General features: G+C 35.8%; 10 protein-coding genes and 1 long non-coding RNA gene across 36 annotated transcripts in view; 7 read left to right on the top strand and 4 right to left on the bottom strand.

Annotated features, from left to right (window-relative positions):
• The window catches only part of poc5 (POC5 centriolar protein homolog (Chlamydomonas)), a 21,395-nt gene extending 11,473 nt beyond the window's left edge, over nucleotides 1-9,922 (bottom strand). Inside the window, exons 1-6 of one of the 2 annotated variants that reach the window (XM_005165248.6) lie at nucleotides 9,821-9,922; nucleotides 6,876-6,959; nucleotides 6,615-6,759; nucleotides 3,171-3,251; nucleotides 2,888-3,069; nucleotides 2,629-2,805 (exon numbers count right to left, since the gene is read on the bottom strand). In XM_005165248.6, coding sequence (XP_005165305.2) covers nucleotides 2,629-2,805; nucleotides 2,888-3,069; nucleotides 3,171-3,251; nucleotides 6,615-6,759; nucleotides 6,876-6,959 — 669 coding nt within the window. In that variant the 5' untranslated portion in view covers nucleotides 9,821-9,922. Of the gene's footprint in view, nucleotides 1-2,628; nucleotides 2,806-2,887; nucleotides 3,073-3,170; nucleotides 3,252-6,614; nucleotides 6,760-6,875; nucleotides 6,960-9,820 lie in introns of both variants that reach the window. The other variant, XM_685988.10, reaches the window with a different exon arrangement.
• Nucleotides 9,923-24,648: 14,726 nt separating this feature from the next.
• Nucleotides 24,649-118,719, top strand: sv2ca (synaptic vesicle glycoprotein 2Ca). Of its 2 annotated transcripts, XM_005165242.6 has the most exons (13): nucleotides 24,649-24,804; nucleotides 38,377-39,042; nucleotides 74,326-74,506; nucleotides 82,809-82,960; nucleotides 104,886-105,019; nucleotides 106,708-106,797; nucleotides 109,878-109,985; nucleotides 110,103-110,191; nucleotides 112,675-112,839; nucleotides 112,922-113,055; nucleotides 113,148-113,351; nucleotides 114,493-114,652; nucleotides 114,791-118,719. In XM_005165242.6, exons 2-13 carry the CDS (start codon nucleotides 38,457-38,459, stop codon nucleotides 114,972-114,974), a joined length of 2,187 nt encoding a protein of 728 aa, XP_005165299.1. In that variant the 5' UTR covers nucleotides 24,649-24,804; nucleotides 38,377-38,456; the 3' UTR covers nucleotides 114,975-118,719. The 2 variants fall into 2 exon arrangements, with proteins under 2 accessions (XP_005165299.1, NP_001121811.1); NM_001128339.1 differs by lacking the exon at nucleotides 24,649-24,804 and having other exon boundaries at nucleotides 38,457-39,042; nucleotides 82,809-83,011; nucleotides 114,791-114,974.
• A 7,433-nt stretch (nucleotides 118,720-126,152) lies between these two features.
• iqgap2 (IQ motif containing GTPase activating protein 2) lies at nucleotides 126,153-242,449 on the top strand. 2 transcript variants are annotated; one of them, XM_005165243.6, is made up of 38 exons: nucleotides 126,153-126,436; nucleotides 140,644-140,743; nucleotides 159,775-159,931; nucleotides 163,503-163,580; nucleotides 169,714-169,790; nucleotides 176,578-176,645; nucleotides 181,322-181,435; nucleotides 181,531-181,709; nucleotides 183,147-183,234; nucleotides 183,565-183,722; nucleotides 183,808-183,895; nucleotides 187,193-187,353; nucleotides 187,440-187,606; nucleotides 192,683-192,807; nucleotides 195,770-195,933; nucleotides 202,886-202,976; nucleotides 205,603-205,770; nucleotides 210,682-210,824; nucleotides 210,914-211,084; nucleotides 214,131-214,214; nucleotides 214,307-214,378; nucleotides 214,470-214,539; nucleotides 214,627-214,835; nucleotides 217,017-217,169; nucleotides 218,635-218,798; nucleotides 219,143-219,367; nucleotides 221,518-221,658; nucleotides 221,896-221,980; nucleotides 223,517-223,749; nucleotides 227,049-227,181; nucleotides 230,284-230,386; nucleotides 231,778-231,919; nucleotides 233,060-233,147; nucleotides 233,229-233,441; nucleotides 234,460-234,620; nucleotides 240,825-240,968; nucleotides 241,362-241,470; nucleotides 241,622-242,449. In XM_005165243.6, exons 1-38 carry the CDS (start codon nucleotides 126,355-126,357, stop codon nucleotides 241,733-241,735), a joined length of 5,022 nt encoding a protein of 1,673 aa, XP_005165300.1. In that variant the 5' UTR covers nucleotides 126,153-126,354; the 3' UTR covers nucleotides 241,736-242,449. The 2 variants fall into 2 exon arrangements, with proteins under 2 accessions (XP_005165300.1, NP_001121812.1); NM_001128340.1 differs by having other exon boundaries at nucleotides 126,355-126,436; nucleotides 240,804-240,968; nucleotides 241,622-241,735.
• Nucleotides 195,500-201,281, bottom strand: f2rl2 (coagulation factor II (thrombin) receptor-like 2). Its single transcript, XM_005165249.6, has 2 exons — nucleotides 200,875-201,281; nucleotides 195,500-197,193 (listed from the first exon to the last, which is right to left on the bottom strand). Exons 1-2 carry the CDS (start codon nucleotides 200,936-200,938, stop codon nucleotides 196,154-196,156), a joined length of 1,104 nt encoding a protein of 367 aa, XP_005165306.1. The 5' UTR covers nucleotides 200,939-201,281; the 3' UTR covers nucleotides 195,500-196,153.
• Nucleotides 242,450-245,175: 2,726 nt separating the features above from the next.
• f2r (coagulation factor II (thrombin) receptor) lies at nucleotides 245,176-246,996 on the top strand. The gene is made up of 2 exons (NM_001114846.1): nucleotides 245,176-245,245; nucleotides 245,825-246,996. The coding sequence occupies exons 1-2, from the start codon at nucleotides 245,176-245,178 to the stop codon at nucleotides 246,994-246,996; spliced, it is 1,242 nt and encodes a 413-aa protein (NP_001108318.1).
• A 5,491-nt stretch (nucleotides 246,997-252,487) lies between these two features.
• Nucleotides 252,488-323,256, bottom strand: ssbp2a (single stranded DNA binding protein 2a). 20 transcript variants are annotated; one of them, XR_012405961.1, is made up of 19 exons: nucleotides 323,087-323,256; nucleotides 300,759-300,831; nucleotides 291,296-291,357; nucleotides 288,932-289,016; nucleotides 267,792-267,869; nucleotides 263,677-263,733; nucleotides 263,508-263,568; nucleotides 261,009-261,076; nucleotides 260,850-260,917; nucleotides 259,756-259,804; nucleotides 259,630-259,665; nucleotides 259,473-259,527; nucleotides 257,996-258,063; nucleotides 256,465-256,543; nucleotides 256,309-256,337; nucleotides 256,101-256,199; nucleotides 255,239-256,013; nucleotides 253,555-255,154; nucleotides 252,488-253,368 (listed from the first exon to the last, which is right to left on the bottom strand). XR_012405961.1 is itself a non-coding variant. In XM_073950483.1 (17 exons), exons 1-17 carry the CDS (start codon nucleotides 323,137-323,139, stop codon nucleotides 255,984-255,986), a joined length of 1,050 nt encoding a protein of 349 aa, XP_073806584.1. In that variant the 5' UTR covers nucleotides 323,140-323,256; the 3' UTR covers nucleotides 252,488-255,983. The 20 variants fall into 20 exon arrangements, 4 of the variants coding, with proteins under 4 accessions (XP_073806584.1, XP_017211592.1, XP_009300013.1 ...); XR_012405969.1 differs by having other exon boundaries at nucleotides 259,473-259,538; XR_012405959.1 differs by having other exon boundaries at nucleotides 259,630-259,668.
• Nucleotides 323,257-327,002: 3,746 nt separating this feature from the next.
• zgc:110626 lies at nucleotides 327,003-334,741 on the top strand. Its single transcript, NM_001017889.1, has 7 exons — nucleotides 327,003-327,290; nucleotides 327,387-327,428; nucleotides 327,549-327,609; nucleotides 327,930-328,077; nucleotides 328,199-328,295; nucleotides 329,924-330,180; nucleotides 334,036-334,741. The coding sequence occupies exons 1-7, from the start codon at nucleotides 327,029-327,031 to the stop codon at nucleotides 334,531-334,533; spliced, it is 1,365 nt and encodes a 454-aa protein (NP_001017889.1). The 5' UTR covers nucleotides 327,003-327,028; the 3' UTR covers nucleotides 334,534-334,741.
• An 8,573-nt stretch (nucleotides 334,742-343,314) lies between these two features.
• si:ch211-130m23.2 lies at nucleotides 343,315-357,440 on the top strand. The gene is made up of 7 exons (NM_001114689.1): nucleotides 343,315-343,648; nucleotides 343,739-343,780; nucleotides 343,865-343,925; nucleotides 347,067-347,214; nucleotides 347,328-347,424; nucleotides 351,672-351,928; nucleotides 356,752-357,440. The coding sequence occupies exons 1-7, from the start codon at nucleotides 343,387-343,389 to the stop codon at nucleotides 357,208-357,210; spliced, it is 1,326 nt and encodes a 441-aa protein (NP_001108161.1). The 5' UTR covers nucleotides 343,315-343,386; the 3' UTR covers nucleotides 357,211-357,440.
• Nucleotides 357,441-365,202: 7,762 nt separating this feature from the next.
• LOC141385599 (uncharacterized) lies at nucleotides 365,203-423,822 on the top strand. Of its 2 annotated transcripts, XR_012406332.1 has the most exons (4): nucleotides 365,203-365,530; nucleotides 376,527-376,559; nucleotides 422,367-422,414; nucleotides 422,758-423,821. It is a non-coding gene; the product is annotated as an uncharacterized lncRNA (long non-coding RNA). The 2 variants fall into 2 exon arrangements; XR_012406331.1 differs by lacking the exon at nucleotides 376,527-376,559 and having other exon boundaries at nucleotides 422,758-423,822.
• A 48,370-nt stretch (nucleotides 423,823-472,192) lies between these two features.
• Nucleotides 472,193-537,164, top strand: vcana (versican a). Of its 2 annotated transcripts, XM_021475988.2 has the most exons (15): nucleotides 472,193-472,402; nucleotides 473,605-473,676; nucleotides 474,274-474,645; nucleotides 478,250-478,424; nucleotides 478,600-478,727; nucleotides 479,732-480,025; nucleotides 485,568-486,752; nucleotides 494,668-518,301; nucleotides 518,390-518,503; nucleotides 519,824-519,937; nucleotides 523,136-523,294; nucleotides 524,681-524,763; nucleotides 531,493-531,637; nucleotides 531,944-532,126; nucleotides 535,694-537,164. In XM_021475988.2, the coding sequence occupies exons 2-15, from the start codon at nucleotides 473,613-473,615 to the stop codon at nucleotides 535,852-535,854; spliced, it is 26,811 nt and encodes an 8,936-aa protein (XP_021331663.1). In that variant the 5' UTR covers nucleotides 472,193-472,402; nucleotides 473,605-473,612; the 3' UTR covers nucleotides 535,855-537,164. The 2 variants fall into 2 exon arrangements, with proteins under 2 accessions (XP_021331663.1, NP_001313486.1); NM_001326557.1 differs by lacking the exons at nucleotides 472,193-472,402; nucleotides 473,605-473,676; nucleotides 485,568-486,752; nucleotides 494,668-518,301 and having other exon boundaries at nucleotides 535,694-535,950.
• Nucleotides 537,165-540,530: 3,366 nt separating this feature from the next.
• Nucleotides 540,531-555,612, bottom strand: hapln1a (hyaluronan and proteoglycan link protein 1a). 2 transcript variants are annotated; one of them, NM_001313730.1, is made up of 4 exons: nucleotides 555,385-555,612; nucleotides 546,409-546,738; nucleotides 544,657-544,959; nucleotides 540,531-544,574 (listed from the first exon to the last, which is right to left on the bottom strand). In NM_001313730.1, exons 1-4 carry the CDS (start codon nucleotides 555,446-555,448, stop codon nucleotides 544,285-544,287), a joined length of 987 nt encoding a protein of 328 aa, NP_001300659.1. In that variant the 5' UTR covers nucleotides 555,449-555,612; the 3' UTR covers nucleotides 540,531-544,284. The 2 variants fall into 2 exon arrangements, with proteins under 2 accessions (NP_001300659.1, NP_001007791.2); NM_001007790.2 differs by having other exon boundaries at nucleotides 544,657-544,983.
• Nucleotides 555,613-576,716: the final 21,104 nt, after the last annotated feature.

Raw genomic sequence — 576,716 nt, forward strand, 5'->3', positions numbered from 1 at the left:
ATGAGATATTAAAGCTATTATGTTTAGAAATGTGTTAAAAACAATCTTCCTTTTAAACAGAAATTCATGCATACTGATGAATGAAAAATAAGATAAATGTTTTTAAATGTTGTTTTTTCCACATGCTTTCCCATGTAGCAGCAACAAAGATTATTATTAAATTATTAATATCGGTTCAGTAATAGATCATAACTGGTTATTAACGTACAGAACTCATTTATCTCCTATGCGCGATGTCGCAATACTATGGCGAAGGAGGCGAGGGCGAGTAAATAAAGCTCTTACTACAATTAAGGTGGCACAGCACACAAGCCGCTATTTCACTACTACGGAGAAATGCTGTAAAACTCTTTCACTTTGGACATTTGATCTGCTGGCGTATTTGTGATGTAACTTTTCCTCTCCTCTTGGCTGTTAAAGCAGTAATTGTGGATCCAGACACGAGCGTGCCTTTAGGCTGATTTATACTTCTGCGTCAAACACACGCGTATGCTACGGCGTTGACGCATAGCCCTACACCGTGGCCATCGGCGTCGCTGACGTGCACCTCTCAAAAAATGTAACTACACGTCGCAACGATGCGTAGCGCAAGCTCTGTGATTGGTCAGCTTGGTAGCGCTGACGAGTCTGGGCGGGACCGAGAGTCGGGCGAGCCCGATGCAGCGATTGTTTACAAGTGTGGAGTCCCGTGAAGGAGCTCCGAATGGAAAGTTTTGTTTTGTGTTTACCTCATAGTTAAAGTTGTTGCACGTCCGCCGTTTCCTGCCTCAAAGTGAGCGAGTTTGAGCCACTTGTACATTCAGGAAGTGTTCAGGAAAAGCAAAACATCAGCGAAGAAACTTGACTCAGAGGAGCATTAACACCTCACTGCCAACTAGCATTTTGGAAGTGTTAATGCAGACCAAAAGAGACAGCGCGCAGAAGTATAAATGTACGGCTACACGCGTTGTATGCGCCGTGGGTTACGCCGGTCACTTGACGCAGAAGTATAAACCAGGCTTTAGGTGCAAGTTTTCTCCACTGTGTGTATTACAGATTACCTGTAATAACGCGTTTTATGCGCATACAGACTGTAACCGCAGCTGTTCTTCCCGCCATTGGTGAACAGCTCTCCTATTTCTAAAGCCGATCGCAGCCCTTTCTGTTGAGCAGGTGAAGGCAATGACCAGTCATAGGGGTGTAAGACCTTGCCTGTCAGCGCTCAAAAAGCAAGCGGGATAATATTAACATTAGTTTAGTTTATTTGCTATAAATGTTCATGCTGTCTTCTGTGCATGTGTTGGAGTTTTGTTTAATACATTCAGAAAGAATGTTTTCTTTGAGCAGGTCAAATTAAGGGTACACCTCATATATCTTACTGCTTTGTTGAATGACAATATTGTATTACAAATACTACAGAAACATATTTATAGATTTTAATAAAAAAAATATTGTGTTGTAAAGAAAAAATCTAATTATGTAAGGAAAGAATCGTCAATGCACCAATATATCGAATTGAACCGAATCGATGGCATGATAATTGTAACCGAACCAAACCGTGGGACTAGTGTAGATTTACATTTCTACTCGTTACAATTATAGACCTTTTTCTTGGCTACTGCATGGAGGGCGCCATAGCGACCAACGTCTTCTGGTAGATTATTTAGAACTTCCGTTTACAGCATTTACAACCTGTAATTTGCGATCTGAAAATGGGTTTCAATAGCGTTTTGAGTGGATTACAGAATGTTTTTGAAACACAACTTTGAAAGGTGTGTGTGTGTTAAAGCTGTTATAATCTGTCAGATCTGTGGTTCAAGCGGGAGAGAAAAACTGTAACGTAAGCCATGTTTCTTTTCGTTCTGCTTAATCACGTGCCCCAAAAACAGATATTTAAAATAAACAAAACAATATGATGTCTTCTGACTGCTTTCTTTAATAACTACATTACACAACACTTGTACTTTTACTTTCGCTACTTTAGTAAATTTTAAAATAAACTACTTGCAATACTTAAGTACAAAAAATGTTGAATACTTAAGTATGATGCTTAAAGAGCACTTCAACTTCTACTCAAGTCCCTTTTTTGATAGAGTACTTGTACTTTTACCCAAGTCTGGGTTTCTAGTACTTTATACATCTCTGGAAGTTACACAAACATCTTTCATGATCTCAGAAAGCTGTCTTCCCTTTCACTAGCAGGCAATTAAATTGTCAGCGATAAAGATCACGATATTGCATAGCTCATTTGTTAACTATGACTTTAACTTGTAACTATGTAATAAACGCTGATGAAATGAATATTTACTACTGATTTATGAACCTTCTTTACAGACAATTTTCATATTAAAAGTTGCCTCCAATTTTTCGCACAGCCCTAACAGTACATGCAACAGATTTGCTGTTCTAATAATTCAACTCTTTAAAGCAAAATGTATTCTGATTGGTTAGTATTTTGTTCATCAGATGAAAAAACAATCAGAAATAGATTTTAGCAATATTATCACTGTGTCATTACCGTTGCAAGTTGGGGCATGCACTTATGCACATATTCTCATTAAATTATAATGACTATTAATACTGTATTGTTAAAATTACAGCTACTGCCCTTGCTGCAAGTGTCCGTTTAGTCTAAATTTGTGCACACACCTCATCTTTCCTCTGGTTAGAGATCTGGTAAGTGTTGAGCAGGTCTTTGAGACTGTCCATCTCAGCATTCACAGCAGTCATCTGAGCTGCATGCTTTTCTCTCTCCTTCTTCAGCTCCAGTCTGTGCTGCTCCACAAAGGCCAGTTTCCACTTCCTCAGCTCCATCATCACATTACTCTACACAGAAACAATTTTTTATTTCAATATGGTGCATAGATGAAGAATTCTACACGCAGAAAACCGCAAGTGCAATACAAACCTTAAGAGTTGTGCTCCAGGTGTCCAGAATGTTCTCCATCCTGTTGAGATTGTCCTCTGAGATGAAGATTTCAGTGGTGGTGGTGATCAGAGCATCAGGGCTGCTTTGTTGTGATCTGTCTGAGCCAGTCTGTACCCTCGCTGATCTCTCCTCAGACAACACAGACCTGGCTGACATGATCTCTGCTGTAGTGGGACCAATATTATAATGAGAGAGGTCATTGAGACCTGAGAAATCTCTCCATCTAAATAGCTTTTTAACTGAAATGGCTTTGTGTTGTTACCCTCAGACATGCGACTTGGTGGTCTGGATTCCTCTAATAGAGGAGTTGGTGTAGCCCTGATGTTTAATTGTCCTTCATTATCTGAAATGAGAAAGAAAACAACACTTACTAGTTGTGCCATTAATGTTAATCATCAGACTACAAAAATTAACAATAGAGTTAACTAAATGATTTGTTTTCATTAGAGTATTTGGTGTCTGTATTATTTCCAACTTGTAAAATTATAATCGTTATATATATATTTTTTTATATATTGTATTTGTTTTAATTTAAAAAATTATTTTTATTCAATACACTTTTAACACCAGCAATTTACAGGATCAATCAAATATACTAGAACATTTGTATTTATATTTGAATAACAAACATAAAAAACAATATTAAAAGCAATTATTTGTGGTGTAACGATTTGTCACAAATCTTACAATTCTGATCACATAATAATTTTTTTTTGTCACAGATTGGACCATTTTTCAGATCAGCCAATAAGGAGAGGAGACAAATGTAATTTGCTTTCCATTTATTACAAAAACAGTACTGCAAGCCACTTTTGGTTTTAACAAACAGAAAATCAAACCTGAAATTTTATTAAAGACATAATCAAGAAATAATCAGCTGAATAAAAATAAATTGTAAAATATTATGTGAAAAATTCACAATTACTACTTCTGTTGCTGGAATGCTGAAAGTATAAATCAAACATTATAATTTGTATAACCCATATTTATTTTTAGTCTCATTTTCAATAAATGATTGGGTTATTCACTCATGCAACTTTGTATTTTGCTAGCTGTGTCATTTTGATGAATTATTCAGTGGCATATTTTGATGGTTAATCAAATTGGTTAAATAATTGTAATTAAATAATGTAATTGCTGCCTACAATTAAAAAAATGTTTTATTTCATTTTGTCAAGTTAAATGCAAATGATGATGATTTTATTCTTTGCCATTAACATTAGTGGTTTTATCTTAATTATAATCTGTTATCCCAGTACTTCTGTGCTATTTGACTGTTTGTAACTTCCTAACTAACTCAAAAGATTAAAGACTGAATCTCTTTCTTTATTTTTGGGTTTTTCAAACATAGATTTGGATGCAGCGATTTGAATTGAAGGATTATTAAACATTTGCAAATCACCATCATTTATCATTTTGTGTTGTGTGGTGGGTGTGGAGATCCCAAACTTTTAATGATTAATCATACAGCTTAATGCATTGAAGCAGGATAAACAAGTAGTGACAGAAAACACCTTTAATGAAACCCAGCACATCCTGAATAACCCACCACAACTTCCTCCATCATCATTCATTTTACAGGAAAGCCTAAATGATTTCATATATGTGATTTGAATGACACGAGAAGCTATCTCCCTGTGAGTGTTACAAATTTAGGATTATCTACAAGTAAAAAAAAAATGTATTAATCCGCAGGTCACATGTGTTTCGAACCGTGGGTTGTTATCCGTACGAATAACAGATCAACCGTGTTCCGCTACACCCCTAACTATTAATGGTAAATAAATACATTAAAAACGTTACCCTGTTATATGAACAATACCAGTCAAAATCTAAATGATTCAATGCCCTCATGCAATAAATTGCCCCGACTACTTTTTAAACATTAAACTTTTTTTTCTGTTTTTTTTTCTTTTAAATCAATAGGAAAGTGAAAATGGGTTGAAACGCAGGTATAAGTTGATCTCTTTTTTAGGAATTGACTGTAATATAATGTACAATAAACATTAACTAACCAGTCTATTTTAAAATAAGCAAAATTAGCATAATTTTTTCTAGTAAGAAGAATTATCATTTACTTGTATTATTACTTGTATTATTAACTTGTATTTTTTTATTTAGTGTAGCAGCATAAATAATACAATATTTCATCTTAAAAGGGCATACACTTTTCACTGCCAATCATTTCACTGTTTTATACAATATAGATAGGAACAAAACTTAAAAAATTAAATAAACAAAGTACATAATAAAAATAACAATAAAAAAATAATAATAAAAACAATAATAATAACAAAAATTACACAATTGGCCATCTGCACAGCTAGTGTTTTTCAGCCAATGATGAACTTCCAGTGAAAGCTTTATGTGATTGTTTTCAATTTCTTAAGGTTCCTTTTACAGCAACGATTTTAAAATGTAATTCAAATATAACCAGTTAAATAGACTTAAGCATCATTAGCAGCTGGCTAGGGCAGAAATTCCATTGAAAATACTGGGGTAAAATTAAATTACACATTTTAAAGATATGGTAAGGGAAAATCTAGTTTAATGCAGTGATCTTTGTTTTGTCTGATACCCACTTTGTATCATATATCAGCAAGGCAGTGAAGACCGCTGTTTTTTTAAAAGAAATCAGATCTTAAAAGCTGTGATTTTGTATGGGATGACAATTAACCAGAAGCCCTGAGGATGGCTGACTGAAATTAAAAGTCTGTGTGCATATAACCCATTCAGGGAGGGTAAAATATACACCTAATAGTCAAACTCTGTATTAAATAATATTAAATCTTTGTTCTTAGTCTGAAGAGGAATCTGAGAAAAAGCTTACTGGTTATTAAATGTCTTTTTTTAAATGTCATTTTATTATGAATATTGTTTTATTTCATCTTTGTTCGTATTTTTATTAAACAAGAGTATACAAAAACTACAATGTGGTTATTAATTTAGTAGTTAGTAATAATTATGTATATTATAATGGGATGAAAACATGCCTTGTGATGCATGGGGAATCATTTTATTATTTAATTGTTACTCTCTAAACTGTAATCAAATTGTGCATCAAGTTTATTTCCACACCCCTAGTTTTAGCCTGTCTGATTACTTTATATTTTAAGGCTCCTTTGAATGTGTGCTTTGGTTCCATGTGGGTTTACCTGCAATTTGGAACAATACAGCTCTATTGTCTCCTAAACGCACTCACTGGCCACTTTATTAGGTACACCCAACTAGTACCGGGTTGGACCCACTTTTGCCTTCAGAACTCCTTCAATCCGTCGTGGCATAGATTTAACAAGGCACTGGAAATATTCCTTAGAGATTTTGCTCTATATTGACAGCATCAAGCAGTTGTTGCAGATTTGTAGGCTGCACATCCATGATGCAAATGTCCCTTTCCCCCACATCCCAAATGTATTCTACTGGATTGAGATCTGGTGAGTGTGGAGGCCATTTGAGTACAGTGAACTTATTGTCATGTTCAAGAAACCAGTCTGAGATGATTCACACTTCATGACACAGTGCATTATCCTGCTGTAAGTAGCTATCAGAAGATGGGTACACTGTGGTCATAAAAGGGATGTACATGGTCAGAAACAATACTCAGGTAGGCTGTGGTGTTGACACGATGCTCAATTGGTACTAATAGGCCCAAAGTGTGCCTAACAAAGTGGCCGGTGAGTGTATGTGCTGCACATTGTACATGTACCTGCTAGAAGCTGAGCTGCTGTGTCTCTTTTAGGAGTATGTTGTGGATTCTTGGTGAGTTGAGTTGTATTCAACAGCTGTGATGGGAGACTTGGGTCATTTTTAGGAGTCACAACAGCATACCGTAGAAGTTCTTCATACTCATCCTGAAAAATTGAGAAAGAAGGAAGATTACCAGGATGTCCTTTAAACTGGCCAAAATGACAGAAAATCACAGTCAATTATCTTAGTGATTTTTGTGATGGTGGGCATGATAACTTACCTGAAGTGCAGAAGAAACTGAGCTGCCCCTGTCTGAATCTCTAGGCAAATCTGGACTATTTCTCTCCCCTTCATCTGATGACATCTAAAATACAGAATCAAGGAAAACTATCATGTTATAACATTTAAATGACTCATTTAAGTGAGACACTGCAGGCAAAAACTTTCAGGCACACTTTTTACTCTTATTAAAAGAAAATACCCAAAAAACACATTTAAGCGTTTATTTTTTTGCACTTCATCAGTGTGTGTCTATAGATTCCAACAATAATACATTTCAGGCTGTTTTCTTAAAAAGATTTTTCTCTTCTGCACCTCACTAAAAATATCCACCTCATTAGCACTTACATACTGTACAGTTGAAGACAAAATTATTAGCCCATCAGTGAAATTTGTATATATATATATTTTTTTTTTACGAATTTCCTCAATGATGTTTAAAAGAGCAAAGACATTTTTCACAGCATTTCTTATTTACCATCTGCAGAATGTCTTATTTCTTTTAGTTTGGCTGATATTAAATAATAATAAATGAGCAATTGGATGTGACATTTGCAATAAAAACTCAAAACATAAGTTAACAATATGAAATATCTGGTTATATTTTCCAAAACAACTAACCACAGAGTTATGGGATCAAAAATATCAATCTGTAAACATTTGTTTTAGTTTGAATAAGAAAAATAAACATGCGTTATGGATGTGAATGAAAAGTCAGCGAGTTTACAGTATACAACTTTGTAGAAATTCTGTGAATTAAACTGCACAACCCCCCAACCACCTCCGCAAATTGGTCAAAAATAAAAAAATAAATAAAAACTGCTAAAGTAAATTTTAATAGCACCTTTAGAAAATTGGCTACGTATTAAGTACCAGGTGAAATATTAAATATTTCATCATGGCAAAGACAAAAAAAAATTGTTTTTAGAAATATAATAATTTTTAAGCTAATGTGCTTTTTAAAAAATGTAAAAAAAAATGTAAACAGGATTTATTCCTTGAAAAAAAAAAAGACAAATTTCCTAAGATGGCTAAAAATTTTGCACTTCACGCTGAAAAATATACACCAGACTTTACAGTTTTATTCTATATTCAGGACAGGAGGTTTATATGGTAGGACACGTTTATACATAATTTGCTTGATTATATACTATTTGTTTTACAAAAAAAGTTTGCTCAAGGTTTTGTAGTATTAATGTTTTCTGAACTATGAAGTGATTAAAATATATATATCCAGAATCCCCTTTGTTAAAGCTTTTAAGACAAGTAGATTAAAAAATAAACAAATAAAGAATCATTCGGAGCATGAATTCATTCATTCATTGTCCAGATTTTTATTTATTTATTTTGTGCTAGAACTGAAAGCACATGGCTAATCATACAATGGCTGGTTAACATATTTAAACAATTGAGGTAAAGTTGGTTTTACATGATCACTGGGGCTGCACAAAACATCGTTTCAGCATCTTAATGTACGCATTTGCAATAGTCACATTGCAAGATATGCAATGTTGAGTCTGAACTACAGTTGACTCGGAGCTAGGAGATGTATTTAATTACTGTGTTTACACAGAATCTATATCAGGGTGTCTGCATGGTCTTAAAATGTCTGAAATTTCAAAAACTAAATTTTAGGCCTTAAAAAAAGTCTTAAATTTACTGAAATTTAGTCTTGTAGGTCCTAAATCATTTTAAACAGGTCTCAATTTTCCTTTGTGTATGTATAGCTATTCAATTGATCCAACACATCTCAATAAAACTTTTCACAAAACTCTATTTATAACTAATATTATCGTATGTAATGTTTATTTGACATGGGCATAACAATTACACTGGACAAACCAAATGCATTTGTAAATGTTTTTGTAAACTTGCGAACTCTCAACACCTGTCCAAGGGCTTGATATAAAATGAAAGTCAAATAAATATACACAACATTATAATTCTTTACATCAAATTGCTATAAGGCAAAAGCGAAAAAGACTGAATAATTAAAGTAGCTTGGTAAACAATATAGAGACTGTGTCACTGTTCAAACAAATGTGGCTGGCAACATAAAACCAACTTTGCTTCATAACTTAAACACAACATTTAGGAAAACACACGAAACAGCTTTGGGGTGCACTGTGGCACAGTGGGGAACACGATCGCCTCACAGCAAGAAGGTTACTGGTTTGAGCCCCTGTTGGATCAGTTGGCATTTCTGTGTGGAGTTTGCATGTTCATAAACATGTAGTTTATGTGTGTGCATGCAAGAGTGTATGGGTGTTTCCCAGTGTTGGGTTGCGGCTGGACGGGCATAAGCATATAATGTTTAAAACATATGCTGGATAAGTTGGCGGTTCATTCCGCAGTGGTGATCCCTGATTAATAAAGGTTCCAGTCATCGGGGGAGGTATGGGAATAACTAAGTTAAGTTAGTTAGCCATTATCTTTTTTACCCAATGTCTTGCCTTAAGATGAGGAATTCATAGCTAACGTTACTTCCAGTCTAACCTAACATTACTTCAAAACAGTTCCCTATCTAACTCAACCATGTAATCATAATTAAAACACTGACCAGACTAATTAGATAACATTTCCTCATGCAGAGTAACGTTACTAATGTTACTAATAATTATATATTTACAGAACTATAAAATCTAACGAACTCTAACGAAGTTAACTTCAGTTTATTTGAGCAGCAGTGATTTCTCATCGAACTTAACGTTATGGAAGGCAAAGGTTCACTGATGTTTTGTTTTGCTAATGTTCATTACTTATATGGACCATATGGTATATTATACAGTCAAAGAACGACCCAGTGGTCACGCATAAAGCCGATATAAGCAGCGAGCTCCAGAGGCAAAAGTGCAACCCAAGTTCCTGCTGAAGCGTCTTAGCAGGCAGTGTGAGTTAGCCTAAACCCACTGCGTGGTAACAGAGATAAAAGTGTAAGTTCATTACCTTTCCAGAGACAGTTCAAATGTATTTGTTATTCTATTAACTCAGCGAATAGTTCCAGTCTGCAAGAACACACACTACTGTTAAAAGCAGTTTCAAAATGCTAGCCGCTGTAGTAAAAGTCGATTTGATTGGTTGAGAATATTCCACGTCTATTTTGTTCATTGTGATTGGGTAGAACGTTTCCGTGGTAACAGAGACGCGGAAGCGAAGCGACTGTTCACTGTTTGTTGACATGTGTTCCCAATGGTCACAACGGCAAAAAAATATAATATATAATTTTCGCTAAATGCAGTCAGATAAAGATTGATGAAAATCTGAATTAGTATTTTAAAAATGTGTTCCAATGAACATTTACATTTTTTTCTTAGTGAAACTGAAAGCATTTTTGATGCCAAAGTCTGCTAATATTAATACAAAAAGTAGAATTTTACAATAAATACAATTAAACATAAAATATAATCTAAAGATATATGTAAAATGTAGTCTAAAAATATACATAAAGAATAAAAATTTGCAACAATACAATTACATTAACTAGAAAAGTTTCTGGACTTGTTTATTTGGGATAATGTTTAGTTTTATTTTTTTATTTATTTGGTTATTATTTTATTTGAGACATTTTATGTGCATTACTATGTTTCATTTACATTTTTTGCAAATGTATGTTTCATTTACAACCTTTGCAAAACCTGCAAAGGTTTTAGACATATCAAATAAATAGATAAATAGAAAACCTAATTTTTATTTTTAAGTCTCCATTATTACAAATGTGTTATCAGTCACAAATGTGTTCACTTGATTAGTTTTTCTTAGTCGCTTTGGTGCATTTCTCACAAAACTAAGCTATTTACATTTGCACAACAGTTAATGCATTTCTCAAAGCAATCAGTCATTTGTGCACATCATAGTAACAGTTTCTCATTCCTTCCAACAAATGCAAATGCCAAACAGGGTTTGTTTGCAAATGCTGTTGGACATGCATAAACTTTCAGACAACTCTCTGCTGTTTTATATAACATTATCATTTGCTTATGTCATATAGTCAAAATTAACTAAACTTGTGAATGCTGAATAGTAATTCCATATAGCCTAATAATTGTCCTAATTTCATTAGTCTAAAATAAGGGTGTATTGATTCTTTTGCACAATTCTGTGAATACATTTAAATAGCAAAGAGCAAATGCAGTAAAAAAAAAAAAAGTGAAACATACATATTCAGTGTCTTGTAGATACCTCACTAAATGCAGAGCTGTCTAACTTTACTGTAGTTTTCAAATAGCTGTGCAAATAGTATACAGTGCTGTCTTGAGCATTTTCAGGAGATGTCACCAAAATCTGAATTTTTTTTTTTTTTTTTTTTTTTGCATTGGAAAAAATTAACAGAATAAACTGTCATAATAAAAACATGACAAAGCCATTTGACTATCTTGTTCATCAACAATGGTGTCAGGACTTTTCATCTTGATGACATTGACACTTTTATTGACATGAATACTTGCTTTTAAGGAATGAGCTATCCATTTGGAGCAAGTGACACACTTTTGCAGGTTACCAGCTATAGTTTTGCAGTTTGTATACTTATTGTTTTGAGAAATGCATTACTGTTGTGCAAATGTAAATAGTGTTTTGAGAAATGCACCAAAGTGACTGAAAAAAGAAACTATAATTGAATTAGAGATAGATAGATAGATAGATAGATAGATAGATAGATAGATAGATAGATAGATGATAGATAGATAGATAGATAGATAGATAGATAGATAGATAGATAGATAGATAGATAGATAGATATACATATCTATCAATACAAACATATATCTATACAAACATATAGCTGTGCCTGAATGAAAGAGCAGCAGTGAATTGAATGAATGAATCAGACTTCACACACACTGAGCTTCATGAATAAAAGCATTGCTCCGTTTCATCCTATACATAAACCCTCCAGGTATGTTTTTTTGTATTTGAGTGCTTCATAATTCAGCCATCAAATAGTCTTCTGAGTGCATACTTACTTTGAGGAAAAGTACAATATCTTCAAGGCTTTTTTTGATTTCAGAAGGTACATTCATTCATTTTCTTTTCAGCTTAGTCCCTTTATTATTCCGGGGTCATCACAGTGGAATGAACCCCCAACTTATCCAGCACTTCTTTTCACAGTGGATGCCCTTCCAGCCGCAACCCATCTCTGGGAAACATCCACACACACTCATACACTATGGCCAATTTAGCTTATTCAATTCATCTATACCACATGTCTTTGGACTGTGGGGGAAACCGGAGCACCTGGAGGAAACCCATGCGAACGCATGGAGAACATGCAAACTCCACACAGAAACATCAACTGACCCAGCCGAGGCTCGAACCAGCGACCTCCTTGCTGTGAGGCAACAACACTACCTACTGCACCACTGCGTCACCCACAAGGTACATTTAGGCATAAAGTATACAGTACATTAGAAAAAGTTAAAGAATACTGCATTTGTCCTGAAACAATCTCTCAGTCCGTGCATTTGACACTACAGGCAGTTTTGAAATTTGAATTATTATTATTATTATTTTTCTTTTCAAACTCTACAGTTTAAAGGAAAAATCAACAGTACACTTTCAAGTGTTTAACTAAGTGTTGTACTTTATCAAGTTGTAGAATTGAATTGATTTAATTGAATTTATTTGGCAGATTTTAGCAAAAGTGTACAAAAATACAAGTATTCCACACATTTTGAAACAAAACAGCTGAGGATAAAAACACAATAAAACCATGGGATTGTTTCCATTGTGGTCCTCACAAAAATAAAACAAAAACAAAATGTAGCTGCAAAATACAGTTAATGCATAAAACAAACAGTTCTTCCACATTTTAAATAAGGAACAAAATTATTCTTAATACAATAACATATAAACCATCATCATCCACCATGCCAACTAACTATACTCATCAAACAACCAACTTTTGATTGCTTTTTGAACCTTCTTAAGTCCTTTATTTCCTGATCGATTTTGGTAATTTGTTCCAATTTGTTTTATTTAAGGCCTTACTGAATACTGAACATATCCTTAAAACAATCCGAAGCTGTATATCCACTTCCTTAGATCCCCGTTTACACTACTTGTTAATGGTGAATCCATTTACAATACATGTTAATGGTGTTTTCTCAACATGAATAAATCATAAATCTCCTCTTCAGCAACATTTACTTGAAACCAAACTAGACAGTTTTAATAATATATTCTGAAGGCATCATTGGCCTGATCAAAACAAAGAATTCTACAGAAAATGCCTTTTTCAAAGTACTTACAGCTGGAAACACAAGTACTGAACACATCATGTTTTTTTTTCTTGGGAATAATATTTCTAAAGGAGCTGTTGATCTGGAACTGAACCAGTTTTTTGTAAAAACTCATACAACACAAACAGAAATCAAACAAAACCAAAACAAATCTGAAAAAACTGTTATGTGTAATAACAATGAAATAACACAAGGAGAAAGTACTGAACTACTGAAATGTGTTTAATACTTAAAAGGCTTTTGTGGTGATGGCAGCTTTAAGACGCCTCTCATATGGAGAATGAAGGAGTGATTTTTCACAGACTTCAACAGAGTGTACAAATTTTGATGGTTCTGTGGGTCTCATCTACCTAAACTGATCTTTATTTTGTATTTTCTATTGGGTTCAAGTCAGGTAATTGGCTGGGCCATTCTACAGCTTGGTTTTCTTTCTCTGAAATCATTTGAGAGCTTCCTTGGCTCTGTTTTGGATCATTGTCAATGTCTTGCTGAAATGTCTACTTTGGATTCATCTTTATCATCCTAATACTGTAGATGTTGGACTGAAGCAGCAGATACAGTATTTATTTACAATGAGGAAGAGCAGAGGGTTGCTGAAGAACTACTGAGAGATTTCAGCTGCTGTCTGGGTTTTCACTGCCTTTCTACACTTACCTTTCTTTATGTGTTTAATTTTTTTTTTGCGTTTTCTTATTTTATTACACATAACCTATATATATATATATATATATATATATATATATATATATATATATATATATATATATATATATATATATATATATATATATATATTTAACTTTTATAACTTTGTTTTCTTTGCATATATGGATTTCTTTGGTTGTTACCAACATCTGGGGAAAACTGCAAGTCAACAGCACCTTTAGAAATATGTTTTCTGAGGAAAATGATGATGTCTTCAATACTTATTTTCACCGCTTTAATTAATAATAATAATAATGATAACATTAATAAGAAGGAGAATTTTGAACCTGACTGATTTTTTGTCAGAAATATATTCTATTTCATATATATATATAATGAAAGAATGCATAATTTTAGAAAATTTACATTACAAAAATTATAGTAATTCTTAATGTAATAATTAAAATCAATCCTTTTTACTGTATTCATCTGTAGTGTCTTGGCTAAAGCACTTCTTTTTTTGGAGGGGTTTATTATAACACAGACAACATATGCAATTATTTTTATCAGTGTCAACAGTGTTTTATGAAAATTCAAAGGATTTTCTTTAAAATGATACTAAACATTTGCATTTTCAAATGTTGGATTTGGAAAGCTTTTCAATTAGGGAAGGCAAAATCCTGACATAAAATCCGAAATAGCACTTCACTTTAAGAGAACTAAATAAACTGAAATATAATTTACAAAATTGATTTTCCAGGACTCAGAATTACAATATAGACTGTCAAGTATAGAGGAAACACGATAGAATTAAAAAAATAATTGCTGTTGTTGCAGTATTTTGATAAAAACGTTAAGCTCAACGCAATTTCAAACACCAGATCTCAGCCTAAAAAAAAGCACAAGCATGTTTGCGTTTGCCCTCACTTGAAAGTCAGCCCACATTCTTTACCCACAACCTGGTTCAATTTGTTCCAGGACAATAGTCTCAAGCCATTAAATGAACTTTCTCCCTGTGGTGTTTCTGTTGAGGTATTTGCAGGCTTCAGGATCCAGGAACTGTAGACAGAGGGCAGAAATAATAAAAGGAGTTGAGTTAGAAGGTTAATCGGGAAGTAAAAAAAAAGTTTCTATTGGTTCTCAGGATCATGTAATTGTGTTGTAAAAAAGAAACCTATTATCTTTCTCCGCCGAGTGTGCTCTTGATGGACAGATTATATTCCTTGCATGAATGAGCATGAAATGAATCAAACTTATAGGTGATATTAATACGAGCCGTGGCAGTTTCCTCTTTATTTTTTGACACATTTTCCTTGTTACAGACACTTAAACGTATCGAATCCTTATACTTCACATCCACCCACATAAAGAAATACTATAGTAATTTATAGTAAATAGCATTTTTAATCATTTATTAAATTGTGTTGTGCTGTATATTTTTGTAGCAATTACAACACTTTAATTTAAGGTCACTGAGGTTACCCCTTTTTCCAGATTTAATATAAGTCTTTTGTGTCTCCAGAATGTGTCTGTAAAGTTTCAGCTCAAAACACCCATCAGATTATTTATTATACCTTTCAAAAGTTTCTGTTTTGTAGCGCTGAGCATCAGGTAGCAGTTTTTGTGAAACTTGCCATTAAGGCTAGTACTTCGCGCCCACCGCTTCCACGTAGACAGGTATGAAGGAAGCAGACGTCACGTAACGTTTGTGAGAAATACTACAGTAACTTTACCAATGAGTATTAGATGCATTTGTTGTGGAGTTGCAATGATGAGTCACACACAATGTCGTTACAAAGTTCACACACAGATACACACATACACCGCGGACACACAATCACACAGAGAGTGCACAGATTTTTGCACGCAAATGTGACAGCATACACATTAATATCCACTACTGTATGGGTATCCGTAGTGTTAATGTACGAAATAAACCTGATTTAACGTCCACAAACCGGGATTAAAGTGTCTTCTTTTATAATTGTTCTGACACTCGGCTGCGTTGATGAAGTAAATCTGAAGTAAATCGCTGTAATTCATTACAAACATGCACTGTTTTAAAAAACATTTTAAACTTGTAAAACTCACTCTTGATCACATTTGATGATGATTAATGATCTTTTATTCTCGGTTGTTTTGCGTACATCCTGTCTTGTTGATATGATTATACGCATTACTACAGAGACATGTTAATAAGGTTAATACGCAGCCGTCAATCAATTCGGTGGGCGGGGAAACCGCACTCCTACATCAAGATGCGGTCGTTCTGAAAACCACTCCTATTGGTCCACTGTTTTCATATTGTTAAATAAAAAAATAAAACGAAAAAAAAGAACTGGGTGTGTTTATATCACTTCAATATGACCGTCTATCCACTATACCAACACATATGTCTTTCCAAACAGCTTGAAATGTAGATATTTCAACATAGGTGCCCTTTTTGGATATTTAAATACTAACGATTAATTAATAAATGCTACAGCCTAATATTAGTGAATTAATAAACTGTAATAAATACAGTAGTTTTAGCTTTTACTACAGTAAACTGTGGTGTACTATGGAATAATAATTGATGATTGATGAACTATGGAATTAATAATGAATGATACATTATTTTTTCATTTTGACAATCCATTTAATATTAAAATTTCTGAGGTTTAGTCAGTAAAAACAGTACCCTAATTTAGCTATTTATGGCATTGCATTTTGTTGAATATCCACACCTTTGTCTATTTGTAATCAAAGGTTTTGTTGATATAATATTGTTCGATTTGTGGAGTAAAAGTCACAGTTTTTATTTTGAAAATAAACAATCAAAGTAGACCCCTGGTATATTATGTAAGTGTATTATGTATTAATTTTTTATTGAAATATATGGTTCAAACTTTACAATAAGGTTTTATTAGTTAATGTTAGTTAATGTCTTTACTAACATGCACTAAGAATGAACAATACTTTATTAATCAAAGCTCAACATTTATTTATGTACAACTTTTTTTCTTTACGATTATTTTATTTTTGTTAACTAATGTCATAAAAAAATGTATAAATAATGAATGTATTGTATTGTTCAGTAGTCTTCATGTTAATAAATACATTACTTTTAGTGGAACTTTATTGTAAAGTGTTACACTGTAAAAATATTGACCTTAAATTCACAGTAAATTATTGACTAATAATTGCATTGCTTTCACAGTAAGGTAATGTATGTAATTTCACAGATAATTGCTGTGAGGAAATTTTCACAGTAGATTTTGTCATGAAATTAAGTTTTGACAGTTTTTCATGGGAGAATAGTTGCTTGAAACTCAAATCTGTAGTTTATTTATAAAGATGGAGCGTATTTTAGAATGTTTTTTGATAATTCAGAGATGTGACCTCCAGGAGATGATTGAATATTTCAGGAGGACTTAATATTCTTGAATCTGTCTAAAGCAGGCTTTTTGCTGCTACTCATTCTGAAATAATTTTGGCAGCGTTTTTGGTTTCATTAATCAATTAATTTTATTTTATTACATTTTGGCTAAGCACAAAGTTTATGTTTCTGTGTTAACCTTATACAATTACATAAAGGTGCAGTGCACCCAAAATTTTCCCAGTAATGTGTTGCAGCTTGAAGGGCATCCGCTGTGTAAAACATATGCTGGATAAGTTGGCCATTCATTCCACTGTGGCAACCCCTGATTAATAAAGTGACTACGCCGAAAAGAAAATGAATGCATTAAAATTTACTATATTATTCATGTCGTTTCAAACCTGGATGATTTTCTTTCAAGTTTTTTTTTTTTTTTTTTTTGTAGATGTTGGTAATCGAAGTGTAAATATTTCTAAATATAAAATGAAAGAAAAAAGTTCCTGTACTAGCATAAAAGTTGATGTGTATTAAAATCTATGTTGAATAAAATAAGAAGAGATTGAATTTCTATAACTAACATGCAAAAGACACTATTATAATAACTTTAGGCATTACTGTGAATAAATATTAAACTTGGTTATAGGCGAATACTTGATTAAGCAGGTATTAGTCATGTCAGTTCTTGAATGTTGTTGCTCTTTTGTTGGTTTATTAATTTTATTTTCCTCATTTGGCCACTTCAGAGACAAACATCTTCTAAATGAATAAATGCTGAATATACATACATTTTTTATATACAACTCCAAATAAGAAAAAGTTGGGACACTATAGTAGTCACAGTTACAAATAGTGATTTGTAAGTTTACTTTGACTTGTATTTCATTGCAGACAATACAACAAACTTTATTTAATGTGTTCCTAATTACTTTATTTTTATTATAATTTTTTATCTTCTTCTTCTTCAAAAAAAAAAAAAAATGTTTATATATATATTCCAATTTTGGTTCTTTTAACACATTTAGGGCCCTATCATACACCCGGCGCAGTGTGGTGCAAGGCGCGGCGCAATAGTCTTTTGGTAGTTTCAGCTTGGCTCAAGAGTCGTTTTGAGGCGTTGCGCCACGCTGTTTAAATAGCAAATGCATTAGCGCTCATTTGTGCGCCCATAGGTGTTCTGGTCTAAAAAGGAAGGCGTTCTGAGGCGGACCGCTGGCGCGTCGCTATTTTGAGAAACTAAAATAGATTTTTCATTAGACCAAAACTAACCCGGTCAAAACTCCGGCGCAGAGTTGCTCTGTAGATGCTCTGTTTAACAGTGTTCTGTTAAAAAAAACTGTTAACTATTAACTGTTTGCTTGTGAAATGCTCATTTTTTCCACTTAGACTTACTTTGCGTCCTGTAAATAGCGAATGCACTCTTGGCGCGACGCAGCTGACTCTTAAAGGTAATGGGAGATGAGACTCTAATTGGTTTATTCTCAAAACACACCTATAATTCATTAAGAAAATAAACTCAACCCTTTTAGACCATAAGCCACGGCGCAAAGCAGGTTTTCCCGTCCTTAAATTAGCAAAAGTTCTGACACGCCCTGAAAGCGTTTGCGCCCTGCGTTTTGCGCTCTGCGCATGGACCATCAAAATAGAGCCCTTAAAGTTGCTTTATCATAATTACAATCGATTAACCTGTTGACATCACCTGTTTCAAATCACATAATTATTAAGTTTATCTGATTACTAGTTTATCTGATTACTAGCCCTAAAATGCTCCCGTCTCAACTTTTTTTGGAATGTGTTGCAGGTCTGAATGAGAGGAAAGGATGTGTTTACAAATGAAATGAAGTTTACAAGACAAAACATAAAATATTTTATGTTCATCATAGTGTATGCAATGAAATACAGTACAATGTAAATTTGAAAATCATTTGCGTTTTCCATACTGTCCCAACTTTTTCTGATTTGGGGTTGTAGCACTTTTAATAAAAACAAAATGAGTTGCATTTCCCCAGTGCTGCTCTTCTGACTGTTATTCTTAATTAAAATGCAAATACAGTTGTTCATTGCCTCTAGAAATATTTATAACCATATAAACTCACCATTAGCAATCAATATAGTGTCCTTATAGCACACACTTACATGCAAAACAGTGCATGTAGTTTTTACATTATTCATGTTATAAGAGTTATACAAATTTCGTATATTTGAAAGATGTGAACAGAAAGCATATGCAGAGCTCCCGCATTATTATGCAGGGAATCCTTCATAGCAGCAACAGCTGTCATAAAGCTGTTCTTCTCTGAAGCACCGCAGCAGCAGAAAATGTAAAATGCCTTTGAGGTATTTATCATTGCCTGAAACTAAGACAGGCAGCTTGTCGGATTTATGTCAAACTTCTTCATTCCTGTTTTCAATGCCAGGGTGGTTTCTTACGTGAAGCAAAGCATTCGGTTGACAAAGTGGATTCACATAATGCATGGAGATCTTCTGTCATTTGTATTCATTAGCCATAAGAGGAGGCCTATAGGACTCTAGATGTCTTTGCAAGCTGATCTATTTTAGGTTTTAGCTAAGATGGTTACTGTTCAATTTGTAAGATGGAAAGGCCACAAAACCAATAGCTTCATTTAGTATTATTGTCATGATGAGTCTCCCTGTGATTAAGCTCCTTCATATATTCTTAGGAATGCAGTGAGACATAATTGATAATTGAATTGATTTTGCTATTGCGGTTTAAAAAAAACAGAAATGTTAACATTATCTGAAAGCATGTACAGTCTGAGATGATTAGTTACCGGAACTGTACATGCCGACTCATCATGCATAGAAAAAGTCTATTAAATAATAACGTGCTGTGTATAAATGACAACAAAATATATGTGATTGTCCCAAAATACTTGTATATTTCTATTTTTGTTACTCTTAAAGATTTAACAAGTTAAAATGCCACTGATAGTCACAGCTGAGGCCACAGTGATTAAATGCAGGACCTTCATATTGCAGAGTGCCTCATTAAGTTAAGTGCTTCTTGGCTTTCAATCATTCATGCTATAAACGGGTGAATCATCCTCTTTGACTCAGTCATAAATGAGAAACAGAAGCATAAGGTCACACAACAAAAAGAAAGCAGAGGGCATAGGTATTATGCTGTAAATGCAGTCAAATGTTTGTCAGAATAGTCATTTTCTGTAACACAACACAAAGAATACTTCACATAGTCTTGTTTTTGAAAGACGTTCTTAAAATCAGAAGTTTCAAACTGAGCTCTGATTCCCAACAATGGCTTAATTTGACTAATTGATTCATTCAGGTCATGTTGCCAGATTGATTTACATTGACATGAGCCATATACAGAATCTCAAATATTTTAATATAGAATCGATATGTGTTTGTGGTTCTTTATGGATCAATTGATGCCAGTGAAGAGCCTTTATTTTATGTATGCATACAGTCTTAAAAATAAAAGAGTTCAGATGCAAAAATCATTTTAGTGTCATCTTAAATTTGCTTCTAAAATTAGTTTTTTTCTTAGGATCCTATATTTGTGTTCAGTTATTTCAACGCAATCTCATAGCAATTCATAACTTTTTGATTTAGTGGCTAATTCATATTAATTTGTATGATCTCAAGCTGCGATCACACTGGGCTTTTCCTCCCATAGACTTCCATTCATACGCACGCGAATGCGTCAGACCGGAAACACAGGGTCATGTTCAAGCTTGGTGAACTATGACCTGCGAAATTGCATCACTTGACTGCGTGAGACCAATCGAGGATCAAAACATGACCTCTCTGGACAGAAATTTAAAACATGGAGCACTCGCTTGCTTTTAATGCCTAATAATCTTGTTTATTCCCACCCCTTTTCGCAGTGCCGTATGACAGAATTTCGCATTATCAAACTTTTTTTTTTGTTTGTGTGTGTCATCATACAATTTAGTATGATTTGCTCATCACCCAATGACGGTTGGGGTTAGGGTTGGGGTTGGGTGCCACGTCTCCTTTTTAAAATTATACATTTTTGTATGACTGAATTAGCCACTAAACTGACAAAACGTAAAATATGTTTCCTCGTGAGATCAGGCTGGTTATTTCACTTTAAAGGCAATAACATATTATTTGACAAAAGTGGATTTACTAATCATACACACAGGAGCTTGAGAAAAATGTCCAATTAAGGAGAAATTTTCAAACAGCTTTTAGAGGTTTTTGCATCTGAACTCTTCATAAAATATATATATATATATATATATATATATATATATATATATATATATATATATATATATATATATATATATATATATATATACATTTCCATCAATACATTTGTCAATTAAAACATATTAACTGGCAAGCCAACTTAACTTTCAAAATTTTAAACTCAAATGTTTTCTGGCAAATGAAATTCTGCAAATAACATGCATAACTTAACCTCTGTTAAATCGAACACATTGATGCCTTGTGTCGGAATAAGAGAAGACAGTTGGTGCTGGGGCCTGGCAGGGTACCCACATAGCAAAATTTCTCTGGCCCTGCTCTGACCCACACAATCAGGTTTTGCTTGGCCCACGTGCCGCAGTGAATTACGGTACATAACTGGACCAAGTCTTGCTTTCAGGCAAGACCCAAACATGAACAATATCTGGGCCAAGTCTCAGCCAAGTTATTAGCCCACAACTGAGCCTGAACTGGGCCAGATAAGTTGGTGTGTCACGACTGCAATGAAATTGAGAAACCCATGAATCATTGCACTTTAGGCTTGCTATATGGGCATTTGAAGGGACCTGATTGGTAAAATTATTTCTTTATTTGAAAATAATAAAAATACGTTTTAAATGTTGGTCAAGATAGGCCAAACTTACATGGCCCACATATCAATTATTACCATCTGGGCCAAATACTACATTTTACATCTGGGCCAAATACTACAATTTACTTCTGGCCCAAGGATTGTGTGCCACCTTGAAGACGATGCCATCTCTGCCAAACCAGGGCCATTTTTGGCCCACATGCTGTATGCCAGTGGATGAATGCCTGCTGTGCTGGATTTATGCCAAACCTAGGCCAGAATTCTTTGCTACCTGCGTAGAGTTGGTGCACAGCAAAATCCTCAGAGTAAAATTTACTCAGTTCAGAGAATATTTGGTCCGTCTCCAGTGGCGTAGCGCAAAATGCAGAGGCCCCCCTGCAGGGATCGCTGACGGGGCCCCCTGATGAAGGGGGGGGGGGGGATGGGGGGATACGTCACACGTCAATTTGCATATCACTGGCGTCATCACGTTCTACCGTTTCTGTTTGTTTAACAGCCTATGGTTAATAAAGGGGCATTTATAATTGCACTACACTTTTTATAAGCATGTTTATTTAACTAAATGTATTGCTGTTTGAATACAGTATGTCATTATAGATGTGTAGTGAATGTGCAGTAATCTCTCATATGTAATAAACTCAGACAAGTTCAGAAACTGTCACTAATATCTGTGATTGTGAACAAGAAAAGAATAAACGCTCCAATTAAATTGTTAAAATAAAGTAGAAGTAGATCGGTTTGACTGTACAAGGGAAATACCTTCACACTGCCTGTGCTAAATCATTTGTCGTCGGTACGCAGAGGGGTGATCTGCTCTCGGGCTGCAGGTGGGAGAGGCTGCTGTACGAGGACTGACTGGGCCGCCTGTCAGTGCTGTGAGGCGGGGGAGGGGCCGGCGGCATAACACGCAGCTCGTTGAGAAGAGTAGGGACGGTACAGTATGGACAAATGACAGTCTAAAAAAAATCTCCAATAACACAAAAAAAGTCGCTAGATTTGTCGCTAAGGGGGTCTGAAAAGTCGCTAAATCTAGTGACAAAGTCGCTAAGTTGGCAACATTGGCGGCAAGCAATCAGAATGAAGTAGTCCACCGCTTGAGAGGTGTTCAGAGAACACAGACCTGTGAACTTTGGTTCCGACCACAGTTGTTCCCAAGAGTTTGATTATTGCGTTCGCCGGTGGATTTTTAATTATTCAAAATCACGACGACGCGGGGCCCCCTAATCACGCGGGGCCCCCCCGCGGTGCGTGCCCTGCGGGCCCGTCCGCTACGCCACGGACCGTCTCTAAATTGAGTAAAATTTACTCAGTAGCAGAGTTAATGAGACAACGATGGGGTTAATTAAGTGTTGATTAAGCACTGATGATGAACACCTGCTGTTAATAAGCAAAAAAGAGAAGAGAAACACTAAATTACAACTGACTTCAGTCACAGCCATAGATGAAATAAACTGAAATAAAACACATCAAATTTATCAAAATCTCAGCAGAGGATCATGAAGCAACTCCACAAACAACAGCTTTACTTATTAACAACCTGTTTGGTCTTACTTCTGCCACACTCTACAAAATTCCATATAGTGATTTAACTAAGTATTTTTTTACAACAACAATAAAAAAAAAAAAAAAAACACTTTTTGTGTTTTAAGCTGTCGCCATTGAGGAGAACAGTTGCTTTACTTGGACACTGACACAATTTCAAATGATTTGTTAGCCAAAAGGTGTATTGAGGCAATTATTGAATAAAGAGACCATGTGCTCTGGATAGTGGATATTTGATTCTGTTCAAATCAGATTATTCAATTGCCACAATCCTAGGAATACCTTCCTTCCTTTCTTAGTTCCTGCCTTTCTTAATTCACTAGTGACAACTTGCTCCAAAGTCAATGAGACAACCTGCTCCAAACTGACAATTGTGCTAAAGTTGGCTAAATGTCAGGGTTAGCCCAAGTCAGCAAATGTATCAAAAGACACGTTACCGTCTCATCTATTTTGTGCACAATAGTATTTTCTCACATCTATACCTACCTAACAATGTTGTAATGAATAAAATTTGAAAAGTGATTTGTTTTTACTTTTTAGGCCAAAAAATAAGTGTGCTAACCTTATCTTGAACAGAACACATGTGAACTGACTAAAGAAAAGTCACACAAAATATCTATTTAATTTTTTTAGATAGCACCTAGAGTTATGAACAGTATGACAACTTACCCCACTCTCCCTACATAACCTTTATCTGAATCTGGCCAAAAAAGCTGATCAAAAGTCTCTAAAAAGTTGATCAAAAAGGTTCCACATGGGATTTTCGCAATAGCATTATAGCTGGCTCTCCATGTTATTAGAAGAAACTTGTTTTTAGAGTGAAGAACCTTTCTTTTGTCCCCTCAGACTATTTATTTTAATGACATTTTTTAATATATCTCCATTAAAACTTTAGCAAAATGCTGATGCACCTTTAAATCACGCCAGTTTCCCAAATTTGGCAAAGAGATCCCTATTTTGACTTTCAGTAGGACATGCACCGTCACGTCATAAATCCAGCAGCACGGAGTCTTGGAGGGGGTTTCTTAACGTCACGACGCGGTGTTTCCGTCAGGTCTCTGCGCAAAGCCGAAGCATTAATACAACTCTCTCTCTCTCTCTCTCTCTCTCTCTCTCTCTCTCTCTCTCTCTCTCTCTCTCTCTCGCTCGCTCGCTCGCTCTCTCTCTCTCTCTCTCGAAGTACTGCAGATACAGAGCAGCAGCAGCGCTGAAACACTGTCAGCTTTTGCTTTAGTTACCGCGGTTTTAACAGGACACACATACATGATTATTGATTAGCATCGGCGGCCGGCTCATAATGGAGAACCAGCATCGACATCTCATCTTCTCAGCTCCGTAAAAGGTGAGTCAAAGCTTTCGGACTTTCGCCTCGTAATTTTGCTGCATTAGCCTGTACTCTAATAAAACAAATTTTAATATTAGTTTGTCAGAAGACAAAAGACGAGGATGCACAAATCAGCATTATGTTGTCGGACAGCTCAGTTGTCCAAGAAGCAAAAGTTATTTTCTTCCAGACTTGTAGAATTTAAAGACTCTAGCGTAACTAACAGTGATTTAGATCGATCAGGCTAACGTTAAGTCTTAAGCATTAGTTTATAATAAATTACGTTCAGTGGTTTACTGTATGATTACCGGAGGGTGTCCGGTGATGAGAGGAAGAGACTGAGCGCTGTTCTGGAGTCAGTTTTGACATGAGCGAAAGCGACTGATCGGTGGCTGGAAGAGAGCAGAGCGCGCGCATCTCCCGCCGCGGGCAACACGGCCACTGCAGAGACACTCACACAGACACTAAATTACTTTTTTTAATGCTTACATTTTTAATGCTCATTCTTGGGTATGATACCCATGAGGTAACATAATTAGTGTAACATGGCGAGAAGACTTGAAAAACGAGCCATGGCGTGCTCATAAGAGTTTTTAAATCTTCACAGATTAAGAATAGTGTTTACTGCAATCAACAAGCTTTATATTTATGGGGCAATGTTAATGCTGCTTACTATAATAGCTTCCTTTTAATTAATTAATTAAATAAATAAATAATTAATTCATTCATTTTCCTTTAGCTTAGTCCCTTTATTTATCAGGGGTCACCACAACGGAATGAACCACTAACTTATGCAGCATATGTTTTACACAGCGGATGCCCTTCCAGCTGCAACCCAGTACTGAACACACACTCATTCACACACATACACTACAGCCAATTCAGTTTATTCAATTTATCCTATACCGGGAATACATGCAAACTCCTCACTGAAATGACAACTGACCCAGTCGAGTCTTGAACCAGCGACCTTCTTGCTTTAAGGTGACAGTGCTAACAATTGTGCCACCATCACTCCATCTAATCTATAGGCCAATTCTATTGGGGGTACATTTTCCTTCTCCATACAAACCTCTCTCACTCATTCACTTAATCATTTGCTAACTCACTTACACAGTCCCTGATTTATTGCCACAGCGGAATGAACCATCAATTTCTCTGGCATATGTTTTACACAGCGTATGATCTTCCAGCACTTCCAATTTACTTATTTAATTTACTTAAAAGCTACTGCATGTCTATGCATGGGGAAAACTGGAGCACCCTGAGAAGAACATGCAAACTCCACACAGAAAGACCTCCTGGTCCAGTCGGAACCATACTAATCATTTAGTACACACTGCGCTGCCCCGCTGTCTAAAAAATACTAACTTCACAAAAAGAACACCTTCGTGCTTTAAAACAAATTTCTCATTTTTTATTTTTTAGTGTTTTTGCCTCCTGAATTATACGTTCAGCTTCATCCATTCATACATTCATTCATTCATTCATTCATTCATTCATTCATTCATTTATTCATGATGCCCTTATAGCTGCAACCCAGCACTGTGGTGGAAACGCATTCCGCTTCAATTATCATTAAATAATGCTATTGTATTATATATATATATATATATATATATATATATATATATATATATATATATATATATATATATATATATATATATATACACACACACAGTTGAAGTCAGAATTATTAGCCCCCTTCGATTTTTTTTCTTCTTTTTTAAATATTTTCCAAATGATGTTTAACAGAGCAAGCACATTTTCACAGTATGTCTAATAATATTTTTTCTTCTCAACAAAATCTTATTTGTTTTATTTCGGCTAGAATAGAAGCAGTTTTGAATTTTTTATGAACCATTTTAGGGACAAAATTATTAGCCCCTTTAAGCTATATATTTTCTCTATAATCTACAGAACAAACCACTGTTATACAATAACTTGCCTAATTTCCCTTACCTAACTAGTTAACTTAATTAACCTATTTAAGCCTTTAAATGTCACTTAAGCTGTATAGAAGTGTCTTGAAAAATATCTAGTCAAATATTATTTACAGTCATCATGTTAAGATAAAATAAATCAGTTATTAGAAATGAGTTATTAAAATTATTATGTTTAGAAATGTGTTGAAAAAAATATTTTCTCTGTTAATTCATAAATTGGGGAAAAAATAAACAAGCGGTCTAATAATTTAGGGGGGGGGGGGAGGAGGGCTAATAATTCTGACTTCAACTGTATATATATATATATATATATATATAATACTATTGGGACTATTATATTTATTTGCACATTCTACTTTTTTATAGACTAGTAGTTCCCTAATGTATGGATGTATGTTTTACATGTATTTATTTGACATTATATCCACATAAATTTTGAAAATGTAAATTCTCAAAAAAAAAAAAAAAAAAAAGGTTGCCAGTACACTGTAAAATTAAAAAAAAGCAAAAGAAAATAAATTCAGTCAGTTGTTGCCAGTGTTTGCCCATAAATCGAAGCTTTTAATTTCAGTCACTTTAATCTCATTCAGCTACAGTGCAGCTCTGAGTTTGTATATCCTTGAAGACTGTGATGCTGCATTAACCAGGCTTTAATCTTTGCCTTCAGAAATTTCATTTTCTCCACTCTGCCTCATTAGACAGCATTTTAAGCACTGATCAATTCATTTACATTTATAACTAAGCTATAGCATTGTGTAAAAATGCAGTTTAATTTGTTCTTTAAGATTGACGTCCCACGGGATGATGAAGCTTTTGTGTTTCTCTTGCATTTAGTTTGCATGAACCATGTCTGATGTTCAGACTTGATTGTGCTCCTGTAACAGCATTCATGCTGGTGGGAAGGCTCTGTTTCCGATTGAGAAAAGGCTTTATTGAATTACCTGCTGAATGAAGCAGCCGGCCATGTCGTGATCGAGAGCGACAAGCCTCATATAATCCAAGCCTACATTTTTTTTCTCTTTAGTGTGCATGGCAATACTTCATATATATTAGGAAACCTTGATGTATCATTGATTTTGGAGATGTGGGAAATGCACTCTCAAGATGAACTTTTAGGTACAGACTACAGAATTACGTGGGATTAATCTGTTAAACATGTTCAGAGGGATCTGCCCATACAGTATCTGAATGTGTAAACATTATCAACACTGTCAGTTGGAATTATATACACTCATTCAGATTTTTTTTTATCATTCCAAATGTGGCCTTCAGATGAATTGAGACTGTCAAACTGGTTTTCAGCCTCATCATTCAGACAGAACATCTTGTGCTAACAGTGTTTAGTGTTAGAACATTCATATTTGATATTATGAGTTACATATTCTTAGCAGTTGTTATATATATTTTTTTCTGTGTGCTTCAATACAATTTAGAAAAGTAGCAAATCATATAAAATGTAATCTTAAAATTTATTAAATCTCGGAAAATAGCAATCAATATTTTAGGAATTTATTTATTCATTTATTATTATTATTTATTCATTAATTCCACACAGAAAAAAGGCATTCATTTTCACAGCTTAAAATATAAAAGATTTTTAAAATTTGTGGCATTTTCCCTATAATATATTTATTTTAAATAAATTTGTCATAAATTAATAAATAAATTAATAACAATATTCATGCTAGTATGATCATTAAATAAAACAATATATATAACTGAAATATAATCATAAAATTGAACGTTTATTGCCAAATTTATTTCTAAGTCTAAAAGTAAATCAGAAAATGCTGGTATTATTATTTTCTTTGTTTCCAGACAGCTTATTCACACTCCAACAGGACATTTTGTTTTTCCTCTTGCTCCATAATATCATCAGTTCCTAAAGCAATCTCTCAGCACAAGATGCCCTAGCCAGTGTCCTTCTTGAAGGGTTCTTTTTTTAATGTGATTATGTCCTCTCCAAACCATTAGGAGATTGAACCTGGCTTATTCACAGCGCTTGACTTTCCTCTTGTCTGCATTTCAGTTTATGCATTTCAAAGTCAAAACTGCTACAAAAAACATTGAAAACGTTTTGATCTTGTATACATTTTGGTATGGCAATTTGGTATTCTAGGATTTTTTGTGTGTTGTTTGCATATATACTGTACATTAACCAAGTACTCCTGCAAGTATTGTGCTCAAATTAAATTGAATTAAAAATTAAAACTGATTTTTTTTTCTTTTTTTAAATATTTCCCAAATGATGTTTAACAAAGCAAGGACATTTTGACAGTATGTCTAAAAATATTTTTTCTTCTGGAGAAAGTCTTATTTGTTTTATTTTGGCTAGAATACAAAAAAATACAGATTTATTTTTTTAAAAACTTATTTAGCTTATTTTAAATAACAAAATTATTAGCTCCTTTAAGCTAACTTTGTTTAGTCTACAGAACAAACCGTCGTTATACAATAACTTGCCTAATTACCCTAACCTGCCTAGTTAACCTAATTAACCTAGTTAAGCCTTTAAATGTCACTTTAAGCTGTATGGAAGTTTATTATATTTATTATATATACACTTATATATGTTTGTGTGTGTGTGTGTGTGTCCAGTTCTCAAATCTGATTAACAACAGTCCCAAAATAACAGCACTCATACAGCCTCATTACCCTTGTGTATTACTTCTGCAACATAGAGTGCCAGGAAATTAATAAACTCACTACAGTTTGACAAATATTGCAGCTGTTGGACAACATAATGTACCTTCAAGGCTTTTTAGGCGAGAATGTAGTTGTTTAGATTGCAACTATTAAGACGGCTGCTGTACTAAGGTGTAACATATTTCAGATAATTTAGTATTAAAATTAGTTCAAAACAACATCACTGCATAGTCTGATTTTTAAAGTCCTTTCAAATCCTGCTCACACACACAAAAAAAAAAAAAGTAATAAGGGCACAATTGCTGGCACAATTATAGCTAGCTAGGGACTGTTTTCAAGTGCTGCATAATATTATTGCACCTGATGCAGCCATGGTACAGCAACAAAGTTCCTTGATTTTTAAGCCAAAATGAGAGTGTAAAGCCATGTTCAATTGAGAAAATAGTAACTTTTAATTTTCCATCACTCTTACTGTAGTACATAATGCAACTACACATTAGTCTAGCAGAGTGGAGTGTTCTTTTGATACATTATTACAGTTCAGATCAATGTGATGTGTCTAACTGTTTAGTTTTATGACAATTATCTGTGTAATAGGCGGGATAAGGGATATCTAGGCATTTTTTTATAAAGCCCTACAATCCTATGCAACAACCAATAAGCCTAGATAAGATTTCATTCTGCAAAATGACCACCTAGATGTACTTTATTCCTTACTTGTGAAAATCAATATTATATTCAATACTACAAAAATCCTTACTGCAGCAGCATTAAATACAGAATGCAATTTAGCATTCTCTGGTTTTTCATTCACTTTGTCATTTGTCTCTTGAGGATTTTGGGTAATGTGGAGCACTAATTAAAGCCTTCAAAAGCTTCCAGTGACTGACATCTGTGTCCACCCCCCAAAGATTAATTTTCAACTTATCTGTAGGGCTTGATTAGCTCATAGAGGTCATATAAATCCTTTGGGAGCAGGTGTGAGTAGAGTGAATACCCCAGAAAGATCTTATTTAATTTGCGCCAAACATGATGATTTATGTTATTCCAGGTTTAAAATGTTTCTGAGAGCATCTTTAGCATCAATCGAAGCAAATCTGACCGTTTGATTGGGCGTACAGTAGAAATTAAAAGAATAGTTCCATGAACGAAAAGTTCCATGGAAATTAAAATGTATTCACCATTTATTCACCCGCAATTGTCTCCAAACCTTTATGACTTTCCTGTGTTTCAATTAAGATATTTTAAAAAGAAATCTGGAAACCAGTTAATGACATCTATAGTAAGAAAACTAAATTAGACAGGCTACCAACTTTCAGCATTCTTCAAAATATCTTCTTTTGTGTTTATCAAAAAAACAATAAGCTCAAACATATTTGGGACAAGGGTGGGTAAATGATGACAGAATTTTAATTTTTGGGTAACTCTTCACTTTAAACATTTATAGGACAATAAACAATCAAATAAACAAACAAACAAATACATGAACAAATAAATAAATACATTTTGGACAAAATTCCTTAACAGCCTGCAATATTGTTCAATTTTGTAAACAAACTGACTTATGAGACGCCATGTAATCGTAACTCCTCCATCCTCTGATCTTAAGAATGGGTCTATGAGACTTTACAACAGCTAATGGATAAAAAGGGAGGCTTGTTTCACTTCCATTGTGTTCACATGCCGTTGGGAAGCTGAGTGCTCAGGCTGCGGAGTAATCCATTATTGGCCGACTCAATGGATGTGGACTGTGTGTCTGTCTGAGAGCTCTGACGGCCCCAGTGAACTGCATGATTGGCCCCTCGGTCAAGACGCAGCACTTCCCCCAAACTACCTGCGTAATGTGGACAGATGCTAACAAACGATAGACGGCAGAAGATCATGGAGATCATCAGCTCTTATAGAAATGGAAAATGTGATTTCTGTAAAAGTACAACTACACTGTATAATGTGATTAGGGTACTTTACTTAAAAAAAGTAACTCACTGCTTTATAAATATTAAGTAAACAAACTACAGTCTGTAAAAAATATTAGCCCTCTTGTCATTTTTTCTTTTTTAAATAATTCCCAAATGATGTTTAACAGAGCAAGGAGTTTTTTTTTTTTTGTAATTTTATTTATGTATTTAGATTTATTTAAAAAAATGAAAATATAAAAGTTTTACAATCAGACAGAAAAATACTAACAGCTATTGCAAGGGCATAGATTTGCTTTTGATTTTCATGGGGGCCTAATTTGACACCAACCTCCTCCCTCCAATTGTAAAATTTAAATGTAACTTTACATTTAAAATGTAAAGTTAAAGGAATGTCTGTCTAAAAATTAGTTTAAAAAAGACTTACGTTTACAGAATTTTTTTCAAGTATAATATTGCCATTCATGCACTTTAAGCTGAAAGATGACTTTAAGCTTTTCCTTCTCTGACTATGCAAACAGAACAGCACATGTTCTATTTCACACTTAAAAAAACTTTAATGAATAAATCAAATACAATTAGTAATAAAAACAAGATTCAATCTAACCTGTATCATGGTGCAAAGGTAAATTTACATGATTTTGCTATCATGTAAATTTTCATGCCTTCATTCCTTTGACAAGGAATGAAGGCAGACTTCTGGAAAGGGTGAGGGATATGACACAATAACCATTTTATCTCGTTTGTCATGAAGGCCAAAATCTAAACAATTTTAATTAATTCCATGTTTACTATTACGTGGACTTGTAGCGAACTTAACTTCAAGTGACTGACACTTTTCTTTGAAATGTAGCTGCTTTTGCCTCACCTGAGTCTTGCACAGTAAGCCTGACTGAAAAATTTTAGCTAAACGTTATTTTGTTTTAGAGGTCATTAAATTATTGGTGGGACATTTCAGTATTCTGTGGATATTTGTGGGAATACGTCCCCTCCGCCCATGCTTATTCTTCACCCTTGAACTATTATCCCATATATATCCCCCATCCCCCCACCCCGTTAAATGCACATCAGGAAACACAGAATAACTGTAGTTTAGACCAAGTTTTTAGACCAAAATTTGACATTCTTTGACGTCGCATATATAGATTTTTTTCAATCGTCAGAATATCCAGTTTAGCATGATTGATCCGTGCTGATGACAATAGTGAATGTAACCAATGCTTAACTGAGAGATCGTGAGGGGGTTTCCACCTCTGTACCAACGTTTTCTTTGTAGCAGTTGAGGCAGCTAACCAAAATGTATGGACTTTTGCATTTAAGAGAAATTGAGAGTTATCAGTTATCATTCAATAATAACAATACAGGATGTTTGGGGAAACTAATTTTTGTGACTTTAAATAAAATGTCCAGCAGTGTTTCCCAAAGTTTTTGCACCTCCGGACATTCCCACATCATATGTAAAAAGAGTAAAGAATTTCTCACAGTATTTCCTTTAAAAGCTTTTCTTCTGGAGAAAGTCTTATTAGTTTTAATTCCGCTAGAATAAAAAAAAAAAAACTTTTTTGAGGTTCAATATTACCAGCCCCCTTAAGCTATTTTTTTTTAGATTGTCTACAGTACAAACCATCATTATGCAATGACTTGCCTAGTTAACCCTTTAAATGTCACTTTAAAGGTTCAGGACACACTGGAGAACTTTTTTTTTTTTAAATATTAACATATGTGTGTGTGTTGAGCATCAGTTAAGACAATGTTAGCACCTGTCAGCTTTAATTGTGGGGAAAACTGGATCATTTTGAGCTTTTGTCTGCTAATTTCAGCTTCCGGGTTTAAAATGATTTTTGGGGCGGGATCAAAGTCGGCGACATAGCGCAGAACTGCAAGTGCAATGATGAGGCGTCGGTTTCTCATTATTATTCAAAGCAGAGTTTCCTTATCCTATGAGAAGAGCCATCTGCTTAATTATTCATGAGACCTGCCAGACCTGCCAGAGTCAAGCTCGAGCTGTGAGACACGCCACAGTATTTAGCCGTTCATGAAGGCTCATATGCTTTTGTTTCCATGATCTACGGGGTTTGTTGCATGTTTTTCCCCGCGATCCTGTCAGGGTCGATCATACAGCAAAGATGTGTGTGTGCTGCTAGCATTTTTGTCGGGAGAGCAGCACGAGAATTAGAGAATAGCGGACGCTGTCTTTTATCAGGAGTTCGTTCACATTCAGACACATCACTGTGCTGCTGTGTTTGCCTAAATCCTCCAGATTACCAGCAGGGCTAATGGTTAAAATAGACAGGTCAGGAGACCTGCTGCACTGAGTCTGCTGGATACGGGGATTGACGGAGAAGTCCTCATTTATAGTCTTTACATGAACGCACTTATCTTTATAATGATATAAATTGTGGTTATGTGTATATGAAATTACGAATAACAAATGTAGCAGGGCATTAAATCACTGTTCATTTCTTTGCATTTTAACTTTGTAAACTATAAACTCATGCATCTCCTCACGGTTTGTCTCATTTTGTGGGCTAACTGACAACAACAGTTTTTCGCTCACGTTCTCCCCTGCTGGCCACGCCCACTCCTGCCCGATGCTCGCGGAGCTCCACGCCCATTAATCATGCATCTTTTGAAAAAATTCTGAAGTTAACCGAAAGTGGGGGGTGTCATGGCCCTTTAAGCTGAGTATCTTGAAAACTATCTAGTAAATATTATGTAATGTCATCATGGCGGAGATAAAAGAATAGCTGACTTCAACTATGTGCATAATTATAAAAGTAATTTAATGTGTTTACTGATCTTTAAAAGTAAAATCTTGTTGCTTTTTGGACAATTGGTTTACTCAGTTTTTTAAAGTAAAGTAACTAATCGCTTTTAGTATGCTCACAACAACAAAAGAAAAATTCCTAATTGAAAAGCTGCATTCTCAGTGCTCTACTGGTCTAGGAACAGCTTAACCTCAGAGCGGTTTAAGTACAATCAGTCGCAAGTGGACGGAAAGTAGGCCTTGCACTCTTGATAGCCTCTGTCGAGATGATATATGGTGTTTCTGTTCCCTCCGCATTCTCCGGCGCATTGGGAATCAGCAGGTCGACTTCTATATGCAAGAATATTATAGCATATTTGGCAAGCTGACATGAATAACAATGATTTTAAAAGATGGATTTTTTTAAATCGCATGTTATATCTGTTAAGATAAGAGGGACGCAAGCAGGGGAAAAATAACATGACAGCTCAAGAACAAAACTGATTTCAATATTTTGCATGTAGTGATGCTTCTGTTTTAAGGTGTGGTTATAAATATAGTTCACACTTTATTTTATGAACAACTAGTGCTACAACACAATAACTAAGATTATAAGCTCAATAAAACTATTAATTAGCTGCTTTATTAATAGTTAGCTGTATGGTTTGGGTATTGGATTAGGGATGTAGAAAAAGATCATACTTTATGAGTACTAATAAACAGATAATATCTTAATAATAGGCAAGTAATAAGGCAGTAGTTAATAGTGTGAATATTGTTACTTAAACTAAAGTGTTACCTAAATATCTAATATATAGTTGAAGTCAGAATTATTAGCCCCCCTTTGAATATCTTTTTCTTATTTAAATATTTCTTCAAAATATGTTTAACAGAGCAAGAAAATTTGTGCAGCATGTCTGATAATATATATATTTTTTTTTTCTGTGGAAAGTCTTATTTGTTTTATTTTGGCTAGAATAAAAGCAGGTATTAATTTTTTGAACACCATTTTAAAGACAAAATTATTAGTCCCTTTAAGCTATATTTTTTCAATAGTCTACAGAACAAACCATCCTCACAATAACTTGCTTAATTACACTAGCCTGCCTAGTTAACCTAATTAATCTAGTTAAGCCTTTAAATATCACTTTAAGCTGTATAGAAGTGTCTTGAAAAATATCTAGTCAAATATTTTTTACTGTCATCATGGCAAAGATAAAATAAATCAATTATTTATCATTAAATTATTATTAAATTATTAAAAATCATTAAATTTATGTTTAGAAATGTGTTGAAAAAGTCTTCGTTAAACAGAAATTAGGGCAAAAAATAAACGGGGGGCTAACAATTCAGGGAGGCTAATAATTCTGACTTAAATTGTGTATGTAAGCAATATGCCACAAGTAGCAGTGCGATATGGCTGTATATCGGCACTGGTGGGAGGCGTGCATTGCCTTAGTGTCCCACCAGTAAAGATAAACTGCTACTCATGTGATATTGCATTTATTCAACTGTTGGACAGCATAATTGTGTGTATAGAAATAAAATCAAACAAAATTCTAAAAATCCTAAAAATTCTTTTTGTAGGAGGAACTACTTTCACCATTCACATCTGCAGCTGACGTCATAACAGCAAATCCATTACTAATTCACCAATGTCACTTTAGAGCTAGTGTTTGAATGATTCTCTAGTTTATTGTCTATGTGATAACAAAACAGCTTTTTTTTTTTTTTTTACATTAATACCATTAATACCATCAGTCTGCAGGCATTTCCCAGTATTTCTCTGCTGCAATCAGGAGATCACAATAATTAACCCAGAAAAAGCCAAAGCAATGCAAACACTACCAGATTACTGTTGTGTTTGCGAAAAAGAAAAATGCTAAACACATGTGGGCATTTCTTCTTTCTTTCTTATTACTGAACTAGTCTGCAATAATATCTAATATAATACTATCTATATAGATCAATGATGCTGATGCGCTATTTCTAAGAGATGATAAATATATAAAGTAGGAACTATCTGAATAAATAAACTGCATACCACACAGCAAGGCGTCATGGTGGCGTAGTGGGTGGCACAATCGCCTCACAGTAAGAAGAACACTGGTTTGAGCCTTGGTTGGGTCAGTTGGCATTTCTGTCTGGAGTTAGCATGTTCTCTCCATGTTCACGTGGGTTTCCTCCAGGTGCTCTGGTTTCCCTCACAGTCCAAAGACATGTGCTATAGGTAAATTAAATAAGCTAAATTGTCTGTAGTGTGAATGACCTGAATGGGTGTTTCCTAGTGTTACAACCGGCTCAAAATTGTAAAATTAGAGAGACAATACGGACCCGACACTTTGAAAAGAGAAACGATTTAATAACAAAAAGCATAATTAACAAAAGTATTTAAAGCAATCAAAGTCAGTGTAAATGGAAGTCAGTAGTGAAAAGCATGTATATGGTAGTGAACTGAGCTCATGATCTAAAACAAACTAAAATAAATAAAAAAACTAAAATAAATAAAAAACGCTAGGTAGGGAGGTCTGGCTCATTGAGCTTTCTTTATAGGCACCACATAATGGGTCTCACAACTCTCCCTCCCACCAATCGGCAATCATGCAGGCTCTGCAAATCACAAAACACAACAAACCGGTCCCACATGGGGCCTAACATACAGTGTTGGGTTGTGGCTGGAAAGGCATCTGCTGTGTAAAACATATGCTTTATAAGTTGCCAGTTCATTCTGCTATGGCGACCCCCGATTAATAAAGGGACTACGTCGAAAAGAAAATGAATGGACAAATGAATAAATAACACACAACAACTGAAAGAACTCATATGCAGTTTCATTTACATTAAATGATCTAGAGTAATTTGACTAATGAACTTTCACCAACAGTAGTAAACAGAATATGGGAAACATTTTGTAAATGGTCAAATATGTGTCACCTCTTTTATGTAATTTACATTTTTTTATTGACAATTTGTCATTGGTATTATAGACTAAAACATAAATGTACTTTTAATAAAACACATGACCATAATTTAGTAGTCCAGTGAATTTTTTTGAATTAAAGATAAAATAAACTTTACTAAACTATTTTCATAACCTTCCTTTCTCATGTTTGCTGAGGGTTCCAATAACTAAAAGGGCACCTATGATAAAAATCATCTTTGTAAGCTGTTTGGACAGAAATGTGTGTATAGTGTGTCCACAGTCATACTGGGGTGATATAAAGACAATTAGTCTCTTTTTTTAAAATTCTTGATGTTAAAATAGGATCCAAATCCCCCCCCCTTTTTGAGGCCCACCGCAACTTCACGTAGGAGTGCGGTTTCCCCACCCTCCAAATTGATTGACAAACGTATATTAACATGTGTCCATAGTAACGCAGATAATCATATCAATAAGATAGGACGTACGCAAAGCAACCGGGATTTAAAGATCTGTTCAGCTCACTGTGATCATCAATCATCATCAAATGTGATAAAGAATCAGTTTTACAAGTTTAAAATGTTTTAAAACAGTGTATGTTTGTAATGAATTACAGCGATTACTTTATCAGCAGAGCCGCATGTCAGTACAATTATAAACGATTATACAGTACAATTATAGAAGACAATTCAATCCTGGTGTGTGGACATTAAATCAGGTTTATTTAGTAAATTAGCATAACGATATCCATATAGCAGTAGACTTTAACGTGTATCCTGTCGCATTTACTGTGCTAAAACAGTGCAAAGGTAAATGCGTGTGCTTTGTGTGCCTGTGTGTGACTGAACTTTGTAACGACATGGTGTGTGACTCATCGTTGCAGAAAGTCTTTAATCAACTTCACAACAAATGCATCAAATAATGATTGGCAAAGTTCCTACTGTAGTGTTTCCCAAAAAATGTTGCGTCAGATCTGCTTCCTTTATGTCTGTCGCTGTGCTGTTTATCTGACGCAGCTGGAGATTAAGGCACACTCTGACAGGCACGTGGGAATGATGGGCAGGGAGAACTAGCATTAAAGGCAACAAAAACAGCTACATTGTGTTCAGAGCAGATAGTTCTAATATTATGAAAGGTTTAATAAATAATCTGATGGGTCTTTTGAGCTGAAACTTTACAGACACATTCTGGAGACACAAAATACTTTATTAAATCTTATCAAAATAGGGATACATTTTGTGCGCTTTAACAATGACCATAAATAGCTATGGAAAATTAGACGATTTTCATCCATAAACATTAACCAGGCACCAGATAGATCCTGGAGCAAGTTATTGTACTTTATAGTTATATTTTTATGTGATGATTTATGTGTGTTTAATAACCTCTTCGTATAACTTCTTTTTTTTCCAGCCTCTTGAGCGCCATAAAGGCAAAAGCTCTTCTACAGTGGTGACGGCAGACCTCTTCCCTTTTTTTCCCTTTTCAAAATCATGGATGAAACAGCTCCACAGGACACGTCTTCCCTCATGAAGGGGGCCAGAGACATTGCTAAGGTGGCCAAAAAACAAGCCGTCAAGAAAGTCAACAAAGTTGTGGATCGAGCCTCAGACGAATACTCCCAAAATCGAGCCTACCAGCGCTTCCAGGATGAAGACGACGACTACTACAGCCAGCCAGATGGCAACTACACCAGCCACCAGGCTAATGATGAAGAGGGATCCAGCGATGCTACCGAAGGCCACGACGATGAGGATGAGATATACGAAGGGGAGTACCAGGGGATCCCGTCTGATGCAAAAGCCAGAGACGGGCAGGTGGCTCTGGGACAGCCACTGTCGGATGGCCTAAAGGACCGGAGAGAGCTGGAGAACGAGAGACAGGCGGATGAGGAGGAGCTGGCGCAGCAGTACGAGCTCATCATTCAGGAGTGTGGACATGGCAGGTTTCAGTGGCAGCTCTTCTTCACGCTGGGGCTGGCGCTCATGTCAGATGGCGTGGAGGTCTTCGTTGTGGGCTTCGTTCTTCCCAGTGCCGAGACGGATATGTGTGTGCCTGATTCAAGCTCTGGATGGCTGGGTAAGCATTGATTTGTTAATATGGATTTCATGGATTTGATATAGATGCTTTTATCCAATCTACAACCTCAAGTCCAAAAAAAGTTTGTATAATGCAAGAAAATAAGATGCAATTTATGATCACATGGTTCGTTTGTTGAATTTAAGTTACATTGCAATCTACATTGCAACTAATTACAATTAGATTATAAGTAGACTGTTAGTTTGGGGTTAAGGTTGGTGTAAGTTGACATGTACTTGCAAAGTTTCTTATAGTCAGTTAAATGTCTTATGTGGGAGCAGTATCAGCAGAAATTATTCAGACAGTCTACTAGTACTCAAGTGGACCATCAAAATAAAGTGTTACCCAATTTATTAATTCTCTTTAACCTGTTTTAAAAAGCATGCAGCAAATATTGCCTATGTTTTTAGTGACCAAATAAACAGTATTTTGAAAATATAAACAATTTTTAATTGGTCCCACTTTATATTAAGTGGCCTTAACTAATATGTACTCACACAGGAATTAGTAGTTTGTTACAATATACTTATTGTGTAAATACTTGTATTTACTGTGAACGTGCTTGATTAAATACATGTATGTAATTACATCTGTAATTAACTTTTGTAATTACATTTGTAAATACACTGTTGACCATCCCTTACACCTTAACCCACCCTTAAACCTACCCATGCCACCAAACCTGTCCATAACCCAACCTCTATCCCAACTCAAAAGCACCACAAGTGTTCTCAAATACATCAATAACACAGTAAGTACATTGTATTTATTTTTTGATGTAAGTACATAGTAGTTAAGGACACTTAATATAAAGTGGGACTTTTTAATTTTAATGGCTGCAAAACTGCAAAAAAGCTGCAACAGACATTTGCACCCCAGGCTCATTCTGAAAACGCAGTACCATGGACGTTTCTGGAGACCGTGAAATGCGTCCCGGAAGGTACATCTTTTTGCAGTTTTTGTTTTCACAAATCCACGAGAGGCTGCTGTGTACACTTTTTCACATCTCAAATGTCACATCTCACAAGTGTCTTTCGCGCCCGCACTGTTCTCACATGAACCCACCAGAGGCCGCTGTCAACCGACTGAATGACTGAATGATTGACTGGGCGACCGGAAAATCGATCGACCCAGCCTCCTCCTTTTCTAAACCCAACCAATTTTACAGATTGACCCGCCTGCCTGCTTACTTCCCTAAAGCCAACCGACGGTTTACAAAAGCCATCCAGATAAAGAAAAGCCCTCGTCTGACTTTTACCACGTTTCCGGATTTTACCACATTCTCACCCTGTTATTTACTCGTTCATTTTATTTTTTAGATTCTGTTTTTGTCTTACCTGATTTCTGGAACTGCTCTTCCCTGGACTTGAACCTGTTCATCGTGGTCACTTCCTCTCTGCATCTCAAGCCCGCCGACGTACAGACAGGCTAACTGGACAAACAGGTTGCGGCGGGAAAGCCCTCCACATGGAGGAAAGCCGTAGGCCAGTAATCACCAAAACAACGTCGTCATACCACCCCGTAGCGTTCTCAAAAAAAAAATGAAATGCAGCCATACGTACATCTGGCTACATAATTTGCGATCTCCAGAAACGTCCATGGGACTACGTTTTCAGAATGAGCCTTTGTTGGATACATGCTTAACAGTCCTGATACACTTCAAATGAAAATCTTGTTCATTCTTCGTTTAAGGGCAAAAAGTTTAGTTCTTTTAGAAGTTTAGTTCAGAAAAATGTGAGTGACACAATTTTTTACACAATGAGGGGACTACAATCCCCTCATTGCAGTAGGTGGGGTTGTAAATGTTTCATTCAGGCTGCTTGTATTTACCCTCTAAACATAACAATGAAATAAGAACAGTTTCGTAAAACATCTGGCATGCGATCGTCTCTAGGCTTACCAGACGAGAAGCAATTGTTTTTATTGCACTGTTTTCTATTCGCTACAGACTCCAAAAAGTGCTGCCAATGTGAAAAGAAAACTTTAAAAGAAGCTTTCTGTCCAGAGTCTGACTCCCTCTGAGTCTTGAATTTTTTCCAGAGCAATCATACAGGTGCAGATACATTGATTATAATATAGATTTTTCACAAGTAAGGAATAAAGTACATCTAGGTGGTTATTCTTGCAGAATAAAATCTTATCTGACAGGCTTATTGGTTATAAAAATATTCTAAATATGCATTATCCTGCCTATTACTCAGATAGTTTTCATAAAACTAAACAATTAGACACATCACATTGATTGAGCTGTAATAATTTATCAAAGGAACACTCCACTCCACTTGTCTAATTTGTAGTTGCATTATGTACTACAGTAAGAGCGATGGAAAATGAACAGTTACTATTTTCTAAATAGGACATGCCTAAGAACTACACTTAGCCTACTGTTGTGATGAGTCAGAAGGCATTGAATCCATTTGCAAGCTTTATTAAGAGCACACATACAAACAAACACAAAGGGGCAATCCAGGAAACAGAACGTGGGACAGGCAAAAGTTCAAGGGCAGGCAGATATCTTACTGGACAGAATAACAGGCTGGAGATCAGGGGCAGGCAGATGTCTTTCGTAATCGTAGAACAAGCACAGGGTCAGAAACACAGATCAGTCCGAAGCAGGGAGTATGGAACGCTCAGAAATGACAGCCAGGCAAATCAAGACTTCGCAAAGAACCGGAGCGTGAGTGTGGTATATATACACGAGAGCTGATGAGTTGCACCTGGACCGTAATCAGTGCCAGGTAGCAGGGCTTATGGGATTTTGAGTCCGTGAGTCGAATCAGAATTCTGGCGATGGTTCCCTCTGGTGGTGCACAAGAGGGTTGGCATCGCCCTCATTTACAACAGAACCCCCCTCCTGCGAGCGGCTCCTGAAGCGAGAAGGCACCTGACGCCGGGGTCTACCGCGCTGTCGGGGGGCTGGTTTCTCTGGGAACCTTTGATGAAACTCTTCCGTGAGAGTTGGGTCTAGAATATCTCTAGCATTCACCCAGGACCGTTCCTCTGGACCGTACCCTTCCCAGTCCACCAGATATTGGAGGGCGCCACCCCGACGTCGAGAGTCCAGCACTTCTCGAACGAGGTAAGCTTCCTCGCCCTCGATCATGACAGGTGGAGGGGTCCTGGTTTCCGATTCCTCCTCAACCGCCTCCTCTCGTGGACCACCAGCGGGTTTGAGTAATGACATGTGGAAAGTAGGAGAAATACGATAATGATTAGGCAAGGCTAAGCGAAAAGACACTGGAGTAATCTGGCGTACAATTTTGAATGGCCCTACATACCTGGGACTGAGTTTGCGGCAGGGCAATCTCAGACGAAGGTCTCGTGTCAACAACCACACCCACTGCCCCGGTTGATACGTGGGTCCCTGGCGTCGGTGACGGTTCGCCTGAATCTCTCTCCTCCTGACTGCCCTCATGAGATGTCTGTGAGCCTGGTTCCAGACATCCTCACTCCGCTGCAGCCAATCCGTGACAGCAGGTAACTCAGTGGGTTCTCCGGACCATGGAAACAGGGGTGGTTGGTAGCCAAGAATACATTTGAATGGCGTAATACCCGTGGCTGGCTTTATTAATGAATTTTGTGCATATTCTGCCCACATCAGATAGCGACTCCAGTCGTGCTGTTGCTGATGACAGTAGGAACGTAGAAATCGAATGACTTCTTGATTCATACGTTCAGTTTGGCCGTTGGATTGAGGATGGTACCCTGAGGTGAGACTAACATTAATATTTAGATTTTTACAGAGAGCGGACCATACCCGGGAAGTGAATTGGGATCCCCTGTCTGAGACGATATCATCAGGTAAGCCAAACATTCGAAATACATGATTGCACAGGGCTTCTGCGGTTTCAAAGGCAGAGGGCAATTTGGGCAACGGTATTAGGCGACAAGCCTTGGAGAAACGATCAACCACCGTGAGAATGACTGTGTTGTTCTGGGAAACAGGGAGATCCGTAATGAAGTCCACCGCTATATGGGACCAGGGCCGTTGCGGAACCGGTAGCGGTTGTAACAGGCCAGCAGGGGTTTGGTGAGATGCCTTCGTGCTTTGGCAAATTTTACATTTCTGAACATAATTAATTACATCCTTCGTGAGGGACGGCCACCGGAAACGGGCTTTGACTAACTCCAAAGTTGCAGTGATGCCTGGATGCCCCGAACTGGGAGTGTCATGAATATGGGTCAGTAATCTGGTACGTATGTTATTGGGTACAAAAATCAGGTGATTCGGACAGTCTACTGGAGGGTTGTTTTCTCGGTTGGCCTCTTGGATCTCGGTAAGTATGTCCCACTGTACTGGAGCCACTAGTAAGTTCGTAGGAATAATGGTTTCATCACTAATTGGGGTTTTATCCTCTGATAGCCTGGATAGTGCATCTGCCTTACTATTTTTACTCCCTGGTCTATAGGTGACAATGAAGTCGAATCTGGTGAAGAACAAAGCCCAACGAGCTTGTCTGGGATTTAGACGTTTGGCTGAGCGAAGATATTCCAGATTCTTGTGGTCAGTTAATATGGTGACTTGCTGACTAGCCCCCTCCAGCCAGTGTCTCCATTCTTCCAGGGCTAATTTCATTGCCAGTAATTCGCGATTTCCCACATCATAGTTTCGTTCTGCGCTGGTCAATTTACGGGAGAAGAAGGCACATGGATACATTTTGGATGGTTGACCCTGACGTTGAGATAACACAGCACCGACTCCTGTGTTGGATGCATCCACTTCCACAATGAAAGGTAGGTCTGGGTTGGGATGACGGAGAATAGGAGCTGTGGTGAATTGAGTCTTCAGATCGCTAAATGCTTGGCGTGCTTCAGAGGACCAGGATAGTTTGTGGGAATTTCGTTTGGTCATGGCTGTTAATGGTGCGGCTATTGAACTAAAGCCTCTGATAAACCGTCTATAGAAGTTGGCAAAACCTAGAAATCGCTGCAACTCCTTGAGATTCTGGGGTAACGGCCATCGTTGAACTGCCTGTACCTTCGTATCATCCATGGTAATCCCTTCTGCACTGATGACGTATCCCAAAAAGGCGATCTGTGTCTGGTGAAATTCACACTTCTCTAATTTGGCGTACAGACGATGTTGAATCATGCGTTGCAACACCATACGTACATGTTCAACATGTTCCTTCATCGTGTTTGAATATATGAGGATGTCGTCGATGTAAATGATGACCCAGCGATCCAGCATATCCCGAAAGACATCGTTCATAAAAGATTGGAACACGGATGGACAGTTTGACAGGCCGAAGGGCATTACCGTGTACTCATAGTGCCCCCTAGTGGTGGAAAACGCGGTCTTCCACTCGTCACCAGCACGGATTCTGACAAGGTTATATGCACTGCGAAGATCAAGCTTGGTATAATATCTAGCCTTTCTTAATTGTTCCAGGGCAGGAGGTACGAGGGGTAATGGATAGCGGAATTTTACGGTGATTTCATTGAGCCCTCGGTAATCAATACAGGGACGTAAACTGCCATCTTTCTTCTTTACAAAGAAGAATCCAGCTGAAGCAGGAGATGTAGAAGGTCGGATGAAACCCTTGGCCAATTCCTCGTCGATATATTCAGACATTGCCTTGTGCTCAGGTTGTGACAGAGGGAATATTCGACCCGTTGGAGGACTTGAACCTGGAATTAACTCAATAGCACAATCACTTGGTCGATGTGGGGGAAGTTGAGTAGCTTTTTGTTTGCTAAAAGCTTCATGTAAGTCATGGTACTCAATGGGGATTAGTTCATCAACGAGTTCAGGTAACACATTGGTGGTTCGTAATGGAATTTTGTGAATGGGCTGGATGCACTGTTTCATGCATGACTCACTCCACTGCAATATCTGTCCGTCCCTCCAGGAGATATGAGGATCATGTCGCCTTAACCAGGGCAGTCCCAACACCAGTGGATGATTAACTGAATCAATAATGTAAAATTGCATTTCTTCAATGTGTAGAACACCAACTTGTAACTGTAGCTTATTCGTAATCATACGGATGCGTCCTTCACCCACAGGACGACCGTCTAGTGCTTCCACTGCAAGACAGGAATCATATGAGCTGAGAGATAGTTCGTGACATAAAGCAAATTTCTTAGATATAAAGTTTCCGGCAGATCCAGAGTCGACAAGAGCCGTAGTATTAATCATTCTTTTATCAAATTTAATAATTACAGGAATCAGTACACTGAAAAGTGCAGGAACATGGGAAGGACTCACCGATTGAACTGGTGTCTGAGGTCGTACGCTGCAGGTGGATTTCCTGTGCCCTGATTGACCGCAGTACAGGCATAGATGATTTTGCAATCGATGCATTCTTTCTTCATGGGTGAGACGGGTGAAACCCAGTTGCATGGGTTCATCAGGGGGCGTGTCACTTGAAACATGGAGCTGTGAGTGAGGATTTCTACGGCTGCGAATCAGATGATCAAGACGGATGGTAAGTTCAATGAGTTCGTTCAATTTCTTTCCTTCGTCACGGCAAGCCAATTCAGATTGTAGATTGGTATTCAGACCCCGTCTGAATAGTGTCTTCAGTGTATCCTCAACCCAGTTAGTTTGAGCGGCGAGAGTGCGAAATGACAGGGCATATTCTGCAGCTGTGTTACGCCCCTGTGTAAGAGAAAGTAACTGCTCACCGGGGCTTCTCCCATCTGCTGGGTGCTCGAACACTTCCCGAAATTGCTTGAGAAAAGTTTCAAATGTGGGATAGTTACATTCCTCCTCCTTCCATATCGCTGTAGCCCATTCCAGCGCTTTCCCCGTTAATAGGTTGCATACAAAAGCCACCCGACTAGAATCAGTGGGATATAATGCAGGTTGTTGGTTAACAAATAGTTTGCATTGCAATAAGAAGCCTTTGCAGCGAGAAGGTGACCCATCAAACTTTTCAGGAAAAGCTAATCGGGGACTTACGGTAGCCGGAGCATTGGAGACATGCGTTGGTTGAGAAGCTGTCATGGTAGCAGGCGGGGTAACTGCAGGATTCGGATGACGGAGTTGCTGCATAGCTCTCACCAGTTCCTCCGTGAGAGAAGTTAGATGGGTGAGTTGTTGATGATGGGTGGCTAGCTGAGTGGCTTGAGCGGAAAGTTCAGTCGAGACTTGTGCTAAAGCTGCTGGATTCTGTAGTGGCGAAGTCTTCTGTTGTGATGAGTCAGAAGGCATTGAATCCATTTGCAAGCTTTATTAAGAGCACACATACAAACAAACACAAAGGGGCAATCCAGGAAACAGAACGTGGGACAGGCAAAAGTTCAAGGGCAGGCAGATATCTTACTGGACAGAATAACAGGCTGGAGATCAGGGGCAGGCAGATGTCTTTCGTAATCGTAGAACAAGCACAGGGTCAGAAACACAGATCAGTCCGAAGCAGGGAGTATGGAACGCTCAGAAATGACAGCCAGGCAAATCAAGACTTCGCAAAGAACCGGAGCGTGAGTGTGGTATATATACACGAGAGCTGATGAGTTGCACCTGGACCGTAATCAGTGCCAGGTAGCAGGGCTTATGGGATTTTGAGTCCGTGAGTCGAATCAGAATTCTGGCGATGGTTCCCTCTGGTGGTGCACAAGAGGGTTGGCATCGCCCTCATTTACAACACCTACAGTATACTTAGCTCTGCTTCTCATCCAAGTTTATTCATGTGGCAAACTTGGTGTTGTTTGGTTGGATGTTGTTCTCCTGTCTGACCACGTCAAAGAAATTGGAATTCCCTACCATGCGTAGCGGCTGTGTAATCGACACAAACCAATGGTAGCTCAAATGTGGTTTGGAGCCAAAACAAACTCTCCCCAAATGTTTGATTTGGTGAGCTGTTTCTGCTGCAACTTTTGTTCGAAATTATATCCTTTCAGTTTGTTTTTTAATTTCAGTTGAAGTATATTTGTTACGGTGGGTGGGAGGTAAAGGATCAAGGACTCAAATGCTGGACAAAAGCAAAAAAATAAAACAAAAGAAAACAAAAACAACAGACAAACAGAAAACAAACTTGGCTGGCAAGGATCAGGGCTAAGCAGGTCAGGACAGACTAGACTGGATACGATAACCTACTGGCACAGGACAGCAGACAAGAGGGGGCTGTAAGGAGAACAAATTAACAAACAAACAAGTGAACAGAATAAACTAATAATTGGATGACAAGGAGGGGGAGACTAGACAACAGACAGGAGCACATGGTACAAACACATAAAACAAGCCATGTGCTCACGTAAAACAGGACTAAAACATGCAGCAAGTGAGAGAACCCATTAACCGTGTGTTCACATGAGACACAACAGCACGTGGCCAAGTGTAGACAAACAACGGCAACACAGACAGAACACAAGACACGAGTACACAATAAATAAAACATCTACTAAGTGCTCAGCGCCAACCAAAACTGAAACCAACAAGACTGGAGCACTGAGAACGAAACACCATACTGTTAGCAAAACAAAAAGCACAACGACAGGAGAACACGCTCAAACTAAGCCTCCTAAGGAGCACGTGTGCTAGCTACAAAAACAAGAACGCATGACTCACTCGAGACAACGTGTTTCAAACAATGACAATAGACAAATCTGACAAGACATGACCAGTGCCTGGACTCTGCCACAAAAACAAGAATTAACAAGACCGAAGGGGCAGAGTCCTGACAATATTGGGACCTTAAAGTGGTGCTGCATCAACTTTCTTTTTAATCCCCTTTTTTGTTTAGAAATTCAGGATAGACTTACTCATTATTACAGCTTTCCAGTCAAAATCTGAAACAATAAGACTTCAGCTTCTCAACAGTTTTTGCTTGTAGATGTTTGATTCTCTTTTTTTTTTTAAACTACATAATTTTGCCTTGAGAAATGTGATTTTTTTAAATTGTTTGACAATTCTCCCATGATTTTTGGCATAATACTTATCAGGATCCAGTTTTGTTTGCAAAGAGCTGCTTCTTTTTAAACCGTCATGTAACCATTTCAGATCGGTTTCACTTGGATAATTTTATTTTTTACTTTTGTTTTGCATTTATCCAATTTTTTTGAAGTGTTAGAGATGTCAAAATCTGTTAATAATTTGCAAAGTGCAAGGAAATCTTTACATCTTTTGGACTCTGTGCAAAATTTCAACATATTTTACAAAAATTATCAACTTTTTTGAATTTTTTGAAATTGAGAATGTATGTTGACAGATATTGCATATATATATATATATATATATATATATATATATATATATATAATCAGTTTTTACAATTCTCTGTTGTTATTACAATTGGAAATAGCAAGTAATTGCTATTTAAACAATCAACCAGTGCTCTTTGACCTAGTTTAAGGTCACTAATAGTCATATCAATTGACATTCTTATATGTTTTATCAGTTTAATCAAGTCTGAGCATCTCTCTGTCTTCTTTTTTTTTATCCTGCGTTTCCTTCACTTACGCACTCATCTAGAGAGCCCGGAGGGCATTGCGTGGCATGCTCTGCTTCCCTCTCTTTCATGCTCTCTCTTTCTCTTTGTCCTTACTCTGTCAATGGCTTTTAAGACATAATCGCACATGGCCGGCCGTGACTGCCAGGGCAGCTACTGGCCTCTGAGATCAGATACGGCCATCAGCTGAAGCATTTGCTGCTAGATTGAAACACTGCAGGGATCAAAAGAAATATAGAAATGTTTTAAAATAGGTGCTTTTATATAGGAGAATTTATCAAAGATGAAAAGTTTTAGGTTTGATCATATGTTTTAAGGTTGGAAAGAGTTGCTTGCAATGTACCTAATGTCTTAATTTAATGTCTCTTACATGGCTTCATCTATTTGATCAAATAGCAGTATTATTATAAAATATGACTTTAAAATTTGTAAGTTTCTTTTAGAATAACTGATTTATAGAGTTGCTCCGATCACCGATCACCTAAAGCCATATCAGCCGATACCGATCACCGATTACATGTTTGGGTTTTTGTCCTTCTAAGAGGAACATCTGCCGTTTACACAATGTAAAGTGTAAAAACGCAATTTTAAATGTTATATGAGTGTTTCCTACACCATAGCCCCTTTCACACATACAGACCTTTCCGGAAAATTACCAACAATGTGTGAACGGGCCCTTTTTAAAAATACAGGTAAATTCCGGAAAGAGAAGTTGTAACATTACTGGTAATTTGCTGCTCTGTGTGAACAGAAGGAAGATTGCCGGAAAAAGCGAGTCATGACTAAAACATGCTGATGTGAGACGTGCACTTCAGCCAATTAGAACATTCAGACACATTCTTATCCATTCGGTTTATAAAATAAAAGCCTTTGAATATTTTTCTAGATGTGTTTTTCTTATGTTCCTTCTTAATGCCAACTGTGTAAAAAAGTAACGATAAAATGCTTATCATAAACCGCTGTTTGTTTTCCTTTCAAGCTCTGCTTTAGTTGCTTGACGCATGTGCACATGAAGCAGCCGTTGAGCGCCAGCACACACACATATTATTATTACTTCTCGACATGCTAAAGTGTTCCTCTATATGTTTTCATCGAAGTTGTTCACTATACTTATTCATCCACAGAGTTTGTAATGTAGTCAAATGTTTACAATTACAAGCACAACCGTTTAGAGTTAATTTCTGGTTAATGATGTCAGAATTTATTGGTATTTTGCAAGGGATGTGTGAACGGTCTTTTGCGGAAAAATTCTGTAACGCCCTTGCCTATGTAAACAAAACTTTTTTTGAATCTACTGGTTAAGTGATTCCAGCAATTTTCTGGATATTTATGGGTATCACTGTGTGAAAGTGGCTTATGCCTTAAGCCTGAGGCCCACGTGCACTGTCGCTTAGTTACAGTTCGTACTCAGAAGAACGAACTTGGGGGACCACGAGAAAAGAGAACGCATCCTCTGAGAAATGAGATGCTGTGTTCTTCCCTGGTTGTTCCTGATGGTCACATAACCTTCGGGAATTTTTAATGGAAAATGATTTAAACATTACTACATTTATACAACGATTTATTTTTATTTGTAATTTTATTGCCCATTTTTATTAAATGTATATATATATATATATATATATATATATATATATATATATATATATATATATATATATATATATATATATATATACTATGCATAAAAACCTTACAAATAAATGTTGTACAAAACAAACTAATTTTAATTGGAATTTCAGCAAATAAACAAGCTTAATGTGTTTATGCCTTAAATAATGCCTTATTAAGATTTTCATGGTAATGCTTACTTTTAAGGTCTCATTTAGGGAAAGTAAGGATAAATAAGTTATATCTCTGAACTTTAATAGTAAATATAAAATGCTGCGCTTCCCACCTCCTTTATTCAGCCGCAATGACTTCTGGGACTGAGTTTTTCGATCAAGTCTGCATCGATGCGTCCTCGATATCAAGAACAGATCCGGGAACTTTCACACATCCTCCGTTTTTGCGGTCTTAAGTTTTGGGACTGACCTTTGGCAGCTGATGATGAAGCTGCATGAGAACACGAGGACGCAAGATTACTAAATCATGCATATTGAGAAACAGCCCCTGTTCTTGCATCATGTAAATAAAATGTCTTGCGAGTTTTGCATTATCTGATCAGCCCTTCTGAATTGGCCTTTGTGGAGACCGTCAATCAAACTCCACCAATAGATTATCGGCTAATTGTGATCAGTCACCGATCGATTGGAGCACCCTTACTGATATGGTGACTAAGTTAATGTTTTCTGTTATTAGCAATTTAGTAAACTGCTGTCCTGCTAAATATTTTGGTGGAAACCATTTTTTATAATTATTTGATAAATATAAATTTAAAGGACAGCTTGAATGTGATACATTTTAACAGATGTACTGTAACTTTTGATCAACAATGCATCTGTGTTATACATAAAAAGGTCTTATTCAGAGATCAATGCTTAATACAGGCAGATATTTTGAGCCTGCTGTCTAAAACTAGACCAATTGTGTCATGTTAAACACTGAACATCTCTCGGTGAATAAGGTAATGGCTGCTCTCCAGCAGACACAGTGGTGCAGTGGTAATTTAGTACAGAGATGCTGCAGTGTCACCCGTCTGAATGAGAACTTTCTGCAGCTTCTGTTGATGTTGAAACACTGAGTCTTTTTTCTATTTGCTATCGTAGTGTAAACTTCCATATTTTGGAACTCATTTTTAAATCTGTTTAGAGTTTACTGTCGTTTGGTTCTCTTGGTACTTTTTTCCGGAGAAAAAAAATGAATGGTGTTTTTAGTCCTGGATCACCGAACCAAAAGTTTAAACATATTTGCGATGAACTGAAATGAGCCTTGTGACTCCAATGTCCTAAACATTTTGTTCCCTTTTTAGGATTGCGTTTTGTGATATCATATCCTGCTTTAGAGTCTTTAAGATGTCTTTGTTGTGTTAATAATTCAATATAACCTCAGCAGACTGAGGTCAGTCTTTTCAGAGGTCTTGGTTAACTTTTTTGTGTGTTTCAGAGTTTATATACCGTAGCAGTGTTTACACCTATGCACATGAAGCTCACTAATAGAAAAGTTGCACCAGAATTGTTTTAATCAAACCAAACCTGCCCTCTGTAAACATATTCTTATGGACCATGTTGGTGATGTTATAATTTACTAATCCTCAAGTCATTCAAAATCCACATAATTGTTGTCATGGAACTACGAGTGTGTGTATATGGCAAAAATATTGCAATTGAAAAAAAAAGACACAGCAATTCTTTGTAAGGGGCAGCATGGTGGCTCAGTGGTTAGCACTGTCACCTCACAGTAAGAAGGTCACTGGTTCGTGTCCTGGTTGGGCCAGTTGGCATTTCTGTGTTGAGTTTGCATGTTCCCCTGTGTTCCAGAGTGCTCCAGTTTCCGGTAGTGTGAGGTGGACACTGACAACGGAATGCGGATCCAAATGCAGGATTTATGATCAGAATGTTCAGGCAAGCAATGGTAAAAACAGGAACAAACAGATGTATACGGTCAATCCAGAGTTGTGGGCAATAAACAGGCAGAAGGTCAAAAGGCAGGCAGCGTACAACGCAAATAAACAATGCAAGGGTCTGGCAGGGCAAGTCAAATCAAGTCAAGTCAAGGCAAGAAAAGACAAGACAAAGACAAAGACAAAGACAAGGCAAGGCAAGGCAAGGCAAGGCAAGGCAAGGCAAACACGTCATAATGTTCACAATTACTGATAAAAAAGACAGCCCTTTAGTGTGTGCGTGTGCTGTTGAAATAGTCCTTGAAAATCCTCCAGCTGTTTGTGTGTGCAATCTGCAGAATCCGGAACAGGTGCATGTGAGCGGTGCACGACTGGATCTGTAGTCCATATAATGGCGGATTTGTAGTTCTATATTGATCTGCGTATTTACCAGTGATCTACAAGGATTAGATTGCTGATGATTGTGACAATAAAAAATCCCTTGGAATAGAATTTAAGTGAAGTTTATTTATAAACTAATTTCGAGAGGAGCAAGTGCTTATGATTGATAGCACCTGGTCCACATTAGCTAACACTGATTTACCAATCAGACGACTCCTTAACCACTATAAACAACCAGAGTATCTTACTCCAGCCATCTTCGTCTTGAAGAATCCCCCCTTCCACCCCTACTCCTCACATTTCCTTGTCAGGGGTAGCACAGAGGCCTAGTTGTTAGCACCACGGCCGCACAGCAAGAATGTCACCGGCTCGGACACTTCCTGGCCAGGTCAGCATTTCTGTGTGGAGTTTGCATGTTCTCCTCATGTTTGCATGGGTTTTCACCGGGCTCTCCGGTTTCCTCCCACAGACCAAAAACATGTAACATAAGTAAATTGACAAATCTAAATTGACAGCATAGACACTTCATAACATTAATCTACTTCCAACATTATCAAGCAGGGGAGTTCTCGAGACCTTCCTGAACTCGGACTCCCCTCTCGCCCTGCAACGGGAGGGAGCCCCGGGCTCGAGGATCTCACGATTCAGGGCTCTCTCCCGGGATAGCATGCCAAACAAGCTCCATAATCAATCATCAGCTAAGGGCGAACTCTTGCATTGAATTTTGTGTGATATTTAGTGAAATGTTCAGATATGTTTTTTTGAACTGAATTCTGATGTATACTTTCAAGCTCCAGTGAAGACAAATCGCTACAAATATTTGAAAGAATGTCTGTGTATCTGTAAATCTGATGAATGTGTTGAAATTGTACTGCTGTGTGTTTGTAACTGTTTAAAGAAAGCCTGAATATAGGCGGCTTTTTTGAGCTTTTGACAAATCAGAATATTTGGCTTTATGGATTATTAAGTAAATCTTTAAGATTTAAAGAAAAAAAATTAGAGAAAACTTTTTTTTTGCTCTGTGAGATTTATCACACAATATATACTGATATTTATTCAACAGTATTGAAATATTTGTTTAAAAAAATGTGACATCTAGAATGTTACACCCATTTTGCTAAAAATAAACAAATTGAGTACAAAAATGAGTATAGCACAAAGAAGCCTATTAGAATATAATATAAAATAATATCACAAATGCATTAGTGGCATTTCCCCTAATAGCACAAAGCCATTAAGGCAATTCTTTAGCCATTGAGTGTATAATAATTTTTCATTAACTCTGAAAACTGGACTGACACAGTTTCCATTTGCTAAAACTTCTGTTAAGCTGCTTTGACACAATCTACATCTTAAAAGTGCTTTAGAAATAAAGATTAATTGACATAAATTTAATTTATTATTGCAGTGCATTGTGGGATTAAATGAGTGCATTACGATTTCGGACACCACTATAAAAGGCTGTGCCCTCAAGCACTGAATATGGGGGTCAATGTCATACAGTCAGTTAGGGCTGCACAATTAATTGTATTATTATCACGATAGTGATATTTGATATTAAAAATCATCGCGATTTTACAGTATAAAGACCAAGCCTTTATTTTAATGGGTGGAGTTTATGGATTGTACCACATCACAAGCATGAGATGACTGCGTCTAGATTGCAAGTGTTTTTTTCGAGGAATACAATGTTGATCAGATAGCCTTTGCTTCTGTTCAGTCCAAACTTTCCACGGTAACACAAAGAACCTAATTAACCACCTTAAAGACACCACATTGTGGCTGTCATCAGTGGGTTATTGAGCTCAGGAGAATTCTACTTTGCGTTTTTCTATTCAATACTAACATCACTAAACCTGACAACATTTGTTTTATAAGTTACCAAATATTAGCGGAGATTCAGCAGTTTTTCTGACGCTTTTGCCAGTTATGTAGACAGAAGACACTGTATCCAATTGTTTAAAAAAAGTCATTGTGGCCCTGTTCACACGGATGTTCAGGTTATTTTCATACATCTGATGCGACTTTTATTATTTACAAGAAATTAAAATGTAATTAAAAGTTTCAGATCTATTATACTCAATTTAGGGCCGTCAAAATTAGTGCGTTAACACATGCGATTAATTTGAAATATATAACGCGTTAAAAAAATTTACGAAATTAACGCAGTTGCACCTTTTTTTATTGTTGTGGCCGATGTGTGTTCAACATGCAATGAAATATGGATAAGACCAAGGAAGCACTTTTAGAAGAAAAATTTCAGTATAAAACAAATAAATTTGTTTTGAAATACATACATTTCTTGTGAAATACAGCCATACTGTAGAACGCTTAGTTTTTTTTAATAGTTTTATTAAATTTAATGAACGCAATTATGCATGTTGAATCTGAAGGAAGTCGCTCTGGCTGTGGTGTCCCGCACATGTGTTGTGTGTGTGTGCGCACGTTTCCTAGCATTTTGAATTTAAATAGTTTTTGATCTTGCTTTTACATTAATTTTACATTTGAATATCCAAAATTACAAGTTTAGTCTTTTAAATGTGATTAATCACGAATAATTACAAAAAAGTGCAAGTAATTAGTTAAATTTATTTAATCTATTGACAGCACTACTCAATTTATAAAAAGACTAGCCTTTTTTATGCATTAAATAATTAAATAGATAACTAATTTCTGATTAGACCATCCATTTTATTCTGTTTTACAGTTTAGTAGGTATATATTACCTGTCTTTTGATTAAAAACTTTATGCAAAGGATCAGGAATTGATCACGTGCACACAAAAAAAAAATCTATTATTTAACACATGCATCGCTCTCACGACACGCTTTTGAGGATAAATTCGCATCTAAGTGCGGCTTTGAAAAGAATAAAATTATTAAAAAACACATTAAAGACTAGATAAATAAAATAAAACATTCACAAAGGTGTATCTTGTGGAAAAACACCAATTTGTTTGGTGTTGTTTGTCTTGTGGAATAACACCAATTTGCTTTCAGTTTTAAAAGAATCAAGCAGATTTTAAAAAAATCAAATTTGAAGAAGATAAATGACAGGAATTTTGCAAAAGAAAAAGATTAAACATATCGGGACTGTTAAAACTTTATATATTTTTTATATATACTTTATATATTCTTTCGACTTCAATACAAAAGCTAAGATTTTGAATGACGGAGTGTAAAGCCATCTCTCCTACGTGCTTCCACAGTGCGTCCCGCTATTTATGACTGATGAGGCGGAGAGAATGCCCTGTTTAGTTTTACCTCAAGGTATTTAAATAAAAACTAACACCGAACTGCTCATCACGCTCAAAAAGTTAAACTTAAAGTATAATGCACAACTCTTGTTGGTTTCAGACGCAGGATGCACAATAATCACGCCATTCTTTTAATTCGATGTTTGTGAAGTATGCGTGCCAAACGCAGAGGCTTTGTCATGTTGGTTGCGACGCTCTGCTTTTTAACTTATTCGTTTATTACAATAATTACACTTTGCCATCGTTCTTCATCACATGTAGCCACTCTTTTCGAGCACATCTTGAGGTCCATCTCTAAGCAAATGTTAAAATCATTATTCTAGGTGCTCTCCAGCGGCAAAGTTCTTGGCAGAGTAGCGAGTGAAAAAATGTCATGCAGAAATTGGACAAGAGGAGTCAGATTCTTAGTATCTAATCCCTGCCCAGTTTTGCAATTATATATATTCAAGGGAATAATTATCGTTATCGTTCAGCCCTACAGTCAGTACTTCTGTCCTGAATGAATCAGGTATTTTGAACAAATCCTTTGAACAAATAACTTGATAAATAGTTCAAGTTCCCTCCATGTATTAGCGGACAGATATATCTATGACAAGACTAAAGCTGTCAAACAATTAAAAAATCACTCAGCAAAATATCGTTTAATTTGAACGATATTAATCAGTTAGTTACAATAGAATATACCAGAAAAAATTGCACCAGACTTTAATGAAGTTGTTTAAATAAACCAAACCTGCCCAATTTAAACACAATACTTATGGTCAATGAAAAGCCTGTCATCATTCACTAATGTTTGGGTCGTTTGCTTATTTATTAAAAATCTCATTCAATATTCAAGATGTCCTCCCTACAGTTTGTAGCATGGTGGTGTACTGTACTAGATCAGGTCCAGTATGTAGTGGAAATCGGGTTTAAGGTTAGGATTGGTGGGGTGTAGACATTAATGACTGTGAGGGTTGGGTTTAGGTTTGAAGTAGGTGTAATTGTTAATAACACACAATGTAATAGGTAATTTAATAATTAATAGTAAGTAATTCTCGTTTCTAGCAACAAACACCCATGCATACACATCCACTACGTGTTGGATCTGATCCAATACGTCATTGTGCTACAGGCTGCAGCTAGGATACACTCAGAATATCGCTTTAGATTTAGTATGCGCAGAACCATGTGTTGGACTAAATTTGTCTGTAATATTACTAACACTTGTGTCTCAGTCGTTTCATACATTATTCATAGCTGTCATTGAGTTCATGCATACAGACATTATGCGATCAGTTTCTTTCTGCTGCTGTATGTAAAGGACAATTGAGTTCAGTGTAGTTTCACAGTCTACTGGCTTTCTTTATTACACCACTACTATCAAACTATTCATCCTGATTACAGTCTTTGAATCATACCCCAAAGGCATTTAGTATTCTGTATAAAGAAGGCAATGGCAAAATTGCTGCATTGCACAATTACAGTAATGGATGATGTTTGGAAGTCGCCGTGTGACGCTTCTTCCATTCATTTTGGCTTGGTTCCAGGAGCCCATCTTCATAATCTGTGGCTGTTGAATCTGCTACATCTGATCATTTGTGTTTCTCTCCATCTCTTATTATAACAGTATCTGTTTCTTTTTGTGCGTTGGCGACTAGAAGACGCTGAGCTTGACTAAACTGCAGTGAAATCTCCCCACTGCAGAGATTACAAGACCTGCACAGCCTCTCAATGTGTGTGTGTGTGTGTGTGTGAGAGAGATAGTATATCCTCGGTTTTACAGAGAACATTTGCTCAGAATAATTCTGGCTTCCTACCTCTGATATTTTCTTTTATTCCCTTTCATTTCTACGTTTTAAGACTCTCTTTTCAGTTCGATGGCCCAGATATTCTTCAACAGAATATGAACCATACTACTGTAATCATCTCGGCTTTGTCGCTTTATCCACACAGATGGTTTTTAAAGCACATATCATAAAGACTGGCTGACAATGAAAAAATAACAAAAGAACAGGTAGTAAAAAGACACTATAATGTGTTTCATTTCTGAGTGATCGCCCGCATGGTGGTGATTCATCTTTTGAAAGCCTACAATAAATAAACGAGCACTTGAGCTTTCTTTAGTGCTTGACTGGGTATCTCTCTTCTCTGTAAGGTTGTATAGATAGAGTTTATTGGTTTAACATTATTTTAACGTTTAGTTAAATGTAACTCTGCCCTCTGAAAAAAAAGACTTGGCTTCTGGTTATTGTAAATGATTGTTACAGTTATTAACTTGGCCCTGTAAGAGAAAACAGTGATAGAAAAAATATGAAGTGGGATGAAATATTGTAGTGCTTTTGTGTTTGCTTGCAGAATAACCACAGCAATACAATTCTCCTCATATTATTTCCATCACCAGATTTGTAAGCAAAGAATGCTTTTGTAATTTTCTGACACCCCTGACATTAGACGAAATAAAATACACTGAAAATGTATCTTCTGAGGTGATGTTAGTGGTGTAATAATAGCTGTAGTTAGTATGTTATTTGTAAATACGGATTGTTTGTTTTTGTATCACTGTACTAGCATGTGGTTTCACTTGCATATGGTCTGTAAAAAAAGTGAAAGATATTAATTGAAGGTAGCATAGGTGGCAGTATATGAGACATTGTTGAATCATTAGATTATTTGTTCAACCAGTTTGTTTAAAACAGTGACTGGTTTGGAAAGTGCAGACTGAATGAGTGAGTCATTGAATTATTGTCATGTGATTCATTCAAATCGTCATTCAAACATTCGAATCATACTTGTTTGAATATGTCCACTTTCATACTATATGCAGTGTAAGTCAAAGACTTAAGTTTTTATCCTGTGTTAGCTTATTTTGGTTACTTATTTCAGGTTTCTACAAAACATTTAAGACTTAAAGGGTTACCTATGATGAAAAAGATCTTTTGTAAGCTGTTTGGACAGAACTGTGTAGGTACAGTATAGTGTGTCCACAGTCATATTGGAGTGATATAAAGACAATAAGTCTCTTTTTAAAAATATGCTGACGTTAAATAGCATCCAAATCCCTCCCATTTTGACATAGGAGTGCGGTTTCCCCGCCCACCAAATTGATTGACAGTTGCGTATTAATTCGTGATAACGCATATAATCATGTCAACAAGACAGCACGTGTGCAAAGTAATCAGGATTGAAAGATCTGTTCAGCTCTCTCTAATAATCAGTCATCATCAAATTTAATCAAGAATGAGTTTTACAAGTTTAAAATGTTTTTAAAACAGTGCATGATAGTAATGAATTACAGCGATTTACTTCAGCTTTACTTTATTACCACAGCCGCGTGTCAGTACAATTATGAAAGAAGATGCTTCAATCCCAGTTTGTGGATGTTAAATCTGGTTTATTTTGTACATTAACATGATAGATATCCATACAGCAGTGGATATTAATGTGTATCCTGTCACATTTGCAGAAACAGTCTGTGTGTGTCCGCTGTGTGTGTGTGTGTGTGTGTGTGTGTGTGTGTGTGTGTGTGTGTGTGTGTGTGTGTGTGTGTGTGTGTGTGTGTGTGTGTGTGTGCGTGTGCATGAACTTTGCAACGACATTGTGTGCGACTCATCGTTGTAAAAAGACTTAAATTAACTCCACAACAAATACATCAAATAATCATTGGGAAAGTTCATACAGTAGTATTTCTCAAACATTACATGAGATCTGCTTCCTTCATGTCTGTCTGTTGTCCGCCCAAGCGGAGATTAAGGCATGCTGACAGGCCCGTAGGAACGGTGGGCGGGGAAGACAAGCATTAAAGACACAGTCCACAAAAACAGCAACAAGATGCTCAGATCTAAAAATTACAAATTTCTAAAAGGCATAATTAATAATCTAATGGGTGATTTGAGTTGAAACTTTACAGATGCATTTTGGAGACACAAAAGACATATTAAAAGTGGAAAAAGGGGTAAACTAAGTGCCTTTTAATAAAAAAAAAGTACATTTAATATTTCTAGTCAGTTAAAATCTCCAAAAATGCTTTCACATGAAGCAGTGTGTACTGGATGGAGCCAATTTACTAGCAAGCCATGCAAAAATTCTTTATGTAATGTGATGTGTATTTATACAGCGCATTTATTGTGTATAGCCATACACTGAAAGTGCTTCACAATCATGTGGGGGGTCTCTCCACTCCACCACCAGTGTGCAGCATTCACTTTAATGATGTGACGGCAGCCACAAGACCACGGAGCCATTGCACTCCCCACACACCAGCTATGTGTTGCGCGCTGAGACAGTGATAGAGCCAATTCAGTGGATGGAGATGATTGGGAGGCCATGATGGGTAGGAGCTGATAGTGGGAACTCGACCAAGAAGTGCCATGGGATTTTTAATGACCACAGAGAGTCAGGGCCTTGGTTTAACATCTTATCTTAAAGACGGCACTCACTGACAGTATAGTGTCCTCTTTACTGGCACGTTAGCCTCCTGCTGGCCTCACTAACTCCACTTCCAACAGCAACCTAGTTTTTCCCATGAGGTCTCCCATCAAGGTACTGACCAGGCTCAGCTTTGCTTAGCTTCAGTAAGTATCCTGTCTTGGGCTGCAGGTTGATATGGCTGTGCGTTTTAAGTTATTGCGTATTATATTTAATAAACCGTTTATTACGAAGTTGATGTAATTATGCCCAGATTAAAAAAAAATAAATATTAAACAAATGATGTCATCAAAATGCTGTGCTGTCGGCCAATCATTGCATTGCTGATCATGTTTTCGAGGATCGATCGATCTGTCCTTCACAACACATGCAGCGATCTCAGATTAGTTCATTTAGACATTTCAATCTGATCTGGCTGAAGAACCAAATTAGTCAGAGACCAGTTATCAATATTAAAAGGATCCAGGATCTGTCAAATCATCTTAAATTGTTTAAACAAGGTATGAAGAACTGACCCCAGGTTACCCCTATTAATTTCCAATAGAGAGAGAGGAGTTGTTTTCCCCCACCCCCATGCCCCAGTACTGTTGTGCTAGTTACCCTTACAAATTGTTGCCAAAAAAGCAATACAATGCAGTTTACTATTTTGGTACTTCTGGCATGAAATGGAATTAATGCAAGCCATACATTACTTTAAACATCTTAAATGACATCTTAAATCTAAAATGACATCTTAAACACCATGCTACTCAGTAGAAAAGAGCCATTACAGGATGTTTTTTTTATAATTCAATGACATCTTAAATGACTAAAGATCATGTACACTTTGATTTCTCTTAACCCCTTTAAGGGTTGCAAAGTATGTTTCAAACCAAATGTAGTATTAATTATGCAATACACTATTTCAGATGCTGTTATGATTCTGCATTAGGTTTGTCTGGAACTGTTTTCAGAGCAAAGATCAGACAAAGTCATTTGCAATATTGCCTCTAAAGTGTGATTTTTGATATTACTTTTTTGTTAGTTGAACTGCTGCAGCCTATTAGAACTACACCATCTGCATCACCTGTGACACATTGTCATGGGTAATCACTGCACTTTAAAGTAATTATAATACTTATGCATAATATATTTCTGTGCGTGCAGTTGTGCACAAGAAAACAGATTAATCTCCGCCATTTTGTTGCTGTGTATTGCTTTTCTCAGCATCTGTTGTTCTTGATGTTAAAGCTGTATGCTTTTCTCAGCGTTTCTAAGTTGACAATCAACCCCATTTGACCCTGCTGAGAAAATATAACCAGCCTGTAAGCTTGTGTCCCCTACAGGCCTCCATACACCAACATTTCCTGCTGCTGCAAAAAACCCAGTCATCACTAAACTGCTTACATTCTGTACAGCACCTTTTGATTTACTCAGTTTTGCTTGTTTTGATGGCATTATAGACTGCAGTTTCAATATGTTGAACAGAGACAGACAGTTTTCAAGGTTGGGCCAAAGATAAGATGTGCCAATTTTGTGCCAAAGTTTCTTCCGTATATACACTGTAGAGCAATGGCTTTGACACCTTTGAGTTGTTACTGTGTACAGTACTTACTCCATTAGACATGAAATATTAAATAAAATTGCCACTTGAGATTGAGTTTCATTGCATTAAACCAGTTAAATTGCACTTGCAGTATAATTCATACTTTCATTGTTAAATAAGTTAGTAAAGTTGACTGAGGCACAAATGAGCAATTTCAACATTATGGATGTGATATTTGCAGTAAAATCTCAAACCATAAAATCACCTAGAAAGTATGTTAACATTATATTGAAACATCTGTTTATATTTTCCAAAATAATTAACCACAGAGTTATGGGATCAGAAAAATATCAATCTGTAAACTTTTTTTTTTTTTTAAAACAGCCCCTATTATGTTTTTTTTTTTTTTTTTTTTTGAAAATGAGCTTCCATGCAGTGTGCAACACAACTCTAAGTTAATGAAAACTTCCAGCTGAGGTTTAAGGCCCAATCCCAATTCTATTTTTGTACCACTTCCCCTTCCCCTTGGCCCTTAAAATCGAGTGTGAAGGGGAAGGGCTTCAAAATGTACCCCTAAGAATTGGGACAGCACTACAACACCTCCACATGTCATCAAATGTCATCGTGAGCTCTTGTTTCACATGAGATCAGAAGATCACGACTGCTGTAGTTATTCAAGTTGTGTTATTTTTTGGTATTTACCTTCAGTACATCACTGAAGGCATATATCATGTTATCATAACCATATAATGTGGCAATAAGATCTGTACTGCGCATTTACACCGTGGCCATATTCATGTATGAAAACACACCACAACAACATTAACATTTTGCCAGACACTGTAAAAAGCTAATTTCCAGCCACTTGACTCTTTTGACAGGGTATTCCAGTGTCATTGAGTGTCAGAATGTTGTGGGACTGCTGTACAGGAGTTATTATTGAGGATTAGAGATCGCGAAATTTAGCGTTTTGTTTTTTTAAGCATGACGGTAAAACATGAACAAGGTTATGAATATATTAAAACATATGTTTGTTTGTTTTAAAAATACGTAATAATGATAAAAAATACTAATTTGTGCATTTCCTTACTTCCGGGTGCAGTCTTTCTGGCGTTGTGGCTGGTGTATTCTGGAAAATTTTCCTACCCCTTGGTTTCGAGTGTGGTCCTGAAAAATCTCCTTTCGAATGGGTGTATACCCCTTTTCCTTAGGCCTACTCCTTCAAGCTAAAGAGAGTTGGGACACCTCTACCCCTTCACAGAAATGTGCAAAACGAGGGTTAGGGGTAGAATTGGGATTGGCACCTTGTTTAAAACTATTGATTCTTTAACAAAATAGTCGACTCAGAGTCGAATAAATGAATCATGTTGGGTTTGGATCTTTTGCCTCAATGCATCAACGTCGAGACGGTACATCACCAAATATGTAGTGTCCAGGGCTGGACTGGGACAAAAAATCTGCCCTGGCATTTTGGCCCAGAGCAGCCCACTACATCGATCAAAATGCTCCCTGTTTGTGCACGCCCTTGAATATGCTTACCAACTGCTATAAAAGCACAAAAGCCATATATATGAAATAAGGAGAGTTGACAAATTAAAAACTTAAAAAATGTCATTTATTATCATAATAAAATTAAATTCCACACTGGAAGTCCATCTTGTGTGTGCCTGTATGTTTTGAGGGAATCTATATTAAATAATCAACTTAACAAAAACTGACTGCTGATGCACACAGTTAATGTTGATTAATAAAATAAAGATAAATAATAAAAACAATGTGTCAGAGACCCTTAAAAATGTTTTAACTCAACTATGAAACTTCAAACATAGATTAAAGATTGTACATAGTCAAACCAAGTGAATTTAATAAAAAAATGCAACAAATATTTGTTTGGGCAGAACTACAAAAGTAAATGTAAAAAAATAGTAATAGTTTAGCTTAAGTTACACACTAGTTTGGTCATGTATAATTATCATTATAACCATATTGCATACATATTAATTTAACTATAAGCCTACATCATGCTGACGATCAAAAACAAAATGTCATGTAATCTCATGCGCTTGTCTTCTGACCGAGTGCATACTAAAATACATGAATGACTCTCCTCATAGAGCTTGAGACGCATATAACTTGTAAAATAAAGATTTGCAGTTTAAGGAAACAGCATAGGAGGAAGTTGTCGCGGGCCGTGGTGCAGATGAAAAGTAAAAAAAAAAAAAAGTATATTTATATAGACATTTAGGTAACTAGATAGAATATATTGTATATACATCGATATAATATATTGATCTGTGCTCCGCTGCACGCTGCAGACGCAAAAGGCAAATGTCTGCTCGCCGCTTCTGCCCTCCCATACGCGTGTCACGTGGGGTGTGAAACAGGCGAGATGCTCGACTATTTTGACAAATACACAACAACGTTGCACGCTTACACAGAGCCCAAAATGGAAGTTTGTGATTGGGTCAGCCCAATGTCAATAAAGAAAAGAACCAATGGGCTGCAGGTTATGTCACATGGGCCAGTCTGTCCGGAAAAGAAACATCTTACTTTTAAAGCGTAACAGATCACAGCATCGTCAATTAATTAGGCATAAAAACACGGCAGTCTGCTAAGTGTTTTATGGGTCAATCAGATCATAAGAAGATGATCAGCCCGGCCCAAAAAGTACGTCTGCCCAGCGGGAAACTGCCCGGTCTGCCAGATGGCCAGTCTGCCCAGGAAGTGTCAGATCCAGTAAAACGTGAACGCGCCATTCCCTTTAGACACTAGCAGAGCACAGGGTATCATGACACGAAGATGACGATCACTTTCAGATGGGGATTCAGCTGCGGGGAATAAAGGGTTAAAGTTTTTTCACAATATCACCACAGTATATCAAAACTAGTGCTGTGTTTGTTCCTGTCATTTTTCAGATTTTTGATACAATAACCTACACTGCAACATGGGATTCGTCGGCTATCTGCTATTAAAGAAAGTAGCAGCAGAGACTATGTATGGGACTTTGTCAGACTTTGACTGGGACTTTGTCAATAACTGTTAAAAAAACTATTTTTTTCATCGCAAGGTTGACATTTTCATGGAATTGCTTAAATACATTTGCATGATGTAATTAGCAGAGAGAATATTATTGTTTCATGTCTTTTGATATAAAGCAGACTTGTAGATCCGAGGAACAATTATCATGCTCAAATTTCCAACACAACAGTGACTCCAAAAACTTAGACATAGCACATTTTAAAGTAACAGAACTTTAAACAACAAACGTTCCTCCCAATCTTAACATTTACCCTTCTTTAACAGTTAAACAGCAAATGCAGCATGATGAGAACTAGACATTTTCTGAAACTCATTCCGTTTAGTTCCACTTAATTTAATGAGGTAATAAGTCATCTAACTTTTTTAAGAAACATAATAAACTTTAAGGGCCCTATCATACACCCGGCGCAGTGTGGTGCAAGGCGTGGCGCAGTAGTCTTTTGGTAGTTTCAGCTTGGCGCAAGAGTAGTTTTGAGGCGTTGCGCTACGCTCTTTAAAAAGCAAATGCATTCTAAATGGTCTAAAAAGGAAGGCGTTCTGAGGCGGACCGCTGGCGCGTTGCTATTTTGAGAATCTATATTAGATTTTTCATTAGACCAAAACTAACCCGGTCTAAACTCCGGCGCAAAGTTGCGCCTCGCTTACACACTGCTTAATATGCACAAGAGAGCAATAGGCAAATATCTTTACATATGAAAAAATGTAAATATTAAGGATATATATAGTATATAATAAGAATAGATATAGAATATAAATATAAAGGATTAAAATATTACAAAATATATTATTTTCTAGCCTACATAAATATGAAAAAACACTGCTTTTATGTCTTCTTCATCTCGGGAGGCTTTTTTAGTTCATTCATAACAATTTGCTTTTGTATAATGTTATTATTATTAGTACTAGTATTTATTATATCCATATTTATATTTGTTTTATTAAAAACAAGCTTAGATTTGCCCACCTGTCAGGTTTTAGACCATATGGGGCACAGCATGTGTTTTAGGATATAACTCAGGTTTTTGAGCACATTTTGCTATTATTATTCATTTATTCGTTTGCTGGAAATTAGAACTGAATTTAGAAATAGTTTTGAAACGAATATTTGCGCTTAACAAACAAAAGTATTTATTTATAGGCTAATTGATGTCTGTGCGTAAAGGTTTCCCAATCCAAGAGCGAAAGTGAAAGTAGTTCCATTATCTCTCATTCTCACGCAGTAGATGCTCTGTTTAACAGTTTTCTGTTAAAAAACTGTTAACTGTGAACTGTTTTCTAGTGAAATGCTCAGTTTTTCCACTTAGACTTACTTTGCGTCCTGTAAATGGCGAATGCGCTCTTGGCGCGACGCAGCTGGGCCTTAAAGGTAATGGGAGATAAGATTCTAATTGGTTTATTCTCAAAACACACCTATAACTCATTAAGAAAATAAACTCAACCCTTTTAGAACATGCGCCGCGGCGCAAGGCAGATTTCCTGTCCTTAAATTAGCAAAAACGCGTCCTGACATGCCCTGAAAACGTTTGCGCCCTGCGTTTTGCGCTCTGTGCATGGACCGTCAAAATAGAGCCCTAAGTCAGATTCAAGTAAAATCTTGTTTTACTGTGTACAAAGCATTTTAGAAAGCAATGCTTAAACCTATTTTGAAACTAAAATTATCTGTAGCTACATTACCATCCTATTTTATTGCGCATTTTGGAGATGCACATAAAAAATCGGTTGATGGAAACGCCAAGATGCGCATAAGTTTTGAAAATGTGTATAAAAAACATCCACAACTATTTTATTCAATAAGAAAAAATGCACATAAACTATAATGGAAGCACTTTTACTGAACAAATTCCAGCATGCGCATTAAAAAAAGGTTGTGATTTTATCAAAAGAGATCATGTGATGATAAAAATATGTGTTCATGGACAAACCAGCAGTCTGAGCACACTGTAAAACATCTGAAATGCGGTTTTGGTCATTCTAAATACCTTAACCGTTCCAATATTATTATGTTATTAATTACCTCCAGAATTGTCAAGAGTTTCTGTGCTCCGCGTCTCATGCCTTTAAACACCACCATGCGTAAATTGCTCATTTGCATTTGTCTTCTGAGATAGAATTAATTTGACAACTTCAATGAAAACGCTGCTTTATTTGCATGCCTTATTAGCGACATTCCAGTTTTGCGCATAAATTTTATTAACATCTTTGGATGGAAACAGCTTGTGAAAAATGCTGGGTTGTTTTAACTTAATGTTGAGTCAAACGCAGACAAACTCAATGCTCAATGCTTAAACAAACTCAAATAAAATTTAAATTACACTTTTTAACCCAAAGGTTGGTTTGTTCATATTTGACCCCAAGTTGGGTTGTAAAAACACGTTTTAGAGTGTGCATACTCTGACCGATATTATTTAAAAGTGATTATACAAATTTATTTATATTTAATAGTGTTTTAAGTAAATCAAACCTTTAAAAAAAACTGCTTTCAATGGGTAAAGCTTTTAACCAAAGTAAAAAGATTTATAACAGTTAATTAGAGTTTTATGGCTGCAGTGTGATCCTTAAAGGTGCAGTAGGTGATAACCGGTTAGCATAATATCTTTGAAACACAATCCCTCCCCTGCCGTCCAAAGCCAGGCATCCTGAAATCAAGAATGTGCACCTTGAAGATGACAGAGACCCACAAGATCATGTCAATTGCGTGTTATAAAACTTTATAGTAATTTATAATGCTACAATTCTGATTTAAAAACTATTATATCTAGCACGTTTTCAGTTTAGTAGCAAGCAAAACTTGTCATAATGTGCAATATTTCATGCATGTAAGGATCACTGGTCTCACTCTCTCACACGCTTTTTCCTAAAGCGACTCCTATATGCTTAGTGGTTGCCGGTGGCATGCAGAATCACAGTTATTACTAAGCCATACTTACATGCTATTTCAGATGAAATATTCAGAATTAACAGTATAGGGAATGCGTCACAGGTTGTCATTGTTCAAAAATGAACCATTGTGAATATAAAGCCAACTTCAGCTCAGGCAAGCAGACTAGGCAGAATAGCACTATTTACTGATGTTTTGTTGTAACTAAATAAAAATCTACATTATTGATGCTGTAAAAGGACCCTTATGAAACTGAAAATAGTCACATCAATCTTTCAACAGAAGATTTCAGTGTCTGAACAACACTTCTGTGTATATAACCCATTCGAAAAACAACACAATCCTCATAAGTTTTGCATGACTAACATAGTTTTAAAACATAACATAACCTGCCTAAAAGAAATACTTCAGCCATGGTGTCATCCTTCCTCCAATCCCTTATTCCTTTTATTCATTTTAATAAAATTATTTAATTCCTTTCTGGAATGAAAACCACCTTTTTTTCTTGATCCACATAAAAGTCCTTTTGATTTTACCAGCAATAATGTCCTTCTACATTCTTGTTAAATGTTTTGTACACAAAGACAATAATATTTTTAATAAAAGATTCATAAATATTGCCGCATAATTTAAATGATCAGTGTGGCATTTCTAAATGAGCACCTTGCTGAAATGTGCAGCGTCTTACATGATCTCTGGAGTCTTCATTACAATAATGAACATCTGGAGACAAGTGTCTTTCATGCCTCTGTGAGTCCAGCTTTACCAGAAATGCATCTGTCATTCACACTTAATGCTCCATTTAATAGAAGCAAGTGTATAATCTCAGCTAAAAAAAAGGAATCTCTTTGGAGTGAATCTATGAACTAGTTTGTTACCGTACCAGCAGAGCAGTATGCAGTTGTTGGTAATTGCTGTGCTGTTTCTGCAGCAGCAGATTGTTAGTGCTTGGTCACATAGAAAGCTGCTGGATCAGGCAAGAATTTACACTGTGAGAAATCAGCAAATCTGCTAAACGTTTTGTGCATTGCAACACATGTTCTGTGTAAAAGGTGTCACTGCATCGCTCTCTACATGTCTACTGTTTCTGTGTTCAAATACATTGTTCACTCTTTCTTCCTTCCTTCCTTTTGATGTCTAATAATAGTCTGATATTAGTTTGATAACTGATAATCTCTTATAAAATCTTAAAATTGTTTAGCTGTTTATTTTCCTGTTAATTATTGTGCCTGTATATCAAATATAATTATAATTTAGGTATGATTTTTAAAGACTTTTATTTATTCGTTCATTCGTTCATCCATTTCCAGCAAGTTTCAGCCTTGTGTAACATTTTATCTCTTCACCTTTTACATAAACTATGTTTTGAATGTCTATGTATTTTATACAAATTTTTTTGTATTTGAATTAAAACAATTAATTAACAAGTTTAGAAAATATAAGACTTGTATATTTCACAGAATTCACTTTTCAGAGTTTTTTTTTTTATTTAAGTTCCATCTGCAGTTTTACAGTGGGTACAACAAGTATTCAGACTCCCTTTTTATTGTTATGATCACCAGTGATCTAAACTCCATATATCGCTGAAATATAATATAAAATCACCAAGGGACTACAAAACCACCATTTCATGGACTACAACTCCACACATGCACTCCGCTCACACACACATGTTCCTCATTCTGACTGATTGCACACACACCACCGGGGGATTGTCAAGGACTGATTACACACACTATTTAAGCAGCACACACTCACTCCATTCGCTGAGTCTCGTTTACATTTAGTTTACATTTTCCTTGTTTTGTTTTTCCGTGTTTTGACGCTCGCCTAGTTTGTCTTTTTGTCCCTGTCTGCCGCCTGCCTTCCAACTTCTCGCCTGTTACTTCGACCACGTTTCTGGATTGCCTTCGAACATCTGTTTGCACCTGTGTTGACCATTGCTTGCCTCACTTCCACAATAAACCTGGATCAGAACTCAGTTGTCAGTGTCACTTCCCTGGTTGCAGGTATATTTCAGCCATTTGCTAAAATCGTTCAAGTTCATATTTTCCTCATTATTCTACACAGAACATCCCCTATTGAAAGAAAAACACAGAATTGTTGACATTTTTGCAGAGTTATTAAAAAAGAAAAACTGAAATATTGTGTGGTCCAAATCATTCAGAACCTTTGCTCAGTATTTGGTAGAAGCACCCTTTTGGTCTAATACAGTCTTTTTGGGAAAGATGCAACAAGTATTTCACAACTGGATTTGGGGATCCTCTGCCATTTCTCCTTGCAGATTATCTCCAGTTCTGTCAGGTCAGCCATTTTTAGGTCTCTTTAAAGATGCTCAATTGGGTTTTAGTCAGGGCTCTGTCTGGGCCATTCAAGAACAATCATGCAGCTGTTGTGAAGCCACTCCCATTATTTTAGCTGTGTGCTTAGGGTCATTGTATTGTTGGAAGGTAATCCTTCGGCCCAGTCTGAGGTCCTGAGCACTCTGGAGAAGGTTTTTGTCCAGGATATACCTGTATTTGGCCACATTCATCTTCCCCTCGATTGCAACCAATCGTCCTGCAGGAAGCTGAAAGACCCACCTGCTGCCACCACCATGCTTCACTGTTGCAACTGTATTGGACAGGTGATGAGAAGTGCCTGTTTTTTTTTTCTTGGCTTAGAATTAAGGCCAAAAAGTTTCATCAGAGCAGAGAATCTTATTTCTCACCATCTATGAATACTTCAGGTGTTTTTTAGCAAACTCCAGTCGGGCTTTCATGTGTCGGGCCACTCTGCCATAAAGCCCTGCCTGGTGGAGGGCTGCAGTGATGGTTGACTTTCTACAACTTACTCCCATCTCCGGACTGCGTCTCTGAAGCTCAGCCACAGTGATCTTTGGGTTTATCTTAAGTCTCTTACCAAGGTACTTTTCCCCCGATAGCTTTGTTTGGCCAGACAGCCAGCTGTAGGAAGGGTTCTGGTCAGCCCAAATGTCTTCTATTTAAGGATTATGGAGGCCTCTGTGCTCTTAAAAACATTAAGTTGCGCTAAAATGTTATTGTAACCATGGCCATATATGTGCCTTGCCACAGTTCTGTCTTTGAGCTCTTCAGACAGTTCCTTTGACCTAATGATTCTCATGTGCTCTGACGTGCATTGTGAGCTGCAAGGCGTGTGGCTTTCCTAATCAAGTCCAATCAGTATTATCAAACACCGCTGGACTCTAATGAAGGTGTAGAAACATCTCAAGGATGATCAATAGAAATCGGGTCTGAATACTTTCTGTACCCACCGTATGCTCTGCTCTAGTAAATGCTCTAGCAAATAAATACAATCTGAAATCATTGACATGTTAACATTTTCATACAGATGAAGTATATGTTGTAAGTAAAGCATGTCTCATTGTGTTTTCTGAAGACTTTTGCAGACAATTCTGAGATCACTAAAATACATTTTTAATGGGAATTTTTGTGTCATTTGGGCTGCTTGTGTTTCAACAGTTTTATCATACAGAAAGTCCCTTGTGGTGTTGCTAACATCATCACAGTAAGTCTTCTGCTTTTTGCCCTGAAAACAGCAAACACAGTCCTCAGGTGAAATCATCAGTCAGCTGAAAGTTTAATGCGAGACACGGCAGGAGAAGAGAAAACATTTTTCATGCACCAGTCAGTTTTGAGATTTTTCATAAAGTTATTTTTTTGTCTCATGTAATGAAAACTTGTAAAAAAATCTGTTGCTTTTGTTGCAGTTTTTTTCTGTAGACATATTTTTAAATCTCTATATATCAGTTTTTTTCTCCTATATTGAGCTGTACTGTATAATTCAACTTCAACTGCATTTACACACACCAAATTTTTCTGATTTATTGACCCCTGTATTCTGAGGTTATCAAAAGAGCGAGACAAAACATGCGGTGTAGAAAAAATCTGCGTATTTATGCGGAATGATTTTGGGAGTATCGTAACTAAAAACCTGAAGTAATGAAATTTAAAAAAAAAAAAATTACCTTTTTTTTACTGTTTACAATGCAAATCCATCTAGATCCACTTATTTGGTAAACAAAGCAAGTGTCTCATATAATATCTTTACTAAAAGACTATTATTTAATATAGAGAATATTACTACAACCGTTATTACTACAAACTGTAATTTAAATAAATCGGATGAACACTTTCATATAATTTAATATCATTACTGAAATTAATTTAAAAACTGAATAAATATAAATTAATACACATTTGCACATTTAAATAAATAAACTCAATGATGGGCCAAAAGTCTGTGGAAATCTGTAGATTTTTGCAAGCGCAGATTCTGTTCTTGTTTCCAGTACAAATATCTCAACAATCTGAAATCTTTAACAATCTTTCTTTAAAACACGCAAAATAATCTGCCATTGGGGGAAGCAAAATTTACTTGTTTATAGATTGTTTTGGATGTTTTAAGAAAAAACTAACTTAATTTTTAATGAACTTCTGAAGATTGTTAACAATTTTCTGAAAACAAGACAAAATTCTTGTCTTGAAATGCTTCTTGATTTAATTATTAGACTAGAAACAAGACAGAGCTGTAAGATTTGTTTTTTTTTTTTCTAACGAGAGGACTTTTTTCGTACTTATTGGCAAAATTGATTATATAACTTTCAATTCAGTAGTTCAATTCAATGTAGATTGTGTCAAAGCAGCTTCACATGGAAGATTATGGTAAATTAAAAGTGTCAGTTTTCAGAGTTGGAGTTCAGTTCAGTGTGGTTTAATTTTCACTGCTGAAAGTCCAAACACTGAAGAGCAAATCCATCAATGCGCAGCTCCACAAGTCCCGAACCATGCAAGCCAGTGGCGACAGCGGTGAGGAAAAAGCTTCACCAACTGGCGAAGATAAAACTGAACATACTTTTCTGGCTGTTTTTAATTTCTGATTTAGGAGTGATAAAAAGAGATACCCAAAATCCTCTTTGTACAAATTTTTGCCCTTACTATATCCCAAAAAAATGCAACAAGAATTGGAAACAATTTATTTTGATGGTCCATTTGAGTATCAGTAGACTGTCTGCTTAATATCCATTGACACAAACATTCAACAGACATAAGAAACTTTGCAAGTGCATGTCAACTGACACTAACCATGACCCTAACCCTCACCTAACAGTCTACTTATAATCTAATGAGAATTAATTGGCATGTAGATGCAATATGTAACCGGGGATGTGACACTGACAATAAAGGTGAGGATCCAAATGCAGGGTTTATTGACAGGATGGTCAGGCAAGCAATGATCAACACAGGAGCAAACCGATGTATGAGGGCATTCCAGAGTCGTAGTTTAAATAGAAGGCAAATGGTAAGAAGGCAGGCAGCATACAGGAATAATCAAACAAAACAAAGCAAAGGTTCAAAACACGAAAGGCAAGGCAAATGCATTGGAAAATGTCACTTAAATGATAACAAGCTTCAGCAACAGTGTTTGTGTTTGTGCTCCCTATGTAGTGCATTAATCAGTCCTTCTGCAGCTTCAGTTGTGAGAGTGTAATCAGTCTTGATCTGGAAGCGGTTGTGTGTGTGTTGTATGACTGGGACTTGTAGTCCAGAAATGGCGGATTTGTAGTCCTTAAGCGATCTGCAGCTACTAGATCGCTGGTTATAATGACACAATAAAACTTACATTCAACAAACGGACCATCAAAATAAAATGTGGCCCAAGAATTTTGTGCTTGACTTTTTTAGATTTATATTCTAGGAGTGTATGCAATTTAATGCATATTTAATGAAACAGTGATAGTGTCTCTTTTGCATATTTAAATATAGCATTTTCTAAAATGTGTAATGCCAAAATTGTTTGCAAGTCTTATTTATTTGGGGATGTATGGCAGTGGTGTGAAGTAACACATCGCAAATCTACAAAATACATATTTTCCTCAGGAATTTTAATTTACTAAGTGGTTTTAAAAATGTGCACTTTTACTTCACTTGAGTACATTTTTTAGTGCTGTATCAGTACTTTTACTCCACTACTTTTCCTCAACCTGCAGTCGCTACTTTATGTTTTGTGATTCCTATACAATCAAATCACACATAAAAAGTAAATCACATCATACTGAACAACCTCAAACAAGGGTGCTTTATAATTGCATCAAACCATTTGGAAGCATTAAAAATGTCTAAAAAGATGTCCAAAATCTTTACACGCATTGACCCAGAGTCTGTTTAGATGCATGTCACTGCTGAGAAGATGGCGGATGTTTACTGTATGATAAGTGAAATCGCCAAACGGCCTTAAACAATAACTAAATGCACTACAGAATGTAACGTTTACACACACATGTACAAATTGCATGTAAATGCATCAGCTTTTCACAATTTAATACTCAATACTCTTGAGTACTTTTAAAATGGCTACTTTTTACTCATGCTTTGAGTAATATTTACAACAGATACTTTTACTCGACTTGTGCTACATTTTTGGCCAAGTAATGGTACTTTTACATGAGTATGATTTTTCAGTACTTTTTCCACCACTGATGTATGGTGATAACTAGTTAATGTTTTACCCTGTTCACATGTATTGTATTGAGCCATAGGTCTTAAACTGGATTCCTGGAGGGCTGCAGCTCTGCAGTTTGACTCCTACCCCAATCAAACACAGCTGATCCAAATAATCAATGTGTTCAAGACTACTAAAGACAATTAAACAGGAGTTGGAGGTGTTTGGAGCTAAACTATGCAGAGCTGCGTACATCCAGGAATTGAGTTTGAGACCGTTGATTTAAAAGTTCTTGTTTTGAAATGTAGCTGCACGGATCCAAATAGTTCACATATATTAAACCAGCTACCAAACAAATATAAATAAAAAGCAGATCTGAATCGGAGTGCTTGTGTTTATGTGTGTGTGTTTACTTTGTTCTTCTCCTCTGGTTCACAGGAAGCATTGTGTATCTGGGCATGATGGTTGGCGCCTTCTTCTGGGGCGGCATGGCTGATAAGGTGGGCAGACGGCAATGTCTGCTCATCTGCATGTCCTTAAATGGCTTCTTCGCCTTCCTGTCATCTTTTGTGCAGGGCTATGGGCTCTTCCTTCTCTGCCGTATGATTGCTGGCTTTGGGTGAGTTTGAGACATTTGTCAAGTACAAAATGTGGATCTTGATTGAGACTTGATTTTGTACATCACTTCAATACCATGAAATATACATCATAACAATATACACCAGTGTGTAATGTAATCATTTAATTTTACAACGATGCATTGATTTGTTAAAAGTTGTTGGTGTAAAAAACATGGAAAATTAAAAACATAGTAAAAGTAATATAACAAGAAAATGATTACAACCAGCGATGGGGGAAGTTACATTTGAAAGTAATGCATTACAATATTGACCAAAAAAGTAACTAGTTGTGTTACTCAGTTGCTGTTTATGAAAAGTAATGCTTCCCACACATAGACTACTTGGGTGGGCCAGCCAAGTATATTAACGGCCACCCAAGTATATATGTTGGTGACACATGAATAATACTTTTATTTTCATCCTTTTACAATTTTTTTGGTATTTTTCCAAGAAAGCCAAACATTCGCGATCGATTAACTAGTGGAAAATCTTCCCTCGCTCTACACGTTTTCTACTGCTGGTTCCGTGTGTGCAGATCTGTTAACAAAAACCTCACTGACAGGTCATTCAGGGTGTCTTGGAGGGGAGAGGTGTCCAACCTACAGCATCTAAACACTGGGGTACCTCAAGGCTCTGTTCTTGGGCCACTTCTCTTCTCCATCTACACATCATCTCTAGGACCAGTCATCCAGAGACATGGATTCTCCTACCACTGCTATGCTGATGATTCCCAGCTATACCTCTCTTTTCATCCTGATGATCCCTCGGTTCCAGCTCGCATCTCAGCCTGCCTGTTATATATTTCACACTGGATGAAAGATCATCATCTTCAGCTGAACCTCGCAAAAACGGAAATGCTTGTAGTTTCTGCCAACCCGACTCTACACCATAACTTTTCAATCCAGATGGATGGGGCAACCATTACTGCATCCAAAATGGTGAAAAGCCTTGGAGTAACGATTGATGACCAACTAAACTTCTCTGACCACATTTCTAGAACTGCTCGATCGTGCAGATTCGCACTCTTTAACATCAGAAAGATCCGACCCTTCCTATCTGAACATGCAGCTCAACTCCTTGTTCAAGCTCTTGTTCTCTCCAAACTGGATTACTGCAACTCTCTACTAGCTGGGCTTCCAGCTAACTCTATCAAACCTCTTCAACTGCTCCAGAATGCAGCAGCACGAGTGGTCTTCAATGAACCTAAACGAGCACATGTCACTCCGCTGCTGGTCCGTTTGCACTATCTGCCAGTTGCTGTTCGCATCAAATTCAAAGCTCTGATGTTTGCCTACAAAGTGACTTCTGGCCTTGCTCCTTCTCATCTGCTCTCACTTCTGCAGATCTATGTGCCCTCCAGAATCTTGCGTTCTGTTAATGAACATCGCCTCGTGGTTCCATCCCAAAGAGGGAAGAAATCACTTTCGCGAACGCTCACGCTCAATCTGCCCAGTTGGTGGAATGAACTCCCTAACTGCATCAGAACAGCAGAGTCACTCGCTACTTTCAAGAAACGACTAAAAACCCAACTATTTAGTCTCCACTACACTTCCTAATCTGCAATTGCCTCTCAGAATATCACACTAACTGTACCAAAAAAAAAAAAAAAAACTACTAATACTTCCCTTCTTAGACTTTACAGACCTGAAACTTGCCTATAGCACTTATTCATTGTTGCTCTTGGTTGTGTAAATTGCTTCCTTGTCCTCATTTGTAAGTCTCTTTGGATAAAAGCGTCTGCTAAATGACTAAATGTAAATGTAAATGTAAAATGTATCCAGCGATAGTTTCTGAATCGTCTGTAATGTCCGGGATTCAGGTTTTACTTTCGCTTTCTAAAGTTGCCGTTATTAGTATGCGTTTTTGCATTACAATTTCGCAGCTGACTGCAGGCGCACAGCCACGAGAGAAACATTAAATGATTTACTATTTAATAAACGACTCAGAAAAAAATTTACTATATACACGGAGAGAACAAAATGACACCTATACTGGCTGCAAAATATTTGTACACCATTAGAAATGGTTAATCAACTATTTTGCCTTATTTAAATAATCTGCACTTTTTATTCTTGTAATTATTAGAATATTTTAGTAATCTTGTCTACTTTTATTTTTTTGTCTGTTATTTATTTCTTCCGTTTTATTTTATTAATTTAATGATGATAATATATTACATTTATACACATCTAAAATGCTTTGGCAATACTGTACAAAACATCATGCCTATAAAGCAACTTTAGAGAGAGAGAGAGAGAGAGAGAGAGAGAGAGAGAGAGAAAGCAGCCTTTAACTGTCAGTAGGTGCACATGGCTCCTAAACAGCATAAAAGTAAGAGAAATAGTGGATTTCTTTTATTTCAACAACCTTTGAGAATAACTTTAACCCATTGAAAAGAAAAGATGAGTAACAGTGTCATAATAAATAAAAAAAATAGTTAACATCTACCAACATTTTAACATATAGGTAAAAGATATGTTTCAATCCGGCTACCACTGCAAGTTTATTTCAAACCTGTGGGAAGCACTAAATGCATTACGCTACTTTTGAGTTACTTTTCATACCTGTCTAAGGCTTGATTTCTTTCAGAACTTGCAGGTTATTTTTCTTTTTTTAAAAAGAGTAGCTCTGCATTTAACGACACGATGTAAAATCTACACCAAGGGTCACTAATCTCGGTCCTGGAGGGCCGGTGTCCCTGCAGGGTTTAGCTCCAACTTGCCTCAACACAACTGCCTGGATGTTTCAAGTATACCTAGTAAGACCTTGATTAGCTTGTTCAGGTGTGTTTGATTAGGGTTGGAGCTAAAATCTGCGGGACACCGGCCCTCCAGTAACAAGTTTGGTGACCCCTGATCTACACCTTCATTTACCTTTAAAAAAAAACTCATTAGAAAAATTAGAAAAATGTTATAATGTACCTTCTGAGAACTTCCTGACACTATACATGCTATATATGATTAATGAAAGTAGAAAGCAAAGTGTTTGCTACTATAGTATTACAGTATTATAGAAGTATAGTATTTTTGTCTTATTAATTTAGTAAAACCACTGTCCATTGAGACTATTGTCTCCATGTGTTTAAAATAATAATACTTCCATCACTAAAATGTAAGGCTCTGCCATCTTGGTTTCTGTCTATTCCTGCAGGGAGCTCATTCTCTTATGGAGTGTCATTCAACGTGATTGTGCACAATATAATTCAGCAAATTTGTTTCAAAAAGCAAATTAATTTATCTAAAAAGTTACTCGGATTACATTTTTTTAAAACCAAATTAATCTAAAAAGTAACTCAAGTTGCATTTTTAAAAAGTAACTGAAACATTATTACTGATTTTTTTAAGCAATGCGTTACTTTACTTGTTTCTTAGAAAAGTAATATCATTACGGATCTCGTGTTACTTGTAATGCGTTACCCCTGTCATTGATTACAACTACCTAAAATCAAAGCAGAAAATACTGAAGTAAAAAGTAATTCAATAACTACAATAGTGATTCAGTGATGCTGCGATAACACTGAGCTGAACATTCTTATCTTAAAGGTCCCTTGAAATTTAAACAATGTTTTTTAGACATTACTACCAGTGTGTTATAGGACATCTATAAGATAGAGTGCTACGAAACATTGACAGAGTTCGCTATTTAGAAGTTATGAAACTAATAAAAACATCTAAAGCTTGTAGTTTGTCACTTCCCCCTAATTGGATCAAAGATTTTTTTCCACATCACCTCATACTTCAGTTTCTCATCAAATCTTGACCAATCAAATGCTCTCTAGAATCAGACATGCCCCGCACCTTTAAGACGCTTCACATTTGCTTTTCATTTGATACGCTTTTTCCTCAACCACTCCCGCTGGCAAAGCTCCGATGAAGACTAAATGCTATTGGCTGTTTTAAAAAGGGGAGGAGCTACTCTATGCCCCACCCTCTCTTTGTGGTTCAGTTAAGATAACTTCAAAGTTTACAGTAATAATGCACATTTCAAAGGACTTCACAGGACCTTTAAGAAATATGTAAAAATATATACTTGTTTTATTTCAGCTGGTTAATTTTAATTTAATTTAAAACAATAAAAGTAATATGTTAAAATAAAATAAGAACAATTAGCTTGTTAAAACTCAATACTGCTAAAATCCTAAACATTCTGCTTTGCCATCACATGAGTAAATTATATTTAAAAATAATACATATAATATTTGAATATATTAATTTTTTTATAATATTTAAAATTAATACTCTTTTTACTGTGTATATAATTTAAGATCAAATTCAAACAAAGAATATCTCTCAGTTATGTAAGAAAGTAACACACTATAGATAAAGTCTCCATATGCTCTCTGACACGAAGCGCATTCTTAACTGCTTCATGAGAAACACTGTTTTTTTTTATTTTTATCAAGCCTTCCCTAAAACGAGAACGTCTCCCCATCCTTCAGATAATAGTCTTTTTTAGACACACAATACATTACATCTGACTGGATCAATAGTCTCTGCAGTGCTGTTTTCTTGACTCTCTGGGGGCTTCACGGACACAGATGATGGAGTTACTGTGGAGCTTTAAACACTTTCAGCCTGTAATGACTTGCTCTGATTTTGTGTCTCCTAATGAACATTTCACTGAATGCCATTGCAAAATAAAATGTCCATATGGGCTCAGTGATAAGTGGCATCTTTCTGTTTTAAAATTATGCAATGTTTCGGAAATAATTAACACATGTGCCATAATTGCAGATTTAACCCAAACCTCAGCATAGAAATAGATTTTGTATTAATACTGTACATTTTTGTAATGTATTGGATGATGTAATTTTGTTTTCTAAAAAAAAAGTTTCTTGTATTCTCAGAGGTTTTTTAATTATTGGAATAAAATTCAGCAAAAGAAAAGTATTGTATGTAAAACTGTGAAATATTATTTAAGTTTAAAACAGCTGTTTTCCATTTCAATATATTTTATAAAGTACTTTATTCCTGTGTTGGATAATGGAGTTTCAGTATCTGTACTCTTGTTGTCAGTGTTAATTATTCTTCAGAAAATAGACAGTCAAAAAGAGGTCATCCAAAAGAGAAATTCAATTTTATTTTATTGTATTTTTTAGTTTTTTATTTCATTTTATTTTATTTTATTTTATTTGTTAAAACCATGGTTTATTTTTTAAGATTAAATAGAAAATTCAAAAGTACAATGTGCTTATAAATTGTATTGTTTTTTAAACAATGTATTTAGTCACAGAAACCAATTGATCATTCATTGCATGCAAATTGCACAAACCCTTACTGAATAAAATTGTTGACCTTTAAACACTTTTAAAGGATAGTATCAGATACATTCAGTAAAGTAATGAGGTAAGTAATGAGGTAACCTTGATTTTATAAAAACTAAAATTGTAATGCTTAGCAATTAATTTACATTGCATTTGCCTGTGTTTTTCCTTCAAATATTGATCTTGAAGAAGACACTAATTAACTCAGTAGTAGCAATTAAATCTAATCTCAGAGACAACACTTATTGCTTTTCTGTGTGCTTTACTGTAGTGTTTTAATTAAATCTAGACACTATTTTTACACCAGTGGACCTTTTCTGTTTGATTTTACAACAAAAAATATCTCTCAAGACTTAAAATTAATTATAAAATATCTACAAAAGTATGTAATGATTTACATTTGTCTTAAGAAAGCGATAATTTTAAAAGGACCGTTCACCCAAAATGAAAATGCACTTGCTGTTTACTTACAGGGCGCAGTGGGTAGCACAATTGCCTCACAGCAAGAAGGTTACTGGTTAGAGGCTCGGCTGGATCAGTTGGAATTTCTGTGTGGTGTTTGCTTATTCTCCCCGTGTTTGCGTGGGTTTCCTTCGGGTGCTCTGGCATGCGCTATACAGTATGTGAATTGGGTATGCTAAAATTGACCGTTGAGTATGTGTGTGAATGAGTGGGTATGGGTGTTTCCCAGTGATGGGTTGCAGCTGGAAGGGGATCAGCTGCGTAAAACATATGCTGGATAAGTTGGCGGTCCATTCCTCTGTGGTGACTCCAGATTAAAAAAGGGACTAAGCCGAAATAAAAGTGAATGAATGAATATTTACTTACCCTCAAGGTTCCACATCATTATAAATTTCTTTTAGTCTGTAGAACACAAAAGAAGATATTTTGAAGAATGTTAAAAACCACTAACCACTGACTTACATTGTAGGGAAAACAAATACTATAAAAGTCAAAGGTTATAGTTTTGCTGCTTTATTTAGGATATTTTCTTCTTTGTTCAACAGGAGAAAGAAAGTCAAACAGGTTTGGAACAAGTCAGCAAATGATTACAGATATTTCCAGTTTTGGATAACATATACCAATTATAACCCTCAGAAGAAGAACATGCTTTCTTTTTAGTGTTTTAGCCATTAAATACTAATTGTACATACCATTACCAACATAACTTTAAATACACTTAAAAAACTACTCAGATTCACATTTATTTGGTTTGAAAAGTCAATAAAGTAAAAACACTAATTAATTCAGTAGTATCAATTAAATGTAATCTTAGAGACAAAACTGATTGCTTTTCTGCGTAGACAAAGTGTAGAGTTTGAATTAAAAAAATGGAGACACTATATTTTTTGTTGTATTTTTTTTACACCAGTAGTGCTTTTCTGTTCGATTTTTAAACAAAAAACCTCATTCAAAATGTAAAATTCATGAAAAAAAGATTTACAAAAATAATGATTTGCACTTCATTTGTTACAGTTTTTCTTATTTTTCAGTTCAGAATTGAACTCCTCAAAAACTCCCTGTTCAGTAATCATATCATTGTGTCACATGTGCTTATCAAAAAGCTGTTTCTTAAGTTGCAAATGCTTTTGTACATCCATACAAACGATTATGTGCATTTCTCTGATGTTTCCTACATTATCAATTGCTTATGTCATGTTGATCAAAATGTATTATTTTGGTCTCTGTTGAAAAGCCTCACCCCCCACAACATTTAATCGTTTGTGCATAGCTTAAGTCTTTACATGCACAATGGCTGAACAAGTTGTCATAATATTTTATCATAATGCATTTTTCTATAAATTTCCATTAGACTTTTTTTGTAAATCCGTCTACAACTGGTAAATTTCTCCCAGGTGAATCCTGGCCTGAAAGGAGGTTGTCCTATGTGTATGTTTACTTTTGTTTTGCTATTTCTTGTGCTATGCAGTGCTGTTTTTTCTCCTTTCTGTATCTCAATGACATAATATGTCAACAAATTACAGAACAAACAGCAAAAAAACAAAACAAAAACAACAACAACAACAAATTGATATAGTCAGATTACATCACTTACATCAGAACAATCTTCAGAGTACACTGTTATATTGTTAATATGACTAAGTAATTTGACTGTCTTATCCACACACAATGACACAAGGATTTGTCATTCTGACGGCACTGACATGTTCACTGACACAGATATTTAGTTTTGAGAGATGAACTAAGGATTCTGAGCAAGAGACTTGGTTTTGCAGGTAATCCATGGTGTTTTGCTATTTGTACGTGTTGGTTTGAGAAATGCACTTACTGGTTTGCAAATTTCAATTCTGATCTAAGAAATGTACCAAAGAGAATGAGAAAAGCCGTAAGAGAGGAATAAATTTAAGTAGATAAAGGGATAGTTTACCCAAAAATGAAAATGCACTTGCTATTTACTCACCCTCAAGTGTTTACCTTTTTTTTAAAGTTTTATGTAGTCTGTAGAACAGAAAAAAATAGATACTTTAAAGAATGTTAGAAACCACTAACCATTGACTTCCAAAGTAGGAAAAACAAATACAATATAAGTCAATTGTTACCGGTTTCTTGTCTTCTTCAAAATATTTTAACAGAAGAAACGAAGTCAAACTAGTTTCTGACAAGTAAAGGGTGAGTTAATGATTACATTTTATTCAGTTTTGGGTGAACTCTGCCTTTAATAGCCTTCAGGAGAAGGCATTTCTTTTGAGAGTTTTAGCAGTTAAACACTAATTGTACATCATATCATTACCAGCATACCTTTAAATGCATTTTAAAAAGTTTATCAGATCAATGTTTCTTTGGTTTCAAAAAAGTCTATAAAGTACATATAAAAGAAGCCATCTTAAAGAAATGATTCACCTAAAATTTTGTTCAACAAAAGAAAAACTCAAACAGGTTTGAAACAAGTGGATTAAAATAGAGGTGACATTTTTAATTTTTGTATAAACTGTCCCTATAAACTCCTCATATAGGTCCTCTCCATTGGCCTTGAGGATGTGCTTCTCTGCTTAATTCCTCCTTGTCTTGTCCTCTAGGATTGGTGGAGCGGTGCCCATCGTCTTCTCGTACTTTGCTGAGGTGTTGGCAAGAGAGAAGCGTGGCGAGCATCTGAGTTGGCTCTGCATGTTCTGGATGATTGGAGAGATTTATGCCTCCGCCATGGCCTGGGCCATCATACCTCACTACGGTCAGATAACCACAGCATCATCACAGTTTATTAATTATCACCATTATACAAGTTTTAATCATTAGAAAATATTGTTATTAATGCAAACAAACAATACATGCATTAAACTGACAACTAATGTGCAGTAATGATGTTTTTTTTTAGTATGAAAAGCTTTGCTGTGTCATGTGAATTTACTATTGGGATTAATAAAGTCTCACAAACAAACAAACAAAATTGTAACCCTAATAACAACCATAAATCTAAATTAATCTTTAATGTAAAGTCTTACTGATCTCCAAGCAAATCATTAATTAAGATGCTGTTTAATACTTTACCTGTTTCATCTCATTTCAGCAGAAAATATTAACATTTAAGGAAGACGTCCACTAAAATGTCGTTCAGAGTAACAATACTAAAAAAATATAATGGTAAATTTTTAATGCTGCTAATATTTTTTCAAATCTCTAGATTTTGCCCCGTTTTCATGTTTTAGTTCAAATATTGACCAATAAGAGATAAGAATCATTTGATGGTATTAAATTGTGCACAATTTTGGCATGACTTTCCATACAGGTACTTTCTTAAGACTAGAACACACCAAGCCAGCGGTCAGTCATTGGGCAGCAAGCGGTGCCTCTTGTCAGGTTAATGTTAAAACAAGTTGTCCTGATTCGGCATGTAGAATTGACATTAGACATCTGCAAAAGAGAGCACTCTGAGCAGAGCATGAGAACTAAAGCTGAAGTGACAAAACCAAGCAATTGTTCAAGTCAAGAGGGAACACAGAAGCTGATGGTAATTCCGCTTCATTTCTCAAATATTTGCAAAATATATGGATTAATAGAGGGCGACTCGGTGGCTCAGAGGTTAGCACTCTGTCGCTTGTTCGAGGTACAGCTGGGTCAGTTGGCGTTTCTGTGTGGAGTTTGCTTGTTCTCTCCATGTTGGCGTGGGTTTTCTCCGGGTGCTATATGTGAATGTGAGTGTGTATGGGTGTTTCCCAGTACTGGGTTGCAGCTGGAAGAGCATCCGCTGTGTAAAACATGCTGGATACGTTGGGGGTTCATTCAGATGTGGTGACCTCTAATTAATAAAGGTACTAAACCACAGGAAAATGAATAAATGGATTACTAGATTGTCAGACATAATCAAGTGAATTATTTTGTGTTGAGTGACAAGTGCTGTGAAAATGGTACTAAATTCTTCCTTGTTTTACGCTATGTACAGTTTGTATGCATAAAAAGTTCCAGGTTTCTGTTTGTGGAATGACTCACACAGGTGTAGAACTTATGCTTTCTTTTCAATTGGCTGTCGCCCGTTTTTAGTCCAAATAGGACCCGACATGGCCTACGCAATGCAACAGCACAGTTGGTTTTTATCTTCACTAGTTGTTTGGCGTTGGCTTTGGTGTGTACCGGCCCTTACATCATTTGACTTAGCAGGCCGCCAAATTGTATTAGTTTTAAAGTGCAGGTGACACCAGGGTGACCAGAGTTATGGTCGAGAGCAATGAAAACGGAGCAAGTAAGCATTGATGACAGTCACCTATGTGCCATAATGGTCTCAATTCTCATGGAGGACTGATAAAAGAAGGAATGATAACAGAGAGAGATAAGAGATGACCAGGCCTGGGACACTTTATGTTTGGTTTCTATTTTGGCAGCAGTTGTCAATAAGGGGCTGCCGGGGTAGGTTTGTTTTGTGTTTATTTATTAAAGTTATTTAAATGCTTTTTGGTTCTCTGCCTCAATGTTGCTAGAAAGTAATATACTACTTACCAGTGGTGCTAAAACACAGAAAGAGGGACACATTGTTTAGATGCCCTCAGGGAGAATAGCGAGTTCTTGGGAGTTAACCAGAGTGGGAGAGAAAACTGTGATGTTAATAAAGGGCCAACCTAACTGGAGATGTGGATAAGGGTGTGGGATATTGCAATTTTTGATGTGTCAGATTAAAATATCTCAACAATCCACTTTTAATGAAATATAATAGTTCATCAGTTACAATTCTGGTGCCACTGTATACTGTATGTAACATACATTCACATCAAATATTATCTCAGTGGTAGAGCTGTATCTGGTTTCTGGACATGTACAGCTGAAGAGTGAAGACTAGGTTATCTGACTTCTGATCATGCTAGAACTGTCAAACCACACAAGATTTTCATGTAAACAGAGTTACTGTGACTAAAGTGAAAGTAAACAGTTAAGAGAAAATGAATGTGTGACTTAAGTGCTTAAAATGACAACAAACTAATAGACAAACATGCTGCCGCTTGCCATTAAATGATAATAATAATAAAAACTCAGATTTTTTTCCGTAGCATTGTTGAGTGAGACAGGATTTAATGTGAGTGATGTGTTCTTCACAATTAAATGAGATCATGATGTCACCGTTGTAAGTAATGGTGTACTGATTCGGGATGTGGAACACGTCAGGTGCATTGGCATTTTTATGCAGCATCCACCTGATATTATTCACGGATTCTAATGAAATTGTAGGAACTAGTATACATAGCAGTGTTTCCTCCAGGATTTTTTCCGGCTGTGGCGGCAGGCCTTTTTTACACAGATCTACCAACTACCTGTGCCGTTATTTCAATGTCAAATGTTGTGAGCGCATTATTACAAGTTGAGATCGCATTTATGTAATAGCCATGAGCATGCAAATCTCTTTGCTTGCGTGCCGATCTCCTCTGCTTGTGCACAAAACTTCTTGCACGCCCCCTTAAATATATGCTGCTTAAGCGCAGATCTTCTTGTGTGCTCTCAAATAAAAGCTGCTGAAGTGCGTTTATGTAAAAAGTATGTCTCTAAATAGGGTTGTGCCGATAGACGATGCCATCGTCCATCGCTGAAGGCCGACAAACTTCACAATGCTGAGCCAGCATCGCAATCCATTGCTCCACCCCACATTTATATTGATATATAACTTATTATTTGGACGTCATCTTAGTAGCAATAACGGTCTTTTTATGAGCTGTGTTAAATGTTACATATAGCTGCCACTTGCACGGCTGACAGCATCAAGAGGATTAAATAAAGGATTATACAGTACCTCTCGTGTTTTTAATTTGTGTAGATTTAGTTGCAAACACCTTACCTGCATACTCCATCCCACAGACTTTACAGTGAATGGCTTTAGTTATTTTCATAGAGGACTTGAAGCCACTGGGAGTCTTTTATCCACTCTTGGAAAAGTGTAAATGGTGGATTAGCATTCAGCACATAATCACCAATAAGATGTGCCATTATTAGTAACTTTAGGTAAATCTGTCAGTGTTATTTTCATTCTCTCATCTTCAGCGCTTCACATTTTCGCTGTTGTAGCTCCTGTCATCTGAAGGCATTGACTGAGTGATGACAGCTGAGATTAACTAATCATTAGCGTTCAGTTCTATAGCAGTGAGCCAATGAGAAGAGCACAAAAGCGGGGCAAGCATTGCAGGCTTTTTTACTTCAGCAAGTAAACACATAACAACTGTTTTAATCTGTTCCTGAGTGGCGTTTTTAGGTGCAAAGATGCATTCTACATAAATGTCTCCTAAATCCACGCACACAGTGAGGATTTTGCAATGAAAACAATGAAAATATATGCACTACAGTGAACTCCAAATGAATTCTCCTCCACCAGCTGTGGTAAAAGCCATTAGAACGACACAAATCACTGCCTATTCATGCCAGAGTCCTGCAAAAAAAAGTGATTGATAGGTGGTAATTTGTTTGTAACTTTATTTATTTATTTATGGTTTGGTTATGGGTAAAGCAAATACCATGTGGGTCAGGTAGTGAAAAACGGTAGGCTACAATTAATTAAATCGTTATGAATGAATTGATATTTAACAATGTTCCTCACACCCTGCCTAAGACAATGATGGCGATGAATTTCCATCGGGATGTTTCACATTAGACATCGTACGATGCCAAATTAATCAACATTGCCTAACCCTATCTCCAACATTTATTATATTTCCTAGGAATATTTATGAATGTCTCTAATAGACCTACAGAGTGGTATTAATGCGTCCTGAAGTAAAGTGAAACGGCTATAAGTTGTGTTTGCTGGCCTCATGCATCACGCACCTGTCAGTCAGTCAGTCTGTCCTTAAAGGTTCAAACAAATAATGCACAACACTATTACGGTTGCAGAAAAGTTTGCGCTGTTATAATTCACTTACCTTTTAATAAGTTTCGGTGCGATTAGCATCAGCTATTAAGACAAAAACACGACTGAATGTTTTGAATGAAAAGCTGTAATGTAGCGGGATCAATTTTGGTGTGGCGCCCAGCCATGAAAGAATGAATGTAGTGGAAACCAAAAATAGTGGTATATACTTTGGCTTCTGTGAGTTGTTCAATGCCTGCTGGAATGAGAGGCAGTGGGTAGCTAAACTTGATGATTTCATTGTTGAGACCTCTGTAATCGATGCATGGCTGTAAACCTCCATCCTTCTTTTCAACAAAGAAAAAGCCAGCTGTGACGGGTGAGGTATAAAGTCAAATAAATCCATTGATCAGTCCCTTTAATGTACTCCTCCATGGCTTTAGTTTCTTGGTGTTAGAGCTGATATACTTTAGTCCCGGGGAAATGGCCTTAAGGAGAAGGTCAATTGTACAATGCCAAGGATGAGGAGAAGATAATTAGGTGGCTTTGGAATTTTTGGACACCTCTATACATTTTTGGTGATGTACCTTGTTCTTCACACTGCTGTTGGGACTCTCAATGCTGATCATTAGGCAGAGTCTGAAAACTTTGACTCATTTAATGGGTTGAGCAGTAACACCACTGTGTCAGCTCTCCATGTCTCCATGAAATTGAAGGATGATGATCTGCTAGCAAAGTATGCTCCAAAATTGCCTCGTAAAGAGGTGTGTCATTCCATGAAACATGATGCTCTCCTGATAAAACAAACTAATGTTCATCTGCAACAGTTCAGTCTGTCATTCGATGCTTTTACAAATGTAGATGTTGTTAACAGCTCTGATATAGACAGACGGAACAATGGGATGTGTAGACCTCTTAAATAATGAGATTCAAAGCAGTCCCAGAGTCGGTCAGTCAAGTCAAGGTAACAGATGTACTTAAAATATGTTAACTCTCACCTGGGCATAGTCAGTGGTGGGTTTCCAGACTTTTCATTTCTTTTCTTAGGCTGAGTTTTCACTGTGAAGTTTTAGACCAAAATTTAACTTGCGACTGTTTTTTTTGAAGCCACAAACAAATGCCCAAAATTTGGAGGCAAATTAGTGTTTCTGAATTTTCTAAGATGTGATCAGAGTGGATTGTCAACGTGTTGCTAATGCCTGTGAAATATTCGGCATGCTAAATATCTGGATTGGTTGACAGTTAACTGACTGACAAACACATCAGCAATGACCTACAATCAACAAAAGAGAGCAAGATACAGCTATAGACCACAAACACAGGAACACAGATTTAATTTTGCGAAAGGCTCATCCTTTTGTTCCATCTTTTTGGACCAGATAGAGGAAAGTCCAAAGGAAAAACTTTGGCAGGAGCACCTACATCTTGTATTTTGAGTCGTAGCCTAATACAGCAGGGTACCATTTCTATTCTGGCTTGAGATCTCTGATTTCATGTGATCCTGCATCATTTACTTATCAGTTCAGTTATACGAAGCGTACAGTAGTTAGCAAGCCAGGTAGAGTTTTCTATGATTCTTCTTAAGTCATGCATTAAGCACCTTCTTCCAATCCATCATGCAATGCAAACACTGCAGCAACCCAATACTACATCTGAAGGTCATGTAATGTTAAAACAACTGCAATTCGACAACATTGAAAATCATGTATGTAGTGTGAACTCAATGTGAGTATTAGGTGCAGTTTTCATCAGATTATGAATGTGAATAGACAGGGTCCTAAAATGTAAAAAAAAGACAGGTCCTTACCTTTACATGCCAGTTCTTTTTAGAGTTTGGAGTGGTTGGACTCTCAAAAAATGGCCCTGATTGCATTCACATCCACTGTGGGTCTGCAAGAATTCTAAACCCAATGGCAAATCAGAATTAGAGCAGTCTTTTGTGATATATTTAGTAGTTTGGATAAAATATTCCAGCCTTTCACTGAATATTCAAACACTTGATTCAGTTGCTTCAAGAAATAATCAAAGAACGAAACAATCAATGGATCACTTTCCCAAACTGCTGCAGCCAATCAATTTGCTTTGCCAAATAACAGCAACATTAAGAAGGTACATGTCTTTTCTTGCTTTTAGTGTGCACATTGACTTGCAGGATAAAGCCACAACACTGACCAACAAATCCATAAAACTTGTGGCAGTGCTAGGCTTACCATGGTTTGTGATGCAATCGAATGCAGTATATAAGGTGTTTGTTTTATGACTGAATTTTCTTGAGCTGTTCTTCGTAACTCTTCAGCATTTTGCATAGTAGGTAGAGACCGAATATTCAGAGTAGCATGGTAAACAATATTGGGAGTGCGTCACAGGCTGGCATTGTTCAGAAATGATCCAATGTGAATATAAAAGCAACTTCAGTTCAGCTCAGTTATCCAGGCCTGGCGGAATAGCGCTATTTACTGATGTTTTGTTGTCAAACTAAATAAAAATCTACATTATTGATTCTGTAAAAGGTCCTTAATGAAACTGAAAATAATCACATCAATCTTTCACTGGAACTTCTGTGGATATAACCCAACCATAAAACAACTAAATCTACATAAGCATTGCGTGACTAAAATTGTTTTAAAACAAGCATGACAGCGTGCAGAAGTAACTCCAATATAGATCCAATATTTGATTTTTAATAAAAAAAGTTTTGATTCAGCATTTGTTTTTACTGCTGTCATCTCTCTCTTTCTCGTGTGCAAGAGAATGCGCTCGCACGCACAAATGCCAGATCTGTGTGAGCGTGGTGCACAGATGTACAAATCTACATTTTTTGACAGTTTGGGCTCTTATCAGCATTTGAGAATTGTCGGCTCGACAAATTTTAATTGGATAAACATTTTCTAGTTTTATGCCTTACCCAAAATATAAAAATACACATAAATACATTTAGATCATTTACTTTAATCATTACTATTGGAATGTGAAGAGACTTTCAACCAGCACAACAAAAATGTTTCTAAAGACAACCAACTACTGCACCTTTAACTATTTAATGTGCTTTTTATGTGTATAATTCCATACTTGATGACCATACTTGTCAGCTTATTAAGCATAATCTGTTTAGGAAAGTGCATGCAAACAACCTGTAACCTGCAGGAAATGTACTTACTATTATCACGCGTGATTGCAAGAAAATGTAACCAGTTGCAGCAATGAACTATACAAAGGGGTTTGTTGACAGAATAAGGCACAAGTAGACACATAAGGGGATGACAAGGTCCAAACGGTAGGGGCAACACAGGGAAGCCAGTGGTAGTGAAAAGATGGTACTAAAATGAACAGCCAGCCAGGAGTAGGAGCAAAAGTGGTCAAAACCCAAGCTAGATCCTGGAGCAGGCCACATAAACTCCAGACTGACAGAACAGGGAGGTCAGGACACGGGTTAGGACTTGAAAATTATAAGACACAAGACAGGACAGCAACCATGTAGCAATAAAATACAATAAAAAACTAAATCTGAAATCAAATCAAATATAAATACTAGGAGAGAAAGGCTGACTTGAGCAATCTGATAAAACAAAATGAAGCCTTCTAGAATCTTACAGAGAGTAATTAAACTAATCAAACAACAACAACTAATAATCAATTACTAAGAAGACTGGGACTGACAGAAAATGGAACAATGGTTCTAAGATAAAAGTAAAATAAAGATTAGAACACAAAATTAAGTAAACACTAGAAACAAACAAAAGAAAGTAGTAGCTACAAACAAACAATAAGTAGATAAGTGAACTAGAACAGGCAACACCAAAAGCTCAGTAAAGATGCAAGGCAAGATACAATACAAGCTCACATTGGACAAACCAGCAAAGAAATGAGAACACATAGCACAATATATAAAACAAAGCACACGAGAGATGTGAAAACAATCAGGATAACAAGGTCTAAATAAGAGGACGGGGTAACTGAAAGCAAGGAGGAAAGTCAAGAGGAGCACATGGCCAACAAAAAAATGACAAGGCAATGTACAAAAGCACAGGACAAACAGGCAAACATTGAACACTGACAGGAGAGACAAGACTGTCAGGTCAGGACCATGACTACAATATTTACACACTATTCGTCTTCTCAGGTTCCAAATTCAAGCTTCTTTTTTTCTGTTGAAAATACACAGAAGTAGATATTTTAAAGAAGGTTTTAAACTGGTAAAAATTTTAATCCATAGCAGCAAAAACAAATGTTATAGAAGTCAATGGCTACCGATTTACATATTTTTTCTAAATATATATATATTTTTGTATTCAACAATAGATAGAAACTCAAACAGGATTGTGACTAGTGGGCTATGAGTAAATAATGTTTTCATTTAATAGATTTAATAAATAGTTTTTAGTATTAATAATGCCTTTAATAACATTTAAAAATTTTATATGAAAATAACAAATATATTATGTTTCACATTACAGCAGTTTTTGCAGTGGTTTTGATCCAATGAATGTATCCTTGCTGAGCTTAAGAGCCTTCTTTTAAAAACATCTTCATTTCTAAGTACAGCACACAGAAAAGTCCTTTTAAAACAAGCAATTTCTCTCAGCAACCATCTCTAAAACACCTCTCAGACAGCGCATTCAGTTATGCAAGTAAAGCTCATTCCTCTTTGAATGGAGAAACATCAAATTCTCCAAAGCTATTCAGCTTTAATCTGACAATCTGACAGCAACTGTCTCATGAGTGTTCTCTCTTCTGCTCAAACGGCATTAAAAAAAGTTCTTTTTTTCAGACTAGACCAGCCAGTGTGTACATTTACCGTTTCCACATGTACATGCTTCTTCAAAGAATACTAAAATCCATGATAAATACATAGTAAAAACATGGTTTATATTAAAGGAATAGATTTACCACAAAATAATCATTTGCGTAACACAAAATGAGGTATTTTGATGAAAGCTGGAAACCTGTAACCACTGACATCCATAGTATTTGTTTTTTCCTACTCTGAATGTCTATGATTACAGGTTTTCTTCAAAATAGAATCTTTTGTGCTCAACAGAAGACAGAAGGCAAGGCAAGTTCATTTATATAGCACATTTCATACACAGTTGCAATTCAAAGTGCTTTACATAAACAGCAATAGAAGAGACAAGTAAAAAAAATAAAATAAATAAATAAATAACATAAAAGCAGATTAAAGTATGGAAAAGTATGGGTTTTAAAAGAATGAAAAAGAAAAGAAAGACACAATAGTGTGATCTGTCGGCTGTAGCACAGTGCTCATTCAGTAAAGGCACAGCTAAACAGATTTTTAGTCTTGATTTGAATATGACTAATGTTGGTGCGCATCTGATCATTTCTGGAAGTTGATTTCAGCACTGGTGGCACAGTAGTTGAAGGCAGATTCACCCTGCTTTGAAAGAACTCTCGGAATTTCTAATTTATTTGATCCTAAAAATCTGAGTGATCGGTTAGGTTTGTATTCAGTGAGCATATCTGTAATGTATTAAGGTCCTAGGCCATTTAATGATTTATAGACAAATATTAATACTTCAAAATACATTCTGAATGTAACTGGGAGCCAGTGTAAAGACCTGAGGATAGGTGTGATGTGCTCTGATATTCTGGTTCTGGTCAGAGTCCTGGCCGAAGGGTTTTGGATGAACTGCAACTGTCTGACTGTCTTTTTGGGTAGGCCAGTGAGGAGTCCATTACAGTAATCCACGCTGCTGCTGATAAAAGCATGAACAAGTTTCTCTAAGTCTTCACTGGAAACAAAGCATCTAATTCTTGCAATGTTTTTGAGATGGTAGTATGCAGAAAATCATAAAGGTTTGGAACTTTTAAGGGTACAATAGTAAAATAAAATTGTAATTACATTTACGATTACAGTACATTTTCAATTTTGGGTTAACTATTCCATTTGTAAGCAATTTAACTGTGAAAATAGCAAATCTGTTTCATTCATTCATTCATTTTTTTTCCGGCATTGTCCCTTTATTAATCCGGGGTCACTACAGCAGAATAAACCGCCAACTTATCCAACATGTTTTTATGCAGCGGATGCCCTTCCAGCCGCAACCCATCTCTGGGAAACATCCAAACACACTCATTCCCACTCATACACTACGGACAATCTGGCCTACCCAATTCACCTGTACCACATGTCTTTGGACTGTGAACTAGAAGCACCCGGAGGACTGTGAAACTAGAGCACCCGGAGGAAACCCACACAAACGCAGGGAGAACATACAAACTCCACACAGAAACGACAACTGACCCAGCTGAGGCTCGAACCAGCAACCTTCTTGCTGTCAGGCCACAGCACTACCTACTGCACCACTGCATCACCCAAATCTGTTTCATTTCCATTTAAATAAACTATCACAGGACACAAGTAGAGCGGGATTGTAAGCTCAGGTCAAGGTGCCTGTCTTTCCTCCAGCATGTGTGGTCTCTCTTCTCTCTGGCAGTGATGGCTGTGTGCGAGCGGAGAACATCAGAGCTTTAGGTTAAGTGATTAATGTAGAAACAGAGCACAGCAGGGATATTTAAAGGATGAAGTGGCTCCTGCGGGGGGAAGGCACAACCCGATGATTTATGAGGACTTCTACTCTGGAAATAAGCTGCACTCATCAGTAACGAAAAGATGGAATAGAGGAGGAAGGGAGGAGGAGAAGAGTCTCTTGGCCAAAACGACGTCTGGAACAGACCGTTTTCACTCCTGTTTGTGGGGTTCACTCGGTTTTGTTCTCTGCGAACAGATAGTAATGAGGTTTTTCTCCTTGCCTTGTGAGACAAAGCGAAAGGAGCGCTTGATTTATGAATGGCCCTTGGTGAAGCCCAGGCAAGGGACAAGCTGTCAGACATACAGCTGCTAGGAAAGTATTATAGAGTCTAGCCTACAGTATGTTATAGTCTGCATGCCGGGAATCAATAAGAAACAATCATAAGCTGTGTGAATCGAGAGTCTGTGTGTTGTGTGTGAAGCAGGAGCGTCAGTCATAAATGTGTTTGGACATTTAATCTCCTTTATTATAAAGTAGATGTTCATTCAAATATAGTCCAGTCATCATTTACCGTGTCTCAGTACAGATGTGTTTCAATTCTAGATATGTTCCAATGTTTATTCAAACTGAATTCATTTAATTTGGTTACAATATTAATAATATAAAAAAAATTCTAGACACTCAAAGCCCCTTTGAGTACACATTTTTGGAGGGAATCTCCCCATCCACCATCAGTGTGCAGCATCCACCTAGATGAAGCAACGGCAGCCATTTTGTGCCAGACCAAACACCAGCTGATTGGTTGAGAGGAGACGAAATGATGAAGCCAATTATGATAAGGGGATGGTTTGGAGGCCAAGATGGACAGAGGCCAGTTGGCAAATTTGGCCAGGATGCCGGGGTTAAATTCCTACTTTACTGGGATTTTTAACCTCGGTTTAACATTTCATCCGATGACTGAGCAGTACAGAATTCCTATCAATATACTGGGGCATTTGGACCCACACAAACTTCAACATGAACACCCTCTGGTGGTTTTACTGACAACACTTATGACAGCAACCTAGCTTTCCCATGTGGTGTCTTATCCAGGTACTGACCGGACACAGCCTTGCTTAGCTTCAGTAGGTGACCATGTGAGAGTTGCAGAGAGCTAGCTGCCAGCTTTAGATTCAAAATGTTCAGTTTATCTAAAGTATTTGCTCACCCAAAAATGAAAATTCTGTTATTAATCAGTCACCCTCATGTCATTTCAATCTTTTTTCATCTTTGGAACACAAATTAAAATATTTTTGATGAAATCTAAGAGCTTCCTCATCCGCCATAGACAGAAATGATCATGAGACGATCGTAAGAAGTCAAGTAAAGGAGGCAAAAACGTTGTCAAAACAGTCCATGTGACTTTGGTGATGTAATTGTAATTGATACAAATCTCCAAAAAGATTTTTATATTTGAGTTTTTTCAGTTTGTGACTCGGGAGAGAGGCTTATATATGACTTTCTCATACACAGTTGTTGCATTTTGTTATAGAGAAAGCCAAAGTGAATGGAACTACAGTTAAGAAAGCAGTGCTGCTAAAATAACTACTGAAGAGCTGTTTTAGCAAGTTGGTAGAAAGAAAGAGATTTGTGTGTGGCATTATGTGAAAATTAAATTACATTGCTTTTAAACAAACTGCATATCACTTTAAAAGTGACATTAAAAGGATCTAAAATTGTATCTAAAACAGGTTTATATTGATCTTTATGTGGTCTTTTCATGCGGGCTGTTGAACTGTATGTATCATGGCAGTTCACAAATGAGATTTACAGTGAAAGTTAGAGTGAACGTTAATCAACTGCTAGCGTGTTTCTACAAAGCTTTGAGCTATTTTCTTGCGATCAGTTGATAATCTGCTTTGTGATAATTAATGTCAAAAATAATTAAACCTTTCTTTTTTCAAAAGGAATGAGTCCAGCTCAGACAGTAGAGTTTGATGCCAGTGATGCCAAAAAACATAATTTATTCCATAAGATAGCAAGAACCTATTAATTTGGTTTCTAAATGTAATATTACTACTGATAAATGTGCTTGACAAAAGCATTATTAAAAATATATAAATGTGAAACTTCAACATTTTATTGTTCATTTTATCTCTAAAGGCCAGTGAATTGTGGATGTATATATAAATATAGGTGACTTAAAAATAATCCAGTCCAATCCATTTCATTGTTCCAGTTTTTTTTTTTGTTAATCTCAATCGCTTTGGAAATGCATGAATCCACTGACATTTTTGCGAAACGTAAAATACATTGCCCAAGGTTCTTTTGTTGCATGTTTCAGATGAAAAAAAAATCCACTAGATGGCGCTGTCTAATTTTTGGTTAATTTGAAATGAGTAATTTTACTTAAGGTATAATTTTTTTTTAAATGTACTTACCTGTCCTTCTTATACACTTCCACATGAAGGCACTGCTTATTGTACAGATCGCTTAGCAAACCACTGACCTAGACCTGTCCTTAAACACAACATAAATTGTTTTTAAAAGCAACCATAAGAGAAAAGTGCATTGTGACCATGTAGTTTTACCTTGATTTTACATTGCTTTTACATTGCTTTTATTTCTTTTGTTGAACCGTGCTTCACTGGAATCAAGAGCATTCTGCTTCACAAATGCAACGCCATACAAAATGAACAAACTGACCATGCTTGAAAAGTTGTGCTACGTATTAAATTACAAATCATTGGCTCAGTTTTTTTTTTTTTTTTTTTTTCTGGTATTTATTTGACGTTGTGTAAAGAACTGCTGAAAAATAGTTATATATTTGGTTACATAATGTCCCTTTAAATATCAGTTGTGTGTAAACGAAGACATTTTTCTTCATAACACTGCCCTAGTTTTCATTTAACTCTAAAAACTGCAATCAAATGTATGTTGTAGTACATTTTACAAAAAAATGTAGGCTAAAGCAGCAGGTATTCCCAATTAGCCTGTTAATGCATAAACACAGTTCCCTGTGACGGGTACCTCTCCTGAAGAGGCCTTAAAATAATTTGAAATCTGATTTATGTTTGTGGTGCAGACAATCTAAAATACAATATGTAGGGTTTGCTTAAACCTTTGACTCTACCTAGGATTTATGATAATAGTGATGCTTGCCTTAGCAGTACCAGTAATAAATGTGAATGCAAATACTGTGGGTGAGAAATGAAGCTGTAAACTATGCGCAGTTTTCTAGTATATGGGTAATGAATTGGCTGCTTGACATTTTAAAAAGCTCTTTTGCCATTTGTCACCTGGTTTGTCAATCCACACACTGCAACAAAATGCCATCAAAAAAGTTTACATTTACTCTTCAGGCTGTAATCCATGTTGCTAAGCCGGCTACAGGCTAACAAAGACACTTAGCACACACATACTGTACATAGTATTTAATAAACATTTCCCATTAGTTTGTGTATTTATGAACTATATTTCTGTGGTAGACATAGCAGTTTTAAGCCAACATAGGCTTATTCTAAACATACTCATTTCATCTAGCCCTAGGGTTGTCACGATACTAGAATTCGGTGCCAATCGATACTGAAATTTTAAAGACGCTTATTTCCTGCAAGTATTTGAGTGCTTAAGTGCTCAACAGAAATGACTGTGATTGGTCTTGAAGGTCATCAGTTCACCGATCCACCACAGACACAGGGACACTGAAGTGTTTTAAAGCTGCAATTCATCAGCGGATCGCTCGTTTGTCAGCTTCTAGATAAACCAGCTGATCGACGTGACTTTGAAACGCTCCAGTGTAGGCATGGGCTGGTATAAGATTCTGACAGTATGATAACCTTAGATAAAAATATCATGGTTTCACGGTTTGATGGTAATGTGATTACTACTCTAAAATTTATTATTTTAAATGTCTGAATGAAAATAGGGCTTCTGCTGGTTTCATCAAGTCAAATTTAAGACTTTTTAAAACCATTATGAATGAAATTTAAGGCTTTCACGTAGCAAAACACTAATAATTTTCAGTAATAACCAGTGGATTTTTTACTTGCACCATTAAAATTAAAATTTAGTTATATCTTAGCCACATATTTTAAATAATGTGTCAAAACATGCAAACTCTAGTTATATACATATATATTTTTAGAGCATTAACTTTCTTTTAAAAAAAGACAAGTTTTAAAAACAAAATTTATGCACAACATAAATTTATGCATAAAAACATGGAGAACTTTTAAACAAATGTTATTGTAAGGAGGAAAATTAGACCATACAGTTAAATAGTTCATAAATGTTAATTTTGTTAAATATTATTTTAGATAAATTTGTTGGTTTTACTGATTGGCCATAGCTTTACATGGACAATTTGTGAAAATTAAGACCTGCTTAAAAGTATTTAAGACCCACAACAGCATTCATTCATTCATTCATTTTCTTGTCGGCTTAGTCCCTTTTTTAATCCGGGGTTGCCACAGCGGAATGAACTGCCAACTTATCCAGCAAGTTTTTTTACGCAGCCGATGCCCTTCCAGCCGCAACCCATCTCTGGGAAACATACACACACATTCACACACACACACACTCATACACTTCGGACAATTTAGCCTACCCAATTTACCTGTACCACATGTCTTTGGACTGTGAAGGAAATCGGAGCACTCGGAGGAAACCCACGCGAAGGCAGGGAGAACATGCAAACTTCACAACAGCATATTTCAGTGAATTTAATTATTTTAAGGGCTTAAATTTAAACACAATGTGTTTTATTTTGAGAAACATTTATAATATTTTGGAGCAGTAAACATGTCAGGCTGGATAATAATTGACTTTTGCTGTCTTCTGTTTTTTTTACAATTTAAAATGGCATCTTTGGATATGTTTTCTACTGAAGATACTGTTGTCCTAAAAAAAAAACATTTTTTTAAAAAGTAAATAAAAAATCTTACACATACCTTAGAAACAGTATTGCTGAAAATTTTGGCGGTTTAAAACCTTGACTTTTTCAAACTAAGGTATACCTTGAAAACGGTTATCATCCCATGCCTACTCCAATGTCCCTGTATCTGTTTTTACACTCAATAAAAAGCGGTGAGTACGGTGAACTGATGGCCTTCACAGCCAATCACAGTTTAAGAACACTCTCAAATTTACCCGGGAAATGGACATTTTTAAAATTTGGTAGAGAATTTTAGTATCATGACAACTATATCTAGCCCTGTATACATTTCTGGAGATTGCAAGTTATGTAGCCAGAAGTATGTTTGGCTGCATTTCGGGTTTATAACAAATGATAGAGGGTGGTATGACACCGTTCCTTTTTTGCACTTACCAGCTGACCAGCTTACCTCTGTTTTGATGGCTTTCCCGCTGTTACCAGTTTGTATGAGAAGGGTCTGTCTGCAGACTGCAAGACAGGGGCAGAACATGAAGTGGTGTAACTTGTAGTACGCCAGAGGTGTTATAGTTATAACTTGAAGTTATAGTGACCCACATGTCAAAACTGTGTTGTCGGCATGATGGCTCTGTACATCAGTTATCAACATCTACACCTACTCCACACCTAAACCCAACCATCATCGTTATCAACGTCTACACTTTCCCCGACCCTTAACCGAACCATAATAGTTAACGTCTTCACCTCCCTTAACCCAACTATCACAGTTTTTAACATACGGCTGTGAGTTGCGGAGGCTTTCATACTTGATGCACTTGCCTTTGTATTGTTATTTGCAACCACAGGGGGAGACGACGAGTATAGCTGTCATGACAAAATGGATGAATAAGTCAGCAAGTTTTAGGGTGGAGTTGCTAAATGAATGAAAATAATAATAACAAATCAAATGAATAGTTTGTTGATACATTTGGAGAAAACTCTTAAAAACATTTGGTGAAAATGTGCTCTGGTAAGTATTTCCACCATCTTGCCAAAAACATCCCATTGTGACATCTCGCATGATTCAATGGGGTCTCGATAACTGCAAGTTACGCCTCTTCATGTCCACAGAAAGATACACTTGGTTTGTTCAGTTGCTCACCATGTATGTCAGTGGACTTATGCCCCATTCACACGGGGCGTCAGCTTCAACGCTTCCCATTCACTTTGAATGAGTGACGTCAGGCACTGTCAAACTGCATTGTGGATCCGTTGTTGCTGCTTCAGAGACGTTGCTCGCTGCAGAAGTTGAGACTTTCGCAACTTTTCAAGCACCAAACAAAGCGTCAGCCAATCAGATCGCTGGAAGCAAATACACCAGCTCAGACAGTAGCCGATTGCGGACTAATTTCATTGGCTGATGCTGCTATGACAATCGCGTCAGCCCCAACTTCAGACACGCCTTCAGTCAAGCTTTGACGCTGAAGCCCCGTGTGAATGGAGCGTGAATATGCAGAGAAGAGTTAACCACAACGACAAGGTTTGAGTCTGGTGAAGAGCAGTTCCAGAAAGCGAGTAAGACAAAATCAGAAACCAAAAAATAAAATAAACAAGTAAAAAACTGGATGAGAATGTGGTAAAAAAAAAATGCGATAAAAAAAAACGGCGAAGGCTTTTCTTTTTCTGGATTGCTTTTGAAAACACTATTGGTTGGGTTTAGGGAAGGAGGAGGATGAATCAGTCGATTGGTCAGTTAGTCGACAGCGACCTTTGGTGTATTTACGCCAGAACAGCAAATTGTACCTCCTGGGACGTATTTGGTGCTCTCCAGAAATATATATAAGGGTACGTTTTTAGAATGAGCCTGGGTTGGTTTAAGCAGTTAGTCCTGAACTAAAAGGATTTGTCATAATAAAATGTAGATGGATAGAAAACAATTATTTAAGTTCTGCAACATGAAAACGTTTTAAGTAACATTGTTAAAGTCAAAATAAATACATGAATACTTCGTCTAGAAAAAGAGACGTTTTATACTTGCTAAGAACATTCAAAAAATGATATTATATAATGTAAGTCGAACATTAAGGGAACATTTTAGAAGTTAAAATTGGAATTTGGGTATAGCATTTTCAGTCGAGCATGCAGTGTATTCTCCCTAATGGAATTAACCATTATTTGTTTAACCACAGTTTTACTATAAACACCATGGTTAAACTAAAGGTACTTTGCGGTTACCTGGTTTTAAATACAAAATTATCAAAAAAGGTTTATTTGTAGTAAAACCATAGTTTATTTTGTAAGGGCTGTGATTACCTTGTTTGATGTCAAAATTAAGTGTCTCTTATGCTTTTCCTTGAAAGCAGCTCAGTAGCTTTTGTAACAGAGCAGAAATGCAAATGTACACTCGAATGGACATGCTTCATTACAACATTTACTTTAACAGTGTTGTATGTGTCGTTTTATTTGCATTAAAGCTGGCTGTGGTCGTGGAGCTGCTGGCAACATGAGCACAAACGGATAGTACTTTTTTCTGCTGACTCAGTCGCCCGTTTCCTCAGTCAATTATGCACATAATCTACGTAATGAGATTTCCAATGACATGGGCGAAACATTAACCCTCTGGGCTCGCCTGCTGTTGCAATCACAGCTTCATAGCTCTCAATTATGCTGCAGTATAGTGTTACCTGCATTATTTACCACAGAGATACGCAAATGGACACACACAGAGAGTGCTTCATTTCACCCTGCCGCATCCCTAATGTCTCTTTCAATCCCATTCAGACATAAATCACGTCTTCCAGCTGTAAACACAGAACTTAGCATAGCCTGCTCTGTGCACTATAGGATTAAACGTGAACTATATTTATTGCATATAGTTTTTTATTGTTGTGGTTGTTGAGCAGTTATGTTTTTTAAGACGTGGTTTATATTGCATGTAGCTTGTCTATATAATGTTACTTTAAAGATCCATGGATTTTATATAGAGCCAGATTAACTAAACTGTGCACAATTAGACCAACACTTACCCCTGCATCAACTATCAAAGCAGTCTAAAATGGGTTGCAGCCTGAGATGTGTTGCATAAAGCATCTTTGGGTTTTTAACCCAGGCAAGTTCACTTTTGAGCAAACCCTGAGTTTCAGGCTCATAAAGGTGGGTTGGTTTACAGTGGGTTTTGTCAACATGGCAATGGGCTATATGCACACTGACTTTAAATTTTCAGCCAGGCAGCCCAAGGGCTTCTGGTGAACTGTCTTTCCATTACAAAATTGCCACGTTTAAGATCTGATTTCTTTAAAAATCTTATAATGCGGATGGACTGTTTGAAACAATAAGTGTGTTCTGAGACTGAAACATTATGAAAACATTTTGAATAACATTATCATAACCAAAATTAATAGTTCTTTCCCAGAGATGGGTTGTGGCTGGAAGGGCATCCGCTGCGTAAAAACGTGCTGGATAAGTTGGTGGTTCATTCCGCTGTGGCGACCCTGGATTAAAAAAGGGACTAAGCCGACAAGAAAATTAATGAAAAAAATGAAAAATGAATACTTTGTCTAGAAAAAAATAAACAATATTTAAAATTTTCTAAGAACATTCAAAAAAATTTTTAAACAATATAAGTCGAACATTAAGGGAACAGTTTAGAACCTAAAAATGTAAGTTGGGTATGGCTTTTTCAATTGAGCATGCAGTGTATTCTCCCTAATGGAATTAACCACATGTTTTGTTATAATTAAAGTATTTGAAACATGTTTTTGGCAGATGACAATTTGTAAAACCACAGTTTTCTGTAAATATAGCATAAATGTAAAAAGGGGAACTTCTTATGTAATGAGGTACACCTTTTTCCCATTGCATATCTTTAGTTTGTTTTTTTATCCTAGTAGTGTACTTGTTGTCTATTGTGATTGTAAATAACTTATTATTTTTGCAGGTATTATGGTTTATCTGTTATTTGAAGCAATGAAAGACACATTGAATACACACGAATAAAACATTACACTACTGTACATTAGCTATGCTGTAGAAGTAGAAAAGACACTTTGGTTTAAACGAAAAGCTAGCATTTTGGAAGAGTTATTTTCAACACAACACAAACAGAACACTGAAGTATAAATGACTGCATGCAAGGCATGTGCCACGGCTTACGGAGATCACTCGACACAGAAGTATAATTCAGCCTTTACAGAGTGACATAACAAGACCAAAACATTTTCAGCTCAGAATATATTTACTGCACACTGGGAGCCCATGACAGACTTAAAGCTGCTTTATATGATTTCAGACACCAACCTGGCTAACACCACTTAACATTACAAATGTAGAATAGTTGTGGATAGCTTTGAGTTTGCCTGCACTTAAGGATATTATAGCAGAACTGAGCAGTCCTGTAGCTCAGTGGATTCTCAATGGTCTGTGTACGAAATCGTCACCTATACCTTTAAATAGTGCACTATTTGATGGCCCAGCCTTTGGTCAAAAACATGTCAAAAATTATTGTGCATGTCTGTGGGGTAAAGATGGCAAAACGATGGCTCAGCGGTTAGCACTGTTGCCTCACAGCAAGAAGGTTGCTGGGTTGAGTCCAGGCTGGGCCAGTTGGCGTTTCTGTGTTGAAGTGAATTAGCTCAAAGTGAATTGAAAATTAATTTGAGCGGGGCTTCAAAAGAATCGACTCTTTAAATCCGAACAAACAAATCATCCAGCGAACGTTCAAATGGACAGTTGACTTCAATTGCGGCTATTGCTATCAAAATAAAAACCCATTTATGTTTAAGCAGAGTAACAAGATCGAAGTTTAAGACATTAGATTCATGCACAGGCACCTTTTTTTATACAAAATGACACTTTATTGACTAATCTAACTGAAACTTAACACCTAACACAAACACACATTCATACAAGTGTGAGAGTGAGAGAGTGAGAATGTAAGGATGGAAAACCTCTGATTTTGTAAGACCAAACCAAGCGACCCAAAAATAATCAATTTAACCCTTCTATGATCTCTTTAGGGTTACATTTTGTTCACACCAGTTAAGTGGTAGTTTGGAAATGTTACTTGCGTTTTTTTTTTGATGTGAAGAACTTCCTCTGTTGAGCAAGTGGTTAGCTGGTGGTCAGTTATTTGTCCTTGCGAGGCTTAAAGTGGGGTTGAGTCGGTCATTTCAAGTTTGAAGCGACAATAGGGCTAGCCGTGTTGACTACTGGTTTCAAGGCACAGTAAACTTAACTAGACTCTGGACTGAAAAGAAAGAAATATATCAGAGATAGGAATGTATGAGCTGTGCGGTTAACCCATTTTGTCAGGGTCCATTCTAGTTCTATGTTTACTTTGCTCTAGGCGGTGGCCTTAGGTCACAAGCCTTTATAAGGATGTGTTTGTACCCACTTTCCAGTTCATGTTTTATATAACTTCTCCTAGAGCATGGCAGCTCAAACCTGTTCCTTGAGAATTACCTTGCTGCAAAGTTCAGCTCCAACCCTGATCAAACACACCTGAACCAATTCATTTGGACCTGAAGAGCAGTTGATAATTACAGGCAGGTGTGTTTGATATGGGTTGCAACTGAAATCTGCAGAAAGGTAGATCTCCAGGAACAGGGTTGAGCACCCCTGTCCCAGAGAAACAGAATGTTAAATGAGAAAACAATGGGCGTGGCTTGTTTTTTTTCTACTGCGAGCTGATTGTATGTAGTAAAGTAGGCATTTCATTTAGAAAGGTGTGGAAAAGGGCATCTCCTCCTCACCATTTCTGTTTGTTGTCAAAACTGACAGTTGTAGCAGCTTCGGTAAATATGTTAGCCCTGCGTAATTCCTAAGATATACATAATCTGACAATTAAACTGAAAACAAACTTGAAGTGTATTTTCAGATTTCAGCTAAAGATTAGAAGGACAAACAAACTTTTTTTTTCCTAATGGCATGCACAGATGAATTGTTCACCATATAACTGGCAATGTGAGCTAACAAAATGCACATAACGGTTTTGATTTCTTGGGCACTTTAATTTGTAATTGAAGATTTCTGATGAATACAATTTTTCTAATTATATAATACCTTTTGTTATAATTTTGATAGTCAACAGAGTATTACTCTGTAGATGTCAAATAGGAATCAAGGTTTGACATCAAATTGCTTAGTATTTTGGATGTGTTTTGACATCAAGGTGCCATGTTGGGTTCTCTTTTGTGAACTAAAATCATCAACCTCTTTGTTAAAGAAAACCTGTCATACTGTATTACATACATTAAACTTGCCGATCTTCAATTCCAGTGCCTAGAAAAGACAAAAACACTAGGCTTAACTCTTCTGTAATCAATCAATGTTGGACAAATGAAATGGATGCGTTCACTCAGCCTGTAACCACTATGACATGTCAGCAGTTATTGATAAATGTTAGCAGTTCAGATGCTACAGTCTCACAGTGAGTACTATCAGCCGACCCTTTGTCTGTTCAGGATCAATAACATGAGCAATTGTGTGATGTTTTCCTCAGGCTGGAGTTTCAGTATGGGCTCTGCTTATCAGTTCCACAGCTGGAGGGTGTTTGTGGTGGTTTGCGCTCTTCCATGCGTTTGTGCTGTCGTGGCCTTAACCTTCATGCCGGAGAGCCCACGCTTCTACTTGGAGGTGAGGAGCATCTCAAACCAGGTTAAAAGTTCTAATGAAAACTCCATTAGCAGATACGTAGTTTGCAGATACAGTGCATCCGGAAAGTATTCATATCATTCACCTTTTTTGTATGTAACAGCCTTATTCCAAAATAGTTAAAATTAATTTATTTCCTCAAAATTCTACACACACTACCCTATAATGACAGTCACTCCCACTAGCCACTTTGGCTGGTTGAAAATAAATTTTAAATTGTGGTTTGCTTAAAAGCAGGGTTTGACTATAAGGATGACCCAATATGTGTGCAAATGTGATCTTAGAATCGAGAAACAGCACGACTAACAAAAATAATTGCTTTCGCTTGAGCAATAGAAAGCAAGTGAATATTGAATGAGAGGATGATCACTCACGCAAACTGCTGATGTGATGCACACGACTGTTTAAAGCGCGTGCGCGCTCCTGTTTCCTTGCTTGAAGCAACCATCCCTTGAACGCAACTGTGATCGGTTCTCTTTCATATAGAACAGACCGAAAGTGTTGCTAATGCACCAACAGTCTTGCTGCTTTCAAGAGCTCCAATTGTGTCTTTTTGTAAGCAGCACCGGTTGGTTTCGCCTTGGACAGATTATTAATTGGCCTTAACCGTGGGATCATCATTTCATTATCACACAGTATGTTTTTCACCTGCTTTTTTTTTGCTTACGATTATTTTTGTTTATGGTTTAATTATCTTTTTTTTTTTTACAACAACATTTCTTTCATTTGAGATTAACTCTCCATTTATGTGTAGTTAACTAGTGATCTTAGAGACCTTTAATGAGGACAGATTACTGTGCATATTTTTGATATGTCAATGATTATGTTTAAAAGTCAATTGTTTTTCTTTTTTTTTTTTTAATGTTTTGTTAAATAAAAAGTATAGTATACAACTATATTTAGCTTGTTTTGAGACATTTAAGATATGTGACTAAGAAATAATTATTGTTTGGTGTGGTCAGAGATAAATTTGGTAAATCCCTAATTTTAAGTTCTGAAAATCCATGTGAAATAAAAACTAATTGTAATATAACACCGTGAAACCATGATCCATACACGACACACTACATGTGGAATGAACGAGGAGGCATGTTGACAAAACACAAAATCTAAATCAAGTGATTTTAGCATGACAAAATTATATTTATGCATATAAAAAATATTTTCACAACAACAAAATTTTGGCTAGTAAAAATGCAGAGTGGCTAGTAACGTTGGAAATCTACTAGCCATTGTGGCTGGTTATCAAAAAAGTTGTCAAGCCCTGGTAATCAATATGCTAAGAAAAAAAAAGGATTACTACACCTCTAACATAGTAAATCCATGGTTAATTTATGCAAGAAATGTCCAAAAAACTCACAGAACTTTTATTTATTTATCATATATCAAATTGTATGATGTTACATTATTAAAATACATGGTTTATAGCTAACATAGTTTCTAGCTATCATGATTAGAAGAACATCCGTTTAGTTTACTGTAAATGACTAAACTCTGAGGAAACTGAGGAAACAGGCTGACTGCAGTGAACGTGACTGTCTTTGAAGCTAATGACGTGTGTTTGTCGTGACTCTTTCGTGGCAGTCGAGGTGGGCGTCTGTCATCCAGCGCTGCGGTTTCCACTTAATCCACTTAATCTCTCCGAAATGTTTTTGGTTCTCTCCTTTCAGGTGGGGAAGCACGACGAGGCCTGGATGATCCTCAAGCAGATTCATGACACAAACATGCGAGCGCGTGGACAGCCAGAGAAAGTCTTCACCGTGAGTCGATTCCCTAACTTTAAGCTGCTTAGAGCCCAGAGCATGCTTTAAAGTTGCTTCAATTCATGAATGATTGTCTCATCCTGCGCTCTATGTGTGCTTTTCTGATGTTTTTGGTGTCATTTACTGAGCCTCAGAATTAGAGGCAGATTGCAGCCTGCTTTAAGACTTTTCAGCAGCAGTAATGATGAAGATTAAGATGTCACCAAAATTGGTATAATATACAGTGGTCTTCAAAAGTATTTGCATATCCAAAGCGATAGTTCAACCAAAAATGAAAAATTACTCACCTCACACAAAGCTACTTTGTATCTGAAATACTTAAAAGAAACACTCAAACTAGATACATTTGAGGCCTTGAGACGAAGAACTCAAGTCCATATTTTCTAATTTTGAGTAATAAGATTTCATTTGGATTTGGAACATTATATTATACATTTTTATTCTATTTTATGTTATTATATACAATGGACAACAAAAGCTTCTCAATTCTAAGAAGATAACATTTTTTTGTGTCAGTATTAAAAACCTAAAGTGATTTATATTTCTCAAATGTGGAAGAACGCCATATGTCCAGTTAATGTTGAATAATGGTATAACTCTGTTTCATTGTATCACTTAAAACTACTAAAGATCTGATTCCTCTGTCTTAGTTTTAATACAGTAACAGAAACTTTTATATTATATTTATATTATATTATTTTATATCATATTTTTATAAAATATTAGGCATTTCTTTCAAGTTTATTATTATTATTATTATTATTATTAATATTATTATTATTATTATTATTATTATTTAAACACAGAAACTACAGTATGAACAATGTACATTACATAGGCCTTCTTACAGTACAGACAATAACAAACAATTCGTCACCTTGAAATGATAAGTTTCTATTTGCTCTATTATGTGTGCAACATTTGTTTTTTTAAATAAAAAGTCTTCAAATGTAAACAACTTATAAAAAAAACATCCCATAATGTAAATAAGTTATATGTAGAATATGTCAATAACTCAATTTAGACAAAAATGTCAGATAGAACCTTATAATTCTGAGGTGACGAATTATTAACAATAAACCATAAATAAATGTATAAATACAACAATAAATACCTAAATTGCAGACATACATCATAGCTAAATATTGTGGTTTATTTAGAAATATACATGCGCTGGCGCAGTGCACTTGTATATATACTACTTCAAACTGTTCAAGCACTCCACCTGCTTACAATATAAATAAATATACAAACAAATATACTCGTAGTTTACATAGGGCTGGGGGGAAATATACATTGATACAGCTTTATTATATATGGTTTGTGGTTTATTTTGATAGGTTAATTGTTTTTGTGGGTGGCAGGGCGGTGCAGTGGGTAACGTTGTTGCCTCAAGGCAACAAGGTCACTGGTTCAAGCCTCGGCTGGGTCAGCTGGCATTTCTATGCGGAGTTTGCATGTTTACACCTTGTTGGCATGGCTTTCCTGCGGGTTCCCCCTATAAGTCCAAAGACAAGCCCCAGAGGTGTATTGAATAAACGAAATTGTCCTTAATGTATGTGTGTGAATAACAGTGTATGGGTGTTTCCCAGTGATGGGTTGCAGCTGGAAGGGCATCTGCTGTGTAAAACATATGCTAGATAAGTTGGTGGTTCATTCCACTGCGTTGAGCCCTGATTAATAAAGGGACTGAGCTGAAAAGAGAATGAAGAAATGAATTAACTGTTTTTGTACTGTTTAGCACTCCTCTGTGTGTTCAGAGAGAGAGAGAGAGAGAGAGAGAGAGAGAGAGACCTTACATCACATATACGGTTCTTCCACTCAGGTCTTTTGGTGTTTTTTTCCCTGTATTTTGTTCTCTTTTTGATTAAAATATGGTTTTCCAGCATCTCTCAAAGCCTTCCTTACTCTGTCTTTCCATTTGTTCATGTCGGCTCTCCTTTTTTTTCCATGCGACGCCATTTTAATGTTTAAAATGCGAACTTGGTCATGCAACAATATCCTCAAAGTGTTTCTATATAAAAGGTTCACACAAACAGCTAAAGAGTTCAGATGCAAATACCTTGCAAAGAGTTCACAATTAGCTGAGGATTGATAAGAAAGTGTATTTGACATTCTGTCCTGGGAGAGAGCCCTGAGCTCAGAATGTCCTCGAGCTTGGGGCTCCCTCCTGTTAGAAGGGCAAGAGAGGAGTTTGAGCTCAGGTAGGTCTCGAGAACTCCTTTGCTAAGAGTTTGTCTTAAGATGCTATTTTGAAGTTGTTATTTACTTATGGTTTCTGTCTTTGTACGGTGAGAGGAAACCGGGAAACTCGGGGAAAACCCATGCGTGCACAGGGGGAACTTGCAAACTCTGCACAGAAATGCTGACCGGCCTAGTGAAGGGCCGAACCAGCGGCATTTTTGCTGTGAGGCAGCAGTGCTAACCACTGGGTCGCTGTGCCATTCTATCAGGAGAGGGGGAGGAATAGGGGTGGAAAGAGGGATTCTTGATTATAAATAAACCACAGTAAGTGCCATCTGAAATTTTCCTCTAAAATTTGTGTTTTTTCAGCCTGCTATGTTTATGTTCAGTTTTTTAAAAGAATCTATCTATTATTTGAACTCTCTAAACACAACAACCTCAGAAAAATGCTAATTTTATATGAAAATTTCAGTTGGCACTTAGAGGTTTTTGCATCTAAACTCTTTAGTTAATGTCACATCTCATTTTTTATTTTTATAAATATTTGTATAAATGCTTATACGGTTGTTCAACACATGCACTCATTTAGAATTAGAAATTAGAAACAAGCCTAAATTTTGGGTTTTTGATGACTAGTCTATTTTTGAACTATAATTAGATGCCTATTAGATTTTCACTCAGAGGCCAAATTTAGCCTTGATTTAGACCTCTCTGTTTGAATCTCTAATAGATGTCTTTTAAACACAAAACGTACTTGCTGTGCATTTACTCGCCTCAGTTGGTTCTAACTATTTTAGTTTCATGTGTCTTTATAATGTCTTTAAATCAAACTATATATTTTGTTGAACGATGGCTTTTGTACGTGGCTTTGGTAACTTTGTTTCTGCTCATAGGTGAACAGAATTAAAATCCCGAAGCAGATTGATGAGTTTGTCGAGATGCACGAATCGGGCAACTTTTTCTCAAAAGCGATCTTCAGAATAAAGACAGAGCTTCATGGGGTAAGATTTACAATCCCTATCAGTAAAAAAGATCATCGTTGTTATCAATTATATAAATCACAGAATTTTTTTTATGAGACAGTAAAAATGATAGTTCACTGATTTCTGTCCTTTCAGATTTGGTTGAACTTCTTGAAGTGTTTTAATTACCCAGTGAAAGAGAGCACAGTGAAGCTTGCTATTGTGTGGCTTACACTGTCGTTTGGGTAAGACCTTCCTCTGTCTGTCTGTCTGTCTGTCTGTGTATTTCTTGGCACAACAGTAAAAGGTAATACAGTACTGTATGTATCTTGTATATGCATGTTTTGGTATGTTTTCAACAATTAAACATTTTTTTCTTATTTTTTCTTATTAAAAAAGAATTAATAAAAAATAGCTTCTCTGTCATGCGTCTATAAATAAAAGCACATTTATATGGGACCCTCTATTACTTGCTAATTAATATATTAACAATATATTTATTCTGTAAGTTAAGATGACCTAACACAAGCTAACATTATTTGACTTAAATAACGTTAACTAACATTAACAAAGATGATAAAATACAGTAATAAACGTATTACATACATAAAACATATTTACCAACATTAACTAATGGACCATAATTATAAAGTGCTACTAATTTGTTTGTTCTTCAATTGGTTCATTGACATTTATTTATTTATTTATTTGTTTATTTATTTATTTTCATTTTTTTATTTGTTTGTTCGTTCGTTCGTTCGTTCATTCGTTCGTCCGTTCGTTTATTTATTTATTTATTTATTTATTTATTTATTTATTTATTTATTTATTTATATGCCATAAAGTGCATTGATTAAACGTGTTAAATTATTCTCTGATTTGTGCTTAGAAAAGTTCAACCTTACCACTGTAATCTAGTTTGCTCCTATATACTTTAATTTATATAAAACAAAGGCATCAATATTAACTTTATTAACATATCACATTATATTGTGATATGACACAATGCAAAAACATGCATTAAAGACTTAAACTACAATTAAGCAGTCTACAGTAGTCAACATTTGAAGTTAAAACCTTTTATAAAAGATGTCCAAAAACTAATCAGCAACACCCATTCTTGTCTTCATTTTGAAAAACTTGTGACTACCTCAAATGGTGACTAAGGCTGCATTCATACTGCAGATCTTGATGGTCAGTTTTGATTTTGTGATTGTATGAGATTTTTTGGATGATTTTTTCCCTGTTTACATGTACATGGGCCATATCCAATCTGTGCAACATAGGAAACAAACGTTACAAACATCAGTGGCAAATTTTACAATATACACGTTAACTAGCATAGACACAGTACATTATGCCTCTTCTGGCATGCGCTGAATTAGCTTTTAACCTGTACACTCACTGGCCACTTTATTAGGTATACCTATCCAACTGTTTGTTAACACAAATTTCTAATCAGCCAATCACAAGGCAGCAACTTAATGCATTTAGGCATGTAGACATGATCAAGACAATCTGCTGCAGTTCAAATCGAGCATCAGAATGGGGAGAAAAGGTGATTTAAGTGACTTTAAATGTAGCACGGTTGTTGGTGCCAGACTGGCTGGTCTGTGTATTTCAGAAACTGCTGATCTACTGGGATTTTCACGCACAACCATGTCTGGGGTTTACAGAGAATGGTCTGAAAAAGAGAATTTATATAGTGAGCGGCAGTTCTGGGGGTACAAATGTCTTGTTGATGCTAGAGGTCAGAGGAGAATGGCCAGACTGGTTTAAAATGAATAAAAGGCAACAGTAACTCAAATAACCACTCGTTACAACCAAGGTATGCAAAAGAGCATGTCTGAACGCACAACATGTCCAACCTTAAAACTGATGAAAAGACCACATCAGCTAAGAACAAGAAACTGAGACTACAATTCCCACAGGCTCATGGACAATAGAAGATTGGAAAAACATTGCCTGGTCTGATGAGTCTCGATTTCTGCTGTGACATTCGGATGGTAGGGTCAGAATTTGTTGTCAATAACATGAAAGCTTGGATCCATTCTGCCTAGTATCATCGGTTCAGGCTGGTGATGTTGGTGCTATGGTGAGAGGGATATTTTCTTGGCACACTTTGGGCTCATTAGTACTAATTGAGCATTGTGTCAACACCACAGCCTACCTGAGTATTGTTGCTGACCATGTCCATCCCTTTATGACCACAGTGTAAGCGTGAATCATCTCAGACTGGTTTCTTGAACTTGACAATAAGTTCACTGTAGTCAAATGGCCTCCACAGTCAAAAGATCTCAATCTAATAGAGCACCTTTAAGATGTGGTGGAACGGGAGATTTACATCATGGATGTGCAGCCGACAAATTTGCAGCAACTGCGTGATGCTATCATGTCAATATGGACCAAAATCTCTGAGGAATTTTCCAGTACCTTGTTGAATCTATGCCACGATGGATTAAAAAAGTTCTGTTGGCAAAAGGGGGTCTAACCTGGTACTTGTAAGGTGTACCTGATAAAGTGGCCGGTGAGCATTTTAGATTCTGATGCGCTGTGAACCCTACGTGGTCATGAATGGCTGCCTGCTTCGCATGCATACCAAAGCAACGTTATTTGTGAAAATGTCCGATACCTACTGTACAGTATACACATACTGTATCATCACAGTGTCCATCCATTGATTTCTATCATCTCTACTGTGTATTTAAAGAACTTAATATTTCTGCAGGTATTACGGTTTATCTGTGTGGTTTCCTGACGTCATCAAACACCTTCAGAACGATGAATATGCCTCTAAAGGACAGCGGCATAACAACGAGCGCATTGAGGACTTCACCTTCAATTTCACCCTTGAAAACCAGATACACACTAATAGCTTATTCATCAACGACAGGTGACTTATTCCAAAGCTTAATCTTTTTATTAATGTCTGTATAAATTATCACATAAATCATTTCCTTTATTCTGTCCTCCAGGTTCATAAATATGAAATTCAAGTCTGTCACATTCATCAATTCCACCTTTCAAAGCTGCTTTTTTGAGGATGTGACATCCGTTGGATCTTTCTTTCGTAACTGCACATTTATAGAGGCTGTCTTCTACAACACTGGTAAAATCCTCATTTATTTTGGAACCCTTTCCACCACTTTGCTACGTATCTGTGTCTAATTATCACTTTCTGCTGTGCTTTAAACTTGACAGATATTGACGATTCCAAACTTAAGAACACAGATGTTATAAACAGTACATTTTACCACAACAAAACAGGCTGTCAAATGACTTTTGAGGATGATTACAGTGCATACTGGGTCTACTTTGTCAATTTCTTGGGAACACTAGCTGTTCTGCCTGGCAACATTGTTTCTGCACTGCTCATGGACAAAATTGGCCGCTTGTCTATGCTAGGTGAGACAAGTTTAATTCATTTTTTTTTTTTTAGAATTTAACAATGTTATAATTATTTAACATTTGTTCTATTTTTTATTTCTAACCATTCTCTCAAATAGTGTATTTGACATATAAAAAAAATGTCATGAGAGATGTTTTAATTAATTTATTTCATTTAATTTTATGCCTTACCATATTCTTTATAATATTTGTCATTAAAACTTTTTGTTTTTTGACTTACAAGAATGCTTAATTTAATTTATTTTATTTTTATTTATTTATTTATTTTATTTTATTTATTGTATTTTATCTATGCATTTTATTTATTTTATTTTACGTATGCATTTTATTGTCATTTTGATTGTCGTGAGAAAAGTGTTTTTTTATTTTTTGAATGCATTTAATTTATTTTATTTTATTTCATGTATGCATTTTATCATTTTATAAGTGTATTATTTTATTTATTTATTTATTTTATTTTGTTTATTTTATATATGCATTTTATTATTTTTTTTCATTTATTTATTTATTTATTTATTTATGTATTATTTTGTTTATTTTGTTTATTTTATTCCATGTATCCATTTTATTTTATTTTAAAACTTTTTATTTTTTTATTTATTTTATTAAAAAATGTTTATGTATGCATTTTATTTGTTTTATTTTATATATGCATTTATTTATTTTTTTTGTATGCATTTTATTGTCATTCTGTTTGTTGTGAAAGGAGTGTATTATTTAATTTAATCTAATTTATTTCATGTATGTATTTTATTTTATTTAATGTTTTAATTTATTTGTTTTATTTATTTATTTTTTTTATTTATTATTTTATTTTATTGTCATTCTGTTTGTCGTGAGAGAAGTATTTTGTCATTTATTGTACTTATTTGATTTTATTTGATTTTTCACCTATCCATATTCTTAAATATATTTGTCATTTAAACTTTTTGTCATGAGTGAAAAAAAGCTTTTATTTAATTTTAATAAATGTTATTGTTTTTTATTTATTTATTATTTATTGTTTATTTTTTAAATTTTTTAAATCATTTTTAATATTTCATTCCTCGCTTTACTATAACATTTGTTGTTTATAATTTTAGTCATGTGTGGAAAAAATAAAAAAGTCTTTCTATATGTATTTTGTGTGTCTTGTCAGGGTTTTCCATGATCCTGTCAGGTATCAGCTGCTTCTTCCTGTGGTTTGGCACCAGTGAGTCGATGATGATTGGGATGCTGTGCTTGTACAATGGCCTAAGCATTTCCGCTTGGAACTCCCTGGATGTTGTGACAACAGAGCTGTACCCTACAGACAGAAGGTGGGCTTATACTCATACATAATAAAATATGCTAACATGCACGCAACAAAGCTGTTTAATGGTCCCAAATCTCTAAGCCCATTAAAAGTCAATGTAACACCAACCTTTTAAGTTTTTTTTTTCTTTTCCGCCCTTCAGAGGAACCGGATTTGGCTTCTGTAATGCATTGTGCAAGCTGGCAGCGGTCATGGGGAATCTGATTTTTGGATCTTTAGTGGGCATCACCAAAGCCATCCCCATTCTTCTGGCATCCTCGGTGCTCGTCGGTGGAGGTCTGGTGGGACTTCGACTGCCTGACACCCGCTCTAATGTCCTCATGTAACCCTCGTGTAAGAGGTCTGGAGAAACTCAAAAGGCTTGACTTGAATGGTTACTTCACACCAAAATTAAAGTTCTGCCATCATTTATGCACCCTCATGTCATTCTAAAGCCAATAGAAATTTGTTTATCTTCTGAAAATGGATATATTTTGTAAGCATCCCAATTATGCTGTCTTTAAAGTTCCTTATTTGGTTTTGGAAGTCTCCTAGAATAAATTTAAACCCATTCAAGTTCAAAAAACACACTTGCTTTCTTTTATTATACATTTAAAATGACTAAATTTCTCGAATGATTCATTTGAAGATTCATTCTCTCTAAACCCTTTCCTACTAAGAGTTTGCTCTGTAGTGATTAGTCTACCACTTAAACCTTTCAGAAAAAAACTCCATTACAATAAGTGAAGTTTTACAAACTTAAGCTGTGGTCACACTGGATTTTTCTCCCCATAGACGTCCATTCATACGCACGCGAATGTGTCAGAACGGAAACCCAAGTTCGTGTGTCAAGTTCCGCAGTTCACTGCGTTGCAAAGTTCAAGCTTGGTGAACTCTGACCTATGAAATTGCATCACGTGACTGCGTAAGCCAATCAAGGATCTGAACATGACCTCTCTGGACAGACATGTAAAATATAGACCAATCGCTCGCTTTTATAAATGTCTAATTATCATGTTTAATCCCGCCCCTTTTCACAGCACCGTACGACAGAATTTCTCAATCTCAAATTGATCTATTTCTCCCCTTTTTAGATATCTAATCATTTATGTCAGATTTATTAATGTAGTGAATCATCTAAATTTTCATTGAGCAGGTGTTATATATGCGAGAAAATAAATAAAAACAGCGGAGTTGTTATAAATAATGAATAAAATAAATAATGAATAAAAAGAGTGAGGCTGTGGTCAAATAAATATATAAATGAAAAAAGTGCGACTGCTGAGAGTGCAAGCAGCTAGGGACACCGGCCCTCGCGGCCAAAAAATGGACTGACCCATCGGGAATTCTCTCGGTCCTCCCAATCAGCCAATCCGGACCTGGCGCTTTTTCAATGTAGATTGTGTCAAAGCCTCCTAAGCTCAAGAATATACTTGAAACCACATGATGATCTGCGAAAAATGTTTCTGAATGTAAAGACAAGTATTTCTTAGATTTCATTAATAATATCTTAATTTGTATCTCAGAGATGAATGCATTGTGGGTTTAAAATGACACAAGAGTGAATAACTTTCATTTTGGAGTGTAATAACTCTTTCCCTCCTGATTACGGTACACTGTGTTCTTAAGTAAAACCATTTTCTTCATCATCGCTAATTTAGATAGGTAGTTAGGATTGGTAGGATAGGTAGTTCATAACTATATAATTCCAAATTAGGCACTATCAAACAAGACATTTGTTGACAATCTTTAGACTTTTTTTTTGCAATAAAACAAGTGAAGATTTCAGAAGCCTCTAAATGATTTCTGAAATTCTCTTCTAAAATGAGCATTTTTCTGAAGCTCATGTGTAGGATTAGTAATTTCACTTTTATGGTCATGATTAGGCTCTTTTCATAAGTAAAATAACTAAATATAAGCTAAGGAAGATTGGAAAAAATGCTCATTTTAGAAGAACATTTTATACACACATAATTTTTGTATCTGACCTTCTCAAATTTTGCACCTTCATACTGTACTTCACCCTTCTTTGTTGTCGTTTTAAGGGTTTAGCAGCTCTGGAATGAACATGAGCATGCATATTAATGTCCCCTTATTAAGACTTGAGCAAAACAAGCTATTAATAAGCATCCAAACCTGCTGCAGATACGCAGTGAGCACGATCAGATCCAGCGAGATCTCAGCACATCTGCATCACAGCTGGCTGACTGAACCTGGAGAATTACTGACGAGATGAGAGACTGACACCGCTCTACTGTAAACAACTCTTCATTCAGAGCTTAGTTCCAGGAGTACATACTGAAAACACCCACAGAGATATGGTTATTGTATCATCTAAGAAACATCTGAGTAACTTAAATGGTTCTTCCTAAATTTTAAATTACTTATCCTCATGTCATTTCAATTGCCCGAGAACTGTCACAATTAAGATATTTAAAACACAAATTAAGATGTTTTGGATTAAATACAAGAGCTCTTTGATCCTCATTAGACAGCATTCATAGATCAGAAAATTCCAAAAAACATTCTCAAAACAGACCATCTTACTGTAGGGCTTCAGTGGTTCAATCGTAATATTGGAAATCTACGAGAATACTTTTGTGTGAACATGAACTTGAATGTGCCCCCTATACTGACACTGAGTGAAGAACCTGTTGAATAAAGTTGTTATTTTTGTTCTATGTGTATGGAATAAAATCGCTGTCATAAATATTTTGTGCGAAAATAAAATCTTTATCTGTAATTATAAAAACGAAAAGGAAAATGGAAAGTACTCATCATTTTACGAGGGTACAATTACAAAATCTGCGATTAGAACAGACACAGATACAACATTTTCTTTGTCTGTTTGTATTCATTCATTCATTTTCTTTTCGGCTTAGTCCCTTTATTAATCTGGGGCTGCCACAGCGGAATGAACCGCCAACTTATCCAGCATGTTTTTACGCAGCGTATGGCCTTCCAGCTGCAACCCATCTCTGGAAAACAACAATACACACTCACACTCGTACACTACGGACAATTTAGCTAACCCAATTCCCCTGTACCGCATGTCTTTGGACTGTGGGGGAAACCGGAGCACCCGGAGGAAACCCACATGAGCACAGGGAGAACATGCAAACTCCACACAGAAACGGCAACTGACCCAGCCAAGGCCCTAACCAGCGACCTGTCTGTGAAAAAACCAGCGTGGCCTGTCTGTTTGTATATAAATGATAAATTTACAATGGGTGTACTTTACGAACCGAAATACAGTTTCACCACGGAAACGATAACTTGATTACGAGTACGAATCAAAAAGCGCAAAATTACATCACCGCTGTCACAGGCATTTATAAACAAGCGAGAGCCATCGATCACAACGGTGCACTTGCTGGGCATTCGAGCTCCCACACACCGTCTCAGGGAAGATTTTTGTTATTCCCTCTTTGAGAAATGTCATTCATGAGCTGTAATAAAGGTTGAAACTTAATGAGGTCCATTTTGGCTGTGTTTCATAAACATTTTACATAATTGTCAGTAAATATTTACAGAAGTTTCTATTATAATTACACATGCGTGAATTTTATTCACGCACAAAATATTTATGACTGCAAATGTATTCCATATATGTGCACACAAAAGTATTCTCATCACTCAGTAATATTCAGATTGAACTGCTGAAGGCATATAGTCTGTCTTCTGTGTGTTTTTCTGGACTTTGAATCAAGTCATGGATGAGGGAGCTCTCAAATTTCATCCAAAAGATCTGATTTTATATTTCAGAGGAACGAAAGTCTGAGGGGTTTGGAATGGCATGAGGGTGAGTGATATTTAGGAATGATTATCAACAGAATTATCCCTTTAGTTGGGTTTTATATTTTGGGGAGGATGAAATCTATCATTTTCAACACTATTGTCACTATTATATTTTAAATCAAGCCTTTTGCATAAACTCCAACCTCTGATAAAAAGGCCAAAACTGTGCATCATGCTAAAAATACATGTATAATATTCCTGCAGCCGCATTTATGGATATCAGAAAGCCCTTTTTTGTGCTATATTTTTTTTTTTTTTTTATTGTGAGCATAAAGCCGTTTTGCTTTCATACACAACAGTCGTGTGTGTGTGTTATCTGTCTTGTTCTGCCACTTTGTGATTTTGTCAAACAGCGAATGGCCTTTTGAAACTGTGCCTCTCCTACATGAGATCATTATCGCGTTTGGGATACAGTAGCTGCTGTATTTGGTTTCAAAGAGAGTGTGTCTGCTGTGGATCTTGCCGTTTGATGAGGATCAGGCGTCTGGTGACGTCCTGGAAAGCCTCTTTTATGTTCAATGTCAGAGACTCATCTTGGCAGGACAGGTTTTTGCAGGTGCACAGGGAGTCTAAACGGTCCGCCTCAACATATGGGGTTACAATCTGTATAGAAGGGAAGAAAGATGCTTAATAACCACATAGAATATCATTCATTTATGAATTACCTTTCCATGCCTGTTTTGAGTTATTTTCTTGCTTTTAAATAATGACTTGAGTGTATATTTATTTGCAGGGTTACACACAATTCGTTCATGCTGTCCCAATACAAATTGATTAAAGGTGCAGTAGGTGATCTGCTAAATTGCTATCTGTTAGCATAATATCTTTAAAAACAGTTTCTCTCATCGTCCAAAGCTACCCCTCCTTAAATCACCAGCACTCACCTTAAAGGTGACAATAGACAACCCATTAGATCATGTCATTCGCCAGTTATAAAACTTTACAGTACTTTATAATACTACAATGCTGAATAAAAAAGTATTATATCTAGCACGATTTCAGTTGAGTAGCAAGCAAAACTTACCTATCATAATGTGCGATATTTCTTGCATGCAAGGATCACTGTCTCACTCTAACTCTTGCGCTTTGTCCTAAAGCGATTACTATATGTTTAGTGGTTGGCCGGCGGTGTGCAGGATTTACACTTATTACTATGCCATACTTACATGCTATTTTAGACCGAATATTCAGAGTAGCGGTAAACTATATATGGAGCGCATCACAGGCTATCATTGTTCAAAAATGAACCAATATGAATATAAAATCTCAGTAAACTTCAGCTCAGTAAAGCAGGAGGAAGATTTCAGTGGCTGAACAACACTTCTGTGCATATAACCCATTAGTAAAACAACACAATCTACATCAGCTTTGCGTGACTAAATTACCTGTCTAACAGAAATACTTCAGCCATAGTGTCGTCCTTCCTCCATTGTGCAAAAGTAACTCCAATATTAATTCAGGATTTTAAAGTTTTGATTCAGCGTTTGTTTTTACCGGCGCTCTCACTCAATCTCTCTGAACGGATCTGTGTGAATGGCTGTGCAGTTGTACAAATCTACATTTGTTGACAGACAGTTTGGACTACTTATCAGAATTAAGGGATTTATCGGCATGGCTAATTTTAATTGGATGAACTTGTTTTTTATTTTATGCCTTACCCAGAATATTAAAATAAATATAAACACATTTAGACCATTTACTTTTATTAAATCAGTACTATTGGAGTGTGAAGAGACTTTAAACCAGCACAACAAAAAATGTCTATAAAGGCAATCACCTACTGCACCTTCAAGTGGCTATTTTAAGTGGATTGATCATAAAAAAAAATATATATGTTTCCAAATACAATCTCCAGAATTGTGTTGTTTAAGCTCATTTTAAATAAGTAGTTTGAAAAAGAAGCAAAACTATATATATATATATATATATATATATATATTCAGTACATTATATATTATATTATTCAGTAAATATGAATTATACTACACTAAAAAAATATTTCTGCAAAACCATTGGAAACAATTTAAATTAGAATTTGAACAAACAAATAAATTTAGTAATATTTAACTTTTTTTGTTTGTTTGAACTCAGCCCAAACCAATAATGTTTTAATAATTTTTTTATTGATAAATGAATTCTGAAAAAAAATAACTTTTAAAATCTGATTTTACTAAATTACGCCACAGAACTTTTGAGAATTGTTAATAAGAATAATTGCTTATTCAGTACCCAATAAGCATATTTGTTAAAAATTCTGAAGGATGAGACAATAAAAAATAATATATTTTAATATATATATAACAAAAAGTTTGTTTTATTGTAATAATAATTAACATTACTTGTTTTATGATGTAATCAATGCAGTTAATGTAATACATGCTTTGTTAAACATACAAAATCAAATGAATACATAATTGAGAGCCTAAACATTTATGTATATTTACTAAAATTATATCTATATTTAGCAGAGGAAGATTGTTGTTATACAGCAGTCTTTTATAGCCCATAGTTCTTCATAATGAAATAAACATACTTAACCCTGAAAAGTACTTTCAAGCTGTAGTTTATGTTTAGCCATATTTAATATTTAATTTCATTTTATTTATTTATTTATTTATTTATTTATTTATTTATTTATTTATTTATTTATTTATTTATTTGCATGTATTTAGCTTTTACAATCAGTGCCAAACTCAGTCCTCTAAACAACACAGATCAACACTGTTTTGAGTGCTTTGTAGGAAAAATCAATTCAAAAGATTAGATAGATTAGATAGCACTATTGATTTGGCTTCCAGCTAACCAAAGTGGCTTAATGCTGTCTCAGTCTCGGCAAAGCTATGCAGTTTCTTGAAGGCGTTATTTATAAATGAGATTACAAATGTTCATTGCTGTACTGTCCTTCACCTAAGCCTGTCTTCATTTTCAAAGTCTTTTTATTATTATTATTATCACTTTAGTGTTAACACTGTCGAAAACGAAGCGTGTATGCTTTTGAACAAGACATACTGTAAGTGTATATATCTGTGTATGTGTGCTTATCTGTGTATATTTTGATTTGTACAAGAGGTGAACAACTTACAAGTTGAAATCTGTGTGTACACATTTGTTAAAGTCTGCGATGAATGAAGCTTCAGTGTGTGTACATTGCTAAAACTGTTTACTGGTCATCTGTCATTGCAATATTGTTCCTAAAAGCCAGCCGTCCTGAAACATCACTCAACAAAACTGCATGTATTAAACTTTTTTGGGTCTGTGTGCTCAGCTCTCCAGAGAATGTCGCACTGTTGTGTGTTTTATGGCAGAAAAATACAGAAGAATAGCTGTCATCTTTTGTGAAGGTAATAAAGATGTGTTCAAAAGTGTCTGTGTGTCTGATATTCTGTGTCTTTTTTTAAATATGAAAATATACAGTATACTAGCTGGATTAATAGGTTTTGTTGTGTAATATAGTAAATTCACATCAATTAGACTATAAGAAAACTGCGTGCATATATATATATATATATATATATATATATATATATATATATATATATATATATATATATATTTTTTTTTTTTTTTTTTTTGAATTTTTATTTCATTTTATATTTTTTAATATTTCACAAGTGATGTTTAACAAACCAAGAAATTTTTACAGTATGTTAATGTTTTTTCTTCTGGAGAAAGTCTTATTTGTTTAATTTCAGCTAGAATTTTAATAATCATTTTATTGTCAAAATTATTAGCCCCTTTAAGCTAATTTTTTCAATAGTCTATAGAACAAACCGATATACAATAACTTGCCTAATTATCCTAGCCTGCGTAGTTGACCTAATTAACCTAGTTAAGCCTTTAAATGTTTGATGAATTAATACAATTGATTAAAAAAGAACTTTTTTTTCCTAGCGTTCTAGTTGGGGTGTTAACCAACTTTATGCGTTTCTGTCTTTAACACGCTTGCTTCTGTAATTTTGACATTGCGTTCCTCTCCGGCTTTTTAAACGTTGTACAGCACTGACATCTGCTGGAGACCCTTGTAAAATGGAACCGGACACAATTCTTAATGTATTTTTTAGTTGGAGTTACTCGAAACGTTTTTGGTCCCAAGTTTCCTTATTACTTTTTGAACTGTACAATTTATTTATCAGTATAACTGATAAGTTGTATTTATGGATTGCAACTCTGGATTATTGGTAATGGGAAGAATAACAAAAAATCTTTTTTTTTTTTTTTATTAAAAAATAAGACATTTGCCGTAGGGGAGTCAAATGTCTCAGCGGGGTTTGTTGTATGGTGTTGGTGTATTTATTACATCTAAACTTTTATAGCAATAACTTCGGCATTTAAAAAATAAAAAACGGCTAAACTTTAAATATGTCTCCTTTTGGTAAGCGGAATTTAGTTACCGGTCAACGTTTTCACGATGGTCAGTCCAAATGGCACTAAATTTATTTGTTTTGGATGTGAAAGAGTCTTTAATTCTGCCAGTATTTATAAAAATATACAATATTCAAAGAGAAAGTTTACAAAGACTAGTTGTTTTTGGTTTAAAATAGAAAAAAAAAACAATTGCTTGTGTGCGTGCGTGTGATAATTCAGCATTAACAAAAGAAAATTAATTTTAATATTGTATAATACAGAATATAATATTTTTATTAAATTACATCGAACAGTATAGATTAAAGATTAGATAAAAAATACAGAGTACAAATACTGTATAAAGGGTGTTATTATTTAATAACTTGACTAATATCCTTACCATAGGCTACTGATGGTATGATAACTGCCATAACCATTCTGCAACTGTAACCCCGGGGAGTGACACACACAACTGAGGTAAGATCCACAATGCAGGTTTATTCGTCGTCAGGCAAGCAATGGTCGATACAGGTACAAACGGGTCTGAGAAGGCAGTCCAGAATCGTAATCAATAACAGGCAAAAGGTCAAAAAGCAGGCGGCAGACAAAAGATGCTAACAAGGCTAAGGTCGGTACACAGGATAACAAGACTGGGAAGCGAGTTGTAGTGTTACTTATAGTGAACAAGACTCGGCAAACTGAATGGCTGAGTGTGTGGCTTAAATAGTGTGTGCAATCAGTCTCTGACACTCCTCAGGTGGTGTGAATGTAATCAGTTTAGATGAGGAATGTGTGTCTGGGCGAAGTGCATGTATGAATATGTAGTCCATAAATGGCGGATTTGTAGTCCATGGTTATAGTTAGTGCAAACCAGCGATCTTATGGGATATGATCGCTGGTAATCGTGACAGCAAGAATATAAATAGTTGAAGTCAGAATTATTAGCCCCCCATTTTTATCCCCCCCCCCCCCATTTCTGTTTATCGAAGGGAAGATTGTTTCAGCACATTTCTAAGCATAATAGTTTTAAAAACTTATTTCCATTAACTAATTTATTTTATCTTTGCCATGACGACAGTAACTATTTTACTTGATATTTTTTAAGACACTTCTATACAGCTTAAAGTGACATTAAAAGGCTTCACTAGGTTAATAAGGTGAACTAGGCAGGTTAGGGTAATTAGGCAAGTTATTGTATAACGATGGTTTGCTCTGAAGATTATCGGAAAAAAAAACAATTAGCTTAATGGGGCAAATAATTTTGTCCCAAAAATGGGTTTTAAAAAATTAAAAACTGCTTTTATTCTTGTCGAAATAAAACAAATAAGACTTTCTCCTGAAGAAAAAATATTATTAGACATACTGTGAACATTTCATTGCTCTGTTAAAAATCATTTGGGAAATAGAAAAAAAAAATCAAAAGGGGGCTAATAATTCTGACTTCAACTGTATATATATATATATATATATATATATATATATATATATATATATATATATATATATATATATATATATATATATATATTAATTGCAGCACATGATTATTGCATGAGCGTGAGTTGAGATGGCATATTATAACTACCCCATTTTATTATTAAATACTGAACACTGACTTCATTTCTTAATTGACCACTTTTAACCCATTTGTTAACTGTTGTTCTGATCATTCATTGTGGTGTTATTATTTTACACTGTAGGAGTTTGCTAGTTAACTGTCTGAGTGTTATCCCAAAGTGGTAATTCAACAGTTTTATCATGTTTCCCCATATAAGCTCTCAGGGATAGTGTTTATTTTAACACTAGGTAGTTAAATCTTTACTGGTGTAGTATTTCAAAAGGTTCATATTTGTACCTGAAGGGTCCATAAAGACACTTTTTAGGTACATTTTGGTATTAATATGTACCTTTTAGGTACCATGTGGACTCTTTGGGCACAAATATGTATTGTTTAAAAAGGTACTGCCCCAGTGACAGCTCCCCGTACCTTTATTTCTAAGAGTGTGTCTAAAGATGATATTATCAAGAAAGCTAAAAACCTGTAAACATTATCTTCCACAGAAGACAGAACAAATATGGTTTCCAGCTTACTTTAAAAGATCCTCTTTTGTGTTCAACAGAAGAAAGATACTCAGATTTGGAGCAAGTGAATGGGTGAGGGAATTGTGACAAAATTTTTAAACTATTACTTTAACATGTGTAGACAAGAGTCTATTTTACTGGAGGAAAAGGTACAACTGAATAAATATTATTCAAACATTATTGAATAATTATTTCAAAGAGACTTTAAAGTTTAAGAATCGGCATATTCACATTGGTGCTAATCTTTAACATTGCTGCATCTCATCCTATCAGATGAACATTTTATGGTCCTTAGCTTTCAAAAGTAATTTTTTAAGCTATTTTCTAATAAAAACCAGAGATTACCATCTATCAGTATATTAAACTGGGTCCTGAATACTGATATTTATTTAAAACAGAAGCCATTAAAATGTCAACACTGCATTAAAATAGGCTGGATATCAAGCATTTCTTGCATATATAACATTATAGCACAAAAGGTAAAAAACAATTGCAAAATGTATTAAAATAATAATGTTATCATAATTCTAAAACATGATTACAAAGAACAACTTTGTCCAGACTTTATAATATCAATAGATATAATCAATAAATAGATAATATCAATAAAAATAAATGTAAAACATGAATAAATAAAAATATATTCATTAACCAAATATAATATGGCAATGAAAAAACAAAAACAAAATACATTATAATGGTTAAAATAATAATAATAATAATAATAATAATAATAATAATAATAATAATAATAATCATGATCATCATCATCACAATAATAATAATAATAATAATAATAATAATTATTATTATTATTATTATAATAGCAATAGTAACAATAGGCTAATAATAATAATAATAATAATAATAATAATAATAATAATAATAATGATGATGATGATGATGATGATGATGATGATGATGATGATGATGATGATGATGATGATAAAAAAACAATGAAACGCTGACTAGAAAAGTAAGAATAGGCTATAACATGTTTTCAAAATATAAATACAAAAATTGGATATGTTCCATAGTAGGTCTATTAAAAAAACTAAAAACCACTGAACACGAGTTTAAACAAACAACCGACCGAACAACCAAACAAACAAAGAAACAAGCAAACAGTTTTGTTTTGTAACAACACAGTTATTTTGTAAACTGGTGAAAACGAAGCGAAAACAAATCTCCCAGGACTCGTAAATGTCCCTCAGCTGCTCTTCCGCAGGTCAGGTCCCTCATTGGGTTGAATTGAGGAGATTTGTCCCGCGCCAGCAGGTGGAGCCGCGTCCGAGTCATTCAGTGTCAGTTTCAGCTCGAGCTCACAGGGGGTTTCACCAGGTTTGACAGACGAATGAAGACACGCAGTTACCGACAGCGCTTCATTGTAAATGGGTTCGGCGCTTTACTGGGGGGCCAGTGCTATGACAGAAAGATCAACTTCTGATTTACTCTTTTGAGAAAGAATCTTGCAGCGAGAGTCAAAAAGTCCGCGCGCAGTTTATGGTGAAGCCTCAGCAGAGTTTCAGAGGAAGCAGGATGTACCATGAAGACGGAGCAAACTCTCTCAGACCGCGATATGGATGTAAGTACAGCTACTTCGCTTCATGGCAGATATTAAACGCCTATTATACTCACACATTTCGAAGCTGAATGAGGATTGATTCTGAATGAGAAGTAGTGGGATGACAGTCGAACAGAAAGAGAATGGCAAAAGTGTGCTAATCTAACTATGATCAATGAAGTGGGTACCCAAATATTTAATTCATAAACAAAAGGTGCAGTTGTTGTCTTAGGATCTCTTTTTGTCTAATCTGTTGTTTAAACGATGTGTCTAATCTGATGTTTATGTGTGTCTGTGTGTATAGTAACAGTTTTTCAAGGCTCTGGAAATTAAATATTTATTCAAGCTAATCACTGATAGGCAGATACATGATTATCATGTGCTAAGTTGAGTCACTTTTATAAACCAAGTGAGAAATAACTGAGGACATTGAATGATCAGAAAATAATGGACACCCAAAGTGGTGGTAGAGTATGCCTCAGTGTGCATTATTTTGCATTAATTCATTGACTGTAGTCAGTTATTCCACTTAAATAGGCTACCATACAGTTACAAAATGTTGTGTCAAAGACATCAGTTTTTTGCTCAGCTCCTGTGTGTATATATATGTTTTTGACTGTTGGAACTGTCAAATATCTGAAGTCATTCAGTGTATGGAGCTGAAATGTGGTCAAGACCTGCCTTAGAAGGTTCATCAGCCAATCAGAATCAGACATTCTTCTGACCCTGTTAGTAGTGTTACTGAAAGACTGAATTAATAGAGAAGTGTAAAAACTGAGGACAAAAAAAAAATGTGTATATGATTGTCGGTTTATTTTAAACTCAGTTGCTTGTTATATTTCTTTCAAGCCAACTTCCCATTTTGCAAACTTCACATGCAAACTTCTGTGAAATTCTTAAATGACTTACAAACATGCTTAGCTATTTTCTTCTGTCATCAACCTGCTCCCCAGTGTTTCTCTGACGCAGCCTGATATTTTGTTGCCTCAGAAAGGTGTTTGTGTATCCCTGGCATTAGATCTCATGCTATGGCCTGAGCAAAGAGAAGCTCCATGTGAGTTTCTCCAGTTAAACATTACCTCTGGCCTTTGTAAAATCACCTGACAGTACAGTTTAGATATGTGAGGAATTCTGATTCAGGAGTTTATCTTTGTACGTTTTTTTAAACGCACACATTTCGCCACGCTTGTGAGACACCGTGTCTTTTTGTGCACATCTAGAACAATAAAGAATGTTTAGGATGCTGTTTGCATAACACACATTTGATCTGTACTGCTCTGTTGGTTGTGTGTCAGAACCTGCTAGTTTTAGATTAACTCCACCATATCAAATCTAGACTAAGATACCTTTCGGTTGACTCTTTAAACGAAGTTTGCTTAACTCATGTCAACACTCACTGGCACCAAGATCACATTCCTACTGCTGACAAGGCTGCTGGTTTCATTCTGCTGATTTAAATAGGATGTTTAGGGGTGTTGCGATACACCAATGCCTGGTAAAGCCTGATTGATACCGCTGTGTCAAGTCAACGCGGTACCACATTATGCATACTGCACCTTGCAAGTAGCCCACAGCATTGCAAGCATTTATATTTCTGCAATTTGTCTGGGCTGCTCTGGCAATAACACTTCTGAAATGCTAGTAGTCAGTTGGATTTATATGGTCAACTGACTTTAATTTGTTTGCTGTTGTTTTGCGCTTTTTAGAAATATTTGCTCCAGATAATGTGTGGGATGCTAGTGTATAAGTAGCTCTTAAACACACTAATTCATGGAAGAAAGAGACAGGAACCAACAAACGTCTCGTCCAACAACTTTAATCATAAAATAAACACAAACAAAATTATCCATATGGGGGTCCTCTGTGGGACTCAACACCCTCAGCTATTTCTACTATTGGCCTCATTGTTTGAGAAAAATTGTTTGAGAGGTGCTTTTTTTGTGTCAGGCTATGGCAAAGGCTATGCTGGATCATCCACATGCACTCATCGCATAAATATGGATTGGCTTTTATGGTTTGATTTGTTTTCTGAGAAAGCAGGGCTTTTTTGCAACACCAAACATGTTTAAGAACATACACTGGATAATATGCAATCCAGGTTTATTCTGAAAACGTAGTCCTGTGAAAGTTTTTGAAGACTGCGAAATACGTCCAGGGAGTTACGTATTTTTTGCTGTTTTTGTTTTTCGCAAATCTGCGAAAGGCCACTGTGTGTGCTTTTTCGTATCTCAAATGTGTGTTCTCGCATAAACCCACCAGAAATCGCTGTCGACTGACTAAATGATTGACTGGGCGACCGGCCAATCGAATGACCCACCCTCCTTTTTCCCTAAACCCAAACAATTTTACCGATTGACCCGCCTGCCCACTTACTTCCCCTAAACCCAACTGATGGTTTACAAATGCCATCCATAAAAAGAAAAGCCCTCGCCTGATTTTTTCCATATTTTCAGATTTTACCACATTCTCACCCTGTTGTTCACTCGTTCATTTTATTTTTTGGATTCTGTTTTTGTCTTACCTGATTTCTGAAACCGCTCTTCCCCGAACTCGAACTCGATCGTCGTCATTATCTATCTGCATATTAAGTCCACCTACGTATAGGACGAGCTAACTGGACATACTAGTTGGGGCAGGAAAGCCCTCCTAACGTAGGTATGCGGTTAGCTAGTAAGCAGCAAAAGGAACGGCATCATACCGCCCCGTAGCGTTCGTTTAAAAAAATGAAATGCAGCCAGCCATACGTACCTCTGGCTACATAATTTGCAGTCTCCAGAAATGTCCATGGGACTATGTTTTCAGAATGAGCCTGTGTTGGTAATATAAGTGTTGAACGCAAGGGCGTAGAATTGACATGGATGGAAGGGACGTGTCCTCACCAATATCCACCACTTGCTGAAATGTCCCTACCAATAATTTAATCAACTTCAAAATAAAATAATGCTCTATCAACCCTTAGTAATCTATTTGTGCAATAAGGGTTAAAGTCAAGTTTGCTATAGTACTATTAACCAAGTCTGTGCAATTAATGGAAATTCAGTTTCGATTTTGGTCTCCATGATTCTAAAAAACAACAATCAGGATAAAACATTTCAACTGTGTCACACACCTCTCTAAATTTCTCTACATTCATACCTCCTCAAAGCCAGGTTGCAGTAAAATCATGTAAATTGACTTTTGCAGCATAGCACTTGATTCATTAATTATTATTTGTATGTTTAAGTGTTTAATTTATATTAATAAGTACTTTATTCATGTTTTAAAGGCGCAAAACAATTTGTGCAATACATGTCCTATAGGGATTTATGTCTCCACCAATGTCAAGAGCGAATCTATGCTCTTGGTTGAACGTGTCACCATTTTTCTCAGAAAATATGTTTCCAAAAGTGCTGTCGAATTGAAATTCCCCCAGATGTTGGTAACAACTAATCTATAAATACAATTTACAATGTAAACTACGCTAGTTAGAAATTAAGATATGTGTAATAAAATGAACTATTGAACACATGAAGAAAGGGAGTTGTAAAAAGGCATGGAAAGCCCAGACAGCAGCTAAAATCTCTCAGTATGTTAGAAAGCAACCCTGCCTCTCGTCATTGTAAACGAATATGTGACCCTGGATCACAAAACATGTCATATGCGTGTTAAATTGGCTATTGACTATACTCAAAAATTTACGTGTGCAACATAAGATTTTTTTCACGATATAGAGTAATATTACATGACCTGAATTCAATAGTAAATAAAAATGAAAGAGCAGAGATCTTGAATCTGTCATCACCAAATAAAAGCCTTTTGTACAATTTATTAAATACAATTTCAGTAATTCACTTTCTGCTTGTGTCATTCCTTTGTTATTACACATTGCACTCATTATTATTATACATAACAAATTTTTCAAATTTATTTTCATTCATTCATTTTTCTCCAGCTTAATCACTTTATTCATCAGGGGGTTGCCACAGCGAAAAACCCTGTACTGGGAAACACCCGTACACTTTCATTCACATTCACACACAGTGTTGGGAGTAATATGTTACAAAAGTAATCTATTACAGTACATCTTGCTTTTTCCTGTATTGCAGTAGTGTAAGGCATTACTAATACATTTTCAGTAATATTTTAGTCAGTAACGCGTGCGTTAGAACACATTTTTCGCCCACAAGACATTAACAAATAAAAAATACAGAAGTTCTATTTCCTGTTCGTGGTTTGTAAAGATACGCGCGTGTTGTCATTAATCTCCCTCTGGCTATTGGACCTTTTAACTTTGAACGCGGAATGATTTCAGCCTCTGGCCTCGAGGTCCGAGGCTATTGGCTCAGCCCGATTCGCAGTAACGTTAAGCCCTAATACGCAGAGAAAAAAGCAGCAAATAGATGAAATTGGCAGAAGACAGTACATTCGCGAGATGGACGTACGTGCATATGGCGTTATTTCACTGACAAATGCCGTAAACACAGTATTATAAGTTGAGAGCACATTCATGTAATACGAGCGAGCGAACACGCCAATTTCTTCTGTTCATGGACAAAACTCCTCCCGTGCTCTCAAAACACTCCAAGTAAACACATGTGCGAATGATCTGCTCTCGCTTCGTCAGATGATGTAGACTTACAATTTGTGCCTTGTGTTTCCTCCTCTTTTCGTGCTTTTGCTCTATAGAGATCCTTCTTTTCAATTGTTATCCCAGGAATGTTAATATTGTTATATTGCTACACTGTTTACCTACAGGTTAAGGTAAATTCTCTTATAAATTCTAATTGTTTTAAGTGTTAGGTATACTGCCTATTTTTTAGGCTAGTATTATTTACAAGTTGTTAATGAATGCTTCAGCAAACTGTAGTATTAAGAATAGTGAACTGATAAAATGAAATAAAAAGTGTAGTTTTACTTCACTAAAGTGTGGTGAATTGTATGAATAATTAATAACAACCCTATATTGTAAAAAAAAAAAAAAAACTACAGCACTGAGTAATTAGTTTAAATTAAAACTATTGTATTTTCACAACAGATTAATTGAAGTACTTTACTATAGTACTGTTCAAAACACTGTACATGCCAATATAAGTGTTCAGGAGCCCTGTGGAACAGCTTTTCCTCAAAATGAAGAGGATGACAGGGAAAATGTCCTCCAAAATCTCATCAACAATGTGGACGACAACAGACACTAGTTCACTTCATTGTAGTTGCCATGATAAAATGGGATTGATCGTGAGATTTATTTGAAGAGTGGATAGTACAGTAGGCTCTAATACTTTATCAAGTTTTTCTTTGTCTTTAGACTGTGGGGTAAAGCGGAGCACCAGGAGGAAACCCACAACTTTCTTTTTTTTGCTGCTCTGTTGGGTATAAGCAGTCCTATGCTGCATTTAAGTACTGTATTTACAGAATAAAAAATATAGGAAAATCTATTGACTGACATACTCATCTCTTATCCTAATCCGTGGCTCTCCTCTTATGCTCACACACTCGCTCAGCCTGGGAAGACGTGCACCACACCGAAGCTGTGTTTACTTTACTGCTTTTTTGTTTTACAACACATAATTTTGCTACAGTTATTCGTGGCATCCACAATACCCTGGACAATTCAACACTCGAAAACAAAGACTTATGAAAATACAGCAGAGCCCGTTATAGTTTGTAAACTCTGTGTTTATGACTTTAGAAAACGAGGGAATTTCTGCACACGTCCACACCCTGATTGGGTTTTTTGGGTCTGTGTAACCTTGACCAAGCCCCTCTCGTAAGAACATTACCAAATTTTTCTTTCAGTTTTGTCAAAAGACCAGCTACGTCCCACATGCAGATGTTGAGATGGTAAATGAGTAAGGCTGCGCAATGTATCCTGTCAGCATCGATATCACAATGTGCGAATCCGCAAGTTGATATTATAGTTGACCAGACATTAGTTAGAACATTGTGTAGTTATTACCAATTTTAACCTTTGAATGAAAGTTTATTTTGTGCATTTGTTTTGCAAATTTAAGCTATTTGAGCACACTAAATTAAATCTTTGAATTGTGGCTTAAAGATTTTTTATATATGATTATTAGGGATACTCCGATCAATCTTTTGGAGAACAGTATCGGCCGATAATCACATTTAATGATTGGTACTCGCTGATCTGGCAGATCTCATGAACCGATCGCAAATGTTTATGCGTTTACAAGCAAGTTTTGACAACATTCTTCCAAATCCTGGTTGGAATTATTATTATTATTATTTTTATTTTTTATTATTATTATTATTTTTTTGGGGGTTTTCACCTTTATTTTTGATAGGACAGTATAGAGAATTGACAGGAAAGCATGGGGAGCAGAGAGAGGGGAAGGATCAGCATATGACCGTGAGGCGGAATCAAACCCGCAGGTCGCCGCGAGCACCAGAGTGCATGTGTCGACAAACTAACCACTACACCACTGGCGCCGACACCTGGTTGGAATTATTAAATGAATTATTAAAAATTATATTTAACATAATATTTAATATTAAAACTTCTTGTAATTTACTTGTTGTATTAAACAGTAGTTTATAAGCCTATTTTCTTTTAAGAAGTAAGTTAAGGATTTATAGGTGTGCATTTTAACTTCTTATGCATCAAATTTGCACTCCAAACTTTTTCTTCACTGAGACGCTGAATTCTTCTCTCATCATTTGCAATGTTTCCATAATGCATTGTTAGTAATTGTTATTACTATTTACTTTTTATCTGTGTTATCTATTATGTCATAAGCCCTGACCATGACATGTTCATACCTAAATGGTTGAAAGAGATTTATATGCAGCACCCTTTATTCATTCTCTTAGGTAAGGAGAGATGTCCACTTAGGTATCATACTTAGAAGGAAAATGTGCTGTATGCATTATAAAGCTTGAAGGATCCGAACCGGTACTTGGTATTGGCCGATCACCATGACAAGGTATCGGTACTTGGTATCGGCTGCAAAAATCCTGATCGGACCATCCCTAATAATTATTTACAAAATGAAAAGAATGTTAATTTACATTAGATTATTCAATGTATGTACCTTAATATGGTTAAACTCTGCAGAAAACCATAAAGCATTGTGTAATAAGGTTGGATGCCTCCCTAGCAATCGGAAAAAAGGCAGAGCACAGCGAAAAAGTATTTAATTATAAAATAAAACATAAGACACTGAATGCTGTTACTCCTCCTTGTACCTTCACAGAACTCTTATGCCACGGTCACACTAGAGTTTGAGCATGCTAAATTATGTCGTATGGTGCTGCGAAAAGGGGCAGGATTAAACAAGATGTTTAGACATTACAAAAAGCGAGCGATTGCTCCATATTTTAAATTTCTGTACTGAGAGGTCATGTTTTAATCTTCAGTTGGTCTCATGCACATTATCACATGACACATCACATTATGCGATTTCAAAGGTTAGAGTTCACCAAGCTTGAACTTTCCAATGCAGCAAACTGCGTAACTTGTCGCACAAGCTTACGTTTCCAGTCTGTCACATTCAAATGCATATGAATGGAAGTCTATGGGGCGAAAAGTGCAGTGTGAACGCGGCTTCATGCTAAACTAGAGCAGATCTTTAGATATATGACTGTTCTGATGCTTATGAAACTGCATTAAAGTTCAAAAGCTACTACTGTAGACAATGTTGTTGATAAAAAAACAAATTCATTTTTCATATTGTTAACACCAAATTCTGACTCTATCGTCTGAATGTCACAGCAGAAAACAACATGCATTTAATGCAGGCAACTTCTTAATAGTGTTCCGTTGTCCTATTTTAGTGAGTCTGTGTGAACTGTAAATTCATTTTTCTTGTTTTTAGCTGTCAGGAGTCTCTCTGGTGTGCTGTTCTGCTGCTGTAGCTCATCTGCTTCAAGGTTTGACATGTTGTGACTCATAGATGCTGTCCTGCAGACCTCGGTTTTAGCTTATTTGAGTTATTCTTATCTTTTAAAACAGCTCAAAACATTCTGGTCATTCTCCTTTGACCTCTGACACCAACAAGCCGCTTTTATCTTCCCTTTTGTGCATCATTCTCTCTAAAATCTAAAGATGGTTGGGTTCCAGAACCACAGATAATTGGACCAAAACGATTGAGGGTTTCAATGCATTCATTTTATGGAATGAGTTTTAATAGTGATGCATAATATGATGTGCTTAAATTGCCCTCATTATCATATGAAGTAGCTGTGACCCATATTGATGCAAGAGATTGGGTGGCTGCAGTTTACTAACAGACTTCCCCTCACAACCACTATAAGTGTGCTGTGGTTTTTTGGCACAGCTTATACCAGCATTCAAAAGATCGAGTTGTTAAGATTGTTAAAAGTTTTTGGTCTAAATTCAGGTCCAATGAAAATGAAAACGAATAACTAACAGAGTCTGGAGTTTATTTTTATTTTGATATCAATTAAAAACAATTTCTCATGGTTACATAATTTCTTTGGTCTTCAGTGTTACACGATGCTTCAGAAATCACTGTAACATGGGAATTTGCTAGATTTCTTATTGTTATTAATGTTGAAAACCTTTCTATTTTTAAATATGTTTTGGGAAATAATAATGCATTGTTTCCCCAGGGATTATTTGTTGAATTAAAAAAATCAGTTCATAGAAATTATTTGTAGCCTAATGTCCAAATGCTGTCCAAATGCTCGTTAATGCAAATTTGTAATCAGCCAATCACATGGCAGCAACTCAGTTCATTTAGGCATGTAGACATGGTCAAGACGATCTGCTGCAGTTCAACCTGAGCATCAGAATGGAAAATAAAGGTGACTTAAGTGACTTTGAATGTAGTATGGTTGTTGGTGCCAGATGGGCTGGTCTTAGTTTTTAGAAACTGCTGATCTACTGGGATTTTCAAGCACAACCATCTCTAAGGTTTACAGAGAATGGTCTGAAAAAGAGAAAATATCCAGTTCTGTGGGCACAAATTCCTTGTTGATGCCAGAGGTCAGAGGAGAATGGCTAGACTGGTTCAAGCTGATAGAAAGGCAACAGTAACCCAAATAACACAGAGACATGCAGAAGAGCATCTCTGAATGCACAACATGTCTAACCTTGAGGCAGATGGGCTACAGCAGCAGAAGATCAGACTGGGTACCACTCCTATCAGCTAAGTACAGGAAACTGAGGCTACAGTTCGCACAGGATAACGCACATGTCATAAAGCATGTTGAACATGACATTAAGTTCACTCTACTCATATGGCCTCCACAGTCACCGGATCTCAATCCAATAGAGCACCTTTGGGATGTGGTGGAATGGGAGATTTGCATCATGGATGTGCAGCCAACAAATCTGCAGCAACTGTGTGATGCGATCATGTCAAAATGGACCAAAATCAAAGGAATATTTCCAGTACCTTGTTGAATCTATGCCACATAGGATTAAGCCAGTCCTGAAGGCGAAATGGGGTCGTAGTACCTGATACTAGTAAGGTGTGCCTAATAAAGTGGCCAGTGAGTGTATCTGTTACTATAATCTTGCAACATCAGATCTTACCTGTGATGTTTCCTCAAGTGTATTTTCACCTTTTAAATTGTTGTGTATATTGTCTTGTTTAAACATTTTAAACGCACAGCCTCTTTAATGAGAGAAAATATACAGCGTCTATTGTCAGTAGGACAGATTGAGATGATAAGGCTGACCTACGTAATGAAACCCCACAGAGGTTAACTGGCAAGCCCGAGCCTGTGCGTCAGGGTGAGAAATCTGCAGTGCTGTTTGCCATTACAGAATTGAATTGAACAAAGGCCAGCTTGGGATTGTGTGTCAGCAGGCTTAATTATTACTAGATGAGTGAGGGTTGTGAAAACACTTGGATGTTGGACGGTCTTGTGCTCTGTCTGATTTAATCGCATGCGAAAATGGGCTTCTCATTGCATTTCAGTTCATCAAAAGTTTTAGGTTTTTGTCTTCACTTGGTTTCTCTTTGCAGAATCTTACTGGTTAGTTTTAGTTGGATCAAACTTGAATACAGCTTTGCACTTTGCATACAACACTTTGACTTTTGTGATAGTTGTGATAGCTATTCGTAATTGGATTTTTCAAATAATCCTTCTCTTAAGTGCTTTTTGAGGATTTAATTTAATGTCTTCTTAAGTAAGACCAATTAGGTCAAAGAGAACTTTATTGCCAATTGGACCATGAAACAATAGCTAAAAAGAAAACTAAAATTGCATTTTTCCAATCACCGAATGGGAAAATCTAAATTTAACACACAACATGTAACAAATAGTGTGCACGGATCAACAACAAGCAAGTAAAACACAACATACATTTAACAGTAAAATGAAGACTATTTATAATAATCAATGTGTCTTGCCGTGGTGGCGACGCAGTGGCGCAGTAGGTAGTGCTGTCACCTCACACACCTCACCACACACTTTAAATCAGTGATTTATTCAGTGATTTCTTTAGACTGCTTTTGAGGAATGTTCAGATTATTTTGTTAGAGGGTTTCTTTCATCACAGCACCAAATGATTCAAACTTGAACATTTTCACATGTTACTCTGGCCTTCTATCTTCTGAATTACAGAGTGAAAATAAGCATGGGATGATAACCGGTTTCAAAGTTTACCACCCTTTGGAGAAGTCAAGGTTTTAAAACCGCTTAAATTTTCTGTTTTACCAATTCTATAGTATCTGTAATTTTTCTATTATATATTTGTATTTTATTTAGTTTTTTAGGGCAACATTATCTCATAACTATAGCAGAAAAAAAAACCCACATAAAAAGCTACTGATCAGCCCACGACTCAGCAAAAATCTGAAAAACAAACCACTTACTGTATAAACCAACAGTGACTTGTGTTTTTAAAACTGATGAATATTATATATATATATGAATAATTATTCCAAAATATTTTTTAATATAATATAATATAATATAATATAATATAATATAATATAATATAATATAATATAATATAATATAATATAATATAATATAATATAATATAATATAATGCGACACAATGGCACAGTAGGTAGTGCTGTCGCCTCACAGCAAGAAGGTCGCTGGTTCGAGCCTCAGCTGGGTCAATTGGCGTTTCTGTGTGGAGTTTGCTTGTTCTCCCTGCGTTTGCATGGGTTTCCTCCGGGTGCTCCGGTTTCCACCACAAGTCCAAAGACATGTGGCACAGGTGAATTTGGTAGGCTAAATTGTCCGTATTGTATGAGGGTGAATGAGTGTGTGTGGATGTTTCCCAGAGATAGGTTGCGGTTGGAAGGGCATCCGTTGCTTAAAAACGTGCTGGATAAGTTGGCAGTTCATTCCGCTGTGGCGACCCCGGATTAATAAAGAGACTAAGCCGACAAGAAAATGAACGAATATTGTGTTAAATGAGGTACAAAAAGTTGTTACCCAGACATTTAAAGAACACATTTTAGAGCAGCAATCTTATTACCATGAAACCGTGATATTTTTTATCCAAGGTTATCATACCGTCAGAATCTTTTACAAGCAAATGTTAAATGGACAATGTTATATAACATCATATTTTTATAGGCTTGTTGTTCATTATCACTTCACAGTAAGACTCCATCTGTTAAAATCAGTTAATTTAACTAAATATTAAACTGTATTAATCTTGTGATGTTAAATTCTTAGTTAATATCCAATGATGCATTAAAATCAAAAGTCATAATCACTGTTGATTTTATTCCATCAAGTAACATTTACTAAGAAGGCATTATTGTAAAATGTTACATATTGTACTTTATAATTAATTCATAATAATTAAATGAGTTTGAATTATTTATTCACTTTGAACATGTATACACAATAAAGCAAAGTAACCTTTTTTGCAACTCAATATCAATATTGTCAATACCATAACAATACCGTACACTGTGAGAAAAGCTTCAGCAGTTAATCGCAAAACAAAAGTTTAATAAGCCTAATTAAAACAGATATTTTATTCATTTTTTTACAGTGTAGGTGCCTTACAGCAAAAAATGCTGGCTTCCACACAATAAATTTGTGTTGTGAAAACATGATGAAATTAAATTAGATTATTAAACTTTACATATTTAAGTGGATTGAAATTAAAACAATTAAGTTGTCACAAAAACCCTCAAGAATTGTGTTGTTTCAGCTCATTTTATATAAGTAGTTTGAACAAAGAGCAAATGTCATTTTTTGAGTGCATATGCTTGCCTTTCTCTTTTGTTTGTGTCATAGTAAATCATAATAAGTGTCATATTTTACTATTTTATTGATGTTACGACTGGGCTGTGGAGGTACACTTGAGTCAAGGGATGGGCGATTGTATAATCAAATAACTTATTAAACCAAGTGAGGTGAGTGGCACCACATCTGCTAGTGGCCTTTCCTGTGAGTTTTGTGGTAAACACAGCAGATTGTGAAAGAAATTGAGATGTGGTTGACAGTTGATCTGTGTGTTATGTTTATGTGTTAGGTTGAATGAGGGCACCGGCTCTTCTCACACAACAACACCTTTGCACAGTTTTCTTCACACTACATTTTTAGCAGTGTGCGTTGTTTTTAAAATCCGGTCCTGATTTTACTCAGGATTGAACACAAGTGTCGGTTGCACCATGTGACTAGTGAATGAGTGTAAGAGCACTCCAAAAAGGGGAAAGTGCATAAGGCCTAGGCAATTCAGATGCCCTGCGACAGCAAGCAGAGGTGGCCGCACCACTACAACCCCCTCCACCCGCTATTCACTTTTGCCGATCAATATATATACAGTATATATATATATATATATATATATATATATATATATATATATATATATATATATATATATATATATATATATATGTATATATATATATATATATATATATGTATATATATATATATATATATATATATATATATATATATATATATATATATATATATATATATATATATATATATATATATATATATATACATATATATATATATATATATATATATATATATATATACATATATATATATATATACATATATATATATATATATATATATATATATATACATATATATATATATATATATATATATATATATATATATATATATATATATATATATATATATATATATATGTATATATATATATATATATATATATATATATATATATATATATATATATGTATATATATATATATATATATATATATATATGTATATATATATATATATATATATATATATATATATATATATATATATATTACATCACCAGAAATGATTGAGGTCACATGTGTTAAGTCAATAAGCCGATCTATTGATTATTGTGACAGACCTATTGTATGCAACCTTTGACTTTAATAGTAGGAACAATACGGAAGTCAATGGTTGCAGGTTTCCAGCTTCCTTCAAAATTTGTTCTAATGTGTTCAACAGAAGAAAGAAACTCAAAAATGTTTAAAATGACACAGAGGAGAGTAAATAGTGATTTATTTTTGCTTTTTGGATGAACTGTCCCTTTAAACATCCAGTTATGTTTTGGGATCACACGAGTTTGAAAAAAAGGTTCTTAAGATTTTTTGTTTTTGCTGATTACACTGAATAAGGACTGATTAGTCTCTACGTTTACTCTACTGAATCATGTTTACTGTAAATAGAGTGATGTCATCTCCACTTTACTAGAGATAAAGTGATTGCATTAAACTTGTTGTGAAGATGAAAGCGGTGGAGAAGGAATGTAGTAGCAATCATGTAAAGGAAAGCCACGGATGGTTTCATAATATTACAGTATTGACAGCCGGTAGACATGAGGGTGTCACTCCCTGACACTTTTACTCACCGCATGCAGCGATGAAAGAGATGCTGATTATGTCTGCACACATATGGATTGTGAACAATTACTCAAGCATTCATGCTTATTCAGTGTTTTGTCTGGCTGATCTTAAAGGGATTTAAGTGTGGTGTGTTTCTGATTCACTTCATTCCTTCATTTCAAATACTGTAGCTTGAGGACCTTTTCCTGTTTATTCTTCCACTGTGACTTTAAATCAGCAAATTGTCTGAAACACACAAAGCCTGAAATACATGTTGAATGTAGCTTGGCTAAGTGCCACTGTATTCATTCAATTCCTTTTGTCATAGTTTGTGACTGTATAGTAGTTGTTGTGTTGGCTGTGATACAGTTACCCTCAATGTTATTTCACAGTCAGAGGATGGGAAATAAACTCTACTCTGATGCCCGGCTTTGCATTGAGTTCTCCACTAACTGGTACTTTCCTTTGTTTATCCTACAGCCATTGTGGATGATGAGAGGCTATCGGCCGAAGAAATGGATGAGAGGAGGAGGCAGAATATTGCATATGAATACCTTTGTCATCTTGAGGAAGCCAAACAGTGAGTAGAAGTTTGTCTCTTTGCCATTCGCCAAGGAGTTGAAGGGTTTTTAACTAATGGCCCAAAATGCTACAAGGGGTTTGATTATAGTATGAGAGAATATTAGTGCAGCTTTGCAGAAAAAAAGAGAAAATATCTGACAAATAAAAGTAGAGTATTTGAGCAAAACTTTAAGACCACATTTTAAAAAGCTAAGCTAAATATTCCCTTCTAAATTAAAATATAATTCACTTATGTGAGAGGCAAAGCTTGTGGGCAAGAATTGTAACATGGTTAGATTGCACTTCAGGCATTCTGAGTTCAAGTACCAATTTAAAGTTCTTTCCTGGTCAAATTTCTCCCTTTACCCATTACTTTGCCCACGTCTTCCTTCCAATTATCCATAATAGATAGAGAGATGGATGGATGGATGGATGGATGATTAGTTAGTTATTTTTCCAAATGATGTTTAACAGATTCAGGAATTTTTCACAGTACTTCGTATAAAAAAAAAATTCTCGTGGAGAAAGTCTGATTTGTTTTTATTTTGGCTAGAATAAAAGCAGGTCTAAATATTTTGAAACCTATTTTAAGGTCAATATTATTAGCCCCCTTAAGCAACATATTTTTGATTGTCTGCTGAAGAAACTTTCCATTAAACAGAAAAGGGTCGCTAGTAATTCAGGAGGGCTAATAATTCTGACTTCAGCTGCATATATACAGTTATTTTCCTCCCTGCAAAGGAAAATAAATACAATAGAATAAAAATATGAAACAAACTGTGCTTTAAGCATCTTCACAGTAAGAAAAACACTTCAGCTACAAAAGTCCTTCAGTCTAGAGCAGTGAGGCTTTTTGTCCTTTTGTTGTTTGATTAATAATAAAAACAGTCACTGCAGGAATATTGTGCGCTGTCACTTTAATGGTTTCACAAATGAGGGTTAATATCAATAATCACTATGAATAATAATCACAAGCCATACGTACCTCCGGCTACAAAATTCGCAGTCTCCAGAAACGTCCATGGGACTATGTTTTCAGAATGAGCCTGGGTTAAATAGATAACACAACACAGCCACCACAAAACCACTGCCCTTATTTGTTACCACCCTTGTTTCCAGAATTAGTCACTGATTGTTGATTTTGAAAACAACATGAAGTCTGCAAATTGACAAATAAATTACGTAATCTGTCTAGTATCTATTATAAGAGAAATAAATAAGTGTAATCTGAACCCAACAGTATGCTTTTAGCACTCCATATATTTGTTTTAAAACACTAAAGCAGATCTATATAATTACAATTTCTGTAATAACAACTGTTTTTTATTTTGTTATGGGTTATTTTATAATGTCAATTTTCCAACCCAGGTTCATTCTGAAAACCTACTCCTATGTACATTTTTGGAGAGTAAATATGTTCCAGGAGCTAGTTTGTAGTTTTTGTTTTTTGCGAATACACCACAGGCTACTGTGTTTTTCAGATCTCAAATTTTGCCATTTATGTCTGTTGTTTCCAATGTAAATCCACCAGAGGCTGCTGTTAACTGACTGAATGACTGACCGAACGACTGACCCACCCTCCTCCTTCCCTAAACTCAACCAATAGTGTTTTCAGAAGCACCAATTGACCCAACCACCCACTTCCCTAAAAGAAAAAGAAAAAAAAGCAATCCAGAAAATGAAAAGCCCTCGCCTGATTTTTACCACGTTTTCAGTTTTTGCCTAACGTGCTTTCTGGAAATGTTCTTTGCCAGACTTGAACCTCTCTGTGTCTCAAGTCTGCTGATGTACATAGCGAGATAACTGGACAAACTGCTAACAGCGGGAAAGCCGTCCAAACAAGTGGTCAGCTTGTAAGCACGAAAAGGAACAGCATCATACCGCCCCGTAGCATTTGTTTTAAAGACAAAATTCAGTCATACATAGCTCTGGGTACATAATTCACTATCAGAAATGTATATACTGCAAGGCTACGTATTTAGAATGAACCTACGTTGAAATGTTCAGTGTCACATTGTACAAACTGGTTTCATTGACAACCAGAAAGCTAAAAAAAACAAAGAAATAATCTGAAACATTTACTGTCACCTTTGCTACATTTACTGTTTCTTTGTTAAATACAGTGTTTATTTATATCCTATACTGACCCCCCCCAGGCTTTTTGAACGGCAGTGTTTGGTCAGGTTATATTGTGTGTATCTTTATAGACAGTTTTAAGGGCTGGGACTAATTTTGCTTTTAAGACGCAGAGAGCAGTTAAATGCATCAGCAGTCATTTGTATCACTGGGAACTTGACCCACATCTGATGAAAGCATGGAAGAATGTGAGGGAGTATTGCACTGTGCATTGTTCTGAGATGAGGACATTTTTTTCTTCACTTTTCAACACAATAGCTCCAAAATCTGTGCAGTTCTTGTGATGACAGAATCATGAAATTGCAAAATCGAAATAAAGTGCAGAAGTGAATGAATTAATGAATCGGTTTTCCACACATTTTGACTTTCCTGGCAGTGCGGTCTTAGCTCTATGACTTGATTGTAAAGCTTCTGTTCGGAGAATCCTGCCTTGTTGAATCAGGATTATAAGGCTGGTCACTAATCTGCTTGTTAGTGAGGGACTTGCTTGTCATCCCTCTGTTCCACTGAGACGTCAGGAGTGTACTAATTATCTCATGCCTGCTACACATGATCAATCACAAGTCAATTAGTGTTTTTGTAAGATGGGGTTATTTTGCAGGTTATATTAAAATCCGGTAAAAAGTCTTTTTAGCTAAATATCTTTATACACTTAATAAAGTGCAATTAGTGTCAGACTTCATTAAACCAGACAAGCTTTAAGTGTGCTTCTTTTTTTAATAGCCATGTTTTATTTATCCATTTTATTTTCAGCTTAGTCCCTTAATTAATCAGGGGTCGCCACAGCGGTATGAACCGCCAACTTATATCCAGCATATGTTTTACGCAGTTGATGCCCTTCAAGCTGCAACCCATCCCTGGGAAACACATACACAAACATTCACAAACATACACTGCGGACAATTTAGTTTATTCAATCAATCTATACCGCTTGTCTTTGGACTCTGGGGGAAACCGGAGCACCCGGAGGAAACCCACATGAACATGGGAAAGAACATGCAAACTCCACACAGAAATGGTAACTTTTCCAGCCGAGGGGTGAACCAGTGACCTTCTTGATGTGAGGCGACAGTGGTACGCACTTTGCCACCACGCCCCCAACCATGTTTTATTTTGTGCGTTCATTTTGGTGTAATAAACTGTAATAATCACATCTAAGTCATCTCTAATTCATTGGTGCTAAATATTTTATAATTTTTTTTATTTAAATTTAATTCTACTAAAACTGAAAATATTGTTTTGTTAATGTTTTATTATTATTATTGTACATATAAATGTGTTTTATTTAAATATTCTCATTTTAAATATTGTAAAAAAAATAAATACAGATATGCAAAACTAATGTTACGTGATATTTTACATGAAACAAATAAAAAAGTAATATTAAAAATTGTATTTAAAAAAAAATAACCACAATAATAATAATAATAATAATAATAATAATAAAAATAATAAAAAACAATAATAATGTAAAACTTTTTATAAAAAAACAATAATAATATTAAAATAATATAAAAATTATAAGTAATAATAATAATATGAAAAGTTATGTTAAAATTATAAATAACAATAATAATATTATTAAAAATAATTAAAAAATATTTATAATATTTACAAAATATGTAAAAATTCTAAATAACAATAAAAGTAATAATATTAAAAATCATATAAAAATATAAATATCAACAACAATAATAATAAAAATATTATAAAAGTATAATAAATTCAGCCATTCATTTAATTTTCTTTTTGGCATAGGCCTTTTAGTAATCAGAGGTCGCCACAGCAGAATGAACCGCCAACTTATCCAGCATATGTTTTATGCAGCAGATACCCTTCCAGCTGCTACCCAACACTGGGAAACACCCATACACTCTTACATTCTCACACTTACACTATGGCCAATGTTGTTTATTCAATTCACCTATAGCACATGTCTTTGGGTTGTGGTAGAGCACCCCGAGGAAACCCACGGCGACACAGGGAAAACATGCAAACTCCAGAACACAGAAATGCCAACTGACCCAGCCGGGGCTCGACCCAGCGACCTTCTTGCTGTGAGGCATATGTGCTGTCCATACTAAAAGTAATATTTTAAATAATATTAAAAATATAAATAATACAAAAAAAAAAAAGAAACAATAATATATTTTTCATGAGCAGGAAATCAGAAAAATCTAAATAGACACCAGTTCTTTTCCATTTCATTAAATAACTGTGTTAATGTTCAAATAGATTACATGTACATGCGACCACTAAATAAGTGAAACCTAAAAAAAAAACACAGGAGATCTTAAAAACATTAAGAATTATACTGTCCTACAACAATTCAGAGAAAAAAAGTATATTTTTACATCAGATTTTTTGTTGTTGTTTGTTTTGGTCTTGGACCAAACCGAAATCTTCTGCTATATTTTGTATAAATCTGTAAATTGTTATGCATGTTTTTTATTTGATTGTACTGTGTATTAAAATGTGGATCTCTTGGCCTGTTGTTGAAGCTGGCAAACTAACCTTCTTACACAATCCCGCCCCCCTCTTTCTAGTGTGACTGGGAAACTTTGTACCCGCTGACTAAAGCAAACAGAGCATGTGTTACTTTAGATAGGAGGACCTGGTTGTGAAAGCTTTTCCATTTCTAATTTTGTCAGATTGTGTGATGCTCTAAACCTCATTAGTCACAGGAGTTTTGTGTGAGTAACACGTCTGCCATACATATAAGACTATTTGGGTTTAGATGTTAATTAGGCTTCCTGTAGTTTAGGCTTCATATACTGTAGCATTTTTATTCCTTCATATACTGTAGTATTCCCGGAGTCAAGATAAGAGATTTTTAAACTTACTTTTGTAGAAAAAAAAAAAAAAGATTCCATTTACGTCTTTCCAGGTAGCACTGTCGCTACTTGTCTACTTCGTCTGCCAAGTCTGGAAAAAAGGAAACCATACATCTTTATATAAAACAAAGCAGATTAACTGTTATTTTTTTCATTTTATTCACAAGTCATTTTCTATTTGGAGTTGTTTAAATTCACTATATATGAAGTTACTGTACAGGATGTCCGTCCACTTAGCAGTGGTATTTATGCCTCCAGGCAGCTTTTTCCTGTGTTGCTAAAAGGCAAAATAACTAAATATATCTTATTAACATTAATGGAGAGAGAAGGAAAACTGTAAAACTTGTTTATCAAGGTTATAGTTCAATAATATAAACATATGATTCAAATGTTTTAGGTCCGATTTGAAAGCAAAGAACTTCAGCTAAGTCATCTCAATTGATCAAAAGTGCCAGTAAATAACTTTGTATCCTTCAGAGAATAAAAAAAAATGTTGCTTTACCAAATCAGAATATCTGAATTATTTTAAGAAAATGAAATTTCAGCTTTTCTGTGGAATGAATAAATAAATGATTAAAAAATGTATATACTGCTACTCTATAATGATATAAGTGCTTCTTTTATCCTCACTTGTGAGTTGTTTAGGATAAAAGTGCTTGCTAAATTAATGAATGTTAATAATGTAGATGTAAATGTGGCCCTGGACCACAAAAGCAGTTGTTTGCTGCACGGATATATTTTTTGTGAAGTCAAAATGATTGATTTTACTTTTATTCCAAAAGTCATTAGGCTGATAAGTAAAGATCATGCTCTATGAAGACATTTTGAAAATAAAATACATCAAAACTGCATTTGGACAACTTTAAAGCCAACTTTTTGAGTTACGCTTTTTTTTTGAACCCTCAGATTTTCAAGTAGTTGTATCTCAACCTAATGTTGTCCTATCCTACCAAATGAAATAATATTGGGAATCTTGTTTATTCAGATTTAGGTGTTATAAAAATGTAAATAATAAAAAAGTGTAAAATCAAGGCTGTTTTTAGTCCATGGTGACAAATTTCTTCTTTAAAGTATTATAGAAAATTCAGTGTGTACAATACATTACCGGCCACTTTATAAGGTACACTAATAAACTGACTATGAATATAGCATTGTTGTTGGTGCCAGAAAGGCTGGTCTGAGTATTTCAGAAACTGCTGATCTACTGGGATTTTTAAACACATCTCTAGGGTTTACAGAGAATGCTCTGAAAAAAGAAAATATCTAGTGAGCGGCAGTTCTGTGGGCACAAATACCTTGTTGATACCAACCAAAATACCAAATAGACTGGTTCCAGGTGATCGAAAGGCAGCAGTAACTCAAATAACCACTCGTTACAACTGAGGTATGCAGAAGAGCATCTCTGAATGCACAACACAATCAGCCTTGAGGCGGATGGGCTACAGCAGCAGAAGACCACATCGGGTGCCATTCCTGTCAGCTAAGAACAGGAAACTGATACTACAATTTGTACAGGCTCACAAACATTGAGGATGGGAAAAACGTTGCCTGGTTTGATGAGTCTCAATTTCTGCTGTGACATTTGGATGGGAGGGGCAGATTTTGGCATTAACTACATGAAAGCATGGATCTATCTTGCATTGTGTCAACAGTTCAGGCTGCTGGTGATGGTGTTATGGTGAGAGAGATATTTTCTTGGCACACTTTGCACCCATTAGTACCAATCAAGCATTGTGTCAATGCCACAGCCTACCTGAGTATTGTTGCTGACCATGTCCAACCCCCTTATGACCACAGTGTACTCATCTTCTGATGGCTACTTTCAGCAGAAAACACACCATGTCATAAAGCGTGAATTATCTCCGGCTGGTTTCCTAAACATGACAATAAGTTCACGGTACTCAAATGGCCTCCACAGTCAGCAGAGCTCAATCCAATTGAGCACCTTTGGGATGTGGTGGAACGGAACATTTGCATCACGTTCAATAATCTATGCCACAAAGAATTAAGGCTATTCTGAAGACAAAAGGGGGTCCAACCTGGTACTAATAATGTGTACCTAATAAAGTGGCCAGTGAATGTATATACAAACTGTGTCTGTAGAAAATCATCATACCCTGTGCAAATTTACACTTTTACCTAAGCACGCGCTGTAGGTTAGGAAAAGGCTGCAAAAACAATTCAAGGCTGGAAAAGTTATTTGGAATGTGATTTGATTTCAGGCTTTATGACAAATAATGTAATTACTTCAAAGGCGTATTTATATAATTTTATTATTCTTTTTTTTGTTGTTTACTGATGAGTATAGTGAGCAAAGCAGTGGCGCAGTAGGTAGTGCTGTTGCCTCACAGCAAGAAGGTCGCTGGGTCGCTGGTTTGAATCTCGGCTCAGTTGGCGTTTCTGTGTGGAGTTTGCATGTTTTCCCTGCGTTCGCGAGAGTTTCCCCCACAGTCCAAAGACCTGTGGTACAGATGATTTGGGTAGGCTAAATTGTCCGTAGTGTATGAGTGTGTGTGTGTGTGTGGATGTTTGATTGGTTGTGGCTGCAAGGGCATCCGCTGCTTAAAAACTTGCTGGATAAGTTGGCGGTTCATTCCGCTGTGGCGACCTCAGATTATTAAAGGGACTAAGCCGACAAGAAAATGAATGAATGAATGAACTGATGAGACCCTAAACCTTTTATTGGCCTTGTATGTCAAATTTTTTACATAAAAAAAATGAGATGATTTAGCTGCTCAGTTGTTATATCCTGGAGCAGTGAATGCACATGCTGCAACTTGCAAGCATTTCATGGAGTCATAATGAATATATTTTTTAAGTTAACACATACTGTACACACTGGTAATTCTAGGAAGTTATGTACACATTTAAAAATATGTAATTACTCTTCTAAATTATTGTTATGTGTACGGAACATCATTGTTGAAACCACAATAACTGACAGACGCCTTGTGTGTTTGGCCAGTTATTATTTTTTGACCAGTTTTACAATATCAAAACCTCATAAGACAGTGTTTGAAAAGCTGCTTCACAGAGAGCACTGCTTATTTGTTCACATGTCTACGTATAAGCGTCTTTGGGCTGGTGTAGCCTTGGTCTTTTTTTAATTGTCAGATGCATTTTCTATGGATTTTTTTTTTATGGTGTTTTTTTTTGTAGTTCTTGTTCTTTTTCGCTGGTTTTTGTAGTAAGATCTGGCAACAAGAAAGAGTTGAGGCTTGTACTGTGATTCCTTTACTTAGTGCAGTTGGTCATAATTGAACACATGCAAATACGAGACACAACTCGACATTAAACAACTAACTGTGCAGTCAAAATCCATACGCACTGTAGGGTTTGTGGCTATATATTGGTTCCCTATAGGTTTGTGGTTATCACTTGCTCATGTTTCAGAGTTTCTGCAGTATCACACCGCCAAAGATAACAATATTTTTGCAGTTTCTCTTATTCATATTTCAGAGAATGGCCTGATTTAATCACAGTCTCATAGTGGTTTGTAACTTTTTTTTTTTACTTTCCGAAAAACGTATATTTATCTCAATTGCATGCTTTATTTTGAATTTACGCAATTTAATTTGTAGATTTATATACAGCTTACTCCCCACTGAAAGTTTATGAATGGACCCTCATGCTTTCTTAGCTTACTTTGTTTGATTAAATAGTATGTATTCATACAAAGTTGGCGACAAATAGCGTAAAATAGTAGAACGGCGTAAAGTAGTTTTTTATGGTAACAAATTTGTAATTTTGCACTAGGTCTGGGCGATATTGCAAAACAATGATCACAATATCATGTTTCATATCATTGGATATAGATAATTATTGAACATTTTAAATACATTTAGGAATAATAGGATTTTTAAAATGCAACCATTATTTTATTTTATTTTAATTGACCAACATTACTAAAGCAAATAACTTTAATATTCAAAACTGTGCAATGGTAATGCAGATCAACATCTGACGGGTGTGAATCATAATGATACATTAAAACCTCAAACTCTGTCAACAAAACAAATTATTATAATCAAATATGAGCTTCCAAGTAAAGGAATTAAGCATCATTATTCAAATACATATTGCAACATTACAAATTGTGAAATTGAATGACTATATTACCCCCTATGCTAAAACATAGCCCATTACCCAAAAATTACATTACCCCTAGCTAGTGGCTAGGATGCACAAGAAAAGAAGCCAAAAAGCCACTCTGGCGACATTTATACATCCTTTTTTATTTACAATCTACTCACTGCTGCTATACGGCACTCATTTTCACGTGTGTTGTTATTCTAACCTGAAGTGACAAGAGAGAGAGAGCGCATGGTTTCCTTCACCATTTCTCATATCTCTCATAACTAAGTGACCATGAACCATTTTCTTAGAGGATGACAAACAGATAACCCATTGCTGCAGCTCCAGTGCAAGTTCATGGAGAAAAGTAAAAGCACTGCAGTGTTTGTTTGTGCTGTGTTTGTCTGAGGTTATTAGTCTGCTGTTATTACTGAAATGTATGTTCCATACAATGTGTGAAGCAAATTGGTCAGTTCTAGTTACATGAATCACGGTGCGCTCAGGGCCTTTTGAAAAGTTTAGATGATTTTCAACTAGGTATGCCTGAAAAACGCGACAACATGTGCGTTCCCAAGTTGTGAGCCTCCATTGCAAATGACAAGCTTATTGGCATTCCTTCCAAGGCGCATGCTCAGGTGCCATATTTGAGTAAAACTATTGACCTTATTCTTCAATGCGGAACTGTGCCTGTATTTGGGATTGTTTTAGAACTTTCAATTCAGTTGCTTATGGAGGAAATGACTAGAAATGTTAAACGCCAGATTACTTGCTCTACAAATTTTTTTTTTGCATGACTATACAGACAAAGTAGAATAATATAATAAGAAAATATCAGTTTGCAACATCAAGCAGCGTAATGAGCTGTTTTTAAAGCCTAAAAATGAATGGAAGTGAATGAGAACGGAAGTCTCAAGCCAAAAAGATTCAAATGGCTTCACCTGCTCATACGCAAAGAATAAGGTGAATAGCCTTCATATCAAACTTTATACTGAACTTTTTTTATCGTTATTGAAAATCGTGTTCGGTCAATAAATATTGATACTGATTTAATCGCCAGCTCTATATTGTACATTCTAGGGAATTGGAAGTAAATTAATTTGAAGCACGTATATTTGTGCTATCACATTTGTATGTTTTTATACATACAGTGTTTGTGCCAAATCAGATTATACAAATTTCCACAAAATAGACACATTTTAAACTAGTTACTTTTTCTTCATTTTATAACATATCTGCCTTAAAAAAAAACAAAAAACAAACAAAAAAACATATGCCTTTAGGTGCCCTGTCTCCCCCTCAGTAGGCAGCACACAGACCCTGTTTACTACAGGTAATGGTTTCAAATTTTGTATCTCGTCAGACAGATATAGTCCGTTAAATGGGTGAAAAGTCAGAAAAGAGAATATTAACCCCAGTGCCTCAGCCCTATTCATCGGAGAGTAAACGCCAGACCAAATAGATATTTTTGGTCCATTGCTTTGTTCCCTTCCCAGCTGAAGCAATAATATCCCACAGAGTTTTCTCAGTGCTGTTTCACTTGCAGAATCACTCAACTCCAGATCAGTGATGCGTTTTTTATGCACCGTATGAGAAACTGTTCAAGCCACTTATTAGTCAAAGCTGTTTATTCTGAGTCATGGTCAGTCAGGAGCAGAGCCTTCTTTCAGTTTGAGCCCTTGAAGCCTAACAATCACAGGAAAACGTGGCCGTAGGGCTGTAAACAGTCAGCTCCATCACAGACAGTGTAACAGACGGCTGTATTGTTGGAAGAGAGCAGCAGGGGCAGGGTGCACAGGATGCTTCTCTCCTGATCAGGGCTGCCATATATCCTGATAAAGCAGCACTCGCTTTTATTATTAAAGGTGCATGTTTATTTTTTTTTATAAATAGCACAGTCCAATCCAAAAGTGCCTTTCCTTTGTTGGTATCCAAGTAGTTTTGTTTTCCACTGACATCCTTTATATCAGTGTTTCTCAACCATGTTTCTGGAGGACCACCAACACTGCATGTTTTGGATGTCTCTTTTGTGTGTCATGCCAGGTGTTTCAGCCTCTGTATTAAGCTGATGATCTGAATCAGGTGTGTTTGGCGACACGGAAAATGTATCTCTGGGAAACACACTCTTATTTACTACGGACCATTTTAGCTTACCCAATTTCCCTTTACCACATGTCTTTGGACTGTGAAGGAAACCGGAGCACCCGGAGGAAACCCATGTAAACACGGCGAGAACATGCCGAGGCTCGAACCAGCAACCTTCTTGCTGTGAGGAGACCTACTGTGCCACCACGCCGCCCGTCTTTAGTTAAGTTGAACAAAAGTCTTACCAGTTTGGAACCACATGAACCACACCTTATGCACATTTGGAAATAAGACTTTTATATTAGCAAAAACTATTTGCTCGCTTTTGATATGCTGTGTATTAGTCATTAAATTGAATGAATAAATGTTTCTAAGGGTGGCGTGGTGGAAGAGTGGGTAGCAATGTTGCCTCACAGCAGAAAGGTTTATAGTTTGAGTCATGGCTGGGTCAGTTGGCATTTCTGTGAGGACTTTGCATGTTCTCCCTGTGTTTGCGTGGGTTTTCTCCAGGTGTTCTAGTTTCCTGCAGTCATAAGTGGGTTTTATGGATCAGTTTATTCTGAGGCGCAGCACTATCCAGGAGAAAAATCCAGTTAACTCCAGTTCAAAGACATTCTCTATAGGTGAATTGGGTAAGTTAAATTGTCCGTAGTGTATTTGTGTAAATGAGTGTGTATGGGTGGTTCCCAGTGTTGAGATGCAGCTGGAAGGGCATCTGCAGCGTAAAACATATGCTGGATTAGTTGGCGGTTCATTCCGCTGTGGTAACCCCTGATTAATAAAGGGACAATGAATGAATGAATAAATGGTTCTGTTAAATTATAAGACTGTTAATTCTTTTTACATCCCATTAATCTTTTTGTTATAGTAGTAAAATACTTTCCTCTGGTTAAGGAGGAAGAATGCATGAATTTTGAGAGTCATCCTGTCATGCTGGTGACAGTGTACCACAGTTGGGGCTTGCATTATTAACATTAGAGATTACGTGATTTTTAAATAAAATATTAATCATCGATCATGGGAAAAGGGATATCTTCTGTTTCATTTTAGATCTGATACTACTGAGCCAGGGTGTTCAAACTCGGTCCTGGAGGGCCGGTGTCCAGCGTAGTTTAGCTCCAACTTCCTTCAACACACTTCCCTGGAAGTTTCTAGTATACCTAGAAAAAGCTTTATTAGCTGGTTTAGGTGTGTTTATTGGGGTTGGAACTAAAATATGCAGGACATTGGCCCTCCAGGTCTGATTTTTGACACCCCTGTACTAAGCGTTCATGATTTGGCTGGTTAGCATGGCTCAGTTAAACTCTTCATGTAATACAGATGAACACATTCATGTTTCTGAATTTACCTTCATTAATGGTTATTTTGTCAGAAATATCCTCATTGTTGTTATTATTATTCAGTTTATATAGGGTCCCAACTGGAAAAAAAGAATAAAAAAATACCATATGATACATTATTAGTCATTCTGGACATAAATATTGCTTACAGTATTCAGTCTCTTGATGAACTAAACCATTGGAGAAGTGCACTATATGGCTGCTGTGCAGTAGATGTTTTACTTTTACCAGAAGGACTAAAGGTGTTTTAATAGCTTGAAATCCACTAATATTTTTTTCCTTATCAGCTGTCTTTTGCATCATAGCCCAATAATGAGCACATTAATCATGGGAGACAAAGTGAGCCTCATGCAGGGCATTTGTGCAATTATTTTGTTTTTCTTCTTTTCCATGATCCCTCATTAGTGATGATTATATAAAGTTAAAGACCTCTGTCATATCAACAGTGAAATATAAACCTTATTTAGTTTAGTTAGTAATTTGGTTTTTTTTTTGCTTTGAAAGCACAATTTATAACAGCAATTTTCCTTCTTTATAGCAATGTGATCATGATGTTTTAGATGTATTCTTTCTGTTATTCTCTTGAGGGAGTCCTGATATATTGAAACTGAATGTTTTATATCAGTGATTGGATCTAATGTACTAGCTTGATGTAATTTGGAGGCAGATGGGCTGTGTTGAAACAGAGCAGGTTTTGTAGGAGGCTGGGGAATTGCTGACACATGTCTGGGCAGAATGTTTTCTTTGCCATTGTCATTTTATCTATGTTGTCTTTAATTAAATCAACCTAAAGAGCTGGATGGACATGCAAGGAATGCCATCTTTTGACCTATCTGAACAAAACCATCAGTTGACAAAAAGCTTTCTTTGATCAGGGATTTGATTTAATGCAAAATGCTCGAATCAAAACCTCCAGCATTCTGTGATTCAGCAGTTAAAGGACACCTATGGTAAAAATCTACTTTTTAAGCTGTTTGGACAGACGTGTGTAGGTATAGTGTATATACTGTCCTATTAGGGTGATATGAACACACCCAGTCCTATTTTTTCAAGTAACAACATTAAAAAACGGGGGACCAATTGGAACAGTTTTGAGCCCGACCGCAACTTGACCTAGGAGTGTGGTCCCTCCGCCCACCGAATTGATTGACAGCTGCATATTAACATGGCTCCGTAGTAACCCGTATAATCATATCAACAACACAGGACATGCGCAAAGCAACTGAGAATAAAAGATCTGTTCAGTTTGCTAGGATCATCAATCATCATCAAATGTGATCAAGAATGAGTTTTACAAAGTTTTAAATGTTTTAAAACAGCTTATGTTTGTAATAAATTACAGTGATTTACTTTAGATTTACTTGGGTGGGCGGGGAGGACTAGCCTTAAAGGCTCAGTACTCAAAAACAGTAAGCTGTTTGGAGCTATAAAACACAAACTACTGAAAGCTATAATAAATAATCTGATGGGTGTTTTGAGCTGAAACTTTACAGACACATTCTGGGGACACATATTAAATCTGGAAAAAGGGGTAACAATCTTTAAATAATTTCATGCAAAATCAAGGGGATGCTGCAAAATTTAGAGAAGCCTACTTTTTTTTTTTTTAATCGGTGCAGATTTGTTGCCAAAAAAGTTATATTTTGGCATAATTTACTCATCATCCACTTGTTTCAAATCATTTTAAGTTGTCTTTGTCTGTTGAATTTGTTTTTAAGAAAATTAGAAACTGGGAGCCATTGACTTCAGTAGTGTTTTTTCTTACCAGTTTACAGCATTTTCCAGTCTTCATTTTTGGCCAACAGATGAAGGAAATTCAATTTGCAATTTGGTCCACTTATATACTCATTTTATAACGACAAATGTACATACTTTTTAAAAGATTTAATATAAATGTATAAAAATAAACTAAATAAAAAATTTGGCCTTTAACAAAAAAATTAAATTCCCACAAAATCCCAACATAGGCTCATTCTGAAATAGCCCTATATACATTTCTGGAGATAGCAAATTATGTAGGCAGAGGTATGTCTGCATTTCATCTTTAAAATGAACGCTATGGGGTTGTATAACACCGTTCTGCCGTTTTTCGCTTACCTTCATGTGGATGGCTTTTCCGCTGTTACGTTTGTCCAGTAGCTCGATACGTAGGTTGGTGGACTTGAGATGCAGAGAGGAGTTGACTGCGATGATGATGGTGTTTGAGTCCGGTGAAGAATGGCTCCAGAAAGTGGATAAGACAAAAAAAAGCTAAAAAATAAATTCAACAAGTAAATAACAGTGTGAGAATGTGGTAAAACTTGTCAATTGGTGCTTTTTAAAATACTACTGGTTGAGTTTAGGGAAGGCTGGGGGTATTGGTCGGGTGGTCTGTCAGTCAGTCAGTCGACATCGGCTTCTGGTGAATTTACATGAGAACAGCAGATACGGTAGGCAATCGCGAGATAAATTTGATGTACACAGCAGCCTCTGACGAATTCGCGAAAACGAAAGTAAAAAAAAAAAGCATAGCTCCTGGGACATATTTTGCTCTTTCCAGAAATGCATACAGGGGTACGTAGTCAGAATGAGCCGTAATCAGAAAATCCTGGAGGGACTGATAGATCATTTTTTTCCTGGATAGTGCTGCACCTCAGAATAAACTAATCCATAAAACCCACCCATGACCAAACTGATTAACGACTATGCTTTAATTTTTCTAAGAATGAAATAAGTTGAGCCACCCAACTTAGGAGAAGCTTAACAAATGATTAACCAAAGTTTTGCAAGAGCGACATAGTATTGACTGATACACCGAGCAGGTGATCTCGGCATTATGTGATGTTTTTACAGTAAATGGAGCTGTTTGTCAGGTGAAGGCTGGACGTTAAGCTGTCATTTGGTTGGGCAGCTCTGCAGGACCAGCGCCAGTTTCTCTCTCTGGCACATGAAAAGATATGCTGGTGTAGTTGCCGTGAGCATGGCAAAGGTCAGTTTTGTCAGATGGTCAGTGACTAGCAACCACTTAGGAATGTGGTTTGTTTGTCCTGATGATCCAGGTGAATTTCTGTTACTCAGTGATCTGGAAAACTGGGTGGAAGTAACTACATGCCTTTTAAGACTGAAGGCCAGTGACCAAAGCTGACCAATTAAAAGTCAGGGAATTATGTACAGTAAATGTGTATTTTGCCACATTACAACCATTTTTTCATTTTTTGTTACAAAAAATAGTACTTAAAAAAGTTACAGCAAACTGTTAATTGGATATTTTTGTAAAGTGCACACCTTTGCAGTATTTTGATGTGAAAAAGTGTCAAAATTTTTTATAATTTACTATTAATTGAAAAGATCCCAAACATATTGCGATATCTTACTCTGATATTAGTTGTTTATGCAAGACAAATCATTTGATTTAAATCCTCTGATGTCTATTATAATCAAAGATCATTTTTATTTCACCTGACTGTATGAAGAAAGCACAAAAGATTTGCCTTTAGGTCAGAATTAGACTAGTTTGTATTGTCTAGTTCAGAGGTGGCCAAAGTAGGGCATGCGGGCAAAAGTTGGCCCATGGAAACTTTTGCTTTGGCCCACCATCACATCTGAAAAGAGAGGGTGAACGATGGGCAGTTGTTCGGCGTGAATGCCTTTCACAGAGATTGTCATTTCAAATTTAACGTTGCCTTTAGTTTTTTGTTTAATTGAGGAGCTACAAAAATCAATTTCGATTAAATGTTGTAAATGAATCAGACTTTTAAATGTAAATACCGTCACTTGACAGATAGAGGACAATGCACAAGACATTGGTGAGCAAATCAAGGCAAAGGCAGGAGCAGCTCGACTAGCGTATTCAGTATCCATCTCCATTGTGTTATAAATAGGATTGTTTATATTTTTATTATAATAAGCTCATTATTAAACTTAAAAAATGATACTGCATCATTAATTAATATGTTTTAAAGCAACTTTTAATGTTCTTTAGTTATTTTGAAATATTAGAAAATAAATTTACCCATGGCAAATTGAATGTAATATGTTTTGGCATATTTAACATCAATTCACAGCCCTCAATTAAGTTTGCTTTTTGGGCCTTTATAAGAAAACGTTTGGACACCGCGGGTCTAGTTAGTGCCTGCTGGTAGTCACAGGGAATTTGGAGCTCAGTTTATTGGCCAAAAAGTTCTTTGCAAACCTAAAATGGACTCCAGCACATTTGACATTGAGATTGAGGGCAGATCTTTGTTGGGTTTTGCAAATTATTCACACAAACAAGATTGTCGTCTGAAGTGATTATTTGTAAGAAAAGAAATTGCATTGTCAGAATCTGAAAAGCAGGGATAGTTTAAACTGTTAGAGAGGAAGATTTATTCGATCTCAATCAGTCAAATCTGCATGAACTGGTAAACTGCAGTATGGTATTCATTTTTCATAAGCATGTCCCGGATATTTGCCTCATTGACGAGTTTAAAAAAATAACTTTAAGTTTTATGATGCTGAGCGAGACAGAATTTTTGATAATGGTGCTTTTAAACTATTTCGTACATGCTGAAAATAGTTTATTAATTGATTCTATGCCCAACTTTCATTTTATTAAGCTCTTCCTTGTCTATAATTCATTTAAAGGATAGGTAATATTACCCAAGCAACTGTTTCACTGACAAATACGCAAATCCAGAGTAGAACATTTGTACAGTGTCATGCTTTTTTCATAAGCATGTCCTGCTTTTTTACTTCATTAATAAGTTTAAAATACTATTAACTAAAGTTTTATGATAACATTTATAAGCCTATAGGCAAAATGGTATTATACAGCTGAAAAGAGTACATTAATTAAAAGCTAAATGTTCATTTTAACTTGCTCTTCTGTCTGTAATTGAAAGGTTTTAAATGCCATATGAGCTCACAAGCTTATAGTCACTTACAAAATAGATGTATGTTATCTCACAGAATACACCGCTTCAGACCTGCACTAAAGAAATCAAAGTTTAGATATTACTTTCACAGTATTTTACATCACACATTGAACTAGGGTAAGTCCAATCAAAGCTACAGCATATGCACTGAAAGAAGATGAGCCTTTTAGTAAGCTGTAGTGTTGTGTCACCATGATGTGGAAATGCTGTGTGTTGAGAGGTACAAAATAAAGCTTACCACTGTGAACTATGAAGTTGTACATGCAAATTTGGTTCCTTTCAGTCTGCTTGATGAGCGCTGTCAGAAACTGATTTGGGCTTTTGAGTATATTTTATTATTATTAACATTTATTGTTTACAATTGCTTAAAAACCTTGGAAACTGAAAGTCTTGATTATGTAATGGAATGTAATATCATGGAGGGGGTATTACACTTTTAAGTTTTCAGGCGGTCACATTGTACTTCATCAGCTGACCAATCTGGAAAATTCAGTTAGACTGGAAGTGCTAAAGGTTTTTAGAGTTTTGTTCCAATCCCCTGAGACGTTCATTCATCTTTGGAACACAAATTAAGATATTTTACATGAAACTCGAGAGTTGAGATATACTACCATGGAAAACACTGTCAAAACTATAATCATATTTTTTTGTAATCATTCAAGATCACTTTTGTTCAACCAAAAATAATGTAAAGACTCGGTTTGCCTATATCTTTATTCCCCCATCATTTCGACCCCAGCAGGCACATGACGTCAACATGATATCAGATTGACGTTGTAACCCAATGTCGTGAGAGGTTGCATTTTGTTTGGAAGTGAAAATCGAGTTGACGTCAAAACCCAACGTCAATGTCCAATGTTGGACAGATGTTGGGTTTAGGTCACTTTCCAACACAACCTAAAAACAACAAAATATCAACGTCTAATGATGTTGCAGCTGGATGTTGTATGAACGTTAACCAATATGACGTCTATCAGACGTTGGATTTTAGTTGCCATACATGATGAATTAACATTATTGAAGGTCAATATGACGTTGGTTTAAGAAATTGGCTTAATGTTGGGTTTTGGACACTTTCCAACACAACTTAAAATCAGCAAAATATCAACATCATTTGACGTCATTATTGAAATTCACAATAACATTGTCCTTAGACGCTGGCAACCTAAATCTAACCTAATATTAATGCCATATGACGTTGTGTGCCTGCTGGGAAATGGTGAGCATGAGCATTTACTACAAGCAGTACAACATATTGGCATTAGTTAGCGTCATATTGGCCATAGCAAATGCACAGCCTGATCACATATGGGAGACATTGTTGACATAAGTTGTGTTTAGAGTATTTTGGTGCTCAAAAGGTGTTCTTGGAGCTTTGTAGGATTACAGTTAAAGCACTGAAGTTACACTGAATATTTTACAATATTTTTGGGGGTTTTTTTGGAACCTTTCCGATTTAATCTAAAATATATACTTTTTGTTCTGAAGGTCTTAGGAGATTGAAACAACTAAGAGTGAGTTTTATTAACAGAATTATGTATTTTTTGAGTGAACTAACCCTTTAAAGCATGTTTCTATCAAGTTTTGATGTTATAAACTTGTGAAAAGTTGTAAAACCCAGAGTTTACTGTCAGAGTTTTACTGTAAGTTGTGCTTATGGTATTCGCTGAGAAATTACCTCTTTTATTTCAGATGGATGGAGGCCTGTCTGGAGGAGCAGCTGCCTCCTACCACTGAACTGGAGAATGGCTTGAGGAATGGCGTCTACCTTGGCAAACTGGCCAAGTTCTTTGCCCCCCAGCTGGTGTCAGAGAAGAAGATATATGACAGGGACCAATCTTGGTATAAGGTACTGATTTACTGATGTTTTACTCTATATTTTTGGGCTGTCAAATGATTAACTGTGATTAATCACATCCAAATATATGCTGTTTTGTGTGTAAGTACTGTATATACATTTGAAGCCAGAATTATTAGCCCCCCCCCCCCCCCCCCCCTTTAATTTATTTTTTTCTGTTTTAAATATTTACTAAATGATGTTTAATAGAGCAAGGAAATTTTCATAGTATGTCTGATAATATTTTTTCTTCTGGAGAAAGTCTTTATTTGTTTTATTTTGGCTAGAATAAAAGCAGTTATTCATTTTTTAAAAAAACATTTTAAGCTCAATATTATTAGCCCCTTTAAGCTATATATTTTTTGTCTACAGAACAAACCATCGTTATACAATAAGTTGCCTAATTACCCTAACCTGCCTAGTTGTTGCTAGTTACTAATTAACCTAGTTAAGCCTTAAAATGTCACTTTAAGCTGTATAGAAGTGTCTTAAAAATATCTGGTAAAATATTATCTACTGTTATCATGGCAAAGATAAAATAAATCAGTTATTAGAAATGAGTTATTAAAACTATTATGTTTAGAAATGTGTTGAAAAAAATCTCTCTGTTAAACAGAAAAGGGAAAAATAAACAGAGAGGCTAACAATTCAGGGGGGGCTAATAATTCTGACTTCAACTATATATATATATATATATATATATATATATATATATATATATATATATATATATATATATATATATATATATATATATATACATACAATCAGAATAAAATCATCTTTTTCCTATCAGAAATTAAGAAAAATGATTTGATCTTGGCAGGTTTTAAAATAAAAAAATAAATAAATAAATAAAATCTTCAGATAAACAACAAGATATAAAATTAAAAACAATGAGTCAGTTCTGCCAATCATATACCTTAATTAAACATCAACAATAGTTTTAGCATTTGCTTTTTTTTTGTTTGTTAACACAACACCTATTCGACAGCTTATGTTCAGCCAAAATTGTGTCATGCAACACGACAATGAGCCCAAGCACTCCAGCAAATCTACAACACAATTGAATCTAAACATGAAAAAATAAAAATAAATAAAGATGTTGCAATAGTTCAGTCAAAGTCTAGAGCTCATCCTGAGAAAAAAATCCCTCCAGAACTGCTTTAAAATGATCTAAAGGTTGATAAAGTCATATAGAATTATAATTACTTTAAATAATCACTGCTAAAAATAGATTTACAGGCATCTGAATCATTTTGAGTTTGTCAAATTGCCTTTATTTTTGTTAAATAAATATTGTGAGAAAACTATGTGAGATGTCAAGTAATGTTGATCATTTGAGGTTTTTAATATTGTAAATGTAAAACTTAAGACCTGCCAAGGACTATATAGTTTTTATTGTGTCGCACGGAAAACCATGAAATTAAATCGGATGTCCTAACTTTTTTAACATGACTGTATATTTAAATACAGTACATACTTACTTCCAGGGCTGTTTATATGGAAGTTGATATTTTAGCCAATTCACCTGTAGCGCATGTATTTGGACTGTGGGGGAAACCGGAGCACCCGGAGGAAAGCCACTCTAACACGGGGTGAACGTGCAAACTCTACACAGAAAATGCCGAACTAGCGACCTTCTTGCTTAGAGGCGACAGTGCTACCCACTGCACCACCATGCCACCCTTGGATACATACACACCTGTATATATTTGAGAATATATTAATGTATATTTATATGCAAAATACTGGTAGATAATACAAATTCCACATCAATGTACTACACATATATGTAAATATTTTGAAAATATGTAGTTGTATGTGTGTGTATTTACTGTATACATAATAGTCCACAGTCATGCAGTTTATATTATGTAAATACCACCTTTTATTTTGGATGGGATTAATTGTGATCAATCATTTGTCAGAGCTAATTTTTAGTGGGTTTAAGCAACTCTTCAGCTCAGCAAACATCTTACCTTTATTCCTAAAAAGTACACACCTGTTTAGTAAATAACAGAAGTCAGTCTGAAAACACTGACTGTGAGTGCGCTAATGTTGTCACTGTGTCACAGCTCTCTGTGAGGATGTGTCTTTTCCTTAATGCAACGCAGACATCCTCACATCCTGAGTGTCTCATTCCCATAGGAGGAAAGCAAGGGTTAAGACTGAATTGTGCCACACTGATAGTGCTGTTTATTTACACATGCTATCTGCATTGTTTCAGTGCCCGATTCATTAAATGCTTTTGCAAATCAGGCAACTATGCAAACATTTTGTGCTAAGCAATTTGCACAGCACAGCATAATAAAAAGTTTTTGTTGTTGTTATTGTTCAGAAGTACTGCTTAGTCAATTTGTGCTTGAATAACTATTTTACATTTCTGAAGTTTGGTGCAGGTTAGATTTTGTACACATCTCTTATGATCATCACTGTTGCATTTTTTTAAATTCAGAAATGCAGTAAAACATTGAAAGATTGAAAAAGATTGTGCAATAATATAAAAGAAAATAAAGTAAAATAACAGTTTTCTATTGTAATATATTTTTCAAAAGTAATTTATTTATATGATGGCTAAGCTGGATTTACTTCAGTATCATGTGATCCTTCTGAAATCTTTTTAAAATGAAACATGCTCAAGAAAACATTTCTTATTAATATCATCAATGCTGAAAACAGTAATGCTTCTTAATATTTAATTCAAATACAAATGTTTTATAACAGTTTTGATATACTTCTATTTTACATAGCAACTTTTTTCTAACATTGATAATATTAATAAAAAAGTTTTAATTCTTTACTAATAACAAACTCCTTGCAAACAAAATCGGCATATTTTTGGGTTGTTCAGGCCAATGCGCATGCGCACTCAAAAAACAGATCACGACACCAATCTCATTTATGGCCATTCTACACATTATAATCCTTTGTATAATGATTGTCTGATCGAGTATTCAAGTATTCGCTGAGATTCCAGTGTGTTTGTAAACCACATAAACTGTCCTAAAAAACACACGTCTGGTTTGAGTTTCTCCTCTGGAGAATCATCAGTCAATAGAAATTGATGATTGGCTCCTGTACTAGAAGGCGGGGCTTTATTCGCCATATTGACCATTACAATTTTCCCCATTCAACACTATACGAGTGTCATGTCTTGTGTGTTCTATAGTTATTCGTTCATTCGTTTTCTTGTCGGCTTAATCCCTTTATTAATCCAGGGTTGCCACAGCTGAATGAAGCACCAACATATCCAGCACGTTTTTACGCCTCGAATGCCCTTCCAGCCGCAACCCATCTCCGGGAAAGTGTTCTATAGTGTTTGCTAATAATAAAAATAAAAAAAATTTTAAATACTGAAATACCTCAAAATAAATAGTAAAAATAATACTTTAAATAGTATTGTGCTTTTCTAATTCCTTCCAATTGCTTATTTACCTCGCATATTTCTGTTGCATACATAACAGACTAAACACAGAGCATTTTCAAAGCAGCTTTATATATAATTCTGTTTTAATTAAAATTGTGCCGTCATGTTTTATTTATTCGTATTTATTCGTGTTTTGTTTTGCACTTTCTCCAGCTCTCAGGACTTCATTTCAGACACACTGATAACACCGTGCAGTGGCTCAGAGCCATGGAGTCCATTGGTTTGCCCAAGGTGAGGCCCACACATACACACACAGACACACACACCTCTTTGAAGATAATACTATGTTTATTGCACTTACACTCAAAGAAATCAAGCCGTGGTTCAGAATTATGTCCTGTTTGCTTTATGTGCCCATTTGTTGGTTTGGAAAGGAGTGTGAATAATTAATTTACAACTGTCATAAGAAGAATGCATAAGCCTATTACTGAACATTTACTCTTGGTATAAGTTATCAATCATTTGGTTTATGTTTCTTACCCTTTCGCTCAAGAGCAGAAAAAACGAAGAAAGGCATCCTCCAGGTATACAGCGGAAACCTGGTGCAGTGCACAGCGCATTACACAAAGCCACAGAATCAAAATGTCGCTATGTTTACATATATGGTAAAATTTGGCAAAACCTAATATGACACCAAATTATACACTGCCTGACAAAAGTCTTGTTGTCAATCTCAGTTTTAAGAGTAGAAAATAATAACTTCTAGTTAATCATTTGGAAAAGTGTCAGAAGATAGATTTTTCAGATGAATCATCTGTCAAACTGCATTCCAGTCATCATGAAGACTACAGAAGACCTATTGGAACCCGCATGGACCCAAAATTCTCAAAGAAATCAGTCAAGTTTGGTCAAGGAAAAATCATAGTTTGAGGTTACATTCAGTATGGGGATGCACAAGAGTTCTGCAGAGGGGAAGGCAACATCAACAGCCTAAGGCACAGGTGTCAATCTCAGTTCCAAAAGGGCCGCAGCTCTGCACAGTTTAGTTCCAACCCTAATTAAACACACCTGATCAAACTAATTGAGTCCTTCAGGCTTGTTTGAAACCTACAGGTAAGTGTGTTGGAGCAGGGTTGGAACTAAACTGTGCAGGGCTTCGGCCCTCCAGGAATTGAGTTCGACACCCCTGGCCTAAGGGAACAAGACATTTGTGCTGCCCATTACATTACAAACTACAGAAGAGGGCAAATTCTTCAGCAGGATAGCGCTCCTTATACTTAAGCCTACACATCATTGTTCCTGAAAGCAAAGAAGGTCAAGGTGCTTCAGGATTGGCCAGCCCAGTCACCAGATATGATCATTATTAAACATGTCAGGGGTAAGATTAGGGAGGAGGCACTGAAGCTAAAGAATCTTGATGAACTCTGGGAGTCCTGCAGAAATGCTTTTTTTGCCATTCCAGATGACTTCTATAATAAGAGATTTGAGTCATTGCAGAGATGTACGGATGCAGTCCTCCACGCTCACGGGAGTCATACACAATATTAACTCTATTTTTTTCACTGCACTATGACAATATATTCTATACTGTACGTTATTTCTGTCAAGTGACAAGACTTTTGACTAAGCAAAGTCATGATCATATTTTATTCTGGTCAAATAAGCATAATCTAGAGGCCTTTGCATTTCATATAAGCCACTTCTGATAATGATCAACTAGAAGTTAAGTTATTATTTGTTGTTCCTAATACTTGGATAGGCAACAAGACTTTTGACAGATAGTGTATGCTTGTTGAATGTAATTTTTTTTTTTTTTTTATTAGAATATGCAAAAATTATACAAATACAAGAAAAAGTCAACAAATAACAAATACAAAGCAACGAAACAAAAACAAAACAAAAACAACAACAATATAGTCATGTACTGGTATGTGCGTGAGTGTGTGCGTGTGAGTGTGTGTATGCATGTAAAGGTAACTTGGTGGACAGATCAGAGTACATACATAAGGAACAATAACAGTCAATAAATGAAGCAAGTGTCACAGATATAGATAAAACATATAGAAAGAAACCAGTCAGAGGTAGGGAGTAACAACAATGCTTATTAATGTATGAAAGCAAAAATGAGAGTAAAAAGAAAGAATGGACAACAGTAATAAATGACAACAATAATAATAAATCACAAGTGCTACACCAACTACTACTACAGAAAGTTACTCATATAACAACTACTACTGCTTCTACTACAGCCACAACCACGACTACTACTACTACAATGTCTACTAATACTGATACTACTACAACGACTACCACTACTGATACTACTATAGCGTTTGCTACAACTAATACAACAACGTCTACTGCTACTACTACTACTACTGCTACTACCACCACCACAATCACTTCTACTACATCTACATCAACAACATCTACTACTGATATTACTACACCAACAACGACTACTACTACTACTGTAACTACTACACCATTACTACTTCTGCTACTACTTACATGAACTACTACTTCAATAATCTCAGTAACAATTACTCAATAACAATCGATACTATTACACTGTCTACTACTTCAACTACAACTACTACAACTACTACCGCTACAACTACAACAACTGCAACCTTGATAATGATAATGGTATAAATACTTGTAATAATGATAATGGAAAGATAACAGGACAAGTAAGAACAGTAATAATAATAATAATGATAACAAAAAATAAAAGTAATACCATTTATGACAAAGGTGTCGAGGAGAGGGGAGGATGGGAAATCAGGGAGAGGACAAGTAATAATAATAATAAATAATAATAATAATAACAAATAATAATAGTAGTAAGTAGTAAGTAGAAGGGGAGAGAGAGGAAAAGAGAAAATAAACTAATGATAATAAACAAAAATTAATAAAATAATAATAATAAAAATAAAAAAATAAAATAAAAAAATAAAAAAAACAGAAAAGGAAGGGGAGGAGTAGAAGAAAAAGAAAAGAAACAATAAGAGAGAAGAAAAATAAAGTTCAGCAAACAAAGCAATGAGAATAAGCGAAAAAAAGAATAATAATAATAATAAAGACTAAATAAATAAAAAAGAAAACACTATTTCAATGCTAATTATGAATTATACAAACCCACATGGAAGAATAATATTAAAGAAATGTTTGATAGATTATTACTGTAACTTGATAACTATAATATACTCATGCTGGTAATAATAATAATACCAATAATAATGATAATAATAAAAATAACAACAGCTGTAACAATAAATTGAGGAGGTTATAGTTGTGTGATGGGCATTGAGGTATATAGTGTTTGTCAGTTGCTTTGTGATGCATTAAAAAAAGTGTAACGTGTGGCATGGATCAGTCCATTGGAGTGCCCAGACTGCCATGCCTACGTTACACTTTACCCTGTGAATTTAGTACATGTAAGTAGATTTTTTTTTCTTTCCTTTTTTCCCTCTCTCTTTTTTGTCCCTCCTCTTCTCTTTCTTTCTTTCTTTTTTCTTTTTTTTCCCCTTCATACTTATTCTTTTTTTTTTTTTTTTTTTTTATCTGTTGTTGGACTGGTCAGGAGAAGTACTGGTATATAAAAAAAAATAATAATAATTTATGTATAATAATAATAATAAATAGAAAACAAATATTATAAATAATAATAATAATAAAATGAATAAATAACATTGATAGAGATATATATAAAGTATATAAAGACCGAATTATGATTCTTTTATTTTAATTGTTTACATTATACTTTTTTTCCAATTGATTTATTTATTTAAAATTAGATTTAATATAATGAATGTAAAATCTTAAAATAATAAGAGGCTGCAATAAAACCAATCTTGCAAAGTACTGAACATGCTATTATGATATGACTATCAGTGACAGCGAGGTCATTAACATCCCAAAGGTGTTCTGTGGATTCAGGTCTAGATATTCCACAGGTCACACTCTGATGTATGTTTGCTGTTTTGCATAGAAGCACTGACATGTTGAGACAAAAAAGGCCCTTCCCAAACTGTTGCTGTAAAGTTGGCATTTTTTTATCATGTCATTGTTTTTGTGTGCTGTAGCATTACAGTTTGTCTTCATTGGAAGAAAGGAACAGTTAACCAAAAAGAGCTAACATTCTGTCATCATTTACTCTCCCTCATGGTGATCCAAACCTGCATGACTTCAAACATGTCCCACAGAAGAAAGTCAAAAATACAGGTTTGGAATAACATGAGGGTGAGTGAAGGATGATAGAATTTTCATTTTAATATATCACAGAGTCGCGTCTGAAGAAATGCATTTTACTCAAATCATGGAATTATATGGTTTACAATGCTTGTATCACAATACCATTTTCTCGATTTTTTTTTTTTAGAAAAAATGCTGGATATTACTTAGTGACACAAAGAACTTCTTACATGTAAACTGTATTTCTTAAACTCTGGTTTGCTGGAGTTTTCTCCAAACCTAACCAAATCCAACTAATCAAGGAGTTCAAAACTACTATAGACTATTAAGCAGGTGTGAGTTGATGGTGTTTGGAGCTAAACTATGCAGAGCTGTGGCCCTCCATGAATTGAGTTTGGGGCCATTGATGTAAAATAACTTTAAAAACAAATCTCAATTAAAATAAACAAGTAAAAGTCTTCACATTTCCAAAATAAGGCATTGTCTGTGCTCTTTCAGACCGATTTTTAAGAAATATCAACCTTTCCACATTTTCCAGCAGAAGCAGGAGTCCCTCTGCCATAGATGTTCAGCAGTGAGACTGGAAATATGCTTAAATTTTAATTCTGCTTTGCTTTATACAGAACAAGTTTGATTTTACTGATAGTGTGAAGAAGAAATGAATGACAAAACCATGATCTGATTGGCTTCATTGGCTTCAGATAGACATTGGCTTCAGATAGACTATTACTAAATGCAGTAAAGAGATCATGTGTGAACAGGCCCTTTAAAAAAAAAAACGGAAAAATTAGTTCCTGAAAATTTAAAGGTTTAGAATGTGATGATGTAATGTCTACTTTGAGCCAATCATGACATTCTGATGCAGATGATGTATTTACTATGTGCTGTTCACAGAAATAAAAGCCTTTGAGTCCACCATTTACAGTAGTTGATGCTTGTTATTCAGGCAATGCTTTTACATTCTTTAGTGCCAACTGTGGAAAAACCCTCCATTAAATGTTTACGATAAACTGCTGTGAGTGCGATTCACCAAGCAGGGAGTTCGATTTCGGTAAATCACTGAAATATCGGTAAATCTCTGCAGTACTACAGACCTTCTCAAACTTCCTCATTCTGTTCTTTCATCCTTTCATAAAAAGTTTTTTCTAGGTAATGGTCAAATAATTTACTGGTATTCTTATGATTTTAATAGCAATTTTACAATATTACTGTGTGAAAGGGGCTGTTGACATATATAATTGCATAAAAAGTGCACTCAGAACAGCCTATACACAGAGTGTACATGACTGTGACATATATAAACAATAGCACAAGTAAAATATGAGGAAACAGGAAAACATACTGCAGTAGGACAAACTGAGCATGGTGTACATATTATTTGCTATGTGCTATGGTGTATATGAGCCTAAGCAGGTAATCTGAATTATCATCATAATCATAGATCTGTATTGCTGGAAATAAGATGCTGAAAGTTTATCTTTGCATATATATTTTTAAAAATATTATAATCGAAAATATTTAAGATTCAGCTGAAAAAGTTTTTAACAACTTGAGTAAATATTTAGTAAATTTTCTTTTTAGGGTGAACTATCCCTTTAAGGTTAACATATTTACAATAACAGATAAAAAGAGGTACATGATTTCATGTAGACTTTTTTGATTATACCAGCCTGATCTCACGAGAAAACGTAAATATTTTACATTTTGCCACTTTTTGATTTAGTGGCTAATTTGTACGAATTCGTATTGAGTTCAGTCGTACAAAATTGTATGATTTTAGAAAAGAGGCGTGGCACCTAACTCCACCCCTAAATCCAACCGTCACGGGGGGATGAGCAAATCGTAGTAAATTATATGAATTAGATTGGACGAATTCATACAATTTACCCACTAAATCAAAAAGTTATGAATTGCTGTGAGATTTTGTTGGATTATACAGTGGTCAGAGAATACATTTCAGCACCTTCTGCTGTTTAAAATGTGTATGGTGATTAGTTTAGCATCTTTAACTATTGCATATTTTCATTGATTTAAATGAATACAAGTATATCTAATGAGGACACATTGAAGTAATGTAAAATGACAACAGGCTTATTTACTATCTCGACAGATTTATTTATCAAATAAACACTTTTATGTTGAGGTGAAATTTGATTTACGGTTTTTACAGTTGTCAACAATGGTAATAAATTCCAAATGTTGCAAATAAATTCTATTGCTCTTACAGATATTCTACCCTGAGACCACCGATGTGTATGATCGCAAGAATATGCCCAAGGTGATCTACTGCATTCATGCACTGAGGTATTGCTTAAATCTTCTTAATCTTCTCCAGTCTTCATCCTGTTCTTTCAACCTTTCACATTCAACACTTTTTTAAAAATAGGCTTATTTAACATGTTACCTAGAGTTAAACAGTTGAATTTTACCATTGGCAGCATGGTGGCTCAGTGGTTAGCATTGTCGCCTTACAGCAACAAGGTCGCTGGGTCGAGTCCTGTCTGGGCCAGTTGGCATTGGTTTCCCCCATAGTCCAAAGACATGCACTGTAAGTGAATTGGGTGAACTAAATTAGCCGTAGTGTATGAGTGTGTGTGTAAATTCTAGAGTTTGTGGGTGTTTCCCTGTACTTGGTTGCAGCTGGAAAGGCATCCACTACATAAAACATTTGCAGGAAATGAATGAATACATTTTAGCAGTTTTGCATTTATTTAGATTTTGGTCTGGCAGTTCTGATCTATCTTAGCTTAGCATAAATCATTGAATCGAATTAGACTATTAGCATCTTGCTTAAAAATGAGTTTTTAAATTAATTTAAAGCTTGACTCTTCTGCAATGCAATGATATTATGCTGCGCTGTTACTTAGTTACTTAGGTGGGGTCTATTTTTAGTGGCTGTGTAATATCATTATGCCAGGGCAACCATAGCACAGCAGTAACTACAGTGTACTTCCTAGCCAGAACCTTGAAAATAGCAGATTTACATGTTCCGTCAGTCTTAGTACATGATGTAGATGCAGAAGAGTCAAGCTGTAAATAGGAATATTATCAAAACTGCATAACTGCAAAACTTTATTTTTTTGAGCGAGATGCGAATGGTCTAATCTGATCCAATGATTTGTGCTAAGCTTAGCTAAACATGCTCTCGCCAGATTTGAAAAATTGGCTGAATGGATTCACAAGTGGTAAAACTCAACTGTATTACTCTATAGGTGACCTGTAACATTTTTTTTAAAGCTACGTGTTCCTTTAATAGTGTCTGTGAACTGCAGACTGACACAGTTTGCTGCTTCATCAGGTTTCATTACCTGTAATGATAAAAATGGCGGTTTCTTTGTGGTCATGGTTTGGTGATTTCTCAGTTATGACAGCAGGTTTGTAGAGCGTGAACATTCGTGACTACTGCTTCCTCCTGGCTGCCATTTTTATGGCAGTCTCACCACCGAGAAAAGCAGACGTTTTTTGGGGGTTGATCATGTGACTGTGGGGAGCACATGGCAGATTTAACCATCAGTCCTGCTGGTCGACTTCCTGCCTGTCTTAGGTCATTTCCTGTCACTGTTTCCTGACAATCCTGTCACTATTCTCCTAAGACAAAACACCTGCAGAGCATATTGGACTTCCTGAATAAACACGTGCGTCTGGTTGATGTTTGATGTTTTTATTTGCTTCATGGATGATCTCCATTCAGCTATTATGATCGAACGATGCTCTGAATGATGAACTCTGAGGTGTGAACCTGAACTGCTCTAATATCAGACTGCAGGAAGTGACTATTCAGAGATTAGCAGAGGTTTCTGTTTCCTGTCGTAGTTTGATGCCAGTGGAAACCTGCTGCGTACAGTCTGAAAAAAGCATTGTGTCTGCCCTGCTGTTAATGTGTGCCTTTGTAATGTTGCAATACTGATCGTTAATTCACACTTCAGGGCATGTTATGGGGATTTTATAAAACAAACACAAAAAACCTTGTCAGGCCATTTGTTCCACACTGTTTGTGCTGTATGTGTTATTGTTGAGGAGAAGTGTGCTTTCACTTTCACCTTTTCAACGTTTGTGGTCTGTGTGTGTGTGTGTGTGTGTGAGTTTGAATAAGTTAATTGTTTATTTTATTCATCAGGAAATTACTGTCAATAACTGTAATAATAGGGCAATATAATGGCTCAGTGGTTAGCACTGTCACCTCACAGCAAGAAGGTCGCTGGTTCGAGTCCCAGCTGGGTCAGATGGCATTTCTGTGTAGAGTTTGCATGTTCTCCCTGTGTTCGTGTGGGTTTCCTCCAGGTGCTCCGGTTTCCCCCACCGTTCAAAGATATGCGGTACAGGTGAATTGAATAGGCTAAATTAGCCATAGTGTATGTGTGTGAATGAGCGTGTATGGGTGTTTCCCAGTGATGGGTTGCAGCTGGAAGGGCGTTTGCTGTTTTAAACATATGCTTTATAAATTGGCGGTTTATTCTGCTGTGGTGATCCCTGATTAATAAAGGGACTAAGCCAAAAAGACAATGAATGAATGAACGAATTAACCATAATAATTAATAGTATAATTATAATATAATATTTCAAATAACAATAATGTATTTTGTTAATATAAATAAAAAAAACATTATACACCATAATTTAAACGTTTAGCTTTTCTAGTAATGAACATATATATTGAAAATAATATTTTATTCATCAAGAGTGTATTTAACTGATCATAAATAACAGTAAAGATTTTATTTCACATTGTTACAAAGGTTTTAGTTTTAAATAACTGCTGTTTCTGAACTTTTTTAAATCAAATTTTCATTTAAAAAATTGTATTTTGTTTTAATAAGATTTTGAAAAATATTATGTACCTGTTTTCAGCTTTGAAAAGACTAGAAAATGTTTTTGATCGACAAACAACATCACTTTAGAATGATGTGTGAACTTTGTAACAACATTGTGTGTGACCCATTGTCGCAGAAAGGCTTGAATTAACTCCACAACAAATACATCAAATAATCATTTGGAAAGTTCTTACTATATTATTTCTCACAAACGTTACGTGAGATCTGCTTCGTTTATGTCTGTCACTGTGCTGTTTATCTGACTTAGCTGGAGATTGAGGCACTCTGACAGTAGGCATGGGCTGGTATAAGATTCTGATGGTATGATTACCTTGGGCGAATATATCACGGTTTTACGGTATTGTTATTACTGGTCTAAAATGTGTTCTTTTTTAATGTTTGCGAAAAAAAACATTTTTTCTCTGTGAATTTTTTGTTTTGTTTTACACCCTAAAAAATAGTTCACAAAGTTAATTTTTCCACATTGAACTCTATATATATATTTAAAGAAACATTTAAAATGTCTCTAACATGTGACGCTGAATAGTTAAATAAATCATTGTTGACTACATCTTTCTTCATTAGATTCTGCTGTCTTCATTCGTTTTCTTCTGGAGATAATTTTTCCCTAATAAACTAAATTATATAGTCTTAACACGCATAAAAATCAAATTTACATATATCGTAGGAACAATTTAACAGAACATTTTTGCAGTTTTAAAACCTTTACTTTTCTAAACCACTATAAAACTTGAAACCGGTTATCGCCCCATCTTACAGGCACGTGGGAACGGTGGGCGGAAAGAACTAGCTCATTTGCATTAAAGGCACAGGCAACAAAAACAGCTACATTGTGTTCAAAGCAGTAGATTTCAATGTTCTGAAAGGTCTAATAAATAATCTAATAGGTGTCTGGAACTGAAAATTTACAGACACATTCTGGAGACACAAAATACTTATCTTAAATCTTGAAAAAGGGGTCAAATAGGTGCCCTTTAAATAATATATATGACATTTGAAATTATTATTATATTTTGAACTGTACTATACTAATATCATCAAAGTATTTTGATCAATAAATATACTAATTATAAAAAAAATATATATCATACTTGCTCAAACTGTGACAACTAATTGCACATTGACATTCAAGCTGTACATTATATTAACAATATATCACAGAGATTTAAGGATGAGCTCTTCTGACAAACCACAACTCAGCGCCTGGTAACCACAAAGCAATACCCTGATGAACCAGTGAGACGCTGAGCACAGATAAGTGTTCATGAGTCAGTTTTAAATAGAAAACCAGGTAATCATTGGTACCTTAATGTATGCAAATTGTAACATTTAGTCACTGGCAGTAGGTCTGCAGCAGAGAATGTGTCTAATGAATGACCATGTGAAGGCTTCTTTTACGGTAAATCATTTATAGTGCTTTCCTGCTTTCTCTCTCTTGTCGAGCGTGTGTGTGTGTGTGTGTGTGTGTGTGTGTGTGTGTGTGTGTGTGTGTGTGTGTGTGTGGGTTGCTTGGCTTCCTCCCTCTGCCTTGCACATGCTCTTCCTTCCTGACCCTGCAGTTCACCCACTCAATAAGACTAGACAACACCAACACTGTGCTCAGAGAAAATCCTGTATCACTCAAACACCATTAAATCACCAACAGCATATGCTCTGTGTTAGCTTTTACCTGTATATGATGCAATAGATTTTCAAATATGATTATATTAAGTAATATTTATGTTTCAAACCAATAAGATTTTTACTCATTTAGATTTTTATTAAAAAAAAAAAAATTGCCAATGAGATTTTATTAAATTTTTTATAATTCATGTATTAATTTAGTCATTTATTTATTTACTCATTTATATATTTATTTGTTTTTTAGTCATTCATTCATTCATTTATATATTTTCATTAAGTAAGTAACTAATTCATTCATTAATTTATTTGTATGTATTATATATTCATATATACATTTTATTCATTCATTTATTAATTTATTTACTCATTTATTTATTTATTTACTCATTCATTTATTATCATTTATTTATTTATTTATTTATTAATTTATTCGTTCACTCATGTTGTATTTACTTTGTATAAACATCTCACTCTTGTATCTTTATTTATTTATTTATTTATTTATTTTGTTTTGTTACTTTTTTGTGATGGATTTGGCTGTGCTCATGAATACTCATAAATTTGCAGTGTATTTCTATTGAAAAGGTACAATTTTGCCTTCATTTCTTTTCATAAATTTTTTTTTTCCACTGGGTGCAAAAAAAGTTATACTCAGGACAAAAAATCCCATATTTCATCCCCGTGTCAATGGGGTAAAAGTAATACACTATTTGTTATAAGGTTTCAATATTGTTGGGAAGGCTTTCAAATTTTAATTATTAAAATAAAGAGTAAAATGTGTCATATTTTGGATTTATTTTTCAGGTTTGACCTTTATAACAAATAAACTATTTCTACTTTTGAGCCGAGCACCACAAGCTAAATGAATTAAAATTATGTTTTATAATTATGGGGTTTGGCTGGTTTGAATATCTGCGTTTGTTTTGTATGAAACTGAACAATTAAATATAAGATGGTTGTATGTTTTTCTGTGGGCTTTTTTTTTTTCAATAGATCCATAAGGGAAGGGTTAAAGAAATGTTTATCAGTTTGGCTCTGAACAATGTAATCGAGCCTGTAGCTGATGAGGAATAGTGACCCACATCTCTTACAACAGTTAATCCACTTAACCCTTGGCCCTACAGGCACTACAAAGGATACGTTCACAACAGACTGTGTCTTTTTCTCCAGCTAGTGATGTTAAGGTCAAAGGTAAAAGAAGCCTTGTTTAGTTTAGCTGTCGTGTATAAACATTCACACTAAACTCTTCAATAATTAATTACTCCTTCATTTGTCCTCAATCAGTGGACAAATAAAAGTTTAATGCAGTTTCCAGCATGTGTCACACAGTGACTGCAGGCTATTTTCCTGTTTTACAACTACAATAAGGCTAATCCTAAATTGCATACTGCCATCTAGTGGAAGCGCATTATAACTACATGAAATATTTACTGTGTTCAGTATTGTTAAGAAACCGAGAAAAACAGAATGCTTATCAGCTGGTTCTTTGGCTTCACAGTATCAAACTGAAAATACATTTTAAAAATAAGATTTCATCCAGGATAGAAGAGCTTCTGATGATCTTTACAATATTAAGAAGGAGATGGTGTGTTTGTGTTTGCAAGATCTTAAATGGCTTCACAAAAATGTACACCAAGGGGCTGTAAAAAGGTTTTATCTCATTATCCTATAACCAAATAGTTGAATGGAAACATACATTTATGCATATGATTTGATTAACCCTACATTGTTTGAGTCAATTAGCTTAAATGTATAATCTAGATGTCACCAATGTCAAATATTACATATGCAGAGTTTGTTATGCATGTCATCTACTGTAGGTATGTTGAAAATTGAAATGGCCAGGTGATTAAAAATACCCATGGACATTATTTCAACAATATTTTTTGGTATTGAGCTGAACAGGACATTCAATCCTATATAGAGGTTTGGTATGGTATCAGGAAAACAGCCCAAAATACAGCTAGCTTAATTAGTAAAGACTTTCAACGTTCAGTTTGTTTAACAATTTTTTTGAATTAAATGTTATGGCTGAAACAGTGCAGTCCTCAATTTCCCTGAAATTGTGTTGTATTTTATATTTCATATTAGTAACTACTCATTATTTTATTTTACCATAATTGTTTTTATAATTATTACTTTGTAAGAATTGTATTTTTGGGTTTTATATTACATTTATTTTAGTTAATAGATTTTAGATATTAATAGATGTTATATTAGATTTCTTATATTAAAACTATTAATGAAAAAAACAAATATAGGTTTGCTTTGCATATATGTGTTTATTTATTAAAATTAATTAATACTTTTTCTTTTTTAGGTGCATGTATATTTATTGATTGTGTGGGATTTAGTTACATGCCCTTGCATTCTCTTGAATTAAACATTGAAATGTGCTAAACAGTTTTGCTTGAAGAAATTGTATTTTCATTATGCTAAATATTTTTTTAATTCACTTATAAAAAACTTTTTTAATTCTTTCATTCATTTTCCTTTAGCATAGTCCCTGATTTATCAGGGGTTAACCGATCATTACTTTTTGTCATTAACTTTTTTATTAGCAAAATAAATCTGATGATCTCTCATTTACTATGATATTGTGCATTGATTTATATTGTTTATGTTTCTGTGTGCAGCTTATACCTCTACAAATTGGGAATTGCCCCTCAGATCCAGGACCTGTTGGGGAAAGTAGATTTCACAGGTATGTCATGTTCGTTCTCAAAATCAATGCTGTTTTACAGTATGCCAGAAAATATCAATGAAGCTTTGTTTACATTTGGAATTCTGTTTCAAAATACCATATATTTAAACATATTTTGACAGGATTGTGCACCCTCAAAAAAAATATTGAATTACCATTTTTTTCACACTCAAGTGATTATAACACACATTTTTGAATTTATTTCAACACAAAACCAGATTTTGTGAAGAATATTTGAAAAAAAGCCATTGACATCTATAGTACACTACCTGACAAAAGTCTTGCTGTCTTGTCCCAGTTGTATAAGCAACAAATAATAACTTGACTTCTGATTGATCGTTTGTCAGAAGGTAGATTTGTCTGATGATGTTCTGTTGAACTGCATTACAAATACTGCAGTAGACCTATTGAAACCCGCACGGACCCTTTTCTCATAGAAATCAGTCAAGTTTGGTGAAGGAAAAATCATTGTTTGAGGTTACATTCAGTATGGGGATGCACAAGAGATCTGCAGAGTGGATCGCAACACCAACAGCCTGAGGTATCAAGACCTTTGTGCTACCCGTTGCATTGCAAACCACAGTTGAGGGCAAATCATTTTGCATCCCTCATACTTCAGCCTCCACATCTAAGTTCCTGAAAGCAAAAAAGGTCAAGGTGCTCTAGAATTGGCCTGACCAGCCACCAGACATGAACATTATTGAGCATGTCAGAGGTAATATGAAGGAGGAAGCATTGAAGATGAATCCACAGAATCTTGATGAACTCTGGGAGTCCTGCAAAAACGCTTTCTTTGCCATTCCAGATGACTTTATTAATAAGTTATTTGAGTCATTGCAAAGGTAAATGGATGCAGTCCTCCAAGCTCATGGGAGTCATACACAATATTCACTCTTTTTCTCTGCACCATAACTTCATATTCTAGACTGTAAATTATTTATTTGACAAAAATTTAGTCTAAGCAAAGTCAAAGTTTTCTTACCTATTTAAAAAAAATAAAAATCAAGGCATGATCATGTTTTATTTTGGTCAAATAAGCGTAAGAGGCCTTTGCCTTTCATATAAATCACTTCTGATACCAGACGATCAACTACAAGTCAAGTTATTATTTGTTGTTCCTAATACTTGGAGAGGTGACAAGACTATTGTCAGGCAAGTGTTGAACAATTAGTTTTAATTTTGAGGTAAATAATCTTTTCAAGCAGATATAGCTTTTCAGGGGCTAATCCGTAATGTATTTCCTTAATAGCAAATATCTGCAATCTTTCATTTGAGATGTGAAACAAATATAGTGCAAATTTAAAAGCCCAGCAGCATTATTATTCCTCTAACTGAAGTGTAGATCCAGCTCTGTCACCTCAATTTATAAGAGAAAGCAGAAAAAGAGGCTCAGGTTTGAATGGTATTGAAAGCTGTGGAGAAAGCTGGCTGCGTTGATTAATGACGGCAGTGTAATGACTGGTAATTACTGCTTTAACTCATTCTCATCAGGGAAATTGAATTCAAGTCATGACGATGCAGTTCATAATGAATAAATGATAGAGGTGAAAATATTTAAGATTATAGCAAACTGATTATGCAGGAATGAATTGCTGTACTGGTTTGATGTTGACATATTGTAAAGGAGTGCTGTGGGATAATTTGAAGCAATATGGTGTTTGATTTGTTTGACATGATTTTCTGAATATTATTTTGCTCACTGGCTATTACAGCATTGAAGGATTGAATTTGTTGTTGTTGAATGAGCAACTGGTCTTTTGATCAGCATTTACATTGTTACCATATATCAGTTATTCATAGTAAACACTAAAAGATATATGCAAAATGGATTTTGTGATTTTGCTATCATAGTATTGAACGCAAAATTAAGTGAATTCCGCAAAATTTGTTAAATTTAGAGAAAGAATGCAGTGATACAATATGTTAAATTGTTCTCTGATATCTAAATAGAAAGTACACTCACCGGCCACTTTATTAGGTACACCCCACCTCACCAGTATTAGGTTGAACCCCCCTTTTCCTTCAGAACTGCTTTAATCCTTCATGCCATAGATTCAATAAGGGACTTAAAATATTCCTCAGAGATTTTGGTCGAGGTTGACATGATAGCATCACACAGTTGCTGCAGATTTGTCGGCTGCACATCCATGATGTGAATCTCCCGTTCCACCACACCCCAAAGGTGCTCTATTGGATTGAGATCTGGTAACTGTGGAGGCCATTTGAGTACAATGAACTCATTGTCATGTTCAAGAAACCAGTCTGAGATGATTCATACTTTATGACATGTTATCCTGCTGGAAGTAGCCTTCAGAAGATGGGTACACCGTGGTCATGAAGGGAAGGACATGATTAGCAACAGTACTCAGGTAGGCTGTGGCATGACACGATGCTCAATTGGCACTAATGGGCCAAGAAAATATGCCCCACACCAATACACCACCACTACCAGCCTGAACTGTTGCTTTCATGTTGTTGATCCCAAATTCTGACCCTACCATCCAAATGTCGCAGCAAAATGGAGACTCATCAGACCAGGCAACTTTTTTCCAGTTGTCTATTGTCCAATTTTGCTGAGCCTGTGCGAATTGTAGCTTCAGTTTCCTGTCTTTAGTTGACAGGACTGGCACCCGGTGTGGTCTTCTGCTGCTGTGTAGCCCATCCGCCTCAAGGTTGGACATGTTGTGCATGCTAAGATGCTCTTCTGCATACCTCAGTTGTAACAAATGATTATTTGAGTTTGTTGCCTTTCTATCAGCTCAAACCAGTCTGGCCATTCTCTTCTGACCTCTGGCATCAACAAGGCATTTGTACCCACAGAACTGCTGCTTACTGGATATTTTCTCTTTTTTGGACAATTCTCTTTAAACCCTGGAGATGGTTGTGCATGAAACTCCCAGTAGATCAGCAGTTTCTAAAATACTCAGACCAGACTGCTGGCATCAACAACCATGCCACGTTTAAAGTCACTTAATTCACCTTTCTTACTCATTCTGATGCTCGGTTTGAACTGCAGCAGATCGTCTTGACCATGTCTATATGCCTAAAGCATTGAGTTGCTGCCATTTGATTGGCTGATTAGAAATTTGCGTTAACAAGCAGTTGGACACTTGTACCTGATAAAGTGGCCGCTGAGTGTATGTGGTATAGATTATCAAACAAATTATTCAGGAATGGTTTTACAGTTCGATTTTTAAGCACATGAATTGGCCCTAATACATGGTTGGTTTTGAACAAATTTGGATAAGTTGTGAATATTAATGAGCTCTACTCACAAACTCTAATGCACATGTTCAGAATAATCATAAATCAGTTGTCAAAAACTTACTTTTACAAATTAGGAAGATTCCTTGTTAAATTAAGACGGAGGTGGTAGAAGATTATTTTCGCTACAAGGAGTAAGTGAGATATTTTTATGCCACCAGAGGAGGCTCCTGTTTTGTGTTATAGTTGAAATATTAGCTAAATTATAATTATAATCAACAAAAGGGAATGACAGAAATGTATTTAGAGTTGTGTTTTGTGTTTTAATGTATATGAAAACACATGTAGGAATTCATATGAACAACTGCACACACAGATGAGTTTTATAAAGTGCATTGGCAACATTCCACTCTAGATAAAACACATAAGAGCTGAGTGAAATGACACGATGCATAAATGTGTATCAAACACTTATATTCAGCAGTTTACATGTGTCTCATTACAACATACACATGTCTATAGCTTCATTACAAACATGTGTGCCAAATATTCCAATATGCATGTTAAACTCACAAGATATACTCTTAAACAAGCCTTGTGCTTTTCAGGGTGGCATTTAAAAAATATATAATCTATATATCCTGTATTTTGCATTCTAATACAGTGTGAACTATACGATCATGCATGGCTGCCTGCTTCACCGAACTGCACCTATAATCCTCCTTAAAGCCTGCCCTTTTTTCAAAATAAAAGTCCCACATACATATTAAGTATAATATAAGCCTAGATAAACTTTAAACTATAGAGAAAAATATCATTGTCGTAACCTCACTACAAAATAGTGTGGCCAATTAAACACGCCAGAGGGTGTGCATATTAATAATCCCATGTGCAGTGTAACAGTCTGTGTTTTGCACTGGAATTAATCTAGGGTCGCCACAGCGGAAAGAACCACCAACTTATCCAGCATATGTTTTAGGCAGCGGATGCCCTTCCAGCTGCAACCCATCACTGGGAAACACATACACACTCATTCACACACACACACTCATACACTACGGTCAATTTTAGCATACCCAATTCACCTGTACCACATGTCTTTGGACTTGTGGGGGATACCGGAGCACCCAGGGGAAACCCACACAAACACGGTGAGAACATGCAAACTCCATACAGAAATGCCAACTGACCCAGCCGAGGCTCGAACCAGCAACTTTCTTGCTGTGGTGCAAACATGCTATCCACTGCGCCAGCACATCGCCAATTAGTATTTCCTTTATATAAACTACAGAGTTCAATTCTAGATACAAATAATAATAATAATAATAATAAGTTTGAGAAAAGCTGCCCAAAATCATAGGCTGCAAAAATGTTTTAATTATGTTAGGTTGCAAAAGTGAGTAAAAATCCTGAAAAGACAGAAATGTGATCAAAATGATGATACTTCTTTTTAAATTTCTTGTTTTCCACAGAGGAAGAGATCAGCAACATGAGGAAAGAGCTGGAGAAGTATGGCATCCAGATGCCCGCTTTCAGCAAGATTGGAGGCATCCTGGCCAATGAGCTTTCAGTAGATGAAGCCGCATGTAAGGTTTACATTTACATGTAGGAGTTCAATTGAATTAATTTTACCCTCAATCTCATCATCACATTTGGTGTATTTTTTGGTTCATATTCACAGTACATGCTGCTGTCTTTGCCATTAATGAGGCCATAGACAAAGGTCATGCAGAAAACACAATGACAGCTCTAAGGAACCCTAACGCTTTACTGAGAAACACAGAGAAAGCACTGGCTCAGGTCTACCAGGACACACTGAGCAAAGCCAAGAGGAAGAAGGAGGATCAGGCCTCAGGACGGGTAAGCTTGATCTTTAGTTTAAACTTTTAGTTGAATTACAAATGTTTGTGGTTTATAATATTTGTCCATTTTAGTGGTGGGCCGTTATCGGCGTTAACGTGCTGCTCTTTTCGGGCGATAAAAAAAAAATATTGCCTATAATCTATTCTCAAAGTTGGGTTAGCACTGTCACCTCACAGCAGGATTCAGTTGGCATTTCTGTGTGGAGTTTGCATGTTCTCCCTTGCATGTCTCCAAAGACATGTGGTATAGGTAAATTTAGTAAACTAAATTGGCCTATGATGATTGGTGTGTGTGTCTGTGTGTGTGTGTGTGGATGAGTGTGTATGGGTGTTTTCCAGTTGTGTTGTGTTGTGTTGTTTTAAAAACCTCCTTTCAAACAGGCTCCAGCATTCCTCTACTTGTGAAATCAGCAGGAATTTGATTAAAAACTAACAGGGAATGAGTCTGGCCTGTTAAAGGCTGATGTCCTTTAACACTCCTTTCACAGTCTGCTGACTCCAGTATCACCTGATCCGCTCATGTTGACTCAAGTGGATAGTCATTTAGTTGTGTGTGTACTCATCTAAAGCTGTGTGAACACTGCTCAGGAATTCAGTTGTTAAGTTAAAAAGCAGCCCACTACTTATTTTGGTTAAAAATTATCCAAAATCCATTTTTGAGTACATAATCAGCCAAAATATCACCATACCAAGGCATTTAATAATTATGTTTTCTAACTATAGTGAAATCAGTACATTTTATTTGCAAATAAAAACTTGCTGCCATTCATCTTTGTGTCATTCAGCCAGTTATATCTACCCCAGTGTAATTTAATCTTTTTAAAGATTGCAAAAAAAAAAAAAAAAAATCCATCACAATTTTAGAGAGGCTGAGCTGTAGGATTGGTAACCTAATAACCAACAGCAATGAGTTTACTCTGCAATAGTAATAATAATGGTAGCAAAAAAAAGTAGAATACTCATGTGATACATAAAAAAAAACATGTCTGTGCATCATGAATATTTTGCATTGTGTCTGGATATATACAGAAGGACAACTTGTTGAGGTTGTTGTGCTCAAGGAAACGGGACACAGGAGCTTTTAAGCACTGACTAGTTTAATGTGAGTGAGCGAGGATTGCCTGTGTCTCACCGTGCGCCTGATCATCCTTCTCTCATTTAGTATTCGCCTTCTTTCTTTTGCTGGCACGAACAGTTATCAATCGTGCTGCTTCTTGATTCTAAGATCATATTTACACGCATATTGACAAACGGACTTAAACCAAAATTCTAATCTTTAGTTTAAAAGCAGCACTGGCAATTTAAAAATTATCTTCAACCAGCCAAAGTGGCTTGTGTTATGCCTTGTGCAGGAATTATATCAATCATTAAAAGATTTTTCTTTGTTTGTTTGTGTTTAAATTAACCCTGGTTGTGATATGATAAATGTTTTTAGCGGTCATCTGTTGCAACTGAGGAGAGAGATGTGTATGAAGAACTACTGACCCAGCAGGAGATTCAGAGCAATGTTGACCTCGTCAACAGTAAGTGTGAGACATTCATCTGTGCACTGAGATGGTTGGGCTGAGACCACTTATAAAACTATGTTTTCAACCAACCAACCAATCAATCAATCAATCAATCAATCAATCAATCAATCAATCAATCAATCAATCAATCAATCAATCAATCAAATAATCAATCAATCAATCAATATTTGTTCAAATTTTATTTAATGGAAAAAAGTTTTATGATTTGCCCTGCAATGCGATCTTATAAAATGCCATGCAATTATGGCGTAGTAGGCTGTAGTTATTTCAGATTTTCTTTGAATTTAGAATCGTTTAAATTAATAATCATGTATTTCTCTTTAGCATCATCTGCTGTTCAGCGGCTCCACCAGGCTCTGGAAGCTGAGGATCAGAAGGCTCTGCTGGCCAGTCTTAAGTTGCCTGCTCTCGGTCTTGTGGGAGTCACTGATGAAAACGCCTGCTTCTACCTGGAGCACTTCACATCCTACAGGCAGCACAAAGTAAAGGCTTTCCATTCCAGCTGAAGCATCTGTGCAGTGTTGGTCAAATAAGTGTTATGAGCATGTTTATGTTGTGTGCATGTAGGATGCAGGATTGGGCGCTCAGCTGGGGAAAGACGAGATCCAGAAGGTCATCACCTCCTGTAATGAGTTTGCAGAGGCTGAGAAACGAAGTATGTCAAATCTATGCATTTAACCTCAACCTGGTTCATTATGTGTTCATGTCTTCTGTGGATAATGATGAGAAATGTGTCCCCATGGCCATTTTAGATGTTGATTTATCCAGACTAAGAAATTTAATGAAAAGTATTTTTTTCTTATTAGATGTCTATGTATCTGCATTTCTGTCATTTTGAGTACATATTGTTATGATTATTATAATTATAATTATAATAATAATTATTATTATTTTAATAATAATAATAATTATTATTATTATTATTATTATTATTTATTTATTTATTTTTTGTTCTGTGTGTAACCACTAATAAAATTATTATAATTTTTAAAATTATGTTTAAAAAGCCTGAATGCCCTTAAAATGTAGCCTAGTTGACAGCAAGCATCAGTAATTATTGAGATTAAAATAAGATTTTTTTTTTTTTTTAATTGCAGATCAAACGATTTTCATTATTGGCAACAAAAGTCACTTAGTCAGATTTTGCAATTTTGTCTTGATAAAATCTTGACTTATCTGACTTGTACAAGTTGCTTCTTGATCAGTCTTCCCGTGACGTCTACAACGAGTTTCTGTTGCCAAGAGGCTCCAGCAATTCAACTGCACCAACAGGCTACATTATTTCACCAAAGCAGTCACAAGTGTTGCCATAACAGTATTTCTTATCTCAATTGCAATGAAAATATTATTTTAACCTCAATAAACATGCTTGCTGTCAACTAGGCATTTCAAGAGTTCACACTTAGCTGATGATTTATAAAAGCTTGTTTGGCATGCTGTCCCGGGAGAGAGCCCCGAGCTCAAGGGCTCCTCGAGCCCAGGGCTTCCTCTCGTTGGCAGAGCAAGAGGGGAGCCTGAGCTCGGTGGATCCCAGAACTCCCCTCCTGCGGTAGCTAAGGGAACACAAGGGATTAGACAAAGCTTGGTTGTTTTGTATGTTGAATGTCTTTGGATGATGGGAGGAAACCGGAGAACCCGGGGAAAACCCACGTGGACACGGGGAGAACATACAAACTCCTCACAGAAACACCCACCGGTCCTGTGGAACCAGGGCTGGCAGTGTTCTTGCTGTGGGGCTCACAGTGCTAACCACTGGGCCGCCGTGCCGCCCAATCAGAGGTAAAGGAGGAGAATAGGGGAGGAGGGGGGTATCTTCCAAACGAAGTTAAAGTGAACTGAAAATTGTGGCTATTTATAGTAGCTTAGGGCTCATATGATTGGAAGATAGTTATTAGCAAACGCGAGACCGGCCATGATAAATCATAAGCACGTGATCCTCTCGAAATTAGTTTATGAATAAACTTCACTTGTTACAAGATGGATAGGATCTGTTGTGAAAGTTATGTTTTTTAATTAAGATTATAGGTTGGCATAGATTCATTTTTTGATCTAGATAAATCTCACTGTAATCTTGGAATTAAGATTAATCTAGATTGTTCTAGATTAATATTTTCTGACAAGATCCATATTTCCTGACAAGAACCACACACGTGGTTTACAGTAAAGGACCGCACAGACACAAACACACACAAACGTGTGCACAAAATGCAGACGTTTTTTCTTTCCATTCGGCATCCGTTATTTAATTCCATAACACTCTCACCAGTCCTTACTCCTTATTTGTGGCTAATAACCCCGTTTGTCACGGGAGCATGAATGAAATGTTCATGAGTTAAAGTGAAACTGCCAAACTGCTGTCAAAGTAATCAAAATGACAGAAAACTCTTACATGAAAGCACTTCCCGTAAACACCTTAATTATATTATTGTATATTAAGGCAAATAACTAGATTACAGATGTCCATGTAAGCATAGTCAGTAGTGTCTTCGAAGTTAGGGAAAGATCCAGAATGGCATCCTGCTAATTTGATTTAGAAGGGCACTTTTTTGTCAAGCGGCTAAAATATCAAGATAAAAGTCACCCTAGCTTGCGTAGAATAGACCTAGTTCCCAATGCAACTTTGAGAATAGATTAACGCCGATATTTTTTTATAGTGCGATAAGAGTCTCGCGTTAATGTGTCATGTTAACGCCGATAACACCCCACCACTAATTAAGATATATATATATATATATTTTAAATCTAAACGTATATTGTCCAGCCATGGGTTGCTTATTTAACACTCCCTCGCCTGAACTTGCCGCAATTAAGATGGAGAAAATAAAACACATAAAGACAGAGGATAAATCAGAATCTCAAGACATAATCTTTAATATAATTAATTACATATCAAAAATGTAGCAAATATATGACAGAGGTTTACAGTTAACATTAGTTAAATCTTTATTTCCACAGAGCGAAACAAATCATCCATCCACACAGTTGTTTGGATGGGCACAAACAAAAATACCATTCATATGTTTTTCTTGGAAAATTATGTTTTTGAAACAAATTTCGTTTGGTATAATTTGTATCTCAATTTTAATGTATTTTTGCTGGTCACTTATCTACTAGATAAACAAGAATAACAAATAACATCTGTGGTGAAGTGCTTCGAAACAAGTTCACTATGCTTCAGCGGCAAAACACGAACTGGTTTGTTAAATAAAAGAATAATCTAGCCTAAATAAAATTAAAGTGAAATATTTTCACTTTTAATGACAAAATCATTCATTGCTGGTGAGTTTCAATTTAATTATAAGCAGGACAGGGTTCACAATTTGTTTGCAGCTCTGAACGTGTTCCTAGAACAAATATTTCTCTAATATTTTAGAGAAAGTAGTTGAAGTTGGAATAACCAATGATTTTATCCACCCGTGACCCACTCATAAGTAAATATGAAGCCTGTTTTTTGATAACCTGCCCCACGGGTTAACAGCATCTGGATATAACTGATGAATTATGTGCTCCTATTGCCCAGTGTCACCAACATGACAGAACTCGTTGTGAAAAACAGAAAAAAACTAAACATGCTAGACATTCTGCAAGGGTGTCATGAGACATTGCAGACATGGTATTAGTTGTCATGAACTATGACACATTTCACGAAGAGAAATGATGTAATCTTGTGTCACAACACCCATTAGTTGTTAAGGAAATTATACCAAAATCGTGACAAAATCGTATAATCAGACTGAAGCTTAACATAATCTTACTGATAAAAAAAAAATATGATCATTGAGCATGCACAATTTAATATACCATATCGTTGAATAATTGCAGTGTACGTTGATACTGATTAAATAATACAAAAAAAACAGTTGTAACCAGTATACATTTAGTTTTTTCTTCAACATAAATATCTATGACTTTTTCCTGACACTGATAGCTATTGTGCTCTTGATGTCCACAGAGCAGGAGGCAGTTGTTGCGATCAATTCTGCTATTCGGCGAGGGATCCCAGAAGAGACAGTGGAGGAGCTGCTGAATCCAGAGGCCCAGATGCCTATCGTCTACCACACTGCTGCCAGTCTGTACCAGGCAGAGCTTTTTAGCCTGCAGCTCGGCTCTAAGGTCAGCTGAGGAACCCTCAAATTTCATGTTTCACTTCTTCATATCTTGACTTACAAATTCAAATTTAAATTTTCATCCCGTCTCAGAACAAGGCCGGTCTTTCACATGAGGAGCTGTGTGTGGCTGTGGAGATGCTGTCTGCTGTGTCGGTGTTAAATGAGGTGCTGGACACTAAAGACTCAGTGGCCGTCATCGAGCAGCTCAGTGACTCTCCGCTGGGCTTCAGTGGTATGGATGCCGACAACTTACAGAGGTACTGAGACACTACTGGACACTTGACACAACTTAGGCACTCTTCAGCCCAATGAAAATTCAAACCCCCCTCAAAAGAAATTAAAAGTAGCCCAGTTTTGTTTCCTTGTTCCTTGTCTTTGTTATTTTGTGATACACATACTTGTAGATAGACTATAAGGGCCCTATCATACACCTGGCTCAATAAGGTGCAAGACTTGTTTAGCATATGTTTACATTTATTATAAAATAAACACTACTTCCATGCCTTCTTCATGTCGGGGGGCTTTTTCAGTTTATTTATAACAATTTTCATTTTTATTATAATGCTATTATTATTAGCAGTATTATTTATTCTATGAATATTTATATTTGTTTTAATAAAAATTTAGATTTGTCCACCTGTCGGGTTTTGGAGACTTATGGATCACCATATGGGGCATAAGAATGGGAGTGTGTTTGGATATAACTTTTGAGCACATTTCACTATTATTGTTCATTTATTCATTTGCTGGAAATTAGAACTGAATTTAGAAATAGTTTTGAAACAAATCTTTGCGCTCAACAAACTAAATTAAATCTGTAGGCTAATGGATGTCTTCAGTGGAGTGTGTACAACACTGTTTCCTTGTCCAGGAAAATAAAGGAGTAAAGTAAAGAGTAAAAGTAAAGTAAAGAGAAAGTAAAGAGGCCGAATTGAGTTGGCTCATTCTTTATCCTCGGACTGCAGATGATCTGTTAAACTGTTTTTCTCACTTGTGAAGCGTGCAGTTTTTCCACTTACAAAGTCCGCCATGTAACTAGCAAATGTGCCATGGCAACACACAACTGACTTTTAAGAGGAATGTGAGATGAGACTTTGATTGGTTTAATGCATTTTTTGCACTTTGCACCTAGATCATTAAAATAGAGCCCTGAGTGTTTAGGTACTAACTGACTTTTTACTAGGGGTGTAACGATACACCAAAGGCACGGTTCGGTTCGTTTCACGGTTTTGGAGCCACGGTTCGGTTCAGTTCAGTTTCTGTTTGCTGTGCGGTTAGGGTTAATGTCATCTTAACAGCAATACTAAGAAACAATAGATTCACTTAAAAACAAGAACATCTAAACTTTTTCTTTATTAACTTTGCCATCACATTTTTAGTACAGTCAGAATACCTGAGTAAACAACAACAATTAAATAAATACCTCCAATATAGACTAGTCAGAAAAAAAAAAAACTTCTCTCTTTAGTGCAGCCATTTTAACTAAGTAAACTAAAATTAAATAAATAACTGCAGTGTAGACTAGTGAAAGATCTTCAAAAACACCGTAATGTCCACATTCTCAGGTGAGAGGCTTGATCTCTGCACAGACACAGACATAGGGATGCTAATTTTTGATTATCTAGGTTTCATTTAGATAGTAGGTTTCCGTTTAAATTAATGAAAAAATATACATATAATGTGTTTGTAAAGTGTTTTTACTTGACATATTCACCAGTAAAATACTTTGCAGTTTTGTCTGAAGCTAATGTTATGGTTATAGCCAGCTGTATTTTTGCCTCCCGTTCTCGCTCTCTCCCGCTCCCTCCATGCCGGTAATTTCTGTAGGTCCGCCTTCACGACAGCTGATGCCTGTCATTTCTGTATGTCCGCCTTCACAACAGCTGATTGTTCAGGATACTGATCTATCATCATTTGGCGACGTAGCGTTGGGTTATAAACAGCATGTCAGAAGAGCGGGAAAGAGCGCTTTTTCCTTTGATCTGGTTTTTGGTGTATTTTGCTGACATGATTATGATTTTCGTTGTTTTTGTTTAACTTACGTTTGGGCAAAATTATTTTGCATCACTTTTGCCCACTTTGATAAATTTTTTGAGTTTTGTAAATTTTTATTTCAATTGATTTGTTAGTTATTTTTTGGCTCCGCTCCTTCCCGACAATATTGAGCTTTACCTCCTCAAGTTCACTCTTTTCTCAGAGTATGGTGGAAGATGCCGTACGACTTCCATTTTGCAAACACGTAGTAAATGTATTGTTAAATACATCAGGTAAGAGGTGAACATCATCTTTGTGTATATTTTATTCTACAGTTCAGTATAGGGAAGAATGCGGCGCACTGCGCTGAAGACCTTTTTTCTCTTCATCAGTTTCTAGCGACGTAAGAGGGGTTATTTATGAGATAGAATTGTTTTGTTATATTTCTTTCTTTTGGTTGGCTTCACTATCGTCCCCTTACTCTTAAGTTGAAATAATTTTTGTTTGATACTTTGTTTGAATTTGCTACTTTATTATATTTTTATAATTGTAAATATTTTTGTATATATTTGGGCATTATTCTGGTTTCACTCTTGTACATTAAATCACTTTTTGGTAGTTTTTCAGTTCTGTTGTCAGTGTCTTTTGCTTACACCTTCACATTGTGAAATTACCACACTTTTTGAATGTTATAAGTAAGTTTCGTGAAACAGTTACGACAGATAGGCGTGTACTTTGTCAAGACGCGAATTCCATTCCTGTACTCCACTGGAAAACCAAAACGTTCCCACACAGGCAACTTAAATGTGTCTGGAGACCTGCAATCTCAATTATATGTGTAGCAGCCATCCTGCATACAGTAGTAACGAGTGTAGTAGTAGCGAGTGTGATCGCTTGCTCAAGTCACATGACATGACATGCACTTGGAAAATACTAACTTTAGAATATAATATTTAGAACATATACATCATTACTAATACAATTTAACCAAATGTGATAAAGATGTATAAATTGGTTTAATTAGTTAGAGACAAGTGACGTCAACCTCAACCATGGGCAGCAGGGGGCGTGAGAGTACCGCGGTACGCCACGAGAGTTTCGCGATACGCATCGTGGTTGGTGTATCGTGATATTTCGGTTCGGTTTGTAGTATCGTTACACCCCTACTTTTTACATATCAAACAACACTTCTAAGTACCTTTCTATTTGTTGGTTTTTCTTGCTCACTTTCTGCGGTCTTTGGGTTACCAGCAGGGCTTAACATTAACTTTTTTTACCACCAGCCACTGTAGCTAGTAGTTTTCCATGATTACTAGCCACTCGCCATTTTCTATAGCCACAACTTTATTGTTGGGAAAATATATTTTATACACATACATATGACTTTGACATGCTAAAATGACTTGATTTAGAGTTTGCGTTATCTCAACATGCCTCATTCATTTCATTTTTTGTGTGTCGTGTATGAGCTTGCTCAATAATCATGAGCAAATGGGTCAGGGTTTCATTTATTACAATTAGTTTTCATAATATTCAGAGCCCAAAATGAAGGATTTACCCAATTTATATCTGACCACACCATAAATAAACAGTTAATTATTTCTTAGCCACACATTTTAAATGTGTGAATACATGCTAAATATAGCTGAATACTATACTTTTTTTTTAACAAAACATATGCACAGTCATATGTCCTGGCTAAAGGTCCCAGATCACCAGTTAACTACACATAAATGGGGAGTTATTATCCCATTAAAGTAATGTTATTGTAAAAAAAAGCATAATTAAACCATATCAATGCAAAAGAAAGCAGGTAAAAAACATACTGTGTGATAATGAAAGTATTATCACACACGCATGGTTAATGATAGACCCATAAATTATCTTTTCAAAGTATGGTAAACCGAAAGCAACTGGCACTGCTTACTATAAGTCAACTCTGGAACTCTTGAAGGCAGCAAGACTGTAGGTGCATGTTCCTCCCTTTTTGTTCAGTCTATTTGAAAGAGAATCGATCGCATCAGTTGTGTTTCTAGACACAGTTGCTTCACAAAAGGAAACGGGAGCGCGCACGCGTTATAAACAGTCGCGCGCATCACCTCAGCTCAGCGCGCATCACTATCAGTGATTATCCTCTCATTCGGTATTCACCTGCTTTGCTCGTGCGAAGTTGCGAACGCAATTATTTTTGTCAGTCGTGTTGCTTCTCGATCGCCTGTGCATGCATATTGGACCATCCTTATTGTCGAACCCTGCTTTTAAGAATTATTATCGGGGAAAATTATTTTCAGTCAGCCAAAGTGGCTAGTGGTAGTGTCTGTCTTACCGCCGAAATCTACTCGCATTTGGCGGGTTGGCGGGTGTTAATGTAAAGCCCTGGTTGCCAGGTACATAATTCTGGGAATAATGTCTTAAGAAACAATTAAGTTTTCATTTTGTATTCACAATAAAAGAAACAATTTGGTTAACTAAGGATGTTTTAATAGCTAACAAAAATAAATGTAACCCACACTTCATATTTTTTCACCCAACTGCATTTTCAAAAGTTGTGTTTGGTAGAAAAGTGTGACCCTGGTAACACTGGATGCACTGATGTTGTTTTTTCATGGCCAAACTGCTAACTTACTCTGCCTGAAGGAGGTGCTTATAAAACAGCACAAATAATGGTGTTTTCTTGGTTAGTGCTGCATAATATGTACATCATATGGAGATGATCTATAAAAAACCTAAAAACAACTTTTAAAAAAATTAATTGCTCTTTTAGATTTTTTATTAAACCCTCCATCCCCAATTGAGCATTTTCTTCTAATATTTCTAACTTAAGGAAAAATTAACTTCCACCGGTGAACTTTTCAAATACAACCATAATCTACATACAATAAAATCAACAGATGCGCAAGTTTATTAAATGAAACCCAATAATAAATAAGAGCTTTAGAGGTTCCCATGGATGAAATAAACATATATTAAAAAGTTTTTTTTTTTCCTACTTAAAGATTAAAAACTCTAAAGCGACTTCCAAAACATGAGCTATACTGAAAACTCTCTAAGAGAATATTTATTATGTTTTCCCATGGGTGCCGCTCACCTATTCCTCTGTGGTGCCTGTTTTGCCAGTCAAGCACAGTAAGGCTGTTGATACATTTGATCTCCATCTCTGTTAAAAATTTGTCTACACATGTTATAGTGTAAATTCAATACAGTGCTGTTAGTATGCAGGTCAAGAACAGAAATTAGCCGAATCAAAAACAAACAAAGGAAAGATTTGGATTTCTTGTCGGTTGATTGCTGCATCTCTGCAGGTCACACAGACATTGCTGAAGAACTGACTTTATTATGTGGTTGTTTATCTTTGTTAGATATACAGACACACTGATTCATCTCAGAGAAGAGTCCCTCGCTCGTGGTCAAGAGTTCCTCACATGGAATGATGTTCAGAAGTGCATTGACACTGTCAATGTCCAGGTGCACGAGGAACATGAGAGTAAGCAAACTTTGAAAATATTCTAAAAAAAGAGGTTGTTGTTTATGTTTTGGTCAGTATGATTTTTGGTTTGGAGGTATCATTTGTTAATATTAATGAGCAACATTAGATTACAATACATATACTTCCAAAGTATGTGTGTTTATATATATATATATATATATATATATATATATATATATATATATATATATATATATATATATATATATATATATATATATATATATATATATATATATATTCTTTTTTAAATATTTTCCAAAATATGTTTAACAGAGCAAGGAATTTTTCACACTATTTCCTATAATATTTTTTCTTCTGAACAATGTCTTTTTTGGTTTATTTTTACTAGAATAAAAGCAGTTTTAAATTTTTTAAAATTAATTTTAAGGTCAATATTATTAGCCCCTTTAAGCAATATGTTTTTTTTTTTGATCGTCTACAGAAGAAACCATCATTATACAAAGACTTGCCTAATTACCTTAACTTAAGCTAATTAACCTAGTCAAGCCTTAATGTCTTAATGCATTATATGTGACTAATGGCCCATTTCCAATGAGTGGTACAGTACAGTACAGGTCAGTACGGCTCACCTTTATCATGCTTGCATTTCCACTGCCAAAAGGGTACCAATGGAAAGTTTTAGTCGATGTCATTCTCGCTGGAGGTAATGTCAATGTAAAGCTGCACAGGTCGCTCATATATCATATGAGAAGCACTATCAACAAAACAGAGGCTTTGTACAGACAAATACTTGTGTATAAATGCTCATGACTAACCTTTTTATCATTATAATTTGATTATAACTGTAGATCAATGATAAAAATAGCCAACTGTAACGTCTGAAATTAATCACATCTGTATTTTTAATCTTCACTAGCACATGTAACCTCTTGTTAGAAAGTAATTCCATCATTCCAGGTTCATAATAGTCCAAAAGGCAATGATAATAATTGAACATGGCAGTTTGCTCATGTTTTAGGTTACTGAAAAAATTATTTGCTCCGGCTTCTCATTTGTTTTTTTTCACTCTTCACTCTCGCGTTTATCGGCTTCAGAAAGGATCAGATGTCAGAAGCACTTTAATAATCAAACACACATTATTATCATCAGCTCAAAAAGTTTGTTATTTCAAATATAGACGCATGGCGGCCGCATGTGAGCTCTCTGGAGAAAGTGAATCCGATTGTTCTTCTTGGCTTTGTGGCTGTTCAAGACGACGACTAGGTTTGTTTGAACTCGGGTCGATCATGGCTTGTTATTATATGTATACAGTGATACGATGTAATGTCTCGGCTGTGTTTTTAAAAATGGCAGTTTCTTTGTTTTTATTTTCCTGCTTGTGTGTACTCGTGACGTATTTCTGTAAACCAATAGCATTCAGCTGCACGTCTAGCTCCGCCTTTTATTACCCTTTTGTTGTGCTAGATACCCTTTCAAAAGGGATACCAAAAAGTAGTACGGTACGGTATGGTTCGCTTTTTGGTACCTTTTGACAGTGGAAACGGCCATAAAAGCCTACCCAACCGAACCGTAAAGTACCATATCATACCCCTCAGTGGAAACAGGCCATAATATCTTAAAATATTTATCAGAGTACCCGCGGGGTCTTAAAAGTGTTAAAAAAGTTCTAAATTTGATAATCTCAAATTAAGGCCTTAATGGCCTTGAAATTGGTATACAAAGTCTTGAATTTGGTTACAAAGGTCTTAATTTTATTCATTTATTTTTTGCTTTTCCTAGGATTAAGTTCATACCGTAACAAAATTAACTGTTTCTAATGTAAGTTAATTAAAAATTCATGCAGCGGAACGTTGAGCGCATCACACGCTCCACGCCATAGCAGAAAGTGCGAAAGCGTGCGCACCTGTTACTATGGTTACTTGAGGTTAGGTAAAGAACAAGATAGTCGCTAGCCTAGTTTGTCGGCTAAAATGGGAAAGTGTCACTGTGGCCAAGGAATCCAAATTGCGTTTGGGTCAAGCCTGTGCCAGGAAATGACAGCAACGCATACTGCTATTGATGCCGGAAAGCATTCTTAAAACAATCTCTGAGCACCACTCTTTCACATCGATTGAGAACATTACAGAGGTTTTCAAAACCATGTTTCCTGACTCTGAGGTAGCAGTTACATTCTTGTGTGAAAGCAACAAAACTGCATATATTACTTAATTCAGATCCTTTTATAACTAAAGAACTGACTGACCAGGTCAATAAGACCAACGGGTTTGTGGTCATGTTTAACCTTCAGTTGGACCTTCATATTCACTACTGCGTAGATGACCACACTGTTGCATATGTATTGAATATAACTGAAAATTGAAATAAAATGCTTTATTTAATTTAAGTAGCCCACTTGTACATAATTATTTTCTAGGGTTCAAACTTTATACAGATTTGACATTTTTCCCTCATACTTCTGACGGAATGGGTACGAAGTTGGCATTAAATTTCATTTGAAATAATATTGAAAAGGTCTTTAGAAGCCTTGAACTTTATTTGGAGGATCCTGGGGGTAGCCTGATTTATATATATATATATATATATATATATATATATATATATATATATATATATATATATATATATATATATATATATATATATAGTTTACAGAAACCTAATGTGTGTGTGTGTGTGTGTGTGTGTGTGTGTGTGTATGTATGAATTAAACATCATTGCATTGATCCATTCTGTAGTAAAGTTTTATTGAGCATTTATTAATCTCTCTGCATAATGATTCCAACAGCCCTAATCATTATATGAAATATAAGAATATCAATTATATATAAATATTTACAACATTAAATCAAACTATCTATTGTATAAACAACAACATAAACAGCATTTCCTAACATATTTTTCATACATTTCAATGACAGCATTGCATTATAGCATAAATAAATTGTAGCATAAATTGCTGCATTATAAATGGAGTACATCATATGCCCATGTTTAGGAGTAATTGCTATCGCTGAGATCAACGAAGCCTTACACTCCGGGGACCCAGAAAAGACACTCGCCGCCCTCCTGCTCTCTACGGCTAAACTACAGGGAGTCAAAGCAGCCAATGCCAAACACTATCACGATTTACTGCTGACCACCAAAGACCACATCTGCAAGGTGAGACCCAAAGTCAGAACTTAACCAGTCTTTTGTTTATGAATTACATCTTATTCAGCTCTTTATTCCTCTGCTCCATATTCAGCTTGACTTGAGTGTACACTTCTTCTACTATTTTCAAAGTGGGCCATCCAACCCACAATACATCCTCTTCCTATTCTAGATAAGAAAGCCCCCCTCTTAGAGTTCGCTAGAAAAACATCCTGCTATTTAGAAGGAGTCAAATTGTGGACAAAGCCTTCAAAGGTATAGAGCTGAACGATCTAAACTTGACTTGGGAAGTGGAAGTCTTTGTGAGTAGATAAGAGAGAAAAGGGTCCAGACAGCTGTGGAAAGAACACAGACATACAGCCACTCGATAGTAAGCATACAATTCGTACTGTCGCTGAGTGTACAGCTTTACATAGTGCGCGAAAAGAAGCAAATTGCATGGAGCAAAACACACCAGAAAGATCACAAACACCAGTGTGCTGGCCTTAATGTAGCGTTTCCAGTCTTGGCTGGAGCGATTGAGATGGTAAATGATAGATCCGTAAATAAATGCGATGACCAGGGAGGGAAAAACAAAGCCTATGCAGATCAGACTCAATCTGTATGGAATCAAAGCTTGATATGATGCTTCTTCGTAAGGTTGGATATCATGGCATGTCACTAACTCTTGGCCAGAAACATGGAAGCTTTGCTGAACCACAAATTCAGGTGCCATTGCAATCGAGAAAACGACCCAAATGGTTAAACTCATCCAGATGGCGCAGAATCTCTTCCGCATTGTCCTGTAGAGGAATGGGTGAACCACTGCAAAATAGCGCATCACGCTAATACACATATGGGCATGAATGGAGCAGTAGATGTTTCCATAAAAGCAGGCCGTCACCAGCTTGCAAGCTAGTTCACCAAAAATCCAGTCGCTGTTATTGAGATGATAATGGACTCTGAAGGTGAGGGAAAACAGCAGGAGAAGGTCTGAAAGGGCTAGGCTAAAATATAGGATACCACTTGACAGAACCTTTTTTCCACTGAGGCAAGCCAGTACAAAGACATTTGAGGGGATCCCGATGAGGATGGCTAGGATGTACGCAAAGGGAATGATCCTGGTGCTTATTATTCCAGCGGTGTGATTGATGACATTTGCACTGACGTTTATCACGGGCTGTGTTTGGGATGAGTTGGACAGCTGTGAAGCATTGGACTCTATTGTTCCAGTAAAAGTTTTTGGATTAAGTGGATAGTTTGATGTATTGATTCTGGAATATTTTGATGCTGGAAAAAAAAAAGAGATGTTGGAAAACACAATGTTAAAGTGGGTTCTTACAGAATATTGTTTTGTTTTACACAGCTTAATTTTGAAGTGTATAATAACCTGTATATATACCAGAAATTGAAAAAATACTCAGTTTTGTTTGTTTTACCAGGTTTAGAGTGTTTGAATAAAATTTAAAAAGGTCTGATCTTATTTTTTTTATTATTGCAATTTAGAGCATTTTAGCAATTTAAAGCTTAAATTGAGAGTTGTTCAAAATGCTTTCATTTTTGTTTAGGTAAAAAAAAATGGTTTTTACACATAATATTGCTTTTTAAATTAAAAATTGAATCACATTGAAATATACTTGTGTTGTTTGCTGGATTGAAACACACCATTTACCCAAATCACTTAAATAGTTAACTACGAGTATATGCGACAAATAAAACACATTTTGAATAATATTTGTATTTATTATACACTGTTATACACTGTTTCTTTCCAATAGGTTAAAGTAAAAAAAAAGACATCCACAATTTGGCCCAATCCCAATTCTATTTTTGTACCCTTAGCCCTATCCCCTTCCCCTTGGCCCTTACAAACCGAGGTTTAAGGGGAAGGGCTAAAAAAATATAACCCCTAAGAATTGGGACAGCACTAGAGCATCTGCACACGTCATCTTATGTCATCATGAGCTCTTGCTTCATATGAGATCAGACGATGGCGACTGCTGTAGTTAAACCAGTTATACCTGTTATTTTTTGTTTTTTTATCTTTAGGAAATCACTGAAGGCATATATTATGTTATCATAATGATCTTGTGTGGCGATAAGATTGTAACTGTACTGTGCATTTACAGAGTGGCCTTAATTATCAATGTAAACACACCAAAAACAACATTAACATAATAACAGACACTGTAAAAAGATCATTCCCAGCCACTAAACTCTTCTGGCAGGGTATTCCAGTGTCATCGAATGTCAGAATGTTGTAGGACTGCTGTACAGGAGTTATTATTGAGCATTATAGATCGCGAAATTTAGCACTTTTTATCTTAGTGTTTTTTTTTAAAAGCATGACGGTAAAACACGAACGTGGTTATGAATATATTAAAACATCTGCTTGTTTTTGGTAAAAATTCGTAATAATGACAAAAAAACTAATTTGTGGATCTCCTTACTTTCGGGTGCAGCTGTGGCTGGTGTATTCTGGGATATTTTCTTACTCCTTGGTTTCGAGTGTGGTTCTAAAAAAATTTCGTTTGAAGGGATTTATAACTTTTGACCTTTATTATTAGTTATTTAACATTTATGTCGCTCTCGCTAGCAGTCAGCTGCAAAGCCAAGCAAAAGTATGCTTAAATAAAAATGTAATGCAAAAACGCATACAAGCTTTTTTTAAAGTTTAAACAAAAGTTAATTCCCGGACATTTTCTGTGGGTCTGCAAAGCACGTAAGGCTGCCTGTGGCAGTGTTGAGAGGTCTTGTGCACACACAACAAAACGGTTAAATGATTTTCCACTACTTAATCTCTCGCGCATTTTGTTTATATTGGACCGATACAAAAAAAGTGTAAAAGCATGAAAGTAATAGTTTAAAAAAAGTATCACCAAATATACTTGGGCGATTGATAATATACCTAAAGTCTATGTGTGGGAAGAACTGATACATATATATATATATATATATATATATATATATATATATATATATATATATATATATATATATATATATATATATATATATATAGTTGAGCCGTTATCAGCTTTAACGTGCTGCGCTAATGCGAGACTCTTATCAGGTGATAAAAAAAAATATCACTGTTAATCTACTCTCAAAATTGGGACCTGGATCTATTCTTCGCAAGCTATGATAATGTTCACCTTGATATTTTCGTGCGGTTATAAGCCTCGCCGATATACACTGTAGGTGGCGAATCTGTGTGTATTCCTTCTGTGAAACTACCACATCAAATGTGACATGCTAACATGGTTGCAGCTCACTAGAGTGAATCTGATCAATGTTTGCTCCACATCTAACTATCAGGCACCTGTAGATTTTATGCGTTCGAGTAAAACATACAAATAAAATGCACCTGGTGCTTTTTAAAATGATTGACGGTGAATGAAGGTTAAACCAGTGAGTAGCCTGACAAAAATGTGCCCTTCTGAATCAAATCAGCAGGATGCTCTTCTGGATCTTTCACTTCCTTCGAAGACACTAAAGACTAGGTCTATAGACATGGACATCTGTAGTGTAGTTATTTGCCTCAATAGACAATAAAAAATTAAAGCGTTTTCATAAAGTGCTTTCATGTAAGAGTTATCTGTCATCTTGGGTGACTTAAACTGCAGTTCGGCAGTTTCATCTTCACTCACGAGCATTTTATTCATACCCCCGTGAAAGGACTGGTGAGAGTGTTATGGAATTTAAAAACGCTCGCCAAATGGAAAGAAAAAAAAAAATTCGCATTTCGTCATGTGTGTGTGTGTGTGTGCGTGCAGTCCTTTACTGACAGCCGCGTGTGTGGATCTTGTTGGAAAATATGGTGAAAAGTCCTACATGATAGTAATAGCATTTTTGCAGTGTTTACTTCAATAATGCCACTAATATCTGCATACTCCATGTCTTAGTTTCATTTCTGTTTACTTCAGTTATGACTTTAGTCGGTTTAAGGTAATCAAAAATCGCTGTTTCGAGTTTATTTAGGCCTACGATTAAAAACTCATGTTTAACTGAATAAACAGTCAGTAAACACACATACATCTTACTGAACATGATTTAATTTTTATAACCAATTATCCTAGTAGTACAGATTACAAAAAATAATATATGACCAACTATAACATGTATATCAACAGATATATATCGAGAAATATCAACAGTAGTTTGCTGAACAAAACAAAATGACTTTTTACTCAAAACTAAAATTGAAATCCAAAAAAAAAAAAAAAAAAAATTTTCAAGTAGATATTAGCTGAAAAAATGTAAACTTGTGGAAATCATACATGACTAAGAATTTTTTTTAATGGGTAGATGAATGGAAACTTCTCTAATTCAAAAGACAAATAAAATTAAACATTTTGTAAGCATCTACTCTGACTGAGACTAATGTGGTTTACTTTCAGTTTCAATATTATAGGCACAGATAGTTTAGATAATCACATATGGCAAACATTAACAATAAGATTTTTTTTATAAAATCATAACAAAAAACGTTTAATAATAAAAAAACCTTACTTAAATGGGATTAAACTGGCTCATTATTAAAATATGATATATTGTATTTGTATTTATTTCAGTTTGTTTTAATTTGTTGTGTTTATTGTGCTCTATATCTGACTCTTTTACACGTTCTGTTTGTAGTGTACAACCTAGTTATTATACCAGAATATTATATTATAAAAACATTATATACCATTATTATACACCATTATTGTTATGTATTTGTTTAAATTGTGTTTGGCAAATAATTAGTTTTAGATGATTGAAAAATCACTAGATCTAGTAACCTATTCACTGTCATTAAAGGCAACTACAGTAACTAAAACTAAAAAGTCAAGTCATTCTGACCGTCAAAGTAAACTTTTCCCCCCACAAGATATTCAGTCTATGTCCACATTTGAACTGTATAACAATACACTTTTAATCTTGAACTTATTTTAAGTATTAAAGAGGAAAAGAGAAAAGTGTTCTTACCTGGATCTTGAAGTGAGTCCTCAAAGATTAACATTAATAGCAGCGGCACAAATACTCTCCGCATGTTTGAAAGATTTTGTCCAGCTAATTTTTAGCTGTATCACTCAGTGAATATGAACTTCAAGAGCGTCCTCTGAGGATCAATCATACATCTAGACTAATAACTGTCTAGTAAGGAGTTATCGTTGTAGGGCGTGACGAGTGGCTGGTTTCCTGTCAGGGGCTCAGGGAGTCTGGATTCAGAACTACTCAATGCTCATGTTTCAGGCATGTCAGGAAACGCTACGTGACGTGAAACTTCCTCCCAATGCTTCCAAATTTACAGCGCAAACTATTTACAAACGTGTGTCTGCCAATGGCTCCTAACTACCAAACAGGAATGTTTTGATGGTGTTCAGGAACTGCCCACTTTTTAACTCCTGTCTGACACATTATGTTATTGGAAACAGCTTTCTTTCTTTCTTTCTTTCTTTCTTTCTTTCTTTCTTTCTTCAGACCTTGTCCCTTGATGTTTACAAAAAGGTATTTATTTTTGTCTGTCAGGATATCAGAGTAAATGATGTTGTAGGTTCTAGTTAGAAGTTATTTTTTCATAGGGTTTTGTAGAGCTTGTAATCTGACTGATTTATTGGATTACACTTGGACTCTAATTTCATGTTCATCTTCCAGAATGTTTTTATTTCCGCGGTACAATGGGATTTTTTTTTGAAGCAGTAAAACAAAATAGACTTTATTAATACTTTTTACTTTTACCTTAAGCACTACTGTATTTACAGTATTACAGTGATTCAGTATTTCTTGGGTAATTCTTAAATTGACGATATGCATGCCAGTGGTCATATTTCATGGGTTATTATTCAATGATTTTTTATTTTAATTTTTTTTAAAAACATTTTCTTAACATTCTGAATGGTGTTCAGAAAGCTGTGAAAATAACTGCTGGTGCTGCTTCGTACGGATCACACAGATCTGTGGATTAATACATTTTTATACTGATAGATTAAACCTAAATTTGTAATGATCACAGAGAGATCACCTCTCACGTCATTCAAATCACATATATGAAAGCATTTAGGCTTTCCTGTAAAATATAATGATGACGGACGAAGTTGTGCTGGGTTATTCGGGATGTGATGGGTTTCTTAGGCTATTAAAGATGTTTTCTGTCACTACTTTTTATACTTGGTGTTTTCTGTCACTACATTTTATTTTTGATAAAATTACAGGTTCTATTTTCTGTTTGTTGAAACCAAAAGTTTCTTGCTGTACTGCTTGTGTAATAATTGGAAAGCATATAACATTTATCTCCTCTCCTTTTTGGCTGATCTGAAAAATAAAAAAATCTGATCTCTGACTAAAAAAACAATATTGTTGTAACGACGGGGTGGAGTGAAAGATACAACTGGAGGTAAGATCCAATATTCAGGTTTATTCAGCGTCAAGCAAGCAATGGTCAAATTAGGTGTTAACAGGTTTATGTAGGCAAATCCAGAGTCGTAATCAATATTCAGGCAATAGGTCATAAGGCAGGCGGCTAAACGAGAGAACAGGGAATACAGGGCTAAGGTCTAACACGGAGGAAACAAGACAGGGAAACGCATTGTAATGTCACAATAAAGCAAACAAGACTGCAAACTGGATGGGTGCAAGAGTGGCTTATGAATGGTGTGTATTCAGTTTCTGACAGGGTTCAGCTGGTGAGTGTAATCAGGCTAGATGAATGAACAGGCGTGCGTGTCTGGAAGAAGTGCATGTATGAAAATGTAGTCCTGGGATATGCAGAAGTGTAGTCCTGGTATAGTGGAAACCAGCGATCTCCGGTGAACGATCGCTGGTTCTTGTAACAATTGTAATCCAAATCATGAGATTTGCGATCCGTTACACCACTTCTTACTGCTGTTTAAAATAGGACATCTCCAAAAGTGCTACTTCCTGATTGACTTGTTGGAGTAGATAGTTGTTTTTGCTGTGTAACAGTGTGTTTGTACTGAGTGTGTTTTGACGTTACCAGAGCTCTGGAGATGAATCTGCTGTGCTGTGGCTGGACCAGATCCAGGAAGCCATTTACACTGCTAACCAGAACCAGGAGGATGCGCTCAGATGTAAGTGTCAAACCAAATATAAGCTATATATTTCTTGTACATTTCCCTATAAAAGGGTGTATTAAAGTGTCAATTCACTGATATGTAGAAATTATTATTAAAAAACTTGGTAACAGTTTAGTTAGGTCAAAATTCATGCTATTAACTACAGACTTATTTACCTGCCTATTATTAAGATATTAACTATTCATTAGTAGTTATAAGGTATGATCTTATTCTACATTCCTAATCCTACTCAAAACATAAACCCCACTTCTATCTTACTAACTATTGATAAACAGCTAATTAATAGTTTATTAAGCTAGTAGATAACATCTACAGCATTACATAATGATGTATTGATACTGTAAATAGTAACCTAATGTAAAATGTTACCAAAATATGAATTATATTTAGCATTTGCAGAAAAAAAAATATTTTGAAGAATTATGCCGTTTTTTTTTTTTTTTTTTGGTGAACTATCTCTTTTATACAGATAATCCAACATATGATCTTGAGTTGGACATTTAAACTTATTTACAATACCTACAGACTACAGTAAATCACAGAAAACTGTGTAACTGTATATTATATACTGGGAGTGTGACGAGATCTTGGGCTAAGAGACTAGATCGCCATGAGATTTCTCGTGGATGTGAAAAGTTGTCTCGTGATTTGTAATGTTGTGATGGAGCATGAGGGTGAATTAAGCACTAAGGATTGGAGGCAGGATTGGATTTAAACTGCAAATCAAGTGCTTTGTACACACCTGGCAACCTGAGCTGCCTCTGTGTTGCGCATCACTCGTTTGCTTAGGCGGGTGTGACATAACCATTTTTTTAATATGAAGTTTAAAGGTTGCCTTGTCCAAAAGCAAAAGCTACTACAACTGCCACCATAAAATTAACCATGCGATGGATTATGCTTAAAGTCATAATCGCCGTAAACACAGTTCATATTAAGACGTGAAATATTCCTATTTTAGTCACATTGTTAAAGTGCAGTACAGTAAACTCATCAAACTATTACCGTCATGTAGGACTTTTAGACGCATTTTGTGACAGGATAAGCCATACACAAGACTGACACTATTCTCTGCACCTACCGAGTCAGTAAAAGCACCACAGACACACACATCTCCTCCGAGTGTGCGCACACACAGTAAACTCTTGAAGACACACACACCCGTCATCATCGTCATAAAATTATGCCATCCATAAAAAAAGAAGTTTTCTTTTTATTCGGCGTGAGGTATCTATTTCCATTAAAACAACTCTCTTCTATCAGTTCATACTCGCATCCAGTAGCTCACAGTTTGCCCTATCAGTAAAGTTTATAGCAAAATATTTTGCAGTGTTTGCATGTCCTTTATGGCATTCATTAAAATAGAAGTAAAATAACATGCATTACAAGTTTTTTTTAATTATTCTTTTGCATTTTGTGATTTTTTTTTTTTGTTCAGTTGAATAAAAATCTATTTTACATTTAAATATTAGCAAATCATTTTATGTGTTTGCATGCCCTTTACAGCATAAAATTCAATCATTCATTCGTTCATTCATTCATTTTCTTGTCAGCTTAGTCTGTTTATTAATCCGGGGTCGCCACAGCGGAATGAACCGCCAACTTATCCAGCACATTTTTACTCAGCGGATGCCCTTCCAGCCGAAACCCATCTCTGGGAAACTTCCACACACACATTCACACACACACTCATACAATAAGGACAATTTAGCCTACCCAATTCACCTGTACCGCATGTCTTTGGACTGTGGGGGAAACCAGAGCACCCGGAGGAAACCCACGCAAATGCAGGGAGAACATGCAAACTCCATACAGAAATGCCAACTGAGCTGAGGATCAAACCAGCGACCTTCTTGCTGTGAGGCGACAGCACTACCTACTGCGCCACTGCGTCGCCGAATTCAATCAAATAGAAGTAAAATAACATTTATTGAATTTGATTTTAAAAAAAGCACCTAAAAAGTTTAGAAGTATTTTTTTCAGGTAAGTAAAATACTATTATCCATTCATATATCTCATCGTTGAGGATTCCAATAAATAGTTTAAAAAATCTCATCTCTTTCTCGTGAACCCAATCTGTCTTGAGGAGTCTCGTGGAGTCTTCTCACACCCTATTATATACATGTCAATCCTGATTATATCAAAGTCCGTATAATATTGTGACTAATGAAATATAATTTATACTTTTACTGCATGAAGAACTTGGAAATATGAAAAAATACTCTGGAAAAAGTAACTTTGTAACCGTTGGAACAGTTTATTAAAATTTTTTGACAAAATAACAAAATGTGTACATGTGTATTTCATTGAAATACAATGATACTTAAGTGTTAACCAAACAAACCTTTCTTTATTGTCTGATGTATCATATATGATATGATATGATATATAACAACAATAAAAAAACAACTCAAAAAACAAAGATGAACTATGACCTGAAGCATGTCATATTTCATCTAAAAAACAAGGCGACAACAAAGGTTTGTAGCCAATTGTATACAACAGGCTTTTTAGTAATGTTTTTATAATAATGATTATTTAGCGTATTAAGACATGATGAACATGATTCAATGGGGTTTTCATAGTTAAATGATTGTTCTGTTTGATGTTCATGTTGTTTCAGTGGCAGCGGCAGTGGCAGACATTAACAGGGCAGTATGTGAAGAAGATGCGAAAGCCACAATGTCTGCTCTACAGTGTCCTGATGCTGGCCTTCGAGCAGTAATGCCTGAATGTGCTCAAATCTACCAGAGCCAACTCCACCAGTTACAGAGCACTCAGACACAACAAGGTAACTCTGTCAGCCATCTGCAAGGTCTGGCATTCATCGCTTTACCTTTGTTTTGTTTTTCATTATTCATGAAATAAGTAGTTAAATATAGTTTATTATATAATTAGCAGCATACAAAAAAAGCAGGATTCCACACAATTCATTCATGTTGTCCTAACACAAACTGGTTAAGTTAACTTAACACATAATACAAATTTATGTGGATTAAACATAAAAAAACATTTTTCATTTAGTCCCAATGAAATCTCAAGAATTGTGTTGTTTCAGCTTATTTTAAATAAGTAGTTTGAACAAGCAAAAAAAATATTATATTATTATTGTATTAATATATTATTATATTAAATTATTATTATATATTATATATATATAAATTCTGCATTTACACACATTGAGTATTGAAGAGTACTATTGCAAAGACAAAGATATTTTATAGTCATTTTATAAGGTCAGATTAGTTTTTTAAATAAACAATAGAAAAAATAGATAGGATTGTTAGTGTTAGAAGTAATTTTCAGCATAATTTCAAGCAATTTTTAACAATTATATTTAAGATGAACAAAATTAAAAATATATAAGAGTGTGATAAATGTGACGACAAAAACAAATGTAAAAAATGCTGAAATCTCAGACAATAGAAATCCACTCAAAATCAATAAAAGAGCAACAATATACGGACAGTGAGTGACAGAGATGTGACTAGACCCAATTAGTCATTACAAGGGTTTTACAGTAAGTGTCTGTCAGTTAAGTGTTGATGATTTAAAAGAAAAATAAAGGTTCTTGAAAATGGCTAAAGGCTAAGCCAAAGAGTTTAGAATTACCAAGAGGTGACACTCTATATAGAACATTCCATTGCAACAGCAGAGCCCAGATATTCCGCCATTCTGGAGTGAAAGTGATCAGCCCTCCATTGGATCTCATTGCTGTCGCAATGGCAAGCAGCTCCTTTGTTTTTTATTTAAGCTGAAATACAACCTAAAAGACGATGATAAAACACTTACAATCATGGACTGGTGATTATTAGCACTTTTAATAGTTTATTTTACAGACGTTGGGCTCTATTTTGCCGGCCCATGCGCAGAGCGCAAAACGCAGGGCGTGTCAGAACGCATTTTTGCTAATTTAAGGATGGGAAAATCCGCTTTGCGCCGTGGCGCATGGTCTAAAAGGGTTGAGTTTATTTTCTTAATAAGTTATAGGTGTATTTTGAGAATAAACCAATTAGAGCCTCTACTCCCATTCCCTTTAAGAGCCAGCTGCGTTGCGCCATAAGTGCATTCGCTATTTACAGGACGCAAAGTAAGTCCAAGTGGAAAACTGAGCATTTCACTAGCAAACAGTTAACAGTTTATTTTTACCAGAAAACTGTTAAACAGAGCATCTACTGCGTGAGAATGAGAGATAATGGAACTACTTTCACTTTCTCTCTTGGATAGGGAAACCTTTACGCACAGACATCAGTTAGTCTATAAATAAATAATTTTGTTTGTTAAGCACAAATATTCGTTTCAAAACTATTTCTAAATACAGTTCTAAATTCCAGCAAACGAATAAATGAACAATAATAACAAAATGTGCTCAAAAACCTGAGTTATATCCTAAAACACATGCTGTGCCCCATATGGTCTAAAACCTGACAGGTGGGCAAATCTAAGCTTGTTTTTAATAAAACAAATACACATATGGATATAATAAATAATACTGCTAATAATAGTAACATTATACAAAAGCAAATTGTTATGAATGAACTGAAAAAGCCTCCCGAGATGAAGAAGACATAAAAGCAGTGATTTCTCATATTTATGTAGGCTAGAAAATAATATGTTTTGTAATATTTTAATCCTTTATATTTATATTCTATATCTATTCTTATTATATCCTATATATATCCTTAATATTTACATTTTTTCATATGTAAAGATATTTGCCTATCGCTCTTGTGCGTATTAAGCAGTGTGTAAGCGAGGCGCAACTCTGCGCCGGAGTTTAGACCGGGTTAGTTTTGGTCTAATGAAAAATTCTATTTTAGTTTCTCAAAATAGCAACACGCCAGCGGTCTGCCTCAGAACGCCTTCCTTTTTAGACCAGAACGCCTATGGGCGCACAAATGAGCGCTAATGCATTTGCTATTCAAACAGCGCAGCGCAACGCCTAAAAACGACTCTTGCGCCAAGCTGAAACTAGCAAAAGACTATTGCGCCGCGCCTTGCGCCACATTGCGCCGGGTGTATGATAGGGCGCTTAATGTTTAATATATTAACCATACTTGTTTTTTTTAAACTGTCACTTTTAGCTAAAATTACTTTAATTTAATAGTTTACACACTGGCATAATACATATTAATACTGACATGTTGAATTAAATTAACATGACATTCAAAATGGGATGTTAATTACAGATTAACAGTACTTTTTGTTAAAGTATTATATTATAATAGTACATAGTATTTTTTCCAGTGTTGTCTATTAAAAAAAGACTAATAACGTTTTTATTTTAAAAAAAGCAACTTTCTGCAAATTTATTCATTTTTTCTTTATAGTTTTATTGAGGATTTTGAATGTTGTCTTTAAAAAATCATGGAGGCCATACAAACTACCAGATAATGTAATTTTTGTTGTGTATACTCATTTTTGCTTCCCCCTAATTTGAGTTAAAAAATAAAATAATAATTAAGTTATTTTGTTAACCTTATGTTATATGTGAAAGAGATATTTTAGATATCAGATGTATTAAACTTAGTCTTGTCAACATTTTGGAAATTGTCTGTTTTTATTGGGATATTGTTTTAAAATGTTTTATAATGTAGGATGTACTCATTTTAACTCAAATTTAACTCAATATTTTAATTCATTCTGTTGTTCTATTGGAATTTTCATTCCAAAATGGTCACCGCGTGACACTAGCGGCATCTAGCGGCTGTTTTCCAAATAGCAACAGAGTGTCGCCTCTTGGTGATTCTATGCTCTTTAGCTAAGCTGATCAGGTCATATCAGAAGGCCCATTCATATTAGTCATTATCACAGGAACGTGCACACATAGGGCTCAACCTGTGCAGTGCACATGCCCTTTTTAGTCTTGGATATAAAGTGCCCTTCCAAAATGATCAAAAGTGCCCCCGCAACGCGACACACTCTCCGTCCCGCCCTTCAGTAGGCGCTAGGGTTGGGCATCTAAGCTATAATGCCGATCCGATACGCATCTCGATACAAAGAATACGATCCGATATATTAGCGATACATTTGTGACATATTGCGATGCAACACGATACGATTCACACCCATATCACGATACGATGCGATATTTCAGCACTAACTAATTAGATCAAGTTTATGAGATGATGTGAAAGAGGATGCTGTGCCATTGAATGAGTTTGATTATTTATTAACCAAGCAAAACCAAGACTTTTTTACAAACTGGCTCTTCTCTCAGAGCCAGAGTGTCAGTTTACAGTAGAGGGCCATTTTAGAACATATAACACATATTATTTAAGTATTTTCAAGATAAACAGAATGTATAAGTGCAATATATATTAAAAAATATATATATTTGCACTCTTTCAACATAAATAAATTTAGCATTGCACAACAAGAATTGTGATTTAACTTTTCAACTATGAAAACAAGTTTTACAAAGATATTTTGCCACTGATTATTCAAAACTTAAGGTCTTGAACTAGCAGTGTTATGCTGCGTTGAAACATCACTGTCACTAAACAACAGGCTAATAAAAATATAACAAACCAGCAATCTTCTTGCTGTGAGGTGGTCAAACTACCCACTGTGCCACCCAATTATTTTTATCATTATTATTATTCATATTATTATTATTAAATAAAAATTAACAGGAGGAGGTGTTTAAAACCTTCGTTCTCCGTGACACTAGGCTGAATATCTTTGCAGATGAACAATGCAATAGCATTCGTTATTGGCGTAGAGCGAGCAGAACTGTTGCGCATGGGAAAAAAAACTTGCAATGCTTTTCTCACCACTTTTGGAACTGGTTGAAGCAGTGCGAAAGCCGGGGATGCAGAAACACTGGAAGATGCTTTCACAACAACACCGTGGCGCCGCTTCAAGTGAGATATCAGATTAGTCATACTGCCCGCGTATTTTACAGATGCGCGGCACATTTTGCAAATTGCATCTGTCCTGTCATGTCGTCCATCCTTAAATCCATAATGTTGCTTGCCATACTTTAGATTTAAAACTCAGTGGGGAATAAAATGTTTGTTTTGCTTCTCGCGCTTTCTGAGGGCGCTCCACTAGCTTCATCCGCACACCTGATACACTGAGTTGTAGTGTGTGCACATCCGCAAATCCGTTGCTAAGGCTTACTTTATGTAGATCGATTAAATTATGCGCCAAAAACAGGTTGACAACACTTGTTAATAAATAAAAAATACATTCTATATTAAAAATATAGGCTGTATCTCGGAGAAATCGATGCATCTCGCAAAAACCGATGCATCTCGATTTGCTTCCAAAATTTCATTCATCCTCTGCTGCTCTACCGATGCACTCGCATCGTGCACGCGCATGACCGCGTATCGATACATATCGGTTAATCTTCCCATCCCTAGTAGGCGCGCAACAACACCGCTCTTGAGTACGCGTGCTTAACCTACCCCCCTCCCCCTGCTTTACAGTACGCGCGCGACAATACAGCTGATCAGAACGCGCCCGACAACACCGCTCTTCAGTACGTGCGCGACAACAACAACACCCCCACCCCACTCCTCAAAAAATGTATCCTGCACATGCCCTTTGGACGGTCTCTGCATGGGCCTGCATTATCATATTAGTTGAAAATATTCCTTTCAAACTTCATCTAAAACCTTTACTGATCATTTTATTTTAGACTGAACCAAATGTTTATATTTTCATACTTATATTATGCTTCTGTTTTCCGTAGGCACCAGTGGCAGTTCATGGGTGCAACACAAGATCAAGGATAAATATGATTACTTCTACAACATTGAATGCAAAGAAGGCACGTGGGTTGAGCCTGAACATTTTGTCCATGACAGTTCACAGCTCAGCAGAGAGGATATCCAGGTATGACTTTAGCACAGAAATTGTGTTGAGTTGTGTTGACTTGAATGAAATGAGCTGTATTTCAGTTGATGCTTTTTTTTTATAAATAGAATGTTTTGAGCAGTGTAACAGCGGAGTATAATAGAGAGCAGCTGTGGTTGGCCAATGAGCCGTTTATCATCCAGCTGCAGGCTCTGATTCGTGGATATCTGGTGAGGCGGGCACATCAGGACAGACTGGAGTACCTGCGAAAACAAGAGCCAAGTGTCATCAAACTACAGGTGCTTAAGTGTATTATATTAGAGTTGACTCATAGCCTTTTGATTTACCTTGTGATTTGTTTACATTTTACTGTTCACATTTTTATGTTATTACCAATTACACAAAAAAAGTACAATAATTTGTCACTGTAAATTATTCAGAACGTTTTCATAGAACGCAAAATTACCCTTTATGCTTTGCGTGTATGCATTAGAAAGATGCTTCCAGCTTCCGCTTGATGCATATAAAGATTTACATTTGGACAGATTTGAAAAAAAAAATGTTTTAATGTATTTTACCAGAGGGGTCTGGATGCAGACCTAGTGCAGCAGATGCAATCTGAGCTGCATGCAATGCTTTTGAATGGGCTCACCTAACCCCACCCCTAACCCTACCCATTATAGTGACTTCACTAGCTTCATTGAGTGCATTGTGTCTGACATTGCATCTCTGAGCAATGCAATTTCATGCTTGCATCATAAAGGCTACATCCAGATACTATTGATTTTACTCACGTTTAAGATCTTTGAATTCATACTGCTGTTGATCAGCGCCAACTCCTGGACTGATGATTTAAAAAAATGCGATCTAATGTGAATGGAAAAAAGCGTCACTTTACCCTTATCATCAGATGGCATCTATTTGGCCATTTAAATAGATTCTCGTCTTCACTAAAGTCAACATTTTCTCTTTATTTCAAATATAACCAATCCAAACAAATGTAATTCACCATATTCTTTGACATACATATGGTCCCACTATTACATTGATTGAATGAGTGGCACAAAGTGAAAATAAAACGGCATTTTGAAATGACAGAAAACACATACCATGGTAAAAACTACACAATACAAACTAACTGAATGAAACATAAACTGCTCCCGATTAGACTCAACATGCAAATCAGCCAGCAAAGTATCCAATAATGTACTTTTATTGGTCATTTTTAGAAATTGCACGGCTTACATACCTGTTAAGTGTCATGCCAGTAATATGGTTTGCTCTTTAATGCAGTGATGTATGGCATGTGAAGTGTGTGTGCATTTAAGAGCCCGCTGAGTGCAGTATAACAGCTGACGGATCGCGAACACTTATCTCTATCTATCTATCTATCTATCTATCTATCTATCTATCTATCTATCTATCTATCTATCTATCTATCTATCTATCTATCTATCTATCTATCTATCTATCTATCTATCTATCATCTATCTATCTATCTATCTATCTATCTATCTATCTATCTATCTATCTATCTATCTATCTATCTATTTATCTATCTATCTATCTATAAGGGGTGTCACGATTTCGATTATTAATCGAAATCGATCGAAATTTATGCTCAATTTCGATTATCGAATTAAAAAATAGAATCGTCGATGCTGATTCGCCCCCATGTCAGCTTGGCTAGCCAAGCGGGAAAAAAACAGGCTTGTTGTAGTGCTTGTTAAACTGCAGAAGCAGGAGACCCTTCGAGAGATCTTAAACCCTCTCCTCTTTCAATGAAGTCGCCGGTGTTTAAGCATTTTGGATTTCCAGTGAGTTATGTTGACAACGTTCGTGTTGTCGACAAAAAAAAAAACTGTTTTGCAAGCTCTGCTATGTATGTATTACGTACGGTTCGTCCGATAGACAACACCGGCATCGCGATCCTCCGCCCGCCCCCGTTGCAAATCCGCTCGCGAAAAGTACACACTCAGGCCCTGTTTACACTGTCTTTGTTTTTAAATGGCATTTTAGAACGACAAAGATTTGACATCCACAGTGGCGTGTAGCATTTCTGAGCAGCCCTCCTTCCTCTCTGCCTCTGAAAATGCACATCACGTGACCACACAGACACAGACGCACATACAGCCTTGCGCTTGAGACAGCAGGTCCAGGCAGTCAGAGGACTGCTTCAATATTTCACTCACTTGTACTTAGTCATTTTAGCGAACACCTCAGATACTGTTGGCTGGTTCCTGTTGGTTGTGGGTCTTTTTTACCGACGCTATTATAACGACACAGATCACTGCCTATTCATGAGTCCCGCAGAAAAAGTGATTGACAGGTGGTAATTATGTGTGTATCTTGCCTTTATTCATTTACTGTATGATTTGTTTATGGGTAAAACAAAGACCATGCAGGTCAGGTCGTTTAAACAGTTGGCTACAAATAATTATTTGGTCATTAATTAATTAATTATTCATAATCGAAAATCGAATCGAATCGTGCCTTTAGAATCGAAAATGTAATCGAATCGAGGATTTGGAGGATCGTGACACTCTTACTATCTATCTATCTATCTATCTATCTATCTATCTATCTATCTATCTATCTATCTATCTATCTATCTATCTATCTATCTATCTATCTATCTATCTATCTATCTATCTAATTATAAATGATTATATGAAAATGCTTCGATAATGCTGTGATAATGTCTAGTAATATCGACTACTTGCTGTCAATATTCTGTACTACCAGTGTACTATGAATACTGTAGAATGATACTTCTAACTTTTGCTATTATACTTCTAAAATAAAGTAAACATAGAATATTTTACCATTATACTACTAATACAAAACCAATAAACTTCTAACTCCTGCAAATTGAAATCTGTTTTATATTACTATTATACCAGTACTATACCAGTATTATACTGAGCCTGGTCAGTACCTGGATGGGAGATCATATAAAAACACAATGGAAGTGTTGTTAGTCCTAATGACCCAGTAATGTGAAGGGGACACTATACTTTCAGTGAGACCCATCTTTCGTACATTAAACAGAGGTCTTGACTATATGTGGTGATTAAATATTCCATAAATGTATCCCCAGTATCCGGGCTAAATTACCCTTATTGGCCCTTACCCATTATGGCCTTCCAATCATCCCCATCCACTGAATTAGATGCATCACTGTCTCTCCACTCCCCCTATAGCTGATGTGTGGAGAGCACACTGGTGCTGTTGTCCTATCAACTTATATATACTACCAATAAAGCCTATATTCTAACAAAATACTCTCTAGGATTAAATATCTGATCTGTTGTTTGTCACATTGGGTTTATTTCATAATTATAGGCATCCTGGAAGGGCTACAAACAGAGAAGCGTCTATAAGGAAAGACTAAGGACCTTCCAGGACAGCGCGAGCACTGTGGTTAAGGTATTAGAATACATGTAACATCTTTTTTCTTGCTGTTTTGAGATAATATTTAATTAGACTCAGTATGAGAACATGTTTCCTCTACAACCTAGTTGCAGTCACTGGTGAAGATGTGGAGAGCTAAACGAAGCTACACAAAGAGACTGCAGTACTTTAGAGATCATGTAAGTCAGCACACAATCACAGGTGAACGAGCAATATCTTTATCATTCGCACTCAAAACGTTAAAATTTTGTGTGTTTGTGTGGTGTTCAGGAGAAAGAAATAGTGAAGATTCAAGCTTTCCTCAAGGCTAACAAAGCAAGAGTTGACTACACAACATTAAGTAAGTAAACCACCTCATTGTAATCAATGTATTCATGAATTTGCCTGTACAAAATTTTACTGTTTGTTTGATTTCTTTTCCTAACAGCCGGTTCTCAGCATCCTCCTCTCTCAGTTGTGCGCAAATTTGTACATTTGCTGGAACAAAGTAGCCTCGATTTACAGGAGGAACAGGATGTGACACGGCTCAGAGAGGAAGTGGTCACCAAGATTCGTGCTAATCAGCAAATGGAAAAAGATCTGAATTTGATGGATATTAAGATCGGCCTGTTAGTGAAAAACAGGATCACACTACAGGTAATGTTAAAGCTGAGCTCATACTGTGAGATACAATTTTAGCTTGTCAGACTTTATAAACTTGGGCTTCACCATTCATTCATTCATTCATTTTTTATTAATCTCGGGTCGCCACAGCGGAATGAACTGCCAACTTATTCAGCGTATGTTTTATGCAGCAGATGCCCTTCCAGCTGCAACCCATCACTGGGGAAACATCCTTACACACTCATTCACTATGGACAATTTAGCTTACCCAATTCACATAAACTATACCACATGTCTTTGGTTTTGTGAGGGAAACTGGAGCAACCGGAGGAAACTCACGGGAACTTGCAAACTCCACACCGAAACACCAACTGACCCATCAGGTGCTCAAATCAGTGACCTACTTGTTGTGCGGTGTACTACCCACTGCGCCACCGTGCTTCACTATATATCGCAAAAATATTGTTAGCGCGGTAATAGTATATGCAATATAATTATCAAAGACATGTGTGATAAATTACATTTATTTTACACATTGTTTTTTTTTTGCTAAATTTGACCAATCAGAGGTGGCCTTACTATCCTTATCCCCACTTATCCTGTAGTTGCTGCTCTGCTATTGGCTGGAGCGGCCCAAAAGTGAACCTAGAGCTGAAAATACTAATGGCAAGAGTCAGTACAAGAGAGGAAACTGGTAACAGTCAGTCAGAGTCAATATTTGCTGAGGTTTCACTCCTTATAGTGTTTTAAAGAATAAATGTTTGCTCCTTGACATACTATTAGAATGAATTAGATCTATAAAATATCCTTTACCGGTTTAATTTAATATCATTACATAAATAACTGATTTAAAAACATACATAAAAAACAAGTATTGTTTCTAGGGAAATGGTATAGCGAAAGAAATATTGTTATTACAATATTCAACAACATTGCATATTGCATGCTTTGCCAATATCGTGCACGCTGCAAGATCGCAAGTCACATTGTAAGATCTACAGTAAAGGTTATTGCACACTAAATTAAACATTTTTGTCCATAATTTTCGCACGCCAAAAAATTAATTCGACCTCACGTGAATGTGAATCGTATTTACACACTGAAGCGTTCGTCTGTCATGAAAAAATTTGAACCGGGTTTTTCACATCTGAAAAATCGCTTTGAGAGGTGTTTTGACAGTTCAGAGCCACCGTACAAGCGAACGGCAAAATACATAATGTTGTCACTTGAGCTAAAGATAACTTTCACAAACACATTGCATAATATAAGGCAGAATGTGGCGGACAGTTGATTCAAACCCATGATGGATTCTGTGACTGCCACACCTCTCCCGTTCTGCTGTTTGGAATGTGTGTGTGTGTGTGTGTGTGTGTCCATACATTTGACTGTGAGTTGTCATAATGTCAGACTGAACGACAAGCATTAATGTATTCAAACAATCATCTATTCAGTAATCTGTGTACTGAAATGATACCTCACAGCAAACAAAAAACAATCTGTAACATTACGATTACACATAACATGCCACGATAATAATAATAACATTACATGTCTTAATAATAATAATAATTTCATCACAACAGCTGTCAGAGAACATGTCAAACCAATGATCAAAGACCACATATTTTAGCCTAGGATTATAGGACTCTTTAGAAAATGCCAAAGTTGGTCTCAGACTTTCAAATTGTAAACACAAACACACATCATTGAGAGAATTTATAAAAATAGTGGCAACATCATGCACTTTACAAGTTCAGCATGTTTTGACACATTTCAGCAGTGGAAAGGGAGCGAGAACTAAGCGCAATAGAAGATGGGTTTGGCTAAGCGTGGCTAAGCGTTTACCCGAGCGTGGCTAAGATGGCGCTCATACATTGATGATGACAAACAATAACAAAAATATGAGTGCTCAACCAGAGAAAACTCGAGCCGAGCACAACATACTAGACTAGACAGGACTAATGTCCGGACTTTGCCACCAAGACAAGAATTAACAAGACCCAAGTGGCAGAATCCTGACAATGGTTGTCTAACCATGTCTAGCATTCTGGGCCAAGAATGGTTTGTAAAAGAATGTGCCATTTCAGACTTGCATGGAAACACAGCTAGAACTGTACCTGACTATTTTAGAATGGTTCGGCACAAAAAGTGGCCACTGAATTGCTACCCATCCTGATTTTCTAGTCTGTTTTTCAATGTTGTCTCTTTTGGCAGGATGTGGTGTCACACAGCAAAAAGATGAAGAGCAAAAAGAACAAAATGAGTAAAGAAGATCTGGCCATGGGGGAAAAGCAGGGCATCAAAGGCCTGAGCAAGGAGAAAAGGAAAAAACTGGAAGCCTATCAGCATCTCTTCTATCTTTTACAAGTGAGATTATGACATTTAAATGCTTTCTTAAATATATTTAAAAATACAGCTAAGGAAAATGTTAGGAAGCCACTTGAAAAGTCTGTTTCATTGGAATTATGGAATTTACTAGGTGTGGATCTGAATAAAATGTTAATATTTATTTTAATCTAGGAAGCATTATGATAGCATTTTTGCAAATTTAAATATTGTAATTTAGGGAGACCGATGATTAAACTATCTATTTTTCTTTTGTTGTGATTAAAAAAAGTACTCTTATGGAGTTTGTATCCCAATATTGATTTTGTACCCCAACGCATCCCAACGTCATGGGGACGTTGGATTTTGTTTGGAAATGAAAATCAAGTTGACTTCAGAACTCAGCGTTAGGCTGACGTCAATATCCAACATCCAACCTGAAATCGACCAAATGTCAACGTCTAATTGTTTTACCTTGATGTTGTGAGGATGTTACAGCTATGACATCTATCAGACTTTAGATTTTGGTCACTTTCCAGCTTAACCTGAAATCAACCAAATATCAACGTAATTGGACATCGTTATCAAAATAACAATGTCCTTAGACACTGGCTAGGCATTGAACTTTGATCACCTGACGTCAGACCTAAATCTAACCTAATATTTACATCTTATGATGTTGTGTGCCTGTTGGGATTGGTATTGTTGTCTGAAAACATCGTTTATGCAAAAAAATGACAATTTCCCCACTGAAAAAAACAGCTTAAACCAGCCTAGGCTGGTTGGCTGGTTTTAGCTGGTTGACCAGGCTGGTTTTAGAAGGGTTTTGGCCATTTCCAGGCTGGTTTCCAGCCATTTCCAGCCTGGTCTTAGCTGGTTAGGCTGGGAGCCCAGCCAAAACCAGCTATGTCCAGCTTAAACCAGGCTGGTTAAGCTAGTTTTAGCTGAATTTAGCTGGTCATTTTCCAGCCTAACCAGCTAAGACCAGGCTGGAAATGGCTGGAAACCAGCCTGGAAATGGCTAAAAACCCTCTAAAACCAGCCTAAACGACCAGCTAAAACCAGCCAATCAGCCTAGGCTGGTTTAAACTGGATTTTTCAGCAGGGTTTAATTGAATTTTGGGAGAAAAAAAAAACATAATCAATAGTTTAATATAACTGAACAAAAAATAAACAAGTAAATAAACCATTTAGAGCAGGGATGACCAACCCTGTTCCTGGAGATCTACCTTCCTGCAGATTTCAGCTGAAACCCATATCAAACACACCTGCCTGTAATTATCAAGTGCTCTTCAGATGCTAATTAATTGCTTCAGGTGTGTTTGAACAGGATTGGAGCTGAACTCTACAGAAGGTAGATCTCCAGAAACAGGGTTGAGTACCCCTGATTTAAACTAAAAATTTTCAAGTACTCTCTTATTTTTTTCAGTATAACTGTGGTTTGAAGTTACACATCACTGCTACACATTTTAATTAACATGTTTTTTTTTTTTTTTTCATTTAACAGACCAATCCTTCATACCTGGCTAAGCTAATCTTCCAGATGCCCCAGAACAAATCTACCAAGTTCATGGACACTGTGATCTTCACGTTATATAACTATGCATCTAACCAGAGAGAAGAGTACTTGCTGCTCAAGCTTTTTGAGTCAGCTCTGCGAGAAGAGATCAAGTAAGAGAAAGAAACTATTACAGCAGGGGTCACCAATCTCGGTCCTGGAGGGCCCGTGTCCCTGCTGGGTTTATCTCCAACTTGCCTTAACACACCTGCCTGGATGTTTCAAGTATACCTAGTAAGACCTTGATTAGCTTGTTCAGGTGTGTTTGGTTAGGGTTGGGGGTAAAATCTGCAGGACACCGGCCCTCCAGGAACAAGTTTGGTGATCCCTGTATTACAGAGATATTGAGTATCAAATGTGTCCATATCAGTTTATATGTACAGTACTGAAAAGTAGTTGTGCTTTATAACATGGAGCATGGCAAATAACATGGTAACGCTGCTATCATCTCTGGCAGATCTAAGGTGGATCATATCCAGGAGATAGTGACAGGGAACCCTACTGTCATCAAGATGGTTTTGAGTTTTTATCGTGGTGCTCGAGGACAGAACGCTCTCAGGCAGCTGCTGGGACCAGTGGTTAAAGAGATCATTGAGGACAAAAACCTGGGCATCAACACTAATCCTGTAGACATCTACAAGGCCTGGGTCAATCAGCTAGAGACCGCTACAGGAGAAGCCAGGTGCATAAATATTACTCTTTCACACACACATGTACAGTTGAAATCAGAATTATTAGCCCTGTTAAATTATTAGCCCCCATGTATAATTTTCCCCAATTTCTGTTTAACGGAAAGTTTTTTTTAAGACATTTCTAAATATAATAGTTTTAAAAACGCATCTCTAATAACTGATTTATTTTATCTTTGCCATGATGACAGTAAATAATTTAACTAGATATTTTTTCAGACACTTCTATACAGCTTAAAGTGACATTCAAAGGCTTAACTAGGTTAATTAGGTTAACTAGGTTAACTAGGCAGGTTAGAATAATTAGGCAAGTTATTGTATTATGATGCTTTGTTCTGTAGACTATCGAAAAAAAATGTTTAAGGGGTGAATAATATTGATCTTAATGTAGTAAAAACAACTGATTTATTGTAGCCAAAATAAAACAAATAAGACTTTCTCCAGAAGAAAAAAAATATTAAAGCAAATACTGTGAAAAAAAAATCTTGCTCTGTTAAACATTATTTGGGAAATATTTAAAAAAGGAAAAATAGTACAGTTTACATTTTGCTATATTAATTTCCCTTACATTTTGTTGGCTTATTTAGATCACATAGCCCATAGTAACTGTTTAACAGTTGAAGACAAAATTATTAGCCGTAGTGTAAAATTTTACTGGCATATTTTCCCAAATACTGTTTTACTTGGAGAAGATATTCGACAAAATAGTTTATGAATTATTTTTTTTTAAAACTTTTTTTTTTGTGTTTGCCATAATGTCAGGACACAGTTTGACTATATATTTTGCAAGACACTTGCATTCAGCTTAAAGTGCAATTCATCATTAGTTATTAAACAGTAGTGGTTCGTTCTGTAGCCAATCAGAAAAATAATAATTTCTTAAGGGGTCTAATAATAACAAACTTAGTGGTTTTTACGTTTTTTAAATGTACATTTTTTATTCTAGCCAGGCTAAAAGAAATACTGCTTTCTCCAGGAAAAAAGAACATACTGTTGGAGTCAGAATTATTAAACCTCCTGATTTATTAGCCCCCTTTTATTGTTTTTCCCATTTTCTGTTTAACTGAGAGCAGATTTTTTTCAATACATTTCTGAACATAATAGTTTTAATAATTAATTTCTTAAAACTGATTTATTTTATCTTTGCCATGATGACAACACATAATATTAGACTAGATATTTTTCAAGAAACTGTGACATTTCAAGGCTTAACTACATTAATTAGGTTAATTAGGCTAATTAGGCAGGTTAGGGTAATTAGGCAAGTTATTGTGTAATGGGGGTTTGTTCTGTAGACTATCGAAAAAATATATAGCCTAAAGGGGCTAATAATTTAGTCCTTAAAATGGTGTTTAAAAAAAAAACTGATTTTATTCTAGCTGAAAAAGATCAAATAAAACTTTTTCCAGAAGAAAAAACATTATCAGACATACTGTGAAAATTTCCTTGCTCTGTTAAGCATTATTTGGGGGCTGGGGGGGGATTGCGATAATAATTCTGACTACAACTGTATATATAATATGAAATACTGCAGAAAATGTTCCTGTGCTCTCTTAAAAATTACTCGGGAAAGGAGGGCTATTAGTTTTTCTTCAACTGTGCTATGGAAACACAAATAAAAACCACTTGATATTTCTCATTTTTTCTGTATTTATAGGTTTATAGTTGTGTTTTAGTAAAATGTAATTTTTGTTTTATTTTGCAAACTACCTTTTGTTAATCTGACCATCTGTCATATTCTGAAGGAAAAAAGGCTCTAAATTAAAAATTTTATTTGAGATTTTAATTGTATAGCTAATAACTCATATAAGTCAAATTGTCAAGTGGTCCAAAATTGTGTATATTTTTATGTTTTTATTTCCCCCCAATTTTATTTATTTATGTTTTACTATTTATTCTGATTATCATGTAACACTGAATTCAGCTGTGCCAGTTATTATCACATATATAAAATAGCATTGTAAGATTTTTTTTCCTTTCGTTCAAGATGCAGTATATTTTTAATTTCACAATATTTATGTTTTATATTTGCGTGTGAGCTTGGTAAGCATCAGAGACTTGTGTCATCTTATACAGACCATATTTTTGTGTCATTCATTTTTTACTTACCTTCAGTTTTAACTACTCTGTCTTCATTTCATAGTAAGCTGCCATATGAGGTCACACCTGAGCAGGCTCTTTTGCACGAGGAAGTCAGGGCTAAACTGGAATCCTCCAATCAGGTGCTCCGTTCCGTGACTGACAAAGTGCTCGGCTCTATCATGTCATCACTGGACAACATCCCGTAAGCACCAGCACATACCTCCTCACACAGATGTTCCCCTCTGCTGTGTTATAAAGGATTCCATTATATTGTATAACTAGATAGTGTTATTGTGCACCAGGGGGCAGCACAGAATTGATGGACTCAGTTCAACACAAGATATATTTTCACTACATGGTACTGTGTAGAGTTTTGTTCATCTGATATTACGTCTCATTAACTGTGATTTTCGCACCCCCTGTTTTCTTTTGCATGAAGTTACGGCATGAGATATATTGCTAAAGTTCTAAAGGATGCGCTTCATGAGAAATTCCCCGACGCCACAGAGGATGAACTATTGAAGGTCAGATGCTGAACATTTTAGTGGTACCCATGCATACAAATATTTCTTTTGAAATTAGTATTTTAGTATTATTTCGACCAAAATGGTGTGAGTTATATTAAAGACTTTTGAGAGCTAAAGTGGCAGTGTGCCGATTTTCTTTTGATGTTCGCTATACAATGTTTATTTTTGACCGAGCACCTGCCTTCGAGATTTTTTAGATGTGCGCATATTTCTGTTTTTTGCTAATTTATATCTCCCCATAGAGTCAGACAGTTGATTTTTATCATTTTGTATTCTATTCAGCCCATCACTGAGTCTGACAGAAGCACTTTCAGTTTAGCTTAGCATAGATCATTGACTTGGATTAGCCGATCTTGCTCACAAAATTAAAAGAATGTTAGATAATTTTTCTATTTAAAGGGCACCTATTTTACTCATTTTATAAGATGTAAGATAAGCCTTTGGTGTCTGTTAAGACTAAACTCAAAATAACTATCAGATTAGTTATAGCCTCCAGAATCTGCCCATGTTGCTGTCTTAAGTTCATTGTTGCTGTTTTTGTAGCCGTTCTCCTCGCCCACTGTTCCCACTTGTGTGTTTGCTTCTCCTGCGTTACATCAGATAAACAGCAGTCAGTGATCGAGACAGACAATGATTAAGCTGAAATACAGCTTATTAGTCAAAAATACCAAGTGTGTTTATTTGATGTATTTGTGGGGGAGTTTATTCAAGCCTTCCTGAAATGATGAGTCTCACACAAATGCCACTTGTAGTACACACACACATATAATAGTGTTTACTGGCTCCATGCGGCTGTGGTGTTTATAGCGGTTAAATATTACATAGCGATTTACTGTCTTTATTACAGTGAAAGCTTATTAAAATCAGAGAGTTGTAACAGATATTTTAATCCTTGTTTATTTGCAAAAAAAAAAATATTCTGTGCGCATGTGTAAACATGTTATTATAGAAACATTGTTGGGTTTATATGATTGGGTTTATATCATTCCAGTATGACTGTGGACACACTATATATACAGACAGTTCTGTTGAAACAGCTTACAAAAGTTGATTTTCATCATAGGTGCCCTTTAAAGCTTGACTCTATAGTTTCAATGTTTACTAAGACTGGTGGAAAATGAAAAGTTATTATGCCAGAATGTCATATTAGCCTAGAAAATATCAATTTGTTTTATTTTCTGTCAGACATAATGCAATAGATACTAAATCAAAACTCTTTTTTTAAAATTCTTTTTAAGTGAGATGCTAATGTTAAAATTTGATTCAATGATTTATACTAAGCTAAAAGTGCTCCTGCTAGAAAAAGAGATCAGCTGAATGGACTAAAAACGGTTAAAACTCATCTGTTTAGTTTTAGTTAAGTTGTAAAATAGGCACATTTTTCAAAAAAGTGTTAGTAAAGTTTAAATGTAGATGTCATTTCTTGACACATCAAACCAAGACAGAATAAGGACCAAATCACCTTTTGACTCAACATTTCAAAAACCAAGATATAATAAGCATAATATAATTATTGCTGTCTTCTTCCCTCAGATTGTAGGGACTCTTCTGTATTACCGCTACATGAATCCTGCCATTGTGGCTCCAGACGGCTTTGACATCATTGACATGACAGCGGGAGGGCAGGTTCATTCGGAGCAGAGGAGGAATTTGGCGTCCGTGGCTAAGATGCTTCAGCATGCAGCTGCAAACAAACTATTTGAGGACGAGAGCGACCACCTCACTCCCATGAACAGCTACATCTCCCAGACCTACCAGAAATTCAGGTGAGGAGAACAGAGCTTCTCATCAGTATCCGTCTTTACATCAAATGTAGAGAATTTTCTTTATGTGCAAATAAAGCATCGTTTCTATTCCAAGTGTTTAACAGAATAAAAGGGTCAGGCGGGTAATCCATGTTAGCCCTTTTTTCTTCCACAGGAATTTTTTATAGGTATACAGTTTATTCCTATTTCGAGGCTTTGTTTTTATGCAATAAAACATGGTATAGGAATAGGTTAATGGAAGGTAGGAGGGCATATTCCTGGATCAAGATCTATGTTTATCCTGGAACAACATTACACTCAGCCAATCAGGTTTAATTGAACAGTTTATGCTAATTTTAGGTTTACAATTAGGGTTATGTACTACCATCATTGTTATCTAACTATTATTCCCCTCTGATTTTGAGAATTTTTTTTTTTTTTTTTTTTAATTCAGTAATAAGTTGGACTTGGAAAATGCCAGTGGAAAGAATTTGTATAATTTGTGTGTCAGATGTTTTCATAAGAATGCCTTAGATAGAAAAAAATACACCTTGGAGGAATGTTTTTAAATTGGATTGGACAAACAATGATTGATTAAAAATGTTGGTGACCTATAGTGGAGAATTTTACATGGCATTTATGCTTTATTTCTGTACTGAATCTAGATGTAGATGAGCAATGTCCTTTCTGTTCTAATAGAGATTTTCATGCACTATTTCAGATAGATTTCATTTGATTTGATGTTTTAAAGAATTATATTGGTTAATTTGTTGATTTTTATCCTAAAATTTTTATTCTTGGTGTTAAATACTCAAAGACATCAGGAAGCTTTATTTTTCTGAACTGTATTATTTGGAAGATCAGAAAAAGTTAGGACAGTGTGAAAATAAATAAGAAAGTTCTAAATTTACTTTGACTCTTATTTGATTGCAGACAATCCAACAAACATTATTTAATGTGTCCTCATGATTTTTATAATATTTTTTATTATTTAAAAAAGTTTAAATTCGCAACTTTGTAATGTTGACATTTCTTTTCACAACACTTAAAAGACGCTTAGGGATTGAAGACACTAAGTGATGAAGCGTTTCAGGTGTAGTTTTGTCCCATTCTTCCTACAAAAAGTCTTAAGGTGCACTTCAAAATGTGACGCAGCATATTGTGCTCTTAAATCTCTATGTACTTTTCAGTATTAATGGTGCCATCACAGCAGTGCAAGTTACATTGCCAAAGGCACTGACACAAAACCCCATACCATGACAGACCCTGGTTTTTGGACTTGTTGCTTGTAACAGTCTGGATGATCTTTTTCTTCTTTGTGGCAGAGCACTTGACATCCATTTCTCCCAAAAATACCTGAAATACTGATTCATCTGACCACAGCAGAGGTTTTCACTGTGTGATGGTTCATCCCAGATTCCTCCGAGCCCAGAGAAGTCAACTGTGCTTCTGGACACTGTTAGCATAGGGCTTCCTTTTGGCACAGTACAGTTTTAACTGGCATTTGTGGATGTAACTACGCATTTTGGTAATTGACAAAGGTTTGCCTAAGTTGACCTAAGCCCATGTGGTGATATAGCTTATAGATGAATGAGGATTCTTGATGAAGTGCCGCCTGAAGTATAGGAGATCACAGTTGTTCAACTTCGGCTTGCACCCTTGTCCTTTAAACACTGAAATTCCTCCACATAATTAAAATCTTATAATTATGTTATTCACTGTTGAAGGTGAAATATCCAATGGTCTTCCTATCTTTCTTTGAGGAACATGGTTTTTAAACATTTAAGTAATATTCTCAAGTATTTGTTGGCAAAAGGGTGATCATCTGCCCCTCTTTGCTCCTAAAGGACGAGATCTTTTTTGGATGCTGTTTTTGAACTAAATCATAATTACAATCACCTGTTGACATCACCTGTTTCAAATCACATTGTTATTTAACCAATTTACCTGATTACTAGCCCTAAACTGCTCCTGTCCCAACCTCTTTTGGAATGTGTTGCAGGTCTGAGGAAATAGATGAAAGGATATAAACAAATTAAATAAAGTTGACCAGACAAAACATAAAATAGTTTGTGTTCATATTGTCCACAATGAAATACAAGTCAAAATAAATTTAGACAGCAGTGCTTTCTTTCTTTTTTTTCCAACTGTCCCAGCCTTGTCTGATTTTGTACGTGACTAGAAAAGAGAAAATTGAACAGAATAGAGATTTAATTTTTGTCTCTTTTTTGCTTTAGTTAATTTTTTATAAAGGTTTTTAAAAAGTACATGTTGTTTAGAAATTTTTGAGAATACTTGTACTGAAGTTGTTTTATGTTCTGTCATCAATGACGAAATTCACGCATTTTAATTAGATTTTTTATTGATTTCTTAAGTTTTTTTTTGTTTTTTTTGTAACTAATTTAAGTTATGAAGAGTTTTACAAATAAATAAATAAATCTCTCTTCTGACATGAGGTCAACTTCAGCAAGAACTCAGCATCAATGTTATCATTAGAGTACAATACATTAGTATCTTATGTTTTAAATAGTACTGTTAACCTAAATCAGATTGTAGATTTGAATTATTAATAGTATTTTTGTGCATTTTTATGTTATTTTTCAATATTTAAGTACTAGCCAGGTGTACCTAATGAGGTTTGTTTGTGTTAATAGAAATATTGTGTGTAGAAACTGATGAGTAAAACAAAAGCTTTTAGAGAGTCACGCTGATTTGAGGGTCAGAGCAGGCTATGGATATATGGCAATGGAGGTGAAAGGTAAGGAAATGTTTTTGTATAAAACTAAGGCATCAGCAGTGAAGGGGACGTGTGTCACCACCTCAGACACATTGGTGTGTGTGTGTGTGTGTGTGTGTGTGTGTGTGTGTGTGTGTGTGTGTGTGTGTGTGTGTGAAATGACCTTTTGCCCAAAGCCCCTCATTTTTATGCTAGTGAGTCATGCTTACTGGAAACTCCCTCCTGCTTTCTTTTCCTTTCGGATTCTCAGGAGCTCTGCCTGATAACACATTTGTGATGGACTTGATTCAGTCAAACATACTTTATATTATACCACAGTTATTTTATGCATTTGAGTGCTTAATTTTGCTAATATTTTGCATGGTTTTGATTGCTAAACAGAAAGATCTGCAGAAATGTAATCGTAAATTAAACAGTCATCAAATTCCTCATTTTCATATCACCTCTGCCTATACAGGGTTTTGGCTGATTGAATGGTGTTTTGAGCTACAAGAAAAGAAGAAAAAACACTTTACCATGTTTATGTCAATTCTGAGTAACTAAAAATTCATGAGTCTGGTTGTAATTTCTTTGTGGTTTTCAGGGGTTTCTTCCAGGCCGCGTGTGATGTTCCAGCTCCAGAAGAGAAGTTTAATGTGGACGAATACTCCGACATGGTGACACTCAGCAAACCTGTCATCTACATCTCCATTGAGGAGATCATCAACACACACTCTGTAAGCAGAAGTAGCTCATCTTTTTTCTGCATTTAGGATGTATAGCCTAGTATAATTGATTATCAGGAAATATTGTGATTTTGAGATTTGAGAAAGTGGAGGCTAATGAGCGTGAGCTTGCAGTTGCAGGCTTAAAGGGATAGTTCACCCAAAAAAATCCATTTACTAGCAAATTACTATCCCTCAACTGGTTCTAAATCTCTATAATTTTCTTTATTCTGTTGAACACTGAAGAAGATATATTGAAGAAATCTGAAAACCTGTAACTATTTACTTCCGTAGTATGAAAAAACAAATACTATAGAAGTTAAGGTTTCTAGCATTCTTCAAAATATACTCTTTCTTAAAGGTTTGGAACCATTTGAGGGAATGTAAATGGTTAGCAATTTAAACTTTTTGGTGAACTACTGTATAAGTCATGCATTCATCACCAGAAATAAGTACAGTTGAAGTCAGAAATATTAGCCCCCCTCAATTATATTTTCCCCCCAATTTCTATTCAACAGAGAGATTTTTTTCAACACATTTCTAAACGTAATAATTTTAATAACTAATTTCTAATAACTGATTATATTTATCTTTGCCATGATGACAGTACATAATATTTGACTAGATATGTTTCAAGACACTTCTATACAGCTTAAAGTGACATTTAAAGGCTCAATTAAAATAATTAGTTTAACTAGGCAGGTTAGGGTAATTAGGAAAGTTGTTGTATAACGATGGTTTGTTCTGTAGATTATCGAAAAAATTAGCTCAAAGGAGCTAATAATTTTGACCTTAAAATGGTTTATAAAAAATTAAGTTTAGCCGAAATAAAACAAATAAGACTTTCTCTAGAATAAAAAATATTATCACACATACTGTAAAAATTTCCTTGCTCTTAAAATATTTCCTTAACATTATTTGGGAAATATTAAAAAAATAATAAAACATTTAAGGAGAGGGGGGGGGGGGGGGGGGGGCTAATAATTCTGACTTTAACTGTATGTCATTAAATGCATGCATACATTGTTCACAATGACATGCTTTAAGAAAGTAGATATGTCATATCACTGTCATGATAGCTGGTTTTACATCTCAGATCTATTATTCATTCAAAGAGGTTAAATGTGTTCCTTATTTCTAGAGTGAACAAGAAAACAAGGGTCCAGTTTATACAGGTTTTGTTAGAACATGCACCTTCACCATTCATTGTGTGTGTGTGATCTGGAGTGTGTCAAGTCAAATGCTTTTTTTTAGTTCAGCAACTCATTGGGATTAAGATTCAATATGAGTCAAGCTATGACTCACAAGAGGAGTCGGCTGTGAGGAGCGACTTAACTTGATCCATATGTGTGAGGAAGTGACATCATGACCCGTGCAGACATAATAAATTGAGCTACGACGCTGTTCCCAACTCAGCCCAGGGCAGGCCAGCATTCTTTCTGTTCAAAGACTGACATTTCTGTATGTTTCTCACTGAGCGACAGCTATGATTACCTTTGTAATGTACAACATTACTCAATTGTTTTCTCTGCCAAATTTAAGGAGAAATTTGATACTTACTGGAACGTATACTTCATTGTATTATATCTACAATTTTAAAAGTAACTTAATCGAAGCTAATCTACACATTTCCTACATCAAATAAGGGTTTGCATGAATGAATGACTGGAACACTTTAAACTGTAACTAAACGAAACTGTAAACGATCAGTAAAAGGTTTGCTTATCATTTATAAACAACGTATTATGCACTTTCAAAAACTTGAGTAAGTTCAACTATCTGCAATTTAAAAAGAAATGGAAAAGCATTAAGACAAATTAGTACAACAGACCATGTATAAGTGCAAAATAACGGATGCATTACTTACTTTAAATGTTTTTCTTTCTTTGATTGTCTGGAAATCAATCCCATGAGCTTGGTGTTGCTAGTACCATGCTTTACTGAATGAGCTTCTTTAAAATGTGATATTATGACAGATCAACTTAACATGTCTTCTGGTTCTCAGAGCATGATACTATTTTCGATTTCAAAGATTTCACAATAATATGAGTTTAACCTGATTCCAGACTGAGTAGTTTATAAAGCTTGTATAAGTATATATATATATATATATATATATATATATATATATATATATATATATATATATATATATATATATATATATATATGTGTGTGTGTGTGTGTGTGTGTGTGTGTGTATGTGTATATTGTGTGTGTATATATATATATTGTATAATAACCCTCCTTTGAATTTTTTTCTCTTTTTAATATTCCCCAAATGATGTTTAACAGATCAAGAAATTGTTCACAGTATGTCTGATAATATTTTTGTTGTCTGGAAAAAATCTTATTTGTTTTGTTTCAACTAAAATAAAAGCAGTTTTTAATTTTTTTAAATACCATTTTAAGGACAAAATTATTAGCCCCTTTAAGCTATATATTTTTTAAATAGTCTACAGAACAAACCATCATTATACAATAATTTGCCTAATTACACTAACCTTATTAACCCAGTTAAGCCTTTAATTGTCACTTAAGGCTGTATAGAAGTGTCTGGGAAAATATCTAGTCAAATATTATTTACTGTCATCATGACAAAGATAAAATTAATCAGTTATCAGAAATGAGTTATTAAAACTATTATGTTTAGAAATGTGTTGAATAAATCTTCTCTCCGTTAAACAGAAATTTGGGTAAAATAAACAGGGGGCTAATAATTTTGGGGGGCTAATATATCTGACTTCAACTGTATATTTACTATGCTTAATATACATGTGAACATGGAGATTTTTCAGGCTTGATAGACTTCCAACTGAAACAGAATCATCATTCCCTCATAGCAAACTAAGGGTAAGAGGGGTGTGGTTAAGATTATTGTGATTGTGATTATTGCTGTCATAATGACGTTAATTGAGAAAGACTGCGACTCCAAACGCTGAAACAAATGGTCAGACTTTGATTGCACTGTTCTTTGTTCAGTGCATTAACTTGCACAAATTAGTTGTTCAAAAAATAATAAGGTGCTCTATAAAATGAACATTGTAAATTTAGATTTTACATGAACACACTGATTTCACACTGACTTTAAACTGACTTTGTGTTTTCTTCTAGTTGGTGTTGGAACACAAGGAAGCTATTGCTCCAGATCAGAGTGATCTACTGCACGAACTCTTGAAAGACCTGGGGGTAGTTCCTGACATCGAGTCTCTACTTGGTAAAAGCACAACAAACACAAACACATCATTTCAATCATTCACTGGGAACCATTTTAACATCACCAGAGTAAACCAAACAGATAATTAATCTAACCTGGAAAAAGTGAATAGTGGCTTAAATCGAGTAAACCATTTGCCTTAAAGAGCACCTATGATGAAAATTATCTTTTGGAAGCTGTTTGGACAGAACTGTGTGTAGGTATAGTGTGTCCACAGTCATGTTGGAGTGATAGAAACAAAATAAGTCTCATTTTCTTTAATTTTCTGACGTTAAAATAGGGTCCAAATCCCTCCCATTTTGAGGCCCACCGCAATGTGACGTTGGAGCGTGGTTTCCAACCCACCGAATTGATTGACAGCTGCGTATTAACGTGTCTCTATAGTAACAGTTATAATCATATTCACAAGTTTAAAACATTTCTAAAACAGTGCATGTTTGTTATAAAAACTGTAAAATTGCTTTTCTTCACTACAGCCGCATGTCAGTACAATTATAAAAGAAATCACTTCAATCCCAGCTCATGGACTTAAATCAGGTTTATTTTTACATTAACAAAAGGGATATCCATACAGCTGTGTATATTAACGTGTATCCTGTCATGTGTATCCTGTCAAAAACGGTGCAAAGATAAACGCGTGCTTGCAAACATTATAACGACATGGTGTGACTCATCATTGCAGAAAGGCTTGCATTACCTCCACAACAAATACATCAAATAATCGTTGGGAAAGTTCTTACTGTAGTAAGGGAGATCAGCTTCATTCTTGTCTGTCAGTGTGCTGCTTATGCATGAGACACAGCTGGACAAACTACACCCATTATAGCAAATGTGAGCGATCTCTTTGGCTCTGACACGCACGTGGAAATGGTGGGTAGCAAGAACTAGCTCAATTGCATTTAGGGCACAGGCACCAGAACAGCTACAAAGTTAAAACAGCTCAAATTTCCAATATACACAAACGTATAATAAATAATCTGATGGCTATTTTGAGCTGGAACTTTAAGGACACATTCTGGAGACACAAAAGACGTATCTTAAATCTTAAAAAAAGGGGTAAAATAGGTGCCCTTTAAAAGCAACAAGTTGACTTATTTTTTTATTTAAAAAAATTATAATTTTACTCTTTCCTAGAGATGGGTTGCGGATGGAAGGGCATCCGCTGCGCAAAAACGTGCTGGATAAGTTGGCGGTTCATTCCGCTGTGGCGACCCCAGATTAATAAAGGGACTAAGCCAAAAAGAAAATGAATGAATGGATGAATTATCATTTTACTCCATTTTTTTTTTTTAAATAAAGTCAACTAATTGCTTTTTACAGTGTATTTATTCTTGATTAAGACTGAAAACAATGGTCCAGACAGCACAATAATCAATGTGTAATGTACCCAGGTGAAGGAACTGTGGACACAAATGACCTCGGCAAAGAGAATTCATTGAGTCAGCACGGCAAAACAGAGATCTCCTTAACCCTGACCAACAAGTTTGAGCTGCTAGATGGAGATGACAAAGACACGAAGGGACTGATGACGAAGTAAGTTTGCAAGCTATCATCACTTCTTAAACTGCCTCAATACGTGATGTCCTGGAATATAAATATCTCTCTGCCTACATGCAACTTTTTTTTACTGTCCTACTGTAATTTCCTTTCTTCATATCTCTTCTGACCCATGGCAGGAAGTGGTTTGCTGGACAGTTTTATCTTTGCACTTCTAGACAGCTTTTGACTGGCTTTGTTGAGTAAAAGCCTGTTCTCTCCATGAAAAGACAAATACTGGGTGCAAAATTCAATGTGATAAACATTTTGTTTTAAAGGCTAATGTGCCTTTTCAGAATCAGACTAATATAATCATTACCATACCATCTGTGGAAAACTGAACAGACCTTAATATTCTTAAAATGTTTACTAATTCTCAAAGGAAAGATTTATCAAGTCTAATTTGTTGGACCTTCAGCTTTTGTAAGCGTTCTAGTCTTGTTCTCTTTCTGTACGGTCCAGTATTTCTTTAGGGAGAAGGCAGGAACAGTGATGTCACAGCTCATTGTCTGTATGTTTACACTCGGCTCTATTTCCGCTCGGAGCATCTGGAAGTCCCCTTGAACCAAATGTGAATTATATTTTTTATGCAGGCCATAAAATTATGAATTATTGTTTCCAGACAGCTTGTGTATGTAGTGTGACAAATAACATATGAGTCTGTATATTACCTACCTTTTGGTATACTTGAACTATAAGACAAAACTTTAGACAAAATTAAAAATGAAAATTAATGTTCTTTAAGAAAACAACAACAACACATCACATGTTTCATTCAGTCATCAGCTTAATGTTATCCCAAACTTTTTGTATGTTTGTTGAAGGAACATATTTTGACAAATTTTGCACAGAACTGCATAAAAAAGTCATTCAAAACAACCCAGTTGTCTTCCATTATATAATTGACCCAAAAACAGTATTCCATATGTTAGCAATATGTCACGACTTAGCAGAAAACGGATAGCAGCTGTTAAAAGAGTTCCCTTGTGTGACCAGCAAACTGCAGTCTTTATCACATCTCCATTGTGTGCTTGTTCTGCACTGTCTCATCTGCTAAGATACAGGTTGACATTATCCAGCAGATACTGGAACACATGTTGACAAGCACAACCTCTTTCTTTGCCTGTCACTTTGCAGAACAAAGAAGCTGATAGTGGATGTTGTAAGAATCCAACCTGGCGAGACCCTCACCGATATCCTGGAAACTCCTGCCTCTGCGACACAGGTACCAAAGGCTCCTGACTTTTCCAGAAGAAGCGGATGAAGCTCAGTCAGTTGACCTTATCTCTTGTCTATGGTGCTTCAGGAGGCAGAACACGCTAAGCTGGTGGAGCGTCAGGTGGTACAGGACTCTCAAACTCCAGAGGGCTTGAAGAGCAGCCAGGCCATGCTGGAGGACCGGCAGCTGCCTCTGGAGCAGAAGAAGAGGAAGATTCTCAGGAACCTCCGAACTCTGGAGCAGGCTGGACTAGTCAACTCCAAACACAAATACCAGGAAGTCATCAATGACATCTCCAAGGTCAGGCTACAATTAATTTGATAATTTTCCAGTCAAAAATTAAATGACTAATTCAAAATAAAACAAAACTATCATCTGTGGCCTTCTGTTGCTTGTGCATTTGGGCTTGTATATCAGATGGTTTTATAGCTCATCACATTTGCACTCTAACAAGTATTTATTAACATTTGGGAAAACTATAATTTTACATTTGTGCTTTTAACAACGAGATGCATTTAAACATGTCCAGTTTTGTTTAGAATGTATCCTAGACCAGGGGTTCTCAACTGGTTTGGCCAAGGGACCCACATTTTGACATGGTCATCAAGCTGCGACCCTAATTTTTAGGAACTATAATAGAATTTTAGGAATTATAATTAATTTGTATTTATTTGTTAACATACACTAGTAGTGAAAGATAAATCATAAGAAAATCACCAAGACTTACAAATAAACAATATTTATTGCTGTCATTTAACAAAATGTATCAAATTATAGAAATATTACAAAGTAAAAACAACAAACACTGTAAACAATGGTTAGGGTAAGGATAGGTTCAGTTACCATGAACTAAACTGTTAATAAAACATGTTGTTTGATTTCTAAATGTCGGTCTCTTCTGAGAGCACCTCACTACTTATGACACACTGAGGCTTTAAGTCTTTTTTGCCATCAATATATGTAAATCCATACTTTACATATTCGGGGTTGTACTTGCGCTTTGACATATTTGTAGCTATAGTTAAATGAAATTTCACATGTCAAACGGAAGGGTTGTCATGCACGCATTTCAAAATAAAAGTCAAAATAAGTTTAAAATTAAACTTTTGTTGTTTTTTTGACCACACACTTCACGACCCACTGAAAATATTCCCGCGACCCACCCACCAGATGAAAAAACGCTGTCCTAGACCATCCTAGATCATGGTTAGGACTAATACTTCTTCTTTTAGGACTGCAGGCTACCATACACACATTCAGCCAGGTTACAGCTGTTTGGTCATGTCTTTGTGTGTGTATGTGTGTGTGTGTGTGGTAGGATATTCGATATCAGCGGCGGTACAGGCAGAGGAGGAAAGCAGAGTTGGTGAAGTTGCAGCAGACTTTAACTGCGCTTAACTCCAAGACAGATTTCTATCAGGAACAGATCAACTACTACGACACCTACATCAAAACCTGTCTAGACAACCTCAACAGAAAGTGAGTGGAGACACACATGAATGTTTTTTCACATGTTGTACAACCATTATCATATTTTCTGGGTAAATTTGTGCCTCTCCATAATAATAAATAAAATTGATTAAACAATGCAATGGCTCAGCGGTTAGCACTGTTACCTCACAGCAAGAAGGTCACTGGTTCCAGTCCTGGCTGGGAGCATTCCTGTGCAGAATTTAGAGACATTCTAGTTTCCCCCACAGTCCAAAGATGTAATGTAGGGGAATTGAATAAACCAAATCAGTCATAGTGTATGAGTGTGTGAACGAGAGAGTGTATCGGTGTTTGTGGACTGCATTGCAGCAGAAAGGGCATCTGCCAGTAAAACATATGCCAGAGTAATTGGTGGTTCATTCCACAGTGGAAACCTCTGATAAAGCAAATAATAAACCAAAAGAAAAAGAATGTACACTAGTAGATAAACTAAAAATAGTTAATAGTGATAGCTAATATTATAGACTTCTGTGATTGTTACATTTTTATTCATTTTTTACATTGCTAAATTACATTTATAATACAAAAAAATGTTGCTCCCTCCGAAGTACAGCAATACTCTAAGCTAATTTGTTATGCTCATGACCAAGTTTGTGTTTGTCAATTCAATTCAATTCAGCTTTATTTGTATAGCGCTTTTACAATGTAGATTGTGTCAAAGCAGCTTCACATAAATGGTCATAGTAACTGGAACAGTGTGGTTCAGTAACTGGAACAGTGTGGTTCAGTTTTTAGTGTTTAAGTTCAGTTCAGTTTAGCTCAGTTCAGTGTGATTTAATCATTACTGAGAGTTCAAACACTGAAGAGCCAATTCATCGATGCGTAGCTCTACCAATCCTGAACCATGCGAGGCAGTGGCGACAGCGGAGAGGGAAAAAAAACTTCACCTGATGGGAGTGAAGAAAAAAAACCTTGAGAGAACCAGACTCAGTTGGGCACGACCATTTTAATTTCTCCGCTGGCCAAAAGTCTAGTGCAGAACTTCATTCGTCGTGGTTTAGGCTGGAAGATGGCCTCAGCGAAGACTCGTCTGTCCCTGGAGCGTCGCTGGAATCAGACTCATGTTCTCCACTCCCCATGACCATCAGCGCAGCAGCAGCTCAGGATATGGCCTGGTCCCGGATATGGAATCCTTGGGATCATCACGTCGCTGGTCTTGGATCCAATCAGTGACTCCGCATAATCTGAGGACCTCGGGATGAGTATCCCCAGGTGAAAATAGAGAATAAAGAAAATAATTAGCGTAGCTGCTGTTCATAGTGTATATAAGCAAGATGTAGGAGCCAGTGTGGAACCCGCTAGGTGATGCATTGAGTGTATGCTTTACTAAACAGATAGGTCTTTAATCTAGTTTTGAACTGGGAGAGTGTGTCTGAGCCTCGGACGTTATCAGGAAGGCTATTCAGGGCTCGAAATTAACTTTTTTATTTGGTAGCACCGGTGCTCCCAACTTCAAATATTTAGGAGCACCAAAATAAATTTAGGAGCACCAGAAAAAATTTAGGAGCACCCACCAAAAATGATCGAGCACCGCTGCAAATTGCTTTTTAAGGGATTTATTGTATTTTAAAACAACATTAATAGGACTGACAAAAACCAGAAACAACTATCTAACTAATGCTGCGAAGACATTGATATTTGTGTGCAATAATTCCAAAATGAATGTCTAATAATTAGGCCATAGAATATTAATGATGATAAAAAATGACAATAATAGTAACAATGAATTCCATTTCTCATTATGATGCTGCCTTGAATGTGCATGAATGTAGGTTATCTGCTATAAAAAGTCTGTTACTTTTTGAAAAATAATTGTATAGTTTGCATCAAACAAAAATGAAGCATTGCAGTAAGAAATATTTATTTTGTACTGCTGTTTTTATATGCATGTCAATTTAATACATAATATTTCTGCTACAAAACAAACAAAAGATTATAATAAATCATTCAATTCAATGATGAAAGCTGCAAAGCAGTCATCAGTAAATAAATAAAAAATTAAAATAATATACACCTCAAAAAAAGAATGGACAAAGGAAAGAAAGTAAAGTCTCACTTCTATCACTCTTTAAAAGTTTTGGTTTCAGTTTGTGTCAATTTAAATGTTCAGTCTGAGATGATCTTCGTTTTTCTGTGTTAGTGGAAAAGCAGGCGAGTCAGCCGACCCAATTTATGAGCAGGCAGAGCAGGATTTTTGCGCTAACCATCGGCGCAATTCCGCTGTTTGTTATGAAACGCAGTTTCAGTGTAAAATTAGTAAAGGCGAGCTTCTTTGGCGATGATGTACAGTATTAGATTTGACTTTTAGCGGACATTTGCGCTGAACACGCAGTGAATGCAACGCATGGAGATTCGAGCACCTTAAGCGCGTACTCGATTGATCTCAGCTGGCGGATCATTATTCACCACGTGACGTGTCATGATCGCTTTCATCTGCGCCTCAACTTTAGGTGGGGTTTGCAAACCTGTGTGCTTTTAAGTTTTCACTCTTCTGCCGTTTGCATTTCCCGTGGTCATAAAAGCTCCTTCCCTGTGATCTGACAGCAGAATACCTTGAGTGAATGACAGCTAATATGAACCAATATAGCGGCAGGGAAGAGCGATTCAGCACGTGTTTAGAAAAAAATCAAAACAGGTCGCACTACAACCATTATCTGCAGTCGCACTAATGCTCCCAGATATATTATGAGGTCGCATAGATTAATTTTCGGGCGCATATGCGACCAAAATGGTCGCAATTTCGAGCCCTGCTATTCCAGAGTGTAGGAGCCATGAAAGAGAAGGCTCGACCTCCTTTACTTGATTTTGCTATTCTAGGTACTACCAGAAGCCCTGAATTTTGAGATCTTAAGGAGCGAGTTGGTTTGTAGCGAGACAGAAGGTTGGTTAGATAAACAGGAGCTAGATTATTTAGAGCTTTATAGGTGAGAAGTAATATTTTAAATTCAATACGAAACTTAACAGGCAGCCAGTGTAAGGAGGATAAAATTGGGCTGATATGATCATATTTTCTAGACCTGGTCAGAACTCTGGCTGCTGCATTTTGTACTAATTGAAGTTTGTTAATAGAGGATGCTGGGCAGCCAGCAAATAGAGCATTACAGTAATCCAGTCTCGAAGTCATAAAAGCATGGACTAGCTTTTCTGCATCTGAGATGGATAGCATATTTCGTAATTTAGCGATATTTCTCAGATGAAAGAAGGCAGTTTTAGTGACATGGGATAAATGGTTTTTAAAAGTTAGATTGCTGTCAAATATGACACCCAGATCTTTTATATTAGAGCTAAAGCTAACTTTGTATCCTTCTAATTGTAAATTGAGTTGCGAGATCTGCTGTGTGCAAGATTTAGGCCCAATAAGTAATAATTCTGTTTTGTCTGAGTTTAAGAGAAGAAAATTGTTGGTCATCCAGTCTTTGATGTCTTTGAAACACTCAGTTAGTTTAGAAAGTTCAGACGACTCGTCAGGTTTAGTTGAAATATATAATTGAGTATCATTTGCATAGCAGTGAAAGCTGATCCCATGTCTTCTAATAATGTCTCCCAGAGGTAGCATGTAAATTGTAAACAGTAAAGGGCCTAAAACTGATCCTTGAGGCACCCCATACTTTACTGGGCAGATTTGTGAAGGCTGTCCATTAATATTCACAAACTGGTAGCGGTCAGTTAAGTATGACTTAAACCATTGTAGAGCCTGTCCCTGGACACCTGTAGACTTTAAGCGATTTATGAGGATATTGTGGTCTATGGTATCAAATGCCGCACTAAGATCGAGTAAAACTAATAGCGAGACGCACCCTCGGTCAGCAGCTAAGAGTAAATCGTTGGTTATTTTCACTAAGGCGGTTTCTGTACTGTGGTGAGCCCTGAAACCTGACTGAAACACTTCAAAAATATTGTTCGTCTGCAGAAAAGAGCATAATTGAGTGGAAACAACTTTTTCTAGTATTTTAGACATAAATGGAAGATTTGAAATAGGCCTATAGTTAGCTAAGTTGTTGGTGTCTAGTTGCGGTTTCTTAATAATAGGCTTAATAACAGCTAGCTTGTAAGAGTTTGGAACATGGCCTATAGATAAAGAAGAGTTGATAATGTTAAGAAGAGGTTCTCCTATAGCAGGTAGCAGCTCTTTCAGTAATTTTGTTGGAATTGAGTCCAGCATACACGTAGCTGGTTTAGAGCTATTTATAATTTTATCTAGCTCTTCCTGTTCTATGATTTTGAAGCAGTGTAGGTTATTATTATGATTTAATGAAATATTTACAGGATTTGGAGTATAAGCCGGTGCAGAAAGTTTGGCATCTCCTATTTTTTGTCTAAAGCCTTCTATTTTATTACTGAAAAAATTCATGAAATCATCACTACTAATTTGCGGTGGAGTAGTTTGTTCCAAGGATGACCGATTATTAGCTAATTTAGAGATGGTGTTAAATAAAAATCTAGGATTGTTATGATTATTTTCTATCAGTTTGCGCAGGTGCTCGGTCCTGGCAGATTTTAGAGCCCTCCTATAGCTGGACATACTGTCTTTGTACGCAATTCTAAAGACCTCTAAATTAGTTTTTTTCCATTTACGTTCCAGGGCGCGGGTTGCTGTTTTGAGCGCATGAGTATGACTATTATACCATGGTATAGTTTTAATCTCTCTAGCCTTTTTTAATTTGATGGGTGCCACAGTATTTAGTGTGCTAGTAAAGATGGCATCCATACTGCTGGTTACTACATCAAGATCATTTGAGTTTGCGGGTGCATTACGAAATAGAGAAAGATCAGGTAAGTTATTGATAAATTCATCTTTAGTTGACGGAACAATAGTTCTACTAGGGCGGAGTATTGGAGCGGGTTTGCTGATTTCAGGTAAACACAGCTTATATAGTAAGAGGTAGTGATCTGTAATATCATCACTTTGTGGTATAATGTCTACGTCAATAACCTCGATTCCATAAGACAGAATTAGATCTAATGTATGCTTTAAGCGATGGGTTGGACCCACAACGTTTTGCTTTATCCCAAGTGAGTGTATTAAATCCATAAACGCGAGCCCTAATGTATCATTAGCGTCATCTATGTGGATGTTAAAGTCACCTACAATTAGCATTTTATCAGTTTTGACTAGTAAGTCAGAAATAAAATCAGAAAATTCTTTTAGAAATTTGACATAGGGTCCTGGGGGTCTATATATGGTGATTAAAGCGAGAGATAACATAGGTTTTTGTATAGTATCTGGAAGCTGAACATTAAGCGATAATACTTCAAAGGAGCTAAACATAAGTCCGTTTCTCTGTTTAATATTAAGGAAATCACTAAAGATTGATGCAACTCCACCACCACGACCAGTTTGACGAGCCTCATGTTTATATAAGAATCCTGGAGGAGTTGCTTCATTTAAGCTAATATAGTCATTTTGTTTCAGCCAGGTTTCAGTGAGACAGAGTGCATTAAGATTGTTTTCTGTTATTATTTCATTAATGATAAGTGCTTTAGGTGCAAGTGACCTGATGTTTAGGAGACCAAGTTTTACGAAATTTGGATTTTCACTTTCTACTGGTTTTTCTGGTTTGATTCTTAATAGATTTTTTCTGGAGCACACAGTACGTTTATTTCTTAATCTAATAATACGAGGAACAGACACAGTCTCTATAGGATTCGCCAGATATGCGTTACTGATGTTTAAGTGGGGTGAACAAGAGTCTAGGTGGCTATAGTGTGAATTTTTACCTGCTAGTCAGATGGTGCGAAGTAGTCTGGAGATGTTGTCCGACAGGAGTTCAGCTCCGGCTCGACTGGGGTGCAGGCCGTCAGGACGGAAGAGCCTAGGACGCTCCCAGAAAAGATTCCAGTTATTAGCAAAGAGCAATTTTTGTTCTTTACACCATGTTATTAGCCATTCATTCAGAGCTAAAAGTCTACTGAACCTTTCATTTCCTCGGCGGTAGGTAGGAAGCGGCCCAGAAACGATGATCTGCGTGGCGGGCGAGGTGTTTGTCTTGTCCTTATGTTCATTTGACCATTTTTCTCATTTCATTTCACTTGTTTCATTTTTTTTATATATACAATATATCTCTATTAGGATTATTAAGAGGCACAATTGTGTCTTTGTACATAACATTACACAATAGCTTTAAAACCGGGACATGTATAATGTCTTTTCCTTTATGGCCCATGTTTCAGCAATGGTTATTTCTTCATTAGGAATTCACGGAGGTCAATCAAACTGGACAGAAAAGATGAGGAGAAGGGCAGCAAGAAGTCCAAGGCCTCGTCACTGAAATACACAGCTGCCAAACTACACGAGAAAGGAGTCATTCTGGAGATTGAAGGCGTCCAGATTAATCAGTACATTATTCCGCTTTTTCAATCTATTGCTAACACATTTGTATCTTGAGGAACTTCACACTGTTCCAAAATCAAACGCATGATAACTGAACTGACCCCAGATAAGTGGACATATTGCACAAAATGTCTTTTCAAAGAATGTCAGCAGTTTGTTGTTGTAGTGAGTTCTCAATTTTCTCTTCCTCGTGCAGTCCAAACGGGAGTTTAACAAATGTCAAGCCAACTATTTTTCCTATCTCAGATCCCAGAAGGCAGATCAAAGAGATATTATTTTTGTGTTAAGTGATTTAGTCCTTTAATTTGGTGTCAAAGAACATGTTTTATTTGCAAGGTTATTTGATGTATTAAGCTCCACCTATTCCAGTATTTCAGTCGGTGTTTTGTACATTTCAGGTTTAAAAATGTCATGTTCGACATTTGCCCTTGTGAGGAAGTGGGTGACTTTGAGATAAAGGCCAAGTTTATGGGAGTTGAGATGGAGAAGGTGCAACTGCATTTCCAGGTCAGTTCCCAAGTTCCCAGCAGAGCCTGGCACACTCATTTTCTTCTCCCATACAGGACATTACTTTTATTATCTGGAATTGCATGTATGGATGAATAACAACAGAAACTTTTTTAATATATCTTGTTATTTGTTTTATTATTATTATCAGGACCTGTTGCAGCTTCAGTATGAGGGAGTAGCTGTCATGAAAATGTTTGACAAGGCCAAAGTCAACGTCAACCTCTTGATCTTCCTTTTGAACAAAAAGTTCTATGGAAAATAATCATCTTTCAGAGCTCATTCAGTGCAAATATGTTTGGAAATATTAACTAGCTATCAAACTCCTGTTTTAGATATGTTAGTTTACACGGATTGCACAGAAAATAATGGAATGTGCCTTTGTTTGTTTTAGATGTTTTTATAAATGAAATGACTCTGCCCGTGCAGGGGAATTTGTGCAACTGTTTTTTTTTTTTGTATTTAATTTACTTTAAAAGGAAATCTTACCACTCTAAGAATATGATACATGCCATGCTGTACATATGAAACATACTTCTGACTTGACTTTTAGTGAAATGAAATGTGTTCGAACCATAATCAAAGCACCAAATGTTCACAACATGTTTAATGACTGGAATTCCTTCTCTTTTAGTTTTTTGGAAAATTGTGTATGAATTATATTTTTAAATACGAGCATAATTGACAATTGTTATGACAAGTAATGTGTTGCAAGCTGTAATGTTTTAATATGTTAAAAATGAATAACATGATTTCAGTAATGCACTACTGCCATGTGGCTGATTAATATGATAAACTGGAGGAGCCGTCACAGGCCTGTCATTAACTAGTGCCTTAACTTTCTATGTGCTCAACTGTGCATATATTTTAAATGATATTTTAAAAGTAGTGTTTTTTTATATATATATATAAATGTTCTGTTATGAGATGAAGTAATATTATTGATTTTAATAAATATAATTATCATACATCTAGAAAATGGTGTGTTTATTTTGCTTTATTGGTGATATTTATTAATAATATTTTATTTATTATTTATTTTGTGCCCCAAGGGACCAACTATGTGTTTTTATATTTTTGTAAGTCAAACAATAAACAATTATTCATGCAATTGCCAAATTCATCTTGTTCAAAATTGATGTAGGATCAAGCAAAAAAAACAAACAAAAAAATGACTGACATATGAAATCACCTTAGTTTGGCAATCCCAAGTTGCATTACAATCAATAATAGACTCTACACCTCTTACCTACACTCAGGGAGGGGCAGTATTTATAAAACAAGTATTATAAATCCAAAATAGTGTTTTTTAATTTGTGTTCGATAGGTTTTAACCAATTGGGTTCATATTTTCTGTCAAAATACCAAAGGGTCTTGTATTTTTATATTTTTTAAAAAACTGTAAAATACTTTGCAAGAAGTCTACATGATGACCATAATAATGCAGTGTCAGGCTGATGCTTTCTCAGTTATTTGCCTGAGCTTGAGGTCAGAACAGAAAATTGATCACAGGGGGGTCAATGCTTGTAGTATGGATGGAAATCATGCATCTTTGTTTAAGAAAGGAGATGGAATAAAATGTCAGTCCTTAAGAACAGGATGGGGAGCCTTTAGCTCAAAATCAATCTCAGTCTCTCATTCTCAGGTGGAAATTCAGACAAACTTTAGAATAATAAAACACCTAAAGATGCAGTAGGCAGTTCATTTTGCTGTGGCAACCCCAGAGTAGTAAAGGGACTTGCCCGAAAATAAAATGAATGAATAAAAGATGCTTTACTGGTGTTCACTAAGGGGGTTAACTGAGACTTTTCCAGGTAAATGAGAACTAAAAAAATCTTGGGAGAATGAGTAAACTGCACATATAATAGTAGTTTTGGATGAATTGCTTTTGTAGATGCTAAGAAAATACGACAAACAGCATAAAAATAAGTCCTTCAGTGACTGACTTAAACTTGCTCAGAAAAATGTTATTGTTAACAAACAGTGACCACATTTACATGGACATCAGTAATCTAATTATTTGCATTAATTCAATTGACAATAATTTGATTAAGGTGTTTATAAGAGTTACTTTTTGAATGTTCCTTCCATGATACCGTTTTACATGTTATAGCAAATATTTGATTGTCATTGCTTTACTACATTATCCGCGTTTCCTCAGCTGTTTTAGTGTAATTTCGGACATTTTATTTAAAATTTTTTGACTGGCTACAGTTTCACTTTCGTTCAGGAAGATTTCATTCTTGTCCCCGCTGCCCGGCATGATAAACTGAGGTATTGGATTCACAGACTGGTGGAAGAGTGTTGTTTTAATAGAATTTGATACCGCATGCCGATTGAAAAGGAAAAATCTCTGCATTTCGCGTTGCAGGTGTCAGTGGTCCTTCACTGACTCAGTAGGTGCAGTGTCAAACAGTCTGGAATATCCTGTGGCAAAACGCTGTGAAAAGTCCAACATGATGGTAATAGTTTGATTGCGGTGTTTACATGTCTGTGCTGCACTTCAATAATGCCACTAAAATCGGCATACTTCACATGTCTCAATTCGAGTTCTGTTTAGTTTGATTATGACCTTAATCAGATTAATCAAAAATCTGTTTACATGGTTGACTCTTAATCAGAGTATTGTCTTTATCGTATTAAAATCGGATTATTGTTGTCCATGTAAACATACTCACTGTTTACCTTATTATGTAAGTTTAATGGTCAAAGGATTGATCGCATATGCCTATTGATAGCACGTTTGCAAGGAACTGTTTTACTCCCATGTGAAAGTATTTTGTAGTAGGAAGAATTTCAAAATACAGTATTTTATTTTGATATTTGTTGTAGCTGCTGTATTTTGTAGTTTATTTTGATACATGGGAAATTAAGCTATTTGGTATTTTAATTTAAAATACATTTCAATGTATTTTTGTCCATACACTCACTTTCTTCCGATAATACAATTTGCAAGCATGCAAACTCCATACTGAACAAACGCTTTGGCTTTGAGAGATGAGTGAATTTGATTTGCCTCAGATTTGCATTCAGGGAATTAACAGATGAATGAAAGTCTACACTGTTAAACAATAATAATAAACAAAACAAATCATTGGTGCTCCTAAAGGGCAAATACTAGAAACTCTGTTTCACCAAACATAGTTACTTCATAAGAATAACTTTATGACACCTTTGGGTTTTCTGTTTTTTACAAACAATATCTTAAATAAACATGTTTGTACCCTGTTAAATAGTACTAGTAGTATAACTTCTATTACCCAAACAAAAATTTTATAAATGCTAAAAAGCAAAAAGGCTAATAAATGTGTTAAAATAATAACAATAATAGTAATAGTAGTAAAATATTTCTAAGGTGCAAATAAAAATAAACTTATCATTGTGGAATTCAAATAAAATCTAGTAAGAAAAAAATATTAGACACTTTTTATATTGATTAAAACACAGTATACAGTGAAAAACCCCACCATTAAAACTATAAATGTTCTTCTGATATCAAGCATGAACTAGTCCCTGCTGTGTTGCTGGGTTTCACATGTGTGTTGCTCGAGTAGGCGTCAACATTTGCGCCACAGAAAAACAGAATTCTCCACCTCTAGTAGTTCTTGGTGTCTGCTGTTGAGCGCGGGTTCAAGATCATTCTGGAAAGGAGTTTTCTGTTCTCACCCTCTCTTCATCAATTTGCGCTGCGGTGTTTGAGTCGTGATGTTGCGGGTTCTGTTGGTGACGGGTCTGCTGGCTCTGAACGGCTCTGCGTCTGCGCTGCCGAACAACGGTAAGACGCTTACAGACTTTCTTTTATCAGAATAAAATATGTGAGCTCAGTTCATTAAAATAGGCCTGTAGAACACAGTGGCATGTAGCATACACGATGAATCGCATAAAACGTAATGCAATAATAACGAAATCCCTTAAAGTTTAACTTGAAAAGTGAAGTAGCCTATTTTGGTATGAAATATTGGTATTAGATATAGGCTACGTTTAAAAAGATAAATGAATAGCAATGCTTGTACTACTATATTAACAATATAATAATTACATATATAAAAACAATATAATAAAAACAAAATAATAATTGTTTTAATGAATAGCTAAAACGCTGCTAATTGTAAATTCTAAACATGGAAATAAATAGGCTATGGAATTCAGCAAATTAATTTTTTTTTTCTCTGCAACAGGAATTCTAGCTAACATGACAAAGAGATATAATAAAACATGAACAGAAAGAAAATAGCCTAACAAAAAAGTATAAAATTATTTGATGCATGAATTAAGTTAAAATAACTTTTAATGTTACAATGATTAAATGCTGCAAAAAATGAATGTAAACACGTTTTTTCTTTTTTTTTTTCAGAAACATTTATTCGCTCATTTTCGGGATTTTTCCTCACCGTCACTGATGAGCCGTTTGATTATCTGGACGTGCAGGAGGGGGGAAGCGGCTTTAGTTCGGGTCAAGAACCAACACTCAGGAAAGAGCACCTCCACCCCCCGGCTAAAAAGACTTATCACATCTCTCAAGAGGCCTCGAGCTTCCTCACAGGCCGCGTGGCGACCGCTGTCATCCCGACTATATACATAATAGTGTTCATCATCAGCGCGCCTCTCAACCTGCTGGCGCTGGTCATGTTCGCGCGCAAAGTCAGACCCAAGAAACCGGCGGCGATTTACATGATGAATCTAGCCTGCGCAGACCTTCTGTTTGTTCTGCTGCTTCCTTTTAGGATAGCCTACAACTACAACGGAAACAACTGGATATACGGAGCCGGGATGTGCCGTGTTGTCACTGCTGCTTTTTACTGCAACATGTACTGTTCTGTGCTGCTGATTATGTGCATTAGTGTGGATCGCTTTCTGGCTGTCGTCTACCCGATGGACTCGCTCACTTGGCGAAGTCCCCAAACCGCGACTGTCACCTGCGCCGCCATGTGGCTTCTGTCTGTTGGCGGAGTGACACCTTTGCTCATTTCCAATCAGACCATTCACCTACCTGACCTGGGCATAACCACCTGCCACGACGTCCTTGACATCCAGCTTCTCCGCGAGTATTACCTGTACTTCTTTCCAATCTTCTGTTCGCTTTTCTTCTTCATCCCGCTCATTTTTAGCACCGTCTGCTACCTGCGCATCATCCAAGCCTTGTGCGCGGCAAACGTGGAAAACCGCGCGAAGAAAACGCGGGCTGTTATTATGGCCGTAACAGTTTTTGCAGTTTTTGTCATATGCTTTACACCAACAAACATCATCTTACTGTCACATTATGTGAGGTTTGCTTACAAGCACAATGACGCGTCCTATGCCGCTTACCTGGTCTCCATGTGTATGGGGAGCATCAGCTGCTGTCTGGACCCCCTCATCTATTATTTTGGTTCTTCTCAGTGCCAAAAACAAGTTCTTGCTTTTCTCAGATGTCAGGGGGTCCCTGGTATTGAAAGGAGCGCACAGTTCACCTCCAGCACAAGGTCAAGTAATCTGGAGACTTTGAAAAGCAGTGTGAACAGCCAGTACATAAAGCTGATGGCATGAACAGTCTAAACCTTGACTATATGGCTGGTTGGATATGTCTGGATTTTTGGAAGGGTCTTGAAAACTTTTAAGCTGGCCAGGATGAGAGACCTTGTCAAGCCATGATGCAACAGATTTCCAAGAACATTCTGTCTGTAACAGGGTTTTTCTTTCATTTTATTTAGGATAACTCGATGGGTGGAGTTGCCTGCACTTATTCAAAGGAATCTTATATAGAGGGTTGCATGATAACATCAGAACCTGCAAGAACAATTCAACACGACTTTTCTTTTGATTTTACCAATTAACTGAGAGTAAAACAAAATTTCTGGCAAACACAACTTTACAATCTTTTATGTTTTGTTGTACAAACAGTCTCATGGGAATGGGGTACAGTACATGCACACAGACTTTTCATTTCAGTCAGCCACCCCTAGAGCTTCTGGTTAATTGTCATCCCAAACAAAATTGCAGTGTTTACGTTATCTGATTTCTTAAAAAAAAAAATAACAGCGATCTTAACTGCCTGGCTAAGACACAATATAAAGACAGTGGGTGTCAGATCAAACAAGAAGCACTGCAATAAATTAAAATGAATATTACCTCAGTATTTTCAATGGAATTTCTGCGCTAACCTGCTGCTACCTGTGGCGCCAGCGTTTAAACATTTTTATGCTTTAATAATCAAATGAATGCTTAAGTCGATTTAACTAGTTATATTTGAATTACATTACAATATCAATGCTATAAAAAGAACCGTAAAAACTTTAAAAATAGTCACATTAAGCTTTCCCCTCAAGTTCATCAATGACTGAAAAAACAGCTGTGCATATAGTCCATTTGTAACTTTTAATTTCTAAGATTCCATTCGTTCATTTTAGTATGATTTGCTCATCCCACAATTAGGGTTAGGGGAAATCAGCCGCTCTTCATTTCTTTGTACGATCTTGGTGTCAAGTAAACAGCCATTCTGTAAAAAGAATTAAAGAGGAATAGAAAAAAGAAATAGAAAAAAAAAAGTAATTATTACCATAAGTTCTAATGGTTTTGTCAGTTTTATTATGGAATAAATGATGATTGGCCATTGTTCTGTCAATTATAGTCATATTAAATGCTGGTTACCACACTTAGAGATGTTGTTCAGATCTAATTTTAGATATTTGTCAGGTTTTTTTTCTCTTAAACAAGTCCTGTGTGGGGGGACTAGTTTATTTTACATATTGTCCACAAGCTTTGTCGTGCTTTGATTACATTTTCTGGTTCCACTTTATGTAGACCCTTCTCACATTTCCGGGTTTCTCAGCGCAAGTCGTCATAGTTGGGTAAACTTAGAGCACAGATAGTGAATGTCCAACAAATATATTCATATATATATATATATATATATATATATATATATATATATATATATATATATATATAGTATTTTTTTATTTTATAAATATAATATTAAAAAAATAATTGCGTGAGACTGACGACGGCAGCCAGGGAAGAGCATACCGTCAAATTTACCCTTAGCCCCATAGATGCTGCATTACAAACACCTTGCATAAGCAGTAATTCATTTTTTGTAATTTGTTACAAAGATGATATAATACATTCATAAATGCATATAAATGTTTTAAAAAAAAATCTAAATCTTAAAAACTTTAAAGAATTTAAGACTATGATGATTGTTAAATGCATCCTAACAGTCTTGTGAAAAGGGTTCATTAAATGACTTTAACTACTGTATGTACTTACATGTAAATAAATACAGTGCATTTTTGTTTACTGTGTTCACAATGTATTACAGAACACTTCTGGTGCGCTTGAGGTGGGGTATGAGTACGGTTGGAGACAGGTTTGGTGGTATGGGTAGGTTTAAGAGTGGGTTAAGGTGTAACTGTGCGGCAACACCAAAGGCGGCAAGAGCATCAAAGTTCACTCTGGCCGCCCTGGCAACAACACTGTCTGCCTTTACTGATCCGCTGGTGACAGGGTCAAAATTCTCTACATTGATCTCAAATTTAAAGGGGCCATTGCAGCAAATCTTTTACATTCCCACATAAAAACAAGTTTTCTAGCATGAAAATGTTGTTGATCAAATTCATTTAACTATGGGAGATCAAGTTGTTGTGTGTGGTGTGGCTTTGCTTCACTTATTTATTATGGGTCAATGTCTGAAATATTCTGAAGCAGCAATACTGTTTTGTATTATCGTGATGGTTAGCATGAGATTCCCGCTTTTATAAAAAAAAAAAAAAAAAAACATTAATGCACATCAGTAACTCACCAGTAACTTTTTTTTTTAATGTATGTCCCTGTAACAAAACATTGTAAGATAATTGGAAATCCTGTGACTGCAATAATCAAACTCTTGGAAACAACTGTGGTTGGAACCAAAGTTCACAGGACTATGTTTTCTAGACTCCTCTCAAGTGGTGGACGTCTACATTTTCGACTGGTTGCCGCTGAACCCCGTCATAGCTCATTACCATAAAGTTGATTTGATTTTAACTCTCCTCCACACTCATACCAGCGAACATGCGTCGCACCATGCCACTGCTCGACAGTTATCAACAGCGGCTCCCATTGAAAATGAATAACTCCTGGCTACTTTGATACATTCGCTGCTTTTGGTGTGAACGCACAGTAAAGGATGGTCCACAGTGTAATTACAAATGTAATTATATGCAGACATTTAATCAAGCATAAGTACAATGTATTAACATGTATTAACTCAAACATTGTAACATTATTAATTACAGTGTAAGTACATATTAGTTAAAGCCACAATATAAAGTGGGATAGCTTTTCTGACTGTAAATGAAATCATTTGGCTATTATAGAGCTATAATGTGGTAAAGACACGCCATGAACAATATTAGCTGTGCATTTATCTCGAAATATCAGCACAAATTAGAATGTTCATCAGCTAATCAGAATCATCCATTCATGCAACATCCCCACAGGTTATGGAAATTATATTGGTTTAATAGAAACTATAATGGTCTTCTATTAGTTTCATGTTAAAACAAATAAATCCTAATAGATTATATTCCCAAAACAAACTATACACTATACAAAAACTGATTTTAATGGTTAATGTTATTTTTAGGGGGAATTAATAGAATCATCTGTGATGTTTTTTTTTTTTTTTTTTTCAGCAGGATATGCACAGAATCACACCACACTACAAAATACACATTACAACCTAAGAATTGACATTTTCACGATGAGTCTAATTTAGTCAATGTTAAAGTGATGATTTATTAACTCTACCACTGACTTTATTTCATTTATGAATAGAAATCATCATTATAAAAAGCCCATATAGGATGACCTTGGGAAAGAAATGATCCTTCCAGGTTCTGATGTTTTTTATGCTCTGGTCTATTACTCATAACTTTCTCATTTTTTTTGTGTGTGTTCAAAAGACTTATTTAGTTTGCACAATTTTTATGCTTTTATAGTGTCTTATGTATAGGTTATTCTTTTATTTTTGTATTTGTGACTGAAAAGAACTATATTCTTCTTAATAAAATGTACATATCAATATAATGCTTTAAAACACAATTAAAATGTTACTTAAAATTAATAGTAGTTAGTCCTGCATCCTGGGGGGTGGGGGAGGTGGGTAGGTTCATAATATTGATACCAGTTTACTGTTTATTTTTTTCTGTTTTGTTTTGTTTTCATTTGATATCTAGGTTTGTTTCACTGCTGATTAGCGTGCAGAAAAGCTTTACTTCGCTGGGATGCATTTCATGGATTTTTAATGTTACAAAAGATTTTTTATAATCTATTTCGTGCAAGAACTCTGGAGAAAAAAAAATTATGAAAAAAAAATCTGTATATTTGAGGATATTTTGAGGACCATATCAGAATATTAAAACATACTGCAGTAAACACTGCTGATTGATATCAGCTTTACAGCCTTCATGGGAATACATTATATTTTAAAATCTAAAATAATAATAATAATTGCTTAAAAAATTCTAATATGCAGCCTTGCTAAGCATAAAACACCTTTTCAAACACTTCCAATCTAAAGTCAAGTGTTACAAGTGTAGTGGTAAATACTTTCTTAAATGTTTTGTTGACCTGTACACTGTAAATGACCAGCATATCTTGATGTGTTGGTTTGTCTTCACCAATATGTCACTGACTCTCTAAGCTGTTAAATTTTATGATGCTGTTTTTGTTTTCTAATATATCCAGCAAGAACATAATAGTTACCATCTAGATAAAGGGTCAAAAACTAAATATAATTGAAAGTCGTGGGCCGAAGATAAATATACAAAACTATTTTAAATTAAAGTTTCCATTGGTAATTTCCTAATTTATGTCCTAATATTAAAAAATTTATTTAAAAAAAGACATCAATTTGAATCATATTGACTAATGCAGTATAACTTTTTAAATGATAACTTAATGCAATAAAAACATAAACAATCGCATTAATAACACAATGGAGATCAATGCTGAATACACTGGTCTAGCAGAATCTGCCCTTGCCTTGATTTGCTCACCAAAATTTCTGCATTGTCTTCTATCCCCCCGGGTGACAGGATGTACATTTTAAACTAAAGTATTAGCATTTCAATTGAAACATTTAATTAGCTTTTTTTTTGTAGCTTAACAATTAAAAAAACAAATAACAGGTTACATTAAATTTGCAACGACAATCTCTTAACCAGAGATGACCAAAGTAGGGCCTGCTGGCCCATTTTAGCTTTTGATTTGGCCCTCCATCCCATCTGAAAAGAGGGAGAAGGATGGAGAGGGTTGGGGTGAATGCCTTTAAATGAGATCATCATTTCTAATTTGTCATAAACTTTTTTGTTTGTTTTAATGCTGAACTAAAAAGAAGAAAAGAGCAAACCGAAATGTTTTAATTAAATGTTTTCAAAAATGTAAATACGGTCACTCAATGGATAGAGGACTACACAGAAGACTTCAGCGAGCAAATTTACGGTGTAACAGAGGCCAGGTAGTTAGAGCAACCGACTCCCATGCAGAAGGTCGCCAGTTCGATACCAGCTCGGAGCAGGTTGGGTGGCGTAGGACCGGCGGGGTTACAACGGCAAAATAATGTAATTCCATTTTGTCATAGATGCGATTGTTTTTGTTTTTACTGTAATAAGTTTATTATAAAATATTTAAAAAATATTCTGTATTAGTTAATATAAAGAAATGTTTTCTATTTATTTTTAAATATTATTAAATAAATTAAACATGGCTACTATAGTAACCTTCAGCGCACAACCCTCAATCAAGTTTGGCTTTTGCACTTTCATTAGAAAAAGTTTGGACACCCCTGCTCTTAACCATCTCTGTCATTCTCCCTCTCTTCTCAGATTGGATGGTAGGCCAAATCAAATGTTACCATTGGCCAACTTTGGCCCGCGGCTCCTAGTTTGGGCATCTCTGATTTAGACCAACTAGTCAGCAGGAAAATAATCTACTGTTCTAATAGCCCATCACAGTAAACCAGCATGTTTTAGAAAGCTCACAAACACATACTGTAATTGGTGAAAATGATTTTTATATCAGCATATTCAAATTCTTCACAGATAGCTGTATTTACAAGAACAATTTCAATATGACACGAAATCTTGAAGTGAGTCCTAAAATCGTAAGTTCAGTCTTTTGCGTTTAGAGATAAGCTGTACATTTGCCTAATTCTGCAGCTCAACTAAAACAAAGCCAACCTTTGGTTTGCTAAAACATTATGTTTGATATATAGTGAGATTGGTTGTCTGGTCAAATCCAGTGAATTGGAGGCTAAACACATTTAAATTTAAAGTGAATTCAAATACAATGTATGTAGGGTGTATTCACACTTACAGTTCCATTGCCTTTGGTCCAGACAAAAAAAAAAAAAAAAAAGCAAACAATTAATACATTTTGTCCTGGTAGCATTCATGCTGTCATTTTTAAGATTGAAAATAAACAGGGCAACAATACCACTATGAAAAGAAAAACAGGTATGCTTGAGAAATCTGTCCTTTTATGGTCACAATTTGTGACACCATGTACTGTATTTGGTTCATTTACATGTCTTTGGTCCATGTTGCATTAATATTTCAGTCAAACCATACTAGTTTAGTTGAAAGCGGACCAAGACCATCTTTTCAGGGATCTGTCCACTTGTTAAGTGCGTAACCGAAGGGTTCAGAAAACAACGTTAATTATGCAGTCGCACAAGAATTCATTTTAATTGGACCAACCTAGAAAAAATTAACTTTTTTTTTCTGTTGTTCAACTATAACCATGCAAATGTGGAAATTATGGTATATCCAAGATTAGAGGTTATGTTTGGGATTCTAAGGGCTTGATGGAAATCAGCCATGCTGCATAGTACAACAATGTTACATATAAAAAGACAAACATGAAAAAAAAAATTGACTGAACTCATTAATAAATGTCTATGTACCAGATAATGGACCAAGTCATTGTTTTGCAGATCACTAGGTCTTGAGACTAAACCTTCAAGTCTCGAGTCTTAACCTTCAAGTCTTGTGTTTTAACCTTAAAGTCTTGTACCTTAACCTTCAAGTCTTGAGTCTTAACTTTTAGGTCTTGAGTCTTAACCTTAAGCCTAGCTCACACTACAGGATTTACAACATTGGCAGATCGCTGTGCTGTTCACAGTATGCGACAGTATGTAAATGATCCACAAGAGGGGGGGTCACACACTACATCATCTGACAACAACTTGTTCGCCAACAGCTCAGTCAAGCTACCAAACCACAGCCAATAAAATTTTCCAAGGGAGTTGTCATCAGAAAAAGATGAACACCATTTGCTTCTTGTTTGCTGATTACATCACTGACAGTGTTTCAATCTTTCGAGGGAGCGTTTAAAAACATTGTCAGTCAGCTGATGCATCAGTCACTCTTCTGCAAGGTTCAAGTGAATAGATACAGAGTTTTTAATTTTTGTAATTTATTAACTCTTTGAAATAAAATTAACTTATCTACAACCCTGGCTTTTCCTAAATATCTGTGTACTTCTTTCTAACATTGCTATTTTTAAAAATATAAACATTAAAGAACTGAGCATTTATACCTTTAATTATCATATTGGTCAAAATGACTGCATGCATGTCTGCTACTTTTCGCAGTGACTTTAAATATGCATGCATTTTATTTTATTTTTTGCCTAGCAACTTCCTGCTAACATAAAAAATAACTTTCTAATAGCAAAAACATAAATTTACTTCAGATATATCTTTCAAAACAGCATATTCTGTGCAGTGAAATAGCTCCTGTTTGAAAGTGAAAATGAAAGCCAGGCCCAGACATATGCGTGTTCTAGTATCTTAACTACATATTTACAGACTGGATTACCAAAAAGATCATATTTTTAAGGTAACGTTGTCATAAAATATGATGACAGATATTCAAAGCTTAATTTTAATATCTCAATAAAAGTTTTGAATGTAAATATGATGTGACAATATGACGTTTTATATGAGAATGGTCAGAATGACCAGTATGGTATTCTAATAGCCTAGTAGCCTACTCTCGTGTCCGTGTTAACGCAGAGTAAAGCAAGTGCATCTATGCCCATTCTGGCCAATCAAAGACGTTTCTGTTCAGTTCCTTAGCAAACGGCCATTCAACTTATGCTGATATGCTCTCTCATTGGATGCAGCTTGTCACTACATCTGACCGCACGTGGGGTCAAGTCGGCTCTGGAATATTCAGTATGCTAGATATTGGATTTCTGTCTACGAGGTGTCAGCGACGCATCAGCAAGCCTCTTTGATGCAATGTTTAGTAGTTCACACATAAAGACTGCAGAGCACAGAGCACCCGCAGATTTTTCCCCAATAGCAGCCCGATCTGACGGCAAGCACGTTAACTTCCAAATTGGGCTCAAATCAGGTTTAAAATCCTGTGGTGTGAACTAGGCTTTAATTTTCAGGTCCCAAGTCTTAACCTCCAAGCCTTGTCTTAACCTTCAAGTCTTTTCTTAAGTTCAAGTCTTGATTCTTAACCTTTAAGTCTTAAGTCTTAACCTTCAAGTCACGAGTCTTAACCTTAAAGTCTCTAGTCTTAACCTTCAAGTCTCAAGTCTTAACATTCAAGTCTTGAGTCTTAATCTTCAAGTCTTGAGACCTAACCTTCAAGTCTCAAGTGTTAACCTTCAAGTCTCGTGTCTTAACCTTCAAGTCTCGAGTCTTAACCTTCAAGTCTCAAGTCTTAACATTCAAGTCTTGAGTCTTAATCTTCAAGTCTTGAGACCTAACCTTCAAGTCTCAAGTGTTAACCTTCAAGTCTCGTGTCTTAACCTTAAAGTCTCGTGTCTTAACCTTCAAGTCTCAAGTGTTAACCTTCAAGTCTTGTTTGTTAACCTTCAAGTCTTGAGTCTTATCCTTAAAGTCTCAAGTCTTGTCCTTCAGGTCTTGAGTCTTAACCTTCAGGTCTTGAGTTTAACCTTCAAGCCTCGTGTCTTAATCTTTAGGTCTTGAGTTATAACCTTCAAGTCTTGTCTTAAGCTTCAAGTCTCAAGTCTAAACCTTCAAATATTAAGTTTTAAACTTCAAGTCTTGAGTCTTTACCTTCAAGTCTTGAGTAAGTCAAGTCAATATTTGTGATACTCAAGCAATCCAAGTCAATTCCCTGCTTACTTCAAGCCGAGATGAAACCAAGTCATTGTTTTGCAAGTAAAAGTTAAGACTGAAATCTTTTATTTCTTGTCTCCAGTCAAGTCACGAATTGAGTCATACAAGTCCAAGTTGAGTCCCAAATACTTTACCCCACACCTTTGCTGAGTTTGTTTAAACAGAACACAGGACATTAACCATGAAATGACAAAACACATGTATGAAAAAAATGTGTAGATGTCTTCTGGATCCTTTCAAAGCTTATTTCAGTTTGGTCAGATTTGGTGTAGAAGGACGTCACTCCAATTCACAAAAGTCCACCACAGACAATATGAGTAGAAAAGCAGGTTGAATGTGTGTTTTTGCTGAACACTGTGAAATCTTGAAATTTTGCTCCTGTGCTGTCCTCTCACACACTCATTGTCATGTTAGGAGAATACTGTAAGACAGAAGATGGCATTGAATGATATCTGCAGCTGTATTTAACACAAATGATCCTTCGGAAACAGGCTTTCAGCATACATACACTTTCACTCTGAAACGGGTTGAGGAAGTTGCCGCTCATTTCTCCATCATCTCTTGGTGTGCCAGGCTGATTATTCATGCTGAGATTTCCTGGTGAGCTCTGATGAGTGAAAGAAAGGACTTTTGAGGATGCCGTCCACGAATGAATTTCAGTGAAATGTTGGTCACTGTTTAAATGTCTTTCAAAACTTTACGGAAATATCTCATACCTTTGGGAGGCTTTCAATGTCACCAGATCCTGTTGAATTGATGGAAGGAAAGGGCTTTAAAGTATTCAATGCCAAATAGCAAAAGCAAGAATGTGCAAATGGATGGAAAATACATATATGTTTGGCATTGTGCTTTATTAGTTAAATCTGTCCTACCTAATGAACCATTCATATGATGTGGTTCCATGCCTGCCATGCTCCCTATTGGACCATCAGCACCTGAACCTAATGGAAACTGAAAGGAGATTTCTTATAAAAAAGTTCTATATACAGTTAGGTCCATAAATATTGGGACATCGACACAATTACAACATTATTGGCTCTATACACCAACACAATGGATTTCAAATGAAATGATGACGTGCTTTAACTGTAGATGGTCAGCTTTAATTTGAGATATTTTGCATCCAAATCAGGTGAATGGTGTAGGAATTACAACAGTTTGCAAATATGCCTCCCACTTGTTAAGGGACCAAAACTAATGGGACAGAAGAATAATCATATATTAAAATTTCACTTTTCAATACTTGGTAGCAAATCCTTTGCAGTCAATTACAGCCTGAAGTCTGGAATGCAAAGACATCACCAGACACTGGGTTTCATCCCTGGTGGTACTCTGCCAGGCCTCTACTGCAACTGTCTTCAGTTCTTGCTTGTTCTTTTCAGATTCAGATCAGTTGATTGACTTGGCCATTGCGTAACATTCTACTTCTTTCCCTTTAAAAACTCTTTGGCTGCTTTTGCACTATGCTTTGGTTCATTGTCCATCTGCGCTGTGAAGTGCCGTCCAATGAGTTCTAAAACATGATTTGTCTGAATATGAGCAGAAAATATTGCCTGAAACACTTCAGAATTCATCCCACTGCGTTCATCAGCAATCACATCATCAATAAATACAAGAGAATCAGTTCTATTGACAGCCATACATGTCCATACCATGTCACTACCATCACCATGCTTCACTGCTTAGGATCATGAGCAGTTCCTTTCCTTCTCCATACTCTTCTCTTCCCATCACTCTGGTACAAGTTGAACTTGCTCTCATCTGTCCATAGGATGTTGTTCCAACACTGTGAAGGCTTTTTCAAAACTCTAATCTGGCCTTCCTGTTTTTGAGGCTCACCAATGGTTTACATCTTTTGGTGAACCCTGTTACTTTGCTATCTCTATGATGGGTTGGTTTTGTTTTTTCAGCCTAATGATGACTTGCTTCACTGACAGTGACACCTCTTTGGATCTCATCTTGGGAGTTGACAGGAACATATTCAAAATGCAAATAGCACACTTGAAATGAATCTTTAATGGCCTTTTATCTATTCAATGTAATTGGGATAATGAGGGAATAACACACACCTGGCCATGGAACTGCTTAGAAGCAAATTGTCCAATTACTTTTGGTCCCTTAACAAGTGTGAGGCACATATGCAAGCTGTTGTAATTCCTACAGCGTTCACCTGATTCGGATGTAAATACCCTCAAATTAAAGCGGACAGTCTGCAGTTAAAGCACATCTAGTTTGCATCATTTAAAAAAAAATCATTTAGATGGTTTTGGTGTATAAAGCCAAAAAAAAAAAGCCAAAAAAAAAATTATATATATATAAAAATTTGGGTTGATGTCCCAATATTTATGGACCCAACTGTATATAAAAAAAAATTATATTTAGGCCAAATACTGCAAGACTCACATTTGGTCTGGTCCCATTTGGTGGGACTGAGCTGATCATGTACAGGTTGTCACTCGAGTTGTTTGACTCTAAAAATAAATGCACATCACATATTATATTTTGCAATTGAAGACAAATGACTTTGTATTGGGTAAAGAAATGACTTTGTATTGGGTAAACAATGCAGTGTGATTCATGCTGTCTACATTAGTTGCTAATAACTTCTATGCTAATGCAAACTGCAAACTTTACCTCAAAAATAACTAAAAAATACACATACTGTAACACCATTGTAGCATCTTACAAGAAAGGCACAATTAATGTTCAATTTCAGAATGTTTTCACTAATGTTGGTAAGCAAATTTTAGGCTAAAATACACTAAATCTAAAATCAGTACTAAATTGATGCCAGGTGGAAACATAATGTGTTCCGACTGACCACCATTAAACAGATCACTGACATTTTTATATGTATAGTTCACCCAAAAAAGGAAAATTTATTTATCATTTAGACAAAAAAATTATGTTTTTGAAGAATGTTGATAACAGGTAGCCATTCTAGATCATGGTATGAAAAAACCCATTGAATGCAATATGCAATGACAAAGAGTGTCACCAATTTATTGAAAATACCTTATTTTGTGTTCAACATTTGAAAGATAGGTTTGGAAAAAAGTGAAGGGTGAGTTTTTTTGGGTGAACTATCTCTTTAATACCAAGTGATGTGAAAACATGGCTTGCAGTGTTGGGGGTAGAGCATTACAAGTAACCTGAGTTACGTAATAATATAACTTTTTTAGGTAATTAGTAAAGTAACTAATTACTTCATAAAATTAAGGAATAATATTTGATTTACTTTAAAAAAGATCAACTAAGTAAAAATTTTAAAATTTATATAAATAGTTTGCTGAATTTAAATGAGTGTACTCATGTTGAATCACACTCAATGAGAGAACGAGCTCCCCACGGGAACAGACAGAAAACATGATGGCAGAGCTTTAAATTTCTGTGATGGAAGTATTCTCATTATTTTGAACACATGGAAGACAATATAGTCTCAATGAACAGTGGTTTTACTGAACTAATAAGACAAAAATACAAAAGTAGCAAACACATCCCTTTCAATATTTATTAATCTGTATTTACGGCATGTAAAGCGTCAGGAAGTTCTCAGAAGGTGACTAGTTTACTAGTTTTTTTTAAAGGTAAATGAAGGTGTAGATTATACACTGTTTCAGTAAATACAGAGCTTCTCTGATTAAAAAAAAGAAAAATACCCCGCAGGTTCTGAAAAAGATCAAGTCTCAGGTAGGTATGAAAAAAGTAACTCAAAAGTGACATTAATTTCCATAAAAAAGTTAACGCAACTAGTTACTTTTCTGTGAAGTAACTAAATATTGTAGTAGATCAATTATTTCGAAAGCAACTTTCCCCAACACTGACGGCTTGTCACTATGGTGCATCTGAAGTAGTTGTCGTTTTTGCAGATAATAATTACCTGCAGGACTGGGCATGATTGGTGTGCCCGGAGGGCCGCCTCCTGCTGGGGGACCCTGCAAACACACTAATTCTGCTTATTCAAATGACCAGAGGGTCAGCCAAAGCTACCTTAAAGAAGGTACCAAAGAGACCTTAGACAGCATTTCATTACCTACCGAATAACTGCCTGGAGATGCGGATGAATAAGGGATCTGCTGGGGCAAAGAGAAAGACCGATACTTATATTGTTCAACATACAGCAGTTTTGGTCAGTTTTTACATGTCATGTAGTGAGAACTAACCGAGTTGTTATTTGGAGGATTTGGCCATGGTCTTCCTCCTGCAGGACCCCTTTACATATAGTACACAGATATATTATTTTATACAGAAGTAGCAATAGAGATTCAGACTTTCACCCAAACATGAAAATTTACTGTTAATTTATTCGTCCTCAAAACATGCAAAATGTAGACTTTTTACTTCAGCAGAACATAAAAAAAAACGTTTAAATGAATTAGGTGGTCCTTGCTCCAAATCATACATGCCAATGGCTACCAACAGCACTACCCTCCCAGGCTCAAATTAAGTTTTAGAAACAGGAAAAATCTGATTTTTGGGGAAAATTATCATATAGGGTAGTACAATAGAATCCTGACTTTTTTTTTAGAGAGACCTTCACATGCAAGGCGTTCTGGGATGTTGCAGATTTGCAACATTGGCCCAGTGTGGTAATTAGACACTTACGACTGAATATGATATGAAAAATAACTTTTTATATACAACTTTTCAAACAATGTAACAAATTGCTTTTCTGTGGCAGAACAACAACAAAAACAATATGGGATCTAAATCCAATATCTCAAATCCTCATTGGGTAGGTCATGTTTCCAAGTCACTTTGTCATGTGGTTCTCCAAGAAACAGTTTTTGTCTTTTGTGTCATCTGGGGAAACTGTTTGTTGCTAATGGACAACCAAGTCCTGCAGTGGTACTTCTAAGTAAAAACAAAACTCATAAAATATGTATCTTGCTAAACAGTTTCTCGAGAGGCTGGAGGATCATTTGCTCAAGCTGTGGGTAAAAGACAGTATTTTCGCAAATACTTTCAGATTCTTGCACAGACCAAACATTCACTCCGTAAGACTCAATGTACTGTAAGAAACTGCAGTTTATTTTGTTTAGCCAGTATTTATATGTGACTTCAGACCACATTTTATGCTAAAAATCCTGTTTAATGTTCGACTGAAGATGAAAACGAAATCGCCTGCATTTTTGGATGAACTGAGGATGAGTAAATTTCAATTTTTTGAGAAAATCTTTTTTAATAAATTCAATCTCTAGTCTAGTGAATATTAGAGTATTTACGCAATGATAATGAGTTATATGAAGACAATTACATGTTAATCCCTGGCATTCCTGGTCCCACTAGGGCATTTAAGGGAGGCCTCATTCCACCACCATAGTTCTGGAATATCAATTCAATAATTTAAGACATTACAATACACTTAATTGAATGCAGTATCACAAACTTACCTAATTACCCATTGATAACTCACCTGCGGTCCAATAGGAACCATTCCTCGAGGGGTCATCCGCTGCATGGGCCCACTCAAGCTGGGATGGCCTTACAAAAGGATAAAGGAAGCAAACAGGTTTCATATTCCACAGTGGATTATAACGTAGCTAAAGGAATCTACATAATTTAGTTACATTTTATTTTGATGTTCCCCTTTAGACATACTTATAGTTAGTTAGGGTTTGAAGAATAAGTTGATGTCATTTCAAACAGGGTTTCTGCAGGTTTCAAATTTAAGACTTGTTAAGTCCTTTTTAAGACCATGAAGAATAAAATTTTAGACTCATATAGAGCTAAACTCTTTTTAATGGTCAAGCAGAAAAAAAATTGTACTTGCCCCATCAAAACTAAAAAAAAAATTCTTATTTCTTAGCAACATATTTTAAATAATGTGTCAAAACAAGTAGACTCTAGTTCACACAACAGACTGTTATAATAGATATGTTTAGAGTTTAGCTGAACATTTTATTGAATTGTATTGTTGATGATTAGAAGTGTGTTGATCGATTGGATAGCTTTAGATAAACAAAGGAAAGAAAGGAAGGACCATAATGACCAGACATAATGTCTGTGAATTTAAGACTTTTTAATGCCTAAAGCTTTGTTTTTGAAATTTAAGACATTTTAAGATATTTAAGAATGCGGACACACTGTTCAATGTTTCTTATAGTCTGTAGAATGTCTGCTGGGAGGCCATCAAATCAAGTCTTGCATTAATCAGTTACTAATTCGTCACCTTAGAAGTAAAATGTCTATCTGACATTTTTTTCAAAATTGAGTTATTGACATATTCTTATTAAATGACAACTTATTTACATTATGGGATGTTTTTTATAAGTTGTTTACATTTTAAGACTTTTTATTTAAAAAAAACAAATGTTACACACATATTGTTTGCTATGGAATGTAAAAACTATAAAGCCCAATATCTTAAAATCAATCAAAACACAGCTAGAAGCTTCTCATTTGACGAATTAGTGACGAATTAGTCTACTTATACTCTTGAGACAGCTAGACAGATGACAAATAGCATCAAACGTTACTTACTATAAAGTGTTAAAGGCACACCAAGGTAAACTATTAATTTAAAATCTATTTTATTTTATTTTTTGTTCACACTTTTCTTTTTGCATTACCTCCTGGTAACCAGAAGGTGTCCTCAGTGTGCTATGTGCGTCAGAGCACTGAATCCTGCTAATAAAATCTATTGATTAATACATCGAATTAGCAACCACAGTCAGTGTAGTGGATTAAAAACAACACAAATGATTTTCCCCAACATTTTCAAGGCCACATAAAGACACTAAAACTAGCACTTAATATATGAGGTACTTTTATACTTCAAGTTTGCTGGCCTGGCTTGCATACTTTAACTGTTATGTTATTAAAAAATTAATTAAAATAGTTTTTCCATGGTAATGTTTTACCCAACTATTTTTAATAATGCTTTGTTGTGAAAAGTGGGTTGAAATAGTTAGTTCACCCAAAAATGTAAATTCTACAAATGAATTACTCACCCTTGTGTCATTTTAAACCTCTGAAACCTTTGTTTGTATTCAAAACACAAATTAGGATATTTTATATTAAGTCCAAGATCTCCCTCAAACTCAACAGAAAGGCTTGTCAATAGGGTTCAAACATGGTGGGACAAAATAGAGATGTTGGCATATTAGATAAATATTCAGTGGAGGAAAGAATTGTAGAGTTATTTTGGGCTACTCCAATGACTAAATAAGCAGCTTTGTTAGCCATTGTTTGCTTAAGCTCTTTCCAGAAGACAGTCGCTGATTACATCACACAATGACATCACACAATGTTAAAGATGACAAGTGTTGCCCGGTTGAACACTTGAGAAGAATTTAGCAGTCTAAATAGCAATGAGCAGTAAACTGTATACAAAAAACATTGCACTTTTACAATTTCCAGTTTTGAAAGAAAGTCTACGAATTTTGTGAAATAGATTTAAAAGGTTCAAGATAAAATAGTGGAATTATTTCATATTTGATTAGTTCAGATGGTTAAAGAAGTATATGTGTGGGCTTGATCATAAATATAATGCTATGTTTACAGTTGGGCGAGGCAGTGGCGCAGTAGGTAGTGCTGTCGCCTCACAGCAAGAAGGTCGCTGGGTTGCAGGTTCGAACCACAGCTCAGTTGGCGTTTCTGTGTGGAGTTTGCATGTTCTCCCTGCCTACGCGTGGGTTTCCTCCGGGTGCTCCGGTTTCCCCCACAGTCCAAAGACATGCGGTACAGGTGAATTGGGTAGGCTAAATTGTCCGTAGTGTATGAGTGTGTGAATGTTTCCCAGAGATGGGTTGCGGCTGGAAGGGCATCTGCTGTGTAAAAACTTGCTGGATAAGTTGGCGGTTCATTCCGCTGTGGCGACCCCGGATTAATAAAGGGACTAAGCTGACAAGAAAATGAATAAATGAATGAATGAATGTTTACAGTGCTGTTAGCATTTTTAATGTTTTAATACCTGGCTGTCTTGTAGGGTCCATCCCACTAGGTAGAAGTGGCTGGTTTCCAGGCCCCAAAGCCTGTTCAGATTTAAGCATTAGTCAATGTCAGGTACTTACAAAATAATAATTATAATAATGAATGAAATAAATAAAAAATCCCCAAAGCAGATTATATGAGAGAAAGACCTGATTGGGTATTCGGAGAGAACCTCTGGGTCCACCAGGGTATCGAGGAGACATAAACTGCTGAGAAGATACAAGGACAGAGAACAGCTGATCAGTTCAGTCTACAGTATATCATGTCAATTTTTAGGAACAGAGGACAACCTCTTCTCGATTTATACAGCAGGCAAAACAGAATTTTATACATCACACCACCAGATGGCAACACTGCAAGTCTATTTTAAATCCTATAATCAGTGTTTTTGGTCAAGTTATGGTGTGTTCATATTTATATTTTCCAGTTGGCAAGTCATATTTACACATGCAAATCACATTGAATGAACAACATAAAACAGCAATGCAACCTTTCAACGAATGGACTTTAACCCTTGTATCTTTAAAATGACAAATAAAAAAAATGTGCATCAGTGTGTGTTTTTGTTTGTGTTTATAAAGGTGCTGCTATCATATTTTACAGATGCAACAATGCTGAAGTCAAACGGTCTGAGTTAAGTTTAAGTTCATCAACAACATGGCTTCAACTCATTCCTCAAGGTAAACCAAGAAAATTTTATTTAAAGGAAATTTTTTAGATGTCAATATTAAAGTCTCGGTGAATTCAAAATAAAAGTTTTTCAGATGTTAGTATTTCAGTCTTAAGGATATCTATAAGCTAGAGTTCTCCAAAACAGTGATAAAATTCAGATTTAGAAAATAACATCCAAAGCTTGTAGTTTGTCACATCCACCAAAATGAATCAAAAAATTTTGACCACATGTCCATGAAACATTTTAATAGCAAATAAGCAGGGATTAAATATCTGTTACAATTCTTAATTTTAATTTTAATAAGTTTTAAAAGTTTAAAAGGTTTTAAAACAAAGCATGTTTGTATTAAAGACAGTAAAACCACTGTAATTTTTAACTGCTATAATCACCACAGCCACATGGTGTCAGTAAATGTACACATTCTGTGTGTGTGTGTGTGTTTGTGTGTACTCCAAACGGCATTTGTGTGAGACTCATCATTTCAGAAAGGCTTAAATAAACACCACCACAAATACATCAAATAAATTTACTTGGTATTTTTGACTAATGAGCTGTATTTCAGCTTCATCCGAGTTTGTCTGTCACTGACTGCTGTTTATCTGATGTAACGCATGACGAGAAGCAGACACGCATGTATGAACGGTGGGTGGGGAGAAGCAGCTAATTTGCATTTAAAGCCACAAGCTACAAAAACAGCTACACTGTACTCAGACACCAAAATGGGCAGATTCTGGAGGCTATAATAAATTATCAAATAGGTATTTTGAGCTGAAACTTTACAGACACATTCTGGAGACATCAAATGCTTATCTTACATCTTGTAAAAGGGATAAAATAGGTGCCCTTTAAACAAAATTTTAAAAATCACTTGATTCCTGGTAGATTTTTTTTAACAGTTTTACCCATAAACAGAACTCAAAAGATATCAGTGGCTTGCAGCGGACATGGACTTAATGCAATTACAACAGAAGTATAGTAAAGCATGCTGTATTTGTTAAGTTCAAACAACATATCTCAGCAGACCGGTTAAAGTAAATCTGGATCAAACTAAGTGCATTGGGAAGGAAAACTAGAGAAAGGATTGTTAGAGCTGACGGCTGGATTCTTCTGGAGTCTGAGCTTAAGACTATCAATGAGCGATTGTCAATAGACATCAGGCAGGCCAGCAGCTCTCAGACTTCCTGCTGACAGGAAATCAATGCATGTTCTGGTGCATTATTACTGATGTACAGCCCAGTGTTTATGCACTCCAAATCCTCCTTCAAAAAAAAAACAAAAAAAACAACAACAACAACAACAACAGACAATTAAGCGGATAATTGAAAAAAACATATCTGTTATTTCAATTTGACAAGTGAAAGTATGGAAATCCTTACATAAGCCGCTCTTATAGACTTTCATATATAGCTTTCTTGGCCTGAATAAATATTTAATTTACCATTCATTCATAATTTCTCCTGACTCAGCGCTGTCTCTGCCGGTTCAGCTGTCAATCACAGAGGAAGAAAAGGACTTTACTATTCATAAAGTATTTCAGTCAGTTATTATCTGAATACTTTCTCCAATGCCACTGTTTTGTTGGAGAAGAATATGTCTCGAAATTCCCTTATCAATAGGACAAAAATAAATTAGTTACATGTTTAAAGAGTCGCATGTAAGAAATAGTTCACTTTTTGTTTTCATCGCCAATGTGAGAACTGCTTGTAATAAAACAAGAACTCCTCTGACTTCCTAGTTTTTATGATAAAAGCCTGGAGACTAATTTTTACACAATGTACTGAAAAAAAAATGTCTTGTCTTGTAAGTCCACTCATATCTAAAGATTCTTAAATCAAGCAGAATTTTCTAGGAAAGCAAAACATATTGTATTGTTTTCAGAAATATTATGCCAAATTAAGTGATTTTTTCCTTAAAACAAGCAAAATAATCTGTCAATGGCATAAACTAAATAATCTTATGTCAAAAGGAAAAACAAGATTATTTTGCTTACCCTGTTGGCAGATTATTTTGCTTGTTTTATGGAAAAACTCACTTAATTTTGGCATATTATTTCTGAAAACAAGACAATGTGTTTTGCTTGTCAAGAAAATGCTTCTTGATATAAGAATTTTTATATATTTAGACTAGAAAAATGAAAAATCCAAGTAAGAAAATTATTATTTGCAGTGCATGGAACACATTTGTAGGAAAGCTCCAAAGGATCAGAGGTCAACACATCCGTATTACTATGATCAGATAGTTCACCCTAAAATGAAAATTAGCTAAACATTTATCCACCTTGTAGTGGTTCCAACCTTTCCAATTTTCATTTAATAATTTATTTATTTTATTTTGATCACAAAAAAGATTTTTTTTATTAATTGCTTTTCAACAAAGCTAAAGTACATAGAGCAGGTTTAACAAAAACATAAAAAACAAAACAAAGTACCAAACAAAAACACAAACTGAGATTTAATATATATGTATCGAGTTAATAAGAAGATATTTGATGCATTTTGGAAAGCAGTAGTCACTGACATCCATAATTGTATAGCAAAATAATAATAATAATACAATGGAAGTCAAAGGCTACCAATTTAACTGGTTTACTCCTAGCATGTGTGCAAAAACATTCCGGATTCATTGCTTCCTTAAAATAGTGACTTGTGAAGGTACAATAGCATTAATTATTAAGGTTCAACATAGTACCATTGATGCATGGCAATGTTTTTTCAATTATTTATTCATTTTATACTGCTTTTTGGGGGCCGGGTTGTGGGGGCAGCAGAGAGAACCCCAGATTTCCCTCACCCCAGACACTTCTTCCAGCTCCTCCAGGGGGATCCGAGGCGTTCCCAGGCCAGCCGAGAGACATAGTCCCTTAAGCGTGTCCTGGGTCTTTCCCGAGGCCCCCCCCCCTGGTGGGACATGCCTGGAACACCTCCCTAGGTAGGCGCCCAGGAGGCATCCGAAAGAGATCCCCAAGCCAGCTCAGCTGACTTCTCTCGATGTGGAGGAACAGCTGCTTCACTCTGAGCTCCTCCCGGCTGACAGAGATTGCTTGTATCGAGATCTTGTCCTTTAGGTCATGACCCAAAACTCATGACTCATAGGTAAGAGTAGGAATGACAGGTACGCCTTTCGGCTCAGCTCCTTCTTTACCACAACGGACTGGTACTGTACATTGACCACATACCTGCTGCTGCTGCACAAATCCACCTGTCAATGTCACGTTCCATCTTTCCCTCAACTGTGAACAAACTGCAAGCTTTGGATGTTTATATTAGTTTTATATTTGCTAAACATAAATTTTATCCTTAAAACTAACACAACAAAACAAAAACAAAAATCTAATTTTTAAATTTTTAACTTTACTGGACCATTAACTATTATAGTTTTGATCAACACTGTTTAACTAAGGTTAATATCACATATGGAAAAAAAAAAAAAAAAAACTATATATATATATATATATATATATATATATATATATATATATATATATATATATATATATATATATATATATATATATATATATATGTGTGTGTGTGTGTGTGTGTGTGTGTGAGTGTGTGTTTGTGTTTTATTCATGGAAAATGTGTCATTTACCTGGAAAAATCCAGGAGGTAAAGGCATACCGTCTCCAGGTGGACTCCCAATCACTGGACTTTGTGTTGCTGCTGCACTCTAAAAGACACACACACACACACACACACACACACACACACACACACACACACACACACACACACACACACACACACACACACACACACATACACACACACACACACACACACACACACACACACACACACACACACACACACACACACACACACACACACACACACACACACACACAATAATCAAAGAAAGCAGCATAAAGGACTTCAAATTACATATCACAACTCCATACTGTATATTATAAATTTTCTGAAATTAACAGACCATTTGACAGCCAGAGCAAAACAACAAGCAGCAAAAGGATATATTTAAATTCCCATCCTGTACAATAAATGTCTGATATTTTCTTATAGCCAGACAAGTTACCATACAATGAGCACACTATGACAGCATTAAAGATCACAAATTATTTCTGTATAAGACTTATATTTGTGAAGGTGACTGTACAGAGATGGAGATCATTAAACAGCCATCAGCATTTAGATTCAGCACAGGAACTTCACCCGAAAATTGCAAAATCTGTCCTCATTTAACAGTGTCATCTCAAGCCTGTTTCATTGTATAGAATTTTTTTTTACATGTTAGGCTATATCAAGCAGATTAAGTTCTCATTGACTGTAATTGTACAAGCAAAATTACAACCCAGGCTCATTCTGAAAACGTACCGCTATATACATTTATGGAGAGCGGGAAATATGTCTTGAGAGCTAGATTTTTTTCAGTTTTTGTTTTCGCGATCCCACCAGAGGTGCTGTGTACGATTTCTAAGATCTCAAATTTCTCTCACAAGTGCCATTCACACCTGCTGTTCTCACATAAATCCACCAGAGGCCGCTGTCAACTGACTGAATGACTGACCAATCTACTGACTACAATCTACACCCTCCTCCTTCGCTAAACTCAATCGAGTTCTGAAAGCAATCCAGAAAAAGAAAAGCCCTCACCTGAATTTTTTTTTACCATATTTTCAGATTTTACCACATTCATACCTTGTTATTTACCTGTTTGTTTTATTTTTTGGATTCTGTTTTTGCATTACCTGCTTTCTGAAACTGTTCTTCACCAGACTTGAACCCCATCATCGTGGTCAACTCCTCTCTGCATCTCAAGTCTGCCGACTTACATGTCAAACTACGGGACAAACTAGTAACAGTGGTAAAGCTGTTAACGATGAAATGCAGGCATACATACTTCTAGCTACATAATTCTTGAGCTCCAGAAACGTATATTAGGGCTACGTTTTCAGAATGAGCCTAGGTTGCAAAATTATGAGTAAAGGACAGAGCTTGGATTTTTGTGTGAACTTCCTCATTAAAGGCACAGTATGTCATTTTCTCCTCTAGAGGATGCATATTCACTACAAACAAAAGTGTAGTTTTGATATATCGTGACTGAGTGTGGAATCATGGGAGTTGTCATCTTCATTACATCCTACAGAAGTCCTGAAGAAATCTTGTTCATGGATGAGGTAAAGTATTCAAACTGAAAGAGAAATGAGACTGCTGAAGCAGTTGCTGATGAGAGAAGAGCGTAATGTGACACGAAAGCAGTGGATCGCTGTTTTATTTTACTAAATACCTTTTAGGGATCTGTTATGTTGTCTAATAAAATACAGAAAATTGTGTTACACAATACAGAAAATTGTGATCCTCGAGCCCAGGGCTCCCTCCCGTTCGCAGAGCGAGAGGGGAGCTGGAGCTCAGGTGGATCTCAAAAACTCCCCGGCTGCAGTAGCTAAGTGAATACTTGAGGAGGAAGGGAGCTAGACAAGTGCCTCATTCGCTAAATTTGTTATGCATTATGTATATCTTTGGATGATGGGAGACAACCAGAAAACCAGAGGGAAACCCACGTGGACACAAGGAGAATATACAAATTCCTCAACGAAACACCCACCGGCCTGGCGGTGCCCATGGCCAGCAGTGTTCTTGCTGTGGGGCAAACAGTGCTAACCACTGGGCCACTGGGCCACCCGATCTATGAAAAAGGAGGAGAATGGGGAGGAAGGGGGGGGGGGGGGGGTTCTTCCAGACAAAGATAAATGTGGACTGAAGACTGTGGTTATTCATAGTAACTTAGGAAATATATGATTAGAAGATCATGATTAGCTAATGCAAGACCGGCTGTGGAAAATCATAAGCACGTGATCCTCTCGAAATTAGTTTATAAATAAACCTCACTTAAATGAAAAATGACACATTGTGCCTTTACAATGTAGTTTTAAAACCTTTCTCTCTCACACACACACACACACACACACACACACACACACACACACACGCCTGCACGCACGCACGCACGCACGCACTCACACACGCACACACACACACACACACACACACAAACACACACCTAAAGGCTGAACAATGAGAGGAAATATGAAACAGAAGAAAGACATTGCCACTGAGAAGTTGCACCTCCTGGAAAACACATTTTGTCCACTGAATAATTACCAGCACCAGTGTTGATATACTACAGCTTCACTGCTAGTTTAGGCTTTCTGATCACAGGAAATAGAACAGAAACAGCTGCTTTCCCTTGTTTGCCCCCACAGACACTTGCCTGAAAACAACAGCCCCAGTGCATGACCTCTGGGGCCCTCCATTTTCTTTCTACCTTGCCCTCCAGAAACTAAAGTAAAAAACTTGAATGCGAGTCTGGGCCAATTTTTGCTTAAAAACGGGTGCTTGCAATGAGATGAGCTACACAGCAGACATCAACTCAACAGTCATTATATCACAAAAGAGTGAAAAACAGAGCAATGAGTGATTTTGAACAGACATTATAAAGTTTTGTAGCGATCAGTGGTAAAATCAAGAACTTAAATTTTCAATATAAACAAATGTTGTGTACTTTTGTTGATGTTGTTTTGTTTAGTAAGATAAAAGTGTCAATAAAGACAGTGAAGAACCATCTGTCCTTCATTCTTCTGAAGGACAGAGATGTTAAGAGGCCAAAACTTGCAAAACAGGTTCTTGACCTAATCAATATTTTGAGGTGGTGGACAATAGAACCACCACCTCCAGAAATCCCCAGCCTGCGTGTTTCAGAATCTCCAGTTTTCTTCTTTCCAAAGCTTAAAGTTCAAGAGACCCATGTCTGCTTGTTCCATGCATCATGATCTGCAGGAAGATCCAGTTTTCTAAACCACATCAACAACAGAAGCGTAAATATATCACTTTCCAAACCTTTAACAAAGACCTTGGCATAGTGTGTTTCAGTATAAGATATTCTAATTATGTATATATTTATAACTGATAGTCATTAATAATTAAAAACTTCCTGTTGTTTGATATTTTAGAATAAGGTTTACCTTATCACAATCTAGCCCGCTTTTAGAAAAGATAACAGAGTAATTATCACAAATCCTCAACTTAACCACCTTTATAATTCATGCCTATGCACTTAATTTGTAGTACATTTAGTGATTCTAGTTACTCTTGTTTATTCTTTTGTTAATAAATACTCATTTATAAATTTGCGTTTTCCTTGTGTTGCAGTAAAAGGCTCTACAAGTCAGACGATTTCATTATCCTTCAGATTTGACCAAATTGTAAACACCTTTACATTTGTATCATTCAATGAACAATATTTGATTAATTATTGTGACAGCAGGAGCTGTCGCTGGTGCCCCGTTTAAAATGAGTTATTTATCTGTTATTCACACATACTTTAAGAGTGATATTAATAGTAATAGCATGAGTGTGTGTGAATGTGTGTGTGGATGTTTCCCAGAGATGGGTTGCGGTTGGAAGGGCATCCGCTGCATAAAAACTTGCTAGATAAGTTGGCGGTTCATTCCGCTGTGGCGACCCCGGATTAATAAAGGCACTAAGCCGACAAGAAAATGAATGAATGAATTAATAGTAATATTAATATTAACACTAACATTGATTTTAATATTCGAGTCAAAACAAAGAAATGATAAGTGCATTATTTGGTGTCTGGCGATACGGTGGTGCATTGGGTAGCACAATCACCTCACAGCAAGAAGGTCACTGGTTCAAACCTTGACTGGGTCAGTTGGCATTTCTGTGCGGAGTTTCCTCCGGGTGCTCCGGTTTCCCTCACAAGTTCAAAAACATGCAGTATTCACATTATTCTCCGTGTATGAGTGAGCACAGCCATTTGAATCAGTTTGGTTCGAGACTTCCGGTCTCATTCACTTCCAATTATGTTAAAAACAGCTCGTTACGCTGCTTGATGTTGCAAACTGATATTTTCTCATTATATTATTCTACTTTGTCTGTATAGTCGTGAACACACTTGTTTGTATAGCGAGTAGATTGACTGTTCTCTGCCATTTATTATTCCTAGTCGTTTCTTATAGGCAACTTAAGTTCAATCACAAAAACGAGCTCACTCCTGCATTAAAGAATAAGGTCAATAGGTGAATTGGGTTTGCAAAAAAATTATCGTAGTGTATGAGTGTGTATGTTGTGTACCCAGTGATGGGTTGCAGCTGGAACGGCATCCGCTGTGTAAAACATATGCTGCATAAATTGGTGGTTCATTTTGCTGAGGCAACCCCAGATTAATAAAGGGACTAAGCCGAAAAGAAAATGAATGAATGAATTATTTGGTACTTTATGTGAGGCTTAAAATGTAAACGACTTATAAAAAACATTGCATAATGTAAATAAGTTGTCAATTAATCAGAATATGTCAATAACTCAATTTTGACAAAACCTTATAATTCTAAGGTGACGAAGTTCTTGCTTGGCACTGTTGTGAATATGCTTAAGTTTGCTGAGAATGTGGATTAAAGGTAATAATGTTGTTAATAATGTTCAGTTTTTAGCACAGACTGATTGTTTTGTTTTATAAACCTTTATTGTATCATCAGGAGCCACATGTACACTACCTGACAAAAGTCTTGTCGCCTATCCAAGTTTTAGGAACAACAAATAATAACTTGAAATCTGGTTGATCGTTTGGTATCAGAAGTGGCTTATATGAAAGGCAAAGGCCTCTAGATTACGCTTATTTTACCAGAATAAATATAGCATGCTGCAGTGGAAAGAATGAATATTGTGTATGACTCCCATGAGCTTAGAGGACTGCATCCATTCATCTCTGCAATGACTCAAAAAACTTCTTAATAAAGTCATCTGGAATGGCAAAGAAAGTGTTCTTGCAGGACTCCAATAGTTCATCAAGACTCTTTGGATTCATCTTCAATGCCTCCTCCTTCATCTTACCGCTGACATGCTCAGTAATGTTCATGTCTGATGACTGGGCTGGCCAATCCTGGAGCACCTTGAACTTCTTTGCTTTCAGGAACTTTGATGTGGAGGCTGATTTAAAAGAAGGAGCGCTATCCAGCTGAAGAATTTGCCCTCTCCTGTGCTTTGTAATATAATGGGCAGCACAAATGCCTTGATACAGTACTTCAGTACTGATGTCACCATCCACTCTGCAGATCTCTCGCACGCCCCACTACAGAATGTAACCCCAAACCATGATTTTTCCTTCCCCAAACTTGACTGATTTCAGTGAGAATCTTGGGTCCATGCGGGTCTTCTGGTATTTGTGATGATTGGGATGCAGTTCAACAGATGATTCATCAGAAAAATCTACCTTCTGCCACTTTTACAAATGATCAACTAGAAGTCAAGTTACTATTTGGTGCTCTTACAACTGGGATAAGACTGTTGTAAGGTAGCATTTTACTTTTATATTGCCTAAATATGTTATTTTACCTGTCACAGTTAAGCTAGCCTTTGATATATATTTTAAAAATCTACCAAAAGAAAAAAAGCCACCTACTGTATATCTTGGGTAGTCTGAGCAATAGAACAGAATAGAATAGAAAAGAAGCTACAAATATGACACCAAAATTGCTGTATATTCCACTGGAAATTTTTATTTATCCATATTCGAATTTAAATGTACATGTATTGCACCAGAAAGGTGTATATTTTGTACTTTACCTATATTGCATATAGTGCACAAGATCGGCAGAGCATAATTCTCCCAGAGAATTTCTCCGTGTATTTAATGCTCGTACTGTTTTGGGGGGAAAACTGCTCATCAGTCTGTTTGTTCTGGTTTTGATTGTTCTGTAACTTAGGGTGAACAGAGTGGGACAGATCCGTAATGATGCTACATTGGCTTTATTAAAGCAGTGATAACTGTACAATTAACAGCATTTTTATTCAAACGGATTTCCTTTGAGAAAGTTTAATTGCTATGTAATTGAAATCGAAATGTATATTTTGTTTGCACTGACTTTATTTGAATGTTTCTTTTCTTGCTTCTGACTTCGCAGCTGTACCATATACACGGCCAATGTGTTCCATATTTTTAAGGTTTAAGCCTGCAGCAGCTGTCTCCGTCTCTAGGTTCATACATTTCCATATTTATTAGATTTGCTCCTTCTGTCTGCAATAAGGAGACAGTGTGTGTATGTGTGTGTGAGCATGTGTTTGATTGTGTGTGTCTGTGTGAGAGAGAGTGAGATTCCTCCAGTGGCTGGCTGGGTAGAGAGACTCATTTCTCTACTCATTAGAGAGACGTGGGTAGAATGGCAAGTCCCTTCGTCTAGACTTTCTCATCAGCTGCATCAGGACAACATCCCTGTTTCTCACATTCACTGAGACTGAAATAAATCGACTTTAAAACTGAAACAGAAAACACATGATTCAAGTTGTAAAAACTCTTAGATGGCCAAATGGTTCAGTGAAACACTGTGAAACACAAAACAAAGAGTGCCATACTTTAACCGAATAAAGTTATCTTGATGGATTAATATATTATGAGACTAAAAAACCAAAACATCCAATTCACACACCGAAATTGATCCAAAAATACAAGTAGCCTTTACATTTAGGGAAATTAACTTTGGTTACACAATGCCTGTTCGGTGTTCTCTCTAAAGTCTTTTGCTCTCACTCTTACATGTGACTTTATCATTGGTCTAACAAATTACAAATACTCCCTCAAATGACTGTAGTTAAGTATTTTTTTCCCAGAAATTGTACAATATAATTATATATAGATTGTAGATTCAAAAATGTGTACTTTTACTTTCACGGTAGTACATTTTTAGTGCTGTACCTGTAATTTTACAGCAACAATTTTCCTTCAGTCACTACTTTATTTTTTTTGTCTATGGTAATTGGCAAAGTACAATAACCACTCTTGTGATTTCCATCCATTCAAATCTTTTTAAAAACAAACATGTACTTTGTGGAAGCATTAAAAGTGTACAAAAAGATGCCAGAAAAATGACAGAGAGATTGTTTCGACTGCATGATAGGCGGATGAAAGATGGCAATACTTTATGATGACTGAAATTTACCCCAAATGTGCTTAAGGAACAAATAAAATACACTACAGAATGTTACGTTTTCAAACACATACTCAAACTGTATGTATTCTATCAGTACTCATTATAGCCTGGTTTGTGGTGCCAACTTTTTAACATTCGTAGCTTATTAGTCAGGCTTAACTGTATAACCTAAGCATTTAACCTTAGGTTACACAGATTTCACTAAGCATGTAAACACATAAAACTGCTTTCTATGAGCATATTATACTAATGTAATGTTATCGCATTGAATTCATCTCACTCACTAAATTGATAGTCAATGAAGGTAAACAATTTAACTGTTTAAACTATATTTTTTATTTGTAGGGTATATGGTGGAATAATTCATTCATTCATTTTCCTTCAGCTTAGTCTATTTCAGAGGATACCACAGCGGAATGAACCGCCAACTATTCCAGCATATGTTTTACACAGTGGATGCCCTTCCAGCAGCAACCCAAGTACTGGGCAACACTCTTACACACACATTCACTACAGCCAATTTAGTTTATTCAATTCACTTATAACCGGAGCCCACGCGAACATGGTACACTGAAAAAAAATCATTCAGAAATGATTCCTTGGATTTACTCAATTTTTTTATGTTAAGTGGCTGTAAAAAATTTATTTGGACAGAATTTAAACAAACAAATTAATTAGAATTTTATTAAATTAAATTTATTTGTTTAAATTTAACACATAGATTGTTTGCAACAGTTTTGCAGACACCAGTTTTTTCAGTGTAAGAACAAGCAAACTCCGTACAGAAATGCAACCTTCTTGCTGTTAGGCGACAGTGCTAACCACTAAGCCACCGTGCCACTTGGTGGAATAACTTTCACAGCAAAATTTTTATTCCTCACTACTGGAGTACTTTTTGAAGGGCTACTTTTTACTCATAATTTGAGTAGTATTAAGAACATATACTTTTACTCGGACTTCATTTTTTCCGCAGTTAATGGTACTTTTACTTGACATTGATATTCTCAGCTGGACTTAAGATTATATTATTAATACTACATAAAAAAGTAACTTTTCCCAAAACTGGTGAAAACACAGAGAGAACAATATACTATAACAACAGGAACAGACCAATGGTACAAGAAAGAAAACTCCTCCTCTATTAATCTTTCTATTAATTCCTACAATTTTGGTGAAACCTATAAGAGGGAATGCAAGCATGGTTCACTCCAAAACAAAAAAAGTAAGCGATTTATTGATAAACGATAAAAAATGCTGTCAAATAGAAGGTCTAAATGTATTTATTTTTTTACATCAATGTAATAGAACAACCTTTTTTAATTCCCTAAAATACTGTTTCATATGTGTGGAACATGAATTTTCGATTACTCACAGCTGTGATAACATAAACATACAAAAGTCGCACATGCATTTTTTTTACCAAACTTATATTATAGCAATGAATTAACCAATTAATAAACCATTTTAAACAAAACATTAATTGAGGTGACAGTCAATCTTGCAGTGTTGTCAAGTTATCATATTATAAGCATTTAGGCATGACTTATTAAAGTGGGCAGATGTCACTATTTGGAGATTATTTTCAATCAAGCTTTTTATTTAAATTTATTTTTTGGGATTTTAATTGGTTGTTTTTTTTTTTCCAGAAAAATCTCACAACAGCAAAAAGTCAAGATGCACCTCTTTCCCAATGATATTCCTGCACTGCACATAGCCTACAGGAGAGTTATACATCATTGATACACAGCTAGCTGTTCAGGTTGTAAATGTGGTTTTCACTATACCTGAACATAAATTCAGTTGCAGAATGCAGCTTCACTGAATTGTGCATGCAGACAACAGCATTAAGCAGATAAACTGACAGCCAAATTTAGCTGCTGGGTGGATGTTGGCACTAAGACATTTATTCAGCTATTTAATTCAGAAATGCATACAGTTAATTCATTTTATAACTTAATAGGTTAGTTAGCCAATCATTAAATATTTCCCTCAACACTAGCTTTGTTTCCATTTACTTAAATTTATGCATATTTTGAAATGTTGCATAAAAATATCCAATATGAATTATATATAATTATATTAAATACCTGTTTTATTCTATAAGAAAAAGTACGTAAACTTTGATGGAAACACATTTACCAATTGAATGTCAGCAAGCACATTCGAAAAGTCATGTGATTTTATTACAGATCATGTGAGGGCTTCTCCTACCGCATTGTAAACCATATTTGCTGCCAGTTTGCTGCACATTTTTTCATGCAATATTTTGTTTTGCTCACAAGTCTAATTTAAAAAAAAATAGCTACTGATTAATTTAATCAAAAACATTCTCAAGATGAATGTATCCATTCAGTATAAGAGTCAAAAAATATAAACAAAAATATGTCAGGAATCTTTTGTGATTCACTAGTCAGACCATTCGGGATATTTTTACACTAATAATATTGCAAATAATAAATTGATATATTGTTTCAAGTCAAGATTTAGAGATATTTTTTATGCCTTTATCAGAAGCAGGGTGGACAATGATAATGGTATCCTTCCCAAAAAGAGCATTATACAGTTTATCCAGAACACTGCCAGGATTCTGACCAGAACCAGGAAATCAGATCATATTACACCAGTCAGATTCACACTCCCTTCCGGTAACATTTAGATACATTTTGAAGCACTATTATTTGTTATAAATGACTCTGGAGTCTAGGTCCTTAATAATTCATTGCAGATCACCATGCTAGATGGACATTTTTTACTACTGCACTAGCATTTCATCTTTTTGCCATTCTATAAACAAATAAACAGAACATTTAAGTGAATGCCACAACATTCAAAGGTGATCCAACTACTTGCAGTGATCTTCTGGCCCTGTTGATCACTCTCTGCAGTGCTCTCCTGTCTGCTAAAGTACACCCAGTGTACCACACTGTGATGCCATATGCCAAGATGCTTGGTAGAAGGACACCAACAACATTTGATCCAAGTTGTTTTGCCTGAGCACTTTTAAGAATTGGAGTGGCTGCTGGGCTTTCTCACTTAGTTACATTTGACTGGCTATTTCGAACGACGTGATTGTCAGAAAAAAAATTCAGAATGGTGACAAGTTTGTTTCCCTGCACCAATAAATGAATGACCATAAAAATTGCACTCACTGTTAAAAGTACAACAGAACCATCCTATGGAAGCAGATATTTAGGAAACATGTTAAGCGAACATTCTTGTTTATCTGAAAAACAAGATTTATTTAACTTTGAAAATGTGCATTTCATGCCGGAATGTCTTTCTTAGGGTGTACTCACACTAGGTACAGTTGCCTTGAACCATGCCAAATAGTAATTGTTCCCCCTCCCCTCTCCCACGATGGCCTGCACTCATATTGCATTGTGCCTTCTGAGCCTGAGTACGCTTACGTCATCGATGATGAGACTGTTCAGTTTAACAGAAGAAGAAGAATGAAGAAGTAGAGAAAAACATGATAGTGCAATCTGTCGGACGCAGCACAGTGCTCATTCAGTAAAGGCACAGTTAAACAGATGTGTTTTTAGTCTTGATTTGAATGTGCCTAATGTTGGAGCACATCTGATCATTTCTGGAAGCTGATTCCAGCAGCGAGGGGCATAGTGGCTAAAAGCCAATTCATCCTGCTTTGACTGAACTCTTGGAACTTCTAGTTTATATGATCCTAAAGATCTGAGTGATCTGTTAGGTTTGTATTCAGTGAGCATATCTGTGATGTATTTAGGTCCTAGGCCATTTAGTAGTAATAATAATAATAATGAATCCATTATTAATAAATATAAATCCATATGAAAGAGTCCTTTAAAAGTCACATCGCATCTTCAGTTTCAGGCTCAGACGCGCTTTGCATTCACACTACAAGCCTACTGCACCAAAGGCCAACTGAACCGCGCTCAGGCACACCTCTTCCAACTGGGGCCGAGCTAGCAAATGAACCACATTGGGCCCATTTCGAAGCACTCACACTTGTCAAACGAACCAGGAAATGTGCCGGTTCAGATAGCCTAGTGAGAGTGCACCCTTAGCCTTGGTCTATGTAACTCAGCCCACTGCCAGTTTACCTAATAATATTTTGATATCCAGCATTGCCTTGGTGAAAAACAGCGTATTTCATTTCAGTTATGAAGGCTGCCTCAATATATGTCGCAACTTCTAAAATTAGTTGCAGATTCAAAGTTCCAAGTTCATTCAAAATCCACATGAGGTGGTTTTTAATTAGCAAATAATACACATTTTACCTATGGAAAAACATTAGTTGAGCAGCTTACAATGCAAGCTCGATCACCAGGCAAGCTCGCCGTTTATGTCATCAATCTGGCAACCTTCTTTTGCATACAGTCACTATTTGGGGGGTCAGGTGAAAAATATTTCTCCTCTCCAATATTTTTAATTTAAACTTACAATCTAACATACTGAACCGTTAACTTTCATGTGCAGACATGAGCATCTATTTAAATATACACTTTATCTAATAAAGTCTTATTTGACTATTTTTTGCCTGTATGTAGATACAATCACTTTTTTACATGAAAATAGTATCATTTGAACACTTATCTATCATTTAGTTACTCCTGCCATGCAGTTTTAAACTAGAAGCTGAATAATTTCCCACATCCCTGCTGAGGGCAATGACGAATTGGTAAATAATGAGGGGGTTCGACACAATGCTTTCCTGTTGTCCCAACACAAATTGATTAAGTTGACTTAATTGTTTTAACAAATTTAAGTTGATTAAATATAGAACAATTAAGTTGTCCTTTTTGAGTGATGGTATTAACCATTATAGGGTCAAATACATATTTATATTAACTTATTGTTATTATTAAGGTACAGAACAGAGCAAACTATTTTGCAGTACCTAAGAATTCTTAAATCAAAAAGAATTTTCTAGACAAGCAAAACATATTGTCTTGTTTTCAGAAATAATATGCCAAAATTAAAGGAGTTTTTCCTTAAAACATGCACAATAATCTGCCAATGGGGTGAGCAAAATAATCTTATGTCAAAAAGAAAAACAAGATTATTTTTTATCTTATCCCATTGGCAGATTATTTTGCTTGTTTTAAAGAAAAACTCACTAAAATTTGCCTAGAAAATGCTTCTTGATATAATAATTTGTAGATATTTGGACTAGAAAGTAAGAAGTAAACTTTAGTTAACTTTAGAAGTAAAAAAAGCATTTTGTTTTTGCAGTGTATAATTCACACCCTGCTTCTTTGGTAGATTAAAAATGTTGTGTAAGTCGATGACTACTGTCTTTCTGGTTACCAACATTGTTCAAAATGTCTTATTTTTTCAACAGAAGAAAGCATTTCAGGTTTGGGAACATAATAAATGAGAGTAAATTATGATAAAATGTTGATTTGTGGGTGGACTGCCCCTTTAAACATGGAGTCGTAGGCCACCTAGGCAATGATGCAGTCCTACAAGCAGCAGACAACCTTTCCCATAATATCTGCAGTCTAATCTAATGCAGTGATGAGGTCATCCTCACCACATCTCCTCTCCTGCTGTTTCTCTCCGCTGGAAACATTCTCTGCTTTACAGATGGCTGACTTTAACCAACCAGCATGTGCTTGCTTCTGTGTGTGTGTGTGATGGGGTTACTTCAGGACATTTTTAAAATTTTTTTTTGGTTAGCCCGCAGTGAACAGCCTGCCTAGCTGCTAACTCGTTCCACCCTGAGTCCACCTCTCGGCCCCTGGATCGCTGCCAGCCAGACATTACATGAACCACTGAGGGTATCTATGTGCACACCAATTCAATTGTGTGTAAAAGTACTCTGGCTTAATTTGTGGATCCGACCATATTGAGATTTAACACAGAGACAGGATTCTTCCCATCATGCCAATAAGCTTCATACCAGTGCAGACAAAACAGGCAAACCAGTAATCAACAATACGGCAAAATAGTATACTTTTTATTCCAATAAGCACTAATATAAAAAAATCAATATACAATGCTTTTTTCTTAGCATAATATGATAGTGTTGTGCAATCTTAAAGAAATTTGTGTAAATAAATATTATTTGATTATTTGATTTCATAATTTGAATAATGTATGCAATGTTGTCACAATTTTTTTATTTTATTTTAGCACCCAGAGAAAACCCACATGAACACAGGGAGAACATGCAAATCTTACATAAAAAATGCTAACTGACCCAGCCGAGGCTCGAACCAGCGACCTCGTTGCTGAAAGCAACACCGTATTTTATTTTACTTTATTTTATTTTATTTACCATCATTCTAACAATCAACACATATGGCTGTCACAAATTGTTCATAAAAATGTTACAAACCTTTTAGGTTTTATGGACTAAATTTACAACACAAACATTCAACTGATAACAACGTAAAGCGATACATTTTCTAAACTAATAGAATACAAAAAACCCCATTTCAACACTCAAGCGGTCATGAACTGTATTTTTATATTGTATATCACATTCTTCAAGGCTCACTAATAATGTTAGCAAGAGTATTACGTAAAAAAATCATAATTCAGAAGTAATATTCTATTTTCTACACTGCTTTTGACCTTGTCTTGGAAAAACAGATATGATGCATTAAAGACATAAATAAATGTTATGACTGGGTAAATTTTGCATATTAAAATAATATAAATGATACTAAGATAAATAAGATGTAATAGCAAAGTAGCAGTGACACATGGTCAAAAAAACATTTGTGTGTTTTAACATTAGTGACAGATCACATATATTTGATCATATCACCCTAATTTTATCCTTCTTACACAGGCTGCCTGTTAAGTTTCGCATTGATTATAAAATATTGGTTCTTACCTATGAAGCTTTAAATCAGGGGTCACCAATCTCGGTCCTGAAAGGGCCGGTGTCCCTGCAGGGTTTAGCTCCAACTTGCTTCAACACACCTGCCAGGATGTTTCAATATACCTAGTAAGAGCTTGATTAGCTTGTTCAGGTGTGTTTGATTAGGGTTGGAGCTAAAATCTACAGGACACTGGCCCTCCAGGAACAAGTTTGGTGACCACTGCTTTAAATAATCTAGCTTCTGTTTCTAACCAACCTTCTGTCTCACTACAATCCAACTCGCTCTTTAAGATCTCAAAACCCAGGGCTTCTGGTAGTACCTAGAATAGCAAAGTCTACTAAAGGAGGCCGAGCCTTCTCATTTATGGCTCCTTAACTGTGGAATAGCCTTCCTGATAATGTCCGAGGCTTAGACACACTCTCTCAGTTCAAAAGATTAAAGACCTATCTTTTTTGTAAAGGGTACACACAATGCATCACAAAATGGTGTGATGCACAAGTGTTTTCCATGCATGCGAGTAAGCTTGACAACCACCAGTAGGACACACTCCTCCTGTCTTAATGCACCAAACGTTTTGTTAGAAATACTCGCATGCTTTACATGTTTGTTTTATGTTTGTTTATATAACTACTATTTTCATTTATAAGACTTCATTTTTGCATTGCTTGTTTAAATACACTATGAACAGCAGCTATCCTAAGTATTTTCCTTATTTTCTATTTAAACTCTGGGATACTCATCCCGAGGTCCCTAGAGACTATGCAGCGCCATTGATGCAATCCAAGACCTGTGAAGAGATGATGCCAAGATATCCATAATCCTGGACTAGGCCGTATCCCGAGCTGATGCTGTGGTTGTCATGGAGGAATGAAGTCAATGAGACCTCAGTGACAGACGAGTCTCTGCATTGATCATTTAGGCCAGCCTGGGCCCCCACCGATGACATACTCACAACTGCAGCTTCTCCACAATGGACGCCCAGCTTCTTCAGCCACCGGCACCTAGACTGCATCTCCACACAAGACGTTTGGCCAGAAGAACAACGGTCATGCCCAAGAAACCCTAGTACCTCTCAAGGTTTTTTTTCCCTTCACTTTGTCAATTCGTGAAGTTTTTTTTCCTTGCCATTGTCACCACCGGCTTGCTCAGATCAGGACTTGTGGAGCTGCGCTTCGGTGGATTTGCTCTTCAGTGTTTGAACTTTCAGCAGTAAAACTTAAACCACACTGAACTAAACTAAAGTAAACTTCATCTCTGATGTCTGGACTTTACTAGAACTATGTTAAGCTGCTTTGACACAATCTACATCGTGAAAAGCGCTATATAAATAAACATGAATTGAATTGAATATTTGCTGAATATTGTATTATCAATGTCATTGAACTGTGACATTTAAAAAAATTATATTCAAAATCTGGAGCACCCAGCAAGAGATGAACATTTAAGATAAACAAAGATCATCTTAAAAAAAAAAAAAAAAGCACAAGTACACCACACAATTCAATGCAGCAATAATAATCCAAGATCCGATTGTGGCCCTCTCTCCATTCAGGGGTGAAAATCTTCATTAACATGCTTGAATAGGCTGCATAATATTATAAGCTATTTCATGCTGCCGTGCTTCCTCTCTTCCTCTCATGTTTAATTTGCTGCTGTTTGTGTTCAACTCTTAGCGAACACAAAGAAAATGAAAGCACAGATGAGTCTAGCACTAAGCCAGACATCAATAGGCAACATGATGAATGTGCATGTAAAGACAGCGTGTTAAAGACTTATCAGCACTTGGCACACAATATGATCTGATATATTATCCAGTGCTGATTTATAAACACATGTAGCCAGTTCTCTACATTTTAGCTAAAAAGTACATTATTCCTGTAGTTGAACTAAAAATAAACAAGTCAACATTAATGTATAATTGGTTATATTTTGTTTCCATGTAAAAGCTACACAAAAAGAAAACAAATAAAAACACTGTACTGTATGTTTATTTCAAACAAAAGTAGTACTTATTCATTAAATAATAGGAGAACTATTGCAAATGTTAGTTGAGGATTTCTACTAAAAACTCCTATCTACTAAAATGGTTTAGTTGTTTATGATGACTATTTAAAAGCTATAGAGTGGAACACTTGAGCTAGAATTAAAAATAATAATAATAATAATAATGAAAAAAAAAAAGGTGACGCAGTGGCGCAGAAGGTAGTCCTCGGCTCAGTTGGCGTTTCTGTGTGGAGTTTGCATGTTCTCCCTGCGTTCACGTGGGTTTCCTCCGGGTGCTCCGGTTTCCCCCACAGTCCAAAGACATGCGGTACAGGTGAATTTGGTAAGCCAAATTGTCCGTAGTGTATGAGTGTATGCGTGAATGTGTGTGTGAATGTGTGTGTGGAGGTTTCCCAGAGATGGATTGCGGCTAGAAGAGCATCCACTGCGTAAAAATGTACTGGATAAGTTGGCGGTTCATTCCGCTGTGGCGACCCTGGATTAATAAAGGGACTAAGTCGACAAGAAAATGAATGAATGAATGAAAAAAAAAAAATATATATATATATATATATATATATATATATATATATATATATATATATATATATATATATATATATATAGGTAGCGCTGTCGCCTCACAACAAGAAGGTCGCTGGTTCGGGCCTCAACTGGGTCAGTAACATTCCTATGTGGAGTTTGTATGGTCTTCCCGTGTTTGCTTGGGTTTCCTCCGGGTGCTCCAGTTTCCCCCACAAGTCCAAAGACATGCGGGTATAGGTGAATTGGGTAAGCTAAAATTGTCTGTATAGCCATTGTTGTCTAGATACCCAGAGAAACAGAGGTTTTCTGACAAGATCTGGCGTCTGGAGCTAGGTGTTGTTTATCTGGCATGGAGAGTGTGTTCTGACAGCCCTGACAAAACACTGCAAAACCTTTTTTAAAATGTAAATGCTGGTGCGTTGAACACCCTCTACTGATAACTGTGGCAACTCAGAAGTTCATTCTTTTCATTTTGAAGAATCTTGAGAGCCTTATAGAATCAGTATAAATATGTGTTTAATACTGCAAAATACTCTCAATTTTACAGTCAATTTTACAGCTCTTGCTGTCCAAAATGAATAAATAAATGGTCACACTTTAATTTGATGGTCTGTTTGTTGAGTTTAAGTTGCATTGCATCTTCTTGCCAACTAATTCTCATTAGATTATAAGTAGACTTACTGGGGTTAGGGTTTGTGTAAGTTGACATGTACTTGCAAAGTTTTTTATAGTCAGTTAAATGTCTGTTGAAGAGCAGTATCAACAGATATTAAGCAGACAGTGTACTAATACTCAAATGGACCATCAAAGTAAAGTGTTACTAAATAAAACCTACTTTAACCCATAGTGTGAGCTGGCTCTTCAATACCTCATGGTTTATCTAATGTATGTATACATTTTATATACTTCTGATGCATCCACCATCTTGAGGCCTGTTGCACATCATTTCCAGCCAAAGCCACAATCACACTGCACTTTTTCTCCTATAGACTTTTGTTTATACGCATGTGAATGCAACAGACCTGAAACACAAGCTTATGTGACAAGTTTTGCATATCAATGTATCCGAAAGTTCAGTCTTGGTGAACTCTAAGCAATAAGTGATCAAAATATGACCTCTCTGAACAGAAATTTAAATCATTTTATCATTGTCTAATCACCTTGTTTTATCCTGCCCCATTTCGCATTGCCATGCAACATAATTTTGCATGCTCAAACTGTAGTTTGAATGCAGCTTAACATGTCATTAAACCTGGAAACCGTAGCAAAATGTTGTGCACTAGTTTTAGCTTGAATGATCACCAGGCACCAGTACCACATACCAGTATGTTCATCATCCAGGATGTTGACCTGTGGGCATGACAAAAATAGGTGTAGCTGTCTTGCACTGGAGGTGGTAATATGCAAGTGACTGGTGATAGGTGACATCACCTTGCCCCTTGAGTTCCAGAGCAAGTCTTTTTTATTTTGATTAAATAAAAGCTTTATTAAAAGATGTCTTTAGGTAGGCAACTTGCTGAATGATATAATGATACAAAGACATACCAAAAGATCAAAGTAAATTAGTTTTTTTCATGCCATTACCCATTGAGGACAAAAGAAATATGTACAATAGACTGTAGCTTCAACTTCATATTTCACAATGTGTAATGTATTAACAAACATGAGTGTCATTTATTCCAAATCCTCAGATGGTATAACTACTATATTTACTGGGACTGTTTAAAATATGAACAACTGAAACTAAATGAAAACTGTAGAAAACAACAAATCAAACTGTGACTGAAGCTTCATTCTATTCATTTTAAATGGCAAAACGCAACAGAGTACTAGTCATTGTCTGCTGGCTTTCTCTTTGGGAACACAATGAGGCAGAGTGGGTAAAAATAGAGAGTGTTTACGATCGTCGGAGAAATGGAATGTGCTCATTTAGGCAGGAGAGAATCATTTGAAGAGCACTTACAGCAAAGCAGACAACATTTCCACACTAAAAATGGCTAAAAATGTGAGCTGCTGCATCATTCGTCACAATTTAGTTACTTCACATTGCTGACATGCATCTTAAATGAGGATGTTCTGTATAATCTTTACATGCTGAGTATGTAATAATGTAGAGGGTAATAATCAGTAGAAATTCTATAATAAAATATAATAAAACTCCAACACCACATAATTAAATGGGTTGTAAACATGTAATAGAAGTAAAATCAGTAAGTATCACTCTCATTTTAAAAGTAGGGGGGCATCAAGTATTACTCCTGTTTTATGTCACCAAACACCAAACCTTTTGCTTATGATTATATACCATAGGTCTCAAACTTGATTCCTTGAGGGCAGCAGGTCTACAGTTTTGCTTCAACTCTAATCAAACACAGCTAATCCAAATAATCAAGGTGTTCAAGACTATATAGACTATTCACCTTATTCTCAGCTGTCGAGCGGGCGCTGCCATTTGAATCTTTTTGTCTCGCGACTTCCGGTCACATTCACTTCCATTCATTTTTTGACGTTAACAACTGCTCGTTACGCTGCTTGATGTTGCAATTTGATATTTTCTTATTATATTATGCTTCTTGGTCTGTGTAGTCATGCAAACATTTGTTTGTTGAGCAAGTAGTTTGGCCATTTTCTGCCGTTTATTATTCCTAGTCATTTCTCCCATAGGCGACTGAATCGGAAGTTCTAAGACAATCGCGAAAACAGGCGCACTTCCGCGTTTTAGAATAAGGTCAAAGCAGGTGTGAGTTGGAGGTGGTTGAAGCAAAACTATGCAGAGCTGCGGCTCTCCAGGAATTGAGTTTGAGAACATTGTTATATACAGAAGATTATATACAGAAGATGAAGCTATTATTTCATTCATTCATTTTCTTTTTCGGCTTACTCCCTTTATTAATCTGGGGTCGCCACAGCGGAAATGAACCGCAACCTATGCAGCATAAGTTTTTTACACAGCGGATGCCCTTCCAGCTGCAACCCATCACTGGGAAACACTCATACACTAATTTCACACACATACACCATGGACAATTTTAGCCTACCCAATTCACCTGTACCGCATGTCTTTGAACCCTGAGGAAACCCTTGTGAATGAGGGGAGAACATGCAAACTCTACACAAAAATGCCAACTCATGAGTCATGAGCCCGGTCTGTTCTCTTTATATTCTATCACTCTGTATTGCCTTTTTGCCTCGCAGCTGCAGGTCTTTCCCATTAACTATCATTGCATTAGCACCTGCCGCCACTTGTTGCCTATTAACATCCCTATTTAATCCTCTGTGCTCTCTGTTTCTGTGTCAGATTATTATATCCTTCTAGGAGTATGTAACGCTGTCATTGGATAACTCTCTTACACTCAGCTCTCTGTTGTTCGTCCTGTCTTAGTGAGTCCCGTCTTTCGTGCTATAGTGTTTGTTCTCAGCCCTCACCTGCATTCTACTTTGTCCGGTGGTGACAAGCTCTTCTCCTCAACCTTCTCACCAACCGGCTCTGCGGGCTCCTGTCACCACCAGGACTCTCGTAAGCCATACCAGGTCTGCGCACAGCCTAGGCTCAACGTGCGGCAGCCTGCCTGTGTTCTACTCTGTACCCAATAAACTGTCCTTATTATGCACGCGCCTCTGGTGTATTATCTGATCCGTTACAAACTTACCCAGCCGAGGCTCAAACCATCGCCCTTCTTGCTGTGAGGCGACAGCACTAACTACTGCGCCACTGCGTCAACCAGTCTTTAACATTTCATGCATGAATAAGAATTTACATGGCACTACACATGATTGAAGCATGAACTAACAGCGGAGGCTTTTACTGTAATGAGCTGCGGCTGCTCAGCAGTTAATCTTGGTGGTTCTGGTCAATATCATTTATGGCAGATAAACAGGTGCCTGAATTGTAGGTGGAGTCGCTATGGGTTTTAATCAGTGTATTAGAAGAACAATGAGTCTAGTATGCTATTTTGATCAAATCCAAATGTGTCATTAATTCTTTCAGACAAGCCTTTAATCTAACCACGCTCCATATGCTTCTCTATTGCCATTTCTCTCTTTCAAACTCTGAACAGAGGGCAAGGTGTCCTCTTCCTCTCTAGCCAAGATGACCACAAATGTATGACATCACTGCTTATGCCTTCAGCACGAACCACCGATTTATCATCCTTCCCGCTTTCCAATCCCCTCCTGCTCACCTCAGCTCTCCTTCAATGAGCTTCGCACTCACTCACAATTATCCTGCAAGACCAACTGCAACCCTGCGCTGTTCTCTAGGTCAGTGCTTTCCTACTGATTTTGTTTACAAGACAAAAGCCTGCAATGCATTCACTGGTTTATCAGTGGTCACCTTGGTTTTACAGACGCGCCGAACAGGCTGTAAAACCACAGTTGCAGCACAAAATCATGTTTATCCTCATTGAAAGTGAACATGTATTCATACTCACATAATCATGGAAAGCTTTGGCTTCACTCGAGTGCTCGCATGTTTCTCTCCTCTCTGGAGCAGCACAGTAGAGGTCCCAGAAAACGCTGCCATAAAAGATGTACAACGTAATATAAAAAACGGCTGATTCTGCAGTCTGAGAATGAATGACTGTCCTCGCTTAATTAAAACCCTGTTTGGACGGGAAAGGATTCCCCTGAGGAATTGTTTGTTGCACAGATGTACTTTGAGATTATTATTATTCTGCTAGAATAAGACATTTTTGAGGAGTTTTACATGCAAAACCTTGATGTAAATTAAAAAGCACCTTATGTTCAACCGACTAAGAAAATTAATGTCATCCAAATGCAAATGTCTGTGATTTGCACTGTTATTATATATATTTTATATATATGAGGAATATATTTATATATATATATATATATATATATATATATATATATATATATATATATATATATATATATATATATATATATATACATACATTAGTCAAGTAATTAGTCAAGTTATTGTATAACGATGGTTTGTTCTGTAGAATAACGAAAAAAAATTACTTATAGGGGCTAATAATTTTGATCTTAAAATAGGTTTTAAAAAATTAAAACTGCTTTTATTCTAGCCGAAATAAAACAAATAAGACTTTCTCTAGAAGAAAAAATATTATCAGACATACTGTGAAAATGTCTGTACTCTGTTAAACATCATTAAATATTGTATAATTCTGACAAAAAAAATTTAATCAGTACTTCATCCAACTAAAATGTATCTTTTATTTCAGTTTAATATTATTTGTTTTATTTTTCAAGTAATATATTTTAAGTTCAAAACATAGTTAATAATAAATTATTTTGATTAAGAGCTCAACTAAGAAATATGTGTTTTGAACAATCAAAAATTTTAAGGTTACTCACACAGGCCAGTGCATGTGTATTAAACAAACTCAATATGTGTTGTACTTTCATGGACCTTCATGGACCTAAAAAATATTGTTTAAGGCAAATTATGTATTTTTCATTCGCTCAAATGATTAAAATTAGAATTAAATTGGATGAATGAACTTTTTGTGGCAATTGTTATTTTGATTAAAGCTATATATTCTTATTTGGACCAAAACGATAATTTATACTAATTGACTTTCTTTAACATTAACAAATATGCTTTGTACCAAGTTCATGGTACAAAATGTATGGTGGTTTGTACCAAGAACAATATGACATTGTTCTCATGAAGATAGAAAATATTGTTAAAGACAAATTATTTATTTTTAATTGGCACAAGTGATAAAATTTAGAACCATTACCCTATATATATATATTTTTTAATTGGATGAATTAAAAAAAATAATAATTCAGCGTATATTTCTGCCAAAAAACGTATGGGTCAATGTCAAAATTAATTAGACCATTAAACAAGGATCATTTTCCATTAAGATATTTTGCAAATGTCCTTCCATAAATATATATATATATATATATATATATATATATATATATATATATATATATATATATATATATATATATATATATATATATATATATATATATATATTTAGTAATATGCATTACTGAGGACATAATTTGGACAACTTTACAGGCATTTTTTTTTCTAGAACCCTCAGATTGTCCTAAAAAATGTCCTCTCCTAACAAACCAAACACATCAGTGAAAGCATATGTATTTCATTTTCAATTAATACATTTCAACTGGTTTTATGGTCCAGGGTAATGAATTATATATTTATAACAGGTTTCCAATTCACACAAGTGTTGTTTTTTGTACTTTCTATTAAAAAATTCTATAAATTTTTATGGTTTTATGTGCTGCACACATCCAGACAACTTAACCTGTAGACATTACATCAAGAATACTGTATACTAGGGTTAAATAATATATTGTATGAGCATCAATATTGCAATGTGTGAATCTGCAATAGTCACATCGTGGGATTAGATCATTTATTTAAGATTAAAACATAAATATATTATTATTTATTCATTATTTTATACAAATGATGATCATTTGTTTTTGTATTGCATTTGCTTTTGCTTGTAATTTATTATAATTTATGCAGATGCACTGCATAGAAAAATACTTGATCATCACAGTCGATCTAAATAAATAAAATCTTTATAAATTGAGCTATTCAAATCATCTGGTGAATGATGTTCATATTGCGGGATATATTGCAACAAAACAAGATATCGCAATGTAAGATCGTTCCAATATTATGCAGTCCTATTGTATAAACACTCATGTCTTAAAATTAACTAGAGGTGCCACGCAACTACATATTATAATCGTATCTAAATCAACTCAAATACATTTAAAATATTCATTTTGAAACTTCTGCATACTCTTACCACCACCAGGAGTGCAAGAACCCGGGTGGCTCTCCTAATGTAATGTTTTTCTCCCATCGGATCTGCCAAGCAAAAGAGAGAACAAAGAAAGAGTTATAGAGATTCACTGACAAGTCGACCTGCGCTCCCTTTGTGAGTTAAACATAATTAAGGGCACATTCTGCCATGGAGAGTTGAACTTTGAGTCAAACATGGTGCTCAGAATAAATCTGAGAGATAAAACTGTAACCTGGCATCTGTTTGAAGCACTGTCAGTGTGAACATGTCACAGGAGGAACTGGACAATTTAAAGAAGTGGCTTTACATCAAATAATGCTTTTATATTAACAGATAAATTCTGGAAAAGTGCTGAACACCATCCAAGTACACAGGGCTTCTACTAAGAGCCATTCTGAAAAAGTGGAAAAATGTATTTGCTTTAGTCACGATTGATCAGTAACAGTCATCTGAATATGAAGATCAAAGTATTGGACCTGACGGCACATACAGCTCAGCATATACATAAGTACACCCCTCACAAATCTATCTTTTAAATCATATTTTTAGTAGGAAGCTATACAATATTATATTTGTGCATATACATTAGATTAGTCAGTACTGAAGACAAATCTGGAGCTTATCAAATTAAACAACTTAGTACATCCAAATGTAAATGTTATAGAAAAATATTAAATACAAATTTTTAAAAAAGAATACAAATCAAGAGAATCAAGAAATGGAAACATTTTGTAGAAATTTTGTGGGTTGTAAATGTTTTTTTGAAATATTTAGTTAAATTTAATTGTATTATCCTTCAATTTCTAAATGTTTGGTGACTAAAATATAATTTTAATAAATATAACTGTTTAACGTACTGTACGACATACGTAATTGTAGGCCAAAAATGTCATAATGCTATGTCTGTAAATAAAGGCATATCAGGGTGAATTGATACTTTTTTTCTATGAAATTACATGAGTCAGCTGTATAAAGTAGCTACTGACAGCTTATATGTGGCACACCTCCACAAATCAAAGTCTTCCAGAAAGAAAGACAGAATATATGACCTTTTATGCAATATAATTCCTATTTTCCTACTGTAGGTAGGTAAGGAAGGAAGGAAGGAAGGAAGTAATAGTAATAAATAAATAAAACCAATTTGAAGAAATTAGTTGGAAAAAAAATTAAAATGTATGTGTGTACATTTTCAAATAGAGTATACTTAGTACACCTGTGTATTGAGAAATCAAAGAACAAACTAGGATGAGATCATTTTCAAGAACATCAGGCCAAAGAAAAGTTTGTTTTAGAAGTTTGAAACTAGCTTGCCAACACAAGCTTTTTGTAAATCCTATTTCTGGCCACCTTTGAGCACCTTTGAGCTCTGCCTTTTTGGACTTAGAAATTTCCTCTGTTCAGTCAATTAAATTCCAAAACTGGGAGAAATACAGAAATCTTTATTTATTTATTTTTTTTTGTAGAAATTTAAGTTTGTAATCCTACTTGAAAACACAGTTTTACAGTCTCATGCTACTGTAAAATTATTGGTAATTATTGAGATTCAAACTGTAGGATCACAACCTATTGATACAACCTGCTGTTCAGAAGCTATATACAAAAAAACAAGTTTAAAGCCTCTTGTATACTTTAAACAAAGTCAAAGAATGAACTGAATCATGTCATATCAAATAAAATTTGGCAAAAAGGAAATTTTTTTTCGGCTTAGTCCCTTATTTATCAGGGGTTGCCACAGCGGAATAAACTGCCAACTGATCCAGCATATGTTTTACGCAGCACATACCCTTCCAGCCTCAACCCAGTACTGGGAAACACCCATACACACTCCCATTCACACATGCACTCATACTCTTTGGCCAATTTTGTTTACCCAAATCACCTATACTTCATTGGGCAGCTCAATTATAGGAAAGATCATAATTACAATTATTTTAATAATAATTGTAATCAAGATTATGCAAAACAATTAAAAGTCTAAGTCAAAATTATTCACCCTCCTGTGAATTTTTAAAAATAAATATGTCCTAAATGATGTTAAACAGAGCAGGGAGTTTTACAGTATTCTTCTGGAGAAAGTCTTATTTGTTTTATTTCGGCTAGAATAAAAGATGGTATAATATTTTGAAGCCTATTTTTAGGTCATTATTATTTTTATTATTACAATATATTAGCCCCCTTAAGCAATACTTATTTTTGATTGTCTGCAGAACATTGTCTACTGTTGCAGAATTACCCTAATTAAGTCTTTAAATCGCACTTTAATCTAAATACTTGAAAAGTATGTGGTAAAATATTATGTGCTGTCATCAAAGCAAAGATAAAATAAATGTTATTAGAAATGAGTTATTAAAACTACTATGTTTGGAAATGGGTTGAAAAAAATGTTCTCTCTATAAAACAGAAATTGGGGGGGAAAGGGTCGCTAATAATTCAGCAGGGCTATTATTTCTGACTTCAACAGTATATATACAATTTTTTTTCCCTCCCTGTAAATTCAGAAAGAGAAATGCATACAACAGAATAAAAATAAATAAATACAATCGAATAAAAATATTAAACAAACTGTGCTTTAAGCATCTTCACTGTAAGAAAAAAACTTAATATACAAAATTCCTTCAGTCAAAAGCAGTGAGGGATTTTCTTCTTTTGTTGTTTGATTAATGATAAAACAGTCGGCATCAGGAATATTCTGTGCAGTCATTTTAAGAATAGTGTGGTTCTGGTTTATGGTTTCACTTTCACATGTCTTTTGATTCTCAATTCTTTTGTTTATTACACAAATGCGAGTTAATATGAATAATCACTAAAAACAGCGTTTTGACACAAATTTGCATGTATTTGACCATTAAAGTGCTCACATTAAGATGACTTTAGGTGTGTGTCTCTGAGGCTGAGTGCATTCACACAACAGCATGCGATCTCTTTTAAAAACATGAATAATTTGAATCCACATCAATGAATGATGCGGATCGCATGCTGCAAAAGTTACATTACAGTACATGCTTTTGGTCATTTTCACGTGAAACCGAGCTTTGCAGAGCAACAAATGTGTACATCTGAAAAGGGGGCGGTATATGATGCAATAATCATTTGATCTTGATTAATGTTTTTTCATAATCTTTAGAAGCCAAAATCGAAACCGAATTTTGCACAACCCTAATATCGCATGTGTGTCTTTGGACTGTGGGGAAAATCGGAGTACCTGGAGGAAATTCACACCAACACAGGGGAAGCTCATTTTTGGGGGACATCATTTTGGCTTCTAAACATCTTTGAGCTACCATTGGGTCTATGATGATGATGATGATAATTTGGGTTACAAAGTATTCCTGAGTGATTTAACAAAATAATTACTAATTTTGAAAGTATGTATTTTGTAATCTGCAGTGAAATACATTTTAAAAGTAATATATTTATTTTAATCTAAACACTACACTCAACACAGCAGCCATAACAACATCAGATTGTCCACTAACACTTTTCCCTCTATAAAAGTATGTCTAACTGTTTTTGCTCCTAATCAAAAAACAAACATACAAAAAATACATGAGTATATTGCAGCCTTAAACTGGACTTATTATAACCATTTTTTACATAATGTAAAATAAGTCGCTGGTGTCCCCACAGTGTGTATGTGAAGTTTCAGCTCAAAATACAGCACAAATAATTTTTTTTATATGAATACATCCCACAAGTGTCAACTACTGGCCAACTCAGGCCAAATGTGTCAGAGAAGCTACGTTTTTTTTGCTGTTTTTTTGCAGTTTCACACCCAGCCGACATTTTTTTAAAAATCAATCCAGAAAAAGAAAAGCCCTCACCTGATTTTTACCATGTTTTAAGATTTTACCACATTCTCGCCCCGTAGAGTTTATTTTAAGGATAAAAAGCAGCCATGCATACTTCTGGCTACATAATTTGCGATCTCCAGAAATATATATAGGGCTACATTTTCAGAATGAGCCTATGTTGGTATGGTGAAACATCTGAATGGGTTTAAATGAAGTGGCGCAAACCCCTGAGCAAGGGTATGTTCATGTACACTCTAGTTAACTTGATAAAGTGGAACACACTTTAAAATGGCAGTAGGGATTCTCCTGAGATCCCAAAAGTGAAGAGAGGTTTGCAAGTGGGTGTCTAAAAGTAAACTGGAAAACAGCCATAACTTACACAGTTTAATCTAATGGTGGACAAATGCTTCTCACTCAGGGCTGTTTATGCTAATGAGGGAGAGATCGTCAGTAATGGGTGGGACTTTCCCCCTCTGATGACATGTACAGAGAGAGAACTTTAATCAAAGTGTTTCTGCAGACTGTTTTTATCAGAAGGGAACATAAAATAAATATAATTAATACAATTTTACCATTAGGCCGGCTATATTCACACACTGCTGCCACACAACTGTTTAAATTGTTATTTTTGCACAATAGGTCTCCTTCAAGTGGTGGTGTCTGAACTGAAGTAGCCTGTACTTTGGCCAAAAACCTTCCACACTTTTAACTCTTCCTCAAAAGACTAAACAGGAAAAGAAAAACACCATCCATCTTGATGAGATCATCAGTTTTCGTCAGTGGCCACGTGAGATGAGTTTACAGACATTAAAGTGCTGACGACAGCCGCCATAAACAACACGGGTGTGCCCAACATTATCTCAATCCACTGCTGCGAGAGCCACGGCTATTTTTGGGTTCGAGTCCAGTGTGAACTGGTTACATGAGCAGGGTGGCAAAAGACAGGAGTCACAGAGGAAACTGGCCACAATGGACGGGGCGGGCGGCTTAGTCACAGACGCTGGTCAGAGTCACGACAGCACTGTCTGGATTGTTGTTTTTTTCAGCTGTTGTGTTTTTTCCTCTGTGATTGTGCCAGTCTCTTTCTCCCTCTCTCTGTGTTCTCTTCCAGTATTTATCTGATCTTATTCCTTTGACATTCACAAATATTTACTTGAGTCTAAGCTACAGCACTCATCTGCATCTGCATTTACTTTTACTGTTCAGTTGTATCTTGTCAGCGATCCTGTTTGTCAGTAAGCGAGCTGTCGCGGACACAGATATAAACATCTCTTTCCCAAACACAGCGCGAGAGAACGACAAGCTATTAACAAAGGGTGCTCTGTTACAAGCCCTTCAGAAGAGAGGTAAAACATATTGCTTGCTGATGGATGAATTGTGTTTGCAATGCAAACGGGTCTGGAAATGTCCGATCTTTGTATTAGGTCATCCAAAGGCCTTTCACAACCAGCTATCATCAACAAAGACTTCATGAATGTGGAAAAACACATTGATTTTCAGAGTGAACACGAAGTACTATTATAATCTGTGTAAATGAGCATACTCCCTGCTGCATCTGCATGCTGTTTAACAAATGGTTTGCCTAGTTTTTATGCCAAGATGATTTTGTTTCCATTGTAATTAAATTAAGCTGTGATCAGAGAACAGTCAGGATTTAATTGGAACAGTGTTGAAAGCCTTAAAAATATATATTTTGTTTCACCTTAAAAGAACATTCCACCTTTTTAGAAAATAGGCTCATTTAAATAGGCTCAAAACTTCCTCATTTTGCATGTTCACGTGAAGGAGAATTCCACTGAGTGGTACAGTACGGTTTGGTATGCTTTTATGGTCGTTTCCACTGTCAAAAGGCACCTAACAGCAAACCATACCGTACAACTTTTTGGGTACCCTTTACAAAGGGTACTTAGCACAACAAAAGGCGGAGCTAGACGCGCAGCTGAACAATATTGGTTTACAGAGATATAACACTCACTCTTGCAACAAGCCAAAATGAAAACAAAGGAACCACCATGTTTTAAATACACAGCCGATATATTAGACCAAAATAATATATACATATAATAACGAGGCATGGTCAAACAAATGTTGTCATCTTGATGAACAGCCACAAAGCTAAGAAGAAGAGCAGAATCTGCTCTGTGCCCTGTAGTTGTTTACAAGGTGGTCTGAAGCGCAAGCAGTTTCGCTTCCTGGCTTGTGCTATATTTGAAGTAACAAACTTTTTGTTGGACAATGGACAAACGAGAGACTGATGTGCAAAAAAAACAAAGGGGAAGCCGGAAAAAACAAAGGAGCAAATGATTCTCTCAGCAACCTAAAAGATTAACAAATTGCCATGTTTAACTACTATCATCACCTTTTGCACTATTATGAACTCAGAATAACGGATTTACTCGGTTATGATTGTCTGTTCTTGTATGAGCACTGTCCTGGTTGCGCTCAGACCATGCGCAACCAGGTCCGGACATGGTCTGGATGCGCGTTCTGGTCCTGGTGTCTGTGTTTGTTTTGTCTGCAGCGTGATGTTCATTCTCAGCGTCTCAATCTAATTGGTGTTAGATTGCACTGAGAGGGAACATTTACATTGCATATGTGAGCGCACGGTAAGTATCTTTTTTTTTATCGTGTGCTTGTGTCTTGCGTTCTGTTGTGTTTGTGTTTAGTAGCACATGGTTTCATGTTTACATTCTAACCACATGCTTTAGTGTCCTGTGTCATGTGAGCACGCTGTCAGTGAGCTCTCTCATTGGCTGCGTGTTCTAGTCCTGTTTGTATGTGAGCACATGGTTTGCGTTTGTGTTTTTGTACCATGTGTTCTTTTGTCTAGCATCTTGTCCCACCCACCTTGTTAAGCTGCGGTCACATTAGAGTTTGAGCATGCAATATTAAACAAGTTTATTAGACATTTAAAAGAGCGAGCGACTGCTCCATGTTTTAAATTTCTGTTCAGAGAGGTCATGTTTTGATCCTCGATTGGTCTCACGCAGTCAAGTGAGGTGATTTCGCAGGTCATAGTTCACCAAGCTTGAACTTTGCACTGCAGCAACCTGCGAAACTTAACGCATGACCCTGCGTTTCCGGTCTGACGCATTCGCGAATGGAACTGAAGTCTATGGGAGGAAAAGCCCAGTGTGATGGCAGCTTTATCCTGTTTGTAATTATTATTTTCACCTGTACGACTGTCTGTTCATTGGTTTGTCTTCCCTATTTATTCTCCTTGTGTATTCTGTACTGTGCTGGTCTGTAATTGGTAACATATCGGAGACTGTAAGGCAGGGGTCTCAAACTCGCGGCCCGCGGGCCATTTGCGGCCCTCAGTGCAATATTTTGTGGCCCGCGCCGACCGCTGTACACTGACAGAGTCAGCGGAGCGGGGAGAGAGAGCGCTCCCCGCTCCGCTGATTCTATCCGTACACAGCGCGCTTGTCACTCAATGCACGGTCGTGCGCGTTCTGATCAGCGGTGTTATCGCGCGCCTACTGAAGGGCGGGACCGAGGGTGTGTCGCGTCGCGGGGGCACTTTTGATCATTTTGGAAGGGCACTTTCTATGCAAGACTAAAAAGGGCATGTGCTCTGCACAGGTTGAGCCCTATGTGTGCACGTGCCTGAGATTGTGTTGATATTATAGGTAGATACAGACTGGTACAGACTGATGTGACTGGAGTGGGGTGGGGGTGTTTTATTTATACATATATACGCCTTTTTTTTAGGCGAGGGAATAGAAGTTTTGAGTGAGTTCCCCCACTTTTTTCCCTAGGACTTCAATAAGTCAAAGTACAGGTCTAGACTTAATGATGATCATCTTCAAGCCATAATGAGGGTCTCAACTGCTTCCGCTCTAAAGACAAATGTGGTTCAGATTTGTGAGAAGAAGCGCTGTCAAGTCTCTGGCAGCAAGAAGTAGGCAAAAGATGCCATGTTCAGAAGAACTGTTCATAATCTTCACTCAATGTTCTATTAATGTTCAGGACACTTCATGTTCAGAAGAAATAATTAAAACTGTTAATAATGACATTTGAGGACTTTTTTTGTGAAATCCTTTATGCGGCCCAGCCTCACCCAGACTTTGCCTTCTGCGGCCCCCAGGTAAATTGAGTTTGAGACCCCTGCTGTAAGGGGTTGTATGTGTTCATTTACAATTAAAGTCAGAATTGTTAGTTCTTTTAGCTTAGCATACACCATCAACTTGGATTTGACCATTAGCTTATCACTTAAAAATAACCAGAGTTTTAATAATTTTCTTAAAAAATGCTTGACTCTTTTGTAGTTATAGTAAGTACTTAGTCTGATGAAAAATGAAAGGTTGCTGTAAGGAATATTAGGGCCGTTTACTGCCTGTAGCAGGTGCAATGATATAACGCAGCACCTGAAAATAGTTCTAAATCATCTTTCTCTTCATGGCTGCAATCTTTCTAGTCACTATGTAATATCATTGCTCCTGCTTCAGCCATGGTACAGCCTCAATATTCCCTGTTTAAGATGCTTTTCATTAAGTGTTTTTTAAACACTGCCTGAACTGATTACATCCTAAAGAGGTCCAACAAGTATTTTTCTGTGTGTATATTAGCATACACAAAGTCAAATGCACAATCAGTACAGTTTATAGCATGCGCAAACACACATCTGACACAAGCACTGTCTATGTGTTTTATCTCTAAAAGTTATGAGCAACAACAATGTTTTTGCACTCATTTGAAACAGAGTTAAACTTCTCACTTAATGATCTCATATTTGTCAACAGTTTTTTTTTTTTTTTGTAATAAGGGTAACACTTTAGTTTACTTACCAATTCCTACTATGAACTACTGGCTTATTTCCTGCTTATTAATTTTTTATATTAGTACTTAAATACTATGCTCTTATTCTACATCCCTAATCTTACCTAATCCCTAAACCCAACTACTAATGGTTTTGGGGATAAGGGAATAAGGACTTGTACCTTAAAATAAAGTGTGTCCAGTCTAATTAGCTCCAAAACAAGATTGTTTGCACAGTCAAAGTTGCATACTGTTCTGATGACAAAATACACATCATGGATACTGTACACCAGGACTGCACGATATTGGAAAAATCTGATATTGTAATATTTGGTCTTTCTGCAATACAGTTTCACAAGATAGTTTGAATAGCACTGTTTGATGGTTTTTCTGGGGAGTCTAACAGTATTCTGGTACAGAAATTGAAAAATCACTATGCAAATAGATGCTTTTCCTACTCTGCTTTGTCTTGTTTCTAGTCCAAATATAAAAAAATGACAAAAGTAAAAAAATATTGTTTTGCTTTTTAGCTTCAGAAGAAATACGTTGAAATTAAGAGTTTTTCGTGAAAACAAGTAAAATTATCCAAAATTATAAAAGTAAAATGTCTTGTTTTTTTTCCTTAAAATGTTGATATTTGGACAAAAAGATAAAAGAAAAATATCTAAGTAAAAGCATTTTTTTTTTTGCATAAATTGTATACATTTTATATAAATACAACAATTAAATGCAATTCTGTCGCTCCAGGTCAACTATAAATTAGACTCAACATTGCATACCTTGCAATTTGACTTTTGTAAATGTGCACATTTCAATAATGATGTTGAAATGATATACTGTGCAGCCTTGCTGTACAACCTTGACCATCACATACACATACAAACTTATGCTTATTGAAAATGCAGTTCACCCACCTCTGACAAAAATGTCTGTGCTGATTTTTGAGCTCCCACATGCAGCAGATATTCATAGACATACAGAGCTAACCTGCAGAGACAGAAAGATTAGAAACATGAGGAGAGAGTGAACTTTTTTTTATCATCATTTAATTTACCGTTTTTTTGTTTCTCTTCATTGTGCCTTTCTTTTAATACATCTAAAAAAAGACATGCCAGAGAAAACATGTTCATTGTCTATTCTTCTTTTTATTGTTATTATTATTAATTTTATTATATATATATATATATATATATATATATATATATATATATATATATATATATATATATATATATATATATATATATATATATATTTCAAAATTTATATATAAATATATATATAAATAATGTTTTTAATTATTAGTGTTGCAGACAATCTCATACTTAAAAACAATGTCTGAAATTTTGTTCCATCCTGTTTATAACCTCTTGGCTATATGCATCACTTGACATAATTTTCAAAACCGCTGCAACCAGCGAGAATCACATTGAGCTGAGTTTTAAGGAATATTTATGTATTGCAATGCAAAAATTGTGTGAACATGCAACATACCATAACATACACTACATGACAAAAGTCTTGTTGCCTATTCAAGTTTTAGAAACAACAAATAATAACTTAACCTCTGGTTGATCATTTGGTATCAGAAGTGGCTTATATGAAAGGCAAAGGCCTCTAGATTACACTTTTTTTACTAAAATAAAATCTGATCATGCCTTGATTTGTTATTATTTAATTAGGACAGCAAGGTCTGACTTTGCTTTGACAAAAGTCTTATCACCTAACATAAATAATGTACAGCAAAAAATATAAAGTAATGCAGCAGTGGAAAAAGAATTAATATTGTGTATGAGCTTGGAGGACTGCATCCATACCTCTCTGCAATGACTCAAATAACTTATTAATAAATTCATCTGGAATGTCAAAGAAAGCGCTCTTGCAGGACTCCTGATGTTCATCAATATTCTCTATATTAATCTTTAGCGACTTCTCCATCTTCCCCCAGACATGCTCAATAATGTTCATGTCTGGTGACTGGGCTGGCCAATCCTGGAGCACCTTGACCTTCTTTGCTTTCAGGAACTTTGATGTGGAGCCTAAATCAGAGGAGCAGCATTATCCTGCTGAACAATTAGCCCTATCCTGTGGTTTGTAATGTAATGGGCAACACAAATGTCTTGATACCTCAGGCTATTGATGTTGTGAAGATCTCTCGCACGCCCCCATACTGACTGTAATGCCAAACCATGATTTTTCCTTCACCAAACTTGACTGATTTCAGTGAGAAACCTGGGTCCATGCGGGTTCCAAAAGGTCTTCTGCAGTATTCGTGATGATTGCGATGCATTTCCAGATGATTCATCGAAAAAAATCTAACTTCTGCCATTTTTCCAAATAATCAACAAGAAGTCAAGTTATTATTTGTTGCTCTTACAATTGGCATCGACGACAAGACTTTTGTCAGGTAGTGTATAATTAGTATAATATAATTTATACTATAAGGATACGAAAATAAAATACAAGTCTTGTTCATGTATCAATGAGTGCTTATGGTTTCACTTATTTTGAAGAACACTGTACTAACTAAAAGCGCATGAAATGAAACAGATTTTACAAGTCATTCCCATGGCATCACCAAAATCTGACCTTCAAGTTTAACTGAGCACTATTAAACTCAGATATCCCCACCTCTATCTTGGATGAAACTGGAATAAAATTGCAATATTGTGCATATTGTGATACACTTCACCTTATGAAGACAATTTCACTCTTATCTCATGACTTTGACAGCTTATTTTAAATGCCCAGTTGAAATGTGTGTGTGTGTGTGTGTGTGTGTGTGCACAATGTGAAAAGCATTTTAATAGGTTTCTATTTAAACAAGTTTAACAGCATTGAGCACACTAGCACTGAACACAATGAGCACAGAACACATTCATCAAGTTCAATGGTGAATCAATTTATTACAAAACACTGGATACCTGAACATGATGTAAACTAGATATTTACTATATTAACAGATTCAGCATCATACAGAGTGTTTTTCAAAAGTGATAAGTGAGCCACTCAGTTGGTGAAATCATGCTGACAGCTTTAGATATTATAGAAGAAGCACACTTTATTTGCTTTTGGTTTATAATTCAACCCATTTTTAATGTTGTATTCGTTATGGCACTACACTTTCTGACAGAAGTCTTGTCGCCTGTCCAAGTTTTAGGAACAACAAATTAGAACTTGACTTCTAGTTGATCATTTGGTATCAGAAGTGGCTTAAACAAAAGGCAAAGGCCTCTAGATTATGCTTATTTTAATTAGTTTATAATTTTTCCAAATGATCAACAAGAAGTCATGCTATTATTTGTTGCTCTTACAACTGGGATCGACGACAAGACTTTTGTCAGGTAGTGTAGATCCACAGTGTCTGGATGCTGTCATTATGATGCAATCTCAGAGATGCAATATCGGACACAATGCACTCAATGGAGCTATGATGTCACTGTGAGAGGATAGGGTTAGGGGTGGGGTTAGGTTGGGTGAGCCTATTAAAAAGCATTGCATGCCGCTCAGATTGCACTGCACCAAGTCAGCAACCAGACCCCTCTCCAATAGATACACTCTGCAAAGTATCTGAATTAGAATTCATAATAATTTAACGCATGAAATAATAAAATAAACTTAGTGACTGAAAGAAATAAGCATGACAACAGACAGTACAAAAAAGGTAGTGCAATATACAGTATATCCAGCAGGAAACGTAAATATTTGACGTTTTGTCAGTTTAGTGGCTCAGTGATATGAAAGTCTGTTGTATGAAAATGTAAGGTTTTTAAAAGGAGGCGTGGCATTAAACCTATACCTGTCAACATTAGGATGTGAAAATAAGGGATTTGCCCACCATAATAAGAGACCCCACCAACCCCCCAACCCCTCCTCCTCCTCTAAAAAATCCCCAAATTACTAAATATGTTCATTTGGAGCTGTTTTATTGTGAATAAACAGTTAAATGGTCAGTAATATGTTTTATTATTATTATTTACAAAAGAAAAAAATAAGCATATACATTAGCAAACAGTTCAGCTTATTAAAATTAATAGCTGTTATAATGAAATAGAATCAAGCTATCAAATCTCATTAGCCGTTTCTTCACTCAATAACTTACACATTCTGATTAAAGAGCAACCAATGAATCTCTTATTTATTTAGATTTTTTTCGTTTGATTAGGTGTCACTTTAAAAATGCACACATTTAACCTTATAATGAAGGCATTCGACTGCTTTCCTAACTTTTTATGCTCTTTTAAGACGAAATTGGATGTGTTTGAAAAAAAAAAAAAAACTCAGCAAGATCAACACCTTTAGATATTATTATTCATTATGTGTATATGTCTGTTCAGACACACACCCAGACTTTCGCTCCGCTTCAAATGGCGTGTACAGAATCTGTTTGGGAAACAGCATCTATTTATCACTATGCAGCGCGTCAGCTGACAGTCATGCACCATTATATGACTGTTTTGAGGATTGCATAGGAGGGGTGATGGCACCTGTCATGAAAAGGAAGGAGAATCGCGCCATTTTTGTATTTATTTCAAAGTGTTTTCGTCCCTAAACAAAGCGAAAGCACAGAACAGAATCACAGACCCCTGGTGGTTCGGCGGAATGAGTTGTGTATAGGGAAGCTCGGCTCTTTAATGTTTCTTGCCACTCTTCAGACAAAGACTAAAAATACGGGAGAAATACGGGAAAATACCTTTACGGGATGATAGCGGGATAGAACTATAAAATACGGGAGAATGCCAGGAAAAACGGGTGGGTTGACAGGTATGCCCTAAACCCAACTGTCATTGGGGGATGAGCAAATCCTATTCAATTGTACGAATGAGATGGTACAAATTCATACAAATTATCCACTAAATCAAAAAGTTACGAATTGCAGTGAGATAGATCTGTGAATTAGAGTTTAAATTAAAACGTAAAAATCTGTCACTCTTTTGTTTATCCTAGAACTTGCACAGTTGCACAGTCTCTTGTTATTGGTCTACAGTGCAGTGCAGTGTGTTCCTGAAACGAAATGCCCACCACCATTACTGGAATACAGCTCAAATGTAGAAACAAGCAGCCATTTTATGTATGTGAATCCAGTGCAGGGATAAATAAAGCACTACTATTTGTACACCAGAGTATTCCATCATTCTTTCTCATAAAATAATATTTTTCTTTGAATTAATTACAATAACAAACATTTAGTATTAATCAAAAGATTTTTGTGGCACAAATTTACAAATATTTTGAACTTTGACAGTGGCTTGCGCAAACGATAAGGTGTGCTCTGCTACTGTATCTAAGCTGCTTTTAGTCAGTAAAAACCCCTATTATGCATTATGCAAAGTCATATTTTGGTTTTGGGTGCCTCCAACAACAGGCTGATATGCATGCAAGGTGAAAAAAAAAACTTCTTGCATTGTCTTGTAATCTGCTTTTATTTTAACCTAATTATCCCAACGACTCCCATGATTCCTTCAATTCTTCCTAAACCCCTCCTTTGCATGAGGCTAATCTGCACTGATTGGTCCGATGACCCAGTCTGTTGTGATTGACCGAGTTCAGCACACGACAGAGAGAAACACCCAACACAGCTATGAAGTAGCATAGAGTATGTGAGAGCCAAATGCGAGATGCAATAAAGCAGTGCAGCTACACACCAGCATATTACTCTATTCTTAACCCTAACCCCAAGTAATAACAATAACACATATTCAGTATTAATCCACACAGTGGCAAAAGTTGAACTGTTTTCAAAATTGAGCGCATTGCACATTTGAGAAACAGCTGATGGTGGCCATAGCAAAGACAAACGGCAGAGGATCTCGAGTACAGAAGCCCATTAGAATCGCTAAAGGAAGAAGCACACATCTTGTTTTCAATGTGGTTTGGACACAATATATGAATAGCCTCATGAAGGTTTAACCTGAGAGATGCATTACAAGCACTGATCTATAATAGATAAGTGATTACAAGCCTCGCAAAGCGATTACAAGTTACAACTCACTATTAAACACATATTTTGCAAGTTAGAGAAAACACTTACATGTTCTGATACAGGGGATGAAAAAAACTGGTCCATATGAACTGTAAAAGTTACTGACAAAGTCCCTGTCAAAGTCTGACAAGCTCCCATTCATAATAGTATCTGCTGCTCCATTCTCTAATAGCTATTAATAGCCAATGAATCGCCTGCTGCAGGGTAGGCTATTGTATAAAAAATCAGTAAAATGACAAGAACAAACAGCGCTAGTTTGGCTAGACTGTGGCATTGTTGTGAAAATAAACTTTAACCTTTTATTCCTCCCAGCTGAATCTCCATCTGTTAGTGCTCATCATCTTCGTGTCATGATTAGTCCAGTGATCCCCCGCCACCCTGTTAGTGTCTGAAGCACGTTCATGCTTTACCATATCCGATACTACATATTTGGTGATGTACCGTATTGACTTCAGTGCATTCTGGCAAAAGATCTGCACCCAACACGATTAATTTATTTGTCTTTAAGTCGACTATTTTGGTGAGGAAATCAAAAGCTTTAAACACTGTGCACTTTCAGATTTAAACCTTAGCTGGATTTTTTTCATTCACTTAGAGCTGTGTTACACAGAAGGTCATTTTCAAAAACCCATAACAGGGGCTCTTTAAACAGAAACCTATACACTGTGAAGAGAGAACTTAGGCAACAGGTTGTGATTCGAAGAAGGAATCCAAATGTAAATAAACTGGCTACTGACAAAGTCCTTGCCAAAGTCTGACAAAGTCCAATGTACATCTACGGTCCTTGCTACTTATCCCTGCTTAAACAACAAATGGTCAGCAAATCATAGCAATCATCATTAAAATGACAGGAACACAGCACAAGGTTGGGGCTTTACTGTGGTATTGTTGTGAAAATAAACTTTAACAATTGATTCCTCTTAGCCTCATGTTTTCCCTCACAGTGCAGAGAACAGCATCTTTTGGATGTGATGCAAGTTTTTACAGGTCTGTGTGTGTAAGTGAGTGGGCAATGTTTTATTTATTCATTCATTCATTTATTTTCTTGTCGGCTTAGTCCCTTTATTAATCGTGGGTTGCCACCGCGGAATGAACCGCCAATTTATCCAGCAATTTTTTTACGCAGCGGATGCCCTTCCAGCCGCAACCCATCTCTGGGAAAGGCAATGTTTTACTCAGACGCTAAATTGGTTAAAGATCCATTTGAAGGATGACATGTAAGAATGACTGAGTCAAGTCTTTCTTTTGAGAGTCAATAACTTCATACAAGGTTCACTTGCAGATTTAAAACTCAGCTGGGTGTTTTAAATTCACTGAGATCTGCGTTACAAACTTCCTGAAAGGCAATATTTAAAAATCTATAATATGGGCACTTTAATGTGTATCATGTGTTAAGTGCATGATACACAGTAAAATGCTCATATTATGGATTTTTAAATATGATAAATGACTTTCACTCTCTATCTTTGAGTGTGATTTTGAATATGAATATGTGAAAGAACCCGAGTTAGCACAGTCCAGCAGCATCCTATTAAATTTGATCATTTCAGGCACAGTCAAATCTAATTATATTTCACACGCAGATGAACAATTCACTCTCCAGCTAGTTTCAGCAGACACAACACACGGTGCACTGAATGACCTCCAAATGTTCAGAGAAGGAACAAATACTCACACAAATCAAATTAAATAATAATAAAAATCTATATACATGAAAAACGTTCACAATACAGAAGTGTTTGCAGAAAGAAAGAAGAGCTGAAGTGGAATAATGACAGCAGACACGGGAACATTGGAAAACCAAGATCAAACACTAGTGAGTTTGAGGGAGGAGATTTGGAGGTTGGAGGAATGACGGGGGTCCTGAGCCCCTGAGAATCAATCCTTCTGAGACTGTCAGCAAACTCTCATATTCTAATGACAGTAAAAGAAGAGAGACAGGGAGACAGCAGGGAACTTTCAAGCTGTGTGGGGCTTTTTCTTTCAACAAATAAGCTAAATCCAAAATCTATCAACTGGAATGGAAAAGAAGCCAAGTTTTATAAATCTGACGATACAAGATATTTTGTACAGTCCTAGTTCACTTTTTTTAAGATGAACTAGATGTTACAGTATTTAACCCTAGTGTACGGTGTTTCCGATTAATGTCAGGTATTGAAGTGGCTCACTGATATATCATAGTGGCTGATTTTTTTTTATTTTTTATTTTTATTGGAAGTATTATTTTTATTATGCATTAACCGATATGTCTTTCTGTGGGGCCTAAATGCTGCATTTCTTTTTCCTCTTTAAGATACAGTAAGTCACTGAAACATGAATCCAGTACCGCACAGATAAAATGACCAATCATTATACACTTTATAACATAACACTATGTTGTGTTACAAATGGCACTCTGGTGAAAGTCTTTTTGGAACAGTTCTATTGGACATCAGAGCTGCAGCCCAAACATCATTTGGGAAATATCAAAAAAAAAAAAAAAAAAAAAAATTCAAAGGGGGGCTAATAATTCTGGCATCAACTTTATATGCTTCTAACTAACATGTACTTAAATGCCATCAGGTTTTTAATATTTATTTTCATTGCACTATTCCATATATCTATTGGCCTACCCCATAAAACAACATGTAGCTCTGTAAACTATATATGTATATTACATATAATATATGGATTTACACACTGTTTTTGACATTCAGTTATTTGTTTATTAATTGTGAATGCAGCAGGAATGAATTATGTGACTGAAACATCCAATAATATAACGTAACAGATTTAAATAAAATACAAATAATTTTTATAAATAGTTTTAATACATATCTAAATAGTTTTATTAAACTTAGTATTAAATACGTATTTATGTGTAATGCATGTTTATTTAGCTTCATCACTTTTTGTATGTCTCTCATTTACTGCACATTAATTATATTGGCCTCATATCAGCCAGATTGATTTCTCAATATCAGCATTTACCAAAATCGCATATTGGTCAATCAAGCTGTAAATGTTAGCTCAGGGTATTGCTTGATGTTTGTTATAGTATTCCTGGAAGGGGAAAATGCTTTAAAAAGATAAACAAGCTAATTAAAAAAGTCAGAGGCTCTGTGCAAAAACAACTGACTGGATGTTCCTTGTCCAGTTTATTACATGAATATTTGCAGCGAATCCACAATTAGACACAAAATATTGATCTGGGCTGTTATAATTTACTAACTCTTAAATTAAAGTAAAGCTTGCACAAAGTAAAATTGTTCTTATCAAGCGGCTGATGCATCCTACACTCTTTCTTATTATGTTGGCTTGAGAAAGCAAACGTACTGCTATACTATTGAAACTTTATTATTATTATTATTATTATTATTATTATTATTATTATTTTATATAAGACTTATTAGACTTACAGTTTTATTATAAATCATTTTTAAGCATTATATTTTCAACAAAATATGGCTCCATTTTTCCAGTGCAAGTCTGAGTGCATGTGGATAGTAGGAGCACTAAACTAATTTAACACTTCTAGCAAACTGTATATTAGCGGTAAAGAAAATACGACAGTGTTACAGATAAAAACTGACCTGAAGATAATAGACAAGACATTTTTCTGCTGCTTTTTGAAGTGCTTTCTTTTTACATGCTCTTTCACTTTTCCCTCCACCTGGTTGCTTTCTCTACATCCTCAAATGTTTAATCGCTTTGGCAAAAGGGCATAGAAGACGTAAATAAAATGCAACATCGTCGGTGGCACAGTGACTTCTGCTACTGCTCTGCTTCCTGTCAACTGCATTTGACTCTCAGCACTGTCAAGCTGGTTTTCTCAAGCCAACATCAAAGTTCGTCAACAACCTTTAGCTTCTTGTTATTATTATTTAGTAGTCACAAGATAGTACCAAACAATCAAGATCAGCTGTTTGTTCACCAACAACAATTTGTACTTCTGCTTTTGTACATTGATCACTCAAGTGAAGAATACCTAGTAGACGTGTAACTTGGGCCTAAAGGCCAATTTCTACATCTGCATTGAGCACAGATGGTAGTTCCAACACAGCCTTCGCACAGTCCCTTCACCATACCCTGACGTGGTCCCTGATGTGCACCACTCCAAAAATGCAACTACACATCAGGATGACACAGAGCTCAAGATCTGTGATTGGTCAGCTTGGTAGAGGTGACAAGTGTGGGTGATGATAAGAGCCATGATAGTGGAGAGAGTGTTTACCAAATGTTGAGACCAGAGCTAGAGCTCCAGATGGCTACTTTTTTTGTGTTTACTTTATATTTAAACTCGTTAAAGATTTGGTGGCTCTCGCCTCTTTCTTTTATGAATGAGTGTGAGTTTGAGCTACTTCTTCAGTAGCATTAACCACAATAAATCACGCTTTAAAGTTCAAGATGATTGGTAAGATAAGCCCATGGCTGTAGTTTTGTTATTGGAAATGTAATATAACACTAGCTCTCTTTCCTTCGGCATATTCCCTGCTTTATCAGGAGCCACCACAGCAGAATGAACTGCCAATTACTCTGAAAACACCAACACACTCTGTCATTAAAACACTATGGACAATTTAGTAGATCCAATAACCTTTATCACATGTGGACACCCAGAAACCCAAGTGAACATGAGGAGGACATGCAAACTCAATACAGCCAGGACAGCAAATCGGAGCACCCAGAGGAAACCCACGTGAACATAATGGGAAATTTTATAAATAATATAAATAATTCTCGTGGTTAATCAGCTATACTAATAAAGAAGACTCCAGATCTATTTTTACATTACTGTGATGGTTGGGTTTAGTAAGAGTAGACGTTAATTCATTCATTCATTCATTCATTTTTTTTCGGCTTAGTTCCTTTATTATTCTGGGGTAGCCACAGTGGAATGAACCGCCAACTTATCCAGCATATGTTTTATGTAGCGAATGCCCTTCCAGCTGCAACCCATTTCTGCAAAACACCCATAAACACTTATTCACACTCATACACTACGGACAATTTATGCAAACTCCACACAGAAACGCCAACCGAGCCAGCTGAGGTTCGAACCAGCGACCTTCTTGCTGTGAGATGACAGCACTACCTACTGCGCCACCGCATTGCCTGATTCGATATAATATTAATAATTCTTGTTAACTTCCAGGCGCAGCCGCATGTGATCTATAGCTGATTAAACATGTGGATGGAAGATAACAGCCTTCTAAGTCTACTAGTAGGTGCAGATGTCCCCTACTGGCCCATATCTATCAGCTGATAACCACTGATAATTCTCATTTAATCGAGTGATAACATTCGAATCGGCTGATCCTTCTTGATGTGATTCAACTGTGCTAGCCACTGTGTCACCTTGTGAAACATCAAATCACTGTATTGTCTATGTTTAAGCAACAAACTTTAGAATTGTATCTGAATGCTTTAAACTCACAGGCTTTAAAAACACATGCAAAGAATAAACTTACACTCTATTAGGGTTAAACTTCGCAATGACTCTTCAAAGCACATGTGGTTAACCCTTCATTCCCCCAGCCGAATCTCCATATTTCAGTGATCATCATCTTCATGTCATGATCAGTCCCATGATCCTCCGCGCTTCGCTAGTGTCTGAATGGAAAGGCACGTTCTTGTTTTACCGTATCCGGCACTGCATATTTGGTGATGTACCTCATTGAGGTTGACGCAATCAGGCAAAAGATCCAAACCCAACGCGATTTATTAATGTGACTCTGAGTCGACTATTTCATTAAAGAATCAATAGTTTTACATGCGGTGCACTTTCAGAATTAAACATCAGCTGGATGTTTTCGTTCACTGGAAGCTCATTTTCAAAAACCCATAATAGGGGCTCTTTAAGCCATTTTAAAAGACAATTATGGACTTTTATTCATAAACCATTAAATTAACTTACAAATAACCTGAATAAATAACATCTGCAATGACTAAACATAATAACAATAACATGGTTAACACATCTCAAGAAACGTATGCAGCTAATTTAAAAAGATAATAATAACAGAACAAAACACACAGCCTCAGAGTGTGTTATTACAGTAAAATCATTCTGCGTCCTCATCCCATAAACACATCCTTCTTTCCTGTTCTGCAGTTGAACTGACTATATTCTCAGAGCTCGCCATACACTCGCTAGATGTTGTTTCTCAAGAGACATTAGAGAGCGCAGAGCAATGGAGTTCGAGGGTGATCCTGTCTGTGTATTTGTATTTTTGGTACAAATCTGTCTGGGTGTGTTTGGAAGAGAACAGAAGATGAACAGAGAAAGACAAATATAGAGATGGGTAGAATAGGAGAGACAGGAAAGCAGGAACTCATAAATGATTAATAATGAGAGCTGAACAGGAGGAAAGAGAGTGACATGAGGACAACAGGAATAAATATTGCAACTATGGTTGGAAAATAGCTGACAGATTGAAACAGTTGCTTTTGTTTAACAAAACGGTGCGCATAAACCTAACGTCAGTGTCTGACATTAACAATCAATCCTTTGAAAATGTATACTCTTATGGTTATGAACTTTTTCTTTGTGACTAGTTGAAATTGGAGGAATAGATGAATGCAGTGCATTTTATTTTATTTTATTTTATTTTGGAAATGTAATTTTTATTTAATCATTTTATTTACCTTTATTTTGGAAATATATTTTTTATTTAATTGTTTTATTTTATTTTTTGAAATGTAATTGTTTTATTGATTTATTTTATATTTTTTTGGGAAATGTAATTGTTGTATTTAATTTCTTTTAATTTAGTTTTATTTTATTTCAGAAATGTAATTATTTAATTATTTTTTTATTGTACTTCGTTTTATTTTGGAAAAATCTATTTTTTATTATTTTATTTTACTTTGGAAATAGAATTTTTCTATTTATTTTTTTATTTCTTTTAATTTTTTGCTGTATTTTTATATTTTATTTTATTTTATTTTATTTTGTTTTATTTTTATTTTATTTTATTTTGAAAAATGTAATTTTGTATTCTTTTATTTTCATTTATTTTGCTAATTGAATTTTTAAATGTAATTTAATGTAATTTAATTTAATGTAATTTAATGTTATTTTATTTTATTTTATTTTATATAACCAAGACCAGTTTCCATTCTAATGAATATTCAAATAGTATTTATTGCTTTGATGGCATAGTTGATTTTTTAACATTATTACTCGAGTTTTAAGGGTCACATGATACTTCAGAAACCATTCTGGCATGCTAATTTGCTGGTCAAGAAACCTTTCTGATGACTGAAAACAAGTGTGCTGTAATATTTGTTGAAATGTGCATACATTTTAACCAGGATGATATAAAGCAGGATAATATATCTTACACATATTTTGTCACTTTAATATTGTATCATTCTTTTTTTGATGTGAAAACATTTTGCACTGGAATTTGTGAAGAATGCCTTTGATTTGATTCAGTCAATAATTTTGATAACTACATTTGGATGGGTAAGACAGACCAGTCCAAAACTTTTAAATCTTAATACACAGTGCTAAAAACAACAAAGAGAGCACGGCAACAGAGCAGTGCAAAACATTTCAAGTACTGGTGAAGGGAGAATAAGTCCATTTTTAATTAATAGAGGGAAACATATCTTTGCAGGTGGCACTGAACAGCTATGGAGCTCACATTTCTGAACTCACTTCTGAACACATTTTCAAATAGGCACAATATTTATAAATAAACCATATAGTTGAAGTTTTCTCACCCAAAAAAAATATGTTCTGCTGAGAACAGCCAAACCTTAGCCCCTTGAATTAGCTTGTTTTGGGTATATGACCTAGGGCTGGGCCGATAAACAATATCATATCAAATCGCAATAAAATTTGTCAATAACAATGAAAAGTTCTGGACTTTTTTACTCTATATTGATCTAAAAGCCAATTACACAGAAAAGAAATGTGCAACAATGGTAATCTAAAAGGGTGTTGATATTGATGTACCGAATTTTTTAGCCAACAAAAATCTATCGGCTGAAAATATGTTATGCCATTTAATGGACCCTCTAATTTTGGAGGCTTCAGTCATTGTTGAGGTACTATTTTAAATCTGGAAGCAATAACAAGTTATATCTTTAGTCTCATAAATGCTGTTTACATACCTCATATCTCATACAATCTCATATTTTACGTGCACAAATGCAGTCTGTATGAAAACATTTAATCTGTCTGAATCATTGAATGCACATACAAAAAAGTATACTGAAAGCACTGCTTCTGCTTGAATCAAAACAGGTGAAATAGAGCCATGAAAGTACAACAAAACTATTTCAGAGGGGAAAAGGCCATCTAAGTCTAAAGAATGAAACTCATATCCTGTGTGGACTGGACAATGCTGCATTCCTCAGCCTATACTGGGTTAATTAAGCCATGACCCAGGTTCTTCGGCTCTACCTGGCTATCACGAATGAATGTGGTTTGCTTTCTTATTTATCAGCTAACTACAATCACAGGCCACTTTATTAGGTACATCTATTCGATTGTTAACGCACATTTCTAATCAGCCAATCACATGGCTGAAACTCAATGCATTTAGGCATGTAGACATGGTCAAGACAGCATCAGAATGGGGGAAAAAAGGTGATTTAAGTGAAGTGGCATAATTGTTGGTGCCAGACGAGCTGGTCTGAGAGTTTCAGAAACTGCTGATCTATTGGCATTTTCAAGCACAACGATCACAAGGGTTTACAGAGGATAGTCTGAAAAAGAGAAAATATCCAGTGAGTGGTAGTTCTGTGGGCACAAATGCCTTGTTGATGCCAGAGATCAGAGTAGAATGGCCAGACTGGTTCCAGCTGATAGAAAGGCAACAGTAACTCGTATGTTGAACAGCCTCTCTGAACGCACAAATCAAACCTTGAAGCGGATGAGCTACAGCAGCAGAAGACCACAACGAGTGCCACTCCTTTCAGGTAAAAGCAGGAAACTGAGGTTACAATTTGCACAGGCTCATCAACATTGGACAACAGTAGATTGGAAAAACGTTGCCTGGTCTGATGAGTTGGTGGTGTAATGGTGTGTGAGATATTTTTTGGCACACTCTGGGCCCATTAGAACCAATTGAGCATTGTGTCAACGCTACAGCCTACTTGAGTATTGTTGCTGACCCTGTTCATCCCTTTATGACCACAGTGTACCAATCTACTGAAGGTTACTTCTAGCAGAATAACATGCCATGTCATAAAGCGTGAATCGTCTTAGACTGGTTTCTTGAACATGACAATGAGTTCACTGTACTCAAATGACCTCCACAGTCATCAGAACTCAATCCAATAGAGCACCTCTGGGGATGTGGTGGAACAGGAGATTTGGATGTGCAGCCGACAAATCTGCAGCATCTCTGTGATGCTATCATGTTGATGTGGACTAAACTCCCCTAGGAATATTTCCAGTACCTTGTGGAATCTATACCACGAAGGATTAAGGCAGTTCAGAAGGCAAAAGAGGGTCTAACCAGTTTTAAAGTGTACCTAATAAAGTGGCTGGTGAGTGTAAATAAACTCTCTAAAAATTTAATAATAACAATAATAATAAAACAGGCAAATATACAAAAGCTCATGAGTGCAAAGATTTTAAACATGTCAACAAATAAATTTGGAATAAAGAAAGCACAGTAAAGAAAATGTGAACACTCAGAATGAAAAGCAGAATCATGCCGCACAACACCTCAAGAAACAATGCCTTTCTCCACAGCAACAGGAAATGCCAGATTATATTGCAGATGAAAGCAGAGGGATAAAATGTGCAGCTCTGTAAAAAAACTCACAACACACAAACTCACCAGAAGCTTCTGGTTAGGTTTACAACATTATGAGGCATAGACTGAAGTTACAGTAACAGGGAAACTCCTTAAGTTTGTTGGGTTTCAAACATGTCACATTGGAAAGCTGAAAGACTATGCAGACGCTGAGTGTGATATGTGAACGAAGAAGGAAGGCTGTATAACACACACTAAAAACAGAAAGACTCCTAGCTGGTTTCTAAGCCATGCCGTCACGCTTGCTTAACCTTGCAGTAGGGCCGCTGTGATGCTGCTTGCATATCAATGATGGAGAGAAATATCAGAGGCCAACCACTCTGCAGGAAAACTGTCCCAGCAGCGGGAACCACAACACCAGTCATTCTCTTACATACTGAACACAACTGCAGAACAGAGGAATGACAGCTCTCTACGTTATAGAAAATACAAAGAGAATGTTTATTTGAAAAGCACCAGGAACCTTATAGAAGAAAGTAGTGAAACTAAATATTTATTATGCGTGTTTGAATGCAGAATTGCCTTATGGCCACACCAGCAGTGGTCAGTGAGTTCAGATTACTTTATTGATCATAAATGTTTATTACCAGCTTTAAAAGTGTCATTTGTTTTTCTTGTGCTTTAGCAACATGGCATGTTGCCTGCAATGCTGCAAAAATCTGTTAATTAGCAGTTTTACAAATTTTGTGATTTATGTTTTTTTCCGCCATTTACTTACAGTATGCTTTGAATCGCATTATGGGACCTTGATCTTTTTTCCTGCAACTTTTAACCATGAAAAGTTTAAAAAAAGTGACTTTTACTAACATTTTTAATAATTCACCTGACTGAACGGAGGTTATCAGTGGTTATCAGCTGATAGATATGGGCCAGTAGGACTATACTAGTAGGCTCAGAAGGCTTTTATTATTCATCCACATGGTTAATCAGCTATACTACTAGAGAAGACTCCAGATCCAGATCTGTTTTAACATTACTGTGACGGTTGGGTTTAGGGTTGGGGTAGACGCTAATAAAATACAAATAATGGGAAATTTATCTAATTACATTAACAATTATCATTCATTTCCGGCTGCAACTGGATGTGATTTATAGCTGATTAACCATGTGGATGGATGATAACAGCCTTCTGAGCCTACTAAGCACAGATGCCCCCTTCTAACCCAGCTGATAACCACTGATAACGCCCATTCAATCGAGTGATAACATTTGAATTGGCTGGTATATAGTACAAAAAATAAATAAATAAATAAAGTGCCAGTACGTTTTCTGTTAATTTACAGACTTATTTCTCTATATATTATTTAATATACAGTACATTATCATATAACAAACTATTTAAAATGTCAATAAAGTAGAATTTTCAATATCAAAAGTTGACATGGCAGAGATTATGGTCTTTTAATGCAATACACAACTATAAAAAAACACACACAAAATACAGAAACTGTTCATTAACAGATATACATTCCAAGGCATAAACAATTGACTGCTAGTAAAATCAGAGAGGTGGACATAATTATTGGTCATAATTAAGTTTTACCACATTCCCCTGTTTAGATAAGACACTATTATTGGTCATCTGGTGATCACTGTAAAACCTAATAAGTTAAAGTAACACAAACTATTTGAGGAAACCAATTGCAACAAACCATTTACGTTCAAAAACCAATCCTAAAAAACTGTGAACTTAATCCAATTTTAGTACAGTAAAACCTGATAACTGAAGAGAACTCAAACCAACTGAGTACTCTAAAACCCAATAAATTTGAGTTAAAAAAATTATCTATATGAGTACTTACTTTAAGTTGCAGTAATGAGGTATTTAGTTCAAAACTCTTTTCAAATGAGTAGAATTAACTTTCAGAAAATTTTCAGTAAACCACACTCATTTGATAAAGTTGCCTGTTGGGTTTTGCAGTGTGGTTATGTCACTTTGGAAAGCTAAAGGACTTTGAGTTCTGGTTCTGGGCTTCTGGACTACATGCATTTACCATTGAAAGCAGAAGTTTACTTACATTATATAAAAAGGCACATAATCATTTTTAAAAAGTCAGATGTTGATGAGACTAAATTTGTTCTCTTTTAGGTAAGTTAGGATCATCACATTTTTTTTTGTTATGCTTAACAGCAGAATAATGAGAGATATTTCTTTGAAAAATTGTTACAACTTTGGTCAAGTTTACATACAATAAGAATATTATGCCTCTGAAATAACTCAGATGATGGTGTCAAGGTTTTGGAAGTTTCTGATTGGCAAACCCACAACATTAGAATAGTATTTAAGAAAAATCTCAAACACACCGCTTCCTTGTGTGACAACATGGGAAAATCAACAAGCCAAAAATCAACAAAAAAGCCAGATTACAATTTGTTAAATTACACTGGAAAATTTTTGGAGACATGTCCTGTGGTCTGATGGAATTAAGATTTAACTTTTTGGCCATGATAACTAGTGTTACATTTGGAGGACAAAGGGGAAAGCTTAGAAGCTTAGGAACAACATCCCAACTGTGAAGTATAGGGGCGGCAGCATCATGTTGTGGGGCTGTTTTGCTGCAGGAGGAACTGGTCTATTTCACAGCATAGATAGCATCATAAAGAAAGAACATTATGTATTAATACTGTAGCAACATCTCAAGACATCAGCCAGGAAATTAAAACTTGACCACAAATGGGTCTTCCAAACAGAAAGATCCAAACTTGTGGAAAGATAACCAAAACATTTGACCAAAGTTATACCGTTTAAAAGCAAATCTAAAAAAATACCAAGGAAATGGATGCAAACTTTTGACTGTCTAGAAATTAACAAAAAAATTTTTTTTAAATTCTCTCATTATTCTGGGATTAAGCAAATGTTAATCATTTAGGTATTCCTAACAGACCTAAAATATTAAATATTTAGTATTCCTTTTTTTAGAGTGTACTGTATGCTTTAACAGTCAATTCGGTTCAATTCAATTTAATTAAATTTAAGTCAATTAAAATCAATTCATCTTTATTTCTATAACCCTTTTACAATGTAGATTGCGTCAAAACAGCTTAACATAGAAGATCTGGTAAATTGAAAATACTTCATTCCAGAGTTAAAATTCAGTCTACTACAGTGTAATATAATAATGACTGCTGAAAACCCAAAAAATGAAGAGCAAATCCAACAATGTGCAGCTTCACAAGTCCCAAACCAAGCATGCCAATGGTGAGAAACCAACTTCAACATGCATCTCACACTTTCATTTTCACATGAAAGCATCTCCTACTTTAGTGCTCACTAGGGGTTGCACCGACTAGCTTGCTGATCGACTAATCGATTCTAATGCTCTGCTGTGATGCTTTTTAATTGATGCTTTTTAATCGCAGATCACATGTTTTTTTGACCTGAACTACATGGCAGCTTTCCACACAAAGGTGGTTCATTGAATGAAACTGCCCTCAGATTCATTCATTCATTTTATTTTGTCCTTTATTAATCAGGGGTCGCCACAGCGGAATGAACCTATAACTTGTCCAGCATATCTTTTACGCAGTGGATGCCCTTCCAGCTGCAACCCATCACTGGGAAACACTTACACTCTCATTCACACACATTTGGACAATTTAGCTTATCCAATTCACCTATACCACATGTCTTTGGACTGTGGGGGAAACCGGAGCACCCAAAGGAAACCCTGAACATGCAAACTCCACACAGAAATGCCAACTGACCCAGCCGAGGCTCGAACCAACGACCTTCATGCTGTAAGGTGACAGCGCTACCCATTGCGCCACCACGCCATCTGTCCTCTGATTATTTAAAATAATTTGTAAAATGTTATTTTTCCTATGTCAGCATCAAAGATTCACGTGAACTTTAAGTGAACTTTAAATGGTCAAATAGATGCAATCATGCCAGTCAGATCGCTCCATGCAAACACCCTAGAGGGCATATACTATCCAATCATGTTAACGCAACCCAGGAAAAGTAATGTTATTCCTATAAGCCTTTTTCTTTCTTGCCTCATGTTATGAATAACTTCACATGAATCTGTGTGCTGAGGATTGAGTATTGTTACATTCTTACTAGCAAGTGCAGTGATTAATGTCTTTAAAAACTGCATTTATTTAGCAGATAAATTAGCCCAGACACTAATGTTGAAATATTAATGAAATGAAAGAGTTGACAATGCATTTGTTCTGCAGTAAAATCAGTAATGTTGTAATGTTGCAATAATTTGCAACTTGTTATAAGCTGACAAACAGCATGTGTATATGTTTCCTACAAATAATTTGCAGATTGTGGCATGTTGCAAAACATTTGGATCTTGTGTTTTATTGATAACATCTTCAGCGACTAGTCGACATCGACTCGACATAAAACTCGACTTCCAAAAATCTAAAGTTGTTCAACCCCTAGTGCTCACTGATGGGACATTTACTCATGGGTAGCCATGTTTCTGAGCATGGACATGCAAGATGCACAGAGCCAATTAAAATGTAATTTAATTAATGAGGGAAAAGCAAAATGCTGTAAAATAATGTCTAATGAGCATTACAAAGTCGATAATGACATATAATTATAAATATGATAAAATGATCAAGTAAATGTAGGCTATCTAGTTCAGTGTTTCCCAACCCTGTTCCTGAAGGCAAACTAACAATACACATTTTCAACCTCTTCCTTCTTAAACACGGTCACACTTTTCTTTTATAGTCCGTTTGTTGAATTTAAATTCCATTGCATCCACATGCCAACTATTTCTCATTAGATTATAAATAGACTGTTAGGATGGGGTTAGGGTTGAAATTAGGTTTAGTGTAAGTTGACATGTACTTGCAAAACTTCTTATACTGCTCCTTCAACAGACATTTAACTGACTATAAGCAGATATCAAGCAAACATTCTACTAATACTCAAATGGACCATCAAAATAAAGTGTTATCTTAACTCATCAGAACATTAAAAGAGATTCCAAAACCTTAACTGGTCAGATAAGGGGGATATCTAAAATATGTACTGTTAGTGTGCCTCCAGAAACAGGTTTGGGAAACATTGATCTAGTTGATAAATTTGCCTTAAGATTTTTGACTAAAAGCAAGACGGCTGTATTTCAGAAATGCACTGCTACCTAAATGTATTTAATATAGCGCTATAAATTCAATAAAATAATGTATAGAAGTAAAGGTAAATATATTGACTATTTAAGAAATGAAATGACAAACAGAAGAGAAGAGATAATATGCCAAAAAGAAACAAAATGTAAATGTATTTATAAAATTTAACAAATTAATTTTAGCTGAAGGTCATTCAGATAGCTTTTATAATCAATTTTTAATGCACATATAAAAAAGCATCTGCGTATCTAAAGCATTTCCCGAATCAAATCTGGATTTATTCTGCCACGTAAGCAGCTAAAAAATTAAAAATTTATTTATGTTGAACCTAAACTTTCTTAAACTTCAACACATCACAAAACAATGCAGGTTTCTTGACAGGAAAACAAATGCACTTCTCCTAAGTTAAAGCATTACTGTGAAGCTTTACAAACCCTTTCTGAAGGACTGCTTGCATGCAGGCAAACAAAAGAATGTTCTGCTTACAAGGGAAATTCACCATTTTACCTCCATCAGAATACAGCATTAGCATGTACAAGAGAATTAATCATTAATTAGTCAAGACGGTAAGATGAAGAATGATTTAATGCAGTATTATTATAGTTCTTATTTTTAAAAATCATTCAGTTACATGAACAAGTCATCACCATTGTAATTTGAAGTTAACTTTGCTGATGGCTGTCGATACACTGGAAGTCTTCTAAATTAAAATTATCCAAAAACATTTTCAAATAGGCACTTTTTTTAATTAACTACATATTTGCGATCTAAACAACTACATCCTCATCTAAAAAGTCTCAAAAGTACATTATGTAGTCCTACAACAACAGTATTTGTGAAACTATAATAAGTTTAGTGTTTTGCTCCACACTTGTTGAAAGCAGAGTGATACATATGGGTGAAGAGGATGAAACAGTGCTGATACCAGTAGCATATTGCACAGCTATCAAGCCAATCAGAATCAAGAGTCAGACAGAACTGTTGCATGAATACATATTTACATACTTTCTTTTTCTTATTTTTTTATTGCGTATGTGCATTCGACAGAATAAATAATCATCCTTCTATTTTTCCCATCTTGGTCACTTGGTTGGATACAAATTTCACATGTGTTCACGTATGGAGTTCAGGCCAAGAAAAGAACCCTCAGGCAGGCAACCTAGATAAACATCCCAAGCTACATTTTCCACTGAGTGAAAAGCTGTAAGACACATTGTGACATTTTTTTCTTAAGTAGACAGTTTGTATGCCTTTGATTTTAATGTATCAGATCACTTACATGTATCAGATTTAAACCATGTATTACGTTGCTGTTCCTAACACAGTTACAGGCTATAGCTGGCCTTCTGTTTACTCGCCAGAGCCAATTTTTCTCACTTTTGTCAAATGCTTATTGTTATTTCAGGAGGCTGCAAAATCTTATAATACAAAATTATAAAGAATGGTAAAACTACACAAGTCTAACTTTATTGACTGTATTATTTAAATTGGTATGTTAAGGGTAGTTTTAATCACTTTCATGACACTGATAAAGAAATGTTACACCAAGACACATCAGCAAACTATTGACTCCAGGGTAAGCTTATTGATGTTTTAAAAGCAAGTTTGAGGTTAAGAGGTTGCTTTTTATTGTATAAGACAACCGGGTAACTTTCATTACAATTAATTAATAAATTATTAGCGAAAGAGTCATTGAAAAATGTTAGAAAGATCTGTTTGCTGTGCATCCCACTATAAGACTAAAGTTTAGCAGGAGGAAACTACTGTTAAAACACCTAAACACAATTTCCTATATTCATACTCATTTAAGCATCGAACCATGATGATACAAGTATAAAAGTATGAGATTGTCAACTAGCCTACTGTTAAACAATTTAGCATCTTTGTTACCAAGCTTAACATATCTGCCACAGCACCTTACAAGGACAACAAAACCATGCTTGCGTTCATTTAAAATGTCTAAAACCAGGGGGGAAACAGCCAACAGACATTCAGATGGACAGCTGGAAAGGTCACTCGTAATTTCATTAAACACCGAGTTACAATGGAAAACGCAGTATCTAAGTTAGTCTACGTGTCGTTAAAGATAATCAGCCCTAATAAATAAATAAATAAATAAATAATAATAAAGCAACATAACATACAATTAGCATTTGACTGCTGTAAGATGAAGGGAGCAATATTATTCTCAGTTACCATCCAGGCTACTAATCCACACGATTCCCCGAGTTAAAGCCTAGAACAAAATTGTGATAATGCAGAAATCACCTAACTTGTGTGGCGAAGCATAACGTTAGCTGTTACAGCAGCAGCCCAGTACAGGCAGCTGCTGTGTCTTATGTCTCCTCTTTTCAAATGCGTGTGCGCGGCTGCAGATGCGATCTCCTCCATCTACTGATCAATAACTTACTTTTCTCGGGCTTGACTGTCCGACGGCACGCTGCTCTTGCCTTTGGCGTACATGCTGGCACAGAAGCGACTGTCCCGCACCTGTCAACCCATCACAACCTCCGGCGAAACAATCTCGTCACCATAGCGACTCATATAGCTCCACACCATTGGACGGACCGCGGTGAAAACAGTACACTCTCTCTCTCTCTCTCTCTCTCTCTCTCTCTCTCTCTCTCTCTCTCTCTCTCTCTCCGTTATCTGACTGAGCAAAGAAACATAGGTGGCCACGCCCACTCAACACCTTTCAATACATGTATCTGCAGCCACGCCCTCTACAATTCAGTGGGTTCAAAAGAATGGCCCTGATCAAAAAAAAAAAAAAAAAAAAAAAATTCAACAATTACAAATTTGGTTTTATTCGGTTTTAGTGGAACTGTAATAAACATATGAACCTCTAATTGCTATATGTGGCATGCTAAAACCTTGAAAAAACTGATTAAAGACCCTTAAAATGCACGTGGGTTCTGATGTTAAAAATGGTTTGGTTTGTAATGGTTTCTAATGATGTTTGTAGTGTAAACTGTTACCATTTCTGTTATGTTAAAATATCTATGGTTTAAGCAGGGGTGAAGAAGATATAACGTAACATTTCAGCCTCACAAACACTTAAATATCTTTAATACTTTTAAGTTACTAATGTCAAAATGTCCTTTGCCTTTGTCAACAAAAAGGTAAAAGGTAAAGGAACTTAATGTTTGCTGAAAAAATAAAAAATAAAAATAATAATAAATAAAAAAAATAATGTTTGCAGAGCAGTGGTCCCCCTGCCCGCAGGATTGGATCTGGTTTAAATTAATCGTGCTGCCATCTAGTGGACAATATCAATTCAAAAAAAAAAAAAAAAAATATATATATATATATATATATATATATATATATATATATATATATATATATATATATATATATATATATATATATATATATATATATATATATATATATATATATATAGACTTTATCTTTTGAACAAGGAATAACAAATAAAAGTAAATGGTAAATGGTTATGATAAAAGATTAAAAGTAAAAAAAAATACAATAATAGACACGTTTGCAATATCAAGCATAACAAGCTCTTTTATACAGTTAAAGAAAAATCAAGACGTGAACGAGACTGGATGTTTTGGAAGTTAAACCAAAAACAAAACAGAAAAACAAATCAAAAAACGTTAATAAAAACAGAAAAAAAATTATTTATTACGTAGAAAATATGCCAGAGTGTACAGATAAAGAAGAATAAATAAAAAATATATATCATAAAAAAGTCTTATTTGCTCTTTTTTAAACAATGTTCTCCAAACTGTTTTAGTAACTTTTAAGTAATTGAATTAAATATTTTCTTGGATCTTTTCTTATTAATGTGAAATTTGTCTAAAATAGATCAAATGTACAAACAATGCAAAATGAGTAGCTCATAAGGAAATAATGCATAAAACAATTTCCAGTGTATAAATATAGTCACCTTGGAATTTTAAGGGTCTATCTGCATTCTGAGTGATTTTGAGATAATTAATGAGCTTCAAAGTTGTTGTATTCCACAGCAAACAGTATGTGTGTAACATTTGTTTTTTAAATAAAAGTCTTAAAATGAAAACAACTAAAAAAAAATCCCATAATGTAAATAAGATGTCTTTTAATAAGAATGTCAATAACTCAATTTTGACAAAAAAGTCATATAGAACCTTATAACTGGTGACGATATTTTCTAAATATGATTTTAAGCTTTTACATGTAGCCATATCACCTGTTATAATATTTTTTATATATTTATTTCCTTAATGATTTCCAAGTGTCTTTAAAAAAGCTACCTTTAACATATATTTTCTCTGAAGAATTACTTCTATATGCTCTATAGGTTAGATATGGCAAGAACAAATACAGTATTGGATACAGTTATCATACTCCTTTGGAGTAATTGAAAAAGTAAAAACTAATTTATCTAAAACATTTTAACTGTAAATAGGTTATTTAATTATAGAAGTTTTTCAACTAACACAATATAATTTTCATTCCAACTTTTGAAGAAGAGAGATTTGTTCTTATATACCTATTATTCCAAATAACTACACATTTTATTACAAAGTCTGTGAAGCATCTCTTTTGTAACATTACAGCACATCTGTCCACGCACCTTTGCTGCGCTGAGGGGTTATGACTTCATTAATCCAGACGTATTATTTTTGTAGTCTCCAAACTTCGTTTGCTGTAGGCTTTGCTAAGCTAACTTTGTAAAAGCCAATGTCTCCCTTTGCATTAAACTTTGAGGGTCTTACATTCAGAGATGTTGTTTATGTTATGTTCACACATCTACATTACACATCAACTTAAGTTTTAAATATGATATCGCAGTGGACCACCCCTTTAAACGGAGTGTATTGCTTTGTGTTGCCTACTGCAGGTAGGTAGTGCTGTCGCCTTGCAGCAAGAAAGTTGCTGGTTCGAGCCTCGGCTGGATCAGTTGGAATATTCTGTGTGGAGTTTGCATGTTCTCCCCATGTTTGCGTGGGTTTCCTCCGGGTGCTCCAGTTTCCCCTACAAGTCCAAAGACATGTGGCACAGGTGAATTGGGTAGGCTAAATTGTCCTTAGTGTGTGTGTGTGTGTGTGTGTGTGTGTGTGTGTGTGTGTGAATGAGAGTGTATGGGTGTTTCCCAGTGATGGGTTACAGCTGGAAGTGCATCCGCTGTGTAAAACATGTACTGGATAAATTGGCGGTTCATTCGGCTGTGGTGACCCCAGATTAATAATGGGACTAAGTTGAAAAGTAAATGAATGAATGACTGAATGCTTACTGCAGATGAAGTTGGTGTGTACTTTATTTGTCAAATTATTATTTTTGTTATTTTTGTGTCCTGAAGAATAATTAAATAAAACTGTGGCTGTTTTTTCTGTGGTTGTTTACAGTGGGCAGCTAATTTACTAAGCGATTCATATTATTCACATTTTATTGCTCAGTTCTCTGCCATTTTTTCTAAATAGGTATTTCATTTGTGGACATAAAACATCCGTGTCAATTTATTATTAATTTTAAATTAAATAAAACAACAATGTTTCATGTGAATGATCAAACAAAATTATTATAAAAATGTATAGTTGCACAAATATTACCAATAAGGCAGCATTTAAATTTAGTATTAGATTATGATATTATTTCTAACATTATTAATTAAAAGGTAATTAAATCCACCCAGTAGGTGGCAGTAGGACACGGTCTTAATCAATGACTGGTCTTAATTTATTCAAATGGGGGAATTCAATAAAACAAATAGATCAGTAAATAATAAATGTCGAAACTCATTGCATTTATTGACGACATACTGACCAGGTATATGTAAAGATTTAATAAAGATTTTCACTCATGCTGGAACATGTAACAACTGATAATATCAAGTTATGTTCAAAGCAGCAAAGTAAAAATAAATATATTATTGATTAAATGAAATAAAAGTTAATTAAATAAACCTAAATGATAAGTGAAAAGGTTGTAAACATATACTTTCCTTGATAAACAAACAGCTTATTCCTATTCTTAAAAACTTAAAATATATATTTATATATATATATATATATATATATATATATATATATATATATATATATATATATATATATATATATATTTATTTATTTATTTATTTATTTATTTATTTATTTTTTTTTACTCAGAAAGCACTTCAGTATTGCAAAAGAAACATTTGGACACATGCCCAATACTGTAATGGTCTTAAAGCACAACCTGCAATGTTTTCAGTTGTAAATTTTACAGACTGTCAGTGACAGTGTAGCCTACTACGCCACACCCACAGCTGGAAGTGCTTTACTTGCGGACTGTTTCCTGTGCATCGCTACAAAGCATTCCATTCACTTTAGATAGACGACAGAAACTGGCATAAGGAGGCACGATGTCGCTCACTGTGAAAAACATTTCTGTCATTTACAATCCTATCAATCAGAACAATACTTTCACCAGCGGGGATTATATATCTGGAAAAGTCATTCTGGAAGTGGTAAAAGACACTCAAATGCAGTCGCTGAGTGTGAAAATTAAAGGCAAAGCAAATGTTTGCTGGTCAGAGCGACACGGTAAAACCACTGTTCTTTATTCGGATAAAGAGAAGTTTTATTCGGTGGAGAGGTTTTTCGTTCAGACCGACACAAAACATGGTAGGTGTCTGCTCGACTACTTTAGTTTTTGCAACATGAAGCCGAGTCGATTTATGTAACCAGCTTTACCCTGTGCTTGTAACTTGATCTTTTTAGCAAATGACCATGAAATGCTGAAAGATCCATCCGGGCAGCCTTGTAAGTCTTTTTTCCCTTCTTTTTCAAATGAATATTGCAGATAAATAATAAAAAAAATAAACTTTGAAAAAAATAAATATGCACATTTTAACTTTTTTTACTTTGTTTTTGATTTGTTAGACTCTTCGGTGGTGGCACCAGGGCGTCATGTTTACCCTTTCACCTTTCAGTTGCCCTTACAGTAAGTCTTTTAAGAAGACCAAATACATGATTAAATTTATAGATTAATAAAAAATCTGTGTTTGTATTCATGTTGTGTTCAGATTTGCAGAGATTGAAATGAGTAAAATAAATACATAAATTAATTAATTAATTAAATTATTAATTTAGAAGTGCTGAGTAAGGATTTTTCTTTCACATTGAACTTGGGTAAACCTTCTTAACTAAACCATCTGTCATATTTATTCATACTATTATAGCTAATATTTATTATTTTATATTTCTAAGCTGTATTTTTAAAGAATTCTAACAAGTGAGACTTTCATGCTGTTCAATCTACAGACACTTTCCTTCAACCTACAAGGGTTCAGTTGGAAAAGTTCTCTACACTTTGGAGACAAAACTATCCAGATCAATGCGTGTGTCTAGCAAAGCCAAAGCAGAGTTTAACTATGTTCCCTGTCCTGTTGTTACCAATCCTGAACTAATGGTAAGACTACGACTAAAATGCCATGTGGTGTCTGACTTTCTAATCTACAGTATACCATACATTCCCCTCTGTCTAGCTGAGCATCAGTTGCCTAAGAAGTATTATGTTTATACCTGTTTAGGCTCCTCAGTATGGAACCAAAGATAAACAAATGTCGTTCTTCACCTCTGGGAGTGTCTCCATGAACATAAGCACAGAGAAAATGGCATACCATCTTGGTAAAATTATATTTTAATGTTTGTTTTAGTTTGTGTTTGTTGTCAGTCAGTTCAAAGTAGATATGGACACTTTTCACAAAGCTATTCAAGCGTTTGAATTTTTTTTCTAATTTTACCCATATTTGAAATAAGATAAAACTGATGTTTGAAATGCATGTAAAACTGTAGACATGAAACTTATTCAAGTTTGAGCTACATGCTTTGTCAGCAGTCTTGTGTGGAAAGGATTAAGATGTTGAATGTGATCTTTTCAGGCAGTGTGCTTCTCTTTTAGCTACACATTTCACGTTTGAAGTCAACCAGAAAGCCCCCTCCTACCACCACCCCACTCACAACTTGCACAGCTGGTTTATAGCTCGTTTAAACTTCTCGGTTTAAGTAATCCACCATAGACTTGTGGCAAAATGTATTTACAGAGATTAAATTACATGAATGCATATCAACACCGTTTTATTTCATCAATTAGGACATATTTCTGGTCCTGAAGCAACATTCCAATCAGATCTTAGGCACTAGTTTGTAATTTATGTCAAGTTTAGGCTTAAAGTTAGGGTTATTTTTCTATACATTTTTAATCCATTTATTACCCTGTAGGAAGGGGTTTTAACCAAAGTTATCAGTATGATAGTAAAAATCTGTACATTTCTAGTCTAACCAATATTTTGCAATCTTATACCAAAAACGGAAATAAGGGAAGTATTAATAGCTTAAAATGTGGGAGAGCGTTGATATTATGCGATTGTATTGTATTGCAATATGGAACAATTATATGTTGATGTTAAATCAAAAATAATTCACAAATACTTGAAAATGAGATGATTTTATGACAATAATTCTCTATGGTTACAACTGAATTAATTACAAATAACTGTATGAAATGAAAAACATATGATATAAACTGTACCCAGCTTAAATGTTAAATTTCAAGTTACCAGAGGTCGAAGAAGAGATACAGGGGGAGGGAGGGAGAGAGAGAGAGACAAAGAGAGCAGGCCCAGAAGTTAGCCTGATTACAGTAGAGTCAAAGAAGATAGCCTCCAGAGGAGGAGAGGAGCAAGGCAGGAAATCGCAGAGACAGAAAAAGAGAGGCCAGGAAAAAATACGGAGCAGAGTTGTACACATATTTTGTATCTTTTATATATTTTGAATGGCCCAAATGTTGAGCCATTCAAACTGACTAATCAACATGTGACCACATCGTAAAACCCCCTAAGTCCACATACCAGGCCCTGATCTTATCAGTATCTGCCTTTGGAGTCAGTATGGACCTTCTTGAGTCAGAAAGGCATGTTTTTTCATACAAACAAATGCATATGATAATTAAGCCTCTTACAACCCCCTCTGGTTTTAGAAATAGTTTACAGTTGGGGTTAAGTTTAGGCGGAGGGAATAAGTGTGGATTACATTTTCTCACAGAATTGATGTTCCATTAACACAAGCTAATCAAGGATCGCATCCACCAAAAACAGTTTACAGAACAGTCTTGATTTTTATAGCTTACTGTACGTAATTCTGAATAACTGAATGACAATTTTGTCAAAATGTCAGGCAGAAACAGTTTCCAGTGATATTTTATGTATTTATCATAAGTAATGATCTAATGACCTAATTGTTGTGTCTTTCTCTAGGAGAGGGCTTAAAATTTTTGGCTGAAGTTCAAAACAATTCCTCTCGTGCAGTCAAGCCAAAGTACTGCCTGTATGAAAAACACAGTTTTTTTGCCAGAGGAAAGAGAAAACTTCACACGCACGACATTTTTAAAGAAATGGGGGAACCCATTGAGCCAAGCTCAAAGAAAACCATCACCACGGTGCTGACCATTCCTCCCAGCCTTACAGTCTCAATCCTAAACTGTAGGATCCTCAAGGTTGAGTACAGACTGAGGGTGAGTTACAGCATCTAAAGTAGTGGTGCCCAAACTTGGTCCTGGAGGGCCGGTGTCCTGCAAAGTTTAGTCCCAACTCCAATCAGACACCTTGGCTAGCTAATCAAGCCCTTACTAAGCATTCTAGAAAGATCTGTGCAGGTGTGTTGAGGCAAGTTGGAGCTAAAATCTGCAAGACACCAGCTCTCCAGGAATGAGATTGGACACCCCTGATCTAAAGCAAATGGTGCATTCTACTTTATGCAATGGTACGCAGACCAATTAAAATATTACTTGAAGTGGTTTATGCCAGTTAAAAATTTTGCCCTTTTTGAGAAGGTGCTGACGCCACACTACTGTCATGAGTGGCATCAAAGTACGAAGAGATCAAAGAGATACTTAACGATTGGCTATACTCTCTACATAACAATGATCATGTGTTACAGGTTTATTTGACAACCTCAGTCTCACAGTTTCGTCAAAGAAAAAAAAAGGGGAGGGGGGATATTTGTTGTCAACAAACTTGACGGTATTCAGTCATGTTACTAGCAGAGAGGACCTATGAATTTATGCACTTCTGATTCACTCATTTAATGAATGAACCACATTATTGCTGACAACAAAGATGAGACTATAATGTTGTCAAAAATATAACTAACCAACATTAATATATGTATATATAATCTGCTTAATTGAGCTGGTAATTCATTAAACAAGTGGATCGGAGTGTGCAGATTCATTAACGTTAATGGCACAGCAGACCTGTCGAGTTTCTGTTTATCAAGACTTTTTTTTACATTAATACTCCTACTAATGGGCTAAATGCACACAGACTTTTTTTGAACTGTCTTTCCATAACAAAATTGTCATGTTTAAGATCTGATTTCTTTCAAAATCAGCAATCTTCATTGCATGTTAGATATATGATATAAAGTGAGTCTCAGTTTTTACAAAAAGCAGTGCATTAAATTCTATTTTCCTCGCCATGTCTTTAAAATGACAGTTTATTTTACCCCTGTATTTTCAATGGAATTTCTGCGCTAGACTGTTGCAACTGACGGCACTAGTGGTTACAATGGTCTTTCATCACCTTTTACTCTTGAACAACTAAATGAATGCTTAAGTCTAATTAAATAAATGCTTTGTAATTACATTACAATACAACATGGATGCTGTATAAAAAGCCTTGGGAAATTGAAAATAGTTTTAATTTTAAGCTTTGTAAGTTTATCATTGGCTTTAAAACACCAGCTGTGCATAGAGCCCATTCTCATATACAGTCTTTCAATACAACACAATGAACTTTTTCATGCCATCTCCATCCCGTGAAGCATATTCATCAAGATATTACATATATTTTTTTCTTCATTACTTTAAGTTAAGCTAAATTAGTTGTGTGCATATTGTTTTTTTTTTTTTTTTTTTTTTAAGATGCTTTACTGTGTTCAGCTTCATTACTGTTACAACCCCTGGACAGTCTAGGGGAGTGGGAATTTGGTTAAAACAAACACTCAATGAAAATTATACTCAAAGTAATAAACACAAACAATCAAAACCAGAACTATCTTATTAATATCAAATCCCCTCTAATTTAGTCTGATTAACACAAATGTGAAAAATAAATCCAACGTCCAAAGATGTCTCACCTAAACTATATTAACTATACACTTAACCAAAAATACAAGGATTGGCACTCAGCACCTTCCCTAGTGTATTTCTAAACAGTTGAAACTCCTACGTGTTAGAATGTTAAAAAGTGTGTCACATGACCTACTCGCTTACCAGTCTTTCTACCAAACCTCTGTGGAGAAACAGGAAACGGAATGAATAGTTACACACTGATAAAAACAGATAGTGACTACATCAAAATGACAACACGATGTAAATAGTTTTGAAGACTGACAATATATAGCTTAACAAAATGGAGATATAACCACTAATAGAATAAGCAATTGAAGAGCACAGAAATTATCATACTAAGCCATAAAATGCTGACGACTTTTGGCAGACAAGGCTCATAAAGAAAGCTAGAGTGAGGCGACACTGGAAACTTTTTGCAGCTTAGGAACTAATCAGCGGTGCGTTTCCCAAACAACAACATAACTCACAGCTGAACGAACATAGTACGATGCATCGTTTGGGAATAGATGTAGTGATGAGTGTTTCCCAAAAGCCTTAGATTCTCTGTCGCAGATCCATCATTTGAACCACGTTAGTTATAACATATAACGCCCATGTTGATGCTCTAAAGGGGTGGAGTAACAACTTCTTGAGAGAAGAACCCCATAATTTCTTTGTGGAAATAATATTGTTTTACAAGCACACGCATTTAAGATAAAATCCAATATTAGTTTTGGTAAAAAACTGCACTTAATTTTTATATTAATTGAAATATATTTATAACACATACAGTATAGGGCCTATGTTTCCAAATATTATTGAGAACATTACATATTCTATTCTAAAACATAAAATCACTTACAAAGGCTAGCATGTATTCTAATATCATATATACATAATATAAATTAATAATGAAGCTATTTATTATGAAATGAAGTTTAATATTTATTATTTATTAGGAAATGAAAAAAAAAAATCACACTTTAAAAATAATATTATTAATAATAATGATCATGATTATTATGAATATTATTATTATTTTTAAGTAGGATAGTTTTTTTTTTTCTTAAAGTCTACTTTTACAAATTTACATGCAAACCGCTGCAGAAATTTTCTAACCAACAGATCCATGTCATATACAGTACAGATACTTAATAAAATACTTAATAAATAACCCACTTTAAATTAAAAGCATTAACATATGCTATATATTTTGTTTTCACAAGCTTTGAAGACATAACGTAGATTCCGCTTTTAAATAATAGGTCACCTATAGCTTTCGTCATGAGCCATGGCTGTGTTCAAAAAGACATCAATGTTTTTTAAAGTGCACTACGAAGGGAGCGCAATTGTAAACATGAAGTTCGCTAAAACTGAACTGTAAAAATACTTTGAAAGGAAATGACACCTAAGAGTGATGACTTTAATGCTTTTCTTTAAAAATCGTTCCAAGTTTAAATGTTAGAATGTTTTAAATGAATATGGCATGGAGGGATAATTGGGAATAGAACACAGGCAGGAACTATATTTCTAACCACAGCTCTAGAGGTGTAGTTGCAAGCATAGAAGTTTGAGACGCAGTTTGCGAATGTTCGTTGGAGCGATGGATTTGGAAGACGCCAAATCAACAAACTATGTTTGTAATGACAGAACTTGCAACTTTAGTTGGCTAAGGATGGTTTTGGGAAACGTACCCCAGGATGAGCCGGATGCGCAATTGGTTAAAGCAAGCTTTATTTAACCAACCAATTAGTGACAGAGGTAGACAAAACAAGGAAGTTAACTTGGGTGGTAAAAAGAAAAACACGTAATGAGATGCATAATAAAAACATAAATAAGCAATACCTGCTGGCACTTATCAAATACTTTTTTGGATAATTATTTTCAATGAATAACTTGTATCAGTTTACTAAATATTTAATATATAATGTGATCATTATTGGTTGTTGATCACACAATGTGATCTGTCATGACTGCAGAATATTTCGAGAGCCCAAAGTGTCCGACTTGTCGGCTCTGTTTTTACCTCCGCCCCTTGACTGTACTCAGCTCATATTATTGACAGCAGTCTGCAGCCATGGTTGAAATAGAGCGCACCTAAAAACAGCTGCTTGTTGTAATGATGTGAACTGTGTGATCAATTTGTATTTAAACCTGGATCTTGATGTGTTTACAGTCTTAAAACAAGACTCAAATAGAGATGAGTTTCAGTTGTCATTGTCCAGTCTCAATAATTGGTTTGTCATTTGTGTCTAGGTTTACTTGGATGTGAAATATGCATCAGATCCAGAGATCAAATTCCCAATAGTGATTCTTCCTGTTCAGCCTGTATCAGGTGCAAATGGTGCTAGAAATAATGACTTTGGAATTTGGAATCAGCCACCGCCAGGCATTGCAGGTCCCAACCCACCTCCTACAGCTCCATCAGCCCAACCACACAATATGGCTGGACCACCTGGTCAGTTTAGTGCTCCTGGTAATTACGGACCTCCTGTTGGTCAATTTCCATCTCCTGGTTACCCTGGACCTCCTTTGGGTCAGGGTGGTCCTCCTAGTTACACTGGACCTCCTCTGGGTCAGTTTGGGGCTCCTGCTTTTCCTGGACCTCCAGGTCAGTCCGCTCCCTCTTATTACAGTGGAGCTCCGGGCCAGTTTGGTTCTTCAGTTCCACTTCAGTCAAGCACATCAGCTCCACCTCCATATCAGGAATACAAGTTTTATCCACAACTGCCAGATCAGCCAGAAAAATCTTGACAAAATCATTTTGGAATAACTTTCTAGGTTCCTTTTATTGTTGTGTTGTTTAAAAAGCTGCAGTTTGGGAATCATTTCTCACTTTTAATGAACCATTAACTATGACTGGCGTATTTGCTGAGCATCTGATTTGGTGTTTATTTATAATTTGGTTGTTAATAAATTTAGTCATGGGGTAGAATTACAGGATGTCAAATGTGGTCATGCAGAATAATAAGGCATCAATAAACCGACATTGTGCTAGTAATATGCAATCTAATGAACAACAAAAGTGAGAGTTGGTCCCTGAAAAAAAAAAAAAAAAAAAAAACATTACTGTATCATATCTACAATGACCTATATTATTTTTGTAAGTTAGTAGTTCACTTTTAATATTTAAATAAATGAACATAGATCTATCATAGTATTATTTTTGTATGCTTAACCATCTGTGTGGTGCTAAATTCTGCATCACATACAGTATGATAATACTGCTATATTTGTACTGAAGTGAATGCAGTTCTATTCTTCAGTAGTGTTCTTTGCCATATACATTTTGCAGTGAAAGTAGGCCAACCATTAGTGTGAAGGTTTACCTAAATTGTGCGGTTAAAGGGATAGTTCAACCAAAAATTAAAAAAAAAATAAATAAAAAAAAAATATATATATATTTATATATATATATATATATATATATATATATATATATATATATATATACATATATATATATGTATATATGTATATATGTATGTATATATATATATATATATATATATATATATATATATATATTTTTTTTTTTTTTTTTTTTTTTTTTTTTAATATATACTTTACTCTTCCTTAACTTGTTCCAAACCTGTTTGACATTATTTCTCATGTTGAACACAATAGAAGATATTTTCAAGAAAATTGGAAACTTGTAATCTTGTGTTTGAAACCACTTCAGGGTGAGTAAATGTTTGTTTATGTGTGAACTATCCCTTTAACACACAAACATGTTTTGTATTGAATTCTGTGATGCTATACTGCATGTTGACAGAATAATGTATTCTGTGTTGTCATTTAGAAGTAAAATGAAATCTGTTTTATTTACAAATATTATAAGATAAGCCTTGTGAAAAAAGGAAAATTTAAAGTTTGTGTAGATAAATACACAAACTTGTTGTGTAGACACAGGTGTTGTTTGTATCAAAGTAGCCTTTTAATAGGCTATTTTTTAAAGCTACACATTATAAATGTAACCTCATGTTCTTTAGCAGTTAAAATCTTAAAAATCATAGTCTTGAAGAGGACCATTGCGTTGGTTGCTTTTGATTGTGCTTCGGGTTCCTTGATGTGTGGATGAATTTGCTTTGTGAAACCATTACAATCTATTTAAATATCTTCTATTTTATGTTCTTATAAAATGTAAACAATAAAAACACTAATCCCTTTTCAAATAAATAAATCAAAAGCTTAACCAATATGTTTTATGTGTAAAATAACTTTCAACTTGTATTACTCCCACAGTACACACTTAACAGGGGTGTGTTTCCCAAACAACAACAACATAACTCGCGGCTGAACTATCATAGTACGATGCATCGTTTGGGAAAAGAATGATGTAGTGACGAGTGCTTCCCAAAACCTGTAGTTTCTCTGTCGCGGATCTATCGCTTGAACCATGTTAGCTATAACGTAAAATGCCCATAATGATGCTTTAAAGGGGTGGAGTAACAACTTCTTTAGGGAAGAACCCCATAATGTCTTTGTGCAAACTATATTGTTTTATACACACAATCCAAAATTGTTTTTGGTAAAAACATGCACTCGCTTTCCATATTAACTTAAATATTTGTATGGCACATATAGGGCATTTGTTTGCTTTACTAGTATTATTGCAAAGTTGAACATTACATTCTCTATTCTAAAACATAAAATCACTTATAAAAGCTAACACTATTCTAATATAATTTTATATTTATTATTTATTAGCCTAGGAAATTTTAAAAATCCTACTTTAATAATAATAATAATAATAATAATGATAATAATATTTAACATTATAACATTAATGATGATTATGATTATTAAGTAGAATATTATATATTTATTTATTTTATTATTTTTTTAAAGGTCTACTTTTACAATTAGACAGATGCAAACCACAGCAAACAAGTTCTAACCAACAGACCCATGTCATATACTGTACAGATACTTCATAAATAATCTACTTTAAGTTAAAAGAATGAATGTTTGCTATATATTTTGTTTTCACAAGTATTGAAGACGTAACATAAATTCCGCTTTTAAATAATAGGTCTCCTATAGCTTTCGTAATAAGGATGTGTTCAAAATGACATCAATGTTTTCAAAGTGCACTGCGAAGGGAGTGCAATTGTAAACATGAAGATCGCTAAAACTGAACTGTAAAAATACTTTGAAAGCAAATTACACCTGAGAGTTGACCTTAATACTTTTTTTTAATTTCAATAATTCCAACTTTGAATGTTAGAGTGTTTCATATGAATAGGGCATGGGGGGATAAGTGGGAATAAAACACAGCCAGGAACTATGTTTCTAACTACAGCTCCAGAGGTGTAGTTTCAAGTGCTCAAGTTTGTGACGCAGTTTGCGAATGCTCGTTGTAGCAATGGATTTGGAAAATGCCAAATCATCGAACTATGCTTGTAAGAACGGAACTTGCAACCTTAGTTGGCTAACGATGGTATTGGGAAACGCACCCCAGAATAGTTGTGGCTACGTGTATACGAAATATGTTGATGTATTTAACTTTTTCTTCAGTAGAACAGAAGGATTTTTTTTTTTACTTGAAACTGTGGTTCTTGTCAATTTAGAAAATGCAAGTCAACAAAATGAAAGTGGCACTCGATTATTCATTGTACTCCTGAGAATACAGTCTTTCTGTGCAAGATACTGGACATCATTAATAAATTAAATTTTTTGTAAATTTAAACCTTTTATGACAAGCTACAGCATTCATTGTAAGCACGCAGATATGAACAATACAACATAATCTTCCTCTGTGTAAACAAACAGCATAAGCTAGTGTAAGGTAGTAATACAGCAACAAGACACTCACCTCTCATGTAGTTTCCTTCAGGGGTTTGCTACAGTGGAATAGACTGCCATGTTCAGTTTCTTGCATATGTTGTTTTGCAATAAAAGATGTCAATGTATCATCAGAAGCCACAGGTATACATTTTATATATAAATGGTGTCTCAAAGCATAAAAAAAAGTTTTCTGAGCACAATTAAGTTAATTTGAAACTGCACAACAACAATATCAGACATTTAAGTGCACACAATAAAACTAAAGCATTTGATTCATAGGTAGTTCAATTCTTAGCCAAAGTATAATCACACACTTGGCTAAAGACCGAATACCAAACATATTTCTTATGTTTTGTTTTTTTCTTCTTTTTTCAAAAAGTGTAAAAAAAAAAAACTAGCTCAAGTTTTGTTTGTGTACACAACAACCCTCCAAAATGATCCAACAGAAACAAATCAGTATTTGCTTTGTCATCTGCTTGATCACTACATTCACTTGAAGTCAGAATTATTAACCCCCCTGAATTATTAGCCCTCCTGTTTATTTTTTCCACAATTTTTGTTTAACGGAGAGCAGATTTTTTCAGCACATTTCTAAACATAATAGTTTTAATAACTCATTTCTAATAACTGATTTCTTTTATCTTTGCCATGATGGCAGTAAGTACTATTTGACTTGATATTTTTCAAGACACTTCTATAGTGACATTTAAAGGCTTAACTAGGTTAATTAGGTTAACTAGGCAGATTAGAGTAATTAAGTTATTGTATAATGATGGCTTCTTCTATAGACTATGCAATAAAAATATTGCTCAAAGGGGCTAATAATTTTGTCCTTAAAATGTTTTTTTTAAAAATGTTAAATGATATAGCCAAAATAAAACAAATAAGACTTTCTCTAGAAAAAAAAAGAAAAGTTTCCTTTCTCTGTTATACATAATTTGGGAAATATTTAAAACAGAAAAAAAAAATTAAAGGGGGGCTAATAGTTCTGACAAAAAAAAAAAAAAATCACTACTCCTACACCAATTTTACCTTTTTAAAAAAAACAAATTCAGTCATTTCACTAATAGCCTGGCTTGATTGTCAATACATTAATAAATCTGCATAAAATGATTCCTTCATCATTTTACTCCTAATGTCTTCAGTTGATGATGCTCCACTTCTCTTTATATTCTATATTTTTATTCCTTCCACTGTTCATGCCAAATATTTAATGCCCTTTTTTCTGATCACATTTGTAATCTTCAAAGTTTTGTTTCATGTGCTCCAGTCCCAGAACAGCTGCTCAGCTTGTGCATGACCCACTGCTATACATTTAAGCAGAAACCATTGGATTCAAAGTCATTCAAGCGGTGAGACTATTAATATTGTGTTACTTTAGGTTTTATTGCCTAATTTTGAAACTTTAGAACAGTAAAGTGCGTGGGTGGACAATAAAACGATCATTAACAGAAGTAAAGAGATCATAAAGAATTTAGAAAATGTATGGTTACACCTTGCTAACAAAAGTCATTTCATTTTCATGACTTCCCAGCAACCTTCAACACTTTGAAGGCAAAAGTTTTCTGATCAATTTTTATGTCTTGCAAAGCCAGTGCAGAGTTTTACCATGTTAATAGAAACACTAAAACTAAAATCCATTGTACAGTGCCTGTATTAAATATTTATCTACAATGTTTTGACATTCAGTCATCTCTCTTTTGTCTTGCTTTGGCGCCTCAGTATGGAGCCAAAGATAAAGAGGTGAAATTATTCACCTAATCAAAAACACTGACAAAATGGGAAAAAACCAGCATCATTAACACTGCATGTATTATTATTGTTATAACACATTAGCATTGCTGATGTTCCTTCATCATTCTTGTACTGTTGTGTCAAAAAAGGCAAAGCTTGTCCATTTCAGAAAAACTCATCAGTGAAAAAAGACAACACAGGATCAAATTTCAAGTCACAACAATAAACAAACACAGTAGTGCTGAACTGCGTGCATGTAATTACATAATATTTTATCTTTAGTGAACACACTTTGTTACACCTGATTGGTGGCCTGTTTCTGTTTGTTTTCTCAATGTTTTCTTTTTGTTTTCATGTCCTGTTCTTGTCTCTTCCTGGTTGCCCTGCCTGGACGTGCCACCAGCTTGTGCTGTGATAGATACCGGACGAGCCCCCAATTTTTGTTATGGCCCAGATGCCTGAGGCTGGTTTTGGATCATAACAAAAAGTAAATATATGAATAAACAGCTAAAAATTAGGAGTTAATTGACCTTCAGGTTGACCTTCAGGTTATTGAAAGAAAGAAAAATCAAGATGAACTCTTTTGTGTAAAAGAAAACAAAGAATAAGAGCACATGAATAGCTTCAGGACTTAGCAAGGCCAAAATACTAAACAATATATGGCAAATTCCACTCTAAAATAACAGAATCAGAAACAGAACCAAAGACAAAAAATACAAAAAACTTTACTTTATCTGATTAGACTTCTATCAATTTGAAAACTCTTTATTCTTTTTCTCAAATGCCTGATATAAGTGAAATGTGTGTTTTTGTATTTTTATTATATCTATTTTGTCTGTTAACTTTAAAACCGTTTGATGGTTGATTATTGGTCAAATGTTTAGTCATGTTTAATCTGGTATCAGCAGGCGAGGTCACAGTCGCACAGTCTTCTCTATAAAATCAGTGATTGGTACTTGATAGCTTGTGAGTTATGCAATATTTGACGTTTGAAACATTTTTTCAAACTGCAAAAGCTGAAGTTTAGTTTAAGGTTCAACACATTAAGTCTTGAGATTAGATTTAACTGAAAATGACCTTTGTAGTAGAAATATCTTCTTTTTTTATTGATCTATCTATAAAACCATACAAAAAAAAAAAAAAAAAAAACTCTTAAAATTATAAAACATTTTGTTGTTCCTTTAAGGGTGAGTCCCCATACATAGTTTTGACCAATTCCATGTTAATCTTAAGTACCTATAGAGTACTACTGCATTCTTCATATCACCAAATAGTCTTTAGTTTTATTGGATCTATATAAAAAAAAGATACAGCTTTACGATTATTTCAGGTAATGCAGAGCTAATGAAGGCAAGTACAGGTTATATAAGCTAACTAACATTCTGTGTTGGGTAAAAATATTTTATTTTACTTGGTGTATATTGTATACGCTTATTTAAAAATAAAATAAACTTCCAAAAGTAGCCTACCTAATAACAAATTTGACATGGGGAAGGGATTAGGCATGCGTACAGATGAAATGGTGTCTTTTTGTATTGACAGTATGGTGTGTGAATTATAAAATCAAGTAAAACACAGCAAATTTCTGTCAATGCTGAATCGTAAGCTATGACATCAGCAAGAACTGCCGTCACACAGGAGAAACATCCAGCTGTTATAGTGTGATATTTGTAATGGAGGCCAGTGACTGCTATGCGAGTGCTGTGCTGGAACAGCTGCTCTGTCTGACATGCGCTCATAGCAGGCAGGTGATGTCAAACCCAAGTGGTTTCAACAGATAGTGGCTATTTATTTAAACTCATGAAAAACTAATGCTACTTTAAAGATATTAGAGTACTCGTTTGCTGTTAGTCTCTCAACAACAGATGAACTGAGCTAGTGAGCAGCTACTATGAAAACAGATTACTTGGAAACAGTCATGAATTTTTTTTACCTTATCTATATTTAGGACTAAATTGTAGCATTTGTTTAAAAAGAAGAAAAAATAAATTCTTTCTTTTTACAATGCAATGATAAGTTGTAAAAATATACAATAATTTGGTAGTTGGGCTTAGAAGTTACTAGCAGTGTTATGTTTGATACAGCAGAAAAAAGTCAAATAGCTTCTTTTCGAGATGTATACGTGATGTACTTTTAATTTTGAGTTGGACAGCAGTGGTTTCCATGTTTTTTTTTTTTTTTAAACAATCTTGGTGAGCACCCACATATACCTTTCAGACAGCTTCCTCTTGTGTCCACAGTTACTCCTGTTGAATGTGGTTTATGCTTTGCTGACAGTACCCTGGATAATTTGCCTTTTGATACATCACAAAGACTTGCTGTCCTGGTCACAGGTGCCAGCAAAGAAGTGTAACAACAATTTGTCCCCTTTTGTGCACTTGAATTCAGAAGGACGGTGCTTAACTCTGCATGAAATAAAACAATAGAAACGATCAGATTTTGTTATGATTTTATTGGTTATAAATGGGAATTGCATTGGTTGTAATGGTCATATGGGCCTCTAATTGGCATTAAAGTAATGGTTTTATTGGTTATAAATGGAAATGATTGCATTTTCTTTCTTGAAAACTGTAATGATCATATGAACATCTAATCGTTATTATTTGACATAAACTGTGTATATTGAAGCCACAATTATAAGCCCTCCAGGGATTTTTTTTCCTCTTTCAAATATTTGAAGAAATTATGTTTAACAGAGCAAGGAATTTTTCAAAGTATGTACTAAAATATTTATTCTTCTGAAGTCTTTATTATTATTATTAATATTATTAGTATTATTTAGGCTAGAATAAAAGCCGTTTAAACAAAAATTAAGGTCAACATTAATAGCCTTCTTATGATTTTTTTTAAATTGTCTACAGAACAAACTGCAGTTTCTGTGATGGTTCTTCTTTCAGCAGGGTTTTATTTTTTAGGTTGTGACTTTTTACACTGACAAACATTTAAATGTCTGTAATAATTCAAAGTTAGAAATGACAAATTGTCACTTGCCTATGTCATAAAAAAGGTAAAAGTTCAATTCAGCTCAGGAAGATTGGCAAGACAGTGGTCTTCCTGAGCAAAACTGGATATGGTTTACATGTAGCATGTGCTGCTATCTAGTGGACAATTTCAATTTCTTATTTTTTAACAGTCTAAATTTAATAATTTTTTTCTTTTTCGTTTTTTTTATTAACAACAGAAAAAAAAGATTATACATCAGGATGTATAAAATATGCCAGAGTAACTAATTAAAAATTTTCTTGGATCCTTTTTTTCTTATGAATGTGAAATTTATTTAAAATAAATAAATAAAAATAAACAAATAAAAAACAAGAAATGCAAATTCATTTTATTGAAATTTTCTTTTCATTGAAAATCAGTTTATTTGTTCACCCAATTTTTGTTTAATGGATATATGATTTCTCCAACACGTTTCTAATCATAATAGTTTTAATAACTCATCTCTAATAACTGATTTATTTGATCTTTGCTATGATGAAAGTAAATAATATTTTACTAGATATTTTTCAAGACACTTCTATACAGCTTAAATTGACATTTAAAGGCTTAACTCGTTAATAAGGCAAGTTAGGGTTCTTCAACGTAAAAATATGTTTAATTCTTTAACTTTAAAATATATTTTTCTAACTTACAATATCTCTGAAGAATCAGTTCTGCTCTTATAAAATAGTGTTCTATAGGTATGGCAAATACAAATACGATAGCCAAGTCCTGTGGAGTAATTGGGAAACCAACTTTGTCTTAAAGTCACTGTAAAATAAAGTTCAATAGAGTTTTTTTTAAACAAACACAATATAATTTTATACCAACTTTTGAAAAAAGATATGTCTTTTTTAAGCCTTAAGTCTAAATATATTTATCTGTATATACACCTATTATTTCAAATAACCCCACACCTTTAATTTACAATGGCTGCGTCTGCTCTTACATAAAAAAATATAATAACTACGCCACACCCACATCTGAAAGTGATTTGCATACGGATTGTTTCCTGATGTGTGTGCGCACGTGAGCACTATAAAGTATTCCATTCAGGTCAGGTAGACGCTAGAAACTGATAATCTGGCTTCCGGAGGCACGATGTCGCTCACTGTGAAAAACATTTCTGTCATTTACAATCCTATCAATCAGAACAATACTTTCACCAGCGGGGATTATATATCGGGACAAGTCATTCTGGATGTGGTGAAAGACACTCAAATGCAGTCGCTGAGTGTGAAAATTAAAGGGAAAGCAAATGTTTGCTGGTCAGAGCATTACGGTAAAACCACTGTTTGTTATTCGGATAAAGAAAAGTTTTATTCGGTGGAGAGGTTTTTTGTTCGGACTGACACAAAACAAGGTAGGTGTCTGCTCTACTCTTTTAGTTTTTGACATTGAAGCCTAGTCGATTTAATCAGCATTTTGCATGTGATGTAACTTGATCTGTTAGGCACTGACCATGAGATGCTGAAGGATCCATCTGGACAGCCTTGTAAGTGTTTTGATTGTTATTATTGAAAAAAATGAACAGAAAAAAATATGCTTATTTTCTTTATTTACTTTTTTGACTTGTTAGACTCTTCGGTGGTGGCCCCAGGTCGTCATCTTTACCCTTTCACCTTTCAGTTGCCCTTACAGTAAGTATTTTAAAAGGAAAATTGGCAACACTTTACAATAACAGTACATAGATAATGATATACTAATATGTAAACTAAACGTTTTATTATTATTATTATGAAATAGTGATGAGTTAAGGAATGCACTAATCTTTAACTTACTTAAATACATCATCACATGAGTTACGCGAGTCACATGATTTCATGTGTGAATAATTAGGCTACCTGTTGGAACAAGTTTGGACTATTTGAAGTCACTATTTATAGTATTAACAAACCACTAATAACACTACTAGCTTAATAAACTACTAATTAGCTGTTTATTATTAGTTAGTAAGATAAATTGGGGTTATGTTTGGGTGGGACTGGGGATGCAGAAAAAAGATAATATTTTATAACTATTAATTAATAGTTATTATCTTAGTAATAGGCTGGTAAGCCAGTAGTTAATGGTATGAATTGTGACCTAAAGTGCTACTCATGTTTGTTAATTAATGTGTTAATTATCACTAATCAATTATCACTTATTATCGTTTAATGTAACTTTGTCATTACTTCGGCACGATATCATTTACTCATTCTTAACTCTTCAAACTCCTGTGTTAAAGAGCCCATATTACGGGTTTTTGAAAATTCCCCTCCATGTAGTGTGTAACAGCTCTAAGTGAAGTGAAGTATCCAGCTAAGGCTTAAATCTGTAAGAGTACAGTGTTTAAAACGGTTGATTCATCTATAAAAGAGTCGACTCATAGTGCTTCAAATGAGTCGTCTTGATACCGAGTCATTATGTGTTTCGCCATGACGTACTAACGAAACCAAGTTATTCACGTGCACGCGAAACCCGGGAGATTTGAAACCTGCGGCCCCGCCCTCTGACACAGAAACCCAGACACACACGCACACACACACACACACACACACACACACACACACACACACACACACACACACACACACACACACACACACACACACACACGCCGGTTGGTTGAAGTGAAGATGGATATTATTGAGCATCTACCCAAAGATGAAACCTCAGCATTATAACAAAGCAGTTGGAAACTACTGTAAACTTCTGCAAACTACATGATACAAAGAATACTTCATCGGCGTTTGTTAAAAAAAAGATCAGTAAAGAGTAACTTACTGATGGACGTCAGGATGGGTTTCTTCCTCCATTTCTCAAGTGTAAGTACGTGTGATTAAAGTTGCCTCGTTGACTCTAGCTTGCAAATGTATTTAGTTGTGATTTGTTACTTGTAACCGCGTGTACTGTATCAGGTTAACTGGCTATATTCTCTTATCGCGTGCAAAGTCACGTTAAAAACGCGACATGTGCCGCTTTGTTTACGGAGCTCCGTGGAAGAGGGTAGTGTGTGCGTGCGCGCGTTTGTGTCCGGAGGTATGTGTGTTTGTGTATGTGCACGCGTGTTGTCGTCCGGAGGTGTGTGTGTGTGTGTTTTTGTGTGTGTCTGTGAAAAAAAGCAGAGTGAGACAAGCTAGGAGATCTCCTCGACAGTTGTTGGAGTTTTTGCTCAATAAAATAGTTAGTCTTCTGTATTTTCAAGTCCATAGTCTGTATTTACATTGACCCACTGGCAGCTAAAATCCACGCCTACACTATCGAGCGTGTATGAACTGTGATTACTTTTATATTGCTGATTAGCTGTTGGGCATTTCACTCTCTGACTGAAGGCAGCCGACCAATCGCAACAGACTGTTATCGGTCCAATCAGCGCAGATTAGCTTCGCGCTAAGGAGGGGTTTGGTAACAAATGAATCACTGGACGATTCATACAGGAGTCGCTGGGATAATTAGGTAAAAATAAATGCAGATTATAAGACCATGAAAGTGTTTTTTGACCTTGCATGCATATTAGACTGTTGTTGGAGACCCTCACAACCAAGATATGACCCTATTTCATGTATAATATGGGCTCTTTAAACATTACAGTTCAATAAAACAGTTAAACAATAAAAAAAGTTTTCTGTCTACATCAAAATGAACAGTTTAAACACAGGAGTTCATGAGTAGTTAAGAATGTGTTAATGATAATGTGCCCCTCCAAGTAAAGTGATGACATAAGAATACATTAACATTTCATGTTGGTTACATTTATCTTGCGCTGTGTTAGGCTTAATACATTAATGTAATAATCAATACAATAATTAACAAATATGTTGTAGTTAAGTTAGTTTTTGATTAGCACATGCCTTAACTCATATAATTAACATATGAATAAATCATTATTCATTTACTGTTACTGTAATGTATTGCTGCATAATACTGTATATCATTTCAGCATCAATATCAGAATGTACGAATCTGCAATAGTCACATCGGAGGATCTGCATTATTGAGTTGGGATTGTAATTAACTAGAAAACACAGAATTTTTTAGGCCTGCATTTGATGTGTCTATGCAAGATTTCAAGCGAATTTAAACCATTTGGGCACTTGAAATTATAAAATGTGTAGCTTTAACAAAGACGTGGATCACAGAATCTTTTCAAATTTGTCCTGAGAAGATGTGACTAAGAATGGATGTTGTTGAATAGTTTTATAAGGGTTTTAGAGTTATTTTACAATTGATCTTTTAATTTCTGTGCCTTAATACTGTTAGACTCTCCAGAAAACCGTAAAGCACTGTTTATTTAATTTGTATCTTTGTTTTTTTAATTTATGGTTGTAATATGTTTATTATTTTACGCATGTACAAAATCATCACAATCAATATAAAATGATGAATTCTTTCCAAATAGATTCATTAGTCATATTGTGAAATTCTGTTTATATATATATATATATATATATATATATATATATATATATATATATATATATATATATATATATATATATATATATATATAGCAGAAAAGCTAAATATCGCAATGTCAGTTTTTCCAATATGTAAAAATGTTACTGGCAAAAGAAATAAACAAGTTTAGTAGCTTATAACTTGCTTAGTAGTGAAAAGTGTTAATTCTTTGCACATTGAACACATATAAATGAACACAACTTCATAGTTAATCAGGCTTTTTTATTTATTGTTATTATATTAGCCTGTATTTATTTATATTTATTGTTTTGTAATTATATAGGCCTATTAGATCTTTAAGAATTTCAATCAATGAGACTTTCATGCTGTTCAATTTACAGGCACTTCCCATCATCCCTCAAAGGCTCAGTTGGAAAAGTTCTCTACACTTTGGAGACAAAACTATGCCGATCATTGCGTGTGTCTAGCAAAGCCAAAGCAGAGTTTAACTATGTTCCCAGTGCTGACATTTCCAATCCTGAGCTAATGGTAAGACTAAGACTAAATGCCATGTGGTGTTTTTCTAATCTACAGTATACCCAACGTTCCTCTCTGTCTTTTTGAGCATCAGTTGCCTAAGTATTATGTTTGTACTTGTTTAGGCTCCTCAGTATGGAACCATAGATAAACAAATGAAGTTCTTCAACTCTGGGAATGTCTCCATGAACATAAGCACTGAGAAAATGGCATACTATCTTGGTAAAACTTTTTATTAAAACACCTCTATAATGTTTATGTTCTTTGTCAATAAGTGCAAAGTAGATATGCACACTTTTCACCCAGACATTTCAAGGCAGCCTGTTTCTGTATGTTTTAAACAAGATGAAACTGCATGTGAAACTAGACATAAAACAAATTTGAGCTTCATGCTAACTCTGTCAGTAGTCTTGTATAGAAAAGATTAAGATGTTGAATGTGGTCTTTTCAGATATTGTGCTTCTACCATTTAAATAATTGACAAGGAAGCTACACATTTCAAGCTTGAAATCAGCCAGTAGCCCCCTCTCGCAACCAGCCCACACACCACTTGCACAACTGGTTATACCTGTTTATACTTCTCTGTTTAAATAGTCCAGCATAAACTCATGGATACACATAAACATCATTTAAAGAGATTGAATTACATGTATTCATATCCATGGGGTTAGTTTGATATCACTAAGTAGGACATTTATGTTGATCCTGGACTTGGATGTTGAACATTCCAATTAGATTTAAGGTATAAGTTTGTAATTTATGTCAAGTTTAGGCTTACTGTTAGGGTTATGTACTTGTATTTCATTTTTATCCAACTATTAATACACTCTGGTTTTAGGAATACAGTGCATCTGATTCACAGCTGTATTATTCACAGCAACAAGCAGACACTACAGATCTAAAGTGTCGTTAGAATCTTTAAAAGATGCTTGCTCAGCTGTTTAACTGTCAGCTTATGATTTGAATCCAACGCGGAAGAAAGTAATTCCTCATACAAAAGGGTTTTTGAGACTCCATGTTTGATTTTGTTTTTATATACATAATTATGCCGTCAAACTTTTGTATAAACGCAGTATTACACGCGTAGTAGTGTGATATGGCTGTATATTGGAACTGGTGGGGGCACTAAGGCACTCGGCCAAAACACTTACACGCCTCCCACCAGTGCCCATATACTGCCATATAACACTGCTACTTGTGTGATATTGCTCATATATATATATATATATATATATATATATATATATATATATATATATATATATATATATAATTTATTTTTTTTTTTTGATTATTGCAAATTTATTACAAATAGATAACCGAAAAAAACAAACAAACATATGTACATAAGTGTTCACAGCCTTTGCTTAATCCTTTGTTGATGCACCTTTGACAGCAATTACAGCCTCAAGTCTTTTTGAATTTGATGCCACAAGCTTGGCATACCTGTCTTTGGGAATGTTTGGCCATTGCTCTTTGCAGTACCCCTTTTAAGCTCTATCAGGTTGGATGGGAAGCAATGATGTACAGCCACTTTCAGATCTCTCCAGAGAGGTTCAATAGGATTTAGGTCTGGGCACTGGATGGGCCCCTCATGGACATTCACTGAGTTGATGTGAAGCCAGTCCATTGATATTTTGGCAGTGTGCTTTGTGTCAATAGCCCCTTTCACACATACAGACCTTTCCGGAAAATTACCGGCAATTTTCCGGAAAGGTTGTATGTGTGAACAGGTCCTTTTTGAAAATACCGGTAAATTCGTTCCGGTATTCGGTAAATTCGTTCAGGCTATTTTCCGGAAAGAGAAGTTGTAACATTACCGGTAATTTGCCAGAATGCTGCGCTATGTGAATGCAGAAGGAAGATTGCCGGAAAGAGCGCGTGCACGTCTAGACTTGCTGACGTGAGACGTCTGCTTTAGCCAATCAGAACACTTACCGTACGTTCACACCGAAAGCGGCGAGAGCGTCAAAGTAGCCGGAAGTCATTCATTTTCAATGAGAGCCGGCGGCGAGGAGCAGCGCGGCGCGTCTTCGCCGGCGTGAGCGTCGAGGAGAGTTGAAATGAACTTTATGGTAATGAGCTATGACGCGGTTCGGCGGCAAGCAATCAGAATGAAGACGTCCATCGCTTGATAGCAGTTCAGAGAACACAGACCTGTGAACTTTGGTTCCGACCACAGTTGTTCCCAAGGGTTTGATTATTGCGGTCGCCGGATTTCCAATTATTTAAAAATTTTTCCTACAGGAACATACATTAAATAAGTTACTGGTGAGTTACTGATGTTCATTAATGATATATAAATTTATCTTAAAAAAAGCGTGAATCTCACGCGATGTGACAGTACAAAACAGTACTGCTGCTTCAGGATATTTTAGACATATGGACACATATTGGATAAATAGAGCAAAGCCACACCACACGCAACTTGATCTTCCATTGTTGTATGAATTTGATAAGAAGTGCGCAACATTTTCACGCTAGAAACATGTTTTATGCAGGAATGTAACTGATATGCTGCAACGGCTCCTTTAAATATGAGATCAATGTAGCAAGTTGTGACGCTCTCGCCGCAGGAGCTGAAGGCAGAGAGCGTTGTCGCCAGGGCGGCCAGAGCGACCTTGGACGCTCTCGCCGTTTTCGGTGTGAACGTACGGTTAGACGCATTCACGTCCGCGCAGTTTGTGAGATTAAAAGCCTTTGAATATTTTCCCAGACGCGTTTAGCTGCTAGAAGTTAGTCAGATAACGTTTTTATGTTCTTCTTAATTCCAACTGTGTAAATAATCATCGATAAGATGCTTATGATAAGCCGCTGTTTGTTTACCTTCAAGCTTTGCGTGTGCCTGTGAAACAGCCTGTGAGCGCCAGCACACGCACATATTATGAACATCTCGACATGCGAAAGTGATCATATGTTTTCATCGAAGTTGTTCACAATACTGATCATCCACAGAGTTTGTAATGTAGTCAAATGTTTACAAATAGAAGCTCAGCCGTTTAAAGCTCATTTGTGGTGAATGATGTCAGAATTTACCGGTATTTTGGAATGGATGTGTGAACGGTCTTTTCTGGGAAAATTCCGTAACGTCCTCGCCTGTGTGAACAGCGCTTTTTTGAAAATACCGGTTAAGTCGTTTCGGAAATTTTGCAGATATTTACCGGTATCACTGTGTGAAAGGGGCTATTGTCCTGCTGGAAGATGAACCGCCGCCCTAGTCTGAGGTCAAGAGCACTATGGAGCAGGTTTCATTCAGGATGTCTCATTCTTTCCCTCTATCCTGACTAGTCTTCCAGTCCCTGCTACTGAAAAACATCCCCACAGCATGATTCTGCCACCACCATGCTTTACTGTAGGGATGGTATTAACCTGGTGATGAGCAGTGTCTGGTTTTCTCCAAATTTAACACCTGGCATTCACTTCAAAGAGTTAAATTTTAGTCTCATCAGACCAGAGAATTTAGTTTCTTATGGTCGGAGAGTCCTTCAGATGCCTTTTGGCAAATTCCAGGTGGGGAGTGGCTTCCTTCTGGCCGCTCTACCATACACGCCTGATTGGTGGATTGCGGCACAAATGGTTGTTTTTCTGACTAAGGCCCATCTCCCCCGATCACTCAGCTTAGATAGCTGGCCAGCTCTAGGAAGAACCCTGGTGGTTCCAAACATCTTTCACTTACAGATAATGGAGGCCACTGTGCTCATTGGAACTTTCAGAGCAGCAGAAAGTTTTCTGTAATCTTCCCCAGCCTTGTGCCACGAGACAATCCTGTCTCTGAGGTCTACAGACAATTCCTTTGTCTTCATGCTTGGTTTGTGCTTTGACATGCACTGTCAACCCATAGACAGGTGTATGCTTTTTTTTAAATCACATCCAATCAACTGAGTTTACCACAGGTGAACTCCAATTAAGCTGCTGAAACATCTCATGAATGATCAGAGGAAGAATGTACCTGAGCTTAATTTAGAGCTTCACAGCAAAGGCTGGGAATACTTATGTACATATGATTTTTTAGGTTTTGTATTTTTAATAAATTTGCAACAATGTCAAAAAATCTTTTTTTCCACATTGTCATTATGTGGTATTGTGTGTATAATTTTGAGGAAATAAATGAATTAAATCCATTTTGGATTAAGGCTGTAACAAAAAATGTGGGGGAAAAGTGAAGAGCTATGAATACTTTCCGGATGCACTGTATATTATAGTTGGGGTTAGGTTTAGGTGTAGGGAATAAGTGTGTATTACGTTTTCTCACAGGACTGATGTTCCATTTACAGCTAATCAAGCATCACATCCACCACATACAGTTCACAGAACAGTCTTGAATTGTTTATCACACATTACATAATTCTGAATAACTGAATGACAGTTTTGTAAAAATGTCAGACAGAAACATAGTTTTCCATGTTAACATTTTATGTAATTGTAGATAAGTAATGATCTAATGACCCAATTGTTGTGTCTTTCTGCAGGAGAGGGCTTAAAAGTTTTGGCCGAAATTCACAATGGCTCTTCCCGAATAATCAAGCCAAAGTACTGCCTGTATGAAAAATACAGTTTCTTTGCCAAAGGAAGGAGAAAAATTCACACACATGACCTTCTTAAAGAGGTGGGGGAATCTGTTGAGCCAAACTCAAAGAAAACCATCACCACGGTGCTGACCATTCCTCCCAGCCTTACAGCCTCAATCCTAAACTGTAGGATCCTCAAGGTTGAGTACAGACTGAGGGTGAGTTACAGCTTTCTGTCAAAAATAAAAACTCACTAAATCAAATAGTTAAGTGTTTCAGTAAGCTGACCGGGGTGTCACTAGCCAATCTAGAGGCTTTGTACACTAGGCAGCTAAAGAAAATCACAAATTCAAGTTTTAGTGACACTGCTCATCCCCTTCACTCAGAGTTTCAGCTCCTTCCTTCCGGTCGCAGGTTTCTAGTATTAAGCTGCAGAACGAAACGATACAAAAATAGTTTCATACCAGCAGCCATTAGACATTTAAATAAGGCATAGACTAAAGCAGAGATGTTTTGGTGACTTGTATATTTTAGATCATTTTAAACATTTACTTGGGTGAGGGGGGGGGGGGGGGTGGACACTTAAAGTAACTATTTATTTATTCTTTATGTTTACGTTTTATGTCTTAATGTGCATTTGTTGTTGTTACTGTGTGAGTTCTTTTGTGTGGCACTGTTGTGAGATGAGGACTCTTGACTGCAAACCAAATCTACCTTCAGGTATAAAAAAAAGTAACTTGCCTACCTACCCATCTAAAGCAAAAGGTGCATTCAAATACATGCATGCATGCATACATGCATAAATACATGCATGGTGGCTCAGTGGTTAGCACTGTCACCTTACAGCAAAAAGGTATCTTGTTCATTTGTGTTTACATGGGTTTCCTCTGGGTGCTGTTGCTCCTATAGTCCAAAGACATGTGGTATAGGTGAATTTTGTAAACAAAATTGGCTGTAGTGTATGTGTGTGTGCGTGAATAAGAGAGTTTATAGGTGTTTCCCAGCACTGAAGTTAGTATACCTTTAGTTCTGCATAAAACATATGCCAGAGATGCCAAAGCAACACAGTAAAATCTTCAGAGTAAAATTTACTCAGTTCAGAGAACATTTGGTCCCTCTCTAAATTGAGCAAAATTTACTCAGCAGCAGAGTTAAAGTTAATGAAACAATGATGGGGTTATTTAAGTGATGATTGAGCACTGATGATGAACACCTGCTGTTAATAAGCAGAAACGGAGAAGAGAAACACAAAACTACATCTACCTTCAGTCACAGCCGTAGATTAAATAAACTGAAATAAAACACATTAAATCTCTCAAAGTCTCAGCAAAGGATCATTAAGTAACTCCACAAACAGCAGCTTTACTTATTAATAACCTGTTTGGCCTTATTTCTGCCACACTCTATAAAATTACATATAGTGATAATATAAAGAATTAACTTTTTTTTTTTACAACATTAAAAAAAAAAAAAAAACACTTTTTGTGTTTAAGCTGTCACCATTGAGGAGAACAGTAGCTGCTTTACTTGGACTCTGACTCGATTTCTGCTGTTAGTTTTTCTTTGTTTGCCAAATAGTGTATTGTGGCAAATATTGTATAAAGAGAGCAGGGGCCTGTTTCAGTAAGGAGGTTCAAACAACTCAGAGTTTAAACTTGAACTCTGAGTTGATTTACTGAGAGATTAAAAACTCAGAGTTTTCGGTTTCAGAACAGCTGATCTGAGTTGGGTCAATCAACTTCGAGTAGACCAACTCAGAGTTAAGCGCGCACACCGTGACTTTAAAAAGGCATTATCAATGGAGCGCAGACATTACGAGTGACTATGGCAACATCTTATAAAAGAGATCACAATTTCTTTCTCCAGCTGAACTTGATGTTCTCATGCAAAGTTATAGCAAATATGAGTGTGTATATATTTGAAAAGAAACAACCATCAGTGAAGAAGAGACAGTTAGCGTGGGAAAACAGCTGCTCAAGTTAATGCCTAATTTCACTTTTTAAGTATTTAAATATTTAAGTATAATAAAATAAGTAATGTAATTTGTGACGTTTATATATTTTTTTCTAAACTTTTTTATACATTTATTAGTTTTAAATGATTTAACAGTGCACTTGTGTGTCTGCCTTTTTTATTGATCAAGTGATAGAGGTTAATATAACATTTAGAAGGTAAGCAGTACTAAAAATAATTTTTAGAAAGAATAATAATCCCATTAATCTAGTTACATGCATGTCGAAGGTGAATTTAATTTAATTATTTATTAAAAAAAGGATAAGCTTTTCTCGTACAGTTCTTCTGTGTGTGACTAAAATGTAGGCAATAGCTATGTTTCCATCCAAATATATTACATAAATTTATGTGCAAAACTGGAATATTGCATAAAAGATGCGAATAAAATTCCATCCAACGAGTCAAAGAGAAAAAAATCTTCACTTCCTGATTAAACTGGCACCAAATATCAACAGTAAAAACAGAATTTACTGTGGTAGAAGAAGCTGCGTCAATATATTCTTTATTTAGCCTAATTAATGTACTTGCGCCTCGATGTCAGAAGACAATGCTGAAACACAATGAACACGTGGGGGCCATGAGACACGGAAACGCTTGACACGCACCAGACGTTCGGAGGTAATTAATAATATACACTAATACTGAAACAGTTAAGGCATTTTAGAATGACTAAAACAATATTTAAGACATTTTACAGTGTGCTCAGCTTGCTGGTTTGTCCATTTACACACATTTTCATTATCATATGATCATGATCTTTTTTTTAATGTACGTACTGTAATTTGTTTAGTAAAAGTGTTTCCATCGTAGTTTATGCGCACATATTCTATCGAATAAAAGTTTATCCTACTCAGTTATGCACGTTTTTTATGCATATTTTAAAAAGTTATGTGCATCATGACGTTTCTATCAATCGTTTTTATGCACGTATCCAAAATGAGCATTAAAATAGGTGGGTGGAAACGTAAGGCTAAGGCGAGAAATGCCGCTTCATCTTTAAAAAAGGGGAGGAGACAGACAGAAACTCTGAGTTTAGAGAATAAAACCTGCTTCTGACCAGGTTAGATTCACAGAGTAAGTTACCACAGTAACTGACTCTGAGTTAAAGTTACCTTTCTTTCAGAAACAGGCTTGACTTACCCTGCTTTCTCGAGTTTAACAAACCTGCCATTTTGAAAACCGAGAGTTTCTCTCATTTCAGGGTTAAAATACTCTGAGTTTTCAGTTAACCTCTTTTCTGAAACAGGCCCCAGGTGTTCTCTGGATAATTGACTCTGTGATGGGTTAGTCATTGGTCAAATCAGTAAAATTGGTTTTGACTTATTAAGTTTGAATAATGTATCACAAAAGGAGCACTGTATTAAGAAAATGGAGCTCACCAATACCTTTATCAGATCACATTGAACATCTCAAAGACTCAAAGCCCACAGACATAAAGAATCAGCGTTTGCTTCTCAACTATGGTGAGTTTTATTTTCCTACAGTGCATGCTGGGAACTATGGATGAATGTCGTATTATTGTCTTAACATGCACAGCAGCCAAAAAAAATCTCTAACCACTGTTGAGATAGATACACTGATTATTGATGTCTGTGTCTCTAAAGTGATTTAGATGCTCAATGTATTTTAATATAATACCACAGTTGAGATCCATTCTCTTGAATAACACTGAACTTTGTTTCTTATATGATAATCCATCATTTAATCATAATTTCTTGTACAGTTACTGTTATCAAGAGTAAGAATTCACACAGGATCAATCTACTTGATCACATGTGCACTTTTTATACTTGTTATTGCAAGTAAAGAAAATTAACATTAGAAATTGAGTCCAAGTAAATCAACCACTTTTCTCCATGATGGTGACATCAGGCGAAAAAAAAAAAAAACTTTTTTTTTTTTTTTTGTAAAATGTAAATAACTAAAACGGTTAATTCTCAATAAATCTCATATGGACTTTTGTGAACATCTGACTGAAATAAAGTCAATCAGGTAACCAATGAGCGAAGCTGCTGCTGCTTCTCTTCTGTTTCTGCTTATTAACAGCAGGTGTCATCATCAGTGCTCAATCATCATGTAATTAACCCCATCATTGTCTCATTAACTTTAACTCTGCTGCTGAGTAAATTTTGCTCAATTTAGAGAGGGACCAAATGTTATCTGAACTGAGTAAATTTTACTCTGAAGATTTTACTGTGAAGACAAGGTAAGTTTGTTTAAATAGCACAATTCATACACAATGGTAATTCAAAGTGCTTCATAAAAACAGTAATAAAAGAAAGAACAAAGAATAAAATGATTAAAAACAGATAATAACAGATTAAAATGTATTAAAACAATACTAGAGTAATTGGTGTAGTTCATTCTGCTGTGGCGACCCTGATAAATCAACAACAAAGCCGAAAGTGAGTGAGTGACATTATGCAATGCCTCAGACCAATCAAAAGTGGTTTATGCCAGTTTTGAGTAGGTGCTGATGCCACTGTCATAAGTGGCATCAAAGTATCATTAAATCCTTGACTCCAGAGATATTTCACCATGTCATTGATCACGTGTGTTTTAGGTTTATTTTACTTCATCTCTTTTTGTTTGTTTATTGCTTATTTGTTGTTTATTTTGTACATTTTCACACAGATGTATTCAGCTGCATGACTTATTTGCATCTACAGTATCTGTCATATGACATTTTTTAAATATTGAATAACTTAAATACCAGTCTATTTATTATACAATGTGATCATCATCGTTCGTTGACGTGGTCTGTCATGACTGCAGCAAAGAGCACCCAAACTGTCTGACTTGTAGGCTCTGTTTTCATCTCCATTACCCAAGTGTACTCGGCTCGTCTCATTGCCGTCTGCAGCCATGGTTCAAATCAAACACACTTAATGACACCTAAAGTGATGTGGACTGTGTGATCAAAGCTGGATCTTGATGTGTTTACAGTCCTTTAAAACAAGGCTCAAACAGAGATGACTTTATGTCTGTGCAGTCTCAATCAAATAATTGGTTTGTCATTTGTGTCTAGGTTTACCTGGATGTGAAATATGCATCAGATCCAGAGATCAAACTCCCAATAGTGGTTCTTCCTCTTCAGCCTGTATCAGGTGCAAATGGCTCTACAAAAAGTGACTTTGGAATTTGGAATCAGCCACAGCCAGGCAGTGCAGGCCCCAACCCGCCTCCTACAGCTCCATCAGCCCAATCACAAAATATCGCTGGACCACCTGGTCAGCTTGGTGCTCCTGATTACCCTGGACCTCCCGTTGGTCAGTTTTCACCTCCAAGTTACCCTGGACCTCCCCTGGATCAATTTGGGGCTCTTGCTTTTCCTGGACCTCCAGGTCAGTCCGCTCCCTCTTATTACAGTGGAGCTCCGGGCCAGTTTGGTCCTTCAGTTACACATCAGTCAAGCACATCAGCTCCACCTCCATATCAGGAGTTTAAGCTTTATCCACAGCTGCCAGATCAGCCAGAAAAATCTTGACAAAATCATTTTAGAATCACCTCATAGGCTCCTTTTATTGTTGTGTTGTTTAATAAAGTTTTAGTCGCACTGTAGTTTGGGGGACCATTTCTCCCTTTTAATGAACCAGTAACTATGACTGGCGTATTTGCTGAACGTCTGATTTGATGCTTATTTATAATTTGGTTGGTAATAAATTTAGGCACAGGGTAGAATTACAGGATCTCAAATGTGGTCATGCAGAATAATAAGGCATCAATAAAGTGCTAACAAACAGCCAATGTGCTAGTAATATGCATTGGTCCCTGAATGAATACAAGCCTTACTGCATCATATCAACAATGATCTATATTATTTTTTGCAAGTTACTAATTGACGCTTAATGAATAAATAAATCAGGCAATACGAATGTTATCACTCGATTGAATGGGCGTTTTCAGTGGTTATCAGTTGATCGATATGGGCCAGTAGAAGCCATCTGCGCCTACTAGTAGGCTTAGAAGGCTATTACTATCCATCCACTTGGTTAATCAGCTATAGATCACATTCAGCTGTGACCGGAAGTTAACGATTGAATTAAATTTCCCATTAATTGTATTTTGTTAACATCTACCCCTACACAACCCCAACTATCACAGTAATGTAAAAACTGGAGTCTCCAGGAGATCTGGAATCTTCTTTATTAGTGTAGCTGTTTAACCATGTGGATGGATGATAAAAGCCTTCTGACCCTACCAGTTGGCGCAGAATGCCCCTACTGGCCCATATCTATCAGCTGATAACCACTGACAGTGTCCATTTGTTTTGAAGTGAATTCAGTACTGTTCCTCAGTAGTGTTCTTTGCTGTATATATTTAAAGGGAAAATTATGTGTACCCTGTGTACCCAAATTGTTATAAAATGTAAGTGTTCTTAAAGGGATAGTACACCCCAAAATGAAAATGTTATTATATACTCACCCTTCTCTTTTTCCAAACCTGTTGAACACAAAATATATATTTAATATAGCTGTAACCATTGACTTTCAATAGTGTTAGTTTTTCCTACAATGGGAATCACGATACAGTTTTCCGGCTTGCTTGAAAATGTCATCTTTTGTGTTCAACAGAAGAAAGAAAAATTTAAAACCCCTTGTCGTGAGTAAATAGTAAATTTTCAGTTTTGGTTGAACAATCCCTTTAACAGGCAGACAAGCTTTTTATTGAATACTGTGACTCTATACTGCATGTTGACCAAGTAATGTATTTATGTATTCATGTATAAGTAAAATGAAATTGATTTTACTCACAAATGTTATAGGATCAGTCTTGTGAAAAAGGACAATTGAGGATTGTGTAGCTTATCATTGGATAAGTTCACACAGGTGTTGGCTACTCTTTAAAGCTACATATTACGATGTAACCTTAGGCCTTTTAGCAGTTAAAAAACAAACCAACGTAAAGTCTTGAAGAGGACCATTGCTTTAGTTGTGCTTGCCCTCTGTTCCTCAGCGTAAATGAATGTGTTTTGTGAAACCAGTAAAAACTATATAAACATTTCTTCCATTTTGTATGCCCTTATAAACATAATATAACATAAACATATTGAAAATACTATAATCCTTTTCAAATAAATATCAAATTTTAACCGATATAATCATTATCTAACTTTCAACTTCTGCTACTCTCACACTATACAGTGCGCACTCACCAGAATAGTTGGGGCTAGCTTTTCCAGTTTACAGATGATGTGACATGCGAAGGCTAATGACGCCTTCTGTTTTTCACAAGTCTGCCATTTTATTTTACAATATGAATCATTAAGCTTGTTTGAGATGTGAAAATCTATACAGAACTGTTGAACAGTGTTCTCTGCAAGTTCATGCTCATTGAGTCTGTGTGGTCTGCCTTGCTTGTTGCATGCTGGTATATGTGCTACATGTATATGAAATATGTTGATGCGTTTAACCTTTTCCTCAGTAAAACTGTAAAGAAGACTTTTAGTTGACACTGTGGTTCTTGTCGATTCAGAAAATGCAGTTCAGCAAAATTAATACATGGCACTCGATTATTCATTGTACTCCTGAAAATATTTTTGTGTAAGAAACTGGACATATTTTATGAATTATTTAATTTGTTAATTTACAACTTTTATAACAGGTTACAGCATTCATTGTTAGCACAATGAACAATACAACACACATTCTTTCTCTGTGTAAATAAACAGCATAAGCTAACGTGTACAGTTGTGTCTGCATATACGGCATTATGCAATAAGACATTCTTGCTCCAGACAGATGTGAAAGCATTCAGGACTATTTCATGGATAAATAAATGCTCAGTTTTTCATTCACTTTGTTCCTTCTGGCAATTTACATCGTTTCACTTTAGAAGACATCAATGTATCATCAGGAGCCACAGGTATAATTTTTTTTCTCTTTATATATATATATATATATATATATATATATATATATATATATATATATATATATATATATATATATATATATATTTATTCATTCATTCATTCATTCATTTTTTTTTTCAGCTTAGTCCCTTTATTAATCTGGGGTCCCCACAGTGGAATGAACCGCAAATTTATCCAGCATATGTTTTATGCAGCAGATGCCCTTCCAGCTGCTACCCATCACAGGGAAACAGCCATACACTCCCATTCACACACATACGCTATGGACAATTTTAGCGTACGCAATTCACCTATAGTGCATGTTTTTGGACTGTGGGGGAAACCGGAGCACCTGGAGGAAATCCACTAGATATGGATTATTATACACACAGAAAGATCTACAGACTTTAGTTTTCAGTTTGTCTATTATATTAATAATTAAACATGCTAGTATGAAAATTAAATTAGACAGGGAGGGGAAAACAAACATTTAAGAGCTGAGTTTGGGAAATGGTGTCTCAAAGCACCCAAAGTGGTTCCTGAGCATTCTTAATAAGAGGGTTCCCCCTCTTATTGAACCATTAAACTCCCTCAGAGTCCTCTGAAAATACGCCTTAAGGTTTACCTTAAGGAACCTTTAATTTTTTACAGAGCTCATTAAATTTTAAATATAATTGAAAATAAAATTGATTAACTTTACAACATTTAAATTCAATCTATTTTATAAGCAAAAAGCACATTAATCCCATAATATCACACAATATCCTCTGATCTTGTAGGTGGTGGATGTCAGAGGCAAGTGGGAAACACAAACACTACACACAACACTGATAAAACAACCTTGAAACAAACAAAAGTGGCAAATTGATTGCACATTCATTGGCTCTAAATGTATTAGAAGTTCATTTAATGTAGCATTTTTAAACTGCATATTATCAATAGCAGGCAGTTAAGTGCACAATAAAAAAAACTGAAGCATAACATTGATTTATAGGGATGCATTGAAATGCTAATTTTTGGCTAATTCACAATCAAGCAGAAGACTGAAGACAATACCAAATACACTTATTCTGCTTTTGTTATTATTTTTTATTTTTAGAAAAGTCATGGCACGCTATGCCCCGTAATACCATACAATTTGGCCCTTCTTTTACGAAAGCTGCGGAAGTACGTGCTGATATTTTATCCAGAAAAAAAAATGATATGGACATTTTCTGAAGAATATAAATAAATATGTCTGTTTATTAGTTGAGTGCATAGTGTTGTTTCAACAATGTGTGTTTATATAATGTAAAAAATAGATATTTGTTTAGTGTACACTACAACCCCGCCAAAATGATCCAACAGACACAAAGCAGTATTTCCTGTCATCTGTTCCAACATATTTACTTGGAATAAGGTAATTTTTCCTTTAATAGGTACACATCCTGACAAAGTATCAACAACAAACAATAACTTGGCTTTTAGTTGATGATTTGGTATCAGAAGTGGTTTAAATAAAAGGTAAAGGCCTCTAGATTACGCTTATTTTACCAAATAAAACATGATCATGCCTTGATTTATAATTATTTAATTAGGACAGTAAGGTCTGACCTTGCTTAGACTAAAAGTCTTGTCACTTAACAGAAATAATATAGAATATAAAGTCATGATGCAGTGGAAAAAGAATTACTATAGTGTATGACTCCCATGAGCTTGGACAACTGCATCCATACATCTGTGCAATGACTCAGATAACTTATTAATAAAGTCACATGTAATGGCAAAGAAAGCGTTCTTGCAGGACTCCCAAAGCTCATCAAGATTATTTAGATTCATCTTTAATGCCTCCTCCATCTTACCCCAGACATGCTCAATAATGTTCATGTCTGATGACTGGGCTGGCCAATCCTGGAGCACCTTGACCTTCTTTGCTTTCATGAACTTTGATGTGGAGGCTGAAGTATAAAGGAGCGCTATCCTGGTGAAGAATTTGCCCTCTACTGTGGTTTGTAATGTAATGGGCAGCACAGATGTCTTGATACCTCAGGCTGTTGATGTTGCCATTCACTCTGCAGATCTCTAGCACACCCCCATACTGAATGTAACCCCAAACCATGATTTTTCTATGACCAAACTTGACTGATTTTGTATGAATCTTGGGTCCATGCGGGTTCCAGTTGGTCTTCTGTTTTATTTGTTATGATTGTGATGCAGTTCAACTAATGATTCATCTGAAAAATACACCTTCTGCTACTTTTCCAATTGATCAACTAGAAGTCAAGTTATTATTTGTTGCTCTTACAAGTGGGATCAATGACAAGTCTTTTGTCAGGTAGTGTATACAGTACATTCCTCCATGGGGATGTTGTTTTTCTCAATCAATGGATTTTTAAACTGAGTCAAGCATTACTCAGACCTGCAGCTACTCTCCACGGTGGATGTTGATTGTTTTTAAGCCTCCAGTGCCTAGACTGTAGACATTTGGCCAAAGGAAAAATGGTTGTGCACAGCTGAGCTTGGTTTATGTCAAGAATATATTTCCTTTCACTTCCGTCAATTGGTGAAGTTTGTGCCGCACTACTGTAACCACTGGCTTGCTTGGCTTTGGACTAGTTGAGCTTTCTATTCTGTATTTCTATGCCCTCGACTATGCCAAACATTCAAGATCACTTTTTCAGATCACTTTTGTTATCTAGACGGTTTCGTTTCATGCATGCTCTGGTGCCTGCTGCTCTTGAACCTTCCACCGCCGCCAAAACAGTCAGTGAGCTTGTAACTTTTCAATTGTTTTATACATTGCAGTCACATTAAAAAAAAGTTACCACTAGGATATTAGTGAAATACTGATGCTAGCAAATATTTATTCTATGCGTTTATATTTTATTTCCCAAATGGAAACGTACTGGTTCACTGAACAATGCACTCAAAAACAAATCTATTAAATCCCCAAACTCTTTTAAACTTCTCCCAAACACAAGAAAAAAAACATATAATGTCTTAGCTGTTTGATGATGGTCCTTTCTTCTGAACAAAGAAAAACATTGAATGCGTTGAAAGTCACTGATCCACTTCTTCAAACTCACAGGTAATGTTTGAATGAAACTGCATGATGGCCTCCAAGAAAAATCGTCCAAGATTAATCAGACATCATACCCTTACAACATTATGGAAGTGCTTAGATTGAGCTTACAACTCTACGTTTCTCAACTAATACTTCAAAAAATTACTAAAAGTTTGAAGTAGCCTCAAAAAACCATGTGTTCATAAAAAAAACTGACCACTTTCCTCTTCTTCTCATCCTTTTATACCCTCTATGTATCTCACCAGCGCCCTCTAGTGCCCTGTAGTTTACATTTGAAAAGTCGTTTCCTTTCATTATTCCATAGATAAACAAACAAACAAACAAATAAATAAATAAATAAATAAATAAATAAATAAATAAATAAATAAATAAAACAAGTGACAGACATTTCATTCTGCTACAAGATTAAACTTTCAAACCACTGGACCAGCTGGAAGTCTGCACTGCTGATCCATTCTTGCAGCCTGTGCATGCCTGGCTGCTATACATTTTAAGCACTAGATAATTGGATTCAAAATCATTAAATCATTCTGGAAGTCGACAAGGACACACAAATGCAGCCTGATTGTTAAAGTAAAAGGAATTAATACTACTACTACTACTACTACTACTAATAATAATAATAATAATAATTTCACAAAGTCTACATACTGTAAACTGAAGAGTAAATGTTATGTATATTTGTTTTCAGAAGGGACACCACAATACATAAAAAGTGTGTGTTAACTATTTCAGCCATATTTCTGACTGTTTTAATAATGATTAAAAAACTTTCATTCCATATTTTTCATGCATTGTTCCTTTATTATTCTATTCTTTATTTTTTCCCTTTATTTTAATTACGATATTGTATTCATTATTATGTATTTTTGTTAGACTATTAATTTGTATTGCTTTTGTTTTTATTTGAAACTTCAGAACTGTAAAGTGTGTTGGTGAATTAGGGGTGAAATAAGGGCAATAAAACAATCATAAACAGAAGTAAACTGAGATCATTAAAAGTGTTTTGAAAATGTATGGTTACATCATACTAACAAAAGTGTTTCTTAAGTTCCTAAAATAAATGTCTTAAATAATGACCATTTAACATATGTAATATATTACTGTAATAGGCCAGAGGTTACCCCCTAATTTTTTTTTTTTCTGTAATCATACACATTAAACATGGCATTTAAATTTCATATGACTTCCCAGAAATCTTCAACACAATTTTTCTGATCAATTTTTATTACTTGCAAATCCAATGCAGAGTTTCACCATGTTCCCAGACATGATGTGCCCAATCCTGAACTAATGGCAACGCTAAAATAAAAAATCCAATGTACAGTGCCTGTATTAAATATTTATCTACAATGTTTTGACATTCAGTCATCTCTCTTTTGTCTTGCTTTGGCGCCACAGTATGGAACCAAACATAAAGAGGTGAAATTATTCACCTAATCAAGAACACTGACAAAATGGGATACTGTATTTATTATTATTAAAACACATTAACATTGCTGATGTTCCCTCATCATTCATTATTCTTTTGCTGATGTTCCCTCATCATTTAATATTCTTGTACTGTTGGCCCTTCCAGACAAAATTATTAGTAAAAAAGACAGGATCAAATTTAAAGTCACAACAATAAACAAGCTGAGTTAAAGTTCCGACAGTACAGTACATTTTAACGTTTTCTTTTCTCAATGTTTTCTTTTTGTTTTCATGTCCTGTTCTTGTCTCTTCCTGATTGCCCTGCCTTAGGACGTGCCACCAGCGTGTGCTGTAATAGATCCTGGACAAGCCCCCAATTTATATTAGGGACCAGATGCTTAGGGCTGGTGTCGGAACATAATGAAAAGTAAATACATGAACAAACAGCTAAACAAACAGAAGTTCATTGATTTTCAGGTTCTTTTATTGTGAGACATGAAGGATTTTTTTATTGTATAAAAGAAAACAAAGAATAATAGCACATGAATACCTTCAGGGCTGAGCAATTTCTCTTACTATACTCCACTCCACTCCACTCCACAAAAAATGCAAACAGAATAAAAAAAAAAAAAAAAAAACTGAAAAAAAAAAAAAATACAAACACTTCCTTTTCTCTCTGATTGGACTTCAAAACGGAAAACTAAAAAATATCTTTTCTCAAATGACTGAATTGTACAAGTGAAATATTTGTATTTCTTTATTATTTTGCCTGCTGACTTCAAAATAAACTAATTCCTAATTTATTATTTAATTCAACCTAACCCTATTTAATTTTAGCTTTACTTAAACCACACCACAATTGTGACATATTATGGGGTACAGTAAACTCTAAAAATGCTATTTTGACCTAATTAGTGCACGTGTTGTTAGCAACATATTCACATTTCAGTGTAAGTTACAGCACTTAATCGATTTAAATGATTTTAGATACTGAAATATACATTTTAAAAATAGATATAATGTTGAATATAAAAGTTCTTTAAAAACTTTTAAGTAAAATTGTTCTACATTATTTTAGAGAAATACTTTTTTAAACTTATGTAATGCTATAGTGATTATTTAAATTATACTGTCATGGCTCCCCCTGCAGGACAAGAATATAAACACAACAACATGGTGCCAACCTAAATGTACCACAAGCGTGGTTCAGTTACTTTTTCTGCAAATTGCAATAATTATTGACTGTACTGTTCAAAACAGTGACTTTCATACACTCAGAATAATGGTGTGCTAGACAAACTAAATCATCAAAGATGGATTCAACCAAGACAGAAACCCATCGAAGAGGGCAGCATGTGTTATTTGAGGCCTTTTTTGAAAAGACTAGATTTGAAACTCAAAGACATACATTTCTTGGTTATGACAACTTTGATCAATGGATGTGCCGTTCAACTCCATGCTGAATCATTCTTCCAGGTAAGTCCTGCTTTTTTGTCCTCCCATATAATTGTTTTGTCTTCATTTGACACTTGTTTTGGGTCTTTTTGACCCCAACGTCATTAAAATTAAGATTCTTTATTGGCTTTGTTGGTTCTAGTGAAGAACCATTGAATTCTACATAAATACTCTAGGAAATGTTTAAATCAGTAAAATGTTCTTTACAACACGCACACTTTCAAGATCTCTGCAAAGTTCTTAGGGAAACCAAATATGTATCTTTTACTTTACACATAAAATTATGTTTTTTGTTTCTCAGTACTGGGCTGCAGCTGGAAGTGCATCAGCTGTGTAAAACATATGCTGGATAAGTTGGTGGTTCATTTCACTGTGGTGAGCCCTGAAAGGGACTAAGCTGAAGGAATGAACCCTATGCTTTACTTGGCTCTTAATAAGGAATACGAGTAAATGTATGCATGTATGTATGCAAGTAAATATAGATAAATAAATAAATATACAGTTGCAGTCAGAATTATTAGACCCTTTTAAAAATTTTTTTCTCTTTTAAATATTTCCCAAATGATGTTTAACAGAGAGAGGAAATTTTCATAGTATGTCTGTTAATGTTATTTCTTCTGGATAAAGTCTTATTTGTTTTATTTTGGCTAGAATAAAAGCATTTTATTATTTTTTAAAACCCTTTTTAAGGTCAAAATTATTAGCCCCTTTAAGCTATTTTTTTCCAATAGTCTACAGAACAAAGCATCATTATACAACAACTTTCATAATTCCCCTAACCTGCCTAGTTAACCTAATTCACCTATAGTTAAGCCTTCAAATGTCACTTTAAGCTGTATAGAAGTGTCTTGAAAAATATCTAGTAAAATATTATTTATATAATATCTATGAATATAAAGTTCTACAATTAAAATATAAAAAAACGGTAAAAAGCACACACATATAACATTTTTTCTTAATATTTTGTGATTCTAAAATACAGTACTATTTTCTTATTTACTCCATGCCTTTCCCTTTGATGATTTACACTACTTTGCTTCTTGTATTCATTGGTATGCAATTAATATTTGTAGGGATATTTTCAGCAATCTGTTTTTATATTTTGACTATGCAGTTTGTAAGTGGTGTCAGGACATTGTGCTCACGGCTTTTCCTTTAAACTGTATGGAAGAGGCCACAGCTCTTGCCCATCACTGTGAGATTAATTCGATTAACTTTATCCTTTAGTTCAAACTATAGTGATTTTATTTTGCTATTTCATGCTGCCTGCAGCTATTTCTGGCATATTCCCGCTCTCATTTTGCATCATGTTCCTTCAGAGTCTGTAGTTTTGTTCAGATTAGAGTACAGTAGATATAAGATTTGGAACTAATTGAGGAGCTGTTTTACTTGGGGTTTAAAGACTCCGTTTATGATTCCTCATCTAAATTTTATGTTGTGAAAATGAACAGATGATATAGTAGGTGTGATGATATCGCATAATCAGCATGTGCAGTCTTTTTTCTCCCTCAGGATGACATTATGTCTGCCGTACACCTGACACCTGTTTTTTTTCTTTCTTCTTTCACGTTTGTTTACTGTAAAGCTTAGTTATGTTTACTATCGCTTGTGTCAGTGTTTGCTCAAGCTCATATGAACTCTTTTATGATATATTAATATAGAACTGCTTTATATGTTAATATTCATCTACAGCTTTATTACCCAGTCCACTTCTGTTCTGGGAGAATGAATACTAATAAATAATATATGGAAATATAGAAGCTAAAATCAAGCCCAATTTTTAACATTAAATACAATTAGTAACATTTTTATTTAATGGCTAATTTGTATTAATTTGTAAAAATCTAATTCATACATTATGATTTTGTCATTTCCCAGTGAGGGGTAGGATTATGGGTAGCGGTATGGGGTCATGTCTTATTTTAAAAAGTGTATGCTTTCATACAAAATAAATTGTATAATTTTGTACATATTACTTGCTGAATTTTTTTTAAAGATTTATTTTTGGCCTTTTGGCCTTTTTTAGATAGGACAGTGTTGAGACAGGAAGTGAAGTGGGAGAGAGAGGGGGAAGGGTATAGGGAAATGTCCTCGAGCCGGGATTCGAACTCGCGACGCCCTGACATGCTATTACACCATATGTCGGCGCGCTAACCACTAGGCTACTGTACCGACGTACTTGCTGATTTTAAGTAAAGCTTGTGAAGGTAGAACAGACTGCTAGTTTGCAAAATTTCTCACTGTTTTAAAGGGTTACTTTTTTGGTGGAATCTTGGTCAACTTATTCTTACTCCCTCGCTTTGCATTTATCTATAACTTTATCCAATTCACATGTACTGCATGTCTTTGAACTGTACAATAAACTGAAGTATCCAAACAAAGTCCTATGTGAACACAGGGAGAACATGCAGTTTTCACAAAGCAAGGCATCCTAGTGTAGTAGAGGCCAGCTAGTGAAGTGCTATGCAGTTAAGCCTCACTCCTCTGACCTCTAAGGTGCTCTAGCGACAAACACTAAAGTCTTTAGCCTCCTTGGTAGAGGAACCGGCTCCCATGTGGAAAGTTGCCAGTTCGATCCCAGCCTAGAGCGGGCTGGGTGGTGTAGGACTGGCAGGGTTACATTGGTGCTGTGACCTGGATGAGAGTGAGGTTTAGGGGGGTGAGTGCAGCAGATGACAACTAGTGAAGTGCTCTGCAGGTAAACCTCACTCTGCTGACGTCTAACCGTGCATTCACATGGGGCTTCAGCATCACCACTTGACCAAAGTTGGGGCTGACGCGATCACCATAGCAGCGTCAGCCAATGAAATTAGTCCGCAATTGGCTACTGTTTGAGATGAGGTATTTGCATAAAGCAATCAGATTGACTGATGTTTTCATTGGCGCTTAAAAAGTTGAGAATTTCCTGACTTCTGCAGCAAGCAAAGCCACTGAAGCGGTGCTGACATATCCACAATGCAGTTTGGCAACGCCTGACGTCACCCATTAAAATTGAATGGGAAGCGTTGGCGCTGACACCCCATGTGAATGTGGCATAAAGATGCTCTAGCAACAAACACTAGAGACCATGGTCTTTAGCCTCCTTGTTAGAGCAACCAACTACCATGCAGTGGGTCGATGGTTCAATCCCAGCTGGGAGCGGGTTGGGTGGTGTAGGAGCGGCAGGGATACACAAACTCAACCAGAGACTTGAACCAAAAACCTTTTTGTCCTGAGGAAACTGTGCCAAACACTGTGTGGTCCTGGTGTAAAACTTCTGGTGGAAAAGTTTTAAGTTGATGCAAGAATATGGCTCAGTTCAGTTATTAAGCCCACTGGCATTGTTGGAAAAAACCATTTATGGTATATATAGTAACTTATAGAGACATCACTTCAGTTTGTGTGCTTTTTCTTCAGCTTTCAGAAACTGAGAAATGTTTTACTCAGAACACTTGAAGGATTTTAAACATGGAATGTAAGTGAAAGCTGTAGATCCTAAATTAGATTAAATTAAAGTGTTTGCTTTGCTTGTAAATAATAGGATAATTCACCCTAAAATGAATATTTACTCACTGTTTACTCACCCTCAACTGGTTCCAATGAAAACTTTATGAGTTTCATTTTTTGTTTAAAAGAAGAAATAAACTCAATCAGGTTTGTGACAAGTGAAAGGTGAGTAAATGATGACAGAAGTTTCAGTTTTGCTTGACCTATCCCTTTAACATCCACTAGTAAATCCTTGTGTAAGTACTGGCATGTATTCTTAGTAGTGTTATAATCATATTCATACATATTCAGCACTCATATTGTTCACCATGATTAACAGATTTGCATCCTTTCATCAAGCATAATAATGACTAATGAAATATGGAATTTCACGCAGGCTTTGCCAAACACAATTTGGCGGCCAAGTTTGTTTCAATTATATACACAAATATTGGCAAAAGTTCTGTGTATACTACATGTTGCTTTCAAATATTTAAAGGACCACAAACTGACTATGTCCACATAACCAAATACTGATACCACAATGATAAAAATGGATGTAAAGAGTGCACAACCCTTAAATATTTAGGGTAACTAATGATATAAGAAATGTGATTCTTGTAATTGTATTGCTTATGGTCATGCAAAAACTTATTTACCTCCCTCTCCATAGACATTTTAAATAAAGTGTTAAAATAGAGGTTCTATTGCTCCCATGATTTTTATGGCAGTAATAAGATATCCTAGATTTCAGCTGTACTCAGCTGTGTATTAATTGCCGTCCAGAGGTCTACTCCAAATCTAATCATATTCTCTAGTACAGCTTGGTAAAATAACCTCAAAACATTACAGAGACCATGAAATCTGAGCCATAAAAAATACAGTCTTTGTTGTAACCTGGTACATACTCAATGGCGTAGCGCAAAATGCGGAGGCCCCCCTGCAGGGATCGCTGACGGGGCCCCCTGATGAAGTTGGGGGGGGGGGGGGTGGATGCGTCATACGTCAATTTGCATATCACTGACGTCATCACGTTCTACCGTTTCTTTTTGTTTAACAGCCTATGGTTAATAAAGGGGTATTTATAATTGCACTACACTTTATAAAAGCATGTTTATTTAACTAAATGTATTGCTGTTTGAATACAGTATGTCATTATAGATGTGTAGTGAATGTGCAGTAATCTCTCATATGTAATAAACTCAGACAAGTTCAGAAACTGTCACTAAAATATCTGTGATTGTGAACAAGAAAAGAATAAACGGTCCAAATAAATTGTTAAAATAAAGGAAAAGTAGATCGGTTTGACTGTACAAGGGAAATACCTTGACACTGCCTGTGCTAAATCATTTGTCGTTGGTACGCAGGGGGGTGATCTGCTCTCGGGCTGCAGGTGGGAGAGGCTGCTGTAGAGGACTGACTGGTCCGCCTGTCAGTGCTGTGAGGCGGGGGAGGGGTTGGCGGCATCACACGCAGCTCGTTTAGCAGAGTAGGGACAGTACAGTATGGACAAATGACATTCTACAAAAAAAAAAATCTCCAATAACACACAAAAAAGTCGCTAGATTTGTCGCTAGGGGGGTCTGAAAAATTGCTAAATCTAATGACAAAGTCGCTAAGTTGGCAACATTGGCGGCAAGCAATCAGAATGAAGTAGTCCACTGCTTGAGAGGTGTTCAGAGAACACAGACCTGTTAACTTTGGTTCCAACCACATTTGTTCCCAAAAGTTTGATTATTGCGGTTGCCGGATTATCAATTATTGAAAATCGCGACGACGCAGGGCCCCCTAATCACCCGTCCGCTACGCCACTGTACATACTGTAAGTCAGGGGTCACCAAACCCTGTTCCTGGATAGCTACCTTCCTGCAGAATTCAGTCCCAACCCTGATCAAACACACCTGATCCAATTAAAAGTAGCTAAAGCAGCACTTGATAATTACAAACAGGTGTGTTTGGTCGGGGTTGCAACTGAAATGTGCAGGAAGGTAGCTCTCCAGGAACAGGGTTGGTGACCCCTGCTGTAAGTAGTCAACATGAGCATTCCAGGCACAATCAAGGTATTTAAATGATGACTCTTGTGCGATTGGAATACTATGAATATAACTAAACTGGCTGTCAAAAATACATTTGATTATGGCACATCTGCTGTGGCATCATTTCAATATGCGTCTGCAGTGTGCAACCCGCCATCTTTCCCCACCTCTGTCTTCCTCCTCCATGCTGTTCCATGATAACAACCATGTATACGCATTTTTAGGCATTAAATAAATTCTGTGGAGTTTGCATATTCTCCTGTGTTGGCGTGGGTTTCCTCCAGGCGCTCTGGTTTCCCCCATAGTCCAAAGATTTTTGGTACAGTACAGGTAAATTAAATAAGCTAAATTGACCATACGTGTGTGAATGCAGAAGTGTATGGGTGTTTCCCAGTGTTGGGTTGCAGCTGGAAGGGCATCTGCTGCATAACACATATGCTAAATAAGTTGGCGATTCATTCTGCTGTGGTGACCCCTGATTAATAAAGGGACTAAGCCGAAAAGAAAATGGATGAATGAATGAGTTTAATCATCGTCTCCTATATAAAGTGCATTGTTTTTTTCTAATGTTATATTGGTTTTGAAACTGATACTGTTGCTATTTTTAGATCTCGCTGTATACCACATTACCATATTACCGCCCAAGCCTAACACAATGTGGTGCGATGATGCATCATGAGATAGTTATCATTTCCACGTTAAAAAGAGTTTTTGTCCCAACCATCCCCTATAGCGAATCATTTATATTTTAGAAATGTTTTCTATTTCTGCAACGTCATGGCAGAACAACAGCATAAACTTCTATGACACTAATCACCTCAGGTACAGATTATGTGCTTTAAATGCTACCAATGTGAGCTTCAAGACCGTTTTACATTAAATTTATACATTTATTTATCTTGTCAATAAAATAATTAGCAAACAGTTTTACAATGAAAGTCAGAACTCTGAAAGTGCAAACCAAGAATATCAGTCACACAGTAGCAAAGTACTTTTAATAATGTTAAAAGGGTTTAATATGTATTATTAAGATTATAACCCTTACTATTTTATTGGGAGTGCAGTGGCTGATATTTAGATAAGTGGCTGGTATTTAAATGTTTTTGTTGTGTCGTGTTTTGTATGGACAGCCAAATTGCTTGTCACTGGAATTGTTGCTCACCTGTTTTTTTTTTTTTACTAACAGACTTTGGCATTGTGGACCCCACTGTACACATGCTGTACTGATATTATCAAGCCAATTAGAAATGCTAATTATCTGTCTAATTATTTATTCTAACAGGAAAATTCCCCTAAAGCAGGGTTTTTCAGTCTTTGGGATACCATGAATTTCAAATGTGAACTGAACTTGTTACCTAAAAAGGATCTATAAAGGTTCCTGTGTAAATTATACTGTTAAAAAAAACAGAAAAAATGGCCTACATGTTAGCTGGAAAATAATTAGTTTTTAGTACATTATATTATATGTTTCCACTAAATATGCTACAGTGTAAACTCCACTGTTGTCATTACTAAAGATATAAAGTTGATATGACTTGACATTACTTTTAACACCAACACCTGTCTGTTTAACTTTTCACCATGTGTCTGTTTAAAAATGATTGGTTGTGCTTAGAATTCTGCCTTGACAAGCACGCTGATTGGTCGATATATATTATATGGGTCACACTTTACAATAAGGTTAATTAGTTAATGTTAATTAATGCATTTACTAACATTAATAAATAATGAACAATACATTTACTACTGTATTTGTTCATGCTAGTTAATGTTAGTAATGAAAATACAGTAGTTCATTGTTAGTTCATGTTAACTCATCGTGCATTAACTAACGTTAACAAGCACGGACTTGGATGTTAATATTGCATTAGTAAATGTTCAATTATGATTAATAAATGCTGTACATGTGTTGTTAATGATTAGTTTATGTTAGTAAATGCATTAACTATTGAACCTTATTGTTAAGTGTTTATATGACCATTATATGACACAAGTTGGTCATTTTGATTGTGATCTTGAATTTTGCGCAGCAGGACAGAGGCACTACCTGAACTCATCTGACGAAAGAGAAAAGTTAAATTAGTAAATAGAGATTTAAATGCTTGTATACATTTTTCTTAAATGATATACGTGGCACAGTGGGTAGTGCCATAGTCTCACAGTAAGAAAGTTGCTGGTTCAAGTCCCGGCTGGATCAGTTGGCATTTTTGTGTAGAGTTTACATTTTCTCCCCGTGTTCGTGTGAGTTTTCTCCGGGTGCTTAATTTTCCCTCACAGTCCAAACACATGCACTATAGGTGAATATATAAACGCCCCTGGCAGTAATTAGGTAAAGAATATAAAAGCTGAAAAATGTGGAAATTTAGTTTATTAGCCATTTTAAGTTATCTGTAGTTAAACATTTGAGTTAAATCAATGAAGAGACCACATTTGGTCAACTCAATTAAGTTGTCGATTTCCCATTCACTCAAACAAACTGAGGGAATCACTTTCCTCAAATTAATTAAGTAGTCTCAACTTATTAGCGTTTACAGTGTACTGTATTTGTTTATATATATTTTTACTTTTTTGTTATTGATTTAAATATAATTTGCATTTAGTTCTTTATCTTTTTGTTCAGTTTAATAAATTGTAGTATATTTAATACTTTATCTTTATGATATTATTCATTTAAATATTTTTTATACTAATTATTTAATTAGTCATTTTTTAATACTTTTTGTCCAAACATTTCCACTGTCCCTTAGCACATCTTTGTGGCCTCTTGACCACATGTAACCAGATGCACACAAACTACAATATTACCAGAAATTGCACAATTGGCAGTTTGTATGTTTACCTCTCTATGTTCATGCGCACCCTGCCATCTACTGGCACTTTATAATCCACAAACGGCTCTTCAAAGTGAAGAATAGGCTCTTTTTTATGATTAAGATCTATGAAAAAAAGTTTCTTTAGGGAACCAAATTTTTTTCATCTGCATTACTGTGAAAATCCACACTGAAAACCCATTTCTGGCTCTTCTTTAATCTTTTTGTTAAAGAACACAATTCGCTGTAATATGAGAGAGAGCGTGTTTTACAAAGTCTCCTTTCAGCATGCATATTTAATGCAGCTGTAAGTTCCACATACCTATTCCTACTAGCTGCCTTTTGCCTTGAAAACCATGTGAACACACGCACAGAACCCTCTTTCAGCCAAACAAACGCTCGGCCGCTCTTCTCCATATCTGAGCGCAGGCTGTTTTGGAGCAGAGCTCGAGAGGTGTGGTTTATCTCCCAACTCACAGCCGGCAAGTACCCATGACAACTATTTGAGCCTGCTGGCAACTCACTGTCTTCACATGTTGGGGTTGCCATAGCAACTCCCCGCGGGACTCCCCCTAGATCGACAGGAGGGGCGTCCAGTTGACTAACCCGCTCTCCGTCAGAGAGCTGGAGGGAAGAGCACTGTTGTGGATCTGAGAAACCAAAACCTCAAGAGGACCGTGCTTACAGGCCTAACACTGACTCACCAAAAAACAAGCCCAGGGAACAGCCAAACAATGGCACTCCAATGGTGAATTAGCTTGCCTATGTTTGCGCCATGTGTTAGGAAAAAAATTACTATTATGTAATTTTAAAATGCTAAATCAATGAGTTATTAATCATTTCAAATATGCCATTGCTAAAGTGTAGATATAACAAACTCTTTAGGTTAGGTCAAATGTAGGACCAGACAAAATCAGCCTATATTTTTTGCTATTTCTGCACAGAATTTTGAAAAAACCTGTGGATTTATGCAGAATGATTTTGGGAGTATCGTAACTAAAAACTTAATAAATAGAATACATAAAAAACTATCTTTTAAACTTTTATTGAATGTTGACAATGCAAATTCAATTGGATCCACTTAACCGGTAAACAAAGCAAGTCTCTTATATAATATATACTAAAAAGACAGAAAATATTACTTTACAAACTGTATTGTAAATAAATCATCTGAAAACTTTCATAATAGATAATAATATTACTGAAATTGATTTCAAAACGGAATAAATATATATTTTACACACATTTGCACTTGTAAATCTGTGAAAAACTGCATATTTCCGCGTGTGCAGAATCCGTGTGGGCCTAGTCATATGTGACCCTGGATCACAAAATCCTGTCTTACTGTATGTTGCATAGATATTAGATATATGTTAAAATGAAATACATTATAAAGGACAAAACAATTAAGATTACTGTTTACTACAAACTTAAAATGTATCGAAAATCAATTCGTGTTTAGTAAGATGCATTGCTATTGAGATTTTGTCAATGTTTAGATTTTTAAAAACTTAATTTTTTTTTTACAGATTTTAAAAAGCTCAGCTAAATAATGCTCATTATAACAAACCAAACATGAGTGGAAACCCTCAATAAAATCTCAGTAAAAAAGGACACTTATGACTGGGTTTGTGGTCAAGGGTCATGTATGCATGTGTTTAACTTAAAGATACAAGTATAATTTAAATACAGGCATGTCCAAACTCAATTCTAGAGGGCTGGTGTCCTGATAAGTTTAGCTCCAACTTGCTTCAAACCACCTGCCAGGATGTTTCTAGTATATCTAAGAGCTTGATTAGCTGGTTCAGGTGTGTTTGATTAAAGTTGGAGCTAAAGTCTCCAGGACACCGGCCCTCCAGGACCGGGTTTAGACACCCCTGCTCAAATAGAAACAAGTATACTCTTACACAAAACAACCCCCCCCCCTTCTCCAAAAGAAAAACAACAACCCAAAAACATACAACAAAAACCTAATATCAAATACTGACCGACTGTTCTCATATCTGCAGCTGACATTGCTATCACGCCTCTTTCGCATCTGTAAGTGTAAGTATAGAATTAGAGTTTTTCACATTGACTAAAGGTCAAAACTAAATCGTGTTGCACTTTGATTAAGGCTGAGAATCAGTGTCTTTGTTGTCTTGAATGTTTAGAAGAACAGCTGCTGTATTCGCTATATTTTCCGAGCTTTTCTGACATATCAATATTGATTAATCATTTGTAACACTTGATAATACGGATTCACTTGTTAATAGGAGTTCATAATAATATGAAAAAATACAGCATTTATTAGTCTTAAAGCTAATTTACAAAATTTATGCTTATATGTTTTAATAACTAAGATAAACAAGCAATGATTATTTTAGGAATTAACATTGACAAATGGTTAAAATTTTGTTCATAATTCACGTTAAACGATGTACGTTTCAGATAGTTCCAAACCTTTAAAAGCACAAAAAGAGATTTTTTTTTTTTTTTTTTAAGAAAGCTTAACATTCTGTAACCACTGACTTAAATACAGTTAAAGTTTATGGTTTCATTCATTCATTTTCTTTTCGGCTTAGTCCCTTTATTAATCACGTGTCACGACAGCAGAATGAACTGCCGACTTATCCAGCATATGTTTTACACAGCAGAAACACCAACCCAAACACCAGCAACCAGGTTTCCAACATTTTTCTAAACATCTTCTTTTGTATTTCACAGAAGAAAACTCATAAAGGATTGAAAAAGTAAAGGGTGAGTAAATGATGATAGAATTAATTTATTTTTGGGTGAACTATCACTTTAACTAATGCAAACAAACAAGACCTCACTGTAAAGTGTTGATCTGTCTAGAACAAGGAGCGTATAAAAGTCCTTCTAGAAAGAAAACCTCAAGCACACAGTAAAAATGAGCAGCATCTGCATGCTTGGCCCTTGTTTGGTTTTGTAGAAAAATGCACAAACCCATTTGAAATTAAAGGCTCTTTTAAAGTATTTATTTTGAAAAAAGCATAAGAACTTCTCACAGAAAACACATGTTGTTTTAGGTGCCAATGTATGTGTTGAAAAGTTTCATTTATCCATAAAATGCATTTTTTCATTGTAATATAAAAGTGGCAAGGCCTTTCGTTGGCAATATGAAAGTCAATTGGATAAAACAATCTATGCTAATGCAAATGTATAACTTCAGTTTGCTTTACTTGCAAATCGTGCATTAATACAACAACTATTACTAGTGTACGATTACTAATCAAATCAGACTATGATTGGTACAGCACTTGCAGTGGTTGCCTTTGGAAAAGAGATCCACTGTTTTAAACATTTTCCTTGATAATCAAACAAACAGAAAGTGGAAATTCTTGCTTTAAAAAAAAAAAAGCTCATTTATGGAATTCACTGAAGCACCCTCCTCGACACAGGTGCACGTTGCAGATCTTACAGCCGAACACACTTTCATGTCTCAGGCCTTTGTTTGTGCAGTTCCGACAGCGCCTCGAGCGTTCAGACATGCGCTCCAGGCGGTGCCCGTACTCCAAGGGCGAGTCCGCGTGGCGTTTCCGGGCAGCCCTCTCCATGCCCCTTGCTCCCTGGTAATCGCCAATCAACTGTTGCGCCAGGCGAATACGGAAATGACGCTGTGTAAACTGTTTGCCATTGAAGCCTGCGGGTGGTGACCCTCCGCGGCTCTCACGAAAAACCACATAGGCATTGACGATGCAGAGGTTTACGTAGAACCACAAGAAATACCGCCACCACTTTTTGCATGGCCTCCCGACCTGGTAGCATTCCCTTAGCTGGTCGCACAAGTCCACACCCCTCATGTTCTCCTGGTATAAAAGCAGAGGAAGTGGCCGTGGTAACCCAAGCCCCACTAGTCCACAGTCTCCATCACTAGCATCTACGTCCCGTTTACCCGGGCTAATGCCAACAATGCCTGGTGCAGAGTTTGAGGATAGGCAGCTAACAATTTTAGCATCCCTAGTGACAGTGGCCACAAGGTTGCCATGCTGACACTGATAGAACTCACCTGGTGCCAACTTCCCTACGTTGCGAGGTTTAAGGGCATCGGGGTAACCCTGACGAGATGGGTTTGTGGGGCCACAAGCGTAAAACCCTTGATGTAGTAGATGTTGCAGAAGTGGCACCGACGTGAAGAAACTGTCTATGAAAATGTGATGATGTCTGCCCTCGAGGCCCCTGACCAGAGACGACACCACCTTATGACCCAACGCAGCAGTTGCCAGATCATCACTCGGCTTGCCCACATAAATACGAGTGCGGTGGCAGTAGCCCGAGCGAGAATCACACATCATCCACACCTTCAGCCCCTTCCGAAAAGGCTTCGACGGCATGTACTGCGTTGGTGAAAAGCGCCCCTTTGAGGCGACAGAGCACTCATCGATGGTCAAACAGCGATTAGGCAGGTAGGCGTCCCACATGGTATTCCCAACCATATCCAGCAGAGGGCGTATTTTGTAAAGTCCATCATAGCCCAGCTCCCCCTTGGACGGCTCCGACTCCCGGTCGCACAGATGCAGGTGTTGGTTGAGTTTTTCAAAGCGGCGGGCAGTCATTGTTTTCTTAAAGCCAGCATTCCCTATGAAAATGTCACTGGCCCAGTACATGCCATAATCTGGCAGCTGGTTGATGCCCATGAGGATGTTAAGGCCGACGTACGCCCTCATTTCTCTAATGTCAGTGGGGTGCCAGTGGGCGTCTGATCTACCGCTTCTCCTTTGCCGGTAGAGGGCGTAGTTGTTTGTTTGTTCTACCATGTGTTTAAACAATGAATCTGGGAAGAGCAACCGGAAATAGTCTAAAGTGTCAGCATCATCCCCTAGCGAGTGCTGAGGGCCACTGTCAGCGGTGAAAGGCTCAATTGATATTACCTGGTCAGGCTCTCCCCAGAAATCCGGAGAAGTGCACTCGTCGTCCAAAACATCATACGTGCTGAATAAAGGGTGTTCCTCCTCCTCTAGGTCGGAAAAATCGATGTCCGAGTCGGTAGAAGAGGTTTCAGAGCAGTTATTGGAAGTGGCATAATAGGAGTCCTCCTCGTAGTCCTCGTGCTTGATCCCATTTCCAGTGACTAAAATGATATTGCAGCCGCCTCCCGCGATGTAGCTGGCGGAGTCCGCAGTCTCCTCTCCCTCTGACGCCGCCGCTGCCGCCGCCGCCGCCGCTATGCTCTCCAGCTCAGACTCCCCCTTGTTCTCCTGCAGATCCTCGTCCTCTTCTTCTTCCTCGTCCGACTCGGACTTTCGGAAAGGGATCTCGAACCACTTCACGTCGACGGGGAGATTTACCGGGCAGTCCTCGCCGTCGGAGAGCGCGTTCGTTTCTGTGTCAGTGCTAGTTTCCAAAATAGTAAAAAGCTCTCCTCTTTTTCTTGCCGCCATGTCGGGGTATTGAACTGCCCCTGCATGAGTCCTTTATTTATTTTAGCGGGGTAAATATTCGTCAAAACTAGTCACAAATGCAAAAGCAGCCGAAGCGGTCTCGCGTGTGCGCCCGGGAAACTCATGGCTGTCTAAATCGGGCTGTTTTGAAGGATAGTTTCTCATGGTTTCCGCTCTTGCTTTGGTACGCTTTGTAGCGCAGTGTGGCCGCAGACGTCAGAAGCTGCTCGCATGTCCTGCTTTGTAAGGGCGTTTTGCGACTGCAGCTGGTGGGGTTGCTGCTAGTTCGCTGGGCTGCCAGATGGCCGCTTGCTGTTGTAATGCCCGTTGGCACTTGCCACTGCCTAAGAGCACCGTAGAGACGGCAGATGAAAAGTTCAGGACAATAAACGCACTTACAAAAAGTGGCAAAAGTACCACAGTGATGCGATGTCTGTGTTTTTGGACGTGTGCCATAGTGGTATCACGTCTTCTTGCAAACATATCAGGCTTTTGGCCATGATATGTTGTACAATTCATTTGATACCATGGTATTCTTCAAACTGGTTGTTTGCATAATCAGAAATGTATAGCATCAGTTAGGTTGTATACTAACTGTCAATAGTAAATGCAAATGTGATCAGATATGATCAGCATTATTGCAAAATGTAAATTAAATAAGTCTAATTATGTTAGCCATTATGGCTTGTTGCCTTTGCAAGCGGTGTAAGCTGAAAAACAATAATGCATGTCCAAATGAAGATCTGAATAATCTGTGGAGGCATCGTAAGCATATTCTTCACTGCTTATGATTTTTTTCATTAACAAGTGTTATACCATACAGTTTAATAATTTTCAGAAACATTTGAGAGAACAAATCAATAAATAATAATAATAATAAAAAAACATTATTCATGACTAGCTTTCCTTTGATAAAGCACTATAGTCATTACATATTTATTTCAATATGACTAGAGATATCGTTGTTCTGGATCATTAAATATAATGTGATGATGCCTGGACGTCAGTCTGAACCCAATATCTTTAGAAAGTGTCTTCATACACAAACCACAGCCCTGAGATTGGATGTGCTTTAAGCAGCAAGGCTTAGTTTACAGATACGGCATGTAATACGTATCTTCATGACTGTCTTCATTGATCTCACCCTCTGTCTTAAGGTCAACATTTGTTTTTCATTAAAGCTTGGAATAAAAAAAAAATTAATAAATAAATGAGTAACAATAGAGTGTTTATGATTGTTTCCCTGTGACGGGTTGCAGCTGGAAGGGCATTCGTTTCAAAAAACATGCTGGATTAGCTGGCGGTTCATTCCGCTGTGGCGACCCCAGATTAATAAAGGTACTAAGCTGAAAAGAAAATGAATAAATGAATAAATAAGAATATGTTATTTACTTACTGGATAAAATTAAAACTCTAGTTGCTTATAAAAACTATGAACTTGAAATGACATCAGTTCTTCAGAAATCACTGACTGTAATAAGCTAAAATAATAATACCAGTTTTGAAAATTATAGATATGCATTTCATGGTGAATGTGAAACTGCTTGATGTCTTAATTATACTGAACACCATCCTTCTCTTAAGGTTTGTAATTATCTCTTAAGAGATAATCAAAACTGTAATCAAACCTGAGCAGAATTAGAAGAACACAGATTTTTAAAAAAAATCCTCGTTCCAGTGTTGCAAAGCCCCTGGTTATGGGTCTCTGACAGCTCTTAAAACATATTTCTGTGCAAAAATGCATATCTATGATCCATTGGTTGGATAGAAAGACCGTGACCAATAGAATGGGCGTGGCAGATTGAGAGGGTGTTCTTTTTAGGACAGTTAAATTATATGTGGAACTGTAACCTCTCACAAACCTATTCATTTTATCACCTGTGTTGTTGCCATAAATTATCTGCTACACTGAAAGGGATGGTGGTGGTTTTTGCTTTAAAACAAAAAAGTTTTCAATTGTTAGTAAATATCAGAGATTTGTAGGCATGGGCCGGTATAAGATTCTGATGGTATGATAACCTTGGATAACGATATTTCAGTTTGACGGTATTGTAATTCTTGCTGTAAAATATATTTTTTTCAAATGTCTGGGTAAAACAACAGAACCCATTTTTTCCGCTTTGAACAAAATGTATTTTATTTTAAGAAACATTTAAAATATTTTGGAGCAGTAAACATGTCAGGCAAAATAATTCAAATGAATTATTGACTTCGGCTGTCTTCATTAGTTTCAAAAACTCAGATTTCTTTACAATTTTAAATGGCATCTTTTGGGATCTTTTCTGCTGAAGATGTTGTCCTAAAAAACTTAAAACAAAATGTAAAAAAAAAATAATAATAATACATATATTATAGGAATAGCAGAAAATTTTGGCTGTTTTAAAACCTTGACTTTTCCAAACGGTATACTTTTAAACCGACTATTGTCCCTTGCCCCTAGGCATTGTTACTTTATCACACATTGTATTACAACAACAAAAAATGCAAGTGTTCTCTCTCTCTCTCTCTCTCTCTCTCTCTCTCTCTCTCTCTCTCTCTCTCTCTCTCATTTACACATTTTACATTTTAGGTGCTTTATTGGCATGACAAATAACTGTACATTTGTATTGCCAAAGCAGTGCAGCGTCGCTGCATACAAACAAGACAGTGCAAATAGGGCAGTAGTGCATACAAATATGAATATAAAATATAATACAGAAATAAAAAAATAGAATAAAAAATGAAAATAGATTAATAAAATGAAAATAGGTTATTAAAAATAAAAAGATTAATAATAAAAATAGATTAGTGGTAATATATAAAACAGGATAAAGGTGATGACAATAATATCAGAAGTAAGTCCACAAATAAAGAGTTACAGGATTTGTGTGTTAGAGACAGTGGAGCGGGTCATTGTGGGTTCCTCAGACGGTGGCAAGTGTACACAAACTAAGCTGCTAACACACAGCAGCACACACACATTCCCCCTGTAATATCTCTCTCTCTTTCACACACACACTTGGGCAGACAAATGCACACAACATAGCTTTATTTTTTTATTTGGTCACACTTTATTTAAAGGTATCATTGTGAGAGTGTAACTAAGAACTGATGAATATTATTTACATATTTAAACTAAATGTATTTAATATATTTTTAAGGTTTGGATGATGTTTAGAGTTAGTCACGTGATTTTGCATATTATTCTGTTTTTAATATAGTAAGTATGGTAACATGCACACTGCACATATAAATGTTATTTATTTACTTAGTGTTAGGCATCCTTTTCATTCTTTTTCTCTTGAGGATGATTGTCATCCATCCTTTTCTAAATAATTAAATCCATTTTCTTTAACAATGACAGATATAGGTTTAGTTTTTTATTTTTACATTTCTACATAATTCTAATATATATATATATATATATATATATATATATATATATATATATATATATAWTTTTTTTTTTTTTTGAATTATTAAAATTATTATTTTATTATTATTATTATTATTGTTATTATTATCTATTAGTCTTGAATTATTTTGTACAGTGTTGCTGGTATGTAATATTAATCTTTTCCTATGCCCATAAAGGTAAACAAGAATTCAACAATTAAAATAAGTTTTCAGCAAACTTTTAATTATCTTTTTTTTTGTATTCAGAATTTTAAATTCAAAATATTAAAATTGTGTTTTCTTGTAAAACATAGTTATTGATTAATTGCTATAAAATAATATAAATATTACTTAAATAATTACAGTGTTGTATCCATTCATCCATATGCATCCATTAATAGTTTTGTTCTTGTGAAGCGTCTAAATTCCAAAATCCATAAGCATTTTTCAAAGGACAAATGAAGGTTTGGTTATTTCATAATACCCTGTCCTGGTGACCCTTCATAACTCAAATTGTGCCAACAGATGATCCATCCTGGCAGTGACCTTCACATGGCACCTTTACAATAGCAGCAGATGCATCCTGGTCCTGTAATCTGCGGAGGCCTGTGCTCCGCCTGGGCATAAAACGTGCTGAGACCACGTTCTCTCCACCAGGCAAATGCCCCTTATGTGCAGACACAAACATGCCAGGGAGCATTGGATGGCACAATCTGTGTCCTTCTTATAACCCACTTGTCCGTGAGTTACATATCTCTCCCGATGAGAAATGTGGTGCCTGCAATTTAACCATATGGGGGCAAATGTAGATAAAGTAAAGCAAATGTTTAGAGATTAATCTTCTAATCCACTTGTGAAGATATAGTAAATGACCCACTGAGATTTGGTGTCTTTTTAGATTCATAGCCATTCTCAAGAGAAATGGCTGCTGGCCCTAAAATAGGAATAAACACCCATGAGATAGAGACAGGCTTTGCCAGAGGATCTCTTTACACTTAATTACATCACAGTTCCTTCATTATCTGTTTCATGTTCCAGCTGAGGTCTCTATTCAGCTGAGGACTTCAGCAAACAAGACTAGATTCCCAAACCCAGCTGGACAGGTCTGCATTAAATCTTTATTTTACATTTGTTAAGGTGATTGAGATACTCTGAGGCGAGTTTATAATTTGAACAACATTGCTTACAAGGTATTTCTGAGTCTCTTTGTCTTACATTTATGCCGCATACAACTCAAGGCAGTCTTGAAAAGTTGTAGTTGCCGAAGATGACCACTAGATAGGGCTACAGCGCAAACGAACACTATCCCAAAGAGCTGTCGTCTGTCTACCGGACATTAAGAGAATCTCCTCCTCATTTGCATTTTACATTCTTAACAGTACATTTCATACAACTTGCCAGGTCATACAGTAGGTAGGCAGTAGGTAGGTTGAGAGTGGTATATAGTGAGGTTAGAAACTTAAGAAAAACACAATCTTTCTTTCTGCTCCTAACTCCTATAGGGTAAGGAAAATGGGTTGAGCAGATTGTTTAAGTATTTTGTTTATGTACTTTTGTTGTAAATACATTTTTTCTACCATGTGGTAAAAAGTAGAGCAAGTAGGTCACTGGTTTAAGCCCCGACTGAATCAGTTGTCATTTCTGTGTGGAGTTTACATCTCCCCGTGTTGGCGTGGGTTTCCTTCAGGTGCTCTGATTTCCCCCACAGTCCAAAGATGTGCGCTATAGGTGGATTAAATAAACTAAATTGGCCATAGAGTTTGTCTGAAAATGAGAGTGTATGGGTATTTCCCAGAACTGGGTTGCCACTGGAAGGGCATTTGCTGTGTAAAACGTGCTGGAATAGTTGGTGGTTCATTCCGCTGTGGTGGCCCCTGATAAATAATAGGGGCTAAGCCTGATGAAAATAAATGAATTAAGGAATGAATGGTATAACGTTATTCGGCACAGGCTACTAATAACATTTGTATAACTTTATACAGGCTAGATTTTTTTCCCCTCGATCCTTTTCCTCAAGTCACTATTGAATTAAACTGCTGTTTTCTATAACATAGTTAAATTTTTTTTTGAAAATTAAATATCATTTTATCATTTATTTAACAACAAAACAAACAAAAAAGAAGGACCTGAATAGTTTTGCCAAAAATACTAAGACTGGTCTCCTAGAGTTCGCAGCATATTGAAATTAAGGTTACTGGGATTCCGTTTTAAAACTATTCACATATTTTTTTTTAATTTGCTGTAAATTTCAGTTAAGTTTTAGTTTGTTTCCTTAATGGTTTTGTTAGTTTTGGTTTACTTTGTATTTTGCGAAGACTTCTATTTAGTTTTAATTTAATTGATTTAGTTATTAGTCAGTTTAGTTTGTCAGAGTTAACAGACCTCCTGTCTAGTTTTGCAGTAAAGTTTTTTTATAAGCTTTTGCAAAGCTTATATTAGCTTTTGTGCAAACCTTTTAGTAATAAAAATAAAATAATTGTGTGCACAATCACTAAATCCAAAACAATACAAATGCAACCTAAATTAATTTATTAATGTGGAAAAATTAAAGAAAACATTTCCTCATGTTAAACATTATATACTGTACAGCTAAACATGCTTTTTGGCACATGAAGAAACGCTAGAACAAATATGTTATGTTTTTATATAAAATATGTTTTGTATATAACCATGCTCTTTGCTTATTATAATAATGATCATAATAACCAATAATTCCTTACATTTATATAGCGCTTTTTACTGGACACTCAAAGTGCTTTACACATTTTGGGGGGAATCTCCTCATGCACCACCAGTGTGCAGTATCCACCTGGATGACGCAGCGGCAGCAATATTGTGCCAGACCGCACACCACACACCAGCTGATTGATGGAGAGGAGACCAATGTAGCCAATTATTATATGGGGATGGTTAGGAGGCCATGATGAACAGAGGCCATTGGCCAGTGGGCAAATTTGGCCAGGTTGCTGTGGTTAATCCCCTACTCTTTTTCTTTTTCAACATCCTGGGATTTTTTTAATGACCACAGAGAGTCAGGACCTCGGTTTAACGTCTTATCCGAAAGATGGCACTCAATGAAAAGCATAGACTCCCCTTCATTATATTGGGGCGTTCGGACCCAAAGAGACCGCAGGTTGAGCGACCCCTGCTGGCCTCACTAACACCACTTCCAGCGGCAACCTAGCTTTCCCATGTGGTCTTCAATCCACATACTGACTGGACACCCTGCTTAGCTTCAGTGGATGACCATGTGAGAGTTGCAGAGAGCTAGCTGCTGGCATGTGTTTGTCTGGTAAATGAATTCAAAATATTCTTATGAATTCTGAAAACAATTACATTTTTTGGTATTTATTATTTTATTTCAGTTTTTGTGATGTAGACTAGTTTTCTTTAATTTTAGCTTTTAGATTATTGTGAACATTTCATTTTATTTTAATTAAAAAAATTAACTTGAAGAATAGTTTTCATTTTTGTTTACTAACTCCAGAACTGGAATCAGCCGAGTTAGCACATTGTCTACTCAAAGAAAAAAATTATTTATTGTTTATTGTTTTATTTTCATTTTTTTGTGATCAAAATGAAATGTATAGAGAGGTGGATTTGATTAACACAGACTGTTTTTAATCTCTGTTCACACTAATTCTGATTCACTGTGCGTCATAATGGAAAACTCAGCAGACGTGTGTGAATAAGTTAACCTCAGTCTTATCTTGTCACTATCAGCTGTAGGAGCCTTTTGATTGAATCCAGATTTCATCATGATTAATTCACACTATTATGCATCTAAGAATGCAGACAGTGAGTAAGAAGGGTAGACTGGCTACGTTTTATGGGAAATTAGCTCTTATTGTTGTTCTTGTTGATTGAAGTGCAAAGTGATGTCAAATTCTGTGTTTCATGGAGTGCTGGAAATCAGACGTCACAAGTCTTTTATTTTCAATTTAATGGCAAAGCTGGAACCGGGCAGCAATAAACACAATCAATCCTGTGTCTGTCTAATGCATGTCAACCATTCGTCATTTTAAAGGGCTTGAGAAATCTTGACAAGTCGTGTCAATATATAAGAGAAAGGCTTTATGGTGTTTTGAAACAACTACACCACAGATGTTCTAGGTTTATTTTCACTACATGAGACTTTTATTCCTTGTATTACCACAGTTTGCGTATGAAATGCATTACCGTAATTAAATCTGCTTGTTTGTTTATGACTTTGCTCAAACTAATTTAAAGCCATGTTGTCTTTTAATATATTATGTCTGTTATGATTGATGAAATGTCATGGGCAATTCTCTGACACAACAGACTCGTTGTTGTAATTACTAGAAATACTCTCCTGGTGCTTAAGAAGAAATAGTCATAAATACTTCTAAATAAAAAAATGAATACAGTTTATGAATGAAACAGAAGCAGAGTGGTATACCATACGGCACATCAGTTTAACAAAACAATGCATTTGCTCATGTCTAAATGTATGGAAATAACAGTATGCTAGGGCCTTGTGGCTTTTGCCGAATTATTTAACAATAATAACCTTGTGGTACCATCGCAGAGAGGCTAAGTCACTTTGCAAAATTCATTTTATTCAGTGTTTCTCGCTGGTGGAATGATCTTTCAATTCCCACTCGGACTGGGGGTAAGCTGTCCTTCAAATGACAACTAAAAACATGTCTTGCAAGAACACCTGAACCCTGTTGAATAATAGCAAATTCACCTATAGGGGAGAGCGGGGCAAAAAGTAATGCTTTTTGGTTTTGGCCACATAATGAACAAAGTAATGGGGTTAGACAAACCATATCTTTTAACCATCATCACACAAGCCTCTACTACAAATCATCACTGAAAGTATGATCGCCGGACTTATGATTTCTGTGTAGTATTGCTAAAAGTGCCAGTAGTAAAAATGTTACAATTTACCCCACCTGTGGGGCAAGTTGTAACAGACAGAGGGTTTGTTGTAATGTGCTTATAAAGTCAGATTTTACACAATTATTATTATTTTTTTATATACATTTGCAATCAGAATGATTAAACTCTCTGAATTATTAGCTTCCTTTTTATCCCCCCCATGTTTTTTCAACACATTTCAAAACAATAGTTTTAATAACTCATTTCTTATAACTGATTATTTTATCTTTGTCATGTTGACAGTAAATAATATTTTACTACTTATTTTTCAAGACACTTCTATACAGCTCAAAGTGACATTTAAAGACTTATTTGGGTTAATAAGGTGAACTAGGCAGGTTAGGGTCATTAGGCAAGTTGTATAATGATGGTTTGTTCTGTAGATTATCGGAAAAAAAATAGCTTAAAGGGGCTAATAATTTTGTCCCAAAAATGTTTTTTAAAAAATTAATAACTGCCCTCATTGTAGCCAAAATAAAAGAAATAAGACTTTGTCCATAAAAAAAATATTATCAGACATACAGTGAAAATTTCATTTGGGAAATATTTAAAAGACAAATAAAATCAAAAGGGGGCTAATAATTCTGACTTCAACTGTATATATATATATATATATATATATATATATATATATATATATATATATATATATATATATATATATATATATATAGAGTCACTGTGTGGTTTTATATCTAACCTAGAACACGGTAATCACAACAATATAAGATTTTACGTACATACCTTCACAGATTGTTTTAAAATAAGAAAATATAGAGCATATAATAAAAATACTTTTATGCTGCAAAAATGGTTTCTCCTGTGTTTTTCCTGCAAATTTCAGTAAACTTTTTCAATAACTGTCAGAAAGATGTCTGGAGAAAATTTAAGAAGCAAGCTATGGTTAACCCCGAGCAAATGCATTAAAACTCTGTGTTACATTTTACCCTATGTTACTTTGTGCCCTGTGCTCCCCTAAGAATTATGTTCTCTCTTTTTCCTTTCCTTTTTCTCAAAAAATAAAAAATTTAAAAATCCTACTCTAGCTCTAAATTCTCTCAGTCCAAATAAGGATAACACTTCATGTTGATGGTCCATTTGAGTATTTCATTCTGCTTATCTGTTTGTACTGCTCCTTCAACAGACATTTAACTGACTCTAAGAAACTTTGCCAATCATAACCCCAACCTAACAGTCTACTTAATTCTACTGTACATCATTAGATGTATCCTTATTTTGGCATTGATTTGTAATGTTAAGTTAAAATGCAGTTTAATAATTGCTTATCAACGCAAATTTGTTTGTTTAATACAGAATAAATTTGTCAGAGATCAGCAGGTTTTTAAAGAACCTTTTTTTTTTAGCACTACACATATTTGTTTGGACGTGCCACTTTTATTTCCATAGTGTTTTATGCAATACAGATGGTATCATTTTAATTATGTTTATTAGGAAGCCATTGCAGTGTTGACAGAAAGAAGTTTTTCTTTTTTGATTATATACACTTCCGTTTGTACTGTTCGCATTCAATGTCAAATGGTATTTTATGGTGGAACAATTAAATTTATTGGTTTTGCTTCAAAAAATGTAATGAGTACTTTTGGATTTAATATTTGCTTTATATTTATACAAATCTAAATTATTAAATATAATAAATAGTATTTTATGTTGAGTACATGAAAGCAAATCAGTTTTACAGAAAATCTCCATTGGCCCTTACAGTCAGGGACTGTTCCCATCTTTTTTTAAATGTATTTATTTATTTTTTATTTTTTTTTTACACATTTTAGGATAGGACATACAATACTGGATAAATCAACAAACAAACAAACAAACAAACAAACAAACAAACAAACAAAAAATAAATAAATAAATAAATAGATAAACAGATGATTAAATTAATGGATGGATGGATGGATGGATGGGTGGGTGGGTGGGTGGGTGGACGGACGGACGGACGGACGGACGGACGGACGGACGGACGGACGGACGGACGGACGGACGGACAGACAGACAGACAGACAGACAGACAGACAGACAGACAGACAGATAGATAGATAGATATATAGATAGATAGATAGATTTTTTCATTCCATATAGAAAACAGTATGTGTGTAACATTTGTTTTTTTAAATAAAAAGTCTTAAAATGTAAACAACATAAAAAAACATTCCATAATATAAATAAGTTGTCATTTAATAAGAATATGTCAATAATTCAATTTTGAAAAAATGTCAGATAGAACCTTATAATTTTAAAATGACGAAATTTTTTTTCACTCAAATTAGTTGGATTTTTTTTCTAATAAATAATAAATAAATTCCTTGATGTGCTTAGATGTGTGTATCCTTAATGTGCGCATTAGTCATGTAATCATTTACTCATCCTCAAGTGGTTCTACAATTATATTTCATAAGACATTAGGAGTAAAAATACTTTGGTCAATGGCTGTTTTTTCCCAACATTCTTCAGTGTACTTTCCTTTTGTGTTCAACAGAATAAAGATACTCAAACTGGTTTGGAACAATGGAGAATAAGTAAATGTAAAAAAAAGAATTTTTGTGGGGTGAATTATCCCTTTAAGCAGGACAAATAGCTGCTTCCTCTGCATGTAGTTTACATTTATTGTCAATGTTATTATTATCAGTTTGCTTTTTACAGTTTTTTTACAATCATTTTGCCAAAAATTTCAGAAACCTGATGTCAATTTTCAAAACACTAAACACAAAACTCTTTCAGTGTTCAAAACTCTGCATGTTGTGTTCATTTCTTTAGATAATCTTTGCATTTGGGATCACTGGTTCACATAATCATTTTTATTGTACAAATACTACAGGAACACAACTTTAGATCACACACACACACACACACACACACACACACACACACACACACACACACACACACACACACACACACACGCACGCACGCACGCACACACACACACACACACAAAATACACAATATACGAGGGCTAATAATTCAGAGGGGGCTAATAATTCTGGGGGGTTAAAAATTCTGGCTTCAACTGTAAATATAAATATAGAGTTTGTTTCCATCAGTCTGGTCTTTTGGATTTGGCCACAGATTCTCCTCTACATGACAGTGGTGTTTTCATTCTTAGAGAATCATGGAAAGAACCCTCAGTTAATGCGAATCCAGGTCTGACATTGGTCTGATTTGACTTTCTTGCATACAGTAATGTCAAATATGAAAACATTGTCTGTAAAAGGGGTTACATGGAACAAATGAACCACATATGTACATGAAATAAGGATGAAATCTATAGATAATGTATTGCAGTCAGGTCATCTTCTGTGGGTAACTGATGTAATTTTACCTATCCTGAAACTTCAGAATAGGTAAATAGGTAGATTCATCATCTAATTATCTAATATTGTACAGCAGTTTTCATGCATTAAGAGTATAGCAACAGATCATTTTAATTTTAAGCGCTTGTTTCTGTTGATAGTTACATGATGTTAATTAAATGAATACTCGAGTTATTTCAAATGTATTGAGCAGCATTTTGAATTGGGATCAATTTGATGTTCAATATTATATAGACCTTTTTCTTCTTCATGGAGGGTGCCATAGCTATCAGCGTCTTCCGACAGAATAAGAACTTCCGTTTACAGCAGTCACAACTGGTAATTTGCGCTACAAAAATGGGTTTCAATAGCGTTTTGAGTGGATTACAGAGTGTTTTTGTGAAACACAACTTTGAATAGTGTGTGTTAAAGCCGTTAATCTGTCGGATTTGGTTCATGTGGAAGAGAAAAACGTTCTCCTAGTTCGTGTCCGCCACCAGAACTACAGTGTGTGTATTCCCGACCTGTCAGCTGTTAGTTCAGCGGCTCTTCAACACACGCACACACACACAATACTTTACTGCATTATAGTGCAAACCAGATTACTGGCATGAAACTTAACAGGTATGTAAGTCATGCAATTTACAAAAATGACCAATAAAAGTCTGTTACTGATACTCTGCTGACTGATTTGCTGTTGATTCTAATCGCGAAGTGTTTATGTTTAATTTAGTTTGTCATATTTACCACGGTTTGTGTTTTTCTGTCATTTCAAAATGTCACTTTATTTTCACTTTGCCAGTTATTAAATCAGTGTGTCAGTGGGACAGTACAGTAGCCTGTGTGTGTGTTTGTGTGTGTGTGTGTGTCAAACATTTTGGTAAATTACATGTGTTTGGGCAGGTTATGTATTTGAAAGAAAGTGAAACTGTTGACTTTAACAACGACGAGGCTTCATTTAAACTGCACAAGATGCCGTCTGACAATGAGGAGAAAATGCCTCACAGCAGCTGTTTTCCATCCTATTAGATCACATTATTTTAAATGATCAGTCCAAGAGGTGGTGCTGATGGACAACATTATTAGTTCAAAGATGATAAAAGCATGTAAAATAGATTAAAACTATAATTTCAAAGCTGTCCAAATGTGACTGTTTACACGCATCAGCTGCCGACCGGTAGTTTTTAGCACTTTCCTTGCGCATACACGCAAAGCATAATGGGTAATTTTGCGTTCTAAGAAAAAAGGTCTATTGAAAAGGTGATTTTAGTTCAATGAACAAAATTTCTTTGACTTGTGTGTATTATATATAAGCATTTGAAAAAAAAGAGTTAAGAGTTTTGCAAAAATGTGCAATTTTGGCAAAGGTTGTGAATTTTGTGTCACCACAAATTGAAACCAGGCTTCTGAAATTTGTGGCACAACTATTGTAAAAACTGTATTATCAAAATGTCCCTTTAGTTTCCCAGGAAGTGATTGTCATTTTTTTTTTAATGCAATGGAATGTAAACAGTACTTTAGGCATAATTGTTTTATTTGATATCCTAATTCTGAGCATAAAGCTAGTGCACAAAGCACTCATGTGAACTAATTTGAGAGCTAAAGTTTCTCAAAGAGAAACATTAACATTAGGCAAACCACAAACTGGTGATGTGTAATTATGAAGCTTGTTTGTCTTTGTCTCGGCTTTCTTTTAAATGCAATATGTTTCTGATTATGCAGCATTAGCAACAAAAGTTGCATAATAAACCTTTTTCAATTAAATATCAGTATCAAAGTTAAAAAGGTTTCGAAATCAAAGGCTTGCTGTGTTTGATAATCTTTGCACGACTCAGTTGTTACACATAAATATGCTTCAGCGTACGCACTTATGCCTTTAGAGTTGATACAAATATTTGGTAGTAAAAACCGCTTTGTTTGTTTCTGCTGTACGCAATTACCCACTAAAAAGACTGAGAGGGTGTGGGTCAGTAAGTGCAATCATCAATACACTAACATTATTCTGCCATACAAAGGCAAAGTGCAGTAACTACACATTTGGTCAAAATTGAGATTAAACCTAAAATAAGCTTTGTGACATCTGTTCACATCTGTGAAAAAGAAAGTAGTGAAAATTGAACTACAAAGCACTAATGTAAATTTTTAAAGGCATTTTGTTGAGTTTCAGTGCTTGGATAGATTCTGCACTTTGCCTTTGTAGGGCAGTATTGCACAATGCAGATGTTTAGAATCTGCAGTGTCTGTTGACTGGGCTTGTCTTCTATCATTTTGACTTTTCTCATCTTCTGCTTAGTCTTTTCCCACAAGGAAAGTGCACAACAAATCTGCCGTCTGTTGAGTAATTACCCCCCTCTGGTTCAGAAGGAAATGAGGAAACTCAAACATGTGTCTTTGGTTACAAAATGAGTTTTGTGAAAATTACTTTTTGTGTAAAAGTCTATAGTCTTGATTGCTATTAATAAATTCACAGGTTAAAATTCAATTGACTGTCTTCATATTTCACAACTCACTGTTTTTATTATTATTTGAAATTCTGAGAAAAAAAACTTCCAACAGCAACCTAGTATTCCCATGTGGTCTCCAATCCAGGTACTGACCAGGCTCAGCCCTGCTTAGCTTCAGTGAGTATCCACTTTGGCTATGGCAAAACATATTATATGTGTTAAAATGATCAATTTTTCATTCATACCAAAATCATTAGAATATTTATAAAGATAAACTTCAATAAAGATATTTTGTACATTTTGAAGTAATATGCTTTGCTAAGAACTTTTGGAAATTTTGGAAACATTTGAATTTTCTCAGGGCGGTGCTGTAGTGCAGTAGGTAGTGCTATCGCCTCACAGCAAGAAGGTTGCTGGTTTGAGCCTTGGCTGGGTCAGTTATTGTTTCTGTGTGAAGTTTGCATGTTCTCCATGCGTTCGTGTGGGTTTCCTCCAGGTGCTCTGGTTTCCCCCACAGTCCAAAGACAAGCAGTACAGGTGTGTAACGAAGGGTCTGACACAGAGGGATCCATTTGCAGTATATTTATTAAACACAGTTTAATAAAGAGCACACAGATGGCACTAGTGTGCAAATTCACATAAAACACAGTTGTATAGGGCCGATAGGCTGGCGGCAGGCAAACACAGGGTGATATAGCAGGCATGGGTCAGAGGCAGGTAGCTAGGATCAATGTCGGTATTCAGGCTGGGTTCAAGACAGGCGGCAGGCAAGGCAAGGTCGATATACAGTCCGGGTTAGCAACGGGGAAAGCTGGCAAGGAGTAGAAATGCTCAGTAGTGTTTGCAGAGGCAGAACAAGACTTCGCACTGAGGTGTGTGTTTGGGCTGCTTATATGTGTGCGTGTGGTGATCAAGGTATACATGCGTATACATGTTATTATAGAAACATGGCGTCTGTCAATCAATTCGGTGGGCAGGGAAAACCAAACTCCTACGTCACGTTGCAGTGGGTCTCAAAATCACTGGGGTTTGAATCTTATTTTAACATCAGGAAATTTTAAAAAGAGATTTGTTGGGTTAATATCACTCCAATATGACAGTGAACACACTGCACATATACAGTTCTGTCCAAACAGCTTACAAAAGTTGATTCATTCCAATTTATACAATTAATTTGTTCCAACACAAATTAACTTAACAATTTGAAGAGGATTAAACATAAAAAAATCTCAAGAATTGTGTTTTTTAGTTCATTTTAAATAAGTAGTTTGACATTTTTAGTGTATTTAAGAATTACTAATTTTACTTTATTTTATATGTAGACATTTGTTTTATTTATGTTTAATGAATAAAACCCAGTGCTTGAGTTTATAAATCCACAATCAGTTATGTTCTTCCTTGGAGCTGATTTAACATTTTATTAAAGTAGAAAAAAAAAAAAAAGAATCACAATGAAATGATTCACAATGAAAAAATCTTTTAGCTTGTTGTATTATTGCTCCAAGCAGACCAGATTTCTCTATCATGATGAGAGCCAAGGTTTACAAACATTTTACAACCCAAAGTTGTGAATTAGTGTTTCTACTACTGGCTTCCTGCAAAATAAACAAGTCCGCTTTGTTTGTTGACTTTAATGCAGACTGCCAGTTGGAGTTGTTTTCAAAGTCAGAGAGTCGGAATCAAATGAAATTCCTTTGATTTCACACCTTGCTTTATTAGTTTATAAGGCTTTATTAATTACATAAATGTCACTAAATTTAGATAAATGTGTTGTTGCAAATGTTTTGTTCTGGATAGTGTTAGATCCAATTCAAAGTTAAAGAAAAATCTTAAAACATAAATAAGTTAGCTTTGTTTGGTTATACTTTATTTTGATGATCCCGTTTAGACATTCTGTTGACGCAAAGTAATTTAGAACATGTCAAATAGCAGTCATTAGTGTACTAGTATACTGTTAGTGTTAGCAGAATGAATGTATGTAAACATTAGCAGAATGTATGATTGGGGATGGTCAAAATAAGTGTTAACTATTATCCCCTTTAAACTATTCATTCTATAAATGATCTAGAAAGTTAAATGGTGTAGAAAAAGGCTCTCTTACTTGTGATTTCAGGCTGGTTTTAGCTCAAATTTAGCTCAATTTAGGAAAAGCATACATCAGTTGGTTATGCAGACTTTTCGCCATATTTTCCGACAAGATCCACACATGCGGCCATCATCCGGCGCAAAATGGCTGCCGTCGCGTCATCCAAGTGGATGCTGCACACTACTGGTGGCTGAGGAGATCCCCCCCCCCCCCCCCCCCCCATTGTGTAAAGTGCTTTGAGTGCCTAGAAAAGCGCTATATAAATGTAAGGAATTATTATTATTAATTATTATCAGTAAAGGACTGTTCGCACACGCACACACACACACACACACACACACACACACACACACACACACACACACACACATATGCGGTAAAATGTGGAAGTTATTTCTTTTCATTTGGCGTGTGTTTTTAAATTCCATAACAGTCTCACCAGTCCTTACTCCTTATTTACGTCTAATAACCCAGTTTGTCATGGGAGCATAAATGAAATGTTCATGAGTTAAAGTGAAACTGCCGAACTGCATTTAAAGTCACCCAAAATGACAGGAAACTCTTACATGAAAGCACTTCCCGTAAACACCTTAATTATATTATTGTCTACTAAGGCAAATAACTAGATTACAGATGTCCATGTAAATGTAGTCAGTCGTGTCTTTGAAGTAAGTGAAAGGTGCAGAAGGACATCCTGCTGATTTGATTGGGCACTTTTTTGTCAGACGGCTCACCAGCCAGCTAAAATATCAAGGTGAAAGTCATCATAGTGTGCGTAGAATAGACCCAGCTCCCAACTCAACTTTGAGAATGGATTAACGCCGAAATTTTTTAGCGCACGATAAGAGTCTCTCGTTAAAACAGTGTGTTAACACCGATAACCTTCCACCACTAAACTAAATACTTGTAAACTACATATTTATTAGGTGAGATTTTGCTGAGAATAGTTTTTGTTTACACTTTTAAAAAAAAAAAAACTTTTAATTCTCGCTATGAATTAACATGACGTAAAGTCCTATTTTGCTGCTTATTAATATATTTTTTAAGTAGTAGTTCTTTTTATGTATTATTATGATTGTAGAATGCAGAATATGTACTTTATAAGTACAAAGAATCAGCCAATATCTTCATAGTCTGGTAATAAGCTACTAGTTTATAGTGATAATTGCTACTTAAATTTAAGTGTTAGATTTTTATTTATAATCTTTAGAAAACTGTGATAAAAAGATGTTATAATATTGTAAGGGAGCACATAAAACCTTGGGTAACACTTTATTTTAAGTCACAATCTACATTATGAGCAAACTAATACAATTAGCTCATTAAACTACCAATTAAATGCTAATTAATAGTAAAGTAGAAGATTGGGTAACATTAGGGTTGTAGAATAAAATCATACTTTAGTGTAACTGGCTTATTACCTGCATATAACTGTTTATAAGCAAATAATAGTTTGTGTTTATAAGCAAATAATAGTTTGTGTTGTGTCTAAAAAATGTCTTTCAGTTGAGATAACACTATTTTAGGAGGTCCAGTAATTACACATATTTATTCATACAACATATACAGTTATATGCCATAACGTTAAACCTAACCCAAATTCTTGCCTTAACCATATAGTTAACTGATATTATTTAAATGTTACACTGTTACAAGGGTGCCTTAAAACAAAGTATAACCAGAATTAGCCTTGTTTTAGAGCTGATGTCAGATCAAATTACAGTGAGTAATGTGGAATGAGATAAAAAAAAAAAAAAAAAAAAACACGATCAGAGGATGATGCAAACCATTTTTGGTTCCAAAAAGAACCTTTTTATTATTGGTTCATTTATTTGTGTAAAGAACAATTGGGCCTGTCACAATAATAAACGTGTATAGAAATTGACTTATCGCATGAAACATGGACATGGCCTTGACAAATGACAAATTATTCTGTATAAAAATTTTTTTGCAAAAAAAAAAAAAAAACTCTTGTTGTGGTGTAAGTGAGCTCGGGGAACTCTTTTAGAAACAATTCACTTGGACAGCTGTACATTTTTAAATTTTCCTGAAAACTACTGACAATTTGGAAAATAATTTTCAAAAAAGCTCTGTTAAAAGTATAACGTTAGTTTTAAAGGGGCCTATTATGTCACTTTTTACAATATGTAAAATAAGTCTCTGATGTCCGTAGAGTTTGTATAAGAAGTTTCAGATCAAAATACCTCAAAAATAATGTTTTATAACTCATTAAAACTGTCCCTTTGAAGCTTGAATCCAAGTTGTCTCATTTTGGTGACTCTCACTTTAAATTTGAATGAGACTGCTCTTTCAAAAGAGGGTGGAGCTATTAATGCCTATGTGCCAGCATAGCTGCAGATTCAAAACTCTAACGGTGGATGGCTGCTTCTCATTTAGGGCTGTCTATAATTGAGGCAGAGATTGTCAATAATGGCCGGGGCTTTCTCCTCTTATGACATGTGAAAAAGGGAGAAAATCAATCAAAGTGTTTCTACAGATTGTTTAAGTAGGTTTGCCAACAACATTTATGTGTGTGGCATGACCTCAGACCCTGACCTCTGAACCTTGCTCTCATAGGATATTAGAGCAGAATGTTTACATATGTCTAGCAGGGCTCACTTTCCGCTGGGATGGCAGAAGACACATGTGAAGACCACACTATTGATTTGATAGAGATGAGCTGGGTCATGGTGGGCTTGTCCTTGGTTTGTTATGCTTGTCATGATCTTGGTGACCATTGGATGCCAAGGCAAGTGTGCCATATGTGTGCTTTATGATGTGGCATATTTGTGACTCTTGACTAAAAAAACATTCATGATACACAAGTTTGCCAATCTTGTCAATCTTTCATGCCAAAAATCAATCATTTGAGTATTAAATAAAGATCATGTTCCATAAAGATATTTAAATGTATCAAAATTAAATATTTGATTGGCATCAAGTTTCAAAAGTATCGCTTCACTAAGGCACACTGTAAAAAATCAATGACTTTTTGAGTTGGTAAGATATAATACATTTACTGTCATACTATTTTAATTCTAATATTAAGTGTCAAGTATAACTAGAATTTATTTTTTACACATTTACTTCATGTAAGATATGAACTGAGTGGAAAGAATGGCATATTAATATTGATTTGCTTGTAATATTGAAATGCAATAAATCTAGTAAAATTAAGTAAATGTTAATTTTGAAAATATTGACAAAAACTATTATATAAAATTGCATAAAAACTATTAACTTCACTGTGAAAAAATGCAGAGCTCCACACAATTCCTTAATGTTGTCCCAACACATCGTGATTAAGTTAAGTGTATTGAACATTAAGTTGTCCCAAAAACAGTTAAGAATTGTATTGTTTAAACTCATTTGAGTGTTGGTTAGCATATGCATACATATTAAAAATTGATAGAAGAAATTAAAAATTTCAGTAACACAAAACAAAAACATTTTAACTTATAACATTTACTTTATGATTGTATATTATATTTTTAAACTCTTTTTTTAAAATTTTTAAAATGTTTTTAAAGAAAGTTAATTTAAATAAATCTAGACTCAACATTCTCCAAGGATTATCTTTCACTTAATTTATTTAGTGTTAGGTTAAACATTAAGTAAATTATACATGACATTGCAACACAATCTCACGGAAATTCGTACCTGTTTGAATTAGCGGCTAATTTGTATGAATTTGTATGTTCTCATTTGTACAATTTAGTACGATTTGCTCATCCCCCAATGATGGTTGGGTTTAGGGGTGAGCTTGGTTGTCACGCCTCCCTTGTAAAATCTCACATTTTCGTATGACTGCCTGCAAACTGACAAAATGTAAAATAGTTTCCTTGTGAGGTCAGGCTCGATATTGACAAGATCAAAAGATTCAATAAAAATACTCCTTGTTCAAATTACTTTTAAATGAGAATAAGCAATTTAAAATGAGCTGAAACAACACATTTCTTGAGAGATTTTTTTGGGCACAACATTATTGTTTTTTGTTCAATAGGTTTAATCATTAAATGTTAACCTTTTATCGATTTGTGTTAGGACAACATGCATGAATTGTGTGGAACCCTGCATTTTTACAGTTTTGTACCTGATGTAAGATTATCAAAATATACTTGAATTTTACTTGTGCAATTTATTACAGATTTTTTTAAAAAGTAAATCTTAGTGCATTTTTTTCAGTGACTTTTTGAATCCATTCAAAGGTTTTTTTACCCAAGTACTGTCCTATCTTAACAAAGTATACAGTACAACAATAAAAATATATATATTTTTTAGCTCTTAAGTTATGCATGAATGCCAATTGTCAAAGAAAAATTACACATAAGTATTGTGATTCAGGGTCACATATTATACTGTTTAATTCATTCATTTTCCTTCGGCTTAGTCCCTTTAATTATCAGGGGTTGCCACAGTGTAATGAACCACCAACTTATCCAGCATATGTTATACACAGCGGATGCCCTTTTAGATACAACCCAGTACTGGGAAACAATTATACACTCAGACACTCACATACACTGGCCAATTTAGTTTACCTATTCACCCATACTGCATGTGAGGAAACCGGAGTTGACTTTCTTGCTGTGAGGCGAATGTGCTACCCACTGAACCACCATATCACCTTTATACTCTTTATTAGACTGTTTTAAGCTGCAATTCTTTATTTCCTCTTAATGTGGAGTATCTTTTAAATATGCACCAAATGGAAGTAACAAAGCTTTTATTGCATATATTAATCGCCCTTTCCTAGTTTATGGTTTTCCTTCCTACCGCGTCACACAATGAGAACCTGGGTGCTCGAGGCTGTTGAAGTTCTGCTGTGCAAGCAGGATCCTGTCCTTGTGCTTGAGCTTCAATGAGTTTTTTGTGTGTTTATGTGTCTATTGCGGTCTATTTAAATATACGCACCAAGTAGTATAACCTTTTTTGTTGAGGAGGTTTTGCGCGATTGTAAAAATGCTTTACCTCATCTGAACTACAATACAGTACTAAAGTAGAAGTTTATCTTTACAGTATGAGTCTATCTATATAGTATACATATTTCCTTATAATGGGTATGGTTTACCATGGGGATGATAAATAAATAAATAAATGAATAAATAAATAAATAAATAAATAAATAAATAAATAAATAAATAAATAAATAAATAAATAAATAAACAAATTAGAGATGCTTGGGTGAAAATTATTTGTGATTAATCGCCTTAATCGCCAAAGTCTACTTTTGACATAACTAAAGTGTGTGTACGGAGTATATTTATTATGTATATATAAATACACACAGACATGCATTAATTTGAGAAAATGTTTGTGTTGAGATACAAAATATATGTGCATTTACTGTACATAGAAAATATATGTGTATATAGGCATGAGCAAAAATACACTGAAATGTATTTAAAATTAAAATAGTATCAGTTTTACACGTATCATTATTTCAAAATAAAGCAGCCGCAAATGTATCGAAATGAAATACTGTATTTTATTTTTTGAAAATACTACAAAATACTTTTACAAAGGAGCATGACATTTCTTTGCAAATCTTCCATCTATAGACCTATTGGATCAATCCCTTCACCATTAACTGACTTTGTGAAGTAAACAGTGTTTAACAGCTACAGCGTTTCTCTGAGCAAGTTTTAGTCAGCTTCTCTACCACCTCTTTCCCCTATTATCTTGTACATGAGGAGGTATTCATAAACCTTTGTTTCCTATTTATTTTAGCATACATTTTGTACAAATTTCATGCAGAATGTACTGCCTTGAAGAGGATCTCTTAAATGACTATAAACCATGTAATTTAGATAATGGGCTCTATTTTAACGGTCTAGGCTCAAAGTCTAAAGTGCAGGGCGCAAAAGCATTAAGGTTATGTCCGAATTTACTTTTGCTATTTTAAGGACTAAAAAATATGCACTGCGCTGTGGCGCTTGGTCTAACAGGGTTGAGCTTATTCTTTCTTAATGAGTTATAGGTGTGTTTTGAGAATAAACCATTTAGAGTCTCATCTCCTATTCCCTTTAAGTGTCAGTTGCCTCTCTCCATGGCGCATTTGCTATTTACATGGCGAACTTTGTAAGTGGAAAAACTGAACACTTCAAAACAGTTAAGAAAAGAGTTAAACAGAGCATCTGCAATGCAAGGAGACAGAATGAGCCTCTTCCGTTTGGCCTTTACTCTCACTTTCTCTCTTTCGTAGGTAAGGTAATGGTGTTGAACCCTCTCCACTGAAGACATCCATTAGCTTACATAATTAATGAAAAAAGTGCAAAGATTTGTTTTAAAACTGTTTCTAAATTCAGTTTCCAGCAAAATAATAAATGAACAATAATAATGTAGTGTTGTCAAAAAACTGATTTATATCCAAACACACGTCCTATGCCCCATATGGTCTAAAACCTAACAGGTGGACAAAACTAAGCTTGATTTTTTTTTTATAAAACAAATGCAAATATTAATTTATTCATTTTCTTTTCGGCTTAGTTCATTTATTAATCTGGGGTCGCCACAGCGGAATGAACCGCCAACTTATCTAGCACGTTTTTACGCAGTGGATGCCCTCCCAGCAGCAACCCATCTCTGGGAAACATCCACACACTCATACACTACGATACATAAGAATTAATAAGAATATATCAATAACTCAATTTTGAAAAAAAAAAAAAAATCAAAATAATAATAAATAATTATATATACTGTGTATATATATATATATATATATATATATATATATATATATACACATATATATATATATATATATATATATATATATATATATATATATATATATATATATATATATATATATATATATACATATATATATACATATATATATATATATATATATATATATATATATAYAYATATATATATATATATATATATATATATATATATATATATATATATATATATATATATATATATATATACATACAGTATATATAAATTTCAGTATATATAAATTTATGTTTTTATTAAAGCCATTAATTTTTGCCCAACACTACTACTACTACTGCTAATAATAATAATAATAATAATAATAATAATAATAATAATAATAATAATAATAAATTAAATAAACGTCACCATCACTTTGCTCCTCTTTGCTATATATTTTTATAAACCTAAAAAATTCAGGTAAACAAAACCAGAGAATGAGTGTAGTTACTTCTCTGCATTTTTGCTCATTTTTAACATGACTTGCTTACTTTTGTAGTAAATCACTCTATTATCGCAAAGCCTTGTAATACTTATATCACAATATGCACGTTTCAATACTTTTGCCCTATTATACCGCTGTAAATTTTGTGTACAAATAAAAAAAAGGCAATATTGCTTTTATAAATTGGGGTGAAATGGTAAATTGACATTGCGCTTCCAGAAAAGTGCCTGTCCTTCTGCTATCAGTTACTGTCTCTGTTTATAAATGCTGCATTGTATATTTACCAGTGTCAGTTGTCTGGCGAGGAGGGAAACGGAACTATCAAACTATCACTGAATCAAGTGCTTGTGTTTACTATTTTGTGAGCTTTGGAGGTCTCTGCTTTTATTCCTCCTCCATGAGCAGATCTGGCCATGGCTGACTCAGGGTTTATCAGTGTGAGTGGGCTTTTCTAGGCTGTGTGGGAAAAGGCTTGTTAGCTGAAGCTTTAGCCTGGAGCTCTTGCCGCAGTCAAAGCGAATGTTCAGGCTTCAAAGGGAACATGCGCCTTCCTCTGCAGGCAATGGGCCAATGACCCTGAAGACTTGCTCGTAGATTTAATGTCAGTAAGTACATGTGTTAACATGATGGCTTACAATTGTCCTTAGGTGTAGCCTAAATTACTTCGGACTCAACTAGCAGAGTACTTATTCTTTGATGGGACAATAATTTGCTGTCAACTAAAATAATATTGATGTGTTTATCTTCAGTTTTTCAGCAGTAATGTGGAAAGATTATATTTTTTCCTCTGGTTAATTTATTTGTAAATTATTTATCAGATTGTGAAACAGCATATTTTATATGGGTTACAGTAAGATTAATTATGTTTTTTTATATATGTAGATAATAAACTACAGCAATATGATTCCTTTTAGTGGTCAATTCAGGTATTAGGTAAAGTTAACCTATTCAGTTTTAAAGCTATAGTACTGAAAGAATTGATGAAAAAAGAAAAAAAAAACTGTTAAAGACTTTTTATTTTAGCGACATAGTGGCTCAGTGAGCACCTCGCAGCATTATGGTCGCTGGTTCGAGTCTCGGCTGGGTTAGCTGCCATTTCTGTGTGGAGTTTGCATGTTCTCCCTTTGTTTGCGTGGGTTTCCTCCAGGTGCTCCAGTTTCCCCCACAGTCAAAACACATGCACAATAGGTGAATTGAATGAACTAAATTGGCTGTAGTGTATGTGTGTGTGAATGAGTGTGTATGGGTGTTTCCCAGTACTGGGTTGCAGCTGGAAGAGTGTTTGTTGCATAAAACATATGCTGCATAAGCTGGCAGTTCATTCCACTGTGGCGACCCCATAAATAAAGAGACTAAGTCGAAGGAAAATGAATGAATAAATGAACTTTTATTTTAATGTTTTAAATACAATAATACATTTACAAACTTTATAAACAATACAGTAAAAAATAGTTGTGATTAAGTCACCAGAACTGAGCAATCTGCCTGAAAATGTGCCTTGTGGAGGATCATGTTCCTGTACTAGCATAGAAATGAGGTGTTTTGATAAAGACCCTGTGCCATGTGACAGATGTTTAGATTATTATTCTCACATTTGTTATTATAAGACTCATTTTGCAATTTGTTCAGCTTTGATTCTGCTTAGCAAATGACATCTGCCTCTCATAAAGCTCTTTATTTAGGTGAGGTGGGATTTAGTGGTGCTGTGCAACACGGAGCACCCTTCGTGGTCTTTTTTATACAGATAAAACACTGCAGAATGTTTCACAGTTGAGCTACAAGAGGAGGAAAAGCTGACATTCCCTGGACATTGAAGTCAGTTCATCTTGTCTGTGTTGTGTTCTTCACGATAGCTGAAGTGACATCTTTGCTCCATGAGGATAGTGTCTTGTCTACAAATGTACTGTAAGACCTGATGAAGTGTGTATAGCGGTCAGTGGCTAGTTCTGGATCAGGTTGGTCTGACAGGTGCAGCTGCAGACAGGACAGTGGCTCCTCATCCGTCCTGTCATGTGTACTGACTGTCAACACAGGAGGGTCTCCACTGTATTTGAGGATGCAGAGGTTATCAGACACGCGCTCTGCATTCTCATGATAACATTCACAGTGTCATGGGTTTGTTTTTGCCACCTGAAGATTTGCTTGGTGAGTCTTCTAGTGAGAAGAGAAACAGAACAGGAAATAGATGAGTAATTATAACACTACTATATATATATATATATATATATATATATATATATATATATATATATATATATATATATATATATATATATATATATATATATATATATACAGTTAAAGTCAGAATTATTAGCCTCCCTGAATTATTTGCCCCATGTTTATTTTTCCCCAATTTTTGTTTAATGTAGAGAAGATTTTCTAAACACATTTCTAAACTTAATAGATTTAATAACTCATTTCTAATAACTGATTTATCTTTACAATGATGACAGTAAATATTATTGGATTAGATCATTTTCAAGACACTTCTATACAGCTTAAAGTGACATTTAAAGGCTTAACTAGGTTAACCAGGCAGGTTAGGATAATTAGGCAAGTTATTGTAGTGATAGTTTGTTCTGGAGACTATCGAAAAAAAAATTGCTTAAAGGGGTTAATAATATTGACCTTAAAATGGGTTTAAAAATTAAAAACTGCTTATATTCTAGAATAAATAAAACAATTAAGACTTTCTCCAGAAGAAAAAAATATTATCAGACATGCTGTGAAAATGTCCTTGTTATGTTTAACATCATTTTGGGAAATATTTAAGAAAGAAAAAAAAAAAAGAGGGGGCTAATAAATCTGACTTTAAGTGTATATCTTCCACGTTTTTGCAATTTGAATTAAAACAAGAAAAAAAAAAGTGCAGTGAAGTTTTTCTTGATTGAAATTTAAAAGTTTATTTTATGAAAGAAAACAACTGTATTAATGCATTAGTTACTGTATATATATATTTTTTCAAATATATGAATATGTTTATAAACTAAATAATTTTGTGGACTATTTTAATAATTTGAAATAACTTTTAAAATAAATTTTTTTAAATAAATGTTTGGCAAAGCAGATTTTTGTTAACTGAAATCTTTTTAGAAATGTTTCTAAAATGTATTTTTGGTGCTGAAAAAAAAAAAAACACTTTTTGAGATGTTGAGTTTATATATTTCATATAACAAAAAATGAATCCAGTATCACATTTTCTGTGCAAAAACAAACAAACAACAACAACAAAAAAATTCATTAAGTATTTTTTGTTTTCTTTTCTAAAAGTGAATATTTTTTCAGGAACTCTTGACTGTTTTATAAAATTAACACTATATAAACACATTGTGAATATTGCTTCATAAACCACTGGAGATTCAGAAACACTGCTCTTTTTGTTTTTAATTTTATATCTTGATGTGTCCAAGCGATTCTTTAATTCATTCAACCCATCTCGGGAAACCATCCATACACTATTAACAATTTAGCCTACCCAATTCACCTGTACCACATGTCTTTGGACTGTGGGGGCAACCTGAGCATCTGGAGAAAACTCATGCGAACGCATGGAGAACATGTAAACTCCACACAGAAACACCAACTGACTCAGCCGTGGCTCAAACCAGCGACCTTCTTTCTGTGAGACGACAGCACTACATACTGCGCCACCGCATCGCCCCAATTGGTTCAATGCAAATGATTTTCATCTCATTTTGGTTAATCAGAATTTACCTAAAGAAATAGTAGAACCTCTCATCAAAAAGCTGCACAATTTAAAGTGTAATTAATGTGTGTATTATTAATGTTCGCAGCACATACAGAGATGGAAGAAGTAAGTGTGAAAGTGTAATTATTGGGTTGTAGAGTCTGCGATTGGTCTGGAAGTTGCTCAGGATGTGATAGCGCTTTATCTGATGTTCTGGAAACCTCTATCAGACCTCTGTCCACAGTGGCTCTTTAGCAGCTCTCCTTCTATTTTTACTGCCTTTGAGTGCTTCATCTTTAGAAGCTCATCAGTGGCCACCACAGGATAGTTTGTCCAAAATAAAAGACAACTTGTTTGTTTTCTATTGCCTTTTTTTGTATAAATGAACTGAAATGCTGTACTAAATTATTGGAGGAAGTTTAATTTGATGCCTATATTCCACAGACCTCTTTGTCAGACGGTGAGTCAGCACTTCCCATCCAAATGAAGTAAACCACAGAATTGGTTTTCCCATTGATTTCCTGGAATGTGTGTGTGCACTCATAAATGCCCACACACAGTCAGACAGTTATCTGCTGTTATCGTTCCATCTGTGTTTTCCTGAAAAGCTCAAACATAGTTGAGCTGAGTGTCAGTCCAAAATATATAAATAATAAAATATGTTAAGTGTGTGTTAGTGTATGTGCACAGCCTACTAAAAGCTTAAAAAATATTAATAGTGATAATAATAATAATAATAGTAATAATAATAATAACTCTTAGGTGTTAAACACATGCATAGTAGAAATATTCACTGTGATTTTTACTTCTGCGTCGAGTGATCGGCGTGACCCACGGTGCCTGCCTTGGGCGTAGTCGTGTATTTATACTTCTGGTGCTGCTCTGCTATAAGACTTCCGAAATGCTAGATGGTGTCATGTTTCTTAACGGGTGTTTAGTTATTTCTGAACACTACAAGCAGTGTTGCCAACTTAGAGAGTTTTCAGACTCCTTAAGTGACAAATTTTCACAAAAGTGACTATCGACAAATCTTGCGACTTTTTTTTGTGTGTTACTGGAGATTTTGTATAGACTCTTATGTGCCCATACTGTACCGTCCCTAATCTTCTCAACGAGCTGCGGGTGATGCCGTCGATCCCTCCCTGCCTCAGAGCACTTACAGGCAGCCCAGTCAGTCCTCGTACAGTAGTCTCTCCCACCTGAAGCCCGAGAGCATATCACTCCTCTGCGTACCGAAGGCAAATGATGTAGCAGCGCTACATTGTACAGTCAAACCGATCTGCTTCTCTTTTATTTTAACAATTTAATTTGACCGTTTAATCATTTCTTGTTCACAATCACAGATATTCTAGAGACAGTTTCGGAACTTGTCTAAGCTTATTACATCTGAGAGATCACTGCATATTCACTACACATCTACTGATATACTTTATTCAAACAGCAATACATTTAGTTAAGTTGACATGCATATGTAAAGCGTAGTGCTAATATATATAGCCCTTTATTAATTACAGGCTGTTGACAAACAGAACAAACATAAACAGCATAACGTGATGACGTCAGTAATATGCAAATAGACGTATGATGTAATCTAGTGACATTTAGTGAATTTTCGGGCTGAGCTAAGCGCCTTTTCATTGAAAAAAGTTGGCAACAATGACTACTAGTAGCTAAAACTCATTCAGATGCGGGATCAGGCGGATGTGCAACAATTTCCCACATAGCAAAATATCTCTGGTCCAGCTCTGGCCCACACAACCATCTGTTGCTTGGCCCACGTGGCGCAGTGAATTACGGTACATGACTGGACCAAGTCTGGCTTCCAGACAAGGGCCAAACATGGAGCATATCTGGGCCAAGTCTTAGCCAATTTAATAACCCATATATGGGCCTGAACTGGGTCAGATATGTTGGTGTGTCACGACTGCAATGAAATTGAGAAACCCATGAAGCATTGCCTTTTAGGTGTGCTGTGGGTATGCTTTTTCTCAAATTAAACTGATTGGTAGATTATTTTTTTCCTTTATTCAAAAATAATAACAATGTATTTTAAATGTGGGTCAAAATAGGCCCACATATACATTATTAGCATCTGGGCCAAATACTACATTTGATATCTGGCCCAAGTATTGTGTGCTGCCTTAAAGACGGTGTTACCTCTGCCAAACCCGGGTCAGGTTTTGCCGGATGAATGCCTGCTGTGCCAGATTAATGCCAAATCTGGGCCAGAGTTCTTTGCTACCTGAGTTTAATCATAAAGTAAACACAAAACAAAAGTCTCCAACTGGAGCTCCTTCACAGGACTTGATACTTAAACAATCACTTCATTTGGCTCGCGACTCTCAGAACTGCCCATGCTTGTCAGCACTTCCAAGCTGACCAATAACAGAGCTTGCGCTACACCTCAAGAAAGACTGAAAATTCACAGTCTGTAATTTGTTCTTTAAAAAAAAATTAAGAGTAAAAATATAATAATTAAAACTGTAGAGGGTATATTTTAATAATTTTGTCATATGTCTTCCTTTTATTGTTGTACCTCTGCAATAGCATATGTGTAACAAACAAAAAAGAAAGCAAACATGTATATTGGGTTCGTGAAATTGAATGAAATGAATGATAGATGAATGAAATAATGACAACAACATATTTTCTAACACATTGAGAATCAGAAACACAAATAAAAATGCTTTCTTCAAATGCACTTGTTTGTAGTTATTTTTTGTTATACATATGCGTATAAACACAAAACATATGATGGATAAGTTGGTGGTTCATTCTGCTGTGGCAACCCCTGATTAATAAGAGGACTACGCTGAAAAAATAAATGAATGAATGAATAAATGAATGAATGAATGACATTGATGTTAAAAAAGCAAATGTACGAAATTGAAAATAGTCACATTAACCTTTAACCAGAAGTTTTTCTATGGCTGAAAAACATGGGCTCTGTATATAGTCCATTAGAAGGTTTTGCCTTGTGTAAAGGGCCAATTCAAAAAAAAAAAAAAAAAAAAAAAAAAATTATCCCTACCCCTTCCTCTTGGCTCTTAAAACAGTGTGAAGGAAAGGGGCTCCAAGATTTATCCTTAAGAAGTGGGACATCGCAAAAAGACCTACACATGTCATTGCAATCTCTTACTTCATATGGGATCGATGATGGAGACTGCTGTAGTTATAGTTAAGAGCCAAGGGGAAGGGGTAGAGATAATTTTTTTTATATATAATTATGCTACTATTAATAATACTACTTTAAACAGCATGACTAAAAAGCATGAACACTGTTATGAATGTATTAAAACATATGCTTGTTTATTGTAAAAATTCTTAAGAATGGCAAAAAAAAAAAATAAATAAATACAAAATTGTGCATCTCATGACTCAAATATACAGCCATGTTGCCGTTGTAGATGGTGTAGTCTTGGAAATTTTCAAACCCTGTGGTTTTTAGTGGAGTGAAAATCTCTATTTCAAGGGCTGTGTAGCCCTTCCCCTACGAAAGAGAAGGGTAGGAGAAAGGGTTAAGGGGTAAAATTGGGATCGACCTAATTAGGCCTAATGGCATACTCAAACACTGTACAATTGACTTGAACTGTGCCGAAGTGATCACACTTGTCAAACAAATCGGGAAACACACCTAGGCACTGTTCAGATAGCATGTGAGTGCACCCTAAATCTCTTCTCTTTTCTTACCTGCATGCACTGTGAAAAATTTGTCAAATTATATTTTTATAATAACATTAACAGTTACCAATATGAAAATTCCTTTGACTACATTGCTATGCTACAGAAAATGAAAAAAAGAAGCATCTTGTTTATATTTCTGCATTTATGCACATCTTAATGATCTAAACCTCACCCACAGTTCCGTCATTTGGGTTCATTTCTCTCAGCTTTTCATCCCTGGATAATTTCTTTCAGTTTTCCCAATGGCGAACCACCTTGTAAATCATCTAGATTCAGCATTTTCATGGATGCTGACAGACCAGATTGCAAGTTACATGTCATTATCTCTTGGAATTGCGAAACTGATGCTTGACTTGCTGCCAGATCAGAATAATTTCTTCCCTCAGTGCCACTGATGTCATGCTGTAACATATGTGAAACATGTTGAGGTCACTGACAGTCACAGGGAAGGACTCAAGGTATTATACTACATCCAAAATTCTGCAGAACTCCAGTTTTAGTTTATTGTGAAGCCTGCAGATCAGCAACGTTGGAGAAAATTACTCCATTATCAAAGTCATTATCACAAAATCTTTATAACTTTTAACTTCAGTCAGCGCATTCAACACAGACTCATTGTGAATATGTGCTTCAGCCTACATTTTTTTTGGGAAACTACAAAAATGTTATGAAACATATGTTTGACTGTAGTTTCACTGTAATAATATTATTACAGTGAACATATTATACAGGAACATATTATCAATGATTGGTTTTGCTCAAAACCAAACCAATACCTCAAAACAACTTAAAAGTTACTGCTATTTGTAATGAAATAAGATTTTCTGACATACTATTTCTACTTCCATATGGGCTACTTTTCAAGCCTGATCAGTTTGTATTTTAGCTCACTTTGCTCAGTGTTTAACTTGTGACTTGAAACACAGAGTCCGTTGAAGCACGCTTTAACAAAAGAGATAAGCAATGTAAAATCAAGGTGCCAATTACATGGTGTGGATAAGGTTTCCCACATGCTTGCCATTAAACGACCATTGGTTTGGTTTAGGGAAGAGTTTAGGACAGTGTTTCGGATGGTGATGGATTGCATGACAAGCACTGCCTTCTCATTGGACATGCACAAGAAGGACATGTATCTGAAATGTACAATAAAACATACCCTATGTAACATATTTCAAATTTGCAACAATGTAGATAGCAGCCTCTGGTGGATTTGGTATCTGAAATGTGCAATGAAACATGTAGACTGAGGCATATACAGTGGGTGATACTTTAAAATGAGCATTACTGCTGCGACTTGTAATGCCACCGCTCTATAGGAGTCAGAGCGTTTTTTTTTTTTTAGGTATGACCGCAGTTTGTGACTATGCCGCCAGGGGCACAAAGGGACGGGATGTGAATGGACAGAAATGGCCTAAACAGTAGCTGTTAATACTCTGCTTCTTGTAAATGAAGACAAACAATGAAACAAAGATTTAGATCAACTTGTTAACAAGCTTTATTATCATTGTAAACTTATGTGCAATAAAGATTCATTTTGGAAAGTAGAATTAAGGAAATAAAAGACAACTATAATGAAAGTACAACATAAATACAAATAAGTAGGCCTAAATAAATAAATTGGAAACATTCTGAAGTGGTGACATCTGTACACTTACTGGCCACTTTATTAGGTACAGCTTCCTAGTTCTGGGTTGGACCTCCTTTTGCCTTAAGAACTGCTTTAATTTTTTTGTGGCATAGATTCAACAAGGTACTAGAAATATTCCTCAGAGATTTTGGTCCATATTGACATGATAGCATCACACAGTTGCTGCAGATTTGTCAGCTGCACATCCATGATTTGAATCTCCTGTTCCACCACATCCCAAAGGTGTTTTATAAACTGATTTCATGCGGCCGCCATTTTTAAAAGCGAAATCGAGGCTGCAGTGGGAAGAAACCCGGAAGTATTGTTGGGAGTTACAAAGGAACGTTGTGTACCTGACTGTATATTTTATCAGCGAAGAGAAAGTGACACAAATTTATAATTTCACCCCCTTCCGAGTGACCCGAAGGTCGTTCTGAATAAATAGGGAAAATAAAAAGGGATATCAGAGTTCATTTTCAGCTAAGTTAAGGGAAATGGCACTAGTTAGCAAACGTTTTCTTTCCCAAACATACATTTTAGATGCCATTTATCAAACTCAGGTTAATGAACAGATTCTTTCACTTTATTAGACTTGTCACGATACTGAATTAAAAGAAAAACGACAATTTCCCGCTAACATTCAAGGCACTGTTGATGGCTTTCACACACAGACGAGCAATCTTCTTGATGACTCGACTGATCTTCATGGCTGCTTAGCACTCTAGTGTCCGTGTATCTGTGTTTGCACTGGGTGAAGAGTGGTAAACTGATGAGCACTGGTGAATACTATGGTAAATCATCGCTGTTTATGAACACGCTCAGCGGCTCTTGATTGAACGTTTTTAAAACTTCAGCACAGAGAAAGCACTATTACAGACAACACGAGGGTGAGCTACAGAGGACTGCTGTGTTTTATCGCTCACCAGGTTACATGGGCTGAAGCAGGAAAGCCCTCCCACTGTGTTTAACTGGTGCCATGAACTGAAGCCTAGTGTAACGAGGAGACTGACACGGAGGGATCCATTATGCAGTATTTATTTATCAAGCTCTCACTCAAACACACAATATGCACCAATGTGCAAACACACATCAACAAACGTCTTAAAGGTATCAAGACTGGTGGTAAACAGACACAGAGGGATTTACCAGACATGGGTCAAGGGCAGGTAGCGAGTATCAGAGTCCGTGTATCAGGCTTGGGTCGTGGGCAGGCAGCGAGTATCAGAGTCCGTGTATCAGGCTTGGGTCGTGGGCAGGCAGAAGGCGAAGCAGAGTCAGAAACAGGCTGGAGTTGTACACGAGAGATCAGGCAGGAAATAACGCTCAGTAATGCTGGCCGGGGCTAAACAAGACTTCGCACTGACTGAGCGTTTGTGTGCGGCTTATAAAGGGTACGTGGGTCGTTAACAAGATTCAGGACAGGTGTGAGCACAATCAGCGTAGTGGAAGATGTAATGCTAGAAGTGCGGAGATGGCGGCCTCTGCTGGCCAGCGAGGGGAGTGACTGGGACCGAGTCGGTGACACCTAGGAGGACACTTGAGCATACTCTTAAAGAGATTGGGATGTTACTTGATGCTAAATTGCTTTTAATTGTTTAAATTAAACTTACTGAATTATATTAAAGTGATGTTTAACACCATTTCTGCATTTTGAAATCTCGGCAACAGCTGGAGGTTTGTAGTCCACTGCATGTTACTGCAATGTTTACAGTGATGGTCCTATACTTCCAGGTCTCTTCCCAACGCAGCCTCACTTTGGTTCTTTAAAATGGTGGCCGCGTGAAATAAGTGTATTGGATTGAGTTCTAGTGACTGTGGAGGCCATTTAAGTACAGTGAGCTCATTGTCATGTTCATGAAACCAGTCTGAGATGATTCCTGCTTTAAGACATGCTGGAAGTAGCCATCAGAAGATGGGTACACTGTCGTCATAAAGGATTGGGTCAGCAATGATACTCAGGGAGGCTTTGACAGTGACAGGATGCTTAATTGGTTCTAATTGGCCCAAAGTCTGCCAAGAAAATATTACCCACATATCCCCCACACCACCACCACCAGCCTGAACCCTTGATGCAAGGCAGGATGGATCCATAATTTCATGTTGTTGATGCCAAATTCTGCCTCTACCATCCAGAAATGGAGACTCATGAGACCAGGCAACGTTTTTCCAATCGTCTATTGTCCAATTTTGGTGATCCTATCATAAATGACATTTGTTTTATATAAAGGTAATATATAACTTGTATGTCATGTAATTTGCATATCTTTCCATATATCAGATTTCTTTATGGGAGGAAAGCCTCTGAATGTCTTTCTCTTATGCTCTGTATTTGTTGAACCACAGCTTTACTTGAGTGGAACATGCAGAGAATGTGAGTTAATTATACAGATGAGTGGCTGCTCATGAGTGCTAACTTTGCTCTGTATCATTAAGCGGCTACTCATCAAAGAAACACCTTGAGTTAGTGACTGACGTGATGTTTAACCTGACCAGTGTGTTCTCAACTTCATAAATCACTCTCAGTGAGTAAGCCCTTAAGATCCTCTTACTCTGGAGTGGGCATCTGGTAGAGCTTTAACTTAGAATCATCACACTTTATTGACTGTTTTATTCGGCTATGCATGGTAGTCTCTCATTTCTTGGGGTTATTGAAACCTTTCCATGACGTGTTTTTTTTTTTTTTCAAAGCAGTGCAGGAATCTAAATAGCTTCTGCTGCATTGTATGCTGTATGGAGGGAATGCAGCAATTATTTGCTCATTTTATTACATTTCAGAGCTATTGCTATACAAGGGGTATTGTCTGTGTTCAGTGCTGTATTCAATTTTCTCTTACTGTAGCTCTTGTTCCACTACCACTTTCTGAGAGTGACCCATGTTCTTCTCTTATCTATTGGGTTTATCTTAAAGGGAACAGTTCTCTTGAATGTAAATTCAGTCACCATGTTCTCACCCTCACATAAGGGCAAACATGTATGAGATTTGAACTCACAACTGGAAAATATTAGGACCTAAACCACTCTGGACCTGCATGAAAACCTTGAAAATTATGTGTTTTTTCCGGATTCATACTTAATAGTTATGTGTTTGAGTAAAATAAAGCCTACTGATGACATTCTTTTTTCAAATTTAAATTAATTTTTTCTTACATAGTCAATTTTTGCATAAAATAACAAAAAAGAGCCATATTTCAAACTTGTTGTTCATTCGTTTGTTCGTTCGTTCAATCATTCATTTTTCTTTGGCTTAGGTGAAGTTTAATTTTAAACTAATTTCAAGAGGAGCACGTGCTCATGATTGACCCAGCTCGCCCACATTAGCTAATCATGATCCTCCAATGAAAGGATCCCAAGTCACTGTATATATCCTCATTTTCTTTCTACAACTATCTTTGTCTGGAAGAAACCCCCCTCCTCTCCCTCTTCCACCTAAATCCAAAATGGGCGGCACGGTGGCCCAGTGACTAGCACTGTTGCCTCAAAGCAAGAATACCAATGGCGTTGGGTCCTCGCTGGGCCATCTGGTATTTCTATGTAGAGTTTGTATGTTTCCTCCCAGTGTCCACGTGGGTTTTCCCTGGGTTCCCCAGTTTTCTCCAACCGTCCAAATATGCTCTTTATTATAGACAAAATAAGCCTAAATTTTTTTTCTAATGTCTTACTCTCAGGTATTTTAGCTTGGCCTCAGCAGCGGGGAAGTTTGAGATCTCTATTTAAGAGGTCTAAATAAAGAAGAGATGTCTAAATTTGAACTACAGTATCCTGGTAAAATAAAGTGTAAACAAAAAATAAATAAATGAAAAATGAATGAAAAAATACACTCACCCTTGATTTGTTCCAAACCAGTGTATTTATTTATTTTTTTTTCTGTTGAACACAAAAGTAGTTGCAATGGGTACAGAAACCCCCTTAAATCTTTCATTCCTTGTTATAATGCAGCCATTTGCTAAAATCATTAGTTCTTTTTTTCTTATTAATGTACTCACAGGACCCCATATTGACCAACCCAGTCTCATTCTGGAAATGTAGCCCCACGGGTGTTTCTGGAGACCGCGAAATACATCCCGGGAGGTACGTATTTGTGCAGTTTTTGTTTTCGCGAGTCCGTGAAAGGCCACTGAGCACGTTTTTTTGCATCTCGAATGCCTACAGCGTCCGCGCTGTTCTCACAAAAAAAGCCGCCAGAGGCCGCTGTTAAACGACCGTCTGATTGAATGAATGGCTGAATGGTGGACTGGGCAGCCGGCCAATTGGCTGACCTAGCCACCCCCCTCCTCCTCCTTCTTCCCTAAACCCAAGCGCAGATTTACAAAAGCCGCTCAGAAAAAAAAAGCCCTCATCCGATTTTGACCACGTTTTTGGATTTTACCGCATTCTCGCCCCGTTATGAACTCGTTCGCTTTATTTTTTGGAATCTGTTTTTTGTCTTACCTGATTTCTGGAACTGCTCTTCCCCGGACTAGAACCTAGTCATACGCCGCGGCCAGCTGCTCCTCCTCCGGGCCTCCGCTTTGCCAACGTAACACGATGAGCTAACCGGACAAACTGCTTGCAGCGGGAAAGCCCTCCACACGGAGGTGAGCCGTCAGCCAAGCCGGCGAGTGTAGGGTTCGCTTGAAAAAACGAAATGTGGCCATACGTATCTCCGGCCACGTAAATCGCGGTCTCCAGAAACGTGCGTGGGGCTACATTTTCAGAATGAGCTTGGGTTGATATTGACAGAAAAACACATAATAGTTGAAATTTTTCGAGTTATTAAAAAAGAAAAACTGAAATGTCACATGGGCCTAAGTATTCAGACCTTTTGTGGTGACACTCATACAGTATATATTACTGACATACTGTCCATTTCTTATTCTATGGTTTTACTCCTTCATTTTAGCCAGCTAATTCTGCAGATTGGATTTGATTAGGAAAGCCTCACACCTGTCTATATAAGACCTTACAGCTCACAATGCATGTCAGAGCAAATGAGAATCATGAGGTCAAAGGAACAGCGTGAAGAGCTCAGAGACAGAACTGTGGCAAGGCTCATATCTGGCCAAGGTTACAAAAAATTCTGCTACACCTAAGGTTCCTAAGAGCACAGTGGCCTCTACAATCCTTAAATGTAAGACGTTTGGGACGACCATGAACCCTTCCTGGTTGTCCTGCCAAACTGAGCTATCGGGGAAGAAGAGCCTTGGTGAGAGAGGTAAAGAAGATCCCAAAGATCACTATGGCTGAGCTCCAGAGATGCAGTCGGGAGATAGGAGAAAGTTGTGGAAAAGTCAACCATTACTGCAGCCCTCCACCAGTCAGGGCTTTATGGCAGAGTGGCCCGAAACATGGAGTTTGCTAAAAAAACACCTGAAAGACTCCAAGATGGTAAGAAATAAGATTCTCTGTTCAGATAAGACCAAGATATAACTTTGTGGCCTTAATTCTAAGTGGTATGTGTGGCGAAAACACAGAATACAGTCCCAACAATGACGCAGCTTCAATGATTTAAGCAAATGGCTTTAATATAACATTTAAGGGTGTCTGAATACTTTCCCTACCCACTGCATATTAAAGAATGCAAAAAAATAAATAAAGATTAATTGGCCTCCATAGTATTTGTTTTCTTTCTATAGGCGTCAATGGTTAGAGGTTTCTAACATAGTAACAGAGTAACTCTGATTGGTTGTAAAATGTCATCAGTATTAGATGGGAAAAAAAACAACAAACTAAATGTGTGTAAACTGTCCTTTTAAAAACTGCTCTTAAACTTTTACTGAGGGCTGTCAAGTCTATAATGGAATTCTCAACAAGAATGAGCCATGGGTAATTTTAGAATAAATGTACGTGCAGCAAGTTTTCTCCTGTGACACTGGCCTGGGAACAAAGTCCATTTCTCTTTTAGTGCCCTTAACGTAAGTGGCCATTTGTCCAAAATCATATACTTTGGTTTAAAACGGGCTGTAAGCAAAAGTGGGAGGAAACATCCCATTAGTGAAAACTTCACTCACACAGGCTTGGAAGAAACACACCAAGAGGGCTGTGCTGATTCTGAAGCAGTGTACCTTATAAATATGTTTGTAAAGATGCTAAACAATACAAACAATGAACTAAATAGGATCTTATTATTGGCATTTACAGAAGCTTGACCTTTACATCAGTGGAGCATTTCACACAAGGTTCTTTATAAAGAACTAATGCTCTTTATATCATGGGTTTTAGTCTTTTAGATGCCACAAAACCACCAAATATGATGCTCCTCATGCAAAATCCATCTGTATGAAGACTCAGTTACTGTAAAATGTAAAGTATTTGAATGGCTATTTAAGTAATATAAATGGGTAAACATTGTTTTTTGTTTCATCCATTAATTTGTTCATTCATTTGTTTTGTTTACTTGTTTGCTTATTTTTATGTGTTCAGTATTTTTTTGTGTTTATGTTGGAAGTTTAAATTTGGAAAATGAATTATAATCATATTTTGAGTGATTTGTTTTTAATATTCTAAACTGAAAGAATATTTGGTCCTGATTGTTTGGTTTTGCTTTTTGTTTGATTGATTGATTGTTTGTTTGTCTATGATTTATGTGAAATGTTTTTTTTCCTCCTAAGTTTTTTTCTGCTTGTTTACATGGCACTGGCATTTTGGTAATGTAAATCAACAAACCAATATTTTTTTAAAGAGCGAACTGTATGTTTTGGAATAAATAAATAATATATAAAATATACATAGGCAATCAAGCGTTTTCGATAACTGGCAATAAATCTATTACAGCATTGTGAATGCATTTTCACCCATTTGCCTTTACAAAATTGTTATCATTCAGCAACATTGGAAGGTTTTTGAGTATGAGCCATCTTTTTTAGGTCATGCCACAGCATCTCAATAGGATTCAGCTCAGGACTTTGATTAGGCCAATCCAAAATCTTCATTTTGTTTTTCTTCATCCATTCAAAATTAGATTTGCTGGTGTGCTTTGTATCATTGTCCTGCTGGAGTAGTAGTAGATCTTTTAGTCTACTTTACTACGTCAGCCAGGTTCTATTTAAGTAATTTCTTGATTTTTGTTGTGTAATGTAACCTTAACATCTTGTTAATGGCATTGGCTTTGATCAAATTCAGTTTTCAGAATTGGCCATTTAACCAATGCCTGAGAAAAGCAAAAGCTATCACTTTATATTGACAGTCTCATTTAGACATACTACATGTCAACTTAATAAATCATTAAATTGTCTGCTTAATATCTGCTAACAGTCAAACCACAATACATTTTAGTTCAACATTATACATTATATTTTTATTATACATTTATTATACATATTTTTATTAAGTAACTTTACAACCACATACCAGATTATTCTGATAATCCCAACCTTGACCTTTATGGGCTCTATATATAAACACTGTAACGAGAATTATGGTGAAGTGAGCCTTGTAGTATTAACTTTTACTAAACTAGTTGCATCTAAGGGACTTTATCTAATTGCTAGAAATAACTGAGATTTCTGTTATTCTAACTGTGGAGCATATTTAGATGATTTCTAGCCAAATTGAGCCATAATATTGTCTGAGATGTTCTTTTTAAGAACCACTCCAGTCCATCATTCCACAGTGGCAGCACATTATTTCTTTAATTTGGCTCCGCGTCTGTCATTATGAAGAGGTCATTTCACCTGGTGCAGATGTTGCTGTTACTAATGAGTAGGCAGGTTCATTTTATGAGGTTAAAGATGAGAATGTGGGGTCAGGCTTAATCTAGTGAAGGGGGAAATCATCTGTTCCAATGTCACCTTGTCTTGTAGTGCAGGAGAAAGGTGGCTGTCTGGACAGGGAGTAATTCACTGCTCTAACTTTAAAAGAAGCATTAGCCAGCATTTAGGAGCAAAAGTGCCAGCTGTCTGTAGCTGTGCTTCCATCCACGGTCCATTTTAGAATATCACATAAAAAAAAAGTGCTTAATGGAAACACCAAGATTAGCATACATTTTGTAAAAGCGCATGAGAAAACGTTATGTGCATAACTGAACACGATACATTTTTTATTTGATAAGAAAAAATGAACAAAACTATGATAGAAACACATTTACCGAATAAATTCCACCATGTGCATCAAAAAAGTCATGTGATTTAGTTTTATCAGATCATGTGATGATAAATATGGGCAAAATGAAACACATTGTAAAACATCTGAAATGTTGTTTTGTTCAGCCTGGAATCCAAAGTCTTTTATCAAAGTATTAATGCATCCCAGAACTTTTGAGCATCTCACTCTTCCAAAAGCCGACTTGTGTTCATGACGTTTCAGCGTCATCATCTGAGGCATAAGTAATTTTATTATACAGTAGAAAAAAAAAAGTCCCACATTGGCTTCTCTCACCAGAGCAAATTCCATGTAATTGTTTTGAGATCTGCTGCCAGTTTATAAAGGAGCAGATATCTGGTATTTATGGTAAAGTGACGATTTTGTTCTCTTTGACTGTGTGCTTTATTGACAAATGTTTTATAAGATATTCAAATTTTGCACATGAGTTTAATTTGCATATTTGGAAATGTTTCTGTTCCTGACTCTTTGAACACATGCGTCCTTTACATGCAGCTCTACATTTACTTCTTCATATGTGAACTGTCACAAGACCTTCTGTGGGCTATATAGTTTGATCACTTAATCTTAGGATTTCCTAGTTTTATACAGACAAATTTAAATGTATTAAATATACATAAGCAACACTTTAAAATAAGTTGCCATTAAGTACTGTTAATTAATGTCTTTATTTGCTAATATAAACAATAATAAGCAATACATTTAGTAAAGTATTAAATCATCTTAATTCATTCAACTCAAAGTGCATTAGATATTGTTAAAAGGCACAAGTTTAGATTGCTATAATAAATGCTGAACTATGATTTAATAACAAAGCTCCTTGTTAAATATATTTGTTTATAAAACAATATTTGTTCATTTTATTTTATGTTAGTAAATACATTAACATTAACTAATAGAATAAGTGGCTTAATATATATGGGAGGTTTGCGTTGGCAACGAGGCCACCAAGGTTATAATAGTTTTGGATTTTTCATTAGTTTTAGTTTCTATTTTCGTTTTCGTTAACTAGTTCAACCGGTTCACTTAGAAGATCCAGTTAAAAAGATTCGTTCGCGATCGCGATACAGAAATAAAACCAATTATTGGTCACAAATGTGTTAAAGTAATAGTTTTAAGTCTCTGTATTTAATGCTGTCACCATGCTGCTGTCATGTCCACTTGTTTTTGTCGCAGAAGCAACAGCGAGGATGACTAGAACTGGCTCGATCTGGCCAGTGGCAGCAGGAAACTCTGAGGCGCGAAAAACACAAACACCTGTGCGGGGATTATATTTACTTTTAAAAGGCTTACAGTAAGATTATGCATTACATACAGTTGCAAATACGAAAACTAAGGAGGTTTTAGCTATAATTTTAAATTAGTTTTTTTTAAAAAACTCTTGTTTTTATTTTTATTTTAGTTAACGACAATTATTTTACATTTTAGTTTTCATTTTTTTGTTTGTTTTCGTCAACTATAATAACCTTGGAGGCCACAGGCCGATATACAGCTTTATTGATCTGCTACTTATGTGATATTGCGTTTATATCACAGTTTGATGGCATAATCGTGTATATAAAAAAAAAAATCTGTATTTCTCTGTTGCAATCATGTGATCACAATAACCACGAAAAAGCCAAAGCAAAGCAATCACTAGCAGTTTACTGTTGTGACAGGCTAATGGCCGCAGACGCACTGTCTCTCAGAAATTATAAATATATAAAATAGGCACTATCCATATAAATAAACAGCATAGATGCAATTTATGCAATCTAGTACTATGATACAATCTAAACAACAACATTCTCCCCTAAAAAGCCTCAAAAGTACATTTATGTTGTCCAACAGCAGCAATATTTGTCAAACTGCAGTGAGTTTATTGATATCTGGCTGGAGTAATATGCTTAGTTCACTCTAATTCTCAACTATCACTCTATATATCAATGAATCTCAGACACGCAGGTTTTCACTGTGCTTCCTTTACTTCACATGCATGCGCATAGCAATGACGTCATACACTACAAACCATACATGGTCTGTCACATCCTCCCATCCTGCTGTCTATATACATAACATATTGTAACAATAGAGACGGGTGAGGAGGCTGTATAAGGGCTGATATTGCAGAATGCAAAGGCTATGTCAGTTTCGAGAACCAGACAGAACTGTTGTATTTACAATATACAATATATATATATATATATATATATATATATATATATATATATATATAATGTACTTTTTTTAATGCAGTGCCCTAATATGTGTTTTAGGGTTCACAGAAATGTCCAGTAACAAAGGGATAATGTGCAGATCATCACCATGATCAGATAATCACCATTACATTTTTATGTTTCTGTCATTGTATTTTGGCTTCATTTATATAGTCAGAAGTTTAGAGCCCAGTTAGGGATTCATTAATTCATTATGATTTATATGTGGGAAAAACATTCAATACTAAAATACTGACATATGTCAGACTGCAGGGAGATGCTGCCTAAATGTGACTCATGAACAGCTGTTAGCCATTTCTTTATGATGGTTGTAACTGGGAAGTAAAGATGCGGGTTGTGACTGCTTTGGCATAGAGATGATGGTGGCAGTTTTGATGCATTAGAGAAATGTGGCTGAGTTCAAATGAAATGCTTAAGTTGATGAAAAGATCTCTTAACTAGAACAAACATGGCCAACTGTTTTACCCTCAGCAAAGCTCTCACTTCAGCCAGACCACAGCTGACTGTCCATTAGTAATGTGAATAAATCGATCTGGATTTACCCTTTTTTTGTTTGTTTGTTTTTTGCAGATTTTGGAAGATTTGTCTTGAACTGAGCAAGATTTCAGTAACAAGGAGGTATTTTATATTCTGCTTTAGACAATCTGTTAACTAAAGGTAACTTATAGATTAAGTAAATGTAGCTGTAGCCTATCAATAATCAATCATTAGATACATTAGTAGATGTCTGCTTAATGTCACTTTATTTTGGTGGTCACCCAGAAAGCATTCTACTGACTGATTAGTAACTTAATTCAACTAACCGGAACACAAAGTCTGTACCATGCTAAATCCTAATCAAAATAAATTAACATGTTGAAATGCTACTTTTGTAGTGAAAATAATGTCTCAGGGGACCATAAAAATAATGCCTAAGCAGGTTGTTCTTCCTCAAATTGTATTGCTGCTCTGCACTTTTCAGAATATGCAACACAAACTCATAAAGCTTCAGCATCACAATTGCTGCAACAAAGGGTCGTTGGAAGTTGGCAAAAATGCCATCAGTGCTCAATTGTGGATTTGTCATCTGAAATGTTCAATGAAACGTACCTGGAGCAAAGTATTTTACATTATGGAAAATGTAGACTGAGGTACTTATTTCCAATGAGCCTGGGTATTACATTAGTATCTGTGTGTAGCCTTTATGATGCAAGCTGAGATTGCATCACTCAGCGATGCAATGTCAGACACAATAAACTCAATGGAATGAGTGACGTCACTGTGACGGGTAGGGTTAGGGGTGGGGTTAGATGAGCACATTAAAAAGCATTGGATGCAGGTCAGATTGCACTGCACCAGGTCTGCATCCAGACCCCTCTCGGGCATTACTGAAATTAGTGAATCTTTCTATCTAACTATTTTTTGTAAGGGTTTTGAGTTTGCTTTCTGCAACCTACCATTTCGATTCTTATAAATTGCTTAACTGAGCACAAGTTACAGCATCTGTTGTAGTGTAAACCTCCTAGTGTAGGACCCCATGCAGAGAGGGGTTTGGCTGATTTCCAAAGACTTTGTTCTTTGTGAGATGTTTGATTTTCTCTACTGGTGTTTACTGGTCATTAGTAAGAATAGTGAGCCTCCTACTTGGCTTCAGCACACTGTTTTTAATTGCAAAACATGCAACCTCACACACAGATTCTAACACAAACACATTAACACTTTGGATCAACAGTTCCTGTTCATTTGGAGTTGCTTAAATTGAACCATTTCTACAAATAGCCCCATATGGAAATGGCAATATATGAAAATATCTATTAAATGATTGTTGAACATATATGTTCATATTTGAAAATACTGATGACTTGATGGTTAATATATGTACATTTTTGTAATTCTGATTTTTATAGTCAGTAAATAAAATAATGTCATAGTTAATATATGCACATTCATGTACGCATTTGTAATTATGTAGTAATTAAGTTGCAGTAATTATGCTAGTGTTGTCCAATTGCAATGAACATTTAATAAAATAACACATTGAAATGATACCCTTATTCTGTGATTTTTTGCAAAGTTATTTTAACAATTTTTGTTCAAATATTTGACACATATAATTAACTTTTGTATGTAGGAATATTAAAACAAGGATTTTACAATGTACAAACATTTATTGACATATCGTCACCTTGGAATTATAAGGGTCTATCTGCGTTCTGAATGATTTTGAGATATTGAGCTTCAAAGTTTTTGCATTCCATAGCAAACAGTGTGTGTGTGTGTATATATGTATATATATATATATATATATATATATATATATATATATATATATATATATATATATATATATATATATATATATATACATACATACATATATATTTGTGGTGGTCTGTTATTGGCGTTAACGTGAGACTCTTATCGCACAATAAAAAAATGTCGCTGTTAATCTATTCTCAAATTTGGGTTGGAAGTTGGGTCTGTTCTATGAAAGCTTTGATGACTTCCACCTTGAAATTTTAGCGCGGATGTATACCTGACCGGTGAGCTGCCTGACAAAAAACAAAAAACGCCCTTCTCATTCAAATCAATCTGTTCGACAGTTTCACTTTAACTTCATTTCATTCATGCCCCTGTGACAAACTGGGGTATTAGACGCAAATAAGGAATAAGGACTGGTGAGAGTGTTATGGAATTTAATAACGCATGGCAAATGGAAAGAAAAAAAACATTCCGCGATGTGTGTGTGTGTATGTGGTGCTTCGTGTGTGGATCTTGTGGCGAAAAGTGGATCGAATATGGCGAAAAGTCCTACATGACTGTAATAGTATATGTATATATATATATATATATATATATATATATATATATATATATATATATATATATATATATATATATATATATATATATATATATATATGATGTTAAAATGTCAAAATGTTTAATGCATGGTTTGCAAATATTGCCATATATCTATAGGATTATGTCGTTTTATGTTTAAAGACAGAGAAGAAGAGAGAAAAAATGAATAAGGAACAAAGAACCTCACAGCTGGCTCTGGAATGGACACCTGGGCTCTCTGTAGCTCTGCTCTGATTGGCCAGATGACAGATTGCCCAGGTCTGGTGACAGATCTGCCCACGTGCAGATGTTGGAGATCTTGTACTGCACTGTGAGAGGTAATTACGACTTTTCTACTGCAGCTTTGTGAACAGCTGGGAGTCGAGCCTGATGTCCACCTCAGCAACTTTCATCAGCTTACATTCAGTGTGCTTCATGACTGAGGAGCTGGATTATGCAAGTAGACCTCAAGGCTGCATTTGTGCTCTTAAAACTAACATTATAAACATAAACTGTTAATTATTGTTCCTAAATCTGTTGCTGGGTTATGATTTAAAGCCAAGTCACCGTTGATGATACAGAAATTGTGCACATGCATACTTTTAAGTTGGTTTGTATAACAATTTCATGTAGGTCAACTGGGTACTGCTGCACATATACTCATTAGCAATCGAAGTAAATCTATAGCTAAATTTGATCAACTTTTTGTGTAAATATAACTTACAGTTTGCTGGCAGAAATTGAAATAAAGAATAGGCTCAGATTTAATTCTTCAGAGTGAGAGTGAAAAACGGGGGAGCTAAATGAATGAATCATAGAGAATGTGGCCAGTAATAATGTTGAATGTGGTTAACTCTGTGCTATTGAATCCTTGAGTTGATACTTTTTTTTTAGATTTAAATCTTATTTTTGAAGCTGGAGTTTAGTCATCTTTTTTGATATATGCATGAAAAAAACACATTATTGATGGTGCAGTTTGCTAAACAATGACATTTTTTTTACCTTTGACCCTGTTGTGATTTATTTCACTTTTAAAATGTCTAGTTATCAAATATCTAATACAAATGTTAATGTTTAAACCTGTAATTATGATGCATTTAGATAAACCTAATCAAAGGGCTATGAAGGTCAAACACGTTTGCACCTGCCTATTGCTGGCTCTTTTATCTTTTGATCATTTTTCCTGATTTATTTTGGAGAAAGTCAAATCACAAAGAAACATGTGCACACTTTCAAATGCCGAAAGGCAGTTTACTGATGTAAAAAAGGCAAACTTCAAGTGTTAAAGTGTTAGCCATTGTCATTGCCAAACAAACAATGTTAAAGGAAATGGGAGTCATCCTAATATGATCACATGGTCAGAATAGACCAAGCAGAGATGTGGGGCAGTAATTGAGAGAGAGAAAAAAAAACATAAATTATGTCCTTATGTCACATGATAATAGGGACAACACTGTGGCTCAGTGGTCAGCACTGTTGCCTCACAGCAAGAAGGTTGCTGGTTCAAGTCCTGGCTGGTCAGTTGGCATTACTGTGTAGAGTTTGCATGTTCTCCCCGTGTTCGTGTGGGTTAACTCCACAGTCCAAAGACATGCCTATTGGTTATCGAAATTGGCCATTGTGAATAAGTGTGTATGGGTGTTTACCATCACTGGGTTGCAGCTGGAAGGGCATCCGCTGTGTAAAACATATGTTGGATAAGTTGACGGTTAATTCCACCGTGTCAACCCCTGATGAATAAACAGACTAAGCTGAAGAATGGAGGAAGGATGAATGTCACATAATAATGTCAGTTGTGGCACATGATAATGTCAGTTAATAACATTTATTAATAAGGTAATGTAATTAAATAAAATAAATGATTAAACATCATGGTAATCACACATATATATTAATAAAAGTAAATGCATAAGTGAAAACTAATAAATGAAAATGTATAGTAATAATAATAATAATTATAATTATAATAATAATAATAATGGTTGGTTTGGTTGTTTAGGATATATTCTACACTGTAAAACTTTAAAAGAGCTTAATTTGTTAGTACGATAATAATTAAAGATGAAAATTAATAACTAATAAGATAATCAGATTATTTATGTTCCTAATTTCTCTCATCAAAAATTGCTTTATTACTTAATTTTAATTACTTACAGTTTTTTAATTAGCCCAAACATGTCTGCAACTTTTATATATTTGGCAGAAGCCAAAAATACATGCATGGATAAAATTATTACTTTTTGTGTATGTCAAAAAGCTGATTGATTTTGTGGTTCAGGGGTACATATTGGGTTCAGACAAGTCCCATTGAAAAACAAAAGAAAAGGCAAAAGCATAACAGATGGTCATCGTATCCTCTTATTTTATGCATATGACCTTTGAAACAGTAATTGTATGTTAAATGTGCAGTTCCCATCTTTCCCACAGGTGTTTTAAACAAGTCCTCCACGCTTGAAAGAACCCCCTAAAAGGCCTCTTTACTTAAGAAGCATTAGTAATTGTCCAAATATGGTGATACCCAGTTGACCACTCTGAGTTGCAACAGTTTTAAATGTTTGACATAATTTCCTCTTTGTGTTGCGTGGCATCTAATTCTGGTTTCACGCTGGTATGTTTGCGTTTGTTTGTGTGGGCTTGTTTGTTTATAACATTTTTCAATGTGTGGGATCCTGAGGCGTTCCCAGGCCAGCCGAGAGACATAGTCCCTCCAGCATGTCCTGGATCTTCCCCAAGGCCTCCTCTCGGTGGGACATGCCTGGAACACCTCCCTAGGCATGTGTCCAGGAGGCATCCGAAACAGATGCCCGAGCCACCTCAGCTGACTTCTCTCGATGTGGAGAAGCAGCGACACTACTCCGAGCTTCTCCCCGGTGACAGAGCTCCTCACCCTATCTATAAGGGTGTGCCCTGCCACCCTGTGAAGGAAACTCATTTTGACCGCTTGTATCTGAGATCTTGTCCTTTCAGTCATGACCCAAAGCTCATGACTATAAATGAGAGTAGGAACGTAGATTGACTGGTGACTCGAGAGATTTGCCTATTGCCTGCATTACTGCTGCTGCTGCACCGCTTTGCCTGTCAATCTCACGTTCCATAATTCCCTCACTCATGAACAAAACCCCAAGATACTTGAACTCCTCCACCTTGGGTAAAGACTTTCCTCCAACCTGGAGATGGCAAGCCACCTTTTTCCGGTGGAGCACCATGGCCTCAGACTTGGAGGTGCTGATTCTCATCCCAGCTGCGTCACATTCGGCAGTATACCCCATACTTCCAGAGCTCCTTGCACAGAATGCCGTTAGGGACACAGTCAAATGCCTTCTCCATTTTCCACAAAACATATGTGGACTGGTTGGGCAAACTTTTAACAACCCTTGAGCATCCTGGTTAGGGTTTAGAGCTGATCCTACAGGGGGAGCCATAAGGGTGGGTGGATTGTGGAATAGGTGAAAGTCAAAGGTTAGCACCACGACAAACCAGATCATGGGACACAGTAACTGGCTCTTCCAAAATGTAAAAAGTGTTCGCATTTAGATATTGCTTGTTGCTATAAGCAGGTATTTGTGCTGTGCAAAGAAATGGAACCCTGAGCTCTGAGATATCTGCCATCTGGTCAATAAGCATATAAGGAGAGCTGAGATCAGGTAGGTTTCGAGATCTCCCCCTGTTAGAGTGAGGAAAAGGAGGAAATGGGGTGGAAGGGGGGATTCTTCCAAAATGAAAATAAGGCTGTAGAGCGAAATCTGTCTATTTATTGTAGGCTTGAATCAATCTGATTGGATTATTAATGATTACAGATGAGCGACCAGCCGTGATCAATCATATCACGTGCTCCTCTTAAAATTAGTTTGTAAAACTTTACATTAGCTACATTTCCATCCACCTATTTTTATTTTTATTTGGATATGCACATGAAAAAGTGTTGATGGAAATGCTAAGATGTGCATAAATTAAAAAAAAAAATTAAATCCAAAAAAAAAAAAAATGTGCATAACAGAGTAAGATAAACTTTTAATTTGATAAGAAAACATGGCATAAACTACAATGGAAATACTTTTACTGAACAAATTCCAGTATGCGCATTAAAAAAGATCATGTGATTTTGTTATAAACGAACAAATTTCATGTAAGGATAAAAATGTGTGTGAATGGACAAACCAGCAGGCTGAGCCCACTGTAAAACATCTGAAATGTTGTTTTGTCATACAAAAACTCCTTAACCATTTCAGTATTAGTGTTGTATTACTAATTACCCCTCCACATAACCTCCGCATCTCACACCTTCAAACACAACCGCATGTTTATTGCTATCACGAGGCATGAGTGTTTGGAGGCACAAGTCATTTATTAAATAAGGAAGAGATTCACTCAGCTTCTCTTACCACAGCAAATTCCATTTTTACTGTTGATATTTGCCACCAGTTAATCAGAAAGTGTCGATTTTGTTCTCTTTTACAAGTTGAATGTAAACGCTGCTTTATTCATGTGTGTTTTATGCAATACTCCAGTTTTGCTCATAAATATCATTCGCATTTTTGGATGAAAACACAGCTAGTGAGAGTGCACGTGTCATGGGCTATATAGCTGTCAGTTAAAACAAAGCGAATTCAATAAGCATAGGAAATACCACAGATGTTTGTTTAATTTAATATTATATCATTTACTTTGATGCAACAATAAATAAAAATAATTAATTAATATCAAAGGGAAACATTAACAACAGATAGGCAGCAGCCACCTGTAGTAGTCTTTGTGAAAAAGGGAGGAAAAATATTAGAAAAAAGCTTTTCATTTGTTTATAAATGCACAGTGTTTTGTTTTTGGGAAAGTAGGTTAAGCACAAGTTATTGTAAACCGTATACATTCTTGAATGATGTCTTTCGTTTATCTGTATGACAAAAATAAATGTTTCCTTTAGCCTGTTACAACAACCAAAGAGCCTGCCTTGTGCATGTGCGATGATGCTTTGCTGGAACAAAATTATTTACAATACATATTTATACATTCCGTAAACAATATTAATAGTTATTAGGCTGATCAAAATGCAGTGTATCTGACGTGTTAGTCGACATAACCTACAGTTGTTAAATTTGCATATGATGCAGGATTGGAAGATTGGATTTATATCCGTTTAGAGGAGATGCATTTACAGTAAACCCCTAACAAATCTGTCTTTTTAATTCATATTTTAATAGGAAGCTATACAATATTATATGTGTGCATATACATTAGATTAGTCAGTCATAAAGCCAAATCTGGAGCTTATCTAACAAAATTGCTTACGATAATGGTCAAAAAACTAGTACATCCAAATTTATGCTATAGAAAAATATTAAATACAAATGTAAAAAAGAGGAACAATCAAGAGAAGCAAAAAAAATTTAACATTTAAGTAGGTTGTATTTTTTTTAATAGTTCATTTAATTGTATTATCTTTAAATTACTAAATATGTTCGGGGACTAAAATATTATTTTAATAAATATATGGGTTTAATAAATCTGTTTTATTTAAACGCACCAACATACATCACTGAGAAATTGATAAAAATATTCATTTTCAAAATGGGGTGTACTTAATTATGCTGAGGACTGTATGTATATTTACCCATGCATATTATCCATTGTTAGATATACAAATATAAATGAAAATGTTTTCAATAAACCGGGTAGCTCTACAGTTTGAGAAAACGCATGAAGCGACCAGGTGTAAACAGGCCCTAATGTCTCTCGCGATATCAACAGTGCTTGATCTGTGTGTGGATTCACCAGGTGTTGCCAATGAAAGAGAGAAAGATGAAGAAATCTGTCCACAGACTCTCAAGCACCTGTGTTGGACTTGGATCTTTCATTGAAAGGTGAATGGCTTGATTTATACAGCTGATAACTGGTGCACTACATCACAGTCGAGGGATCTGTTAACCTTTAAACTCACGAGTCCCTGTATATAGTCCTTTCTTAGTTGAATGTCCACCTGGTTGATGACAGTTGTAACACTGATACAGAGAAGAGTCCTTTCCTTAGACAAGGTTTGTTATCTGTTAAGGGAAGCAATTTAAACAATGACCTGATGCTGTACTACTGCTTGACAAAGGCTGACATAAAAATAGCCTGCTTTTACGCATGTCACTGATGGGGTTACGTGTTGTTTTAGAGAGAGTGTGTAAGTTACTGTGTTAAAAAAAAAAAGAAAAATCTTTAAAGCTATTGTCAGATTTGCTTTTATCAGACATGTTTCAAGTGAAATGTTCATTTGATTACAAGCTGTCGATTACAACTGGAAAATGCTGGAGGCTCCAGGAAAAGGGAGGCAGCTTAAGTGACAAAAAGAAAATAGCTTTATTAAAGGTTTTTGAATATGCTTGGAACTGATTTATGATGGTTTTTAATAAAGAAAATTTATGATGAATTGATGATACACTTGATGAGATAATCGAAGATTACTTTTCTGCAAAAAAAGTAAAATAAGGGTTAACCATTTATGCAATTTATTTACAGTTTCTTATTTTATACTTGCATTATACTGTAAATAAACTCAGCAGTTAAAAAAAAATAGTAACAAAATCCAAATATATTTTGCAGAATAAATCACATTTCACCAAAATGATGTTACCTTTATCAAGACAATTGAACACGCTTAAAAAAAAAAAAATGAGTCATACATTTATGACAGATTATGGCACGCATGAAACATAATGTAATTGCTTTGAAATGTTTCTTTACGTGTGTGTGTATATATATATATATATATATATATATATATATATATATATATATATATATATATATATATATATATATATATATATATATATATATATATATATATACATACATACATACAGTATATAGACAATTTAGCTTACCCAATTCACTTATATTCACCTATATCTCATGTCTTTGGACTTGTGGAGGAAACCGGAGCACCCTGAGGAAACTCACACCAGCATGGGGAGAACATGCAAACATACAGAAATGCCAACTGACCCAGCCGAGGCTCGAACCAGTGACCTTCTTGCTGTGAGGCGATTGTGCCGACACTGTGCCACCGTGCTGCCCCCAAACTACATTTCAACAAATTTGTATATATTTTTTATTTCTCTCGATTTTCGATCTTTTTGAAAATTTGTATTTAATATTTAAATACAAACACATAAATTTGGGCTACTAATTTTTGAACCATTATTGTAAGTTATGTACTTAGTTAAGCTCCAGATTTGGCTTCAGTTCTGACCAAATGTATATGCACAAATAACAAATTGTAAAGCATCCTATAGAAACTATTCATTTAAATAACATTTTTTGGGGGTGTCCTCATATATGCTAACCACTGTATATACCTTTTGTGTATAAGTAGGTGTATGTTTTTTCTTATTGTTTTTTTGTAATCTGTTGACCACTGCATTTGAATATATGCATTTATACTGTAATTTAGTTTTTTACCTAGTTATGTCTTTGTTCTTAAGAGTTAAAATAATAAAAAAAAAAATATTTGGGGTTTATTTCGGAAAATACTGATAACAAGTCTTGCTATGATAATTCAGAGCATTTACATGCATTTTTCTGAGCCTGCTATGTTTATTTCAAAATTCCACTGGTGCCTGGAAAAACACAAATTAATAATTATAATTTTTTTTTATTAGAATGCACTCAGAGGCTATTGCATCTGAATTCTCCACATATGCCAGCCTGATCTCACAAGAAAACCAACAGTAAGTAATTTACGTTATGTCAGTTTAGTGTCTAATTCGTACAAATTCGAGTTTAGTCATATGAAAATGTGTGATTTTAAATGGAGGCGTAGCACCCACCCCAACGACTAAAGCCAACCATCACTGGGGAATAAGCAAATTATACTAAATTGTACAAATGAGATCATGCGAATTCATAAATTAGCCACTAAATCAAAAAGTTACGAATTGCTGTGACATTGTGTTGCATATACAGTTGAAGTCAGAATTATTCAGAAAATTCAGGAATTTGATTCAGGAAATTTTCACAGTATGTCTGTTCATATTTTTTTTCCTATGTAGAAAGTCTTATTTGTTGTATTTCGGGTAGAATAAAAGCATTTTTTAATTTCTTAAACACCATTTTAAGGACAAAATTGTTATAATTTTTTTTCCAATAATCTACAGAACAAACCATCATTATAAAGTTACTTGCCTAATTACACTGGTTAACCTAATTTAAGCCTTTAAAAGTCACTTTAAGCTGTATAGAAGTGTCTTGAAAAATATCTAGTCAAATATTATTTACTGTCATCATGGCAAAGATGAAATAAATCAGTTATAAGAGACGAGTTATTATCATTAACTATTATGTGTAGAAATGTGTTGAAAAAAATCTGCTCTCTGTTAAACAGAAACTGGGGAAAAATAAAAACAGAGGGGCTAATAATTCTGACTTCAACTGTACATATGTAAATCACTTTATACACTTTGACAAAGACAAAAAAAAAAAAAAAAACTGTAACCAGGCAGCTTTTTTACTCATGCTACTGATATAGGGTTATTTTTAAGTGTGTGTGTGGTACATAGAGAGTGTGACTGGGTGATTGAATGGTGACTGCCCTGACAGGGCCACCCATTTAGTCTCAGCAAGTGGCCCACCTGAGGAGGGGCAAGAAAACACAACCTCCATGTGCACCTCTGCCTTTTGCGATCTGTCCTTATACAACCCCAATCATGAAATTACACTACACAGTCTAATTATTGCTCTGTTACACTGACCCAGTTCCCAGACTCCGAGAAGGCAGCAGGTCTTGTATCAGATATCAAGTTGTGCAGCAATTGTGTGTCAGTTGAGTAAAATTAAACATTTATATGCAGGCCTTTTGTACACATGGACTAGCAATATCAGGAATTTGAGTTATTAATTTTAAATTGTCAGTAGGTTGAATGTTGTAACCAGTGTTGGGGGAAATGCGCTCTAAGTAACGCTCCTTACATAATTTACAATTTAACAAGTAATACAACGCATTATATATGTATATATATATATATATATATATATATATATATATATATATATATATATATATATATATATATATATTTTTTTTTTTTTTTTTTTTTTTTTTTTTTACAAAATATAGGTCGGAAATTTACATTTTTGCAATTTTGTTATTTTGAACTTATTGAAGAAAAGAAGCGGATTGTTGTTAATTGTAGATAAGAAAAATTCTTGACAACTGCAAGAAACACAACATCAAAAAAAAATAAATAAATAAAAAAAATAATAAACTAGATGCAAAGCACTACACCCGCACCCCACCTCCAACTATGATTGTTTTACGGTCTCCAGGTAAAACAATTAATTTGTATAAACTTAAGAAATGGTTATTGCTTTTATTGTTGAGGAGGTTAAAATCTGTTTTTTTTTTTTCCTTAGTATAAATTATTTCATGTTGGTACTCTTACTTTATTGCAATCTTTATTTCAATGGACAGTGAATTTACTTAACTAATAACACAAAACATACAAAAGTAGCAAACACATTACTTTACATGCTTTCATTAATTTGTATATACAGCATGTATATCTCTGGGCTCAGAAAGATCTCCAAATATAATTGTATACTACATTTTTTTTTTAAGAAAAATGAAGGTGTAGGTTATTTAGGTGGCTGTTAAATGCAGAGCTTCTCTATAGAAAGGTGAAATAACACCTACAAGTCCTGAAAGAGATCAAACCTCAGCTAGGTAAGAAAAAGTAACTCAAAAGTAATATAACGCATTACTTTCCATTAAAAGTAACTAAGTAACACAATTAGTGGGGGAGTAACTCAATATTGTAATGTACTATTTTCAAAAGTAACATTCCTCAACACTGGTTTTAACACATTGAACACATTCATAAACATATAACAAAATAGTTTGTTAGAAAAAAAAAAAAAAACACCAGTGCTCGTAGAAAGCATGAGAGCTAACTCAATCAATGAAAGAAGAAAAACCCAAAGCATGGATGGAAGATGGAGATGGAAAATTGGGGATTTTAGGGCAAGTATTAATGATCATACTTTTACCCAATACATTTTTTTTTCTTTCATGCTCTGAAGAATGCTCTTGGAACATTTTTTAAAACTAATAATTGTAAAACTTTAATGATTCTTTCTATTTCAACTGAGCCTTGAGGGCCACTTTCTTATGCCACACTCACTAGAGTTTGAGCATGTGAAATTCTGTTGTACAGTGCTGGGAATAGAGGTTGGATTCATTTTTTCCAATTTCTATCTATATAGAAAGATCATTTTTTGGTCTTCGATTGGTCTCACGCAGTCACGTAATATAGCTTTGCAGGTCAGAGTTCACCAAGCTTGAACTTTGCAATGCAGTGAACTGCGAAACTTGTTGCACAAGCTTAAGTATCCGGTCTGACGCATTTGAGTGGGTATAAATAAAAGTATCTGGGGCAAAAATCCAGTGTGACCGCAGCTTTACTCTGAGGCATAATGTATGAGTATAATGTGAAGTCCAGATTTACAATAGATATTTTGCCAGTACAAGTTGTAGGTGAACAATAAAGGTGGTCTTTTTCTGTTGATGTCAGTTAGACAGAATCAGCTACTATTCTTAACCCTGCCACTCTTGACATTAGTTGGCTATGAAGGAACGATGCGCAAAAAGAAGCCCATGCCCCCTTCTCAATATTCAGCTTTATTTAGAAGTACATCAACATACAGAAATAAAAGTCTCAATGACTTTATTTACACTCCGTTTCATAAAACAGAACTATCTCTGCCATTTGTTTAGAAACCAGGGTAATCTAATTGTGCTTCAGCCTATGTTTTCTTCCCTAACAAGAAATGACTCCATAGGCAATTAGAATGCACTGGTCTGGTTGTATTTGTTTATGACTCGTTACAATTAATTAATTTGTTCATTATTTCATTAACCTTGTTACTTTGGTGCTGTATATTCTGTTGTGGTTGTGCAGTTGAAGAAGCTATTATCATGTTGTCACAATTAAAATGGCACAGTTCTAAAGAAGTAATAACATCTAAAGCTTTCCTAAAAACAAAGCTGCAGATCAAGTGATGACAGTGAGAAAGACCACCCTCAGTGTCACACCACCAATTTGAGAGGGTGTGAGAGAAAGGTGGAGAGATGGAAATAGAAAACATGGAAGTCTGAGAGAAAATGACATGCTGTTAGCCCTCTTTTGATCCATTTTGTTTAGGAATGTTGTATTATTCCCTTAAAATGTAAATAAAAATGAATTCATGAATGCGTATACCGTATTTATTTGCTGCCTCAACATTTTGGGCTGAATGAACACTTTTAAGTGACAAAGTCCTGTATTTTATCCACTTATACCTTACAATTGAGTTTCAAATTTTTGACATGCTATAAGATCAAGAGTTCAGATGCTAACGCCACTAAGTTCTAACTCAAAATTTGTTCTAAAATGTTAATATTGAGTTATTTCACTTTAAAAGCAATGTAGAGAACGTATTAACTGCCCTAAATGTGCAATTACTGAACCTACAAACTCTTCACATATTAATCTGTGAAAATAATCTGGAAAAAAAAAACACTTTAAAAAGATGTTTTCCTTACATCAGAAATTGCTTCTTAATTTACAAAGTAAACATGAAGTTGTCATGTAAGCAAGAACTTCAGGAAATCCTGATTTAAGAGCTGTATCTCCTACTGTTGTTTTGTAGGGTGAGTAAACAGCCAATCATGTGGTCAGTGACATGAGCCTCCACTGAGTCAACAACCGTACTGTGAGCAGCAGCTGATAGAGGTCAGCACAAACGCTGACCCACTGCTCCTTCTCACCTGTCCCACAGGCAGACCCTGACTGAGACTGGCTGGAGGTCAATGTTGCGGTGAGATTCATCCATGTACTCTGAGGCACTCTCAAAAAAAAAGGTACAAGATATGCATGACAATCACTCTCTCACAAAACTTTCCTTCGGCTTAGCTGCTGATTTATCGGGGTTTTTCACAGTGGAATGAACCGATAATTACTCCGGCATATGTATTATGTGCCGGATGCCCTTCACAATCACAGCTTTGCTTAATTGCGATTTTGCCTTTAATCTTGAACAACTGACCTGCCGTACTTTATACAATTTAGATTCCAACCGCAGCATTTTAACCTATATTTCTGACAGTGAGCACAAGACAATGCTGAATCATACCAAGTTGTTGAATAATGTGTTCTAAAGTGAAACAATGTGTCTAATAAAATATGTAATACTTCTTAACACTGGAACTACGAGAAATTAAACTGGAACTACTACAAAGCCCTAAAAGCAAGTAAACAAACAAAAAGCTTAAACCAGCCTAAACTGGTTGGCTGGTTTTAGAGGGGTTTTAGCTCAAATTGATTGAGCAGGTAAAACCAGCTCGACCTGCCAAACTGGTTAGCGAGTCTTAGCTTACTTAAGCTGGACAAAGCTGCTTTTGGCTGGTTTCCCAGCCTGTTAAGACTGGTCAAGATTTTAGATGGTCATTCTGGCTCGTTTAAGCCAAGAACCGCCTGGAAATGGCCAAAACCAAAACTTTCTTTTTTTAAATTTAAGTTAGTTTTTTTCCTGTTTCATGCACTGAATGTGTGATTATAAGATTTCTTTCTTTCTTTCTTTCTTCGTTTCTTTCTTTCTTTCTTTCTTTCTTTCTTTCTTTCTTTCTTTCTTTCTTTCTTTCTTTCTTTCTTTCTTTCTTTCTTTCTTTCTTTCTCCACAAAACAAACAGTAGTAAAAGTCAGTTTATTAAATCAACAAATGACTTTATGATCATTTTGTTTATGTCCATTTTTATGCATTTTTATCATATGTCATACTGTATATACGCACACCGGCCACTTTATCAGGTACACCTGTCCAACTGCTCGTTAACACAAACGTTTCTAATCAGCCAATCGCATGGAAGCAATACAATGCATTTAGGCATGTAGACATGCTCAAGACAATCTGCTTCAGTTCAAACCGAGCATCAGAATGGGAAAGTAAGGTGATTTAAGTGCCTTTGAACGTGGCATGATGCCAGACGGGCAGGTCTGAGTATTTCAGAAACTGCTGATCTATTGGGATTTTTAAACACAAAAATCACTAGGGTTTACAGAGAGGTCAGAGGAGAATGGCCAGACTGGTTCGAGCTGATAGAAAGGTAATATAACAGAAGAGCATCTCTGAACTTACAACACAGACAACCTTGAGGTGGATGGGCTACAGCGGCAGAAGACCACACTGGGCGCTACTCCTGTCAGCTAAGAACAGGGAACTGAGGCTACAATTTGCACAGGCTCACCAAAATTGGACAATATAAGATTGAAAAAATGTTGCCCTGTCTGATGAGTCTAGATTTATGCTGCAACATTTGGATGGTAGGGTCAGAATTTGGCATCAACAACATGAAAGCATTGATCCATCCTGCCTTATATCATTGGTACAGGCTAGAGGTGGTGGTGTAATGGTGTGGGGTATATTTTCTTGGCACACTCTGGGCCAATTAGTACCAACTGAGCATTGCGTCAATGTCACAGCCTACCTGAGAATTGTTGCTGACCATGTCCATGCCTTTCTGATGGACACTTCCAGAAGGATAAGCAACCAGCATCATGTCATCAAGCGTGAATAATCTCAGACTGGTTTCTTGAACATAACAGTGAGTTCACTGTACTCAAATGGCCTCCACAGTCACCAGACCCTAATCCAATAGAGCAGCTTTGGGATGTGATGGAACGGGAGATTCGCAAAATGGATGTGCAGCTGACAAATCTGCAGCAACTGTATGATGCTATTATGTCAATATAGACCAAAATCTCTGAGGAATATTTCCAATACCTTGTTGAATTCATGCCATAAAGCATTAAGGATGGTTCTGAAGGCAAAAGAGGATATAGTAAGGTATACCTAATAAAGTGGCGAGTGAGTGTATATTGCATGCCATACCATGTGCATAAGAATAGAGGATTCACATAATATTGAAAAAGGTAAATTAAGGCACCCATGAATAGTCACTGAGAGACACATATTCATTTGGCAGACACTTTTATCCATATTGAGTTAAGCTGAATTTAAGCATTTTCTTAGTTCTTGCTTTCCATTGAATTGAACCAGCAACCCTGACAGTAGCTAATGGACTTTACAGAGATACAATTCTTGCTGTACAAACGGTATCTCCTGAAATATCCCCTTAGATCAAAACACAAACAGTTTGAGTGTTAAGCAAAACCCAAGCAGGATGCCATCAGGATCAAACATTTGGGGAAATGGAGTCCTTAACATTGACCATACATGAAGCACACGACCATACACAAGTGGGTGTACTTGTGTATATCTCTTTCTTCCCAGACCTTATTGGTCCCGGAAGTCATGAGATGCTATACTGAGAGATAGTGTTCTCTTGGCCGATCGGGGCATTTTCCAGTCTTTATCAGCCTGACGCCTCTGTAAGGTGGGTTCCCAGACTGAGGGGGCACACTTTCCGGTTGATACTCTTCTTCTAGTAAAAAACAAGACCCCCACCTTCCCATCCACCCACTCCACACTTACATTAAAACTGCCTGTTTATCTCGAAGAGATATCGCTCTATTTTCAGAACGGGAAACAAGCTCTGTACTCCCTTTGTAGATATAAGACATCAATTTTTTACGCACTTTGAGAAGTTGCGTCATATTGGTTGACAATGTTTGTCTTACACTGTGTAAACATTAGACATTTCCCATTGTGAGATTTACTTGATATTGGCTATTTAGTGATTAGGTAATTCATATCTCTGCCAAAAAGACCAGTGACCCACTGCAGTCTCCCATTTATGGAGGAAAGTGGGTTTTTCAATATCTGAATCAATGATATAATGACGCATTGTTCTCTCTGCTTGCAAAAGGACATTTTGACAGATGTAAACTGTTGATGAAGAATGCCGTTTTCACCCACAGTGTGTTATGGTAACATTGTTCCTGTGCTGGACTTCTTTTCTTTCACACCTACAGACTCAAAGTCCTTTTTCAGCGGGTCTAAAGGCCACGGTCTGGCCCAGATTTATGCCACTGTTTGAATGGGAGCAGTGTGGGCAAACATCCTGGGATGTAGAGACTTCTTCTTCACTCTGTTATTAATAGACTATGCTTCAGAATGGGAAACTGTAGTTTCACTGATCATTGAAGATTCAAATAACAAAAATAATAATATTTTCTTTAGCAAGAATGGACTAAATTGATCAAAAGTGTAAGTTATGTTACAAAAGACTTAAATCTAAATATTGAATATAAATTTCCTGTAAAACCTTTTTTTTCTAGTTTCAAAATCAGTTTTTTAGAGTAATTTCTGAAGGATTATGTGACATGCTAAAATGCTTTCAGCTCTGTTCAGCTCTGTCATAGCAGAAATAAACAACATTTTAAAGCAGCTATTTTAGCTTGTAATAATGTTTTACAGTATTAGTGTTTTTACAGTTTTTTTTTTTTTATTAAATATTTGTATAAATATCTCCAAACATTATAATATAAATATCTTTAAACACTTGATCTAGAAAGAGTTCAGAATTAGGAGTAAATTATATTTTGAGTTTTTTTCCTGCTATTTCTGAGATAAAATGAAACAATTCTTCTTTTTTTTCCCTGTAAATCAGTATGACATTAAGTCATGACATAAAAACAAACAAAAAAAAACTTTTAGAATTAAAACTTTATAACTTGATTTTTTCCCCATTATAGAAACATTACATATCGTACCAATTCCAAAAATGTAACAAAAATCTAAACTTTTTCGATATCATCTGAGACTCTTGAGATGTACAGTGTGACAAATATGCATTGCAAAATACATGAATTTACCTCCATTGACAACATATTTTCCCTCAGTTTTATTTTTTTGTTAATGAACAACATCAGTTTGTTATCATTTTTTGTGATGTGATGACAATCTTTTTCTTACATTCTCAGGAAAAAAATGTACAATGCTGTACCAAAGAAGGTACAAACCCTTGTCACTGGGGCAGTACCTTTTTATAGAACAGATTTGTAACTTAAGTCAAAGAAACACATTTTACCATTGTGGTGTGTACCTTTTAAAGAGATGATTTGTACGGTGGCAAACCAAAATGTACCTTTGTCTTTTAAAACCTGCAAATACCATATTGTACCTATATCCAAAATACATAAATTTATTTTCAGTAAATATAAAACATCAAATACATTTATAAACAATGTTTTTAAAAAAGTTCCGTTTGTGTAAATACACTTTTTCCATTTACATTCATTCATTCATTTTCTTGTTGGCTTAGTCCCTTTATCAATCTGGGGTCGCCATGACGGAATGAACCGCCAACTTATCCAGCAAGTTTTTACGCAGCGGATGCCCTTCCAGCCGCAACCCATCTCTGGGAAACATCCACACACATTCACACACACACTCATACACTACGGACAATTTAGCCTACCCAATTCACCTGTACCGCATGTCTTTGGACTGTGGGGGAAACCGGAGCACCCGGAGGAAACCCACGCGAAGGCAGGGAGAACATGCAAACTCCACACAGAAACGCCAACTGAGCTGAGGTTCGAACCAGCGACCTTCTTGCTGTGAGGCGACAGCACTACCTAGTTCGCCACTGCCTCGCCCCTTTTCCATTTACAATAAAGAATAAAAGATACTTGAACATAAGTCAAAAGATGTATTGTTAGGTAATCATTTCACAACACTTTTCACCAAAATGTTACAGAAATACATTCTCCCATATACAATATAAAACATTTTTTTTCTCCAATTTTCACACAAAACCTTTGTAATCGGTTAACATTTCATTTAATTTACTTAATTTTAAAATAGAAATAGAATTATGCAGAAGTAATGTAAAGAGATATGGACAATGTTTGATGAGTTTTACAATACTAAAATGCCTGCGTATGCAAATACACTTTGCATATACAGGACTTTTGCCAGCTCACATGCGTAGTGAAAAGCAAATGCCAAAAGGTGCAGATATCAATAATGAAAATATATTTATCTAAAAATGCTTACCAGATGTTTATTAAAAAAGCCTTAAATGTTTTGTTTATAACACCTACTGTATAGTTTTTTTTATTAATTGTTTTGTATTATAGAACATGATAATAAATGTTTATAAGTTTCTTTAAATATGCTTTTAAATGCTAATTCATGTTTTAATATAACCATTATTCATAAAATCACTTTGCCTTTCCAGTAATATTTATTTTCATAAATATTATAATAAAGGAGTTATGTACCTTTTTATGAGAACAACCTTCATTTTAATTGTACCATTAAAGTACAGAATAGTAGCACAAGAGGTCTTTTCTGTATCAAGTACAACTTATACAAAAGTACAAAACTGTTCCTTAAGGAACATTATTTGTACCACCATGCATCTTTTTTTCTGAGAGAATAACCCATTAAATATTCATTCTAGCTTCAATAAACACAACATTTCATCACCTTTGGAATGATAAGGTTTTATCTGCGTTCTGAATGATTTTGAAATATTGAGCTTCAAAGTTTTTGCATTCCATAGCAAACAGTTTGTGGGTAACTTTTTTTTAAAATTTTTTTTTAACTCTTAAAATATAAACAATTTAAAAATAGAAGAAAAAAAACATCCCTTAATGTAAATAAGTTGTCAGTTAATAACTCAATTTTGACAAAAATTTCAGATAGAACCTCTTCTAAGGTGGCAGTTTCTCAAAGGGATGTCAAGATCCGATCACGTGATCACGCAGTTTCAGACTTGATCAGAATGGGACATTACTGCCCGATCAGGACTCTAATATATATGTGTATTGTCATTATTTTTCAACACATCTATAGTTATGCGGTGGCACAGAGTTAGACCTCTTTCTTGACTTCACACAGAAATAGCAACGAGTGCATCATGACATCACTTTGTTGCTGAGACGCTATTGGTTAAATGCCAGCAAAGTAGAACACGGAACCAGCTTAAGGCAGAAAGCGCGATTATGGCTGCAGTCTGAAGGTATTATAAAGTTGATGACGACAACATTTTAAATTTGTAATATGTAAACTTGGGATTGCAAGAGGTGGAAAGATTAAGGCTACATTTAGCACAACAAACAAACTGAGTTGTTGAATGTTAAAATAAGGTGAATTAAATAAAAAATAAGGAGCATCCTGGATCGTTTTTTTCGCTCTTCTTTATTCTTTTTTATGCATTGTAGAAGCATCGGATTGGGTTTCGGTATTGGTACGTACTTAAAATCAAATGAGTCGAGGGCAAAAAACCTGATTGCTACATAGTTTCTCATATAAAGCATGCTGTATGCCAGCAGTAGCTTGGTGTAATTCATAGCAGTCCTTGCTGCAAATTACACAGTTCATTTACAAAAGCTAAAAACTACATTGTCACAACATGTACTAAGCAGCCTGAGCTCATGGGTTTGGGAGTTCCCTCACCCTCAAACAGCTCGCAGAATGAATTGTCTATGGCCGATCCAGATTTCTGCCCACAACCAGCTGGCCCAGCAGAAATCTTTGTTATGACCTTTAGCGGATGGGTGTTGCAGCTTGAAATACAGGAGGTTAAGCATGGTATTAAAGTTATACCTTTAATTTTGAGGTTTGAGGAGAGTGCAAGGCATCAATGAACTACTTCAACATTAGAGATCTATTAAACCGAATTATCTACTATGCATGTGTACTGGATTAGAGACACTGAAACAATAGGCATGATAGCAGAAACAGAGAAACACACCCTTATGACTGATTTAAGCTGCTGGAAAACAATAACATATTTATGCCTCTGGCCATTGTAGCAATTGGCCCCTTGACCAGGATGCAAAAGGTTTTTTCTTCTGCTGTATATAATCAGTAATATAGGTAATAAGCATAACATGTGACAAATACTGCACATAAATTTTTTTTTTCAAACTAACAAATCTTGCGGAGACTTTTTAATTCATATCATTTTCATTCATTCATTTTCCTTCAGCTTTCTTTATTACAGAGGTTGCCACAAAGGAATGAACCACCAACTATTTTAACCAAGGTTTTATGCAACGGATGCCCTTCCATCTACAATCCAGTATTGGGAAACAACCATACACCCTTATTCACACACACTCATACACTACGGACAATTTAGTTAATTCAATTCACCAGCACATGTCTGTGGACTGTGGGGGAAATCAGAGCACCCGGAGGAAACCCACGTGAACATGGGGAGAACATGCAAACACACAGCAATGCTAAGTGGCCCAGCTGAGACTCAAACCAGTGACCTTTTTGCTGTGAGACGAGAGTGCTGACCACTGAGCCATGGTGTCCCCTACAGAGACACCAATTACATTTAATATAATATAAGTTGATAAAAAGCCTGTTGCTGGCCTTTGGTCTTTAAATTAATGAGACTCTGTTGTCTCTATTGTCTATGAGGGGCTTGAAAGCACATCCTTCTTGCTTGCTTTTTTTTTTTTTTTTTTTTTTTACAAAGCTACAATGTTTTGTTTTCAAAGTGAGTATTCCTTTTACAGAATCGAAAGATTTCTTACCCCTATCTGTATGACAGAGAAGCTGGGTTTTAGCTGTTATAAGGACATATTTTGTGTTCATGTCAGAGCCTGTTAAATATACAAAATATGTAATTTATTGCATCGTTAACTTGACATTGCAGCTTTTTCACCATGTAAAATGCAGTTTAACACACATACAGTCTGTTTAACTGCATTTTACATAGCGAAAAGGCTGCAGTGTCAGGAAAGTTCTGGGAAACAAAAATTGTTGGATCTGTAGATGCATACATACAGTTAAAGTCAGAATTATTAGCCCCCCTGTTTATTTTTTTCCCCCACTTTCTTTTTTTTTAATGGAAAGCAGATTTTTTTTAACACATTTCTAAGCATAATAGTTTTAATAACTCATTTCTAATAACTGATTTATTTTATCTTCGCCATGATGATAGTAAATTATATTTGACTAGATATTTCTCAAGACATTTCTATACAGCTTAAAGTGACATTTGAAGGCTTAACTAGGTTAATTAGGTTGACTAGGCAGGTTATGTCAGGGTTCTGCCACTCTGGTCTTGTAAATTCTTGTTTTGGTGGCAGATCTCTGACACTACCCATGTCCGGTCCTGTTTCTGTCTCTATGTGCGCGCGCGCCGTCGTGGGTGTACGCAGAGTGTGCGCGCTTCTGCTTGACGCGGCCGCGCGCGCGCTCTGCGTCCCTCAGACGCGTGCGCTCTTGTACTCGTGTTTGTGTTTTCGTTTGTCAGCAGCGTGGTGTTTCATTCCCAGCGTCTCAGTCTTGTTGGTTTCGGTTTTGGTCGGCGCTGGGATGAAGCATGCACGCTGCGTGTATGAGCGCGCGGTGAGTGCTTTCATTCATCGTGTGCTCGTGTCTTGCGTCTTTTGTCAAAGCACGTGGCTCGGTGTTTACATTGTGGTCACGTGCTTTTGTCGTGTGCTTCAGTGTTGTGTTATGTGAGCGCATGGCTTGTATTGTCTCTCTGTGTCATGCGCTCTCCCGTCTATTGTCTAGTCCCACCCTCCTTGTTAACCCATTATTAGTTAGTTGTGTTCACCTGTGTGTCAATTTACTTTTTGCTTTATAATCCCCCTCATGTTTTCAGTCCTTTGCGAGTTCGGTGTCTACACTCCCTGTGTTCCTGATCCAGTCTTGCCTTGTTCTTGTTGAGCCAAGTTTGTGTGTTTTGTTAATGTTTTCCCCCTCGGGGTAGTTTTGTTTTGCTTTTTATTTTTATTTTATTATTAATAAATACCCATTGTTTCTTTGCACTTGAGTCCTCGCTCCTTTTCCCCACCACAACCGTGACAGTACGAACTCGCCATAACAGAGGACTCAGCAGAAATATGGGTATCTTCCTTTTCCCATCTCCCAGTTCACGTCCCTCTGCATGCCAGCAGAAGGAACGTTTGGGCAAACTCTTTGGTCTTCATCAAGGGGAATCTTCAGTCAAGGAGTTTGCCTACCAGTTTGTCTACGCAGCAGAGGGGCTTGAGTTTACCACCACAGCACTGAAGGAGGCTTTCAATGCTGGACTCAACAGCCCCCTTCAGGCCTGGGAGATGGGGATGCTGGGGATACTGTCATTCTGGCAGTTTGTGAGCTATTTGTACCACAGCCAGGGAGACGGTGGCCTGCCTCCCCTTGGCCCACCGCCAATCCCGCTCACAGACTGCCAAATCCCCAGTCCTCCGATGACCCACCAACGGAGACGGAGGAGGAAGAACGGGCCCTCCTCACCTGTCACCCATCTAGAGGTGACTGAACTCACTGCAGCCCATCCAGCAACCACCCTGGCGGCAGCAACATCCCTCGAGGTGCCCGAAACAGACACTGCAACACTTTCAGAGGTAGTGGAGTGCCCAGCAGTGTCTGAAGAGGTGGCCAGCTTCCCGCCACCAAAAATAAGGAAGCGTAGGAGGAGAAAGGGCTCCTCCACCATACCGGCTCCAGCCCCAGAGCGCCCTCCAGTGTCGGCTCCAGCCCCAGAGCGCCCTCCAGTGTCGGCTCCAGCCCCAGAGCGCCCTCCAGTGTCGGCTCCAGCCCCAGAGCGCCCTCCAGTGTCGGCTCCAGCCCCAGAGCGCCCTCCAGTGTCGGCTCCAGCCCCAGAGCGCCCTCCAGTGTCGGCTCCAGCCCCAGAGCGCCCTCCAGTGTCGGCTCCAGCCCCAGAGCGCCCTCCAGTGTCGGCTCCAGCCCCAGAGCGCCCTCCAGTGTCGGCTCCAGCCCCAGAGCGCAGCTCAGTGCCGGTCCCAGTCCGGCTCCTTGCCCTGCCGGCGCCACCCAGACGTCTTTCCCTGCCGGCACCACCCAGACGTCTTGCCCTGCCGGCACCAGCCCGGCTCCTTGCCCTGCCGACGCCACCCAGACGCCTTGCCCTGCCGGCGCCACCCAGACGCCTTGCCCAGCCGGCCCCAGCCCGGCTCCTTGCCCTGCCGGCGCCACTCAGACGTCTCGCCCTGCCGGCGCCACTCAGACGTCTCGCCCTGCCGGCGCCACTCAGACGTCTCGCCCTGCCGGCGCCACCCAGACGTCTCGCCCTGCCGGCGCCACCCAGACGTCTCGCCCTGCCGGCGCCACTCAGACGTCTCGCCCAGCTAGCCCCAGCTCGGCGCCCTGCCCTGCCGGCCCCATCCAGACGTCTCGCCCTGCCGGTCCCAGCCCGGCGCCTTGCCCTGCCGGCTCCCCTCTGGTCTCCTGCCCTGCCGGCTCCCCTCTGGTCTCCAGCCCTGCCGGCTCCCCTCTGGTCTCCAGCCCAGCCGGCTCCCCACCGACCTCCTGCCTTGTCTCCCCTGATAGACTCTCCCTGGGTCGTCCCTCCTGCTCCTCCCTGGTGTTCCCTCCCTGCACCCTGGACGGACCCTCCGGCTCCACCCTGGCTCCCTGCCGGGGCCCCCGACCCACTGAATCCACCCTGGACTGTCCCTCCTGATCCTCCCTGGTCTTGCCCTCCCATCCCTCCCTTGTTGGTCTTGTTGAGTCCGGCTTGGCTTCCCTCCCTCCCCCCCTTCATGTTGTCTCGCCTGTTCACCTCCCTGTCTTGAGTTTGTTGATGTTGCCTGTTTTGTTGTCTTGTGGTGTTTCTTGTCTGTCTTGTACCTTGTTGGATGTTCCCTTTAGGGACGCCAGGTGGCGTCCCTTTTGGGGGGGGGGGTAGTGTCAGGGTTCTGCCACTCTGGTCTTGTAAATTCTTGTTTTGGTGGCAGATCTCTGACACTACCCATGTCCGGTCCTGTTTCTGTCTCTATGTGCGCGCGCGCCGTCGTGGGTGTACGCAGAGTGTGCGCGCTTCTGCTTGACGCGGCCGCGCGCGCGCTCTGCGTCCCTCAGACGCGTGCGCTCTTGTACTCGTGTTTGTTTTCGTTTGTCAGCAGCGTGGTGTTTCATTCCCAGCGTCTCAGTCTTGTTGGTTTCGGTTTTGGTCGGCGCTGGGATGAAGCATGCACGCTGCGTGTATGAGCGCGCGGTGAGTGCTTTCATTCATCGTGTGCTCGTGTCTTGCGTCTTTTGTCAAAGCACGTGGCTCGGTGTTTACATTGTGGTCACGTGCTTTTGTCGTGTGCTTCAGTGTTGTGTTATGTGAGCGCATGGCTTGTATTGTCTCTCTGTGTCATGCGCTCTCCCGTCTATTGTCTAGTCCCACCCTCCTTGTTAACCCATTATTAGTTAGTTGTGTTCACCTGTGTGTCAATTTACTTTTTGCTTTATAATCCCCCTCATGTTTTCAGTCCTTTGCGAGTTCGGTGTCTACACTCCCTGTGTTCCTGATCCAGTCTTGCCTTGTTCTTGTTGAGCCAAGTTTGTGTGTTTTGTTAATGTTTTCCCCCTCGGGGTAGTTTTGTTTTGCTTTTTATTTTTATTTTATTATTAATAAATACCCATTGTTTCTTTGCACTTGAGTCCTCGCTCCTTTTCCCCACCACAACCGTGACAGGTTAAGGTAATTAGGCAAGTTACTGTATAATGGTGGTTTGTTCTGTAGACTATCGAAAAAAAAAATAGCTTAAAGGGGCTAATCATTTTGACCTTAAAATGAATTTTCAAAAATTAAAAACTGCTTTTATTCTAGCCGAAATAAGACAAATAAGACTTTCTCCAGAACAAAAAAGTATTATCAGACATACTGTGAACATTTCCTTGCTCTGTTAAACATAATTTGGGAAATAATGAAAAAAAAAAGAAAAATCTTAATCTGTACATACATACATACATACAAAAAGTTATACTTAGCCTAAATATTACAGTCTGTGCCGGTTATGGACATGGAAATATTGTATTAAATCTAATTTTCCTTCGACTTAGTCCCTTTATTCATCAGGGGTTGCCACAGCGGAATGAACCGCCAACTTATCCTTTTACACAGTAAATGGCCTTCTAGCTGCAACCCAGTACTGGGAAACATCCATACACACTCATTCACACACATACAACCCATTTAGTTTATTCAATTCACCTATACCATATGTTTTTGGACTGTGGGAAAAACTGTTGCACCTGGAAGAAACCCACGCCAACTCCGAGAGAACATGCAAACTCCACACAGAAATGCTAACTGACCCAGTCGGGACTCGAGCTAGCGACCTTCTTGCTGTGAGACGACTATCCACTAAGCCACCGTTTCGCCCACATGGAAAAACGAATAAATCAATTAGCAATCAAATTACTTTGCAAAAATGAAAGCTATAGTGTTGGTTGCTGTTTTTTCTTGTTTTGTTGATGCACAGTAATGTGTAAAAAAAATTAACTGATTGTTAATTAGATTAAATATGAATTTAATAAAATAATTTTTGCAGGTTGAATATAGAATGGACATTAAATGGCTGGAATACCTGTGCATTCAGTAAGAAATAAATAATAATGGGCCATTTAATTATTATAAGTTAATACAAAACAAGCAAAAATATAAAACTAAACTAAACAAAAGGCTTTGAATGAAGCGCATAAAAATAGGTTACTACTTGAAAAAACTACTCTTGAAACACAACATATGAACATATAAGTGGAATAATTGACTCCAGTTTGCTGAATTATTATAAAATAATGCATACCTGCTTCACTTTGTGACTGAAGAATATGCTAAACTGTGCAATTATTTTCAGATAACCGTATGACAAAATTAATTAAAGATAAACTCAAACTATTAGTTTTGTTGCTTGTTCACACGACTTTTTTAAAAAAAGAGTTAAAACAACCCGATTCTAAAGCTTTTTTTTAGGCACACCTTAATTGTATTATGTTCAATCCACTTAAATTTAGAAAAATGATTAAGTTAAACTAATTAATTTGTTTTGGGACAACATGAAGGAATTGTGTGGTAAACATCATTTTTTACAGTGTCGGTCTTGACTGCTGTCTACTACAACAGTCAAAATTTATTTAAAAACGAAACAAGAAGCATTGGATGCGCATTATTTTATAGTAATTGAATGGCACATCGTAAATTATTCCTCACTTAAGGCAAAATGCAGACGTGCTGTTTTTGCAGACGTGCTGTTAGGTGAACATCTGCTGTCCAGTTTTTATTACCTTTCAGTCTAGGTTATTTAAGACTGCACAGGCTCCCCATAAAAATCATCAAATCATCAGCAGTGTCATTTATCTAGGAGGGTGCTGTAGTTTTACGTCAATGTGTTGATTAATGGTCACACACGATTCTAGTTTATCACTGGTGATCAAGGCAAACTTTAAAGGGCTGCATCTGTTTTGAATAAGTCAGTTCAACAGATTTTGTGTGCATGGGAGAAAGGGCATATGGTCTAATTCAACATTGATAACAAAATCAATGCGAGGCTGTATCAGTTATAAGAAAGCATACTGGTTTGCAGAACCAGTTTTGTGTTAGGAAGTATGTTTATTGGCTCGGAGTTTCAACGAGGGCTTGATGGAGACCCTCGGGACGCAAGGGAAGGGTTCAGCATTAAACAGAGAACTCTGATTCTGCCAGCCCTGCTTCCAAACACATTGGTCTTGATTGTGGTTTTGTTATGTCCTGAGTTCTTGCGAATTGCTTGACATTATTGTTAGCACAGTCTTAGCATTTCTTCTTCAAGTGTTGACAGTTTTATTCATAGTATGGTGTTAGACTTGTAGCTCCATTATATCCAGTGTGGTTTGAGCATATGATGTGTGTGCAGATGTTTACTGTGCATGCACTTTAAGGCACTTTGAACATCATGAAAACACTTAGTCTCGACTATGATGTATTTTGCATCTACATACTGTAAGTGAATTTGTGCATGCGTGTGTGTTAGCACTAGTTATTCTCTTGAGAAGCAATGTTGGGTCAGTGCATCCTCCCAGGCTGGCCTTGTTTGAGAAGAGTAGGCAGGGAGTCATAAACACTTCTTACTCTGTTTAAACAAGATGACTTAGAGTCTCCTATTACTCAGATGAGTGCGCTCACTCGCTTGCTCCCTCTCTCCTTCTCGCTCCCTTCTCTCTCTCTTTCTCCAAGGATGTTTTGTAAATTTTACATTGGACGAGCGAACATGGAGATATATATTAGCAGAAGACAGAATTTTTTGTTTAAGACTAATTACCAAGTTGGATTGATTTTAATGGGCTTATAAAAGCAAGAATAAGACTTAGTTTTACATTTTATTTATCGATGAATCAGAATCAGAAAGAGCTTTATTGCTTTATTTGTTTTCGTGACTGAGCTTCTACAGTGCAACAGATTTACAGAGACTAGCCAAAAAACATAATAAATATATTTTAAATAAATAAGTTGTGAATGCAAATCATCACCTTGGAATTATAAGGTTCTATCTGCGTTCTGAATGGTTTTGACATATTAAGCTTCAAAGTTTTTGCATTCCATAGCGAACAGTATTTGTGTAACATTTGTTTTTTTAAATAAAAAGTATTAAAATGTAAACAACTTATTTAAAAAAATCCCATAATGTAAATAAGTTGTCATTTGATAAGAATATGCCAATAACTCAATTTTGACAAAAATGTCAGATACTTTTGTACCTAAAAGGTCCATATTAATACCTCAAGGGTATATATTAGTATCTACAAAGTACAAAAGTGTTCCTCTTAAAATTTGAAGGTATAAATATATACTTTTGAGGTACAAATATGAACCCTTCAAGTAAAAATGCGTACTTTTTCAAAAGGTACCACCTCAGTGACAGCATGTGCACCTTTATTTCTGAGTGTAGGGTAAAATTTATATCACAATTTAGATTTTTTTCTTGCATTTCTGAGAATAAATTATACAATTCTTATGTTTTCTGTACAAATCAGTTGTAAAAGTTTAATATCTGATTATTTTTTTGAATTACAGCTTTATAACTTTTTTCCTAAAAACAGAAACGTTATAGGGGCGGCACATTGGCTTAGTGGTTGGAAGAAGGCAGAATATTTTTCATGCTACTAATTATAAAGTTGAATTGATTTTTAATCAGCTTATAAAAGCAAGAATAAGACATGATTTTACATTTTATTTATCGATAAAGGATGTACACAATTTATGTTGAGTTGAAAATTATGTGTTGTGTTTTTGCTATTTCTCAATTAAATATATTTTGTTTTTAAAAGTTTGAATTAAATGAAGGAGCATTACATTTCTCAACACCCTGTCTCTCTTTTGCTGTTCTTCTTACTCTCATTCAGTTTTGTCTGTTGATAGAACAAAGAAGAAAAACATGAATAAAGTAAGAGCATCTTTTAAACTACTCACGAAAATAAAGATATTTAGAGTCGTTTTAACCCAATTCGTGGTCAAATATGGACAACCCTAAATGACATTTAAACCTTTAATAAAGAGAAGAATTCAATGAAAATTGGTTCAAATCAACATAGCATTTTAAAGTGTAGAACTTTAGCACTTAAAAAAAAAAGAAATGAGCCAAAGTGCTGTACCGAATATATACAACAAAATAAGCATAATAGTCTATAAAATACAAGATAAAAGATAGCTAAACTACCTAAAAAGGCATAATAAAATTAAATAACTAGGTATTGAGATCAGGTGTCAATTGCCAATGAAAACAAAATGAGTTTTAAACGTGGACTTAAATGAGAACACAGAAGAGGCCTGTCTGTCGGGTGGCAGCAAATCAATCCAAAATCTAGAACCCGCCACAGCACGATCCCCTCTAAGCTTACGCTTCATTTTTGGCACAATCAGGAGAAGCTGATGAGCTGAATTGAGAGAACGAGTGGGCTTGTGTATCAGCTCAGACATATAAGGTGGGGCAAAACCATTTAGTGATTTAAAAACAAGTAAAAGAATCATAAACTGTATTCTACAATGAATGGCAACCATTGAAGCAAAGCTAACACGAGGGAAATGTGGTCATATTTACAAGTACCAGTTAACTGGCATGCTGCAGCATTTTGCACCATTTGTAAACAGCCAATAGGTGACCTGCTACTCTCTACAGTGCATTACAGTAATCTAACCAAGTGGTCATAAAAGCATGGATCACTGTCTCAAACTGTGGTATTGGTATGTATCACTTTATTTTTGCTAATTGTTTTAATTGAAAAAGGCTAGATTTAACAACAGCTGTAATCTAATTGTCAAATTTCAAATCGGAGTCAAATTTTACCCCTACATTTTCGACTGACAGCTTAATATGCTGAGCTAACAAACCCAAATTGAATAGAGGAGTCCCAACAGTACCTTCAAAAACCATTACTTCTGCTTTGTTTTCATTAAAACCATGCAATTTAGGAAAGTTATACAACAATGATAATTAATGTCCATCAGATTCTAGAGCAGAGATGCCCAAACTAGGGTCTGCCGGCCTAAGTTGGTGCATGGTAACCTGTGATTGGGCACGCCATCCCATTTAAGAAAAGAGGGAGAATGATGGGAATGTTTAGTGACCTCACTCGCTCCATTTGAGTGCATTGTGTCTGACATTGCATCGCTGAGTGATGCAATCTCAGCTTGCATCATAAAGGCTGAATCCAGATACTATTGATTTATTTTGGAAATTACATATAGCAACTTTAATGTAATATAGTTTGGTATATTTACCTGCGGCCCACAGCTCTCAGTGATAGTCGATTTTTGGCCCTTCATACAAAAAAGTTTGGGTTCCGCTATTCTAGAGGATAAGAGGTTTCCTGTAGGAAATGTTCCCTATAAAAGAGCAGTAATTCCTCTAATGTTTTGTAGTGGATGATTTGGTGACATCTTGATACATGCTCTTTTATGGGTCTGCATTTTTTTTACTGAGGGAACAGAGTCCTGAGAACAGAGTCCTGGACTAAAGTGACATTATTTATGTAGCTGGGTGGTCTCTCCTTCCAGGGGGAACATTGTTAAAAGAGTGGTTTATCACGTCTTGATGTATTTGTAATGAGCACACTGTAATGCTTATGTTTTTCTTCTCTTGTCTACAAGTAGTGGGTGTCACTCGCAAACTCCATTGTCTAAAGTGTCTGGGCTAGAGGCTTTGTTTATTTCTCTGATTCTGTTTATTGGGAGAATTTTAGCACGATTTCCAGTTGCTTATACAGTTTATAAAGAGATAGAGTTGGTAAGAGGATAACATGTTTTATTATTTAACCTGTCTTACTCTTGTAAAGTATTATTGGGTAAATGTGAAACACCCAATTTATGTTTTGGCATAAAATTATGTCAGATTACATTTACAAAGTGATTTATTTAGTTTTTTTTTAATTTGGACACATTAAAGGACACCTATTTTACCCCTATTTCAAGAATTAAGATATGTCTAGTGTGTCTTCAGATTATTTATTAAACCTTTGTGCATATTGGAAATTTAAGCTGTTTTGACTTAGTAGCTGTTTTTTGTTGCCTGTGCCTTGAATGCAAATGAGTATGTACTCCCCACCCACCATTCCCACGTGCATGTCAGAGCCAGAGAGATTGCTTACTATTGCTATGTTTGGTCTAGCTTCTCCTGTTATGTCTCATGCATAAGCAGCACAGTGACAGACAAGAATGAAGCAGATCTCCTATACTACAGTAAGAACTTTCAGTTATTTGATGTATTGTTGTGGCATTAATTCAAGCCTTTCTGCTACGATGAGCCACACACAATGTTGTAATAAAGTTTGTGTGTGTCAAAATGGAAGAAATTTAAACCCTGTTTTAAAATCAGGAAATTTTAAAAAGGAGACTTATTGTGTTTCTGTCACCCCAATATTTCTGTGGACACGCTACACACATATTTGTCCAAACAGCTTCCAAAAGAATAATTCGATTTTAGATGCCCTTTAATATTGTGATTTTAAATGTGTTCTTCTATTTACTAGGGCTGTGTTTTTTTTGTGATCAAGTATACAAAATAAAAAGTGAAATGTTTTGAAAAGTTGTTTATATTTAACAATTAAACACAGAACATTAATCAGAGCTATAATAATTTATTAGGTCTTTATTTAAGCATAAAGTTTATCAAAGGAAATTTTGTATAAATAGGAAGATAATTAATAATGGCTAAAGATTATTTATATTATCATATGAGCCCATGTTAATAGTTATTTGGTTTTTATTGAGGAATAACATACCTTACAATGGGGTATATGCAAAGCTAGTGTTTCTTCCCATAGTGATAAACTTCCGGTGAACAGTTAATGTGACTTTTTTCTATTTTATCTGGTTCCTTTTACAGCATCGATGTTGTGATGCAGTTAAAATATTATCAGTTAAACAGACTTCAGCAATAATTTAGCCGTTCAACTGTAAAACAACATGAAAAGTTGCTTACATGCTTACTACTTATAGGAGCAGCAGGCTAGCGCAGGAAATTCATTAAAATACTGGGATAAAATAAATGTTCATGTTTTAAAGACTTGACAGGTAAAATGGAATTTAATGCAGTGCTTCAATCTGAGACCCACTTTATAACGTATATCAATCAGGCAGTGAAGGTTGTTGATTTAAAAAAAAAAAAACAGTCCTTAAATGCACTGATTTTGTAACTGGATACAGTTCACCAGAAACGTTTGACCCAGGTTACTGGAAAATTATTTTAGTAAAGACTAAAAGTAACTAAAAGTATTTCAGAGGATCATATTAAATCATTAAATGTCTTAAAAACAACCTTTTCCAAACTTCACAATGCTCTTATGCAAATGTTACACACCTGACTGCTTTACTGTAGTTAGCTTATCGGGCTTATGTCAGAATATGAACATCACAGAGCTGTAGATGAGAGGAGAGCAGAGCGAAACAAGGGCTAAAATAAGGCTAATTCAGCTGTAAAGTCTGTTAGGCCATTGAAAGTGGGCTAAACATGCAGTATTTAATGATGTTTTGAAGTGTTGAAGTGTTTATTATTATCATAATAGATTTGCTATATACCCTGAAGATTTAAAAATATTAAAGTTTTTATATTTTTTTTGTGGGATTGATTGTATGAGAGGCATTCAGTTTCCAGGTTGGAAAATGTTATTGTCCTTTTCTGTTGTGGGCTGTAACAAATTAGATTTCTATGATGTACTTAAGGTGATGCAGTGGCACAGTAGGTAGTGCTGTTGCCTCACAGCAAGAAGGTCGCTGGTTCGAACCTTGGCTCAGTTGGCGTTTCTGTGTGGAGTTTGTATGTTCTCCCTGCATTCGGGTGGGTTATCTCCGGGTGCTCTGGTTTCCCACACAGGCCAAAGGTGAACTGGGTAGGCTAAATTGTGTGTGTGTGTGTGTGTGTGTGTGTGTGTGGATGTTTCCTAGAGATGGGTTGTGGCTGGAAGGGAGTCCGCTTTGTAAAAATGTGCTGGATAAGTTGGCGGTTCATTCCGCTGTGGTGACCCTGGATTAATATAGGGACTAAGCCGACAAGAAAATTAATGAATGATGTACTTAAGAAAAAGGTTAAGTGGCTGTACTTTGCTTTTATTTTAGGACACATTTATTTCACTAAAGTCGACGCAGTGAAAAACAGAACTTTCTGATTAAGATGATCAGGGGCCTCATGTACAAAGACTTGCATTGAATTCATACTAAAACATTGCATACGCACAAAGCTGTAAGGTGTTCCTTTCGAGGTAGACCAGAGAAAAACTGTGTTATTTGCAAGTTTGTCCTCCAGAATCATTAACAAAAGAAAAAAAAAATAGAGTGGGAGAGTTTAGTTGACACTGACATGCTTGTTTTTGTGTAGGCCTATCACTGCATGTGCAAGGGACTGTAGAGTGTATTTAAACTAAACACGTTATTAAAGGGTACCTATGATGAAAATCATCTTTTGTAAGCTGTTTGGACAGAACTGTGTGCAGGTAAAGTATGTCCACTGTTAAATTGGTGTGATATACAAAATAAGTTTTTAACTTCCAGACATAAAAATGGGACCCAAACCCCAGTGATTTTGAGGCCCATGGCAACATGACATGGGATTGCGATTTTCTCGCCCTCCGAATTAATTGACAGATGCCATGTTTCCATAATAACATGCAAATTTTTTCGGCAAATAAACTGGGATTGAAATATCTGTTACAACTCTCTGTGATTTTTAAAAGATTAAAATGTTTTTAAAACAGCATGTTTTTAATAAAGATATATGTAATTCTTAACTGATATTCACAGCCATATGTTGTTAGTAAACGTGTACATATGTGTGTGTGTGTGTGTGTGTGCTGAAAACAGCATTTGTGTGTGACTCATCGTTTCAGAAAGGCTTGAATAAACTCCACCAGAAATACATCAAATAAACTTACTTGGTATTTTTGACTATTGAGCTGTATTTCAGGTTCATTTGCATCTGTCTGTTACTGTGCTGTTTATTTGGTTTAACGCATGATGAAAAGCAGACATGCAAGTGGGAACGGTGGGTGGAGAGAAGCAACTCATTTGCATTTAAAGCCACAGGCTACAAAAACAGCTACAATGTACTCAGACAACAAAATAATAAATATAATATGTAATAATAAATGATCTGATGGGTGTTTTGAGCTGAAACTTTACCTATACATTCTGGAGGCTTATCTTGGATCTCGTAAAAGGGGTAAAATAGGTGCCCTTTAAAGAAACAATAATCAGTTGCCATGCATCTTCATCATTGCCCTGCCGCTTAATAGATATAGAATTTTTTTTTTTTAAATATAGTGACTTGTTGTTTAATTTTGTATGTTTGTCAACCTATTTAAACAATTCTTTTCACTCATATTTTTATATACTAGATTATATGGTATAGTTTGTTATTTTCAATTGTTTGCGCAACTGAATCAGTATTAATTGTTTGTATAGTATTCTCCATCTATGACAGCTTTTGGTAAAGAGACGCTAAAAAAATCTTTTCCGTGTGTGCTGAAAGAACACAGTGAAGTGACTAAAATGTCTCCCACCCTGTGCTTACAAGCTGACTTCATTTCCCTATAAGCAGCTTCAGACCATGAGGTATTTTGAGAGGCCCTCATTCCCTTGCGTAATGTCACTTGCCCAGGGCTTATGACATGAAAGAAACAGTCATATCAGGTGGTGACCACCAACTCACTAGAAAGTTATGATTTTTTAGTTTGTCAACCTAAACTAGGCCAATCGTACTGAACCTCCTAAATATCTATGCATGTTGTTTGTGTATGTGTCTGACACTGCATGGGGTTTTCTGTTTACATGGCACGGGAATGGAAAAAAGTTTCTAAGCTGTCAAAATTTAAAGGACAGGATTACATGGATAAGTGAGAAAGACAAACAAACAGAAAAAAATAAGCTTGATTTAATGGAGTCAATCATCTCAGAACAAGGTTCATTTGTCACTTGTGGGTGTTTGAGGGAGGGAGGAATAAGACATGATACTATCTTATTTTCCCCACAGCATTTTTTGTTGCTGCATCATGATGCCAGACTTTGTAAATGTCTTAATTTTATGGAAACGTCTGAGTTTCTAAACAGAAAGATTTTATTTGCAGCTGAGCTGGTAGCTGAGACCACAGACTCATACATACAGATACATACATACATTTATTCATTCATTGGAAACTAAAATGTTGTACATGTTTCCCAATACCTGATTCAGTTGTTGCAGGTATTAGAGTAATGATTCCTTTTGTTTTACTAGGCTCCACTCTGGCAGACTGTATACACACCTGATATTAGGATGCATTTTGGTCGTTAAAAAGCATTTAGAATTTTTGTGTTTTGGGAAAAGGATTAGTGACATTAGTACTGGTTACAGATTATTGTGCCTAAACTTAAATCCTTAACTGTGCCTAAACTTAAACCAAACTTAAATCGGACTCAGTGTGTTTATCTCAAATTTGATTTTCTCTGTATATATAAAGGGGTCCCACAAGGTTCTATTTTGGGACCTATTTTTATTTACATAAATGATTTGGGGAATATCATGCCTCTGGAAATGGAGGAAAGTGGACAAGCTCAAACTGTTCCAGAGCCCAGAATTCATCATTGTACTCTTTTGATCGTATTAGCAAATGTGTCAATGACATGCAAACAGGACATCAGAGATTAATCTAAATAAAATGCTATGTTGTATTTGCAACTATTGGCTTTTTCTAAGTAAGATAGTGTCATAAGCTTGCACAAACATGGTTGAAAGGAGAGTGATTGATGTAGTGAATTGTATTTTTTTATTATTTATATATATATATATATATATATATATATATATATATATATATATATATATATATATATATATATATATATATATATATATGAATAGGGTATATGTAAAAGGACTTTTAATTTGTCAGTAACCTAGGTCAAAGGCTTTCAGTGAACTGTATGCAGTTACAAAATCGGCATGTTTAAGTTTTGTTTTCTTTTAAAGCAAAAGATCTACACTTCCTGATTGATATACGATATAAAGTGGGTCTCAGAATGTGCAAGAAGCACTGCAATAAATTCCATTTCCCCCTCCCATTTCTTTAAAATATGAACATTTAGTTTAGCCCAGTATTTTCAACTTGAGTTTCTGCGCTCTCCTGCTAATCCTGACGGGCGTGTGCATGTAAACAGCTTTTCATCTCGTTTTACGCTTGAACAACTAAATGAATGCCAAAGTTTATTTAACAGATTGTATTTTAATTACATTACAACATCAATGCTGTTAAAGGAACCGTATAAAATAAAAAATATAAAAAAGTCACATTAACCGTTTATCTGAAGTGTATCGGTATGGGAAGAACCACTAGCTGTGCATATACCCCATTTGATGCATACTGTGTGTTTTATATACAACACAATTGGAATATTTTACTAAATTCCAAAATGTTGAAGGTAGTGAAAGTTTGCCATTCCAACTGTCTCATGGCAGTTTATAACTTTTTGATTGAATGGCTAATTTGAATTTATTTGTACAATCTTATTTATAGAGTTGTTTATTATTTCCTCTAATAAAAAGTATGGTTAGGGGTGGGGTTTGAGTGCAGGTCTCCTTTAAAAAACATTATATTATATTTTTGAATGAACTGTGCTTTATTTATAAACTAATTTCGAGAGGAGCACATGCTTATGATCAACACGGCTGGCGCCTCATTAGGTCCGTAATCTGCCTTATTAGATGATTACGGAAGCATTATAAATAACCAGAGTTTTTCTCTCCAGTTATCTTCGTCTTGAAGCTTCCCCTCTTTCCACCCCTACTTCCCACTTTTTTCCGATTGGGCGACGCGGTGGCTCAATTGCTGGCACCGTTGCCTCACAGCAAGACCACCACTGGCCCATCCTTCTATCGGGCCGGTTGATGTTTCTGTGTGGAGTTTACACGTTCTTTCCGTGTTCGCGTGGGTTTTCCCAGGGTTCCCCGGTTTCCTCCCACAGTCCAAAAACTTAAACTAATCGACTAAACCAAATTATCACCCAAGACAAGCTTAGTTCACACTTCTCACACAGCGACAAGCAGGGGAGTTCCCGAGACCTACCTGAGCTCGAACTCCCCTCTCACCCTTCTAATGGGAGGGAGCCCTGGGCTCGAGGATATTACGAGCTCAGGGCTCTCTCCCAGGACAGCATGCCATTTACGCTTTATTGATTATCAGCTAAGTGTGAACTCTTGAAATTGAATGAATTCCTATGAATTAGCCACTTTTCTGACATGTGAAAAAGTTAACTCCTCCTGAGATCGGTCTGGTGATTACTAATTTCTTATATAAAGAAAGCACTTGATTGCTGACAAAATTATAATATGCTACATCAGAAGAGAGAAGCAGAACTTTTTTTCATAGCACTCGAAGGCAGAATAAGATCCGTTTAATCTGGTGACTAATATCTCTAGAGTGTGTTTATATCAACAAAGGGCCTCATAAGTAAAAGGTCATTAAAACTGTTTGACTGTTAATCGGACAAGAGCCTTTCACTGAAAAGCCTCTCTGATGAGTAGACGAACACAATGTTTTTATGGTAGGGCTGAAGACGACCCCTCCTAGTGCTCCTGCTGATGACTTCTTGGAAATAACGCAGTATATGGTCCATTGAGTCTTCAATAAATCAGGAATGAGAGCGAATGACTTACACAAGGCAACATACAAACATCTTTTATTTTGGGCGGGGTGCTGTTGAATGATCATTGACTGATTTTAATTGTTTTTTTTATGCGCAGTGTTGGTTGCTTAAATACCAAACGGGCTTCCCCTAAAGTTTCTACGTCATTTGTGGATGTGGGATGTCAGTGTTCTTTAATCTTTGTAGAAGCATGGCCTCTTTTTGTGGTTATTAGACGAGCTCGCAAGATATAAACTAAACTTTCCAACTAAAATTCAGTAACCAAAGAATAATTGTTGGCAACACTTGCAATTTAATAACTCCTATGTACAGACAGCTTGGAAATAAACAAAGCAAGTAATGGAAGTGAACAATTTCATCTGATTCTTAACTTGGTTATTAATATGCATATAGATATATACTATTATTACATTTAAGGCATTTATATCACAGTAATATATGTTTTTTGTCCTTCATAAAGCCATGGAGTAGGAGAGACTACATAAGAGAACATGTTTGGTATTTGTCATATTTTTTCAGGGAATGTGAAGCCATTTCTGAGTCATTTCAGGAACCAGGGAGGAACGTGATGTTTCTGTGCTGTATTTCAGTACCCTGGAAATTAGCTCCATGAGCTCAGTAAAACATCTTCATGTGAAATACTTGATGTAATGCTCAAAGTACATACACATAGCCCTGACAAAATACAACAACTGGACCTTTGTGAAGGTTATGAAAAGGAAATTTGTTTACCATGTTGTCACATCTTCAAAATCATTCATGCACACTGAAATCACTGATACTCTCAATTTTTCCAAATGATTGTAGGAGCAGATGACTTTGAGCACATCTCCTAAGGCTCAATCTAAATGGTGTGTTTCCCATAGAATCCCATAGACGCTAGCGCACAATGGCTCCAAAACCACTGAGTAATCGTTTCTCTCAGCCAAATTGAAGTGGATGTAATTGGTTGTCACCCTTGCGTTTGTGGAATGTTAGATCTACTGCTGCTCTGGAAGGGTGTCAAAGCCTGAATTGGAGGTCACAGAAACAGGCAGAATGGTGTTGGTGGAGCCACTAGGGTTATCTTAGGTCAATCTCTCCTAAATCCAGAACGATTTCCCTTTGCGCTACAGGCTGCTGTAATTTATCCGAGGACACTAGTTTGGCTAACCTTTGCTTCACCCTGAAGTGCATAAAGGAGATACTCCTTTAAAGTTTTAGTCAAAAGTATTACTTAAGTCTTCTGTCCAGAAGATTGCTCTGTGTGAGAAAGTGGAGAGGTTGAACACGACTCATTCACTCATTCACTCACTTATGCCGAGTTCAGACTGCACGATTTTTTTAAAGTAGTCATATCACATGTTTTCACACTGCATGACTATCTGACTATCTTTACACTGCAAGATGGATCTGTGACAGGAAGTTTCACAGTGCATGACTTTACACTATAGGAGAATCGCTGACAACTTTGTCTCGGTCCGCAAACTGCGTTTAACAACCAAACTCAAGTGAGAAGTGACATTGAAGCAACGGAAGGTCACGTATCAGCGTATATCTCTTGTTATTAATACAAAAAATATGATCAAATTTCTGAATCGTTTCATCTTCTCAAGATCTCTTTTAATCAGGCTCATTATCAGATTTACTTGTGGTTTTAAAATAATAATACATGCCTAACTGCCTCTGGCATTTTTAAAATACAAATATTATTCAGGTAGGGCACTATGCCATTATTTATTTTCACTGCTCACTGCGCGTGAAACAACAATCACTGATCAATGAGAGTGATTGTAAATATAAGAAAGCTGATTGGTCGAAAGTGACTACATTTATGTTTGTGCGCGCACACACAATGCACACAGCTTTGCTCGCTGGTTTTCACTTGGACTCACATTCTCTTTCTCTCTCACTGTCACAATCACCAGCGATCTAAAACACCATAGATCACTGGAAAACACTCACAAACGTTAATGGACTACAAATCCACCATTTCAAGGACTACAACTCCATACATGCACTCCGTTCACACACACGTTTCAGATCCTGACTGATTGCAAACACACAGCTGATGCTGCTCAAGTACTGATTACACACACATATATACAGCTCACTTTGAGACTCTCATTGCTGAGTCTTGTTTTCTGTTTAGTGACACTATAACACATTTTCCTTTGTCTTGTTTTTCCATCTTTTTGATCCTCGTCTTGTTTATTTGTTTAATCCTATTTTCTGCCTGCCTTGTGACCATCTGCCTGTTTTTTTGACTACGACTCTGGATTGGCCTTATACATTTGTTTGCCCCTGTATTGACCACTGCTTGCCAGACCATTTTATTAAATCTGCATGTGGATCCACAACTCAGTTGTCTGTGTCACTCCCCGAGTTACACTCACACACACATGCAGGTATTTACCACGTAAAAGTTAATGCCGGATCATTTAAAATAAATATCACAATGCAAAATATGAATATCTGACAGGATCCGGCAAGATCTGGCTCAAATTAAGCACCGATTCCACCATTTAGTTCATAAAGTAAAAGTCTAAAGTTAGTTGTTTAGTATTTTTCTATTACAACAAGAAGAGTCTTCTTCTAAAAATTTTAATATAGAATATTTTTTGAATATTTTTTCAGCCTTCTACTGTATGTTTATGTTTAGTTTTTTTACTTTAAACACAATAAAAAGAACATATTCTTTGCCTTTAAATGTTGAAATTTACCCTACACACAAACTGAGGAAAATAATCAATTTAAAAAGAAATGTCAGTTGCACTTAGAGGTTTGCCCATTATCGACTACTGTAACAGTAATGTCAGAAGTAATATCACACAGTCATATTTCAGGATGACAATGCAAAGATTAATGAGGCTGAAACTGTAAATGAAAGTTTAGTTTTTACACATCAATTGACCATCAGATGACTGTAGAATCAGAAATTTGTGATAACGTGTGTGCTTTAAATGAAATCAATTCTATATAGTCATATATAAATCTTTTTTAGTCATCAAATTATTTGATTCATATTTTTAATTCACTTATGGTTATCATTTATTATATTAATAATTTATTGATTTTATTTCTTTGATATATATATATATATATATATATATATATATATATATATATATATATATATATATATATATATATATATATATATATATATATATATATATATTAAATGACATATTATCCCCATTTATTTTTTTCCCCAAATATCTATTTAACGGAGAGAAGATTCTTTCAGCACATTTCTAAATATAATAGTTTTTATAACTAATTTCTAATAACTGATTTATTTTATATTTTTCATGATGACAGTAAATAATATTTTACAAGATATTTTTCAAGACACTTCTATACAGCTTAAAGTGACGTTTAAAGGCTTAACTACATATATATGTTTTTTTTACTTGTTCTGCCTTTAGTGCTTTTTCCATTGTTTAGTCTTATAGTGATGATGTTCCATGACTGATCCTCTACACTAATAGGAGATATGGGGGTATGTCTTTAATTCAAGGCCTTGTGGCCTGATGTATAACAACATTTGTTATATTTTTACTGTTCAGACGAAGTAGGAGAGTGTACTAAAACTACGATTTTTCAATAAGCTGTGCTCTTTTATTATTATCACTTTGTCTTCTGCTTCTGTTCTTCTCTGGCTTTCTTCTACAGTCAACTCCTATATTGAATGTAGACTGTTAATTCAGTTGAATACTGGTTAACAGGTTTTGGTATTGGAAACTCTGCTGACTTGTTGTCCAGATACCTATAGAAACTGACATTTCCTGTCAAGATCTGGCATCTGGGGCTGGATCTTATTTATCTGGCGTGGAGACTGTGAGCTAACATGACCTTAACCCAATGAACATCTTTGGTGAACGTCTGAAAATACTTCACAGAGTTATTTTCCTCTGGGTCTGATAGTGACAATGCTTAGGATAACATTTATTTTTATTATGACATTCATTTGTCTTCAAGTTTGTCTTCACAAAGCTTATTTCCATCAAATGTTGCTGTCATTGTTGGCTGTGATCTGGTACTGATAATGGAGCACCTCCACGATCTGACTCTGAGGGAAACCCCTATCTGCTCCAGCTCATTTCAAAGCTTTTTAATAGGGTTCAGGTCACTTGATGGCCAACTCCAAGTGTGAAAATGAAGCCATGCGCTCTGCAGTAAGGGCTACCAAACACATGAGAAGACAGAAACATAATAATCACTACAAAAATCATAGATAGGCTATTAGGTATTTGCTCACTTTACAGAGTCATTTTTCTCAGGGCTATATCTTGACCATGTTTAGGATAATTTTGTATATGTCATGCAGTTTCACCAAGCTAATTTCCCACAAAAAAGTCATGACTTTCTGAGACCTGATGCAGATAGTGGAGTATCTCCACCATCTGACCCTAAGGGAAATCACTACCTGCTTCAGCACATATCAAAGACTTTCTGTCGGGTTCAGGTCAATTGATGGTCAACTCATGCGTGAAAATGAAGCTACACACTCTGCCAGTTAGGGCTACCAAGCATATAACAGCCAGAAACACATTAATCACTGCCATGAAGATCAAACCACTCTTAGGTAATTGCTCACATAATTACAAACAAACAAACAATTTACACATGCATATACTGCAATGCTGAGGTCAATATGTTTAGCCCTCACAGGAAATTATTGCAGTATTATTACTATTGTTTTAGTATATATATATTTTTGTTGTTGGCTACAGAACAAAGCACTGTTATGCAACGACTTTAGTAATTAACCTATTTAGCCTTATTAATTTTTAAAGCTTTTTAAAGCTTTTAAATTGCACAGTAAGCTGAGTTCTACACTACCTAACAAAAGTCTTGTTGTCTATCTTTTTCCACTGCAACATGACTTTATACTGTACATTATTTCTGTTAGGTGGCAAGACTTTTGTCGAAGCTAGGTCAGAAGTCAAGTTATTATTTGTTGTTACTAAAACTTGGATAGGCGACAAGACTTCTGTCAGGTAGTGTAGCATCTTGCCAAACTGTAATTTTTTATTACTGTCAGCATGGCAAAAACAAAAGAAATTAGTTATTTACAATAGATTATCAGATTGTATTAAAGTTACTCCATATTAGGTATTAGAACTATTGTTTAAAATGTGATGAAAAAATAAACAGTTTTGCAAGAGGGATAATAATTGTGTCTTCAACAGTATATAGAAAATAGTTCAGTGTTTTTAATGTGAAATTAAAACTACATTTATTTGACTAGTGTGTACATAGAGTTTAGTTAACTTCAAACCAAACATGATTACAGTTTTGTGTTATTTATTTAACCTACATATTTATTATATGCTGTAAATGTAATATTTACTTTGGACTCAAATATAGGTTTAGGTCTCACCAATAGGTTTAATCCTCACTGTAGCTCTAGGCGTTATTCCCCCAAGTCCGCACATAAGCGACCCTCTTAATTACCCCTTAATTGCTTTACAGCCACACTGACTGAAGCAAAGGGGACATTCCTGCAAGTGTGAGCAGCATGACAGATGCAAGCGGACAGAGACAATGAGCACAGCTTCGCAAGTACTTGTCAATGTAAGGACAGAGTTAATGTAAAGAAACACTGTATGTAGACTTCATTTGTGATGGTAACCGATAAAAAAGACAAATGCATTAAATTTGCATTTGTCAGCATTCCAATGATCGAATTTGTAAATAAAAGGCAACAGAAAAACACAATCAAAGGGTAGACAAGAAAGATTTGTTGTTTGTAGATAGATCTGTGTACTTGCGGTGATCTCAATATGTAATAGAAAGGACGATAAAATCTTATTTTTGCAATGAAAACCCACTCACTTAGTTACTTGTATTTTTTTCGTACCCATGTTTTATCCATATTTGAGGTACAATCCAGTTTTTTAAAGTGTAAAGTTAAAAGTAGCTCTTAATTTATGTAGCTAACTTAATCTTTGACATTTTGTCCCATTTTATAAATTGTATTAGATATGCGCTGTATTATGTTTAAAGTTTTTGCTAATGTAGCTTGTATTTGCACATCTATAATTTCCCTTGATTTCTCCTTTCTTTTTAATAGTGTAACACTTTATGACCACTTTTTTATGTCCTAAAAGCAAAAGCTATAATCTTATATAAATGCTATAAGCTTTCTTTATTGTGAGTCAAGCTAAATCTTTCTTTGGTGTTGATCCAAAATACTGTATATAATTAACGCATTGTACTTTTGACATTTGTGAGTGCATGTATTAAACAATAAATAAAAACCACATGTCAATTGGATTTGCATATAAAAACGTCATTTGGACCTGCATGTAATATTTTTTTGAATATAAATAAGGCTGAATTGTTTCAGCTTAGCTGGAACTCTTTTCAATATGTTCAATCTTTGTTTAGGAACTTTCATGTAGAGCTTCTGGTAACTGCAAAAAATATACAAATATAATAATACAAAATCATTTTCTAAAGTTTTTGTAATGTTTCTAATCAAAACATCAAGATGAATCTTAATAATTTAATATCAATCAGCATTTTCAAGTAATAACAAATAAATATTTAATATAATAAATATTGTCTTCTTTTAAGAATTAATAGGCTCTATTTTAACGATCTAGTCACAAAATCTAAAGCACATGGTGCAAAAGCATTAACCATTTAAACTCTGCTGTTATTTTGGGATTTCCACCAGGATTTTGCCTACCCAAATTCAAAAATTCTTCCCAAATCCACATGCAGAGGTGTAAATGCAAAAATGTGGGTATCATTTTAAAGAAAACCCTTTGAATTTTCATAAAACACTATTGAAAGTTTTTAAAATAACTGTATATGTTGTCTGTGTTATAATAAACATCTAAAAAAAGCATTGTATTTTTTTTTTTTATATAAACTCAAATTTGAAAGTGTTCCTTTTAGGTTCTGTGTGGTCTAGCTTGCTGTAATGAATTGTGGTGGTTCCTGCACATGTCTGTAATCATAGGAAAAAAAGAAAAAAATGTTTCTACCATAATTTATGCAAAAGTTATTGCATTCCAACTGATGAGAGGTGCTATACAAGACACAGGGATTGATCATTGTTTTCATATTTTACTATTCTTTTGTTTGATCAAACATAATTCACTGTGTTTAAACCACATCAGACATATAAATGGATTGCTTATGCACATCACCTCAAAAAGGGAGAATGGCCCTGAAGCGCACAGCATAAGTTAAGAAATGACAGCTGTCTGTGCTATCTGGGGCTGCTTAGTGATCATAAATGTATTGTTTTCACTTCTGCATGGAAACACCGCGATTCAATTGGCAACTGTTTGATATGTGAATATAAGTGAGTAAAAAGAATGCTAGAACCGTATGAGCACCGGCAAGAGCTTTCATTTGAGCTATAACTTGAACATGTGTCATATGAAAAATATGAACCAATGTAAAATACCCAGCTCGGGTATCCAAAATACTGTGTATTTAAGTGTAAATAACATTTGTACAGTAGAATAAAAACCAAAGTGATGCATATGTGCAAAAAATATAGATTCTACATTTTCAAACAAAACCATTTATGGGGGTCTGGTGCAATGCTAGCCCTTTAAATCTTAAAGCGAAAGTCGATGACTGTTTAACTGGTTAAACAACGTGGTGCAAAAAGTGAAGATTAGGGTTGTGCTGTTTTGAAAAGAGCAACAAATTGCGCCATACACATCTTGGGCCTTATTGTGCCAGGTGTATAATAGGACCCAATATGTCAAAATTAAGTATCTTTTTTTTTTTTCGATAAAACAAGCTAAACAATCTGCTAATGGAGTAACCAAAATAATCTTGCTTTTACTTTTAAATAAGATTATTTTGCTTATTGTAAGGAAAAACTCACTTCATTTTGACATATTATTTCTGAAAACAAGACTTGCTCATCTAGAAAATGCTTCTTGATTTAGGAATTTTAAGATATTGAAACTAGAATACATAGAATTATTAGAACTAGAAATAAAAGACATTTTTGCTGAATTTTTTCCCCACCATAATATCTATAAGCATTTCGATAATATCAGAATCTATACTATAACTGTAACAATTGTAAGAATTAGTTTCAGAATTATTTTTGTAATGAACCAAAATACATCAGATTTCAGCTCTTATGTAATATTTAATTGTTTTATATTTTCTATCATAAAAGTTTTCATGTATTCATTCTTTAGCTTCACTCCTACACAAATTTTGGTTGCCTTAAATTTGTAAGTTGAATCAAATTACCATAAGAGTCATTTTAAATTAAATTATTTTTTTGATTTGTTTCACCCTTCCAACACCTTTAACACTGATAATTTTCTACTTTATTTTATTTGATCTGCTTCAGTGATTTACAGCTGTTTCAGAAGCATGCGCTCATTGTGATGTAGTTTCTGCTTTCCACAGACATGACAGTACAAATTAACCCCAGAGCATTCTCCGTCTCCCAGCTTTATACTACCTTTAATGTGTTTAGGAAATTGTAAATGGAGCTAACAGAGCATTACTGATAGACCTGTCCAGAAACGACTGCCACACTGTATGAACCTTGAGGAGAGTGTATTAACACAGTCATAGTTTGTAATTATAGGAGTAGCATTATTGTGTTTGTATTTATGCTTTGTTTATCCAACAAAAGTCCTGTGATTATCCAGCATGTCTGGACAGAAACGGTGAGGGTTGGTGGGGAAAGTGACAACACACACGCATCTTGTACTTTTCTTATGCTGGTAATTGTTCTACATAATTAAAAATGTAACGGACATTGGTGGTCACAAAAGATCCTTAAAACAGCTCTTGAACAAAATGACGGTTTCAATATGGAGTTCTTAATTTATCATCTGGATTGAGCTAACATTTTGTGTCTTTAGGAAGCATTGGTTGAGTCACTGACTGAGAATTATTGGTTTGTCTGTGTGAAATGACCTAAAGAGTGTATTATCCTTTGTGTTTTGGAAATAAAGGGAGCAAACTAGAACTTGCTAGTGTATAATCTAAAAGTCACCCTACCGTTTAAATTTGACATGCACCATCATCATTTCTGTACTATTTGAGTCCAGTATTGCACTTCTTGTTCACTATTTGTTACACTTTTTATTCCAATCTGGTCCGGATAAGTAACTTTGCAACTCCACACCAAGTCTCATTTGAGTTTTAGTTAGGTTTAGTCGAACGAATTGATATGCTGTTGCCAAGTATATGATCACTAGAATGTCTAAGTGAACTGTAACCCATTTAGTTTGATCTGTCAGAGAGACATTTTAGAGATTTGGTGTAAATGGAGGCTAATAATGGTTAAAGCACTGACCCATGTGAGTGAGCTTTTTCAGTTGATTGTTAGATCTGTTATCTTGGAGGGAAGTAAGCCAGAAAAGCACTGACCTGGAAGTGCACATCCTTGACAGTTTAGAGATTAACTAATTAAGTGTTGTCTGTAAAATCTGAATTACATGATCAATTGGTCATTACAACATATGTTTTAGTTCGATGAAACTTATTAAACTGATCATGTAATAACGTAATTGTACAAGTTTTGCAAGCTGTTTTCAGTCAGTTTAACATAATATAAGTTCAATGGACTCTTGAGATTAATTTGATTCAGCTTAAAAATTTAAGGCAAACAGGATTTTTTACAGTGTATTTGTCCAAATAAAACTGCAATATGTCAAATGCTGTCCATTGAACTGGGATTGTGTGTAAAGAACACAGTGCAATATACGAGAGGTTAGTTTTCACACAGCGGTTGTGACAATGTTTAAATGCGAATGTATTTTCTCTTATAGGTGTTTCTTATTGGTTTTAAGCACTTTTTTAAAAATGCAAAACGACCGTAATTACAAACAAACAAAAACGTTGGTACCATTTACGAGGACTCTACATTGGCATAATGTGTTTTGCACAGTATTACATGTCCTTACATTAATTGATAACTTTTAATTATTTCAATTAATGTTTAAATACCATTAGTTAAAAAAAAAACTATATAGTTGAAGTCAGAATTATTAGCCCTCCTTTGAATTGTTTTCTTTTTTAAATATTTGCCAAATGATGTTTAACAGAGCAAGGAAACGTTCACAGTGTGTCTAAAAATATTTTTTCTTCTGTAGAAAGTCTTATTTCGGCTAGAATAAAAGCAGTTAAAAAAACAAACAAATTTAAGGTCAAAATTATTAGCTCCTTTAAGCCATATATATATATATATATATATATATATATATATATATATATATATATATATATATATATATATATATATATATATGGGTAATAATTATATAATATATATATATATATATATATATATATATATATATATATATATATATATATATATATATATATATATATATATATATATATATATATATATATATATATATGATAATGATAATGATATGGGGCTAATGATTCAGGGAGGCTAATAATTCTGACTTTAACTGTATATCATCTGGCTCAAATTGGGGATGTCAACAATTTGAATCTGAAAAATTGCTTAGCCATGCCATGCTTTGCAGATACTATCTTGATAAATGAGGGGCAATTACAGTTACCAAGATGTCAGACAATAACTTGTACAGACATGTAATATTGCTAATGATAACACTGACGTGGAGGTCTAAATTACAAAAAGTGAATGAGGAGAGTAGAGGCTGTCTCTGATTACCAAGACCTGAGGAAGGCTACACGTTTATTCATTCATTTAGTTATTTATGTATTTATTTAATTTATATACTTCAATATTGTCAAAAAATAACCGAACAAACAAACAAAATAGAATACAAAAATCTCTAAATTTTCCTCTAAAATTAGCTTTTTTTTTATTAGGCTCCTATGTGTATGTTTGGTAATATCAGTTTTTTATGGCAAAGAATAATGCTTTTCCTGGTCTTTAAAGTGAAATATCTCAACGTAAACAAAGGAGGCTGAGGAAATCTTTCATTTTCGATGGAAATTTCAGATGACACTTTAGAGGTTTTTGCATCCTAACTCTTCAATTATAGGATTATTATTACTATTATTATTATTATTATTATTATTTATTTATTTTTTATTTTTTTTTGTAATGGATTGTTGTCTCAATGTTCTGTTTGACCTTATAAACTTCTTGAGAATCTAGGTGCTCTTTCTTATCACCCAGTGCAGTCTCTCCCCCGTGCGGAGGCGCAACTCTGCGCAGCACAAATAGCGCAATCTAGGATTATATTTCATAATAAGGGAATTGCATATCCATGACTATAAATAAAATGCACTTCCTGTAGATTTTTAAAAAAATTTATTTTATGATTGAGTAATTCTTGATATCCTATTCAGAAAATTTAATTTAAGTTGATAAATCTAACGGGAACTATTTGTTTGTTTATTTATTTATTTATTTATTTATTTATTTATTTGCTTGTTTATTAAGCCTATTAATTTATTAGAAAATGATATAGATATATGGCGCTTATTTAAACAGTCATTTTTTTTTGTCACAACAGTTTAGCCTATGATATACTGTATACCAATCAAGGTAATGTTCACCTAATGTTCTATAGTAGGGCGTAATGAGGGCAAAGTGACGCTCTATTGTTAAATTGTGAATGTTCTATTCTTGCATTTAAAAGTGTTTGTGCAGTCAAGTTGGGTCACCTACGTGTGTCCCAGTCACTTTCCCCGCACCTCCCTTATTTAGGCTGGTGTCTACTCACTTTTCGGGTGGCCACTGAGCCCCTCCTCTAAATCCTTGACGAGGTTATTTAGGGAGGAAAATGGATTTGAATGTAGTGTTAACGTTTTGCATTTACTGTCCGGATCATCACAAGTAACGAAGAAAAGTCTACAAGTGGAGATTTGTCCAAGAAGATTCAACAAGTGAAGGAAAAGCACTTTGTTAACTGATAAAAGGACGCGCATGATGGTTTCATGTGGACTCACTGTGAACTGGGATTAAGGAACGTTTATTTGCGTGTGGAATTATAACTTTCAAAGAAAGGTAAATATTTGCATTTATCTATTTTAATCATGTTCTATATGTAATGGCATGTCGGACTTAAAGTGATTGTGATGAATTACAAAATGTTTGTCGTTTTAAAAAACACATCACGACGTAATATTATTACATTGCAGTAAATCAGAAAAAATAATGTATAGATGTGATTGTTACCAGTACCTTACAACATTCTAATGTCTAAATAATGTTGTTACAAAGTTGCAATTATGAATATTTTATTGCAGTATTTCGACCAAATATCAATAATTTGTTTCTGTAATATTAAAACCTAGACCTATGTCTCATTGAAGTGTACATAAGTATAAAATATAAGTTGTGTCAAAAGACGCTTCTCATCTTTGATGCTGCATGCATACGTCATTGGGCGTGACTAGCCAGATCTCCCAGCGCAGTTTAATACAGAATAGGGCATCACTTCTGAATTTCTATTCATTCACAACTCTAACTGATTATTATCATAACTTTTTGCAACTGGCGAATTAGGCTACTGAATGAAAAGCGCTGCGCCGGCGAATGCGAGAGCGCGTGCACATTTGTAGAGCGCGCGGATGAAAAGTTGAGAGGGTTTCTCAAGACAGGATGCTTATAAGAATTGTACAGAATGAACAATGTGTCAGATTATTTGGAAAATATTACACAGCTAGGTGTATTTCGCTACGCGTTAATTATTTTCTTTTTTATTTAAATAATTGTAATTAATTAATTCGTAGCGGGCACAAGAAGTGTTACTTAATGATTTCATAAATGCAGTTTTATGGAAAACGAAAAAAAAATATTTCAAAGTTAATTTCTACCGGTAAAGATTTATTTTACTGTTATTGTAAGCAGTATAACTAAATGTCTATAGCCTAAGTCATCTATTGACTTTCACAATAAAGGACGTCGCTTTCTCACTCATCTGGTCAGTGGGTAGTCTCGTGAGCCCCGCTTTTGTAGTGGTGCGGTGGCAAAAGTTTGAGTCTCACCCCCCGCAGGGGATTAGAGCAACTGAATACTCATTCGCCAACCACCCTCTGAGAGGAAACACTCTGTATGACCACCACATCGTCTCAGTCAGATGAGTAAAGCCTTTCAGCATACTACTTGAGTGTTAATAGATAGCAAATGTCTCAGTCATTCAGCTCGGTTTTCAGCAGGGGAATTGTCAAATCAATGATTCAGTAATTCTTCTCTTCACCTTGTAGACTGCAAGATGTTGCTAAATATAAAACACATATTGTGGTTGTTCTGCATATACCACTCAACAACTGGACCAGGTAAGCTTTTTACACTTTTTTTTAAACATCTGTATGCGTGTTGCATTTCACTGATTGATACCTTCCTGCATGTTCTGCAATGAGTTTCTGACTGTATTTTGATTAGCATGTTACATAGCTTTAAATGTGTGTCAATGCGTGCTTTTTTGTTTCATAAATCTTTTAATGCATGTCCTGAACGGGTCGAACTTTTCCCACAAACTATTGTCCCCCAGCTGCCTCTAATGGTTTACTTCCAGGCACCTATACCTTTTAATTAGGATCTTCTTGTGGTGCAAACAGATGGCTTGACTTCTTCACTCTTTGGGGCCATGCTCACACATGGTGATGTTACCCTCAGGGGTAATCCCACCTGTCTATTCTAAGCATTTCTCACATTATTGGGTTGACTGTCTGACAGTTATGATTCCTGCATCATCACCATTTCAAGCATCTTACTGAGGGAAAATAGTTTCTGGTATGCTCACCCGTAGGTATCACAGAGGCAGTAAAACAATTCCAAGCTCAATTATCATAAACACAGTGAGGCATGATTTCCTGTGCTTTGCGGTAGATGCAGCTGTGTGTACGTATGTCTCATGCCTTTCATTCTCTCAGTCTCTAGCACATTATTGGAGATGCGTCCTGTCAGTGGCTTGTTGTCTGGGAAAGTGACTCTTCCGTGTTACTTCTCCATCATGCCTACTATTGGACCAAGAAACAAAGACGCGTCAGGATACGATTACCTGCGCATTAAGTGGACCAGAATTGATGGGGGTGTGGAGTCTACTGTTCTTGTCACCCAAAATGGTGTCATTAAGATTGGTTCGGGCTACAGGAGTCGTGTATCTGTGCAGAGTCACCCGGAGGACATTGGTGATGCTTCTCTCACTATGGTGAAACTTCGGGCTAGTGATGCTGGAACATACCGATGTGAAGTGATGTTTGGGATCGAGGACACACAAGACACAGTCAATTTAAATGTTGATGGTAAGAATCTTTGAACACATTTTTATTTCTCTAGTCACAGAGAATCTGGACAATTCTTAATGTTTGATGATGTGTTTGATTATGGTTCTTTTAAACTTCCAGTGATTTTCTGGAATGTGTGCGTGCATACATAAAAATCCCATAAAGACACATGACATCTGGTTTGTAATGGGGTCGTTCAGCAATATGAATATGAACTTAAAACTAGTTTTTGAGCCCTGATAACCAATATATAGGTTTATAAAATCAAAAATTTATATTATTTGGTCACACTGTATTTTGATGGTTCATTTGTTGAATTTAAGTTACATTGTATCTACATGCCAACTAATTCTCATTAGATTATAAGTAGACTGTTAGGTTGGGGTTAGGGTTAGTGTAAGTTAACATGTACTTGCAAAGTTTCTTGTAGTTAGTTAAATGTCTGTTGAAGGAGCAGTATCAGCAGATATCAAGCAGACAGTCTACTAATACTCAAATGGACCATCAAAATAAAGTGTAACCTTTTTTCTGAGCCTTTAAAAAATGCAAACAAATGCAATGGACAACTCATTTTATTGTAGAATATTTACTGCAGAAAAAATGTCAAGGCAACAATCAAACAATTATCGCTAACAGCAGTCATCCGAAAGGCACCAAAAATATTATTTATCTGCCAAAAATGACTTCTAATCTGGCTAATAATGACAATGGCAAAAAAAAAAAAAAAAGAGTCTGAAACTGACATGGGCACCAATATATTGTGCATGATAAATTTTTGTTGTGCATTAATATCAGTGGTGTAAAGCAGGGGTTCCCAAACTTTTCAGCCCGCGAACCCCAAATTAACAATGTCAGTGACTCGCGACCCCCATTTTTCAAAGTGGTTATACTGTAAATATATAAACCTTGTAGACACAACTATAGGCATGTATAAACATAAGCACATTGACAACACATAAATGCAACAGTCTATTTACCATATATATTTTTTATATTCATTTATTAATTTATAATATAAAAAGTAAAGGCTGATGACTGATTTTTATTTGTTTATAATAGATAATATTAATATAAAAATAATAATTTGTTTGGTCCCACTTTATATTAAGTTGCCTTAACTAATATGTACTTACACAGGTATTAATAGTTTGTTAAAATGCACTTATTGTGTAAAAACGTGTATTTACTGTGTACTTATGCTTGATTAAATACATGTATGTAATTACATCTGTAATTAACTTTTGTAATTACATTTGTAAATACACTGTTGACCATCCCTTACTTCTTAACCTACCCTTAAACCTACCCATGCCACCAAACCTGTCCATAACCCAACCTCTTTCCCAACTCAAAAGCGTCACAAGTGTTCTCAAATACATTATAAACACAGTAAGTACAATGTATTTATTTTGTGATGTCAGTACATAGTAGTTAAGGACACCTAATATAAAGTGGGACCTATGGTCATTCAAATAGTTTAATAAAACTTATTTGAGTTTTGGAAATCACCAAGCCACCCCTTGTCATTGTTACGCGACCCCCCAGGGAGTCCCGACCCCCACTTTGAGAACCACTGGTGTAAAGTAACAGATTACAAATTGTCAAACTGTAAAATTTGTTTTTATATATTTTTTTTAAATTACTTAGTTTAAACTTAAGTCAATAGCGCTATTCCGCCTAGCCAGCTTTACTAAGGTGAAGTTGGTTTTATTTTCTCATTGGTTCATTTTTGAACAATGATAACCTGTGATGCGCTTACTATATTGTTTACCATCCTACTTTGAATATTCAGCCTGAAATAGCATGTAAGTTTGACTTCGAAATAAGTTTTATTCCTTCACCCCACCGGCTAAATACTAAGCATACAGTAGCCACTTTAGGACAAAGAGCGTGAGAGAGTGAGACCTGCGATCCTTGCATGCATGAAATATTGCACATTATGACAAGATTTGATTGCTACACAACTAAAAACGTGCTAGATACAATACAGTTTTCAAACTGGTTAATGACATGATCTAGTGGGTTGTCTGCTGTCATCTTTAAGGTCCGCGTTCATGTTCCAGGAGGTGTGGCTTTGGACAGCAGGGAAAGGCCTGTGTTTTATAAGATTTTATGCTAACACTTATCATTTTGGCAGATCACCTACTGCACCTTTAATGTTTTTTTTTTTTAATGAATGATTTTTAAAATGATTTATTTCTATTTTTGTAAGAGCTGTATTTATTCAACTTTGTGCTTGAGACAGTCAAACAGTTGCATAGTTTTAAGAATTGCCACAGCAGTTTTATAACAAGATGTCTAGTATCAGAATCAGAAAGAGCTTTATTGCCAGGTATGTTTGCACATTCGAGGAATTTGTTTTTGTGACAGAGCTTCTACAGTGCAACAGATTTACAGAGACAGGACAATAAACAGATAATAAATATAGAAAAAAACAGTAAGAAGTGAATGCAAAATATACAAATAGACAAGTGTATGTAGAGCTATATTACTATATACAATGTTATATGTGCAGCTGTTATGTGCAAATTGGCATGTAAAGTGTGTTGTTAAATAAGTGTATATGTGTATAAAAGTGTATGGAAAGTAGTGATGTTTGTTCCACAATTATTATTATCAAGTGTTCATGAGATGGATTGCCTGAGGGAAGAAACTGTTCTGGTGCGCAGTGCTCTGTAGCGTTGACCAGAAGGCAACAGTTCAAAGAGGCAGTCTATAGGTCAAATACATGTTTACCTATTTACTGCAATTTAAATGATGACAATACTAATTATATTAGTTTTTGTTGTGCGTGACAGTAAAACTGCAACATTCCGTCAACAAGCTATTTGCATTCTCAGTCCCTCTAGTTTTTGATGCCAATTTCCTGGGACTAGCGTTTTGCGTGACAGGGTTTTTGGGTCTCAGTTGATCTCAAATTTCTTCTGTTTATAGATGTCATTGTTGTATATGCTGCCAATATGGGAAATTCCTTCAAGCGAATTGATCAGTGACAGTTGTAACCAAAGTAAATTACAGATAAATGAAAATTCAGTGTGTTAAGTGGAACTGTTAATGGGAGAAAACCCGCAAGCACAGATTATCTAAATTGTTGAGGGATTTGAAGGTTGTTTTGGACCCTCCCAGATTACAGTTACAGTGTAAAAAGTCAAATGCACTCCAATAAACTTGGCTTATCCTAATGTCTTCCCTCTGCCTGCATACGCTGTGATGCCGGGACACATGTTGTATGGGCTGATTTATGCACAGGCCATGTGAAAGGATGGGATGGGTCAACCCTGAACTGCTTTGGCTCTAGAATCACAGCACCACCCTGCTCTCAGCAGAGATGCACTGCCATTTTAATTAGACCCATTACTCATTTAATTTGAGTACGTTTCAAAGCGACAATTATGGGGGTGGATGGAATGTCCCCTCATTCAAATGAATGTCCCAACACTGCTCATTTTATTAATTTGTTTATAAGCAACTCGCAGACATCTCCGGGACTGAAGCAGATTGTATTAAGTTTCATATTTGTCTCCGACAACAATGACAGTTATGCAGAATGCCCCCATTTTAAACTCTGTTCTCTGTTTGAACACGTTAATTTTTATTTGTTTTTTTTGTGTTTTTTGAACAGGCGTGGTGTTTCACTACAGGTCGAAGGTCAGCAGATATATTCTGAACTATGCACAAGCTGTGCAGGCCTGCAGCGATGTTGGAGCGACCATTGCTACATCAGAACAGCTGAGAGCTGCTTATGAAGATGGATTTGACCAGTGTGATGCTGGCTGGATAGCAGATCAAACAGTGAGGTTAGAGGCTGTACTTCTATATGGTCTTCTGGGAGCAGTCTCATTCATAAATTCAACATCTATACATATTCTTGTATAAAGGCCAGTTTCAAAAGCAAAACACATTATAATGTCACCTTATTTATTAGTGATGAACATTCCTGTTTCTGTCTGTGTGGCTTGTTTCTATCTGCAGATACCCAATCACGAGACCCAGGCCTGGCTGTTTTGGAAACCTGCCTGGAAAACCTGGTGTTAGGTCGTATGGCAAACGGAAACCCACAGAAACTTATGATGTGTTCTGTTATGTGGATAAACTTGAGGGTATTTTTTTTTCTTACCAATCATTTATATGACTATTTTAGATAAACCCCTTGTTGACAAGGCCAACAGTTCTGCGGTAATTCGACAGAGCAGTAGTTTATCTATTATATTTGCTTTATGCTGACATATTTAATGTGGTTTCAAACTGCGGTTATGACCAAAAATGAATATCAACCATTTTGGCGATGCACATCTGTGGTATTACGCGCTGAAGTGGAAGCTTTCAATATTTTTGTTGCCACAGAAAAGGAGTTTAAGCTCTTTTTTAATAGTTTTATTTGAATTCCAAAGTTTAATCTGACCTTTAAAAACTTGTTTTGCTGTGTATCAGTATGTTCATATTTTGTTTTTAATCACATGCATATTTCAAGCTGTTATTGGTTACTAATAATGAAGAAAAATAGGTTGTAGTGATTTTTTTTCAATTTACAAAATGAATAATTTACCTCAAAATATCAAACACTCTTAAAATAAATAAAAAATATATATCATGCTTTGTCAAGAGACTTGATATTCCTTATATGCAGTATGTCCAGCTCAGTGCTCTAACAACAGGATGAAAACCAGTAAATGGATTTGTTAAATGAACACCCTGTTGTATGGTTTAATATGTCTTATTCCCTCATAAGAAATAAGATTTGGGTATGTCTTTACTGTTCTGCTATAAATTACTTAGACGTCATAAAAACCTCAGTACGAGCTTTTGACAGCAACACCCAAAGCTGTGCGAAAACAACTCTCCCTCATTTTTTTATTCGATTCACCACAACATTTGCAAATGGAAAATACATATTTCTTTTTTGAAAGCTGTTTAATGAATTAGCATTTGTCATTAATTGGGCTATTCCCTGATCAGCCTTGATCCAAAATCTGGGTTTTGATTCATTGACTGAGACTTTGAAGCCTACCTTTCAGCAGGATTATTATAACACTGTTAGCAGGTTTGATAACCCAAAATGCAGATAATTTCATGTATAATAAATGTAAATGTTTTTTTGCCTTAGGTAATGTTTTCTTTGCACCCACACTGCAAAAGATGACCTTTGATGAAGCCAAAGCAGTGTGTGAAAGCAATAATGCAGAGCTGGCCTCACCTGGTCAACTTCACGCTGCCTGGAGGCAGGGCCTGGACCGCTGTGATTATGGCTGGCTTTCTGATGGCAGTGCACGCCATCCTGTCTCCGTACCCAGAAGTCAGTGTGGTGGTGGTCTGCTGGGAGTACGGACCATGTACCGCTACCGAAACCAAACAGGCTTCCCAGATCCCAGTATGAGGCTTGGCGCATACTGTTTCCAAGGTAAAAAACTCTTCACTGAGCTTATGAACTGTTTATGATGTAATAAACGAACACCTGAGTGGTTGTGAGACTTTACCAGCTGTTCTGACGTCATTTCTCTTAGCATGCTTATTAAGAAGCCCTCACCCCATTCTATGCGTAAGCATGAGCTCTAAGCTTACTCTGAACGCAGTAAATCAGAGCAAAATATTAATTTGAGTCCGCCACATTTTGTTAATTGAGGTTCTTTTAAGTTGAGACGCCTGGTATGGAAAAGTTTACATGAGAGTTGCTCATTCTCCAGTGATTCACTGACCTAACTCTGCTGCATTCTGGGTTGCCGCCCATTTCTAAGGAAACCAAACTGGGCTAGGTTAACAAGAGGGTTTAAACATTCAGAGGTTCGATGTGCCACTGTAGTGCTTCATGGCTAAAATGGCAAATGCCTGTCAGACTTTGCCTTGTGGTGTTGTACTGTAGGTACTCAGAATTCAGAAAGACTTGATTTTCACATCAGCTTAGATGACCTCATAAAAACAATATTATGCAGCAACGAAGATCTGTCTCAACGGATAAACAGCTTTGAGATATGTCAAAGTCTTTTTATGGCAAGTTAATCTTTGGCCATCTTGGTAAATTCTGTGAACAGTTATTTATGCACTGACAATAAATACATTAGTATAAATTCGCATTGCTTGATATTACAGTTTGTTGTTTACAAACCATGATAATGTGATATATGAATACTTTTTTTGATACTTTCAAGTTAAATTTGTTTTTCAGTTTTTGTTAATATTTAAAAAGGGTTACTTACAACATAGTATAATTCACAGGGAAAAATAAGTGTTAAACATGTCAACGTTTCTCGGAAAACATATTTCTAAAAATGCTGTAGACTTGAAATGAATATATGCCTATAATGTATATGAATATCCCCAATCTGATTGGCTGATAGCTGTGACATCCATCAGTCTGTATTTAAACCACAGTAATTGTAGTGTATTGAGTGTGAAATGGGACTCACTTAAGGAATGTATGTATTTTGTGTTGGCCACTCTTTATATAACCCCAAGGTATATTTCGCTTGGCTATCTGTTTGTTTCTAATGGGTCTCCTGTTTTCATTACTGCAGACTAGTTCAGTAAGCAGCAAGAAAGAAGAAATGCCCGCATGTGTTTAGCATTTTTCCTTATGGCAAACACAACAGTAATCTGGTAGTGAATGCATTGCTTTGGCTTTTTCTGGGTTAATTATTGTGATCTCCTGATTGCAACAGAGAAATACTGGGAAATGTCTCTAGACTGATGTCATTTATGCTTTTTAGTTTTATAATCTTAAAATGTTACAAAATTACCTGTTTTGTCAACACATTAGATATTACGCTAGAGAATCATTCAAATACTAGCTCTTAAGTCACGTTGGTGAAGTAGCAATAATTTCTGCTGTTCTGATGTCAGCTGCAGATGAATGGCAGAAGAAAGTAGTTCCTCATACAAAAGGGTTTTTAGACGTGTTTAATATTCTTTTTGTACTGTATATACACAATTATGCATTCGAACTGTTGTATAAATGCAGTATCAGATGAGTAGCAGTGCGATATGGCTGTATATCGTCACTGGTGGGACACTAAAGGCTGATTTATACTTCATAGTATGCTACGGCGTTGACGCATAGCCCTACGCCGTGGCCGTCGGCGTCGCTGACGTGCACCTCTCAAAAAATGTAACTACACATCGCAACGATGCGTAGCGCAAGCCCTGTGTTTATTCGCTTGGTAGTGCTGACGAGTCTGGGCGGGACCGAGAGCTGCGTGAATGGCGCGGCCCAGACCCACATTGTTTACAAGTGTGGAGTCTAGTAAAGGAGCTCCGGATGGAAATTTTTGTTTTGTGTTTACCTCATAGTTAAAGTTATTCCACGTCCGCCGGTTCCTGCCTCAAAACAACAGAGTTTGAGCCAATTGTACATTCAGGAAGTGTTCAGGAAAACAAAAAAACCAGCGAAGAAACTCGACACAGAGGATTATTTACACCTCACTGCCAACTAGCGTTTCGGAAGTGTTAATGCAGACCAACAGAGACAACGCGCAGAAGTATAAATGCACACAGCTATGCGCGTTGCATGCGCCAGGGATAAGGCACCAGGCATAAGGCACTCAGCCTGCGGCCTCCCACCAAAGCCAATATACAGCTATATCATATTGCTTGTGTGTGTGTGTGTGTGTGTGCGTGTGCGTGTGCGCGCGCGCGTGTGTGCATGTGTGTGTGTGTGTGTGTGTGTGTGTGTGTGTGTGTGTGTGTGTGTGTGTGTGTGTGCATGTGTGGGTTGTGTGTTGACACATCAAATCTCATCAGGCTAAGAATAAAACTTAAAGTGACCAGTTCCCAGTCCATAGTTTTAATCTAGCCTTTTGAATATTTTTGCTGATGAAAGATTTGGTCACTGCAGTGCAGCTTTTACTGGTTTTACTGGCAGTCAAGCAGCTGGAATTGCTCAAGAACTCAGCACTGAACAGGGTCAGGATATGTCTCAGCTTAAAGTCTATCAGAATCCAAGAACAATTTGGGTAAAGGACAGTATTTTAGGAATCACATTTGTAGAATGAGCAACATTTCTTCCTGTATATATTCAGATCCCCTTTTCTAAAGTCAGTGAAATAATATTCTAAATAATATCTTATTATATTATCAACATACAAATACTCCATTAGAGGCATCACAGTGTCAAAGAGGGTAGCACAATTGCCTCACAACAAGAAGGTCACTGGTTCAAGCTTCAGCTGTGTCAGTTGGCATTTCTGTGGGGTGTTTGCATGTTCTCCCTGTGTTCACGTGGGTTTCTTCCGGGGTTTCCCCCACAGTTCAAAAACATGCGGTATAGGTGGATTGGGTGAGCTAAATTATTCATAGTGTATGTGTATGAATGGGTGTGTGGATGTTTCCCAGTGATGAGTTGCAACTGGAATCTTCTATGTGAAACATATACTGGATAATAAAGATTAATAAAGGGACTTAGCCGAAAAGAAAGTGAATGAATGGATGAAATACTCAATTACCCTGTCATCTAGCGCTCACAAACAAAGAATATCTTAATATTATTCATTCATTTTCCTTGTGAGGAGAACATGCAAACTCCTCACAGAAATGCCAACTGACCCAGCTGGGCTCTTGCTCTGAGGTGACAGTGCTTACCACTGAGCCAACGTGCCACAATCATTATATTAACTGATTTAAATAATTATTTATATTAAAGCCCTATTTTCACTTGGTATTGGCATTTGTTCAAATGTGTCTCATGTGACCACTTGTCTTTTTCACTGTCCTCTTGTTTGACCACATTCAATGTCACTTTTCAGGGAGCACTAAGTGCAATAGATTTCCTGTGACTCAGATGCACAGTTCAGGCCCACAGCCATGAACAAGGATGAAAAAGTGCTTAGGTGTTACCTGCTTCTTTTCTTTTTCTGCCTCTTTCCGCTGTCAGACTCTCTGTCTTTCCTGTCATTTGCACCAGTGCTTATCTGAACAGACGTGTGGATAAAGAAGAGCGTTACTACCAGAGCTCTAAAATCAGTGGGTCTCGCTAACCTCTGACCCGGGGGGGTTATCTTTTCAACTGAGGCTAATTTAGACAACCTACCCCCTGCCGGCAGGGCACTCACCCAGAATGACAGCCACTGACTGCTGTGATAAGTAATGGTCCTGGGGTTCACCCAAAATCTCCACACTGTGACCTCTGTGTTTGTTTGGTCTGTTTCAGCTCTGATCCGCATAGCATTGAGTGTGTTCAAGTGTCTTCTTTTACATAGTGGGTTTGGTTCACGAGTCATGAGTCTGTTTGATACAATGACAAATCTGCATAAAATCACATGAGCTAATCGGACTGGATTAGAATGACAAATGTTGTGTTTTTGCCCCTCACCACACCTTGCCACGTTATAACATCCCACAAACCATCAGACAAGGCATCACATTGATGACAGGCATTTTTCTTATGGGAAAAAGTACCTCATTGCTGACATCAGAGTGTGTGGAGAGAGCCCGTAAATAATGGAGAACAGCTGGAGCCTTGGCTGCCGGCCTACATTTGAAGATGGTGCTTTTTTGTTGTACATGGGGTGATTAAAAAGAGCTAAACAGCCATTAAGAGCATGTAAGCTGTTTGTGCGAATCAAATTAAGTTTGCATAATAATTGTTAGGTTGTTGGATCTTCGGACTCTATTCAGAAGTAAAAGAATCCCACTGAATAGTTTAAAGCCACGCTAATCTGTGTTAATCTGATGTGCCATTCACGTCAACCTTTACATATTTAAACGCAAGCACTAATTACAATGAAATTTTCAAAGAGCCATTTGTACCTAGAAAGCTGAGTAAAATGACCAAGCCCTTCTTTTTCTTTTCTTTTTAATTGAGAGGAAGTGAAAATCAGAAGAAAAAAAAATACTTGAAAATATAGGTCTCTCTGGGACTCTTGCATAATCAAATCATTGGCTTCTTCAGCCATGCTGAGATGGTGTTTCACAATAATTTCATTATGATAATCACACAATAAAGCATAATGTCCCAAGAGATGGACTGACATAGTAGAGATTTACAGTGTATAAAGATCTTTTTTGTGTACAGTGACCCCCAAAAAAGTGTTTGTGACCTTTGAGATACTTGTTATGTTATTCACAATGTTAGTGCATGATTTGTTAATCTTACTTAAAAATAAACAATAATGTATTTATATTAACCTTTATTTGTTTATAAAAAAAGCGCATAGAGAGACACTGAAAGCAGCCACATAGAGAGGCACTGCACGCGCTGCTTAAGATTGTAGGTGCTTACAGGGTTTTAAGCTTAACATTTAGTGGTGCCAAACAGCATTTTCTGTTGTTTACATCCTTACTTGCGTCCTCACTACAGCATACCATTAATGCTATAAACCGTGCATATAATAGATCAATTTTAACAAACAAAAATACTAAGAGGTTGTGGCTCACATCCACAGATATGTCAGTTAGAGGAGTTTGTAGCCGAATCCAGCGCTGAACTGGGAGAGATTCTGAAAGCTTTCCATTGTCAAATGATAGCTATATATATATTTTTTCAATTCTCTGGAACATAATTCAAATTAAACTGTTAGCACTTCTCTCTTTGTATTATGTCCTTTGGAAGCCCAAATACAGATACAGAGGAAGCTCAGTAGAAATAGCAGCATTTGGATGGCATTTTAGCTTTCTCTGCTATAACATTACTGTACCTCTGGACATGCCCCATTGCTGCGTAGGTTGTATGCGCATGGTGAATGCTCGTAACCTGAAGCGTTTGTCATCTCACTAGCCTGGATGTATTTTTTGTAGTCCTCAAACTTTGTTCGCTGTAGTCTTTGCTAAGCTAACTCTGCAAAAGCCAATGTCTCCCTTTGCATTGAACTTTGAGCGTGTTACATTTAGAGATTTTGTTTATGTTCTCACAGCTACATTACACATCAACTCAAGTTTAAAATATAATATTGTAGTGGACCACCCCTTTTATTTTCACAAATTTATGATTAAAAACTTTTTTTTTTCTTGTTCAGGCACTAAGATTATATTCAACCAGTCATCTTGGATAGATGTCACAATCAAGAGCAGTACCACAATAAAGCCCACCACCCCATTCTTCTCCACAAAGACCACCACAGGCCAGACTCTCATCCCTGATGCCAGTTCCTCTAATGCTATTACTGAAAACAACCTGTCTCCAACTGATGCCCCTTCAATGTTTTCTACAAGCATGGCGCCACCAAAGACAAGCCGCGTCCCCGACAGACTAGAATCTGTCTACACATCATACTCAGCAGCAGTCAGTGTGAAATCAGAGGAAAGCTTCTCCACAACAAAACTTTCAGATTTTGATATTGAAGATTTTGGCGCTGAGAAGGCTGATGATGATGCAAAAGTGCGTGGAGATGTGGTCCGTGGTGAACTTACTACTGTAGCTCCTAAAGTTACAGAGGAACCGATGGAGGAACCAGAGGACAAGATCATCATTAAAGTGAAAACGGTTCTACCTGATGTTTTACTCTCAGCCCCTCCCAGCACAAAACCGATGTTTGCAATTGGGAGAACAGAGGAATCTATTGTGGTTGGGGTTACAACAGACAGAGATTTGGGGACAGATGCCACTGTGCTAAACACTGAAGAATCTGAACATAAAACTGAATCATCCTCACAGACGGCAAGTGAGAGCAGTTCTGGTAAAGATGAAGATGTATCTCGTGCTTCCACACGGTCAACAGAAGCCACTTTCCTTGAGAGTGCCAATACTGTAATTCCTGAGTATGAAGATGAGACTGCTGATGGTGTTGTTATGGCAGGTCCTCCACCTTTGTCTACACAGAGCTCCACCAGCCCTCATCCCGAATCTTCAGAGAACTCCAGTGGACTTAATATCACAGATTCAGCAGTTACACCAACCGTTTTTATGCAAAGCACAACTCAACGACCAACTATAGAAAGCTCAGTAACCTCACAAAAAGGGTCTCAGACATTCTCCAGCTTTTCAGAAAAAGAAAGTACTGAATTGACTGACCATGTTACAAGGTCAGCAGTTTTGATTACACTTAGTTCAGGCACAGTTGCTGCAGGGGCAGTGATAACAACACCTTCAGTTGCTGACCACGAAACAACACAAGAGGAAACTGCTTCAGGACCTTCAGATGCACCAAAGGAGACACTAACAGAGGCCACACACACCACCGCTGCTTCAGATCACGCCTCAGGTACCATTTCTTTTCTTCTTTGCTGTGGTTTGAAATTAAAAAACACGCAAGAAGTAGATTATGTTCTCATCCTCAGTGCTTTTCTTTCATTATCAGTATTTTGTAACAGATTTTGTATTTCAAAAATATTCGATTTTGTTTTGCATTATTTAAGAATTACATTTAGACAATGGCTGTATCCAAATCACCCCTATACCTTTAAAACAATAGACTACCCAAATATTTGCTCACTGTTTACTCACCCTCGAATTGTTACAAAGCTTTATGAGATTCTTTCTTCTGTTGAACACAAATGCATATATTTTGAAGAAAGCTCGATACTTGTAACCATTGACTTTCACATAAGAACAAAAAATACGGCGGACGTCAATGGTTAAATGTTTCCAGATTTCTTCACAATACCTTCTTTTGTGTTTACAGAAGAAATAAACTCAAACTGATTTGTGACAATTGAAGGGTGAGGAAACAATGACAGTATTTTCATCATTGGGTGAACTACCCCTTTAACGATTGCACAGTTTGAGGGAGTAGCCATTTGTAGTGGTGTCCAAATCTGGAAACATTCTCAAGTGCACTCAATCAGTTCCATAATGCATAGCAATAACTTGTGTACAATCAAATAAATTTCTGCATTTGACCACAAGATGGCATCCACAGCAGAATCAAATCAAGTTTCTGAATAAATTATATACTAAATTATATAAATTGTTATATAATTTTTCCAATCTAGTCACGACAGTTTGCTTTTGTATAATGTTATTATTATTAGCACCATTATTTATTATATGCATGTTTATATTTTTTTTAATAAAGACAAGTTTAGAGTTGTCCACCTGTTGGGTTTTGGACCATATGGGCATAAGAAATGTGTTCGAATATAACTAGTTATAGTTATTATTGTTCATTGATTCATTTGTTGGAAATTAGAACTGAATTTAGAAATAGTTAAGTTTCCCTTGACAAACTAAATTAAATATGTAGACTAATGGATGTCTTCAGCGGAGTGCGTACAACACTGTGTTTTATCCATGAAAGTAAAGGAGTAAAGCAAAGAGTAAAAGTAATGTAAACAGAAAGTAAAGAGGCTGAATGGAGGAGGTTCGATCTTTATCCTTGTGCTGCAGATGGTTGTTATACAGTTTTCTCGCTAGTAATGCGTTCAGTTTTTCCTCTTACAAAGTCTGGCATGTAAATAGCAAATGAGCGATGCAACTGACTCTTAAAGGGAATGGGAGATGAGACTCTGATTGATTTAATGCACGTTATGCTCAAAACACACCCATAACTCATTAAAGGAAGAAGCACAAGCCTGTTAGACCATGCGCCAGGGTGGAGAGCATATTTTTCGGTCCTTAAAATAGCAAAAGTGAAATCGTAGATCGTTAAAATAGAGCCTTTAATCAGGACCATTAAAGGTAAAAGATGATTATAGTTTTTTACACAATAATTACGTTTCAATATCATACTAGTATGCTAAAGGACTCTTCATATTAAGAACAATAATGACAATGACAACCTTTATTTTTTTGGTTCCCTTGAGACATTCTATTGCTAGTATATTTTCAACTATGGCTCAGTTTACACTAATATGTTTTAGTTTTAAATGAATAATACGTTTTGTGTTTTAGAATGAAAACGACCTGCGTCCACTCTGGCGTTTCACCTAGCGTTTTCTGAACAACTCTCCATCCACATTACACCACTGAAAAACGCACATCACGTGACCACACACACACACACTGGCATGCGATGCAGGGATAAGTATTTTCAATGAAAATGAAAGGAGGTAGTTATGTTATAGGATCCGTTTTGTTATAAATGCATACAGTGAAGATAACGGTCACATATGTAGCAACACGATGCCTCAACATTTTTGGTGTCTGTTAAGTTGTTAATATCAAAATGAAAATAGGCAGTTCCTAATATCATGCTTTCATTTTTATGCTAAGAAAAACAATGTAGCCTGGGTGATGTGATGGAGTAAACTGTAAACTGTTCCCTTTGAAGATTTACTCAATGTGTCCTCGGGAGTTTGTTTTCCATATCAAACTTGCGAAGTCTGAACTTAAAAGGGGAGGATGCAAGACTGTACTTTGTGTAATAATATTGAGGAAAAAGCCCAAATTAGATAGGTGAACGTCTGCAGCCCTGCCTCCGTTTTCAGATGTCTTCGTTTTCTCTCATCCACACTAACACGGAGAAGCAGTGCTATAAAATCAAAACGGCCTCTCCTGCGTTTTCAAAAAGCTCCGTTTTCTGCGCTCAAAAACTCTGGCGTAGTATGGACGGATGGTGTAACCGTAGCAAAACTTATGCGTTTTAAAACTAAAACATATTAGTGTAAACGGGCCTATGTCAACTACCAGTCACTTGTATTATTTATAGACTGTCTAATTAATGTCTTCTAAACTCTTTATTTGATGCACTCCCAACAGACATTTTACAACATATAAGTATTGTAACATTGCAACTACGTGTAAACTAGCAGTCATTAGATTAGTAGCAAGTACGTCTTCTTATTCTACCAACTCCACTTTAATCTAACACTATAATCACACTCCATTAACCAAGCTTAAAATATAAGATCCTTATAGCAACCAGTCTGATGTGACAAGCTCATCCATTCAATTATAATTTTCAGTGGTCTACACAAAAGAAGATACTTTGAAGAAACCTGAAAATCTGTAACCCTCAACTTTCATAGTTAGAAAAACAACTTCTATAAAAGACAATAGTTACCATTTTTTTTATCAAAATATCTTGTTTTTTGTTTATAAGAGGAGATAAACTGGGTTTGGAACAAGTGAAGGATAAGTAAAGGATGATATAATTTTCATGTTTGGGTTAACTATCCCTTTGAAAGCTCAGGCTTTATAAAATAGTGTGATTTGCTTGTTTATTTATGTATGCCATATGGAAGTGATTCCACTGTGTCATTATCTTCATACTGTGGTTATGCTCCGGAGTTTCATTTTCACATAGATTTAATGATTTTTGAGCTTTTGCAGATATTTAAAGTTTTTGTTGTTATACTTATCATTCAGGATGTAAACAACACTTAACAGTGCTGTCCAGGGTCCTGAAGAAAAGCTCCATCTATTGAAAATATGTATAGAGAAGTAAATGTGCACCTTGGCACTCAAAAACATGTGCTCTAAATATGTATAATATGTGCTTTTAATTCCTCAAAAATAATACTGTCAAATGAACATGCAGAACTTGGAATGAGACAGGTAGATGTTTTATAAGATTATGGATGGCAGAGATTTAGCCCCGTATTCGTTATATTGCTTTCATGAGTATTTCTCAGTGGTACAATTAGAGATGTAACGATTCACTTGACTCACGATTCAATACGATTCACGTGATTTAGTCTCTTTTTTACAAAATTATTACAAACAATTTTATGGTGAAGAGCCTTTTAATTTTTTTCTTACATGCTGTAAAATAACATATTTTATGCCATAACTAAATTGCTATTAAAAATAATAATAATAATAATAATAATAATAATAATAATAATAATAATAATAATAATAATAATAATAATAATAAATAATAATACAAACTAAAGAAGACCCATTATTATAAACAAACCAAAACTGTGACTGTGCTGGGATTTGACATGTTTAAAATAAATATCAGCATATCTATGTTTTCTGGCATAAGCTGAGGTCTTTGCACATTTACAATGTCCCATGGAGACTGAGATGGATGGTGTGGAGAGGAAAGCCTTTCCTAAACCAGAGAATAGTGTGCACACGGTAGGTCAATAGACCCTCTGATCCAGAGGACTGGCCACTGGCATAAAAATCTGATTAGTAAATGACTAATTATTTAGTAGGATAGAGGCACAGGATGGACATGATTATGATGGTGAATAATTAATATTACATGTATAATTAATTAGTATAAGTATCAGTGATACACTTAAGAAGAGATGATCTTGTACAATTTTAAATATTCAACAATAATAAGCAAATTATTAAAATATGCATAAACTAATTTGAAAAGGAGAGGGTAAAAATGGTTTAATACCCGGTTCTGTGCCAGAAAAACTTTATCTTTCAGTCTGAAAAACATCACATGCTTTGAAAACACTGCTGCACCATGTAATCTCTGTAGCACTTATCGGAGGAGTAAGCAGAGCTGCAAACCATTCGGTCCGCATGGTTTGGCTTATTAATTTTTATATATTTTTTTTGTGTAAAGACATCTATGACAGTAGTTTTTCACTGTGCTGACAGTTTATGTGCATCATATTAAAAGTTCTTATTTGCAATCTGAATGATTTTGAAATATTGAGCTTTAAAGTTTTTGCATTCCATATAGATAACTGTATGTGTGTAACATTTGTTTTTAAAGTCTTAAGTTGTAAACAACTTAATAAAAAAATCCCATCATGTAAATAAGTTGTCATTTAATAAGAATGTGTCAATAACTCAACTTTGAAAAAAATGTCAGATAGAACCTTATAATTCTAAGGTGATGATTTGTTGTTCTGTTAGTGTAAGTAAACGTCTTTTTGTAGTATTTGCACACAGTGTGTTTTGTCTGGGGCACTTCACCTCTGTCATTTTACTCTACCGCCCCACCTCTTGCTCACCGTTAATGTGCAGGTAAAGCAAGTTTGCACCTGTAAACACAGCGTCCCCTCTGTTCAAAAACATCTATTGTGATTCATTTAACATTTCTACCAATTTGAATCGTCACATATTTGAATCGATTTTCAACCGGCTCACAGTGAATCGTTACATCCCTAGTGACTGAAGTGGTTTCTTGACACTGTGAAAATCATAGATTCTAATTGGTCCACATTGTGTTCAATAAGACTTAACGCACGCATACACACAGATACACTACACCACAGGTGCAGCATTAGCTGGCACTGGTAGGTCTGGTCTGTTAATAAGAGGCTGTTTGCCTCCATCTGGCAGAGAAGGTTGCAGTACAGATGATGTGGATCCATTTGGTGTAGAGAGCTGTTTATTAGGGAATGCCCTAACAAATCTGTTCTCCCAGTTATTTCTGTTAGTGACTGCAGGCTTGGCAGAGCAAGTCTTTGGACTATTACCAGCGTAAATATAGAGGTCTGTTAGTGCACTGATGTCTGGACGCTACAACATGGTTGATGTCATCTCTGCAGTCTCCTCTGTATAGAGACGGCTGAGAAAACTGGTAGTGAAGGGAATGTAAGCTTCGCATTCTTCTATTGGCCTATTTGTTTGGTTCTAAGAGTAAGACCAAAGGAAAGCAAGGATGTAATAATGAATTATTACATATTTTATGTCAAAATATTATGACACAAAGATTAAACTAATGAGTTCAGGACATTACCCAGAATGCTTAGGCCATTGAGGTAATGATTTAGGGACAAAAGAGCATTTGTGACTGCCTTTAGCCCTGTGCACTGGTTTTTAAGCATGTTCCAGCTTGTTTTTAACAGATGCATGAAACGAAGCTGGGAACTTTGGGTTTGGTCATTTCCCTATGTCTGAATGTTGAGCTGTCGGGAAACACATGAGAAGAACAGTTTTCTTTCTTTGTTCCTTCTCCTCTTGGCCTAACCAGGTGTTTGCAGATGTTAACCTCTATTCCTGCAGGTGTTGCCAACATCAGCTACTAGTCTGGACAACTTCATCTTGTGGGAAATATTGTTTGTTTCGCGACCTTGAGTTGTGTGGGTTGTTTAACTAATATGACCAGTGTTGCTGTAAGATGAGATGATAAGCCTGGTAGATATTTACAACTTTATTTTCTGGAAGCTGATCAAGTTTACTGAGTCAAGAAGGAACCGGATATCTGTCTTTGCTCTTGACTCTGATGAAACAGTCCTAACAAAGATATTTTGTGTACAAGACCTGTTGTGAGGTCTGTGTAGTGTGTATGCAACAAAAGACAAGTTTTTGATTGGTTGAAAAGTACTTCTAAAGGTAGTTTATTTAACATCTGCTAATGTAATTTTTGTTGACTTTATGCATGGTAAAAAATATATGTTAAATTGGTGTTAAATTGGAACCTTGTACTGTATGTATGAAAAATGGTTAAGTCTAAATATATGGAACACCATGATCGAACTTCTATCTGGTCACTGTGAGGTGTTAATACCAAAATTCATGGTTGTGTAGGCATGGGCCGGTATAAGATTCTGACGGTATGATAACCTTGGACAAAAGTATCATGGTTTCATGGTTTTGCGATATTGTGAATACTGATCTTAAACATATTCTATGAAAAATACTGAAACCAAAAAAGTTGTAATAATTCTTTATAATTTTATTACATACATTAAATGCAATTTTCTCATATCTGCTCATATCTTCTCAGGCACTCTGATTTTCCATAATATAATTATTATTTGAAAAAAAAAAAAAAAAAAAAAAAATATATATATATATATATATATATATATATATATATATATATATATATATATATATATATATATATATATATATATACATATATATATATATATATATATATATATATATATATATGGCGATGCAGTGGCACAGTAGGTAGTGCTGTCGCCTCACAGCAACAGGGTAGCTGAGTCGCTGGTTCGAACCTCGGCTGAGTTGGCGTTTCTGTGTGGAGTTTGCATGTTCTCCCTGCATTTGCATGGGTTTCCTCCAGGTGCTCCTGTTTCCCCCACAGTCCAAAGACAAGGGGTACAGGTGAATTGCCAGTAGTGTGTGTGTGTGTGTGTGTGTGTGTGTGTGTGTGTGTGTGTGTGTGTGTGTGTGTGTGTGTATGTCTATGTCTGTGTGTGTGTGTGTATGTTTCCCAGAGATGGGTTGCGGCTGGAAGGGCATCCGCTGCGTAAAAACATGCTGGATAAGTTTGCAGTTCATTCTGCTGTGGCGACCCCGGATTAATGATAATGGGACTTGCCCTCCTTTGATTTTTTTTTTTTCTTTTTATTTCTGAAATGATGTTTAACACAGCAAGGTAATTTTTACATTATGTCTGATAATTTTTTTTTCTCCTGGGGAAAATCTTTTTTTGTTTTATTTCAGCTAGAATACAAGCAGTTTTAATTTTTTTTAAAAAACCATTTAAAGGGACAATATAATTAGCCCCTTTAAGCTAACTTTTTTTCCGACTGTCTACAAAACAAATCACTGTTATACAATAACTTGCCTAATTACCCTAACCTGCCTAGTTAATCTAATTATCCTTGTTAAGTCGTTAAATGTCACTTTAAGCTGTATAGAAGTGTCTTGAAAAATATCTAGTCTAATATTATTTACTGTCATCATGGCAAAGATAAAATAAATCAATTATTAGAAATGATTTATTAAAACTTTTAAAATTTGTTGAAAAAAAATCTTCTTTCCGTTAAACAGAATTTGGGGAAAAATTAAATAGGGGGTCTATTAATTCAGGGAGGGCTAATAATTCTGACCTCAACTTTACAGTAAACAAAAATATACTTTTCTGTGTGTTTATTTAAATACAGAATTATTTTTAAAAAAATAATTAAAATAAACAATTGTTTCCCCCAAGCTACAACAACACTTGCAAAATATAAGTTTTTACTAACTTTTTTGATTCTAATTGTATAGATTTAAATTAAAGATTGTATATGCTTATGAAATATTTTATAATGATTTTTGTACTTTTATTTCAAAGATACTTATTTTCTGATATTATAATCTTGTTCTACTAAAGTACGCTCTGCTTGGCTACACTGAGTGAAACAATAAAAAATCTGTTTTCAGATCATATTTTCAGCCAGTGATGTCTTTAATCTCAAAACTGAAAATGTAATTTCCTTTCATACATTTTGGCGGCCAATATTTTTTTGCAGTCTTGTTTCTTAGTTCTGAATTTTGCACAACTTTGCTTCAAATGTATCTGGACAGAAAATACCCTGTTATCCAATGATTTTTTGTTCTTTTATTTACAGTTAATGAACGTCTGATGCCCTTTGAAGAACCACATTCTCACATTGCCCAGATGGTAGTCATTCCTGAGTTACCTGATGATGTTCTTACTAGTGATGGGGTGACTGTAATGGAAAGTGTTGATTTCTTGTCCTCTGCAACTGTAACCCCAACAGACAGTTACATAAATGGCAATCTTGAGGTAACACTTCAGCCTAAAGTTGTGACAAAAGAACCTAGAGGAGATACATTTGGAAGTGATTCTCTTGGAGTAACTGACAAAATTGAAACTTTTGAACTAGATAGTTCATTAGTGGAACCTGGCAGAACAGCACATGAATCATTGGTATCAGGCTCCACAATAGTGTCCCCTTTATTTTCCACAACCCTTGATCCCAATATTGAATTTGGCCAAATAAATTTAGTAGTAGAATCCACTCTTCCATCAGCTTCTATAGAAATTACTAAAGAGGAGATGCTCATATCTGAAGGAACAAACATTCCAACCTCTGCTAATGAAAAACAATCTTCTGCGAAGCCTGTACATGCAGCAACTCCTTTGGATCATGATGACACTACCGAGTCACACATTTCCCCTCAAGTGCATAGTGTTAGCTCAATAACAGGGGACAAAGCCAAAGATACAGCTGCTACGACAAAGGTCATTGCAAAGACAGCACAGAAAGATGAATTTACTACAACCTCACCACCCACAGAGATTACTTCAGCATCTTTGGACCATTTGGATACAGATAAAGTGAGCTTAGGGGTTCATACACCTGAAGTTTTCACTTTGATTCCACCAATTCAAGTACATACAACAAGTGAACTCGATACAACAAATACACAAAGAGAGTCATTGATTGAGACTGCTGAAATGCATACAGAAAAACCTTCAGAATCCATTATGGACAGTACAAAGAAAGCAGATATGACAACAGCAAAGGTTGAGCTTTCAACATTACATTTTTCTTCAGTTGCACCACATTCAATGGCTGAAGCTTCAGGAGTTGAGACGTCTGATATGCTTAGAAGCACAACATTAAGTAATGCATTGTACACCACAACCAAATCAGATCATAAATCCATGGAAACCACCGAAAAAATTCCACTGTCCAGTTCAACAAAAGATGAACTCTCAAATGTTGAGACAACCGAGGGACATATTACGGAATCAGTTTCTTCTCTCGACTTTACTGAAATATTCATATCAAGCACTGTGAAACCGACAGAACAAACAATTATAGGTCAAGTCAGTACATCACAATCAGCAACAATCTCAGCTACTGTGATAGAGGATGATCTGTCATCAAAACCACCTGAATCCACAATTACCGATGTTTTAGAAACATTATCCAATGAAGCATTATCTAAAATTTCTCTCACAAACACAATGACCTCAGAGAAGACAACAGCCAAAGATGTGCCATCACCGTCAAGTTTGTTTTCTAGGTTGCCATCAACAGAATCTGAAAGTTCAGAAAGTGGATTCCCTAGCAAACAGTTCACATCAACTGGTTTTTCATTAATCTCAACAACTCATTCAGACCAAGTATTTATCAAAACTTCATCTGAAAGAGAAAAATCAACACCAGTTTCAGGCTCAACACATGCTAAAGCTACAAGTGATCAAACAAGTGAAGCACATAGTAGAGAACCTGTTTCTTTATATGGCACAGTACACACATTTGCATCGAGTACTTGGGGCTCAACTGGACAAACAGTCAAAAGTCAAGACATTACATCATATGCAGCAACATCTCCAGTGACTGTGACGGAGGACAGATTCCTGTCTGCAAAACCATCTGAATCAACCAAAACTGATCTACCAGAGTCTCTATTCTCTACTCCTTGGACTGATAATTTAGACAAAACTTTATCTAAAATCACTGTCACTATGACCTCAGAGAACATAGTTGGCCAAGATACCGTGTCAGCCAGTTTTTCTTCAAGCTTTCCATCAACAGAGTCAGCAAGTTCAAAACATGGGACCTCTGACATGTATAGCAAAGAGTTTAAAACAACTAGTTCTTCATTGTTCTCCACAATCAAATCAGATAAAGAACCTATCAAAACAACATCTGAGAGAGAGGAAACCGACCAAACACATGCTGAAGCTACAAGAGGTCAAACAAGTGAACCACAAAGCAGAGAACCTGTATCTACTCTTGATTCTACTTTATCCAATACAGTTCATACATTTACATTTAGTACTGAGAGCTCAACAGGACAATCAGTCCCAAGTCAATATATGACATCAAATACACCAACAACCACAATGACTGTGATGGACAGATATCTGTCAACAAAACCATCTGAATCTACTGTAACTTATGTATCAGAGACACTGTCCTCCTCTGCTCAGACAAGATATTTAGACAAGCCATTATCTGAAAGCACTGACACAGAAACCTCAGAAAAGACAACCTCTACGGATGTGCTTTCACCATCAAGTTTGCCATCAACAGGGTCTGAAGCACTCTCAATATCTAGCTCAACTGAGACCAAAAGAGATCAGAGAACTGAGACATACAGCACTGAACCTATTTCCTCTGTTGACTTGACTGAATCTAACACAGGGTATGCATTAACATCACTGAAAACTGGGGACTCAACAGGACAAACAGTCACAAGTGAAGATATTACATCACATACAGCAACACCCACAGCAACTGTGATGGAGGATAAAGAGCTGTCAGCACACACATCACATTCCGCAATCATTGATGACTCGGGCACTTGGTTTTCTTCAACAAAAGCAGGAGATTTAGATGAAACAACACATGGAAGCACATTAACATTAAAGCCAACTGCCAGAGATATTCTTACACAGTCAAGTTTTCCATCAACAGTGTCCAAGGTTTCTGGAGATGAAACCTCTGAGATATTTAGCAAAGATTATACAAGTTACACACTTCAAACAGCAACCATATTAGATCAGGAACGCAGCAAACCACAGTCTAACACAACAGAAACCACCGAACTTTCAAGCTTAACACATGCTGAAGATGATCAGGCAACTGAGACACAAAGTAAAGATACTGCTTATACGCTTGACTCTGCAACTAGTACAGTTCATACATTTAGATCATCAGGCACCGAGTACTCAACAGGACAAGCAGTAACAAGGCAAAGTATTACATCACATGCAGCTACAACTACAGAAACTGTGATAGAGGACAAAGAGCTGTCTGTAAAACCATCTGAAACAACTGTTGTTGATGTTTCAGGAACTCTTTTCTCTTCTCAGACTGATCATTTAGACAAAACATCTGAAAGCCCTGTTACGATACAGTTAGAGAGTACAACTGCAAAAGATATACTTTCACCATCAAGTTTTCTTTCAAGCTTGCCATCAACACAGACTGAACACTCAGTAGATGAGACCTCTGATGTGTTCATGACAACAACAATCTCAATGTCTAGCTCATCTGATATCACAAAAGATCAGACAACATATAGTACAGAACCTGCCTTTTCTCTTCTGAATTTATCTACCGAATTTAGCGAAGTGTATACATTAACACCATTGAATACTGGGTACTCAACAGACAAAAGTGAAGATGTTACATCACACATAGCAAGTAACACAGCGACAGTGATGGAGGACAAACACCTGTCAGCTATATCATCTGAGCCCACAGTCTTTGATGAAACTTTCTTATCTTCTGCACAGACTGGACATATAGATAATAAATCTGATGCTGTTTCATCAACCAGTTTGTCTTCAATACTGCCATCAAAAGAGATCGAAACCTCAGGGGATCTGACATCTGAAATGTTTAGCAAAGTGTTCACAACAAGTTCTTCTCTACATACGACTGCTGCATCTGTAATGGATGATCAGACCACTGAGATACACAGTAGAGAACCTGCTTTCACTCCTGACTCCACTTCATTCAGTACAATGCTTATATTTACACCATCAAACACGGAGTACTCAACAGGACGAACAGTCACAAGTCAGTATATTACATCACTTACAGAAACTGCAATTAAGGATACAAGTCTGTCATCAAAACCATCAGATTCTCAAGGTTTACATACATTATCTCCATTGGGAACTTCAGAATTCACAGGCAGCATAGTCACACTTGAAGATAATACTTCGGACACAGAAAAAGGCACAAATGTGATAGAGCAAAGAGGGACATTTGGAATGCCGACTGTGTCAACTATCATTGATATGTCAGAGAGTTTGTCTTCGTCAGCAAATACTGAATATTTATTTGAAAAGTCATCTGAAGGCACAATATCTTCACACGACACAACCTCTAAAGATATTGGTTTATTGTCAAGATTGCCATCAATAGATTCTGAAGGTTCAGGAGAGCAGATATCTGAAACACCAACAACCACAGGGAGTTTATTGCAAGAAAAAGGGCTGTCAACAAAATCATCTGAATCCACAGTTACTGATTTTTCAGAGAAAATTTTCTCCTCTGCTCAAACTGGACATTTAGATAAGATATTATCTGAAAGCACTGTCACTACCACAATGACGCTAAAAAAGACAACTGCACAAAATGAGCCTTCACCATCAAGTTTTTTTTCAACAATTCGAGTAGATCAAGAACATACAAAAACCTCATCGGACATGGGAGAAACACAAGATAAGACAACAAGATATCAGACAACTTGGACACACGGTAGAGAACCTGTTTCCACTGCTGAAACTAGTACAGAGCATGCAATTACAGCATCAATAACTGAGTACACAACAGGACACACAGTCCCAAAGCAAGGAATTACATCATATACAGCAACCACAGCGGCAACTGGGATAGAGGACAAAGAGCTTTCAGCTCATTCATCTAAATCAACCATTAGTGAAGCTTCAGAGACTTTCTTCTCCTCAGCTCAGACAGACCATTTAGAACAAACATCTAAAAGCACTGTCACAATTGCTTCAGAAAACACAACTGCTAAAGATGTAATATCACTAATCTTATCACAGACAGTTAAAAGTCAGGATACTGCATCAACAGTCATAATTCAAGGTAGTACACCTTTCACAGCAACAACCGCAGCAACTGTTATGAAGTATGAAGAAGTGTCAACAAAACCTTCTGAATCCACAATCATTGATGTTTCAGAGACTCAGTTCTCGTCTGCTCAAACTGGGCATTTAGATGAAATTTCATCTGAAAGCACTGTCACAAGCAAAATGACCTCAGACAAGACAACTCCCAAAGATGTTCTTTCATCAAGTCTTTCTTCAAGCTTTCCATCAACTGAGTCTAAAGCATCAGGAGATGGGACCTCTGAAATGTTTATCAAACAGTTCACAACAAGTTCTCCACTTCATACTACAACTATATCAGATCGAGAACTTACAAAAACACCAACTGACAGAGAAGAAACTATTTCTGTTTCAATCTCAACACATGCTGAAACTGTGAGAGATCAGACAATTGTGGCACAGAGTAGACAACCTGATCCTATGCTTGATTCTACTGAAACAAGTACTTTGCATACATTTACATTATCAACCACTGAAAATTCAACAGAACACTCAACTACAAGTCAAGATATACCATCAGCAAAGCCATCTGTATTAACCAGTACTGATGTTTCAGAGACTTCCTTCTCTTCTTTTCAGACCGATCATTTAGACAAAACATCTGAAATCAATGTTACAGTGACCTCTGACAAGACAATTGCCAAAGATTTTGTGTCACCAACCTCCTTACTGCACACCGCAAGCAGATCAGATGAAGATCATACCAAACCTACAGAAACAATAACAGTATCCAGCTCAACAGATGCTGCTGTCACAAGCACAAAATCATCAGAGAAGACAACAGCCAGGGATTTGTTTTCAACTTCAAGACTAGCATTAATTTTGTCATCTTCAGAGTCTGAGAGTTCAGGAGATGGAACAGTAGATGTCACAAGCTCAGAGTTCACAACTAGCAGGTCTTCACTGTACACTACTCCAAAGCCATACACAGACCTTAGAAAAACAACATTTCATACAACAGAAGCAGTATCAGTGTCCAGCTCAACACATGTTGAAGATCAGAAAACTGAGACAGACAGCACTGGACCTGCTTTATCTTTTATGTCTACTGCATCTATTACAAAACATTCATTTACATCATTGAGCACTGGGGAATCAACAGGACAGACCATTACAAGCCAAGATACTGCATTAACAGAAAGAACAGTCACAAATCAAAGTAGTACACCTTTCACAGGAACAACTGCAGCAACTGTTATGAAGGATGAAGAAGTGTCAACAAAACCTTCTGAATCCACAATCATTGATGACTTAGAGACGCAGTTCTCCTCTACTCAAACTGGAGATTTAGATAATATTTCATCTGAAAGCACTGTTACAAGCAAAATGACCCCAGACAAGACAACTCCCAAAGATGGTCTTTCATGTAGTCTTTCTTCAAGCTTTCCATCAACTGTGTCTGAAGATTCAGTAGATGAGACCTCAGAGAAGACAATTGCCAAAGATTTATTGTCGCCAATCTCTTTACTGCACACCACAAGCAGATCAGACAAAGATCTTACCACACCTACAGAAACAATCTCAGTGTCCAGCTCAACAGATGCTGCTGTCACAAGCACAAAATCATCAGAGAAGACAACAGCCAGAGATTTTTTTGCAACTTCAACAATAGCATCAATTTTGTCATCTTCAGAGTCTGAGAGTTCAGGAGATGGAACAGTGGATGTCACAAGCTCAGAGTTCACAACTAGCAGGTCTTCACTATACACTACTCCAAAACCAGACAAAGATCTCAGCAAAACAACATTTCTTACAACAGAAGCAGTATCAGTGTCCAGCTCAACACATGTTAAAGATCAGAAAACTGAGACAGAAAGCACTGGACCTGCTTCATCTCTTTTATCTACTGCATCTATGACAAAACATACATTTACATCATTGAGCACTGGGGAATCAACAGGACAGACCGTTGCAAGCCAAGATACTGCATCAACAGTAAGAACAGTCACAATTCAAAGTAATACACCTGTCACAGCAACAAGTGTGATGCAGGATACAAAAGTGAAAACAAAACCTTCTGAATCTACAATCATTGATGTTTCAGAAATGGAGTTCTCCACTGCTCAAACTAAAAATTTAGATGAAATTTCATCTGACATCACCGTCACAAGCACAATGACTTCAGACAAGACAACCCCAAAAGATGTTCTTACATCGAGTCTTTCTTCAAGCTTTCTATCAACTAAGTCTGAAGCTTCAGGAGATGACACCACTGAAAAGTTTATCAAAGAGTTCACAACAAGTTCTCCACATTTTACTACAACTTTATCAGATCAAGAACTTACAAGAACACCATCTGACACAGAAACAACGATTCTAGTTTCAAGCTCAGCACATACTGAAACTGTAAGCAATCAGACAATTGAGGCACAGAGTAGAGAACCTGTTTCTATGCTTGATTCTACTGAAACAAGGACAATGCATACATTTACATCATTAAACATTGAGTACTCAACAGCACAGACAGTTGCAAGCCAAGATACTGCATCAATGGTAAGGACAGTCACAAATCAAGGTAGTACACCTTTCACAACAATAACTGCAGCAAATGTGATAAAGGATGAAGAGGTGTCAACAAAGCCTTCTAAATTCACAATCACTGATGTTTCAGAGACACAGTTCCCCTCTACTCAAACTGGGCATTTATATGAAAAAATATCTGAAAGCACTTTCACAAGCGCAATGACCTCAGACAAGACAACTCCTAAAGATGTTCTTTCATCTTTAAGTCTTTCTTCAAGCTTTCCATCAACTGAGTCTAAAGCTTCAGTAGATGAAACCTTAGAGAAGACAACTGCCAAAGATTTACTGTCACCAACCTCTTTACTGCACACCACAAGCAGATCAGACAAAGATTTTACCAAACCTACAGAAACAATCTCAGTGTCCAGCTCAACAGATGCTGCTGTCACAAGCACACAATCATCAGAGAAGACAACAGCCAGAGATTTTTTTTCAACTTCAACAATAGCATCAATTTTGTCTTTTTCAGAGTCTGAGAGTTCAGGAGATGGAACAGTAGATGTCACAGTCTCAGAGTTCACAACAAGCAGGCCTTCACTGTACACTACTCCAAAACCTGACAAAGACCTCACCAAAACAACATTTCATACAACAGAAGCAGTATCAGTGTCCAGCTCAACACATGTTGAAGATCAGAAAACTGAGACAGACAGCACTGGACCTGCTTCATCTTTTATGTCTACTGCATATATTACAAAACATTCATTTACGTCATTGAGCACTGGGGAATCAACAGGACAGACCGTTACAAGCCAAGATACTGCATCAACAGTAAGAACAGTCACAAATCAAGGTAGTACACCTTTCACAGCAACAACTGCAGCAACTGTTATAAGGGATGAAGAAGTGTCAACAAAACCTTCTGAATCCACAATCATTGATGACTCAGAGACACAGTTCTCTACTCAAACTGGACATTTGGATGAAATTTCATCTGAAAGCACTGTTACAAGCACAATGCCCTCTGACAAGACAACTCCTAAAAATGTTCTTTCATCGAGTCTTTCTTCAAGCTTTTCATCAACTGAGTCTGAAGCTTCTGTAGATGAGACCTCAGAGAAGACAACTGCCAAAGATTTAGTGTCACCAATCTCTTTACTGCACACCACAAGCAGATCAGACAAAGATCTTACCAAACTAACAGAAACAATAACAGTATCCAGCTCAACAGATGCTGCTGTCACAAGCACAAAATCATCAGAGAAGACAACAGCCAGAGATTTTTTTGCAACTTCAAGAATAGCATCAATTTTGTCATCTTCAGAGTCTGAGAGTTCAGGAGATGGAACAGGAAATGTCACAAGCTCAGAGTTCCCAACTAGCTGGCCTTCACTGTACACTACTCAAAAACCAGACAAAGACCTCAGCAAAACAACATTTCATACAACAGAAACAGTATCAGTGACCAGCTCAACACATGTTGAAGATGAGAAAACTGAGACAGATAGCATTAAACCTGCTTCATCTCTTATGTCTACTGCATCTATTACAAAAGTTACATTTACATCATTGAGCACTGGGGAATCAACAGGGCAGACTGTTACAAGCAAAGATACTGCATCAACAATAAGAACATTCACAAATCAAGGTAGTACACCTTTCACAGCAACAACTGCAGCAACTGTCATGAAGGATGAAGAAGTGTCAACAAAACCTTCTGAATCCACAATCATTGATGACTTAGAGACACAGTTCTCAACTACTCAAACTGGAGATTTAGATAATATTTCATCTGAAAGCACTATTACAAGCACAATGACCTCAGACAAGACAACTCCCAAAGATGTTCTTACATTGAGTTTTTCTTCAAGCTTTCCATCAACTGAGTCTGAAACTTCAGGAGATGAGACCTCAGAGAAGACAACTGCCAAAGATTTAGTGTCGCCAATCTCTTTACTGTACACTACAAGCAGATCAGACAAAGATCTTACCAAACTTACAGAAACAATCTCAGTGTCCAGCTCAACAGATGCTGCTGTCACTAGCACAAAATCATCAGAGAAGACAACAGCCAGAGATTTTTTTGCAACTTCAACAATAGCATCAATTTTGTCATCTTCAGAGTCTGAGATTTCAGGAGATGGAACAGAGGATGTCACAAGCTCGGAGTTCACAACTAGCAGGCCTTCACTGTACTCTACTCCAAAACCAGACAAAGACCTCAGCAAAACAACATTTCATACAACAGAAGCAGTATCAGTGTCCAGCTCAACACATGTTGAAGATCAGAAAACTGAGACAGATAGCATTAAACCTGCTTTATCTTTTATGTCTACTGCATCTATTACAAAACATACATTTACATTGAGCACTGGGGAATCAACAGGACAGACTGTTACAAGCCAAGATACTGCATCAACAGTAGAAACAGTCACCATTCAAAGTAGTACACCTTTTACAGCAACAACCGCAACAAGTGTGATGCAGGATACAAAAGTGACAACAAAACCTTTTGAATCTACAATCATAGATGTTTCAGAGATGCAGTTCTCCACTGCTCAAACTAAACGTTTAGATGAAATTTCATCTGAAATCACCATCACAAGCAAAATGACCTCAGACAAGACAACCCCAAAAGATGTTCTTTCATCATCGAGTCTTTCTTCAAGATTTCTATACACTGAGTCTGAAGCTTCAGGAAATGAGTCATCTGAAATGTTTATCAAAGAGTTCACAACAAGTTTTCCACTCCATACTATAACTATATCAGATCAAGAACTTACAAGAACACCATCTGACACAGAAACAATGATTCCAGTTTCAAGGTCAGCACATACTGAAACTGTAAGCAATCAGACAATTGAGGCACAGAGTAGAGAACCTGTTTCTATGCTTGATTCTATTGAAACAAGGACAATGCATACATTTACATCATCAAACACTGAGTACTCAACAGCACAGACACTTGCAAGCCAAGATACTGCATCAACAGTAGAAAAAGTCACTAATCAAGGTAGTACAACTTTCACAACAACCACAGCAAATGTGATGAAGGATAAAGAAGTGTCAACAAAACCTTCTGAATTCACAATCATTGATGTTTCAGAGACTCAGTTCTTGTCTGCTCAAACTGGGCATTTAGATGAAATTTCATCTGAAAGTACTGTCACAAGCAAAATGACCCCTGACAAGACAACTCCCAAAGATGTTCTTTCATCAAGTCTTTCTTCAAGCTTTCCATCAACTGAGTCTAAAGCTTCAGGAGATGGGACCTCTGAAATGTTTATCAAACAGTTCACAACAAGTTCTCCACTTCATACGACAACTATATCAGACCGAGAACTTACAAAAACACCAACTGACAGAGAAGAAACTATTTCTGTTTCAATCTCAACACATGCTGAAACTGTGAGAGATCAGACAATTGTGGCACAGAGTAGACAACCTGATCCTATGCTTGATTCTACTGAAACAAGTACTTTGCATACATTTACATTATCAACCACTGAAAATTCAACAGAACACTCAACTACAAGTCAAGATATACCATCAGCAAAGCCATCTGTATTAACCAGTACTGATGTTTCAGAGACTTCCTTCTCTTCTTTTCAGACCGATCATTTAGACAAAACATCTGAAATCACTGTTACAGTGACCTCTGACAAGACAATTGCCAAAGATTTTGTGTCACCAACCTCCTTACTGCACACCGCAAGCAGATCAGATGAAGATCTTACCAAACCTACAGAAACAATAACAGTATCCAGCTCAACAGATGCTGCTGTCACAAGCACAAAATCATCAGAGAAGACAACAGCCAGGGATTTGTTTTCAACTTCAAGACTAGCATTAATTTTGTCATCTTCAGAGTCTGAGAGTTCAGGAGATGGAACAGTAGATGTCACAAGCTCAGAGTTCACAACTAGCAGGTCTTCACTATACACTACTCCAAAGCCATACACAGACCTTAGAAAAACAACATTTCATACAACAGAAGCAGTATCAGTGTCCAGCTCAACACATGTTGAAGATCAGAAAACTGAGACAGACAGCACTGGACCTGCTTTATCTTTTATGTCTACTGCATCTATTACAAAACATTCATTTACATCATTGAGCACTGGGGAATCAACAGGACAGACCGTTACAAGCCAAGATACTCCATTAACAGAAAGAACAGTCACAAATCAAAATAGTACACCTTTCACAGAAACAACTGCAGCAACTGTTATGAAGGATGAAGAAGTGTCAACAAAACCTTCTGAATCCACAATCATTGATGACTTAGAGACACAGTTCTCCTCTACTCAAACTGGAGATTTAGATAATATTTCATCTAAAAGCACTGTTACAAGCAAAATGACCTCAGACAAGACAACTCCCAAAGATGTTCTTTCATGGAGTCTTTCTTCAATTTTTTCATCAACTGTTTCTGAAGATTCAGTAGATGAGACCTCAAAGAAGACAATTGCCAAAGATTTGGTGTCGCCAATCTCTTTACTGTACACCACAAGCAGATCAGACAAAGATCTTACCACACCTACAGAAACAATCTCAGTGTCCAGCTCAACAGATGCTGCTGTCACAAGCACAAAATCATCAGAGAAGACAACAGCCAGAGATTTTTTTTCAACTTCAACAATAGCATCAATTTTGTCATCTTCAGAGTCTGAGAGTTCAGGAGATGGAACAGTGGATGTCACAAGCTCAGAGTTCACAACTAGCAGGTCTTCACTGTACTCTACTCCAAAACCAGACAAAGATCTCAGCAAAACAACATTTCATACAACAGAAGCAGTATCAGTGTCCAGCTCAACACATGTTGAAGATCAGAAAACTGAGACAGACAGCACTGGACCTGCTTCATCTCTTTTATCTACTGCATCTATGACAAAACATACATTTACGTCATTGAGCACTGGGGAATCAACAGGACAGACCGTTGCAAGCCAAGATACAGCATCAACAGTAAGAACAGTCACAATTCAAAGTAGTACACCTTTCACAGCAACAAATGTAATGCAGGATACAAAAGTGACAACAAAACCTTCTGAATCTACAATCATTGATGTTTCAGAGATGCAGTTCTCCACTGCTCAAACTAAACGTTTAGATGAAATTTCATCTGAAATCACCATCACAAGCAAAATGACCTTAGACAAGACAACCCCAAAAGATGTTCTTTCATCATCGAGTCTTTCTTCAAGCTTTCTATCAACTGAGTCTGAAGCTTCAGGAGATGAGACATCTGAAATGTTTATCAAAGAGTTCACAACAAGTTTTCCACTTTATACTACAACTATATCAGATCAAGAACTTACAAGAACACCATCTGACACAGAAACAACGATTCCAGTTTCAAGGTCAGCACATACTGAAACTGTAAGCAATCAGACAGTTGAGGCACAGAGTAGAGAACCTGTTTCTAAGCTTGATTTAACTAAAACAAGGACAATGCATACATTTACATCATTAAACACTGAATACTCAACAGCACAGACTGTTGCAAGCCAAGATACTGCATCAACAGTAAGAAAAGTCAATAATCAAGGTAGTACACCTTTCACAACAATAACCGCAGCAAATGTGATTAAGGATGAAGAAGTGTCAACAAAACCTTCTGAATCCACAATCATTGATGTTTCAGAGACACAGTTCTCCTCTACTCAAACTGGAGATTTAGATACAATTTTATCTGAAAGCACTGTCACAAGCAAAATGACCTCAGACAAGACAACTCCCAAAGATTTTCCTTCATTGAGTCTTTCTTCAAGCTTTCCATCAACTGTGTCTGAAGATTCAGTAGATAAGACCTCAGAGAAGACAATTGCCAAAGATTTGGTGTCGCCAGTTTCTTTACTGCACACCACAAGCAGATCAGACAAAGATCTTAACACACCTACAGATACAACCTCAGTGTCCAGCTCAACAGATGCTGCTGTCACAAGCACAAAATCATCAATGAAGACAACAGCCAGAGATTTTTTTGCAACTTCAAGAATAGCATCAATTTTGTTATCTTCAGAGTCTGAGAGTTCAGGAGATGGAACAGTAGATGTCACAATCCCAGAGTTCACAACTAGCAGGCTTTCACTGTACACTACTCCAAAACCAGACAAAGACCTCAGCAAAACAACATTTCATACAACAGAAGCAGTATCAGTGTCCAGCTCAACACATGTTGAAGATGAGAAAACTGAGACAGATAGCATTAAACCTGCTTCATCTCTTATGTCTACTGCATCTATTACAAAACCAACATTTACGTCATTGAGCACTGGGGAATCAACAGGACAGACCGTTACAAGCCAAGCTACTGCATCAACAGTAAGAACAGTCACAAATCAAAGTAGTACACCTTTCACAGCAACAACTGCAGCAACTGTTATGCAGTATGAAGAAGTGTCAACAAAACCTTCTGAATCCACAGTCATTGATGACTTAGAGAGACAGTTCTCCACTACTCAAACTGGACATTTAGATGAAATTTCATCTGAAAGCACTGTTACTACCACAATGACCTCAGACAAGACAACTACCAAAAATGTTCTTTCATCGAGTCTTTCTTCAAGCTTTCCATCAACTGAGTCTGAAGCTTTAGGAGATGAGACCTCAGAGAAGACAACTGTCAAAGATTTATTGTCACCAACCTCTTTAATGCACACCACAAGCAGATCAGACAAAGAACTCACCAAACCTACCGAAACAATCTCAGTGTCCAGCTCAACAGATGCTGCTGTCACTAGCACAAAATCATCAGAGAAGACAACAGCCAGAGATTTTTTTTCAACTTCAACAATAGCATCAATTTTGTCATCTTCAGAGTCTGAGAGTACAGGAGATGGAACAGTGGATGTCACAAGCTCAGAGTTCACAACTAGCAGGCCTTCACTGTACTCTACTCAAAAACCAGACAAAGACCTCAGCAAAACAACATTTAATACAACACAAGCAGTATCAGTGACCAGCTCAACACATGTTGAAGATCAGAAAACTGAGACAGATAGCATTAAACCTGCTTTATCTTTTATGTCTACTGCATCTATTACAAAACATACATTTACACTAAGCACTGGGGAATCAACAGGGCAGACTGTTTCAAGCCAAGATACTGCATCAACAGTAGAAACAGTCACAATTCAAAGTAGTACACCTTTCACATCAACAACCGCAACAAGTGGGATGCAGGATACAAAAGTGACAACAAAACCTTCTGAATCTACAATCACTTATGTTTCAGGGATGCAGTTCTCCACAGCTCAAACTAAACATTTAGATGAAATTTCATCTGAAATCACCATCACAAGCACAATGACCTCAGACAAGACAACCCCAAAAGATGTTCTTTCATCATCGAGTCTTTCTTCAAGCTTTCCATCAAGTGAGTCTGAAGCTTCAGGAGATTATACCTCTGAAATGTTTATCAAAGGGTTCACAACAAGTTCTCCACTTTTTACTACAACTATATCAGATCAAGAACTTACAAGAACACCATCTGACACAGACACAACGATTCCAGTTTCAAGCTCAGCACATACTGAAACTGTAAGCAATCAGACAATTGAGGCACAGAGTAGAGAACCTGTTTCTATACTCGATTCTACTGTAACAAGGACAATGCATACATTTACATCATCAAACACTGAGTACTCAACAGCACAGACAGTTGCAAGCCAGGATACTGCATCAACAGTAAGAAAAGTCACAAATCAAGGTAGTACACCTTTCACAACAACCGCAGCAAATTTGATGCAAAATGAAGAAGTGTCAACAAAACCCTCTGAATCCACAATCAATAATGTTTCAGAGATGCAGTTCTCCACTGCTCAAACTGGACATTTAAGTGAAATTTCATCTGAAAGCACTGTCATAAGCACTATGACCTCAGACAAGACAACTCCCAAAGATGTTCTTTCATTGAGTCTTTCTTCAAGCTTTTCATCAACTGAGTCTGAAGCTTCTGTAGATGAGACCTCAGAGAAGACAATTGCAAAAGATTTAGTGTCACCAACTTCTTTACTACACACCACAAGCATATCAGACAAAGATTTTACCACACCTAAAGAAACAACCTCAATGTCCAGCTCAACAGATGTTGCTGTCACAAGCATAAAACCATCAGAGAAGACAACAGGCAGAGATATTTTTTCAACTTCAAGAATAGCATCAATTTTGCCATCTTTGGAGTCTGAGAGTTCAGGAGATGGAACAGTGGATGTCACAATCTCAGAGTTCACAACTAGCAGGTCTTCACTGTATACTACTCCAAAACCAGACAAAGACCTCAGCAAAACAACATTACATACAACAGAAGCAGTATCAGTGACCAGCTCAACACATGTTGAAGATGAGAAAACTGAGACAGATAGCATTGAACCTGCTTCATCACTTATGTCTACTGCATATGTCACAAAACATACATTTACGTCATTGAGCACTGGGGAATCAACAGGACAGACAGTTGCAAGCCAGGATACTGCATCAACAGTAAGAACAGCCACAAATCGAGGTAGTACACCTTTCACAGGAACAACTTCGCCAACTGTGATGCAGGATGAAAAAATGTCAACAAAACCTTCTGAATCCACAATCCCTTATGTTTCAGAGATGCAGTTCCCCTCTGCTCAAACTGGACATTTAAATGAAATTTCATCTGAAAGTACTGTCACAAGCACAGTGCCCTCAGACAAGACAGCTCCCAAAGATGTTCTTTCACCATCAAGTCTTTATTCAAGCTTTCCATCAACTGAGTCTGAAGCTTCAGGAGATAATACCTCTGAAATATTTATCAAAGAGTTCACAACAAGTTCTCCACTTTATACTGCTACTATATCAGATCAAGAACTTACAAGAACACCATCTGACAAAGAAGAAAGGATTTCATTTTCAAGCTCAACACATGGTGAAACTGAAACCGAACAGACAATTGAGGCACAGAGTAGAGAACCTGTTTCCATGCTTGATTTTACTGAAACAAGTACCGTGCATACATTTACATCATCAAACACTGAGTATTTAACAGAATACACAATGTCAAGTCAGGATATAAAATCACATACAACTACAACTACAGCCATTTTGTTGAAGGACAAAGAGCTGTCAGCAAACCCATCTGTATTAATCAGTACTGATGTTTCAGAGACAATGTCCAGCTCAACAGATCCTGATGTCACAAGCACAACATCACCAGAGAAGACAACAGTCAGAGATTTTTCTTCAACTTCAAGAATAGCATTTATGATTTTGTCATCTTCAGAGTCTAAGAGTTCAGGAGATGAAACAGTAGATGTCACAAGCTCAGAGTTTAAAACCACAAGTTTAAAACCACCACATCCTTCATCTCACACTACTTCAAAACCAGAGCAAGACCTTAGCAAAGCAACATTTACTACAACAGAAGCAGTATCAGTGACCATCTCAACACATGCTAAAAATCAGAGTACGGAGACAGAGAGCATTAAAGCTGCTTCCTCTATTGTTTCCACCGCATTCAGCACATTAAATACATTTACATCATTGACAGCTGGTGAATCAACAGAACAGACAGTTTCAAGTCAAGATAATAAATCAGCAGCACAGACAGGTTCAATTCAAGATAGTACACCTTTCACCGCAACAACCCCAGCAATTGCGATGTTAAATGAAGAAGTGTCAACAAAAACTTCTGAATTCACTGTCATTGATGTTTCAGAGACTTTGTTCTCCTCTGCTCAAACTAGAAATTTAGATGAGATATCATCCAAGAGCACTGTCACAAGCAAAATGACATCAGAGAAGATGACTTCTAATATACTCTCTTCATCAAGTTTTTCTTCAAGCTTTCCACCAACTAAGACTGAAGTATCAGAAGATGACACATCTGACATCTTTAGCAAAGAGCTCATAACAAGTTCTTATTTTCAAACTACATACCAACCAGACCAAGAACTTACAAAAACCTCATCTGACGGAGAAGAAACAATATCAGTTTCAAGCTCAGCACATGCTGACACTACAAGAGATCAGAAAATTAATGCACATAGTAGAGAACCTGTTTCTGTGCTCGACTCTTTTGAAAGTAGTACAGTGCATACATTTACATCATCAAGCACTGAGTATTCAACAGAACATGCAGTCACAAGTCAAGGTATTACATCAAATGTAGCTACAATCATAGCAACTGTGGTTGAGGATAAGGAGCTGACAGCAAAAACATCTGAATCAAGCTTTATTGATGTTTCGGATACTTTCCTTTCTTCTACCCAGATCAATCATTTAGACAACACTACTCAGACTGAAAACAGTGGCATATTGACCTCAGAGAAGACAACTACCAAAGATGCAGGATCACCAATCTCTTTACTGCTTACCACAAGCAGATCAGACAAAGAACTCACCAAACCTACAGAAATAATCTCAGTGTCCAGCTCAACAGATGCTGCTGGCACAAAATCATCAGAGAAGACAACAGCCAGATATTTTTTTTCAACTTCAACATTAGCATCAATTTTGTCATCTTCAGAGTCTGAGATTTCAGGAGATGGACCAGTAGATGTCACAAGCTCAGAGTTAACAACTAGTAGGTCTTCACTATACACCACTCCAAAACCAGAACAAGCCCTTAGCAAAGCAACATTTCAAACACCAGAACCAATTTCAGTGACCAGCTCAACACATGCTGAAGAACAGAGAACTGATAATTCAGGAGATAGCACCTCTGAGAACATCTCACATCACTCAACTAAGGCGCATAGTAGTGAACCGGTTTCTACTCTTGGTTCTACTGTAACTAGCACAGTACATACATTTACATCATTGATCACTGGCGAATCAACAGCACAAACAGTCACAAGTCAAGATATCACATCAGACACAGCAACAACCACAGCAACTGTGATGCAAGACAAAGAGCTGTCAGTAAAACCATCTGAGTCCACCATCAATTATAAGTCAGAGACTGTGTTTACTTCTGATCAGACTAATGACAAAACATCTCAAAGCACTGTCACAATGATCTCAGAGAAAACAACTCTGTCATCATCATATTTTTCTTCTAGATTGCCATCAACAGAATCCGACTTTTCTGGGGATTACAGCTCTGAAATGCTAAGCAAAGAGTTTACAACAAGTCCTTTGCCATACACTACAACAAAATCCGGCCTAGAATTCAGTAAAACCCCAAACACAATCTTAGTTTCCAGTGATGAAGATAGAATTACGCCAACAGCTAAATCCCATGATCAGTATAATGTAGACACTGATGAGACAGAAGTTCAAGAAAGTGACCACACATTAGAACCAGTGAGGCCTGACAGTTTATCCACAACTGAGTTGTTTTCAGGGAAAGTCCAAAAAGTAATTACAGAATCATCTATTGAACAAGGCAGTGGAGAACTAAGTGAAAGCTCTGGTGAAATATCCTCTTCTGCTGTAGAATCAATTCCTCCCCAAGTTACTCCGTCTGAGGTCAAGACAACTGCTGTTGGATCTAAGTCAATTGCTGATTCTAGAGAGCAGTCATCAGACAATATAACAACTACAATATATGTTAGAACAACTGTAAATGGATATGCAGAATTAAGCTCAGTTACTTTTGAAGAGGTAGAAAGCTCTGATCATCAGACAACAGAAATGTTTACCACAGCTCCCTTGGAGCTTTTGACTACAAGCCTCCCAGGGTCTGCTATTGCCACTCACACTGCCTCAGTACCTTCTAGACCATATCATACTATTACTGATGCACAGTCAGCAAGACACACCACAGAATCAATGATTAGCCATGCTGCAGTCAAAACAAGTAAGCCAAGCCACATCACATCTTCAACTGTCCAAACAACACCTGCTTCTTTAAGCCACAGCCAACCATTAATTGACAATACTAGTTACAAAGTGACTTCAGCTACAGCCAGGACAAGACCAATCACATTATCTTCTAGTGAAAACCATAGCAAGCACACTACACTTTCATCTGTAGATGCAGAGGGTGACGCAGGAAATGAAGAAAAGTCAGGCATGTCCACTCCCATGGGTGTTTCAGCAGCAGCCATCAGAACTCAAACTAGGACAGTTCATATAACTAGCACAGAACCTGACAGCCGCATCACTATAACACAAAGTTCCAACACTATCACCTCTGTACTTTCAGACAGTGAGGGTTCTGGTGTTGTAGAAGATGACCGGGAAACTGCACAGTTAGACGGGTCTGGTGAGGAGGAAAGTGTGAGCACAACAGCTGAACTATATGATAATTATACTGTGGCCACAGATGAGGCAGAAATTAGTGACAATGTTTACACCTCAAAGCCAGTAAGTATTGAGAGTTTCTCCCATTCTGTGTCTTCCACAACTGAATCAACGTTACTGTCTAGCACAGTACAAACAGTAATCTCGGCTACTGAAGTTACAGCTGAAAGTGAATTGGAAGATGACAGCTCTGGTAGTGAATTTTCACCAGAAGCTCTTGAAACAGTTCCTGGAGATATGTCATCTATTGGCAAAACACAGGGAACTGAAGATGCATTACTTGATAAAGTAGTATCAAGTACATCTGAGACTTTATCAGTTTCAGGCACACAAAATAGTACCTTACAGACAAGAACTATAAATACAGACCTAAGTAGTCAAACCAAAGAAGATGGCAAGGAATTAACGTTACCAGACGATTCTACAGGTTATGTATTCAGAACACCAACAACTAAGTCATATGATGATCTAACTGTAAGAACAGATGAGGCAGAAGTGGATGAAACTGAGAAGACAAGTTTCTCAAGTGCTGCATCTGTCATTGGCAGTACAGATGTCGTACATCAGTCAACTTCATCCCCATCCCCCTCAGTCCTGATCTCCACGCAGCCAGCTGTAACATTTACGATTTCAAATTTGGAGGATGATAGTGGGGACGACTCAACAGAGACAGATGGAGCAGAAGATGGATCAGGTGATGATACAACTTATGTGACATCATCACCTTTGCTCTCAAGCTCAGAGATGACAGAAGCATCCATTAGCATAACACCAGTTAGCTCAGTCAGCAGTGGAGAAGATATTACAGCCACAGTAGTTTTACACAGCACCATAACACCTGAAATGCAAACTGTGTCCTCGAGCACAGATGCAGAAAGTTACTCTCTGTTCTCAGAGACCGAGCAGGAACCAACTGGTGGTTCTGTTTTAGACTCAACAGCCACTAGCTTTACTGTTCTTGTCACATCTTCTGATATGGCAACCAGCCATATTGCATCGCCTTCAGCAGTGACATCTCAAGCTTCTGTGTCCACCCCTACTTCATCTGTTTCCTTGAAGGACACTGTTGATCAAGTCACTTCAACAAGCTCTGTCTTAATATTCACAGAGGAAGAGGAAGATGAAGATAAGCTGTTTTTGACTGCAACGGCGAGTATGAGACATACTCTCAATCCAGAAGTTACCACTAAGGACGACATGATCATTGATGTAGATACTATGTCTGTTTTAGAGCAGTCTTCACCTTTTGCCCTTACAATTGTTACAGAGGAAGCAGCTGGGGTAACCCCAGTTGTCATTACAGCACATCCCTCAAACCTAATGACAGAGGAACCAGTGGGTTCTGGAATGGATAGTACTGAGTTACCTGAGTTCTATGCAAAATCCGAAACCATAGCAGATGAATCAATACACAGACATCAACAGGCAACATCAACCCCAGATATTCTTCAAAGCAGTCCAACATATGTAGATAGAGAACCACAAGCAACACAAACTGAACAATCTGAAAATACAAATAATGATTTACCTGAACAATATAGTCATATCTTCACAGAACCCACTCTTACAATGGGGACACTGACTAATAACTCTGCATCCTCCGCATCTACTGAAAGTTATATAAAAACATCCACTTTATCCTCCCAATCAGTTCTAATCATTCAGGCTGGATCATCACAAGCATCTATAACTAAAAGTGAAACAATGTCATCAACAGCTGTAGAAGGACAGACAACACCTCTACCCTTACATAGAATGACTTCTGAGGCAGAAGCTTCAAGTCAGTTAACAAACCAATATGAACCAACTCAAACAACAACTAGTATTCTATCAGTGAACACAGAGGAAATACTAGAAATGACAAGTGCTAATGATATTGAACAAAGTACTCCCTCTTCTGATATGGTAAGTCAGGAGAGCGAATCAACAAACGCAGATGTATCGTCTGATATTTCTGAGAAAACCACAAGTGCATTGTCAACAGATGATGACTCAGGTGACCAAATAATTGATTCATTTACAGAGTTGCCTGAATTAACAGAATCATTTTTAACAGATGAATCAGTGACATTTTCTATGGAGACTGATATTGAGATTCACTTTGCAACAACCCTCTCACCCCAAGCAAATACAGTAACTGATGGAGAACTACACCAGGAAGCTTTGTCTGAGATGACAGTGACACATAAGGACAACACAGAATTCAGGACTGATGAAGACCAACCATTGTCATTAACAACAATGCCCACTCCCCTTACATCTGAATCAAATTTTAATACAACAATAAACATAGTAACATTAGTGGGATCTCTTTCCTCTACCTCCATTCCTGGACAGAGTAAAAAAACAGGAACCACACTTCCCTCTGAGGAATTAACTGATGATTCCATAGATTATGACACAAAAACAGAACCTTACAATGTTGAGTCCATTCCAGATTTTTACAGCTCAGAAAATGTGACAAACACTAATGATGCAACCCAAACTGGAAATGAGAAGAGCTTCACCACCTCACAGCCTGATATTGAGACTGGTTTTGATACCACCTCACAATATGAAATTGAGACTGGTTTTGATACCACCTTACAGCCTAATGTTGCAACTGGTTTTGAGACCAGCTCACATTCTGATACTGATAATACCTTTGAAGACATCTCAGAATCTACAGCTGACCCAGACATTGAGGCTTCCCCAAAGCCCAGTGAGAATAGTGCAAGCACTGATGGAAATAAAGTGAACCAGACAGACTTTGAGAGTGCAGCTCCCTTTGATGTTAGCTCAGAAGCTGTGACAAGCTTCAATGACATAACCCAACCTGACAGTGTGAGAATCTTCACCATGTCAAAACCTGAGATTGAGACTGGCTTTGAGGCCACCTCACAGCCTGATATTGGGACTAGTTTCGAGACCAGCTCATATTCTTATACTCAGACTACCTTTGATGTCATATCAGAATCAACAGCTGGCCCAGAGATTGAGGGTTCCTCAAAACCCAGTGAGGATAGTGCAAGCACTGATGGAGACCAAGTGAACCAAACAGCAGCTCTCTTAGGTGTTAGCTCAGAACATGTGACAAGTACCAGTGACATTACCCAACCTGAAAATATGGGAAGCATCACCAGGTCACAGCCTGACATTGGGACTGATTTTGAGACCACCACACAGTCTGACATTGAGAGTACATTTGAGAACATCTCAGAATCAACAGCTCACCCAGAAGTTGGGATGTCCTCAGAACCTGATGAGGATAATGGAACAAGCATTGATGGAAACACAGAAAATGATGCTTCTGTGACCAGCCCACCATTCTCTAGAACAAGTGGTTTAGGGCGAAGCACATCTGGAGAGGTAACAAATACGTCATCTGAAAAGCATACAACCTCAACAACACCTTCTGAAGTCACAGATGAACCAAATTCTGCTGCCATAAATGAGGAAAAGTACCAGGAAGAAGGTGGACGTGAGGATACAACCCTAGCTGAACAAACAGACATAAGATTTAGGAGCACAGCACAACCTCAATTTGACAACTCTTTTACTTCAAGCATTGTGAAGAGCAGCTCAGAGGAGGGTTCAATTATCAACTCATCATCTGGTGAGGTTCAAGCTGTTATTCTGTCCACTACAACAGGCTCACCTTTACTTCTAACACCTGAGAATGATGTAAAGATTGTCAGTAAAGAAACTTCCTCAGAAAAACAAGAGGCAGCTGGTCAGATCGAAGAAGCTGTAACTCTAAAAACTGAGATTCCAATTCAAGAAATGGATCTGATGACTTCATCAGTGCCTACAACTCAGAGTGAGACTGCAACAACATTAGCTTCTCCTGAAGATGTTTTAGAGGCTGCTTTAGTTGAAAGTTCACCTACAAGTGCACAGAATGAAACCACAACACGTGGTGCAAAAGATGTTGCGTACCCAATGATTGCACAGACCGTTGAAATTCCAGGTATGATACAGAAATTATTAAAAAGACAAATTTGACAGAATGCTTCACCTGTATAATTATATACCTAAATCCACTCTGTCTTCTGCAGGTGTCCACTCCTGTTCTGATGCTGTTTGCTTGAATGGTGGTACATGTATAAAAACAGGCGGTGCTCAAATCTGCATATGTCAACCTGGATACAGTGGTGAACAATGTGAAATAGGTAAGCTAAGTCTGATTTTCAATCATTTATTAAAGGTGCACAGCAGAAATGTTTTAAATTTTAGAAGGGATATATCTGCAGATACTTAAGATACTTGATTAATATAGCAATGTTTGTGATTCTCTACAACAACAGTTGTTATTTTTTGTTACTTTGAGCGGTAGGTTTAGGGTAGGGGTAGAGGGTAGATTTTAATAAACCTGATATAATGGGCAGTTTAATAAATAATATACATAATCATTGTTAACTTCCTGTTGGAGATGTATACCAGCTGTGGTTGAAACTCAAAATTACAAGAACTTTTTAATTTTGATTAGTTATTTCTGTGAGCATATATTTGATTTGATTATTTTAGCAGATAAATAGAAAACATGTCATTGTAGTGCTGAGCCTTTTTTAGTTAAATGTAAACAAACAATTATAAATAAAAATTGTTTAACACTACAACCGCCTGGGGTCAATTTTACCCATCACTGTTATTCAAATGTATATAACAGACCTTCAATAAAACATTCAAGCCTCCCAGTCACTGACTTTTACTAAAATTGAAGTATTTAAAATTCCCAGATATTAAAAATTGTTTAGGTAAAAAGATTAAAAAGTGGTACATTTATATCTATAAGCGCCAGCCTGGGTCAAATTTACCCACTATACAAAATGCTTGTATTTTTGCACTGCTCATATTACTCACCAATGAATTAATTTTTTTTTTTCATGTGGTTGTAATAAATGAATAAAGTCACAGTGACTAACAGAAAGCAGGTTGGCAAAATAAGCTATGCATCAGAGTATGATGGCTCAAATTTAGATATTTTAACCTACTCATAATCTTTACCTAAAATAATCGTGTTATCCTGAAATAATAATTACATGAGTCAAGACACTTTTTGTTAACAGTGGTGAAAATAGTGAAATAGTGAAATAGTATGTTTGTTTTTTGGCAATTCCTAAACTAAATTTGTGCTGGGTAAAATTTACCCGCACAAGCAATTTTAGGAATACAGTGACCTCCGGTAGTTCTAGTGTTAAATGTGTAGCAAAGCTTACAAAACAATATTAATATAATGATATTTTAAAACCAATACCCCAACCTCACTTCTCCTGATTTTTCCACTATCACGACCAAACAAGGTTGTTTTTTGGGACTAAGTCTGATACAGTGGTCAAAATAATATTAAAACACTTAGTGCACCATTAAATGAGTGAATCAGGGAAAATACATTTTTCATAGTGTATTGTTTCAAATACATAAATATTTTGTGTGTTATTTTTTACGTTTTACATTATTTACTAGCATTATTATTTTGATCTGTTTTTTAGACATTGATGAATGTCACACAAACCCTTGTCGTAATGGAGGAACATGCATTGATGGCCTAAACTCATTCACCTGTCTATGTCTTCCAAGTTATGCAGGAGCACTATGTGAACAAGGTAAGGCTATATTTATCTTATAAGCTCTTTACATTTTTACACATACATTTGAAGCTGTCTAGAGAAGGCAATCACTGAAGTCACAGCACTGGATTTTTCCACTTTCAAATATGGTGTGAAGCCACACGGCCGGCTATGGAGATCTACCTTGTGAACATCTAAGCTTTTATATGCAACCATCGTTAATAAAAAATCTCAGACATACTTTACAGATATGAGTTTGGAAAATCTAACTCACTCTTTGGTAGATCCTGACAGATTACATGTTTTCACGTGATGTAACTGTGTTGTATGCTGGCAGACAGGCATAATGACGCTGTACTTTCCACTATTTAAGATGATACCTTTTCTCACAGCTCATTTGAACAACAAGGTTAATATTATCACTCTTTCCTTTATTCCTCTGTGCATGAATGAGATAACTTACTTGAAAGCTTTATCATTTTATACAAATAAAAATGCTTCAAAATATAAATGACTTATTCTAATATCTGAAATCTGTCATACATATTGGATTTGTCAGGATTAAAACAAATGAAGAACTGACGTCATGACTGTACAGTATTAACTTCTTAAGCATACTACTTAAATACATAATGCTATTTATCTTACACTTCAGACAGAATCAATTTTACAGACACAGTGTCATCTCCACAGAAACTGCCTCCTGTTACTGATTCGGCTGTGACTCAGAGGGTTTTTGTAAGTGGTTCAGTTTCAAAGTTTAAGGAGTCAGATACAGCTGCTGATAGAGAAATATGCTTGTTTAATGCAAACCATGTAATAAATTCATAAACGTCACAAACCAGTGTTGATTCATGTATTGCCACAAAAATATTTGTACCAATTTATTTCACATCATTTAATAAGCAATGATTTATTCATGACTTGATAAATTGCATTGAGTAATACTTTAATATACAGTTGAATTCAGAATTATTAGCCCCCCTTAATTTTTTTATGTTACCCAAATGATTTTAAACACAGAGCAGGGAAATTTTCACAGTATGTCTGATAATATTGTTTTCTTCTGGAGAAAGTCTTATTTGTTTTATTTCGGCTAGACTAAAAGCAGTAAAACAAATTTAACCATTTTAAGGTCAAAATTATTAGCCCCATTTAAGCTATATATATTTTTGATAGTCTACAGAACAAACCATTATTATACAATAACTTGCCCAATTACCGTAAAAATGAAATGGTTAATTTTATTTTCAAGATCTGAGGTGAACTATTTGCTGCTGCTTTCAGTAGTATGGCAATAATTGTCATGGAAAATGGCATTCAAACTCACATTGTTAGCATTTAACACTGTATAAAGTACATGAGGGGTAAACCAACGCATATCAATGATTCGGCATCTACAATTAAGAATGTTAAAGAGGTTTAATATGTATTAATTAAATTATAAACCTTACCATTTCATGAGTGAGTGCATATTCTGTGCTTCTGAGTTGCTGTATTTAAATTTCTATCGTGTTTTGTCTGTTGCAAACTGCCAAATTGCTTGTCACTGTGTATCTCTTCGCATAGCCTGTTGTTGGGACATTGGGGTTACAATGTAACTTGCTCACCTAATGTTTACGTTCCTAATACTTATATGAATTACTAATTAATAACCTCATGTGGAACTCTGAATCTGTGTCTCATTTCAGAGTCTTGTGGCATTTCGGTCACAGACGCATGCTTTGAGAGCCATTCTGAATTAATGAATGTAATACGCAGTTTACCATCAAGGCAACCCGGGTTACTGAATTATAATTGGCTAAACTGGCATTGGGCGATTAAAAGAACCAAAACAAAGACAGCCGTTCCGGCACGTAACACATTTTAAAAGCAGAATATCTGACTTCAGCATTGTTTTTCAGATAAACAAGAATATTCACTTAACATGTTTCTGAATTATTTGCAGACATGTAATGGTATTTTATGCTTTAGAACAGTCAAAAGCATACATACAGCACCTTTAACTACTAGCTTATTACCTGTCTATTATTAAAATATTGACTGTTTTTAGTACTTTTTTAGCATCTTATTCTACACCCCTAATCCTACACAATATCTACATTAAACCCAACTACTGTCTTCTCTTAAACTATTGACATTAACAGCATATTAACCGTTTATGGAGCTAAATATTCTTAATAGCGGTAATTGTACCCTAAAATGAAGTGTGACCTTCTATTTTTGACTTATTCTTTGTTGTACGTAGTAGGCACACCCAGGACCTGGCATTCTCTTTCTCATATGTTAATTTGTAGAAGGTTTAGCGATTTCCCCTCAGCAGTGGTTCTGTCAGGGCAAGTCTGCTTTAATCACAGTGATTTCAAACAAGCAATCAAAGCTATCAGCTTGATGTAGAGCAGCTCAGAGCTGGTCCACAAACATTCAGTAAGTGCATTTACATCCACTTTAAAAGTTTGCTTTCAGTTGGACTAAAACAATCATTTGTCTTTTTATAATACCATGTGGACAGTTTAGTCTGACTGAAGTTGTACCAATAGAAACTCCAGTTCAAAAAACAGTGCATGTAAACACATTTACTGTGATGGATAGGACACAATTTATTTGCAAATGCAATACAATCATCATTTCAAATGCTGATCTAGGTACTTCAAAATCATGTCAATAAGACTTATGTTGTCCTGGATTGATAACATGCTTACTTTAAAACTCCTTAAGCGATAGCTAACGATTATAGCAGTGTGAGTGGCTGTTTGTTTTACAAGCTTGCTTTGCTCTAGTACTTTTTTAAACAATGCCTTTGAGCAAAAGCTCCTAATCTTTTTTCCAAGTCACTCTAGTCATTCTTATGCAGAAATGAATTGTCTTCCTGATATGATAGACACATGGGTGTAGCTCCTGCTGTAAGTGATCTCATTTAACTGGCATGTCATTTAAAATGAGGATGAAAGGGAGTTATAACATATTCCCTCAGGTTCTGTGTGAGTGGGAAATCATTCTCACTTGAAAAGACTGCCACTGAACATAAAAAAGGGAGTTGATTTATTGTATTGATAAGAACACCATTACAGTGCAAGCCCAAAGGGAAAGGACTAATAAAAAGAAACTGACAGCAGCTAATATGAAGCACCTTTTTACCCCCACTTCCATCAACAGGATTATCTCAGTTTCACTGTCTACATGCCAGGTTGATTTGTAATAAATCAAGTGTAATGTACACATTCTTTTTTGTAGATACTGAAACATGCAGCTATGGCTGGCATAAGTTCCAGGGTCATTGCTACAAATACTTTCCCCATCGACGTAACTGGGACACAGCAGAGCGTGAATGTCGTCTCCAGGGGGCACATCTTGCTAGTGTCCTGTCCCATGATGAGCAGCAATACATCAACCGTGAGTATTTATGGGTATTTTTTCTTTGCCTGTAGTTGTATTCCCATGCAAACTAACAGTGCTTAATGGTGAAGAAGCTACTTTGCTAATATTAGATACACTGAAAAAAATATTGGATGTATTGGATGTAACCTTAATTTTATTAAGGTTAAGGGTTAAGCCAACAAATTACATTTAAATTAAATTAAAATTGTTTGTTTAAATTTATCCTATATACATTTTTTGCAACAACTCCAAAAATATGTGTATCATTGTACAGTAGTGGCTAAAACTTATCCCTGAAGAACACATTTGCACAATGTTTGCTTTAATGGCTGTTAATTAAACATTATGATAACCTTTAACTAAACTTTAATCTAACATTTAGTTTAACACTGAAAATATGAAGAACATTTTTTTTTTACTGTGAGGAGGAAAATGCTAAAGCCGTTTAAGGTATTCATTTTATAAATGAATATACATTTAATTTTACCATGAAAAATGCACATAGAACAAAAACCCTAGCAGGTGAATTATACATTTACTGCAATATAACCAGTTAATATTTCATTAGATCACTCAAAATACTTTTGCTGTCAGATTTTTTCGAGAGAACTTAATCGGGTTATGTTCAATCCAGTTAAATTTGTGAACACTTAAATAGATTTTATTTTATTTTTTATTTTTTTTTAGTATTTTTTACAGTGTTCAACAAATACATCAGGAATTAAGTTACCTCACATCATTATCAATGAAACTAGATGAGTTTATGTAGATATTAACAACGACATAATAATACAATATGTATATGAAAAGTTCAGATGCAAAACCCTGTGCCATTTGAAGTTTCAACCGAAAATTAGCATTTTCTCAGTCTCCTTTGTTTATGTTGACTCATTTCACTTTGAAGACCAGGAAAAGGAATTATTCCTTGCCATGAAAAAGGTTTTACTGAACCTACACACAAGAACTTTATAAAACTGCTCATTTTAGAGAAAAATTTCAGACGGCATTTAGAGATTTTTGCATCTGAACTCTTTATGTGTTATAGAATAAAAAAATGAATGAACAAACAAATGAATGAATGAATTAAATAATGAATTAATGTGTCAGTATACCTATAAAACATCACACATCATTTTTGGCCACTATTGTGTGTGTGAAAAAACACTTTTTGTTTGTATTTTTTATCTAAAAGTACCAATGAGAATATTTATGTGACTTTTTTTATGCAAAATTGTAAAGTAATTAAGTTAGTTATTAATAAAGAGACAAATTCTTTTTACAGAATTAGACAGCGGGAGTGATCAGTGGAAAAACAAAAATGCTATATATTTTTAAAAAAATGACAACTAGCTCCTATGTCCTGTGAATTGAAGTTTTTTTTTTTTTGTTCTTATCCTGTAGGTCTTGGCCATGACTACCAGTGGATTGGTCTGAATGATAAGATGTTTGAGAATGATTTCCGGTGGACAGATGGTAGAGTTGTGGTAAGAATATTTTTCAACAATAATTTACTGTTTATCTTTAAGTGGAGTTTTGTGGAGTTTTATAATCAATTGATGCGTTTTCAAAACTCTTAAAACTTATATCATAAAAAGATCACCAAAAGTATACTTTTTTCAAATATTTCAGTATATTTTTAATTGTGTTAGTACGATACACATCATCACAAAATATACTTTTCACCATATAAAATAAGTGTTTCAAAACTTTTCCTTATGAAGGGCCAAAAACCAAACTTGATTGAGTTAAATATGGTTGCCATGGATAATTTCCTAATTTAATTAATATTTAAAAATTACTAGAAAACATTATATTACTAATTCAGTGTTTATTTTGCATTTTATATTGAACTTATTACAGTAAAAACAAAACAATATAATATTCTAACAGAATTACACTAGTTTTTGCCTTAATTTGCTCGCTGATGTCTTCTGCATAGTCCATTATCAGATTCATTTACAACATTTAATTAAAACATTTAATTTCAGTTTGCCTTTTTTGTAGCTCAGAAATAAAACAAACAAACAGAAAAAGGTTCCGTCAAATTAGAAATGACAATCTCTGTGTTAAAGGCATTTGCCCTAACCCTCTCCATCATTCTCACTCTTCTCTCATATTGGATGGTGGGCCAAATCAAAGGTTACAATGGGACAACTTTGGACAGAGGGCTCTAAATTGGGCATCTCTGATATAAAGGATTCATTCATTTTAAGTCCCTTTCATGAAGCTATAACATTTGCTGTTATGGCTGTGCATACGGTTTTACATACAGTAACATTTATTCAGCACAGACCGATGTGAAACATGAACCTTGTATTGTTTGTTACTGAATTAACTGATTGTTAAAAAAAAATAATATATTGTTGTGTTTGTGATTATATTTATTATTCTCAATACTCTTTTTACTGAAACAGTGATTATGTGGAATTAAAATACGTGGAACTACAATGAAATTATGGCATCAGATTTGGCTAGAATGAAAGGTATTGCAAGTATGATCAGTTTAATGTTTTAAAAATGTACAATTTATTGTAAAAAAATAATAAAAAAATTATAATAATAATAATAAAACAGTTTTGAATAGTAGTCAAAATTTTTTTTTTCAAAATTGTCAGACAAGACTGCATGTTGAATAGTTTAAGGATAACTTAAATAAAAGAGTTTAACGCATTTCAGATGTTGACTAATGTATAATATAACAACATAAAATTTTTTAAATAAAAATAAGTAAATAAATAAGTAAATAAACAAATATATTTACTATATATATATATATATATATATATATATATATATATATATATATATATATATATATATATTTATATATATATATATATATTTATATATATATATTCTTTTTTTAATATTTCCCCAATGATGTTTAACAGAGCAAAAAATAAATAAATTTCACAGTATGTCTGATAATATGTTTTTTAGTCTTATTTGTTTTATTTTGACAAGAATAAAAGCAGTTTTAAATTTTTTAAACACCATTTTAAGGACAAAATCATTAGCCTCTTTAGGCAAATTTTTTACCTATAATCTACAAAACAAACCATCGGTATACAATAAATAGCCTAATTACCTTAACCTGCCTAGTTAACCTAATTAACCAAGTAAGCATTTAAATGTCACTTTAAGCTGTGTAGAAGTGTCTTGAAAAATATCTAGTAAAATATTATTTACTGTCATCATGGCAAAAAAAAAAATAGTTATTAGAAATGAGTTATTAAAAATATTATGTTTAGAAATGTGTTGGAAAAAATCTTCTCACTGTTAAACAGAAAACGGGGAAAAAAATAAACAGAGGGGCTAATAATTCAGGGGGGCTAATAATTCTGACTTCAACTGTGTGTGTGTGTGTGTGTGTGTGTGTGTATATATGGCAATATAACCAGTTAATATTTCATTAGTTCTATTAATACCACAAAAATTAAGTTACCTCGTATCATCACAAACGAAACTATATAAGTTTATAATTATATGTAGATATTAGCCATTTAAGATAATATCTACAACAATACAATACAATAAGTTTATGTTATTGAATTTAAATGATTTAGGACAACTTTGATGAAAGAGTTTGATTGTTTGATTCATTTAAAATGTTAACTACGGTATAATAAAACAACATTTTCTAAAAAAAAAAAAAAAAAAAAAAATTATTAGTGAACAAAATCTGTATTTAGTAGGGATGTAACGGTATCAGAATTTCACGGTACGGTAATACCTCGGTATGAATGTCACGGTACGGTATTTATTGAATCATTTACAGGAAAAAAAAAAACTTTTGAAAATACTCCAAAAAAGTGCCAAAAGTGTCAATGACATACAAATTAGCCATCTATCTGTTAGCTTTGAAACAGGAACTTCAATTTTAATAACAAAAAATTATTAAACCATGTAAAAAAATAAAGTTTCAATTTAGTATTGTTGAAAACTCATCACATTTAACATTTAATCACTCACTTAGATAGAGATGGGTTTAAAGAAAAATTATCATATAATTATAATCTGGTAAAAGCTGGTATCTCTGGGTATTTACAATGTCCCCTGCAACAGAAAAAAACCCTCTCATTTGGGACTGAGGTTTCTGGGACAAGAGAGATATGACTTGGCCTATGTTGACAGCAGTGGGGTAACGTTGTGCATTGTCTTTTCCCCACTTGAGAGGACAAACCATGAGTGAGATAGAGGTCTCTTTGCGGTACAAGTCAATGTCTGCATCAATCTGAACAGTGTGCTGTTTTTCTGCAGTCCCCATGACTGTTATTAGTCGTATTCCCCAACTTGCAGGCACGTGCACACATAGTGCTCAACCTGTGCAATGCACATGCCCTTTTTAGTCTTGGATAGAAAATGCCCTTCCAAAACGATCAAAAGTGCCCCCGCGACGCGACACAACCTCCGTCCAGTCCAGCCCTTCAGTAGGCGCGCGACAACACCTCTCTTGGTATGCGCGCTCAACCCCCCCCCTCGGCGCTTTACAATACGCGCGCCACAACACAGCTGATCAGAACGTGCGTGACAGCACCGACATTCAGCACGCGCGCGGCGACAACACCCGCTTTAGGTTCGATCATTTCCATCTTTTTTTCATCTCCGCTACTAGCAGCACACTCCATTTCCGCATTACTGGATCTGTAGCGACAACAGACCGCAAAGGATTATGGCCACGCCGGGGCTGATGGGAAATGAAGTTTCAGCTACCTCCCGTTCGCTTCATTCGCCTGAGCAAATTTTCTCTGAAGACCTATAGTTTTACCGAGTCATGCGACTTCGGTAATATCGAAAAAATTTAATATTGCGGTATGACGGTATTTACAATACCGTTACATCCCTAGTATTTAGATACCATCTTCATGATTTCTCTTAAAGTAGATATGTAAAATTTAAGCAAGATTTTTCAGATGTGAAAATAGGAGCCATATGCAGCCATCTCCCTGGTCTAGAGGTGTTCCTCCATTCAACAGGAAAGTGGTTAATTACAGTTGTTTAGGCTCTCACTTCAAAGATAACGGCAGTGTTTTGTGGGGAAGGGCCAAAAAAGCCCTGGAGGGCAGGAGATAGAGGTTTTCATCTGTGGTAGTCTGATCAGACTGCATGATCAAACTGAAGTGAGTGGAGAGGAAGCTTACAGGTGTGAACAGGTAATGGAGGTGTGAAGGATGCGCAGCACCTGGAATGGGCTGCAGTACATCAAGTGCTAAGTGATTGTTCAATCCCGCTGTTAAAGAGCATATATACATACCAACTTGAGATTGCGAGCACTCTTTTGTGCTCTATGTACAGAAGAGTTTACCACTTCATCCATACAGTATACTTTTGTGTCATCTGAGTTATACAGAAATTGAATATTACATGAATTCCCAAGCAGGAAGTGTGTATTCCATTTGTAAGAGGTTAATAACAGGGTATGATTTTTGTTTTAGAAAAGGTCATCTTTACTGGGCTGCTGAAAAACTACAACCTTTATCATGTATGCAAAAATTATATGCATGTTTAAACTTTACAGTTTTAGTTTTTTTTGGGTGAAAAGATACCTTTGTAAAATAAGTGTCAATATACATTGAAATATATGCTACACACATCACAGTATATCACGAATATATGTAATAGTTCACACAATCTTTTAAATCCATTTAAATATACCAGCTCAAGCCCATTTCAGTGTTTAGCTTTGTGGTCTTTTTTAGTTCTTTTCTTCAGGCAGCTCATTTTCAGTTACTTCTTCTCTGCTTCTATATACAGCTGAGTGATTTTATTCTTGTGTTATATGGCAAATGAGTAGTTGTGTTGTTTGTTGTATTTTGTGAGGTGCTTTATTTGCATAACATCTCTTTCTGTCTGCAGTGCTTTATTGCAATTTAGTGGCGACGTATGTATGTAGTGACCTCTAGTGGAGTTGTTCTTAGCGCCCTCTAGTGGATTATGTTTATATGATAATTACATTATCTTTCTGTGTTCTGTATTGTAAATGCACACTCCTTAAAATTTTTTTATTGATTTTATAAACTGAAAAAAATGATTCAAAGATGATTCCTTAAATTTACTATTTTTTTAAGTTAAGTGGTTGTAAACAATTTATTTAGGTTGAATTTAAACAAACAAATTAAGTTTAACATTACTAAATTTAATTTGTTTAAAATCAACACATTTAAAAAAGAAAAATTGCAACAAGTTTGCAGACATAATTTTTTTCAGTGAACTTTATACCGCTAAAAAACAGAACAGAATTTTAGTTTTATTGTCTTTTTCCAGTTTATTATACATTTGTTTTATTTATTTTCATTATAGGACCATGACCACTGTTCTGATAACATTGAACGCTTAAAGTGAGTTTTATTGACATTAAATTGGATGTGTTGTCTAGGTTGATCAAGTAAATTATGGTAATGAGCCAGGTGATTAGCTACTAGTACTTTTTTTCTGTTATTTTACATTACATTTTACATTATATTACATTTATATTCATGCATATACAGTTGAAGTCAGTGTGATTTTTTTCCAAACATTTCCCAAGTGCTGTTGAACGTAAATAAGTTTTTAAACACATTTTAAACAATCTTTTAATAGCTATTTACTAATAATTCATTTCTTTTGTCTTTGGCATGTCATGTCTTCTGTCTTTGCAAAACGCAATAAGATCATCAGCATTAAGCAGACTAGCCTGCTGAATTGTATTGAACACTTTGTAAAGCAAAAACTATTCTTGGACACCAAACTCATCCATTTTTTATGAGTTTAAAATGCCTCCTAAAATGGAAAGAAATAGCTATAGAGGTTCTTTTATTTCACAGTTATAAGACTTTTAAATCTGTGAGGTTTTAAAATGTTGTGTGTGTATTGTTACTGGTTTCCTCTGTCTTGTGTGATGTTTATAGATTCTATGCTGCACCAATTGGGCCTATTGAGCTTATGATAATAATCTTGACTTGATTTGGCTAGGTTAGGTTAACTAGGCACGGAAGGTTAATTAGGCAAGTCATTGTAAAACAGTTGTTTGTTTTTGAAATAAATATATATATTATTAATTAATTAATTAATTAATTAATTAATTAATTAATTAATTAATTAATTAATTAATTCATTCATTCATTCATTCATTCATTCATTCATTCATTCATTCATTCATTCATTCATTCGTATGTACATTTGTTCGTTCATTCCAGCCAAACTAAAATAAATACTTTCTCCAGAAAAAAAGTGTAATAGGAAATACTGTGAAAAACCACTGACTATGTTGGCTTAACATGTATTTTTTTTTTAAACCAGGGTCAAAATCACTCTTTAGAGCAACAACCATACAGGCATAGTTATAATGAAATAATATAATAATAATATATAATATAATATAATAAAATATAATATAATAATATAATAAAATAATATAATAAAAATAATAATAATAATAATAATAATAATAATAATAAAAAGCACAAGATATGTATTTAACAATTTCCTGTAGTATTTACACTAGCAGCAGTTTGTCAGTCCCTTTCTATAAATCAGTCACAGCATAAATACTGTATTTAAAGCACCATTTATCTTGCTGTATATGCATTTACAGTATTGTATATATTTTAAATATCCAGTCATTTTCATAATGCACCTTTAAAATACAGTAACATACTGCATAGCTGCCTTATGTCACAGCCATTTCAAATAACAAGACTTGTTACTGATCAAGAGACAAAATCTTCCAAAAAGATTTTATTCTTTGCAAAGAATAGGTCCGACAGTCATACAGGAACACAGGTTGCTGCAGAGTGTGACCCACAGGCTAACCAGACACCAGGTTTTATCTTCTTTCCCCTGCTTCAAGGCCCACTTCATCAGAGTTGACACCCAGTTTTCTTTAGAGCGTTAGATTTTAGAGCCAGGGCTTACACTTATTGAATGCATATGTTTAAAAGGAGATGACCACCTACTGAATGACCCTTCTTGTAGTATTTGCTTTTGTATCATCTTAATTAACGCGTGTTTATATGATGTTTGTAGTTAGAAAGAGTAGTATTATATAAATCAATGTTTTAGTAATAGTAAAAATGGATTTTCCACCACACCTACAGTAACATTCAGTTTGTATCAAAGTTAAATTTTGTTTAATTTACAAAAATTGTTAACAGTGTAAACTGGCTTTATATTTATCTGACACATATTTCTACAGGGTCACAATCCTTACCTCTATCTGTGTTCTTCCTCTACAGCAATATGAAAACTGGAGACCGAACCAGCCGGACAGTTTCTTCTCCTCCGGGGAGGATTGTGTGGTGATGATCTGGCATGAGGACGGCCAGTGGAATGACGTTCCCTGTAACTACCACCTCACTTTCACCTGCAAGAAAGGCACAGGTGAGCTTGCAGCACCTGGAGAAGGGACACTTACAGTAAAGCAAAATATAACTGCATGCATTGTTGAACATTTATTTTCTGTCTAAAATGCATCAATGACATTTGAACAAACGTTTATTTATAATCACATAACAATAGAGATTCTGTGAAGCTTTTAAAAAAATGCTAAGCCTCATAGGTATATCTGTTGTTGTTAATAGACAGTTTCTAAAATGAGCGTAGATGTTTTAGGCGTGTGTGTAAGCAGAGAAAATTGAAAAAGAAAATGTCAGATTACTAACTGTGTTCTGTGTCATTTTTCAATAGTATCCTGCAGTCAGCCTCCTATTGTTCATAATGCCCGCACGTTTGGCCAGCCACGTCCACGCTATGAGATAAACTCCCTGATCAGGTACCAATGTATGGACGGCTTCATCCAGAGACACGTTCCCACCATTCGCTGCAGAGGCGACGGCTTATGGGACTCTCCCAGGATTTCCTGCATGAGCCGTAAGTATTCTGTGAATATCTAACACAAGAGTTTAGTGATGAAATCACACCAACAGAACTTGATTGGTCATTCTGTATAATTATATAAAGCGGCAGGGACACACTTTACAATAAGGTTTCATTAGTGTTAATTTATTTACTAACATGAACTAATAATGAACACATTTACAGCATTTATTTATTTTTTTTTATTATTACAATTTTTTTATTATTATTGTTAACAAGGTGACACAGTGGCGTTGTAGGTAGTGTTGTCACCTCACAGCAAGAAGGTCGCTGGTTCGAGGCTCGGCTGGGTCAGTTGAAGTTTCTGTGTGGAGTTTGCATGTTCTCTCACGTTCACGTGGGTTTCCTCCGGTTGCTCCGGTTTCCCCCACAATCCAAAAACATGCGATACAGGTGAATTGGGTATAGGCTAAATTGTGCGTAGTGCATGAGTGTGAATGAGTGTATATGGATGTTTCCCAGAGATGGGTTGCAGCTGGAAGGACATCCGCTGCGTAAAACATGTGCTGGATAAGTTGGCGGTTCATTCCGCTGTGGCGACCCCAGATTAATAAAGGGACTAAGCCGAAAAGAAAATGAATGAATGAATTATTGTTAACAAATCATGCAAGCTGAAAAAACAATATAATGAAATATATGAATTCAACTACCCCAACCCTCGTCCTCCTGTGGTCTCTTTAGACGGATGTATCCAGTGAATAGAAGTTAACAGAAAAACAAAAACAAAGTACAGTCTTAAGTATCAATTATACAAAACATCCTGATTATTGTTTTGTGCAGCTGAAGTCCAGATCTTTAATGTACTCAATTGTACCAAGTTCACTCGAGCTGTGGATAATTCCAACATTATAATGTCTTGAAGTTGTACCAACCACTTGTACATGTCAAAAGTATGTGGAGGCAGCCAGTGTTGGGCTAGTATTTTTATTTTTATTTTTTATTTTTTATGCAGAAGTCATATCAGCCAGCCAAACAGCTTTTTGTAGCTTGGAAAAATTCAATGTAAAAGCATTGCTCAGTAATAGAATGGAAGGATTCACCGGTACAGGATATTCAATAATTTTAGATAAGATAACACACACCTCAATCCAAAGTTTTTGTACTTTCCCACATGATATGAAAAAAGACCCAAGTTCCTGGTCCGAGTTTACAGCATTTATTAATCATAATTCAGCATTTACTAATGCATTATTAAAATCCAAATTCATGCTTGTTACATTAGTTAATGCACTGTTAAATGAACTAGCAATGAACAACTGTTTTCCATTACCTAACAATAACAAATATGATTATATAATGTAATAAATGTTTTGTGTCTTGATTGTTCATGTTAGCAAATACATTAACTAATACAAACTTATTGTACAGTGTTACCAACTTTTGTAAATGATTATGATTTACAGTATAAATCTATTAAACCACATGTGTTTATTAAACCACATTTACATGAATTACTTTAGCAGATACTTTTATCCAAAGCAATCTACAAATAACTGTTACTCACAAAACACGCATAAAACCACAGCGATACATTCAAATCTGCATTTGAGAGAGCCAGATTATTCATCATTTACATTTGTTTTTATTTTTAACTAGTGTTATTATTTCTGTGTTAACATTCAAATTGTCACATAAGTACTGGAGCAATTTATTGTTGAGACAAACAACTATATAAATGATCAAAATCACCTTTTTTTAAAGCAACTTGATGCTTTTAATGAAGATTGTTGCAATTGCATTATTACACCAATAGTTGATGAGAGCGACCATTGAAAATGTATAATGTAAGTATTTATAACTCTTCATCAAACATGTAAAATGATGTGCCTTTTGTGCACAAAAGACAAAAAAAAAACATCTGATACTGAAATAGCTGGCTAATATAAAGGGCTGGTTTCATGCTGCATGCCAAACTTGCATTTTGTTTTAAAGTTTAGTTTTATCACTAATGTATCAATAAATGCAGGGGAAACTGGACAACAGTGTTTTTTTTTTCTGTTATATAAATATTTTACAGATTGTAAATACTCAATGTAACAACTGCATACAATGTAAAAACTAAACATCATGTAATAAGTACTAAATTATAATTGTATGTAATAATTTTCTCATAATTCTAACAAAATCTTGAGCTCAAAATGTGAAAATATATGTTTAATGTTTAATGTAATAACATTTTTTCCCATAATTTAATGTTAATGGTAAAAAAAAACAAAAAACTAAGTGCACAAATCTAAATAACTATTAATAAAAGAGGACAAAATCTTGAGAACTATTAAATTAAATTTATTTATTTATTTATTTATTTATTTATTTATTTATTTATTTATTTATTTGACAGAGGCTTATTTGAATTTAAATAAGATGAATTACCTTTCTGTTACTAAAGATGTTAGTGACTTATTTTAATGAATATAAATCGTCACCTTGGAATTATAAGGTTTTATCTGCATTCTGAATGATTTTGAGATATTGAGCATCAAAGTTTTTGCATTTTATAGCAAACAGTAGGTGCGTAACATTTTTTTTTTTTTTAAATAAAAAGTCTTAAAGTGGAAACCACTTATAGAAAAACATCCCATTGTGTAAATAAGTTGTCATTTAATAAGAATATGTCAATAACTAAACAAAATAAAATTTTGACAAAAATGTCAGATAGAACATTTAAATTGTAATGTGACGAACTGTTTAAACTTTACAATTTAAGTGGCTTTGTATAAATGCATATATTTTGAATTCTTTATTCTTTTTTAATATTTCCCAAATTATGTTTAACAGAGCAAGGGAATTTGCACAGTATGTCTGATAATTCTGATAATAAAGTCTTATTTGTTTTATTTCAGCTAGAAATAAATCAGTTTTTTATTTTTATTAAAGCTATATATTTTTTCAGCGTTTACAGAACAAACCATCATAGTAAAGCACCCTATCCTGCCTAGTTAACCTAATTAACCTAGTTAAGCCTTTAAATGTCACTTTAAACTGCATAAGTGTTTTGAAAAATATCTAGTAAAATATTATTTACTGTCATTATGATAATGTTAAAATAAACCAGTTAATAGAAATGAGTAATTGAAACTGTTATGTTTAGAAATGTGTTATAAAAATCAGGTGGGCTAATAATTCATGGAGGCTAATAATTCTGACTTTAACTGTATATATATATATATATATATATATATATATATATATATATATATATATATATATATATATATATATATATATATATATATATATATATATATATATACATACATACAGCACACACATACACCACACACACACAGTATAATAACACCAGGAAATGCAAACACAGTTCTTTACCAAGTTCTTTACAGTGCTTACCAAAATTGCATTTTAATCAAAAATACAGAGAAAAATTCAGTTTAAAATAATAATTTTGCATTTTCGTGGATTTTTTTGTCATACAAATAGCACAAGTTGCTGGTTCTATACATATACGTATAGCTATGTATGCATGTATATGATTATATAATGCATTTTAACAGATTTAAAAAGGCATCATTCTAATTGAATTATTTTATATTTCCATTCCAGCATCCAACTACCAAAGGTCGTATACAAGAAGACTTCAGAGATACAGCGTTTACCGCAATAATCGAAAGAGATCAGCAGAACATTCAGTGGATGTACACAGACGAAGACACCACCACCACCACCACCACCATGGTGGTAAACACATTCGGACAAAACAATAGTTGCCTTGATAAAACAACCCAAATGCAAGGACCCATTTAATGTATATTGATAGTGGCCTGCATATGACGGACCTGCCTGCTGGGCAAAAAAAAAAAGATTACTAAAGAAAAAAATATGAAAAGGACCATAACAAGGTTAAAGCAAAATATCACTGGAATTTCTTTCAGTGTTTGAATCTTTTACCAGAGATGCCTTTTAGAAACTACAGTACATCAAAAGACACACATTCAGCTGGCCTCTGAAAAGAAAACACACAAACAAAATTATTTAACCTGTCTTCCATCAGCTCCGGGTTTACTTGGAAATACACAGTGCCTTCATGAATTTAAAGGCCAGCATACCATTCATAGCATTATAGCTTATAAACATAATAATACATTTTGATGCACACTTGATGTATGATTACTTTGTCTTTACTAGAATCACAGGTGTTTGCAGATATCCTGCTGCTTACTGAACAATTGAGAAATCATACATATGAATGTGAAAGAATATATATATTTATATAGACAGAGTGAGCAATGGCTCATGTGAGTCATGTGATTGTCGCAAAAAACAAAAAGGCATAGGTATCATTAAAAAAACTGTATTCAATACAGTGAATGTTTTGATATCGTAAAGTTATCACATTACATTTTAATACTCTGACTTTAAAGTATTGAAAAGCCATGTAGATTTTAGATTATTTATATTCCTCATTTTGATGTCTCTTTCAAATGTTTACAGTGCAAATTCTATTTCACATGCATTAATTCCTTTACATCTGTAAACCAAGAAACTTACTGTATGTACTCTACGTCATTTCTTTTTGACAATTTAAAATATCTTTAAAGAGAATGTACTTCGTGAGATGCTGAAAAGACTTGAACGAATGTCTTTGTAACAAGATGCCTATAATTTATTTCTTGAGCTGCTCCTTGTTTTCTTAATGTTGTAGTAAAATATAACATACCGATGATTTAACTTGGCCAAATTGCGCATTGACAGAATTCAATAGATTAAATGACATGGTCAATAGCTGGCATTAATGTGACTAATATTTGCAACTCACAGAATTTAAATGCATTATGACATTTGGGGTGTATCAATGGACCAAAAAAAAGGATTCATAACAGCTTTGACAGCAGTGTGTTGTTGGTCATCCATTTGTTTATTCCCAAGCATTTGTTTTTCTTTGAGATCTTTTCTTTTGTGTTTACTTTTTGTTTGTTTTGAAAATGCACATATCTTTTTTATATTTATATTACTTGTCAAAAGATTGTCTGGAATGTTTTATGCCTTTTATGTAAACAAAGTTTATTATATTCTACCTGAATTCTTGGTGTTTTTTTTTGTTCTGATATTCATGCATTCATTTTCCTTCTGCTTTTTATTCATCAGGGGTTGCCACAGCGGAATGAACCATCAACTTATTTAGCTTATGTTTCACACAGCGGATGCCCTTCCAGCTACCACCCAGTACTGGGAAACATCCATACACTTATTTAAACACATACAGTACATTACGCCCAATTTAGTTCATTCAATTTACCTATAGCGCATGTCTTTGGACAACAATGTGAACACAGGGAGAACATGCAAACTCCACACAAAAATGTCAACTGGCCCAGCCGGAACTCAAACCAGCAACCTTTTTGCTATGAGGCAACAATGATAACCACTGAGTCACCGTGTCGCCTTTGTTCTGATATGTTTAGCTTAAAGATATAGTTCACCCAAAATGAAAATGTGCTTCCTATTTAATCACCCTCAAGTTTTTATGAACCTTTATGAGTATTCTGTTGTATACAAGCAAAGATATTTTGAAAAAAAAACTGTATATTGACATCCATAGTAGGGAAAAATACTATGGAAGTCAGTGGTTACAGGCTTCCATCTTTCTTCAAAATGCCTTGAACAAGTGAAGTATGAGTAAATCATGACATAATATACATTTGTTTGGGTGTCTATTTCCAGAATTGTCATGGTTAATATAAACTTTGCCTAATATATGTTATTTATGACGTTATTTTTTTTAAGAGGACAAATTTCATATATAAAGTCAAACTACATCGTTATGTTATACAATACACTGGGACGAGTGAAGACCACGTTTTATTGATTTTTTTTTTTTTAGCATAGCCTGGTGTTGTTCATCAGCAGTGTCACTTGTTGACCACCAGATGGTGTCAGTTGAGTTCACTAACGGGGATATTTAAACGCTGGTTAAAACTACTTGAATAGAAGCTGAATTTTAACGAAACCGTGATACCGTGCCAAATGAGAGAAAAAATAGGGCGTAAATTATCCCGCAAAATGCCAGAAAACATGTTTTCTTTGTAACAGAAAAGCTAAGAGACAGAATCAAACCGCGAGGGAGTCTTTGAGGTTTGTTCTCTGCTGTTTTTATGGTTTCATTGGTCAAAATAACTTATGTGGTCCTGTGACAGTAACCTCGGATGTGTTGCGATTTGCATATCTGTGAAAATAGACATTTGCTGTAGAGACAGATACACATATTTAGTATTTTTTTATTTAGCCTAGTAATTAAAATGTACAATGCTAAAATATATTGGTTAAATGTACTTGGTTAGCTAGTCAGTGTAAATGTTTGCCTGTACAACAATTTTAAAAACCCAGGGGATAATATCAATCAAGGAAAAAGACAAAAACATGTAAATGTTTGCATGCATTAATACAATTAACAGCTTTCTTATTTGTCTGACTATAGATTACAGCTTAAACCCTGATTTCAAAATAATAAATAATGGCTTGCAATCACTGTACTTGCTTTTGTGTTTGCTGAATTTTGCCAACAAAAGTAATAAATTGGTCAAAAAGTACCAAATAAAATTTTGTAAAAAACATAGAAAACTTGGCATAAAGTTGATTCTAATAAAAGAGCAGAAGTCAAACCAAAAAGTATCTACAAATGGGCAACTACAAAAAAAAAAAAAAAAAAAAAAAAAGTAATATGTTTCTGTATGTAGACCAAAACTACAGCATGCACTGTATCAATTTCACAATTAAACCTGCTTGCAAGAAAATAATCACTGGCATAATATTTGGAAATAGGTTTGAAATAAATTTCTTTTACTTTATTTGTTATTAAGTATTTATGATTTATGTTTTGGGTCATAGCAAATCATTAACATAGCTATTCTTGAAAGTCATAACATGAGGTCATTTTTAAGGTAATTGTTCAGCCCCAAAGACAAAAATGATGTCATCATTTGCTCATAGTTCAGTTGTCACAATCCTGTGCAAAATAAAAGGTATTGTGAAGAAAGCTAAAATAATAATAATAGTAATAATAATAACAATAATACAGCGGCACTGTGGCACAGCAGGTAGTGCTGTCACCTCACTCCAAGAAGGTTGCTGGTTTGAGCCTCGGGAGTTTGCATGTTCTCTCTGCGTTTCCTCCGGGTGCTTTGGTTTCCCCCACAGTCCAAAGGCATGCGGGACAGGTGAATTGGGTAGGCTAAATTGTCTGTAGTGAATGAGAGTGTGTGGATGTTTCCCAAAGATGGGTTGCAGCTGGAAAGGCATCTGCTGCGTAAAACATATGCTGGATAAATTATCGGTTCATTTTGCTGTGGTGACCCCAGTTTAATAAAGGGACTGAGCCAAAAAGAAAATGAATGAATAAATGAACAATAATAATATTAATAATGCAATGATTGACTTGCATAGTATTTGTTTTTTCTACTAGTCAATGGTGCGTTTTCAGCAGAGAAAAGAAAAATATATATTTACAGGTTTGGAATGAGTGAGTATAATTTCTTTCATTCTTTTTTTAATGCTTTCATGCTTCCACAAAATGACCCCAAGATTGGTTGCAAAACAATCTCAAAAGAAATAAATAAATAAATAAATAAAAAGGGGAAAAAGGTTTTTTTTTTTCTGAGAAAAATGAACATTCAATTCAATTTTGGCAGATGCATTTTGTTTTGAAGGTTTGTTCTTTGTTAATGGCATTCAGACATTCTGCTCAATGTACAACAGGGGATCTCTTACATAAATTTGATTGTTTTGTGTGTAACAATGTTGTAGGAAGCAGTCAGACTTTTGTGTTTTAAGTCCCATTGCTATATTTTAATTTTGTAATGTATTTCCCAGCTGGTCACTGACTGTCATAGTTTTTTTTTCATATGTATGAGCTGGAAAACACTGCCCCCCCCTCCAACTACATTGGTCTTTTATTTATTTATTTTAAACAACTGGAATTAATTTGCATGTTTAAAAAGGAATTAGTCACAGAATATTGAATAATCATTGCAAGATTTCTCTGCAAATGTTTTCCAGACCTCTAGGGTTCTCTTCGATCTAATGTTTACATATAACAGCTTTGAATATATGGAATTAAAATATGACTTTTACTGCTTTTGCTCTTTCTCATGGAAACTTTATATCTCTGTGCATTATTCATTTTCATGTAGAGTAGAAAATATTAGCAAGAACTTCTTGCTTGAACATGGCAAGAACTTTTTTTGTTTCCCAAAGCAGAGTGGAGTATCACACTGTGATTAACTTCTCTAAATTATTGAAATGGTTTGTGTAGGGACCCTGAAGCCAACTGGCATTCATACTGCAACAAACATTGTGTATTCAGCATCTGGACTTTCAAAATACACATTTACTGGCACTGCACAATTACATCCACAGTTTGGTGGAGAATGAAGAATAGAAAACATTTCACTTTTTATGGGTTTTTATTTTTTCATTTAAAATCTGATTTCATTCCTTAACCAACACTGCATTCAGATAAAAAAAAAGAATGATATTTTGTGCATTTAAAAAAAAAAGACAAAATCAAGCGAAAAAATGTCACATATGTGCACTGTGGCTTCTGCAGTTCAAAGCTGAATTACAGGAAGAGAATATTTTACCCTCCCATAAACAAACAACATATATCAATACAAAGTGGCAAGTAATCGATGGTATACGTTCATCAGTAAACACAGATCTCATTATCTGAAATCGTCCACACTGTGCCTGTCAAGAATCCAACTAAGGCATGATGTTGTACATGGCTTTTAATGCTGCTCACTCTTTTTCTCACTGGCATGACAATATCATTCAATTCAGACTTATTCCTCTCTACATTTAAGCATCTATAAGGCTCAAGCTGCTCTTGAAATGTTGTGAATATACAATTGGATGCTAAAAGATTTGCTTGGTGTACATTTAGTTTTCTGGCATATCACAAATAACACAGCGGTCGGTCAAATTCTGTTAAGGTCTGTAATGGAATACTTGTTATTCTATGCTGAATCAAACACATATGAAGGGGTTCTTCATTTAAGGACAAGAAACAGATTCAGTTAAAGCATGTGACAGTTGAGAAAATACATCATAATAATGTAAAGAGTAGCCACGGGAAATGAACACTGAAATGAAATTAGATATGCATATTGCTAATATAATAAAGTCCAAAAAACATTCATTTGATTTCTCAAACAGATAAAAAGTCACAGTTTAGAGCATTAGATAATACAACATTATAAGAGATTTTTAAAGGAGATTTAAAGTAAGAAAAAAAGGATATTAGCATTTCACAAAGGTGTTTCAGGGAAAGAAAGATGTCAGGTCCATTTTTTGCTTTTCTGTTTGGGCAAGTTTCAAAAACTTTCTGTCAAGTTTATACCATTAGGATTACTTAAATACTTTATTTCAATGCAACAATTGCGATTTTTCACAAACTCACATTTAAATGTACTACAAGGAATTGCTATCAAAATGGTGAGATTTCAGATACTCTTCCAGCTGAATATCTTTTCAGGAAAATGTGGTGTTTTTCTGCTGTTGCTTTGTTTTTTTTATACATGAGGTGTACAAACCTATATAACATGTAAATGATATAAAATAACTGTTGACATTAATATTACGAATGTTGTGGTATGGTGTTTACAAGGGGTGCCCGTGCCTTTCCTGGAGGGTCAATGTCCTGCAATATTTAGCTCCATCTATTATTAAAACAAGATCTTCAGACTCACAATAGGCTTAATCTCAAACTGAACCCAGAACTATCATGGTCTTCCTCTAAGTGCAGTTTTGCGGCATAATATCACTTTGAATGTCAGGTAGAGGCTTACCACAGGCTTGAAGCTCACCAAAGTGTGTTCTCGGCATAACTATGCATAGAGACTGCAAAGTGGGAGCTAGTCGATTATCTTCCTGAATGCTAAACTTATGAATGTGACAACCTACACCAAAGGAGGGCAAGTTCATACCTGGAGAGCCACAGTTGTGCAGTGCTTTTAACCAACCTGGATAAATACTCACCAGCCTGTAGCTTTCAAGTAGCCCTTAAATCATAGATGGGGAACTTCAGTCTTAGAGGGCCACTGTGCTGCAGAGTTTAGCTCCAAAATCTAATCAAACACACATGCCTGTAGCTTTTAATGATATTGGAGTATGTGTATTCGCTTGTTCGGGTGTGTTTGATTAGTGTTGAAGCAAAACTCTGCAGTACAGTGGGTCTTTAGGACCAAAACTGCCCATCCCTGCCTAAGACCTTGATTAGCTTGTTCTGGTGATGGACCAGCCTAATATCACGAGGAAATGTAAGTATTTTACGTTTTGTCAATTTAGTGGCTGATTCAGTCGTACAGAAATGCACGATTATAAAAAGGAGATGTGGCACCCAACCCCACCCCTGAACTCAACCATCATTAGGGGATGAGAAAATCGCACAAAACTGTACAAATGAGATCTTACAAGTACATGCAAATTCTCCACTAAATCAAAAAGTTACAAATTGCCATGAAATTGTGTTGGCAGGATTGTAGTGATGGGAGAATTTTTCAAAGCTTCAAAACAATTAAACCCCATAGCAAAATTTCTTTGGCCTAGATCTGGCCCACAGTATCAGCATTTGCTTGGCCCACATGCCGCAGTTAATTATAGCACATGAATGGACCAAGCCTGGCTTCCATACAGGCAAACTTGGATCATATCTGGGCCAAGTCTCAGCCAAGTTCATAACTCATAACTAGGCCTGAACTGGGATATGTATGTGTGTCACGACTGCAATGTTTTTTTATAAACCCTTGAAGCAGTTCGCTTTTTGGGTGTGGTTTTTCTTGAAGCGACCTGATTGATTGATTTTTTTTTGTACTCAAAAATAAATTAAATGTATTTTAAAAGTGGGTCAAGATAGGCCAAACTTATGTGGCCCACACATACATTTTTAACATCTGGGCCAAATACTACATTTGATATCTGGCCCAATCTTAAGTGCCGCCTGTAAGACTCAGCCATCTCAGCTTGGCCATGTTTGGCCCAAATGCTGCATGCCAGTGCCAGACGAATGCCTGCTGTGCCAGCTTTAGGCCATATCTGGGCCAGAATTCTTTGCTACCTGGGAACCAATTGCTCCATTAAATGATTCACTCTTCCTAAGTGTTCAAAACATCACATGCTAAGGAAATCTGGTAGTCAAATATGTGAGAAGTCAAAATATGCATTAGAATTTCCTTTTTTAAACATATTCCGAACTTTAAATTGAATGTGTAACCTATAAATGGACATAGCTTATCATGTAGTATCATTAAATATTAATGGGCTCAAGACAAGAGGACAAAAGACAATTAACTTTTCTCATTAAAACATCAACAAACTTGTAAAACTGATCCAAGATCAGGTATAAACTATGAAACCTGTTCAGCGTTTCACCACTGAGGGGCTATCTGAATGAAGCTGCATCATTCATGTGGATTATAGGATATTACACAGATCGCTGCCAAGCGGAGAACCATTGCATTTTCAAAACATAACGTTATGACATAATGAGGCCTCATTTACTGAAATCATATGACCTTGCTTCGTACCGTCGCAAGCTTAACTGGTGCTCTAGGCAAACGACAATCATGCCACCCTCATGGTGTTAATGCCGCCCTTTCGCAGATGAAAGTAAAGAGCAGGAGGATGGGGGTGGTGGTGGATGAAAGTACAGAGGGGAGGGGTGTTGTGTTGTGTTGCCCATATTGCTCATGCCTAAATCCACTGCAGACCTTGCCCATTTAAAATGCACTCTGAAACATTGATGAATCTTTTGTTTCGAATCAGTGATTCAAAGCTTCATGAAGCCGTGATTGGAAAGCATCACTACAGCACTGTGGATTATCAGGACTGAACTTGTCCACACCAGTACTACACTCTCATGCACTTAACAGACATGTACACCAGACAGGCATTGTATATCCGCAAGTGCACAAGTGTATCATTTGATATTAGGCCCTATAAACTTCTAGACAAGTTGGTAAGAGCTAAAACCTGTAGGACGTTGGCACTCTGGAAGCAGGACTGGACACCCCTGTTCTGTACAGTATCCTTACTATAATGGTTGTCACAGTTAGGCTAGTTCATGCAAAAAGTCCTTCATAAGTTTGGAGTGGCAACTGCTGTATTGCTTCTCTTTGGTTGGTGATGTGATGTGAATTGCTTTACTGCTGGGCTTTGTAGCAATAGACACCGTACAGCTTCTGCTTTTTGTCAGGGAAGCCAACAAAGCGAACAGCAGCCTCCGTGGGACTGCAGTTCTTCCTGGGCCTGGAGATCGGGTAACGTACGCTACCGTCAGCAAGCCAACCAGCATCACATCGGTCATATCCCTGCAGTTTCCAGGCAGCAAACATATGGCCGACCTTTGCGATCTCAGCTCCATCTCCCTTGCATGCATCGACGGCCTCATCAAAGTTCAGCTTCTTGGGCTGGATCATGTAGTAGAAGCGCCCTGAGGTGTAAATAAAGTGGTTTCAGGTTTGTGGACACAAACAGTACTACTTTAATTACTAAGGGTGAACTGTTCAACTTACCTTTAAGACCAGCAGTGAAGCAGAACACATCATAGCGGCTGTTGGACTTGTCCCGTTGGCCATAATTTCTCAGTCCAGCTGTAGCCCTTGCACCTCCACAGGGCTCTCTGGGTTTGGTGATGGGATACTGCACAGTTCCGTCACTAAGCCAGCCGGCATTGCACCAATCCAGCCCACTTTTCCATTCCCCATAAAGCTGCTCGAAGGAGGCGACCACTGCATCCTGCTCCTGACATGCGGCCACGGCATTTTGGAAGTTAAGGTTGTACCGCCCCAAACGAGGGGAGTATGGGAAAACAACCCCTGTGAAAGAAAGTGAATCTTTCCCTAAGGAAAAGTTTGGCTGATTTTAACATCAGGTTGATTTTATTACCACCCCTATGAACAAATAAGAGCATAATAGAGCTTTTAGAAAGCTTCCATGCTCAGTATAGATTAAAGTTTTTTATGGTACAGTGTTTAAAAACAATTGTATTTTAAAAAGAGAAAATTACTTGCAGGGCTTTAACTTTTAAGCCATTTTTCCAAAGTTAATAATGGTTAAATAGTTGTGCCAGCCTAATTAATTATGTTTTTCTCATGTTTCACTGTAAAGATCCCCACTGATTCTTCAGACGATCTGCAATTCTGGTTGCTTAAGAAAGCATCAATGCATTTCAAGTTCTAATGTCAGTTGAGATCTCAAATACAACAAAGGGATTGTTTGCCCTTTACTCACCCTTCATTTGATATAAACTTGCTTGGGTTCCTTTTTTCTACTGACCATAAACTTAAAGAACTTTTAAGAGCACTTAAAGAATGCTGGAAACATGTAACCTTTGACTTCCATAGTATTTTTTTCTTAAAATGGAAGCCAATGGTTACAGATTTTCAGCTTTCTTAAAAAATCTCATAAAATAAAACTCTAATTAGTTTGAATTCACTTGATGGTGAGTAAATAATGAGCACATTTTAATTTTTGGGTCAACAATCCCTTACAGCAAAATCATATGTGTAAAAATGACTCAGTTTAGATAGTATTTGGTCCCTCTCTAAACTGAATTAAAGTTACTTAAGTTAATGAAATAATGAAAGCGTAAATTAGGTGATGATTGAGCATTGATGATGAACATCTTCTGGTAATAAACAGAAACACAGAAGAGAAACACAAAACTACAACTGACTTCAGTCACAGCCTCAGATTAAATCAGATAAAATATAATACATTGAATCTCTCAAAATCTTAGCAGAGGATCATTAAGCAACTCGACAAACTTCGGCTTTACCATAACCAACCTGTTTGCCCTTATTTAACGAGGGACCAAATACTCTCTAAAATGAGTAAATTTTACTCTGAGGATACTGTAAATGCTTTATAAACATGTAGAAACTTAAAGTTGTAGTGGAGAGAAAGAAACCTCTTAAATTTAATAAAAGAAAAATTCAATTGTGTTCCATAGATATAAAATCTTATAGGTTTTGAATGTGATGGGTGGTAATAAATGACATAATTTTTATTTTAGCATGAATTTACCCTTTAACAACTGCAGTTAATTCAATACTTGCCTTTCACAAGCTCAAAGTTTCTGTGCAATGTTGTACTGTTTTTAATATATAGTCAGTTCAAACATGCCATTAAACACATATGACATGTGGCAAAGGTCTACTATTATATGATCATTCATTTGAATGTAGAAGACCCATTACATGTAAGTGCTACAGTTAAAAAAAAAAACTTACATGATATCATGAAATAATAATTAAAATAATTACCTTGCACTTCAAGATCCACCTCAAGAGTCATGTCATTCATCCCATCGATGAACTCACACCGGTATGTGCCATAGTCGTTCACATCTAGGTCTGTAATAACCAGTGTTGCATCACTGTCATCCACCTCCAACAGGTAAGCGCGGTCTTGATAACTTCCGTAGGCCTTCTTGTGGAAACCCATGGAGATGAGCACGTCAGTTTCTGTTGAGTCATCTTCAATTTTGGTCCACTTGATTCTGTTCCCGAATAAAGTGGATTGACCATCCAGTCTGCAGGGTAGAGTTATATTGTCACCTCTGTTGGCGTAGACCTTGACCCTTGATTCACTATCTGAAATCAAACAATTAGACAGTTCTTTCAAAGTGTATTGAATCCTCATTGTAGGTGTAGATTATTTACTGTATGTTTACTATGACAGAAAACAAGAGTTTGGTGATTTCTTTGGTTAGATTTTATGGCTGTCCATAAAATTTATCTTAAGGTTTGAATAAGCCTGCAATCATTACTCAACTGAAAGGAAATAGTAAGTGCTAATCAATAAATAATCCAATTATGATTTACTGGAATCAGATGGCACACACACACACACACACTGAGGAACCACAGCCATCATTCTGCCATTTTGTGTCAATGAAGGCAAATGTTCTCCCTGTAATGCTCAACTTCGCAGATGCAGGGTCTACAGTATATGTCTGGTAGTAGTTGATACAGTCTGCTTGTTGTTAGAGGTATAATTGTCTTGTATTGCTCCTCAAGATGTTTCCTGATCTCTGCTCGAGTCTTGGAGGCTCCAATCCATCACAGCTCTTTGATGTAACGTTTGACGGATATCAAGAAAACTAAAACAGACCCAAGAGTTATCCTAGCTGGCTGTACTCAACTTTCAAAGTGTCAATTACATAGAAGACTTTTTAGATTAGATTTAGCTTAAGGCACCATTCTGTCTCTCTTGGGTTATAATGTCTACAATGCAAACCAGTCTACTGTATGTTGACTGACCTGAAAATCTATGGCCCTACAATAAGAAGCATGTCATATGACCTAATATTTAGAGTGGCATTTAATATGAATTGAAAACCAACTGTATCACCTGAAAATATTGGGGGGGGGGGGGGGGCATTCGCTGTGTAAAACATTTGCAGGATAAGTTGGTGGTTCATTCTGCTGTGGCGAACCCTGATGAATAAGGGAATAAGCTGAAGAAAAATTAATAAATGAATGAATAATCTTAAGGGAATGATTCAGCCGAAATCGATCCCACATTATGCCATATAAAGTATCCCTCTGTGTATATGACTTTCTCCTTTCAGTCAAACACAGATGGAGTAGTTTTAAATTAAATTCTCTCTCTTCAATACTTTAAAATGGTGTTGGGTAGTGGAACAATGTGGCATTGGAAGAGTATTATTCTGTATAACAGCAAAATTTCTAGACATAGGTGAACACGGTGGTCAATGAGAATATTTTTGTAACAAAAACATATCTATCTATTTCATAAAACCATACGCCATAAGAGGGTTTATGCATGTCTTGTTATACAGAAGCTTAAAGTAGAAGTGAAGCACTCAGTCAAGTTTACATTATTTTGTAAATGATTTCCGTTTTAATGAAAACTTATTAAACAAGCTCAATTAATGTAACCATTTTGGAGAATACGGCATGTTTTACTAAAGCTTTTAGAGCTACAGCACCGCCATCTTGGAATGTCTCTGTGTTTGACATCACAGGGTTGGTTTCGTTCCCTCAGCTGAACCAATAAGATGGAAGCTACATCTGAACACGGAGACTAGACTGCCTAATTTAACACAATGTGTGAAGTTGTGGGTTTGGAGCTGGTGCAAATACAAGCATCAGATTTGTGTCTAGTATAAACATATATTCTATTTTTCTTTTTCCCCATTTTAATTACCGAATGTTTGATGTGCTTTAGTCCACTCACTGTATTACGCTGCCTGACTGGGTTTCATCCATGGTTTCAACAAGGTCCGGTGGTGACATAATTGGGTGGGTACTTTCACTTTTTACTACTACAGCTGCTCTTTTCTTGTTCAAACCAAACTAAGATCGGTGCAGTTTTTCCACGTGGCAGGTTTTCACATCCTTCATACATGTTTAGAGAGATTGAGTTGATCGACATGAAAGGGAATATGTCATGTGCTTTAATCATTGCATTAGTCTGAAAATAAATCCCCTTATTAGGCAGTGCTGCACCAGCATGAGAGAGTGGACCAAAGTGCATCAAACGAACAGTATTAAAAAACGAAAAATAGAAAACATAAAAATAGTTTTTGTGCACAGTACAGTGAAATCAGAATTATTAACCCCCCTTTGAATTATTATTTTTTTCTTTTTTTATATTTCCCAATCTATGTTTAACAGAGCAAGGAAATGTTCACAGTATGTCTGATAATATTTTTCTTTTGGAGAAAGTCTTATTAGTTTTATTTCGATAGAATAAAACCAGATCTAAATTTTTTAAAACCCATTTTAAGGTCAAAATTTTTAGCCCCTTTGAGCTATATATTTTTTTGATACCATCATCACACAATAGCTTGCCTAATTACTTTAACCTGCCTAGTTAACCTAATTAACCCAGTTAAGTCTTTAAATGTCACTTTAAGCTGTATAGAAGTGTCTTGAAAAAAATCTAGTAAAATAATATTTACTGTCATCATGGCAAAGATAAAATAAATCAGTTATTAGAAATGAGTTAAATTTAAAATTAAAACTATTATGTTTAAAAATGAGTTGAAAAAAACATCTCCTTTAAACAGAAATGGGAGAAAAAAATAAACGGGGCTAATAATTCAGGGGGTTTAATAATTCTGACTTCAACTGTATATTAAACACAAATTTGATGCTTGTATTTGCACCAGCTGTGTGATCCAAGCCCACAACTCCAGGCATTGTGTTAAGTTAGACTGTCCAGTCTCAATGTTCAGTCCGTTACTTCCACTGTATCTGTTCAGTTGATGGAACAAAACCAACCCTGTTATGTCAGACACAGCGACGTTCCAAGATGGTGGAGCCCTAAGTCTAAAAGCTACAGTAAAACACGCCATTTTCTCCAAAATGAAAACATTAATCAAGTTTGTTTAATATTTGTGGAAATCAATTTACAAAATAATGTAAACTTGACTGAATGCTTCACTTCCACTTTAAAAAAGGCCCCCCACAATGCCATTATATAGCATAGAAGAGTCAGGATAAATTGCAAAACTACTTCAACTGTGTTTGTCTAAAAGATGGAATTAATATACACAAAGAAGGGATTGATGATAAGTAATTACGGGGTAATTTTCTTTTTGGGTGAACTATTCCTTTAAATAACAATTAGCAATATAAATGATGAACTGTAAAAAAATAATAATAAAAAAACAGTCAACAAATTGAGTGTAGTTCACTCAAAATTTACTAAAGGTTAATTCTGCTCATTTGAGACGAGTTTTGAAGTTACTGTTGAAGGTGATGAGGTAATTTAACCAACTAAAATGGAGTAAGTTGACAGTACTTGATTAGTTTTTTTTTTCTTTTTTTTTTTTACTCAAATGGTTTGTAGCAATCGGTTTCCTTATATGGTTTGAGTTACCTTAACTTATTGGGTTTTACAGTACTCAGTTCATTTGAATTTTCTTCATTTATTGGGTTTTACTGTGCTCAAATGACTTCATTTACTCAAATGGTGAAGTTCACAGTACTCATTAGGATTAGTTTTTGAACTTAAATGGTTTGTTGCAATCGGTTTGTTCAAATGGTTTGAGTTACCTTAACTTTTTGGGTTTTACAGTGCATTTCTTTAGCTCCATTCTGTTATATAGTTAATCAAATGCTGTATTTGTTTATGATGGAATGACTGTTAACAAAGATTAATATATGATTTAGAAGTATTTTAACATGTCAAGTAATGTAAATCAGCTACTTCTAATTGTAATAAAATCTCACAATATAAACATTTTACTGTATTTTCTTTAAGTAAAAAGCTGCCTTAGTGAATATAAAAGAAAGAAAGCTTTTGATTGTTTGATAATTTTTGGCTTGACTTCCCCAGAGAAGTTCTTAATGGCAGCTCCAGGCATTGTGCTTCTGACCAGCATGTTTTACAACTAACCTTTAAACTCAGATGCAGTGTATCCAGGAAAACCTTTCCCACATGCTTGAAACAAATATGGGACTCATTAGCAGGCACTCAAGACTTTCTGCCTTCTGCTTCAAACCATTTACTTTACCTTAGCCTACTATTATAGCTCTCACCCAACTGAGCTGGAGCCTTCCAAACTATTGTAACATGTGCCCAACCGGTGCTCAAAATGAATGCACATGTGCTGAACATCTGAGCACTTCACTGATCAGAAGCCTGTACTGTACTGTTTCCCCCCTTTAATTATACAGCATAATAATGAGAGATGATGAGAGATCTTCTTCTTTCTAGAACTTATTGAAACTGATCCCTACAGTCTTTACACTCATTAACGCCACACTTCTGATCCTTTTTTACACTTCATTGTGAGTCATGCAATCTCTCTAACACTTTCCTCCTAATAAACTATCACTTAGAAGACAGTGTGCCAAAGTTACAAGCTGGAAGGATCAGATGATTAATCTCTCATTAAATCATTAAGCACAACCTTCAATACTGCAGCTACCAATTTAGAAAAGTCATCCTTTATATTAAAGCTTTTTGGATTTTGACTTTCACATGTACAAGCTTTGTTGCATTTGATTAGATTAGATTAGATTCAACTTTATTGTCCTTACACATGTAGTGTAGTGTACAAAGCAATGAAATGCAGTTTAGGTCTAACCAGGAGTGCAATCAGTACAGGATATACAGTTGAAATCAGAATTATTAAACCCTCTTTGAATTTTTTTTTCTTGTTTAAATATTTCTTAAATGATGTTTAACAGAGCAAGGAAATTTTCACAGTATGTCTGATAATATTTTTTCTTCTGGAGAAAGTCTTCTTTGTTTTATTTTGGCTAAGATAAAAGCAGTTTTTATTTTTTTTAAACCATTTTAAGGTCAAAATTATCAGCCCCTTTCCGCTCTGGCGTTTGTAATTTGTCATGTGCATTACTTGTGTAAATGTGTTTAAATTTAAATTTATTCAGTTTTTAAATTTATTTCAGTAAAATTATTTACCAATATGAAAGTGTTCATTTAATTTACGTACAATACAATTTGTAAAGTAATATTTTCTGTCTTTTAGTAGATATATTATATGATAGACTTGCTTTGTTTGCCAAATAAGTGGATCTAGATGGATTTGCATTGTAAACATTAAATAATAGTCAAAACAAATAAATTTTTTTTATTAAGTTACGATACTCCTAAAATTATTCTGCATAAATCCACAGATTTTTTTTTTTTTTTTACAATATTCTCTGCAGAAATACCAAAAGATTGTCTGCAAGTTCTGCCTGGCCCTAGTTATGAGGAGAGTGTGGGGATTGTGATTGCATACAAGCCACCAAATATCATTCCAATTCCACTAAGCCATGATATTCTCTGTGTACCCAACTCCCACCAGTCCCTTTATGACATCCCATCCCCCATCTCCAGCCATTCTTTATTCCTGCTCTTATAAGCAAACAGAAAGAAAAGTGTTTACTCTTGAACGGCGGTGTGGAAGTGCTGTGGTGGCTAAAATATTTAAAACAGCCTCTTTCCCACCCACCAAGACATTTGGCAGAAGAAAGATAATGAAACATAAATGCTTTCAGGGAAAACAAAACAAAAGCTGCATTTAGAGCATACCATGACTACTGGAGTCAGGATAATTTAGTAAGAATATAGATTATAATACTTTTTAAATGAAGTAATAAAAATAGCTAAAATAAATACCAAGTCATGATCTGGTAGTAATGATTCTTTGGGATCATGTAACAGTGAAGTAATTTTGACAACAATTAAAAGGAATAAATTATCAATAAATAATCCACAATGTTAATGTTTTTTTCTTAAATGCAGTGTCAGCAAAAATAAAAAAAAAGCTTTTCCAAAAACATAAAAAGTCTTACTTTCTCCAATGGATATTATTATAACCAGTGTTGTGCAATAGCACGTTACTAGTAAGCATTACTGTAACGCCATTACTTTTGATAGTAACTAATACTGTCACACATTACTTTTTAAACATATCAACTCCTTTATCATTACAATATGACGCGTTTGTCTGGTTCTTGGTAATTTAATTAATTTTGACTGCAGTCTAGCCCACATCTTCCTGATTACAACGCCAAGGAATTGTGGGATTGGTGGATGCCAACCAACCACCATAAAGAAGACTTGTGTGTGCGAGAGAGACCAAGTGCTCAAGAGAGAGACCAGGTGTGTGCAAGAGAGGCCAAGTGTGCGCGCAAGACAGACCGAATGCGCGCAAGGTAGGCCGATTGTGTGCACAAGACCGAGAGACTATTACCGTTACTATTATAAACTACTACTACTAATGCTACTATGTTTGTTGTTTCAAATAAATAAGCACACATTAGTTATCTGTATAACAAAATTGATTAACTTAGTAGACACGGTGACACATTTCTGTTATATTTTAGAACACGTTATTTAGTTTTTCATTGTTTAGAAAAATGCTGTGATTTATTTGTTTATTGTTTTACATACAGTATTTTTATAGATGTTGTACAACAGCAGCTTTTGCGCTTTTAATATACACAGACTTTCCATAAGTTTGTTGAAGTACCACGTTTAATTTGTGGTTAGTTTAATACCATGTTGTTATAAGGGCATCCGCTTGTTGTGTGACGTCATGCGAAGCGGCTTCCGGGTCCAAGCTCTTAATCAACCTGTATAGTAAGACTCATCAAATGGTAATAACAAATGTTTACAAAGTACTGTAATACTTTTGAAAATCCCTATCACAATATATATTCATGCCTAATATTCCTTGGCCAAATAGTGATTATTTTTTTAGAAATTGTTAGAATTTTGGTATTTGTAATGCAGCAAGTCCAGAGACTGATGTGTACACTATGACTTTATAAAAAAATTCATGTTATAAACAAATATTTTCTCAATTCAAATGAGTAGTGGCTTGGACCCGGAAACAGTTTTTGATACGTCACCAATACGTCGCGACTTAACAAGCGGTTTAACAGGAGCTTAAAAAAAAATTTCTTTGGAAAAGTACCTGATAAAGTAATTGATAAAGTAATTGGGTTACATTTTGAATGAAGTAACTAATAACTGTAACTAGTTACTATATTTCAGTAACTAGCACAGGGGTGGCCAACCCTGTTTCTGAAGAGCCACTTTCCTGCAGATTTCAGTTGCAACCCATATCAAACACACCTGCCTGTAATTATCACGTGGTGTTCAGGTCCTAATTAATTGGTTCAGGTGTGTTTGATATGGGTTGCAACTGAAATCTGCAGGAAGGTGGCTCTCCAGGAACTGGGTTGGCCACCCCTGAACTAGCACAACACTGATTATAACCCTGTGTATGTTTAATTCATGTTAATCAAAATGTTATTAGTAATGTCGCTACTACACATTATTTATATAATAATAATCAAGCAATATATATAAAACAATAAAATGTTAATTTGATAAAAATTCCAAGGCTCTGAATAGCCATAAAAATATAGAACCAATCCATCAAATACCTTTGTACACTAAAACATAAAAGTACAAGAAAAAATAACAAAAAGCATTCAACACAGCCATTTGATAGAAATGTTTGTTCATCACTGGCATCTTGGACACATCTGCTACATTAACTGTGGTACTGGAGCCCAAATGATGCTTTGTGTGGGGTACACAACACTAAATGGATGAAAACACACTGATTGGGGCTTCACATCTGTGTACACAACTGTCATATGGAATCGCTCCTTCAGAGTCAGACAGTCCTGATGGCTAATCATCCCTTCCTACACTTTGCTGAGCAAGCAGAGGCCAGTACAAGGCATGAATTATTGTACACAGCTGGACAACACTCCTTCTGTCACAACCATGCACTGACATTTACGGTTATCTCTCTGTCTGGCTCTCTTTGCAAGTGTTAAATCAGTTTCATTAGAAAGCCTCCCGCTCACTATCTCCCCTTTACTTCACACAAAGGCATCCTCTTTCTTTCACACACCTCCCTACTCAGCCATGCCTGACTAATGGCTGCATTATGTCTTGAACTTCTTGAATCAGGCCTGTCTTGAGGACCCTTTCACTCCGTCCTCCAGTCCCCACCTCTTCTCCATCAGCCCCAGCCCAGCCCAGCCCAATCCATTCAAACCCATGGCTTTGCACTGCATTGCCTCAGATGGAAAAGGGATTGCATTCAGCAAGGGACTCTTTACATGGTTGTGGGCTGTTAATCTTGCTGATGCTCCTGTTAAATACAAGCATTCAGCGACTCAAGTGCAAAATCAAGAGGATTTGGTGAACCCATGATGCTGAATACAGGGAAAATAAAGATCCACTGTGTGGTTCTTTGGTCACCAATGTGCTCCTGACATCATCACAAGCCAATCTAGCATTTTCCCTCAAGAAAGGGCATTAGATTTTCATCAAGATGTAGAGCCGAGTCTTGTGGACAGTTTGGTGATGGCTTACTTCTCACACTAACTGTCAACAACTGTTAAATTACCTGCAGCAGATGGTTTTAAAGTAATAGAAATCTGGTGAGCTGAACCTTTGTGGGTGTGTGTCTAGACAGTAGGAGGAGTTTCTATGTGTTTTAAAGATAAATAATGGAAAATTGCATTTAAAATGGAGTTCATTACATCAGCATTGTGAGTAAAATCCATTGAGGAGAGTATGGTTATACAATACAAATATTATACAAGTCACTTGAATCCTTTTTTTTATTAGCATCTAACTCTGATGATTTAATGTATGCAGTTTTGAAGTATTATATTTATTTATCACACTCTAATATGCACAGACAAATTAATGGATGCATCCTGGACCTTCATTCATTCATTCATTCATTTCTGCACAAATGGATCAAAAGTGATTCTTACCTTGTGCTTCAACATGCAGACTGCTTGCAAACACCATCAATGCCACAGAAAACAGAGCAATCATCTTCACGTTTGTTATGTTCTTTGTCTAAAAAAACTACTCAACAAAATAAATGCAATCAGGTAATAAAATGTAATGTGGAAAAAAAAAAATACTTTCTTCCCGTTGTTGTTGAAGAGGTGAAGGTGTTGGTAGTTGTGCCACAAAAAAGATTGGGCTCCTCAGAGGTCCATACAAAAGGCTTATATTGAAACCTTGGCCAATTGTAGCCACTCCCCCTCCCCTTAGAGAGAGACGAAGCCCATCACCCTTCGTTTTTTTTGTGCGTGTGTGTGGACTCCCTCATATATAAGAACAGCTTCCCTTTTTGTTATGCATGGCTATCCATTTAGATTCGAGGGCATGCAAAATGTAATTTAGGCTATATTATGGTTGGGTTTATATAAGGACTATCGTGTAACTGCTTTTAAAATGAGGAAAAAGAAGACACAAAATAGACAAAGGACTATGTGTTAACACATTGGTAGCTAGATTATATCATATGCAGTTATTTATATATTGTATAATAGTGACATTTTGCCAAAAACACTCTTAATTGTGCCAAAAAACACTAATTTTTCCCCCAACATGTAGTCCAAGCACTTCAAAGTAAATCTGTCCAAGACGGAGCATGTCTCACTAGAAACAATAGACTCCCCACTAGGAAGATATTAAACACATTGAAGGCCATTCATAAACTTTCCAAATGCTGGATTACACAGTCTCTCTCCACCTGTTAGTGATGCGTGTTTGACTTTACTGATTGCCTTTTCATTTGCTTGTACCTCCTGTGTTATGTTTTGCATCATAGTCTGCCAGACAGATTAATAATCAGCCAAGAAATCAAACGCAAACCTTCCCATCGGCCTTTCCTTCACCTGCACTCTTTCCACAGTGTGCTGCAACTGATGAACCATAGAAAATTGAGTCATTTTTAGTTATTATTTTATTATTGTTTTCAGCAATGTGCAACATTTAAAAGGTATTTCACTTTAAAGGCAGTAAAAACAACCTACACTGACCCAACAGTTTGTCAAATGAAATGAGAGTAGTTAACTCAAAATTGACTGATGGTTAACTCTACTCATTTGAAAAGAGTTTTGAACTCAGGATTGAAGATAATGAGTTAATTAAATACTTTACTTCAACTTAAATGGAGCAAGTTCACAGTACTCATATAGATTAGTTTTTTTTTACTCAAATAGTTTGAGTTGCCTTAACTTAATAGGTTTTACAGTACTCAGTTGGTTTGAATTCTCTTCAGTTTTTGGGTTTTACTGTGCTCAAATTGCTTCATTTACTCAAATGGATTAAGTTCACAGAGCACTGAAACAAATAACTTTTTAGTGTATTCAAATCTAATAAATAGACTCATAATTTTTCAATTGTAATATTAAGTGTAAAGGATAACTAGAATTTTCTAAGTACATATTTAATATACACATATTTACTTTATGTAATAAATGAAATGAGTGGAAAGAGTTTAATATTAATATTTGTTTACTTGTAATATTTAAATATTTTATAATAATCGCAAACCTAGTAATATTAAGTTTTAATAATGGATATGTCACTGATTCCCAGCATGCTTTTGCAAGGGATTGAATTAAAAGAGAAGTATTTTGAAAATAAAAACAATCTTAGGTGTTTAAATTTGAGAGAAAGAGTTTTTATACTTTGATCATCATTAGTTTGTAGATTAAGAGCAGTTTTGAGTATGTATTTTAAATTAGTTTTAAAGTTACCAGCTTGCAGAAAAGCAGCACACATGCTTTGGATCTTGGCATTTTTATTATCAGCATTAATGTTTGACGCTTCACTCAGAAAATCATAGCTGTGCTAACACTAGCGCTGACATTAGTAAGCATTTATAAAGTAAAGTTGCTCTTGCTAAATAAATTTATTTAAAATAAAGTGAAATAACACATTTCAAGTGGAAATGTGTGTCTTAATTAAGCCAAATTGCACCAAATGTACTAATTTGTAGCTAATAAGTTTAATTTAAATTGATAAAAGCAATTTTCCCTCTGCTAAAACAAGAAAATGGCATTACTTGGTTCCTTTAAACAAATAAAAAAGTAAAGATGATCAATTAAATGACAACTTGTTTACATTACTGGATATTTTTAATACGTTGTTTACATTTACAGACTTTTTATTTAAAGAACAAAAATTACACACATAATATTTGCTTATTGGCTATATGGAATGCAAAAACTTTGACTCTCAATATCTCAAAATCATTCAGAACGCAAATAGAACCTGTTAATTCCAAGGTGACGATTTGTTTGTGCAAATTGTTACCAGGATTTTTTAAAAGTAAATCTTAGGAGTTTTTTTTTTCTTCTGTGTGCTCATTAGGATTAGTTCTTGAACTTAAATAGTTTGTTGCAATCGGTTTCCTCAAATGGTTTAAGTTACTTTAACTTTTTGGGTTTTGTCTCTCTTTCATCTCTCTCTCTTTCTCTACACAAACACACACACACACACACACCCCAAAAGCTCCTTTAACGCCAATAAGGAACATTTGATTTTAAGAATGCAGCATAAGCCCTTTTCAGATTACCTAATGGTCACTTGTATTGATAAGGCTGAGACACAGTAAAGATATGACCTACTTCACTTAAATAAAAGTGTCTCTGGACTCTAAAAAGGCTTCGTTATCACAGAAGTGATAGGATGAGGATTTGAAGGGAGAATGTGTGGTCCATCAAGGACCATCATGTTTTCTTAGTGGTCTCCATGGAGTGATGGCAACAGGGAGTAACCTGTTTAACGCTATTTCAGCTGTGATTTACGGACTCTAGGTGAGAAAGACACCCTCCGTCCCAACAGGGCTTGGTTGTGTAGACTACAGCTCCATCGAGTCATATGTTCCCCACCCTTGAAAAAAAAAAAAAGCACACAGAAGACCAAAACCACCACAGTGACTGATTTACACACACAAACACACACAGAAAATCTATGGAAACTGTGGAAAATGAGGAAGGGTCTCTGGATTGCAGCATGACTGACTGGAAATCTCACCTCAGCAAGGATGACTCATTTTCATTTAGGTTACGCACTTATATGACAAATGGTAATAATGTGGGTTTGAAACACTTATTAATGTTTGATTACGCTAGATGATGTCATGAGTTGCTTAATATTTAGTTCCAAGCACTTAAACACAAAAGGACCAGTTTGCTGAATTAATCATGGCAGTTGTGAAAGCTAGTTTGGACAATTTAACAGTTTGCTCTTGAAGCTGTTTTCATTTTGGTTTAAAGTATGTAGTTCTGAGTTATTTATTTAAAAGAAAATCTTTTTTTTTCTACTGACAAAAGCTTATGAATTACTGCCCAAAAGTGAAAGACAGCAACTTTAAAATATCTTCAATAGCTGTGTGAAAATCAGTGAACAAATGAAGTCGGGATTTATATTTAATAAAAGACAAAATGTGAATAGAGTGTGTATCAGAACACTTAAGTCGTACCTTAATCCGTCCGTTCAGTTTCGTTATGAACCCAAAGTCTCATTTGATGCCAAATGCACTGTAGGCTAGGGAGCTGAAACCATGTCTGGTTGTATGTGGCTAAAAGCCATAGTACACATCTGGAACATTTATGGTACTGTGCTTGCCATACAGTTCATTTGGGTTTATTCAGAAAACGCACAGTCTTCACCAAGAACTACTTTTTTTTTTGTCTTTAAATGCCTCTAATTCTGCCTAGTTACTGCAGCACAATAAAAACATGAGCTTTTGCGGCAACACCTACTAAACAAGCGTCCCAGTGTTTAATAGATGACTAACAGGAGCCTCTCACCTCATGCTAAATGAAAGGTTCAGCCACAAATCATTTACTCGCCATCACATGATTCATTTTCTGTCTTAAAAGACAAGTTTATAGTAGAATGTTCAAGATGCTCTTTTATATGGTTACCTACTGATTAGGCACCATGTTTAGGATCTTTTCAAAATCAGCACTATTGATACCACTAACTGATTTTTGATAATTACCTTTCATGCAGTTTCTAAGATTTATTTTATTTTATTTTTTTTAATGAATAATAATTTAATAAGATACTTCTACAGAACACACAAAAGCTGTGCGGTGGCATTGTTTTCTGTGCACGTTCAGCAATTTGGTCTCGATTAAACTACATTGCTTTTACAGGCATTGATTTGGTTGTTGCATAGAGAATAACATTTTTATTCTTGTACTATTACTTTTAAATGATATGTGACTGACATATTGTGTAAATTGTAATGCAAAGCTTTTACTGAGACAGAGCCAATTTATTTTTATTTTTTTTAATGGGGCACGTGCCACAGTAAATGAGGTCCAGCAACACCTCTGTGTTGACATCAACCTGAAACCTAAGCAGTGTGCCTGCCCCCTTGTGCAGATACAGGATAGCATTGTGCTGAGAAGACACTGTGCTTTGCACTGAGATGGAAATCCATTTTTATGGCCAGAAATGAGGCTGTGAAGAGTCAATAGTTAAATATTATCTTTACATCAATTCCACAGCAGTGAAGTCACAACCTTGCATTGTGTCCCCATTACATTACTATGCCTGCTACAGTACAGCAACCTAAATAAAAACAATGCAAGTCAGATCCCTCTTTCAAAATGTGCTGCATGCAGTAGACCAATCACAACAGAATGTGTCATTAGACCAAGCATTGCAGATTAGCATGCAAATGTTTCGTTAAGTGACTTGTTTTGAGCATTGAGCAAGTATGACATTTTGATATGCATATTTTAAGACAGGAGACACAGTGGTTCAGTGGTTTGCACTGTCACCTCATAGCAAGAAGGTTGCTGGTTCAAGCCTCAGCTGGGCCAGTAGGCATTTCTGTGTGGAGTATGCATGTTCTCCCCATGAACAGATAGGTTTTGTCCGTAGGTTATAGACATGCATTATATGTGAATTGAATAAACTAAATTGGCTGTAGTTTATTTGTGTGAATGGAAGTGTGTTTGGGTGTTTTCTAGTACTGGGTTACAGCTGGAAAAGCATCCACTGTGTAAAACACATGCTGGATAAGTTGGTGGTATATTCTGCTGTGGTGACCCCTGATGACTAAAGGGACTAAGCCAAAGTAAATGAATGAATAAATCAATACATTTTAAGATTATAAAAGTGTTTTGGCCTTGCATGCACCTTGTTCTTGGGGACTCCAAAATTAAACTATGAAGTTTTCATAATCTAATAATCCATTATCAAGGCACATCAAGCTTTGCTTACTGTATGTATGTATGTATATATACATTTATAATCTGCTGCATGTGACTTTAATATAAGCTAATTATCCTGGGGATTGCAATAAAGTAAAAAAAAAAAAAATTAAAGACTGATGGCTTTTTTAGCATATTGCTGTTGCTGTTTTTTTTTTTTTTTCCTATAGGTTTTTTCTAAAATATGGTAATTCTAATGGTTTAATAAACTGAATTAGATTTTTTTTGGAAATCACCAAGCAACCCCGCCCCTCACTGTCCCGCAACCCCCACTTTGGGAACCGCTGAGCTAGTGGTAAATTCATGTGTGAAAACAACAATTTGAGCACATGAATACCGGCATTAGCATCCTGGAATATGGTCATAAGATACAGAGAGATACTGTTTTGCATAATGGTTGTTTTTCTTTAAAAGAATGTAGTCAAACATATAATATTTTGTATAAAGATAAAATTCACATGAACCAAAAGATTCCATCAAATAATTGGAGGTTTTGTCTTTGTTTCTCCCTTGATGTTAACAACCTTCATTGCTTTCTCCTAAATTTGTATACCATTTTCTGTAGACGTTTTGTTGAAAATAAGCCATTTTTACAAGACTTTACAAAACTGTTTGGTCAAAAATTAAATCTGTTTGTTATAGAAAAAATTAGCTTTAATATAAAATATACAAAGTAGCTTAATCTTTTTCAAGAAGTCTAAAAATTAAACCGATGGACTCATTGGGATTAATGACTTTCAACAAGGATACAGAAAACATTTCAAATTTCATTAAGGAATTCTGGGAAATTTATATAAAAAAAGTCTTGGTGTGAAATCATGGTTAACAACAATTTTTCTAATTTCAAAATTTTAAAGTCAATAACATATGTATATTTTTCTTTTTCTTTTTCTTAACAACTTTGTTATCTCTAAAATATAATCTTAAATCTATTGAGTTCAGTCTCCCCCTTCACATGTTATTTATTTCAGAAATGATTAATGGATAATAATTACACTCATGGAGCATGTAATTGATCTATTGTTTTAGGCTGATCCATTTTCCCTTAGCAGCATGGCTCTCCATATAGCTTAAGTGCCTCTGTGCACAGATTAATCTTGATAAGCAATGGCAAGAGATCCTGGTTTGGTGTGCTGTGCTGCATGGAGCTGTGCAGTAGGAAGGCTCCCAAAGCAAACATGCCTCTCAAGTGTGTCTGAGCCAACAGTGGATGAAAAGCATGTAATTTTCCATTGTAACATATAGGGTTCTTATAGCACCAGTGCAGTTATTAAATGACTCAGTTGATAGCGTTTCTGACTCAGTGAGTGAGTATGCATTGTAAACCAAACATATGCGTAGATGCAGTGGCCCTGTGCATAAAAAAGCTGTAAGATAAATCTCTTCTGCCCCACCCAGGACCCTTCTTCAAACTTTCACCAGTTCAGAGCCAAGTGTCTGAGGTGCTGAGTACATTAACAGCTGGCCAATAGTTTCCATATCATACAGATGCTCTGTGCTTTCTGCATTTGGCAGGGTGGTACAGTTCCCATCACAGACTTGCTGTTTTCTGGTTGACTGCCATCAAGGCTTTATGAGCTCATCCAAAAGAGCTAAAACATGAACAAACAAGAGACTGCTTATGTAAAACTTTGCAATATCAAGTTTGATAACATTCACTCTGAAAAAAACGAAACACACACACACACACACACACACACACACACACACACACACACACACACACACACACACACACACACACACACACACACACACACACTTGCATAACAAATGCAAATTAAAGGGCTAGTTCATCCAAGAATGAAAATCATGTTATTGATAACTTAAGTTTGTCCATCTTTGGAATGCAAATTACCCGAGAGATCCATCATCCTCCAAGGTTTTAGACTCCTTAAGTACAGAAAAATACCCCAAAGCGTCATGAAAAAACAAAACAAAATAGCTTCATTTATTCTCCTTCGGCTTAATAATGTAATATGTATTTATATAGCGCTGGTATTGTGTATGCCATACACCCAAAGCGCTTCACAGTAATGAGTGGGGAGTCTCTCCACACCACCACCAGTGTGCAGCATCCACTTGGATGATGCAATAGCAGCTACAGGACAAAAGGCATCAGTGCAGTCACCACACACCAGCTATAGGGGGAGTGGAGAAGCAGTGATAGAGCCAATTCCGTGCATGGGGATGATTGGGAGGTCATGATGGGTGAGGGCTAATGGAGGGAATTTGGCCAGGACACAGGACTTACACCCCTATTCTTTACGAGAAGTGCCAGGGGATTTTTAATGACCACAGATAGTCAGGACCTCGATTTATCATCTCATCTGAAAGACGGCACTCACTGACAGTATAGTGTCCCCTCCACTTCACTGGGGCAATAGGACACATATAGACCGCAGGTTGAGCACCCTCTGATGCACTAACACCACTTCCAACAGCAACCTAATTTTCTACTGTGGTCTCTTATCCAGGCGCTGACCAGGCTCAACCCTGCTTCGCTTCAGTGAATAACCGATCTCGGGCTGCAGGGTGATATGGATGCGGCCATATCAGTCCCTTATTTAGTCCTTTATTTATCAAAAGCCACAACAGTGGAATGAACTGCCAACTATTCAAGCATTTGTTTTAAATAGCGAATGCCCTTCCAGCTGCAACACATTACTGGTAAACACCCATACACTCTCACATTCACACACACACACACACACACACAACAATTTTGTTTACCAAATTCACCTATAATAATAGTTAATTCACACCAATAATAATCAATAATCAGAATTTCATGTTTTACCTTGTTCGTGCCTCAGACACATTATCTTTTATGTGCCTGTGACCGAGGAAGTCCCACACGGTTATAGGTATAGTACACAGTTCTCATGAATGTGCACAATATACTGACACTGAGAAGAAACTGTTGAATAAAATTGCCATTTTTGTGTTGTTTTATATGTTATGTGCACAAAGGTATTTATGTGATAATATTCTGAAGTCATGTGGTTTGTTTAGAGGATGTTTTTGATGTTTTTCTGAACTTTGAACAAGTCGGGAACCTTGAGTGAGCAATAAATAAAATATTTTTTGGGTGAACCAACCGTTTAATAACAAGGATTGTCTTTAAGATAAAGATATAAGATAATATACTCAGTGAGTTGTGATGCATTTAATAATCGTTCAGGGACCAAGCCTTCATTCTTTTGAATTGAAAAAACTCTCCTTATAGCATATATGACTACCTTTAGTAATCTCACACATGGTGTAAACTACAGTCTCTGGACTTGCCCAATATTTAAATTATTAAAAAATAAAAATAAAAAAATGACCCACTCTATAGGGCTGCACAATAAATCGGCATACAATCATGTTCATGATTTATCAAAAAGCTGTGATTGTCATGCACATCTTATCAGGAAATCACAGTTGTGATCACTAATAAATCTGTAAAGGCCAGAGAGTACCCTTGCTCATGATTCACACAGATCCACCGAAGAAACCCCAAACAAAACCTGGAGATTCCCATAGCAATTGGTAAATAAACTAAATATTTAACTGCATTTATAGATTCAAATTGAATAATAAACAAACAACTGTGACAACATGCACTACATTACAAAAGTCTTGTTGTTGATCCCAGTTGTAAAAGCAACAAATAATAACTTGACTTCTAGTTTATCATTTGGAAAAGTGACAGAAGGTAGATTTTTGAACTGCATCCCAGTCATCATAAATACTGCAGAAGACCTATTGGAACCCACATTACAGTAACTCAATATTCACACATAAATCAGTCAAGTTTGGTGAAGGAAAAAATCATGGTTTGGGGTTATATTCAATATGGGGGCATGCAAGAAATCTGCAGAATGAATGGCAATATCAACAGCCTGAGGTATCAAGATGTGTGCTGCCCACTACATTACAAACATGAGAGGGCAAATTCTTCAACAGGAGACCGCTCCATCTCATACTTCAGCCTCCACATCAAAGTTCCTGAAAGCAAAAAAGGTCAAGGTGCTTCGGGATTGGCCAGCCCACCCCCCAGACATAAACATTATTGAGCATGTCTGGGATAAGATGAAGGAGGAGGCATTGAAGAAGAATTCAAAGAATCTTGATGAACTCTGGGAGTCCTGCAAGAATGCTTTCTTTGCCATTCCAGATGACTTTATTAAGAAGTTATTTAAGTCATTGCAGAGATGTATGGATGCAGTCCTCCAAGCTCATGGGAGTCATACACAATATTCATTCTTTTTCCACTGCACCATGACTTTATATTCTATACTGTACATTATTTCTGTTAAGTGAAAAGACTTTTGTCTCAGCAAAGTCAGACTTTACTGTCCTAATTATATAATTAAAAATCAATCATATTTTATTTTGGTCAAATAAACCTAATCTAGAGACCTTTGCCTTTCATATAAGCCACTTCTGATACCAAGTGATCATTTAGAAGTTTTATTTGTTGTTCCTAAAAGTTGGATAGGCAACAATACTTTTGTCAGGTAGTGTATGCTTTGAGTTTTTCCTCAAAAAATATGTAATGGAGCTCTGGTTTTGAGATTGCTATTAAAAAAAAAAAAAAAAAAAAAAAAGTGCTTTATTCTGTGTAAGAAGCCATCTCACAGAATGATTTGTTTCAAGCACTCAACTGAAGTTGTAAAGAGAATTTGGAGTAAAAACGTAAAAACAATATGTGGTGTTTTCATATGATTTCAGTTGTAGCAGCATTTACTACAAAGAGCTGTAGTTCACTGCAAAGCTACACCAAAATATGTCGTTATCATGATTTCACCTTCCCATGATTATATGACATGCAATGTTTTGCGTAGCTTGTAAGTGAACTATTGCTCTGTGTAGTAAATCCAGCTCCATCTGAACGCATGTGCTGGAGATTTACTGCTGATTACAGAACCGCCTTTTACTGATAAATGTGCATGGTAATTGTCTTCAATTTTGCAGACGTCTTCAAGTCTAATCATCTGGGATTAGGCATGGGCATAATAAACATTACGATCATGACTTTCTATATTATTACAGCACACTGTGAGAATATATTAGTACCATATTTGTTGTTCTCTTTTGGCATCCGACAGAGTGTTTGAACCCAGAAACGTTGACATGTGACGACAGACTTAACAAGCAGAGAGGAGATGTTTTCCTGCACCTTGAATGTCCTTTCAATAGCTACACAGAGTTGCGACCGGTGACCCTTGAAAATCATTCGTGTTACCTTTACGTCATGGTTTAAAACAATAATTTGAAACACAGGGCTTGCTCTCATGGGTAAGTCGTGTGAAGTGTGCAGACACACCTCAAAGGACTTCACTGGCGCATGGGAGACAAAGAGGCTATTATGACTTCTAATGCTCCAGAAATTCCTATGACTTCAAAACACAAATAATGAGATATCGAGACTTATTGCTGTTAAAATGGTTCTCAATAGTGAATTGAATCATTAGCAAAAGCTCTCTAGTAAAGCAGGAAAGCAGCACAGAAGGTGCTGAATAATTGTGGGAGTGTGGGATGATGCAGTGATTAAGTCAGCATTTAAAGATCATCGGATCAGGAGAGATGGAGGGAGTATCTCTTGTGATGTCAGTGCAGATTCATATGCATTTCATTAGTTGGGCTTTTACAGTACACGTCTGGCTCAACTGTGTGGGTATACCATCTGGTCTCATTGCCAGATATGGCAATGAGACCAGGCATATGAACTGGCCATGGGATCGAGAGCCTTCATCAGTTCCAGTTGCTTGTCATTGTGTGAGCCCAAACCTATCATCAGGGTGGCCTAAAAACAGTTTGGCTGGATAATGGAAATGTGATCTATCAGATGTAAAAACGCTGGGGCATTTGGGGTTATTAAACAGTTGCATTATGCCACCAAGAACATAATTTTTAGGAGGTACAAGAACCGAAATCAAGAAGAGAAATCAAAATTTTTTCACATTAACTATTTTTTTTCCCCTTCATGACCTCAATTGTCCTATTTAAACATGTTGGTCTTATCAAAACTGGGATATTAGTGATTTTACAAAACAACAGCTCTTGATGGATAAAAAGACAAAGCATAGAAGCCATGTTACTGTATATAACATTCAAAACTTAGTGTCGAAATTTAATAGCCCACTCTAATTCAAATACTGTAGTGCCATAGTAAAGTATTTTCTGCATACGTCAAGCTTATGTACATAAATGAAGCTTACATTGTAAAACCACGACTATGTTTCATGATACTACGTCATTACTGATGTACAGTCAAATATTAATACTTTACTGGTCATCAAATGCTTATTTCATTAATCACCCCTATATATAGTGTCAAAAAAACAGGGACATTAGAATTGCATTTTGAAAATGATTTAAGATCTAAATATGTCCTTGCAGTTACTTCTTTTTATGAATTTAAGTCTTTAAAATTAATCAAATTTTAATTGTTGTAGGCTGACGAGAATATTTAGATTTATATTTATTTACATATTTTATATACACAGTCGTTCTTTCTGGTTCTTAAATCTGGTTGTCAAAAATTATCTGCCCACAGTGAGTGCCAAGCAACGGAATAAAGCCATTACAATTTGACAAATATTGCGACTGTTGGACCACAACGTATATTTGAGACATTTTTCAGGCGAGTATGTAGTTGTTTATTTATAAGGACAGTGCCTATTTGAAAAGGTTTCTCAATTATTTCAGAGACCACCAGTGCATCAAAAGCTATTCAGTATCACAGAGGATTTCTCTGGCAGCTATACACATATTTACAGGTGCTGATCATATAATTAGAATGTCTATCATATATTTTTACTAATTCCATTCAGGAAGTGAAACTTGTATAATGTATACATTAGTTTCACACAGACTGATATATCTAAAGTGTTTATTTTCTTTGTATTTTGATGACAACTAATGAAAACCCCAAATTCAGTATCTCCGAAATCTTGAATATAACTTAAGAATACAAAGAAAGGATTTTTAGAAATAGTGGCAAACTGAAAAAGTATAAACATGAAAAGTATGCTCATGCATAGCACTCAATACTTAGTTGGGGCTCCTTTTTCCCGAATTACGAAGCGTGGCATTGAGTCAATCAGTCTTCTGAGAAAATTTACTCAGGCGAATGAAGCGAACGGGAGGTAGCGGAAACTACAATTCCCATCAGCCCAGGCGTGGCCATCATCCTTTGCGGTCTGTTGTCGCTACAGATCCAGTAATGCGGAAATGGAGTGTGCTGCTTGTAGCGGGGATGAAAAAGAGCTGGAAATGATCGAACCTAAATCGTGTGTTGTCGCCGCGCGCGTACTGAATAGCGGTGTTCGCGCGAGTACTGAATAGCAGTGTTGTCGCGCACGTTCTGATCAGCTGTGTTGTCGCGCGCGTACTGTAAAGCGGGGAGGGGGGTTGAGCGTGCATACTCAAGAGCGGTGTTGTCGCGCGCCTACTGAAGGGCGGGACGGAGGGTGTGTCGCGTCGCGGGGGCACTTTTGATCATTTTGGAAGGGCATTTTCTATCCAAGACTAAAAAGGGCATGTGCATTGCACAGGTTGAGCACTATGTGTGCACGTGCCTGCAAGTTGGGGAATACGACTAATAACAGTCATGGGGACTGCAGAAACACAGCACACTGTTCAGATTGATGCAGACATTGACTTGTACCGCAAAGAGACCTCTATCTCACTTATGGCTTGTCCTCTCAAGTGGGGGAAAGACAATGCACAACGTTACCCACTGCTGTCAACCTGGGCCAAGTCATATCTCTGTCCCAGAAACCTCAGTCCCAAATGAGAGGGTTTTTTCTGTTGCAGGGGACATTGTAAATGCCCAGAGATACCAGCTTTTACCAGATTATAGTTATATGATAATTTTCCTTAAAACCCATCTCTAAGTGAGTGAGTGAGTGATTAAATGTTGAATGTGATGAGTTTTCAACAATACTAAATTGAAACTTTATTTTTTTTACATGTTTTAATATTTTTTTGTTATTAAAATTGAAGTTCCTGTTTCAAAGCTTACAGATAGATGGCTAATTTGTATGTCATTGACACTTTTGACACTTTTTTGGAGTATTTTCATAAGTTTTGTTTTTTCTGTAAATGATTCAATAAATACCGTACCGTGACATTCATACCGAGGTATTACCATACCGTGAAATTCTGATACCGTTACATCCCTAATTATTAGAGAACGTAAGTTTGGAGCACTCAGCAGCAGTCCAGTCTTTAGTTAAGGGGAGACTCTTCTGATGCTGTATTTTGTTCAAGAGTGGCTTGACACAAAAATGTGACAGCTGAAACCCATGTCTTGCATACATCTGTGTGTGGTGGTTCTTGAAGCACTGACTCCAGCTGCAGTCCACTCTTTTTGAATCTCCCCCACATGTTTGAATGGGTTTATTTCACAATTCTCTCCAGCGTGTGGTTATCCCTGTTGGTTGTACCGCATCTTTTCCTTCCCTTCACCTCTCTATTAATGTGCTTGGACACATTGCAATGAGCTTTTGTGTCTTGCCCAACTTTTGCAAGATGAGACCATTTGAAGACATTTACAGGTGTTTTGAGTTAATTAGCCGATTAGGGTGTAGCACCAGGTGTCTTCAGTACTGAAACTTTTAACATTATTATAGTTTTCTGAGATACTGAATTTGGGGTTTTCATTAGTTGTCATAAAAATTCAAAATTAGGTTGTAATAACTCTTCAAAAACCACTTTCCCAATATTTCTGAATGAAATGCCAACTTTACTACATTCATTCAGCCCACGGGGAAAAAAAAAAAAAACAAGCCACACCCACTTTTTTCTCATTTAAAATTCTGTTTCTCTGGGTCACAATACGAAAAAACAATCACAGCTTTTGTTTCATTGGGACTTTAGGTTTAATGTTTAAAGATTATTCTGTTTAATTGCTGGAGACAAAACAATGATATACATTGCTATAATAGCAATACATTAATGATAAAAATGAATCCATTTATTCATTTTCTTTTCGGCTTAGTCCCTTTATGAATCCAAGGTCACCACAGCGGAATGAACCGCCAACTTATCCAGCACATGTTCTATGCAGCGGATGCCCTTCCAGCTGCAACCTATCTCTGGGAAACATCCATACACACTTATCGACACTTATACACTACAGACAATTTAGCCTACCCAATTCACCTCTACAGCATGTCTTTGAACTGTGGGGGAAACTGGGAGCACCCGGAGGAAACCCACGCAAACGCGGGGAGAACATGCAACCTCCACACAGAAACGGCAACTGAGACAGCCGAGGCTCGAACCAGCGACCTTCTTGCTGTAAGGCGACAGCACTACCTACTGTGCTAACAATATAAATTACTCAAAGAAGGGATTTTCAACAAATCCTCATAATCTGGAGAAATAAATAAAATATGACAATAAATTATCACAAAATTAACTTAACTTTAAATTGGCAATCAAATTTTCTAAAACAGTTTTATGACTAGGTGGCAAAGAAGCCTGGCTCTCCATCTAGCCTCTAGGAGCCTGTGTCAGTATGCAGTCTGGCTTTATAACTGTTTCAGCCCTGAATATGCAATCATACCTCTTAAAACACTTACTTGTAAATCATGATATCATGTAATGCTAAGAATTCGGCATTCAGCTACTGGCAGCGCCGCCTGCCAGTTCTTACTAAGCGTTTTAAGCCTGTGGTGACAGTGTGAGCACAGCACTGACTTTGTTGACTGTTTTTGTTGTAGTTATATAAGTGTTGGTGTGGAGATTGAAGGCTGGCACTCACAATTTGGTGATGAAATCAATGCCAGACTTACATTGTAAAGTGAGGCCAGTAAAATTGAGAGTGTAATTGTAGGGTAACCATCCAGAAACACGGTGTGGCAATTGTCTGTGCTTGCCTGTCACTGTCACTAACATACTTTGTGGTTTTGGTGCAACCGCCACATAAAAACTAGGTGAAATCAATACAACCTCTGGCTGAATGAAAAACAGATGGGTTGAGCAAAAAGTTGGAAGAAGCATTGTAGTAACACTCAACTATTATGAAAGACTAACACTTTCATAACAGCTGGACAGCTTGACAGTTTAAACAACAGCACATCTAGTTCAAGGCTTCGGGTACAGGAAATTAAACTTAAAATGCAAGCCTTTAAACCATATTATTTAAGAAATAACCCATGCGGGAAGTACTTGCTGGCATTCAGAATGTGTGAACGAATTATTTGAAGAATATATTTTCCATACAAATAGTCTGGGTATAAGTAACTGAAAAACAAATAAATAAAATAATAATAATAATGATATAAACACAGTAGTCAACATTTGAAATGGACCAAAAATATATATTTTTTCAAAACTGAGTCAAGAATGGGTGTTGTTCAATAGTTTTAGGACAACTTTGGTGTAAAGTCGTTGATCTACTTCAAATGTTGACTACCGTAGTGCATATAATAATGCTCTTATATTTTGATTTGTGTTCAGTTTTATCTTGTTGTGTTGTGTTTGCCAGGAAACTGTATGTGAATTATTTATTAAATAGGCTAAATAGCACAAGCATAAAAAAAGTGTTTAATAATAATAATAATAATACTATTATTAATGTGCATAAATATTTTATCATTGTATTAATATTTTATAATAATAACTAGTAATATAAGTTCTAATGACCTTATTAACGCCAATACTAGTAACATCAATAACCTCAACAACTATTATTATGGCGAGGCAGTGGCGCAGTAGGTAGTGCTGTCGCCTCACAGCAAGAAGGTCACTGGGTTGCTGGTTCGAACCTCGTCTCAGTTGGCATTTCTGTGCGGTTTCCCCCACAGTCCAAAGACATGTGGTACAGATGAGTGTGTGTGTGAATGTTTCCTAGAGATGCCTTGCAGCTGGACGAGTATCCGCTGCGTAAAAACTTGCTGAATAAGATGGCGGTTCATTCCGCTGTGGCGACCCTGGATTAATAAAGGGACTAAGCCAACAAGAAAATGAATGAACTATTATTATTATTATTATTATCATCATCATCATTATTGATGAATACAGTTGGTTTATCAAGTCATACCACAATAAAATATGTTTCAAACATTGAGAAATGGATTGTTGCTGCTTGTTATAAAGGATGGTGCAAACTGATTTAATTGGGATTGGGATGAGCTCAGACATTTTTAGTTCAGACTGAAGAATATTCCTGGGCGACGCAGTGGCGCAGTAGGTAGTGCTGTTGCCTCACAGGTTGCTGGTTCAAGCCTCGGCTGGGTCAGTTGGTGTTTCTGTGTGGAGTTTGCATGTTCTCCCCACATTCGCGTGGGTTTCCTCCGGGTGCTCCAGTTTCCCCCACAATCCAAAGACATGCGGTACAGGTGAATTAGGTAAGCTAAATTGTTTGTAGTGTATGAGTGTGAATGAGAGTGTATAAATGTTTCCCAGAGATGGGTTGCAGATGAAAGGGCATCTGCTGTTTAAAACATGTGCTGGATAAGTTGGCGGATCATTCCACTGTGGCAACCCCAGATTAATAAAAAGGACTAAGCCAAAAAGAAAATGATTGAATGAATGAATGAATGAATGAATGAATGAAGAGTATTCCAGAATGAGGGAACGGCATTACTAAAAGCTTGCTTCTCTATTTCAGTTCGAACCCAGGGAACAGACAAATGATAAATTTCAATTTAACATAGTGCATAGTAGCTTTTTACCTATAAAAAAAGAGAACATATAAAGATTGTTTATGAATTGTATAATGGCGCCAGACCCAGAAGAGCCTTGTAAACCAGAGTCATCCATTGAATGTACCTTCTTAAAATGGCATACAGTGCTAATTAAGAGTTAGTCTACAACAACCTGTAACAAACCTCAGAGCGCTATAATAAACAGAGTTTAAAGCCTGACGACATTTGATCATTTGATATCACCGGTGGTGCAGTGGATAGCACAATCGCCTCACAGCAAGAAGGTCAATGGTTCGAGCCCCGGCTGGGTCAGTTGGCATTTCTGTGTGGAGTTTGCATGTTCTATGTTTGCGTGGGTTTCCTCCGGATGCTTTGGTTACCCCACAGTCTAAATACATGCAGTATAGGTGAATTGAATAAGCTAAATTGGCCATAGTGTATGTGTGTGAATGTAGGAGTGTATGCTGTATATGTATTATACATATGCTGGATAAGTTGGCCGTTCATTCTTGTTTTAAGAAAAAAGAAAGGTCCATTTGGATAGTAAAACCCAAGCTTAACGCCAAAATTTCTATATGTGGAAGGAAGGAAACCTCATGACCTCCTAAATCTGTTGCTGGACAGGTTTCTATTTGTTCACCTTGGGCAGTGGAAATTAATGGTTGGTTCTGCAAAGGGGTGGATTGATTTGTAAAAGTCATTAATTTAGATTTATTTACATTTAAAACCAATTTTACATTCTTAATACGAGACTGAACAATATTAAAAACAGACTGTAAAGATGGTATGGGCCGAACAAGGAAATGAGAGAAGCAATAAATCACTGTATCATCAGAATACAAATAATAAAAAGTCATTTGGAAGGTTGTCACACGAGTTATCAATATAAATAGAGACTAATAAATGTCCTAATACTGATCCCTGCTGCACTCCTTTGGGCACCTTTAAAGATTTGGACAGACTATGTTCTGTTGGACAAATAATTAACAAACCAAGTGGTAGCTTGGTTTGACATACCAATCTGTGTTAAAGAATTGAAACTTGTACCAGATTCAATTGAAAATGAATCTTATAATGAATATAAATGACAGTAGATAAAAAAAATTCATAATTATAAAAAAAAAAATTCTAATTAGGTTTGCAACCTGTATGGTAGCAACTTGAAAGTGTCACTGTGTATAAGCTGAATTGTATTTTGACGCACTAAGTTGCAATGTATAGTAAACCATATAGCAAACTGATATTCCAGCATGCAGCTTGTGGCATTTCGACATGCATGCGATTACTGTAGTTGTAATTAGTGAAAAACACCAATGTCCGCAACCTCTGTTACTCTGTCAGAAGTCTCAAACTTCTATGTTTGTGACCTTTCCAAAGATTAGCAGTTCTAGTGATGCAATTAGACCCACTCTCTTTTTTGTTCACCTTTTTTCCATTTTTGTATGAAATGTGTTCTTCATGATCCGTTTCATTTTCTGATCCATTCTAAAACAGTATACACACAAGGGCACAGATACTGTTATACATTAGATGTGCCTGGATTGACTTAAAAGGATGAAAAATGGTCATTCAAGCCATGAGAAAAGCAACCGCCAGTGTGGTGCCAGGAGCTTACAAAACAGAAGTTTGATGATGACTAACCGACAACAGACTCGGGTTTCTTCATAAAAGAAGGAACAAAGAACTTGATGAACAAGACAATGCTCACAAAGGTGCCAAGGAGAATATGAATAAAAGGTAGAAATTGAAATAAAATTATGGCTTGTTGCATTTGTTTGAGGGATACAGTAAATTATGATATGTGGTGTCAGGTTTAGGAGTGTCCACTTTAGTTAAGTTATTAGCAAGGTTGGTTAGTTTGGACACAGAGCAAAGGCATTGGGAGAGTTGCTTTTCTGCTTGACTAATGATACGTTGAGTTAAGAGGAATAGACAGTGGATGAATGGGAAATTGGGTGGACCTAATGAATGATCGAGACCCCTGAGCTTTAGCCACATTTACAGTCACACATGTTTTAGGCATATTTCAAACAATATGTTTATCTGCTGAGCCCATTGCTAGTGTCTGCCAAAGACATGGGCGGTGGTTTGCACCACCACCTGCTTTCTTCAGCTAAACATCCAAAACTTATAAATGACATCCAGACTGTCCATTGTTCTCCTTTTTGTCCCATATTGCTGTTATGTCATTTCATTAAAAACTGAGTTTGAATTGAAAGCAGTGGACAAATGTAAAACATCTGACCAAAAAATAATAAGAAATAAAAATCTGATTGTGTAAAAAGTAAAGCATATGTGCTCTTATTTGCAGTCTGCAATGATAGATGAAACTTGACAAGTGTGGACAACCATGGTGCAAAAAACTGGGACATAATGTTCTTTGTACATGTAGCCTATTAGAATCAGAGCCTTCATCCTCCAATGTATTATTCTCTAAGGAGCAGCATATTGTACTGAATGCTAAACCATTAGAAGAATTGTTCTTTCAGACAGCTATAATCAGCTTTGGGATCAATGTGATTAACCTCAATATTTTAAAATGCTGGAATATGTCCATATACATAAGTGCCTATCTATTAAATCTCACCACACACATTATTAGGTACACCTGTTTGCTTAGAAACATAAATATAATCAGCCAATTACATGCAAGCAAATGCATTAAGTCATGGTCAAGATGATCTGGTCAAGTTCACACAGAGCATCAGAATTGGAAAGAAAAACATTTTAAGCCGCATGGTTGTTGGTGCCAGATGGGTTGGTTGGAGTATTTCAGAAACTGAAAATCATATGCTTACTAAAGCTGGACAAGAACAGATTAGTAAAACAAGGTTGCCTTGTTTGATGAGTCTTGATTTCTGCGGCAACTTTAGGATTTTAAGGTCAGAATATGTTGAGTTTCTTCCTCCAAAAAATAATAAATAGGTTATTTGCAACACGGGCTCATCGAAAATACATTCTTAAGCCTACATTTTAGTCAAACCACAAAAAAACACTTGAGTCAGATGTGGGCTTGAAAAGCACAGTCCTTAAGTGGTTTAAGTCTTTTCTAACTGATAGAAATTTTCAGTTAAATTAGGAAACTTCTCATCCTCATTTGCTGATCTCACCTGTGGCCTCCCTCAAGGCTCAGTTAAAGCTTCCTCACTTTTTTCATTAAATATGCTTTCACTAGGGGTCATTCTATAAAGTCATGGGCTGTCTATCCATTTCTATGCTGATGACACCCAGATTTAGGGTGCACTCACACTATGCTATCCGAAACCATGCCCAGACGTGTTTCCTTGATCGTTTGAGAAGTGTGAGTGCTGCGAATCGGGCTCAGGCATGGTTGACTTGTCCGACCCTGGCCTGATTGGAAAAGATGTGCCAGAGTGTCGTTACTGAAGACACAATGTCACTTTTAAGAGACTATTTCATATGGATTTATTAATCATTCTTCCTCTTCAATAAACACGAACTGTCATAGTTTTAAAAAAAGATGCAAACTCCTCAATTCATCTCAGCAACACCTTCAGCAAAACCTCTTGATACCTGAAGCACGATGACTTTAATGATAATTTATGAGCGTCAAAAGTTGTGAATCTGTTGAGCGAAATATTTGACTGCATGTCACTGCATCCCAAACAACTAAAACAATATAACTTAAGACCCTGTACTGAGCGAGAGCGCTTCTCTTCCTGTTAAACTGAACAGTCGTATCATTGATGACGTAAGCATGCTCATATTTGGTAGGTAAAGATGCAGTGTGAGTGCAGGCCGTTGGGGGAGAGTGGAGTGAGGACAACCACGCTTCAGCATGTTTCAAGTCAACTGTGCCTAGTTAAAGTACGCCCTTACTTACCTATTAAGAGGAATGACCCACTCGCTCTAAGCACTAAGGTACTTAGAAGAGATTAAAATCTGGCTATCCAATCATTTTTTAACATTAAATGATGAAGACAGAGGTGATTGTTTTCAACCCTACTGATAATATTCAGGCCACATGCCTAGATCTGTGCTGCTTATCTGCCTCCAGATCCCCGTGTGTGTTAAATCTGGGTGTAATTCTTGAGGAGGCATGCATCGAAAGACAAACATATCATGGTGGTGGTGTGAGGGAAAACCACCTCTCACTCAACATCAGCAAAACCAAGGAGCTGGTGGTGGATTTCAGGAGAGAGAAGAGAGAACACACCCCCATCACCATCAACGGGACACCAGTGGAGAGAGTCAGCACTTTCAAGTTTCTTGGAGTCCACATCGCTCAGGATTTAACATATACGGCTCACACAGACGCAGTGCTGAGGAAGGCACAACAATGCCTCTTCTTCCTCAGGCGTCTCAGGAGGTTTGGAATGAGCCCCCACATCCTCCGCTTGTTCTACACCTGCACTGTGGAGAGCATCCTGTCTGGCTGTATCGCACTAGCCGGCT

Source organism: Danio rerio, chromosome 5, assembly GCF_049306965.1.
Source record: "Danio rerio strain Tuebingen ecotype United States chromosome 5, GRCz12tu, whole genome shotgun sequence".
Lineage (NCBI taxonomy): Eukaryota > Metazoa > Chordata > Actinopteri > Cypriniformes > Danionidae > Danio > Danio rerio.

What these genes read in the sequence shown, in the direction of transcription:
- f2rl2 (XM_005165249.6), bottom strand. Translation starts at nt 200,938, where the DNA reads ATGCGGAGAGTATTTGTGCCGCTGCTATTAATGTTAATCTTTGAGGAC. An exon ending in GGACTCACTTCAAGATCCAG is followed by an intron (nt 197,194 to 200,874) that starts GTAAGAACACTT and finishes TTTTTTTTCCAG; the next exon opens with CATCAAAATATTCCAGAATC.
- f2r (NM_001114846.1), top strand. Translation starts at nt 245,176, where the DNA reads ATGTTGCGGGTTCTGTTGGTGACGGGTCTGCTGGCTCTGAACGGCTCT. An exon ending in GTCTGCGCTGCCGAACAACG is followed by an intron (nt 245,246 to 245,824) that starts GTAAGACGCTTA and finishes TTTTTTTTTCAG; the next exon opens with AAACATTTATTCGCTCATTT.
- ssbp2a (XM_009301738.5), bottom strand. Translation starts at nt 323,139, where the DNA reads ATGTACGCCAAAGGCAAGAGCAGCGTGCCGTCGGACAGTCAAGCCCGA. An exon ending in CACAGACATTTTTGTCAGAG is followed by an intron (nt 291,358 to 300,758) that starts GTGGGTGAACTG and finishes TTTGCTTGGCAG; the next exon opens with ATCCGATGGGAGAAAAACAT. An exon ending in ACATTGAAAGCCTCCCAAAG is followed by an intron (nt 256,200 to 256,308) that starts GTATGAGATATT and finishes TTCACTCATCAG; the next exon opens with AGCTCACCAGGAAATCTCAG.
- zgc:110626 (NM_001017889.1), top strand. Translation starts at nt 327,029, where the DNA reads ATGTCGCTCACTGTGAAAAACATTTCTGTCATTTACAATCCTATCAAT. An exon ending in TCAGACCGACACAAAACATG is followed by an intron (nt 327,291 to 327,386) that starts GTAGGTGTCTGC and finishes TGATCTTTTTAG; the next exon opens with CAAATGACCATGAAATGCTG. An exon ending in ACCTTTCAGTTGCCCTTACA is followed by an intron (nt 327,610 to 327,929) that starts GTAAGTCTTTTA and finishes TTCAATCTACAG; the next exon opens with ACACTTTCCTTCAACCTACA.
- si:ch211-130m23.2 (NM_001114689.1), top strand. Translation starts at nt 343,387, where the DNA reads ATGTCGCTCACTGTGAAAAACATTTCTGTCATTTACAATCCTATCAAT. An exon ending in GGATCCATCTGGACAGCCTT is followed by an intron (nt 343,781 to 343,864) that starts GTAAGTGTTTTG and finishes TTGACTTGTTAG; the next exon opens with ACTCTTCGGTGGTGGCCCCA. An exon ending in GAAAATGGCATACTATCTTG is followed by an intron (nt 347,425 to 351,671) that starts GTAAAACTTTTT and finishes GTCTTTCTGCAG; the next exon opens with GAGAGGGCTTAAAAGTTTTG.
- iqgap2 (NM_001128340.1), top strand. Translation starts at nt 126,355, where the DNA reads ATGGTGAAGCCTCAGCAGAGTTTCAGAGGAAGCAGGATGTACCATGAA. An exon ending in GAGCACTCAGACACAACAAG is followed by an intron (nt 205,771 to 210,681) that starts GTAACTCTGTCA and finishes TGTTTTCCGTAG; the next exon opens with GCACCAGTGGCAGTTCATGG. An exon ending in CAAGTGTCATCAAACTACAG is followed by an intron (nt 211,085 to 214,130) that starts GTGCTTAAGTGT and finishes TCATAATTATAG; the next exon opens with GCATCCTGGAAGGGCTACAA.
- sv2ca (NM_001128339.1), top strand. Translation starts at nt 38,457, where the DNA reads ATGGATGAAACAGCTCCACAGGACACGTCTTCCCTCATGAAGGGGGCC. An exon ending in TAATTATCACCATTATACAA is followed by an intron (nt 83,012 to 104,885) that starts GTTTTAATCATT and finishes TGTTTTCCTCAG; the next exon opens with GCTGGAGTTTCAGTATGGGC. An exon ending in TGGCTTACACTGTCGTTTGG is followed by an intron (nt 110,192 to 112,674) that starts GTAAGACCTTCC and finishes ATATTTCTGCAG; the next exon opens with GTATTACGGTTTATCTGTGT.
- vcana (XM_021475988.2), top strand. Translation starts at nt 473,613, where the DNA reads ATGTTGCTAAATATAAAACACATATTGTGGTTGTTCTGCATATACCAC. An exon ending in TGCTTCAGATCACGCCTCAG is followed by an intron (nt 486,753 to 494,667) that starts GTACCATTTCTT and finishes TTTTATTTACAG; the next exon opens with TTAATGAACGTCTGATGCCC. An exon ending in TGGTGAACAATGTGAAATAG is followed by an intron (nt 518,504 to 519,823) that starts GTAAGCTAAGTC and finishes TCTGTTTTTTAG; the next exon opens with ACATTGATGAATGTCACACA.
- hapln1a (NM_001007790.2), bottom strand. Translation starts at nt 555,448, where the DNA reads ATGATTGCTCTGTTTTCTGTGGCATTGATGGTGTTTGCAAGCAGTCTG. An exon ending in TCTGCATGTTGAAGCACAAG is followed by an intron (nt 546,739 to 555,384) that starts GTAAGAATCACT and finishes GTTTGATTTCAG; the next exon opens with ATAGTGAATCAAGGGTCAAG. An exon ending in GGTGGATCTTGAAGTGCAAG is followed by an intron (nt 544,984 to 546,408) that starts GTAATTATTTTA and finishes ACTTTTCCTTAG; the next exon opens with GGAAAGATTCACTTTCTTTC.